At 36.3% G+C, this 501,849-nt stretch overlaps 37 protein-coding genes and 1 pseudogene across 68 annotated transcripts; 21 read left to right on the forward strand and 17 right to left on the reverse strand.

The window, feature by feature from the left end:
* The first annotated feature begins 1,256 nt into the window (after window positions 1-1,256).
* On the forward strand, window positions 1,257-20,735 carry LOC142981001 (carboxylic ester hydrolase). 2 transcript variants are annotated; one of them, XM_076126650.1, is made up of 11 exons: window positions 1,257-1,503; window positions 5,928-6,183; window positions 12,006-12,244; window positions 12,500-12,694; window positions 12,893-13,088; window positions 14,326-14,460; window positions 15,575-15,710; window positions 15,842-16,075; window positions 19,121-19,296; window positions 19,494-19,777; window positions 20,081-20,735. In XM_076126650.1, the coding sequence occupies exons 2-11, from the start codon at window positions 6,055-6,057 to the stop codon at window positions 20,286-20,288; spliced, it is 1,932 nt and encodes a 643-aa protein (XP_075982765.1). In that variant the 5' UTR covers window positions 1,257-1,503; window positions 5,928-6,054; the 3' UTR covers window positions 20,289-20,735. The 2 variants fall into 2 exon arrangements, with proteins under 2 accessions (XP_075982765.1, XP_075982764.1); XM_076126649.1 differs by having other exon boundaries at window positions 1,257-1,483.
* Window positions 20,736-21,798: 1,063 nt separating this feature from the next.
* LOC142981229 (cystathionine beta-synthase-like) lies at window positions 21,799-24,408 on the forward strand. Its single transcript, XM_076126985.1, has 9 exons — window positions 21,799-21,884; window positions 21,978-22,145; window positions 22,229-22,389; window positions 22,551-22,775; window positions 22,897-23,029; window positions 23,116-23,296; window positions 23,375-23,506; window positions 23,593-23,834; window positions 24,017-24,408. The coding sequence occupies exons 2-9, from the start codon at window positions 21,995-21,997 to the stop codon at window positions 24,121-24,123; spliced, it is 1,332 nt and encodes a 443-aa protein (XP_075983100.1). The 5' UTR covers window positions 21,799-21,884; window positions 21,978-21,994; the 3' UTR covers window positions 24,124-24,408.
* An 896-nt stretch (window positions 24,409-25,304) lies between these two features.
* Window positions 25,305-29,353, forward strand: LOC142981247 (cystathionine beta-synthase-like). 3 transcript variants are annotated; one of them, XM_076127011.1, is made up of 10 exons: window positions 25,305-25,460; window positions 25,829-25,932; window positions 26,192-26,359; window positions 26,608-26,768; window positions 27,219-27,443; window positions 27,624-27,762; window positions 27,844-28,024; window positions 28,116-28,247; window positions 28,330-28,568; window positions 28,997-29,353. In XM_076127011.1, exons 1-10 carry the CDS (start codon window positions 25,405-25,407, stop codon window positions 29,080-29,082), a joined length of 1,491 nt encoding a protein of 496 aa, XP_075983126.1. In that variant the 5' UTR covers window positions 25,305-25,404; the 3' UTR covers window positions 29,083-29,353. The 3 variants fall into 3 exon arrangements, with proteins under 3 accessions (XP_075983126.1, XP_075983129.1, XP_075983128.1); XM_076127013.1 differs by having other exon boundaries at window positions 25,327-25,460; window positions 25,832-25,932; XM_076127014.1 differs by lacking the exon at window positions 28,116-28,247.
* Window positions 29,354-31,498: 2,145 nt separating this feature from the next.
* LOC142980955 (cysteine synthase-like) lies at window positions 31,499-35,210 on the forward strand. The gene is made up of 9 exons (XM_076126584.1): window positions 31,499-31,668; window positions 32,033-32,136; window positions 32,213-32,380; window positions 32,782-32,942; window positions 33,134-33,491; window positions 33,581-33,761; window positions 33,879-34,010; window positions 34,247-34,497; window positions 34,866-35,210. Exons 1-9 carry the CDS (start codon window positions 31,592-31,594, stop codon window positions 34,970-34,972), a joined length of 1,539 nt encoding a protein of 512 aa, XP_075982699.1. The 5' UTR covers window positions 31,499-31,591; the 3' UTR covers window positions 34,973-35,210.
* Window positions 35,211-37,192: 1,982 nt separating this feature from the next.
* On the forward strand, window positions 37,193-42,852 carry LOC142981207 (cystathionine beta-synthase-like). The gene is made up of 10 exons (XM_076126937.1): window positions 37,193-37,347; window positions 38,123-38,223; window positions 38,727-38,894; window positions 38,972-39,153; window positions 39,370-39,591; window positions 40,531-40,663; window positions 41,009-41,189; window positions 41,386-41,520; window positions 42,185-42,417; window positions 42,622-42,852. The coding sequence occupies exons 1-10, from the start codon at window positions 37,331-37,333 to the stop codon at window positions 42,693-42,695; spliced, it is 1,446 nt and encodes a 481-aa protein (XP_075983052.1). The 5' UTR covers window positions 37,193-37,330; the 3' UTR covers window positions 42,696-42,852.
* A 1,315-nt stretch (window positions 42,853-44,167) lies between these two features.
* LOC142980896 (cystathionine beta-synthase-like) lies at window positions 44,168-51,265 on the forward strand. The gene is made up of 11 exons (XM_076126488.1): window positions 44,168-44,297; window positions 44,487-44,603; window positions 44,682-44,788; window positions 45,020-45,190; window positions 45,584-45,765; window positions 46,118-46,357; window positions 47,897-48,029; window positions 48,369-48,546; window positions 49,330-49,464; window positions 50,239-50,435; window positions 50,752-51,265. Exons 2-11 carry the CDS (start codon window positions 44,512-44,514, stop codon window positions 50,847-50,849), a joined length of 1,533 nt encoding a protein of 510 aa, XP_075982603.1. The 5' UTR covers window positions 44,168-44,297; window positions 44,487-44,511; the 3' UTR covers window positions 50,850-51,265.
* Window positions 51,266-52,218: 953 nt separating this feature from the next.
* On the reverse strand, window positions 52,219-53,220 carry PQBP1 (poly-glutamine tract binding protein 1). Its single transcript, XM_076126490.1, has one exon. The coding sequence runs from the start codon at window positions 53,088-53,090 to the stop codon at window positions 52,260-52,262; it is 831 nt and encodes a 276-aa protein (XP_075982605.1). The 5' UTR covers window positions 53,091-53,220; the 3' UTR covers window positions 52,219-52,259.
* Window positions 53,221-54,445: 1,225 nt separating this feature from the next.
* On the reverse strand, window positions 54,446-58,491 carry LOC142980842 (uncharacterized). 2 transcript variants are annotated; one of them, XM_076126384.1, is made up of 4 exons: window positions 57,981-58,491; window positions 56,077-57,722; window positions 55,094-56,000; window positions 54,446-54,567 (listed from the first exon to the last, which is right to left on the reverse strand). In XM_076126384.1, exons 1-4 carry the CDS (start codon window positions 58,153-58,155, stop codon window positions 54,521-54,523), a joined length of 2,775 nt encoding a protein of 924 aa, XP_075982499.1. In that variant the 5' UTR covers window positions 58,156-58,491; the 3' UTR covers window positions 54,446-54,520. The 2 variants fall into 2 exon arrangements, with proteins under 2 accessions (XP_075982499.1, XP_075982500.1); XM_076126385.1 differs by having other exon boundaries at window positions 55,070-56,000.
* A 1,386-nt stretch (window positions 58,492-59,877) lies between these two features.
* Window positions 59,878-67,348, reverse strand: LOC142980843 (serine/threonine-protein phosphatase 2A 56 kDa regulatory subunit epsilon isoform-like). 6 transcript variants are annotated; one of them, XM_076126391.1, is made up of 9 exons: window positions 67,330-67,348; window positions 66,299-66,691; window positions 64,827-65,023; window positions 62,732-62,926; window positions 61,134-61,324; window positions 60,843-61,056; window positions 60,637-60,756; window positions 60,174-60,403; window positions 59,878-60,079 (listed from the first exon to the last, which is right to left on the reverse strand). In XM_076126391.1, the coding sequence occupies exons 2-9, from the start codon at window positions 66,435-66,437 to the stop codon at window positions 59,980-59,982; spliced, it is 1,386 nt and encodes a 461-aa protein (XP_075982506.1). In that variant the 5' UTR covers window positions 66,438-66,691; window positions 67,330-67,348; the 3' UTR covers window positions 59,878-59,979. The 6 variants fall into 6 exon arrangements, with proteins under 6 accessions (XP_075982506.1, XP_075982504.1, XP_075982503.1 ...); XM_076126389.1 differs by lacking the exon at window positions 67,330-67,348 and adding an exon at window positions 67,162-67,213; XM_076126388.1 differs by lacking the exon at window positions 67,330-67,348 and adding an exon at window positions 67,009-67,200.
* A 492-nt stretch (window positions 67,349-67,840) lies between these two features.
* PDZ-GEF (PDZ domain-containing guanine nucleotide exchange factor) lies at window positions 67,841-72,583 on the forward strand. Its single transcript, XM_076126382.1, has 2 exons — window positions 67,841-68,111; window positions 68,447-72,583. Exon 2 carries the CDS (start codon window positions 68,483-68,485, stop codon window positions 72,014-72,016), a length of 3,534 nt encoding a protein of 1,177 aa, XP_075982497.1. The 5' UTR covers window positions 67,841-68,111; window positions 68,447-68,482; the 3' UTR covers window positions 72,017-72,583.
* A 25-nt stretch (window positions 72,584-72,608) lies between these two features.
* On the reverse strand, window positions 72,609-79,405 carry Dph5 (diphthine methyl ester synthase). Of its 2 annotated transcripts, none has more exons than XM_076126392.1 (5): window positions 79,113-79,403; window positions 78,446-78,628; window positions 77,848-78,019; window positions 77,252-77,383; window positions 72,609-72,836 (listed from the first exon to the last, which is right to left on the reverse strand). In XM_076126392.1, exons 1-5 carry the CDS (start codon window positions 79,245-79,247, stop codon window positions 72,646-72,648), a joined length of 813 nt encoding a protein of 270 aa, XP_075982507.1. In that variant the 5' UTR covers window positions 79,248-79,403; the 3' UTR covers window positions 72,609-72,645. The 2 variants fall into 2 exon arrangements, with proteins under 2 accessions (XP_075982507.1, XP_075982508.1); XM_076126393.1 differs by lacking the exon at window positions 72,609-72,836 and adding an exon at window positions 75,187-77,072 and having other exon boundaries at window positions 79,113-79,405.
* A 280-nt stretch (window positions 79,406-79,685) lies between these two features.
* sav (scaffold protein salvador) lies at window positions 79,686-83,597 on the forward strand. Its single transcript, XM_076126803.1, has 10 exons — window positions 79,686-79,913; window positions 80,035-80,203; window positions 80,297-80,375; window positions 80,472-80,579; window positions 80,960-81,092; window positions 81,277-81,384; window positions 81,616-81,793; window positions 82,106-82,242; window positions 82,402-82,534; window positions 82,918-83,597. The coding sequence occupies exons 1-10, from the start codon at window positions 79,829-79,831 to the stop codon at window positions 82,988-82,990; spliced, it is 1,203 nt and encodes a 400-aa protein (XP_075982918.1). The 5' UTR covers window positions 79,686-79,828; the 3' UTR covers window positions 82,991-83,597.
* A 2,022-nt stretch (window positions 83,598-85,619) lies between these two features.
* Window positions 85,620-89,419, forward strand: LOC142981279 (uncharacterized). Its single transcript, XM_076127076.1, has 3 exons — window positions 85,620-85,758; window positions 87,347-87,494; window positions 87,574-89,419. Exons 1-3 carry the CDS (start codon window positions 85,718-85,720, stop codon window positions 89,368-89,370), a joined length of 1,986 nt encoding a protein of 661 aa, XP_075983191.1. The 5' UTR covers window positions 85,620-85,717; the 3' UTR covers window positions 89,371-89,419.
* Window positions 89,420-89,691: 272 nt separating this feature from the next.
* Window positions 89,692-91,479, reverse strand: mRpL9 (mitochondrial ribosomal protein L9). The gene is made up of 5 exons (XM_076126885.1): window positions 91,267-91,479; window positions 90,952-91,111; window positions 90,466-90,635; window positions 90,004-90,204; window positions 89,692-89,910 (listed from the first exon to the last, which is right to left on the reverse strand). The coding sequence occupies exons 1-5, from the start codon at window positions 91,336-91,338 to the stop codon at window positions 89,752-89,754; spliced, it is 762 nt and encodes a 253-aa protein (XP_075983000.1). The 5' UTR covers window positions 91,339-91,479; the 3' UTR covers window positions 89,692-89,751.
* Window positions 91,480-91,767: 288 nt separating this feature from the next.
* Prp39 (pre-mRNA processing factor 39) lies at window positions 91,768-100,199 on the forward strand. Of its 3 annotated transcripts, XM_076126427.1 has the most exons (18): window positions 91,768-91,943; window positions 92,196-92,337; window positions 92,551-92,762; window positions 93,872-93,943; window positions 94,074-94,226; window positions 94,606-94,743; window positions 94,839-94,985; window positions 95,126-95,287; window positions 95,501-95,626; window positions 96,370-96,496; window positions 96,575-96,722; window positions 97,430-97,577; window positions 97,712-97,822; window positions 98,140-98,304; window positions 98,435-98,655; window positions 98,740-99,008; window positions 99,240-99,438; window positions 99,506-100,199. In XM_076126427.1, exons 1-18 carry the CDS (start codon window positions 91,914-91,916, stop codon window positions 99,732-99,734), a joined length of 2,799 nt encoding a protein of 932 aa, XP_075982542.1. In that variant the 5' UTR covers window positions 91,768-91,913; the 3' UTR covers window positions 99,735-100,199. The 3 variants fall into 3 exon arrangements, with proteins under 3 accessions (XP_075982542.1, XP_075982540.1, XP_075982541.1); XM_076126425.1 differs by having other exon boundaries at window positions 92,196-92,762; XM_076126426.1 differs by having other exon boundaries at window positions 92,199-92,762.
* Window positions 100,102-118,048, reverse strand: LOC142980860 (uncharacterized). Of its 4 annotated transcripts, none has more exons than XM_076126424.1 (26): window positions 117,895-118,048; window positions 117,260-117,300; window positions 117,060-117,170; window positions 116,707-116,866; window positions 116,098-116,263; window positions 115,667-115,876; window positions 114,994-115,156; window positions 114,571-114,708; window positions 114,317-114,444; window positions 113,862-114,048; window positions 113,412-113,581; window positions 112,972-113,261; window positions 112,596-112,683; window positions 112,124-112,240; window positions 106,205-106,307; window positions 105,714-105,860; window positions 105,358-105,400; window positions 105,172-105,267; window positions 103,069-105,097; window positions 102,797-102,984; window positions 102,515-102,703; window positions 101,958-102,171; window positions 101,622-101,725; window positions 101,382-101,516; window positions 101,062-101,202; window positions 100,102-100,878 (listed from the first exon to the last, which is right to left on the reverse strand). In XM_076126424.1, exons 2-26 carry the CDS (start codon window positions 117,260-117,262, stop codon window positions 100,847-100,849), a joined length of 5,352 nt encoding a protein of 1,783 aa, XP_075982539.1. In that variant the 5' UTR covers window positions 117,263-117,300; window positions 117,895-118,048; the 3' UTR covers window positions 100,102-100,846. The 4 variants fall into 4 exon arrangements, with proteins under 4 accessions (XP_075982539.1, XP_075982538.1, XP_075982537.1 ...); XM_076126423.1 differs by having other exon boundaries at window positions 101,062-101,205; XM_076126422.1 differs by having other exon boundaries at window positions 102,515-102,718.
* Window positions 118,049-118,146: 98 nt separating this feature from the next.
* sip3 (septin interacting protein 3) lies at window positions 118,147-125,466 on the forward strand. Of its 2 annotated transcripts, none has more exons than XM_076126429.1 (11): window positions 118,147-118,514; window positions 118,691-118,783; window positions 118,865-119,017; window positions 119,552-119,746; window positions 120,122-120,306; window positions 120,695-120,837; window positions 121,930-122,196; window positions 122,275-122,399; window positions 122,923-123,038; window positions 124,799-124,990; window positions 125,219-125,466. In XM_076126429.1, the coding sequence occupies exons 1-11, from the start codon at window positions 118,386-118,388 to the stop codon at window positions 125,286-125,288; spliced, it is 1,668 nt and encodes a 555-aa protein (XP_075982544.1). In that variant the 5' UTR covers window positions 118,147-118,385; the 3' UTR covers window positions 125,289-125,466. The 2 variants fall into 2 exon arrangements, with proteins under 2 accessions (XP_075982544.1, XP_075982543.1); XM_076126428.1 differs by having other exon boundaries at window positions 118,153-118,514; window positions 124,796-124,990.
* Window positions 125,467-125,746: 280 nt separating this feature from the next.
* mRpL37 (mitochondrial ribosomal protein L37) lies at window positions 125,747-128,097 on the reverse strand. The gene is made up of 5 exons (XM_076126430.1): window positions 127,837-128,097; window positions 127,380-127,727; window positions 126,873-127,159; window positions 126,375-126,544; window positions 125,747-126,053 (listed from the first exon to the last, which is right to left on the reverse strand). The coding sequence occupies exons 1-5, from the start codon at window positions 128,013-128,015 to the stop codon at window positions 125,805-125,807; spliced, it is 1,233 nt and encodes a 410-aa protein (XP_075982545.1). The 5' UTR covers window positions 128,016-128,097; the 3' UTR covers window positions 125,747-125,804.
* A 1,439-nt stretch (window positions 128,098-129,536) lies between these two features.
* On the reverse strand, window positions 129,537-243,881 carry pnt (ETS transcription factor pointed). Of its 4 annotated transcripts, XM_076127189.1 has the most exons (11): window positions 243,699-243,881; window positions 229,999-230,134; window positions 222,447-222,567; window positions 161,394-161,510; window positions 156,369-156,572; window positions 156,047-156,178; window positions 133,149-133,406; window positions 132,187-132,345; window positions 131,754-131,872; window positions 131,373-131,530; window positions 129,537-131,244 (listed from the first exon to the last, which is right to left on the reverse strand). In XM_076127189.1, the coding sequence occupies exons 2-11, from the start codon at window positions 230,122-230,124 to the stop codon at window positions 131,181-131,183; spliced, it is 1,458 nt and encodes a 485-aa protein (XP_075983304.1). In that variant the 5' UTR covers window positions 230,125-230,134; window positions 243,699-243,881; the 3' UTR covers window positions 129,537-131,180. The 4 variants fall into 4 exon arrangements, with proteins under 4 accessions (XP_075983304.1, XP_075983308.1, XP_075983306.1 ...); XM_076127193.1 differs by lacking the exons at window positions 222,447-222,567; window positions 229,999-230,134; window positions 243,699-243,881 and adding exons at window positions 167,951-168,313; window positions 177,066-177,245; XM_076127191.1 differs by lacking the exons at window positions 222,447-222,567; window positions 229,999-230,134; window positions 243,699-243,881 and adding exons at window positions 167,951-168,313; window positions 176,995-177,245.
* Window positions 232,240-233,226, forward strand: LOC142981209 (ATP synthase subunit d, mitochondrial-like). Its single transcript, XM_076126940.1, has 3 exons — window positions 232,240-232,436; window positions 232,559-232,777; window positions 232,872-233,226. The coding sequence occupies exons 1-3, from the start codon at window positions 232,318-232,320 to the stop codon at window positions 233,050-233,052; spliced, it is 519 nt and encodes a 172-aa protein (XP_075983055.1). The 5' UTR covers window positions 232,240-232,317; the 3' UTR covers window positions 233,053-233,226.
* Window positions 243,882-244,219: 338 nt separating the features above from the next.
* Sec10 (Exocyst complex component Sec10) lies at window positions 244,220-256,555 on the reverse strand. The gene is made up of 14 exons (XM_076126765.1): window positions 256,355-256,555; window positions 256,118-256,249; window positions 255,553-255,660; window positions 254,861-255,058; window positions 254,284-254,532; window positions 253,026-253,243; window positions 251,865-252,092; window positions 251,353-251,512; window positions 250,630-250,773; window positions 249,642-249,730; window positions 248,471-248,660; window positions 247,839-247,995; window positions 245,980-246,152; window positions 244,220-244,885 (listed from the first exon to the last, which is right to left on the reverse strand). Exons 1-14 carry the CDS (start codon window positions 256,385-256,387, stop codon window positions 244,790-244,792), a joined length of 2,175 nt encoding a protein of 724 aa, XP_075982880.1. The 5' UTR covers window positions 256,388-256,555; the 3' UTR covers window positions 244,220-244,789.
* Window positions 256,556-257,631: 1,076 nt separating this feature from the next.
* On the forward strand, window positions 257,632-259,140 carry Tssk (Testis-specific serine/threonine kinase). Its single transcript, XM_076126654.1, has one exon. It carries the CDS (start codon window positions 257,927-257,929, stop codon window positions 258,965-258,967), a length of 1,041 nt encoding a protein of 346 aa, XP_075982769.1. The 5' UTR covers window positions 257,632-257,926; the 3' UTR covers window positions 258,968-259,140.
* Window positions 259,141-259,383: 243 nt separating this feature from the next.
* On the reverse strand, window positions 259,384-260,773 carry LOC142981036 (uncharacterized). Its single transcript, XM_076126690.1, has 3 exons — window positions 260,500-260,773; window positions 260,059-260,138; window positions 259,384-259,638 (listed from the first exon to the last, which is right to left on the reverse strand). The coding sequence occupies exons 1-3, from the start codon at window positions 260,609-260,611 to the stop codon at window positions 259,414-259,416; spliced, it is 417 nt and encodes a 138-aa protein (XP_075982805.1). The 5' UTR covers window positions 260,612-260,773; the 3' UTR covers window positions 259,384-259,413.
* Window positions 260,774-261,731: 958 nt separating this feature from the next.
* LOC142980846 (uncharacterized) lies at window positions 261,732-262,214 on the reverse strand. Its single transcript, XM_076126394.1, has 2 exons — window positions 261,997-262,214; window positions 261,732-261,901 (listed from the first exon to the last, which is right to left on the reverse strand). Exons 1-2 carry the CDS (start codon window positions 262,130-262,132, stop codon window positions 261,732-261,734), a joined length of 306 nt encoding a protein of 101 aa, XP_075982509.1. The 5' UTR covers window positions 262,133-262,214.
* A 1,884-nt stretch (window positions 262,215-264,098) lies between these two features.
* Max (MYC associated factor X) lies at window positions 264,099-269,242 on the forward strand. Of its 4 annotated transcripts, none has more exons than XM_076126700.1 (5): window positions 264,099-264,302; window positions 264,396-264,464; window positions 264,701-264,811; window positions 266,107-266,248; window positions 267,015-269,242. In XM_076126700.1, exons 1-5 carry the CDS (start codon window positions 264,261-264,263, stop codon window positions 267,182-267,184), a joined length of 534 nt encoding a protein of 177 aa, XP_075982815.1. In that variant the 5' UTR covers window positions 264,099-264,260; the 3' UTR covers window positions 267,185-269,242. The 4 variants fall into 4 exon arrangements, with proteins under 4 accessions (XP_075982815.1, XP_075982816.1, XP_075982817.1 ...); XM_076126701.1 differs by having other exon boundaries at window positions 266,125-266,248; XM_076126702.1 differs by lacking the exon at window positions 264,396-264,464.
* Window positions 269,243-271,160: 1,918 nt separating this feature from the next.
* Window positions 271,161-273,701, reverse strand: LOC142981167 (uncharacterized). Of its 2 annotated transcripts, none has more exons than XM_076126874.1 (10): window positions 273,551-273,701; window positions 273,379-273,462; window positions 273,146-273,247; window positions 272,937-273,054; window positions 272,787-272,854; window positions 272,642-272,704; window positions 272,063-272,543; window positions 271,883-271,956; window positions 271,546-271,781; window positions 271,161-271,440 (listed from the first exon to the last, which is right to left on the reverse strand). In XM_076126874.1, the coding sequence occupies exons 1-9, from the start codon at window positions 273,563-273,565 to the stop codon at window positions 271,776-271,778; spliced, it is 1,011 nt and encodes a 336-aa protein (XP_075982989.1). In that variant the 5' UTR covers window positions 273,566-273,701; the 3' UTR covers window positions 271,161-271,440; window positions 271,546-271,775. The 2 variants fall into 2 exon arrangements, with proteins under 2 accessions (XP_075982989.1, XP_075982990.1); XM_076126875.1 differs by having other exon boundaries at window positions 271,542-271,781.
* Window positions 273,702-278,181: 4,480 nt separating this feature from the next.
* On the reverse strand, window positions 278,182-290,139 carry LOC142981280 (uncharacterized). Its single transcript, XM_076127077.1, has 12 exons — window positions 290,083-290,139; window positions 289,311-289,408; window positions 288,562-288,736; window positions 287,158-287,388; window positions 284,012-284,167; window positions 283,464-283,601; window positions 283,027-283,127; window positions 282,239-282,338; window positions 280,834-280,995; window positions 279,064-279,312; window positions 278,323-278,500; window positions 278,182-278,189 (listed from the first exon to the last, which is right to left on the reverse strand). The coding sequence occupies exons 1-12, from the start codon at window positions 290,137-290,139 to the stop codon at window positions 278,182-278,184; spliced, it is 1,653 nt and encodes a 550-aa protein (XP_075983192.1).
* A 71-nt stretch (window positions 290,140-290,210) lies between these two features.
* LOC142981051 (uncharacterized) lies at window positions 290,211-292,836 on the forward strand. Of its 2 annotated transcripts, none has more exons than XM_076126710.1 (3): window positions 290,211-290,267; window positions 291,564-291,799; window positions 292,258-292,836. In XM_076126710.1, the coding sequence occupies exons 1-3, from the start codon at window positions 290,223-290,225 to the stop codon at window positions 292,409-292,411; spliced, it is 435 nt and encodes a 144-aa protein (XP_075982825.1). In that variant the 5' UTR covers window positions 290,211-290,222; the 3' UTR covers window positions 292,412-292,836. The 2 variants fall into 2 exon arrangements, 1 of the variants encoding a protein (XP_075982825.1); XR_012959916.1 differs by lacking the exon at window positions 290,211-290,267 and adding an exon at window positions 290,504-290,737 and having other exon boundaries at window positions 292,258-292,832.
* A 4,349-nt stretch (window positions 292,837-297,185) lies between these two features.
* Window positions 297,186-298,770, forward strand: LOC142981052 (protein NDRG3 pseudogene; annotated as a pseudogene).
* A 5,986-nt stretch (window positions 298,771-304,756) lies between these two features.
* Window positions 304,757-394,127, reverse strand: LOC142981192 (cell adhesion molecule Dscam2-like). 2 transcript variants are annotated; one of them, XM_076126907.1, is made up of 37 exons: window positions 393,916-394,127; window positions 388,460-388,501; window positions 366,696-366,777; window positions 354,959-355,017; window positions 351,656-351,773; window positions 350,927-350,982; window positions 348,173-348,254; window positions 343,387-343,487; window positions 333,985-334,059; window positions 333,773-333,917; window positions 333,384-333,559; window positions 332,349-332,439; window positions 331,608-331,758; window positions 330,685-330,849; window positions 330,357-330,492; window positions 330,155-330,274; window positions 329,910-330,074; window positions 329,688-329,832; window positions 329,459-329,607; window positions 329,172-329,382; window positions 328,689-328,884; window positions 328,446-328,612; window positions 328,293-328,375; window positions 328,078-328,215; window positions 327,759-327,968; window positions 327,546-327,675; window positions 327,285-327,469; window positions 326,836-327,015; window positions 326,363-326,551; window positions 324,879-325,103; window positions 323,693-323,901; window positions 322,367-322,481; window positions 311,979-312,144; window positions 310,151-310,302; window positions 308,534-308,701; window positions 307,565-307,672; window positions 304,757-307,240 (listed from the first exon to the last, which is right to left on the reverse strand). In XM_076126907.1, the coding sequence occupies exons 2-37, from the start codon at window positions 388,488-388,490 to the stop codon at window positions 307,107-307,109; spliced, it is 5,013 nt and encodes a 1,670-aa protein (XP_075983022.1). In that variant the 5' UTR covers window positions 388,491-388,501; window positions 393,916-394,127; the 3' UTR covers window positions 304,757-307,106. The 2 variants fall into 2 exon arrangements, with proteins under 2 accessions (XP_075983022.1, XP_075983023.1); XM_076126908.1 differs by lacking the exon at window positions 304,757-307,240 and having other exon boundaries at window positions 307,567-307,689.
* Window positions 394,128-429,463: 35,336 nt separating this feature from the next.
* LOC142981125 (JNK1/MAPK8-associated membrane protein) lies at window positions 429,464-435,563 on the reverse strand. Its single transcript, XM_076126812.1, has 4 exons — window positions 435,217-435,563; window positions 434,781-434,990; window positions 430,641-430,810; window positions 429,464-429,890 (listed from the first exon to the last, which is right to left on the reverse strand). The coding sequence occupies exons 1-4, from the start codon at window positions 435,444-435,446 to the stop codon at window positions 429,610-429,612; spliced, it is 891 nt and encodes a 296-aa protein (XP_075982927.1). The 5' UTR covers window positions 435,447-435,563; the 3' UTR covers window positions 429,464-429,609.
* A 224-nt stretch (window positions 435,564-435,787) lies between these two features.
* On the reverse strand, window positions 435,788-438,374 carry LOC142980891 (UDP-glucosyltransferase 2-like). Of its 2 annotated transcripts, XM_076126478.1 has the most exons (5): window positions 438,095-438,374; window positions 436,957-437,794; window positions 436,646-436,868; window positions 436,345-436,564; window positions 435,788-436,212 (listed from the first exon to the last, which is right to left on the reverse strand). In XM_076126478.1, the coding sequence occupies exons 2-5, from the start codon at window positions 437,782-437,784 to the stop codon at window positions 435,900-435,902; spliced, it is 1,584 nt and encodes a 527-aa protein (XP_075982593.1). In that variant the 5' UTR covers window positions 437,785-437,794; window positions 438,095-438,374; the 3' UTR covers window positions 435,788-435,899. The 2 variants fall into 2 exon arrangements, with proteins under 2 accessions (XP_075982593.1, XP_075982592.1); XM_076126477.1 differs by lacking the exon at window positions 438,095-438,374 and having other exon boundaries at window positions 436,957-437,865.
* Window positions 438,375-439,209: 835 nt separating this feature from the next.
* LOC142980893 (cyclin-dependent kinase 20) lies at window positions 439,210-441,049 on the forward strand. The gene is made up of 6 exons (XM_076126484.1): window positions 439,210-439,519; window positions 439,699-439,887; window positions 440,136-440,257; window positions 440,354-440,468; window positions 440,605-440,832; window positions 440,923-441,049. Exons 1-6 carry the CDS (start codon window positions 439,322-439,324, stop codon window positions 441,004-441,006), a joined length of 936 nt encoding a protein of 311 aa, XP_075982599.1. The 5' UTR covers window positions 439,210-439,321; the 3' UTR covers window positions 441,007-441,049.
* Window positions 441,050-441,065: 16 nt separating this feature from the next.
* Window positions 441,066-448,433, reverse strand: Ada2b (Transcriptional adapter 2B). Of its 4 annotated transcripts, none has more exons than XM_076126481.1 (10): window positions 448,251-448,433; window positions 448,097-448,156; window positions 447,867-448,008; window positions 447,460-447,677; window positions 446,916-446,988; window positions 446,523-446,676; window positions 446,006-446,264; window positions 444,990-445,063; window positions 444,551-444,689; window positions 441,066-444,182 (listed from the first exon to the last, which is right to left on the reverse strand). In XM_076126481.1, exons 1-10 carry the CDS (start codon window positions 448,359-448,361, stop codon window positions 444,042-444,044), a joined length of 1,371 nt encoding a protein of 456 aa, XP_075982596.1. In that variant the 5' UTR covers window positions 448,362-448,433; the 3' UTR covers window positions 441,066-444,041. The 4 variants fall into 4 exon arrangements, with proteins under 4 accessions (XP_075982596.1, XP_075982594.1, XP_075982598.1 ...); XM_076126479.1 differs by having other exon boundaries at window positions 445,988-446,264; XM_076126483.1 differs by having other exon boundaries at window positions 444,046-444,182; window positions 444,990-445,058.
* A 412-nt stretch (window positions 448,434-448,845) lies between these two features.
* On the forward strand, window positions 448,846-461,729 carry Wdr37 (WD repeat domain 37). The gene is made up of 9 exons (XM_076126668.1): window positions 448,846-449,263; window positions 449,561-449,677; window positions 450,741-450,932; window positions 451,874-452,046; window positions 452,962-453,193; window positions 453,737-453,875; window positions 456,181-456,250; window positions 456,539-456,715; window positions 457,085-461,729. Exons 1-9 carry the CDS (start codon window positions 449,086-449,088, stop codon window positions 457,208-457,210), a joined length of 1,404 nt encoding a protein of 467 aa, XP_075982783.1. The 5' UTR covers window positions 448,846-449,085; the 3' UTR covers window positions 457,211-461,729.
* A 957-nt stretch (window positions 461,730-462,686) lies between these two features.
* Window positions 462,687-480,375, forward strand: spn-E (tudor domain containing 9 protein spindle E). The gene is made up of 27 exons (XM_076126788.1): window positions 462,687-463,075; window positions 463,677-463,871; window positions 464,312-464,533; window positions 464,724-464,799; window positions 465,024-465,316; window positions 465,655-465,872; window positions 466,703-466,881; window positions 467,477-467,640; window positions 468,066-468,233; window positions 468,841-469,003; window positions 469,515-469,642; window positions 469,978-470,184; window positions 470,417-470,527; window positions 470,900-471,018; window positions 471,347-471,407; window positions 471,832-471,923; window positions 472,259-472,382; window positions 472,826-473,041; window positions 473,395-473,610; window positions 473,927-474,052; window positions 474,432-474,592; window positions 474,988-475,107; window positions 475,494-475,616; window positions 476,081-476,228; window positions 476,583-476,704; window positions 477,671-477,895; window positions 478,900-480,375. The coding sequence occupies exons 1-27, from the start codon at window positions 462,863-462,865 to the stop codon at window positions 479,036-479,038; spliced, it is 4,329 nt and encodes a 1,442-aa protein (XP_075982903.1). The 5' UTR covers window positions 462,687-462,862; the 3' UTR covers window positions 479,039-480,375.
* A 212-nt stretch (window positions 480,376-480,587) lies between these two features.
* On the forward strand, window positions 480,588-495,409 carry pug (pug C-1-tetrahydrofolate synthase, cytoplasmic). 3 transcript variants are annotated; one of them, XM_076127091.1, is made up of 15 exons: window positions 480,588-480,673; window positions 485,056-485,254; window positions 486,685-486,821; window positions 487,439-487,673; window positions 487,919-488,030; window positions 488,808-489,033; window positions 489,364-489,537; window positions 490,815-490,980; window positions 491,361-491,664; window positions 492,247-492,464; window positions 492,953-493,163; window positions 493,641-493,789; window positions 494,102-494,205; window positions 494,310-494,595; window positions 495,090-495,409. In XM_076127091.1, the coding sequence occupies exons 1-15, from the start codon at window positions 480,603-480,605 to the stop codon at window positions 495,330-495,332; spliced, it is 2,835 nt and encodes a 944-aa protein (XP_075983206.1). In that variant the 5' UTR covers window positions 480,588-480,602; the 3' UTR covers window positions 495,333-495,409. The 3 variants fall into 3 exon arrangements, with proteins under 3 accessions (XP_075983206.1, XP_075983208.1, XP_075983207.1); XM_076127093.1 differs by lacking the exon at window positions 480,588-480,673 and adding an exon at window positions 481,185-481,325; XM_076127092.1 differs by lacking the exon at window positions 480,588-480,673 and adding an exon at window positions 484,547-484,705.
* Window positions 495,410-496,219: 810 nt separating this feature from the next.
* On the forward strand, window positions 496,220-499,528 carry LOC142981260 (putative G-protein coupled receptor Mth-like 1). The gene is made up of 8 exons (XM_076127053.1): window positions 496,220-496,506; window positions 496,670-496,843; window positions 497,280-497,389; window positions 497,762-497,840; window positions 498,241-498,401; window positions 498,593-498,731; window positions 498,991-499,080; window positions 499,290-499,528. The coding sequence occupies exons 1-8, from the start codon at window positions 496,247-496,249 to the stop codon at window positions 499,501-499,503; spliced, it is 1,227 nt and encodes a 408-aa protein (XP_075983168.1). The 5' UTR covers window positions 496,220-496,246; the 3' UTR covers window positions 499,504-499,528.
* The last annotated feature ends 2,321 nt before the right edge of the window (window positions 499,529-501,849 follow it).

The raw sequence follows: 501,849 nt of genomic DNA on the forward strand, positions 1-501,849 counted from the left end.
CTTAATATATTGCATTTATCTTGCAACTCTACATGCTTTTACTGCATTGCATGCTATTAATTACAAAAAAACAATTAAATATTATATGCTTGATCATAAATTTAGCAGACCCTGTACAGTGGTGCCTAGATAACTGACTCGCTTATTTAAACTTGTACAGTGTACATACATTAATTTACACCCAAACTTAAAACAGAAACCATTGGCATCATTAATGTGGCTACTAGGATATAGCGAAATGTAAACAATATAACAATAAAAAGCGCCGCTATATAGCGAGTGCCTTGAATAATCATCATAGCAATAGTCACAATGCAAACAAACAATAATGTATTAATCTACTACGAGCCTTTTGCTTATCTTCAAAACCCTTTTTTAATTTTTAATTCCTAATTCTAAAGATTCCATCTAGGAATTTATACATATATTCCATACATTATAATGCATACCTACAGGTAAATACAGAACTGGCAAAACTTTAGATTGTAGTTCTTCTCTCATAGAGTAAGTACTTTTCTATTTTTCAGTCCGTTCACGACTTGTAAGTCAGGATCAAAAGTGGGAAGGCGTACGGCCTTCATGGGTCTGATTCTTAATATTTTCACATGGAATAAAATAAGTATTTACCTATGTGTTCAACAAACAGTTGTTTGAAGTCTCGTTGCAGTACCTGCGAGAGTAGGCTATTTTTTAGTTCAGGAATTTTCTTAAAAAAAGTTATAGGTATGAATACGTTACAAGTACGTGAGCCTAATCAAATTAGAACTCGCAACCTCTTGTCGTGAGACATGAATGTTTATAGTGTCCGGCTGCCATTGCTAGTTATAACTTTGAATAACTTGCCCACCAATGAAACAACATGAAAATAGTAGCTATGCTATATTATCTAATACAATTTTACGGCAACGATAAAGAGTTGCGTTTATCAATAAACTTTTTCTTCAGTCCTGTTGAGACTTTAAACTTAAAAGTCGTGCATTTCAGTATAATCAATAACTATATAGATATGAACAATTTTGTGGATAATTCATCACCATCAGATCATTTTCATAAGAAGGCAATCGATATTTAATTGGTATAGTCAATAAAAAACTGATGACTTTTTTGTTCACCTTTCTTATTAGGACAGTGATCCAGTTCAGCTCAAAGCGGAGATTACACTCATCTTAATAAATACTGAAATGTGATTGAATTAGTGTTCCCCATTCAATGCTGGTGGAGGTGGTCGCTGTTGGGTAACAGTTGCCGGGCGGTGTTGCGGCGACGTCGGCACCGCCAGTCAACTCAACGTGACGTTGTGAATCGTGCGCGTACATTCACCAACATCAAGTGTTCCACGATACTCTCAATATAAAGCCAAATATTTCGCCAAAAGAAATTTTTGCAATTTGCGAACTAGTTCGTTCATTTTTACAAACTTATAAAGATTTGTAACTAGTGCAGTGGTTCTGTGCAAGCATTTATCGAACAAGCGCTATCATAAGTAAGCGTTTACATATTTGGGTAATGTTTACTAATCATTTGTCTGTTCCATGTAGTTGTTAAGTGAACCTATACTTACCACATAATTATTTGGAAAATGTGTGTCTGATGAGTACCGATCATTGTTAGATTGATGGATAGACCCGTCGACTAAAGACGGGTTTATCAACGTAGCTATAACGATTTTCAAAAATCGTTTTAAGTGCCACAATTGTTACAGGCCAATGAAAATAGGTGTCTTATAACCACATAACATTTTCATTGTAATCTACAATAACATACAAGAGGTATTTGTACAACGCTGGAATAATTGAAGTGGATAAAATCTTACGATAGCTTCCAATGAATAATATTAAAAATATAAAAAAATATTTACATTTATATAATGCATATTCGATATTAAAAGAGGGTTTGCTTAAACTGAAAGCGAAACATTTATACGAAATTCAAAGTAGGTTAAAGGCTATATTAACTTTGATAGCATGAACAGTTACTAACGTAATAAAAAATAGGCTATTAACGTACTTTTGTCGATTTGTACAATATTTTCCACCTAAATACAATATTTGTCTACAATATCTATGTATGTAAAACATAAAATATAAATTACAATGATTTTTACAAAGTATTGTTCAAACATCTCATGTGTTTTCGGATTTAATGTTTACAGCGATGTCATTCACCTTTCTATAACGTTTGTTGATATACATATTACAATAGGAGACAGTAGTTCCATTCATGAATAATTTAAACCATTACGTCAGTAGAATGTATCTATACAATTACTTGCACTCAAGCCCTGACGTGTACAGTATTGTACACCGCATAGGATCCGGAAAGCGCGGACTGATGCAGGGTGAAATTTAATATCTTCCTAAATCTTAAAAAAGTTAATCCTGCAAAATGTAAAACAAGAGTAAAACAAAACCCTTATCTTGTATCACTTTTTATGTTTTTTACAACTAAAGTAGGCACAGTTGAAAAGTAAAAAACAAATACAAACACGCTATAGATACAGACCCGGTGTACCTATTCAATTGCGACCGCATTGTGACGAGATAACATCTAACCAGTATTACGTGTGTCAGTGATACATCACCCGGCGTCATTGTGAGCGAGACACTCTCACGGAACACTAGTACCAATACAGAGCCTTCTAACTTTATTGTAGCTTCAAAATAAAAAAGGCGTAAGTCTACTACTAGGCTACGTAACATTGGTTATGCCCTTTTGCTCATGACTAAGCTCTTCTCGACAAATTTCCATTTCGAATAATAAAAATGCTGTTACACATGGACAGTAATCTTGGTCTCTATATTAAAGTTAAGCAGATGCATTTCTTTTAGTGGCTATTTCCAACCAATAAAATACTACTATACTATATACTAGTGAATTACTTCCATGCGCTTGATTAAAAAAATGAGCAATCTAACATATCTACAGATATTCTGTATTCCAAACGAAATTTAGAACTTCCTGTTTTAATGATATAATCTGAACTGTATTTAGGGTGAGAACTGAGAATACTTCTAAGACATAGGAAGGAAATCATAAATATTTTACATATTAATGTCGTTCAAAATGTAAGGCGTTTGTTCCAGCTCCGTAATATTATCCACTTCCTATATTTAGGGATGTTATTTTCTTGTTTCGTAATCTCAACCGAAGTGAGAGCCTCGAACCGTTGCGTAACATCTGTTCCGGGCTTTTGAGCTTATTTATAGGTGGGTATTACCCGACACCCGCCGCCTGATACAATTACTGTTTTATTAACTTTAATATAGATATCGGCTACTTTCATTTGCAACTGTGAGCTGACTTAATTATAGCTTCCTACTTTCAAGTAGGACAAGTAGTTTCCATAGAATGTTACAGATTTTTATGTTTCTGGTAAAATTTTGTTTGCAATAAGTTAAATATTTTCAGTAAAGATTATCATTTACTTTAACTTCATCCGATGATCATCACGATAACACAAAACTCGTTGATGTCTTTTCTATGACATACGTAATTATTTGATTAGATATTTCGAGGTTGAGTTTACTCGACGTATAGTCGTGATAGTTCAACAAATACAATTACTTGTAAGGGTTATTATGACTTCGATATATGTTGTAACGTTATATAGGTATATATAGTTAATATTACAATTTTGAATTTGTACTAAATAAAACACTTTTAAACAGGGGTAGACGGGTAGACTTTGTTGGTATGTGGTTTTGCTGACTATATTGCCTATTTTGAAGATGATGCATCCAATAATTGTAGACACAATTAGTCCCGAAAAATATTGGCTAGTCTCGGAAATATTCTGAAAATATAATCCATATCGCTGAAGCTGTAGGCAGCAGATGGTAGGCAATATTTTCATACGTGACAGTCAGACAATGACAGTAAGCTAGGTCGTAAGTCGACGAGATTAAGGACAATGGTTGTGTGGGACGCAATCACCCAGTGGAGTTCGGAGGCGCATTGTGTGATTGTGATTATAAGCAAATATGTACGTGTGACGTCAGGAAGGTCGTGAACAATGTGTGGAGCGGACGCCGCGCCTCTCGCGCTAACGTGCCTCGTTGAATAACATGTCGAAGTATCTGCTTATGTAATATACGTAACTTGAGAGATAATATAACAATGTCTGGGTAGATTGATCACTGATACACTGTTATATAACGCTAAGTACCGCTTTACGTGCTCTCTGTAACACTGATTTAATCCTTAAGGACTTACGTCATAGGAAAGCTAACTGTAATAATTTAAGATATACAATCTGGGTAATATTACAATCTAATTAAGCCTTAATGTCACAAAGCTATAGGACTATAGGATAACTTAGTACAGAGTTAAGTGAAAGTGTAAGTTGAATAATATCGCGAGCGTCGTGTGGCTAAACGTAGCGTCGCGTCGCAAGTAAGTGCGGTGGCGCGTACGTAGCCGGCCATGCAGTGTTGAACGTTCTGGATACCACCTCGCGACTTGTGACGTCAACATTCACTTGTTATGTCATCTAATTCACTCACGCTACGTGGGATATCCCTCTCTTGAAATTGGCTAACTTGTACTAATGTTGTCTCGTAATTTATAGTAATTAATCATAGGTTTTGTGTAATCGCATGACTAATGATTGATTATTTGGTTGGAAGTCCTTTACTCCAAACTAAGAGTAAGAAATTAATATTCCAAATAGATTATGATAAAATGACATTTATTATTATTTTTTCTGACGTTCATCCGTCTTTCACAAATATCAGCTAGGAATAGGAACATTATCAAAATTTTTATTCCCGAAGATAATTATTGATACTGCATGCGACTACATTTCACTTAAACAATATGCGAAATGTCGGCACCGTGATTTAATCGTCGCCTTAATCTAGAAGACGCGTAGTGGCGCCTCCGAAAACACTCAACTAATCAAAATAATATTCGTGTTGCAACCTTAACGAAACATATTTCTGTATATTGAAGTTTGAAGTGTTATTATTTTAAAACTGCTATAAAAATAGACGATGCCTTGTGAAATATAATCAATCATTCACTCAGGTACTTGGTCGTACACATACCCAATAATATTATTTTAACTTCTAATGCGAAATTATTTCCTTCATAAGTTGATGTACTAACAACGAAATCAATTTCTATAATTGTGTTTCAAAACTGTTAGAACAATTCTTATCTCTAACTAAGAAGGTTTTTACAGTTCTGTTTTAATAAGAAGCTTGTTAATGATAACGCATCATTTAGCTGGTTTCAGGGTCGTTTGATCGTTGTCTCCTTTCTTAAAGATTACCGCAACGATCTTAGTGAAGCGTTAAATGATAGCAGTTGCACAATTGTTTTAGCACAATCGAGATTTGTAATATTTAGCCATTTATATCTTGTCTTTAAGGCTTATATTAGCTCTTTAATATCTTATGGCAAGTGAATAATTATGTCGTATCTGTTATGCAAGTTATTATAATATACATATGTGCGCCTAACTTAATTAAGATCCGTGTCCGGATTTTCGATTGAATGGGTAACAAAAGCGTCCCGCTGTGTATTAAAAGTCAACAAATCTTTTCATTCAGAGTGTTCACTCGCATTTAAAATCTTTAAAATTGTGTTTCAACTTTCAAAATACAAAGATTTCATACGTTAAGAGTTTCAATGAGAACCATCCTTTAATGGTGAAGTAGCATCAAGGCAGTTGAAATGATGGGATCATGATTTATAACGTGTCGCGGTACATTCACAATCATCCATATTAGGACTCATCATTATCTGCTTAAAGAGTATCCTCGTATATGAAGCAATGTATTGTTCAATTTGCTTAAAATGTATATAAAAAAAAATCAGAAGCGATTTAGGTTCATAAAACAATGAGACAGAAACCGCTTGCACAAAAATTATTTTTTTTAAAGGAATATTTCTGTATTTATAGTTTTCTATTAATTTGTTATCAGGGAATCCGGTAAATATCGAAACACGAGTTACGACGAACAAACAATGCCTCGATAGGTGAACAGTGCAGCGTGTGAAAAACTAGTAGTAGTGGTGTTTGGTCTTGAAGAAAAAAAGTGCGCGTGAAAAATGCGCGTGCGGTGGTGGCGCGCCGTGGTGTTGTGCGCATGCGCGCTGGTGTTGCGCAGCGATGCCCTGCCGCCGGCGACCCTCGGCGACGTGGTCGCCAACGCCGCCACTAGCCTCAACTCCATGAAGGTAAGACTAATCGATGTTCCACAATATTTGCATATTACATCACTAAAGATAACGATAACATCGCTGACTAATACGATTTGCCAGTTTTTACAAAATTTAAAGTTCAGGTTCGCAAGCCGATTAAGTATTTAGTTACGTTTTAGATTGGTATTTTGTACATACTTTTTGAATATCTGCGAATTTCAATGCTAGGTGATTGTGACATCACTAGACAGTGTGCATATCGCAACAAATGAAAGTATTGCAGAACTTCCTCTAATTTGTTTATCAAAAGAAAAGCGTGCCATCTTTAGAGTGTTATTTTCGAAATCTAACCCGGTAGTGCATATAACCCAGGATTGCACATGCACTTCTAAATATCACATGCAAGTTATTAGATAATTTGGATGTGTTGTATAACATCGTGTTTGTTGCCAATAACATTTGTAAATATTTCGATTGTTGCTACATTTGATTTACCAAATCTATATTGTTAGTTCAATAAGTAACGAAATCAATAGACAACATGCAAATGGAAATGATCACGAAAGAAAATAAATGTTAGTGTTCAAAAACGCTAAAATAAAACAATAACAATGTGCTGATACTATTGGTATCTCCTCTTTTGAGAATGTTCAAATCTTCTGGTATTTCTTCAATAAATAATTATATGGACTGCCTCCGTGGCGCAGTGGTTTAAGGTCGCCACGCCGATACCACTGCAACGGGAGGTCGTGGGTTCGATTCCCACACGGGACAATTATTTGTGCGATCCACAAATTATTGTTTCGGGTCTGGTTGTGCTTTGTGTCCGTTGTTTGTATGTTTGTAAAAGTCCCCGCGACACAAGAGCAATTCTTAGTGCGGCAGTTGTCTTTTTAAAAAAAAAAAAAAAGAAAAAAGAGATTATTTCTAGTTGGCCCGCGCAGCTACGCTCACGAATTTTCTTCGCATTATTTTTGTTTTTTCCCTCCAGAAAAACATTTCTATTTATCGTCAATTTTACAAAAACAATAAGTCGAGTTGGTTTAGTTTTGCGCTTAGAAACACATTTGATTCATTTTTATACATAAGATACTTTTCGTCAATTTATCTAATGAAAACCTATATTTAATCTCAATTCTTTAAGTTTTTAGCAATAGGACATTCCGCCATTTTGTTCTCATGAAATAAAGAGTAAACATTATCTGGTTAAATCGCGCGTGTGGCATAATAACTTGGTTACTCGGTTAATTGATAATGCACAGCAAGCAAAGATTCGTGTCAAATATAATAGACATATTTTGAGAAGTCTTCCTCAACACAATCATAGTTTTCAAATATAAATTCTACTATGTTATTAAGAACATTATTATATTCAGGAGAAAACAAACTTGGGAAAATATCTAAGTATTTGATAAAAGCTTAAGTTTCACGTTCTTATGCAATAAAAAGTGTTTTCGTGCGAGGCAGTAACAACATAGTTGACGAAAACAAAGCGTGCAACCTAGAGTACGTGTATGTGTCGCAATAGTTCGTTTCTTTAATTGCAAATCTCCGCAAAGGGCTACACTACACTTGTATTGCGTGTTCAACCTTGCTCTGTATTAGAAAAATTTGCTTTTTTAAACTGTGCACGTCAAGTTACAAAAGTATCTCATTGCGCTATCATCTAGGGGATGACCTAAACAGCAATATCGGAGGCAAACGTTAGGCAACAAGAACTGAGCCGCATTTATATGATCCACATTATGCACTTCACACATTTGGGCATCATTGACTTTGAAAGAATTACATGATTACGACTATTGCCAACGTTAATGAGGTCAAAAGGAGTTTTATAACTTAAACTCGAAAAAAGAAGCACAGGCAGTAATGACAATCGCAATAACAGTTGAAAAAAAGAAAAAAGTAGACATCGTTTGGTTCATTAAACTAAATGTAATAAGCGAGTAGCTCTTTATTTTTTCGAAGAGGATGCTGTTGCACTTATATTATCACATTTACCTTAAGGATTGTATACTTTGTATCGCTTGTGCCGCTCAATGATTGTGCATGTTATTGTACCTGAAATGTCTATCACACACTCGATATATGTTAAGAAATAATGGAAGGACTATTACACTGCAATCATGCATTAAAATTGAAATTGAAAATACGATTAAGAATCAATCATCATAATCTAAAGCGATTTCAAAATACACATATCGCACCCGGATATCATTAGGTATTATTTCTCTTGTATCTAAACGTTACTAAGAGTTAGTTTCAAAATATAGATTAACCGCAATATTTTTTTTACTATTTACTGTAACAGTATAATGTGTTCAAGTGAGATGATTGCAATGATTTAGGCCAATTGTTAATATCGCACTCGTCCTAGTTGATGTATCATTTCAAATGACTTCCGTCAGTGATCGAATTTAGTTCAGTTACTGTAATACGATTGCTAATCTTTGGTAATATGTGCAGCGACATATATCTTGTTTAAGTAAATGTACGTGTTACAATTTTCTTTAGGCTGCGAAATTCTTTTGGAATTATTCGGTTAGTAATCACCGGTAAAAGTAATGAGCAAAAGTTTAATACCATTATCGGAGTATTCCTTATATCTTCTCATATGAGCTTAAAAGTATTTTTAAGCTCATATGAGAAGAAATATTGAAGATCATAGAATATCCTACGAAAACAAAGCTGCTTTCCTTGAACAAAGTAAAAAATCTAGGCTGTTCTTAACAGTCTTACATATTATCCAGTTCGTTCTGAGTGTGTGTAAATTGATCTACACATAAATCAGTACAAGTTCGGCTTTCTTTGGAATGAGTTGACCGTGTGTGGTTGTCCCAATATATTTATTTATTTCCATACAATGCGTCACAGTAGTTGCATGGTCATGATGCATTTTATGATGTTGCTTAAATTCTGGTGCCCGGCGCCCTGACCGACATATCGACTATTTTAATAGGTTTATTATACAAAAAGTCAGTCTTCTTCGAAACACTCACCCACGAGCGGTGAATTGCAATATTATATAACGATGCGGTCATTGAATTATGTAATTACATGTTTATGTTTATTGACTTTGAGACTATTTAAAATCTAAGGTTATCTACCTTATTTGATCACCCGACGTTTCAATCGAATTACATCGACCGTGGTCAATCGCGTTTAGGACCCGTTGCATTATAATATTACATTTTAGTATAACCTATATTATTAGAGCAAACAGGGAGGTGACATTTTGGAATAAGTAATACCAATAGAAAACACAGCAAAATTGATAAGTCATGGCAGGAATACATCAATCTCGTAGGAACTTTATATCTCTCAACAGAAAACTATATATTCACCTACATTGGTTTTCAAAATTGCTAAATAGCAAATTTCTAGTCCAATATGATTACTGACATTAATTATGAGAACGTAATTATTTTGTTGAGTTACATAATTGGTAACAAGTTAATTTAGGACGTGTATAAACAACTTCACGAATTTTTATTATCTAGAGTATTCTAGGCATAATAAATATTACATAAAAAAAACGCTGTATAATCCACTTAAAATTTTTCAGATCGCAAAAAATCGTAAAAATTATTTATCGAATGGCTGGCAGTGAATCATGAATTAGTAACTAACATTTATTTAGCCAAGTGTAGTTTCCACGGTATTTTCCAGCTTGACAGACGCTTAAATAGTGCTATATAGTAGGTATTGTGTAAGGACTTCATTTAATTACAGGTTTTTCCTATGTTCCTTATTTTCTAAACTACTTACTAACCTCTAACATGTACGTATCAGTGAAGGGCTAATAAAAACGTTTTTAATCATAATTGCTGTATGTAATCGTAGAAGACCACTTTGCATAAAAACTTATGAATAAACAAGCTATATATAGTTGCTATTAAAATGTAAAGCCTTGTATCCTGCTCTTAACTCTACTTCATGACTATATACAGAGAACTGATGAGTAGGACCGACTGAACCTTGTATGAAAAAGTAAGGCTTTACAACGTACATTTATTATATAATAAACATAAGTTAAAAAACTTGTTTTAAGGTTATGTCTTGCAGCAACCAATGAAAAAAATGTACGTTTATTTTTATAACCGTGTAATACACATAAAATATTCTCGGCGAGCATTTTAAGTACACCTTGACTCATGACAATGTTACCTATAATCAATTTTTATCTGTAGAAAAAGTAAGGACACATGCCCATTACTGTTGTGTAACTTTCTAATATTTAACAAAGGTTACATTACTTGTTAAACCAAAACATTGCGCAAAATCATACTCAAAGGTCTTCAATGAAATATCCATTATAAAAACTTATGAATAGATATTTCGCGTATTGGTCAACATCCCAAAGCTTAAAGTCATGCGTTACAAGTTACAACACAGTTTAATCGAACATCTACATAAAGTACAATTGATATAATGAATAGAGGCCTACGCTGATTCTTTATTACATTGCATCACTGTTGTATAGTAATTTATTTTTAAATACGTTCAAATCAGTTAACTAGTATTAACATCTTAGTAGGCAATATGAATTTAATTATGCAAGTTAAACAACTTTACCGGAACATAATTATCATTGACGAAATTCTCGACATATCTTAATTCATGTAGATTCCGTTACCGTATGAAATACATCGTTTTTGAAGTATCTGGAGCGTTACCGCAATCTGGCTGTTAGTTTTGACTAGTTGGCGGTCATTGTGTTGTTCACATAATAACGACGTCGTAAAATTTTTTGAAGCTCTACTCTGTGTTTCCCCTGAAGCACTTTTTATGTAAGACTGTTGTAGAAAAGGAGAGAGAGACATATGCCGACGGGGAAACCTTCCTCGGTCTAATAAAGTATTTAAATGTGTTATAACTGTCACATTACCTATTGTGTGTATCCCATCCTGGGAATTTACGCATTGTTTGAGGTCAAACAATAATTTAATTCTGCACACGCAAATAAACAATTATTCATTATGTTACAAGGAAAAGGACTTGTTATGTATGTTAGATAATAGAATAATACTACCTAAATATATATTATGGGTAATAGAAGCGTCTTTGTAGTCATAGTAATAATATTTTGTCTATCCCTTTGTAAGTAAGAGTACCAGGAAAAACTTAAAAAAATCGTGTGATAAAACAATAGCTGATACGTCAATCAAACTGTACATCAAAATCCATTCAGTATTATTTAAGAGAAAGTGTTACAGAAGTCTATAGAAACATACATACATCCCAACTTATTAAAAATAGCCAGCAAAATTGACCAGACTTAGGTAATTTGTTGTGGCTCTCATTAACAAACTTCTCAATTTTCTCATCCTTGCGCAATTACAAATTACTCCGTACAATGTAGTTGTAATCTAGATGACAACACCGTAATCATCAGAAGTATAGCTTACATGATGCCTGCACGTATCTGTGCACGAAATCTCTTCACCACTTGACGTTGCACATAATTACTGGCTTCTTCGAGCGACGTTGGCTCGCGGTGATCGCGTGTGGTCGCCTGGTCAAGTGTCAATGTTCACAACGATCATACTTAACTCCCCAAGAATTGGTTTAATACTTTAAAAGTTATGTTTATCAACACGCACGATGTCATAATTATAGTTATTTCGTTGCTATTATATGACAATTTCTTACTGGGGCCCATTTACTTTTGCTGTCTTATTAATGTAACTTTCAGTCAGACATGGTTTTAAGCTTTTCGTCTTCTGGTAAAGTAATTATGCTGAAGCAATTTGTCAAGCATGATTATTTCGAGTTCGACAATTTATGTTCTGACTTTCACTTTAATAAGTTACGAACTTTTTTAGTACCTGTTTAAATATTTTTTTCTTTTTTTATAGGTAACAGGGGCATGGCGTCGGTTATCAAGCACAGTAAGCGAGTCAGTGGGCCTGAAGCATGCCCTGCGGCGTCTCCAGGCGGTGCCGGCGCGCGCCGCACGTCTCGTGCATGCGCTGGTCGACCGCATGAGGGTCGGCGGAGGACCCCTCGTCTTCACACAGTTGGGAGCACTGCGTGGAAGAAAACTAGTTACGAGAACTGCTGCTCAGACTCCTTACTACAGCTTCAAGGGCATAAGGTAAGAAGGTACAATGATACCTGCCATAGTGAATTCCCTATGGTGAATTTCCCAATAGTTCTACTAAGAAGGATACATAGTCTAATAGAAAGACTACTGGGAGTTGCCCAGATTGTTACTGAATACGATATTTAAACCATAAATAGCCCTTCTTAAATCTCAAAACGTTTTTTTGAACATTTTGAACATTTCCTTGTCGCAACTTTAAAGTAAGAAGGATAGTAGGTGTATTTACCCGTTTTGTATTTCTCTAAGGTATGCGCAACCGCCTCGGGGCTCGCTTCGGTTTCGTCCCCCAGCGCCACTGGAGTCATGGTCTGGTATCCGTGACGCGCTGGAAGAGGGCGCTGTGTGTCCGCATCGCTTTATGCTCTTCGACACCTATAAGGGAGACGAAGATTGTTTGTTTCTCAATGTCTACACACCAGCGCTACCTGATAAAATGTCTGGGTAAGTGTGTAGCTGCAATATCGTGGCTCTTTTAGTAAAGCAGAACGTCATGCGGTATAAATAATAAATGTATGAGCTCAAAATATATTTTGTAGTTTCATAGCATCAAATCACGAGCAATTTTTTCCTTGACCAAGGAAGGGAACCCAATATTATGTTCATATACTCTGAAACGCATTATTTGTTTACTTTTCTTAGATACAATCCAAAACTAGCAGTGATGGTGTGGATCCACGGAGGAGCATTTGCGATGGGGTCTGGTAACGCGTTCCTATATGGTCCCGACCACTTGGTCGGCGCAGGAGTGGTGCTGGTCACGCTCAACTACCGTCTCGGAGCTCTTGGCTTCTTGAGCCTGGAGAATGACGAGGTGCCTGGAAATATGGGACTAAAGGTACGGGCAAACTGGGCAATCGTAGTGAGAAGTTAATATTTTTTTGTGGCTTTTTCTTCGACTATGCGAAAAGACCCGATCAGCTGTGAGAGAGTTAGACCAATTTTATTAGGAACTAGCTGACCCGCGCAACTTCGCTTGCGTCACCTAAGAGAATGGGTCAAAATTTTCCCAGTATTTGTAACATGACCGTAGCGTGATGTTATATAGCCTTTAGCCTTCCTCAATAAATGGGCTATCTAACAGTGAAAGAATTTTTCAAATCGGACCAGTAGTTCCTGAGATTAGCGCGTTCAAACAAACAAACAAACAAACTCTTCAGCTTTATAATATTAGTATAGATTAGTATAGATTAAAACCGATAGGTTTAAAGGAAAGTCTGGCTAATACTAGATTTTGAAATTATTAGATCTTTTCTTATATTCACTTTTTAATTGTTTAGATTTTTGACCAGAACTTTGTGGTTCATAACACAATATATATTTTTTCACAAGCAACGTGTCTACTATATCACGCCTTTGATGTTGGTTCAGTAATTTTTACGCAAGTACACGATTGGTAGCAGGTATACGTGTAACATTCTATAGATACATATATTTACATGCTCATATTTTGTTTACAGTAGTAACAACAGCCTATCTATGCATGTAATAAAGCTACAGTGAAAAGGTAGGCGTATTTACGCAACTGTCGGTCATGGTTTAGACATTCCGGTCAAGTTCACATATTTGGTGCAAGACTTAATAACGAAAATATAGGATTAAATGGTTACGCAGTATTTTTGTGTTACGGTATATGGACTCTCTAGGTGACGTCGGCCACTGCTTCCAAGTTTCATGATTCTAATTAGTTTTATTAATTTAGGCTGTGTCTGTCACTAAGTCAGTTATATATTTGGACAGACTACAAAGTATAAACAAAAAACATTTCGTAAAGGACGTTCGTTTATATATTTTCTATTAGGAAATAACCGCAAAATTAACTGAGCGTGTAAATAGAGAATTTGTAAAAATGTTCATGCATAAAATTGATCTTATAATACAAACTAAATACAGAAGTGGCTTTCAAAATAATATAATTTGTATGTATACCTGGCCTCCTTAGGCAGACATAAGTGCCTACATAAATGGTTCAAAATCAATCAAATAGCTATAATGATAGTTCGTTAGTAGTTTACGACATAAACTGTTGAGTAACATTATGTATCAAGCGTTGAAGTATGCCTTGTTATGTAAAGGACCAGGTGATGGCGCTGAAGTGGGTGCGAGACAACATCGAGGCGTTCGGCGGCGACCCCGGCAAGGTCACCATCTTCGGAGAGTCGGCCGGCGCTGCCTCTGTCCATTTGCACATGCTATCTCCTGCATCACAGGTACGTCCGTAAGCTCAATATCGACACCATACCATGTCTTTCTACGTGTTGTGTATGAATAAGGAAGGGTTCAAGTATTTCCAGAACTTACGAGTTAGCGGTTTGTACAAAAAGACATAGAAGGGCGACATAAGAATGTTCTACCAGATTTTACAAATAGAAAGCGTTAATATGACAAAATATTAACTTACTGTTAACATCCAAGACATGATACATTTCAAAATGTCAGAGTAGACATGTTTCACAGGTTTTTTATTGCTAAACTACACACACGAAATTGTTTAATGTCGCTTTTAAGTAATCAATAACATTATATAATCATTCGTAATAACTAGACACTAAATCATCAGGTGAATTGGTGCTTCGAACGGAGAGTTACATCCGTGATCTAGAACCTACTTAACTATCGTTTAAAAAGTTTATGTTAATTTATGAATTCTTGTAAAAAAATATTTTGTTTGACCTTTGCAATACGTCGATGGTTGATTTAACGCATCATCGAACACGCAATGATAATGATAGTGGAAATCTTTGTACAAGCGGATTTTGGAAATTACGTACGTCGTATACGCCCACGAATGCGGATACATGTCACATCCCTGACATCGATATACTCTGACGCAAACATTTGACTAATTAAAAATTTTGCTATACCTACCTCATTTTCGTCAGCAAATTTTTCACTTTGCGAGGAAAAATACGTAAACTCTTGCTTTTTCCATATCAAATATGCGAACGATGCATTTTTGCAGGAAACCTCTCTCATAGACGATTTACTTTACAAATAGATCTGTGACTGTTTGACCAATAAATACGTCTATAAACGGATTTTTTGTCCATGTACATTTCGTCTCGATTGAATTGCAAAATATTCCATGGAATTATAAATGCGGAAAAAAATTGCAGAATCTAAATCCTGTGCATTCAAATGCTTTTTCTACAACACGTAAATTGCGAAAAAGCGAATCGTTAAGCTAAATTCGTATAGTTTTGTAGAGGCTCATGGTAGAGATCACAGTCGAGCAGTCCCATCTTATCAATTATTCTATGTCTGTAATTTGTATTTGATGACAGAAGAATAACAAATATTATATTATTTTTATCATATTTCTAGGGTTTGTTCCACGCAGCGATAGCACAGAGTGGAGTTGCGCTGGCTCCGTGGGCGCTGGCGCATGAGCCGCGCGCGCGTGCCTTTGAGCTCGGCAGAGAACTGGGCATTGACACCAACAGCACTGCTGAACTTTTAGGTATATCAATATTTTGTAAATTGCTCCTTAGTCCTCACTTTTCGCGACTTTGCATTCTTAGGCTAACAAAGATAAAAATGCATTATTTGGAATGTAACAATTAAAAAATTCAAAGAGTATTATTATTGCAGGTTACCTTCGAGCCACGCCAAGTGAACTGTTAGTGAAGGCGGGAGCACGGCTGGTGGGTTCTAAGGACAAGCCAGCAGACTTGCAGAGCACCGTGGCGCTGCCGTTCCTCCCAGCATTGGAACCAGATGTGCCAGGCGCCTTCCTCACGCAATCGCCCAAGGACACAGTCCCAGGTGCCGACGTGCCTTTCCTCACTGGATACAATTCGGAAGAAGGCATTATACTATTTAGACGTAAGTGCGGGCGATTCCCATTTTTTTACTACGTAGTCTTAACAGTAATACTTCTTTATAGTACCGCTTTTTCCTAACAAATAGTAGAACTAAAATACGTCATCCTGCACGAAGTGACACGTGACCGGAAACTGACATCATAATTAATGTTTTTAAATTGACTAATTGCTAATTGCACAAAGTGTCAGTATATCAAAATGATTTTTAGATCTATTGTCAGATGAAGCACGTGAACACAATTCGTACAATCCTCGGCCACAACACAGCAATAGAAGAAATCACCCGTAAAGTAACCTACTAACAATGTAACGGATGACCGAGCACGAATCCGTAACTAACGTACATACATAGTCAATCAACAATGTTCCAAGCACAACCGGCTACGAACACTTGCTTACAGGACCTTCCATACGATATGGCAAGTTAAATATTTTGTTCGGTCTGCACTTCAGAATTAAAATTGTTACCTAAGCTGATAAAGGACCTTCCTCAATAGCATACACCGATTGCAAGAAAAACAGTTACCTTTTGTTTGATGACATATTCAAGTTATTTTCTTCTAAATGAATGAGACTGCCTAGAGCTTAGCAACATGTGTTGAAGCTGGCCTTAGGCATTCAAATGTGTTGCCAAATGTTATCGCTATAATCATCTCATAATGACAAACAAGATTTGGTAGCAGTTAAATAATATGTACCTAATCAATTTAGATATCTTTCAGAAGATACATCCATTGTTGACAACAATTTTGAGCTAGAGGTTATTGCCCGATAAGTGAACAAAATAATTAGCTAAATCTTTAATACCTATGTATTAAAGATATAGCTAATTAAGTAATACATAGGTATTAAAGATATAGCATAAATTAATGAAAATACTTCGTATAATATCGTAAACGGCCAAAGTTAGGTAGGTAGATCTTAAACGAGTCCTAGAGGAAATATCTATCGACTTAATAGTGCCCTTTCAAATCGGAACTTGTAGAATTCGTTGCTTAATATTTCTAGATATGTAAGTACCCAAAGTAATCACAGTTTAAGCAATTTTCCACCAATCACATATCTAAGTTGTGAAGGCTAATGCGAAACGAACGCGAAATCCCTCGCTGATATTTTGCAAGTGTACCGAGTGAACGGAACTTGCCCGGACCCTTCACAATGCCACAAGTGTTATTAGCAGATATACATACATATGTACTTATATAGCTTCCGCAGCGAATGCAGTTATGTCGCTTATTGATAAATTGCTATGAAGTGACTCATTCATATAAATAGAAATATTCATCTATTCTTAAAAATATGAAGAAAGTGCTGAACTTTTAATATATATTATTTTATAATAGCCCTTAGGGCCAAATGTTCTCTGTTGCGCGTAACATTATATAACAATTCTTGCATTGTAGCTGAGGTCAAGGACTGTATTCTTAAAGTGATCTCTGGAATCTGGGTAGTTCCCATGCAGTCATGTTAAAACCAGAAATAAATTATCTACTATTTTCTGAATGCCACTCTACCACCTGTGGACCATGTGGTTGTTGAAATCAATACAACCGTAACATACCTACTCATGTAAACTGTTTCTACTCACGTATTATTATGTCATGTACAAACATACAAATCTATGAACGAGTAAAGCCCACATTGCCTCAATTTCACAGATTTCACCATGACTCATACATTTTTAAAACATTTTCGCAACAAACGATTTTGAAAGATGATTTCTCGGAGAAATCACCGATTGAGAAACAAAAGTGCTAAGTTTTCTTTGCAAATCTGTTCAAAAATATAAACCAGGATTTATGTTGACAATGGTATACCTACTAAATAATAGGTCTATAAATATTTTACTGCGTTAACCGCAACAGGTAAATAGTATAATTAATATATATATATATATTAATATATTACAAGTACTTATAGGTTTACGCATTTACACTTTTTTATTTTTGGGTTATTCCGTAGTGATTGTCGCATAACAAATGAGAATGCAATGTATTGTTGAGTTATGATCAACGCGGGGTTACCCACGCTTATGCATTACACTAATTGTTCGTTCAGGGAAGGAAAAAGAGAGATTGCTATGGAATGGCGTGACGTGACGCTCGCAGATGTGATGATCTCAGGAAAAGCACATATCATTGCATAATGTTAAGTATTTTCATGGGCATTTTTATAATGTTCGTGTGAAAATGTTGCGGGATATTTGATTATTCTCAAATGACAGTTCGAAGTAGAACATGGAGACATTAATAAAATGATCGCTGAACATACATAAAAAAAAAATATCGCGACGAATTGAGAACCTCCTCCTTTTTTTGAAGTCGGTTAAAAATAACTATTAACGTGGGTGTAATTAAACAAAAAAGGTATAGTTCGATGATGTAAGTTTGTGCGTGACATAATGGTCTAAATGTGTTTATTGAGACCGACAACAGGCGAGTGCGTGCTGACCGCGGTTCAACTGAGTACTTGTTACTTGTATTTACATAATATAATAAAATAACATGTGCGACCATGTCCACTTTGTGCTACTTTCTCATGCATATCCAACCAAACTCTACCATGTTTGTTGAACATAATAATATGAGTTAAATAGGTAAATTAAACAGTTTTAAAGATAACTGTGCTATCTTCATCTGAATATTTATTTTCATAATGAATTCAAAATCACAAAAGAAATAGAAATTTTCAAGTAGTTAGCCATTTAAAACGTTTTTGTTACACTTTTTATACTGATGACGCAATTGAAAGAAGTATGAAATTCAAAGAAATAGTGATATTACGCACGTCTACCACTAACCACATTGCCGCATAACGGATTACGCTTACGGAAATTTAAATTTCAAAGGGGAAATTCCGTTAAATGAACGAAATGATACGAGAAATAGCAGAGAAATCCTTTTAAAGTTCTTAATTTTTCTAAATTGTGATGAACACAATTAAAAACTGTAATTTCGGTTTACGGTAAATCTCATAAAACTTCAAAAAAGCCAACATGAAATGGAGAGACATTAATAATCACATTTATCACTTACTATTGCTGCAGGGTTACAACGGTACCCGAAGTTGCTGAGCGAGCTGGAGCACGAGTTCAGGCGAGTGGTGCCTCCCGAGCTGCTGAACAACAACGAAACCCTCACCGACAAGATATCTGAGTCGATCAGAGCGTTCTACTTCCAGCAACGAGCCGTCGACAATAGGAACGTTGATAGCCTGATTGACGTAAGAAATAATGACTAATAAAGTAAATGTGGAGGTTTTGTGATTCAAACATTGTGATAAAAATAGAGCTCCAGCTAATCGGTGTCAGCATAGACTTCACATTCTATTTTTAGGACATATAGCCAATACTATAAAATAATATCGAAACGATGACTGACTAAAGTTATGCATTTCTAAAGCAACATGTTTGTTTTCAGCTGTTCACAGACGTGATGTTCCTGCGGCCAGCATTGGAAACAGTACGTCAACAAGTGGAAAGTAATCGAACAAGTCCCACTTATTTGTATCGGTTCGCGTTTGACGGCGCCCTGGGGCTCTTTAAACGAATGCTGGGGATCACACACCCCGGTGCTTGTCACGGCGATGAAATGGGCTACCTGTTCTACTTCTCCAGATTGAACTACAGATTGGATGATGACTCCACTGAGTTGGCAGTTTCACGGCGAATGGTCCAAATGTGGACCAACTTTGCTAAAACAGGGTAAGTAACACAGATATAATTATAACCAATACTCTGCATTACAGAATGTGTCACCATATTACCTTAGAGTGCAATCAAGTTATGACACACTGGTGACAAGGTCGACGTTTAAACACGTCACAGTAACCACGCTGACTGGATAGTAACTTAAATAAAAAATACAAAGTGACGTCAAAAAATTGCACTATGATGTAAGGGGAAAACTAGTAGGATTCAATGTAAAATTCTTGGAATTCATAAGTCTTAAATCAAGTTCAGTGGCACCTTTTTATATCTATTAACTTACACCATTAAAACTTTCAGGAATCCCACACCTCCGGTGGACTACGAGTCTGTGGTGGACTTCAAATGGCCTGCAGTAAACGGCACCGAGCACATCAGCTACCTCGACATCACGGGGAACTTCACCATACGAACTGATCCCGAGGCCAAGAGAATCAAATACTGGGACTTTTTGTACGAAAACTATGCGAACAAACCAGATGTAAATATTACTAAAGTGGACGAATAAAAATAACTTTTTGTGAAGTGATAGTGTTAAATTAATGACTGTCTCTGTCAGTGCGACTAAATGCTTCCCTAACAACAAAGTACCAAAATGTGAGGGACGATGAACAATGATAAGTCAGACAATGCGTGATCTCAAAACACGGTGTTAAGTAGTGTCGAGTTGACAAGAGAGCTTCTCGTAGAAATGCACGAAGTACAAGTGTTTGTGTTACAAAGTACTAATGACGAACTTTCGAAGAGGCTTATTCTAATTCTATGTATGGAAATGGAAAATTAGCCACTTCTCTTACGGACCCTAACTGTGGTGTAAATATTCAAAAAATCTACTAAAACTTAACTCTAGGTACTACGTCTGCTATTGTCTTTAGGTGTAATAATTATTTTTATTGTTTAGTTTAATTGTAAGTTACCTACTACTACTTTAAATAAATGCGTAAGATATAAAAAATGTTTTTATTCCGAATGATAGTTATCCTAAGTATGTCTCTATGTGTATTTATTGGTACAAACATTGAATTAACAAATATGTATTTTCTGGACTGTTGAACTTCGTCTCCATACCGCACAAAATAAAACCAAAGAAAAATATGAATAAACGATGAAAAGTTGTTGCTTGAAATAGGTATCTGTCATATTCATCGGCACTTCTATATTTTTCAAGTGCGCTTACACCCAACAAAAACGTCACCACAGAAAGGTTATTTACATATTATTTAAATACATATCCTGAGGTATAAAAAAAACTTCAAATTGCAACTAATAGGAAATATGACAAACTTGATAGCTTACAAATTATGATGAAAGATGTGTGTAAGACGCCGCGCACTCCTTCTACTTTTCGATTTCTATAAAACTTTTTGGGATTTGCCAGGAGGGGCAACACTGATCTTCCAATAAGTACAAAACATTGCACTTGATTCATCTGTACTAGAGAACAACAATAAACTCTGTCTCCTTTATCTACGTCATAATTACGCCTTAACTGACGTAGACTCTAGGGGAAAATAATTTTTCTATTAGTCAGGGGTAATTCGCCATAATGATGAGTTAAGGGCTAAGCTCTTCTTAGTATATAAAATGCAGGTAAAAAATAAACAAACATCAGTCTTTGAATATCTGCCATATACTCAGTACACACTCTGTGTATTTCTGATCTTGGCTAAATAGATAATCAAAACTTTCTCCAATATGTACAACTTAGTTTGTGTGAGGACGAGTTTACTCGAAGAGAGCAGATGTGCTGACACTCCAAGGTAAGTCATTTATTATTAAGCAGGAATTGGGTTGAGATACTTTTAAAAACAGTACAGATAACTTTTCTTTCAATAAATAAGCTCTTGAAACAATTAATGAATGAAATCTGTAATCATATTGTATTTAATCTAGCTTTTAGCAAAATATACTCTGATACCATACACATGTTTCGTCATCATTCATATGATTATTAACTCAACATGTAATATTCCATTTTTGTTACTTTCCAGTTCTAATGAAAATAAGAACAGGGTGTATAATAACATTCTGGAACTAGTGGGAAACACTCCGCTAGTGAGACTGAACAAAATTCCTAAACAACATGGATTATCTTGCGAAATTTGTAAGTTTGTACATTTAATAAATAAAAATCCTATCATTAGATATTACTTTTAATCAGTTACTGATCATACAATATATATTCTTTTTCTTATAGTCGGAAAATGTGAGTTCATGAATCCAGGAGGCTCTAGTAAGGATAGAATTGCCTTAGCGATGGTCCAAGATGCAAAGAAAGCCGGGATTGTGAACGATAACACGAAATTTGTCGAGGCTACTTCTGGAAACACTGGCATCGGCTTAGCAATGAATGCTGCTATTTTGGGTAAATAAAAAATACTAGAAATTTACAACAGCAATATTTTTAATGTGTTTTAAACGTCCTTAACGATAAACGATACATTTTAGGTAACGAGTGCACTATTCTAACCGGTGAGAAAAACTCGAGTGAGAAAGTGGATACAATGCGTTTGTTGGGTGCTGAAGTGTTTGCCGTCAAAGGTGATGAAATCGACGCCGCTCAAAAAATGAAGCGAGAAAATCCCGACACGGTCGTCGTTTTGAACCAGGTAAGTACTTTTTGGCGCAATTATCTTAAAATTATAAATAAAGAATTTTTTAAGAAATATATGTTTCCTTCAGGAGCTGGGCTAAAGTTCTAAAACCTCATTTTTGCATTCCATTTCATTACGCCTTCATTAATAACTTATGCTCTTTGTCCTAATTCTAGTTTGAGAACCTCATGAACCCGATGTCGCACTTTGAAAATACTGGGGGCGAGATTCTTGACGCTTTAGACCAAGTAGACATGGTCGTCATCGGAGCTGGTACTGGCGGTACATTGAGCGGAGTCGGACTTAGAATCAAGCAGAAGTTCCCCGATTGTATCGTAGTCGCAGCAGAGCCGGACGGGTCCATTATGCTTAACAAACAAGGAAAGGAACATCCGTTCTTGGTAAGGAATCGAATCGGTTTACATCAATAATACTTATACATTAGGCTATTAAATCAATCGTTTTGAGCTTCGATTCTATTCTGATAAGACTTGAGTCTAACGACTTGAATGTCTCTTGCAGGTAGAAGGAGTTGGAGGAACTTGGGTGCCAATGGTCCTGGATACATCTCTCATCGACCACGTTGAAGTGGTTAATGATCAAGAATCGTTCCTAATGGCGAGAGAACTAGTCAGACACGAAGGGCTGTTATGCGGTAAGAATACATAAACTAAGAATATTACGAGAGAAGAACATTAATTGCTTTTGGTTGGAACAGATATCTAATGAGGTTTTTTGCAGGTGGAAGCAGTGGTACCGCAATGTGCGCAGCAATCAAGGCTGCCAAAGCACTGAATATCGGAGAAGGCAAACGTGTAGTTGTGATCTTACCTGATGGAACCCGCAACTACATGACCAAATTCGTCAGCGATCAGTGGATGGAGGCTCATCTCTTTATGGACCCTCCTCAACACACTATGAAGTAATTTAAGTTTTCTTTTTTTACCTTTTTAGAACTTTGGTAACAATGAATAGAGATATAAATAGAATTATATTACAGGTGGTGGAACAAACCCATTACCGATTTGAAGTTGGCTCACAAATATCCATTGCTGAAGAAAAATGTAACATGTGAGGTAGCTCTCAATGCTATGAAACATACGAACATTGCTGTCATCATCGACGACGACGGGTAGGTTTTATTATTTCATTATTTTAGATAGTACTTTAATGTTATTATTTGCTGAGTCATGTTTTAAAAATAATATTACTTTGCAGACACTTCGTGGGAGCTGTTTCTAAAGATAATTTCCGTAACATTGCGACGAATCCATCAATGTTATCAAAGGAAACCAGTGGAGAATTCAACTTCAAAGATTTGGTATCGGAACATCTAGTCAAAGACTGCTATACACTGGCCGAGAATGGTAAGAAAGGAATGCCAACGATTGGTCTACTGTCACGAATGCTGGACATCACACCTTTTGTGGTCATCGGAACAGAAGAACACGATACTAAAGGTTGGTTTACATAACCTTACTACATTATTAATTAATAACTATAACAGAACATTCCAGTTTTGAAGCCTAATTAGTTTAAATGCAGTGCTCACAAGTCTTTGTATCTGCCTGACAATCTGCTAATAATTCTGCTAATTCAATAAACACTTAATAATATAATGAAAAAATATCTTTTGTTACAGATTATTTTGATCCAAAAGGAGTGGTCACAGGTAATGACGTTTTGGACTACATTCGTCATTTGAACGACTCGAAGTCGCCGTGTAACTGCCGAGGCTGGGCGACATAGAGTGTGAAATAGTCCATCATGAGAAAAAATGTGTCTAATTATCTACAGCGCGATTGACACCACCGCTTCACGCATTTAATGTTATTTGCTTAATGACTCTGTAAATCTACCTCTATGAATATGTAATTTATATTTATGAAACGCATAAAATTTAAAGGAGTTTCTAAGACTTCGTATTTTTTATCGCTTTTTTTGTCCTTGAAGCATAGTGCTTAATTATTTTTTATATCATCGATGTACCTTATTCTGCTTTCATTTGTACTTATTTATGGACTGATCTTAAATTAAATCATACTGTAATATTTTTTTTCAATAAATTACATTAAAAATATCGAATTCTTTCATTAACACCTAAACTTTATGAAGAATCTAAGTACTAGTAATAAATATAATTGGGTAGCTACGAACAAATATTTAATATCTACTTCTAAGTGGTTTATCCAAAATACTCAGGCTATGTCATTTTTTTTGTAAATTATGTTGAAATTGTAATTATTACAGACTGAAAAATTCTATTAGATACTTATTTGATACCAACGAAAATATGAAACTTTCGTTTCGTTTTTTTTTTTACAACTCCCGCACTAAGATTTGCTCTTGTGTCGCGGGGACTTTTACAAACATACAAACAACGGACACAAAGCACAACCAGACCCGAAACAATTATTTGTGGATCGCACAAATAATTGTTCCGTGTGGGAATCGAACCCACGACCTCCCGACGCAGTGGTGTTGGCGTGGTGACTTAAACCACTGCGCCACGGAGGCAGTCAGTCAGAAACTGTGACGTCTCTATGTCGTATTTCTATATTAAATGTGTTTTTGACATTTCATAAAGAGTAGCTGATTTGACTGGTAGTCAACCACACTATTGTAAAACTAGATGCAGCACACAAAAAGATTGTGCTAATGTATAGAAAACTACCAGCATGTCATAAAGCTGCCAGGTTATCGCATGCTCCGGCTTCGACGTCCGATTGGGCCAGTAATTTTTTATGACCATTAAATTTAATTCGATTAAAAAAACAGAATGTCCAGAAAGAAAATAATAATTTTATATTATCTTTGATAAGTTATTATACTTATCTAAATTAAATTACTTTTTATGGCGGTAAAATAAAGGCTTTCATTCACACAAATACTTATTAAACGATTTTATTATCGTTAAATGTGGAGGAAAATATATAAAAGAGAGTTCTGTGTTGTCGGCTTCACACTCGTCTGATTCTATAGACAAATCTTTTCTTGAATTGTTTTATAAGAACTTTCTGATCGTGCAATATGGCTAATTTTGTGACCTTAAGAAGAAATTACGGCAGTCAATATGACCTTGTTAGGTAAGTTATGCTTCAGCAGACGTCCTATTACCCTTCTTCACTATTATTGTTCTAACCTCGTTTTTTTTCAAGATATTCCTTTTAAACACATCTGTAGATGTTCGTTTTAAAGTACATTAATATATATCAGTGTTTCTAAACCAGTGATCCGCGGACCCCTTGAGGTTCTTAACGTTATAGTGACAGTAAGCTTGCTCTTTTAGAGGCCCCGGATCTGCGTACAATTCCGACAAATTATTGCAAAGTTCCCTAATATCGCCAAATAAACAGACTCTAGAGGTATATGAGTTGCCACACATTTCCTATTATTTAAAATTAAACTAAATGTCTATTGAAGACAGAATATTAACCTGTTCATCATTCCATAGCAGTGACAGCAGGTTGTACCAAAATATTTTGGAGACAGTGGGTAACACGCCGCTCGTCAAATTAAACAGTATACCGAAACGGCACGGCCTGTCCTGCGATATTTGTACGTAATCATGATTTTTTATTTCTAATTCAAACTTACTCAAAATAATGAAATTATATATAACCACGTCCTCAAAAGACCTGAAGAACTTTAACGTCTTAGACCACAGTTGAGCATTTTGTGCAGCGTCACTTGTCTTTTTAACATCTTGTAAGTAATTTTGAGGAAAAGCTAATGAGGCATTTCGAGCTTTGGGAAAACTATGTGTTAGGTAATTATACGAGCAAACATTATTGCTGAATAACATTTTCCCTTATAGTTGCAAAATGCGAATTCCTGAATCCCGCCGGCTCTGTAAAAGATAGACTGGGTGTAGCGATCGTCGAAGATGCTAAGAAGGTGGGAGCAATTAAACCTAACTCGGAATTTGTGGCACCATCTTCTGGGAACTCGGGAATTGGAATTGCACTAACTGCCGCAATTATGGGTAACTCATTCATATCGTCCAATTCTAATCTTCTAAAACCATGGTACCTAGTACTTATACAGAAGCTACTCTACTCTATTCGTTTAATATGAGTGTGCAGTTTATTTCTTGCTAATTAATATGTAAAAACAATGTGTTCTATTCGTATTCTTCTTTCGGATTAAATACTTAACTTACTTAACGACTTGATAATAATCTATAGAGACATGAGATTAAGTCTTTACGAGTTTGCCTTTTTCAACTTTTAGATAAAAAATGTACAATTGTAATGCATGAAAAAAACTCTAACGAAAAGGTAGACGCATTACGTTTATTGGGAGCTAATGTTCTGAAACTTAAAAGTGGAGTGACTGAAACTGTTCGAAAAATAAAGGAAAACAATCCCGATGAAGTTGTATTGTTGAATCAGGTACACACTTATTACCTATTACCTACTTTACAAAGTTGCTTTGACAATAGCCCCCTTTACACACACACTCTATCGCGCATGAAACAACAATCGCGCGTGTGAGACGAAAGGAAAGACCATGCGCCGCGCTCATTTGTCAAGCCCGCGAAGAAAATCGCGAGAGAAGACCGCGCGTAATCGTGTACGCTCCTAAGAACGTGCGACAGAGTGTGTGTGTGAAGGCGGCCATTATCTTGAGTTTTCTTGAAATAATCTATGCTCCATTATATTTTTTTTTTAATTTAATTTTTACCCGTTGTTATCCCGCTGGGCAATGGATCTCCTCCCGAAACAGGGAGGGCTTAGGCCTTGAGTCTAGGCCCGGGCCAAATACAAATATATAAAATTATAATAATATATTACAGAAGCTTAAAAAAGATTAAGAGATACTAGAAGATGAATATTTTTCAGTTTGTGAATCACGTCAACCCGAGAGTTCATTACGACTCCACAGGGCAGGAGATAATCAATGCTTTGGATAAGGTTGACATGTTCGTGGCAGGAGCAGGCAGCGGGGGGACTATAAGTGGAGCAGGACTTAAATTAAAAGATCATAACCCGGACTGCATAGTCGTTGCGGCAGATCCCGTAGGTTCGATAACGATCAATCCACTAAATAAACGGCAGCCATCTTTGGTGAGTTCATTCATCGCCCTCAGTTGCGTCTATGTGCAAGTTGCAGACTTACAAAGATTATTGTTTAAATATTACGATTAATACTAGTAAACCTTTTTAGCTAATGTAGCTACATAATAGAATGATACAAGCTTTATCACAACAATCTTGTCTTGTCTATTAATGATGTCCATGTTGTAGGTAGAGGGAGTTGGAGCACATGACCAAAGGGAACTCATAGTTATGGATCCATCAGTTGTCGATCATGTTGAAGTCATCAATGATCAAGAATCATTCCTAATGGCCAGAGAGCTAGCGAAAACAGAGGGATTACTATGCGGTTAGTGGTTTTATGTCACAAAATGGTCCTGTTGGTCTAGCAAATATCGTTCAAAAACACTAGATTTTATTTTCTCTACAGGTGGAAGCAGCGGGCTAGCAGTAGCAGCAGCGATTAAAGCTGCTAAAGCTTTGAACATAGGCGCTGGGAAGCGTGTGGTTGTGGTGTTACCCGATGGTATACGCAACTACATGACCAAATTCGTCAGTGATCAGTGGATGGAAGCACACCTGTTTATGGACCCCCCTCAACGTTCTATGTGGTATTCTTCAGATTGTAACAGTTAATTAATTATCATAAATAGTTTAAAATGCCATACATCTCACTCATGTGCATTTGTTTTATGGTATTAGGTGGTGGAAACAGCCAATCTCTTTGATAACTCTACGCCATAAATATCCCAAGATACATACAAAATACACCTGCACACAAGCACTGGCCTTAATGGAGAATGTAAACATCGCAGCTGTCATCAATGAAAAGGGGTATTAAAGAATCAACCTTCTTATCATAAGTGACAGCAAACTAATACAAACTTAATAACAATTAAATATTTTGAAAATACAGGCATTTTATAGGCGCCGTTACTAAGGACAGTCTTCGTAATTTTGCAACGAATCCTACAAAGTTACCGGACACTACGACAGAAGAGTTCGATTTTAATGATCCTGTGACAAAACACTTGGTTCTTGGTACCTACAAATTAGCGCTGAATGGGGAGAAAGGAGTACCGACGATTGGTTTATTATCGCGCGTTCTGGATATCACGCCGTTTGTGGTCATCGGATACAATGGGGAGGAAAATGGTTTGTATAAACACTTTGCCGTACCTTACAGCACTTGGCAATGCACCTCTTACAGTGGGGGCGGAGACATTGCTTCATGGACTCGTTAAATAATTGTCAGGCATATGAGGCATACCAGGGTTATCGTCTTCCTTGGTTGATATAGCAAGTTACCGTTACTTGTGTACCTATGTTGTTCTTTTACGAAGCTACTAAGTAAAGTGTTAGATCTGAACAATTCGGAATTATCTAAGGTTTTAACTACTTTTAACCCTGGGTCACTCGCATGGCAGACAAATGTTATACTAATACCGGCTTGATTAAATCATATAATTTTAAATTGCCTAAATAAATATACTTAACACATTTTGTACGTCAGCACATGAACGTGATATGTTATTTATTATTTCAATAAAATTATGAATTAATGACGTCACAACTTTTTTCAGATTCGTCCTATTTTATATACAAAGATATCATCACTGGAGATGAAGTCCTTGACTACATACATAAACGTAAAAATACTAAATATTGAATACATTATTATGATATATCTATTTAAAGAAAAGCTGCCACATTGTTATTTTAATTCGTAACTTATACTGTTCCATTGTTGGTGAATTTATTTTATTATTAATTTATTTTTTATTTATTTTATTTTTTATTTGTTATTTTACTCGCTTTTATAATATTTGTGGGTGAAAAAATCGCCTCTTGTCCTTTTGCTTTTTTTAGTTAACAAGGACACCATTGTTGGGTACATTTATTAATATCTATTAAATATCATGATATAATGGATTAAACAATTGTTTTATTGTTCAACTTACCTACTCACTATGCACTATACATTTATAGTCCACGCTACATCGTCGGTCTTTCCGTCATTGACACGTTTCACTTAACTGTTCTAGATTGAGAAAGTAACAATCTAGAAATCGTTCATTCATCTTATCATAACGATGATGGATCTCCCATTTCTTTATAAGTACATCTGTCATACGAAAATGTTATGTGCATTATTTACGTCAGATGGGTTAAATCGAGTTAAATTGTGCAACTATTTTAGCGATTTTCGTTTTACTTGCCATGTGGGAAAAGGAAGAAAGTTAAGATCGATAAATTATGTAATTACAATGTACTTAACATTTGAGACATTATCTAAAGTGACGTACACAGTAGCCACGACTTCTACTGCTGATTAGATAAGATCTATATACTTCTAAAATGTACATTGGTCTGCATTGCCATCCACTTTTAATTACGTATTTCCTGTGACTCCGTACATCGGATCGAGAAAAGAGCTTTAAATATCCGATTGTTAACTCCCTTTCCTTACACACGCTTCTCAAGTCAGTCCCAAACGGGATCTAAATTAGTAAATTTTCTGGTAGAAGTAGTGCCCAAAATCTTTTACGATCTGCGATAAATGGTACATGACGATCAAAGTTTTATTGCCCTGAACAATTTTGAATACTTGGCAGCAACAATGTCATGTTCAGTATATAAATTTAACCTACTCACCAATTGCAGTATACCAAAAGGTTTTTATCAAACGTCTATTTTTTGGCAAATCTTCAACTGAGTAGATTTGTTTTCTTCCAACAATTTAGAATTACAATAAATAATTCTGAAAAAGAAGCAATAGTACCTGCTTTTAATTTACTGCAATTTTATTAAAAGGACTAGCGCACTATCCAAGTTCATAAAATGAACTCAAGAAGCAAAAGAAGTGACTTTCCTCCCATGTCCGTGAAACCATTACTTTTCTAATGATGACTCACGGAAAAGCTGTCGTCCTTAACAGTTCCAGGTACTGCGAGCGTCACGCAAAGACATTCGGACTTGTTCAGTGTGACGTCTTTAGGAAATAATGAATAAGACAGATTTCGTGTCCTCTTACTGTGATTTCAAGAAAGTGTGTTTGCAAGAATTTACTCTACTGGCAGATTAAGATGAAATTATTGATATTTTTAAACCCTGTTGTAATAACTTTAAATTATGATATCTAATCTTCAGTAAATTTCATGTTTTGATATCCGTTAGATCAGATCGTGGCCAGCAACGTGTTTTTTTTATATTTACCTTTAGTCTGGGCACTTCTCTGCAAGCAAGAAACATGCGGATACCAAATGCACATTACCTTTAAATCCAAATGAAGCTTCGAGATTAAGCAAGCACCGCACTTTAAAAAAAAGGCTTGCATGCATTTATAAATTTTCTAGTTAAATACAACTAATTGCGAAGAATCGATATACAATATCCATACTAATATTATAAATGCGAAAGTAACTCTGTCTGTCTGTCTGTCTGTCTGCTACTCAATCACGCCTAAACTACTGAACCAATTTGCATGAAATTTGGTATGGAGATAGTTTGATACCCGAGAAAGGACATAGGCTACTTTTTACCCCGGGAAAATGACGCATTTCCCGGGAAAATTCAGGTTTCGCCACCGAAGTCGCGAATAATCAATATTATAATGACATTGAATTAACAAAATTCCGTTGTCATGGCAACAGTTTTAATGGCAGATATGCTTTAGCGCGAGTTATATGAGATATAAATAATTTTGAGAATATTTTTCGTGAAAAAAAGCATATTTTGTTGTTAAGGAATAATTAAGCTTTGTATTAGTAAAAATAAATAATTCACGCGAGCGGAGCCGCACGGGTCAGCTAGTTTAAATATAAATAAGATTTTTTAGTTTTTTATTTGATACCTATTTATAAGTTTTAACTAAAAAATAATGACACAATTTCAATTAATAAGGCGTCACTCTAGCCCAATTAACTTCCGTCTCAAGCTTTGAATTGACGTTGTAAGGCGGAAAATTGGAAACTGAAATTGCTGGTGGGGTAATTTATTATTACATTATATCGTCATCCTGGTGTGGTATTATGAACTAAACACAATGGTCCCATCGAGTATATAAGGCCTGCGGGACACAACAAGGATCAGTTTCTGAACATCTGCCATATAACTCAGGACACACGCTGTGTGTACTTCTGATCTAGGCTCAAAAAAAGTTCATTACTTTCTTCAAAATGTATAACTTGGTGAACGTAAGAATGAGTTTGCTCGAAGAAAGTCAATGTCAACCAGAAAATGGCGAGAAACTAAGGTAAGTTAAAATGCGACGGTAGGCCGTGAATTTTTTTTTTTTTATTACATGATAATGGAAACTCCTTTACACTTTAAACCTCCTGAACTTCGATGCTGTACTTTAAAAGTTAAAATGCTTTTTCATGTCACAGTCATAGATTTTCCTAGAACATTTTAATCCTAGGCACATAGCTTTCATTAGTTGAGGTATTATTCGTAACTTTAAAAAAGTTAGTACAAACACCACCAAGTTTTATTACTTAGATGAAACATATATACAGGGAAGGAAATATATAATTCCAAGACTTTAATCTTTAATAACCTATTTCCTGTTAGGTACGTTTTAAACAATTAAATAATTTGTAATAACGTTTATTTTTCAGCAATAACAATAAAGTGTACAACAGTATTCTCGAACTAGTGGGAAATACACCGCTTGTTAGACTTAACAGAGTACCGAAAGACCATGGATTGAGTTGCGATATCTGTAAGCATAATGAAATTATTTATAATTTATTTAAGTCACAAATTATCATCGACTTAATTAATGTATTTGCTTGTAGACGCAAAATGTGAGTTCCTGAACCCAGCGGGCTCCATCAAAGATAGAGTCGCACTAGCAATGATCCAAGATGCAAAACAAGCGGGACTAGTGAACGAGAACACTGAATTTATTGAACCTACATCTGGAAACACTGGCATTGGCATTGCGTTCAATGCTGCGCTCATGGGTAAAACACTTTCTACTCTAGATAAAGTTACTTCTTGTATTATAATCAAATGGGACGACCACAAACATGTGCGTTTCCACTGCGAAGTATGTACTAACTTAATCTAACACGAATACAATGACATGTTTCAATTACCTGCCGTTAAAACAATAGGCTACTCACATTTGGGTACCTGTATTGTATTTATTCTTAGATCTAGTTCGACAACTGCGATAACAATACTCAAGATAAAGAACAATTCCTGTATGCCTTATCAAGGCCTATTAAACTCTTATTGCGCTATTAACTAAGCTATGTACCTAATTTATTGTATATGATTGATTTTGGCAGGTTTCCCCAAATGATTTAATATAGTAGATAAGAGCGAGAAGTAATCTTAACATACGTACATTTCTTTTCAGATAACAAATGTACTATTGTAATGGATGTGAAAAATTCTGCTGAAAAAGTAGATACAATGCGTCTGTTAGGTGCTGATGTTGTCCAGGTCAAGGGTAAAGATAGAATGATCGCACGTCAACTGAAATACGAAAATCCTGACACTGCTGTGATTTTAAATCAGGTACATTATAATTGAACCTATGCACAATCATACCTATAAAATTTGTTTTCAAAGATATTTATAGTTTTTGCTATAGACTATTTACCTAGTTTCTAATGCTGAATTTGTGATCTTAATCAATGTCTTAGGAACTCATAAATCCTGACAATTAATTAGCAAATACTTAAACGAAATTCTTTCTATGATTCCAGTTCGAAAATGAGATCAACCCAAAAACTCACTATGAAACTACTGGTGTGGAGATTTTGTCCGCCTTAGATAAAGTAGATATGGTGGTGATGGGAGCGGGCACCGGTGGAACCATGACCGGAGTCGGCCGCAGGATCAAAGAGAAACACCCTGATTGTGTTCTTGTAGCTGCAGAGCCCGACGGTTCCATCATGATTAACAAAGAGGGGAAAAATCACCCGTTCTTGGTGGAAGGAGTGGGTGGCGCATGGGTACCACTGGTCCTCGATAAGACTCTAGTCGATCATGTTGAGGAAGTCTCAGATCAAGACGCATTCCTTACAGCGCGAGAACTAGCACGCAAAGAAGGACTGTTGTGTGGTAAATATTTATCCCATAATATCAAAAATAAACATTAACATCAAAGAGTAAAGTGGTCCCCAGAATTCAATTTATCATTTTGACAACAGGTGGAAGCAGTGGAGCAGCTATGATGGCAGCAATTAAAGCTGCCAAAGCACTGAACATGGGCGCCGGTAAACGAGTAGTTGTGATCTTACCCGATGGCATTCGTAACTACATGTCCAAATTTGTTAACGACCAATGGATGGAGGCACATCTCTTCATGGACCCCCCGGAACACAATATGAAGTAATAATTCCAGCATATTTTTCGTTTTACTATTACAATCGAATAGTATAATGATTGATATTCTTTTCAAATCATTCACTTGCACTTTTCTAAATATTTTGTTCTGAATCTTTTCAGATGGTGGAACACTCCCATTTCTGAATTGACGTTAAGTCATAAATATCCGATGCTGAAGAGAACAGCAACTTGTGAACAAGCTCTGTATGCCATGAGAGAAGGGAACGTCGCTGTGATCACCAATGACAGAGGGTAGGTACCCGAATATTTTAATTACACTGGTATCAGTATTGAAAAGAGTGGCCGAAAGTTTCTTACTAGCTCTTCTCATAAGGCTAGGTAACTCCTTTCCGAGCTAGTGGTAACGACTATCATAAAAGTGCCAGCTAGTGTTTGCTAAATGTATTTTTTTTTGTATTTTTATTAAGTATTTTGTTAAACGATGACATCAGTGAACGTGAATTTTAATAACCTCAATATTGTTTTAGACATTTTATGGGTGCTGTTTCAAAGGATGGTCTTCGTAATTATGCGACAAATCCAATTAAATTCCCGAAAAAATCAAGCAGCGAATTTGACTTCAACGATTTAGCGTCGGAATATTTTGTTAAAAAATGTTACACATTGGCGGAGAACGGTAAAAAGGGGATGCCTACGATCGGTCTGCTATCACGCATGCTGGACATCACTCCTTTCGTGATCATTGGACGTGAAGGACACGACGCGGAAACTGATACCGGTTCGTATACAATGATCGATTTATTTTATGGTCATTCATTTGAATATTTATTTGCAAATAACAACTACGATCAAGACAATGTTGTATGACACATTACCTACCTTTTTATAGGTACTTAGGGACGTGGAAATATTACTATGGGCAAAATTATTATTACAAAATTATTGTGTTATTATATATTGGATTATTGTGTTAAGTTGGATGATGGCATTCCTATTTCACATATTATTATTTGCAAGCAATAACTAGGTACTTACTTAAAACTATAAAACAATACGATTGACAATTTGATAGAGACCTACCGGCGCGGCGGCGCTCGGGTTATATTCATTTCATCAAACATATTTTCAAAATATTATTTATTTCAGACTACTTCGAGCCTAGAGGCGTGGTAACAGGGGATGATATTCTTGACTATATCCACGGCAACAAGTACACCAAACAACCACGAAGAGCTTCTCGAACATGGGCTTAGACATCACTGTGGTAGCAGGACGTTCTAACGACGCGCGATTTTCATTATTGTATTTACCTACCTACCTCAATTAAGTAAATGCTTTTATTATACGATATACATATTATGTTAAATAAATTATTTATCCAACCGATACAAACTTTGTAATTTTTATTTTCGTAAGTCAGGGATTTATACTGATGACTGAAACAAACATTCACATTAGAGAAAAAAGAGCTAATATAGATATAAATATAGATTTCTCCGTTTTCATTAAACCGATGTTTATTTATGAATTCTGCTAAAGAACAAACATTAAGAATCTTTTCAAATATGATTCATTTAGTTAATATCTGATATAATCTAATAAATCATCGTCGAACTATAAGTTATAGATATAGTTAATTGGTACATGCATAACTGTATCTATTATAGTTAATCACTGTAATCTTTAAGGTCAACCACAGTAACACGCGTGTACTTAGACCCTATATAATACATACAAGCCGCATCGTAGACGAGACGTGACCTTCGATTCATGTAGGTAGCTATTATATAAGTGCTACCATAAGATTGTCATACTAAGTATTTTAACTAAAAAATAATAAGTAGCTGTTCACTATCATACAAATCACGTTAGATTACTGATTACATAAGGTATTGATAACATTTTCACTATGCCTACTTTCATGTATTATTAGACCTATATTTTTGTACATAAACAAATGTTGGTAATTTAAGTTCATTCTTAGGTGTATCTACAGATCTAAGTATTAATAGATTTTTTACAATCTTAAATGCTTTTTTTTTGCATACCTAATGCATCGGATTTCGGTTTGAAGTCGAGGCCATTTTTGAACCAACTGACATGACATTGTGAAAAAGTGTGTAAAATTCAGAATAAGGATTCATTCTTTAAAATGTTGCTTTTGTATGCAAGATAGACAGTTTTGTCCTGAATTTGTAACAAACGAACTGCCAAAATTAGACTGACAGTGAAGTTGAAATACAAATTGAAGGTATTGGCAATGGATATCGGCTTATTTCTTAGGGTTCCGTGCCTAATGCGGTCAACACACTCCTCATGCTTCGCGGAAGTTTGACAGTCCAAATTTTCCATATTATGTATTTCACAGAAGAAAATAAATAGATAAGAGGGCTCATATATACAACAAACGAGTATTTTTTCCCGTTTTTTACATTGTAATACTTACGTTTGTGTACCATTATTTTAGCGTCACATAGATATCTGGATTTCGTTGTAAAAATAATAAGCTTACGAAATTAAGAAGTCATAAAATCACAATATTCAGTCACATATTGTCCAGTCAGTAAAGATATAGTGCACATGCAGAGTCAGGATAACGAAGCAATTGGATCCTCTCCGACTCGGCAGCACCGACATTCTACGTTGTTTTTGGTAACTTGACCGCCTCTGTAATCCGAGCGGTAGTTTATGCGACTTACAAGCATTACGAAACTGCGATACTATAACAGATTTTTCATATATCCCGAGATGTGCAATGAAAAGTATTAAGTATATATAGAGCTTTATTCGTGAGAACTTTTAGTAGCAATCAGTAATTAGTAATCAATGTCCTGATACGCACTTCCACATACATATATTATGTTTTTCAATGGGTTAGCTGGCTTTCCATAATGTATGGGAATTAACTACTGATCTTGTGAACTTAATGAATTACATACACCTATTTCATACATTTTTAGACATAATATTATAGGGTTTAGCTTTTGAGTTAGTATATTTGTATTAATATTCAGCTTAGAAAACCCACTCTGATGAATGATAAAATAAATTACCTAACTTTTTCGTCGTCAAAAACCACATCATAATTTTCTTTCATTAACTATTTAGTTATTTGATATTATTTAAAAACGTATAGATGCTACGGGGAACAGATAACAAAATGCAATAAAAGTTTTGAATATCTAAATACATCATGTGATAGGATCATGTGACTATAATGGCATTATAAAATAAACGCTAACCGACAAGTATACAAAAATTCATGATGTTGGTAGGTTTTCAATGTTAATGCTTTTTACATCATGCACGATGTACAAATGAAACTTCTTAGTATAATAGCGAAGGAAGCAAACGGAGGTTATAAATCAGAGTTAATAACTGAAATAGCGGCAAAAAATATAAGTTCTGTCTTCGTGATAAGAAATATATTATCGACATTTTGATTTGTGATAACAAGTACATTATCGAACATACATGGATTGCTATAAAATGCAACGTTCCCTATGTTCATGTTTATAAATTGTAACAAATCTGTGCAGTTTGCCAGTCTCAAACAGTTTTATGTTTTGTAAGCACGTTAGTCGCAAAAGTGATTGAAACGGATTTCAGAAATGACCTGTAACGGCCGGTGAGTAAACAGATTTAATTTAAATTATTCCTGAAACAGATTAACATGTTGTCATTTAAATATAATAATGATTTATTTGTTGATATCATACCAAGGTTGTATGTATAGGTAAATCTTTACGACGCCATAAAATAAAACAATTATATGACATGACTATAACAGACGTTATTCTTGGTTAAAGTTATTTGTCATATTATTTTAACCGAGTGGAGGCTAAGGTCCATGAAAGGGTGAATGAAATGATAATGTGATGATGATTTAATATACCTAGTTTATTAATTTGTAAAATTGAGAATTATTAAAAGCTTTGTAATCTAGATCTGCCATTATGGCCACAAAGCTTTTATTACCAGGTTTACCTTTATTTACCTGTCTATGTACACACATTAATTAATTTGGTTAACTTAAATCATGTCACAAATAACAGCAATCGTGAGGTCTGTGTATCCGTGTATTTTATTTATTGTATAGTTTTTTTTTCAACTAAGAAAAATTGTAGAACATGCCAATGACATAGTAGGTTTTTCATTTCAATGGTAGATGAAAGGGACCAAGTATTTACGGGTACCAAAAGTAAAAGTTTATTTTAACTCAAAGCATATAATATGTTGGAAAATTACACAAACAGAAGTTGTACATAAGATCATCTACCTACGTAGTTAGCTAAACATTCTTCTTCCGGTTATTTGTAATCACGCAGTCTAAACCTTCGGGATTTTTATATTTTCTATACTTTTAACATAGATCAGATATAATGTTAGGGTGTATTTTTCAGAGAGACTAAGGTCTTTGACAATATACTACAATGTATTGGCAACACACCAATGGTGAAATTGAACAGGATACCCAAAGATTATGGGCTCGAGTGCGAAATGTGTAAGTAGTCATTCCTATTACTTACTACACAACAAATTATAGCATTAAATAAATTACTAGACTTAACGGTAAAACTTATAGGTACAGGATTAAAAAAGAAAATATTTTTTAATATTTTTAACGTACTTTTACTTAACTTAAACAACTACAAACTTAAACTTAAAGTCTTAAACTATTCGCAACTATTGCAGCTGGTAACTGATAATGATAACATCTAGACGTTACCTAGACAACTAGTAAGAAGTCATGAGAAGTGATCATAAAAATATCTACTGATAACAATATTTATAAACGAATCTTGCATCGTGATGATATCAATCATGTTTGTATGTACTTGTATTATACACTTTATCAGTGTTGTCATTAATTTTGATAATATACAACGTAGTGGATGAATGACATACTGATTAAATCTACGATATATATTTATGTATATACGTCACGATATGAATACAAGGTCTAAGAAAACCGATAACGTAGTTAATTAAAACGATTGTTTACAGACGCGAAATGCGAGTTTTTAAATCCTGGAGGTTCGATAAAAGATCGCATTTCTTATCAAATGGTAGTTGAGGCTGAGAAGTCTGGTCTCATTAAACCTGGGACTCGTTTAATAGAACCTACTTCAGGGAACACCGGCATTGGGGTATCATTAACTTGTGCTGTAAGAGGTAAATATCACTACGACGTATTTCGATATTAATCAAGCGTGTGAAATATAGTAACAGCCATTATTATTTTCAAACAGGCTACGGTTGCACCATCGTGACTCCAGATAAAAATTCCGATGAAAAGATGAGCACAATGAGTCTTCTTGGTTCCGAAATCGTACAGACCCCGGCCATGGCACACTACGAGGACCCCGAGAGTTTTGTATCGGTTACAAAAAAAATACTGGAAGATAATCCTCACGGCATTTCTTTAGATCAAGTAAATATAACAGCTACTTCGACATTTCTTCTCTTGTCCTCTCATAAACCACTTCAATCTACAGTCTCTACAAATCTCTATAATCTTTGAATTATCGAGACTTCCATCACAAAATTTGTTACTTCCTGATTTTTTTTCTATATTTTTTTATATTGCATTTGTTTAAATATAAATCTTGCTGTTTTAAACCAGCTTTAACGAAACCTTGAATTTCAGTACAAGAACGAAGTAAATTCAAACACCCACTATGAATACACAGCCGAAGAGATTATCGATGCTCTCGGTTCCATCGACATGTTTGTGATGGGATCTGGCACCGGAGGTACCGTCACCGGTGTGGCTCGAAGGCTCAAAGAACATAATCCAAACTGCGTAATCGTTACTGTGGACCCAAAAGGCTCTATTATATTTGGTGAAGGAAAGCCTGTACTTTATTTCGTGAGTATAAACCATTTATACATGCTGAAAACAAGCATTTCGTGTTTGAACAAACCATGAAATCTCGACGTACTACTTATATATTGTTTTATACGAAAATGTACCTAGTTACTAGTTAGTCACGTGCGCCCTTGTTTCTAAATACAACTATGGTCGCCTATATAATTATTTTACTTGTTTCCATTGTTAAATATCAGTCCTTTTAATCAGAAATCAATCAATTTTATCAAACTCTTATTGGCTTTATCTTTCCTTAGAAAACATGAGAGCCGAGACTGATTTATTAAATAAGAAATTAAAATCTTTTTTACATTTATTTTATCGGGTTCGATATCGGAACGTGAATTGTAATCATTCGATCATTTAGCAACACGTGTCCCGAAGGAAAATTTTCAGCTTTCAGGTTTAGATGCAATTAAAATATGAAAACAGTATCTAGGTACCCCCGGCGTAAGTTAATACTTTACAGTCTACTGGATAGTATAAGTTATCTTGGCAATAAATTTTAAAATCTTATGGAAAAACTTCAAGTTAAACTTACACTTGGGATGTTAATGTAGATAATTGCACCTACATTTTTCCACGCATACGCTGCTCAGTTTTACACAATCATTTTCCTGATTTATAAATAGTTATCCATCATACAATCTATAGCCTAACAAAGGTGTTATTATTGGATAATATCGTTAAGTGTAGATACATACATACTCTATCTAACGAGTTGATCTACGAGACAAAGGACAACGCAGATGATACCAAGTGTTTATCTTTGTATATCAAAAGTAAATGTAAATAACAATAGAATAGATAATATTTTAAAATTATCTGTTCAATAATTCAAGTTATTTGGAAGAACTGATGATGACTGAAATTCAATGAAATCCTCGTTTCTAAAAATATCATAAAAAATATCTGTTAATCTTGTATTTTACGTTGCAGGTGGAAGGAATTGGAGGTGATTTCGTGCCAGAAGTTCTAGATAAATCAGTGATCGATAAAGTCGTAAAACCTAACGATTATCAATCTTTTAATATGTCAAGGGAGATAATCAGAAAAGAAGGATTACTGTGCGGTGAGGAACCTTTTGGAGACGTTTACGATTAGATAGTGATTTGCTGCAAACACGTTTAGTTAGAAGGATACAGTTGTTTGTATTTAATTATTTGTTTATCTTTTATCGGTTAATACAAGGGTGTGTAAGTATGTACTTTAACTGAGCACATAAATACTTATGATGAATCGTTTGTGTAAATCAAGCGTAGTTTGTTATATTCAATACCTACTAATATCTGTATTAACCGTAAAAAAAAACCTCTCAATTTCGTTCTAATCACGGAGCAGTTGTAAGCCGCAAACAATAGAATTCTTTTCGGAACTCATAAAAATATTAATAAAATCATTTGTATTATTTTGTTAGGTGGTAGCAGTGGTGCTATTACTTATTCAGCGATACAAGCTGCTAAAGAATTGAACTTAGGACGTGGGAAGAAGGTGGTGGTGATCCTGCCTGATGGGATCCGCAACTACATGACCAAGTTCGTGTCCGACCAGTGGATGGAAGCGCATCTATTCAAAGAACCACCTGAACGAGAATTTATGTACGTGTTTGTATTAAATCGAAACGGCAATACAAAGCTTTTAAAACTAAACGAGATACAGTATTTACAGTTACACACCACAAGTAGATATTTTGCGTGATTAGGTACAACAGCACCGGAGGTGTGTAGTGATGTACTCAGAGATCTGGTGATCTAAAAATTCCGTCTTCCTGATTTAATTTCTCACTTATTTCAGGTGGTGGAAGAGGTCAATAACTAATTTAAAAGTAAACCGCACGGTGCCTGCTGTGAAAGAGCACCAGTCTTGCCTTGAGGCCTTGAATGCAATGGGAACTAAAAACAACGTTGCCTTTGTTATCAATGATGACGGGTAAGTAAATCTATGTATGTATGCTGCCTACAAATTATATGACAATACTAGCTGACCCGCGCAACTTCGCTTGCGTCACATAAGAGAGAATGGGTCAGAATTTTCCACGTTTTTGTAACACTTTTTACTGTTACTCTGCTCCTATTGGTCGTAGCGTGATGATATAAAGTATGTTTTTTTTTCACGAAAAATATTCTCAAAATTATTTATATCTCATAATATAACGAAGTCGCATAAGGCATATCCGCCATTAAAACAGTTGCCATGACAACGGAATTTTGTTATTTCAATGTCATTATAATATTGACTATTCGCGACTTAGTTCGCCACTTGAATTTTTCCGGGAAATTCATCATTTTCCCGGAGTAAAAAGTAGCCTATGTCCTTTCTCGGGTATCAAAATATCTCCCTACCAAATTTCATGCAAATTGGTTCAGTAGTTTAGGCGTGATTAAGTAGCAGACAGACAGACAGACAGACAGACAGACAGACAGACAGAGTTACTTTCGCATTTATAATATTAGTATGGATAATCGGGCTGTTTTTATAATGACTATCATTGTCTCACTAAGCCCACGTGACGTGCCAAGGGTAAAACTTGCTGTGCCTAAGCTTATTTATTATTATTTATCATTAGGTATAGGTGCTATTTTTTTTATTCCAGGTTCCTCAAGGGCATTGTCACCAAGGACAGTTTAAGATCTGAAGCCACAAATCCAAAAAAGAAAGGTAGCCTCGACTTTAGCGATGTAGTCATTAATCATGTTATGAAGAAGTATTACAAAATCGCGGAGAACAGCGGCAACGCTACCGTAGGGCTGGCATCAAGAATATTAGATATAGCACCTTTTGTAGTGGTTGTTGAAGACTTATTAAACGGCAACAACAATATCACAGGTAAATATTATAGTCTAAATCTTCAAACATTTTCCAGTCCAGTCCAGTAGACCCCTAGGAAATCAAGCACAATATTAACGACCTCATAAATAATGTCTTTTGCTACTAAAAAAGTCCTCGGTTATCCTTGTATTCTCATTTTTTAGTTAATAGTAGCGAATAGTGGCATGAAAGTGTCACCATATTTAATTATTATTGTTTCAGGTTCCATTCCAAAGGGCATCCTCACCTCAGAAGTAGTTCTGGATTACATTGTCAGTCATCAGAATCAAATTTGAAGGATAAAGCAACTGAGAACTATTAATTTTATTACAGGAGTATTAATTAAGTTTAAGTTTATATTTCCTACATAACATAACGCAAGTCATAATTAATATTTTCATGTACTTCGCTAAGTAAGGAATTAACTGTTAACACTATTTATTATATAATAAATGATTCAATAATTGATGAGTCTTTTTTTACTTTTATTATTTTTGACTTTAAATCACTGTTTTTATATATCAATCATGATTGTAAAGAATATGGGCCAGTTTCAAGACTTACGGATAAATATGGGATATCTTATCTGATAAATAAAGTGACAGCAAATGTCAATACTCCTCGAGCAAAGGTACCCGTCACATGAATACATAGTAGTCCTGAAAGCGACCGTACCTACGCATTGACACACTTTATACATAATACTGCTGTACTGTACTGATGTATATAAATTAAGTATTTTACGAGTAGGCCCTTGTATCGTTGCTAATTTATTATACCAGAATTTTTTTCAACGCCTACGACATTCATGTTTTATCCGTTCTTGGGATGGTTGCGATGCGATACAACAGCCGCACGGATCGATCTCTGAGGTTAAGCTACGCTTGCCGAGGTTGTTCCGTGGATGGGTGACCATCTTATACATATCGAGTTCCTCCGTGTTTCGGAAGGCACGTTAAATTGTGGGTCCCGGCTGTCATTTTCGAAGATCTTTGACAGTCGTTAACAGTAGTCAGAAGCTTGAAAGTCTGACAACCAGTCTTACCGAAGGGTATCGTGTTAATACTCAAGTAATTGGGTTGTGGAGGTCAGATAGGCAGTCGCTCCATGTAAAACACTGGTATCCAGCTGCATCCGGTGAGACTGGAAGCCGACTCCAACATAGTTTGGAACAAAGGCTAAGCGAATATATATTTAGCAATAGCGTAGCGCGTAGGTAAAGAGAAAAATAACTAAAAATATTTCAGGGCCAATTCTAAAACTACCATAAACCATTAATTAGGTACCTAGGTAATAAGCTATGGTTTATTTCGTTCTTAATACCTAATACATATTATGCTTATAGGGTACAAATAACTTTGTGTTCCTGAAATAGTCTAAATAGAAAATCGCTGCACTAAAAGCAAAATAATAATAAGAGATATAGCCAACTACCCATTACTTACGAGAGAAAAGTGGAGACTGGAGAAATTAACAATGTACATAACAACGACTGCGCCGTAACTACAATCAGTCTACATAGTAGGTACCTAAATAGTTCATAATAATTATCAGAGTTTTAGATCATTGCGTTACATGGTTTTAAGGCACAGTAGAAAAGTGATTTACCTATGTAGGTACCTACTTAAGTTTCAGTCATTCGATAAATTATTGCAACGGTCTTTTATTAAAACGTAGTCAAAGTAATAAACAATATTTCAAATACATATTTGCATTCAATATCATATTAAATAAAAAAATCCTGTCAAGTGGCAAGCATTGACATGTACTGTCTTTTAAAGACAAACTTGTTTGACAAGTGACAAGTACAGGCAGCAAGCAAAATAACATTCAGTCAAGTTTCGCACGCGTACAGAACGCGCGACGAACGATACTATCCAAGTTTTCTAAGTGACGTGGTTAGTAACTTCATTATTAATTAAATCCTATCACACCATACAAGTAGTTAAAATTAACCGACCATCGTGTCATTTAAATTCCTTGATAAGATTGTACAGAAGATTGCTGAACTTGAGGCACCACGTTTTTTTTTATTTATTATCTGATTGTGAGTCTCTTTTAACATTTTGTTTGTAATTACTCAATAGGTCTGAATTAAGAAAATCCTGTAAAATGTCGAACCATGTAGAGTCCAACCACACAGTGGAAAGTGCGGTGAAAAAATATTTTAACCTCAAGGAGATGCCGCACATTGTGAGAACTCTGTAAGTATTAAACTTAGCCATTAGTATTTATAGACAGTGTAAATGTATGGAGACTTTATGTTATGTTTTATTTTTTAGAGACAGGAATCAGAAAATACATTCAGATATTTTGAATGTTATTGGCAATACACCATTGGTGAAGCTCTCTAAGATTCCTAAAGATGAAGGACTCAAATGTGAAATGTGTAAGTATCCATGTCACTATAACTCCTTATTTGAAGAATTGACTCAATTAATGAGACTTCAAAGTCCAATCCATAAAAAATATTAATACTTGTAATACAATTTTCAGTGGTAGTTACCATATTAAATTTGTGAAAGAAAATAGATTTCCCTAAAAATATTTTTTTATTAAGTATTTACCTAGTATCTGTTTATTTAATCAAACGGAAATGTAAAAGCAAATTAATTTTCAGATGCAAAATGTGAGTTTCTAAACCCTGGTGGATCTGTAAAGGATCGTATTGCATACCGCATGGTATTAGACGCTGAGCAGAGAGGAGTACTGCAGCCGGGCAAGTCTGTCATTGTGGAGCCAACATCAGGCAATACAGGCATTGGTCTGGCACTTGCTGCTGCTGTAAAAGGTAGTTAAATCATTTGTGTTGATGTTTGAATTGTCCAATGATGTGACATTTTTTGTACATTGTGTGTTATTAAAAGTTACATAAATCAAAAATATATAAGGATGTGTTAACATACCACTGTTGAATAATGGTCTTAACATCCTTAAACATATATTTATTGTGAATATAATTAGAAAACATTTGTTAATAGTCCATAATTCTTTAAATAAAATGTCAAGTCATGTCAATTGGAACTGCTTGATGACTGCAAACTTCATTACTTAAATCCAGATCCAACAATGTACAGATGCAAACTGTAGGTATGCTCTAGGAAGTATTACAACCTGTAAAAATATGTTTCAGAGAATAAATTTATTATGAACTATTAACTAAAAAAATTATGGTTGTCCACAGGTTACAGATGCATAATAGTATTGCCTGAAAAAATGTCAGATGAGAAAGTTAATACACTTGTGGCATTGGGTGCGGAGATTATCCGTACACCAACTGAAGCTGCATGGGATGACCCTGAGAGTAACATCATGGTAGCTCATAGACTTTCTAAGGAGATCCCTGATGCTGTCATTTTGGACCAAGTAAGTTAATAAAGCTGACTGAGGATTCATATTTACGAATATTATTTGACCCTGGTTAACTTTAGATCAATCAACATAAACTACTTTAAAGTTAGTTAACTAAAAGTAGCAAGATTCTTCAAACGATATAATTTTTATACCAACCTTATCATCAAAGTATCTTTTAATTGAAATTCGAGTATTATTTCGTTACGACACGCCCACTGAGAATCGCGTGACCTCGCAAAAAACAACACTTTTATAATACCTAACTGAAGAGGTTATCATTAGTGATAAAATTATTGTTTAACTTTTGTGATAATATTATAATTTTTTTCTATATTATTAGTATATCATAATGTAAACATTACAGTATAACAATGTGTGCAACCCATTGGCTCATTACGATGGGACTGCGGAGGAGATCCTGTGGTCTATGGATGATGATGTGGACATGGTGGTCATGGGTGCAGGCACCAGTGGCACCGTGTCGGGTGTCGCCCACAAGATCAAGGAACGCTGCCCCAAGTGCCAGATTGTTGGTGCAGATCCATATGGCTCTATACTAGCCCAACCAGAGAACTTGAATGAGTCCGATGTTCAAGTGTATGAGGTAATTGTAATATTTGAACAAACCTGCCATGCATAGTGGTGTCATTGGACTATGAAGTTAATAAAACACTTTTGTCGTGTACAGTACAATAGTCACTCAAGTATTTAGTAAGTCTGTGTTATATTTGTTTGTTAGTAAGAACATGCTATAAACCAACAAAAAAGGTCAGTTGAGAATTATTACACTATATTTTAATATCAAAATCAAGACTGTCTTGCGAAAATTGGGATATATGGAGACTCTAAGTCAAACACTGTTAAAGTGACACTGCTCAGTTATTATTATTATAATACGCATTTGCTCGATAAATAATTCAATTAGCAGCACTGCTTAGATTTATTAGATCTCATAAATATGTAGAACCTGATTCTATATTCCGCATCTAAAGTACTTCAGCTCAGTCCTTGCAAACTTTTGTATTCTGTTGCACATACAAATTTATATTATACAAATTTTATTTTCTTCTAAAAGTTCATATTACTACTTAAAAGCCACATTTATACTTTTCAGATGCGAAACTTATTACATTAAATTAATAGGTAGGTACCTAATGTTAAAATATTCGTGTTTTTCAGGGTCATTCCACCAACTGATATTAAGATAAATCATCTGATATTAAAATTTGATTGCTCAGTCACGTCAGTAGGTATCCCCTTGAAACTTTTAATAACAACAATAGGTAGTACGCAGTTCATCACCGTCGTTATACTTCATTTTTATTCATAACCATGACGTTTTCATACATATTTATGATATCTACATTAGTGATCAACCATAACCGAACGTAGCGTTCAAAGTTCAGGTCTAACGCAATACAATTTTGCAAAACAATGTTTAGTTTCACTTGGTGACGTATGTTCTACATAAGTATTGATAAAGTCGGTCTCAAACACGAAAATATTTTTCATTCCACGAGCATGATGTTAGCTTACATCATGTTTACAGTTGAACGGTTGATACAAATTTCAATAATGTAATAAAATGATGCATGTTTAAGTTATCGCGCTTCTTAGCGTGTCTTTAATAATGTTATTAAACGGTTCGAATATAATTTGAATCAAAACAAATAATATGGTCATGTGTAAAACAAATGCAAAGTGCCAAATCATTTTAACTTCATGACGACTTATTTCGATGTCTTTAAATAAACGCTTTTGGGATATCACGAATCTAGTATTGTAGGCAATATTTAGAAATCTCGTAAATTTAAGCGTTTAATTAAATGAATCGCAAAAATAAGCTTGGCCTGTTCTTCATAGTTTAAGTATATATAGTTCTCCTGAACTACAAATAGTAGATAGGTGTCCATGCCGAGGGATACACCACGAGTACCATGACTCTTAAAATGCTATTCAAGTTTAATTTTCTATAAAAAGGGATCCTAACGCATTTGGTCTGTAGAACTTTGATCATTTTAGCCTGCTAACATGCAGACTAATTTGCATTCGAGTGGCATAATTAAGTAGAAGAAAATGACGAGCAGTCCTTAGTATTCTTAAACATAAAGTTATTGATAAAAACATTACATAATTTTAACAGGTGGAAGGTATCGGCTACGACTTTCTGCCAGGCGCGCTTGACCGGACCGTTATCGATAAATGGGTGAAGACTGAAGACAAAACATCACTGGAAATGGCAAGGAGACTTATCAAGGACGAAGGGTTACTTTGCGGTAATTATATTTATACATTTCTACATCCACCTAATTATCTTATTAGGCACCTATTTAATATTTACACAAATATACAACGTACACAAATATACGACAAAAACGATTTTAGAACTTTAAACAATACTTGTCTCAATAATTTTTAAGCCATTTCATTCAGGATATTTTCCAATACAAAATTCTATTCCAATAGCCAATTCCGCAAAAGGTCGATTATTCCAGAAAGAAAAATAATATAATTAATTTTTATCTGTTCCTGTATTCGAACACGAAACCTCTGCGCATCACTTGCTGGAATTCCAGACAGTTGTTTTATAATATTGTGTGTATTGTAAATGGTAGGTGGCAGCAGTGGTTCAGCGATGTGGGCGGCCGTGCAAGCCGCGAGGTCTCTGAAGGAAGGTCAGAAGTGCGTGGTGTTGTTGCCCGACAACATCCGCAACTACATGACCAAGTTCATATCTGACCAGTGGATGGAGGCGCGCCATTTCAAGCCCCTCGTCAAAAAAGACAACCTCTCGTAAGTTTTTCGTACAATTTATTTCAAGCAAACTCTTGCATACAGCCATTAAACTGGGTTTTTAAGCGAATAGCAGTATGTATTAAACATTAATGGAGGAGGAAAAACAACAATAAAATGTTTGTTTTCTCCTTAAGGTGAGTAATACAAATACCAACATTTTGCGCGATGTAATAAATTGTTTATTCATGCTGACAGAGCACACTGTCTTATTTATGCTTTTTGTTGGATCTTTCCCACCAGTCCCTTTGAGTTGTCCCGTGATAGGATAAAAGTAAAACCAGAAACGTAGCAAAAAAAAAACTTTCGCAAATGTTTAAGTTATGTTACGTATTTGTATGTATTATCTTTAAATATATTTTAAATATGTACAATTATCGATCCAATATTGTAATTATTCTGCTAAATGATTGATATTAACCTTCCTGACAGATAAACTCTCGAGCTTGCGAATTGTAATGATACGTCAATAATTGCGCAATTATTAACGTGTCACGGTGTTATCGACTTAACAATAACTATTTAAGCGCATGTTGGCGATAACACTCATTTATGGTTTTAATAACATTCGGAACACTTTTACTAGGTCTTTGTAGCAAAATCTCAGTGCCCCAATAGAAGAATAATTTAACACTATACAATTTTTTTTACATAATATTGAAAGGTGAAATGCTAGCTTGCTTTTCGTTGCCCCTGAAACATTCCTATTCTAGCCAAAATTATTAATCGGTACAAAAATCTCAGAACTGATTATTTTATTAAAGATGGAACATTATTTCACAGCTGGTGGGAGAAGCCAGTATCGGAGGATATTGTGCAGCCTGTCAAGAGCATACCCCATGATACAAGTCTCTCAGACGCACTTGCCACTTTAAAAGAGACACGTGCGCCTGTTCTTACAGTCGTTAATGATAAAGGGTAAGAAAAATAAAAATAACATAAATAAATATTGTTGGACAACTCACACACGGTCATTTGGTTCCAAACTAAGCAGAGCTTGTACTATGGTAACCAAATAACTGATAAACATACTTATATATTTCTAAATACATACTTATATAGATAAATTGACAACCAGGCTCAGAACAAATACTCGTGTTCATCACACAAAGATTTGTCCCGGGTAGGATTCGAACCCACCACACGCGGCACTACGGTTGATGCGGCGAGGTGACCGCTTAAACAACTGCGCCAAAGGTGCAGTTAAAAAAAAAAAAAAAAGAAAAGACGGAACATTTATATTTAGTTAAATTATATGAGAGAGATTTAATTATGAAAGTGGCAAAGCAGATTCACTGTCACTTCACTGGCATACTTATGTGATCAAAGTTACTCAAACAACAAAGATAGCTATGGTTTTTACAGTAAATAAAAAATAAACTACCACCATAAAGTAAAGTAATCTGACACAAAAAATCAAAACATGTCAAAATGAACAGAAATAATATAAATTTTTAAATGAGCGTGACTAATGATTTTCCTTTTATTAATGTTAATACTCTTTGTGTACCTATCAGTAATAGTTGTAAATAGCTTAGGGGACCAAGGCAACGATGGAAAATTTTAGAATTAATTACACGATGTTCTATTCTCTGGTAGTTGTTATTATTTGTAAAACCATCTGATTTAGAAATACATAACAAAGAGTAGGTACATTACTAATATTTTTATGTAAAAAATTTAAACTTACAGATCTGCAGTCGGTTTGTTGACAGCAGACAACGTTCGAAAACGAGTAGTAAACCTTTCGGGTTGTGCTTCTGCTTCTGATGGACTAGATAAATATATCATTAAAAAGTATTACAAAGTGGATCTGGCACATCAACCTACCTTGGGACTGGTTTCGCGGATGCTTGATGTAGCGCCCTACGTCATCGTTGTAAAAACTGGTAATTATTTGATTTTAACCTGTAAACGAGTTCTTGTGGGAATATATTTCTATTTACATTTTATTTTATTTACAAAGTATATGGTTACAAAAGCTAGAAGTGTTTCGTACGAACCGAGCGTACACTTCATACACTTCTTTAATGTAATGCCGAATAGTGAATACGAAGATACTCCGCGACTAATATAATCTTTAAAAACTTGGCAATTATTTCGAAGAAAAGATACATGTATCGAATATAAATTGTAAAACTAAAAATTTCCACGATTGACGTACCTACATTATAAAAGTTATTTATTTTTTGTTTGCTTTTGCAGATGCATCCACCAACAATCAGCGCCCAATAGGACTTCTAACCTCTGAAGATTTATTAGTGTATGTTTCGACTGAGAAAAAACATATGAATGGCAATTAACATCTTTAGGCATAAAATCTTTACATCATATACAATTTTAAAAAGATTTTTTATATCTATAATATTTTACATAACTGCCAATTAATTCTATTATAAGTATATCGATATTATAATGCATTTTCATATAGCTCGTGGCATTTTTAAGTAATATGGTGCTATGAAATTTTAAAATATGTTGTGAAATTGTAAATAGACTGTGAAAGTGAACGTTCTTTGAACCACCATTACATATTAGGCGATAATTTTATTCTATTGGTAACTTATTTAGCCAACTGTTATTACTTTTCCATACTGTCACAACTTGTGGGATCAAGTTAACGATTCTGTATTATTTTATAGTTTCAAGATATAGACCGATAAAACAGACAAGCTGTTTATTAACTTATCTGCAAGGAAATATATACATTTTGACTGGTTCCCTTTTTTCTTTTAACCTTTATTATCTTTCAAGCTATTTTGTTTATTTGCTATCACATTTTATACCCAATGGTGTAGGGATGTATAAAATATACTCAAGAAGAGGTGTAGAGATGTTTAAAATGCTGATCATGTTTGAAGAATGTTTAAAGGGATGCTATATTTATCCTGCTACGAGAGTGTCCATTCAGAAATTCAGCAAGTAGCGTCGGATGTAGTCCATGTTTCATAATATAACAGTACCTACTTAACCTGTTTGTTTAATGATAGCAACTGATAAATTGTCGCGAGTGTCAACAACCCCTCAATAGTCCCAGCCCCTGAGTGAATTAAGGTGAAAGGATATATGAGTACATAAATTGCTGTAGCTATGTAAGCTATCCAACAGGAAAAAAAATGCTTGCCTAATGGTCAATGCTATCACTCCATTCAATCTAAATTACTATGAGCTAGTACTACTAGCTACCAACAGACTATCGTAAATTATTAAGATTATTGATATGAAGATCATACATTATAGATGTGGTCAACATTAGTAAAATCTAATAAAACAAGTATATTTAGTTTTGAATAATGAGCCAATTTCACAATGTGGTAATTGAAAATGAACACCTAACCTATGCCTTGTTTCCTGTAGGTTGCTACCTCACTTATCTGATCAATTTCCAGTCTTCACACCTAGCTAGTGTTTATCATTTTAAGAAAATAGTTAGCTTTAGAAATGAATTTGGCACTGTATTAAATAGGTATATTAGGTATCACTTTTATGCATTTTATACTTAAACATACTAAGGACCAGTTTCGCCACTTCAAAATTTCTATTAGATAAATACCTTATATTACATAAAATTTATACTGTTTTTATATACATTTCACTCAATTTAGCAGTTACCTAGTTTATATGACACATTTTAAATATATTATAGTCTCTATTAGAAATAAAAGACAAATAATAATTATCTCTGACGTTTTTATTTCAAATTGCAAATGTGATTAGGGTGATGGTTCTGATTGCTTAGCATTAGCTGCAAGTATTGCCCCAGGAGCAGGATATGGGCGCATTTGATAGAGAGAACCTGATGCTGTTGTGTCTACTCCAGTTTTAGCATGCGAGTCTAAACCAGATGTCCAGTTACCTCTCGGTATATCAGAGTAGGAAGCAGGATCCATAGGGTCCAAGTCATTGTCTTTAACTCTTGGTCTCTTATTTCTGTGGTGGATAGGATCTTTCTCTTTTTCTTTCCGTTCCTGTTTTTTCTCTTTGTGGTTTTGTTGAGGCACTTCTTGATCAGAGGCCTCACTACTGTCATCACTTTCATCACCCTCTTTAAACAATCGCTCCTCACGTAGATGCGCCGCACTTTCACCAGGCGTCGCGCGAGGGTGCGCGGGAGGTATCCAACTGACCAAATTATTGTGAATGTTCCAAAAGTAGTGTTGTCCATAACCTTCATCATACACTTCTTCCCAACCAGGCGGTAACGGCCATAGTTCCAAAGCTTTCTTCTTATATTCTAAATAAGTCTCATCTGGAACTGCTTTTCCATTTTTCCATCGTTTAACACAAAATTTTGAACATTCGTGGTAAACGTTGCTTTTATTTGGACAGCCCTTATGACCTTTAATGGGATCCACGTTCACGCCCTCTATACCTTCCCAAAATGATTCCTTATTGGTGCGGTCATCAGGTTTACTATCATAATCTTCAGCAATAATTTCTTCGTTAACTTGAACGGGTGTATCGTTATTAACTTCTGCATCTGATTTCGGTTTTAACAGCCCCCTTTTTGCTAAACGAGCAGCTAAGGCAGGTGGCAGTGGCATTTTATGTGTTTTAGCAACTAATAATCTCGTTTATTTAGCACAATTTATTGTTAGGTAGCCAATAAATCAACAAATTAATCTCCCAACACCAAACAAGCAGGGCAATACAACATTTATAATGTGATCTGTCAAGTGTCAGTTTTAATGACAGTTATGACGTTTTGGACACACGTTTGCCAGATTAAAATAATTGCTGACTTTGTTTGCTTTATGTAGAAATACATTCTCATAAATCTTGGAATACAACCTATATGATTGGACTACAAAAAAATCCAAAAATCCAAATCAAAAAATCAATTATGATTCTTATGCATTTCAAAGAACGTTTATCAGTTATATGGTTTCCATAGAACAAACTTAGTTTGAAAATTCTTTGACTGTTAAGCTAACGATATGATAACGACATCAGATAGATGTGGTCATACGATGTCATCGAGTTGGTTTAATGATGAGCCTTAAAGGTGTAATTTAAAGGTTCGATGTACCTACACAAACTGTGCACGTAACCATTTTAACATTAAAAGCAGAGGGATACATTTTATTAGACCCCTGCATTAGTCAACTACTACGCCATCGATACATTAGGTTATTATTTTAAGTATCTACCTCACTTGGTTGATTTTGTCGTTGTTTATCTTCGTTCTCTCTGTTATCTTATGAACCTCATAACCGATTTCACAATGATAAATGTTTACTAAGGTTGTTTTCTTAAGTACATACGCCGTCACTTTATCTACAGGATAGATCACCCGGCACTTATCCTTAAGTCGAGTAACTGAGTATATTTAGACCTGCGCATTTGATAATATTATTGATTGTACCTACATAGTGTATAGCAGTGCTGCCATCTCGCTTACGTCATGATTATCCTTGCTAAACTGTAGAAAGCCTAGCCCGTAAAACCTTGTTTAAGATATACAGGGTGTTAAATAGACAGTTGTCCAAACGTTGTAGGCGATTGATCTGGACCACTGCTGCCTCGTTCGTTCCATTGAACCTAAATTGGTATTTTTGTTTTGCGTATGGCTAGTCATTTCGAAGGGTATAGAGTGAAGAAGTATTTAGGAAAGCCAAAGAACTTTACTGCTATAAAAATAGCACAAAACAGGTCTTCAAGAGTTTTAAGTATCATAATTATATCTGAAGCGGTTAGTCTTAATTTTAGTTGAATGGTACGAAAGTGTTGGCACTAGAGAACCATCTGCCTATCACTCTGTATAACAGAAAATCTGTAAACTAACTCTATATAATTAGAAAACAGCCTTTAGGCATTTACCTTACAGCCTTATAAGTTGGGATCAATAAACGGGGCTGAACATTTCGGTAAAACACCAAAACAAATAATTAAAAATATATCAAATAAATAGTTGTGCTTTATTACTTCCCATATAAATACAGTGATTTTATAACATACATACATTCACGAAAATTTATGAATGATTCCAAAGCAAAAAATACACCAGTACATTCTTGAATTCTGAAAAGGAAATTATAATAATTAAAATTTAATTAAAATGCAATCTAGTTACAATACCATGAAGCCTTAATAGCCTGACTCAGCTCTACGATATACCCAAGTGACCTATTAGGCAAGTCAACATATTATTTACAAGTCCATCGAATTTACTTACATAAAACATAATTCGGACTGACTAAACAATATACAATCACTAAACACAACACCTACAAAACTATAAAAGTTATAAAACTAACTACACAAAAAGAAAAATATATAAAGAATCATATGACATAAAATATGTATATTATAACGGAACCTGTTCAAACTAAACAATTGTATCTACTCATACATCATGTGTTAGTTCGTCATTTTTTATATAGGTACCTGCCGGTAATTTTATATGTCGTATTTACTACTTGTCCGCAGTCTACGTGAGAGATAATAGGTACAAGGCAAGCGGCGACGAATTACCGAATAGCAGTACATGCGATGGCCTTGATATTAGGGAAATAATTATCACCTGATAATAGATGTCTTCACTCACCACTGACGACTGTTGTGTCACTGCGCGACACCCTAGTTGGAAGAACAGCGTCATGAAACTCTCCTGAATGCGTTAACTTCGAACTCGCAGAATCCTCGTTGGAAATGTAAGGCGTTACAACATCCATTTCATCAGAATTCATTTTAATAAAAGATTTTCTTTTTTGTTTTAATTGTGTTTCTGCTTCATCTATTTTTGCATTATAAACATCAGTACTTTGCTCGCTAACTTTAGTTGTTTCTAAACATCCGTTCTCAACAGGCGTGTCCTTACCATTTTCCTTATCTATTTCTTCTTTAGTGATTATAATATTATCGTTTATTAGCTGCTCACCTACAATATCGTGATCGTGATCATTCAGCGATAATTCTTTTACAGAATCGAAATCTTCGCTCAATTTGCCGCTATTATTACTCGGAGGAGAGATTGATTGTATAGCATCTTCCCTTTTCAACTGTTTCCGTCGTTCACTTTTGTCGTAACCTAATGGATGCAAATTGATTGAAGAAGGAGGGCTGCTATCTAAAGATAACTCCATTGAAGTAATTAAACTCTCATCTCTACTTAAATAATTTTCTCCCTCAGGTACAATATGAATGTTTAATATAGTTTTATTCTTATTTTGATCATTGTCCGCTTCTAGTGATGTGATAGATGGCTCATTTGAATTACTAGTAACTAAAGAATTGGTGGAAACAGTTTTATTTGAATTCAATTTATTCCTAACCAAGAATCCTCTCACGTGTGCTTGAATTATAGTAGCAGCACTAGATAGTGTAGAAGAATCATCAGATAACGAGAGTGACTTTTCCTCATTTACTGTTTGCAAAACTGTATCCATTCTAGTGAGACCATGTGCCCTTCTCTCTATACTTAAAGCACTTGCAATAGGAAAGTCACATTCTTCCTGAAAGAAAAATTTTACTAGTTTGTTACATAGTATTTTTAAGAACTATCAAAATATCACTATGAAAATATTTTACCTTGTTTTTATCATCTCCTTCCAAAAAGTTAGTGTCCTCATTATTGCTATCTTCAAAAGTAGAACCTCTGCTTTTAAAAAGAAATGTACGAAATACCTTTTGTATGGTTACAGCAGCTGTTTCTAGATCCATGTTGCTGGCATCAGTATTGTCGTTTTGTGAATTTTCACCCATATTGTCTCCTTTACTAATATTGTCGTTGCTAGATATAGTGTTTTTGGAATGGGCATCACCATCGTGGTCATTTAAATTATTATCAGTTTCTTTATTATGATCAGCACTCCTGTTATCAATTTTCGACACGTCGCCGTCGGAAGAGATTTCCTTTTCTTCCTTAGTTGTATTTTTTACAACGTGATGCACATCACCAATCGAACCGTCCGTCACTAGAGTAGAAATATCACCGTCTACATTGAGCGATGTCAAATCTAAGGGAGATTCGTGTTCAGTGCGCTCTCTATTAGGAGGTTCTTTCAATGTTTCATTATTATCATTCAAACAGCCAGTTTCATTATTTCCTTGATCATTGATATTGTCAATTTCATGTAAAACTGGGTCGCTTTCGATTGTATCAGTATTACCTAACGATTGGACCTCTACACTTTGTGTCTGTGGGCTTTCTTTGTCGAATGACTCAGTAATAACATTATCGTTTTCGCCGGTATTACTTAAGTCTGTCGTATTTTTATGCAAAACGTTTTCAGTTTTGTCTGGCTCTTGGATTTCATTAGTATCTACGGCTCGCTGGGAATCCTCGTTATTACCTGAATAAATTTCATCGTGATTCAGTGAATGCGTGTCTTTGGCATTTTCAGTATTAATCGGATTGTGGTCATTCAACTGGTGGATAACGTCGTTATCAATGGGCTTTTGTGCGGTTTCAACTAGGTGATTTTCATTCGAATTATGCCCTTCAATGTCAACTATCTCTGTCCCCGCTGCTACGCTTCCAGTATCACCTGTGTCCACTGTCAAATTCTGATCCGTTATAACTGTTTCCACTTGTTTTATTTGTGGGTTGGGTTCGGTATTCGCATTTTCTGTATGGCTGCTATCTTCAACAGAGTCATTTGATTGCCTGGGTATTGGCGATTGTGGACTGATTTCTGGCCCATCACTGCACAGTGTGTTTGTATTATCTAAACTGCCAACGTCTTTACACGTAGTTTCAATATCCGATTCCAAATGTACGACACCGTCTTCTTTAACATCATCTTTTTCTTCATTTTCAATTCCCATATTTTCGTCTTTTCTAGCAAGTTCGTCGTTTGGAACTTCGTCGTTTGCTTTATCTTTATCGACCGCAATATTTTGTGATAAATCTACTTGTAAAGTAGAATCATGAGCAATTTCAACTTCGGATGATTTCTCCAACGCTATTTCATGGTGTACAGGCGGTTTAAGACTAATATGCATGAGACTGGATAACAAAGATCCGTCCTTATTGGAATTATCATTCGAAGTTTGTATATCTTGTTCCGTAACTTGCTGTTGATCTGCTATTAACGAACTGTTTGCGTCATTTGTGCTTTGTTGCCATAATTGGAAGTTTTCGTCATATGCTTGGCGACGTTTTTCGGCCCTTTGCCTAACCTTTTCTTGAGCCCTGGCAATTTTTTCCTCTAACGATAGTGAAGTTGTACGCGCTGTAATATTATCAATTGGTTTTTATTTTTTACTACTATTAGCGTCTAAACTACCATGATTAAATACAACAAATTACAACATTTTATTATATAACAACCGTGTTTAACAATTTTGTTAACGTTCAAAAACTAAACGCACGTGTGATGTTCACACCGTCTATAATACCTATTGTGTCTATTAGGTAAGTTCCACTGATTACCTATCTACTAAAATTGGTCAGCTAGCAACGGAAATAATATTAATAAAATATAACTTACAGGGGCCATCTCTTTTTTCCAGTAGCTGTTGTACATGCCCAGCACAAAATCCATAAATATCGGTTGGATTGTGTTTCAGCACTTCTTTTGTTAATCCTTCCATTAACTCTACCAAACCTGGAGGCATCTTGGGTGGTGATGGCCTGTAATAGGCTCGCGAACCAGTGAGTCTCATTGCGCCCTTGTAGGTTTAAACAATTTATATGATTTAAAGTATGTATATCCTTATTAGTGGCAGTTTATGAAACTAAACCCAAATATCAACTTTAATCTTCTCCTCGATTAACCGTTATAGACTGTGTCGCGGAGAGAAATAAAATCAATGCTGCCGGTGCCCAGTCTTATAGGGTTTTGTGTTTGTACTGTGGTAGTCATAGCAATGTGCTAACTTGAACTTGATTTTGTTGCGTGGTCTGATATCGATCCCACAACTGTTACTATGGGTTCAATGGACCGATTCATGTTCAATGACTAGGTTCAACCGAGAATATAACAATCTATGCCAAACCAACTAAAAAACGGTGCTATACCGTGATCTGATGAATCGATATTAGCATTCAGGAGTAACTTAATTAAGATGATTACTTAGAACATGCAAATCACTCTATAAAATCTGATTGGGCCTCGTTCAGAAATGAAAAACGGAGTAATGTGAAAATTTCTTGTGTATTTCCAATGTAGTTTGCGCAACTGAGTAATCACTAGGGGAACGTTAACTCCAGAGGACAGTAGGTGAGGCGACGGACGAGCGAGGCCGGCGCTTACTACAAACCGCCGCGGGGCGCCTACGCGTACATTATGTTTACTTAAAGAATTCAATTCATGTGAGTCAACTTTTTTATTTCCATACTGTGTTCTATAATAGTAATTTATATAAGATCATATATAATTTTTGCAATGTTAATACATTTTACATAACAAACATCTCCATAGTGTACATACATACACACGCAGTAGCGCTAAGTCGCGGCGCGTATCGGTATATACAGAGGCGCGGGCTGCGGCTGGCCGCAACGCCGCGGCGCTCTACAAAGTGATGATAGAAAAAATTAATTGCTACAATAATATCATACAAATTAATGACTATTCCCTTACAAATTATTATATCTACTTTTAGCATTGTTCTACTCCAATATAATCCAAATTAACGTTTTAGTTTTACCGAGCTGTATGCATGATACATGAATAGTCTCCAGTTCGCTCAGACCGATTTTGCCCAATTAAAGTGTTCCACTCCCGCAGCTATGTATAGAAATCACACTGCTATAAATTTATAATAAATAAATGCCTATTTACACTATGTAACTATACAAAATGATAGTACGACGAAATTACATTATTGAATCGAGCATCTAATTTAAATGAAAATTTCATACAACGATCTACGGGCGCGGGCAGGCACGGCGAAGCCGCGAGCACGGGCCGGGACGCGCCAACCCGCGTACACTAAACAAATTACAATTTTAATTTTTCTTATTCATTTTGTACAATCATATTCAGCCAAAGCTGGGTGCCCGATTAATACATTTATCGGTGATCCGAAATGCGTTACAATCAATCATGCATCAATAATACATACAACTTTAACTTATTTAAACAATTTAACAATATTAAAAAATCCTAAAGTAAACTAGAGACCTATGTAAACGTATATAAAATAGTAATAATAATTATCGGGTAGGTAGAATCGGTATGCGGCCATATATAAACATTTAGCACTATTAGTAATTTGTAGTCACACCGAATGCGAGTCGAGCCGCAGGGCGAGGCGAGGCGAGGCGACGCAGCGCGGTGCGGCCCGACGGAGCTCACGAGCGAACCGAATCCACGGAGACACTGCGCAATAGTATAGTATTTTCGGACGACCGACCGTTAGAGGTATTAAAAATTAATAACGTCATTAACAAAAATGTAATCGAATAGAAAATATCAATACATAGCTGAAAACAAATTGAATCGCATTATTCTAGGTCGTGGATGGAGGTTGTCGACTGCGGCATCACTTGGCGAGCGGCGCCGCCTGCTGCCGCTTGTGGCTGATCTCCAGCTCGCCCAGCCGCTTCCACAGCTCGTCGCGCTCCTTCTCGCGCTTCTTCTCTCTGCAACACACGACACGCATCATTCACGTCACACTCACATCACACTCTCGCGTCTCCCGCACCCGCCCACTATATCATTATACTATATACTCACTTCTGCCTTTCCGCCTTATAGCTAGCAGTGAGCTCGTCAAACAGCTTTGAATTCATCTCCATGAACGTCTTCAGCACGTTGTAGACGAGTGCGACTATAGTTTGATTCCAGTGTTCCTTGCTGATCCGGTACAACGCAGGAAACATTATGGGCATTATCACGTGATTGTTTTCTTCCATAAGAGACATTATATATTCGTTGTTCCAAAAATAGAGTGCTCTTTCAGCCACCTGCAATTTTTACAAAATCTGAGTTTACGACTATTCAACATCATGTATAATTGCCCACAAAGATCGATCGCTAACGAAGTAATTACATTCTATAATGCATAAAGCGTACCTCACATGAATAGATCGCTGTTTATTTATGAAATGTGTCAAAGAATAATAAGTAATCAACAGCAAAAGGTTTAATCAATACATCTAAATCAAATTAAATCAGTCAAAAACAAAAACGAACTTACTTGAAAATGTGGACTAGACACACATTTAGCTATTTGCCTGAACAACGGCTCCTGTATTTTGACGAATTGAGCTGGCTCAATCACATCCAATATCTCCTCAATTTCGCCCAAAAACATGACCTTGAAATGAAATATGTAATTTTGTCAGTATACATTATAATAATATAAATTAATGACTTAAGTATACGCAAAGAGACGTGCGTTACCTCTTTTTGTGAGCATGTCTTGGGCCAGAACTTGAGCAGTCCGCGCACGACGTGCTCCGTGAGAGTGGCGTCCTTCTCTAGGAACTGCACGACGCAGTAGGCGAGCTGCGCGTGGTATAGCGACAGACACTTCACCTTGTGCAGCGGCAGTAGCACCTTCACCAGGAATTGTTTGTGCTCACTCTTCAGGGGAAGTGCAAATCCGTTGATTATACTGGAATAATAATTTTAATATTATTACATTTATGACAGGGCAATTAAATATATAATATGAGATTGTTCAATACTGACCTGCCCAATATTTCCAAGAGTTCGCCTACACCATTAAAATGTTCTGTTTCATACACAAATCGTAGGAATATGTTATTAATTTGCTTTCGTATAAAGGCCCGCAATCCCAAGAACTTGCCGTAGATGCGATGAAGCACCGTTTTTAGGAAGTCGCGCTCGCGCGGATCTTCCGAATCGAACAAATCTAAAAGCTTTATGAACAAAGGAATAATAATTAATTTACAACATGTTATCTGTCCAACATTTTTCTCTGCGTGTTACAGTAACAGGCATAGAAAAATTAAGTGGAAATTACTATAGCAAAATACCTGACATTAACAACTTATTACTAAATAGTTAAAATGGAGCTTGCATGGTTTTCAGTCTATTAAAGTGCATTGATAGCGCCGTAGTGACCACTGTCACGAGATCGTCAAATTTAATTATTTTGTACGAGAAAAGCCAAAATATTGTTTAACTAACACAAGTTACCATGTCTATACGTATATCGAGTTATACATATTTTCATTGCTTAAAAGCATGCCTTTTCTCAGTTTTGATTCTATAAACGATTTGTGGAATATCATTAAACTGATTCAACATCAAGGGTAACTTACTTATCAAAAATCTGTATAAATTCACAGTGATGCAACAAGGAAACTAGGTATGTTGATTATTTATAAATTTGATTTGTAATATTAACATCCTCATTGTGTGCAGATTTAGATGTTTTCAGTGTGTGAATTTTGGAGATCTTAATTCTCATACATTTTAGTACGATTTAACACGTTCCCTGCCCGCGACGCGTATGTGCGTTCTACAAAACGCACATACGCGTCAGGGGCAGCGAACGTGTTAAACCAAGTGTTATGCAAATGTAAAAATTAAGGCACTTGTGGTCGTTTCTTAAAAAAATATAAACTCACTGTCACTGTTAAGAGTGGTTCGAGACTCAACATTTTATACGCACAAAAACATACTATATTTTTGAAAGCGTTGTAGACGCATACAGAGGCTCCTATTGCCCCACGAGCAAATCATACGCGAGTTGACATGCTTAAAAGTTGTAATTATATAGCTCATATAATCAATGGTGCTACTAACTCATCACTACCGGTTCCACACAACACGCCGAAGTGCACACAAGTTCGGTTTTATAAGAACGTGTACCGTGCTTGCTGTTACGTATGCCGAAACGATCGTATACGCGCAAAAATAACGCTAGTTTAAAATCACCAAATCGCCCTTAAAGAGCTTCTTTCTAAACAGGAAAGATCATAACTACCATTTCAAAATCGATTCAATGCAATAATAGTTGCGAGAAGCCAGACAATAATATATTATAAGCCTAGACTTATGCTGTAACTTTTATGATTTTGAGAATAGTTCATCCACACTCAAGAAAGACTAATAATAATAAATAACTCGACCAATTTAAAATGAACGAGATAATTTTATAGCTATTTAGTTTATAAAATTACTTACTAAGCTTCATTCGTTTTCTTATATGTATTTTCAAGTAAATATATGCATTTTACAGTACACATGTAACATGTAAAAACATTAACTCTTCATTTAGGTAAATGTAAAAACAAATACAAAATTATCAATTAAATTACCTGCAGTACAAATTTTTGGTCAATGACCTTCTTGCCAATAGTTGGCTGAAAATCAGTTGACTCAAGGAAGCGCAGGAAGAATTCGTAGACTAGTTGAAGATGTGGCCATGAGGCCTCCAAAGTTGGATCATCTTCTTCTGGATCAAAGTCGGGATTTTCACTTGGCGGTAGAGTGCGGAATAAGTTGGCCGATATCTACGACAACAAAAAATACTTTTATTTTACACTGCTAAAGTTCATAGGAATAGAATCTTATTTCTCTCAAGTACAGTATTGAAATGGCGGATATTTGATACCCGTAGTTTACATGATCTCTCTAGGCTCATCTCTTGCTGTAGATACTATAAATAAAAGGCAAGCAATAAATCTAACCTACTCAAGCACATTCAATAGGTTGCACTTGAGGTGTAATTATCAACTCTTAAGCCAAACATTGTAGGTGCACACAATTTTATGTCAATAATGTATGGGATGGGCAAGCAATAGTAGAATGGTGGTCCATGTAAGTTGTTTTGATTGAATGAGCATTCTACTACATATATATTATTACATAACTATTCAATATTCTGATTCTTACTTAAATACATGCATGGAGAACATAATGTATAGGTGTATTGATGACACATACAGGATCCTATTACCTCCATTTAGAACTGCCACATGTCATGTGCACATGTTTCTAGGACTAGGAAAGTGAAAAATAATAAATAAATATTTTTATGGGATTTATCTAAATAAGATTAATATGTAACATTATAGTATTTATGTACTCACTGTTCAATAAAATTAGCTTACAAACATGGTTTTTTATTTCAACCAAAAACTATGTTTCACTTAGTTTACAATAACAAGTAAATTAGGTATCATAATGCTTCATGTAAATCACTATTTTTAACCTTAAAATTCTTAATATTATTAATTTTTAAGACATAGAATGATCTAAATCGTATAACTAGCTATGCTAGACATCATATGAGTAATGAGTATTCATTAGAATCAATGTTTCCCTACATCTAAATAATAAATTTGTCACAGACAAGACATATTCAATTAATAAATAGGGTTATTGTATTTTTGACAGTGTTCTGATATTTTAATTATTGGGAATAGCAATTATTAGAAACCATTAAAAATAAGGTCAAGGACAGGTAATAAAATGTGTCTGGGAAAATTTGAACATTCATACATAGATTATGGGTGACATCGAGATGGACTTTAGAACACTTGTTTTATGCCAGGTGGTGCCTAGAGAAGGTAGATTAGGAACACATTGTACTAGCTACATTTAGAGGTGTTTAATATAACTTCTACATTTATTTTCTACTAGACGCCGGCAATTGCCGTTGCACGATCGCGAACGCGTGCTGTGGTCATCATTAGCCTAAACACCTAGCTCATTCACTATTAGCTGTAGGTTATCTGACTCCTTGTGTTGTAAATAAGAGTATTTATTAACATTATTTTATAGTCTTTAGTTTTATGAGATCGTTTCATATTTTATTTTCTATTCTGACTGACTGGTTTTAAATAAATGGTAAATAAACTTATTACTTACTATAATTGATTGATACTAAAATTGCTATGGTAGAAAATATGAAAAATCTTATATTACATTTTTGCAAATTTGAATGTAATTTACAATAATACAAGCAATACAGAATTACAGATGATAAAATTTGAAATGAAATAATTTTGTACTTATTATTATTTGGCTACAAAAATTATTTTAATACAATTAATTTATGTATCTTATAAAATTTGTATTTTTATATATCTGTTATATTAATTTATGTATCTGATAATATAATAATATTTATGTATCAGTTAATAGCATTTTTTATTGTTTATTGAGGAATACTTTAGAATTTCTATATTGTTACCCTAGAACTAATTTTTATTGTGATGCCTTTAATTATATTGCAGGCAAAACAAGCCATAACTACAATGACATATTCATAAATAATTTCCTCATATTTAGATGGTAGTCATTGAGATGAGGCTAGGAAAATGGTTTCTGTTATTGGTGTATAAGTAAGGTAAGTGCTATATTTAAAAACAAAAAAATAATCATAATGTTATAAATGTTTATGCATACCATTTTAATAATCTCTGGATAAACAGGCTCAGTAAGCACTCCACGGCCTCCAGTGATATACTCAACAAGCTCATTGAGGGTGGCACGCTTTATCTCCTTGCCCTTCAAGTCAGCAACAGGATCCATAAAGTCGAAAGCAACACAGCACTGTCGCAGCTTGCGGATAAAGAGCTCCTCCTGCTCACTGCTCGGAACATCTGAAAACAATTGGTCTTACTTGAAAAGTTTGATCTAATACTCATATGAAATAATAGGAATATACTATATTTACCACCTCAAATTGTACAAGATCACAAGAATCTAATTAGAATATATTTCCTTTAGATATTGCTGTTATATTGATAGATTGATATTGATACAATGTGGCCAAGATAGGCAATTATAATTTTATCAAGATCAAGATTTTTCAAACTACAAGTACACATATCAATATGTGTAGATAACTGTGAATTAACTATGGACTTTATCACTGTGGATATACTACAAAACAATTTTCAATTAAAGTATTACATACTATTAGATGTTTGACATTTCCTTTAATAAATATTTACAATCTTTGTCTTCTCTATTACTACTATGCAATTACTAGAAAACTACCACAATAGTATATGCATATTATGTTGAACAAATCATACCAATAATGTGTTATCTGATACACATTATCTATAAGCAGTCTCTCAAAAGAAAATGTTTAGTCATTTATCCATCAACCCACAAATTGCTAATGGACCAGATTCCACTGCTTTTTATTATCAGCTAACCAATAAGTACCTATTTATATAAATAGGTTCAACACTGGCTGGCAAGACTGTTCATGTGTGAATTACAGAATAATATCATGTATGTGTAAATAATTTGGTGACACATTTATGAGCAACAATTTAATGCTGCAGAACTTCATAACTCATGGCATTTGTCTAATATTAATATGTGTACATTAAGATAAAAGATATGGTTATGTTCTCAATATATTTTGTAGACCCATAAAAGGGAAATATCTTGGTTATGTCAATGTTCATTAAACATCAGTGAATACATCACACCTTGAAGGACATTATTTAATTCCATAAGCTTATTGGTGTTTACCTTGGACCTCAATAACTAAATAAGTATATATGTATATTCACTACAGACTAACAGTGGCCATCATAATTAAAGCTTAATTTCAAGTAAACTAATAGAAATACCCCATCTAGAAACTACCCCACCCCCCCCTAGTCACTTATTTAAAACAATAAAATCAAAATAGTGAGTAATAATTGTATGGATACCATATTTTAAAGATTCATGTAAACAGTTTTTCAATCATAACCTATTTACATTAGTTCATTGAAAATCAAGGCAAAAGTTCAATGAACTAGAAAAATTGTATCAAATACTGATTACCCTCAAAATAAAAATAAAGAGCCACTAAAATTAAAAAGAAATCCAAAAATATATGTTGTAATCTTGTTAGTATTAGATGGACCCACCTTTGAGCAAGGGCAGTGCCTGCAGTTCCACATCTTGCGTATTGCGGTACCGAGAGGAGCCCTGAGACTTCTTAGTCTTTTTCTTCATGGACCTCTTGGCGAAAGGGTCAATTCTGTCCACAAAAGTTCCCGAAGACATTTTGGTAATATAAAAGTGTCCCAAATGACGATAGGTAGACGGCGATCAATGCGAAAACTGTTTTGATTCAAGCAGAGTCATGATCTGGCCCAGTCCACGAGTTGAACGCGCACTTTCCGTAAGATGCACAATATTAGAGCCTAAACAAACATTCCTTCGTCACACATGACGGTAATGGAGTGGTCACACTCAGGCCATTCTTTATACACTTCAAGATTCCACAACAGTTACGTAATTTAAAACCGTCTCTATCACTAAAATGACACAAATACAGAAAAGAATAATTCGATTCACAAATTTAGATTTATTTTCTGAGGCGTGTCACGAATAGCAGAAGGTAGAAGTCGCATATACATACAAGCCTCGTGTAATATCAGCCGGTCAGTCAATGACAATTTATTTTCTTACAATATTCGCGAGAGATTTTTTATGATTTGCGTTTAACAACACGTAAAACACCGAATTAAAACGGTTATCGTCCGTCCTAGACGTAATCGGAAGCTATAGCGGTGATGACACGGAGCAAAATTTAACACCAAAAATCTATCACCGTATTCTCGCCATCGCTCACCATCCGTTTCGACTCTAAAACTGGACGCATTTTAACGCTATACACAAGATTATTTTTGGGTGTTGCACTTTCACAAGACCAATCAAACGTATATGCGACTTTTTTCACTACGTGAAGCGATTAATTTACAAAATTTGTAACTAAAAGATTAACATCACTGATTTGCTGCGAAAACGCTACACTCATACAAAAGTACCTACTTCTGAAAATAGATGGAGATAGAAAATGTTCAGTTGGCCATTCGAAGTACTTTTATATGTTTTATTGATTATTGGCTAAATATAAGTTAACCTTAAATTAAATAATAATAAATAAGCGTACAATTTTGTATATATGATACTATGAATATTCTAAAAGTATGTAAAATTATAATTAGTAGAGAAACGTTTGCACGTATTCCGTTTGTAGAACGCAGCTACAATACAGATAATAAAAATAGGAAAGACTTTAAAAACTTAAGATCGTAGTCTCTATGTGCATTTTGAAAATAAGTAGACCTATAAACTCGATATTTTATCTTTGTTTTATGGTTCTGTTTTGCCAATTTGCTATAACTGCAGTAGCAAATCTAATTACACAGAAGTATAAATAAAACAGAATTAAAATTGCAATAAATTCTAGCATGTTAAAATATTGCGCACAAAAGCTTGGTAGAGATGTAAAATTTCGGTACAGAGATAATTAAACGTTTTTTTAAGGTAGTATACAATTGCATTTTTATGTACATGCAAACACATAATTAGGTAGGTAATTAAATAAATAAATAACCAAATTTAAAGAATAGAAAAAAATGATCTAAAGTATTTCATTCATTTATGGCAACGATCTCTGTCTTCTCTATGGTATTTATATATTATTCAGCTTTGGACGAAAGTATAGCTTTCTAAAGATTTTCCGAAATTACTACATGCCGTAACTACGCGATAATAATTTGGGTTGAATATCGGTTTAAGTTTATAAGACGTTACAAATTTAAGTGCGTTGTGAAGTGTGAAAAACAGTTCAGTTTCTTTATGTTGATGGAGAAGGGTAATTAATTTAGAAAGCAACATGGAAGCGCTGACAGTTCCGCCATGAATGCAAAATAAATAGAAATTGTGAAGGTTTGAAACTTACTATTATTTACCGTTTCTTGCAACTATGCTTGTTAGATTACTGTCCAACTTTACTAACAGACTGTAAGGCCCCTACAATAACATTGGTCGCTACTCTCAATCACATCCTCATTACAAAGATAGACACTAACGAAAGAAAGTCTCCCGCATTTCTTAGTAGTTGTCGAATGTGCATATTACATATGAATCTAAAACTTTCTTTTGCTTCTTATCAAAAAGTGTTCTAAAACTATACAATTTTATTGACAATACACAAACGATGTGTGCAAGTAATCCTCGCAAATATTGATTTTCATGTCGTATATTTTTTAATAATATTTCAGAAGCTGGACGTCGATCGACAGGTTAGAAGCTTCACGATGTTGAGAGGTGGGCGTGGAGGCCGTCACAGTCCAGAGCTGTACCCCCACACGCTGAAGTGCTCTAACGCCAGTGATACCAGTTCTGCATACAGCGGCAGTGACACGATGACGTCGGTGCATAGCTCTTTGGACATGGACATGGAGGTGGATCTTTCTGGCCTCTTGGAGTCCATAGTTGACTCTGATGAGGAAGAAGATTTAGAAGAAAGTATGGATAGCCTCACAGTACGTGATGCTGTTCGTGAATGTCTTGAAAAGGACCCAAGTGAAAGATCAGATGATGATATTGAAACTCTGTTAGAATTTACACAACACCTGAAAGCCTTTACAAACATGACATTGACGGTACGTCGAGCATTGTGTGCTGTAATGGTATTTGCTGTTGTTGAAAAAGCTGGCACAGTTGTTATGAATGATGGTGAAGAACATGATTCTTGGTCTGTTCTTATTAATGGACATGTTAGTATTGAACATCAGAATGGAGAAGTGGAACATCTCAATGTGGGTGATAGCTTTGGGATGGCAGAAGCCACACTGGAAAAATTATATCATAGAGGTGTAATGACAACAAAATGTGATGACTGTCAGTTTGTATGTATCACACAGACTGACTATTACCGAATCTTGCATCAAGGTGAAGAAAATATAAGAAGGCATGAAAATGAGAATGGTATTGTAGAGCTGGTTACAGAATACAGAGGAGCAGCAGGAGAGTCAGGGCGCCAGCAAGGTCATGTTGTCATCAGAGGCACTCCAGAACAGTTAATGTTACAGCTTGTGGAGGACAATTCCCGTGATTCCACATATGTAGAAGATTTTTTGTTAACTCACAGAACATTTATTGAAAGTCCTTTGGTTGTTGCCAAACAGCTACTTGCCTGGTTTTCAGAACCTTCTGTACGTGATAAAGTAACTAGAGTCGTGTTACTCTGGGTGAACAATCATTTTACTGATTTTGAAACTGATCCTAATATGATGGAGTTTCTTGAAAATTTTGAAACAGCTTTAGAGCGTGAAAAAATGGAAAGTCAATTGAGGCTGCTAAATATAGCTTGTTCAGCCAAAGCTAGGACAAGAAGTGTCACATTATCTCGCCCCACCAGGGATGAACATTTGAACTTTACAATATTAGGAGGTTATGAGAGAGGATATGGAATATTTATTTTTAAAGTTGAGAAACATTCTAAGGCAGAAGATGTTGGTTTGAAAAGAGGTGACCAGGTTTTGGAAGTGAATGGTCAATCTTTTCAGCATGTAAGTCATGCAAAAGCAATGGAAATTATTACAGGATCAACACATTTAAGCATTACAGTGAAAAGTAATTTATTAGCTTTTAAACAAATGTTGTTAATGCCAGAGAATTCTCCAAGGCAGAGAGGATGTACCAATCGAGTTCATTGGCAAACTGATCCTAGGGCTAGACTGTCTACTGCTGAACTATTAAGTGATGACCCAATTACGCTAACACCTGTTTTTCAATCTCCCACCAAGAAACCCCAATTAAGCATTAAAAAAGAACCTCAGAAAGGTTTCATGACATTAGGACCTAAAAAGAAACTACAGAAAGCTTTAATGAAAATGAATCTTTTACCCAAGAATACCATTACTGATGGTTTACCTACTGATGATAGTATTCTCTCCAACTCTGACTCTTTAAACAAAGCTAACACTAGCACTTCATTCTATAACTCCCACAGTAATCCTGATTTAATATCAATTTGCTATGATGAGTATCAATCATCTGATTATCCTGAACATGTTCTCAAGGTGTACAAATCTGACCAAACATGCAAATACTTGTTAGTACACAAGGAAACCACGGCAAGAGAAGTAGTAATGCTCACTCTGCAAGAGTTTGGTATTACTGACCCCAGTTCAAACTTTTCCTTGTGTGAAGTGTCTGTTGCACAGGGTGGCATTATCAAGCAACATCGCTTGCCAGATCAGTTGCAAAATTTGGCTGAACGTATTGGTCTCAGCTCAAGGTATTATCTAAAGACAAATGGAATCAGTGAGACTTTAGTGCCTGATGAAATGGCACCTGAACTTCTCAGAGAAAGCGTTGTACATTTCCTACAGTTAAATGCAGTTGAAGTTGCAGTGCAACTGACTTTACAAGACTTTTGTATCTTTCGACAGATAGAAAGTACTGAGTATGTTGATGATTTATTTGAATTGAAAAGCAGATATGGCTTACCAATGTTATCACAATTTGCGGAATTAGTTAACAAGGAAATGTTTTGGGTTGTCACTGAAGTTGTGAATGAGCAAAATCCTGTTAGACGTTTTAAAATTATTAAACAGTTTATCAAAGTGGCACGCCATTGTAAGGAATGCAAAAATTTCAATTCAATGTTTGCAATAATTTCGGGACTGGGACATGGTGCAGTATCGAGATTAAGAATGACCTGGGAAAAATTACCCACAAAATATTTAAAACTTTTTACTGATTTGCAGACACTTATGGATCCTTCAAGAAATATGTCAAAATACAGGCAACTTGTCACTACTGAGCAAGGTAGATCACCTGTAATACCTTTTTATCCAGTGGTTAAAAAAGATCTTACATTTATTCATTTGGGTAATGATACTAAAGTTGAAGGGATGGTAAACTTTGAAAAACTGCGTATGATTGCAAAAGAAGTTAGAACACTCACAAATATGTGTAGTGCTCCCTATGATCTTCTAACTTTACTTGAGTTAGGAAAACAGCCCCCCTCCAACGCTATGGTTGCTTTGAATCAGTTAACTACAGGGGTGCAACAAGGCCAAGTAACTGTTAAAAGAAGGAAAAAGTCATCCAATGTCCCAAATCCTAAAAAAATGTTTGAAGAAGCACAAATGGTTCGTCGGGTTAAAGCATATCTGAATAGAATGCATGTAGAAACAGATGAAGAGCGCCTACACTCTCTATCCCTTGAATGTGAAGGCGCTGGGCCGGCCCCTGCAATACCGCGCCGGCGGCACCCATCACCTTCTTTGTCCACAACAAGCAGTGCTTCATCAGCCAGTGAAAGCAAGAAGAGCTTTGCAGGTAATAAGTTTGGTACTGCTTCCCCCCAAGCAGTTAGAAAGCTGCTAGCTCTTTCTGAACCCGCTAAGACGAGACCACATCAGCCCCGACCGCCACCACCGGGACCTTCACCCTGTTCCCACCGACGAGACGGTCCCGGGGCTGGTATTTGTTGCCCTAGAACTGCACATGAAAGATCGCATTCTGACACTCCAACTCCTCTGCCAGTAGACTTATCAGCAGAGAGTAGTAGTGTTACATCATTAGTCAACTTGCCACTAAGAAAGACTGGCTCAGCTACATCGAGCGACAGCGGGCACGGATCATGTACCGCAGCAAGCTGCGCCCGTCCAGTGCCACCGCCACGCATGCCGCAAGCGCCATTGACGCTTGCTGCGCATATGGCGCGCCTTGAGCGTCTCAGTCGAGCGCATTCTCATGAGGGTGTCACGCGCCCCTATGATTATTACGATGCACCGGATGATGACGATGACGATCAACAAGTATCAGCTGTTTAAAAAATTTAATACTCTTAAATCAATGTCTATTTATATAGTTCCCTGTTTTGTAATCTCACATGATAAATAGAAAGCACGAGATAAGTGAATTTGTCTTAATATATTATTATTATTAAACCATGTATGTACCCCTATAACTAAGTCTAAAGACTGTATAATTATTTTAAGGAAATGTGCTAGTGTTATGTAAAATTCCATAATATAAGCTCCTAACTATTAATTATAATAATGTGACCCACCATTTTCCAGTTTTATCTAGAGATGTTTGATGTATACCAATCATAGGTGACCTGTTTTATAATGTTGGTATCTACATTCCGTTATTTGTATATTATTAAAATAGATTTCATTATTTATAATTGTGAAACTTAGACCAAATAATAATTAATGTACCTTTTAACATTTATAATTGAAGATAATTTTGTTGTAGTATGTATTTTGTGGTAGCTTTGTGGACCAATTATGGGTTTGAATGTGGATTCTCATGGTCGTATCAAATTCTGTTAATATCATGATTTTAATTATTATTACTATAATTGTAAATAATAAAAATATATTAATTAAATACTCAAATTTATTTGATTTGTTATTATATTTACATAACTATGCCATTCTTATATAATTATATATCAATCAACTGGTTCAAATTGTAAGAGATAGTCTAGTTCCAATGGATGTAAATTAGGTGCTGGAATGACGAGGCTGTGCAGTGGCGGCCCCAGATCTAGATTTTGCATTGCGTCCAGCGACATGGCCACTATTCGCTGATCTGCAGCACCAACTCTAGAAAGTCCCACTGCTTTACTTGTTTTGTTTATACCTGTAAAAGTTGATGAAAATATGTCACTTATATAATATATACAGGGTGTCCCAAAACTCAACGATAATCCGAGACAGGATGAAAGGCCAAGTCATACCGGTCCTAGGAAAAATAAGAAAAAAAATCCATATCACTTAGTTCAGCAATAATAGACATATTTCAAAAAAGTTGAAATTCCACACCCTTGGTCGCATTTTCAAGTCCTGTGATCACGAATGTCACAATTTCGCTGTGTTTTTTTTAATTTCGTAATCTTCATTAAATATGCTATGAATCGTAAAACAAATTAATGCACAAAACATTGTTAATTTAATAAAAAAAGCTAAGTTTTAGTGAGTAATGGTTCACAAAAATATCGTTAGTTAACTTTGACGCATCGTATTGAAAAAAAAATGTACTAAACTACCCTTGGCAAGTTATTTCAAAAGTTGGCGCATTTAATCAAGATTTCAAATTGGTGCTACACTTGCCACTTTTCTTGCCATTAAAAATGTTATTTTTATTTGAACGAAGAGTATTCTCGCAGATGGATCGAATGCAGTGGTTCAATTTTGTGGCCTCCTCGTTCCCCCGATCTAAATCCAGTAGATATTTTTTACTGGGAATGCATAAAAGAAAAAGTCTATTCGAAATCAATACAAAATCTAGAATCCGCAACCGTTCTCCTATGACCGGTTCGCCATTGGACTGTTCGTCGACAGGATGATTCATTTATTTCCTTTTCCCCAACAGAGTCTTTCACCTATGGACATTGCGTCGACAGAAACTTTCATCTATGTCAATTTCGACGACAGGTCTTTCCAGCTACAGAATATTCCACCGACACGACGATAAACCTATTACTCTGGTAACTACAGACCTTTTCATCTAAGGAGAATAGGCTGTCAATTTTAACACAAGCGATAAAACAAAAATATACATATCTAACAGCTACAGCTTACTGTATCTTTACTAAGAGAACAGGGTTGGTTACTTGCCTTAGAGAAGTCAAACTTTGCTTACAACATAAAGAACTTAATTCTCAAAATGAGTTAGTCTTACCTATAAAAAAGCATTAACTACTCATTTATGTAGTTTTGATTACTTACATCCTATTCGATTCTATGAAAATAAAACAACAAAATTATGTACGTCAGGCTGGCCCGGCCCCTTGGAATTTAATAATGAGATTGTTATCAATCCAATGTACCCGGGTATACTAATATATGTAACACCTTCATTTTCAATGTAACTCTTTTTAAAAGAAATTACGTGCACTTCTTAGTGGCCGGGCCAGCCTGACGTTTTCAGCCCGGCCACCTTGTTTCCCACTAATCTACAAAAAATACTGGCAATATTGTGCTACAGATGAAATGTACCCTATAATTTATGCATATGTAACACAAAATCGAATCCTAAAATGCAATAGCATACGAAATATTAGCGGTTGCAGGTGGCCGGGCTGTAATTATTTCGTTAATATAAAACAGTAAAACTGCAACACCTACCAAAAACTAATACCAGTACATAATGAGATATAGAGATATAGAATACATGTAACGCTTTCATTTTAAATTATAATACATATTTAGAAAGAATAATCACTTGAAATTATATTTCAGCCCGGCCACCTAAAAGCGGTAATATTCCCTAAAATCTTATGCCAATTTGTACAGTAAAACCTGATACAGCTATGAAATGAAAGTTACATTCGTTTCGTTTTAGTCGTATACCTTTAAGCCTTCTGTTTGACTAGATTATCAAAATCCTATCCAAAACCAAATGTCCTGAAATTAGTTAATAAATGATAGTCACTCTTCGGCAAGTTTCTAAGATTTTGATAATCTAGTCAAACAGAAGGCTTAAAGGTATACGACTAAAACGAAACGAATGTAACTTTCATTTCATAGCTGTATCAGGTTTTACTGTACAAATTGGCATAAGATTTTAGGGAATATTACCGCTTTTAGGTGGCCGGGCTGAAATATAATTTCAAGTGATTATTCTTTCTAAATATGTATTATAATTTAAAATGAAAGCGTTACATGTATTCTATATCTCTATATCTCATTATGTACTGGTATTAGTTTTTGGTAGGTGTTGCAGTTTTACTGTTTTATATTAACGAAATAATTTCAGCCCGGCCACCTGCAACCGCTAATATTTCGTATGCTATTGCATTTTAGGATTCGATTTTGTGTTACATATGCATAAATTATAGGGTACATTTCATCTGTAGCACAATATTGCCAGTATTTTTTGTAGATTAGTGGGAAACAAGGTGGCCGGGCTGAAAACGTCAGGCTGGCCCGGCCACTAAGAAGTGCACGTAATTTCTTTTAAAAAGAGTTACATTGAAAATGAAGGTGTTACATATATTAGTATACCCGGGTACATTGGATTGATAACAATCTCATTATTAAATTCCAAGGGGCCGGGCCAGCCTGACGTACATACAAAATTAAGTAAGTATTGTAGTGATAATTTTATTGCATGTGCATAGATACCACAGTTGCATCCTTTAGGTACTTACTATGTATTGCACCGGAAATGATCTATGTTAATATTGCGTTACAATTCATTTATTTTACATACTACGAACATATTTATAGGTAGCAAATTTTAATTTATTTGTGAGTAGGTGCTTGCACATAACGAATAATTGTAAATAAAAGTGGGTAGTTTCATATTATCAGTAACATTTTTCTTTACTTGTTTCTGGGTGTAGTGCATCTTCGTCTTAACAATTATTTGATGCTTTTATAATGAGTAAGTGTGAAATAGTGGAATCTAAACGTGGTAAAGACATTTTAATCCATGAAGGTAACTCCTATCACTTAAATAATAGGCGTGATATGAAGGTTTACTGGCGATGTACGCGAAATCATTCGGCTCGGTGCAACGTGTTTGTAACGACTCTGCTCACGGCAGCAGAGTCGTGTCTTTACCACGTTTAGGATACAGTAAGCTGTAGCTGTTAGATATGTATATTTTTGTTTTATCGCTTGTGTTAAAATTGACAGCCTATTCTCCTTAGATGAAAAGGTCTGTAGTTACCAGAGTAATAGGTTTATCGTCGTGTCGGTGGAATATTCTGTAGCTGGAAAGACCTGTCGTCGAAATTGACATAGATGAAAGTTTCTGTCGACGCAATGTCCATAGGTGAAAGACTTTGTTGGGGAAAAGGAAATAAATGAATCATCCTGTCAACGAACAGTCCAATGGCGAACCGGTCATAGGAGAACGGTTGCGGATTCCAAAATCTATCAGAACTTCGCTAGAAAATTGACACAGCGTCAAAGGAAATAAATGCAAGGAATTTTGCTTGACTGGTGCAAAGGTCTTTTGTAAGGCGTTGCAGAGCTTGTATTCGTTCCAGAGGAAAACAATTCGGAATTACTTTAGTTTAAGGAGAATAATTAAATGAGAACATGATTCGTTCATTGTTTTTTTTTTATTATTATTACATATTATGTTTATAACATTAAATATTGGTTATGGATTGACTCAATTACCTCTTTACTAAAAATAATTGCTTTCCTCCGGCACGAATACAGGCTCTGCAACGACGTACAAAAGATCTTCTCAACAGTCAAGCAAAATTCCTTGCATTTATTTCCTTTGACGCTGTGTCAATTTTCTGGCGAAGTTCTGATAGATTTTGTATTGATTTCGAATAGACTTTTTCTTTTATGCATTCCCAGTAAAAATATCTATTGGATTTAGATCGGGGGAACGAGGAGGCCACAAGATTGAACCACTGCATTCGATCCATCTGCGAGGATACTCTTCGTTCAAATAAAAATAACATTTTTAATGGCAAGAAAAGTGGCAAGTGTAGCACCAATTTGAAATCTTGATTAAATGCGCCAACTTTTGAAATAACTTGCCAAGGGTAGTTTAGTACATTTTTTTTTCAATACGATGCGTCAAAGTTAACTAACGATATTTTTGTGAACCATTACTCACTAAAACTTAACTTTTTTTATTAAATTAACAATGTTTTGTGCATTAATTTGTTTTACGATTCATAGCATATTTAATGAAGATTACGAAATTAAAAAAAACACAGCGAAATTGTGACATTCGTGATCACAGGACTTGAAAATGCGACCAAGGGTGTGGAATTTCAACTTTTTTGAAATATGTCTATTATTGCTGAACTAAGTGATATGGAATTTTTTTCTTATTTTTCCTAGGACCGGTATGACTTGGCCTTTCATCCTGCCTCGGATTATCGTTGAGTTTTGGGACACCCTGTAGAATAGAATACACAATGAGAATAAGATTCCTATGCAGAAGCATGGGTTCAAATCATTACACTTCAGATGCACAAGACTAAGATTTTGTAAAGTTGAATGGTATTACGCAGACTGATAATAATTATTATCACAAATGTTAACTCTTGACTTTCATAAAGCAATTAGCACACCAACCTGAATCTGGATTTTTTTCTATGATTTGTATCAATTGGATTGCTGCTTCTTTGACAGACATGAATTTGGGATCCATATATTGGCGAACTTTTTTCGTTAATGACTCCTCAGTTGGTTCTTTCACTTTAATATCTGAAATAATTATATTTAATTTTATATTAGTAAGAGAGGCTATTATATAACAATCTACATGTGAGGCCTTTGCTTGGGAGTAGGACATGGCTTATACCAAATATAGGCTAACTACCAAAAAAGAAAGGCTAATAAAAAATATGGCTGTGGCAGGCTCCCACCCAAGTGCTTGACAGTTAAAACCTGAGGCAATGCACAAATGAGTTTCTGAACTTACAAGTGCACAAAGAAAAACGTATAATCACACGTTCAAATGGTGAAGGAAAACACACAAGTTATAAAACCTTGCATCCCTACAACTTATTCAACACATTTCTCGGGTCAAGTCATGCCTAACCTGCATTTTGCCAGTGTGGTGGATACTAACCTCCCTCATTTGCTTAAAACGATACGAGTATCGAAGCAGCTAGTCTCAGATTTATAGTAGTTTTATAATAAGCACTCAATAACAGATCATAACCTACCTAATAAGCACAAAGTGTGCAAATTTCTAGAAAAGTTTCCAACAATTTTTTCAAAGAAGCTGTCTGGTTTCCATGTTTCAGTCCAATAAGGTATGGAAACAGTTTCTCCAAAATTATATAATTGTAGCCCACAACAACTAACAGCGTTCATAATTGACGCATTATGAATGATCTGTAAGTAAAAAATTGGGTAAGTATCCAGATTTTTTATTAAAATGATTTTAAATCAAAGACTTTAATAGAAAGAGAAATCTGAAAGTATATGATCTAAAAATTACTGCTATTTATAAGTCCAACAGAAAGTTTCAAGGTGGAAAAGACAGAAATCTTTAGACCACATCTTTATTTTACAGGCAGGAATAACTGAACTGGTAGGTAACCACATAAGTCTAAGCAAAGCTATAGGATTTATTGATTATGATTACAGAAATAATAGTTTACTGTTCAGATAATAAACAAATCAACAGGATTTTACATAGCTCTAGAGACTGGGTTTATGTATGATGAAAGTCAGGATTACTATAACATACATACATATACAGATTAATATTTGAAATATAGGAATATTATTAAAACCTGTGTTGTTTTGACTACTTACTTGTGTCTGAACACCAAACTGTTTAGCTCTTAACAACATATCAGTATGTGTTGTGGCACCAAGTGGATCACCAACTACCAACAGTGCTATTTCTTTATCCTTAGCCTCCAATAATATATCATCTATTGCACTTTCACATAGTTCACGATCAGCTATAATCAAGGGCCTGCCATAAAATTCTTCCTGAAAATAAATTAAGAATAAGTATCAAATAATTACATATAGTAAAAAAAATACAAATAAAATAATTGTAAGACTCATGTTCTAATCTATGCATGGTACGGTAGGTGAACAGCATACTATGAATGCTGCCAGTGATCCATGAACTAGGAACTGGACAGTATTTGATTTTTTTTTTGTGCTGTTTAGCATGGTTTCATTAATAAAATTATGTACATCAATTGTCAATATTTTTGTAATAATTGATGGATAAAACAAAATTAATGTAAGGTTATTCTACCGTTATTAAATAATGTATATGTATATGCATTTTAATTTTTTAGCGTAGCGTTCCAGATCCCTGAAACTTGCATTGAACTGTGTAGGTACACATGTTAACTTATAAGTCCTATTAGATCAATATTGCAATGGGAAAAATAATTATGCCGACGATAGTGACTAATAGTTAAATAAATTTTATATACCTAATTAAGTGAATATAACTTACCAAAATCTCTTTCCCAACTGTAAGTATAGATGTATAACCTTCCAACAAAACTTTATCACATTTTCGAACCACTTCTAAGCCTTTTACGGTTATATCTTTGGCGTCCCCCAAACCTAACCCTATTAGATAAAACATTACGCCAATTTGATAGTCTTTTATATAAATAGAAGCAACTTGAGGTCACAATCTTCACTCGTTTACTTAAATACTTTTCTATAAATTCAAATAAATGCACGATGCTTTTGACAAGTTTTTGACACAACGCGACAACACTCTTTCGCTGTCAGCTGTGACATTTTACTAAATATTGCTACTACGAAAAAATCTAACTATCAGCCAGGGTAGCCCTAGGTAGAGTGCACAGACTAACTAGCTACCCACAATAATTATATTTTATAATATACCAAACGCTTCCCGTCTACTTCAATAAAATCTATAGGGAGCAATTCGTATCAAAATATAAGTAAGTCTACCTACATATATAATGTTTGGACGGTCAAACCAAGATTCAAAAATCTTGGCGTTGGCATTCAAAAAATATTTTGGTAGCAACACCAGCCAACAGTAATGTCATCAAACTTCAACAAAATATATACCTACGGATTATATTTTTGTACATAGCTATACTTTTTGAACGAAACAATGAAACAATAAGTTTCACGTTTTCACAAACGTTATTATATTATGTTTCGAAATTATAATATATACTTGCCAACATGATATCAAGGAAAGGTCAAAAAGCCATTAATGAAGGAGTGGTTGGTAAATATATAAAGAAAGATACGCCACCTGATTTACCCAGTAAGTTTTCCTGAAGTCCATTATTTATAAGACTTTAAAATATTAGTAGTAATATATGATACCTTGTCACATAATATGTGCAAACCTTCCACCTGATCCTGTAATTGCATCTTTATTGCAGTTATAAATGTGTGGACGACTGGTCACAATAAGAGACCTCGTAGCCAGCCTTTCGGAGCAAATGATGCTGTCTCTCAAAGCCATGAGAATAAATTTGGCAAGGCACAGACTATGAGCGGTCATGCGGGGAAATATACTCCTAGTGAGTCAGTACCAAATTTAGCTCACAGGTACTGGACTGAATTCTGTATTATTGTTGACAAATGAAATGATGCACTGATTATACATTATGATATAGTTACAAACCTACTTAACTCTTGTAGGTTTGCCAGTTTATCAACAAGTGACACAGCAAGCACATCAAACAGCTATAATTCTCAATATCTGCTAGATTCTAATGTGGTAAATAAACATGTTTATTATGTCATATCAAGATATTGAACTTATAGCATTCAAGATAAATTTATCTGTAATGTGATTATTGTTCTGTTCATGCAGGCTTCACATGCAACACTTAATGAAATAGATGAGTCATTTAGTCGACAGACGAGCTACAGATATTACAGGCAGCAACAAGAGGATCCAATATATCAGAACCAACAACAGGTCTGTTAAGTCTCTCACTGGGCGGTTATTAATAACAACTATGACTCACAATATTAGACAGTATCTTTAAATTTTCCTTGTAACAACTGAGTCAGCAATAGGCAACAAATTCTGCCATTACTTAATTAGTGTAACAAAATGCTTCTGAGTCACTGGAACAATAAAGGAAAATTGAATTCACAATAATTTTGTACATGTTTAAATTTGTCAACAGCAATTTAATCATATTATGAACACATATTTGTATAGACATTATGTGATATCAAAAATGGGTATGATTGTCAGTTGTTAAAAAAATCAACAACACAGATCATCAATCGCACAGAAATAGACTGGTGACTCTAAAATCTTTCGAATGTCACAAACATTGTATCTTTCAGGTTCAACAACAGAAACAACAACAGTATGGTTCAAGAGAGTCCAGCATGCCAAGGTTATCTTCCAACATGAGTCTAACACCAAGACTGCACCCGCCATCCCCTCACTCTATTCGCCTGCATAACTGTACTGATTGTAAGTATACTTTTATTAGAATAGTAATCATAAAAAGGTTGAATGAATATTCATAGTCACTATATAACTATAGAGGTTTGACAAAATCATTTCTATTGGTTATACTTGTGTTTATGTAACAATCCAATCATTATATTATTTGTATTACATACAGAAACTGATCTGAAATGTGTTATTGTTCTAGCCTATGCTACAGCAAGCCAATCCTCCCCTATATACTCAAACTATGTGAGTACACCGGGTCTACCTTACAACAAAGCTCATGGCAGTAAAATTATTTCAAGTAGCCAAGGTTAGTCCATACATAAAATGATTTTTATTACTTTGGCTTCTTCTCCTTCAGACAAAATCAGTGTCATGATTTTGTTGTATTTTACATATTATTATCTTGTTTGTGAAACATCAAGCCTGTCAAAACTAAGCTTACAAATCTTTTGCTATATTATGATTTAGTGTAAATCACAGTTATTTGCTATATTAACTCTAAATGGTTAAAGATTGTCAATAATAATCTAACTCTTAGGATCGGATGAATGTGAGCTTCCTTTGCCACCGGGATGGTCTGCAGACAGAACACTTCGAGGGCGACGTTACTACATGGACCACAACACGCAAACAACACACTGGACCCACCCCTTAGAGAGTGTGCCACAGCCATGGCAAAGGGTCTCTACCCCTCACCATGGAGTTTACTATTTTAAGTAAGATCTCAGAACAAGTATTATGATAGTAATCCCAATAAGATAAAGGTATGATTTATAAGCTGATAATGCAACATGCAGGCAGTTAATGCCACTGCATCTACAGCATGTTTTGCAGCACTATTCACGTATATTGGACTGCTTTCTGGCAATGATTTCGGCTGTTATCCATTTTGTACCTGAAGAATCCTGCCTTTATGTAATTGTAATAACCTAATATGTGACCTTGTAAAGTACAATCTTACAGTGACATACCTCTCATGACTGTATACTTCTTACATGTTTCATATTATTTGTTTATTCTTGTTTCAGTGAAATAACTCACCAGACAACATATGCTCATCCTTGCTTGGTTGGTGGCTGCTATTTAGTTAGCCCTTATGTTCCTACTCTTGTGCCACCCTATCTGCTAGAGGAGATACCACATTGGCTTATTGTTTATTCAAAAGGTAATTATTGATTTTACTTAAGTATATCTCAGACAATGTATATAGTTCAACATTTAATGTGGATTTCTAAACAAATCTTAACTCCATTTTTCATGTTTTAAATCTCATATTGTCGTAATCTATGAAGATTTTGTTAATGTGAGATTATTCTGTCAACAGCTGATCAGGAGCTAGACCACAAGCTCCGTTGGAACATGTTCAGACTGAGTGAACTGGACTGCTACTCTGACATGTTAACTCGTCTGTACAAACAAGAACTGCAACTTATTGTCATGAAATATGAACGTTACAGGTAAATGTCACATGTTATTCTTAAAACTGTTAGGTTTGTGCATTGTACAGTGTTTGTTAACATGTTTGATTTACATATAAGTAGCAGAAAATGTTGCTTTTTTTTAATGAATACTTACCCATACAGTTACTTTTATTATTTTTCTCTCCATAAAAACCTTTCCCTTTAAGACAATTTTCAAGCATTCTACAAGGCATTCCAAGCATTCTACAAGGCATTCCAAGCATTCTACAAGGCATTCTTGAGTTTTGCGCTCTTAGCAACACACTTCGCGATTGATTTTTAAACAACAAACCGTAGCAAAACATTGTATTTAAGAAAGTAAAAAAATATAATCTATTAGAAAATAAGACTGTATATTAAACTCTGTTTAAACATTTCAGATCTGCTCTACTACAAGAAATTGAGAGAAGACGGCATGCTGCCATTACATATCATACACACTCAAACTGTTGATATTATTACAAATTGCCTTTTTGTACTGTGATCTTACAAAAACATTAGTTATTTAATTGCTAGCTAGCATAAGAATCAATTTGATATATAGTATTAAGTATTTCATAAAATTTTAAAAATATTTACATTATGTGAAATCAAATAATATTTTTATTATCCAGTTAAATGTATTTGAATAATTATGTTTAATCTATATTTGAAAGCTAGTGGAAGTTAAGGTGATATGAAGGTGGTCTCAAAGGATTCTGATCTCAATGTGAAGACAGCAGTGCTCATAAATAAGAACTTACCAAAGTTTGAGTTTTGAGTAAGTAACAGACAATAATTGTCAGATTCATAGTCAAGAGGAGATAATGTTCATAAACAATTGTATTGTAGAGAAAACACTGAAACTATTCAGATGGAATGCACTAATGGAAGCATAGCTGGGAGTAGTGTATAAAGTAACAAGTTATGTAAGAAGTGTATTGAGCAAATGTTGAAATAAAGTTCTTGTATCTATCTTAGGTATGAAAGTTTTCAGACCACCCTCATATATTAACTGTTTCCTGTCTATCTGTAAGAAGTGCCTTTACTCAAAATAAAACTATCTACATATTTTTCAAAACAGTTTCTATTTATTTACAATCATACTATAACATAATATATATTTTATTGATACTTGTCTTAACTATCATTTTCTATGGTTTCATTATCATTGGGAACTGTATTTGTACCACGGTCTTCTACTTGTCCTTCTACAATATCATATTCATCAACCTTTTGAAAACCAGATATTCTATAAACTTTTGCATTTTTAATACCTAAAGTATTTGCCCAAGCTTGACCTGAAATGGTAAAATAATGTAAATACTATTAAACAAACATTCATGTACATTATATTACATGTAGATAGGATTGGAAACTAGAATTGGCTGATGGACATAAAATAATATCTACTTAAACTATGGCTAACTTCATTACCTGGAGGAGTTTGGAACTCTTCATCAGTTTTAATTCCGTAATAGTGAGCCCAATCGGCCTTTCCTTTGAATGCACTGAATAACATTAAACCAAACGCATTCCAAGCAACAATTCCATATGCTATACTCAGTCTTCGCTTCCAAAGCACGGCCGTCTCTTCCGGAATGGGCCTCGTCCGCTTGCGAACAAACCTGTGCCACCACTTGTAAATCATATTCTTGATAATTTATCTAAAAAAATGTGTTGTATAACATTTTTATAATATGTCGAGGTTATGTTTACAATATTCAATATAATAATTATAAACCATTTTAATATTTCCTGTTAGGTTCAGTAGATATTACTACTTGACTTAAGAAATTACAACATGGTACCTGTTGGTATTATTTTTTAGTTTTTCGACACAGATGATACTATTTTTCAAAATAAAAACATTGTTTAGTAATTTGATGTTGACACTTGACGTTAATGACAGATTGACAGTTATTTTTTTTTGTTATTCCGTTTTACGGCTCTGTCCTAGCACTTTTGAGACAGATTGACAGAATGTTTTATAACTGACTTACTAACTAACTAACATTAATAATTAATTGTCAGAACAAGGAGAACTGGTCGGAGGAGAAAATCCTGGCTGCGAAACATCAGAGATTGGACGAGCATAGGGAGTGCTGCTGAACTCTTTCGTCTGGCAAAGGATTAGACGAAATTTGCAGAGCTTATTGCCAACCTTCACCAGTTGGAGAGGCACATTAGGAAGAAGAAGAACATTAATAACGATTGGATCACATTTATATTATTATACTATCCCAAATAAATTGGGTTCATGGGTACATGAGAACTTAATCTTTTAGGCCAACCGACGGCGAGGACTATTGCGCTGCGATCGAAAGGTTGATAGAACAGTTAACCTAGTACTCTGTGTTGGATTTACATTCAGTTTACTTACATTTTCGTATTATAGTAGGTATGTATGGCTTCAAGAATCACAAATGAGTACACGGTTTATTAGGTTTCTTTCAGTGAGCTCGTGAGGTACCCAAATATCGAGTTTTTTTTTGTAGAGAAAAGATTTTATTACAAGTTCATACATACTATAATGCGAAAAGACGTTTTCCCAGACCTAATAATATGATAATCATATGACCGCCTCCGTGACTCAGTGGTTAAAATCGCCACGCCGCCGCCGCCGCTACTATTACGTCAGGAGGTCGTGGGTTCGGTTTCCTGCCTGAATGAAACATTATTGCCTCATCTAGTTATTTAAAACAGAAATGTGTTTTAAGCGCTCGATGTTACAAGTAGGTAGGTACTTACGATATCTTGGGTTCCATTTCAGGAACGGTAAGCCCTTAATGAATTAATGATAGGTATGAGATATTTTCAAATGCAGGTAGGTAGTTCATCTGAAGTTAAAAAATGGCACCTATGACCCTGGAAGTTAAAATTATGCACATTGTCCCGTGTCGTATAATAAGACCTTAATCTCCAGCATTCCGTATTTCGGGACACCCACACATTCTAGATGTGCTGCGGCTACGGTGATGGTTCTAACACTGACGTAGGTATACGAAATACTAAGTAGAACCTCCTCTGAAAAAAAAGTCTGGTTACTTACTTGAATATGAAGTAAAACGCCAAAAAATTGTGAAAACAAAATCATGACAGCACAGCATTGACGAGAGAATGTCATGCTGATAATAATTAGGTATTTAAAAAATACCTCCACGTTCGTTTTCATTGAATTTACTTAATTTTGCTCAAGAGATGCTTCGTGGTGTCGTAAAACATAAATATGTTTATCGCGTGTAAGTACCTATAGTGATACTGTTTTATGCTGTTAATCAGCAGTCGTTAAACGTGGGTAAACCTCAGTCAGATAAAAAAGTCCTTACCTGCCTACGTAACCTACCTATCTACTTCTTACCACTGGAATATAAGTGTGATGTCGTAGTGCAGGTACCTAGGTAGGTACCTCTGTAGACAAGTTATGTAGATGTTTAGGTACCTATAGGACAGTACCTATAGAAGGTTTGTAAGAGTAGCTACGTACGTAGCTACTCTTACTAACCTGCCTACTAGACTGCACTGTAGTAGGTAGAAGCAATCGAAAATGTTATGAAAACGGGTAAACTAAAATTCATACGGACAAAGTCGAAGGTGGTCGCTAGTCTCATAAAGAGGAATAGGTCAGATAGAATCAATACTTATTGCCTGCCCTTACCTAATGCTATTTAATAATCCTAGAACATAAATCATCAGAATTCTACGCCTGTAAGCAAAACAAGCGTGACGATACTATGATTATAATATTGACATTGTAAGTTATGTATATTTCCTAGATCAGATATTACTATGACAGGTTTCGATATTGCATATTCCGACGGTTGATCGTAAAGCAAGGTCGAAGGTCATTCAGCTGACAGTGTTCGCGTTTCAGGGTGCTATTTCGCTGACGATAACACGTGCTGCTTGGAGACTGGTACGAGTAAGTCGCGTTCATACTTAAGGCACTCTATATTTGATTGAATAACTAGCAGCTTTCAGCATATTCCTGTACATATAATACGAGAGCTGATCCTTTTATTGATACAAACGGACCTTTACCCTCCCCGTTACTTAAATTAGTACAATTAGTTACCTATCTAAACCGGCAGAGATATTGATATGCCCGAACTCGAATTCTAGAAGTTTTCGACATTTTTAACAATCATTAGCCTATTTACACGAAATCAGTAATTACATTAAAGCTTTGCTCAATAAATAAGTCACTCTGTCTAACGGAAAAACTTTCGCATGAAAATCTTCAGGACGCCTTTAATATAATAGGTATATGTTGATAATATAGTAGCCTTTAATATAATAGATGTAATATGGTAGGTATAAGTTATAATAATATATCGACAATTCTAAACTAGCATAACCCAGATTTCTAGCGATTTTAGGACATTGTCGTCTGCTTCCTTGTTGATCCTTGTAATACCGCCGCAGACCCATTGTATTTGCGCTGCGTAAAATTACGAATAGTTATTTGGTACAAAAAAATTATTGAGCTCTGTTTCATAACATATTTTAAGATTGCCAGTAGTTTTAAACGCGTTTGAGACAGCGAATAAACATAAGAATAAGTTATAATCAAAAAAGTAGTCGTCGTACTGTGTACACTACTCATCTATGTTTGGGGCAAGTAACAAAACCTTCTCGAAGGTCGACACGGCATTGCTTTGTTTACATCCATACCATGCGAGTCATTTTGTGGCTGCTGGAGCCGATTCTATACTAAAGTCTTATGGGGAAATCAAATAAAAAGTAATGTTTCAAGTGTTGTTTTGAAACAATAAAAAGAGTCAATTCTTTAATATAATTAGAGACTAATGTAGTTTTTTAATTGTATAGGGTTAAATCGGATCGCATCAACGCGTTGCGGAAACAATATGATGCCTTCCTTGAGGAAGATAAGAAACGGAAGGAACGCAACGAATACATATTGGGAAGGCTCGATAAAATGCGTTACTCCAATGCTCTGGTCCCCGTACGACAAAAGGTAATTGTGTTGCTATTCATTATTGAATTAAGTTACCTCAAAAGTGGTTTAATTTAATTCGTAATTGTAAAATTTACAGCCCTCCCCGTCCCCACTAATGAATCGGTCGCAAGCTATATACCAGCTTGGATATCCATCAGACGCGCCCATTGTTCCTGATTTTCAACCTTCAATCGTCAATAGAAATCATATAATCCCTGACATTCCAGTGGCTAAAATTGACAACACTTATTTAATACAAGAAATCAGTAAGAACTATATACTTATTCCGAAACTACGATCGCAATTCGTCAATGTGCCTCAAAATGCAATGATGCAAAACACTGATATCGGAGATATTCATATAGAGAAAGATTTTAAAACCCGTGACTTAAAACCTAGTCCCAATGAGAATACTGATTGGAAAAGTAAATATGAAATTCTAAATATACTGAAGAAAGAAGAGAGTGAGAAACCAACAGTGAAGTTTTCTGATGCTCGTTCAACCGAAGCTACTTTGAACAAGGAACCCTCCTATGACAACAATTACCAAAACAATGTTGTTAATTGTGATACTAATTTAATTCCAGCGGCACATTCTGATACAGGGTACAAATATTTAGAGGAGTTGCCTGAAAAAGATATGCCTGTTGAAAATGTTAATTATGAAATGAAAATTAATGAGACCAACGATAGTTCATTGTTACAAGCAGGAAGTGATATAAATAGTAAGGCAGTTGACATTTTACCCGCCAGTGTCGATACAGTTGCTGAAATTGATTACAAGTTGCAGAACACAAGCTTAGAACAGGATTACTCTGCAGCGAATGAGTATTCTGAAACCAATCCGACTGTCGAGGTCAACAATTATCCCGTACAAGATGAATACAATTATACAGAATCAATGGATCCAAACATGACCGGCGAGCAGGTCGATTATACGGAACATTTCGATCCTGAATATAATGTTAACGATATTCCTGAAGAAATTCCTACTGAAACGAATGTTGAATCAAATGAAAACATATATCGCGAAAAAGAAAGTGATGAAGCTTTGAACACTGAGGTTTTGGCGCAGCAATTTCATTCAGAAGATCCAGGGATAGCTACGTATGTTGACGAGCAAGACGTTAACCAGGCACAAGCGATAACTTCAAATGATTTTGTGGAAGAAATTAACCAAAATGTGGTTGAAACCACACCTAGCGAATTTGTTGAATATGCAACTGAGGACATAAATGTTCAGGAAATGCAAGCTCACACAGAAGTTCAAATGAAAGCTGCCGATGATTCCACATCTCGTCAAGAAGTGGATATAACAAACGTAGCTGACACAGAAGTGGTACATGAACAAGTACCCCAGATGGAAATTGCTCCTGAAAATCAAGAAGTTGTAGAACAAGAACAACCTGTGGATGCTGCAAGTATTGAAGCCTTTGATGCTGAGCAAAAGGAAATGTTTTATGCAGAGAATGTAGCTGAAGATTATGAATACCAACAAAATGACCCTAATGCTTATACCCAAGATTACCCGGTGGCGTATCACCAAAATCAAGATTATGCTTATTACGGGGAGAATCAACAAGATGCATATCCACTTAATGAGGGTGAAGAGCAAACCATGAGATATGACCCTAGTTACCAGCAACAGTATGTTGACTCATATGAGAAAGCATATGAACAGCAACAACCACAGCTTTATGAAGAATCACAAAATTATGAACAAATGCCACCAGAACAATTAGAGCAGGTATATGACCAGCCCGAGAATACGTCTGGTGAAATTGAAACAGTACTGGATACTGAGGAAGGGTATGTAGAGCAGAAGCCTGAAGCTGAGGTTAAGCAGATGAGTAACACACAAAGTTCTCCTGAACAATCTGAACAAGTAGCATAAAAAAAGAATATCCTTATACTATTAATTACTATTTTATTATTACCCTTTAAATAGCTATCTTATTGAATTTAATATATTTATGGATTTATTTTATTTAGAAATATGTAACAATAAAGAATCTCTGCTTGTTTTGTTCAAATTTGCTTATATAATAGCACTTTATGCTGTTTACTATAATTACAAAATAAAAACATAAATATTGATAGCAATTGTCAAATGTATTAGTATTTAGAGCATTGTCTTTATTGTCACTGTTTTTAAATCTCTGTGATATACAACAAAAAGAAACATACTAAAGCATTTTCATTTAAACTTCAAACATAGTATATTGTAATCAATTTATTTAAAGTATCTACCTCTAATATTATAAATGTTCAATATTTATTGCGGTAAAGGCATACTTTCTAATACAGCTGCTTGTTCTGGGATTAATGCTTCTTTAGGTTGCTTCCAATGAAACTCATCCCAGGGCAGTCTATCCAAACCTGTAGCCCAGTGGTGAATCCTACATCTCACATTTACCTTCTCCTTTTTATTGATCTGTGAACAAATAATAGAGGTTATAATTTTATAAATATAGATTTATTTTAAATGTTATCATACTAATTAAAAAAAAAACATGAAGTTAATTACCGTAACTGTAACATAAAATTCTTTGTCTTGCAGCGATAGATCAGGTCCCTTGATTTCAACAGGAGGCATTTCAATGGCATATTCAGGTACAATAAAACCTGATTTTCTAAATGAAGCACTGACATGCCACGGCTCCAATGTCCATGGTTCAAGTTTGTTCATAGTAATTTGTAAATTGACACGAGACAAGCATCCCATAGTCTGAAAAGCAACATTTTGAAATAAAATAATTTGGTCCAATTAACTATACATAATGTTTTATATAATCAGTGATGTCTTGCAAACAGTTAGGTGCAGTACTTCTAACTGGTGGTTGGGTATAATGGGTATGACAAGATGTATGGATGTGAATGAAAATATAAGTATAAGTGGCTTTCTCTGGTCTCTGCCAACCACCATGGGAAGAGGGCATACTTTTATGAATTTATACTACTTAAAATTAATATTACAAAGAGATGTTACCCTATGAACATATGGAGAACTATATTGGTCCACAACTTTAGTTGTATTTTCTTCCATTTTATACTTTTCCAAGTTTTCAGGGCTGGCATAGACAGCTAATCCAGGTAATAGAAAGTCACTGTAGGCTTCATTTGGGCGCAGGGTTAAAATGTCTCCTTTACTGCCAACACCTGAAAGAGTAATGAACATTAAAGTGTAATATTATGTTGTAAAGCATAATAAAATAATTTCAGCATTCCATATACAAGGAGAGCCAACTTGATTAAATTTTGCTGATCCAAATAAGATGAGCATGTTAGTTTATTATTCTATTCCATAAAAATGACTGGTTCAATTAGGATATAATTTATCAGGGCAATTGGTTGAAAGGAATAAGCTTTAGAGTCTAGTTTAAAGTCCTGATTTGAAATTTGGTAGTGACCTCAATTTGGCAGACATCTGGACTAAAAAGTTTGCATAGATAATCAAAATGAAGGTATAACTCACCATCAACAAATTGATTGAGAATCACTTTGATGTCAGGTTTCTTGCTAACATTTGTGTCTTCAACAAGATCATACACAAAATGTCTACCTCTCATTTTAGAAGGCCTGCCTCCCTTTTTGTGTAACGGAAAAGGGTTTTTTCTTTTTAGAATAAAAGTGTTCTGTGGATAAGAATAGGCAGAGTTAGCTAGTCTTCTTATAGTTTTATAAAGACTTTGTAGAAATCTTTTAACATAAAACTATTACGTGTATGTAATGCTAAAAGTGAATTATTTACTATAAATCCAAAACAATTCATTACAAAAGTAATATTTACCCTTGTCTGCTGATGAACGACATTTGGTCCAGTAGCTACGGAACTACGAAAAAAAGAGCGCAATGCTAACATATTCCCGGCTTTATTATCGCTTACTTCGTAAAGGACAGTATTACGCGAACACCTTTTAAGGGCTTTAATTCATAACATTGAGGTATTTAAAACGCAAAGAAATATAAATATGTTGAGGTTATCTTCTATTTGACTTTGACACTTGACAGTGACAGTGTGAATCGTTTTTTTTTTCTTTGCTTCGTTATGTTAGGGATTTTAAAGGCTACTCAGTGCAGGGCTACATTGCCGCTATGTGCAATTCACGTGGCAATTGCTGCTGCTTAATAACGCCCTTATGGAAGACAAGTAATTTATTGGAATCAAGCGTTTTCTACAAAAGATTATTAGATTTTTTTATCTCTCTTGTTTTCACTCATTATAGCCAATTTAAATATCAAAAGGGATTTTTTTAGCCTGTGGTCAGTTATCGTGTGCCGTGTGTGTGGTATTATTTATCTATGTTCGTCTGCTATTCCGGTTGCGCGTTAGCTGTTACATTGATTCGTTTTTGTAGTTAAGTTGTTATTTTGCTGTTGTTTAGTTATTTCAACGCTATTCGGAACTAGCGTCGTGTGTTGGTTAAGTTTGCCAAAATGGATGATGAAGCAAGCTCAGATTTGCAGGTGAGATCCGTTCTATTTCCGCAACGCGAGGTTATACATACATTGTACTGATGTTGTCGGAGGTATCACCATATCAGAAATTACTTAAATTTTGCTTTTTTTTTAACCCTCCGACCTTTATTTGCATAGGGCAAAGACACGAATACAATACCAACATTACAGTAGTGTAATTTTCATATGTAATAGGTACTTGTAAATAAAAACTACTTATTGTAATGTCACATATCGTTTATTGAATACAATTTGTTGTAGAAGTGTCTATCGGATGGACCTATGGATACAGATGAAGGACCACTTATAAATGAGAATTCGAATGGACTATCGCATTTGCTGACGGAGGGCGAGTTCAACAGCGTTGAGGCTGCGGTGGACGAGTCATCGACATCAAATCAAGGTTTCCTCAATGCGGTGGAGCTGTCCGCGGGTAGCGTTGGCGACTACCTAGAGAACAACACAGGGGGGTTCAACACGGACCCTTTCGATGTGGGCGACAATGCGGTCACCTTCCCCAGCGACTCGCTTAACAACGTGCTCACCGACGGCGACTCGCTGCTAAGTCATGAAGCTGCATATAAGGCCACCTCTGATACTGATGGTGATGTTACAGAGAGTCAGAAGGCGACGGTGGACACTGACTTTGATGTCAGTGAAATGTCTGACGCTGGCAATTCTGTGTCAGCTGAAGATATGATTCAAAAGACAGATGACAACATGGGTGATACATCCAATGCCAAGGACAAGCCCAAAGAGAATGCAAACTTAGAACAAGACAATTCTAGTAATGAAAACTCAGAAGAGATAAGTAATGTTAATGAGGAGGTTAGTAAACATTATTAATATAACTTAACATGTTAACAACAGTGTCATCTAATCCACACAATAACATAATAGTTGTTTTATATCTAAGATACCTCCTAGTAATATATTATATAGATTTTGTGTTTTGTGTAAACAATAGTATCGTAGCAATGTGTGACTTGCAAGCTTCATCATCTGTAGCCTGTGTACATTAGCCTGGCCGGAGAAAGTACAGAAAAAATTGTTATAATTACAGTATTGCTATTGTTTAGAAGACTAAGGTAGTTAATGCACTCAATTTGTGCCCATAGTACCATTAGCATGTCCTAATACTGGCCATGATCTTCTGTGCCTGTTCTAATTTTTCTGCCATGCTCACATGTGCAAACTGTCAAACATGTTATCCATTTCACATTTGAGTTTTAGGTAGTGCAGTATGTTAGCATTATATTTTTAATGTTTTATTCTTATTTAATGTTTGGCTATAAAATTATATAATGCACCTTTCAATTGCTTACTTTTTCTATGAGTAGAATCTAATCCCAAGATGGTAAATGCTAAAATAGTCTTTTTATTGATTGATTTTCTATCTGAGAACAGCATGAGATAATAAAATAAAATATTGTCTTTTCCACACATATAACCCTCCTTAGATGTTGTTTTTTTTTTGCTTGTAAGAAAGAAAAGAAAGCCCCTCCCTATCATCACATAGTGTTGTGATCTTAGTGAACTTGATTTCAGATTAGTTTCAGACACAGATCTTAAACAGATAGTCACATTAGTTTCATATCACTACATTGAGAGAAGTGCTGCTAGTATAAATAATGTTCCTTACCATGTCATACCTATATCAGTTTAACTATAGTTGGTAGCTTCTAGAACATACAGGGTGCACTATCTAAAATTAAGAGACTTGTTAAATAGAGTGATATTGCTAGGCTAATGTTAGGATGTTCATAAACACATATTAATATAGATCTTACTAACCAATCAAAATGCTAACAAACAATATAAATAAGTTAAAATCATAATTGAAGTGTCTTATCTGAATTCAATCCTAATTTGCATGAACTTGTGCATGAGCTTATTTGTGTAATTGTGTAATAGCTTAATATTGTTTAATTTAACAGCCTGAAGTTGTTGAAGATACAGTTACGTCTGAGAATATGGATAAAGAAGATGAACGCACAGCAGATGTTAATGTATGTGTTCTTTTTTTATACTTACAATTGCAGTTTACCTTGTTCCTTTATTGTTTGATTTTTCTATAATATATTATTCATAGATATGTGTTATGTATTCAAAGGGTTAATACATTGTGATTATTTACAGAATGAAGAAGTTGCCAATGAGAATGAACATAATACTGACAATGATAATGAAAATGACAACACTGATGTAGCAGATAACGGGCGAATCAAGAAAAAGTCTCAAAGACGCAGGGATGAAGATAACAAGCAAGGAACTCCAAAAAAAGTCAGCAAGGTTAGTCCCTTTTATACTACTCCTATCATAATTTTGCTGTTTGAAGTTTTATCGTTATGTAGGTACACATCATTTCAAATCTGGTGTGTTTTTGGCTTCAGACTCATTGCAGCCCTGTTTGATATGGATGTCTTCTTCTAGTCAAATATTATAGGGAAATAACATTGCGTATATGTGTCTGACTATAATCATTAAAAATAATAAAAATAATCTAAGAAGTGTATAGAAAAACAATGACATTTTGTAAGAAATTAGGAACATAGCTATCTCCTTTATCTAACCCTTACTCGGATGGTTGCCTGCAATTTCTGCCATCAACTATTTCCACAACAAGCATTCGCCCATCATCTTCTGACTATTTCTGTTGCATCTGTTTTAGGGAGGTGCTGAGGAGACTGAAGTAGTTTCAGAGGATGAGCTGCCTGAGGTGCAGAAACCGAGTGTGAAGGACGCGGAAAATGTGTCCGATGACGAACTCCCTGGCCCCAAGCCAGCTGAGTTGCCAGCAGACACTGAAGTTAGTAAAATTTTGAAAATAAAGTGATCTAGCTAGTGTCAATACTTATCATGAACAATATGAACATTGTATCTAACTTACTTGTGTTCTAAAAGGTGGTGTCTGAAGATGAGTTACCTGCTGCTAAGAAGGAGTCTAAAGAGTCTCGTAAGCGTAAACCTGAAGATGAGCGTGACGGCTACGACCCTGGATCACCAACGTCTGAGAGCGAGTCATCAAACAAAAAACAGGCAGTCGCGAAGGTGCGTTATCAAATTAAGCATCTATGCACTTTAAAAATAGTAGAATTTTCTTGAAAAACACGTCTAATCATCAGTTGACGTTAATTATTTTTGCAATACTTATAATATACTTACTATAGAGTACATAATCTATATTATAGAATGGGGAAAGCAAACCAGTACCAGCTGAGAAAAGAAGTTCCATTGACGAAAAACCAAAGAAGAAAACCCTACCAGAATTAGACAAATATTGGAAAGTTGTCAATGATGACCCCACTGACTTCACCGGCTGGACTTATTTGTTACAATATGTTGATCAAGAGGTATGTTGAGATACATTTTATATTGTACTTACTCATTTTTTATCAAATTTTAATGATGAAGACTATCGCTAATCTTATTGCTTTATGAAGCAATGGGAACCGAATAATAATGTCGAGTGGCAAGGGCCAACTGATTCCAAGATGATATACTTAGTTTTAAAAATACCTATGTTTTAACGTTATATAATAACATATTGCTTTTGCGTGTGACAGAGTGACGTAGAGGCGGCGCGCGAGGCATACGATGCCTTTCTGTCGCACTACCCGTACTGTTACGGCTACTGGAGAAAGTACGCCGACTATGAGAAACGCAAAGGAAGTAAAAAGAAGTGCCTCGAGGTGAGTACTGCCTTCCTGTAGTTTTGTTGTTAATTGTTTATTATATATTTAATCACTTGGTAAGTTGTTAAGGCTTAGAACACCTGATGATTAGTCATAATGAATGTGTCTTGACACTTGGATTTGAAATGTTTTAGTCATAACTGGTATTTTGCAATTATTTTTTTTCCCAACAGTGCAACGAGGTCCACGATGTTCGTAAGCCAAAGTCGACCGTTCGCACCGGAGAGTTCTATTGCCATCACATAGATTTCGTTCTAGTGATTCATTTTTTGTGGTGTATATTTTATATTCTAGTGCATATATTTATTATACTTTGTACACGCATGATGTATTGTAATACTTTTTCATGTATTATTATTTAAGTAAGTACTTAATGAGTGGTGGATATAATTATAATTAAGTTAATTAATCGATCCATGGTAGCATGGAAGTGCAGCTGAGCTTCATATTTAGCCATTGAATGGCGGTAGGAAGGGAAGAGTCGCCGCGCCGTGGTCAGCCGTCGACGCGCCGAGTGCGAACAGGTGTAATATACCCGACACACATTTTATATTTGTGGCCGCGGCGAGCCGTTGCGTGCCGCTCACTCACTCGCGCTCACACGCAGCGGCTCGCTTCGTCTACACTAAATTATATGAGAAATAATATGCTATTCAATATTCCCTTGCTTCACGGTGTGGTCGTGAATACGCCACACTTAAACACTCGTAGAACTTGTTTAATACGATCTTACGTTTCAGGTTTTGGAAAGAGGGCTCAAAGCTATACCACTATCTGTTGATCTGTGGATACACTATCTTAATCATGTTAAAGCGACTAGAACCGAAGACCACACCTTTATTCGTGCTCAATATGAAAGGGCTATAGGTAAGACCCGACATGGTCTCTCATTATAAGTACATCTTAGTTTTGTTGTGTCTAAATATGTTATTGTGTTTATTGCAGAGGCGTGTGGTCTAGAGTTTCGCTCAGATCGGTTATGGGAGTCGTATATCAAGTGGGAGGCAGAGAATGGCTCTGCTCTGAATGTGACCAATATTTATGATCGATTATTGGCAACCCCCACTCTCGGATACACATCTCATTTTGACAAGTTCGTAAAAATGCTTTAATGATATCCGTATTCTATTGTTTATATTTTTTTTTGTTATATTATTAATCTAAACTATTGTTTTAATGTTTTACTGGTTGTTTTACTTATTGACTATTAAAAAATAACTGATTGACGTCATCCATTAATTACCCAGCTTGGATAATAATATACTTACGCTAATAATAGGCACGTCGCTACAATTTTTGCGGTACCTTATTATAATTATAGTTTAAGCGAATTTACTTTTAATACACGTATCGTATCACTTCACTCAAATAAACTGTGACATTCTTAACGCAGCTCATTCGTTATAAGATGAGATAGATCACCATTGTAGTGGTCGACGTTTTAAAGTGTTGTCAGATTGATCTTCGAAAAGCGTTAAATAACATTTTGATGATTTCCTTTTTTTATGGTTTCTCAAACATAAGTTTTACGTTTGCTGTAAGACTTTCTACAGATGACTAATTTAATTTTGTGTCTAATTACCCCCATAAATCGAACTACAACTGAGCCATTACAAACTCCCGAACTGCGTCATAGTCAAAACGAATACACAAGTGTCATAAAGTAATAAATCTTCCATAAGACCTGTAACTGCGAGCGAGAGGAGATAAAAACGTTGCATGGCGTAGTTCACTCGTTTGTAATGGTTCGAGTGTAAAAATGTAATTATTATGTATAAAGTGGTATGTTTTGTTGTTCAGTTTTCAAGAGCATGTGATGTCGGAGCCGGTGACGGGCGTGGTGACGCGCGCGGAGCTGGTGCGCCTGCGCGGCGAGGTGCGGGACGCGGCCGGCCAGCAGCCGCAGCTCGACCTGCCGCCTGGCGAGGACGAGCCGGTCGACCATGTCGTTAGTATCATCTAAACCAATTGTATACGTGCAGACTCTGGCGGGGCTTCAGGTCGTTGATAGACTACGCGCGTCTGTGATGTGCCGTGTAGATATGAAGCTCGTTTTACGTATATTTAAATCTTCTTTTGCAGGCTTCTGAAGAAGAAGCACAAGGAATCAAGGAGCGTATTATTGCGTGTCGACGGAAAGTGCACAAGACCACTGGCGAACAGGTTGCAGCTAGGTGGACGTTCGAGGAAGGCGTAAGTGTGACTTCCTCTCATAAATGGTCCAAAATTGGGGCTTTCAATTGTTTGCATCCCGAGCTGCTTCGCTCCTGTATTTTACTAAGAAATATTTAGTTTAGATTTACGTACTAAAGCTGACTCTCATATTAGAATCAATTCACACCAGCAATCTCTTTCCGTTTGTAAGTTTTTCCACAAAATTGATATCACACTTTCTTGCTAATTTGAAAAATAATTGACTCATGATTACAAACGCCCATTATGAAAGTGCCTCAATCAAACGCATAGATCTATCACTTATTGCAGTAATGTATATAAAATTGTATTTGTAGATCAAGCGTCCATATTTCCACGTGAAGCCGCTAGAACGGTGTCAGCTGAAAAACTGGAAGGCGTACTTGGAGTGGGAGAAGCAACACGGCACACTCAAACGCGCGCTCGTTCTGCATGAACGCTGTCTCATCGCCTGCGCGCTCTATGAAGAGTTCTGGATGAGGGTACGATCATTACACAAATCCTTATGTCAATAAATCTAGGACTCCGGTTTTGTTATCTTTATTGGCATTTAGTCAATAGATACCCAATTTGTTAATGATAATCTATTAATACTAATATTTATATTGACAGCTTATAAAGTTCTTAGAAGAGCGCATAGAAACGAACCCTGAATTGGTAACAGTAGAACGCGAAGTGTTGGAGCGAGCGTGCACGGTACACCATCTGGACAAGCCTGAATTGCACCTGCACTGGGCACATTTTGAAGAAGCGTACGGAAACACCACGAAGGCAGCCGAGATACTTGACAGGATAGAGAAAACTTGCCCTAACCTTGTACAGATACAATACAGGTAAACTATTAAGAGATCGGGTATTAGGAAAAATTACATAATAAATGTGATGTGTATTTTTTGAGCGAATTACTTTTTTTTCAGGCGCGTTAACCTCGAAAGGCGTCGCGGGGATTTCGAGAAGTGTGCGCAGTTATACGAAGGATACATCAATTCTGCAAAGAGTAAGGCCGTGGCGTCCGCTCTGGCCATCAAGTACGCGCGGTTCACGTTCCACGTGCGACAGGACCCGACGGCCGCGAAGAAAGTTCTCGACGACGCGATCACTAAGGACCCGCTCAACCAACGACTGCACCTGCAGAGGCTAGACCTCGCGTTACACACGCCGGATACACCGTACGAAACGCTGGAAGGTCGGTGCATTAAACTATCACTGGGATCTATATGGAATTCGAAAAGTTCAGAGCGGTCTTTCGAAACGGACGTATACCATATGGCCTCAGATCGGTCTATACGACGACCTTCGCCGAGCCGGTTATATCTTTAAATCTTTTATCCATTTACCGGGTCGGTGAGGACCGTCATATAGCGGGGTCCTATAGTAACAATATTTCATAACTAATACCTACGTTCTCTCGTCGCAGAGCTCGTGATGTCGTACGAGAAGCAGGAGGGCGCGGACCCGGAGACGAGCGCGGCGCTGGCGTGGCGGCGGCGCGAGCTGGCGGAGGAGCGCGGCTCGGCGGCCGCCGCCCGCGCCGCGCACGCACACGCGCGCGCGCTCGCCAAGCACCTGCGCAAGCGGGCCCGCAAGGACAAGCACGACCCGCCGCCGCCCCCCGCGTGAGTACCTCCCCGCCCGTGGCGCCCGGCGCTCTCGGCCCGTACTGACCTTTGCGATGTTCCTCAGGGCGGCCGCGGACGGCGTCAAGAAGAAGGAGAACGCGGCGTCGGCGGCCGGCGGCGCGGCGACGCCGACCGGCGGCAACTCGTACTACCAGACGCCCGCGGCGGCGGCGGCGCCCTACGACCAGTCGTACGCGCAGCCCTACCAGCCCGCCTGGGGCTACCAGCAGCCGCCCGGCCCCTACCAGCACCACCCGCACCCCACGTGGCCCCAGTATCCCAACTACTACTAGCGTCCGTCGCCGCCCTTCCCGCTCGTCGGGACGGCTGGCGGCCCTCGCCGGGCCCCGAGGCCTCCCCCCGTTCGCTCCGTGTTGTATGAACGCGAGCGAGCCGGTCCGACGGACCCGAGGCCGCCTCGTCCATATTTCTCGAGTCCACGGACGACGCCGCCGAATAATGTTAGGATTTAGAATGAATAGTCTTCTGACTGGCCGTCCGTACGGCGCCCGTCAGATTCGATACGTACGGCTGCTACCGACGATTGCGGTATTCGTCGACTTATGTACCTTTTAATGTTCAGTCGTGTTTATATACTAGGATGCGGAATTCTGCCGACTCTTTTGATTCGATAAGGGCTTTGTAATGATTCAATTGAGGTAATTTACGATGAAATGTTTATTGAAGTAAACATAATAACACTTATGTGAGACATTCATTACATTATATTTTAAGAAATAAATAATATTATCTTCATATTCCACAATGTTATTATTTCGATCCATCAGTCTTCAATAAAATTTAAACTTTAAACCATCCCTATTTACTAATTATAGTAAATTTCCTATTCCCATGTATTGTTACAATACAATATAACGAAGTATTCCATAGATCGATCTAAACATTTATATCTGTGGGGATCCATGAACATTCTACCGCATCAATACTTATATAATTGTAGTACATATAATTAGTAAAAATGTAGAAATAGATTCATGTCAAGGTAACAAGATAGTTTTATTACTTAGAATAAAAAGCAGATATTATTTTAATAAAACTTAGCTCTAGTAGAAGGATCAAATACAATATAATACAAATCATATAAAAGAATATCAAAATAAATCGATTTTACTCTCTATGTACAGGCATAACACAATGTGATGATACTACATAAATGTAGAAGATGTACCTAAATGCCACTTGGAGTTCATCATAACTTATAATTAACGTCCAAACGTCAAGAGTTCATTTTGTTGTCCATGTATTAAATGATTAAAATCACTAAATAAATCATATAACGCCACAGTCCTGTGCACACGCTACGTTGTACTGGTACGTTGTTTATTCTAAAACGAACAAACTCCGCTTATTGTGGCTGCCATGTCGGACAGCTTTAGGATAATCATCATGAGCACGCTGCCTTTGCAGCTTTCACAGCTGTGGGAGAAATTAATTTAATTAGTAAATATGTAACTATTTTGTTTATGTACAGCAAGAGAATGGTTCGTCGTATAACCCGAGAGCAATAATATTTGATATCTATTCCGTTTAAAATCTTTGAAACAGGTGCACGTTTGCCTGGTAGGTAATACAGGTATAAAGTAATTGAAAAATGCATACCTTCTCTCTCCTTCCGGCGTAGCTTCTTGCGCCGTCGATCGATGGCGGCCAGCTCTGCCTTCACGGAGTGGTACGCTTTGCGTAGGTCCGCTAGCCGAGACGTTAGCACGTTGATGCGCGTCTGACAGTCCCACGTGGGTTCTGCTTGAAGAATCAAGGAGCATTGTTAGGGTCTAGGTTCAAGTATAAATTCAATTGATAGAACTACACTCAGGATTCTATCCATTTTTCTAATATAATAGCTACGTTATTAATTCAGTCAATATTTCATCAAAAATGTGATTGTAGGATCTGAAAGCAATGTATGTAGTGATATGTACCCAGGTCCACGTAGAAATTGTACTTGAGCGGCGGGTGATGGTGCAGGTGAGGAGGCTCGTCCGTGTCGCGGCGCGGCCGGCGCCGAGTGCGGCCCGCGCCTGAACTCTCCGACGCCTTGCGGGACCGACCACCTCCTGACACAATAACATATTAATTTATTATGTACTTTGTTTTATCAAGTTCTCCTACATCAGTTCTCAGGTCTCAGTTACACGGGTTGTGTTTCAGTATTTACTCACCGTGTGGTTTATCGACTTCATGGGAGACAGCATCGTTCGCTCGAGCCTCGTCCTCATCTTCTTTTCTCTCTGAGGGACTGTCCCGTTCTGATATTCGCCGCTCTCTAACAAAGTAGTATTTTATAACATTAGCATAACTAATTTTATAATACATAAGATAATAAGATATTATGACAACAATGTACATTGTTTTTACAGGTAATATTAATATAAGCATTGGAATGAATGTGAACAGTCCTAATATTGAATTTTTATTTTGCTTAAATATTAATATCTGGCATAAGTTCGTATTTTGTACGTTTTGTGAGAATATAGAATTCTAAGTTAATGACATACCTATGCGGTGACATATCGAGACTGCTGTCGGGCGTGGTGGGCGGCGTGTTGTCAATGAGGGGTCGCGTGCGGCCCCAGCCCGCCGCGTCGCGCCCGTCGCGGGGCGCGGGCGCCGCCGCCGCGCTGGGCCCGCCCGCCGCCGCCGCTTCGTTCGCAGTAGCACCGGAACTGGCGCCCGCACCCGACCGTGATCCGCTTTCACCGCGTCGCTCATCTAAACGTTAGAGACCACAGTCGGTTAACAAAATGATCTGCGACTATTCGGTGAATAAAGATCGGGTACTCGATAGGGTCAACAAAAAAAAAATGATTAAACTTGAACTCGTAAAAGGTTCATCTAAAATACTCAGGCTACGTTATTTGATTCATCGATAATGTTGGAATTGTAATTATTACATACTGAGACATTTTATCAGGAACTCATTCGATTCCAACGAAAATACGGTATCGTGACGCCACTACAGTATATTTCTATACTGAAATGTGTTTTTGACATTTCATAAGGAGTAGCCGATTTGGCCGTCGTCGAGTACCCAATTCGGGATCGAGTGTGGTACCTTTGGAGTGCGTGTGATGGTGCGGCGGCGCCGAGGCGAAGGGCATGTGCAGGCGCTGGCGCGGCGGCGCGGGCTCGGCGTCGGGCGCCGGCGAGCCGGGGATGGTCTCCTCGCACAGCAGCAGCGAGATGTTGCTGTCCTCCTCGCACGCCGCCACGCGCCCGCTGCCCGCCACCACCACGCTGGCACCTGCGGGACCGCTCACTTTAGATTGCTCCGACGCACTGTCGCTCGATACACGTGAAATATGTACTCGATCATCGATCGTTTAGCGCCACGTACTGTGTTTCCTTTCGTTCTTGCAGGCGTCTTCCAGCATGAGCAGCGACTCGGCGCCGCTCCACTCGCCCAGCGACTTGCCCGCGTGCAGGGCGCGCGTGGCCGCGCTGGCGCCGACCGCCGCAGCCGGCACCGCCTCCGAACTTCCCCCGGAGCCCCATTCGTCCACCGACAGCTTGTCGATTATTAATCTGCAATAAGTTGGTACACGTTAATAACGATTAAGTTAATAGGTATATAAATGAAATCGGCAAAAATATGGAACGGCAGTTTACCTTCGATCGGAGTCATCCGAATCACTAGACTCGCTCCTATCCTCTGCGGGGAAAGCTTGTAGTGGTAAGCTTGCCGCGGCCGCCGCCGCTGCCGATTGATTGATTTGGCTCGAGAGCTTCTGTATCGTATCGCTGAGCACCTTGTTGTTCTTGCCCGGAACGCCCAGCGGGAGATCCGCTACACTCTTCCGTCTTTCTAGAATGTTCAAAGGACTTTGCAACCGCGGTACCACTGTCTCGTCAGGCTTAGGCTTTTTGATATCGAGTATGTCTCTTTTTAAGTCGATAAAATTCGGGGGCTCGCCGAATATCGAGTCTGTAGTATTTTCCAACGGCTTTTTCACTGATTCGGTCTTGATTAAAGGCTTCATTGGCTCCGGCTTGATGATTGGTTTTGGTTCCGGTGATATCGGTGATAATTTAACTTCAGGTTTGTTCAACTTTAGTGTATCGGATTTAGGCGTGACCGGACGATCTTCAGCAGGTGGAGGAGACATTGATAATCTTTTCGCACTGCTGATAGCTTTTAACAGCTTTTCTGCTATCTTCGGACCTTCCGACTGTAGGAGGAATCCAGGTGGAGGTTCAGGCAGAGCGTCGATTCTAGCCGGACTATCCGGTTCTGACTTGTCCTCTTCTGTATCGATGAGTGGACTCGAAGGAGGTTGTAACTTTAACGTAACTGGCTCTAATATTGGTATTGGGTCCATTTTCTTTTCATTTTTAACTGGATTATCTTTGGGTTCAAGTACAGGTACAGACAGAGAGAGAACTTTCTGCGGCTCCTCTTTTTTGGGCTCTTTCTTATGCTCCTCCTTAGGAGGTTCTAAAAGCTTTATTTTAGGAATCTCATCTTTCTTCTTAATTTCTACTGTTGGAGAAGGAGACTTATTAGGAAGCGGGGTCGGAGTAGGAACACGAGCCGGTGTAGAAATAGTGAGAGGTGAAGTTGTAGTAGACGTTGCTGTGGTAACAGCCGGCGTCAGGGTGGCCGTCGTCGTGGTACTACTAATTGTAATACTTGGAGTAATGATATTTGTTTTAGGAAGTTGAATGTCAGGTTTCTTTTGCGTTGGCGGAGTTTTTGGCGGCTCAGGCGTTTTTTCTTTTTTTTCTTTGGGCGGCTCTTTTTTTTCCACCACTTCTTCTTCAACTGGTAATACTGGTTTGGCTTCCACGGGTTCGACAGTCACGGCAACTTCTGGTGTTTTTGGTTGTTCGACAACTTGCGTCACTGGTGTCGGCTGCCTCACTTCTTTGATTGTTATATCTTCTGGCTCATCATCTGAAGATTGTTCATCATCAGCTGGACTATCTGGCGAATCTGCTATTAATTCTCTTAATTTTGATACTTTGCTCTTTTTAGAGTACGTTTCTTGGTTCTTTGCTGGAGTAAACCCTTCGAAAGTAGGTCCAGAGCTACCGTCGCCTGGGAACGAGTCATCGTCCAGAGAGAAAAGTTCATCTTTGGAGTCATCTTCGGGGCTTTGTCGGCCGACGTCACGCGACGTACCGAAATCCCTGAAAGGCGACAAAGATGGTGATCGTAACGAAGGCCGTGCTCGCATCGGGTCCTCGGATATTTCTTCACTCAAAGATTTAGATAATGTTGACGTATATTTGCTCGGTGAGATGTCATCGAATATGCGATGTGTGCGTTTTTTCTTTTCGTCATGCAGTTCCAGTTCGAAGGGTTCTGGTTCCTTGAACTCGTATACATCTTCTGCTTGTTTTTCCGGTTGAGGAGGTTCAGGCGGTGGAGGATTAGAAGATTGTGCAGGGGGCAGCGTCGCTTCTTTGCCAGGACCCTCCGTTTTGGTTGCTTCATCACTTTCTTGTTTCACAGAGTGTAATCCTTTCAGCTCTGATCTTATTTCATTTAGATCGTAATCTCGTCCTGTGACGTTAGGTCGTGATTTTTTGGCCGGTGAAACAGTGGTGGGGGTTGAAATTGTTCTTACTGGCCTCTTTCGAGGTTTGCTCGAATTGCTGCTGTCACTAGACTTCACATCTTTTGATCGTGAGGGAGCTGCAACAATGAGTATACAGATTAGTTTAAATAAATTAACATGTAAAAAAATAGAATTATAGCTAGGTGCATACTTTTTGAACTTGATTTTTCCTCCGACTTTTTAGGTGGTCTCTTGACATCTTCGTCACTTTCTGAATCACTGTCGGAATCCGATCGTGCCGAAGATTCTGGAAACCCACAATCACGGTAATGGTTATTAACTTAGGTTTAAACTGCGAACTAAAATACTTCAGATTAATTAAAAATATAAAACTTACCTTCAGTTCTCTTGGACCTTACGCGTCTACTGATACTCGTACCCTGGAAGAATATAAATATTATTAATTTAGAAATGTTTTCAAACACTGGTAGTTTTGTGAGATATACCATCCTTTGTGACAAATTAAGGTCACAAACACGAAGTTCTAACAATGGTATCGCTTGTATTTATTGCTTAAGATGGTCGCCACATCACTACCATTGCCTTGGGATATCGTGGGATTACCACACGGGACAATTATTTGTTCGATCCACAAATAGTTGTTTCGGGTTTATTTTTCTAAATATTCGCGCGACACGAAGGCGGAGTTGTCTTATAAAAATACACATTCAGAATTAGTGGGAAGGGCTTTACCTTTTTATTCCGTTGTTCATGTTGTGTGACGTTGAGCGCTATTCTCTGCGGTTTGATCCACTCGTCGTATCGCGTGTTCCACCCCGTGTAGTGCACTCGCAACATGCCCTCCGATGACACCTCTATCACTTTCGCTTCGTAAGTCACCTTTTGAGCAACATTCTAATTAGAAATACTGAGTGTTATGTTCTGTAGAGGCATGAGACTCGTTGGCATACACAAATGTAACATTTTGATATTTAATAATAACAAATTAATATTTGAATACGCAAAAATGGGTTCAAATAATTACTGCTGATGCTTGATCATTTTGCGGAGAAAATATACATTTAAGACATTATTACTTTAATGCTTGATAAAACAATGTCATCTTATTGGTGACATTATCATTATTTTCCGGCATTTTGAAAGACAGGCTTCATAATAGCGAAACTAGTATTTTAAATAACTAATAACTTAAAAGTAACATATAAAAGGAGTAAGTAGCTTACCTTAGATTCAGATTGTGTAGGTCCATAATAAACTTTCAATTTGTCACCAACTTGAGCCTTCACATTGGATACTCCGGATCTCGTGGATTCATTAGTTGAAGGCCTAAAGAAAAGAGAAAATGTTTGCATTTTGATTGATGTTACAAATAAAATAAATAGGAAATATAAAACACTATTGCCCGGGTTCTGACGCATATTTAATGGTAGTTTATCTATTATATAATACTATCGCCCGCGTAATTGTAGTGTTGGAGGAATTGTTCCGAATCATACACTAAATAAACTGCGCTTTTGATAAACAATAGTTTATTGGTAACTTAGCTTTAATTAAGTTCTAAGTAAAAAGCATACAGCACACGCGAGATATCAAGAAGCACAGCACAGAAGGAGAGGAGTAATATGAGCGATGGATTAAGGAGAAGAAAGTTCATCAGCAATAATTAAGATCGCAAAGTATTAGCGCGTGGACCGGTGAGCAACGTTCGGCATGCGTGTCGCATCGAATGGTGTTAACGGTCGACTAGCGGCGGCTCGCGCCCCGAGGTACATCTCGGTGCAAGGCGCCCGCGCAGGTAGCCGCGTGACGTCACAAGGGTCGGCAGGCGGCTGGCGCGTGGACATTCGTTCAAAACAACAATGTCATTAAACATATGCAAAACAAATGAAGATGTCATTGTGTTTGTAAAACATTATTTTTATGAATATTAATGAAAAGTAAAACTAGCGCGAAATATGTTTTGTGGATATTAGTGCCGTGCAGGGAAACTGAATTCGGCTTCGGCCGCTAATTCGGCCTCCGTGAAATTCAGGTTCCGTGCGGACATCTCTAGTGTTATGATTAAAATGTGCTGTACTTATATAGATTATACAATAGTTGTTTATATTAGTTTTAGGTTTCTGTACATAGTCTAGATATAAGTTTAATTTAATGCAATACAATTTAAGTTATAATTTGAGTTAGTTATAAGTTTAAAATGTAAGTAACAAAGTAGCTACGCTACATCACTCCCCCCGTGAGACCGTTCCTACGGGCGATAATAAGCAGGAAATCTCACCCTACGACCCGATCTGGTAGTTCTGACAATATTGTCTTCAACATCAGGACTACACTGGTTTGAATGATGTGTTGGTATGGGAGTATTAGTAGGTGTGTTAGCATGAGTGTAATTTTGAGTGCTAGTGTGATCATTAGTTTGATTGTTAGTGTGAGTGCTTGTGTGAGCGTCGGTGGGTGAATCACAGAGTATGTAGGCAGGTTTCAGTCTGTCTATGGATACTGTGACTGTTTTACCATTCAACACAATAGTAAAGACTTTATCATTCCTAGATAACACCTCGTGAGGGCCAGAGTATGCAGGTTTTAGTGAGCCAGCTACAGTGTCATTGCGGAGAAAGACATGTGAAGATGTAGCCAGATCCTTGAAAACAAATGGAGAACGATGACCACTGTGACGCGATGCCTGTGGTGGCTTTAAAGAATTCACAAAGGACCGAATGCGAGATGTGTAGTATGCCATGTCGTGATATTCGTCCCTTGGGGGAAGAAAGAAATCACCTGGGAGTCTTAACGCCTCGCCGTAAAGCAGTTCTGCTGATGAGGTATTCAGGTCATCCTTCAAAGCCGTACGAATTCCTAACAATACAAGAGGAAGTGACTCAACCCAGCAACTGTCAGCGTGGCAGGTTATGGCAGCTTTCAACTGCCGATGGAACCTCTCCACCATACCGTTAGACGCAGGATGATAAGCTGTGGTACGGCTATGGACAAAACCGGCCATGTCTGACAGCGACTTGAACAAAGCGGACTCAAACTGAGCTCCTCTGTCGGTCACAATTTTGAAAGGACAGCCGAAACGGGATATCCAACCGCTTAACAAAGCTTTCGCCGTAGTTTCGGCGGTTATATCCGAGATCGGGATAGCTTCGGGCCAGCGAGTAAATCGGTCAATGGCTGTCAGACAGTACCGATATCCTAGCGACAGTGGCAAAGGACCAACCAAATCAATGTGTACCACCTGGAAACGACCACTGGGAACACCATATGATCCTAAGGGAGCAGAAACGTGTCGTGTAACCTTACACCGCTGACACGGCAAACAACTGCGAACCCACTCGCGACAGTCTTTGCGAACTCCCGGCCAAACGTAACGATCACTCACCAACTTAATCGTTGCTTTGGCCCCAGGGTGGCTTAGGGAATGCAAATTATCGAAGACTTGACGGCGGTAGGTGTTAACAACGAACGGCCTCGGAACAGGGCCACTTACGTCGCAGAACAATTGCGTATTGGTACCAGGCAACCTAACCTTATCGAGAATCAAAGACGAGTTTCCAGTAAGTAGACTTGACAGTTCTGGGTCGCGGAGTTGAGCGGTTGCTAATCTTTCAGGGTCAATTGGCTGGATAACCTCCTCTACCCTGGACAAGGTGTCAGCAACAACATTGTCGCTGCCCGAGATGTGCCGTATGTCGGTGGAAAACTGCGAGATGAAGTCTAAGTGACGATATTGCCTGGGTGAGCAGTTATCTTTTCTTGACGTGAACGCGAAGGTGAGCGGCTTGTGGTCCGTATAAATGATGAAGTCACGAGCCTCGACCATGTGTCTAAAGTGCTTGATCGCCTCGTAAATGGCTAAGAGCTCCCGGTCGTAGGGAGAGTACTTGGTCTGGGCAGGAGACAGCTTCTTGGAAAAGAATGCTAGTGGCTGCCAAGTACTACCCTTCAGCTGCTGTAAGACCGCACCTAACGCAACGTCGGAAGCATCGGCGACGAGTGCCAACTTCGCACTGCAGTCTGGATGTGCCAACATAGCCGCGCGACACAAACCTTGTTTGCACGCCTCAAAGGCATCCAGTTCCTTCTGACCGAAGGTCACAGGATGAGAACCCTTGACAGGACCAGCCAAAAGCGCATTTAAAGGGGCTTGTTGTTGAGCTGCATCTGGTATGAACCGACGGTAAAAATTGAGCATCCCTAAAAATCGACGCAATTCTTTGACCGTTTTGGGCTGTGAAAAATTTAAAATGGCGTCCACTTTTTCAGGCAAGGGCTTAGTACCTTCCGAAGAAATCCTATAACCTAAGAAAGTAACCTCCGAAGCGGCAAAAACACACTTATTCGAGTTTAGCACCATACCAAAATCCCTAAGTCTGCTGAAAACTTCATGAAGATGGGCTTCATGAATTTTCAGGTCTGCGCTAAAGACCAAAATGTCATCAATATACGGGTAAACGAAATCTAGCCCTCGCAACATTTCATCGATGAAGCGTTGGAAGGTCTGACCCGCATTTCGAAGTCCAAAAGTCATGTACGGGAATTCGTAGAGTCCAAAGGGGGTGGAAATGGCGGTTTTGGGAATATCGGCGGGATGGACGGGAATTTGCTGGTATGCTCTACTCAGGTCCAGGACTGAAAACACCTTACAGTTAGCAAGGTCGTGGGAAAAGTCCTGAATATTGCGGATTGGATATTTATCCGGTATCGTGCGTGCGTTAAGCCTACGGTAGTCACCACAGGGTCGCCAGCCATCCTTCTTCGGAGCCAGGTGTAAGGGTGAAGCCCAAGGAGACTCTGAGGGGCGACATATCCCCATCTGCAACATGACCTCGAACTCCGCTTTGGCGATTTTCAATTTTTCTGGCGACAGCCTGCGTGGAGAACACGACTCTGGTTGCCCTGGTGTAGTGCGAATGTAATGACAGGTGTTGTGTTTCGTGACGTTATTCAAACCAGGAGGACGGGTGATCTCGGGGTACTGTGCTAGTATAGCATGATACACCGAGTCACCAGACTTAACCTTCACTGAAGAAATACTATCAAAATTCGCGAATGAAACCGAGGCGGCGAGCCTAGTGTGTGCGTCAACCAGCTGTTTACTACGCACGTCTACCATTAAATTGTAGTGGGATAAAAAATCCACACCTATTATCGCCTTCGTAACATCGGCTACAATAAATCGCCAAGGAAAGTCGCGACGCAAACCTATATTTAAAATTAAATTTATATAACCATAGGTACTAATTACGGAACCGTTAGCGGCGCAAAGTTCTAAAGGTGCTTTGTCGCGTCGTTCCTTTGCGAATGAGTGGGGGAAAACACACACATCACTACCAGTATCAATTAAAAATTTAATATTATTCCGTTTATCGGTTACAAATAATCGGCCGTTATTGGGGCAGTCGTCGGCCGACATTACACACTGCCCTACACTTTTCCCGTGTAGTCGCACGGTTTGTCACACCTAGCCGCTTTGTCGCCGAAATTGTAGTGGTACCAACAGGTAGGATGATTACGATGGTTAGCACTCGACCGGGATCTTGATCGCGAGCGGTTACGGGAACGGTGGCGGCGCGAAGGAGAATGCTGCTGACCACTGGAACGTGAACTGTAGGACGCGCGGGTGCACTCATCTACCTTCAGTGACAGCTGCTCCACCAACTTCCTCAGCTCAGCGATTTCACTCGCCGCGTCACGTGAGTTGCACGACGTGGCTGCCACGTTGTTCGGTGCGACAGTCTCCTGGATGTTATCCGCAAGGTCGGCGAGCTGCTCCGGCGATAGGGACGTCTGTGATGCCAACACCGTCTGGACAATAGTGGGAAGACGCTGTCGCCACACGGTTTTGATGAAGTCCAGGGGCACAGTAGGTCCAGCGAGGTCCTGGAGATGGCGCAGAAACTGCGACGGCTTCCGGTCGCCGAGCTCCTCGTGGGTCAGGAGCTGCCGGATCTTCTTCTCGTGCGATGCGGAAAGTCGGCGCACCAGCTCGGTCTTGATCCTCTCGTATCTGTTCTCAGCTGGAGGAGAGAGGATGATGTCCTTCACGGCCTTTGCATGCACTACGTCGAGATTGGACGTCACGTGGGCGAACTTAGCCGCGTCATCGTCGATGCCGTAAACTGCGAACTGCCCTTCCAGTAACGCGAACCATATTTCTGGATCCTCGGGGGAAAAGGAAGGCACCTTCAACCTCGTCTTCATCGGGTTGGGCGATGATTCGTCATCTACAAGCAGTGTGCATTTTCGCAACTTCCGTTTCTGGCGCATGGTTACATGATCGCCATCTTGTGACATCGCCGTGGCTGCCGAATCACTTCCGGAACCGCTCATGATGTGCTCCGTCGGGGTCACCAATGTAGTGTTGGAGGAATTGTTCCGAATCATACACTAAATAAACTGCGCTTTTGATAAACAATAGTTTATTGGTAACTTAGCTTTAATTAAGTTCTAAGTAAAAAGCATACAGCACACGCGAGATATCAAGAAGCACAGCACAGAAGGAGAGGAGTAATATGAGCGATGGATTAAGGAGAAGAAAGTTCATCAGCAATAATTAAGATCGCAAAGTATTAGCGCGTGGACCGGTGAGCAACGTTCGGCATGCGTGTCGCATCGAATGGTGTTAACGGTCGACTAGCGGCGGCTCGCGCCCCGAGGTACATCTCGGTGCAAGGCGCCCGCGCAGGTAGCCGCGTGACGTCACAAGGGTCGGCAGGCGGCTGGCGCGTGGACATTCGTTCAAAACAACAATGTCATTAAACATATGCAAAACAAATGAAGATGTCATTGTGTTTGTAAAACATTATTTTTATGAATATTAATGAAAAGTAAAACTAGCGCGAAATATGTTTTGTGGATATTAGTGCCGTGCAGGGAAACTGAATTCGGCTTCGGCCGCTAATTCGGCCTCCGTGAAATTCAGGTTCCGTGCGGACATCTCTAGTGTTATGATTAAAATGTGCTGTACTTATATAGATTATACAATAGTTGTTTATATTAGTTTTAGGTTTCTGTACATAGTCTAGATATAAGTTTAATTTAATGCAATACAATTTAAGTTATAATTTGAGTTAGTTATAAGTTTAAAATGTAAGTAACAAAGTAGCTACGCTACTTTAACTAAGTACTTAGTAACTTACTCGGTGTTCTTTCTCTTGCGCGGTCGTTTGCTGCTGTTAGACGCGATCGTGTTGCCGCTGCTCGCCGAGTTAGCGCTCTGGCTGCGGCGACTTTGCATCTTCTTTATCGGTCCGCATCTGTAATATACAAAATTCGTAAATGATACGTGTTAAGAAGGATTTTACGATCATTGCCCTAGAGATTAAATGATTGACTTCTTTAACAGTGTGCATTTTTACATCGACAGGTAAATTAAAAAATAATTTAAACCATTACTGTCCCACAGCTGGGCAAAGGCCTCATTCGGAATGTAGGAAGTGGAAGCATTATGCCTTGATCCCACCACGATAAACAAGTTAGGAGACTTTGCACACCTTTAAAGTTGTTTAAAAGATCTCACTTTAAACTCAATCTATTATTTCAAGCATAATATTGTTAATAAAATTACGATGGTGTTATAAAATAGTTATTTTGTATCGAGATGGTATATACCTGGACGCTCTGCCTGAGCTATCGCTGTCAGTAGATGCGTGGGGCCGTCGGGATGCCCGCGACGTGCTCGTACTCGCTCCTTCGCTTGCTACAAACAGCATCAAGTTAAACAAACCTTTATTACATGTCTAATAGAAAATGTAATTTTATTTGATATTTGAATAAAAGACACTCAGACATATACTGATTTGTTTAGAATGGAGTTTATTTACCGAGGGAACTAATTAGGACATCAGATCTCGAATTCTTTTAACATAATCTGTGTAATTGAGACATAAAACAAATCAAGATCAAACTCATGTCTATGGGTGATAATAAATCATTTTGGAACGAAATAATCAATCTTTTTCTAGGCATAACTGTAACATACACTTACTTTTAGACGACAATGGTCGTCTCTTAGGCGTTCTCTTGTCGTGTTCGGTCTTGACGGGCGTGACAGTGCGTCCCTTGGACTGCGAGCGCGGCTTCACTACCGCCTTCTCCTCGCTAGTGCTGCTCGACGTAGAGCTCTTCTCCCTCTCCTTCTCTTTTTCCTTCTCCTTCTTATCCTCTTTCTCTTTTTCCTTGTCCTTCTCTTTCTCTTTCTCCTTATCTTTCTCTTTTTCTTTCTCCTTCTCCTTTTCCTTCTCTTTTTCTTTGTCTTTCTCTTTTTCCTTTTCTATTCTGTGGGTGAAAATTAATGTGTTAGTTTTAATTTTTTGAACATTGTTTATATGTAAGTAATATAGATACTCCATGTCAAATTTTATTCACAAACGTTTTAACTAGTTTGTCGTCAAAAACTTTCGTCACATATTCAAGTAGTATACTAACTTGGGCGCTACAGTAGTGACTAGCGGTTGATTGTCAGCGCTGTCCTCTCCGTCACTGACGCGAGGTTTCTCCTTTGGTTTCTCCACCTTCTCTGGTTTCTCTTCTTTCTCGCTCTTTTCGCTTTTGTCTGTCTCGCTCTTATCAGAGGAGTCCTTGTCTTTGCCGCGTTGCTATGGAAATAAGGCAAACATTATTGTAAATATTCATCCCCAACTTTAATATTTTTATGTGGTTCAGAAATAACTAACTATAAAAAATATACTGGCTAGAATTTTTTTGAACCCATTTATATTCCACTGTTGGGCAAGGGTCTCCTCCAGAATGAGGAAGGGGTTAGGCCTAGGCCTTGATTCCACCACGCTAACCAAGTGCGGATTACTACTACTGAGTACTGGCTAGAATACAAACGTTTTATTTGGGTGTAAGGTCCGTAAAGTATCATGGTTTTACCTGCGTAGGGGTGCCGGTGGGCGTGGAGCAAGCGGAAGCGGAGGCGGAGGCGGAGGAGGAGGCGGGCGGGTGGCGGTCGCGGTCGCGGATGAGCGAGCGGCCGGCGGGCGGCGTGCGCGCCCCGCGCGGGTGCGCCACCAACGTCACACCCAGCTTGCGGTAGAAGTCCTCGTAGCTGTGCAGGAACCTGACACACACACATATTATCAAATAAGTTCGTTATTCAAAATAATGACAGTCAGTTGGACACTTGAGATACTCATAGCTAGTTGGGTTAAGCAACCCTAGCGCAGACAATCCATGGATGGGTGGTCGCTTAGTGGTATTACAGCTGAAAGTCTTCTTGCTTTGTTGGACACGTTATAAGACCAAGATTAATGATCAAATTAAAGGCAATGACATAATGTGACTAAGTTTAGGTTGATAAAGTTAGACAATATAACATGAAGACTTACTTTTTGTAAGCTTGTTTGCAGAGATTGGTAATACTCGTGGTAACTGGATGGAAGCCCATTTTGTCAGCAATGGTTTTCCATTGATTTTGGTTTGTCACTCTGTTGTAGCCACCCAACTTTTCTACCACCTGCAGAAAAAATCAATAATTATATTGATACGGATTATAAGGCAAGTACAAATTTAGAATAAAATGTTGTTGGAAAAAGTGTACATTATAAAAGATTATTGTTTCGTATAAAAAGCTAGTGCTTACTTTAAATAGGCGGTATAAATCGATGTCCTTGTTAGCGATCGTGGGGTTCCTGTTGAGCGGCGTGCCTCGCTCGTCCATGAACTTGTACAACTGCGCCACGAAATGATCCTTCTCCTCGCGCGGCTCGTCGTCTGAACTCTGCTATCAGATCATACATTAATATTACGAAATTTAAAGATTTGAATGATAGTTTCGTTTAAAAGATAACTTGGGATAACGCATTATGTATTAATTAACTAAAATTGTTTAAACGATTGTCTTGGTTAACAAATTGATAGAGGAAAATGCTGACAAAGTTTAGGGTAAACATCAGCACTAAATATTTTTTGTTGTTCTTCATTGGCAAATTCACAAACTGTAGGATTACTGTGTAGGGCAGATACTGAAATATCGAAGAGAAAATATATAATAGTATAATCATACATCATCGGAGGTGTTCCTGGGCTCGTTGAAGAGCGCGTCGCGGTCCCAGTGCGGCGGCAGCACGCCGTTGTTGAGGTACTGCAGCGCCGCCTCCACGCCCGCCCACTCCAGCGGCGCGCTGCCCTTGCGGAACTCGCGCGCCTCCTTCTTGGGAACCGTGTAGCTAACGAACACACAAAGATAATATATTTAGACCAGGCCAATATGAAACTGTATATCTTTGTTTCGTTTGCAAACATGTTGTTATAGTTTTCGAACAAATAGTTGAGATAGAAAATAAGTTTTGGTTCGTGAGTTTTTGAACTAAACAATGTTATGAATGCATATTTCAATAAAGGCTTTTACTTGTGCTTCGTAAACAAACGACGTCATATCATATTCCAGTTGTAGTTTCAAATACCAATGTTTTAGTAGAAATATGATACACAAAGTTACTTAAGTTAGTCGTAATAATATGAGCTCTTTCTTGACTTCAACAATTTCACTTGAATAAATTCACATAAAAATTATGCACAGTGTCTTGAGTTCAGTTCATTTAATATCTTTTTGACCCTACTTTGTATTTATTAACTACATTTCTAATTTACACCCTGAAAAGAAGAGAAAAGTGCAAATATCAATTAAAGGTAGCTACAATTCATCGAGTACTAGAATAAACGACTGAAGAACTCACTATCTGCCGTCCTTGAAGGACCTGACGAGGTAGTCCTCCTTGACCTTGATCTGCGCGGTGGGCGCGACGACGAGCGCGGGGAAGGCCGGCTGGTGCGGGCGGCGCCGCTCGGCCCCGCCGCCCGCCTCCACCAGCACCACGCGCCCCACGTGCGGCTCCACGTCGGCCTTCACGCGCCGCCCGCTGCCCGAGCCCTCGCTGCCTTCCGACCTATAAATACAACATCATTCATTTCTTACTCCAACTTTTTACTTAAAAATTGTCCTGGAACTGTATATAATGATGGAACAATTGGCTTGCACTGCTGTAGCAGTGTATAAAGCAGCACAGAATTAGTTAAAATAAAAAGTTGTCAGTACTTTTGTGATTATATAGGTTAGTGTCATAACCAAATTCTGTGTTTATGTGTTATTTCAAAGGATTAAACTTACTGAGCTCTCCCTCTCCTGCCTCTCCGGCCTGCTATGACAGGTGTTGAGAAGTGTTCTGGATGTGTGAGCGGCAACTGATCAAGAGTCTCACTCTCATTGAAGTGTCGACCACTCTTGAGACACAATGCTGAACGTCGCAATGTCGTTATATCGCCATCGTCAAATACTACAAGAATTTTTTATAAATCAATTACAAACAATTTTTTTCCTTATGAGAAATGACATTCATAAGTATAATAGTTGTTTACGCTTAGTATCTGACTAGTTGATCTGTTATTCACAATACAGGGTGAATTTAATTCTTCAATTAAGTAACAGTTCTACCCAAAGGAGTGAGTGAATTAAGATTTTAAGAACTCATTTGACATGCTAAAAGTTGTTTCTTGAATCTGTGCTACCAAGTAATTTCCAGACGTTGATCAATATATTGACTGACTAACTGACTGAGTGATTGACAATGCAAAGCTAAAACTACTGAGCATAGAAAGTTGAAATTTGGTATGAAGATTCCTTAGGAAGTGTAGAGAAGCACTAAGAGAGGGTTTTACACCCCAAAAGGGATGTAATTCCACATGGGGAAAGCAAGTAGTATTTAAAATCAATACATACCAACAGTATACTGGCTACAGTCTTGTATTTTAGTGATGACAGCTTCCATGGCATCCTTCTTAGGGTCTTGCTTGACTTCAACTGTGCTCCCTACTCTGAGGTTGCCTTTGATCACATCATCATTTACTGTTATTGTTCCACCACCTGCCTTTAAAGTAACCTGTAAAGAAATTAAGTTAAGGTTAAATACAATCCAATCTTGAAATAAAATTTTTGATGACACAGATATCTATTTTTTTGAGATGTTGGTATATTTTTAATTCATTATATGATGTTTGTGATGAAGCCTACATGATGAACATGATAAAGCTATTTGTTTAAACAGATGGTATAAAGAGAAAATACTATCTTACTTTGCACTTGATGTTCCTCACAACTTTCTTGATCTTTGCCTCACAAAAAGCTCCTTTATATTTGGCACTGACATCAGTACCAACTGGCAGGAAGGGTGGATCATCTCCTTGCTGATAAAAAAACAAACATTCAATTCACTTTCATGTTAACTCATTATCACTGATGAAAATACATAATATAACAATATTATTCAACTTACCATTTTATAAGACAGCTTGAGGTAATTTAATTCTGCCAATTCTAAAAAAGGAAAAGATGACAATTTAGGTTTACTATAGAAAAGAGGCTATGTCCTTTATCACTGGTAGTATTGATGCATGTTTATTTACTAAATACTTAACATCTATTACACTCATATCTCAAGAGAGCTTTCTCCCATGAAGGCTTAATATTGACGAAAGCTGAATAAGATGTAGCAGTATTGCAGAACTTCGTACACAGCAGCCATTTATTTTACTATACAATTTATTATATGCACTGTATGGTAGCAGATCAATAAAATGCACAATCAATGAGTTTGACAACTGTAATAGAACGAAGACCTACGAGATTTTAACATAATTGATAATGATAATAGGCTGCAGTATGTAGCACAGCTCGACTTGTAGCAAAAAAACTTCTGTTACAAATCAATGCTTCGTCAATTTATACATTTCTCGTAAACAGTTTCAATTCTACCAATACTCGTGTTATATCGACGTAACTTAAGATTGAGTATATTTAATTACAAATAATGCTACTCTGATAATATATACTGACAACAAGCAATAACAACAAGCGTTGTATAAAAAAGAAAGTAGATTGCGCGGCAAATGGAAGGCATAGTAATGGTACCTGAATATAATAGACCGTTACGTGGATGTATATCTTCTAAACGTAAGTATTTTAACACCACATTGACATGTCACATTGGAAAAAATGCTAAGAATTAAAAGAAATACGCTTAAAATCCGACAACCATTTTTCATTCTTCTCCGTGTCTCACTGATAAAGTGACATTCGGAAATAAATTGCCATATCGAAAATAAAAATGTATGACTTCCATTGTTTGTCAGTGGTTGCGTCGCCTTTTCAATAGGGTTGTGTGACCCAATTTCGACTAACTAGGGTTATCTGTTTGCTTTTATTTTATCTGTGGTAACAGGAGTGACACAAATGAACATTGAACACGTCAAACAAAAATAGTTTTTGTGTTTTACGAAGATACGAAATGATGTTTTGAAAATGTATTTACTGACATTTTCGCAATTTTGGTGTGCGTAGAAATTTCTCTAGTAATTTCATATGAAAATTTAAGTGCATCGGCGAACCACAATAATATCAAAATGAAGGCTTTTCTAGCAACTGTGATCAGTCTTGCACTTACGACTGTGGTTATCGGCAATGCCTACTACCAGAAGAAACAGTTCTATCCTTCGATAGTTTACCTAACAAATTCAAATCCTAGCATGGCTGTAAGTACATTCATGAATTATTATCATTCATCTCAATGCAAACGGTGGGCTAATGAACTCCGCCATTATAAATTAATTTAAGTATTATTTTGTTTTTGATGACTACAGCTACAATATGTGTTCAATTTGCTGGTTCATTAGATAATTCCTTGAGTAATTAACAAGTTAATTTTCAGGTGATGTATTTGCAAGCCTTTATACTAGTGTTGCTAGTGGGTAAACTATTGAGGAAGATATTCTTTGGACAACTTAGACCAGCAGAATTCGAGGTAATGTTGAAAGAAACATCTTAAATGGTGTACTTAGACTCATAACTGCAGTGTAATATTCAATTCTTTTTATTTTTTTAGCATTTGATTGAAAGGTCATGGTATGCTATAACTGAAACATGTTTGGCTTTCACTGTGTTCAGAGATGACTTTAATCCAAAATTTATTGCGTTGTTCACTCTCCTGCTGTTCCTGAAAGCATTCCATTGGCTGGCTGAAGATAGAGTAGACTATGTAAGTAAATTCTATTAATAATGTAAGACAAAGAAAGTTTATAATGAAGACTGTCAGATGTAAATAAATTAATTACCTTGACTTGCATTGTATGCCAACTAAAGGGAGTACTGACTGCATATAGTTCATATATTCATATTAAATATAAAGTTATTATATCTAAGTACCTAAATGCCTTGTATTTTGGATTTTTTTCTTAGAGCTTTCTTAAGAGTATTAGAAAAATTATCTAAAAGAATGAGCATTCTACTATTCACTTATGCTCTTCAAAGGTGTATGATCCTTTCAATTATGTTAAACTTCCAGCTATAAATTAAAACAATCCCTTTAATATAATGTACTATGAACATTTTCAAGGTAATCTTTAAATCTATATTACATAATCCAATAAGAAATATTACATGTACAAAATATAAATTTTCTTAGCTGACTATATATACAAAACACTGAGTGAATATATAAATTAAATAAGATTTGATACTCCTAAACAGTAAAATTTGTGTGTTAGTACTTTAATAACCATTTTTTTTTCAGATGGAAAGAAGTCCAGTCATAGGTTTATTATTCCATGTGAGAATCTTAACACTGTTGATGCTGTTGGCTCATGCAGACTTCTATTTCATTCACCATGCATATCAGTTCACTGCATCTAAAGGCCCCTCGGTACAACTAGTGTTTGGCTTTGAGTACAGCATATTGATAATAATGATCGTCAATATTTTAATCAAGGTCAGTACACTTGTGTTTTAAGTTAAGTCATATTGATTTTTACTTATATTTATAGTACACTAATGTGTATAAATTTACCTCAAAATAATGTGGCATTGATGTAACATTTAAGTAATTGGAAGATGGTATAAAGAAAACAAAAATAACATAAGTTTCTAGGTGATTGTGGCTAAGTTTGACATAAACTATGAAACTGGCTAATGTATGATAATATTTAAGCGTCAGATATCCTATCCTATCTGTATAATAAAATGACAGCAAACCTACAAAAACAACGCACATAATTCCCCCTGCTATTCTAACTCACAGGTATTTAGAAATAATGAAACCTAGTATATGAATGTATTAAAGTTAATGTGTATTTTCTGGTTTTAGTATCTTCTCCATGCAATTGACTCACGCTGGGAGGCTCCATGGGAGAGCAAAGCTGCAGTGTTACTGTACACTGAACTGGCTATCAACTTCCTAAAAGTACTGCTATATATTGGTTTTGTAGCTGTCATGGTCAGGATCTACACCCTACCGTTGTTTGCTTTCCGACCCATGTATGAAACTATGAGGTAAGAATTAAATAGTAATAAAAACATACTCTTTTAACAACAATATCTTTAGGTATGTAGAAACAATTACTGTTTGAAAATATAAATAAAAAGAACTGGAGAGAGGACTTACAATGGTTGAATACTTCATTAAAAGGTTCCATTGCGTTACCTATATGTTACTTTTGAATGAAATCAAAATGTATCTTTTATTTAACATAATATAATAATATCATTTGGCTTTTGAATTGATCCAATAGCTGAACTAAAGCCCAAGGCCATTAGAATTTTTCCTTCCCCAATCAGAGTTCTTTTTATTTATATTTTATAGCCGCAATGCTGTATTTGACACTGATTTACATAATTTAATTGCTGTAATGTTCCTAATTACATACTATTTTATCCGTAGGAGCTTCAAGAAAGCGTACAATGATGTGGTGTTGTCTCGCCGCGCCATCCGCAACATGAACACCCTGTATCCTGACGCGACGCCGGCGGAGCTCGCCGCGGCTGACAACGAATGTATCATCTGTCGCGAGGAGATGCATACTGGTCAGTTGATCAACCCTTATATACCTTTACCATATTACCTGGTTTATTGAATCGCTGATCACATCGACACAACCTGTTTTCTATCATATCCATTATGACAGTGCATTCAAAGGATCTTTATGTATGGGTCTCTGTCAATATTGATGATGTCGCTGTGCTACAGATCAGTGTTGATTAGGGATTTTGACATATACTGCTTGATAGATATGAAGATTTGAATGATAACTGAGCAAAATTCCGTATGACTATTTCTGCTCAATTTTTGTGTTTAGTTTTGGTTGAAATTCAATTCAGTTGACTGAAACAGCCGTAAATGCCTAGTTGTGGGTCAGTTTTATACTTATGTTATGTTATTCTTTGTGATTTATGAGACAGCCAAACATATTATTTAAATGACAGGGCAGAGTTACGACAAAATTTGGACTCTATTTGACGCTAGTGTTGGTTATTGCCTATTATAACTGGCTGTGATAGAATTCGTATCTGCTACCACTTTATTAACGATCAAAGTACCTAGTGTGAAAACACGTCGATAAAAACATGAAAGCGTGATTAAACTAACACAAAGTATTGCGTAACAATCTCGTAATATAAACTTTATCTTTTTCGTTGAATAAGTTGATTCATTGTGGTTCAAATTGTTGCAATACGAAAAAAAAACATGATATTGTGACTATGTGTGCCTATGTATTGATAGGAAAGCAATTACTGTTAGAATTCTGAACATTCGTGCTGATAAAGTACAAGGCTAGTGAAACTTCGACACATGTGGTGTTTAACACACGACTTAACGAACTGCTGTATAAATCATACGGCCGAGGTCGACCGACCTGAATACGTTATGACGTGTTAATCTTACAGTGCACAGTCATTCCAATTGATATTAATGAAGTCTTACATTTTAAATTAAAGCAAGCTGAGTGTATCGTTATTAGTATTTCATCATCAGTGATACACTTTAAAATGTAATAATGCAATTAGAGACTAATTAAAGTCGTTACTAATATTCGATAGATTTCTATCGACTAACGTCGGCCGTGTCGTAACTTTAATCGTGTTCGTAATTATCTATTTTTGATTCGATACTATCAGGGGCGAAGAAGTTGCCGTGCAACCACATCTTCCACGCGGCGTGCCTGCGCCTGTGGTTCCAGCGGCAGCAGACGTGTCCGACGTGTCGCCTCAACGTGCTGCGCGCGCCCGCGCCCGAGCCCGCCGGCGCCGCGCCCGCCGCCGCGCCGCACCCTGCGCATGCGCCGCACGCGCCCCTCGCACCACACGCGCCCAATGCTGCGCCCGCGCCTCCGCCCACGGCTGGACCCGTGCCCCCCCCCTTCCCCAATATGCCGCCGCCGCCTCGTGAGTCTCCTTAACTCTTCTCGTTATAAAAACTTAAGATATTAACTATCAGATTTTGATAAACGATTTTCGCTTCAGCGATGATGGCGTGGGGAATGCCACCTCCGCCGCCGCCACGCCCCGCCTCGCTCGCCAACCTGACCGTCGCCGAACTACAACGTATGGAGGGTAACGAGCGCAGGAACATCGAAGCTCGTCTGCAGGTATTTATATCTTACGTTACGCCAATGTTTTTCCTAGGAATTATTATAATGTAACAAATTCACAATAAACCTTTTACGCACATGTTAAAGTGAGCGGTGGACGTGCGATAGTCCTTGCCCAAGATGAAGTGTGGAAAATGAGACCACAGAAGAATTGAGCACGAAGTGGCAACTATTACTAATAATAGACACTCACCAGCAATGAATGAGCTATCTCCGCATTTAAGTGAGTTGGCTATCAACAGAATATAATCTATCGTTATAGAAATTACTTACAGATTTCCTTTGAGGATGCTGCCGGAGTATAGTATATGGTGTAGTTACTGATTGATATTTTATGAATGGTTTTTCAGGATAACAAATAGCTATGTAAAAATTTAAATTAGGCTAGATGAAATAAAACCTATATAAAACATGAAAATTCATTGCAACATCAAACACTCAAATTCCACTTACATCACAAAATTACAAATATTTAGTCACTTGTACAGTGCTTTAGTTGCAAAATAAATTTATTTTTCAGTTGCTGCGTGAGATTCAAGCGATGCTGGACGCGTCAGTGCTTCTAATGCAGCAGTACTCGACGGTGGTGGCCAACTTGCCGCAGAACAGCGCTACTGTCTCCACTCAAACGGAAGCGTGAGTGGACCTTTCACAAAACACTCCTACAACACCTTCACTTTTAAAATGGAGTGTATTTGCCTATTAGTCCGGTCAAATTAGACCAAAAAATCAGTAAACCCACGACAAATTCAGGGGAAGCTGAAAATTCTTAAAATTGTTTAAATTATAATTATAAACATTGTCTTAAAAGTCCCAACCGATCCCATGTAAGGAAAAAATTTTAGCGGGGTAATAAGGTCCAAAAAATGAGTTTTTCGCGATTTTCTTGAAAACGGTAAGTTTTATCGCAAAATTACCCCGGACATAATTTGTAGATCAGGGAATTTCCTATAAAAAAGGTATCAATATTTTTTTCCCTAAAAGCCACCGCTTCTGAGATATAACGATGCAAAAAATTGCGAGCGTCATAATACACTCATACACTACTTCAACTTGCTTTAGCAATTATAATATTAAAAGAAGTTGAAATCGATGACACATGATGTCATCGATTTCAACTTCTTTTGATGCTGATTTAATAATTAATATCGAAAATATAGTAGATAAAATTTTTTCATACGATGATATTGAAAATGATGAAATATCTGGAGCTTTACTTAATAAACTGAATCAAAAACTTAAGGATTATGAGGAACGAGGACCAACAGCGAAACTTTGGATTCAATATTTTTATATGGTTTCAATTCTTAAAGAGTTTTTAAGAGCTGAACGTATGGGGGATTGGAAAGCTCATTTAAACTGCGTCAAAGAAATGATTCCTTACTTTCACGCGTCTGGACATTTTCCGTATGCTAAGTCTGCACACCTATACTTGCAGGATATGCTACAATTAGAGAATGTCATAGATCCTGAAGTCTATAAAAAAAATTCAGAAGGATTCTTCACTGTAAGACGTTCAGACAAATTAAGCTGTGGCACTTCAACGGACATGGTAATTGAGCAGTCTATGATGAAAGCTATGAAGACAGATGGAGGTATTGCTCGAGGAAGAAGCACAAAACAGAGTGTCATAAGTAAATGGGTTTATAGTATGCATGCAATGAATACAGTTTGTGAAAAATTAGAAGATCTGGCTAATGTTAGGATGGATACGACCGAGCAGCATGTTGATGCAAGTGATTCACGAGTAAAAAAAGATGCTAAAGACTTACGAAAACTTTTGGAATGGTTCTCAATACATAATCCTTTTCCAGAGGTTTTGCATCGTTATATCTCAGAAGCGGTGGCTTTTAGGGAAAAAATTATTGATACCTTTTTTATAGGAAATTCCCTGATCTACAAATTATGTCTGGGGTAATTTTGCGATAAAACTTACCGTTTTCAAGAAAATCGCGAAAAACTCATTTTTTGGACCTTATTACCCCGCTAAAATTTTTTCCTTACATGGGATCGGTTGGGACTTTTAAGACAATGTTTATAATTATAATTTAAACAATTTTAAGAATTTTCAGCTTCCCCTGAATTTGTCGTGGGTCAAATGTCTAAATTGACCGGAGTATATATTTGCATCTTAATTGTTGCAAGAGAATATTCATGTGAGCTGCATGGATGCAACATATTACATTTTTCCGTATGTGGGTAGACAAAGGTCAAAGAACGCCACTTACTATGTTGCCTAAAACATTAATATGTTAAAAATATTTTATTTTTAAATATTTACCGAGGTTTAGCAGGGTATTAACTAAATTTTCAACATATAAATTAATATTTTTTTCTTTTATTACCTTGCCTGTAAGTTTTATATCTTGACTTAAAATTAGTTTCGTATGTAGTAGGACGGAAGAGGCGAGCCGGGAGTCATCGGAGAGCCCGCCCGTGGTGAAGTCGGAGCCGGACGTGGTGCCGACCACGTCGAGCTACAAGCAGCCGTCGCCCGTGCCCTCCACCAGCGCCACCATCACACCGCCACTCACTGAAGACTCCCTCATGCCACAACCCGATACTACTACTTCTATAGACTCTAATAGGTAATGAGACATTATTACATTGTAGTAGTAGTTAATTTCACTTATTATTATTAAGACCCTGAATTAGTCTGTTTAAAAAAGTCTATCTATAAATTTTTATTATTAGTTATTGTTAATGTAGTAAGTAATGTGGTCCTAGTATAGAGCTTGGTCCATGATAATACTATTACTTGAGAAATTATTAATTTAATGATGTATAATAGCTAATGTAGTTAACTTTGTTTTCAGAGACAAGACTGACGCCGACGCTGACGAGTTGAGAAGACGTCGGCTCCAAAAATTCGCGATGGACAAATGAGCTTGTTGAATACTTTTTGTTTCGATTTCTTAATGTACTATTATTTAATGTACAAAGTGTTTCGGTATGTGTAAGCATTATCTATTCTTATCTGAAATAAATGTATTTATGTTCTTGTAAATATAATGGGATATACACATGAATACATTACAACCATATTTTTGCTTTTTATGATATACTCCATAGTTTGACTTTGGATGTTGAAATTAAAGAACTGCACATTTGTATTTAAAAGTGAACAGTAGAATTTTACATAACTATATATGGCTACTTCTTGATAAATTACCAATTTACATGGTATTTCAATTTCTGTATAAGGATGGAGTAGTCTGTGTATTTAAAGTGAATAAGACTTTTATAAACTGATAGAATAATATAGTGTTTCAAAGTATAAAGATTTCTTTACCATCGTTTCTCACCACCATTTTTTATCAAGGGAAGCCTAGACAATAAAACTGATACATCTTTTGTTATTCATAATAATATATTAAACTACACTAATAACTTAACTTTTTCTCAACAATTGTATAAAGCATTGATGTATCCATACACTTTGTTGTTATAATTCTCTAATACAGGCATTCCACTGAAATAGCAGCTAGATTCATATAATCTGAGGTCGTTTTTGCTGTACCAAACATTTTTGGTGCCTTCCTTGCCGTCTACATCCAAGGTGTTCAGTTCTAAGACACCGAAGTGAAACTTCTGACCATCTGTTTGAATACAGTTGAGGTAGATTGGCTCTGGCAAGTCTTTTACATCTTCCTGTAAACATAAAAATAGGTATTATTTTTCTTGTACTGTAATTTTTGTCAACATAAACTAGGGCAGTCTTATCATCAGCGTCTAGCTACAGTCATTAGGTATGGTCGACAGTTATAAGACCAAAAAGACGACGGACATTAGAAGTTAATTTGAATAAATAAGAGTAGCTTGCACTATTCACTAGTGGTCCAGATAACTCAATAACTTTTTAAATTAATAAAATAGCTTGGATTGCTAGTCACCTGGTGACAAAATTATTTTTTCTAAGGAAAGATCAATGTCATTATTGATAGAACAAATATAAAAAATATCAAAACTTACTCCATGCAACTGCTTAGCATATGAGCTGGCGACTGTGAAGGCATGTGTCAGTGCTCTACCAAGAATCTGTTCCTTGGTCACTGGGGTCTCATAGATGTTGCTCACTTCGGTGCTGTTGTAGTGCAGCCAGGTTGTGTGCGGGTGTCTCACTGACACTGTAGGACGGATTGCTGGACAAATGCAATATTTACAAGTAAGAACATTACCATAAATTCAACAACATTGATTTTGGCATGTTATTATCATAAATGTGCCCCTGGATACTCCACTTTGATTGCTACCATGGCGCAGTGGTTTAGGTTGCCACGCTACTATCTTTGCGTCGGGTGGTTGTGGGTTAGATTATTTATGGATAGATCCACCAATATTACTTCTGGATCTGATTGTACTTTTGTTTGTATGTTTGTCCCCGCGACACAAGAGCAATTCTTAGTGAGTTCTTTTATAGAAAAAACAAAACAAAACTTCATTATGTACAAAAATAATGTCTATACTTACGGTATTTGCTAGTATCATCGTAAAAATGGTCCTCAACTAATGTAACAGTGTGTTTCACAGGATACAAATCAGGGATATCGGCGAAAGTGACAGTTTTCTCTGTGTCATGTTTCACAGGCTTATTACTAGTCACTAGAATGTTAGACACGTCTTGGAACTGAATGAGGTCGTCCTCCTTGTCAAATACTGTGTGACAGTTAACATCATTGACCACATAACGGGACTGGGTCACCTCTGAGTCACTGCTCTTCTCAACGAGTTGTAGTAGTTTGTTTGTAAGAATTTGGCTGCAAAAGATAGACAAGTGTTTATGACAACTACAGGAAGAGACCATTTTATTTTTGTCAAGATCTTTGTTTGATAGAAAAGACAGAAGAATTTAATGTTCTTACATAATAATGTAGGTTGTTTGTACATGTTTTTGGGTTATTAAACAGACAATGGTTATTTTTATATATATTGGTGAAGATGATGAATATTGTTTTATGTAATACAGAATTAACTTACTTTCGCCTTCTATCAGTGATGCCCAGTATTCTAGGAAAGTTGTAAGCAGGTCTTACTGGGTCTTTGATTTTTGGTAGTTTCTTCTGTTCTGTGTCAAAAACATTAGCAGACAAGATAGCTTTCTTAATGTTCTCATGAATTGCGGTAGGCGCTGGTACTTCTGCAAGCTCTTCTATTCTCGGAGGCAATTTGTCCTCGGCTAGTATTGTCTTAGTAAGTACTTGAGCTTGTGAGATGCCTTCTAGCAATACATTTGTGTTTTTCAGTGTGTAGCAAGGCCTCTCTTTGTAGTCAGGATGATTTTCATCCAGTGGAATCGCTGGTTCATAAGGTCCTACAATAGTGACTCTGAAAACAATATAATGAAGTTAACTTTTATGCCTATTTCTCACTAAAGACTATATAGTAGAAATCTACAGTAGGTTAAGTCATGGGAACTATGTATATGTTAGCTTGCCTCTCATGTCGTTCTGGTTCCTTTTTAACAAATTCGAGTGCATCTTCAACTTGTATTCCCTTAGCTTTTAACTGCTCTTCTACACCAGTATCAATGGGTACACGTTTTCCTTGGACTATCCAATGCTTTTTAAACATAAAACCGATATGCTGTCGGTTTAAAACCTGTGACAGACGCATTTTTTTGTATTTATTTTGTATTAAAGAGGTGTAGGAATAAAGTCAGAATATAACCTCAAATTTAGGTGGGCTTGACGTTTACCTGACGTTTGACTTGACATTGACATATGGACGCACAGTAGTATATCTATTGTCTATGTAATATTTAGTCGATTAACAATTCCGTTTTTGGTTTGTGTGATCTGATGACCACACACATGATAGGAAAACATTGATGATTCGACCTCACTTTTTTTGCATTTGTTTTGAATTCCTGTTCAATATTCACACTCTGTAAATGAAATCAAAACGGCTTCGGTTTTAGGTTACCTATAGGTCACATAATCTAACATCAAGTAGTTATTGACATTAAATCAACTAGCTTTAATATAATTCAATCCATTTTTACATTTTATTAATCAAAGTAGGTTCTAATCATTCCTAGTAATGATAAAAAAAAATGAAACTGAGAGGGCGTATAATGTTTTGTTTATTTTTTAAAGTCAACTCCCGCCCTAAGAATTGCTCTTGTGTCGCGGGGACTTTTACAAACATACAAACAACGGACACAAAGCACAACCAGACCTGAAACAATTATTTGTGGATCGCACAAATAATTGCTCCGTGTGGGAATCGAACCCACGACCTCCCGACGCAATGGTATCGGTGTGGCGACCTAAACCACTGCGCCACGGAGGCAGTATATTTTATTTATACCCAAAAAATATGATGTTGAAATTAAGAACATTTCTTTAAATCTTTGTTTATCAGTAAAAGCTTGGATCAGAGACTTAGATAAAGTGTATTTAAGTTGAAATCCCTGGTTCGATCACCGGGCAGGAAAAAATATTATTACTGGTATTTTTAAATACTACTGGTATATTTAAATAATGTTAATAGAGGTCGGGAGTGTGGTTTTGTGTCCGTCCATGTGTTTTATAAAATATGACGATATCTTGGTCTTATTGACGATTCGGTGTATATTGGTTAACAACATTAGGTTCATCGGTAATCATGCCGCTTAAAACTGTGCGATACTGTATATAAAATAATAATTGTTCACTTATCTCATAAATATTTCCTCTATAATTTTGAATTTAGTTAATACGTTGTCATTAATTTCCAAAGTCGATGCCAAACTCGAAAGTGTTTGTCTCATCTGCAGATTTACTACTGACTCTCGATCTTAATCTGTTAGTTTTGTCATGAAACTGATTTAAACCTGTTGCCCGATTCACTGTATTTGGTACTACCGACTCTGCTAAGTATCGAGACATATACTGAACATGTAAAACGTATTGAAATAATGGTTCTCACGTCGCTCGCTAGAGGCGCTGATCAGATTTTCAATTTTCATAGAATCACTCGGTGGCAAACCGGTTGTCTATATTTGATAGTGGTAGATAATCGCGCTACTATTGAAGTTGTCAGATTTTTGTGTTTGTGAACTTATTCTTAAAAAAGCGATCTCAATTTTAAGTATGGGGTTTAATCAGGTAAATAAATACATTTTATGATGTTTGGAAATAAGAAAAAAAACCATTTGTAATTTCGTAAATATATATATTTAAATTTATATCTTCCATCAATACATACAACGACACTTATACATTCGAAAATTTGGCCGTAACTACAAATAGGTCTCACTTTATAATGGCGTCGCTTAAATGTAAACTTGTAAAGATAATCTATTCATCGACACATAACACAGGAGCGGAATACTTGTTCCGCAGTATAATTTATTATATCTATTGTAAACAGTCAAGGAGTACCTACGTATACGGAGTCAGACCTATTAATTTGATAATACGGGGAAGACATCGTTTTACGTTTCTATTACATTTAAAACTCGAGCGAACAGCACCGTCTAGAGTACCAAGATAAAAAACATTCACAAAATGTATGCTACAAATGAATTGCACGAAACGAAAAAATAAAAAAGTATTATATTGATGGAGGAGAGATATTTTACAAAATAAAACTTATCGACATATCTTCGGTGTACGCTAGGAGCTATAAAAATTGAAAATAATACAACTAATTTAATTTCATAACTAGTAAGACATTACAATCCCTTACCACGAGATCAGCGACAAGTTGACGTCACCCGGCGTTGCGTTCGCATCAAAATTGTATATCAACATTTACTTTAACGCACATTGGAGTTTCTGTATGTCTAGTCGGATGGACGAATTGTAATGCAAAGAAATCCTTTGGACAGCACTGGTCAATAAAACAAGTTACATATTTATGATAGACACCTGGAAACTAGACACATGAGAAGTCCCTTTGGTAATTTTGTCATATCCTTACCAATTGGTGGGAATTTAGATTTATTAATCTTTGGACTAAAATCTCTGAATAAAAAAATCATTTTATGTCCGTCCTCATTCTGACTACTCATTAATTTAATCGCATATTGCAACAATTTGCGAATTAAACATACAACACTTAATAGCTACTATAATATAATACCTAATTATTTTATAAAGTAACAAAATTAACTTATATTTACAGTTATCATTAAAATTATAGTAAAATTTTACTATTTTAGCACTAAGTTTTGATTATCTCGCTGAATCTGTTCATTCGTGTAATAAGAATTTAAATAAAGTAATATTGACTTGAGATGTAAAGTCTATAGACAAAGCTATCACATTGAGTAGAGACAATAGAGGTGTAGTGCTCCGTAATACTGCGCTAATACGTACTATGTAGAAGCACGAATCCAATCAAAACTAATATTTGAGAACCCCAAATGATATTACATGTTTCAATAAGGCACCATTGGTTACATGGGTAATGTAAAATATTGGGTGAAAAATAACATACTTTTCTGTTGTTAGCCTTCGTTAGTTGGTCAGTATATTAAATCCACTGGTGGCTGCATGAGATCAAATCCATTTTAATATTATGAAATTCTAAAAATGAATACAAAATCATAATGTTTGTTACGTAGGATCTTGCCTACCGTGTTAGCTATTAGCTCTTCAAAACACACTTGGTATTTATCAGGGGTGGGAACTAGGAAGATGCCAGATCTTTCCAAGTCACATAGAGAATACGCTACATTGATATAGTTTAAAGTAAAGAGATGTGTAGTTAATATGTCGAAGTCTGTGAGCTGGAGTCTGCGGAGCGGGAACGTGGGGAAGTCCGCGGGGCGCGGGAAGCGCGCGCGCCTGCTCAGTCCTCGTCCTTCTTCTCCATTTTGGGTTCGTACATTGCGTGCAGCTGTTCTGGCGATATTCTGAAAAAGATTTGAATTGTTAGATAAAAAATACAAAAGGACAATTGAATGTGATTAAAGTGTATCAAATAAGTAATATCCCAAAGAAGATGGAGATGTTTATGTGTAAAGTTAGAGTGGAAGTTTACCCTAGAAGGCTCTGCAGATCGCAGACGAAGCGGTAGACGTAGCGCTTGCCGGCGGTCTTGTGAATGATGTTCTTGTCGTAGTAGTAGCGCAGACCACGCGATAGCTTCTCGTAGTTCATCTTGGGCTTGTTCTTGCGAATGCCCCAGCGTCTAGCCACCTAGATGATAACAAACAATGTTAAAAATGAGTTTTTACAATAAGATATTTATCAGTTTGAATATGCAGTGGGCTCGAAAGCATCAACAACTTTGTAAAGACCCTTAAACGAGTAGCACAATATCATGGCTTCCAGAGTATACATAAAAGCTAAAACGAAACATGAACCGGGGTGGATGTTTTTAAATAGTTTTATTTTACACGAAGTCAGAGTCTGAACTTACCTCATCGGGGTCGGTGAGTTTGAACTCCCAGCCGTCGCCGGTCCACGAGATGAAGCCCTGGCAGCTCTTGTCGGTGAGTAGCTCCAGCAGGAACTGCCACAGCTGGATGGGGCCTGAACCTGTCAACGTAGCACACAGTTGCTTTACGATATACGACTCATCTTTATACATACTAGACTGAAGGAACCGATATATTTTTGAACCGTTTGATACTATGCGAAGATTCTTAGGATTTGAATGTCTATGGGTGTGAAAAGCGCAGATGACATGTTTATTAGAAAAATTTAAAAAGTGATCCAATCCAAAGTGTCTTCATCGGATTTTGTCTTGATGTTAATATTCGTATTCTCAGATGATTTTACTTGTACTATACGTGAAGGTGTAGATATTGACAATAAGTGTGCAATAACCAAGTATAAGTAAAGTAACGTACCGGTGAAGCAGGGCCCGGAGGCGGGGTAAGCTAGCTTGTCCTGCGGGATGAGCGCGTGCTGCTCGCCCGGCCACTCGGTCCACTCGGTGCCGCACGCCGCGCCGTACTCCTGCACGTAGCCCTCGCCGTAGCCTTCGCCGCCGTAGCGACCGCCACCGCCTACAACATAACAATACATCATTACAACTGACTGTTAGGTTTAACGGGTATTTTATTGTGTCTATTATTTGAGCCGTAGTTAGTCATTTCAAAACTGGAAAGCCATTCATACTAAATATTTGAAAAGAAAAAGATGTGATTGACAATTCACTATGTTATATTTTCAGTCGTTATGAAGGTTTAGAAGGTTATTGTTATATATTTTATCGACTTTATAGGTAGATACTGATACCTTAGTTTCAGATGGTTATTCTAATTTTAATTAACAATAGGCGTACAGAAGGTAATCTAACATCTCAATGCAACGGACTGATATCAAGTAAATGTAATAAATGTATAATTTTCCTTATTTTATCCGCAGTCAAGAGTTAAAACGTATACTTAGTTTTTAATGATTTAAATCTTTTGATCTTCAATATAAATCTTCAAAACTATAATATTAGATCAACACCAATTAGTGCATGCATATGGCGATGACATGTAAAAATGCTTTGGAAACGTGATCCGTCCTGAATTAATAACCACATGAAAGATTCTATTCTGTTAACGACTTTGTCTGAAACTGTACACCCTGCTTCATTAAAGCGGAGTGGAGTCTCAGAGTTGACTGATACATTGTACGACAGTCGACAAACATCGTGTAATTACGCGATTTAATTGCTACTTTCGGATTGCATGCTTCGATTAGGTACTTTAGCTTTTAGTAGAGAAGCCTTTGTCATTTCTCGATTCAAAAGCTCATTATGACATAGTTTGTATAGGTTTCAGAAGTCTTTTAAGAATGTTATATGATCGTAACTCACCTCTGGGGTAAGGCTTGGTGTAGGCATGTGGCTGGTACTTGGGCTCGTGCGTGAGCAGCGGCTGCGTGTGCGCGTGCGCGTGGTGGTAGTAGTCGTCCAGGTAGGGCTGCGCGGGGGGCGCGGGCGCGGGCGGCGCGGACGGGTACTCCGGCGGGTAGTACTCGTCCAGGGGCGAAGCCGCCGCGGGCGCTGCGCCCCCGCTCGCCTCGCTGTACCCGTAGGCGTTCGTCTCGCGAGGACCGCCTGTCGTGTAGCCACCTATAACAAACATAAGGAGGAGTTAAGTTAAGCATTCATACATGTTATACAATATATGATCCTAGCTATGTGGTGAGATTCATTCTTTTGATTTGAAGGTTTGATTCAGCCAAACCGTTTAAGAAATATTTGATCCTGTATCTATTTAAACAGCTTTACAAGTAAGCGGAACCGTCCCTGATATTAATCTAGCAACTATCATTATTCTCTGGAACTCGGTCTACATCGACATTCTATCTCGGCCAGACAAATTTCCATTAAAAAATCAGTACATGTAGTATGTCGAGGCGTGTTGGCGCGGGTACCGAAGCGCGACGGTCGCGGTTCACGGCGCGCCCTTTGTTCTGCGCGTGCGCCGCCGGACCCACACACCTCGCGCCCCCGCCGCCCCCCGCGCGCCTCACCCCCGCGCACACACCCGCACGTCACCCTCGCACCACGGAGTCACGATACTATATCGATACTGCACTTGCTTTGAGGTTTGATTTAATTTGCAAACGTATCGAATCACGAAATTGAAATCGATGGAACTACCTGTAAGGCTTAGCTTGTGAACGTGATCTAACGTAATCACAAAGGTTTGCAATCGACTGCTTGTTGCATCTCTACGTAGAGACTATATGATAAGCATTTTTATTTGAGGTAGAGATTTTTATAAGAAATCAGAGAAATGAGCCGTTCCGGCGACGTAAAGAGTCACATTTTACAAAAGTAGAGTTCGTGATTCTTAATTGTTTTGTGAAATATGAAGTCACTTAGCCGGCGACCGTGAGGTTATAAGTATAGAGCTATAAGAGACCATCGGAAAATGACCCGCAGCCTTATTAAATTGGAAACTGTTTCATAATGATTTCAACGTTAATTCGTTAGTAATATTACTGACAAAAGTCAACCACATGCGTTCACGCAGTGTGGCGGTGTGATTGAACAATTTAACAATAGAGTATCGTGTATTATGTGTGTGATTGTACTTGTGGGTGTGTGTGTGTGCAGGGGTCAGTAGTCGCGTATTGTCTGATGTTTGACCGCTGAGTGATCAGTCACCATCTCGCCGAGAGTGGAGGCTAAGTGGACTACATATTGATGTGTGAATCTCTCTATGTCATTCACTACTGTTCTACTCAATGCCCATAGACAAATTACTGCTTTATATCTTAATCTTTGTAGACAGATTGGAAAAGTATGACGCTATTAAGACGTATTAAAGTACGATGCTTTGAGTTTATAAATATTTAGAAATATTATTTATTATGTTGTGCTGACTAACGAGATTTCTTTCATCATTGTAATGTAACGCCTAATAATATAAATAGTAAGAAAAAATAAAATAAAATCACTGATCTAAACAGCTTTTCGATAAAAATCTATAAATGTAAAACAAAATAAATAAATATTTCATTCTTCAAAGTTTATATTAAAGTCAGTTAATGTTCAGTCAATGAAATAAGGAAAATAACCGTCCATTGAGTAACAATATTATTGCTAACATTTTAAATAATAATTTAGGTATGAAAATAACTTAAAATTTCTCGATACTTCGCGCACGTCACGTTTTTCCTATACCGCCATTCATAAAGAGCTCTAACTAGAGATTATACTAAAACTTATGCACGTGTTAAAAAGTATTTAATGTGAAAAAAATAAAGAAATTCTCTCTGATTGTTAATTTTTAACTTCTAACATACATATATTTTCTCTTCAGTGATAGAACCTAGCAAAAACGTTTCGAAATTAGTAGCGAATTCAGGATTTTGGTTTTCAAGCTTAAGATATTTAGAAGGATAATTTCAGGTATACATAGAAAGTACATTCTTAGTCGAATTTCAAAGTCTTTGAGGGTTAACTAGTGAGAGTTTTAAGCTCCAATGCTTTTGTCTAGCAATACCGTTGGATAGTTGGATCCGCAAGTGTATTTTATTGTAAAAACGTAACTATCAACATTGCACACTCAGTAAGAGGTAGGAAATAACTTTACCTTATACCAACTGTGTTATCTTGCAGTTTCCAAGTACGTATATAATATTATCGTGATAAAGTTAGTACGCACATGTGGTTTGATGTTTTGGACCAGTTAATGAACACTACAACTGTTAGTTAGGAGGAAATGTATGTACCTATAATATTGTTATTTTTGTACCTAACACCTAATAATGATATGCTTTGTTACTTATGTTTTTATATCAAGATTATTTATGCATGGACGCATAACTCTTTAGTTAAATAATTTTATTTTAGTTTATTTTAACGATTGATAGAGAAGTCTTTAAGTTAAGTGTGATATTGGCATTTTGACTGATTCAAATTTTGATTTGAATTATTTTTTATTCATTTTGAATAAATTTCTCATATATAAATATCATTTATGAGAGCAAGTATTATTGACAGGTTTAAAATTTTAACATATTGTTGTGTTTTGAGATGTACTCGTATTTCAAAACGATTGAGGACGACGTTATCTCCAAATAAGTAAGTGCAGTTATTGAATGCTATACAAATCAATTCTAAATTGACTTACAAATCTTAACTAAACAAAATATCTTACCATTGCTGATTGCATTGTATTTGAACACCACACCTCATTACCCAAAACACATAAAGACGTTAAAATTCCATGCTTTTATTTTGTTTACATTATTCTTAGACGCGGGTGAAATGTCAAACTGCTTTTTTTTAACAAACGATGCGTCAAATGAACAAACGCGTGAACAAATCACTTGTGTGTCGAACAAATACAAATATTTTAATGAAGTCACAGTAATGAGGGACAAATTCCCCCATATTTGGGGAAAACAGATAAATTAGGACCAAAATACGGAGTTTGGGGTAAAAAGCTCTCCCGGGAGCGATTGTGTGACCTTTCCTGTTTGAGTTATTTAAGTGAGAATATTTGAAGGGAGTATTGTTTTACAATCTGTCTTTGTGGTTTGAAAAACGGGGGTTGAAAGTCTATGGTCTTTGTCTTGGGGTTTTTGTAATGTTAGTATATCAGATTTTTTTTTAGTATGTATAATATTAATTTAAGATAGGGGGTGGGTTTATCGTTTGTGACTTGTTTTAAAATTGTTATGATAATTTATATTTGTATTTGCAAAATTTTTCGTATCTCTTTTTAGTGGATGTTACTGGTTACAAAAGATAATTATGATTATGAAATACCTACCGTAGGTATATAGGTATTGTAGGTACATGTATATCACGTAAGTTATCAGCAAAAAATATTAAAATTGAATATTATACATTTATTTTTAAATAAAAAATCCAAGTGATCCTAAACCATTTGTGTGTACCAGGAAGTCCCAATCGTAGCAGATTTTATCAACAAGTTTTAATATAGTTAGTTAATTGACGCGTCCACATTAACGAGCTGTGTTCCGTAATAACTGTGTATTTATTGTCGATATCCGCTCCAACATCCTTTCATTCATTTATTTTTCGTAGCCATAAAAAAATTGTGCCCCTCCCAAATTAAACATAGAAAACAAATCGATGAAAATATTTTCGGATAAAACTGAAATTTTAAAACATCTCGTCAGATGAAAGCTCGGGAAGTAAGTACAAAGTAGTGTGTGTCAAACAATCGATAGAGTTAAACGATTGAACAAAGGCGGTGTAGTGTGTCGCCGTAGTCACAGCATCACATCTTAGAAGATCGTGCGCGGTGGGCGTGCGCGAGGCGGGGTGGGGCGGGGCGGGGCGGGCCGACCAATCGGGCGAAGCCACGCCTCGCGCTCTCGGGTCGAAAGGTCGCACACACACACACACAGCGCACTGAGATCAGTCAGATTTACTTGTGAGACTAGACGCGCACAGATATTGTGCACTTGTGTTCAACTCACTGCTGCACTTACTGTGTGTCTATGTACCTTGCACCTAATATGTAGATATGTAAAATCTTTGTATTTTTCCAAATGCATATTATTTTCGTGATCTAGATATTTACAACTTAAGCATATATGATGTTGGACCTATCTAAGATTATAGTATTACTTAATAACACGAGAAAACTTCGGTACCTAATTGGTTATTTTATTTTTGTCGTCTCTATATTTTATCGACTTGTTATCTATCTATATAATAAGTAATCCGTAATCATATTTAACGTATCTGGTTATTTAACTTACTTATATTTTTTTTGTAGTACCTATGTTCAAAATTTTGTCTTCAAAATTAAATCTTAGTAAGTAGTTTACGAAATTTTGTTTCAATAAATAAAAATAAGAAGTAGGTATTGAGAGTAGTTTGCAGTTATAAGATGATATAACATTTTTTAGCAATCTGACATATTCACGATAAAGTCTCTACATTATAAAAAAGCAATAAAATATACAAATTTTGAAGAGCATAACTAATGCCAGAGAATTTTATAATATTTCAAATAACATTTGATTTGTGCTGGCAGAAGTGGGGTATTTGCATAAAAAGTAGAGTTTGAAATATTATGCTCGTGAAGTAATAGAGCTCACTCTTTCCTTTTTCTATCTTTCTAATTAAGCTCTATCTAGTTAAGCTTATATCACTAATAGTTTATTGAATTAACAATCACTTAAGCAAAGTGACAAGATCATTAAAACACCATGGAGAGCGTAACTAAGTAATACTTTAGTGTAATGTATGCACTTTTAGATTATTTAGTGGGAGCCTGCGACAGTAACGTTAGACCTCACGAAGCAGCTGCGACACGACTTGTCGCACGTTTTTTACTTGTTATCTGCGACGAAACTCTACACCCGCGAAAACTTCGAGCCGTTGTTTTTTTGTCCTCCGAGCACGCGCTTAGCTCGCCATATGGCATCCCGCCGACAGACGACCAATAATGTGGTTTTTGTTACCATTTTTCATAACAGCATTATTCTTATTAGAATAACCGAAATATAATTTCGTCCCGCCGGGCCAGCAGGTTAATAATAGTATCAGTTTAACTTTACCACTTATAATATTCTCACCAAATTGACTTCAGCGACACATGCATCGAAATGAGTCCATTATATAAGTGTGGTGCGAAAATGATCTACATTCGAACGTATATTTTATAATCGCACGGAGAGACGCATATCGCGCCAATTCCCATTTGGGAACGGAAGTCGAAATATGAATTTTTAAAATTAGAAGCATTGGTGTGCGCAGGTGAGCGGCTGCGGGTGACAGCCGAGTAGAGGCGAGTAGAGGCGAGTAGAGGCGACGACACACTCGCCCGCGCCATGTGAACACGTTCATCATTTGGCCTCATTAATTAATTAAAAATGTAAATAGTGACAATTAACTAACTCCATATCTCACGATGATAAAGCTGTTATTTTATTGTATACAAACTTGTCTTTCTGGTCATAAATTATCATGCCCTGCGCTGCAACCGTCATATAAAATATATTTATAGGAAAGGCTAGAGATTCGCTCGGAGCGAAACTTTCCCAGAAAATAAGTCGACGTACAAAAAGCTTTATGGCGACACTGAGCAATTTTATAATCTTCCTGTTACATAAAACTAGATAATTAATTTTATCAAAACAGTTATGTATAAATAATATTAAAATATAAGATTTTCGCGTCGATACCACAAAACAGTAAACTGTCAAGACAGGTGCAGATTTGTAACTGAAAATAATTTGTCTTGTGAGGGACGGCTCGGGAAAATTATGAATACAGAAAATAATAGCGGGAAAAACTACATTATTCTCGGATAAGAGGAAATGGTTGTCAACGAGTGGTGTTTAAATCAAATTCAAAATTGGAACATCTTTCGACAGGAAACGTTAAATATATTAAAGTCTCGATGTGCGAGCAATGGCGACGCACGCGACGAGCATTGTGTTTTATAATTATTCTGTATTAACTACTGAAAGATATTATCTGTCTCTACAAGAAGTTAATACTTTTAGCCGATTAGTGTGTCTAACACATAATTATAATGCCCACTTAATGACTTCATGGAAAATTATCTTTAGTTAAAATCATATAAAAGAAACAAAAATAAAACCTTATAAGCCTCATTTTATGACGTGTTCAGGTAAACTCAAATGCTTACGTGTATCATTAATATGTTTGTAAAATAAAAGGTTATAAAAGACCTTTTACGATGTCGAGGTCTAATTATAAAGATTAATGCATAAAAGTCCGCAAATGTGATTGAATATAACAGTGCCATGACCTCAACTTGCGTTTAAAAATAAAGAGTCCCAATCGGTGTTCCTGCGAGAGACCGACGCGAAATCGACTAACACCAGATCCACCGATATTTATTACCAATAAAATAGCTTATATATAGCACGCCCGATAATAATTACTCACACATTTTACTTCACTATTTATACATCGAATTTAAACAAAAAATATCACAGTTTAGTTTTTAGTAACAAAAATAATTTGAAGCTTACAATAATATCCGGTGGAATATTATGTTAGTATTAATTTATAATAGTGATGTCGCGGCAGATGGTCGTGGTGATTTTAACACAATTATAACAGGTCGCCGAGTGTCGTTATATCAATCAAGGTTCATGTTAAATTCTTTACTCGTGGGTAAAAAAATAACATAATAAATTGATTAGGTAATACGTGCACATGCCGATTGTGCTTAAAGAGTCGTAAACGATTCCTGAGAATCCGATAGCGGTTCAATAAAACCTTCGCAGTGCTCGGCAAATCGTTCAGCTATTACATTGTCTAGACTTAATAAAACGTAGAGCGAGGAACATGTAGAGAAGACATCGAGCAGGTAGAGAACTGTAACAGTGTGACTATGTGGAATGGAATACAAATTTTATGTGAAAGTTGTAATAATTGAATTGAAAGTTTAAGGTCATTACCGCCTATTGTAATAAATTTTTGTTATCAATGTAGTCATACATAGGATAGTCTTAAGTGTAGTGAATCGTGATTGACATCAAATGTACATATGGTTTAGAGACGTGGTCGCTTTAATAAACGCGTGGACATTGCGTCATATAGGTAGTCGGAGTTGATATTAAAAATGGCAAATCGCGTGCACTATGCCGCGTCTACGGCGTTGGTTGTCGGTATGCGCGGCAGGTGCGCCGCCACCTGCGCACGCGCCGACAGTCGTTACAAAAACCGTGCGCGAGCCGCGAGGGGGGGTTGTAAACACTCACCGTCATACTTAGAACATAGCTGACATAAGGGAAGCCATTAAACCTGCATCGATGTATTAATAATACATGTTTAAAAGCCGATTTAGTTAAGCCGACTATTCCAAGGAAATAAATATCGAATTACATTTATGACCAAACTGAATTGCACATTTTTTATTTGCTGTACAAATTGTCGTTGTAAATGTTCATGCAATAAAATTCATATAAAATATCAATAAGGTATTTAATTTAGTTCTTAATTTATTTAAAGCTTCGTGGTATTGACTCTACATCGAGGATCTTTTCGTTGAGATATCTCTTGTGTTCTTTTGAGTTGTATCTTTATAAAAAAAAGCCATAAGCAAATAAATCACATGTGGATATTGTTGTGTGATAGACATAAAACTGCAGGCAGGATGTAGCGGCGCTACAGACGACGGAAGTGGCGGCGCGAGCGCATCAATGGCGGGCTACGTGACCTGCTGCTTGTGACGTCACACACCATTCAACTCTCTTACTTAAATAACGTGTTACATTCTGATGACAAATGTACTGCCATTTCAATATTATTATGTAGTCGAGTTAAATAACAGCACACCGTGGAATCGACTAAAATAAATCGTTGTGTAGCGCGTCACTACAACCAGATGTTACTTTAAAATCAGCGACTGAACAATCGTTAATGGTGGTCGTGGTTACGTGTAAAGCGGCTATAATTCTTGAGATTGAATTGTAATGTGTATCTTAAGCTTGTCTAAATACTCGGCCACTGTATAAAGATGCGGGTAGGAAGCGGATGCGTGTGATGTCATCGTCGGAGTTCCTTGTTTTATTAATGCCTAAACATCTATATCCTTCGATTTGGAATGACTAATACGAGTACAAGTTTACATTTATTTTATATCCTGGCATCATAGTCACGTCAAACGCCAGGACACGTAACTTACTTTTAGATCTTAACGTTTATTTTTCAACAGAACTCTACATGCATTTCACATTTTTGGTTCCCCATTAGGTTTAGTAAAGCAAGTTAACATTTTCTAGTGTCTGCGTCGAATTCAATTCCTTAAAAGTGTCGATTAAGCAGAAAGCGATTATAGAAGTTGGTGTGGATTACGGCGGGCGGCGGCCGGAAGTAGCCATATTAATTTATGAATGAACCGGGGACGTGATCGACGACGAGACAATGACGTGATACAACCTACCTACGGCATGCATTGTGTTCGCGAAATACAGGATTAAACCAGGAAATAATGCAAATATGCACCGAACAAAAGAGTTGACTGTTTGATCGGAATGTATAGATTAATTACGAACCCAATACCTAATTATGGGAGTAATGAGGAAGCTCATTAGTCACATAGTTAGGTATAAAGTTATTGTTATAACACAAGATTGTATTGTTTCTCGGGTTGAAGGCCTCAATTTACAATATTTTCCGCAAAAGAATTTAAATTTAGGGCTACACGTGCAAAACCTGACCAAATTTTCAAGCCAAATTCTATTTTTTGGGGATCAACACACTAGTAATACGCTAGACAATAAATTCACGCCTGTCACAACCCACTAGTAAAATACAAGTCAGATTATTAACGACGGTTATAAATAAACTAAGTTTAAGCTAAAAATATGTCAGAATCGTTCTATATCGCGTGATTGTATTTAAATTATCTGTATTTCAAAATATTCATTCTAACTTAACGAAGTGGATCGACTGGTGGTTTTATGTTTTTCTCGACTAATGAATATGTTGGTATTTGTTGAATCGATGTGTAGACTGTAGATGTAGATGTGTGGCTGTGTGGTGATAAAGTTTGGTATCGTGCACATGTCTCGAGTGTCCAAGTCGTGGGTCACAGCTGCGGGCGTTAGACAGGTGTATCTAACGTGACAACTTGTTTGTCGCCTTCCACTGCACTAGCCGTTTATCATGCTTAACAGTTTCAATAATTATTATTTACACTCAGAAATCTATTTTCATTAATCTCTGACTTTAAGAAGAATTAAAAACTTTAACTTATGTCTCTGTCTGTCTGTCTATTACTTGAGAAACCTAAATGAAAATTCTTAATAATCAATTTCAAAGTCTGCAATACTTAATGTCCTCAAAAACTTCATTAATTAACATTGCGAAATTAAATGCGTGTAGAAATATGAGATTTATGTTCCCGTGCAATTACGAGGTGTGATTCATCGTTAGGAGTTGACAGAAAAACGACTTATCCCATTACCTTTAAAATTAATTAGCACTAAGCTTAGCCACGGCTTACGTACAGATTTATACAGATGGTTCAGATCAGCTATCTATCATTCTACGAATAAGAATTTCTAATTAACTGTTACTTCATTTTAATGTATAATCTTACTACTACGGTCATTACGTAGAATAAGTATATTTGAAGTTTTTTGTAGAGAAGTTTGATTTTTGATTTAGGAATTAGAAATCTATTAAATGACGTTAGGTATTTGCATGGTCAAGCAAAAGAGTTAAAGCATTTCTACATTTCCATTACTGCACAAACATAGACTAGCTCTAAACATTTAGTATGCAGACACAATTCGATAAAATAATGATTTACGATGTTGTCGTCGTGTGCAATGTTAGTTGTTTGTGTACAAGTGTCAAATGTCCGTCGGTAATGTATCGCGATTGCGATCACGTCGAGAGATTCGCGTCGCGCTGTAAAAGGAAGGAAGCGATTACTGAAAGGTGAGCGACCTGCACCGTTACCTCTAGCCTCCGAATGGTCACCATTTATGACCGCACCGTTTGTGCCAACACATCGATTACATCTGAAACTGTTCTATGAATATTCAAACGTGAACGTGTCGTGATTCAGAACAACTCACTAGTAACAATTTAGTTTTTATTCAGTCTCTAACAATTACTCTTCGCGCGATTCTATTTTGTCGACCAAAATCGGATGAGAAACTGGTTATAGCATTAAGTAAAAACTGACACTAAACAAGCAGCTATATGTCACTAATGATCTTAGATAAAATCTAGACGATCAGAGCAAAATTCAAATGGATCATAATTTTATACAGAATTATGTTTAGTTTCGTGTCGATAGAGCAAGTAAACGACGGAGCAATAAATTACGTTTTAATTATTATGTTTTTGATCTTTAATGGACGTGTGATCTCTTGTAAATTAATTTTTATGTTACCAATAGAAATAATTAAAAACTTGATTTTCTTGTAAGCATTGGTAATAAGAACAAGGGCGTCGGTGAGCCATTAACTGATGGTCAAAGAGTAGAGTCGCTCGTATGAGAGGCTTTATGATTAAGTCTGTGAGTATGACGTGTGAGGCATGTTGATAGCGAGGAGCACTTGATGGATGTGTTAACAGTGCTTTCACGTAATCTATGTATGCAAATGTAAGCTATGTGACAATACTGCAAAGCTTTTTATGCGCGTCACGCGGCGGAAGCGCGGTGGGGCGAGGTGCGCGGGCGCAACCCCGCGCGCGCGCCGCCGGATCCAACATGGCGGCGGCGAAAGTGCTTCCGCTCCCTACTTGAGAGTTCTCAATGAAGCGCTGCTTATTTATAACGTAAATGTGTTTATGATTTAAATAAATGTTGAGCTTTTATAAAGATGCGATTTGTCAGCGTTCATTTACCTTGTCCGTTTCCTGTGCTCAATGAATTTAACTGTTTTGTGGAACACGAAAGAAAAAATTGCGTTTAACGTTTCTTTATTATTTTTTATTCATTCATTCTTTACAGTTAATAAAGTAAAAGCTAATTTTGTATTTATATTGCTCAGGAAATGTAATAATGTTAAGGATTAATTTTAAACTGTACTTTTATAATTAGATAACCTTGCAAGAATTGTGCAATTGTAAGTGAAACAAGAAACCGATATACAATATGTGCTAACTTTATAATCGTTCTGTTATAGGAAGGTATGAATACGATGCTCAATAACAGTATAATTAATGTATAGGTACAACTGTTTGATTGTAATTATATTTGTTTTGTTTTTTAAGTTGGTTGTAACCGCAGAATTAATAAGATCTTATTGTGGTTACTTCAATTGTGAGAAACATCGTTAATTAACGCACGCTACATATTGGCAGTTATTTTATGTAGCAAATTTTCAAGTGTCATTTTTGATATAATAAAAACTAAGACAAAATATTGAAGAAAGAATTGATAACTATTTTGTTACATCTCTCTCTCGGACATACAGAAATCACTAGGAACGTTGTTGGTTGTTGGAATAAAGTAAATATATATATTTACTAGTAAAAAATGTAGAGTTGTATGCTGAATTGTTTTACCGACCTGTAGGTAATATGAAGGAAGGATCGCACATGGAGTCCACTGAGGGGTCGTACGCGAGTCTGTTCTGTTCACCATAGTGCAGCTTGGCCGTGTTGGGCACTGATTGTTCGTAGTTTAACCTAGCGACACTCGCGAGCGCCTGCTCATAGTTCAGCCTAGTATTGTCTCTCTGCTCTTGCGCTTCAGGGTAAGGTTTCACTTTAGCACTATAGTCTGTGAAGTTGAGCTTGGTGAGCGTGGACATGGGGATGTCTAAGGGCGCCGCGCACGGGGGCACGGCGGCTTCGCGCGGCGCCTCCACCAGCAGCATGGCGGCCCGAGCACCCGCCCCCGCGCACTCTTGCACCGCTCAACAACACATTACACACACGCACTTGTTATATTTATTACTTATATTTTTCATCTAAGTATTATTTCTGATTTATCAAAAAAATAAATCAACTCCGAGTCGTAATTTTAAAAACACTAAAAACTTTTCGAATATCCGCAAGTCATAAGTGATAAAATAAAAATGTTTAAAAAATAATAAAGTTGAACGAGTATGAACGATGAAGTACGTTCGCGTCACAATGACAACTACGAGCTTTCGATCGCGGAGTGAGAGCCGTAGCACCGTATCGCGTCGCGCCTAATCTCCGACTGAGAGCTTTCGGGCGGATCGAGAGGGCGGCCGTGGAAAATGCGGCCCGAACGGAGCCGACGTCGGCCGAGCGAACACGAGTGAAACTACGAACGAACACGACCTGTCGCGTCACCTGCTACACGACCAACTGTTGCGCGACCGTTGATTTTTTTTGCCAACCCTCCTGATGACTATCACGAAAATTAGCACAGCCACATTACATCGTAGACACTATACGGTCACTAATAACGTAAAATCACTTATTACGTAGAGAGAACATTACATGAACTGGAACAAATATGAATGGATGCCATGTAGGTCATTACACAACTGAAACAATTACAAGACTTACACTAACAATGTAAATAATGATATTACCAATATGCATTTATAATAAATATTTCATTCTTATTGTATCGCAAAATTATTTTCCTGTTGGTTATCATTTAAGGCAAACGTAAACAGGAGTAATTACGCAGGATGAATTTTATATAGTTACGACACTGTACTGTAAATAAGTAAATTTTAAAAATAAATGAGTAATTGGTATATTTTTAGAAGGATCGGTAAATTACGTGTTAGAGGTGACTGCGAGTACTCAGTTTTTATTTTAGTCGGAACAATGGTTCGTAATTTATAACGCTCTTTGCTTGAAAATTACTTTGCAAGTTTCAGTGAGGTGGTAGAGGCATTGTTTGTGGAGGCAATAAAAACGAAACGATTAAATAATACGTACGATACACTGGACACTCAGATACTGAACAGATAATGAATGTAGAGACGTTTGTAATTGTTGTTTTTTTCAGCCTTATGCATATTTATTTGTGTGTTCCTTTGTGTGAATTCAATGAAACATTTCAATTTGTTTGGAGTTATTATTTTATTATTACTGGGTTATTTACTAATTTTATTATTGGCTAGTAAATGAAGAGATTAGCAACATGAGTATGCCAATTTTAAGGAATTTTGTCAGTCCATCAATCCTATCGTTCATTCAATATTTTTTTTTAATACAACAATAAATACATAATTTCAGGAACATCAAATCACCTAGAATCGTTGACAAACTTCGCTGTCTACGATTCTAGTAAAGATCACAATAAACTTGAGAAAAACGCACGGATTGTTTCGCAAAGCGTATAGTTGGTAAGGTAACGTCGTGTATCATAATTACGTTATAATATAATGACCATGACGCGCGGCCTTGACGTTGATTCCCATTGTTTGATACTACACCTACTACACACTTGAATTTTAAATTTAGCTACCCATTCGCGTTATTGTAACTCCAAGTAACAATACCGAGAACGGTTATAATGATTTTATGTAATACATGTTTAATGTTACTGCTATTCCGGCTTTGTAATTAATGTAAGTTAGTCTTGTTAGATGCAGATGATAGTACAACAATTATCTTGCTAAAAACAGATTCGTTTGTATGTGATCTTGGATAGCATTCATGTGTATTGACATTGAAAGTAAGTCGCAAAAAAAAGAAAAGATATCGATATTTGAATAGGTTGCTGTAGCAAATACTTGTTGAGTGTCCAGGATGTTGACAAAAGTAGAACGTTAGACAGATGCGTGGAGCAGTGTTATGTGATAGAACATGATGCGATGGGAGGGCACGAGCGAGTGGGCTGTGCCGAACTGGGTCAAGTTACAGGGGTGGGTACGCTGGCTCCTGGCGCACAAAGGTGCTGAGGGCCGAGGATCGTTCCGGGGCATAATAGCCACCTGAGCACGTGTGCCACCGGATACAACGCGCCATTGTCTACCGGAGGAAGCGATTTCGACGCCGTCGGAAGATCCGACGCCGATTTTTTTGTTAGTATGCTATAACTCAGCCACAAATATAATGGGTCGTGCGTGATAAGGGAGAAAACTAGCCATAAATGACATTAAGAATCGTCGCCTAATTTGTAGTATGCTAGACCACACAGTATTAGCTTATTTAATATTTATTACGTCGAACGTTATGATGATTTATGACGCGGGAGATAAATGCTTTTGTGTTGAATCATGAACTGTTAGCTACGACAATCGTCTAACGACTCAGGCCTTGACAAACGATCAAAAGGCCGTGAATTGAAATTACACTATTGCAACGAATGAGTATATTAAGCTTGTTAGCTTGAACATTAGTCATGTGCCATCATATACTGCAATTGCAAGTTATTATCATATACATAAAATAAATATAATTCGAGATTTTCAGTTGACTTAGTGACGAGTATTGTCTGTATAACATGTAGGTTGAGTTGAAACTAGGAGAATAAGTCGATGGAGCGCACGCGAAATGCAATTAGCGAGACGAGAGCACTTCGCGTCGCGCGCCTTTCCACCGGGAAATGGCGCGGGAAATGAGTTTTCAATATTTGAATAAATGCGCTGAGGAAATAAACATGCCGCGAATATTGTCTCTGATCGACGAACAATCTCCCATCATGTAACAGTAGTGCACGAGGAAATAGAAACGTCGGCTATTATGAACGTGTGATGTGTGCAAAAACTACACGGACCTGCTCCGAGGGTATTGATGTCGACAGGAAAATGTAGCAGCAGTTGCTCTTGTGCGAAATTATTTAGGTATATAGTTCTTAATAATGAGTATTAAGAACTATATATTAATAACGTCAAACGTGTTCATATTCATCGGTGGTGTTTAGAAATAAGACTTCTCTCGGAGACTTGAAGAAGACGGCATTTGAAAAGTACAAATTACGTATGGCATTGGCGTAATATCGATCGCAAAAACCCGAGTATCTATCGAACATGCCGGTGGCGGCGATCGATATTCACAAAGTAAACTCCCCATTCCCAGCGATGTGTTTAAATTTAAAAATACAATTTACTGAGGAATTCCCTGCTTTGAATTACATTAAGTGTAAACAATAAAGCGTTAGCGAGCGTATCGGCCGCGGCAAGCGACGGAAGTCACAGATAAACAATCTTTTTTAGATAAAAACACTGAAAACAGTCCATAAATCTGTACCACGGTTCGGAAGCACTTCATCCAGAACTGTCAAAGTAAGAATGGCGCATGCCGATGAGCTTCACCTCACGGTTGCATATAATTATAGCACTAGGTACGGATCGACGACACAAAAGGTTTTTTTAAGGTAACGTTTCTAACCTTTGCACTAATTATAATTAAAAAGCGCAGCGCATCCTGTCGATTATACGAACTGATTGAATTCTAATTTGAAATTCAATTTATGTTCTCTATTAGTCGGACTGAGGTTTAAAATTTTATATCCGGTGAATTAAGGATACGATATATTATACTGTGACATTCATTAACTATAATTTGTTTTATATTTCGAAGAGCGGCTGTTACATTTAAAAGCAAATTTTATGAGATTTGTTCGGCCGGCTATTATTTGTTAAGCATAGCTGTAGTTTTTGTCAACGATGTACGAAGCGACGTTTAGACGATGCTCTACCCAATGGGCTGTGTTTTAAATTGGAGCGAGCTCGGGACGTCACTTCCGGTACCAATAATTTATTTCTCTCGGCCTCCGTCATGTGTCGCGATGGCGCGTGATACGACATTTATCCACGTTTATATTTGGAACGATTTCTGAGAACATTATGATTGTGACATATTCTTGTTCCAGACTCGACCTCGGAACTACGTCGCTGTCCACATGTATTGATGTGTTCATATTTTACATTCAATAGCAAATCTACTATTTGTCGCTAACTGTACTAACAACGGTAGGAAGGCATGTCTATTTTACAATGTAGCGCATTTGTTATCATTCTATTTATCGTCAAACAGAAAGTATAAATAAATTGACAAGATATGAAACCTAAATAAATATGGCAAAAAACTAAATGTTATCGCGGGTCGAAAAGTCGAACAAAAAGTGTGAAGAGGAGAGAATGAGCGATCCGTGGAACATTGTTGTGACAGCGGTATATCAGGGGCAGTGTAGCGAAGGACAGGCGCCCACGCCGTCCGGGAGCGAGCCCGCGCCGCACCGCCCGCGCGCCTGCCGCCCAGCACATACTGATAACATATCAGGGATACCTAACTTGCTACATGTGCTGATAATACGCACCAACTTGTACATCATTTACTGGCCATCTCCAACCTCCTTGCATAAAAAACATATTTTATATATTGCTCTTTTTATATCAAAAACTTTAATAATCGCTTTAGTGTCAATTTCCCAAGCTCGAGTGTGGAGAAAATGAGTGATTTAAATGTGATTTACTGGTGGTCGGTGCGCAATCAAGGCAAACTAAACGAGCCTCGGGAGACAATTAAAATGCGCATCACCTAATAACGGGTAATGAAGACTCAGCAAGTATTTGTTTTTGCGGGGGATTCCTACGATGAGAGTACGACTGCCGCAAATAAGGCAATTAATTGAATTCGGCACATCAAAGGTGCCGCCGGCGGGCTTTGTCGGCGCCTCGAGACGCGCAAACTGCAGTAGCCCGACACTTGTATTGAACCAGATCGGCTTGTCTACAACGCTATGGGAGCTCGACGTATTCGCGAAACTCCTTCGCTCGATAATGTTCTCACACTGATAGACACCACGGACGCGCAGACAAAGCCTCTGCAAATAACACCTGCCAAATTGATAAATTGCTCATCGTATCATATTACGAGAAAAACGAGACCTCTATTGTCGTAGGTGTCTCGAATTATTCCTTAAATAACAATCTACTTCTGTATGCGTGTGCAATCGTGGATCACATTTAGTGAACCTATTAAAGCTAAACAACTGTGTAATGTCTTATCTAAGCAGATACGACAGTGTGAAAAATTCCATTACTTTATTTATGTACTCCCACACATGAATACATTAATAGGCATTTATGTTATCACACACATAAAACCGTTTACTGGACATAAGATAAATCGAAAAAGCACCTACTTAAACGTACACAATATATCATCAAATCATAAAGAGCGCTTTCTATAGAGCATCTAAAGATTAAAGAAGTCTATAAGTGCTTGGAAAAAAGCGTTTTATTAAAAACTGAAATTTTTATTATGCCATGAATTTTATCAATGCATTTCGTCGGCTAAATTAAAATAGCTGTAAAACGAACGCGATAAGGACAGCTTTTGAATATTAAAATCGTTTGTGACTCGAGTGACCCTTACTCTTTATACGAGGACAATAACATTGACAAGCAAATCAGATTTAGAATACGAATCAAGGCCACGTGGGATAGGTGAAGAAAAAGGGCTGATTGAATAGCCACTCTGTAAGGGCTCTTATTAAGGGCTTATTGGAGGACAAGGGCCCCTCAGGGCCACGGATCGAGTTTGCAAGCACCCTATCAAAGAAGCACCCTTGCTCTTTTCGTGTGCCAACCCTCGAGGGCTGATTTTTTTATTAACTTCTTACCTGCCTGCACGTGAAAGGGTACTAAGGTGCTTAATAGGGATTATTTATATGTATGTTTTTTCATGTTTTATACGCTATGAACACGTTTTACACGCTCCTTTACAGCTAGCTAAGTATTATTTTAAGTAAATATTGCTGATTTGTGGCCGGTAAGTGACTGTTAGTGCCAATAAATAATAGTTTCATTAAAATTTTACTGCCCAGAATTATAGTAATCACATACGAGCTACTGTTGTCAAATTGTACATCATTTAAAGCTGTTAAAAAACGTATGGCTATATTAGCATGTTATGAAAGTCCTTTTCTGTATATTTTTTTTACCCGTAACTTAAATGTCGAACTTTATTATCAGTAAAATAATGGCTAATAGTTTTTTGAAAAATGATTTCCAACTCTGTTTAACTGTCACTTATTTTGTTCTTACCCTTGAATATCCTTTTATACTAATTTTCGTAGTTGGATATATGAAAAGGTTGCGCACGTGCGCAGGAGTGTGTATCGGGTTGCACCGGAAGCTCACTAGTGAAACACAATGGCCACCGGATGTGGCTGCTCGAAACGACACGTATCTCTTTATTGATATCTTAGAAAGCTCAATATTTTTCCTTTCGACACTTCAGAACGATTGACAGTTATGAAGTGTAATGTAAATCATATTGATTTGATCCCTTATTGCTCGATTGTTAAGTTTTTTTAGCTATCCAGGATCCGTTATGACTGTGGTGGGTCATTCGTTTAGATTAGACACGCTGCCGCAATGGGATGGGTCATTAAGGGATGTTTTACACAATACGTCAATTTTAAAGTCATTATGGGCTGATAAAATTAATATTTTTTATTCGATTTGTTCACTAATAAGTCAAGACTATGTGTTATGTCTCAGTATAAACTACAATTTCTTGACACGTATCGTGCGTAAATATTTAACATTCGAATTTAGATATTTATAGTTATAAAGCGTTGCCTTTATTGTAGTCATTTATGTACTAAGCTATTACTATGGAATGTTCGTAGAAGGTTTTATACAAATAACAAGTTATATAATCTATTAAAGACGGGATAGGATCGCCATCGATGTTCCGTTTGTTTGAAAATGGTAATTAACCATCGTAAATACCAGACTTTATATTTTAATGATGTCTAACTGCGCTGATACTACGTTAAACCTCCGTTTAACTAGATATTTAATACTTATTCAATATTTGCTTTATATTACACCAATTAATGATTATTCAATAAAAAAGCTATATGTCTATAAGCGTTGTGTAGGGTAAGGATATCAGGTTGTTTAGGGCGGGGCCTGTCCGGTTGATAAATCAGTGCGGGTCGCAGGACGCCGGGCGTCGCCACGTTTACTGCACCGCATTAACTGCCCATATCACTTTATGGAAATAAATTATTATGATTGGCTGCCACGTAATACACCCGATATATTGCTCTCGCAACTCGTAAATGTACACTAATAACGATGACTGTACCCGCTGCGGTTTATTGCCGATACACGAGTACCACCGCGCCAATCATGCGTATTGCTTCAGGGCGAGCTTTTTCATTTTTGTTTCGCATCGGAAATGCAAACTACTTGAGTTTATTGTCTTAAACAATATGTGAAAGACGAAGTTGAGCTGTCACGCTGCACGGTGACATGACCACCGACGAAGTCGATGGCCATGATTTTTCAGAACATTAGACATATTGTTTAGACTGCAAAGGATTTTGCAATGTTGTTCCGAGGCGTACGTCCGGCGATTAGTCGGCGAGTGCGCAACGCGTGGATGTGCCGCCGGCGGGCGATCGCTGGCCCTTGCGACAGCGCGGATGCCACGAAATTGCACCAACACAACATAACCATATACCCACACGGTTTATTAATACGAGTGCAGTTGCAAAATATTGAATATATACGATGTGTTTTTGTGCGTTAACCTTCAGCTTCGTCGGCCCAGTTGCATTAGTTTGCAACGCTCGAGTTGACGCGAGGACGCGAGAAATTCACCCGAGCCCGTGCACACGCGACCAGCACGCTACTACGATGCACTGTTACACTACACCCCGTGGCCTTGACGCGCCTGCACACGCTGCACACCTCTACCTCTACACCCGCACTTAGCGCTCGCGATACCTACCTACAAGAAAACTTTTATCGCCTATTGAAAATGGAGCGATAGGTTCAACCACTTCAACTTTTCTTCACTATGATAAACTCTGCATTCTAAACTCCTCATTTTTAGTTATTTTAGTATGTTGACGTGTTTTTTATACCATTACATTAACGAATAGTAATGATAGAAATGAATCAAACTGTAGTTCAAATTAGAGTGCCGAAAACTACAACTGCTAAAGATTAGTTAGATATTGCAATATTGAAACTCACACTCACCGCGCCACACCATAACAGGGTCCAACTCAGTGGAGTCCCTCGAACGGGAGCTCGGGTGTAAGAACATAGCTTAACCAGAGTCCAGCGCCGCCATATTGGGTCACACACTCCAGACACACCGCACTTATCCTATCGGGGATAAACCGCTCCTAGCCGATGGGGACAATTCTACAATACCAAAATCAAAATGAAAAACGTATTATTAAAATAAGATTAGTAACTTATAAATGGTATATAATGAAATATGATTTACGATAATCGTAGACAAGGTGAGATCACGACACTGAACTTTGAGACAAGTGATCCTTCGTCGAAGAACAATGCGAGTGATGAGCAACAGCAGCTCGAAGACTGACGGCGAGGCCGCGCGCCCAACGAACGACCGACGAGCACCGTGGTAGGGGCGGAGGATTGAACAATCTACTCTTAAACTATAATAAAACATTCGTTTGACTGTAATTACACACTTCAGCTCTAATGTAAAATGTACTCATCAATATACCCCTACAATGTAGACTTTCAATTAATAGCTAGCATATTCAGCACTACCTCGTATTCTCAAGCTGAAAATTGTACCTATATTTGCAAATCGGTGTACGATGGTAAATTGATGGCAACTTGTACGTTTTTAAATGTGATACAATGTTTACTCATAAGTGGACTAGATTGTCACAATCATCGTCACCGCTATTTTAATGATCAAGTGACTTAGAGACAGGGTGGGCAGTGATTTATGACAACGAATTAACGTAGGATCTCTGTCCTTGGTATTAATCTCTATAAAATGTGTATACTAACAAGCCACGACAGCGACATTGCAAAAAAATAGTTCTGCAATTGATGTTTGCGTCATGCTGGGCGTAGCTACGATCGACGTCGGAAACTCATGAAAACAGTAATGTATGTATGAAGATGTCACGTTTGGAATAATGGCACAAGGTACAAGACGCTGGCAGACCTCGGCGCGGCTGAAAGAGAGCGGAAAAACAGCGTCAAGGTCGCGCAAGTTGCGCCATCACACACGCGCACCCGACTGGAAACACACCAATGTGGCCAGCCACATGTTACTGTACTCACTTTTTATATGAGAACGTTTCAGTTTTCATTATGTACTTTAATTATACAGAACTCGAAACGGTACTTAGTGAGTGTGATCCTAATAGTAAAAGTGATCTTCAAGATTTCCGAACTTTTTTCTATAGCTACAACAAATACTTGTAGCGCAATACAAATTAACTGAAACATTTCAAATTAGGTACTATTAAGATGAACATAACGTTGAAAGCTCTATATCTGTCTTTTCAGATGCATTATTTAACTCAAATTTTCTTTCCCCGTATTCAGAACATTGAACATAATACACATCTGAATATAGTAGATATGTTTACAGGCTTCGCCCATTATCGAGTAATTACAAAAGAATGATTTATGACAGGCATGAGTGCGACGTGTGAATTGGTTGTATAAGTGTTGGCGGTGGTGAGCAGAGACCACCCGTGTTAACGACGGCGAAGAGGACATCTTGTCTCCTTAGTTAATTTATTATTTCAGTAGCTGAGCGCGGCCGCCGCGTGCAGTCAAAACATCCCGCTGCGATGATTTACAACGCAATAAACACACCGTTTTATATCTAATGGAAATGAGCTTTTATCCGTGAGATTACGCAGCAACCCCCCGATTGTAAAATTTGATTAATTATTTACCGACCGATGCGAATACTACACCTATTTCACAGTGCCAGTTACATAATTCAACGTAAAATATGTTACTGCGATCAGATTTATGTGCTGATTAACAAGTCGATGCGAAACGAGGTGGATTCACAATGCAGTAGACGTTTAGTGTCTTCTTGCATCAACACAAAATAAATGATATAACGGACCGAATCATGGCTGCTGTTTGATTACATATAAAACGTGCTACAGATGCAATGAAAGTGCCCTTGGTCCTGTTTTAATAGAGAACAACGGTTTTTAAGTACAGTTTATAACATCGCCAATAAACGTTAGTTGGGGTTCGAAGCCAGTGGCACGTAATTGCTGGGTTATCGTCAATGGTAGTATAATGAGGCTCACTTTACCGCCGCGCTGTTAAGGCCAACCCTTATCTTTACAACGCGATGCTGATAGTGTGTCAGTACTTTTACAATTCGAAAATATTTTATGTTTAAAACTAACAAAAACGATTTTATGATTTTTAAACAATGAATAATAAACATATATTATTGGCTACTCGTTTAAATATAGTATATGACTGAGTGTAAATTACCTATATTTGTTCATATTAACATGTCCAAATATTTGTCATCAATAATCAATATTCGTATTAAATTAATTATTAAAATCATAATAATTTACTGCTGCTACGAAGCGTAGACCCCGTAGAGATTTCGTAGAACTGCTACGGTTAAGAATAGTCTTACACTTACCTTTTGTCACGAACCGAACGTAAGTTAGGGTTATAAAGGGTAAATACAATTAGTCATATTCATCAAGTAATTTACGTCACAGGATTGCGACTGTACTGTCCAAATCTTAGCCGGACGGGGAACCCAACAGTACCTTTACAATAATGTTTCGAAATATCAAGCAGTAAAGTAAAAGTTGATAGGGAAATCCTGTGATTGTACGCAATTTTATGAGTAAACCTTACATTGAGTAACGGTCTACGCGTATTCACTTGAATAATTTTCTAACTATTGAATGATTTAGAGAAACTAGCATGTAATTGGAGTTAATATACTCCTATTTATTTCGTTTCGCTGTAATACGTCGCGATTTTTTGATTAAGTCATTAATGCATTGGTTTATGTCTACAGTCGATGGTGAATAGCACCACTAGAATGTCGGCAATGTAAAGCAAACAATATAGAAATGTACTTACCAGTATTGTTGTTGTTGTTGTAGTGGTGCGCGGGCGGCGGTATGTTGTACTCGGGCAGCTCCGGCAGGCACACGTTGCTCTCGTACATGTTCGGCGGCACGTTGGCCAGCAAGGAGCGCTCCTTCTCCACATCTAGTAACAAACAACATTAACTTAACAAAGCGAAAAATAACGAAATTGAAGGAAAAATCGTAAGCCCTACTTTCACCATATTCAGTATTCAGTCCTTTATCTTTCCATTTTATCTTGGCTCAATTTTAGTGGTATGAACAGCATTGGCAGCATATTGTGCGTTTTATAAGTGTATTCAATATTGGCTTACCTTTCTGTAGTATCTCGAGGTGTTCCCAGAGTATGTCGCCCATGAAGGCGGGGGCCCTGGCGACGAATTCCTCGCGGCCCATGGCGCAGATGTCCTTGCCCTGCGTGCGCGCGAACTGCTGCAGAGCGACTCCCTCCAGCGAGAACTCGCGCGCCGCCCAGCGCAGCCACGCAGCCACAGCTTGTTCGTTCCATTGGCGAGGATCTAACAACAAACATATCATATTAGTATTGCAGACTTTAAACATTATTAAACTAAATTATAACTTCTAACTCTATGTTTTCCAACTGTTTCATACATGTTAATTTAAAGTAGTTGACTACAATGTAGGTCAATCGTCGCTCAGTGAAAACCTATTTCCAAACTTCATAACAATTAGCAATTAAAATCATTACAGATGCATATGTAGATAGAGGAATCGCATCAGAATGAAATCGGCCTACGTTTTTCCTTATCAAACAGTTGTAAAGTGCACAATTGTAGCCGGATGGCTAGGGCTGCAACACCAATTAGCGGGCAGCGAACCGCCCGCGTTGAGCAACAACGGAACTTGCACCACGCGCCGGAAGCGCGCCGACCTTGACGCCCCAATGTATGCGCCCGAAGTAAACGTGCGTCTTTATAACAATGATAAAAGGATTTCTAATGCGATTATTTAGAAATGTACCGCGTCCACCGGCATTGAGCAAAATGAATGCAGACCAATAATTGTCACAATGATAATTTCTCACAGGGATACAAAAACAACGAGTACACATACAGGTTATTGCTCAGTGTAAAGGGAAGATCGATCAATTTAATCCGTGGCGACCATTAAACATTTTCTAACCGCAACTAGGTAGGTTAACTATCAGAAAAAGTCAATCGATACAAACAGAGTTATGTGTTACGATGTTACAAATTGCTCGTACACTCGGAACTTGAGTTTTTCCCTGTCGGAGCGGGAGAGCTGTCTAATAATAAATAATTAGTTTAATTACAGCTTTTAGTCGGTGGCCGCGATGGGGCCACGGCGTTTAGTGTTTACGTCGCGGTGCGGCCCCGAGGAGAGCGTGTGAGTCGCGGCGAGAGAGCGTGAACACGCGAAACATGACACGGCCACTTCAAAGGAAACAACACACTCATTCGTTCGACAGTAAAAATATGATTTAATATACATGTTGTTTCGCGACCACTATGTGCTATAATATACACGTGAAGTGTTACATTATGATCTGTTAAAATACAATATTTTTAGCTATTGCGGTGATAACTTTAGCTTTATTAATTAACTAGCTGACCTGCGCAACTTCGCTTGCGTCACATTAGAGGGAATTGGTGAAATTTTTCCCCCTTTTTGTAACATTTTTTACTGGTACTCTGCTCCTATTGATAGTAACGTGATGTTATATAGCCTATAGCCTTCCTAAAAAAATTGGCTTTCCAACATTGCAATCATTTTTCAAATCGGACCCGTAGTTCCTGAGATTAGCGCGTACAAATAAACAAACACACAAACTCTTCAGCTTTAGAATACTTAGTATAGCTTTAATCTTGATGTCTTCGAGTGGGGAACGTAAATGAAAGTACAGAAAACATCTCAGTTGGAGCAAAATGTCAAATTAACAAGAGTAAGACAATGTCAAATACTAAAATAACCCTTGGTGGTCTTTATCGTAAGGTGTTGGAAAACCATCGACTGTTAATACCACCTATTGAGGTAACGGTAGCACTCGCACCTGCAAACGATCATTGCAACTAATCCGATTACACGCTATTTTGTACAAATGCGTTTCTATTAATTACTGTTATAACTGTATTTATAAGCTTCTGGTTTTAACATATCGGACGAAAGAGATTACAAAATATGAGTAGACTTATAAGGTACGGATCGATTCCCATCATTGATGTTGTTATGCTAATGGTTTCAAAGTAATTATACTAAGCCCGGGCTGAAATTTATAAAGCTTTTTTAATACAATTTCTGTTATTTAATCTATCAGAATGAGTAGTATGAGTACCCAGTTGTCCATAGGCTATTATTATGTGTAGGTAAACGTTTATGCTAAGTTTAACTTGGGCTTTTGCAAATATTATTTTTTCAATGTAGATCAAACGTCGGAAATGAAATGTTCTATCAATCAACCTTTCCAATTTTCACAAGATACTGCGGAAATTACTTTTATCATTGAGGGATATTTATTTTAAAGACAAAATCAGTAAATATAGTCGAGGAGCTAGTGGACATTAATTGAAGCTGGTACAGAACAAAGCCGGGTCCGTATGTTAATGGAGCAATTTCATTAACAACCGATCGATGCCGTGATAACGCCTTCTGTCTCCCTGACTATAGGGTCTCGTCATTCCGACGCACCGGGACTTTCTTTAAGTTAGCTTTTTTATATTTTAATATGTTTAAACTGTTGGAAACTTCTTTTTCGCTTGTTATTTGATATACGACCATTTTTGGTTTGTATAACCCTGTAAGGTTTTCATTTTTTTGTTGAGGAAACGCTGATTCGGCTAAATTAAGTTGCAAATTGTCATAAATTCTAGAACAAATCAAACTTTTGCTGTTACTGAATGAAGACATGTTTCTAAGGCTTACAGAATTTCACTAAGAGTGTAAATGAAGAAATGATTACAAGCGTATTAAATAAGATTGGTCAGTGTAGTAGCAACCCTTGGGCTAACAAGGCAGTCGTTACGATAATATCCATATCACAACACAACACATAGCCACCGCCGCCTGACCACAAACCAATGTTTTTGTTTCTCGTTCCATTGCGTTTTTATTCGCACATCGTTATAAGTATTTCGAACAGAATAATGCAGTGGATTGTTAAAAGAAATCGCAAGCTATTTTTAAACTTTTCTTGTTCAAGCAACCAGAGTTTGCCGCATAGATTTTCTGATTACTTCTTTATGATAATGGTCTCCGATCGTTTTATTTATTAGAGAATTTCAATTGCGTTTGTCGTGTGCGAATGGTATTTCCTTTATTTATTTAAATTGTTAGGTAAATTTATTTTATATAATTCTCTAGAAGATATATGTACACTTAAAATGCGAAATGATTTAAGTGGAAACAGGATTTCATTAAGTTCATGTGAATGCACATAGAGGCACATTTTTTTATCGGTCTTGTTTTTCTTTAATGTGCTCAATTAAAATTGTGGAAAGCGTCATTGCATACAAAACCGGTTTGTTTGCTTGTAACTAATATCAATTTCAGAGTATTACAAGTGATATGCAGCAACAGTTAATACGTAGGCTCATACTTTGTGTGTATCCAGTCTTGTGTCAGTAATGTAAGCAAATATAATGTGTATAATGAGAAAATTACAATCTTACAGCAAGCATTCAAAGGTTTTATCCGTTTGAAACAGTTTTAACTTTATCAAACTGGGTTTTATTACTTAATTTATAACGTTGAACAATTAAAGGAATCAAGTCGATTGACAACACGTGTATGTTTATTGACGATCACAAAACTCAACTCCTCCGATAACGCTCCACTGCTATAACGACGAAGAGTTATAGCCGGCCTTCGGTCATTATCTCGTTTAAAATTCATTTTAATTGAAAAGGTTACTTTTGCAATACATTAAACGTCGGAGCATGAATAATAAATGACAATCAGACGTTTGAACATCGCTATTACTGAATACCGAAGAACGCTGATGGGAACGTTTGTAATAAAATGTTGCGTTCTGTTTGTAGTGCAAGTACTCCATGCGAGAGTTCATTGATAAAATGTAATAATCATAAAAGATTTAGCAAGTGTTATTCACATCCTGCGCGTGATTTCGTGTTAGATGCGCGCGGGCACACCGGAAGCGCGAATAGACGCGGCGCAGACGCACGCACTTCCGCCGCGCTAGGGCATCGAACCCGCCACCTGTCCACGCTATGATCCTAGACAAATACCAACAGATTTCAGTTTCGTTCATTTAAAATGCAAATAAGTTCATAAAATGCCTACTTTAAATATATTTTTCACCATTTCGGTGAAGATACCAAAAAGAAAATTATGAAAAAAAAATTGTTGCGAAAAATTGCACTGAATTTTATTTTAAAGATCATTTAGTCTTCAGTAAGAATAAATAAATATTGTGTAATGCAAAGTTATTGGATGAACGGGCGGTTGCCACCAACAAAGACAGAGGTGTGTGGCGCCCGCGACTCCGCGTCGCGTCCGTCACATTACCATATGTAAATGATACCTTGTATTTATACGCCTTGTGAACTGAACGCTAACAGTTTTTGCTTGTAACCACTATACACTTAAATGCAGAACGAGGGAAAAACAGAACTCCTTTATCATAACATTCTTACGCACTAACGACTTCACTTCGGCGACACAAAGACAAAAACTGTCGCGATTATTTGTCGCCGTTGTATGGCAGACCACACGGGACGCGTAAGTGTTTAAATAATTCCACGATTGTACGTTGCCAAGTGTGACTTGGTAACAGAGATTAATCACAATTTTATTAGCTTACTTAAAGGCAGGTGCAGTTCATATTAAAATTGACTGCTCGTATTAAGAATAACATACGATGATTTTTCTCTGCATCTCTCAGATCTCGAGCGAGTGAAGTCTAAAATTAATATTTATGCGGTTTTATTGCCTTTTCTTCCTGACCATAAAGCGCTATTGCTGAACGATCCCGAACGAACCGATCGTTTACATTACGGTGATATAAACCATCCCTCGCACACATTCTTCATTATTTTATGGATAGTACGGCTAATGTGATTGTGTGAAATTATCAGAACATTTAATGGACTTTAAGCGGTAGGTTTTATAGGTTTTATAACTCTACAAGCCTCGCTTTAATTATTGGCTCATTAACAGAGTTTATTGGTCACATACCTAGATAACCTAATAAGTTTAATCTCAGCTTAATTAAAACTACACCTATTTAATTAACCTTATGGTTATGTGTATGTTACATTACATCAATGTTGTTCAACTTCTGAAATGTTTATTTTTAATTTTGTGAAATATTATATTCGTATAAATGTTCAAAGTGGACTCACCTTTAGGTACGCCGAGGCGCAGTTGCTCCTTCTCCCAAGAGGCGAAGGTAGCCTTCAGCGCCTCGGCCATCTTCTTGTTAGTGCCCGGGGTGAGCGGCGGCACCTGCGACGGGATGTCTGGAACAAAACATACGCGATCTTAGCATACACCTCACGTTCACTTGTACAATTATTACTTCTCTAATGTGCTCTTATTATAATCAAGTTCGTACGTATACGCCCACAAGATATCGTCTATTCGCAATGAGTTATGCATAAGCCTGAGGGGTAGCTTAGCGCAGTTTAATTAGATCCATGCTCGATACACGTTAAATATTATTTATCAGAGGTAATTCTAACAGAAATCTCTGAGGTGGAAGTGCGTCCATGTACTCGTCGACCGAGATCATTATCGGTCGGATTAATTACTTTATCTACGGCATTTAACCGAGCACCGAAGAACAAATTAATAGCCAACTTTTTGAGACTTGATGGTTTCGAATAAAATAAATCAGAGATAAACAAGCAAGATTGAATTTGTTTGTGAGAGTGTGTGTGAGTGTAGGTGAGTGTCTGTGTATAGGTAGTGCACGTTGGTAGGCTTCATTCATAAGTGCGCCTGGTTTGGTGAGCGTGTGTGCGTGGTGTGTGGCGCGCGCGCGTGTGTGCGTGTGCTGCGCTCGCGCACCTGCCGACCAGTTCTGAGATGCGGAGATTTGTGCACCTCTCCCACGGTCGCTGCCCGCTCGGCCTCTGATCTGCTCTAGCTGAACCTCGCTCTGATATCATTTAAATTTTTCTCTGTGTTCGTTGTTTTAGTTTCAATTAGAGCCAAAGAATTTTGTATTCCAATCACAATTAAGTAAAATAAAGCGACGCTTTGAGGTGCTGCTTGGAGATTTCGAGTTGTATAAACAAGGTATCTATTTTAATGGCCTCATACTTTGTGTCAGTAACGATTGAACAGAGAATTTTAGGCAATTCTATTACTGAATTATAATGATTATAATCAGTTTATTTCTTCAGTATACTACAAAAGTATTAAAAGCACGGAATAAAATGAATTCAGCTCTATGTTTGCTAGCGATACGAACACGAAGAAATGGTCGATAGGTGCAAGGTGGTCAAAGTCCCGCCAGTTGCGAATCACGCCGGCATTAATTGCTGCACTCGGGCGCAGTGTGATTTACTCGCACTATATATCTCGCGCAGCTGCACTTGACTCACGATTATTGCGCACACGCATCTTTTTATACAATACACGCTACAATGTGACAGGAATTGCGACCTCTGATTGCACTCGCCCTGATTAGCTCTTCGTTAGAGACAGTAGTTGTACTTAACAAGAATTTACGACGGACATAGTTGCTCCTTAAGTATATTTTTGTAGCAACATTTCGTACAGTCTATACATAGAAAATGTTTCTTGTAAAGCTATCAATATTCATATCAATTTGAAAGAAAAACTCTTAAGCACGTACAATGTAATGTAATTTGTCATATAATTGCTTTGAAAAAAGTTTCAATTTGACTTGATGCATCTTTATTGACTTATCAAACTTAAGTTATATTTTTTAGAAGAATTAAGTGCATTCAATTGCAATTTATGCAACATTAATATACAATGCTTTTTTATGTCCCGGTAGATAGATGAGATGATCGTTTGTAAAATGTATGCAGTCATGTATCGTACACCTGCATGAGTATTGTATCTATAGATAGATATGCTTGCAAAGTCTCAACTGATTGTGAGTTTTCGCTTGGCGAGTTTGCCTCTAGCCGTAACTAATTGTATCAGTGTATACCCCTCTAATTTGCACATAATCATGTTTGCTTTCAGAAAAAATAACAAAATAATATGCACTACATTTTAATAGAGAAAAATAACATAAAGATCAAAACCATTTCGAATTAATTAATGATGTTCACAGATATTTTCACATCAAACAACTTGGTAAATAAAAAGTACATAATATTAAAACTTATGTTCTTTAAAATTATTCTAAAAGTAATAGAAAAGTCGTGTCATCAAAAAGTTTTTAACAGAAATATTTGCACGGACTTCGTGGTCGTTAACATTCGAGTGTTGGTACCAAGGTTGTTTTTTAAAAAAGATGAAACGAACATTAATTCTATTTGACTGTTATAAAGTTTGCGGAGTGTGTGTCGTATACATCAGTAAAACGCGCTGTCCGAGATTCCGACGAAATAATACGATAGCAAGTAATGACTAATTTGATGTTCTGTGGATATATGTGACAAATAAACGGCTAATTTTGATGTGATGTATGATTTTAACTTACACCTATTTTAAAATATGTGTACTGTTATCATTGGAGTAGAAAATGAATGCAATTATTCTGTTTATTTTTATTCGTAATGTATGGAACTAATTGTAATTATCTGTGGGGGATAATGCCAAGAAGATGGTGGCACAAATAACAGTCGAGCTTGACATTAAGTTCTGGAATGGTATTTTTCGGTTGCACAAAAACTACGACGACAAGACTTCCGTTTCCGCGATTAAAGTAATTAATACTGAGTGATTTCGGTATAATTATCCCGTAGTTTCCGATGAGAGCCATCCGTTACGCGATATTGTACTGACATAGCTCGTGAGGAGCGAAATACTGACCACCTGTGCCTGTATCAATTACTATAATTCTGTGACAATTATGTTCGTTCTCGTTATACATCACAGTAATTAGTACTTTGGATAGAGGTTTTTTAAAACCACAATATGTATTTTATAGAAAATGTGTAAAAATATTTGAATTAACCAACAACAATATAATAATGGTGGTACGATGACGCGCGGTCATTACGCCAGCTCAAAGCAACCAAGTAGATAAACCGTTGTGATTTGGAGGTGATTTACCGAGTCATCGAGGTCTTCACCAGAGGTTGAACATGTACAGAATGTTAGAGCTGTGTACTTTTGGCCAGTGGAGAGAATTGTGAATAGCGTAGATAAGTGCACAAAGGACCGGAGATGCGGCGGCTGGGTCCGCCGTGGCCAAACAACGAGGACTCAACCTTCCTACGTTTGGCGATAATTAACCAACTGCGGTTGGTGATTGGCCACTAGTTTTAAGATTAAAAACTCTGTAGGAATAGGCTCAAATGGTTTCAAGTATCTAGTGTACTTCAGGTCAAAAATATTTTTAAGTGTCGATTTAATGTCTGTAATACTCCTGTGTTCAAAACGGTGATAGAGATGTTCTTTATATTTCATCAAAAGCTAGACAGATACGTGATAGAGTCACTAAACACTTCGGATTGTCAAAATTTTAACTAAGTGCCTAATCACGTAGACATTTACAGTTGCAAAACTGATGTTAACATTACTCTCATGTAAATAGCACATGCATATAAAACGAAGAACAATGAGTTGCAGTGGCTTTTGTGTGCTTCGAAAGAATTTCACGATATGTTAATGTTTAGCGATGGTTTCACAACAGGTGGCGGACAAGGGTTGCGAGGGGAGCATTAAACAACCGACACTTGTTGCGCTCAGCTATTTAGAACGAACCTCGATAAACAAATGTAATAGCTTCATTATGTTTGCGTTGCGCTTATCTACGCCTACAACTATAAATGCTAATTATTTCACTCGAACTTATTAATTGCAATAGAAGGGGCCTGTGCGCTGTGTATATGCTTTAAACACATTATTTAGAGTTGTTCTAATATTTATTGTCTCAGCATCACTGATTATTGAATTTTCCTCAATTGGTAAAGGAAAACTATGCACTAAAATACATAATATTGCAGATAGTAAGTGAGACTCAGCGCGGCACAATAGCGACCCAGAACAAAAGCTCGCACCATTTTTACCGAACCCATTGTTCACCATTTGAACTTGGAACGTCGCGTGACGTAAACGGCGCGTGCGCCGGTTCGCATTCAAATCGCCTTCTTTTTGTTTATAATTATACTAAACGTCGCTGTTAAAGATTTTGCAATAAAAGCATGATTGAGGCTTATAATTTGCATCTAATTGTGGCTATCATTAGTGAAGACATTTTTATAGACGATACTAATTTATGTGAAGCATGAATACTATGAATCGTTAAAAACTTTAGGTAGAGTCCATTTTGCAAAGGTGACATGATTCGGTTGACGATAGTAGAACAGGGTTTACTCTTAGTTCTGTAAACGCAATTTATTTTTGGTCTTGCAAGTTGCTGTGTGAAGTTAAGTAATGTATCCATTTTGAAAATTTTCCCATTTGCTTACCGATGTCACCCTTCCACTCGTTGAAGCGTGGAGGAGGGTTATGCCATAATGCGGTAAAATGTTATTGTTCAAACGGTTTCCTGCTCACTCACGCAGAAAATGAACGTTTTGCGTATGGGTTGTACTTTTAATACATTAAAATCGTTATACGCAGCCGCTCCTGCACTTACGTGTGCGCTTGGTCAACAGTCCTGGATAGATTTCTATCAACAGTAGACAGTAAAACTATGAATCCATCATGTTTTTCTACGATTCAAACATTCCGAGTAGCGTATCAGAGGAGCTCATCGTGGTTACCTTCCGAGATGGAGAGTGTAACAATGGTCACTTATCTTTCAGTAATCTGTGGCTGCGTTGATCACGAACGTAGGCGACGGACCTTTGCTCAATGACAGAGGCGGCGCGGCGCGGTGCGGTGCGGAGCGGTGGAGCGGCAGCAGCGCGCGCGCATCATCTCATTGAGCGCGCACCGGATGGGCCAATCAGCGGCGTGAATGGACGCCCCCGCGCATGCGTCGCTGCTGCTCTCCGCGTTATTAGCTCCCGTACTAGATGCCACTGTTTCTTTGTTGTGCCCGTAAATTGTTATGACTTTTTATGGCCCAAAGAATGTGTTGAGTCGTAAATTCGTTGTTTGCCTCATTGATAGCGCCATTGTTCGTCGCCTGAGAAACCTCCGAGTCCTAAGCTGCTGCATTTCGACCGGTTACATAGTTCAGCTTGTTAGCTCCGAGGTGACATGTCCGGTGCTCGGACACCGTCCAACACGGACACACGATGACACAACATGTCCACTATTCGTCATATTTGAGCGGAAGTGGAGAGGTATTATTTCAGTTTATGGTATTCAATTAAATACTTAGATGTATTTTTGGATTCAATTAGCATTTGGTTTGATGGTTGGAGCTTTGTGAAGTTGATATGGTATATTTGCTCGACGTCAATATCGAGGATATCACGCTTTATTTAAATAACTCTTTTTTCTGTATGTTATTTCTCGGCACTGATCAACGAGCCTTTTGCAAAGATTTAATCGATAGTTAAAGTTTCAGTGTATGTTCGCAAGTGCAGCTATTCGGTTGTGGGGTCGATTAACGAGCAGCTAGTTTGTATACAAACATTGTTTCCAGTTCTCAGGTTATGAGCACGCACTCGACAAGGTCTTTACTTTCAAGATCATCAGAGCATGCGCGAGGAGCAAGTCATAATTACGGTAATGGGCGTCGTTGCACAACGGTGCGCAGACGCCCTAACTGCCGCAGCGCCGGCGCACGCCACACCGCCTCACTATGTTACAAAACACATAGATTGATACTGAACCAAATTGTGTATGTTGCAATATCTATGTATTGTACTTTGCACTTAATATCATAAAGCGGTTTCAAGGCCTTTGTTCTTCGGGTCAAGGGCGAACAAATATAATTATCACCAGGTAAAAGAAGATATCATCCGAAAATGTTGTAATGTTTCATATTTATTTGTATGATTACCTCTGTGATATAAACGATTATGCATGCACTCTTCAGTCAAGATCTTTTCATTCTGAATTTTTCAATTTTGATACCAACATGGCGACAGGTTCGCCTCTTTTTCATAAGCCGAAAATATTAATTTGGCTCTATATTTTCTATCAAAGAAAGTTGAATCTTCAAATATTCGATATAGTATTTGACTACAAACATTTAACTTCTACGCATACCTAGGCACCTAGCAATACTGATACGCATTCCTGGCAATCAACAAGTCAATAAGTGGAGGCCGATTATTGTGAAAATAAACTCTGCGAAATATAGATTAATATAAATAAATGTTATATCAAGAAGAAATATTTACGTACAATACTTATTTAGTGCCTATTTCTTACTTCATCGCTTAGTATTTATGAATTTACAATGTTTAGTACAGCCGTTTTATAACAATCATTGCTGCATATAGCGGAGCATGATTTCAACGTATTTCGCCATTACAAACATCAACCAGTCGATATTCTGTAAACTTATGCTATACGTAGCTAATAATTTAGAAAATGAACGTTTTCATATTTTTCTTTCGGTCACGGCGTATTCACATTCGGGACAAGTGCACGCGAAACCGAGAGCGTTGCGGAGTTGCGTCACCGCAGCACCGCTCGACGCGCATCGCACGACCATCATACATCGCCATTTTTATAACGATTTCCACGACTTCAGCACTTATTTGAAATATAAACTTTGCTTTACTTTAGGCCAACTTTCCTTTAAAGCTGTGCCTGAGTTTAGCCCTTGTTACTCAACTATTTGCTAATCTAGTAAGAGGAAGAAAAAAAATATTTGTGTCAGTTTGTTTATGAGTAAACATACCTTTTGGCTTATTGAAAGCTTTCATCATGACTTTGATTCCCATGCCTGCGATGGCCGCCGTCGCCTCGATGTATGTCTGCGGCAGGCTCTTGAAGTTTGGATCGCAACCCGCCAGCAGGCCGATATCGTTTGTTATTGTCCAGCACTTAGTTTATATTTACAGAGTTCTTTTATACACTATTTACTTAAACTTTAAATAAGATCAATAAATATCACACTGTTTCCGTTTATGTAATAGTCTCTCTCTCAGTCTAAACACTCTTCGCTATTTTTCATTTTGACGTTATATTTTTGTCACGTAACGGTGAAAATGTTCATTATTTTATTATCACTTCTCATTGTCTTTTAATAGTATAACAGCACCTATTAAAGAAACATATAGAATTCGTACTCGTTTTTCTGATCCTATCGTATGAGATGAATAGCAAAGCTGTAAATACGTATGTAATAAATAATGGCTATGTTAGTTTTTATCTACGGCAATAGCTATAAATAACGGTTACAGCGTTATAATGAAGAGATAAACTATAGAGTGGTTATGTATGTGATAATTGTCGAAGGCGGCCGTGGCGAGTGCGTTGTTCGCGGTTGTTGTAGCGATACACGAATAGTGGTGCACATTCCCACAGGTGCGCGGAACGATCCGATGCAGGCACTTCCGGCCCGGTACCCCACTTACCCAGAGTGTTCCCACCCTCGCCGCCGCACTCACTACCCGCCCGCGCCCGCTCGGTTCAACCCCGCGGCTCGGGGTTGTTCTCACGCAAACCGCTCGCCCGCGACAGATAATTTCGCTCAACTTTGTGGCTATTTAGTGTCACACTCTATATCACTTGGCATAATTTTCCTTTAATTTATTCGGTCGTATTTTATGTCTATTATAATTTAAACGGCTAATATCATATTATTGATATTTCTGGCAATTTAAGAAAAAAATATATGTTTTGCTTTTTGATGTATAGCTTATATTTTATATATCATATTTTATGAACCTAAATACAAAAACATTCATGTAGGTATAACCTGTTGAACGTGTAGTGAACATTCGGTAGTTATAATGAACCATAATTGGCCATGCTTATTTCGTTGTGCGTGACCACGATATGGGTACAATTACAATAATGTTTACTATGAGTGCTCTAACGGAAAAAATACAATATTATTTTTAACAGCCCTTTTCTGATCAAATATAATTTCAAAATGGTTGTTTGAATATTAATTTATTCATAATTGATAGACAATTTACATGAACCCACATCAGAAGTAATTTAATATCGTTATCGATAAACAAACTACTTAATACTCTTAAATAATTCTAATAGCGATGTATGCCTTTCCTAACGCGTATAAAACATAATAATAAAGCGACACGAATTGATGAGTTTGGTACAACAAACCCCATCACAAAGTCCAAGGGTTAAGTACCACAAACATCTTCATATCGCTTTATTAACAATGTTCTGTGAAAAAGGGGTCGGTATGGTTATTAAAAAACTGTTGAGCTCCAAGTGATTAATGTTAATCTAATAATAAGGCGCTTTTCAATGAAGATCGGTTCACACGCTACAGAACATTTATTTAAGGAATTTTCGTCAGCTTATCTTTGGCACTAATTTATTTTTTATCTGTAGATTATGCAGATAAGACAATGATGATTCACAAATTGTATAAGAGTTTTAAGTATGCAAAAAAGTTTCACACGCATAAATATTCGAGATAAATAGGTACACAGGTGGTATATTCAAATGTTATCGTTTATTTGTATATATTGTTTATGTATACGAGCAGCCATAGTATTAGTCAATCTATGTTACTTAGTCACGATGGGGGCGACGAATTGGCCCTAATCAAAATCACATTTAGAAACATAACTGTCATATTGGTCGTGTATTTTATTGGACAAATAACTCTTGAGTGTTATTGTAGTGGAATAAAATTAGCCTTATTTTATTTTAAAGCGGAGTCGAACTGAATAATAATAGCTATGAGAATATTATTACATACTCGTACGAGTCTAGACCGCCTAGCCTTGTAATTCAATCAATCAAATCATATTATTCGCCTATTAACTGGAATACAGATCATTAATTCCAATAGGCAGTAAAAACGAGAGTCTTATTGATGTTTGAACGTTCCTTTGTATCATAAGTAGTGGCATTCAATGCGACTAGTCGCTCGGCCAATATTGGAGGACAATAGTCGAATAATGCACAGTTGCCTACAAAGGGACGTAAAGCAAAAGTTATGTTTAATAGAGATCATTCTAGTTGAACTTCTCAATGCGTTTACAATCATATTGAATTGTTGACTTTTGTTATATTTTTTTATTATCATGACACATACGTACACGACATAACAAATTTAATGTTTCAGATGATTCCTATTACCAATCGAACCATTTCCAATTTTGTTCTGTAATTTCTCATTTGCCAACAAATTATTTTAAACCAGAATTTATGGATTTGAAAATCAGCATGACATTAATTTATGCAAGCGAATAATATACATAAACTAATTATTCTAAGCGATAACATCTATAAGAACACTTTAAAGTAAAAATTGCACAAGAGAGCGTAGAAGTGATGTGAGGTAAGATAAGGGTATCTATTACAGTGTAGTTAGTGCGTGTGTCTGTGCGGTTAATGATGCGGTGTAGTGTACAGCACAGATTGTTAGTGGCTCGACTCTCGGCTCTCGGGTCAACTAACTCGATTGTCGCGCCCAATTTGTCACCCCACACGCCTCAATGACACCGACCGCATTACATTTGTCTCTTATTTGTTACTAGATTACATTTTGATCACGTTCCACTGTTGGTATTAGGTTTCCTTTTGTTTGTTGTTATGAACTATTAAGCAGAAATCATCACGGTCAATAAAAACATATTTAGAGCTCTTGAAAACTGTATCAATTCATTACAATATTAAAGGTCACAATGTGCGCAAATTTTCTGACATTTAGTTATGAAGTTATGTCTATTAGAAATCATTTAAACGCAAAATAATTCAGCTTAAATGTCATGGATTGGTTTGTAGGTAATATACTGATTTTCAGGTGCTATGTGAAATAAATATTTTATTAGGCTTATTTGAATATGTACCTATCGAAATTGTAGTAAGAAGTAAACTAACCAATAACTCAAATCTGCTAATGTGCAAAGCAATCAGATGTCGCACGAGTCTAATTGATGGTTGGCCAGAGCACAGAGTTCATGCAGCAAATATGTATCACTAAGTGTTAGGTGTCAAGTCTATTGTAGTGCGGAACGAGCCGACCCGTCGGTCAAACGGTCGCATCTTCGACCCCATCTTAATTGAAAGTGGACACCCGCATATTTGGGATAGAGACAGACACTAATTCGGTTGTAGATTTTAATATTTATAAATTAAGTGGATTTACGATGACTGCAGGGGTTCAATCGTATTATGTAACGGCAATATATTGGGTCGGATGGGGCCTTCAAGTCTTTATTATTCCTTCGAAAACCTCTGTTTTGCGCCTCAACAGCTTTTTAGACAGAAATAAGGTATGCATTTATTCGGCAAGTTGCAACATTGTGATGCATTCGATAACTGGTTTGTTCCCGCGGCGTGTATCAATGCATGTTTTGATTTGTGCCAAAGTATTCGCGAGATTTTGCGCGGTTTTGCACGGATCGCGCGCGCATCAACAAACACGGTGACAATGGATGCTTCGGCGAATCGAGTGACGCGGGACGCACGATTCAAATGTGGAACAATGCGAGCTTGTATAACTAACAATTCGGCGGCTTGTTTATGTGAACAATAGCAATAGATTGTGCAGTTTGTTGTACGCAACGTGAGCGAGCTTTTATATCACTCCTTGTTTAATGTTGCTGTTTAGTAGTGTTTAGTACCACTCGAACATTGTAAGCGTGTAAGCCTGAATCAATATTTGTATACGATCAATGAAATACATGTTTGTAACACGCATTGTTCACAATGTGCAAATAGGACAAGTTTCGAGGTACAAACTAATACAGTTTGTTCTGGGTGGAGCGGTGTCGAGGCTGGGTCACGCGGGTCCGCAAGTGATTTGACCTCCGACCGTTCAATTAAAACGTTATTACGGCCCGACGCTCGCAGCTCCGGCTCATATTGTATGACTTTTTGTTGAGATCTATGTTTGTTTTGACTACATAGAGCTAGCAACAAAAACTATAATCTATTCATATTTGTTGTAATCTATGGAAGGAGAAAACATTAACTTTGTTCTTTGTTATAGAGATTTATTTACGTAACGGGACTTTCAGCGCATGTTAATAGCAGTTTATAACACGATATAGTCTTAACAGACAAGTGATACAATCGTATAAGGACGTAAGTGTAAATGAGTGTGAAGAATTTTGTCATATACAGATTTGTACGTTGGGAGTATTCCAAAGATAGAGAATATAATAGTTTGTGCAAATAGTTACATGTCGAGGTTCATTGGTGTCGCACAGAGACTAATAAATAAATGCTGGTTATGTACGTGATTAAAATTGCTTCATACACATTGAAAAACATTGAGCGACTTTTCCTTACATGGTTCGACCGAGAAAAACTTCAATACATAGCTCTCTACATAGATATTTAAAACTTGACGGGATATTTTTTTGCCAATTTAGAAATCTCCATGCTAATTAAGGAAAAACTTATTGCAACGACTCACAGTGAATGTATTCGGAATGTGAAATTATGGGCTCGTAGCTAAAGAAACGTGACAGCTGTCGGACGTTGGACAGTTTTGCTTCAGATTGTAGACAAAAATGTTTTGAATGTTGGCATTTGGCAGCGCAGCCTGAGCTCGGAGCTCGGAGCGCCGAGATTTTCCGGCGCGTTCCTAATTATCAAAAAAATAATTTCTCGGGATACTGACTTAAAATTAGCCATCGTTTGGTCAGCAGCGTGTTGTGTACAAGTGTTGCAGAGCGTGGTATGTGTGGTGTGTGGTGGCGCGGGGGCGTGTGGCGCGAGGCGTGGGGCGGCGCGCAGACGATTGGCGAACACCTCCCAACGCCTCCGCGCGTGCGCGCAACACCTCTCGCGAGAAAAATCTCCGCGAGGAAAACTCAGTTTCATATTCAAATTTTAATGTTTGTTTACAACACGTGGGCGGCATTATAGCCGTTCGATGACTGGACAAAATGGCCACCGCAGTTTTATGAACAGATTATTGCTAAACGTTCAATAAATTTTCATTATGAAAATTTGCGTTATAACAAAAAGATGCAAATTACTGCTTAGTGTCCTGATGCGAAAAAAGCAAAATAAATTTAATCTGAACACATTTAGGTAACATAATTTTATTCTACGATCATTATGTTGCTCACACTCATAAAATGAAAAGTATATCATCGTAAATTGTGCTTAATGCGAGACACAAAAAACCTTCGACACAATTAACTTTTAGGTACGTAATAAAAATTCAAATGAACATCGCGAACTGTTCGTTTAGGAAAATAAATATAAAGGCGTTCATTAGACATTCAAATGAATGCATTTTCAGTACTTTTGTATGTTAATTCATTTGGTATAAGGTTAAGTTCAGTGTCGCAACCGCCATTTTATGTAACACAATGTACTTGCGTGTGTTTGGAGACATATGTATTTACTTTGCACGTTAACATCATATATGATAAACAAAGTAATTTGCATGTTGCTATTGCAAAAAAATGAGAGATCATTTTCATCTACCTGTTACATTAAGTCATTAGCCATAAAGAAAGCATGTGTCAATAAAATATAATTAGAAGCTCTCTTTATCTTTTAAACTGGAACAAAATTATGACATTCGAAACATAAGAAATTAAGAACTGTATTAGTTATTCTATAAGAGATGCACGGGTACTCAACAAAATAATTTGACATATCTATGGCATGCTTTTGTTGTTTTATAACGTTGTTAGATTACTGACATGTGACAACTGTATGCTATTAGCCGACACTGGTAGCTAGTAGTAGTTTTATTAGAGTAACTCTATTCAGTTTTTACTAGCGCTAGAGTTACGAGGGTCGTAAACTAATCTGTCGCTGAAAGCAAAAATACGGAAGAATTAATGTTAATGTTGATACCCTATTTCGTTCAGTTTTCCATTTCATCACTCAGAAAATTGGGTCGGGACGAGACGGCGACTCACGGCATTAGTGGCTATTAACATCGTGTTAACTTTCTGTTAAAAATATCAATCCTCATAAATATACAGATAAATTTTGGACATTATAAAACTTAACTAATTGACTGTCCACATGTGTAAGTTATAAATGGCTTTGTTATTATCCTCTATTAATTAAAACATTCGCTCAAAGGTCTGTCTATGAGACTGTTTGTTTTAATGGAACAACTCTACTTTATATTTTTAATAATAACCTATGATATATCTTATTACATTTACTAAAGTAAATCTTAAAATATCATTAGTGATAATGGAAACTGAAAGAACTAACTAAACTCAGTTAGGCAAGAAAATCTATGAGTAATTATACCTTTCATATCAATAAATTTATGAGTACCTTGTATAGCTAATGTCTTACATTAGAATTCATCACAGGCCTCTATTACTACCAACGAGAAAGTAGGTATTGTTTCATTGTTAAAACTACTCCTAGCTTGAATATCGCTGCGATAAAGTGCATAAGTATTCTAAAAATCATAAAAAGAAAGAATTACACGATTGATGTCAATAGAGGAGTGCGTATTTTGGAATTATTTGCTCATTTTGTTTTTGGTATAGAGGGGACCATTTGAATTTGAATGTAAGCGTTCAGTTTAACGCTCCTTTGTGAGTCACAGGCGGCACGGTTCGCTGGCTGCGAAAATTTGACGCTCGTACGTATACCTCTGTGGACGAACAGACGCGAAACATATTTTTTTTATTTGTTTTTATTTGTAAATTTAATTCCGTCAAGGTCTCGATATAAACACTTTTAATTAATAATGGAAAACTGATAGTAGAGTCAATTTGTTCGTGTTATATGGTATGTAAGGTGAAGAAAATGTTTTAGGTTATTATGTTATTTTCCTATCTTATTATTGCATTCATAATGTATTTCACGAACGAAATGTTTTGTGATTTATGGAAGCTATTATTTAACAAAGTTACCACTAAATAAGTTCTGATTTATAGTTATACCTGAGTTTCCAAGATATACCTACCTACTAAACTACTTATACTTTTCGCGATTCATTTGTGCAATACCTATTAGTAGTTTCATTTGTTTGCGTTGAACTTGAACGTACATATGCATTGAGTTAACAAATTTGAATATAAAATATTTAAAATTGCACATTGCTAAAATAAAACTATCATATGTTTTTGCGCTGATTTCATATGAATAGCCCATCGAAAGGTTTCTTTGGTAAAAAGTTTAAAAAAGTGCAAGTATGGTAGGCCGGCCGGATAAACACCTGTATCCGTTGTCGAGGCAAATGTGTGCTCACCCCATGTTCACCCACTTGGCAATACCATTGTACGGAAACCATACTGTTTTGATTTACTCGCATGTATATACTCTTTTCAAAAGGTAACAATTTAATTATGAATTAGCGAAAAACACAAACCATGTCCAAATACGACATGTGTGCTCAATTCACGGTAACGCCGTGACAATGGAAATTATACAGGGGTTCACGATTTTTGAACTAAAAGAATACATTTACATTAAAAAATCATCTGTAAAATGTAGTGGTTAAGTTATCATGTACATAATAATATGTACATGTAGAAAGTACCTAAATTATGTATAGTATCAGGTAGGTAAGCATGTGTCATGTTGAAAACATCTGGTTAAATTACAAATTTATTAATGAGACAACAAAAACAATTGTTTGGATAACAGTCGACCGCTTTTTAGGCGTAAATTCGCGAAGGCCTTAAATTGTTCGAGTGAATGTTACACTATTGTACAATGTAACCTTTCATTTGTTACTATCAATAGCTACAGCCGACTCGTAACGTTACTACTGCGACGCCATAATCAGTGAACCGTCGGTCTCTGCTCAACCGCTGAATCATGCACAATTTCAATGCGAAGTGAATTTAGTGGCTGAGCACGTAAATGAAAACACGACTAATTACTTAAAGGTACCCCAAATGGGTTCTGACGATGTTGTTATCTGTTCGCTATTGTTTAACACGCTTCTTTCATTCCCACGGTCGCCGAGGCAGGCGGCTGATAACGCGCGGTACCTGCCCCATGGCGGCATCAACGCAGAGAAAACGCCTCGTGGAATTCACACTATGTAACTACGTTAGCGGGAAAAACGCTTGGAAATCGACTAACTCAAATCCCACTAGGATTTATAAGGACCACCATAATAGCCGCCTTAATTGCTAGTCTCCACTCAGAAATTACTGTAGAAAGCCTTCTCGTTACAATCACGGTGATTTATGATCTTGTTTACATTAAACATTTCTTTAAGTACCTAGGTGCTATGTGGCCAGTTAATGAACCAGCATAAGCTGAATAATTATATTGCAAACTACCTATGTTGTAAAAAACAATGAGGAAAATTAACGTTTCGCAGAACTTAAACGTGTAATAAACATATTAAAAATCTTAACGAGTGAAATATTTCATGAACCTTCATCATCCAATTAATAGGTAATTCAGTTAGCTTATAACAAATACACAATTTGCTGCATAAATAAACAGAGCAGAACTCAGTTAAGGATCTACTGATAATACATTGTTTCTTTCATGTGAAACTTGTGTAGGCACAACACAAAAACATGCCATGGAGGCTCGTTATCGCGGTTATTTTGAGCTTGTACTCAATTGATATTGAACAATAAAAACTATATATTCATGCAGCAAATGATGTACTTAAATAATAAATACTATAAATGTACAGCTTTGTATTCATCTCATGAGGACAGAAATCGCATTGTTGAATTTAAATATTTAAATGGAACGGCATCAAACAAAGACGGGCCGGGAGTCAAGTGCAAAATTCACTGCGACCCACGCCCGCCGTAAGGACAGATAATATGTACTAGGTATATGAGCCGAATCCATTATCCAATGACGTACACCAATTACCCATTTAATGCAATTTGGGCCATTGTAAAGTTGTCCAGGCCGAGTTCTCGTACATTCCCAGCGTCACTCACTCAAAAGCACCAATTAGAGAAATCACTAGTGAGCAAACACTATGTGAACACAGGTCGATCGCGAGCGTTCGTGTTCGGAACCGGTCATGTCAAAATTGGAGTTGTATCCAGAGTTTGAGTGGCAAGGTGTGAGGGCGCGCGCGTGCGTCGCTGTGGCCGGCGCGCGACTACTCGCAGCTGAATGGGCGCTCGGCGGAGGGGCGAAGCTCGCTACGTCTCACTCCCAGCGAGCTTACGAAAATCACCAATTGCGACTGTCCCCTCATTAAACGAGCTAATTTCACATTACCACGACACACTTGCAGTTTCGATACGCGACACTCCGGCGCCTCGCGACTCTACATACACTATCCCGCGGGATGTGGATCGACTCCGAGTGACGCGAAAGAGTAAGAGATTTTTTTGTAGAGCTTCCGATCGAAGCTCCGGTACATCGTTAAGCATCCGGTGCCACCTGCTCGCACTCGACAAGAGACTGTGCGTTAGAAGGAGATGAAGTGATCGATCAGAACGCGGACCGGATGGCGGACTCGGTTATGAATGAATCCGCCGTCTCGCTCTCGCCGAAGCGCTTGCGTAATGCAGTCTCTGTCGGACACAGGTTGTCGTCGTAGAGGAAGTGAAAGGGACGGGGGGGCGTAGTAAATATTGCGCTCCGTGTATCCGTCGGGAGTATTTTCTAAAGGGCCTCGGTTTTTGTGACACCATAAAGCATAGTCCACCGTCTTCATTCATAGATTTGCACGGAGTTAATAATAGAGCCGACGCATTCCCGGCGAATACAGTTCTATAAGTGTAGTCAAATTAACTAAAGTGTTGCACATTATTGGCTAACACATTTTGTGTTATGATTACGTTAAAATATCAAGGGTATATATTAAAACATAGCAATGCTCTGACGTAGCCTGCAGGTAGACAGGAAACTGTGCAAATTGTCAGTAACATAGAGTACCTCAATTGATTCTTGACTATGACAAATGAATGAAACTGAGACAGGATGTTATGCAGGAGGCCTGTTACAACGCTTAATGAAGAGCGACGGACACTACTAGGTCTTAAAAAGCCTCTTACGTAGAATTTTGTTTCGGATGCAACAGCCTATATTTATGACACAGTTATATAACATTGTACTGGTTAAACAAGGATTGACATAGGTCACCTTTGTTCCCAGAGTAAGATCAACTTAAGGATTTTATCTACCTATGGACTTTAATTTTCTTAGGGAATAAGTAGCTGTATCTAATAAGCTGAAGAATTAGAAAAAAAGGTGCAGTCTTTTGTTAGAACATTTGTCTTGAGTACGTAGTAATGTGTGTTGAAGTATGTTACGCTGGTTGTACAATAAGTAGATGTATGTAGGTGTGTCGGGCAGGGCCGGGTGTCCCTCATTGTTCGCGGTATTGTTATCTGCTGGGCGCGGCCGTCAATGTTTGGCCATCGCCTCGCCGTGGCCACGTGGACCAGTCCCTTTGCCAACCACAAATATTTTGACATCATCTTAAGTATACAAGTGGTAGAAGTGATCTCAACTTAAATGTATTGCAGGTTGTAGTCTTGCGGCGAATCGAGTACCATGGTGCGATCATTCGTCCTGTTCTTAGACAAATGTTTGGTGTATTATGCTGAAGTCAAATAGCAAGATGGAAGTTTATAGAAGACTTTAAAATTTTTTGGTTAAATTATAATACCAAACTTCAGATTTTCAGTCGGCTGCTCTATTGTGTTCTCGATGTTACCAGATTTTATGACTTTAGCACTCAATTATTAATTACATCGACCGACAATTTTTTTATTTCAATTGACATAAAGTTTCCACAGCAAAAAGTCTAATAGTCACTTAACCATACATCAACGTTCTACCGTCCGTCCACTTAATACAAAAGATAAAGATCTCTCATTTATACCAGTTTTAATTCTGCGCAATTAAGATCCTTTTGATTTTAATAGTTACAATATTTATTTTTTATCGATAGTGTCTGAGCTATGAAATATGAAGTTGTTACATGTCCCAATGCTATTGACATAACGTAGTCAAAATGTTCTTTGTGTATTTTTTTGTTCAATATAATATGGTCTAAAAGCATTGATATTGCGCTCTGAAGAAACAACATCTTCTCGGAAAATCTCAGACGTGTGCAGTTTCCACTTATTAGATAATCCTTACGCTAACATTATTGTTGTTTTCCAATAACGCAACATGCTTTCAAAAGTTTGGTTAAAACAAATAAAGCAACATTCAGCTTTCACTAAAACACACAGAGGATGTGGTTGTATTGTCATCAGCGAGGCTTGAACTGAACGTGTCGCTCGAATCACGACGTTGTTCGACAGCCTCTAAAGTCCACCTCTGCCCTTCGACGAGCGCGCTATTCGTGTACTCGTTACAATATGCAAGTATTTACAATATTTGTGCTCACAAAGATTCTCTTGTTCTCAGAACGACTTAATCACGTTTCAAATACTAAACCTATTGTGAAAATATTTATGAACTATAAAACGTTGCGTTAACATATTTGCATCGGTGATCGTGTGAAATGCAAGCTAAAAAGAACGTTGGAACATAAACAAAGGGTAAATCAGATCAGTACATTAAGTTGAAGTGCATCTCGCCACAAATCAATGGGATCCCGTCGAAGCATGTAACCTCTGAGCGCCAGGTGCTACGCGGGAAGTGGTCCCGCGCCCCCCGCCGCCCCGCGCGCCCCCCGCACGCTCCTCCACACGCCCACACAGATAACAGTAGAGGAAGTGCACGCACACACGCACACACACACCAATGTGGTGACGTAAAGATCAGATGTGGATGTGTGTTTCTGTAATTTATTAATGGCTTGCATTTGCGTATGCGCTGCTCGTTGCGCATGAAAAATGGCGGATATAAATATGAATTGAGTGGACGCTAATTCAAAAGTATAGTCATTTAAAGAGCATGTTGTCTTGACGCCTGAAAAGGGCCGCCTTAACAGCTCTCGACAACTTAACGTTGGTATCGAATTTATGGCTGACAAATGAACAATTATTTTTGCTTTAGGAGTTCATTCAATGTACGATTTATAATTAGGAGGTGGAGTCTTGGCAGTACGAAGGAACAAAACATGACCACTTTCTAGACTTAAGATCCAAAAAAGTGTATGCTAAGGTAAAAGCGAGCTTTTTGCACATAGTAAAGGATAGAAAATATAATCGTACTACTACATATGCAACTACTAAATTCATAAAACAGTTCATATTCATAGTAGTTTGTTTCACAGGAGTTCATTACTTGCACTTCAATATTTCTCATACAATACTATCTGTCGCAAAAGATAAAACATATCGGTGAAGTGTTACTCATCATTGGAATGCTTTTAAAAGCTTCTAACGCTGGCAACAAAGTATTGTGCACGTTCCACACTCACAATGGAAATTATCAACAGGTAGCTAAGGCCTATACAATGTGTCCTTCCGGTATCCGATCTTAACACATCACAGACAAAAATACACCTTACACTCCATACATAAGATTGAAATTCCAATGTTTCGTTCAAGTCAAATAGTTGTACGGTCAAAATATTTAAGTGAGTGTTCGTTTAAAGGACTGTAATACTTAAGTGTGGTTAGTAAGGAGTATAATCCCGTGTTAGTTGTTTCATTAAGGTTTTAAGCTTACTTGAATTGCAGGGTTACGCACCATCCGGTGTAAGGTGATATCGTGGGGAAGTGAGCAGCATTTCGGGAAAAGACTAACCCTCTGATTGTATTGACGTAATTATAGATTCTTTAAAGTTTATTCAATGATACAAATGATTATGAAATGTGTGTGAATTAATTTGATACTTTTGCTAACTGTTATGACGTCTTTTTTATTTATTCTTTAAAAGGAGCGACTGTTGTGATAATGCAGAAACGATGGTTCGCAATAAAAAATTACACTGTTTTAAATTCCACAAATTTTTAAAAAACTACACGATGGAAATGGGAATTTAATATCAAAAATATTTTTTCGTTATTAATTGCAATATGTTTTAAACTTCAGCTATTTTATTATTAATGTTTTAATAATAATAATTTAACATTATGACGTTAACGTTGAAGATAAATAATATCTTAAAAAATGTATACTTAAGAATAAAAACAAAAAAATGCAATTAAGTATCTTAAAGTGAAATAATATTACGATGGAATATTATAGAGTGTGTCGCGTTTATGTCTTTTCAATGACGTTTCCGGCGCGAGGCGTCGATGCCTTTGTAAAGGTTTCGTACTGTTCGTAGTGATGGTACGGCGCATGCGCGTACCGAGACCTTCGACTACACAACTAAACCGTCTTGTTAACGGTATTACACCAATTTTGGATACTTCGACAGTAATTTGTTACACGTGATTTGTATGTAGATTAGTCTATAGCAGGGGTTCCCAACCTTTTCTTAGTCCGGGACCACTTTTATATTATTTTTGTCAGCAGGGACCACTATGTAAGTATATTTAAAAAAGAATGAAAACAACATCCTGAAAATTTTAAATTTTATAATCATTCGCGGACCATATTTTGACTTCCACGGACCACTGGTTGGGAACCACTGGTCTATAGTATTGTGGACAATGCTTCTGAATCAAATCACTGGGCCACATGTATAAGTTTGATGTCGGTTCAAAAAACTGTATGTTCAATAGTTTTTAGATTGCTCGTCGGAATGGGACATGAGAAATAAATAAATTAGAAACTTCTGGCTATAGTTTTAATAAAACAGAAGTGCGATGTTATCTAGTGTATAGTGCCATTAATTCCCAGCTATCAATACAAGTATTCATCGGACGACAATCAACTACTAACTGTTAAGATAACATCTCTTACTATCAAAAAGTTAATTTTATCTTAAAACTCGAATGAGGTAATATGTTTATGTGAGGGAGTATCAGGTTACATTACCTCTATAAGGCTTCCGTTTACAGAAACTACGATTGAGTAATTAATATTGCTCAATAAATTCTCACAGTTATATCTATCGGATATATTTACACTTATATTTAATTTGTAAGGGGCTTAAATTACAAAATAATTACAAACTTTTCGATGTTAATGCGATAAAAAACTGTTGTGCCTCCGCATTTACATAAAGTACTTCTTAAAAAAATAATTTAGAAGATTCCGAAGTACAACCACGAGGAAAGACTATAACCATAACTCAAACGTGAATAATAAAGTACTCGGATATACCTACGTGGTGGTATTATGAGAAAAATTACACGAGACCGTATCTACTACATAAATCGTCCTGTATTAATTAAATATAATGGTTCACCGATACGTTTCTTTTCCCAACAGGCCACTGATCGAGAACTGGTTCTCTCTCCATCCATTAATTTATATTGCCCAAATTAAATTAACATGAAATCTAAACATTATCTACGGAATATTAAACCGATGTGTTTTGTGTTATCTGACATTCGTTTACGTTATCAATAATAACGCTGAGGGAAAACAAACCACCAAACCGACTGCCATTTTATGTCTCCCATGAGAACTTATCTTTAACCTACTTAAATAAATAAATAAAACCTGAATCGGAGCTATCTTCGCTTGTCGATAATACGAAGCTCTCAAAAGGGAGGCTCGCTCTCATTATGTGCGATGCGAGCTCATTGTGCGATTACTCAGCGACGCGGTCTAGACTTGAAATAAAAATAATCACAAACAGTAAATGTCGAACGGAACCATAAAAAGTTGAGTAAAAGGCGTCGAAAGAAGGCAGCGAATTTTGAAGCAAACCAGTTTAATGAGGGTCGAATTTAAATACGAAAATAAAGCGGTTCCCACGGAGTCGCTCGCGGGAACGGAAGCCTAGCGATGTCGCGGCGACACGGCGCGACTGCTCATATCGCGCGAGCATCGCTCGACGCCTCGCGCCCGCCTCGCACCCGCCTCGCGTCTGCATCGCGCCGACGAGCTTTACCGCGACACCAGCCTGCCATTCAGATTCACCTAAACACGGCCGTACACCGAGTCGGAGGTCGAACATAATTGACCATAGATATGCGATCGCACAACTCCCGTGAAATTGATTCGATTAATAATCGTATTCCACTATTTTTTGTCGATATAATTTGTTACGGTAATAGGTAATTTGTGTGGTACGGCGCTCTGCAATCGGTAGCATTTTAGTCTATGTTATTAGTTAATTATTGGGAGAGGTAAATGCAGAGTCAGAATAACTATTAGATAATAATAATCCATCACTATTAAGATGCATAGACCCGCAAAACTAGTCTGTGGCGTTATGTATAACAGTAGGTATAGTCTCCATCGTTTGGCAAGAAGTCGTAATAAGACCTCCGTTCTAATAAAATACATTGATGGATGCGAGATGTGAGAATGATAAAAATCGTCATTTTCTGGTTTAAAAGAATTAAAGCCAGTATTCTTCACATTGTGAAATGTTCATATAATATTTAATTTCATATGTTCATTTGATTGTTACATAATCATTGGTAAATTTAGAGCTCCTGTTAATATTCAGATGAAGAAAGCTAAATATAATAAATAGAATGTGATACGTTATTCTTAGTATTTAGCCATTATTTGATTTATCTGGCCAGCATTGACCTGTTCGTGGAAATCTCGCGAAAGACATTTTTTTTTTCGAAATATACAATGTGTAAACACGGGCCGAGGTCCGATCGTCGTGTTTGAGCTTGCTTTCGATAATGTCAACACGCCTCAGTCAACGGAACTTGCTCCAACGTCTGTGTACCTTTTAAATAATCTATTTTTAAATCGTTCTCAACATAGCACAAAAGAAATATGCCGTCATTCATGTAGAAATACAAATGCCAATATTTGTGTAATTTGCGGCTCGTGCCGGTATCGAGACTGAGGTAAATTGCTGCTATCGATAACAATTAGCCGCGTTCTACACGTTTAATGTAATTATGTGTAATGCCTATGTATTTATTAGGTAGGTACATGTGTAGACCATCTGCGATGTGATGATATAGTGGCACGTCCATCGCGAGTGATGTATGAGTGTTCGAGCAACAATGTCGCAAGCATCTCGGCTCATTGAGCACGGAGCGCTGCGCTCTGTGAATGATACGCTCACTGACTAGAGCTGGGCGAGGTTGTTTGTCTTCAAATCTATGAATGAAGTGACGTCGACCGTTCTACTTTATGTAACACGTATTAGCCTGCCGCTTCCACTTATCGTATAGAAATGAATATTAATTTGTCTTATGGCATAACGGTATAAGTAGTTGGCAAATATTCCGGCGGTTTCGGAAATACTGTGTCGATTAAAATAGCCTTCTCCGAACTATAAAGTAGTTCACCGAGATCTGTCTTTGATACCGACGGATGTTAGATTTAATTATTTACAAATACAAAACGTTCATGTTGATGGAGACAGGTAAACATTCCGTGATTTTGATTTCACGACAAAAGAAATCGAAAAATTGTTCTTGTATCGTCAGACGCGCATTAAAGAAAGAGCACGAGTTAACATTATCCTTGTAGTAATTTACCTTTTCCGTGAGTCATTCACACATGGGATGTAGCACATTTCATAACACGCACTCGGTTGGTATAGGCGCACATACATGTCCATAATGTTTGCTGTGACAACACGTCGGAATCGTTCCAAAGATCCACAAAAAGCTCGTGACTCAGTGTCTACAACACAATAAGTAGAGTCTGTAGAGTCCCCACGTGGGAGGCTTTTGTTGCGATCACTAGAATGTTGTACAATGTTATCTCTCGTGGAATTTTAGTATTTATTGCAATTTATCTGAGATTAAGATATGGAGGCATGAGAAATCGAATGTCAGATATGGATCACGCTATGGATATGGTTTTATTTTATTCACACTGAAAGCAATATGTATCGAGGTTGCAACTACGATACAATTTGACTTTTTTCAGGTAGTTATAAGAACCGACTATTATGTTTATCACAGGTATTATTGAAAATACATTTTTTTAAGATAAACATTTGGTATTGTTGACAACACATACATTGTACCAGATGAAGTAAAGCTGAGGACATAAAAATAAACGTTTTTATGCAGTCGTCCCTGTGGCTATATACGACACAATTATATTCTCATTAATGAACAATGATCGTACGTCATTCGATTGGCATCCATTACTATAGGTTATGGAATAAATTATTTACACATCAGTGTATTGCATTTTTAATTCATATCGTAGCTAGTGAATGTAATGTATAAGAGAGGTCATGGTTGTATGACTAGTGTGGATCAATATATGTTACTAGTTTCATTCCTTCCATTTTTAGTAAATGTCTCTACGAATAAGGCATGTTACGATTTTATTGTTCATGTTATGTTTACATCACGTTCTTAATACAGAAATAATATCACAAGGTGCAGATATTTCGATGTATTTCATAATGTTCCCGTAAGTACTTCCTGTATCAAGGATTTATTTCGAAACAAAATTATGCAACGATGAAATTTCCCCGTATTTCATAACAGATTAGTCAGTTTCATTTGTAACTGTGGAACATTAGGTTGGCCAAATTCCGAGAATTCTGTAAAACGGTCCACCGGCACATTATGTGTATCACCATTCATTGAATTGCAGATACAACCGGCACGAGATTAAACGATAAGATGATCCCAATACAATCAATAAAAGCAGATTATATCTCATAAAGACACGGTTATTTCCCTCACTATTTCAACCCAAATCAATTTCCATGCTTATTAGGCGCCATGACACTTTTATGTCACTTCGGACGACATCTATATCAACATATTGATCTCAACATAAGTTTCGTTGAAATATCGATTTGTTTTACATTTTAATCAGTTATTCACTTCCGTTATAGATCGGTTTATTTCAATAGATTCTCCTCTCGTTTTATAGACTGTGGACATTACGAGTTTTAAGTTAAAGTCATAGAAAACGTACCGTATTTAACGTAACTTATTAATGTCCAGCGGTGTTGTTGGAGATTTTTAATTAAACTGTGCATCTCTCGAGTCGAATTTCTCAATACCTCTTAATTTTGTACGTAATATAGTTGCGCTTGAGTAGTTTTCGAGATGTGGAGATAATGTGTCTGGTGGACGGAGGCATCTGCGATAGGATCTCGAGTCGGAGTCGATACCATCGCCGCTGTCAGCCGCGCTGCACTGCCACGCATAGAATTGATTACCAATTAGTGCAGCATCAGCCTTCACAGGAGCATTTATCGTTGCCACCACTAATAGTTATTAGACAGACCTTTTTATAGAACAAATATTCGGTTAACTAAAGAGCTCTATTTTATATAGCCGGTTCTGGAGAAATAGATGCGTGCTGCTTACTGGGCTTTAACGAGTAAGAATATTGTAGATTCTGTATTTATGTTTCAGAATACGGCTTCAGACACTGGTAAAAGATAGCAGTTCGGCTATTCGAGCAACCAAATATATTATTATGTTAATAAGGTTAATTATAAGCGTTTTTGTTTTACGATGCTATAAATCATTTGTCCATAAAAATCATAAGATCTCGAGCAGAAATCCATATAATAAAATAAATAGGTAATATATTTTGTTAGCGCTAATGTTTGCGTGGGAACCGACCTGTTCACAACTAATTAGTCAAAATTCGAGCACCAATATTTACAAATGATAAACTGTCATATTTTAGAATATTATAAAAATATATGAAAGGTAGAATAAAGCTATACAGACAGTGTACCTGTCTGTATGGCTTTGTATACTAATCACGGGGAACAGGCGGGTTGATGGCCTTACAGAATTATAATTATGTTTTCGAGTAGCAACAGATTTAAATAGGTATAATAATCGGAGCGATGTGATTTCTGATTACTATCAGATGCGTGATCTGTGTGAGTTCTGGGCCGCAGTGATTAACATACTCTTTCCATTAAATTCGATCGTTATTCTTTTCTAATCGCGGCCGGAGTGAGGTCCGAATCGCGGTCGACCGGTCTTGGCTGTTGCAACATTTTATATCTTATCATGTTGAACGTTTTAAGCGCCATCGTGAGAACGTGTACGCTGACCATTTTATTTTGTTCTACGTCCAAATGATCATTCCTCACGTGTGAGCGCACTCGAGCACACAAGTGTGTCCGGTGCGTCGTATGTCATAGTGCGAGCGCTGACCGTCTAGCGTCTGGTCGCACCACTCACACCACTCACCCATCAGGCAACATCAGTAAAAACGCTCATTTGTGATAAACATAAATAGGTGCGGTTGCGGTACGTACTGAATAAATTAGATCGATTAACCGAGTTTTATCTCATATCGCGTGAGAAAAGATAATGAACTAGATTGAAACGAGAAAGTTTAAATAAGAACTTTGTCTTGCGACCGTGTCGTCGCAGTCGCGGCTGTAATGTATGTGGTCAAGCTTCGAATTCAATTACCGACGATTACCGTCGATACGATCTCGTTATCAGGTGTTCGTCAGTTAGCGAGTAAAAAATGGCTTTTACAGATTTTGAAGAGGTAATGCAGAGTAAATTGCGCAATTTGGTAAAAGTTATATGTGCAATTAGCTCCGTGAGCAAAAACCGCAGACGTGAGCACACGTCCCGTTCCGGGCAGGCAGGGCGCGGCGCGGCAGCCATGCCAATAAAATCCCGAGTAATGCCACCGATGCCCATCTATCGGCCGGCACCGCACTCGACACAAATCGACACGCCAATATACTTTTTTCAGAACACTGATGAGCTTATTATTTGTTGTTATGTACAATAAAGCGCGGAGGAATTTTATCAACGACTACCTACCACGAGAGTCGAAATAAGAAATTCTGTCATTTGTATGAGTAGCGCCCAGAAGAAATAGTGGAGATGAGACATAAATCACGTAGATGCACGAACATGTGTGGACGCATCGGACGCATCAACAACGTAAACGACATCAAATAAGTGGAGATAATCTCAAACGTTAAAAATAAATGTGTTCAAAGCTACTTTCTTGGTAGATATGCTCGTATGGACATTTATGATCAAGCGTCGTCTCACTGGGTGTACATATAAAGAAGACTCGATACTGTTAGCCGGACGGCAGGAAACGTCCGGCGAAAAAAACCTGATAGTCAGCATCTCCATAAGACACGGGAATCTTGCCTTCCGCTAATTATTTACGATATATTGCGTAACGGTGAAACGCCGGGAAGGAGACAGGAAAAAAACGTGCTCTACAGGATGCGAGCCACCGTCGCCCTGAGATCACAATAATCTATATTTAACCGTAACACGTTAGGATAAAGTCCATAACGCTGTGACCATTAGAATAGCTTGGTCACTTTTAGAATATCTTTATTCATATTTCGAGCGATCTCGATAAAGCAGAAATGGACTCGATCGATCATCGGCCGTGTGAAAAACTGGACTCTACATATTGCACAATAGGGTCTTATTTCGTGAGACGTGTACCCCGAGCACCGGTCTGTTTATGCTGGCGTCGTAATTAAAGATACCATAGCAGGAACCAGGAAGAGTGTCGTACTATCTCAACAGTTAGCCGGAAATCGCTAGATCTGTGAGTTCATTCATAAATGAGAGGCCCGTCGCGACAATGTTGTATGACAGGTTGGCGCACTCAGCTATACTGACTTTTATTTATACCTTCTATAGACTTACATTCCCCGAGCAGTGGCCCACTAATAATTAAACATGAATGAAACGCACCACTTAATTGAGGAGAAATGTGAACAAATATTATGTCAACTAGCCCACGCTGTTTTACTTTCCATGGGTTTAGTTTGTACATCAAGTATGGTGTTGTGTCTATATTGAAATAAAAGTTCAAGGGAATATTTTTCATCGTCTAAATATGAAAAGACGTATAAGGAAAAGAACACGATACAAGTATGAAATCAAAACTTTTTTAGATCGTTCAAAACGTAGTCACTAATGCTGACCACAAAACCGCAATTTCATTAATTGTTAAATAGAGCAGTGATACGTTACTTATTGTAGACGTGACAATAATATCAAATGTTACTAATGTAGTTGTGTGCGTGTTTGTTGTTCAGAGTACAGACAAAGAGACATGACGTGTAACAATTATCGTGTTCGCTCGAGACGCAGGGGCGTCTCCGGGCCAAAGGGCGAGGCTCTGATTGCTGTAATCGAGTTAAGGCGAGTGGACAACTAAACAAAAAGAGTAGGACAATTAGCAAGCGTGGGCGCGCTTCCGCCACCGCCAGGGATGCCTAATGCACTTACCGAGATCGTTCCACATCAAAAACTTAATTATTAACTTTGATGACGAAGTTGTTCCAACATTTTGTTTTAAGAATTATTTGTTAGCCGTATCTGCTTCAGCTATACCCAGTTTAGTACGTAGATATTTATATTGATTGCGTTACATGTAGCGTGTAACGTAATTCACATTTCAATAAGGAAACTCTCACGCTGACCCCGCAAAGGTAAGTCTTAGAAATCTATGACTTCAACTAACTACATAATTCAACGTCTTTTACTAGAAAGTTAAATATAAAATCCTATTTATATGATAAACAAACATTGATTTAAACGTCGAACAAGAATATTGCACGTGCGTGTTCTTAGAACTAAGACTGAAACACAAACAGTTAGTCACTCGCATTGAAGTAGTGTTCCATTTAATAGCATTAACTGAAGGACATGACAGAAAGACGCCAACAATTACACATTAGTGTGGATGTGGGCGACGGAAGTGAGTCCGGGCCGGAGCGGTGTCCGCGCCCGCCCGCCATCGTGAAACAACGCGATTTTCTGCGAGTTTCCGCGAAACTGATACATCTATTAAAGTTCGACGAGAAAATGGGTACACATTTTGGTACGCGTATTATCTGCTTGAATCTAAAAGACAGAAGTCATATTGATGTCTGATTGTGTTACATAAAAACGGTCGAACCAATTGGTTATTTTTATAACTCTATCGAGAGCGATTAATGTTTGCAGGACACTGGTACAGTGTTATTCCCGCGACAGGAAGTGCTCTGCCGGACGCGCATATCTAGCTACCTTATCTATCCCATTCTCTTTATAGATTTGTCATGCTCCACCATCTCGCTCTCTCGCGCCTAGTTCTGTCCTGTTTCAGCTCATGTAAGTTAGATATGAAGCTCCCGCTTGCTCCAGTACCATTCCACTCGCGTGTTGCGTAATGAGGCGGTCAAATTTTACTTTGTATGTTGACCGTTATATTATTGCGGCGTCATCTCGCCGACGACGCCACCGCGGGCCCGCGCCGTGAGCCGGCCACTCTCCGACCGGCTACTGTTTAATGATACGTCATTACTAAAAATTATCTCTAGAGTGCTGGATGCATATTTTATTTAAAAATTTCGACAGCGTTGTCTAATTTTTATTTATATGTTCCGTTCTAAACGTTCATAAATAATGATACCGTGGTACGGCTCGTGTAACGGCAACGGAGCAGAAGCCGTGGTCGCGCAACAAGAGCGGCTAGAAATCATCTCCACGTCCGGCCATTCCGCCAGTTGCTGCGTTTTAATTATTAATGAAACCGGCCGCCGCGGGAAAGCCGCACTACGCCCGGTCCGCTTCCGCTCGCAACGTTGCGCTTCATTCATAAAACCAAACATCTCCTCCTAAACGCCTTATCTCTCATAAATATTCATTCAAATATAAGCTCTACCACGAAGGAAAAAACGTTTATATTTAAACCCAGGCACGAGCACAAACGACGTTTAAGCATTTTACAGTTTGCGCACAGAAATAGCTATCGTAAAAAGTCGTAACTCAAAGCGAATGCATACGAAAGTGGTTTTTCCATCGATAGCAGAAAGTTGTTTTCCGTCTGAGGAAACGGTACCAATTAGACCTTATAAGGTGTTAACGTTCGCGGTTGATTTACTCGCTTGTCGTGAATGGGATGCGTTCTGTGGTCGCTGAGGTGCGAAGATCTAGTAATCGGTGAATGGAGTCACCGGTGTCCCCTGGCCGAGAGCTCCGAGGCGATATCGACGCGCCCGTCGCTTAGCAACCACCGGAAAAACACCATGCACTCACATTTCTTACCACATTCACTCCACTGTCTAACGATAATGTTCTCTATTAAGGAAACTTGGCGGTAATGGAAACTCTGGAGATTGTGTAGCCGCTCTGACTCAAACTTAGGTATTGCGATAACATAAAGTAAAAAGAGAAATCAGCATCCTGCGTAATCGTTCGACTATAGTTACGTACTCAATGGGACCTGTTGAATAACTTATACTATGCTTGCATGCGACATGCGGCTCTACAACATTGATTTCATTGATAAATTAAACGCCGTAATCTTGACAAATCGCGTTGTTTAGTTAATTGATATGCAGAATAAAAATTGTATGACGACTTCCGATTTCATGCATAGGATATTTTGTAATCGGAGGAAGTCTGCTAGACGCAGGCGGTAAAAATGGTTGATCAATGTTTCGAAACAAGCTCGTTGACTGCATTTGAAAGTTCGCAATATATTATTATAATAATATGTTGATTGTCTAAACTGGTGAAGTTATGTAAGACGTAATATTTATTAGATTATGAGTAGGAATATAGTAAACTGGAAGGTTTAATGTTTGCGTTGGAATGAATGATGCCGGCCAGCCGTCTGCTATGCGTCCATGTACCTGGTACACATAGTTGTAAGCCAGTATATCGTTACTGGTACGTAATAGAAAGTTCCGTTGCAACTATATTTAGCTTTAGCGATAAACTGCGTTTAAACTGAACATGGTAAATAGATTATATTCAATTAATGCTGCTTATATACTTGAAAGTTATATCGATGTAATTTAGGTCTATATTTAGCGGACAAATGTTGACTAAGCATTCGAAATGGTTTAACTTTCTTACTTTTTTAAGAAAAACAATATGAGGTCCACTTTAATCATCAGTTTCCAAACAATCTCGTTATATCGGCAAGATAATAAGTACCAGTAAATAAGTGTAATGAATACACTTGAATACGCGGTGTAATTAATGTGTGCACTCGTATAGTATTACAGACAATTTGTCGGCCGCGGACGGTCAACGCATAATTTTTCTTGGAACTGATCGATGAGTTCCCATTCAAATTTTCGAGTATTTTGCAGGAACAAAAAGGTTTCGGTGCCACACAGTCTGCAGCCACAAAAGAGCGTCCTTTTTTACAAATTTTGGGTACCTTAGAAATGCAACCGGCCATTAGCTTTGTAACTTTGGACTTTATTCTGAAGACATAGAGTAAGTTTCTGTTTGTGTGGATATTTTTGCTATAATGAGCAATGTTTTTGCGTTACCTGGCGTACAATATGGTGGCATAGCTTGCCGGATATAGTAGGACGGTGTATGAATGGCGCGGGAGAAAAAATCGTATTTACGATGATGTGCACGAGCGATTTGTCGCCGTCACCCGATACGATGCGCGGACGCCGACTTGACGGTGATTATAAGATCACGTTACGCGGAAGATGTTGTTAGGAAGCTCTACGTAATTGTACTATTTTGCCCTTCATTAAATATTACAGTCAGTGTTGGGAGCGGAGAGCTCTTCTAGAAAATGTTTAGTTATGCGTGTAAAGATTACAGTTTCATCGTATTTTTTATATTTGTACTTATGTCGTTTGTTGAAATGTGATAATGTATTTAATCTGACTCTGTATTGACCCTGAAAAATGTTTAACTAAAATAATGTTGTAAAAGGTTGAACGAACTTTCTACGTTCAGGACAAGTAAATTTTAGGTGTTACAGTAGACAATTTTAGGTAATTTCATGTATTATCCGTCTCGACTGTTCAGCCAATTAGTGAGGTATTTTAGAAAGGTATTTTCATAATGTGTATTCTTAAACGAAATAAATGATGCACTGACACTTCACAAATACCTGCAAAGCGAGATCTGTTTTTCCAAAATACATTTTAGCCAGTGATTTAAAAAACGGCATGATTGCAGTCAGAATAATTCATCTGTACATGTTAAACAGTCATTAGTGAGTGGAGCACGTTCATTCACTACGTTCATGCACCTGTCAATTACTATTTTAAATTCAAGTTTTGTCACATACTCCGCTTAATAAATGTCATCGTCTTGTGTGAAATAAACATCGATTTATTTTTTTATTGTGACGGCTCAGGCGTCAAAAGTAACAACAAGGTTTTAAGCGTTTTATTGTACACAGAATTTAGGATAAACAAGATTGCTTTATTTTATAAGTATAAAACATGTTGTCTGCAACTATATGAGTGTTTATTTATGTGAATGCTAACTAAATGCCTTGTCATATCATCACAATATCTCATTTGGAGACTTTCAACAAATCAACACATTACGCTTTCAAAATATTATGTGTGTGTTGTCAGCGCGGCGCAGCGTTGGCGACGCTCTACAGTTTCAAGAAATGATCAATCATAAAGCGCGAGGTGATTTTTCACGAGAACGTCCCGACGCGTTTTGTTTTCCCAAAACACAAAATTAAGCCACGACGTCTTAAATATAGATTGAAACTGTCGAAAATAACTGTTGTGTTGAAATAACGCTTCTCTCACCTGTTTGAGAGTTCGCCGATATATCTCCACCGTATACGAAATCATACGACCAATTTATACGACAGGATGTGTTACGAAAATTATTTTGAAACTTACTTATTAAAATTAATTGTTCAGCTTCTAAGAAATTTTACGAGGCCGAGTTGTATATATTTTTATTCTGCACCGTATTTATTTAAACGAACTTGATGTTAATCTTTAAACGATACTAAAATGGTACATTAATTTTCAGTCCTTTGTTAACAATAACTTACTTCTAGACAATATCTTGTGGAAATATTACCAACACTTGGAGCCGTTACTAAAGAAAAACAAAGAAAAATGCGAATAAGAAACTACGCATTTCAAATCGCTAAACCGGAGCCTTACAAATAGAATATCAAACAACGACAAACAATTGATAAGTTGAACAGTGTTCACGCATAAGACTGTTGTTTCTTAGCGCCATCGTACCTACCTCTGGTTGGTTCGTCAATGGAGCGGAAATCTTCACCACTCGGGCTATTACACCGAACAGTGAATGAACCTATGACCGGTTTGGCCGTTCTAATACGATTCCAGTTCATAACTACCGCGTCACTAGATTGGATTATCCAAAACCATTTTGTATGGTTGTAAATCTATGGCTGTTTTATTGTTGTTTGTGTTTAATGAAATATGTTATGTACCTTCGTGTCCTCACATCCGCCGTCTGTTTGAATTATTGGATTTAGATACATACCTGAAACAATAGAGTAATTTATGATGTAGACTCACTTTGCATATCAATATGTGAAGCAGCTTTTTATGTTTTTTTGTTTGATAATCAAAAATATAATGGTAATCTGTTATAATTTGCGATATTCTGAGTGTATTCGCTAATAAATAGAGTAGTCTGGTGCAAATTGAAGTTAAAACAAAGCTTTCTACTTCAAGTTAGAATGTAGAATTTACATTACACGCGTTTGTTTTACGTAATCAATATAAGCGTTAATATAATCTATCGTTAGGTATAAAGAAATATATTCTTTTAATAACACAAGAACAGTAAAATCTTATTTTAATATATCCTTAAGCTTTTGTACATTTCTATGTACCTAAGTAGCAGTTAAAATGTAGCAATGAGCATGACATACATAATACTCATATCGTGGAAATATTACACAAATGTCATTGTGAATCTCACCCCTTCGTTACAGTTACTAGGGGTGCAGATAATAAAGGTAACTGTCTATTTAACGGAGGAAGAGGCGTGGTCACCAGACATGTTCATGTTCATGTTCCAATGGGAGCTACAACGTCAGTTGGCGATATTTGATATCATTTCATTGTAAGCACTTTTTTATCTGCATTATATAAAGTTTGGACAACGTTCCCCATCTTTTATTGTATTTTAAACTTCGCTCTTTTATGTAAACTTGTTTGCAAATGTATGAGCTTTTTTGTCTGGTAACAACGGGAGGAAATCGAGGTGTGCAGATGGATAGGATTTAGCTCAAGAAGGGCTAGGGGGCTGGCCATGTTCCCGTTGGTGAATCAATGTGAACTAAACTATTGCTGGCACTATGTAAAGAGATACAGAGATAAAGGCACAATAATATTAAGACATGAATGGATGTTGAGACATAAAATATATAGTTAGCATCCAACATGTTAAGTAAGGACAGGAAACGGAAGCAGCGGTCATTCTCTAATTAAATGGATAATTAATTTAACTCCTTTTATATTATAAGTTTACAAAAACTGAACACAATATTTTAATAAATGTCGAGCACGAAATTAGCGGCTATTAGTAAATAATAGCGTTTTATATACAGACAATTTGCATAGAAATGAGAATATGTTTGTGGATATTTGGCCGCTACTGGCGTCAGCGGCGGGCGCATATTAAGTTTCCAAACCCAATAGAAACAAGTTATGCGTGTATATTTTATACGCGCTCTTCCGGCTATCAGTTTCAACACCAATATTACCAACCATTTCTCACGCCAATTTGCTATCGGTTGACACGTTGACAACCACTCCAGCACCGTTCACACAACATAAAAATTAAACTATTTCCTAATTAAAACTATTAAAAAGTAGAGTCGACGGCGATAGAGTCGCCCACTTCCGCATTTAGTTATTTGTGGCGGTTAACCCTTCACCGGCTATTAAGGGACTGTCGGGGTTAAATGAGACATTTTTCAAAGCGGCCCCGACCGCTGACGGGCTTAATGAGATGTCGCCACGGGTTATTTTCAGTCGTACACCGGTACAAACTAGAAAAAGGAACACGAATATACTAGAGATAATGAACCTTTCGGATCCGTAATTGAAAACAAAAAGTAGCTTCTAAAACGTGCGGGCATGTGTGCGTGACGAGTATTTGTACATGTGCACGCGCGGTGTCGCTGTGTGCGCGTGTGTTTCTTGAATGATTGGTAAGTGGAGCGTAGATATTAGTCGGATGATCGCTCCACAATTCCACGTGTATAGTTTCGTGTTAGGCTCCATTGATTGCACGATGACGGTGTCTAACAGTCTGTGACGATGCCCAATGCAATACAGGATAATTTATTGCACTACGTTTAAGACATCGACTGATACACTGAATTTATTACGTTTCCAAACTTGTACATTAAAAACAATGATTTTTTGCTTTAAGTACGAAATTATATTCCTTCTATATCCTATTACCTAAATACTAATAGAGTTTTTAGCCTGCTGGGTGTTTTAACCAATATTTTAAATTAAAAGTGATGAAGCAGTTTAATTTTAACGCAAGCTTACCGTGAAAGGTAACTGTAGCGTCTTCTTATTATTTATTTATTCCTTAGTCGCTTAACTTAATAAAAACACGAGGAAACCTGTTGCACAAATAGTTAACGTTATACTACTAAATCTAATGCCTAACTCCGAGAGAAATTCGATCGATGGTCCTTACAGCACGACTGACTTACTATTTTATTTCACAGTGGCTTTCTTCAATACAAAATAGAAAGAGCTTCATAATTTAAACCAATAGAAATATGCTGTATCATAAACACTTAAATATTACACGAACGTTATCTTTCAATTATCACAACATGTGTATGGAGCGCCTTGTTAATATAAAGCATGAAATATTAGTGCAATCAGGTATCCACTACTGTTTGTTGAAGATGTAATCAGCGGTGATGTGTGGCGTTTCTCACGAGCCTACAGCTGATGTACAGCGAGTTAATTAAGTACAATATTAATAAACAATCCATTAGCGATTGGGAAACCATTGCGCAACGCCCCGAACAAATGTTATAATTGTTATTTCAGTATCTGCGCAGCTTCCGATTCATATGTAGAGCTTCATATTTAGATTTGTATATATCTAAAGAAAGACTTTAAATAAATTATTAATTATAAAGTACGACAACAAAAGGTTTTCAGTCAGTTTACGAATCTTTATCGTACAGTGCTGAAACATATTTCTCAAACGGCAGGTCATCGCGAATACGTTACGCTAGGTGCTATACTGAGCTGTGCTAATATTACAACTTCACACCTCAATAACACGAACGTGTACATAACGGGTTATCAGCAATAACTCATCGAGACCTAATGGTACAAGCGATATGATCAATAAACTTTACATGCACTTATAAAGGCGTTCTTTTGGACTATAGAAAACATGCAAAGGAGACAGGAAACTGTCACTGAGGTACTAATTTAGCCGGCCTCGTGGTAAGTTTCAGCTTATCTCCGGCCCAACAGCCGAGAACTTGTTTTGCACGCCGTGGGAAACACACTTACACGCGCAATAATCTACCTTGTTTTATTTATAGGGTTGTGCCACCACTGCCACCGCGCAATGAGGTAACCATCGAGATCGTAATTTACCAATCGGGGCTTTCACATTTTGATTAAGATCATTTATCTCAACTCTCAATGCGGCTAATTCAAACGCTGTCATTATTAACAATATAGTGCGGTACTTACGGTTAAATAGCTCTATCAAATTCAATCTGTTCGTTTTTAAATTACTCGTGATTTTTGGTGTTGATAAAATATTATTGTGAGGTTGTAACCCTATCAGTAATCGCCGGTGGCAGCATCCCATTCATTGCTGGCTGCATGTGTGCGAGCGCGTCGCGTGCATGTGTGTTTGAGTGCGCGTTCATACGCATACGTTCCGAGCTACCGTTACCGTATGGACTACGGATAAGTATCTACACCAAATTGTCTGTCTGTCGACCGGCATGGACAAATGATGACCTCTTTTTTATACTCTCGTTGTAACACGATTGTAATCAAAAAGCTTATTAATAATGTTGCGATCTCAATAAAGAGTGTACAATAATGAATGGCTGGTATTAAAAATGAAAGAAAAGAACAGTAGTTTGTCGTTGGTTTTGTTAATCTATTTTTATTTCGATGAATGGAGCATTAAAATGTATTGTAAAAAGTTTAAAAATGGAGAACGAAGCTCGAGTATGAGAGATGTATGTTTAAGCGAGGACATTTTGTTTTAATGCATCGCCGTGTCATCGAAGTAAAACGCAAATAAATTTTAAAAGCATTACGTCTCCTGCGTGATAAATAACGTCCTCCCGTCCTCCCGGCTCTCCCGAGCTCCCGTCACTTACCCCTTTGAACGTAGCACTTTACAAACTTTAACATGCTCTATCATACTGTGATACGCCATATACACGACATCAGTGACATTTTTTAAATCGATTTATGGAGATCTTACTTTTGATCAATTACATAAACTAATTGCAAGACAGTGAATTTATAACTGAAACAGCACCATATTAAATATGAAATGCAAGTAGTAATTTAATTCTAGTAGCGTTATTAATTTAAAGTGGGCTTGCAAGTAGATAATAGAGCCTTTCCAGGCGGGACTGGACGGTATCAATTTGTTTGCTCCGAATACGATCCGACTTCACGAACGAAAGATATTGTGTATGCGAGCGGTCAACGGCTTACGGCTTACGGCTTACTAATAATATGTAATAAAGCCGAGCAACAAGTTTTAACAAGGGAATTATTGACTTCTTCCTACAATAGAATTTAATAAGAACTTTAGTGTTTGCTCTTCTCAAACATATTCAATTTCTATTAGTTTTTTGCTACTTTTAGATTTGTAGAGATAATTTTAACCACTTGTGAGCAACTATAAGTTTTGTGTCCAAACATATTTTGTTAAGCTATTCAGTGTTATTCAAAACACAATTTATCATACACATCAATAATCGGTTGAGTAGTGAAGTCGACAACTGATCAAGATAATATTTGGACAAAATCACGCAGGACGTTAATTTAAATGTGTTATTGAAAGCTTTATTTCCTTCTGTATAACGTCAAATATTCGTTTTATAAGAGGTTCGTGTGAATTGTATATCTATTACATGGGCACTTATCAATGCATCGACCGACAAAATCTAAATATCACTTGTAGTGACTCACACTCAAACCAGTCTTAGAATTACTAACACTGTGATTTACATACTAATTATTGTAGTTCCTTTTGCAAACTGGCAAAAAATGACAGTTGCTTCTGAGTTTAACATTATTTTATAGTTGTTTTTATGTACATATGTATGTGTATATGGCCAAAGGAAATGAACAGAATACAGCTTTATTGCTTATTTGTGTATCCGTGTTAAAATATTAATTTTTAATTAAACAACTGGTAATAAAATTGAATATATGGATATAAGGATAAAGTGTGGCCCTGACTATGTACCTGTAGGTACATAATTGAAGAAATTTTCTAATAGACGAAATTAAAAATATAAGTTCACTTACTCTGACTAATTGATGTGAAGTAGAGGCGCGCTAAAGCGTTTAGTAACGGCATTTAACAAATCGATTCTCGCGATTTAATTGCTAACCACCGATTAATGGTGATACACATTAAGTTTATCGATGCCAGTAGCCGATGTAATCTCAATACCATTTTGAGAAATGTAAACTTGCCTCTTAATTGACCGTGAAGGTTTTAAGTAATCCTTTTCAAGCTTCGCTGCGATTCTAATCCTTATTAGTTTTGTAAATATGTTTATTACTTCTCAGCGATTGGTCCATTGACTTTGAGAGGATATTATTATGAGAGTCTTATCTAAAACGATTTCCATGTAGTCAATGTGTTAATTGGATATTAAAATTAAAACATATTTTTACGAAAGGAAGAGCAAATCTGTCTTTTAATGGCGTATAAGCTCTATGGGACAAGATATATGTATTCTATAGGTTAAATGAGTCTTATATTATAATGTTTTGTTCAATCAGGCGTAGATATTTTAATCATAAAAAAGAACTTAGGTTTCAGTCACACCAATCAAATTAATTGGAGATGGAAACCTATGACTCTAATCGTACATGAATAATCAAAACAATTTCTTAAATGTTATTAATAGCTCCTATTATCATAGATATGTAGTTCTCCATCTCTTCAACATATTTAACAACGTCAGAACAGAATAAACAGAGCATTGTATATTCACAAGTCAGATAAGCTATCAACTTTTAATTACGAATACAAAAGTTATTCGAACAAGCATCCATAAATTAAACTAGAACTACAATCTGTTTTGATTTCAACACGTTTTCCATTAAATGCTATTCAACCAAGTGAAATCGGGTATTTCAACTAGTGTTTAAATCTCGACTAGATCATTGATCTCTATTGATCGAGAGATCGGGCGCCGGCAGTGGGAGGAGGCCTGGCTCGAAACACCTGCCGCCCAAGTACTGTGGACCAGTGTCCAACACACCAACAGCCGAACATCACAACTACCATAAAAGCACAACTCAATTTAAACTTTATTATAATAAACACAAAGTTTAAATTCACGAAAATATAAATCGGTATAAGGCTGTTTCGTTAGAGCGTTTTGAACCACAGCCAACCTAGTCAGGGCACAAATCTCGTTGAGATAATCTCCAACTACTTTTACTGTAGGCAATGAGTTACTGCCGTCGGGTTTAATAGAACCTTCACAATGCTATGTGATTTTATAACGATTGAAATCCTAGGCAAGGCTGCTCGCCCGCGACATGGAAACTAACTTATCTTGTTATTGTAATGTACCGTTGCTCGCTTGTTATTAATGTTCTGAAGCCAATTTAGTTAAATCATAGCATTCAGTAACCGCATTAAGATATTTTAATTTGTATGAATCATAATAAACGTGTATTTAAAACCTATGAATTATGTAACCTAACACTTTATTTAAAAGTCAACGGAAATATTAAATGGATAAATGTGTGAATATTACGGTCCGTATCCACTTTACATTAAAAGTTGGACTTAGAAATAAGAAAATGAACGTATGTTTTAAAATTTTAATATCTAATAATCTCAATGTGATAAGTATAGGAGGGAGTAAGTGTTATTGCTTGTTACTTCTGAATTTCGATATCCATTTTCCGTCTGAACAATATCCTGAAGCGGATTATATCTATCATTTTGAAATCTCACGGTTGATTCTATGTTAACTTCGTTCAACGAGACTTTATATAACTAATAGGATTTTCCTGTTATTTTGTCATGGCATCTTGTAATCAATTCTTCACCAGGATAGATACATATAGAGATAATAATTTAAATATGTTAGAAATATGAAAGTAATTATGGACCGGAAGACGCTAGATGCAATTGGCATTAAGTAAATAATTATAATATTAACAAGACGGTAGCCTGTTTCTTGTCAGGGTGTTGATTCAACATCACTTTTTATTGCCTAGAAATCAGCAATTGTTCTTATGTTCGTACAAACATACATATATATAATTATGTCTACTTCTTTACTGACGTCGAATGCTATTCTTAACAAACACTTGACAAAGAAATAATCCAATCCGAAAACATATAAACTATGAATAGTTCGTTATTCTCTCTCTATAAATCTATTCCTACAGCAATGCGTAATTTTGTAATAAATTCATAATTTCTGCACAAATGGAAGTAACTAAATCTTGTCAGTATTCAATTAACAACATATCAATAGTATAAGGCTTTCATCTATTTTAAGTGCAATTGGTATGCATAGAGCTCGGAGCTGTGCACTAACATAATGTACTGACATCTTGTATATTGCACCTATCTGTACTGAATCCTTTCCGTATTAGTATAAATGTGATATTTATTCTGTCTTTATGACTGGCTCTCGAGTTTTCACGACTAAAGCATTGACGTAACTGAATGAAATGAAATTTGACAAAACGTTTTCCCGAAAGCTCCATTCTAGGCAAATGTAGCTAAACGCTAGGCAATACTATAAATGTTGGTATTATACATGTTATTATCAATAAATAATATACACGCATAAAAAACTCTTCTGTTAATGAGTAAGTGACTGACTCAGAGGAAACGCACAGTCGAAACTACTGAGGGTAGATAGCTGAAATTTTTGGAGCACTAAGAGAGGAATTTTGTAAATTCTCCCCCAAAGAGGGTGAAATTACACTCGGGCAAACCTGTGGGCGGAAAGCTAGAACTTGATAAAGCTTGACTGGAGTTAACGTTTTCAACTCAAAACTAATTAATTTTACACAGTTAGTTTTGCTACAATCATGAACCAAGTCTCGGGCAGCCTATTACCCACACAGGACCACTGGCAGATATATGAAACAGGCGCTTTATATTTTACAATATCGTGGTCCACGAGAAATATGCACTTCTACGTAAATGAGAGTTAAGTAATATGGAAATAAATGCTTGAAACTAGTCGCAGGATAATTATGAATAAACATAAACAGAGTTATTAACTCATAACAGAATTATAAATGTAGTGTTCATTACTTGAAATGAGGTGTGTTCTTTGCCATCGTGACTCATAGTCAAGGCACCTTAACACAAGCAGATTTCTATCAATTTATGATTGTCTATGTCATTAAGCTGTATCGCTGCATCAAGGTTTTTTATTTACTTTAAGTACTGCATCAAACTCACGTTAAAATGCACTTAAACACTGAGAAACTACACAACAAAACGAGCTTTAAAAGTAGAAAATAGCTAAAAAAATGCGGATAAACATTGCTAATTAATTAAGCTATGCCTAACCGAAAATCTATAGTTTCCTATTAGCCTCAATATAACATAAAAAAGAAAAGCGATCGAGAACAAATGTTTGAAATGAAACAATCCTAATTTGTCGGGCGTCTGTCGGTCGGTGATCGTGTCGATGAGAGTTCAGATAAAACGATAATGACCGATAGAGCCAGCACTCAAAACGCGCCACCGAATGCTACCACGTGCTATTCAATCTTATACTCTACTGTATTTGATTGAACCTGACTACCATTTCATTTCTTTTATGAGCACTTGTTTGTTATCTGTATTCTTAGATTGCTAGTTTATTTAGACAAGCATGTAACAGTACAAGCTAATTTCTTGAATAGTTCAGGTAAATTAAATTGTTTGTATCTTATTAACTGTAGTTTATAATGCTGTAAATATGAAAAGTTATTAACGAAAATAAAGAAGCACAATGTATATTTTTTATAGTAGAGTCGGGTGTTCTTAGTAAGCTTTGGTTAGGTACTTAGCGGTTGCATAGTTGCGCAAATTTGGTCGTTTGTTCGGTCACACGCGAGTTTCCAGGAACATTAGTGGACGTATCGGTGGCTGATTAGTCGAGCTCGAACCCCGGACCTCTCGTTCCTCGAACGTGTCTGTGAGACGCGTGCGCCACGTTTGATGTGAGCCGACAAACGCGGCCGCGCTCTTATCTCGCGAGAGAACGATTTTTGTTCTAACAAAGTGACAATAATGGTCTTTGTGGTTGGAAAATATGGATTTTTGTGTACTTCCTGAAAACGATGCGTCGTGTCGCGACTTGTGACAGAGCCGTGTTATATCTACTTGTAGGTTATTTACCTACTTACTCATAAGAGGGGAACTCGAACAGATCTAAGTCTAGTAAGTATAACGTTATAGTTAAATCCAAAGGACATTTATGAAGTTGATACTTGTTGTGACTATTAAGTGACGTTTTAACTTTCATTTGGAATAACTTAAATATAATAAATTAAGGCCAAATATCTCTAAATATAAAATAAAATCTCAGCTTGTGTGTAGTGATTTGTGTACAGGAACTTTCATTAACACTTTCCGATCTGCGAGCGGAATCAGAGAACTCATTCATGAATGCACAGTCTCGTGATCACGATTCTCTCAAGACAGTCGCTATAAATATTGGGTTATCTAAATAAATCCGCTCGCGATACTACTGCAGTTATGAATTTGACACTAAACTGCACTAAACGATTGACACAAACGTATGAACTCTATACAAATGTTTTCTTTAAAGTTTAAATATTTCATTTGTAGGTGCGTTTCAATGGAAAAAAATACCAGTTTACATTTACTTAGAAGTGGGCTACCGGCCTGTGTTGACAGGGAAGTAGTATTTTGACAGTAGCGACAAGATGGCGGATGGGAGCTTGTTATTTAATTAGAGCCGCATTAATTTTGTAACATCTACTTCCGCTAGGGGCGCGTCTAACTCTACACAAGTGTACTTGTAATTTAAGTCTCTTAGATTTGATTGTACAGTATTTTAATGAAACACCATGTTTTGGGATTGTTTAGTTCATGTAAATATGGTTTATCAATACATTCGTATTGTAGTGGTTGTTATACGTAGGTACAACGTTTTGTTTTTCACCTGTTGGTTAGTCCCTAATTACATAATTACTGATAATCAATCTAAGTTTTCCCATGTTCCTAATTAACAATTGATTTAATTATAATTGCATAACTACGCACAAGTATAAAAAGTTCAAAATTGGAAAAGGATGTGATAATTTAGCGTTTATTGAAATGATGGACGAATATAAAGATGTTTATTCACTAAGCTGAAGTGTGTAATTATATTTTCTATAAATTCTTGCATATTTTATTAAAACATTTATTTTCTTAACGTACGGGTGTGATAAATCGATTATTATCAGCACCATTATGCAGCACCGTTGGAATATAATAATTTTATTTTTTGCTTGATGACATAGACTTTTGAGTTCAGATTCGATAGTTACAAGTAAATGTATACCTTAAATAAACTGGAAACACACACTGAAAAGTTAAAGAAGCATAACTTAATAATTATTCAACCCAATCAGAAGCAATTACTCGACTTATAAATCTGCTATTATTCATAATGGTACGAACAAACATAATTCATTGATTATTCATTATGAAATTACGTATTACGCAAATGCAATCTATCATCCATTAACTTGATTAATACATTAGGTACCTACTAAATACAAGTAATTATTATCACCTTCTTAAAAGCCAGTTCCAAGTAACTGAAATCGATTAAATCAGCGTCATCGTATTTATCTATAAGCCTAAGATATTTTTATGTTTTATTCCATTACTTTATCATCTCCCATTCTGATCTTCGGCAATAACTGGCTTTGATAACAATATCATCAATAATATAACTTATCTACGCACAATATCTCCTAGATACGATGAGAGGTACATAAATGTAAGTAATTAATAAAATTTAAAGTCAATCTATCTGTGCGTAGTTCATTGTGAAACGTGCGCAAAATTTCAGCGTTGAAAACAAGATATTAAGATGTCACTTTGTTGCCTTAATAACTATCGGAGACAGAAATACTTTGAAACCATAGCTTAGAAAAGAGTAGGTAAAGTCTCAATATTCGACGGTATGCTCTATACTGATCTAGGTAATGCAAAGTCCCCAACCCGCACTTAGCCAGCGTGGTGGACTCAAGGCCTTACCTCTCCCAAGTTCGGAAGAAGACCCTAGCCCAGCAGGGTTTAAAAAAAGCACTATAGTGCCAGTGTTTCATCAGCAACAAATTGTAAAGAAATTGTACTTCTCTGATCAACATTCGCATCACATCGATCAAGTCACATCAACGTTTAATGACACAAAATTATTATGCACTAAAACCGTGTTTACGTCTCATTATTTAATAGACGATATAAAACAAGCGACTACCGGTGTTACATTTTAATTACTGGCCATCACCGCTGCGGCCGGTCACACTGCCTTATTAGGTACAAAAAATATAAAACGACCCGAAGGATTGTTGTTATCGCGGCAGGATCTTAGACTTGCGTGACAATGTTTAACTCTGTTGGATAAAGGGTTGATTGAATCGATATAAAGTGTTTACAATTAATGCTACTACTGGCATTTTACAATCGATAAAGTTCTCCTTTAAGACATAACTGTGAGAATGTATTAAAGAGTTTTTTCTTCAATAAGATTAACTATATTACAGAGCTATTACGAACGATCACTGATCAGTTCCGCTTTATAATTTGCGTCGACAATTTTTCATTAGGAATATTGATGAAAGCCCCTAGCTATTTCAAGAACTAATCAATCTATGAATCAAGTAATAGCTAGGATTTCAGATTAAATTACAAACAGTTGAAGTAGTTATAAAATACTGTTTGAACGAAGGCGCAAGAGAATTAATTCGTAATTAAAGTTCGACTACACTTTCATTCATACATTCGACATCCAGATGTTAGTGAGTAGGTTACGATGCCGACAAACTTTTAATCTGAGGCCTTTTCATTCATATTATGTACACACGATACTACACAACGTTACACGTACAATTTATATGGGCACTTTTAATTTCGCGAAATTCGACGACCTTTTGAATTGATCTCTCCAAAGCTGCCTCTCGACTTTGGACATCGATTGTAAAAAAATGTTACTAACAAAATTGGAGAACAATCTAGTATTAGAAAATCTTTGTTGAAGATAGAGAAAAAATACTCTTACGTAATAACCCAATAGATTACTTTTACACACGGCGGTTTAAAAATTAATACTACCACACACACACACTATATATTGGCACAAAAGGTTAAAAAAGCGATTCGAACAAGAGCAATTCAGTGATTCACGAGCAGCGCCGCCGCAAGCAATTTGTGACAGTTCAGCACAAAATAAAAAGTGTTAGGAAGGTCAAACTGAAGGATCCTTATTCCTTTCAACATCCAGATGTTATTAGTAGGTCGGCGCTAGTACACTGCAAGGTCAGGCGGTGAAGCAACTCGTCCCTTTCCGCTCCAAAAACCACGCAACTTATGCAAACCTCCTCATACGGCACGCTCGTATATTTCTATATTTCGCACACAATATGCGTTTGTCTATTATTAGATATCATTTTTATATGTACAAAGACGTTTGGACTCCACTGGTTTTTAAAATCTCGCAATAGTTTGGTTACTGAAGGACTCTCTCTAAAAATAGGTATATTGATATTTTCGCAGCATCAGCAAACCTTATTATAAAATATTGTTTTTATGTTTAAAGAACTGATGCTCAGATTAGAAAAACATCTTTCTCTTAAGTGCTTCATATGTTCTGATATTAAAAATAGCATTATAGATTTTATTTCCATTGCATTCATTCTCAGAAATATTGTTCATGCTCGTATCATTTCAGTAAGATTACACAACTGGGCGACTAAAAATACTATTTCACTAGAGATAATTTGTATTTACTTTAACCATTGATTCTTTTCTTAAAGATTTTTCTTGAAATATAGGCATAATATTATACAATCTTGAAATACAATCTACCTTAAACATTTTCTTAAAGTAACAAACATGAAAACGTTCAGGTAATTTTCGCCGCTGCCTCGCATAATGACTCTATAGTCATAATTGAGTACAGATAAAGTAATTGTTTGTAGTTATTTAGTGGATGGTTACTCTTCATACGTGTAACAAAGGACAATTTGTATTATTGTTGCAATACGTTTATAATTTTGCGCTTCGCTTGTCCTTGCACAGTGCACAGCGTGGCGTAAGAACGACGATAGAAGGGTTGATACATGACTATTACATTTAATGCTTTTGACAGTTTGTAACAAAATATACTTTGTTATTGTAGAGAATATTATTACAATAATAGTGTTTGCAAGACAGCAAAATTCGCGTAATTTTTAGCTGTCGAGAATTAACAAAGAATATCAATTTTTATCGAATATATTTCGTACAGTCTCTGTTTTTGTTCTTGAGGCTGTATTATTCCAGTATTCAATATGTTAGTATCGTACTGACATAGTATCTTGGGTAGCTAAAGGTCTTGAATGACATTAATGCTATTTCTATCACTTTTATTATGGTTTGAAAACAACCGGTGCTACAAACGACTAAAGTACTTTTTATGGATGAAAACACTTTATCTCTTTGGTATAACTCTAAATCCTAGGTCATTGAATATGAACAACAAAGCATACGTTCTCCTCTGATTACTTTTATAACTTTAGCAAATTACTGCGTGTATGTTGCGTTGTAGTTGTATCAGTATCGAAAGTTACAAGCATAAAACTATTAGAACAGTAGCTACGCGCTCGTAAAGATATATGTATGCTTTCGAATTATATTGTAATTATCATGTCATATACAGTTTCAACTATCCAATAATAATTATGAACGCTTAAGTACATGTCAACTTAGTAAATGAAGACAAGATACTTTTACAAAATCCCAGCGCACAGTGCGCCGCCGTGAGATATAATTAGTTTCACCATGTTTCATTATGACAGGCGGATTTAAAAAATCATAAGCCATAAAAAATTACAAGTGAACCGGAAATGCAGATCGTAGACGGAGCGCGCGCGGGCCGGACGTGCGCCCGCGCAACTGGGTCAGTTTATTTCTGTTTTGGCGGGAACCTGGCCGGAAGGGACGCCATTGTGGATGTGCCGGGAAGCCCGGAAAACACAGCCGCCGGATTTCTAGCTAGTGAAATCTTACACGATGCGCGCTGTAAGCGATGTCTAAAGTATTGTCTCAATGTTGACACATCGCGGCTCAGATTCGACATTTTTCTTTGGAAGTAAATGTAGCCGAACGATTTGAAGAGCTAATTTTGTTGTAATTCTTAGATCTGTAGACGAGCATGTAACATTGCGGGCATCTAATGAGTTCCTGCAAGTAAACTTGAAACTGTTGCACCCGTTTGTTGTTTCTTTAATTAAAGCTGCACAAACCAATTAATCGATCCGTGAAGTTTTCGTGTGAATTCATAAGTATGGGGGTCATATTTACCCCACATGACGTCGATGCGGGCGTTCGCAATAACATTCTCGCAAAGACTCGTAAGGACTCTCAATTAAAATTAATTAAAGACAATTTAGCAATCCCTGAAAATAAATGGTCGGTTGACAATAAGCGAGATTTATTAATTGACCAAAGTTGTATGATTCTGGAGATGTCACGCATCGTTTTACTTCGAAAACGTTTCGTTTTGCTTTGAATATTTCTGAGTGATAGCCACGATTAACCATAAGTATGGTAGTTGAATATTATGTACGTTTTATGCTAAAATGATATGATGGTAGTGTCAGTTCGTGGTGACAGGCGAGGCGTGACTGGCAGGTGCGTGCCCATGTTCCCACATTATCGACTCCTTGCGAACAACGATGCCATCACACAGACCATTATGTGCTTTTCATACTTCGTAATTTGATGCTAGACGCCAAGCTTTCCATATTTTTACCATTTATGAAGCAAATGGAGAATATTTACATGAGCGGCAACTTGCGGCTATGTCGTTGGAATACCTTGAATATAGTCTACTGTTTACTGTCTGGCATTTGAAACTCGACCAGGAGATCATTATTATGTACGTACGCAATGCAAAACTCAAATTGTTGTTCAGATACACACAAGAAGTGTAACTAACTAAACATTGAAGTTGACAAAACATCAAAGAATTTTCCTCGAAACAACGAAAAATCTCACTAATCGTTTTCGTAACAGCGGAAAGCATTTGTGAAATGTTTCTTACGCATTATGATGGAATATTTACTAACAATGATCACAATGCGGTATAAACCAAAATATTAGTGGACGGTGGTGGCGAGGACGGAGTTCTACGAAGCGAACTCGAAGGAAACGATGCAACATCGGGTGCGTGCGTCACTCACTGCACACGTCTGCATTACGCGTATGACATTTACTTATTACTTGAATCAAACAATAAAACAAATGTCACTATATGCGAGGGAAATAAAACTTTTCAGGCATGATATTTTGTTAATCAGTAATTCACAAGACAGTCTTCCAACTAGTACCTACTAAGTCGATAAAGAGAATAAGTGTTCAGTAAGAATAAATATTTATAAATTAAATGGACTTTCACGTTTTTGTAAGAGCAGCATTTATATATCTGAAGCTATTAGCTTAATCTGTTTAGAGAAAACGTAATAACAAACAAACATTATCGTTAATTAAGTATACGTACGCGTCGATACACTTAATGTATCACCACATGCAATAGTAATACGTAATTAAGAGCCTAATGAGAGCTTTTAGCGAGCAAAGCATTCAGTTGATAGCCTACACGCGACCATTGTTACTTACGGGAACTTGTGTACATCATTATTTAAACAACTTCACCCGCCGAGAAATATGGAGGATAGACTCATTTGTAAACAAATTACTTTTGGAAATCGTAGTTTTAATTTAGATAAAGTCATAAATCGGTAGGAATTTATTGTCAGGTTAGTTCAATTAAGATTGTTCTTCTATACTAGTTTAGTTGTTGCTTCACTGTTTAAATTGATCTAACCTTTTCATGTCTTGTCATGTCATCTAACCTCTTCATCAATTCATTCATCATACCAATTATTCAATTTCACTGCAGTGTTTTCCCACTGGACGGTATTTACTCAAATGTATTTAGGGAGATTTTGTTGCACATAGGGATTCCCAACTTGATAATATATTCCCTACGTTTAATACATTTGACTAATCAGGAAAACAATTGAAACGTGAGCTAAGACTTATACGGCATTTCGAATCAGTTATCGCCGCCAGCACCTGTTTATATCTTAGACTTCTATAACGTACCTAGTGCATACTAGACACTAAACAGGTAGGCGCACAGCTGCCGATTTACAGTTATACACCGTGTTTTCTACAGAAAATAATAAATCGCACTTCAGAATCTCAATTTACTGAGTCTTAACATTGCTTTATAAATAAATCATTTATATTATAATCGTTCATATAACGGAATACTTCATGTCCAGTAAAAACGATTCAGAGAAAGCTTGTAATTATTGCAACGGACTAGATTTCGGTATTACAAGGGACAATGCTTGAAAACGTGACGAATCCTGAATACGTTATTGTCTTATCTTTTACTTGTTTCTGCAACCCGGTATTTCCTGTCTTTGTTCAATAATTTAACACTGTGTCTTTAGCACTTAATTGTTGCCTTCAGCATTCGTTGCAGAAATGTATTCTCTGACCAAGTATCACAACTTACTTTATCTTTAATAAACGTACTAGACATCGCTACTGTTACTCAAAATGTATTTAATTAAATACTGCTCTCGCTACGGTCACTATTGAAATATCGATATTGATTTTCCGCTACAACAATTACTTTTCCGAACGGAAGCAATCACGTTACAAATCACTAAGATAAACAGACGTTTGATGAATGAATCTGAACCAAAAAGGTTCTAAAACAACAATTAAAGTAACGGTCGGCGTCAGAGAAGCAAGAAATAATTGGTATAGCTTACGATATTTCGTTACTTAACCTTATACCGAGCGTGGTATTTAGCAGTTTGCTCATTAACAATAAATTAATCAAGCTAGGCCTCCGCCCCTAAGACACGCCTCGGGCACTTTGACGCCTCGGATTGCACAGAATCCCTGCTACCATAGAATTATCGGTGATATTATTTATGACTATAAATTGGTATCGTAATGTGATTTTAAAATTTATTATTGCGAGATTGCTTGTGATTCTGCTTGCTGAATTAAATATTGTCTAATTAGGAAAATAACAACTGCTTGTTGGAATTGTGTAGAATAAACTACATAATTAAACACTAAACAGTATTAAGTATAGTTAGATAGCTTCAACTTATTTGATAATAATAGAGATAATAATAATATGTGTTAAGTAAATCTGTGTCTTATTACATTCTTAAATGAACACATGCATATGGCACAATTGAAAAAGAGGATTGGCTTTTGTCGTAATTTTGTTACATAAAAATAACTCAGAAGAGTAAGACAAAAGTAATAAGTACATATGTCAAAAATTGTTTTATTTACCATTTTATAAAAATGTAATACTCTACAATCGGTGGTATCGAAAGTTTGACATTAAATAGATACTGCAAAATGATTCCAAGGCGCTAGTAGTCGATAGTTGATAGTGGTGGAGAATCGTGATACAGGTCTATGGTCTTAGAATAACATAACTAATAATTATTATTTTATAACCAGCTGTGTACGTCCATTCAAATACTTTTATTTTTAATCAAGCTCCACCATGTCGTTTTAATTGTGGTTCCTAGATTTCTGCATTGTTATTAAAATATCGATATAATATTTCTGCAATGCTTCTATAATATCTATTTTAAGACTATTGCAATTAAACCCCAGTAATTATTGTTTGCGTTATTGATTCTTAAGAAATATTAATCCAATCCCAGAATTTATTTTTTTATAAACATTCTTGGTTATTCTCTACAATAATATAATTAACAATTTTGCTGTAAATATCAGTATTACGTATTTAATTTATGAATTGTATACCTGAACTTATAAATTTGTTAAAACTTATCTTTTTATCCATAACAACGAGTGATTGAATGATTACAATTCATATTTATTGTTACAATCAGTATACTTTATGATTTGTGCAAACTGAAATAATCACACATGAAAGAAAAGTTGGCTCATTCGCGAGTGTATATCGAGCATTGCTTTTACACAGTAAACTAGAAGCGGGTGACCTATCGACAAGAAAGAGGTGAACTTTATTAACTGACATCAAAGAGCAAAACCTCCCTCGACTCGTGTCGCCGCAGGAATTTAATTTTTGTTCCACTTTTATTGAATATCGCCGTCGGCTCGGTCACTCGGTAACTCACTTACTCTTAATTACGTAAGGTTTTTAAAACTTGCTCAAACAACGCAGTTTTGAGCGCTCCGAGCTTTTAAAATTAATTGTTCGTTTATTGGCCTTTACGGAAAAATAGGGACCTTTTGTGTCATTCGAGGTAGATCGCTTGTAGGATGCTCTGTCTGGCGTTGTTTTATTACGATATTAAAATAGTAAAATATATTTACAGCCAGTCAATGTTTTCATATAAGACAGTATCTATACTTGTAAGAAAATCATAAAGTGACATCTAATCTTGTATGAATGCTGTAATAAGTTCCTCTTATGAGTTTAATTACTTCTAATGAGATTATTACGGATGATGCACTTGTTTTTAGAAGGAAGGGTCCACACTCCGCAGGCTAATGTTGTTCGTTAATGAGTTTCTATTTCACTATAAAAATAAAAAGATATTTTTTTTGCAAGGCAACGATATTTTAGAAAGGTGTTACATAGAATATGCTTCAGTAGCAACTGTCCAAGCAGGATAATTAGATCGGAATAACTAATATGTAGAATGTTAACGTTTGTAAAACTTGTGTAAGTTATTGTATTGTTCTCAATAAATATTTGATTGTTAAATTTTCTATGTCTATGTTTCTTATTCATATTGGAATATTCGACATTTGATAACGTGTCGAGTAAACCTAATCAAATGATAGCTACTGGTTTGCCCTTTATACCACTCTTAGAAACTCCTTTACATCGTGTAATATATAAAATGGTGTAACGTAAAAATGTATAAAAGATAGCTTCTTATTATATAAGAGTTCGATACCCGTATGGCTGGATGCGTTGGCATAGATTTTTGCTTCCTAAGCTTTGTGTGCAAGTGGCTATTGAATAAAAGTTGAGTGCGAGAAGTCGATTTTCGTTTTTAAGCAAAGAGTTCTGTCTGGATGGATCGACATATTGCTAGCTAAGAGTAATTGTTATTGATGACGTCTGACTTGACTAAACGCTTTGGCCGATTTACATCTTATAAGACCAAAGTTCATATTGATAGACATTTTGCTGAACATTCTTAATATTCTCCAAAAAATTTAAATAGCAGAGTTGAACGCTATGGCTCATGCTTATATTATGATCTCTCTGCTGAAGCCGAATAACAAAAATAAAAGACCTAATTTCTGTCAATGTAGTTCACCTTTTCCTTTCTCTCAGAGATCTGAAACCATTTTTTATCAAAGTATTCGCGCAAATAATCATTTAAATATTATTATGATAATTTTTATGTGATAACGTAGGAAGTAATGATTCTCTTCCTTCCTCCTTATTAAATTGGCAATAAACTTTTTTAAGTACCTCTTTATTTTAACGGGTGCCAGCAATGGCCAGCATGAATGAACGGAACGGAAGCGTATTAAACATCTCGTTTGGCACTTTACGATATGATATTTTTTAATTGATACAAAATCCTAGAGGCTTTTTATTGGAAAAGCGGAACTTTCTCAATAACGGAGTGTACGGCGTGGGGTGCGTATGTGTGTGTATTTTGAGTATTTATAGTAAAACATGTTGAGGTGTGTGACGGTGTGCGTGTTCAGGATCAGTGGCCGGCGCGCGCGCACCTGCCGCGCGGTTCCCACGCCTCGCCGCCCGCGCGCCACCCCCCCGCGCTCCGTGACGTCACATCCACATAAACAACGGTCCGCAACACGAAGCTTGTTTTGTTTTTTGACGATAGCGTTTACGAATATTGAGGAATAAAATTAATTTAAATATCTGATTAATTAATTGATAAAACATTTTAATTCTCTCTAATAAATAGGCAAATGAAATAGATAACCACAATATGAACGGTACGATGAAAGCAATTTAACTTATTTAATTTGAATTAGGAAGATAAAAATGATTGTAAATATCCGGTTGATTGGACGTTTACATCGCGATAATTTACACGACTGTCTATTTCCGCTCTCAGGTTGTACTTAGGTACCGAGTAGGTACCTACCCAGCGTCTAAATAATATTACGACCATGAATTAAATAAAAATATTGGCGGACAACATTCGATATTTATTTTCCGTAGCTAAAGATCTTTAAAAAACGTGTTTCTTATTGCCTGTGTCACTGAACACTCGAAGTCAAAAATTAAATTTATTTTACTGGATGAATGGAAGAATTGAATGATCGAAAGCGATATTGTTATTGATTTTATCGATTGTGAATTAATATAACGAAATAACCTACCCAAAACTGTTTATAGTGACAAATTAGAAATGTTTTTTTATCGAAATCAACGTTAAATGCTTATCATTTAATATAAAATATTTATCATACAACCACGAAATGTCTTAAAATTTCTCTTTTATTCCTTAGTTGTTTAAGTAGGCAGCAGTCAAATCATTCTGTAAAATATTACACAAAATAATAAGAATAGATTCTAATGAAAAGTAAAGTAGCTAACAACGCCCTCTAGCGAAAGATTAACGCATTGATTTTAAATTCTGCGCCCACTGCCATCTAGCGGAATCATTGAGAACTACGTTGGCCGGGCTACGGACGGTGTGAACACATTTCGATCGTGATCGTTGCGATAGATGGCGCTGTGGGTTTTTAAATGAAAACCGGAAAGAAAAGCGTAGGTGGCGGGCTTCTACCTTCAACAAACCATTTTGTGCAATCTTATATGACATAGATACAACACAATTTATTCTCAAATTATAATCTTTAGGTATGGTTATATTTAATAAAAAAAATAGCCCATAAACTTAATAACGTAAGTAGATAGGTGAAGTGCAAACTTTTAAAGTCAATTTCAAGAAGGTATCCTCTTCAAGATGCTATGCCATGGTTTCAATCTATGCTATGATTGCAATCCTAGCCATCCTCCAAAGATAGTAAAATAACTTTGTGAACTGTTTATGGAACTTTTTGTAGATTCTATATTATTGGAGTATTTTACCTAGTTATGTAGTAAAAGAACTGTAAGATAATCAAGGGGCATAAAAAAGCATATAGGCTGTTTGGTGAAGCCCAATTTGTCAAGTATTTTCGTTCAAAATGCAAAGTGAAACTGTAATTTATTAACGTCATATCCTTATAAACACACTCACTTGACCTACGGACTCATCAATGGATGGTACTATAAATACGGGATATTTATAGCATTAAGATCGAATTTCTTTTTGTTTCACTAGATGATTTATTATTACAATGAAATGGTAATACATAACATGCTTTTGTTTTGTATTTCAAGACAACCACGGTTATATACAGCGTGATGTTTTAACTGTAAGTATATAAGCAATCATTTGCGGCAAGTTGGCAACATTTCAAACGTGTTTGGTATATTATAACGAGTCAGCAATGGATTTATTGCTATTATAAATCATACATTAAGGCACAAACTTTGGAATATTGCGGAAATTTATTATACTGAACTGGAAGACGCAAATGTTGAGATTACCATTTAGGTAAATGCAATTCTGTTATAGATTTTGAACGCCTCACTTCTCCCACACAACTTAAAATGCGCAGTTATCTAGATGATATTTTGGACGAGCATTTAAATACTTATGAAGTCGGTAGATATCCATCTAAATTAAATTAACGAACATCATTCGCAAAACAACGGCAGGTCACCAGGAATGTATCGATTTTTCCACCAAATAAATATTATACCTATGTAGAATAGGTTATGAATTGGCACTATCCTTGCTTTTAGATAAATAATGTCTTGATAATGAGCCTCGCCATTATGTATCAGTGCTCGTATTGACACGGAGACGTTATCGAGCACATGTTTCAAAAGAACGATTTAAACTTTAGTCTCGTATAACATTATGCAACAACGAGAAATAATTTATTCACGAACACTCCAAGTGTTGGGTTGACAAACCTTCGATGAAAAGGCTTCGTAATTTTTATTATTTAGTTTTATAAAATATGATTTTATATGTGCGTAGAGGCGTTGAGATGGCAGATTAGTATGCAAAGTGCACGGTAGCCGAGCAGTACGGAGGTGACGAACACCCCATTTAGATGCGTAAGCGCATACGACGACGTGCCGCGCATGTGCCACTACGTTATAAACATAATAAAGTTTACTAAAATTAATAAAAAAGCCTCTTTACCTGATGTTAGCGGTATCCTACGTACGCCTATTCCACATAGCCGAACAAATTAAATATCTACATCGTCCACTGTCTTTGTATTACTCAGTCCGTGATACACAAACTTATGAATGAAGTTATCTATAGCGCTTTTTTTTCAGTGTGGAAATGCAAAGATAAGACTACCTACCAGTCAGCGGAAACAGATTACTTATATAAATTGATATAATCCCATATTATATCTAGCTACACAATCAGTTAGAAGATAAATGATAACAGTGGGAGATCATTGATCAAAAAATGTATGTATTTTATTGTACGGTGATAGTAAACATGTGTTTAAAATTGTACTGACTGATGACTGGATGTTATTTTTCTAGATTTTGCTATCAACTCATTCATATAAAGGCTCAGTTGAGTTCTAATACTTTAGAGTTTGGGCATACTTAATAGGTACCTGATGTTGCTCGACTATTTCCGGCTTAACTGATAGCATTGTCAAGACATGCGGAAAGCAATGAAAACTAAGTGGAAAAGCTATTACCTAATACCTTAACTTATGACGTTTGTTTCTAAATATAAATATGAACTCGACGTTCATACATACACATTTTCATTGACAACAAGGTTTAATAATGGATTCACTATAGGGCTTTTAATACTGTAATCATTTTCCTCTGGCAACTGTAAAAATTGAATGGATAAACGAGTTGTAAGATAGACAAATCGCAGGACAGGCTAATCAACAAGTGGCGGTCAGCGTTGACCGACAAATGGAGCAACATGTCCGTTGACTGCTCCGCTCGCGGTACTAGGCGCACAGAGCACTTGTAGAGCTTTCGCTTAGCTCGCGCTCATTCACCAACCGCTTTTATGAATGAACTTGTATATGTGTGCGTATTCCGATCATGCCGACCTCTCGGCTGTGTGTTTACACGTGTTTATTTCAACCAACGTGGTAGGCATTCATGAGAATTTCCTTGTGTCAACAACGACTGGCTTCGACAGAAATAGTTGCAGCTTTGTGCTTGCAAAGTTGCGAACTAGCTGTTTTGAAAGTTTAAAATAATTCGCTTGAACCTTGTCGAAGTTGGAAACGAAACAAGCTCTATCGGGTAGGAATACTAGTAATAATAATCTAGGTAAATTTAGCTACATTATTCTGCCACAAAATGACTATTCGTCTTAACTTGTACGTCTGAAAAAGTAGGGTGGGTTATACAAAAACTAGGTCGGTCTAGATGGCTACATAAAATAACGTTAGTTGCTTTCGAAATAAATTTTCCCATAACGCATTAAGTGATAAATCAAATTAATATGAACTTGTCACCATTGATTATGGCTCCACCATCTGACACGCAAGTGGTACAGAGCTTCAATCCACATGTGCTGCTCAATGTTGAGCAAAAAATTAAAAAATCCATCTGTAAGCGAAACTAGACGCTCAAAGAGAAAAAATAAAGATGAAAATTACATTTTTAATAAAAACCAGGTGACATTCGAAACTTGGTTTCGACTCGATCGAGCATAAAAAACCGCTTAGCACGCTATAATATTATGTTACATTATAATGACGATTTTTATTACCGTATACATCTACGATAATGTCTATAAATACTTCCAAATATGCAGTTATTATACAAAAGATGCTGCTTGTCTTAAATTGATTTCTTGTTTTTTTTCATTTTTAGTGATTCATACCAAAATTGGAAATGTCGAATTGTAAACTAGTATAATTTGAAATGTTGACATATAGGTTTAAAAACGCTTCTTTGTTCAAATTCTGTGATGATCACATCACCTAGTTTTGGATTCCCAATTTTCATCATAGAAGGACATATGAAGCAGTAAAACTTAGCATGAATGAAAATTGTCAGCTCTACATTGTTGGGCATGACCTAAAACTTAGTCGCATGTTTGTAAACAGACTGTTAAATATTGTTTTCCAAGTAACCGTCTGTAACTTTAGTAGTTATGCGACTAAAGTATACACAGTGCGAGGTGTAGTTTTGGCAACATCCTGTGTAGGGATCAACATACGTGGGAAGTGGACACCGCAACATCCTCCGAGCTGGACATGGCCGCCGACGACTTTTCGCATTTTTAACTGCATTTTTATGGATTTATTTCGAACGTGTTTATGCACTCGCTACATAATAATATTACTTTGCAAGCAAACTTGTTCAAAGCACATTACAAATTAATGTTACTGAAAGTAGAGCGTGGAATCCGATGCAGTTCAGTCAAGGAAGCATATCAAAGTTTTTTAATTCTGTAATAAAACAATATACTTACATACTGGGATAAATCCCCAATATAAAAAATATTAATCGATACCGATCTCAAAATCAGTTTATTCTAACTTTAGCCTTATATCAATCTACACAAGCGTGGGATAAAAAAATATTGATTTTATTATGTATCGGTGTTTTATGCTTACAATGTGAACATCAATAGTATGTAATGTGCGCATTATAATTAAGTACTTAACCAATTAAATATACAATAATATGCAATAAAAATAATTATAATGCAGATAGTATATGAATCATATCGACAGGCAAGTGTTGATAGCGTCGAACAAATTGTTCCCATTGTTCCCTTTAGCTAGAACTCGGAGATAACAGCTACTGACAATTTGTAATTTCATTATTATCATATTCTCGACGTTTTCACAACGACACGCTTTATTTATAGCACTATTTTGCTCCAACTCGAAATAAATGTATAATATTTCCATCATCAGTTAATTTCAGTTTCAGTTTTTAAGATATAATTTAGTTTAGTTGCTCCAAATGTGCCACTAATTGCCTGGTTAACTAGTGTTCGAGATAAAAAATATAAACAACATCGTCGAAGCCAGTGTTCTTTGTACCGATGTTTTATTTGGAACGTTACACAATTCTCAGTAGCAGTCGTTAACTTTTCACTAACAGAAAGAAAATATATTTTAATGATAAGAGTAAGAGACATGTAAAATTGGGAACACAAGTATTTTGTTGGCAATTGATCCGACGGTACCTCTAAGTGTCTGAAGTGTTAGTGCGAATCTCCGAGGGTGGTCCATTCATAGTGAAACCAATACGGAAACATAACGCTTTACAAAACGTGTACAAAGAAGCGTACATCGGCAACATCGAGGGTGGTTCAATACTAATGCAATGGTTAATAAGTTGGAAGCTTTGTAATTACCGCGCGCAGACGCCGCGACCAACTCAATCCGCTCGGAACCGCTCATGTTGCATTCATATCAACCTCCATTCATGCCAGCTTCGACAAGCTTTGTTTGTTACATGACTGAAGGAAAATCCGGTAACTAGTTTATTAATGAAATATTTTAATGAAGCGGATAATTTGCGGTTGTGATTGCAACTTCCGATCAATTGAGCGTTGTATTTGTTGATATCGACGGTTTATACCTATAACTGCGAATAGTAAACAACTGGCATTATACGCTCTATAATACGTTGTTTTTTGTCCTTGCGTTTAGAATATGTATTTGGCTCACGTGTGTAAGATATATGTCGTTCCCACGTAAAATGCAGACGGACAGGGAAAACAATGGGCCCGTATATCGGCCCACCCTGAAGCGACACGGCTGCGATACTCTGTGGTGAGGTCGATGCACTCACGCACGTTAATTACTTGCAAATACTTTGATGGGAGAGAGACATCATGATTGAGCTTTTAATTAGGTCAACGACTTCGGTCCCACGCTTCAAATTTACAAGATATAAGTGAAACTTCTCTTATTTCGTTAAGTTTAATGAGGGTTGTTTCTTTTGCAATAACTATTGTGTCTGTCAGTGGAAAAGTTAGTTTATTTTTTTGTCAATGATTTACGCGAAGCTGGCAACCACAACACAATAAACAGCATCTGTAAATAGACGCTTTATGTAAGCGTACAGTTTTAGAGCTACGTAAGTTTCACTGAAGGCTAATGAGACAATTGGATTCTGCAACGATCGCGATCGAGCGTTATGAAAGCAATCTGAAACTGCACCCGGTGGCTGTAATAAGGATGCGCCGTATTATTCTATTCGGGCTTCACCTATTTACTGATCATATCTAGGTATAGACTATAGACCCACGTCACTCACGTGTACGTAACTTCAATCAAATGGTTTCTACCTTGGGACATATCGCTCACAAACTACTATAGTAAATATTGTTTGACGTCGCTTTTATGTGGCCTTGTTAATGTTACTAGTTTAGTTCAGTACTTCATTATTTAGAATCTGGGACTAAAATCAATTTATGGGCTATAGCTATAGTAAAAAGGTTTCAAAGGGTTTCAAATTTAAAAGAAAAGGCAATAATTGTTACTATTACCTATGATACACGGTCTCCACCAATTTATTTTATTCTGTAGGTTTTCCCATTAGTCAAAACTATTCGATATCGTTATTATGTGGCAGCGGAAGTTTATATCAGTTTAAATTTTTCAGTTCAATTTGGTTCGTTGTAGTAAAGTACACATTTTACGTAAAAAATGTTGACAAATCTTAATGTTATCTATTGTTTGACTAATGATTTGTTTCGTCACGAAACGCATGAAGATAAAGTTACCTACTATGATGTCACCTTGTCACATGTTGCGGATTAATTTGGAAAACATATTTTATGAGAGAAAAAGATAGCCATATGTGTGAAGGAGTAAAGCTTGAAAACAAAGTTTAATTCGATGTCCTGAAGCGCGATTCTAAACAGTCCGCATTTTCGAGTATCGAGACTTTGACACTTAAAATCTATTGCAAAAATAGTTTCTACGAGGCCCGCTAGAGGCGCTGAACGAATTGATATACAACATTTCTCAATAGCTAGCCGATTGTCGATAATCGATAGTAGTAGAGAATCGAGGTAGGTACTAATGTTCTGCCTGCAACTTTCAGTTTGCAAAATTACAATCATTAGTTACTTCGACAATAAGTTACAAGTTTACCGCAATAAATATACGAGATAAAAGGTCACAAAGGTGTTTGTATATTGGAAACTGGTTAAGCTCACATCCGTTAAGTTTACACCTAATGAGAGTTTCCTTCTTATTGCAGGCACTTCTTGGCAGGAAAAGTGAAATTTTAGAAGAATTATTTGAATACATTCTACGTTGGAAGGTTTACTATAAAAGAGCTAATCTAATTTTTTACAGTAAAATAGAAAACGCATGATATGTAAATGAATGGGGTGCTTCGTTCATTAAACATAGCTTAACTATATAAAATATGATGTATCAAAGTAAAACGAGCACTTAGAATGAAACAAGATGTGATTGATGGGTCTGAACTTGATCTACTTAATACTGTCATCTCGATCAATCATGTTACAAAGTGTTAAGAGTAAGAGAGACAAAATTGCAAGTTACCGGACGTTGGCAACAAGGCGCGGACAGGACACACGACCGGACACATCGCAGCGGAGGAGCCGGTTCCGTCCCTCAGTGATTTACTAGCGAGGAGATCACAGATCACACCTAACCTTCCACTGTCAGGATAACGTTGTTACGATAAACGATTTGCACATCACTTCACATCACACGCGCTACTCTGCAGTGCCTTTATATAAGTCACGGATTAACTTTACGTTAAAGATTACTTTGTTTGATACTGCGATTACATTATGAATGAAAGAATAATCTTTATGTACTAGATTAGGCGAGGATGCGGAAAATAACGCATTATGTTTTTGAATAAACAAACAAATCTTTTAAACCGGTTGATGACATGTAGGAACTGTGTGCCAAATTGGCGCCAAGACAGTTTTGCGGAAACATAACAAACTGAAGGCGTTAAAGCTATTATGCGTACTGTTTTTTTGCATAATGCTACACTACTACTATACAAAAAACTGAAATATGTCTTATCTGATGGATTCCTAGCTATATTTTCTATGTTCTAATTGCGTATTGTGTTTGTCAAATGCTCATTGCTACAAACTTGAATTAGTATAACTATGGTAGAATTAAAACACTTACCTAGCGAAGCCTCCGGGTCGGAGAGGTCGGAGAGCGAGGGCACCTTCTGCATGGTGCGCGGCTCCTCCGCTTCAGGCGGCTCCGTCTTGATGCCATCAGCAGCGCCGCCACCCTCATCGCACTGCAAACATACTCTATTTAACCATTCGTCTTTTACTGTAGAAGATGAGTTGCCCTGTTCCACATAGCGACGGTCCATGGGCATCTAGAAGGTGTCTGAGTTGAAAGTAGTCGTCAGAGACATGTCACAGCATTAAGATGTGAGATGCTCTCCAAGGCTCTATGTATTCTCAGCGTACCTTTGGATATGGACAAAAGAAATAGTTGTACCCTTAAGAAAAAGAAAATAGGATTGTAGGTACCTATTAACATTTTCCTTGAATCAATTTGTAATCTTCAATTCAGTTACCTAGTAATTTAGTCATCATTTTAATCTATTAAGGTACTGTTTATTACGATTTGGGAGATATCATGCATTAATGTCATCACGACAATAATTTATAATTATTGATAAACAAATAAAGTAAAATTAAGGCTAATATAAAATACGTTGTCATGTGATGTTTATCGTTCCTATTGTAATCGTAGACGAAACGAACAAAGACTCGACGTTTAAGTGGCGCAGATAAAAACATACCTACTGATATAAGTGATACTTGAAATAGGCTCTAACTTTATAAAAATTCCAGTATGTGTTCAAAAGAGGATATTATTTTATATGGGCAGTGGACAGGCGCGAGTCGGTGATAGCATCGTTCGGTAGACGATACAGTATGCTGGCCACATACAAGCCCCGCTTCCGTTCGCTCTTCGGACATGCGTCGCTTAAAAAAATATTCACAACACAATGGTTCAAAAGATCCTTTGATCTATGTTCATTCTTATTCAAAAGAATAAAGTATACGCGAGAAATAAACCCGACAGGCGTCAAGGTTTCATAGCCAGTATATTTTTATACAAGCGAAAATGAAATACCGATGTGAACACCAGTTAAAAGTAACGCGCTTAACCGCATTCGTGGTTTCTAATTGATTTGTATCAAATGAAAATGAGGTGAATACTAAATAACACACCATCGGGTATGAAAAGTATGCAATTAGACTTAATTTTCTTCACATGTTTCAAGTTAAATACATTGCTAACTAATAGATGTACTTACGCAAATTATATTGGTCATAGAGCTACATAGTAGCTTATTTAATAGTAATTTTAATGATTTACATGTGTTTTAATTAATGTTTTATTGATGCATATAACATATTCATTGTTTAATTTATCAATTATTTTTGTCAATCCTTTAACCTTATTATATGGATCGAAAAAAAATGTAAAAGAAATATTTCTTTAGCATCGTATGTCGATATAATCACACTTATGATTCATGAATACGTAGTTAGCGTCTGAATACGACACATGTTTCGCATGTGCCTCGCTGACCCTTCTCAATTGAATATCTCGTAGCCCATGACACTGCTCCTAATCACAAAGTATATCAATATGGTCCAATAAAAACGTCAAAATCGAATCAGCGTCCCCTCGGGCCAATCATCGCATGTACTACAAACGCTATGACTCTATGAGACCCTACCTACGGGCACATCATTTATAATGCTGTATTCATAAACTACCTTTCATCTTATTTGATAGTTTGGATAACATTTTATTTTCCCTATAGAGCAATAACCAAGCGTGCGACGTTTTTATTTAAGTTTCCCGTTAAGATCTCAAATCGTAAAATTGTAGGCTATTTTAATAATTCACCATCTTTCCTAGCCACTGTTGCATATTATCTGCATAAAAACTACTTACATATTTCGTTTCAGATAATCCGCTTAGAAAAGAAAAGCAATCCATATCCGCTAGAAACAAATGAACCATAACATCTTAATACATCGCTGCATAAATCTTAATGAAGCTGTACGGGTCATAGAGGAACAAATCTGACATGTTAACTGAATGCATATGGCAGAATAATGAATTCCTTATTCAGTGAGCCGTTTGCGTTGATTAACCCGTAAACATTGACGGGGTATTTCTGTTCGGTTCAAAGTGTGGGGTCGGGTCACCCCCAGCTATTTCGTCTTGGCACGTGATTACTAATATCGGGGGGCACGATCCCAATTCACCCGAACACCTCTTATTACCCGAGCTGTCGATTGATGCGCGTCCGACTTGTTTTTTTCTACTTTATTAATTACTTAGGGAAATCCTCTCTTCAAAGGGAAGAGAGGAAGATTTATTGAATTAGAATGCCGTGTTTTTCTTAGATTCGAAGGTGTGTTTAATGGTAGCTACATTCAAAGACATTACAAACTGTTAATACATATTGTTTTGGTTGTAGAACTCACATGGTTGTAAGACCAAGATGAAAGACGTGTTTAATTGCAACTGACAATTTGAAACTAGAAACACGGCCATGAGTGGACGATAAAAGATAGATTTCGAAAGAAAACTATGAAAATTAGCACGTGTAGTTGTCGTTTTGATATTCATTGTCATTAACGAATAACGACATTTACCACAGTGATAAAATAAAACGTATAAATCCGTTACATTAGTAAGACCGTTTACAGGAAAAGGGGACAACTACGAGTTGAATCGCTAGAGCGTTAAGAGGGGAATGTATGACCATAAAGTTTTCTGACGGCGTGATTGTGCTCGTCACATAGTTCGGGGTCATATGCCAAAGACCACACATCAAGCCAAAACCTGCAATATTTATAACATAGCAGATATTAGGCTAGGTCAGTTATTTTTATTAGCACGATCATGTTTCTTCTATCAATGTTTTTATAACCTCTTAGTCAGGATTTGTTATCTGTAATTACTAGTCATTAAATAATATAACTTATGATAAACTTTTTTCTTGTAAATTGTGATTAGCACCTACGCTATTCTTAATTCATTAAATTCATGTGATAAAATCCATCAGTTATCTTTTCAGTATTAATGGCGAACGCACATTTATGAACAATCGATAAAGTTATGAAATTATTAAGTGCCTACTTATTATTCGCAGAAACAATAGACACATAAGTCTATTTTAAAATCTAATCTGAATAATCTGATTGAGATAAACATGTTGTTTCTCAGAACCGGCAACAAGTGGACTAATGTAATCTTATGTTTGTCACTTCTTACATAAATAACATAATCTGTAGCCACAAATATTTTAAACCAAAGGAAAGAAATAAACAGACTATTTGAGTGAGAAAAAAAAGACAGTGTCGAGGTTAAATTGACAATTTGTTGGTCGTTCAGAAACGTTAGTGGGTGATATGTGTGGTGTCGTGATCCTGTCGCCTTGCATCACACGCGTTTCTGAACGTGCACTGATTTATCTACACTTGTTTATCCCCTCGTAATATATCGCCCTTCAAATGGAATTAAAAAAGTAAACTATTGCTAGATTATCTAGTATTAAGAAGAATGATTTGTAACATGTTAAAAAAACGCCGTATAATTTAACTCTACAAAACAACTCACTGTGTTTCTTGTACTTTTTACGCGTGGATAATATGCAATAGGAAAGTGTGAGTGGGTTTGATTGATCGGCTCATTTCTCAGGTTAATGGTCAGCTTATTGTCAGATAATAGCTATTAAAAGCTTAAAGTGACCCAGAATTTTCCTCAAACGATCTTGGTAAACTTTAATTCAGTTTACCACTTTTATTTATAGAACAGTATAAATATTTGCCAACATGACTACATTTTGCTATCAACAATTCTCAAAAGAACAGTATCTTTTATTTACATCGCATGAATTGTAAATGTCTCAACTAGTTTCTTGACTTTTTAAATATTTGGTGAATTTTGTCTAAATATTATGGAATCTGGAATCGGAAGTGTCTTTGTCTCCTTATATTTGAATATTGAAATGAATCACTGAATCTTATCAACGGGTTTTGGATTTAAAACGTCATTTACAGTTAGAAACTACTATCGATTGTTACAAGGTAGAGTTATTTACAAAACATATTGAACATTAACTTTTATCAATGTTATGTGTTGCACTCCGTGTATTCTGCAGAAATATGCATTTTACTATGTCGTAACGTTTTATATGGCTGTTTTACAGAATTCTTTCGATGATTGAGCCGTACGAGCCACAACAATGTTATGAAATGTAAATGTAATTTTATTTCTGTTGTTATTTCTATAGCAGCAATTCTACTTACAAAGCAGTTTTACCTACCTACTTAAAATATGCATTATAAGATTTTCGAATTATATATAAAGCATAGGTGTAATAATGATTAGTCATGAATATTGTAATGTAGGTAAGTTTAAATGGGACTGACATTGTCTCAAACGACCATACAAGGCCCCTCTAAGTAATCAAGATTTCAAAAAAAAGGACGAGAGAAAATGTATCGTTGTTCTTTCTCTTTTCTCTTTCTGAACTACTATCTAAAAATACTACAAGGTAAAAAAATCACAACAAATTCGTCATATCCTGCGAGGCGGACGTAACTAGCTCCCTTTAATTAGTAGCCGGATATCGTAAAGCAGGGCCCTAATGAGACACGCACGGGTGAACCCGATCGTTCCTTGTTATTATATAAATAATAGTTAACTACTGCATCACCTCACCAGGGACATTATTGCGAAGACAATCTCCTGTCAATTTCCGTATATTCTCTATAATAGACATTATATTTATATGAGAATACGGGAATCAACGCGAACACGCATTTTACCTAAGGATGCCTGACGTTTCGACGGAGGTTGAACGCATTCAGCCTGCGACCACGGCCAGTGCCAAGTTTAGAAGTCTGTAGAAGACATTTTTTGATATTCCTTATTCATCCATTTTAACAAGACTAACTACTGGTCTAAAATAAATAGGCTGCCTTTGATATGAGTTAATCAAATCCTAACATCAAGTTTTTTACATGTTGGGGGAATTAAAAAATACTTACGAAAGCCATATAAATTCTTAAATCAAAAAAGTTGGGTGTCGACAAGTGAACGTAAATCACGCCAGCGATTATTGTTTATGGTCGCACCACCGTCGAATGAAGGTGTTAACGTCATAACACTTGACGGCCCCTTCATCTTACCCCTGCCGTTATTAACGAGCTTGCCTTAATATGATTTAATGATAACTCCTCCAACTATAATAAATGTACTCTCTAAATTATAAAGAATCAACACGAGAAAGGAGGCGCATATTTATTTCACCTCGCATGATTTGTATTATATGTAATAAAATGCTTGAGTGAAATATAGCGCTCCCTTATTTAAAACGACTCTAACTAGATACCTAAAAGAAATTAACTGTGAAAAATAGCATCTTCCTCGTAAAATAATTAATTACACCGCTCGTCCAATGTATTACAAACTTAACAGAAACTAAGACTTTTTTGTTTTACGTAGAACCAAAGATAACTTTTTCAGTAGTGACGTTTCGTGCTTTGTGCGTATAATTTCATTTAAGGGGTTACATTTTCAATTCACTCTCAGGGGTAAAATTCAGCGTTAAATCCGTCATCTTATTTACGTTCCGTATAATTATCTCCAACCAATTCGTCACCCGAAGTCCCTAACCCTCTTCAGTAATCATTAAAAAATAATACAATACTGTGTAACCCATTCGTAAAAAGTTCCAAGTCTTTTTCGTCGCAGTCAGCTAATGTCGAAACTCATTAGTGCAGCTTAGCGTCAGTGTCACGGACAAGTTTAAAAATAAAAAAGTTAAAAGAGCGGGATCTTTGAAATAAGAACTCGAGTTTTGTTTTCGATACTTCTTTATTCTAGTTGTTGATTGATTTTCACCGAGCGCGTAAGCTTCTCTATGAAATAAACTACTTTGATTAAAGTAAAACCTGGCATACGAATAAAAACAAACTGCAGGATATTTAAATATTGGTAGCGTACGCAGTTTTATCAAAATTCTTTACCCATAATTATTTTTTGATCACCCTGTTTTTACTGTTTTAAACAGGTTTTCGCTGCACCTACGTTAAAAGATACATGACAACAACAATAGGTGGTATCAAAAAGGACGACACTTAGTGCAAGTTGATCACTGAGTTTACGGTTCGCTGGGCCGTACCGACACATCCGGGGGAGGTTTTGAAGACGACACCATTTCGTCTACATCACAGACTATACTTTATTAACTATTTTTTTTTTATGTAGAAAATGTGGTAAGGCAATACTATTATTATACAATTTGAAGCGAATATGGGGTTGAATATCACGTTTTTATCCAAACCATTTAAATATTAGAACTTACAAATTTATTTTTAGAGCCAGTTTTACCTCTCACTAGAGAGAACAGTTAGTTACAATGTAAACTGTCAAGCTCTGACATCAAAAATACTTGTAAAATACACACACAAGTTTAAATGAGTGACTTAAACACAAATTATTTTGCATTTCTGTGTCTAATGATACAAATTACATTGGCTCCAAGGCCAAGTTACCAGTTTGTACGCCCACATAATTACAAAAACGCTACTGTTTAAAAGAAAAACTCGTTAAACAGCTTACCGTAAGCTCTTATGATTATAGCACGCATCGGAAATGCACACGAGAGCAAATATAATCATAGCCAAAGAGGTTCGTTACAAGTTTACTAGTTACAACCAGTAATAGAGTAAAAACACTCTCTATTTAGTTTCCACGAGTTTCCCATATCTGTTTTTGATAGGTATTTGAATGTAAGAATCCATTTACAACATTCTAAATGCCAATGAACTTGCATGTATAATTTTAGTCGTGATCCTACGAACTTTATAACACTGCTGTACGCCTATCATCACAATGGAGGTGCAATGATTTGTTTACCCATCATATCTATAAAATATAATGTAGATTGGATACAATGTAGTTAGAGTATAAATAAATTTTGCGTAGCACGGTGATAGCCAGATATAGGCCAGCGCCAACACACCTTGGTATAGCTAGTTTTCTAAAGGAAATTATACGCTTTGCATAATGTAACTACTTTTCCACCTCATTGGATATCCTCTTACATTTTATCAGCATTACAAGATTAATGATATGCATTTAACAAGTTCACTGCCGTTTTGAAAACCATTTGTAATATATTTCTTTACAAGGCTTTAGTTTCTACATTGACTCTGTTACTAAGATAATATTGTAACTTGTGTTTTGTACAAACTGCGCATTTCGCTTGTTTTGTTATTCTATTACGACATTTTACGTTTCATATTCGACTTTGGCGGTTGACATTGACGGTCTGTGAACTTTTGACACGAGGTCAACTGAATGGGTATTTAAATTCGATACATATGGGTTTTTTTATGAATGAAACGCATCAATTATCGTGTAGAGGCGCATCGTAATGACTGCCTGATGCAAGACGCTTTAGTTTAAACTTAAGACTCGACGGGAATTCTCAGAAGGCTACCTAAATTATATCAAATGAAATCCGATACGAAATAAGTCCAGTACGACCAGCTAAAGCTTTCAAGTTCTGTTTGTCCTAACGGGTTTTCATAACTCCGCAACCTTGTAGAGTCTAGATCATTAAATCGGTATAAGTGGAAAAAAGTGGTTAATGTGAAGTGCGTGTACTGACCAGATCGAGTCTCAGGCTGAATGAGACGTGTTTGGTGGGCGGCGGCGCGGGCGCGGGGGGGCCCTCGTAGAATGCGGCCTCCTCCAGACCATAGTCCGACTCGCTCTCGGCCCACTCCAGCTTCATAGTGCTGGGGCTGCGAAAACAATATAACATGTTACAAACAAAGCAAAGCCACCTAAGTTAGTAGAAGTTAAAATCTAATATCTACACATCGTAAACAAACTAAAAATATACCATGCCGACAGATCTATGACTGATGAAGAAATAAACTACTCTGGAACAATTCCAAAACAAAAGCTGTATTCAACAAAAAAAGTAATATACCAGTGCAGAATGTGATACAAGTGGTACAACCACTGTGTTTTAACATTAATTTTTATGTTACGAGCAATTGTAACGACTTTACCTCTCGTACAGGTCTTAATAAGGCTTCGGTAACCGCAGGCAGGAGGCTACTCCCGCCAATATTAGACTATCCGATATCACTGTCTCCCTCACACGACATAAACATGAAAGAAATAGTGTAATCATCAAATTGCCGTCGAAGCCTGGCCAAGGGTTCGAACCTGTTCTTCATCTCAAACCTACTCGCCTACTCGTTCTATCCAACTTTTTTGTGTAAAACTCAGCGTAGAAATACTCGTTTTGTTTTAACGCGAGGACGACGTTGGCTCGCTTTGTGATACAAAGCTTTATTGGTTTTAGAATCAATTAACCGTAGGCTGTTTATTCTCCAGTTATCGCACATCTGATATGAAGATTTGTAATTATCATATCAGGGTGGAAATCATTTAAATATCTATCATAAATTATGTTACGCTGACAATATCTTAAATGACATGATTAATGCCTAAATTTAATTGTTTTAAGGCACGCTTCCGGTTAATGACTACGCAACTAACGATTAACGAACGCGCTTGATACAAGGAAATGAAGGGAAACGATAATTTTCTATAAGGAAAAAGTGACATATTGCTAAGAAGTTGAGGTTAATTTTGGAGGTTAGCCATAAAGGGTGCTCCTAATGTTCGTGTTCAGTGAATTCAGCGCTTGATACAGTAAATGTGTCGTCAGATTTCGGCGCGTCTGAAGCCGGGCCGCGGTGTCGTTACGACTAATATCCGCCGGATACGATCCACGATCTGACACCACCCGACGTTATTGTCTTGTAATTGAAACGGCGTGTCGATTTGTTCATTTGAATGTGAGGGTGGTTCGAGGGGCCGAAGCAATCACGGATAACCCTCCGACTTTAAATAAGTCGCCGTAAGTCAATCAAATAGGAAGTAGAGTCACGAGGAAGCAGGGTCACGGGGCGAGTAATCTATAGTAATCGTTTTACAATTACTTTTAAACTTATCCCGACAGATAACTTTTATCCATTTTCACCATGATACAGCATATTTTTTAAAGAAGTTGTTATCAAGTCAGTTTGATATTATGTCACATGATATGCTTATCGGCAATATCTGGATGTCGTTTCCATTCACCAATGAGCCCCGGAAGTATGAATGAATTATTCTCCAAGTCTTAGTCACAACGTCACTGAATAATTCAAACCGTGTAATGTACGAGTATCGCGAAAATGTATGACCGCCCGAAATTACAACATACGCGTTATCTTATCACGTGCCGATAAAACAATCTCTGCGAAGAACACAAATAACGCTTTACATTTATCTACTAATTGTAGTCCTTTCTGAATAATTACGCCGTTGTTTTAGATCATTAGTTAATTTAGATGTATTTATTCAAAGCACTTATTTATTGCAGGCATTCAGGTGTGGTATAATTTGATGGTACGATTACCTACTATAAAAAAGTTGAATGATCTGAAACTTATGAAAATTGATGCTGCAAGTCCAGGAACTTCATAAAGTCGGCACGCAATTTAGCGTGTGGATTTGTCTCCATGTCGCGTGTTCGATAATCGACGGACGAAGTGCATGCAGGAAAGTATTTTAAAATTATTAAAATTAGACTTCTTGGGTTGACAATGACCTTTTCAATACTTTCACCAGGCGATGCAGATTTGCATGATCGGTCTGTGACTTAGTTAATTAGGGTACAACTTTTCATAGTATTGAAGGCAACACACGGAGTTGATTTCTTCGTTGATATCTTTTTGGTGACCGCTACGAACAGTCTATATGTAAAATGGATTTTATGAAAAAGGATAGATTGAATAACAAGATACACTCTTTTTATTTATCTATAGATTTGAATCATTGACAATCAGTGTCAAATCACTACGAAAATTACGATTTCTTTGTGGAAATTTTCTAAATTTTATTTGTATTGCTTGAGTTTGCAGATATGTCCAAGAATATAACTAAAAGTTCGATTGACTGGGTGAAACTTGAGAAGTTGGTGCCGCCTGAACAAAAAGGCAGTTACATGGCATTTAAGGCGAAGAGCGAGAATTATTTGCGCAGGTAAACTTTACAATTTTTATGAGTAAATTCACGAATGTCTGATTAAACAAGAAATATAATTAATAACTTAAGTTTTTGATACAGGACTTAATGTATTTGTAAAAATCTTTGTTTGATTGCAGGGTGTTGGCGAATCCTCCGACTGCCCCGGCCATCAATTGGGAGGAGTACAAGAAAATCGTGCCTGTACCAGGTCTAGTCGACAAACTCATGTCCGAGTATCAGAACTTAAAGATACCCTATCCGGAAGATAAGTATACAGCAGAAGTCGATAAACAATGGGCGTCTTTAGAAACTGAAATCAAGTCTTTTTGTGCTACGATGCAACAAGATATCCAAAAGTATGTATAGCAATAATTCATTGACTGTATCAAAACTCCATTTCTAGTTGAGAATTAACTCACCATTTTTGATATCTTTAAAAATATTTCGTAGGTCTCAAGGCGAATTAAACAGAATAAACTCCCTCCCGAGATTTGATGAAATAACAATGGAGATGTATGCAGAAATGTATCCCAAAGAAGCTATCCACTTTGTGGAGAAACCTTCGTTCTGGCCTCATTCCGCTGACGAGCAGTTGGGATACAAGGACCCAACGGCTAAAGCCGAACACTGAGCAGTGAGCAATTGAGCAGGCATATCTAATGTGATTTGCAATGTAAAGATTTCATTGTAATACAATATATTTCCAGTAATGTGTGACTATTCATTCTTAGTAGCGCGGTAAAGAGTATGCTGGGCCATTATTTCTTATAAACACAGAATTTGTATTCTCTTATCTGCTTCCACACTGGAGTATTCATTCATATTCAATTGCTCGTTCCGAGAAATATTTAACAAATTTACATATTATAGGAATTTATAAAATGTTTCTTTGAATAGCCGTTTGAGAGTTGGTTTCGCAGTAAATTGCACACATGTGAATGCAGGGAGTGAGGAGCAAAACGTTGATCGGTGGTGGCGTCGCGTCGCCTCGGGCCAACACCAAATATCGCGTGAGTTATTGTTGTTACTGTAGGGTTGCTCATCACCTGTATTTTGTGTAATATTTACATTCGAAATTGAGAAAATTGGAAGCTTACCTATATATTTTTTTAAGGATCTGGTTTCGCCAACAGAAAACTTCTGAGGAACGGGTAGACCTTTTAATAAAAAAAGCATAATATGGCTAGGTATATTGCATTTCTCTCTCTGGCAACCCTAGGTCGGTTGCACTAAAGGGCTGCACTCTTTCTAAATATAGTAGCATGTTCAGGGTCGGCGGAGACACCGGCCAACAACTCGCGCGCGGCAAATTATGATTGATGATAGGTTTAGATTTCACCCAGACTTGTTTCACTTTAATTAACATTCGTAGAAATAATTTATCCGTAACACTATGCAAGGCACGACAGTTATTTTAGAATTTATAGTCTTGATCTTTTTTTGAACAGCTTTTGAATAAAGCGTTGCAGTAAATCGCAGTGTTGATATGGCAGAAATGAGAACTTGAGAGGTTAATGATGAAGAATCCGAATAGAAAACTTCGTGTTTGTTTTACATGTTTCATCGAAGAATTTTGTGTAAAATTTGGCATTTATATGAATGAACTTTGTAATTGTGTATTTGTTTGTAGCCGCACAGTGGCTTCCATTTAGCGCGTCAACTGTTACTGTTGGAGCCAGACGCCCGCGCCTCTTCCGAGAAAACTTGCTCTGGACTCGACTTGGACATTTCATTACTGGCTCCAGCTATTATAAATATGGCGTTCAATTATACTCGTTTTGCAATTTGATAGCAATCGACCGGAAAGAGATCAGGATTTCAATAATCGTTATCGATCGGTACTTGACACGAAACCCTTCCATCGAGTTTGTTGAGCGGAGAACAAATTTTATTGATCCATCACATTTTAGTCAAAGTAAATTTTATACATAATGAGATTATTTGTATATCCTTGTAGTGTTTTAAAATCCGTTATATATCTGATCAGTTCATAACATGACCGACCAACTTCTATCCTAAAACAACAAACACTTTAGAGTTCCGTACAATCATCGCATCGTTTAAAAAGTTCGTCGCGCGGAGATATTTTTAAAAACAAAGCTATTGTAACATCCCTTTCCGTTTCCGCGGTATTAAGAGGTAGGAGACACATCACAGATCAATCGGCAGCTTGGACGGATATCCGATCGGCGGCGATGCGGACATTATGGTAAATAAAGGACTGACTAACACGATGGACAACTGTAACAAATTAGGTAAATTTAGAACGAAATCTGTCGTTTAATTCGCCGCAGTCACGAAAGCCTTTCGTTTATAATTTGAGTAAGCAACAGTTTGTTAATGTAAAACAAAAGCTCTTGCAGATAGTATCGCGTGCAGGCATCGTCACGTCTTCATCGCTAAACGTGATGCGCTTGTGAACAACAGAATAATAAAACACACAAGTTGAAACCTAGATGTTGAGATAGATCTAGTATAGTTGATAATAGTGGAATGAAGTTGTATCGAACCGTGAATAAAAGCTTTAGAGACTAGAGTAGTTGGTTAAAGACTTGTTCTAATTCATTTCCAATGGCTACGATACTGCGTGTTGGATGCATTTTCATACTCGTTAGGAAATCGTGAAAGTTTTCACTTTCTTTATCCCGTTAAGTGTACAATAGGCACGTAGCGAGTGTTGGCCATATGCCGTGTGGGTGGAAGTGGAAGGGTGTGGAGCGACCACCTGTTGCTGCCCATCTATATTTAGCAGCAACTCCTCGCGTCACCCCGCACCCCTCGGCCCGCGCCGCTGCTGCGCCTGCGCCTGCGCCGCGCTCCTCCACCCATTCATAACTCTGTGACTAATGTGTGAAACTGAAGTTAAAATGCATTGCTCTCGAGCGGGTGGCACACTGTTTATGAAAGCTTTTAGGATTCCGTCAAAACAGGAACTAAGATTTTCCATCGACTTATCGTGATTGAATGGCACGACGCATTTGGTAGGCTGATATAATTTTACTTAATAGGTTTAACGTTAAACGATTTTTAATTATGGATCCTTATCACAGAGATAAACAATAATTTCAAGATTATTGTAAGCAATTGTCTTTGTTTTATCGTGGTTTGATACCAATCATTTAATTCTGCACATACATCAGTTTCACAACGTGACTAGTTAGTGATTAGTCCATCCAAAGGGCAAAAGCAGATTCTTAACACAGCTCTATAGAATTCGTCTAAGATTTGTGCAATGAAGATGTAGAGCAGCTAAGTACAAATATTTACCCACATTCAATTTCCCAACAACATGGCTACGATGAAGTTACGCAGTATTCAAACAAAATATAAATCTACAATCGACCACGAATACTATGTTCGTTCATCGAATTTGTTGAACATAGATTCAAATCGAGAGCCTTGGCCTACACCGCGATGGCGCGATCCGAGATGTGACACCCACTTGTAATGCAACACAACGACACAAAGGAATGCCGCTGAATAAATATCGTTTGCCCACTTATTTAACTTCAAACAATAACGTACAATAAATCTAAGTGTATTAAAAGAAAATCTCTTTATGTAAACTGAAACGTGCGCCTGCTGAAATGTGAATATTACTTGCATATGCAAAATTACTACTTGCGACAAAGTTGCTATCAAATAGTAATATGCTTTGTTCATAGCACTCTTAGTTCTTAAGAAGAGGGAAGGGGTGTTTTAATTCGCATTGCTGTTCAAAGGTGTAATGTATTCGAATCATGGGTTTTCGGCTCGCCTTTTCTCTTGTGCAGAGAATAAAAGAGGTGTTCTCTTAGAAAGACAAAAAAAATTATATGACTCGCAAATATGCCAATTGACAAAAGTATAATTCCGTACAATAAAATTAAAAGAAAAAGAATAGACTGTGCAAGTTTTAGATAAAAAAAACATAGAAAATACTGAATCTGGAAATAGATTATGCATTCTGAGATAAAAGCAAGTAACATAGTTAAACACAAAGAATGTAGCGCACTGTTGGAGGTAACACACACAGTAACATAGCTTTGTACTCGAAGCTCTTATGAAGTGTTTTAAAAGCCAATAGGTAAGTGCTAGCGTTGAATCTGATTCATACGTCTTTAAACAAACACCGGCGCGCCGTTTGATCTGTGTTTAACTTATTTTAAGTTTTCAGAACTGAAGCTGTACATGGAATCATATTGCGTGGGCGATGAAACCGAACGACGTAATATGAAGGTGTTTAGTCTAAGTGTATTTATATTACCTTAGAAATTAAACTTAATATAGGCATATCACTTTCGATTACCGTTGTTACTTGACCATGTCGATTCTAAGGTACTTGTATATTCAGACTTTTGCCTTGCGATCAACATTTTTGCCGTTTTAGAAATATTTTCGCCAATAAATTAATAGTTACCTACCTACTAGTGTGGATGTGAATTATAGGAAGTTTGTAACGATCGTAGCCAGTGGCGTTCTCTGGTCATTGTCTACCCTTATTGGGAAGAAGACGTGACTTAATGAATGTATGTATTGATGAAAAGATTGTAAAAAGGTTTTTTATAACTACACACGTTTTTATTATTCAAAACTTGTAGTGGAAAATAACAGGTTTCATAGGTACGGTTTACATAATAACGACTATAAAGTAATTTTACGATGTTTTCCGAGTACTGCAGCCTTATCAAAAGCTCCAAGGTTATACAATAGAAATTATCTCAACTACTAATCTTAGTAAAGTAGTGGAAAGTACACTTTCCCTGTTTGTGTAATGTGCTACAGGTGGCTTGTGAGTTAGAATAATAGAGCCGTTTGGGCTATCAGGCATTACAATATCAAAGGCTCCATGCTTCTCAATTTAAGTTTCCTATATTAGAGACGTAGAGTACTCGTAGCCAACGGTCCTGTATGAAAGTGAATGAAGTAAGTGAAGTTTGTAGGGATCGGTACTAGTGGTGTTCTCTGGACTGTCTCCCCATATGGGAATAGGTGTGACTATGACGTATGTACATGTATATTTATACAATATATACTTACGATGTATTTCTACTTACTCAGGAACTTAATTTGAATAGCAGAGATTGTCAGTATTACTTTTGTTGCCCTTATCTCGTAGATTTGGTAGAGCACATTTTTAAATCATATTATATTGTTTGGGACTTGTACAGATGAATGGTATTTACTATTCTGCGTATTCTTCAATATTTACTATATTTGTATACAATAGTTCTTACAGCCAGATGAATATTACAGCAGAAAAACAATGAAGATAATCCTTATTAGGACAATAAATAAATTAATCTTTCTTAAGAACTCCATTTTTACACAGCTCACAGGAGACAATGGTAAAGATGGACTTTGCCACAAGTTACGCTGGTACAGAAACTTTTCAAGCTTGTTAGTAAAAACTTATCGTGAGAAATATTTGTATTGTATGTTCCAATAATATGAGAAGGTGTTTCATGGTTTCAATAAATAAGCTACCAAGCTATCTTTCATACGAGACACATTCTAAAAAGCGCGCTCATAGAAAATCATATTGTTTCAGAACAATATGTTCTGTAAAAACATTAGTTGCACGTTTATACGGTACATATGGGAAGCCAGTAGATATGAAGTTGGGTATCTATAGCGATATATTTAATAATATTTATATCAGGGAGTCGTCGACCCCAACACATGGTTGTGTGCGTGCATATTAATAATTGTAACAACTTATCTGCCAATTATAATAGAACAATCTGTGCATCTACACAAGTGAGAACTTTCTAACTGGAGAACAGTCGCGTGTCACGCTAATATTTGATTAAGCCGTTGAACAGTAAACAGAATGATATTATCATCTTGTTCATCTATGTATGTCGTGTCGACATCAAAATGAGTAATCGGGATTAGGCGCGTTTGTGTTGTTGTTCGTTACTAATTAATTCATAATTAAAAATTCTGGTGCGCTCGCGCAGACGGCCGCGTCAACCAATTACCCGGCCCACGCGCACCACGTGAATGTGGACACTATGCCCACATGCATTGAGTTCATTTATGTCGTGATAAGGGTTGTGAATGAAGGGCAAGAGACAGTTGTTTTATTTTGTGCTATATTTAGTACTGCGACTGAATTGTTACTGTGCCAGCTCTGTACCAAGTGATATGTGGCTATTGGCATACTTGCGCGTACTTTTCATATAAATAGATAGATAGACGTATTAAATACATGTAAAATAGCGCTTTGCATGGTGGAGGTATGTATGTTAATTAATTAGTGTAGTATTACTATACATACAACGGTGTATTTACGATAGTTAGTCATCACAGCTTCTAGGAATGACAAAGATGTGATATTTGTGATCTAATCGAGTTACGTCTTCCACAGCGAGCATATGGGTGAGTGTGTGTGTGTGCAAATAGTAAACTTGTGTTGTGACGCGAACGTTGGGGAACATCTGTTATTATCGGTTTCTCAACCACAAAAAATGTTTCCATGATTTGTTCTTTCGAGTTTAGATTTCTGAGAGATACATATTTGCATCAGAAGTCGTACAGAATTTTTATGTGATATTTTGTTTCTAGTTTACAGACAAGTATTTATACCGGTTTTGTGTTAATACAGTTTTTATTTCTGTTATTCATTAATGTTAATTTGCAGGTAGCGCGTCGGAAGGTGTGCAAAAACGGTGAGTGTTATCGCTAAGTGTTAAACCACAATTTAGTTTCCATTGTCTTCAATGTAATTACATTAGCACAGTGAGCTGGTTACCCACATGGATGTCTACATTAAGCCGATAATAACGTCGCTATAGTATTGGCAAGCAATAGTAGTTTATACTGCCACGACGTAGGTACACACAATTATAATGATACTTATATCCACTGTAGACACTGCAGTTTTACTCATCGATATTTATTTATTTTTAACATACTTGTAAGTAGAGTCGGCTAAGGCAATAATTTACTTAAATACTGTCGTCAGCGACCTACCTACATGACGTGTATTGTAACAGTTTTGCAATATTATTAGTATTGTTAACACATACTACATATTTTGTCTACAGTTACTAGTTTCTTGTAACGCTTCATCATCATGTTCTGTATAAATATGTAAACAATTTCAAAATTTTGCCAATTATGCATTTAGAAGCATTCGAAGCCTGCGTGTTTAAAACCCATATTCGCATCGAGAAAGTGAGATCCGTCCCAAATTATGTCAGCGGGCGAGCGTCGTCTACCTGCTCGGGTGTGGGTCCCGTTGCGTGCAAGGTGTACTGCACCCTACACGCACACACACTTGACTGCACGCAAACATAGGAACAGACGAACAGTGCGCCTGCGCAGATGTCACCCCGCGCCACCCCCGCGCACCCCCGCTGACATCTTCGCCTCCACAGTACACCGAACTTCAGCTGCGACTAGCTCGTCAGATGTTGATCGACAGATTTTTTGTTTATTTTGAGATAAAATGAGCGCCCCGAAGCGGAGAATTAGGTAGGGGTAGATCATTTGCGGATCTTTTAATATTTCTGTTATGATCTTTAAATTTTCTAAACGGTTTGAATAGCTCTACATTTTTTATGGTGAAACTGAGTCGAATCTACTGCATGTCACTGTAGCAGATATTGTGATTATGGTTATAATTTGATTAAAGACAAAAACGTACAAAGTACCTATACTTAAACTATAATATGAATGTTACAAGAATATTAACAGCATGAGTATTATTAAAGGCGCCCGTGCGCAGGACGGCTTTTAACGCCCTATGAGAAATGCCTGTGTTTAGCAGTCGACGATTCAATGAAACGTGATTTATAAACGGACTGCGTTCTCTGGAAGTCACCCATTAAAATAAATACGCAATAGAGTTAGCTTGTGATTCGCAGTCTGCAACTGTGAAAGAACTAAGGTTTTAACAATAGGAATAAAATTTATTTACTATCGGCTTCCTTGATTCCTGAATTTCAGTGCAGTTCTAAGAACTGAACGCATTAGAACGAAACATGATTTCATCGTATTTGGTTTCAGCTCGCTCCACATATACGTAAGATGTTGGGTGACCTCGCGTTTTTTGGGGTTTCAATGAACTATTCTTGTACCGATAACCTCTATTTTGCGAAATGTCGAAGCATTGGAAGATAGAATTACTATTGACAGACGCCGGGAGCGCGCGACCTTCATTCGGCCAGATAACGACGGGTAGGTGTCTGATAAAATGATAATGGCGCAATGCGGTGCCTATGTGATTTTTCCATGATGAAAATAAATAGAAACACATAACATACATACTTATTGATAGCGATTTTGTAATACATTATGTGACCGATTGTAAAACATCGTACAAGCTTAATAAAGATAATTCTAATGTAGAGATCTGTTTCTGTTTAGAGTCAGCGATGGATAGAATCATCGGACCTTGCAATGAGATGTGTTCAATATCGATTGCTGCTATTTTTGCTTTAGCGGAGTATGTGGATGTTATTTCGAGTGTCTACCCTTAAATATGAACTCGGTGCTAGGATTACCAGTATTCGCATTAAAGGGAACACCTACATTTTGGCTCATTTGGGCTCCATCCAAACAGTTTGTGGAGGTAAGTGTCGACATATGGTTTATAAAAAACTAAAACCATTCAGCTAGGTAAATCAAAACATACACTAAATCTTTCTTATTTTGTGGTGTCTAACTGGACCATCTGTACCTACCCGAAGTAATACGAAATTGAATCGAAAAGCAAGAAGCGGCCCTCTGTCAGCAACAAATAAATAATAATATCAGGATTAATAAAACGAATAGTGAACCTGCAACCTTCACGGTTAAGTGAGCCATCACGTGCAAGATATTTTATTTCACCAATAACCATTACGAGATTTATGGCGATGCAACCGTAATCGATAACTGCCGTACACAACATGCAACACTGAAATACAAACAATGTACTCAATTGTACGCGTATGGCCGATACCGATTATGATTCTACTCGTATAATTCTGATCCATCTAGCTATATAACAAATATAGTTATTTCCCAATGATTACAGGATTTGAAGCATGTTAGAAGTCAATAGGAAAAATTTAGTTGAGACGTGGACCAAGTATGTTACCTTGTAGTACCTATATCTATCTATGTAGGTATGTCAATACGATTAGTTCCTTACACAGTGATGTGAGAGAAACGCGCCAGTGTCCTAGTCTTATTTACATAGATTACAGTTACACGCAAATGTTTTAGACACTTGAAGGGTCATGTACTGAGCAGTGGTATCGAAAGCCTTAAACAGGTAGAATGAGATGATGTTCTTGTGAATTGTAACACTGTATTGTATCAAAGGTATTTAAAATTAACAATGGTGAGAATGTTATGATTATTATATTAATTTATATAAATAAAAGTGTCCAGTGAAAGAAATTGATTTATGATTCGCTGGTGGTCTACACGGTGTAGTTGATCTCGGGTTAACTCTGGATCTGTTGTAAGGTGTCAATTGATAACTTGATGATGTTATTGAGTCAATGAAAAAGCTTCATTGTACACGACATCATTGAATTATGTTGTTGTAACGTGTCGTTTGTTATCGGTTTTTTAATAGACAAAAAGCATCACAGATGTTTGATTAAATTGAGTTTTTCAATGACGTTATCAACCATGTTTGGTTATCGCTAGTGTTACATAATACACGTTTATCCTGGCATATCTAAAGCAGTTAAGAACTTCCAGTGCACCGATAGTCAAACATCCTGTGATGTTTAATATAATTAGATTTCTTATCATGGGTAATGCTTTCATCAAACCAATTAATCAGCTTATTTCACACACCGAATAATTTGTAAGAACTTTCCTGTTTCATTAATAGGGGATTTGTGCGAACCAACAAAATAGTAACCGAAATTATCGTATCAGATATGAGGAAAGATAGTGACAGATAGTCAGATAGCAGATATTTTTGCTCAACATGTCGATTTTCCTGATATTCCAATGTGATTTGTTTTGGAACTTCACCACGTGGTATTTAGGTTCAAAAGGCTTTGTCCATCAATATTACTTCAAATGTATTCTCTGAGGAATGTAGGAGCAACATTATTATTTTTTATGTTAGAGCAATTATACTGAGCATCGGAGGTGCTTTGTTGTTCGTTTTAGTGCTGTAACAAATTCTTAGTTCAATGAGTCAAGGTGGAGTATTGAGGTGAGTACTCAAAAGTGCTGCACCAGAAGAAATTATTATGTAATTATTTGTAAGTAGGTAAGAAAACATATTGCGTTGTTTTAAATTCGTTATCTACGTCAGTGTGTTTTTGTTGATTGTTGCTTTTTCTGATTACCTATCTGTATCGTGATTAGGTTCAGCTCAATTGACAAGAACGATTATCATAGGTAAGATACAATGGTGTGAGACAATCTTGAGTAATATGTGGCTTTTATCACAAAGCGGAATTATTGTGACTATGATATTACTATCAAGATTTCCACTAAACGTGAGTTACCACCGCGTGATATAATATAGAGTGACGTCATTATTGTCCCCTTGCTAAAGTTGTCTGCTAGAGTATTCCAAGTAGGCAGGTCATACATAATGAAGTGATTGAGTGGAGTCCCGTCGTCCGCTAGGTAAACACAATCGTAAACATTATGATTTAATGCTCATTATCTTTTCGTCACCTTTCCAGTGAGAGGTATTATCATATCTGTTTTAATAATTGCGAAATTACATGAGATAGTGTGTGGGTGTAAGTCGGAGAATTCTTAAACCGTTCTCTATAAATAGTCATGTGGCTGTTACGACGACTACGGACAAAAAAGCTAGATAGAATCGTTTCTTGTCCAAAGGTGTGGTCTGCGGTATCTGTCGATATGGTGCGCGATGCCATTAGCGGGATCGACTTGCGGCGAGACGAGTCCACTCGACTCGCTCAGGTAGCGCCGGGATAAAAACGCCACTCGAAATGGAGCGGACGCGGCCGGTCTCACCTAGATAACGCTCGCGATCGACCGACAAAAAGAACACCGTGCCGTAGCCAGCGATACACAGCGATACTTAGAAATTCTCAAAAAGACCTCGTTACGACGTAGGCGCCGAGGAGCGCCCTCGTATCGCCGTGAATCAGTCATCTCAGATCTCTCAGCCGGCACAATGAGTCGTCCTAATCACCCATTCATACGACACGCACGTTGATAATAATATAAATAGGCCCAAACGCCCAATGAATGAACTTATAACATGTAAATTCGTCGCTCACAAATCGCGACACAGCACGGCGCGTAGGCGTCAGGGCTTGAATGAAAATAAACATATTCCGTGTAGTCGCTTACCTCTCGATTTTAATGATTTTATCCAGATTAGCGATATCGTCACAGCACTGTGTAATAATCGTTATCAATGCGTGGTTACACTGAACTTGTGGGCATATCACTGTTATGAACGGTGCAGAGCGCGGCGCGGGCGTGCGGGTACGTGCGGGCGGCCGGTTCGCTCGACACTGCGGGCTCGGGCGGCGCTGCGCTGGCGGCGGCACTACTCTACACCAACACTACACGCTGGCGCACGCACACGCGCGCGTTCATTCAATAGCGACACGCGGGTGGGGGAACTTATGAATGGACGTAGTGAAGCTATGTCGTATAGATACCGCTGATAACGCTAGCGACCATTACACCGCGAGATACGAGCTCGCTGATCAGTTTGCTTACTAACTGACACTGCTCCACTAATCGTTGTACATTATGCATGTCAGCGTAACGCTATCCGTTATACACATTTCGTAACAAAGCGTGTACATTTACAAGAAACGTTCGTTTCGCTTATTCTACTGTTTTAATAATAACTACATGTATTGGTGCATCTATAAAAATATTTTATTTCTCTGTTACAACTGAACAAATACCACAATACAAACGTAATTTAACGATACATTAAAACTATTATAATACTTTAAAATGTATTTAAATATGTTTAACTAATTACAAAGCAACAATATATCCTTAAAGATACGGTGTATAAATACTAGAGTATTCTTTTATCTTAACACTAGCTGACCCGCGCAACTTCGCTTGCGTCTCATAAGAAAGAATGAAAAAAAATCCCCGTTTTTGTAACATTTTTCGTTGCTACTCCGCTCCTAATGGCCGTAGCGTGATGTTATATAGCCTAAAGCCTTCCTCAATAAATGGTCTATCTAACACTGAAAGAATTTTTCAAATCGGACCGGTAGTTCCTGAGATTAGCGCGTTCAAACAAACAAACAAACAAACAAACAAACTCTTCAGCTTTATTATATTAGTATAGATATTTTCGATGACCGTTACCGTCGTTGAGACGACCCATCCATTGGCTGACCGCACCGGGAGTTGCTTAAACTTGCAAATGCCAGTCTCAGATAACCGTCTCAGATCATATCCTAAAATTACGAGAGTCCTTTGAGGAAACTGGATAGTTTGTGGCTCTTGTAGTCAGCACGTAGTTGTATGAAGTTGTGTAGTATGGAATGATCCAATTCCGCCTGCGTAACAAAAAATAGCATTTAAATTGATGATGAGCCGCGTTGTTATGTAGTACGTTGATTGCTACTACCGGTCGTGTGTACTTGTTTACACTGACACACAGGTACTTGTCATTATTTTCGTATTAAGATACTGGGAGACATGCATGACCCTGTTAATTTTCGTAGCACGAAATGTACTGTATGCATTTTTGTTGACGACTTTTTTCATGTTCGTCGGCACAAAATATTATAGAGAATTATGTAATAGTCATATAGAGGTATCACAAAGCAAACAGTGACGATTGAGATTTCGCAACTATTTATTTTGTGATGCAACGTAGAGACTTTAGCTGAGCCAAAAATACTATTTAGTTTATTAAACGTACATGACACTTAAGAGTTGCAATATCTATAAGAAATCTACACTAACAACGCGATGTGTTTCGCATCCGAAGAAGAGAGTAAATGTTATATTGGTGGGACTACGATCAACGTATAATATAGTATACGTGTTCGTTCTGCGTCGCCGCAAATCATCTTTACCGATAGTCGTATCGACAGCGTTTTCTACAGTAACAATTGTGTGAGAATTAGGATAAAATAAATAAATATCATTGAACAACTCACACACGGTCAATTGATTCCAAACTAAGCAGAGCCTGTACTAACCAAATAACTGATAAACATACTTGTATACTTCTTAATACATACATACTTATATGGATAATTCACAACCAGGCTCATAACGAATACTTGTGCTCATCACACAAAGATTTGTCCCGGGTGGGATTCAAACCCACCACACGCGGCACTACGGTTATTGCGGTTATTTGGAGTATTATACGGTAGTTGCCTACCAGTCAAATCAGCTACTCTTTATGAAATGTCAAAAACACATTTTAGTATAGAAATACGACGTAGTGACGTCACTATTGCAGATTTTCGTTGATATCAAATGAGTGTCTAATAAAATGTTTCAGTCTGTAATAATAACAATTTCAACATTATTTACGAAAGAAGCTACATAGCCTGAGCATTTTAGATAACCTTTTACGAGTACGATTTTAATAATTTTTCGTTAACCCAGTCAACTACCCATTTATGTTACTCACAAGTGTTTCTCCCTCGCAGACCTGGTGCAGGTTCTCGGGCTTGACAAGCAGCAGGTTGCAGAGTGCGTGCAACGCGTCGAACAGCGCATGCGCGGGGGGCGGCGCCGCGCGCCCGCCGCGCCCGCACGCCGCCGAGCGGTACTCCTTCACGTCGCAGATCGCGATCATTGCACCTGAACAATACCACTTCATAATATACAGAAAAATCTACAGGACGACTCGACCAAGAACAAAACTTTCAGTTTAGATTAAGTCAAAGTAATATATAGACTGCAGGACAGGTGCTCTCTTTGTCGCGATAGAATAGGATTGCTTTAAGGTGTCATGGTACGACCAATGGGCCTTATGAGCATGATCACATTTAGTACCGTCTAGAACAAAATAAATGTTAGGCTTTTAGGAAGATACTTAGCTACAGCGTTAAGTTTGATTGCATGCAGTCTTTTTCCCGAGCGTCGTTTGTAATAGACAAGTTTGTGTGTTAAATACAAAGATACACCTAAAAGCTGTTATTATTTTATTTTTCATCACTTTGATAGCTCGATGAGAAGGTAGACCTACTCACTACAGTTACATTATAGACTGGAGTTATGACACTCAAGTGATAAAGCACTTTGTTTACGCAAAGCATTCCTTATAGGATATCGTAAAAATGTTGCATTGTAGTAGTTACACAGCAAAAAGTTTTCATATGACTGATTTCTTAGATACGCTCCGTATAGTAAAATAAGAGGACAAACGTTATCAATAAGAAAAAGTAAATAAACCATCCTATCACATCTGTTAAGTAATCATCTAAAACATTGTGACGCCATAATGAATGAAAAACCCGTTTTATTCGATGCCGCGAGCTGTCATTTCTTTGCTTCGATGCAATGATAATAATGGTGATAAAATATGATAAATAAAATTGCAAGTAGGTACATAAAATGTTATTCAACTTTTCATATGAGACCGCATTGTCATGCTAAATAGTAAATGCTAGGCCACTGGTCGCACTTTATTAAAAGAAGACGTTAGTCCTTAAACAAGACTAGTCCATTTTAGGTTGACTGAAGTGTAAGTTTATACTAGTTACTAAGTTAATCTATACTAATATTATAAAGCTGAAGAGTTTGTTTGTTTGTTTGTTTGTTTGTTTGAACGCGCTAATCTCAGGAACTACTGGTACGATTTGAAAAATTCTTTCAATGTTAGTTAGTCCATTTATCGAGGAGGGTTATAGGCTATATATCATCACGATATATAGCCTATAACCTTCTAATATACTACCAATAGGAGCAGAGTACCAGTGAAAAATGTTACAAAAACGGGGAAATTTTTTAACGTTTATGTAACGCAAGCGAAGTTGCGCGGGTCAGCTAGTGAGTTATAATACTCATCAAGGTTTGCGCTCCTAGCAGAATTTCGAAGAACTATTTTATTGAAATGTCAAATGCGACTCGACCGTACCGACTGTAGGAATACACACTACTGTTAACTTTTCAATAGCCGATTACCTTATTTCCTAACTGCTTATAGAAATGGTGTACCAATCAATAGTTTCCAAAAGTCGTCTACCTAAAGTACTGTACCCATGATAAAACTCTTAAATATCTAAAACTCTTCCGTTACCGAGTGACTGACGGACTGGCTGACTAACTGTCTGATGGACAACGCACAGCCGAAACTACTGAACGTAAACGTAAAGTTGACATTTGATATGAAGATTCCTTAGGAAGTGCAGAGGGGCACTAATCTAATCTCTCCCCCCTCCGAAGGAGGTGAAATTCCGCGCGTACGAAGCCGCAGGTGGAAATCTAGTTTTACCATAAAACTATAGTGTTTTGTATAACTTCATTATACTATAGAAGACTTACCGGCAGAATTAAACTGGTAGTTATGTAAGTGTTCGTATATGATCCTGTGCAGACGCACGGCGAGTTCTAACGTGACGGCGTGCAGGTTGTCGCCCTCCAGCCCCGTGTGGATCTTCTCCATCATCTGGTTCAGGTACGACACCACCGCCAGACAAGCCTGACAAACACAGTCAGAGATAAAAAAAACAACTCGATGTTATCTTATAGATTTGGATAGAAATATTGTATAGATTTAACTTTTTTTTATGTCAGTACATTAAAGATTAGTCATAAATAGCCAGTAAAGATATGGATGGAAGACACGTAATTACTCTGCTGTGGGATAATATTCAGGCTAATAATAATAATTTTAACTGTAGATATTTGATCATTTCGTTACATCCTTCCCCACTCTTTAATAATACTATCGGAAACTTAAAAAAAATGTCGTTAACTTCGAGACGAATCAGTATAGGTCGCGCTAAACAACATAACCAATTCGCTAGATTGTAGTAAAGGATTTTAAAGTCCTCTAAAAAAAAGTGTAGCTTTAACCGTGTGCTCTTTCACCTGTGTATACGATCTATTTGCTTTTTACTACAGGAATTTGTATTCAATTCGATTGGTGGCTCCTATAGATATGTGAAACTTACATGCGAAGGTATAGTATCAATATCTCCCTCGGGCTTGAAGTCAGTCTTCTTCTGCTCAGTCTGTAGGTGTAGCTTGACCCAGTTGACAATGGCCACGATGGCTCGCTCCAACCCCGCGTCCAACTTGTTCTCCAACTGCTCCATCACTGACGTCTTGCGTTGAACACACTCGTTCTGTTTTGTTGGCGAACTGAGAAATAACACTTAGTCATAGAAATATTTCAGACATTTTTACTATGACTATTTGTATAATTATAGCTGTAAATGACTATTATCAATATAAATAAAACTCTTCCGCTACTGAGTGACTGACTGACCAATAGATGGACAAGGCACAGCCGAAACTACTGAGCGAAGAAAGTTGAAATCTGGTATGAAGATTCCTTATACAGTGGTAGAGGAGCACTATGAGAAGATTTTTGGAAATTCCATTCCCAAGGGGGTGAAACTCAACGCGGGCGGAAAGCTAGTATCCTATAAATATTATATTATTTATCTTGCTTTGCTTGACGTTCCGGCCAATCTTTAGCCGTAGTCACGAGTGACAGTCGGCTTTACGATCAATATCATTGTATCAGTAATTAACTTATATTTAAAACCTATTCTCATAATTATTATTTAATCTATTAAAATATTATAATTCACAGCTTTACTAATACAAACATTTTATCTACCGGATAGGTTATTAGGTACTTATCAACAGATATGTTATCTGCTTACAGGTGGTCTAAGCTTAGTTCGGTAATTACTGGCTAAATATAATAATGATTATGAAAATTCTAGTGAACTAACAAATATAAACAAATATATATCAGCTTAGACTTTTTTCCAAACTATGTTGGAGTCGGCTTCTAGTCTCACCGTATGCAGCATGAATACCGGTTTTTTACATGGAGCGACTGCCTATTTGACCTCCACAACCCAATTACCTGGGATATAGCACGATACGTCAGACTTTCAAGCTTCTAGCTTCTACTGGTAACGACTGTCGAAGATCTTCAAAATTGACAGCCGGGACCCACAATTTAACGTGCCTTCCAAAACACGGAGGAACTCGATATGTATAAGATGGTCACCCATCCACAAAACAACCTTGGCAAGCGTGGCTTAACCTCAGAGAGCGATCCTCGCGGCTGTCGTTAACAAATAAGAGATATTTTCTTATACTCACGTCATACAAGGTATAACTGATTCTTGAAAGTGTTCCTCAAACATTCTTACTATCTTGTTGGCTTGTTTCACAATATCGAAGAAATATATCTGCAAGGAACATGAATCATTCAACATTATTGTATACATTTCTGCTTTACATTAAATAAAATTCATAGATATAACCATAGAAAAATAAATTTTTAAATGGAACTAGACTGCTTTCTTGGCGAGGTCGACAGTGTAACTGACTTTTAAGCATGAGGTCTCGGGTTAGACTCCTGGGTCGGTCGATCAAAGTACTAGTCTGATTTATATAAGAATATTTCTCAATCGTAGCCCGGAGTTTGGTTACGTGCCCGGTATATGGCAGTAGACGGTATGGTATATAACATGGGACGAATAAATATTTTATTGACGAAAAGTGGGTAGGTATATTTCATATAGTTCTGCCAACTGCCATAACGAGCGTGATATTATGTATGTGTCTATTCAAAATCGAAACACTGCATTGCAATAACAAAGAATTCCCTGCAGTTTTTTTAAACTACTCTCGCCCTATTTTCGATTCCTGTGTTTACAAACATAGAAAATTACAAGCGGACTCGCTATTACTCTTTCGCGTAATGAAATTGAACCATAAATTATACCACGACGCTTTGGTATTTGAGGTGACTACTTAGAATAGAATGCACATGCGCAAACACATGCAATTTTGAAAAAAAATGTGTGCCTCTTTGATCCGTGAAGTGATTTTGGCTTCTTTATGTCTAAAAGTAGACTTTCATGAGAGCAAAGTATTAGTAAGTATCTGATTTTACAATTTAATTACATACAATCACGCCTTATTCTTATAAAGGTAGGCAGTGACCAGAAAACGCCACTTGCTACTGACCTTACAAACTTCCCTTGCTTCATTTACTTCCATACATCTTGTCATACAGGACCGTCGGTTACACATAGACATAAAATATAATAAAAGAATCTCTTTTTACTAAATAAATGGATACCTGTGGTGTTGTTTTCGTTTCGGCTATCGGTATAGACTGCAAGCCTAGGTCCAGCGCGTAGTCGACATGTTCTATGAGCAAGTGTTGTATCAACACCTCCAGTAGCGCTACTGTCGTGTTTGATAGCTCGTTTTGAGTGCAAAGCTGTAAAATAACATTGCCTTATAACTTACAGACTAAATGAAGTTTTATATTAGTGTTTTAAGACAACGATTTAATAAAGGCTCATGAAAGGTTCGCAACGTATACGCTGTGTCGACGTATACGCAACATATCTGTACTAATATTATAAAGCTGAAGAGTTTGTTTGTTTGTTTGTTTGTTTGTTTGATTGTTTGTTTGTTTCTTTCAGTGTTAGATAGCCCATTTATCGAGGAAGGCTACAGGCTATATATCATCAGGTTACGACCAAAAGGAGCAGAGTACCAATAAAAAATGTTACAAAAACGGGGAAAATTTCAACCATTGTCTCTTATGTGACGCAACCGAAGTTGCACTGGTCAGCTAGTACCTTATACATGTTGCGTAGACGTCACATAATATTTTAATACAATTATTATTTTTATACTACACTTGTAGTTTTAATAAGCTGTCGTTACTGCATGGAGTTGGCATAGAATATTTAAAACAAATTTTGGAATTTAAAAATAAGCTTGTTCGTATGTTGCTTAAGTAATAAGAAAAGCATATATTTGTTTGACTCATATGTTAATGTTAACTTACAGTCTTACACCGAGTGAATGATGTCTTGGCATCATTGAGCATCTTCTGCACCAACTGTTCACTAAGGAACGTCTCGCCGCCGTAGTTTTCTATCTGCGCGATGTTGATGTTCGCACGAGTACCGATCACGGCCTGGATGTCTCGGCGAAGTTCTTGGAAACTGCGCAATGAACAATAAATTATAAGAATTTTAGAAGTTCTCTTGGAAAGTCTACATTTATAATTGTGTGTTGGTTCCACAGATTGCCCATAGTAATTACAAAGTGAAGACACGCGAACGATCTAATAAGAGCTACTAACTATAAGCCATGTTATGATGAACGTAGACCTTAGGAAATAGTATAGTTAAGTCTGTCTTCATGTTAGACAATTTTATATATGAGCCGTCTTATGAAGTGTGCACGGCTTTACGTAGTTTGTAAAGCAATAGTCTGTCTTAAATCAGTCTTGACTGAGGAGTACAGTCGGGTCTATATCACTTATTTTTTATTCCCAAACCAAAATAAACTCACCCGCCACCCTGTATCTGTTTCTTAACATGTTGTTTGTCAGAATAATATCCGTTCAGTGCGCTAGATAGCACAGCTTTAAGTCGGCGTGTCTCCATATTGGCGTATCCGTCGTTCGCGCCCGCCATCGCGCCGTTGACGAGCGCGTCGCGGCGCAGCTCGCCCGTTGTACTGTTGCCTTCAGCTGATACTAGACCTGCCTGGACCAGTTCTTCGCAAACACGCTGAGTACTACAACAAAATTATTGGATTTATAAATTATTTAAAAAAATATATGCTATTGGACTTTTTTCTTCTTTTAGTTATATGATTGTTATGGAATAATGTGTATAAGGAATGATTATAAACTAGTACTATTTTACGATACTAAGTGTGGCATTCAGTTTTTAGTTCGAAGGTGGATAAAGGTAAGTAAATAAGTATATGGTACTAAAACATACGAGTGTATAAAAGAAATAATGTTTATTAGTGCACACGATCTCACCATTCTTTATTTTTGCAAGATTTCTTCAAAACAACTCTATACCTACGATCACATACTTAAACTTATCAATAGATTGTACTTATGATATGATAAAAAAAATATGCAGAATGAGTCAACGCCATTATCAACTTGAATGAATAAAGAGATATAAAGTCCTCATGGCCAATATCTATACATATCAATAAGAGGCACCTGGCTTGTCTATCTTTGAAACAAGCTAATGGCGTTGGTTAGGCTTCATTTCCTCTTACGCTAACGTCGGGTACATAGAACGGTTGCATATTATTTTCCGTACATGTCAACGTGCTATAAATATAGTGCTCTTTAAAGGATTGTATTTATTCGTGCTCTCGACTTACAGCTTATTAACAAAACAAGCTTTAATGTGGCCAAGTGAATAACATCACACACACATAATCACAACACAGATGGTAGGCCAAAAGCAGCTGCGAGGTTAAGCACACACTACGCGTTTTCTGTAACATCTCGGACAATCTCAGTCTATGACCAAAGCAATAACATTTTCTTGGCAGGAATAAACAAAACAATTATTTGTTTAACTCGGCGGTTACACCAGTAATGACCCTGACCCTGTGTGGTCAGACTTACTATCCGTGGTAACTCTTTTTCTAAAGTTCTATTTAAACATGTAAATATAATTTATAAATCATATACATTACCTAGTATACATCTCATACAAGTTCTTCAAATACTTGTCAACATCATTTTTATCAGCCAACTTAGTTTGTATGTACTTCTGCAGCTTCAGATGAAATATATTGAGAACAAACTTGCTCATCACTTGGTCGGGGTTCGGAAACACATTGCTGATGATTGTATAGTTCTTCTTGCACAGAGGCAGTACTGCTGAGAATATGTCTTTACCTAAAAGAGTGTTCTGGAAAAAAAAGCATTACTGAATTATTTATCAGGCCCACAACAATACTTCAGTAATTCTTTATTTTAGATAAAAAAAAAAACGCTATTGAATAGATAAACTATCGCTAAATGTACTCAGAAACCGGAAGTAATTCTTGCACTAGAGTCCCACCAATGAAATTTAGACAGGTTATCTTATAATGAACAAAGCATTTCTATAGCCTATATGTTATCCTGATACATAAACTACAACACAGCCAAGTTTCATAAAAATCAATTTAGCTATTTTATTGTAATTGTTACAAACATCTAATACAAACATACAAATTGCATTATTATTTTTAGTATATTTTTGCATTAACAATACCTATAATTATGATATCTTGTGTCTTCTCATATCATCTAAAGATAATATAGTTCCATCAATGGTTATGTATGGTACCAAAATTGTTGTGATAGCAACTGGTTCTTTTGCACCATCATGCTAAATTGTACAATGTTAAACCATTCATAAGCTTCATTGATTAAACATTAATAACAGTAGGTATTTAACACTTGAATTCTTTACTCGATTTTTCTAATCATTGTAATATATTTTTCAGCTCTTAGCTTAATCAATATTGTTTCAGTTTCACTATTAAAAGTTTAATAATAAGAATACAATAGGACTTTTTAAAACTTTAATATACAATTTGGCTTCATCTCTGTGCACCAATATTAACCAATATTTACCGCTAAATCTGTTGCTAAGCGCAAATTTAGTAAACTGCTATATCATTTAAACTAACGCCCTGTTTTAACCACCTTTAAATATAATATACCAAACCGCTCATAAAATCATTGACAGTTGTCTTTATACATACAATTTGGCATATACATAGGTAAACTGACACTTATTTTTAAAACTGACCCAACCCCAATGCTTTTTGTCATAAATATCATATTCTCTCTCAAGCACAGGAAAAGCATTTATAAAAAAAAATGTAAACTAACTGCTTATAAAACAACATACAGGTGGGATGCATGGGTCACCTGGTCACAATTAAAATCACATCTTACCATTTGACTTGTTTCAATGAACGCATCAACACACTGAGAATACCCTTTGAAGTTGGTCATGATATTAGCAATTTCCTTCATCTTAGCCATGTTACCCTGGTTCTGTGCCTTCACAAACTCTTCAATCAGGTTCCTTTCTATCTCATCATACTTGGCTTCTATTTTCTTCTTGGCAACTTCGAATTTGTCCGGTGGTAGCTCTTGAGCGATTGTATGTAGTTTTTGAATGACGTCTGCTGCTTCATTTAACTAAAATAAGTAAGTAGAAGATATTAACAAAATGTTACATTCTTTTTGTATTTTACTAAATCTTGATAAAATTAGGCAAATAATTACTTAATTGGGCAAAAGCATCTGATTCACGTTGATCATATTCTTATTTACAGAGTAACTGGTAAAACTTAACTTAAAATATGTGTCTGTGCCCCCCCAAACTTACATATATCCTGAATTAATCAGTAAACAGTTATGCATAATAGAAACACTTTGATTTTTGATACATATTGTAAAATAAAGTAGAGTAAAAATTTGTAATTAAAGAAATTAAGTAATGCTGAAGTGTAGTGCTATTAAGTACCTTATTAGGGTCATTGAACAGGTCAATAAGCACAGGACCAGGGCTCAAGAAGTGTGATAGATGTGACAACAGGTCCCTGGCAGCCGCCGCCCTCGCCCTCGGCGCACGCGCAGCACCGAGCTTCTCACCCACATCCAACGCACGACCCCCGCACCGCGACATGCGCTCATCTAATGCACTGAATACACCCACACAATGCTGTAACAAATGTTTTATCGAATTAGTTCATTTTAAAGAATAAAGTGTGCAATGGAATTGCTGTTGGTATGGATGGTACTGCATTTGACTAGTGACAAAAGATGGGTGTATTTCATTCACTGCCTTGTAACAGGCATCTAATAGATGGGTATGCGATGACTACACAACTTTGTGTCAAATAGAAATAACTATACTCAGGCCATTACAAATGTGCGAACTACATCATAATCAATAGAATCACAGGAATGTGACAATGTGTAAATGAGATCGAGACTGATAAATAACATGACTTAGTTCACTGGTTTGAAATGGCCTAAGTATAGCATAAGTTACTGTATCCAAGTTAAATTGAGATTGCATTCTGCATAGCAAAAAATTTTTTTTATCATGTATATATCTGTATAACATAATATATTAATATATCATAAGAATCTTTTCTTTTAGTTACTATTAAATAGGTTATATGTATAGGAGTCACAGAATTGGCTACATACAGTATGTTGATCCATAATTTCAGCTAACTTTGCACCATAAAGTTTCTCTTCCTCCTGCACAGCTTGTTCCAATCTCGCACATTTTCTTTCCTGTCTCTCTTGAAGCACCTAAACATTACAAAATTTACATATAAATTATTTTGAGGACCTTATAACTAATCTAAGCTTTTTATAAACATAATAACAATACAAGAGCTTTAATGCTATTGTATAACCATAGCACTCCATGTGGAAGGTTCAAATCCCACCCAAGACAAATATTTGTGTGATGAGGATGAGCATTTGCTCTGAGCCCAATAGTAAATTTATCTATTGTATATATTTAGAAGTATATAACTATGTTTATAAATTGTCTGGCTACCATAGTACAAGCTCTGCTATGTTTGGGATCAGATGACTGTGTGTAAGTTATACAAAATATTTATATTTTGTCAAGAAGAGGATAAAACTTAGTTTAACTTAATTAGTTGTTTATTGTTACCACACAATAGAATACTACACAAAGACAATGTAGGAAGGTTATATACACTGCCCAATTGCAGGAGGATGTAGATCATAAACAAACCTTTAAATCCTGTATAGCTTGTGTGAAAATGTCATGTATCATTTCAGGATCAAATTGATCATCCTTCAGCCGAGACTCTTGCATACTTCGCCTCACCATCCTCTCCACAAATTCATCTGGATCGAATGGATCCTGCAAATTGATAAAATAGGTTTCAAAAAACACTTATACATCACAACAATGCTACAGGGAGAACAAATTAATAAAAAATCACAACAAATTACAACGAATCCTTACTTGCTCCAACTCTTTCATGTATTGGTTCATCATCTTGACGGTTTGATTAATTTACTGTAGTTAGGTGCAAAGTGAGAGTCTACAAAAACATGGAAACAAATATTTTATGCATAAAAAACGCCTCCTTTTTGCGAATTTTTGTGAAAATTGTTTTTGAAAATGAATCTGACATTGATATGACAACTATGACAAGTGACATCAACACCGATGACAGAAACCGGATTTGACAACCTTTTATGCGTCTAAAAACTGCAAATCTATTTGTGATTATTGTATTAATCCTACATTAATATTATATAAAATCTAATACTAATTTAAATATTAACAATATATATAGAAAGCAGTGCGTCACAGGTTATCGTCAGGATGGATGGTAATATTTGACCGTTGACATAAAAGCCAGCACTTTGGGGATTTGGTCACAATCTCTGAGTAGCACAAAGTCTAACCCCAAGCAGCCCAAACATATTATTTACCAATGATATTACAATATTGGCGCCGTTGAAAGCTTCCAGCTGCTACCGCACTTTACCGCAGCGACTTCACCAGTAGGTACACACCGTGCCCGCAATAAAGAAAAGCGCAAAGGAACACGTTTGTTACGTCCATTACCAAAGGCATGTTTATACTCCAGCAACAAAATACTGTCCAGCTTCTTACTATTGTCACGTGCCAGCCCGTAGTCGGTACGGTTGAAACACTCGCAGTGGTAAGAGACCGTCGAATAATAACAGCACACGGGATACGCCCGACTTTTACTACAAGAAGAATCATGGTGCACGAGCCCGCAGACAGCTTTCCCGCAGTGACAACTATGCGGAGAAACTAAAACTTAAATATTTTACCCTAAATAAGTCTAAGCCAGAAGTCAGATAATTTAAATACTTGAGGGAACAAAAAAGAGTCCTATTGGACAAGCAGGGACCACTACTGAATTAATAAATACTAACCTGATTATAAACGGAAAATCTGGAAGAAGACGCTTTTAGATAGACGTATACTGACTAGACAGAACCAATCAGTGTTTCTCTTCAAAAAAGGTAAAGTATATTTGACAATATGTTTTAAAGATAATGGAAAAATAAGGTTTACAGAGTTCTCTGCCTTTGCCTCTCTGCGTTGTCTCTGCCTACGCTCCTTGGGGAATGGCGTGATTTTATGAAGTTTTGTATGAATGTATGATTGTAAATATATGCTTATCACCAATAAGAACTTTTTGTTTTCGTTCAGTACAGGCTCTTTTGAAAAAAACATCAATTTAATTTTAGAAACAAAAGAAAAAAGTCATCCATGTAGCAAATACGTCTTTTTGGAAGATTTCGTACTAGTGAAAGCGTTTTTTATATCCAAATTCTTTGTGATGTCGTAATATTTTAACAAAATTTTGTGCGTGCTATTGACGATTTATTAGAATAATATCGATTTACTCTCTTTCATGAGAGTTGTGTGGAAAGCTTATATCAATCGAAAAGCTAACATTTTGACAGGAGGGCCACTGAAACCTTGGGCATACGTGAGTATTGAGATGTCCAATGTATCCTAAACGGGTTAGGATAAAGTCGATAGAGCTCAATGGCTGAGCGCCTCAGCCCTCGAAGCTCCGAGGTGAATGCCTTGGAACAACGAGGCTATCTCATCGGCAAGAAAATCGGACAAGGATCATATGCAACCGTCCACCTAGCTGAGTACTGCGATGCCTCCAGCCCGAAGCGGATGCACCTCGCGTGCAAAATATTCGACAAAGAAAAAGCGCCTCGAGATTTTTTAGAAAAGTTTTTCCCTCGTGAACTTGATATATTAACCAAGATCGAAAATCCTCATATTATTCAAGTGCACAGTATTTTACAACGTGGACCGAGGGTATTCATTTTTATGCGATATGCAGACAATGGGGATTTGTTGGATTTTATAAAACGGAACGGTGTTGTGCCAGAAAATCAGGCAAAGCTTTGGTTTAGACAAATGGCTAGTGGCTTACAATATTTACATAGCAAAAACATAGCTCACCGTGATTTGAAATGTGAAAACATTTTGCTATCAAGACGATTCAACGTGAAGTTGGCAGATTTTGGTTTTGCTAGATTCTGTACGGATGGAGAAAACCGACGTGTACTCAGCCAAACTTACTGTGGATCCGCGGCGTACGCCGCACCAGAGGTGGTGAGCGGCACGCCCTACAATCCTAAACTAGCCGATGTTTGGTCCCTCGGAATCATTCTCTTTATTATGCTGAATGCCTCAATGCCATTCGATGACTCTAACCTACGCAAACTTCTCAAAGACCAAATGTCGCGAAACTGGGTGTTCAGATCCAGGATTCGCGATACAGTATCAGCAGCGGCTAAGTCGATTGTTCGGCACATTTTGGAGCCGGACATAACTCTGCGACTCACATTAGATCGTGTTCTGTCGCATGAATGGACACGGCCGCGTAAGGATAAGAGCGCTAGTCTGATGGGGCGACTTGTACAATCAGCACCCTCGGCTCCGCACTCACCCGGGAAACGCGAGCACGACGAAGCCGGGACGTCTGCGGGCGCGCGCGTCTCGGGTGATCACCGCGAGACGGAGCGAGAGCGGCACGATGACATCAACATGCGCTCACACGACTAATTCATTTACTATGCAATATAAAGATAATGTTACGCAAAAAGTGTTATAATCTCGAAATCTTTTTGACCTTTAAAAACAGGAAATTCACTTTATTATTTTGATTTTTTTTTACAATTGACGACTTAACTATTGTTGGTCGGCAATAGTGAAAATAAAGGTTTTGATATAAAATATTGATTTTGTTTGATTGAAAAAGCTCACAGCAATAGTAATTTGCCGCTTGTTGTCAGGTTATATAGGTACCTATCAGACATTGACAACAAGAGGCAAATTACTTTACTTTTGTTACGTTATTACGTTAGTAGTTTAACTGAGTCCAGAGAATTGAATGATTTTAGAATAAAAAACTGAAATAATGACAGAGTAAATAAATACTAAGGCTATGCTAAATCTATAAGGCATTATTGAAATCTCACTTAAATCTAAAAACAACAGTTTATTGCTTTTTAATTCAACGATACGACATCGATAGGAAAATCTGCAGCGGTTCGGTTATGGTTGCAAAGCTGCTGTGTGGTGATGACGGCATTGCCGAGGTATCGGCCGGTGGGGTCCTGTCTCACGACATGCATGTATTCATCGCCCAGTGTGTACTGCACTTGCGGGGGAGCCGCCCAATCGCACACCATCGTTACAGCGTTGTTTATCGTCGGTGGGTTGATGCAAAACAACTGCAAATTAAAAAGACCGTTAGTTTAATTAGTGTGATAATATGGTGGACTGTGATAAAAATAACTCACAGGCAAGCTATGATAAACATGGTTAAGTTTATCAGTTTTGTACAAAGTTTACCTTAAGTCGATGCGGTACCATTACTACCCACCAATATAATAGTCGATTTTTCCTTTCGAGTTCCACAAAAAAAGTACTGGATACTTGCATTTAGATTTTTTTAACTCTATCAATGGGAATTTCCCTTTTGATACTTTGAAGATGACGAGTAAGATAAATATTATTTAATTACGACATTTTCCTTATTTTGATGGTTTGATGATTGATTACTTGCTGACGTACTAATTCTCACTTTATCTAGGCTTTTAATCTGATGAAGCTTCGATAAGTTGTTTTATAAATCGATAAGAGATACTTACACGCTGATATGCCTCACGTTGGCCAGGTGGAATGTAAACCGTTGGGTAGTCATATTTGAATTTCGCCTGATAGTCGGTACCTAGGAAACAGCAGCAGGTATTAATAGGTATTATGTTTAATGATGAAAATAATCAAAAATAATGAATCAACCATACATATATCATAGCATGTCGTGACCCACAGTTAGAACACGCTATGTTTATATTATGTATTATCACAGGTAATTTAGCTGCCCTACACAATATGAACATATATATTATTACCTACATACCTACATTAGTTACCTACCTACTTACCTACGTAGAAAAGATTAAAAGATATGAAGGTTGTGTGATGTTACAAACATGCTCTGTGTTATGTCATTAAATAGGTACTCCGTTGCAGTTTAACTTGTGAAAAATGCCATATAAAGAAATAAAAATAAATCAGAAAACACTTACTTTTTGTCAAATGAGTGCAATGTGGAGGATTGCTATTTATTTCTGTTAACTTCCCGTGTAAACCCGTTACAACGGAAACAAATAAAATAAACAGCGTTGTTAACGGGGCCATGTTATCACTGCACACGATTAACTGAAGCCAAAGACTGGTTCAAATATTGTTTTGTTACAGCATTTTATAATAACAGAATGATTCACTGACTGGACCGTTAAATTCAGGGTTCAGTGTATGAGATATTCGTAGTTAAGTGGATGCCGCAGTACTAAGTTGTTCTATCGATTACTTATGCAACACCGATAAACTTTGCGACCTTCTTCCGACTAATCGCTGGACGAGTCACCCATTTCACTTACCTACTACTTATTTGATAATAACATCCGATGCTCATGTAATGTATTTCGCCACGCCATTTTCCCATAGGGGTAGAGACACCAAAGAACGCCACTTGGTACTACATAGATCTTTACAAAATTCACTTGCCTCATTCACATCCATACATCTTGAATTAGAGGACCACCTGTCATAACATCCCATGAGAATAATAATAACAGTAGCTACGGCTAAGGTACTATTAACTACAGGCTTGATATTTATTTATCATTTTATCTCGAACAGATGATGCCATTCTATTTGAGTTGCTGCCTGTTATAGTAATCTGTGATGTAATATAATAATCCTACGGAACTGTTAGTCGGCTTCGGGAATATCTATTATTTATCAGAGGACTATGACGTAAGAGTTTGTGTACAAACTAATTATTATTGTAACTTGTGGTCACAACACATGCATGTAACCACGAGTCACATGAACAATTTAATTATATTAATTGGACACAACGTGCAAACACATTCTTGGTTCGTATAACCATGGCACAAAGCTTAAAATACAAAAAAAATAAGCATACAATATTAAATTACAGATGGGTATGAAAATTAACGAAACAAAATATTTTTTTACCTACGTTATGACTATAACAATTATAATTATGATAATCTCTCGATATTATAATCATAGAGGTAAATTAAAATAATAAATATAAATTCCTTCGTACATAAAGTTTAGGTTTTAAATAAGAAACTTTACTGATCCTCGTAAAAATTAAGATCTACTATATTGAATAATTTAAGTAGGTATATGTAAGTCCTATCCTGTCTATGTTAAAATATAATGCTGTAAGTACTATGAGGACAAAAAAGAGGCCATCTATTACATATTGTATTTTTACGTGTTTTTATTTAACATCTGTTGTCTGATCTATTTTTGTATCGTTAGTTTCCTCCTCCCCAGTGCTGCCTTCGTCTTCAGAGTTTTGCTCGGAGACATTTTGTATGCCTAGCAAATCGTACCACAGTTCAGCGTGGTACAAGGCAGCTGTTTCTACTTCAACTTCTGCAGCCGTTACTGCAACAAAAATAATTACTTTACCTACACCTCTTTATAAGTGTTATAAAATACTTACCAAGCTTACTTGTTTGAGGGGAAAAATTAAAACTTACGTCGTAAGTTCATCATAGTTTCAATTGTTTTTTTCATCCGCGCCAGATCAGAATCTATTTCAGTATGAACATTTTCATAAAATTCTGGACTATTCACTTCAATATCAATCGATGTTTTATTTGTCACATCTTCCATTTTTATTTCGCAAGAATTCTGTGTATTGCCAATAAAAATGCAGAACTTGGCAAATATTTTTTTGAACTTCCCGCCCTCGCGCGTGGCGCGCCAACACAATTTAGATTTGTGATTAAAAAAGAACACACAGAAAACGTTCAGAAACTGAATTGATTTGTTGTAGGTACATTAATTTGATTATGTTTGATTATTTATATATATAGACAAGTTTTCGAGTGAACTTGCAATATTTCATGGTCGGTAGAGTTGTTTAGTGCAAATGCAAACACAAAGTAAAATTTATTGGTTTAATATGTAGGTAAAGCTATATTCACGGGCAGTTTACAGTGTGCTATAAATGTTTAGAATGGAGAATGTTACCTAATTTTGATTTTTAGCACTCCATATTCTCGTTTAAAAATAAAAAATACTGGTGAAAGAATTACTTCGATACGTCAATTAGTTTCCGATTTATAAGTAAAACAAGTTGTAACCGCTCGACGCTAGCTCTCGGTGACGGTGTGACGTCACTCTACACTTGCTCAGTGTGGCTCTCACAGTCCGCTTGCGGTCGCGCGCTCGGTGCGTTGAAATTATTCCTAAATACTTTTAAAAATGTCCAATTTAAATGCTAGGAAATCATATGTTGTGCCTAAATGTAATTTAATTTTATGTAGGTAAGTACATAAGTAATAATAAATAACTTCATCTTATAATGAAACAATTTCTAACCGGATTGATCCCGAGTTTACTGATTTTACTGTGGCAGGAAAAATTTAAAATCAATAAGTACGCGATTATTTCGGTTAAAAATTGTTTCATTATAATACGCAGTGATCGTAAATATCTAACATATTACTTATATGTACAATATACTAGAAGCCGCCCGCGACTTCGTTCACATGGAAACCGTTCCCGCGTAAATCCCGATCCTTCGGGAACTCCGGGATAAAAAGAGTAACAAACATCCATACATACTTACATACGTATATACATACATACGTACATACATACATACATACGTACGTACGTACACACATACGTACATACATACATACATACCTACGTACATTCTCACAAACTTTCACATTTATAATATTAAGTAAGATTTCGGAGGCAACAAAACCTCTATTTGTTTCACAAATAATTCGCAACCATTATTCCATTTATTGTAGGTAGATTATTCGATTGCCCTTTTTCAAATCCTTTATCCATTTTATTAATCGAATAGTATTTACTATTCGATTAATATAATACGATTAATATAATATAAGTTATTTTATACATAAGCGAACGAAAACACAACAAAATACTCCGCAAACAATAACGATGCGGGACTTAATACTAAGCGGGACGCGGCCCGCGCGGCGCGGTAAAGTAGTATGACGTCACAGCCGCTCACGCGGCTGTTAGCGGGACTCGATATTTTTCGAAACTTTGAATGCTTATAAAATTAAAACTATTTGGTATTTTTGACTAAAACAAAAACTAGTTTTTATGTATACACACAGGCTATACTGTGTCAAAATTTAAAGCGATTTGGCATACCTAGTAACATTCTCCATTGTATATTATTAGAAATTATATAAATGTTAAAAAGGAGCATAAGATTACTTTAGAACAAATATAATTATTTTTTCATTTATCAGTCAAGAAGATAAAGTTAAAAATATTCTGTAAATTTAGATATTATATAATTATGTTGTGTTGTTGTGTATTGTAGCTTCACGTGAATTTATATAATTTTCTAGCAAATCCATTTTGCTGTAAAGAATATTAAAATAATTTTAACAAAAAGAGGCTGTATAAGGAAATACTTTGTTTCGTAAAAAGACATGGCAACCTAGAAAAACATATGATATTATACCATTGCATTAAAATGTTTGCATAGTGGTGCTACCCATCTCCCTCACTCCTGAGTCTATCATATTAAGCCTTTCTCGTCTCACAGATTCAAAATACGTACATATAATTTTTAGAAGCCATATATCTGATCTGTCAAGCCTGTCACGCGTTACCATTTTCTTCTCTTTGTACCGATTGTAAAGAATAAATATCGCGTGTTTTGTATTATTTTGAGCTGGCGAAATTTACTCATGATTGTTTACTAATACTTGTGGTTGTGCTGTTATAATAGAACTCCTTCAAGATGATGAGTGACGACGATCGTGACATTGATATCGAAAGTGATGTAGGTGTTTTCCCGATTTTGACAGTTCATTGGTTTTGTGCTGCATGTTTATTTTCAACCTCATAATATTTTTGCCCGCTTACATTTTTCCAGGCTGAAAATGACTCGGATTCTCGTTCACACGCTAGAAACAGTGTCGGTGGAAGCGGATACTACTCTCAGGTAAATGGCGGTTTTGCAAGGTGTTCCAAAACATCTTGCAGTAAACCTACTTGTATAGAATAAATGTTCACTAAGTTGTGGCCGAATCAGTTTGTTACTACACAGACAGTAGCATCCGCTACGTTGACATTTAGTAGGGAATTAAGTATTTTGTATAATGTGTATTTCAAGGGACTCTTCTGCAGTGACATATCCAACAAGTGCAATTGCTCTATATTATGAAATGTTGATTACAGGCAGAGAAAAGAGCACATCACAATGCACTAGAAAGAAAAAGAAGAGATCATATAAAAGACAGTTTTACCTCACTACGGGAGTCTGTGCCTGCGCTACAGAATGAGAAAGTGGTATGTGTGCCTTTATCTGTTGAATAACAATTTATTTATATGTGTCATTGAAGTTTTATTTCATTTAACAAAGTCAATTAAACACTACTAGTTGACATTTACTGTTATTCTTTAGTAAGTGACTATTATTGAATTTATTTTGTCTAGTAATTGTAATTCGGCATTCAAGGTTAACTATATTGAGACAAACTTGTGCATATTACAAAGAGAAAGGCTTGTATTTGTGACTGCTAAATGAGAAAGAATTGGTTGTAAGCAGTTAAAAAAAATATAAGGACCTAGGTCCTTGATGAGCACCAGGACACTTTCGGGTTAAAATGTAAATAACTTTATTATAGAGTGTCAGTGATGTAAATATGTAGTGTTGTACCTACCTATAACAAGGCCTCTAATATTAGTGATGACTATATTCCTAGAATTATTGATAAATAATTAAATGGTTGACTGACTTTAATATTGCAAGATAAATGTTAACATTTTACTGTGCTGAAAATTCAATCATTGCTAATGTTTTATTTCATTCTTTTTATTTTTTATTAATCAAATAACCTAAAATAAATTTAAATTATTTTTTGAACACTTGTGTCTGATACATCTGTTAAGACTATTTTTTAAACAGCTTTGATTTAGTCCTTTTTTCTACCTATTCAATTTTTGATGTTTACTTAAGACTATACTGAAGGTTATAGGTATGTAGGTAAATCTAATTAAAAAGGTTGAAAGAGGACACATTTTTTACTACTACTGAAGGAAAAGTATATAAATCATTAATTTTCATAGACAGTATGATGCAGGTTCTTTTTCGTGTGAAACTCAATGCAGAAAGAATCTTTTCAAAAAAGCTACATAAGTTCTTCATTTTCCTAACTTTCTCCAAGCATAGTCTAGTTAATGGTCAAGTACATAGGTACATTACTACTAATAGGCTTCTAATATAAACTCTAGCTGACCCACACAACTTTGCTTGCGAAAGTATAGGTAGTAAGAAAGTATAGGTCATAATTTTTTCCGTTTTTGTAACATTTTTACTGGTACTCTGGTACTCTGCTCCTATTGGTGGTAAAGTGATGTTATATATAGCCTATAGCCTACCTTAATAAGTATCAAGCTATCCAGCAGTAAAAGAAATTTTTCAATTTGCACGATTTCTTCCTGAGCCTAGCGCGTTCAACCAACCAACCAAATAAACTACTATTTTATAAAATTTGTATAAATTCGGATCACCATCATTGCATGAATACTCATTATTTACTTATTAACATCATCTAAAATTATTAAATTGACTCTTTAAACAGAGTTCCACAAAATTGCAGGCAAGCAGGGCGCAAATACTGAAGAAGGCAGCTGAATACATACAGTTTATGAGAAGAAAAAACAATTCACATCAACAAGACATTGAAGATCTAAAGAGACAGAATTTGTTGCTTGAGTCACAGAGTAAGTGTTGTTCAACATCATGTTAGGGTCATTGACCCACGTACACATTAAAAATATTTATTAACATTCATTAAATTGGTAATTGTAAGTCGGCACTATATGAATAAGCAAAAATTGTTTTAGATTTTGAATAAGATTTGAACAAAAATATTTTTAGATTTTTGATGCTGTTCAAAATAATAGCAAATTCTAAACAATTTATTGAATGAATAGTAACATAAGTATTGTCTGTTAATTTTGCGTGAATTCAAGCCAGTTTGGAGGTCAACAGTCTAGTGACCTTAGCTGAGGTCACACATAGACTTACTTTTATTATTCATGGTGTATCTGTTACAAGGCCAATCACAAACTTGGATACAAGGAACTCTATAGTTTAGTATTTTTTTATATTAACTATTTATATTATTGAAGTTCCAGTTAAACATCTTACGAAAATGTTCTAGAACTAACTGTGTAGGTAAAGTCAGCATCAAAAATATGTATTCACTGTAACATTTTCAAAATCTATTCCATCAATAAAAAAAAGGCAAACTGCTCTAATACTAATATATTATCTTTAAAGTTAATTTACTATCACTCTGGTACATTTGTTGACCAATAGTATTATTCAAATTGAAATCTTCATACTAAAAAGCTTGATTGATTATATAATGTGACCGTGTATACATATTCCTGAAGCTGTCTGTACATAAATTATACATAAACATACAGTTCTATATGAGGTTTATAAAGACGTTCTTTAATAATAATTTTATTATTATTTCAGTTCGAGCGTTGGAGAAAGCCAGAACTACGGGCAACTACGTAGACGCACACGAATTAGGTCTTGGTATCAAATCTGAGGGCGATTCACATGACACGGACAGTTCGGACGGAGAAGGCACCACACGTCGCGTTAAGAAACTTAAGATAAATGGAGTTATGTCTAGCAATTAAGTCCCGGTTGTGAGATGAATTTGTCTTGGCTAATGAACACTCGTGTGTGGATATGATTGTCAAGCAAAGAGATCAATTGCAATTGTCAATATGGAACTAAATTTTGTTTGTCCATTTGAAATAGTTATTTTCGTCATTGTTACAGGAGACATAAATTGCTTCAATATTTTGAAATGCTAGATTGCATTTAACAAACAACTTTTTTACTGCCCCAAACCGAGCAATGATGAATTCCGAAAGTAATGTTTGGCTTTCCGTTATTGTCTATTGCAATTGACCGTTTTGAAATAAGTACCTTTTCAAACAAAGCTGATTGTTTCAATGCATATATTTTGGATATAAACGGAATAAGATTAAGTCAACTAATGGCATAGTCGTCAACTTTCTGACATTGTCTAAGACACCATGCAAACAAATATTACTGAGAGTAATTATTCTTTTAAAATGTTTTGTTTTTGTTTCATTGTTTGTACATTTTTTAGAAATTAAGTCACTGGTGTGGCTATTAAGAGAATAATTACTGGCTGGATATTCCAAAGGTTTTATTGTAATTCATTGTTTTAACTGATCTCTGTATTCATAACCGAATAAAATTACAAGGGTTGGTTACACAACTTCTGAATAAGTGGCAGATAGCCTACCTGTTAGGAAAAATTACAGCAATGTACGAAATCAACTGTCAAAGTTTCATTTGATAGGTTATCTGATATTTATCCAGGAGAGGTGAAACCCAGCCAAAATGCAGCTTATAACTAAAGCCAGTCAATTTGTACATTCTTCCAGTTAAATAAAGTTCACAATGATCAATTTGTTTATTTAATTTACAAATAAACAAATTAGATCAATAACATTGCTGAAGATGATTCATCTTTCTAACTTTAATGTAAGTACTTGATAAATACACAGTAAGATAACTTTACATTGAATTTTCTTATTATCTATTACATTAAATACATTTTGTATTCTATGTGGTAGTTGTAACGATCTGGATGGTTAAATGTAAGGCTTGTACCACATATTTGGTTCGGTAATAATCGACCTATCCGGGCGGCAAAACCGAATAAATGTAAAGATAGATATTCGGGAAAAATGCGGCTCGACAACGCCGCGTTCGGTTGTTTACACCGAACTGCGACGATCGAACCGGAAAGAACTACCCTATCGGCACAAGAACTAGTGCAGAAATTGCTTCGAGTCGGTTTTGTTGTTCGATGAATACTGCCGAACCGAATGTGCCGACCTGAATATGTGTGCAAGCCTAAATCTGATGTGATTGTATAAATAGTAAGGTGCATTGCGTTGATTTCCGATGTGCGTTCTGTGGTTCTGATTTTTGAGGAAGTGTTCCACCAGTCGCCTTAAATTAAAACAGACTACTGCATTTCTTAGACGCTATCAATATCATTTCGGTAAAATTAAGTTACCTGATTTAGAAATCAACTTAAAATTGTGTTTATTAAGAGATTTATACTTACTATCATACTGTGAGTACATTTTAGTCTTAATAAAATTGTATCAATAAAATAGAAATTTGTAAATCTACATGTCGTCGTATCCTGTCTGTGTCTATGTACTACTCGCACAAACTCATAGAATCACGTCTAAACGAAGCATTCGTTTCTATGTAAACATTACCATAGCGGTATCCACTTTTAACAATATTCAATGTAATGTTAATACATTTTCTCCTATAAGGTTTTAAGATAAATTCAATATAAAGTGAATAGATTAAGTTTTAGTCTTCTTGAACAATGTATTCGTAAGATTACGACGAAAATAATTATGCACATACAATAAAGAGCATCGTGTTGACCCACGTAATACTAATGTAGGATCTGTGCCCCCTCCTACCTCGCTAGGAACATTCTAATGTGCAATATTTTGTGTGCATAGCGATTTATCTTTTACGATAATTATTTTTATATTTTGTCATCGTGAATAAATGTTAGATATAAATATTTTTAAATAAGTAATTAACGTTAATTGTAGCTACAAAAACGTTTTTGTTCTGGAAGACTAAATAGTTTTAATAAAAAATATACATAAATACTCTGTTAATCTTTGGTTTTATTTACAAAGTTTAACACCTACACTTAAAACATGATGATGGCTTATTACCGTAGGTGTTCTAGGCCACAAGCGACGTTATAGAGCCGATTAGGCAGTGTAATTGTAAAAAGCTCATAATCTTCCTATTGTCTAATAAATACCATGCAGTATGACTACATACATAAAGGGATTATACAGCTATTTCAGTAACTATTGCTTAAAGCATTATTAAAATAGGATATTAAATTGACATAATCTGTGCTATCTACATCTTGTCGCTTGTGTTGTAGATAATTATCTGACTAAATTTTACCTAGTATACCAACAATTAACCCAGGTACCTGCATAATTGCAATAACAATGAACAATAACGCAAATTAAGTAGAAACATAAAATAATATAGTACGTGTACTCGTTAGCGCGGTGTATTTATTGATTGTGTTAACAGATTGGCCGGGGCTCGCTGCAAACGTTGCATTCTTCCTTTTGTCTGTTTTGTGCGCTGTTGTTTGGACACCCGGGCGTTTTCCCTGTTCGATGTTATCTCGATATTTTCCCAGTTTCAACGTTTTATTTGCCAAGTCCGCTGTTTTCGATAGTTGGCTGATTTACTACGTTAATTAAACGTGAATTTATTTACGCTTTTCGGCTTTGCATTGGAGGAATTTAGAAACGTTAGTGACTTAGATTTATTAACGACAACGTATAGCCACATACCTACCTACTTAATGTATTGTAAGCGTAAAAATATTTTAATGGTTCCGTACCCAAATGGTATAAATACGGAACTCTATTACTGACACTTTGCTCTGTGTCTGTCACCAGGCTGTAGGTACCTCATGAACCGTTACAGTGAGGCAGTTAAATTCTTGAACTTCTGGTACCGCTTTAAAAATCAGAATAAAAACAATCTTTAAAAGGGCTCCCGAAGAACAAACGTACGAAACCCTTCGTGCGCGAGTCCAGATAGGACTTAGTCCGCTTTTCTTATTAGGATTATTTAAAATCCACTCAAGTCATCTAGTTAAAAAGATACAGAAAATTAAATGTCAAGTAATTTTGTTGGAATATCAAACCTATGAATGTTAGCGGGTCACACAAACACTTGTTCCATATATGTGTGGGTTTAGAACCCACAACGATCGCATCGTCTACCCACACTTCACAATACACGTGTTCTCCTTAGAAATAATAATGGATACGTACTTACCTAGACAAGTAAAATAAAATAATTACACCCATAGATAAGGGTAGGTACGTAGTGAAGCAAGTAACTGCTAATATAAAAGTTATATAAGCATATTTCCTTATTTTATTTCTGTTTTTATAAACACTAGGTATCTACTTAAATTTATAATCTGCGCTTACCTTAATACACTAGTAAAACGGACTAAACACTTTAAAACCCGTCAAGTTTATAATTTAACTCACAGGCTGCTAAGCCTTTTTTTAACTCTATTGTTTTTTTACGATTATTTCACACACAAGATCGTAACCGGCGCAGATAGCTTATAAAACCTATTCTAATCCTTTTATTGCCCCGCACTGTACTGCAGTAGTGCAGGTATTTCTAATCTTTTTGTTTCCATTTATTTTCCAGCTAGATAATTGTTTTATGGATTATAAGGGATTAAAGCTAATAGTTGGTTAATAACAGTAAGTTGTCGAACCTCCGGTTCCTGAGGTACATTTAGCGGCAGTTTATCTATTCAATAGCGTTTAAACTCATATAAAAAAACGCTATTTAATAGGTAAACTACCGCTAAATGTACTCAGAGACCGGGCAGAATTTCTTTATCCGGGTAGGTTGCTAGTAGGTAAGTACATTTTACCCGCTTTAATTTTTTAAGAACCTATTGTAGGTATTCTTAAAGGTAACTAAGATAAGTATAAGTAGGATTGGAATAAAAATGATATTAAGGTGAAATACATTTATTTTAAGTTAACGGTTTTTGATTCGTTCGTACAAATTTTTGAAAAGTAAGACTAATATTGCATAGTGTTGTATTATATTGCATTATTATAAAATAATATCCCTATTGCACATCAGATAGTTAACATTAATAATTTGCTGTTATTACAAATTAAGTCATGACAACATTGAATTTTAAACAATTATTTGATAAGTCAAAATTAATCACAAAATCTACAAAACTTTTTCTTCTAAGAACTGGTTATCTCGAACTTCTGAATGCCGAAGTTTTTATCTGTAAACGGAAAACAGTAGTGTTAATAAAAAACATATGTAACTAAAAAAAATCTTAAATCATAAAAGAAAAAAAATAGGATTTCGAAAGGTACTGTATACCTACGAGAGCTTATCTGAATTTTTTCAAGAGTGATCGCCCAAGCAGGTGATGGTGTAGGTAAGGGCAGATGAAAAGCATTTTTCTTCATGCTTACACCATCTAGAGTCCGTTTCGAGTTGTTCAGTAGCCAGGAAGCGAAGCCAAAGTTGTCGTTTTGGATTGTCAGATGTTAGAACATTGCCAAAGTGTCTGAGGTCTGTCTTAACACTTTGTTGTCGGTAAAAATTCTTGATTTATATCTGCAACAATGAAATATTTGTTAGGCGAAGTTATAAACAAACAAACGTACGAAATAAGTAAGTACACGTTAATTAAGAAATGATTAATTAAGCGTAATTACCGAGCCATCAACTGCATTGGAGTTCACGAGTTCTTTCTCCAGCCAATCATTTATCAATAACTTCTCGTCTTCACCTGAAACAAAATAAAAATAAATGTTAAAACAAAAACATCATAGACATAAAAAACCATACATAATAGAACCACAACTTAAAAATATGTAATAAAAATTAAAACTCACTCAACAAGTTCAATGTTAATTCCACCTGCGGTTGAAATTCGGGCGTCGATATCGTTTCCACGTTTGAAACATTTGAAGGCCCAGGTTGTACCGGCTGTTCCAGTCGTACGTTCATTTCAGGAGGGCCAATTATCGGTGGCACTACAATCAGCGATTGAGCCAAACTGTCCATGAAGGGCACTGACAGATTGGTGTCCACCCACTCAGGAACTGCTGTGGGACTTTGAGCTGGAGGCACGAACAGTTCGCTGAACAATTCTTCTTGTAGTTCCTCATACGTTTTTTTTGCAACTTGCTCCTGCTCTTCAGCTATTTCGACGTGAATTTCTTGTTGTTGAGGCGCCACGTTATCGTCGGCTCGCAACTCAGGAGAGACGCTCTGGCTGTACGAACCGACCCCCGAGTCAGTCGATGCTCCGGATTTGGTGCGGGCTCGTTTTTCAGCTTGAGAAGACTGCGCCGATGTTTTGCGTTTTCTCGACTGTAAACAAACAAAAAAAAAAAAACAATTAGAATACTGAAAATAGGATTGAAATAAATATTTATTGACGCATTTTATAGTAGTCAAGAAACACTTACCTTCTTTTTGGAAGATCTTTCCACGTGTGTACTCGAACTTGTGGTCGGTTGCTGGGCGGGTTGCTGTAAATAAAGTAAATAGTTAGTTACACCTTTAACCAAAACCCAGCAGCAAAAAAATATCCAATAAGTATAATGCACTTACAAATTGCTCTACATCCAGTTGATCTAAACTTTCATCATCGATTCCCAAACGTTCTTGCAACGAAGCGACTGTAACAAAAAAAGAAATAATTAAAATATATTCAATTAAAAAAGGCTCGATAGCAAGATATCGTATTAGAATAATATTTACTTTGTGATTCCAAATTGGAGTTGATACGCAATATGTCATCAATACTTTCTTCTGCGTTTTTCCTCGTATTGTGTTGTATCATAGTTATTACTTTCGCCAATAGTTCTGCGTTAGTGATCTGAAACAGAAACACGGAATTAGCATCTTAAATAAACATTGTTAGCTAAAGCTAAAAAAGTTATAAATGCAATATTGTGTGATTGTCTTACATCAGAATCGCAACCAACGGCTTCAGCAAGTAGCGCCGAAGCCTCGGCATGTTCTTGACGGCGTTCTCTTTCATACAGAGCATTGCGAGCACGTCTCTCTTCCTAAATAAAACAAATAGAACATAATTAAAAAATTAAATCATTTTACAAATACAAACTGAAGACATTTTACAATATTTAAAGACATTTTACAAATAACAAACACGTTATTATAAATGTTATTGTAAACTTACGTGAGATAGAGGGACTCGATTTTTTCCCGTCGGCCTTCCGCGGCGCCTGTCTGGCGCATCTCCTTGTTTCACCGCACTTTGTTTCTGAAAAGTGAAAAACAAAATTAACTAAAAATCCACATAATTTATTTAACACACTACTAAATAAATGAATACTTATTTAAAAACTTACCTTGGATCTGTCCATATTTATTTAGTTAAAATAATAAAGTTTTAAAAATCACTAGTGCAACCTTTTCAGGATGTACTTGCAATAATTAGAAGATAAGAATGAGTGATAATTTATTTGCATAGAGTTTATATGCTAGGGTGCGTGCGCGCAAGGGTTGTACATAAGGGGTGGGGGTAAGGGATGCGAGCGCTCTGATTGGTCGCTACTATGTATTGTCTTACCTTTGTTATTGTTTAAATTTTCAGGTAGCAGGAATGTAGAGCATCGGTATATGTAAATGATGTACTGTAATGTAAATAATATACATTTTACGAAAAGAATATTATTATTTGTTAAGTAAGTAGACATAGGTTTATTTGTCGATTTTTATTTTATCGGCAATCATAAAGTACTTATTATTCTTTGTAATAGATTTATTTAATGATTTTTACTAGGTATACTTTAGCAGCAATCATATTGTATTCTTATTGTTTTCCTATATTATTGTCCGAAATTATTTAAATTAAAATTTAACAATTGTGTTGATAGGTAGTGGAATAGAATTGTATGCATGCATAGCGATTCCTTCGTATAATATAGCTTTTTTATGTTAACAGGTGTTTTCGGCTGCAGGTTAGTAAAAATAAGTATAATATTAATATTTTGATATGTATTTAAAATCTTCTTGAATCTTAATAAATTTCTGCTTAAACTAAATTGATATCATTCAGTTATCTAGTAAGTAGATACACTTACCAATTTATTAACGTAAATTAGATACAAACCTCTATTTCAGGATTACCACTAACCACTGAGGCCTTCTTCTGCTAACAACACTAACAATAATCTTCTATTACTAAAAGACTACATAACAACTAGTAAAAGTCTCTCTTGTACAAGTTCTAATAAACAATAGGTGCACAAATCTAAGAAACCGGTAACCCATTCTTAGAACCTTAATGACAAACATTAACACCATAGGCGGCTTATCGTTGATCTTCTACAACAATAGACAAGTAATCCGGCAGATAAGGTAAATATAAGCATTATTTATGACCCTTCAGACGTATATTTGCAAATGTTTTGTTTTATATCTCCGTAATTAGAACAATGGGAGTAATCGCTAGTTTTTTTACCTGAACCACGCCGCGCTCTGAAACAACTGGTAAATACTGGTAGGTAATACTTTGAAAGCCTCGAGTTTTGTTTTTTATTTGAACAATGGCTTTGTTCATATTTGAGAAGCCTGTGCCTTTATTTTGTCAGTGCTGTAGGTAATTTACTTATAGTATTTATTGTAATATTAAAGTGTTAATCCCTGTCCCTTAATCCCCTAATTATACCTATTGTTCAAGTAAATCAGGGAGTATTATTATTAGGTTGTAAAGTGGTTGCTTTCCATTAGGCAATAGATAACAAATAAAGGATAGGATTAAAAAGTTATTACTACCTACGGTATAATCTAAAACTGTAATTAGGACTTTGCCGAAATAAATAAGTACTTAGGTAATAATCTTTATTATTTTTAAACTATTATGGTAAGCTTTATCTGATATTTGCCTGAACTATTTCATTTTCTAGTATGCTGTTGTCTTGCGCTGAACAAAACTAATATAAAAGTTGATATTACTGAGCGCTCACTTCGGATATTGATATATTTTCGAAGATAAAGAGTAAACAATGTAGATAATAAAGTTTGTGCAGTATTTACGTAGAGAAGCAAGGAGTATCACAATATCGAGTATCTTGCTGCTGCTGGGGGCCGTAAGGAGCTTTTTCTTCGATCGTATATCGGTTCGTTAACGTAGGACGCGAGCTAGCGCCGCGATACGTATTATGTAAACCGAACAAGACATAAGCGATTAAGAAAAAATACGCAATATTCGTCAAAATCAATCTTATCATAAGCAGGGGAAAGGATAGAAACAGTGTCATTAACGATAAATACCAGAGCGCTATTCTTTATTTATTTATTTATTACCGCCTTACATTAACAGCATATTTATACTTAACATTTAAGTTATAGGTACATTAAATTATAGAACAAAGTTTGACATTCAAAATGATAAATATAAATACGCAGAAGATCTACTGTTAAGTGTTATTTGTGAAGGATATGGATTGCATCTGTTGGTTTTGGTTAGGGTTATGATTTACCGCGACAAATTGTGTTTTTAACTTCTGATGTTAAACAATGTGGCTGTGTAATGTGTAAGAAGTTTTAGGTATACAATCGGGGTTGTGGCCGTTTGGCGCTTAAAGTTACTTGAAAAAATAATTCTTGCAAAAGGGCTACGTTTAAGGGAACGGTCATCAGTTTTTCGCAAACAAAATATGTCGAAAGCAAGTTGGTAGTCGAAAGTATGAGTAGTGAAGTAGAAAATCGTTCAGTAAGTATTACCTGCGTTACAAAATGTTGTGTAACAAGTTCGCTTCATCCTATGTCTTGCAGTGTTGTCAGGTGAGCGAGTATCGCCGTAGGTACGTATTGCTTTGTCGTTACGGCGCTGCAGTTGTCGTATCGCTAACAAGCGTCCCTATGAGAGCTCTTGTTCTCAGTAAATACATTTATGTTGCGCACATATTATATTCTATACGAAAAAAACAGAACATTTAGGTTTTTGTGAATATAATTTATTGTTTAGTAGATTATGACAGAATATAATAAATATTTACTGCAATGACAAAGATGGCTTGCTTCAGGTGATGTTGTGGAATCTTTGACTATAAAACATTATATATTTTCGCAATTCTTGTTTTAATACGTTTTAAAGGAATCGCCTTTTGTGAAGCAACATTCCATTAAATCCCTGTTTAGATCACCTTAGAACTCAGGATCATTATAAATATACAAAACCAGCGTTTAAATCATCCCAGCTTTTAATATTATACAGAAGCGATATCTATTCAATCATGTGTGATATATTATTGAACGATTTGATGTCTTAATTCAATTACGCTGTAATTTGACAATGGACATGTCATATTTAACTCGTATTGGAAATCAATTAGCGTAAATTAAATTAATGAAATTATCATAGTAATTTGACAATATATTAATTGAATATTATCATATCGAATGTATCATATCATATGTAGTATGTTTGCAATAAACCAGACTTAATTTTTTTAAAGTTATTAATTATTTACCATCACAGCTACGTAATGGTAGGGATAGGCCTACGCGGCTACGAGACGCTACGGTGCTACGCTTTAGTGGTGTGGTTTGCTACGCTGTAACAACAACGAATAATAATAAATATTTAATTTCATCAAGATAATTTGATTTACAACTTCTAATATACAGTCTAAACTTTTACTCTGTTGTATATGCGATTAAAACAAGTTTCATATTATCAATCTTGGTAGTTAATTATGCAGCAATTTGAATTAAATACTTGATCACTTCTATAAGAATTTATTCTAGTCACAACATTACTATAATCGTTAAAGGGAACATGTGAAAGTAATGTCCGCTCGCCTTGTCTGATTACTATCCCACCGGGTTATGAGAGTAGCCACTCGGCGATCACAAAATTTTCATAAATGAAACTAGCCTACGCAGTTGAATTTCGGCCAGAATAACATTGCTATTATCCTCATTATAGGAATTCGCTAGTATCAGTTCCAGTTCTAGCTAACCAATACAATAAGTCAATGTATTGTTGGTAGTAAGTCTCGGTACAATGTTGGTCGATGTTTCGCAACGCCTCGAGTAGGGCGCCCGTGAATATTGTATGTGCGTCTGTCTGGCCGGCGTTCTGAAACAATCATGTGCTTTGTTACCAATATGGACCGATGACGCCGATTCATTATTGAATTTCGTATAATTATTTATTTATGGACACACGAAAGGTGATCGACATGTCATACCCAATAAAGTGTCTGCAAGTTTACGTTATAAGGTATTTTAAAAGATTGATCTATATTGATCTAAAAACCTATAGTTTCATTATTAATTATGCTGAATAAGTAATATTTTGTAAAATAATCTGGTAAGGGATCGAGTTGGACATTACAGACATTTCTTTAATATTTATGATGAACATGATAATAAGTAAAGCAATTTGAACGGGATCATGCTGGATTCACATTATACGTTATTGCCGTAAAGGTCAACACACATGTACAATAACTCACAATATAAGTAACAATAGTAGAAACAGTCAATCTCTTCAGCCATCCAAGTTCGCACCTCAGCACAAGCGCTTGCATATCGAGTACCAACTCGTCGAGGGTGCGAGCGTCTCCGGGGGACAACTCTATAGCAGAGGGTTCTCCGACAGAACACGCTCCTAAGGAGTCACACACCTCCACCCAGACGAATGTAGCGCTCTCTGAAATCATATGCAACTTACAGATCCATTATGAGAAGAATCGCTCTTTGGTACACAGGGACTTTAAAAGCAGTGGACTTTTAAAGTGTGCTGTAGTCTTTGGTATAGGTAAAGGAAAGGATTAAAGATTGTCCATTATGAATAATTTATTTTTTCTTCTTTGATGCTATGAAATAAGGAAGTTAAATATGAATGAAGTCGTGCTTTAAAAGTTCTTGCAGATTAATTCAAGTATCATCAAATTTTCGGCGAGCCAAAGGACTAAAATATTTGTTTTGTAAATATAATAAATCCTTATACCACCTGAAATGCATTTCATACTCCTGTAATGAGCAAATTTTTTTAACCAATTTTTTTTTTAATTACCAGTTTAGTTAAACAATGCAGTTGTAATATCTAAAGGGCTTCACTAATCCTTTCGAATTCGTACAAATACTTTTTTACATTTTACCTTACCTACATAAGGCAACAAGGTTTCAATCGCCAAATGTTCTAGATACACTCCTATGACCAAGGAGTCGTTGTTTCCTATATCGCAGTAGAACGTGTACCGTAATGGTCTGTTGGCATCTATTAACGCGAGCGTGCTGATGCGGAATATCGTCTCCATCGCCGTGCCTGTGTCTGGTGTTATCTGGAAAAAATACAAACAAACAGTTTTGTATTATAGTTGAGAGCAAGCTTTAAACAAAAGTAAAAACTTTACCATTTATTTATAACTAGCTGACCCGCGCAACTTCGCATGCGTCACATAAGATAGAATGGGTCAAAATTTTCCACGTTTTTTAACATTTTTTATTGCTACTCTACTCTTATTGGTCGTAGCGTGATGATATATAGCCTATAGCCTTTCTCAATAAATGGACTATCTAAAACTGAAAGATTTTTTCAAATCGGACCAGTAGTTCCTGAGATTAGCGCGTTCAAACAAACAAACAAACAAACTCTTCAGCTTTATTAAAATTTTACATTACAACGCGCCTTTGTTATTATTATACGTTTACACTAATGAAAGTTTAAATATTTGAGTTTAGTATCCATAAACGAATTTGAAGACAAAAGCGTTTCACCAAACAGTTGCGTTATTTCAGTTCAGGCAGCTGACTGGACGTCATTATTAATTAACATATTTGCAAAATAACATAACTTTATCTGTATTCACACCGCTCTCATGTTAAAAACTGAAACTTAACCTACCATAACTTCTCCAGCCGCAGGTTTTTCATTAATCCGTAACTGCACATCGGCATACACCCTCCCATCGTTGGTACAGTTAAGTAACCTGTTACATTCACACTCGGCAAGTATCCTGGCTCGTCCGTCAGAGGCCACCAGCTCAGCATCCACTAGCTTCCAGCTTGTCTCGTTGGAGAAGTCCGTCAGCTCGCTTAGGAAGTTCTCTTCAAGGGAATAGAAGTTTATAGTGTCCGATATAGGTATTCCTTGCTGTGGAGTTTAAAAATATGTGACTTTGGAAAAACGTAATCGTTTTGACTGCAATAAGGTTAAAAGTATCTTTCTCGATGACTTTGGTTATTAGGCAGGTCTATTTTAAAGAAAGCTAGTTGAATAAGTGCCGACCGTACTCTTTTAAAATATTATCATGTAGTTTCGTTACCTTGTTGCCTCTAATTAACATTTGTTATTATAAAGAAAGCTTCTAATACATATTACACAATTGAACAACAAAGTCACCGTAAACAAACTTAACAATTTTTACAAATGTATTTCATGTTCGCACTTACGTCACCAATAAAGCCGTCAGCCTTGCACTGAAATGTATTAAACATGAAAAAGTCGGCCGCCGTGTATTTCTGTCACGCGAACTAACACCTACTTAATGACCCGACCTCTACTCCACTCAATTATTACTCACTTCATAATAACTGTAATATTCCATAGAACCATAACTATGGCTGCATATTTTGTTCATTTTACTCCAATAATATTTTTTTTTATTTATTTTAATTTTTGTTCTTCATTCATATGCGAAGGCCATAAATGAAAGGCAGGGAATAGCGTTTGGTTTCGTTATTTGTAAATAAGTTGATTAACCCCCGGTTTCTCAGTACATTTAGCGGTATTTTTATATTCAATGGCTTTTTTTATGAGTTTAAACGCTATTGAATAGATAAACTACCGCTAAATGTACCTCAGAAACCGAGGGTAAATGTTTTTGTATGACAGAAATATAGCCAAAAATATCGAAAAAAAACGTGTTTAAGAAATAGCAACAACTTGTAGTTCACTGTGTCAGTTTTAAGCATTAGAATTAAAAGCTTTGAATATTAACTGTCAGCTTAAATTAAGCCTAACCATTTCTTTTAAAAAGTATGAAGCATTAAAGAGGCAACCACTAATTAGTTACGTCTCAGGTAGCTACTTAAAAAGTTTTATCTGATTCCACAAGTTTAATGAGCTTGTTCCGTTTAGTTTGATAATCTATAGTTCTTCGAAATAGATTTTCAAGTATTCCACGAAGCAGTAGCTCTTTTTTAACATTGATTATAATTATTTTAAGGTAATGGAACTTTACCTAACTGGTGATAGGTATAATTACGTTCGATGTATATAACTATTAAAATATAACATTTATTTTTAAGTACGGTGTTGTTTTTTTTTGTCGCGTGCAATATTAAAATATATTGTTAGGGGCAGCTGAAAATCAGTGCTGTGCCTAGCACAGCGTACACTGAGCTGTAACCCATATAAATTTAATGTACTGACTAGATACTAAGTTATACTAAGTTTTATTTTGTGTAACAAAAATAAATAGTTTAAATGGTTCAATTATGATGGATTCAGGCAGCTTAGTTATTTTGATTAATCGAAAACAAACACCTTTGTTCTTCATAAATTTCGCCTTCAAAATACCTAAGCTATGCGCATCAAGATGCGAATTTCAGAAAATGTGAATAAAAAAAGAAGTGAAATAGTAAATAATAATATACCTCTATATGTACTTACCTCATTATCCGTACATTTCGTCATGTCAGTATTATTTGTCGGTGAAAGACATTCGTCATAGTTAAAATACCAAGTAATGGAACACCCTGGAACTATACCACTGACATTTGCTTTCAATTGTACGATGCTGTCTTCGTTTACTGATCGAGTGATTGGGTGTACCTGTGTAATTAACACCTCTATTAGATTCTTATTTAAAGGTGTGCCAAACCCTCGCAAGTAATCTGTGGGATGCAAAAGTAGGTATATTTAATAGTTTTACTTAATATTCGTAATTTTTGAGATTTTGGAGTTAAGGTCAGGTACCCAATCATTGTGTTGAGTAAGTGACATATTCACGCATTCTAGTCGTTATTTTGGATATTAAAAGGTGATATGATTTACATTACCCTTTATAATTTTATCTATACTAATATAATAAAGTTGAAGAGTTTGTTTGTTTGATTGTTTGATTGTTTGTTTGTTTGTTTGTTTGTTTGTTTGTTTGAACGCGCTAATCTCAGGAACTACTGGTCCGATTTGAATTCTTTCAGTGTTAGATAGCCCATTTATCGAGGAAGGCTATAGGCTATATAATATCACGCTACGGTCATTAGGAGCGGAGTAGCAACGAAAAATGTTACAAAAACGGGGAAAGTTTTGACCCATTCTCTTAGGTGTCGCAAGCGAAGTTGCGCGGGTCAGCTAGTACGTTATAAATACGTAAATTGTAAAATACAGTCGATACCTCAACGACGACATTAAAAATATTATCAACTAGCTGACCCGCGCAACTTCGCTTGCGTCACATTAGAGAGAATGGGTTTTTTCCCCCGTTTTTGTAACATTTTTTTACTGATACTCTGCTCCTATTGGTCGTAACGTGATGATATATAGCCTATAGCCTTCCTCGATAAATGGGCTATCTAGCGCTGCAGGAATTCAAATCGGACCAGTAGTTCCTGAGATTAGCGCGTTCAAACAAACAAACAAACTCATCAGCTTTATAATATTAGTATCTAGATGATGTCTCCGTGAATAGCGCCGAACATGCAGTACAATGACCTTACGAAACTAAACAAACACCTACAATGTACAAAGATACAAAAAGTTATATAAAAATATAAACAAACGTGCAGCTAAAACGCTTGTAAAATATTTTTACTTTCAACAAGTTCACGTGCAGTCAATGAAAGTTAAAGCATTCGCAACTTTCAAAGGGATTAAAGGATGAAGAAACGCTCTCTCGTAAGCAGGTAATAGAAAAAAGGCTTTATGTTTTAAAACAATGCTTTAAACTAACTTATTGTACGTCTATTAGAACTAAATATTATAAGAATAGAATAATATGTTTTATTGTTTTTATAGCTTTTAAGGCGATACTGTTGGTTATTTCAAAGAAGAATCTAAAAGGAATGGAGCTAACCTCGATCACAGGTAGCTGGGCTTCCACCGTTACGATTCGGGTCGTGGCTTGTGACGTCACAGGCTTGTCTACCACAGTCACCGTGACGGTTACTGAGTACCTGACAATAAAATGGTTTAAACAATAATAATAATGTTGTCTCGTATAATATACTTTTTTTGTAGTTAGTTTTGGAATAGTTAGTATTGGAATAAACCCGTTTTATGATTAACATATTATTTGTAACATGCAAAACTGGTAGTGTCTCTTGTTACCTATGGTACGCTATTAAAACAGAAAACTTTGTTATCACTTTGCAGATCCGGGAATCGAACCCAGTGTCTCGTGATCCACTCACACCACTGGATGCATGGATGCAATTAACTTAAGTATGAAATGGATAATACGTTAATAGGTAGCTATTATACGAGACTAATTCCCCAGTCGTCGTTATAATTGCCCGGTGGGTGTGGCGGCCATGTTTACTGACGTAATTAGTAATGTTGTGGACCGCAAGCACACAAAAATATATGCTATAAGTACATCAACTCTTTCTAGTCTCCTGTAGGGACAATACAATTTTGAATATTTTTCATCGAGAACCTACGATGCGTCAAATGCTTTTGACTGAATTTTAAAATTGAATAGTAGCTTGTGGCTGCTACTAGCGTACAACCTGTCACTCCACCAACCTTTATTCTGTTCTACCATTAAAACGCAAATAAAGACAGATATTATAAAAGTACGTATATAATATAACTGCCATATAAAGTAAATAATAAAATGTCAAGTTTAAACATTCAACTTACTCGCCCAATTGAGGTAAACCTGATGGAAATATGAGTGATCCATCAGCATCGCTCTCAAATTCGGTAAAAGGCTCATCGTTCAATGAGCATTCAAAAGTTACCTAAAATGCACAATATTATTATCTTCTACTACTCCTTGTTTTAAGGCTTAAACATTTGGATCGAACATTTTTTTAAGATATGAAAAATATTAATTCATTTATATATTGCCCGATGCCCTGGACACGTTCCTAAATGGAGGGCTGGACGCAACAATCGTCTAGGGGACTGGAAATTCAAGAGAGGCCTTTGCTTAGCAGTAGGACACAGAAACAGACGAAATTATTAAAAAAAACCTATTTCTGGAATTTCGCGATATCTATATCCGCGATATTTTTTGTTACCATTTAATCAGTAATAAAATATAAAGGTTATATACAAGGACAAACTATACTCACAATTAGTTTGTTTATTAAATAATCGTTGTGTTTGATATCAGTGTGCATTGTAAACGGCGTGCTGACAGATACGACAAGGATATCAACATTGAAATTCACGCTTAGATCGCGATGTTCCACAGTAAATGGGAGCCCGTTCTGAAAATGTAAAGTATTAGTAAAGTCCTTTAGAGAATAAGCCTAATATATTTTGCACTTCTTAAGGTTGCCTAAGTTTTGGAGCTAAAGTAATTAAGAATTAAACTTTATACTTGTTTTTTTTTTTTCAGATGCATAGCTAATATTGTCAGCTAGTATTTTTTCTGTAGTTATAGTATTAAGTAGTTGGATCTTAGTCTTTTTTTTCCCGTTACTGTTAATCAAGAGAAATGAAGGCTAGCAACACAAGATCGTCTAAATTCCTTATGGTCATGCAAGAGCGAAAATTATAAAATATTTTGATTGCGTTACTTTAAGTTATAACTTGTAGTTCACATCATGAAACCTGGTTTAAAGTTACTTTCTATATTTCTACAGTAAATTATATTTTATATCTATTTTTTATTTACCTGTGTAATAAACTCTTTGGTAGAATATTTGTACACTTTGCACAGCACGTTGTAGGACACGCCGGGCGTCAAGCTGTGAGCTTCGAGCTCAAGTCTCGAGCCTTTCACATCCGATACGTCGACGCTGTCCGCCGCGCTTGACACCGACCACACAAACTATGAGAAATTCTATTTTATAACGTTATATTAAAAAGGTTTATCCTGAGAAAATGTTTATGAATCTTTAGGTATATGCGCTAGAACGATAAATAACATGGTGGTGAAATTATTGAGTGCTTTCTTAAAAATATTGTTAACCAGTTTCTCCTTTGTCTCTTTAATTTTCAAAGTTTTTACATTTGTTGTAATTCAAATTATGTATAATTTGTGAAACTTAATTTAGGCAGCTACCGGATAGTAAAAAAAAAATGCCTGACGTGTAGAATTCTATATTATTTAAAATATAGTTTCGATTATTCTGACGTATAATATATGACATCATTTTATTTTAAAATTTATTAGTCTATCAAAGTTATTGTAAACTGAAACTTAAATCGGAAGCATGTCAGCAATTCACTGACAGTGACGAAGCTTAAACAAAATTATCTTCTATTTCTGTTTCCTCTGAAAAGGTTAAACTAACTTAATGATATTAAATTTCTATTTTAAGGGCCATATTTGAAACTCTATCTATTGCGGTTTGTTAATTTGATTCCAACAAGAGTATGTGGTTTAAAACAGACCAAACTGTGAAATTAGAAAAGGCAAGTGTTGAACCTATCTTATCATGTTGAGTGACTGGCTGGGGTCAGAATCTGTTTCTTAGAGAAAAGTAAAAAAAGAATGATAATATCTGGGGGCACGGAAGTGCCCCCGCAAGTCGAGCAAAAAAAAAGCGGCACGGCCGTAACATCCTTTTCTCGAAGCAATTCGGGCTATTTTTGACACCCCTATAATTTCGTTGTGGATAAAACAAGAAGCCTGGATTTTGAGCAACTAATTAGTCATTGTATAAACACGGTATATTTAAAATTTCAGTCAATTTGAACCAGTGGTTTAAGAATGACAACTTGTTAAAATTTTGAATTTTGTCACTCACTGATTCACTGACTCACTGACTCACCGATCATCAAAAGTCTAAGGTACTTCTAGCAGACTTAGAAGCTTAAAATTTTGAATACAAATAGGGTTTAGTGTCTTAATCATGGGAAAAATTTAATATTTTCTAATTTCGGTCCAGTTTTCTAAATACACCAACTGCAACAATAACTTTGTAATCCCATATAAATGTATAAGATTACAAGGTTACATTTGCAGTTAATGAATTATTATTACTGTAGAAAATAAAATAAATAGGTGTAAATAGATACCTACTATATGAGGCATAACGGGAGGGGGTATAGGGTGTGTAAGTGTTTAGCTCATGAAACTGAACAACATTCCCATAGGAAAATATGTTGAATTATGAAAAAAAAGACGTCTTTCCATACAAATTGGACTTATGTTCGCTCTACAAAAAGAAGTGAGATGCCATCAAAAACATTCTGTAAAAACCTCAAGTCTCGCCGTAAAAAGTTGTGAGATCTATATAATACCAAGTCGATTAATCTATTTAGTCTCTACTTAAAGGACCTTCTGTCTTAAGTTATTACGTATGTTATTATCATGCCAATTAAAAAAAATACCTTTAAAACAAATAGATCGACTTGGTCATCGCAAGAAAACACAAATTCGCCATTAACATTTCAGGAGCATTAACTTCTCATCGTGCTGATTAGTGTGATACATACTAATAATTAAATCATGCGATGGCCAGGTCGGTCTATTTGTTTTAAAGGTATTTTTTTTATTGGCATGATAATAACATACGAAATAACTTAAGACAGAAGGTCCTTTAAGTAGAGACTAAATAGATTAATCGACTTGGTATTATATAGATCTCACAACTTTTTACGGCGAGACTTGAGGTTTTTACAGAATGTTTTTGATGGCATTATTTAGTCGCTATTACCTATCACTGTATGTTAGGTTACTTGTATATGCGTGTTTTCCTTTCGTTATCGACTTTTTTGAACCATCAAGGGACGCTTCATAACAATAACCCTAAAGTCTAGAATTCACTATACTAATGTATAAATTAAAATGCAAAAAGCGTTTTTCAACATTTTTGTTATTACAAAGTTTTTCTTTAAGCATATTTTTGTTAACCGTTTCAATTGAATCTTATAACAGCTCAATTTAATTAAATTAAGCGAGATTTCGCAAAGCCCTCTGGACGGTTATATAAATACACCTTCAGAAAATTTAATTTGCGAACAAATTTATGGTTTCATCTTTGATCATAGTTTAAATGTAAGTTATTGCTTACAGAGTATTAATATTTATTTACTTCACTACTCTCATTTTGATTGTTTGGGTTAAATTTTATCAAAATATGAAAGGTGTTCTGAATATAGTTTTATATATTTCCACTTTCACTTTATTCCAGCCATGTAAAAGTTTCACATGTGCGGGATTCGATTTGTGTAACCTATTTCGAGTTAATGCTATTCATATTCATCTAGTTGAGAGCATTTTAAATCATTTTTATTGTACTTAATTTTATTCGATTTGAAAAAATATTTTCAAACTGTATGTTTGGCGCAGTGGTTAACGTGGTCACCTCGCCGCAATAACCGTAGCGCCGCGTGTGGTGGGTTCGAATCCCACCACACGACGAATATTTGTTCTGAGCCTGGTTGTTGATTTATCAATCTAAGTACCTATGTATTTAGAAGTATATGACACACCTATGTATTTACAAGTATATGGTATTTATTAGTTACTAGCTGACCCGCGCAACTTCGCTTGCGTCACATAAGAGAAAATGAATCAAAATTTTCCCCGTTTTTGTAACATTTTTTATTGCTGCTCTGCTCCTATTGGTCGTAGCGTCATGATATATAGCCTATAACCTTCCTCGGTAAATGAGCTATCTAACACTGAAAGAATTTTCCAAATCGGACCAGTAGTTCCTGAGATTAGCGCGTTCAAACAAACAAACAAACAAACAAACAAACAAACAAACTCTTCAGCTTTATAATATTAGTACAGATATGGTTGACATAGTATGACCGTGTGTGAGTTGTTCCACAATATTTATTTATTAATATACCTTTTGTACTTACATAATAATCATGTGTCTTGACACACGTGGTGACGAGTGCTTCCAACATGTACGGTATGTCAGCGTAGGCGAGCTGTCCGCCGACCAACACGATGGAGAACTTGTCGGAGCGTCCTTCTATGAGCAGCTTCTGGTCTCCCTGCATGTTGTCGATGTGGAACGACTTCTCTACACTCTCTGTGTCGTTGGACGTGGCAGTCACGTTGAATATGTAGTTCACGCCACTTAGGAGCTAAAAATAAACCATTGTAAATGTGTTTTCCTTTGAGAGTAAAAGCCAAGACTTCAGTTTTCTCAGTTCGCTAAGTTTTTTTAATGTTAAAATTCAACTCGCACACTAAGTACCTATAGCTCTTGTGTCGCGGGGACTTTTACAAACATACAAATAACGGACATTAAGTACACCCAAATCCGCAACAACTATTTGTGGACCGCACAAATAAAAATTCTTCCGTGTGGGAATAGAACCCACGATCTCCCGTCGCAGTGGTAACGGCGTGTTGACCTTAACCACTGCGCTACGGAATCAATCTTTAAAATATGGTGGAAGATATTAACGTGCAGCGTTTTAATTTCGACATGGATGTCAATTAAATAAACAGTTGTGCATGTTGTGCCACATAAGAATCGAAACCGAGGCTGCGGTGCACGATGGTAACTACTACGACCACTGTAACCACTTGCAGGTCGTCAAAACGTAGCTAATGCATTCCTTTTGTATCAAGCACCCATAACATTATATCATATTATTATGTTCTTTTATGGTTACTACTACAATAAACGTAAGAACAGTGTTCTCTACATTGTCGGTTCTGGTTCCAGTAATTTCCATCGTAATGTAACCGCACATGAAACCACTCTAGCAGAGTGACTGCCTTGCGTTGTACCGTGTACCTAAATCTTACACTTTAACTGCATACGAGGATAACTTAAAGTTACGTCCGAAATACATGCACCAATTTTCGTAGAAGAGATCAGTTTTAAAGTTAAAACCGCTGGTTTGTTCCATTTTATTACATCGTAGGAGTAAATCATTTACTAACAAACATTTGACTTGAATGAATAAATTATTTGATTTTGATTTTGACTACAATAAATTTAAAAGCAGTTGTACTGCTCCATTTCTAGAGAGTTTGTATTATGGTACAGATACAAAATATGTATCAAATGACAAAGTCTAAAGAATCCGGAGAAAAATATGTCAATAGTATAATTATTTTAACTAGTGATTCGCTACTTACTCCATACATTCCGTACAATAAATTTAGTGATATAATTAAACTTAATACTACTTACCTATTTTTCCAAATAGCTTTAGACAGAGATAGATGGAAAGAGGGAAGGGAGGCCTTTGCCCTGCAGTGGGACAATATGGGCTGAAAATAATAATAATAAAACTACTTACTTCATTATTATCTATAACATAGACTCCAGGTTCAGCCTGCATTCCATTGAGTTGTTTCTCTAGTGCTCGTACCGTCCGCCAGAGGGCGACTGTCAAGCGTTGTGAGGGCGCCACTAGCGGGTACCAGCGGACTGTCCACGTGAATGTCACGTCTGCGCCCGCGTCTGTCTGAAGACTATTAAAACATTAAAAATAGTCTTAAAAGGCCTGTTTCACATAACAATGTAACAATCTGAAAATATTCCACTTGAAAAGCTCACTGACACTTATTCAATAGTAAAGAAAACAGTAACTTATTATTGTTCCGTTTTTTGTAGTTGCATTATTAGTTGGCCTAAACCCTCCCTCATTACGGGAGGAGACCCTTGCCCAGCAGTGGGACAATAATGGGTTAAATTTATATATTATTTATTTATTATTAGTTGATTCAGTTCTTCACTTTTTTATTTTGTTTTTTTTTATTTAATTTTATTTAGAGTTATCCTTCAGAATAACTCAATTCATAATCTCAGAGTCTGTTCTAACTAGTGTTTTTGACGTCAAGATTCTTTTGCTACAATAGTGGTGATTTCCACGAAACTTCATTATCTTTCATATCAGCTTATTACATGTTTATTATCTATCATTTTAGTTTATTACTGGCAGGTACGTTTCTAATAACCATTCCTTAATTAAGAAGAAACATCACGCACGACCGATCCAATATTATTTTGGCGCGAAATCTTACACAATAATGAGGTTATACTTACGTGACAACAGTATTGTCCGGTTTGTCTATGACAGCGTCTTTGTCTTTGGGACACACAAAGGGGGGTGCCAGAATACGGAATTGAGGGGCTTCTCCCGCCTGCGAGTAAACAGTAAACAATTATTGTAAACCATTTACTAGTGCTGTGTTAGTGATATGCTTGCTTGAAAGTTAGTTGGTAGTTGGTATTCTAATAGTTAAGAGTTGACTATAAAATAATAGGTTTACTTCATTGCACAGTGAAGCTGAGATATTTTTGAAAATCCTTAGCTTTCGTTCTGGAAGTAATGTAATATTATCTAACGTTATAAAGAAAATTGTGGTCTTATATAAGTAGTATTGTGAACTATGTTATAGTACTCTCCGTCCTCAAATAGGATATGCATCTGTTTCCGGGCTGTCAAACATGTGTAGGACATTGTAGCCGACGGCTACGCTTGTAGCTCAGCTCGTAGCAGGCGCTACGTTTGTAGCCTTTATGAGCAAATATATGGTGTATCAACAGCCTCCATAAATGTTTCGTTCAAGCAATATTGTAACGCAGCAATTGGATTTGCACCGTTATTCAATTTACAATTATTGTGTATCACGTTTGACAACTAAATAGTGCTATCAAACAGCAACTATTTAGTACATTGTTTCTTTCCTAAAATTTGCAAGTAATATGTTATATCGAAGCTGCAATGTACTGATAAATCCATTAAAAAAATATCTGACACTGAATGAATTATTAATTTCTCTCAAGCAATAGCCTAACTTAAATTCAGACTCACAGCTCTTTGTAATAGAAACCCCAAAACACAGCTGACCACGAACTGTTTGAAATGCATGGTTAACTGAATAGAAATTACAATGACATCGACACTACCAGCCTTGGCGCAAACTAGACTGCTATAGTCTGTGGTCAGCAATAATGGCGGGCGGCGGCATTTTCCCGCGCTCGACACACCAATATACGGTAAATAATAGTAGCTCGTGTTTGTGCTTAATTGCCAACAATTATGGGTTATTTCATTGATTTTGCTGCTGATTAAATAGCTAAAAAACTATAAAACACGAATACGGGTTTGGTTTTGTTGGTATAGAGTTGCAAGTGCAACTGTTGATGTAAAAAAAATGGTGAACATAAATATAATGTAATAGCCAAGTTTTTTTTTTCGATATTTTACCAATTACTATTTACTTTAAGTTTTATAAGAGCATTTTTCCATTTCATTATCAAAGCGCATTCGTTCAGTTATGCAATAATAAATTAATGAATATAATTAAACATTATCTGAAGAATATTGTTGTCAAGCGTACAAGCAAGTCATGCTTTTAAAATGTGGCTATTACACATACTATGATACAACAAACGACATTCGCAAATCGTATGATATCACAGAGGACGTGTGTTGTGCTAGTGATTTGTAAATAAATAAAATAAAAGTAAGTAAAACACAATGTTACAAACCAATTATTAGCCGTCCTCAATAACGTCACGAAAATAAATCAAGAAAATAAAATAAAAAAGACCGGATAGATTTAAATAAAGTTGAAGGCCTCTCTTTTAAAATATAATGTGGAAGTTAACTTTTTCGTAGAATTTTTCAATGGAGCGCGAGCGCTGTAGATTCTTTTTAAGTGGCCAGTTTTTTTTTGCGAGTGTGTTGGTATTTTGACGGCTATTCGATCCCGACAGAAGATTGTAATACAATATACAATCACAAAAACAAACATATCTAGTGTTATTACGTAGTAATCTTAATACAATCCAAGTTGTTTCATCCGAATTGTTCACAAGTATTCCTATAATTGTCTCAAGTTCAGAGGGCGACGATAAGAAATATGTGATAGTAGAGATAGTTCCAATGTTTAATGTAAAGTCGAAATAGAGTTTGTTATGCAAATATACATACATAATGGACAATTTATATTGTGAAATTATAGGAATTAGAAGTAGGGTAATGCTACCTACTTTTCGTGTTAATCAAATTTTGTGACAAAGATGATTACGATTAGTGTAGTTATTATTAGTTCCCCGCAAATACATGCCTGCTAATAATGGTAAAGTACTGCCTATTATTGTAAGGTTTTCATAAAGGCATGTAAAATAGATAATAATATAAAAGAAAGAAAAAAATATATAAATGTAACATAGTGCATATCTTAAAGAAAAAACAATTGCCGCTTTTGTACAAGTATAAATCGATATTTTTCTTTTTCTTTTCGAAGTAATTCTTATGTCAAATTCAACGAACTTTTGTTGTTTTAGGGCGTCCTCTTGTCTCTATTGGCCGGATACACTATTATATCTGCCAAACAATGTTGCCACAACAATAAAGTTCTGAACCATCCTAATGCAGACTCCTGCGGGGCTAGTCGCGAGGAACTTGCATACATGTACTGCAAAGACGGACGGTACCTTCTTAAAGATGTCGTTTTAGACGGCGTAAATGTGTACACCAAAGAACACGGTCCTAATTTTGTATTCGTTGATAATCCTAGTCAGTAAGTATTCTATTCATTTATTGTTCTTTGCGAAGGTAAGTGCCAAGTACATTTGAATAAGTTACTTTGTTTTAGAAATAATAGAGGCGGGACTATTGCATATAGCTGATGCATTAACCGATTACACAAACAAACTCGCAGGTGCTACTTATTTTTCTAACTGGAATAAACGAAACATAAAAACGCCATTAACAATTTCTATATAAGCATATATAGCAATTGTTCCCAACCAGTGGTCCGCGGACCACCAGTAGCCCGTGGAAGTCAATATATGGTTTCAGGATGATTATTACACTTTATTTTTAATATACTTACGAAGTGGTCCCTGCTAAGCAAGAATAGTTTAAGTGGTCTCGGACTAAGAAAAGCTTGGGAACCCCTGATTTATAGGTACGCCTTTCAAATATTCTACATAAAATGATGTTTATTCATTTTATAATTATTTGTTTTTGTTTTAGATATTGTCTTGGTGAAATGTATCGTAATAGTAGCGATATATCTCAGGGCAAGATACCAGTTGCAGTTGTATGTAACCATATGATAAAAATGCCGGAAATTGTTACCCAAAATCCTAAATACTTTTGGAGATGGAGAGATGACTACGATTACTGAAGACAAAAAAAAATTAAGTAACTGTAAATATTTCACTGTCAGTTTATCTTTTGCAGTAAATAAAAGTAATAACAATTTTCACAGGTTACCATAACAAAATATGATTTACTTAATGCAATTTTTAATGCTATATCATTATCACCGTGTTCAAATTTCAAATTTATACTATATTTAAAATAAAAAAAGCATTTCCGAAGAATAAAAGTCGATTTTACAGTTTAAAAAATGTTTTGTGTTTATGAAACAATATAACCTGTTCTTTTTTACCTTAATTAATTTAGTTTGATGAGTGTCCACGAAACATCGATCTAATAAAAATAGTATATAGCAGCTGCCCAGGGGAAACCCGATACAACATGGCTGTACTAACCCGTATGTCGTCTATGACGCAATTAAGCCCGTAAATTGCTTTAAAACCTAATAAACTGCGTGTGGACCCAGTCGCTTGTTAGACTGCCGCTGTTATTAGCAATTTTACGGGTCATTCGCCCTCTAACTTATGATTATCACATTTTATGTTATTGCAGACGTAATTAATACTTATATATGGGGTATCTGGTTGCTGTTAGTATTTGGGTATTCATTTACTTAGTTGATGTCATTAATATTAGGTTAATGGCGAGGGGTTTTATGTTATGTAGGGTTATATTTCGCCGGAATATAAATTTTATTTTATTTATCATATTAGAACTAGAATTATCGACTCGCCAACATAAAAAGGTTAAAACGTTAACAAAACATAAATATTTGAATTATGGATAAAATTAAATATTACGTACATGGCAATAAACAAATTATGACTTTAGTTTGCTTGACGCTTCTGCCTTGGTTGCAAGAATATTTTCATATTTCATTGTAATATAATCTTAAACTATTTCTAAGGACGTCTAAATCTATTTGTCCAGGGGAACACTTACAACCGTATTTAATAGGTATAAACTACATAAACAACACCCTAATATTAGTAGTAACGGCATATTACAAACAGCCCTTAACTCCGATACGTGTTTGTGATACCGTTACCTGTGCTATGTGGTTCATTATGTAAATAAATCGCTTTCAAACGACCTCCCTCCACGACCTTCGCCTTGACATTATTCACTTGTTTTTATACTCTTGTTTTATGAAGATTATAATGTAATGGCGGTCATAACATAACTGTAAGTTTGGAATGTCCAATCTAAGTTTGATCAATAAAATTGACATGTGTTTATATCAAACCTGTGCTTGATTTAGGATATGTCACTTTATTATACTAGCGCGATTTTGTCCAGTCGGTACTTTCGAGTATTGAGAGTTTGACATTAAAAATGTACTGCAAAATAGTTTCTGCGATGCCCGCTGTAGGCGCTCTGCGCCGAATGACATACAATTTTTTTGATAGCTGTAAGAAACAGTTTGTGATAGTCTACGTCACTTTTCCGAAGAATATCACTTCAGTTTTATGTCGTTATTCACATAGCTCGGTATTCTACTCCAGGTACCCTCCTCTTGCCACACTATAATACTAAAAAAGCCAAAATTAAACTAAAAGAACTGTTTCAAAACTGCGTAGAGAGACATCTCATATAAAAATATTTGTATCACGTTTCCCACGTCTCGTCCCTCACTTTATTAACATAACATTGATGTTATTAGTTGGTCAAACGCTTTGTTTTCACGAGTCCTATAATAATAATTCTTAATACCTGTGCGAAGGTAAACATTTCCCCTTACAGGTACAAATCGGTCGACTATTGGCAGCTTACGTGAGGCGCCTCAATGGCTACTAATGAATAGATGCCGTGTCTACAACTTCGCTTCGGTTTGCAACGATTTTCTGCGATGTACATTTTAAAAAGTAAGGAATAAAAATGAAAAAAGTACACAAAAACTACCCCATTAAAGTTAAATAAATATCTCATTACAGTGTTAGTAAAATGAAAATTGTTACAATTGGTACAACATGGTAAATACTTAAGAACTTTGTAAATACTTTTTTGACAAACGTTCTAAATCCGTGCAGCCTAAATATTGATAGGTGTGTTCAAAAGGGGATATCTTCCGCGCTCAGATAGATGGTGGCCAAACGTGAATGCTCAATTTATGGCTGCAATAAATCAATACCGTATCGTTTATTTACGCGCACGGCTATATTTCCTAGAAAAACTCTCATACCATTATTTTCTAATACAGAAACAATCTAGAAATATCTATGGTAGTTTTTTATGCAGTATGAAATTCTCAGTGCACATTCAATAGATTGCCGGAAGCATGCACTTTGTGTATTAAATATTTATCCTTGTTTTACTGAATACTTCTTCATATTACAACAAGTATTAAAGAAAATTGTTGTTTGCTAGTTCTTTTTTATTATAACCGTTGTTGCAAATAGCCGTTACCATTATGCGAATCATAAGAGTTGTACTTGGACTTTGTTTATAATTTTAGCCACTTAGAATAGAGTAAAAATTCTCTTATATATTTTGCATAATTTTTGCTTTTAAGATAATCCTAACCATGTTCTGTGTTGCGGTTTTAAATAGCTCAAAAACTTTAGTCGTTTTACGGATACATAGAAGGACACTGATTGACAATAAGAGGTTAGTATGCAAACCAGGCACCTTTATTCGGATGGAAGCTACATTTCGCGTTAGAAAGCACTTGAAAAAATAAATTGAAAAAAAAACTTTCAGCATAAAAACGTCTAAATTTCAACCGCAACCGCACAAAATTTCACGAAGCTTATCAAATAAACAAGTCACATTTACATATGAGGAGTAATAAATAAAAATATAAGTACATATGTATCTGTAGTTGTTTATGTACGTGTGAGATGAGTCTCGTACTTAGTCGTAGTGACCTCGTTATCTTACCGAGTGTTTGTCACGAGTGCCGTCGGCTCTGAGTGCTCAATTTCGTGAGATTCTTTACTTCTTTCATATATGTACGTACTAGTGATATTTTTCAAATGTAAATTGTTGCACAAAATCGTGAATACATTTGTGTCTGTTTTCAGTGTTTGTGTCAATAATCTTTTTTTTAGTTGGTCTTCTGCAATAATAAAGTAGGCCATAATAGTCTGCAATACTTAGCAAGAACAAGTTACATTAAGTACTTATATCTTTAAAAACTGCTTTTATAAACTTTCAGCCATGTTTTTTCCTCTGAGTGTAGGTACTTATGTTTAATTCAATTGGAAAAAGTAAGTTCTAATAAGTACAAACCCTTTAGAAAATCACTCTTGGCAGTAGTAGGACTTAGAGAGTGAATTTCAAGAAGTCATTGTGCGAAATCTCATTGAGCTACTTACACATTTTTTGCAGAATCTTCACAAGAGCTATCGAATCAAATTGAACAAAATTCCTGCTTTGTAAAAAGCAAGTGAATTCCAGATGCAGGTGCGCTCTACTTTATTGCATTCTTAAATGTTCTCGTATACTGACTGGGACTCGTTTAATTGCATATATCGTCCCTTTTGTAGAAACATATTTTTACAAAACAAGAGGAAAGAACGCATATGACAAAGTAATTACTTATACTGTAGACATAACAGTTTCGACTTTGTAGAATATAATGATAAAATGTTAGTTGTTAAAAGAAAATCATTTAACAAAAGTAGTTTCCGTACATAATGATTAACAATGTACAAATTACTTTATTTTCTTATTTCTTCTTTAGTTATATAAGAGCTAGTACTCGTTGATACTCATTCAATATCGAGTAAGTGTTATCGAAGACGATTAAGAGATTAGTGCGAAGACATGGCCGTACTGCGATCGCTAATCCACCCATTGAACCGAGTGATATATTACACGAACCTTCCCTCCGCTATTTTAACTTCATTGGATTTTAGCTACCAAGAATTACCTACTGAAAAATTCAATGAAGAAAATGCTTAAAAAACCGATACGATGGAACAAGAAAGCACCCTATTACTCGACTGCGCAACGAAAAAGAGTGTTATGCAATAGTTTTATTTTGTATTTTGTAAAACTATTATATGGAAATTATAGTTTTAAAAAGTTATTTATAGAGTCCAAAGTGTTGTGTGTGTTAATCACTTGTTTTCACTTGTAACTAAGGTTAAGTTCTCGATTTTATTTCAGTTCGAGGTAAAAATATGTATGTGACATTCTCAAATAGTAGTTGTGAGTTGTGATTTAGTTAGCGTGAGTGATTAACCGACTTATTCATAAACCTACCTAAAAATCCATCCAGAGTTTTTAACACATTGTTATTGTCACATTTAATTACCTAATAAAAAGTAAGATCGTTCATATAAACTCCAAACTTATTCTACAGGAATGTAAGTGTATACGAAGTTTTAAATAAACAAAGAAACGAAACCACTTGAGGTATTTAAACTCATTTGACCTACAACCGGCAAAAACTAAGTTATGCCAAGTGCATCACCCTCGGAATTTTTGTTCTGTATTCTGATCTCGTCTTAATGTTTATACACGGTTATAATAATAAGATCTCTGTGACTGTGGCGACGTAGTAACTTTGACCTCGAAAATTTAGGAATTTCGTTTAATAATTCAGAACCTACATTTCAAGGACACAGTAGATGTCAAACAGTAAACATAACGTGTCCTTTTCTATGAATGTCAATACAATTACATCAGTGATATTATTAAACCACGCAATGACTGTTCTGTAACCTTCAGTAGTATATTAATTAAGTTATGCGAGGCTCTGTTTAAATTATCGATTGTCATAGATAAGACCAAATAAACATAAAATAGGCAAGAAGAAATCGAAGTCTGTGCGACGCATGTGCGGGCGAGCCGTTACTGAATGAACATCGTGCGAGTGCCGGCCAGGTAGAGACGAGCGCCGGCGGAAACGACCGAACAGTACCGAACCAACCTCTCGCTGGAACTCACGCTCGCCCGGTCACCACATTATTGACCATTTCCTGCGATATTTCCACTAAAATAACATAGTCTGTTGATAAAACTGCCCAATAATATAAGTATTTTAACAAAATAAGTGATAATGCAGTGACTCAGTGAATAAGAGACACAGTTTGTTGTTATACAACTTATATAGTGATATTAGTATGGACGTAATAAGCACAGGATCGTTAACAGTGTCTAATGGATGCGTTAATTAACTGAACAGGGGAACACCTGATCGTGTCCGACCGTCGGAGGGTCGATATTTAATACGTAAACAAAGGAAGACGCCGCTTTGATGAAAGTGCCCATCCACTTCAACAGAAAGATGCCTACAACAGTACACGAGAACATTGCCCTCCTCAACATGATGTCGTCGGACAACCTGGAAGACGAGCTCAAAAGCGTGCAGCTACATTATCCATCGAATAGACGATTGCACAACGACGGCGCATGCGTGGAGGAGCGGGTGAGGACTTCCCGCGGGGACCTACTCGTCGCCGTCCGCGGGGACCGCACTAAGCGCGCCATAATTACTTACCACGACCTTGGTCTCAACTATGCCGCCAATTTCCAGGCTTTCTTTAACTTTGTCGACATGCGGGCGATCCTGGAGCAATTTTGTATCTATCACGTAACAGCGCCGGGCCAGGAAGAGGGCGCCCCTACACTGCCGGAAGATTATACTTATCCGAGCATGGATGCGCTCGCTTCCCAAATAGATTTTATTCTTGGACATTTTGGGATCAGGTCCTTCATCGGTTTTGGTGTTGGCGCCGGGGCTAATATATTGGCCCGCTATGCTATTGTTAACCCCCAAAAGGTGGACGCTTTAGTCCTTATTAACTGTACTTCAACTCAAGCCGGCTGGACGGAATGGCTGTACCAGAAAATAAATACTAGACAATTGCGTTCTAGTGGTATGACACAAGGCGCACTCGACTACTTGATGTGGCATCACTTCGGTCGTAGTACCGAAGATCGCAACCATGATCTCGCGCAAGTTTACAAAGAGTCTTTCTCTCACGTGAACCCGGTTAACCTGGCCATGTTCATCGACGCATACTTACGCAGAACGGATCTAAGTATCGCCAGAGATACGCACTCTATTAAAGTGCCCGTGTTGAACGTGACGGGCGCCCTGTCGCCGCACGTCGACGACACGGTGACGTTCAACGGACGACTGGACCCGACTAAGACCTCGTGGTTGAGCATCTCTGACTGCGGCATGGTGTTGGAGGAACAGCCGTGTAAGATCGCGGAGGCGTTCCGGCTGTTCCTGCAGGGCGAGGGTTACTGCAGGTAGTCGGTGTGCCGACACCTCACACAACCGACGCTGCGCTGCTAATGTTAGAATGCACATGATGCTTTCACGCGAGCTTTAAACACTGTTGTAGACACATTGATGATGTAGAACGAAAAAATGTTGTTCCTTGTTTTTAGATATTTATGGAAATAAATTTATTTTATGGCTTATTGTGGCTTTTTTTCACCCACTCAATGTAAATAAAGTAGGTTTATTTGCAATCAGCACAAAGCGCGATAAAGATTTGGATTTTGTGAAAGAAAATGTTAGTGAAACATTTCTGTATTTTTCAATAAAAGTAATGGAATAAAATTAAATATAAATACAACCTTTCATTTAATTACAATGGCCTTTCCGGCTTAATGACATCAATTCTCGGCGACAGAAAAATATTTTAGGTTCAAAGGAGAGCCGCAACGATTTCCATATTCAATTAAATTTAAGACAGCCATAATCTAAATTAAATTAAGAAAGCATAAAATTATGAATCGTTTTCAATTAGTGACAATTTGTGGGTTTATAAAATGCTCTCTCCCTTTAGAGATTGCAATCTTCTATAATATCGTAATAGCCGTGAGCAAGCTTTACCGAGGGGACTCGAAATATTGCTTACCTAACATAATCTAAGCCGATTTATATCTGAAAATCATATAAATTTCTTCTTCATAAGATACCATTTATATGCAGATCAGTGATGATAAACAAAAAAGTAATTTTGTTATAGGTGAGCGATATTTTTCTAAAGAAATTGATACACCACATTTCTTTACCACCACAAAACTAAATTTTAATTACAAGAACATGTTTGCAAAATGTAAATTACCTAAAATAAAGGATTAGAATGCTAGGAATTTCGCAGAAACTGACAGATAGGTGTGAATAACTTGCTTGTAAACAATACAAACAATACACAGCACCTATACACAATATATACATCTAGTAGGAAGGATAGATAAGTTCTTTGTTGCCTTCTACTATAAGCGTGTTAGTGTTACACTGTTGTTGGTGTAAGATTACGTATTCTGAGCTAGATATCTATTGAGTTATAACATGTTATCTAATAAACACATGGCTTTATACAGATCTGTCTAATATTTTATCATATTTACAAGTCTCTAACTTATGTTTGTCTGGTATCAGGAATTGAAAGTTTGAACTTATTTAACACTCGTAACTAAAAATGTTGTATAAACTTGCTTGGCACAAAAGTAAGCGTTATCAAAATATGTGTCATGAATACTTGTAATTGTTATTTATAAACTTCAGAAGGTGATATGCACTGCTAAAAATCATAGAAGTATCTTCTCGTAGTTTTAGGTATAGCAGACCTAAACTTTGATAAGCTTGTTAAAATGTTACTGTAGTTTCATCTTGTAAATAGCACACAGCACACCAATAATAAAACCGTAAAAATACAATAGGTACTGCACAGAAAATTCCGAACAAAATTGGACGTTTGCAATTTTATTTTCCTTTATACGACCTATAAACTTGTTCAAACGAAAAAGTGAAAAAATATAACAATTCCAAACGCAGACAATGTTTTATTTGACGCTTTGTTAGTACTCCAATACCTTGTGTTTACATTTCATAGTCGATTTCACGAACATATGAAACACTCTTTTTGTACGAACATTGTGTTATTGACAAACATTATGTAAGTAACAAACTTGCAATGAACAAGTATATCGCATGTTTTTTTACTCTTTAATCCGAAATATTTTAAATGAGTCTTGATGGATACCAAATCACAATGATTGATTGTTCTGAACCAGAGTATTTTTTCTGAAATCGTATTTGAATTATTTCGTAAGCATTCGGTATGTAGATCAGCATTTGTTACTACAATGACCCAAAATTCAGTAACTTTAACAATAAAAGATAGAGATTCATGAATATACAATTGAATAACAAATGCAGGGCTAATATGAATTCAATTACTATAAAATGAAAGTTTCAAAGAGAGGCAACGAAGTCGTTACTTATGCAAACCTCATAAGAGTTTCACGACTCAGATATGGTCTTTGTCTTCCAGGCTACGTCTCTTGATAATTACTACTTCTTGCAAACTTTAAGAATTGCGAGAAGCGTTTATTTCGCAAAGGGGAAAACAGTTCGTTTTTTATTAGAAATGTCTTCGCAAACACAGCTTTTTCTTCTGTTATTAAGTTTCCGATGTTCTGTAATGATACTAGTTTGAATGTTTTTCTCGAAGGCTGCTTGTACTTGAAGCGGAAAATATTTAAACAAAATTCATTTTCATTCAATCATTAATGAAATTTACAAACATTTTATTCTCAAAAGAAGGTATGTACTTGGTAAGATTACCGTACGTGGCAATAAAATAACATTGTCGCAGAAAATACATTGTAAATCTTGACTGCTGCGCTCGTGGCTTAGTCGTTAATTTATATTGTTAAATACGACCACATAATTACCAAGAAAGACGGTGTTGGAAATTATTGCCAGCTTCCCTTATGCCAGCCATCATTCATAAACACTGACACACAAAATACACAGCGCAAATAAGTGTCGCCACCTGCTAATAGGTGGCGCTACTTGTAGCTGCCGGGAATATAGGGAACAAAGTCCTTACTTTTATTGTTTACATCAAAAATAAGAAGCACCACGAAATTAGACAAACTTTTGATAAATAGTTATGTTAACTTCAGTTATTAAGTAGTCATATTATTGCAGGGCAATTAATTAGGTATATCTGCTTACACTCTGTTCTACACATTTCAAAAGGTAAAGTTCCCTTTAAATCCATTTTAAAGGCTTATGTCGAACGTACGAACTTAACAGTCGGTTTGACATCATGAGATTCGCAGGGTGGTCCAATGACATGTCGGGTTAATGGCTGGCTCCGATGGAAGATTCGCCGTGTTGGCGGGATTACATTGAGTAAGTAGTAGAGATAAGGCAACATTAATGTACCAATAAATTACAAGCGGTACAAATTACCTCGTATCTACTGTATGCAATTTTTGCTGCTAATTAGATTTCAGCAAACAAATGGTTAAAATGCTTATACATTTGATGATTTCCATGTTTCTCTGGTCTGGTATAGTACTAAGTTATACAGAAGTGATAATGATAATAATGATTGTACATAGATGATAATTGTGCAAAAGTTTTTTTTCGAAAATACCAATTTCTTTTATGAATAAATTTGAAATTAAAGCTACGTTTTCAACATACCGAAATAGTTGATCAAAGGCACGGTTAGTTCAATGTGTAGTGATGTCTTTCAAAGGCTTCATATCCGGAGGGCTTTGTATAACGCTACCGATACAAAAAACACTCCAAAGCTGTAATTAATTTTCGATTCGCGCTGAACGCTCCATTCGTGTTTTTGTTTGAGAGCATTTTTCCGTTTTTTTCCTGAACAAACGTGGACGTTCACCACCCGGCACGAAGCGGTGGTGGGGATGGGGGAGGCTGGGGGGGTTCGGCTAGTTAAATGGACTCGTGGCGAGAAAGAGTGAGGCGCCGCCCTCTCTCCCCTTTCACTGACCACTGGATGAACGGATTATGAAATATTTCATCGGAAAATAAAACTGAAAAAATATTACCGCCGGCGTCTGAGAGGGTATTCTTCAGTGGAGCTAGTTATAACTTCAAATTATCTACCCGCCGGATGAGTTGATTAATTCTCGCGCAGCTGATATTAAAATACACCGTATATTTCTACTCGTAGTAGGTACGTTTTAAAGGCTAATTAATATTCGTACGTACGTAGATACTTACTAAGAAAATGTATGAAAGATTTTTTCGATAAACGAGTCAATAGATGATTTTGGGTTAATTAGTGCACCAGAAAGTTATCGTTTGTTAACATTCGTATTCAGTTTACTTGTACACTGTATGATCTCAAACATGTAAATAATATTTGCGCCATTTGATACTAGTTTATTATTTCAAGTAAACTTTTTTGAACGGTATATCGACAGAATAAAACAGCTCAACAAATAATAAAACAAGCCTGCACCAAATGAACGTTCACATGAAAAATATATAAAAAAGTCGTATCAATCATTGAAGCTTCTCTCAATTGGTCTGGCGTGCACTGATAAGCAGCTTATGCACACAATTTGTTCAATTCCTTTGACCTTTTAATAAAATTGTTTTTATCTGTATTGGGTATCATGTGCACATTTTAAACGTAGCTCGTATATTGACAATGAATTGCGGTGAAATCATAAATTGTGGATAGTATATCTTGCTTGCACTTTGTACGGCTACAATCTTTGATGATGATTCAAAATCTCAAATAAACAAACACGATTTTAGTCTCTAACATTTAGTGCTAAGTAACAATATTTTTTCATATGAAAATGTAAGTTACACAAATGTTTCTTTGTAAGTGGGAATCGAACCCCCGTGATAGGCATCAGATGTGACGCGACCAATTACTGTCTAATTGTGCCATAGGTACGTAACATACCTTGTGTGTATATATTTCGCTGATAGTGATGGCTGAACGGTGGCATAAAATAACTAACAGAATAGTTGATAGCAATTTATTGGTTTCATATTCTGACAGTAGGCAGTTGTGCCTACATAGATTGTGAATTGTAACAATTAGTATACTGACTGACCTTTTTAATTGGTCTCCCGTTTCGAAGGCAGTAGCCAGTTTTTCCCTCTAATAATAATATAACAAAAACTACTCATAAAATCTTCTCTCCTAAATAATTCTACCTACTTACTTACGTGATAGGATATCGAATGTGTTACTCCATGAGTTTAAAAACATTATAGTTTATTTAGTTATTTCCTTCTGATATTTATTTGTTGTAGCGGAAATACTTGGGTGTCTTGCACGAGGTTGTGTCATATCAAGACGCGCCGTCGTTTATTGTCTCCTTGTGTTTCCTGTGCTATGATTTATTCCTGTTTATTATGTATTATGATAACGTAAATCCGCTTTTGTAAATAGTTATAAAAATATCAATTATAACCTACTTGTCGTAATCTTTTCACCAGTAAAGTGAGTACCAAGACTAGCTAGCAACATTCGTTTAATATAAAAAAATGTTTTCCCCAGAAAACCTTCACCGTATAATAACGTTAGCAGGAATGTAAAGGATAGCCTAGATATTACAATAATGTCCTTAATAATAATGTTAGTAGCTGTCAAGAGAATGTGCTACAATATTTGGGCAATATCAAGTGCACCCTGTCTCAGAGGTAATATCGAAAGAGCTCGGGACCAGATTCCAGGCCGGGACCGCGTTCCCGGAATGTCTCATATTGGAATCTGTCCCGGACTGCCGATGCTACAATGTTACGTTTTTCCTTGGCGCTCCTTTGTCTAATAATATTAAAGTCTTGCTCAAATAACTCGGTTCAACTCCTTTATGATGAATCTAAGGAATCTCTTGTTATTGGGTGCTCGTTGTAGACCAAAATTACATGATACCTATCTATTACAAAGGTATTAGGTACTATAAGAGATTTCTAAAAATCCTAATGAAATAACTTCTAAGGGTTATTACATGTCTATAAGTATTGCGAAAACGTATTCTGTATTTGTTATATGATATTCAATTTGATTTTCAATTTTGGCAGTAAATTGGATTCTTGTACAAAGGTTTCCAATAACATAGATTGTTGGTCGAAACTATGACCAAATAGATATAAATGACCGTGAACTCACCCTTTATTACATTTGTACGTTAACGTGTGTGGGCGGTGAACGATATGTGCCTACCTTTACTTATCCCTTTTGGGAGAATTCCGGCGTTAATATACGCGTCTAGAATACTATACTTCAATGATGATTAAATTCTTAAAATATTTTCTACAGTATCTACCTACTATTGTCGTCAGACGTAACTTGTTAGGTACTTGTTAGACTGAATGTAGCCTCTTGGGGAGAAGTGGTCACCACCTCGTCACGTACTAACAATGCACTGCGACGAACTTACTTTTCTTGGACTCCACAAAGAATTGTTAAAGCGAACTACTTAATTAGTGTTAATTGATTGCATAGCAGTGTTGGGTCCCAGGTGAGAATATTAATTATGTTTGTAATTTTGACATTATTTGGGAACAAAATTAATGGAAAATGTATGAGCCTGCCAATAAAAAAGTCAAAGTGGAATTGGTTGTCTTAAAGTAAAAGTATAAAATAAAACACGAGTATCGCGATAAATAGATTTATTTTACATTAAACAGATTCTCACATATAGATACTTAATAAGTATTTCGTTATTTACACAATACAATCATATTGTCATAAAAACATTTAATAAAAATTGACTAGAGTTCGTATTAAGGTATCTACAAAATGTATGTACAAATGTAAGCTCAGAATTTAACATAGATATTACACATCAGTCCGACTAGATTACTATGTACATTTGTATCAACTAATGCCATCAAGTCGACTAACTACTAGAACTGTAAAAACAAGTACACCCTCTATAAATGTGCTACTTTTACGATGATTGAACAACAATAACCGCAACCACGATTATAATTAGAGATAGATGAACGAACTTTGAGAACGCCAATGAATATTGCTCTTTTGTGGCGTTTCACCAAAGCCTTTAATAAAAGGTTAGCAATCTAGGTCTTTAATTGACAATTATTTGGCGATTGCTCATTCTCTTTTCTTTTCATTCCCAAGTTATTTCAAGAAACACAAAATCAAGAAGTAGAAGGAATCAAAGAGGTGATTAGAGAATAAAAGTAGCAAATCTATGCGGGGCACAAAGCCATGTATTCATTAGGGGTTACCTTCACGTTACCAATGAGCCAGTTAGCTAATCACGTGGTCGCGACTGATTCCAGTTTCAACACTAAACAGATACGATGTGTTTGCTTTAATTTAACTGTTGTTAGTGGTTATTAGAAACTTGGTGCACTGTTTGCTATATCAAAGTATCAATATCCCACTGTGGGGTATTAGTTTTGATATAGAATCAGAGATGATAAGAACGCACGACCTTGATCAAATTAAGTTTGTTTGATTAGCAGATATAAAAACAAACGACTGAGTTTTGTAAATATTGCATTTATTTTCAGTTATAAATCCATTATTAAACAATGACGAACGGCGAAGAATGGCAGTTAGTATATTTAAACAAACACCATTTCTGGGTTTCAATATCGCGTTCAACGCTTCAAAGCTTTCAAACCATTCAACGTACTTCAGCTTTTACATCGATTGCTTTGCAATCTGAAACAAATTTCATAAAGCGCAGCTGTTCAAAGCGAACGTTCGATCTTCACAGCTTCACCCTGCAGAATACATGACTCTCTTTACAGAACTTTATCGATTGAAAACGACGAAATTTTAACCATTGATATATTATGAACTGTATTATTATTACTATTACGTAAGTTAACAGAGATATTAGTGCTTATATGTAAGTAAAATTATTCCAGTACTGTATAATATAAGGTACGTTAAATGTATAAGTTTGAAATACACTTGCAATGCTTTTCAATAGCAGGCTTAGCACGTGTGAATTTCAGTAGTGATGGCAGTCAACTCTAGTTATTGTGTAAAACAATCACAATATTAATATAATCAATCATCGTATGCCCCACGTCCCAACACGAGGCCGATTGTAATAAAAAACATTGGAAAAGTTCCCGTGGTAAATAAAAAAGTTGTATTCGAAACAGGCCGATTCTGAGATTTATTGCATCAAAACTAGGACTAATAAATCATACAAAAAGGTTTAGTATAAGTAAACATCGTTTTAGTGTAATGAGCAATATCATGTAAAAATCATTCGTTGTAAAATTAGGCTACTTATTGATCATTCTTAATCAGAATAATCAGGCAGTGACTTGTAGTTTGGCACATATTTGGGACATTTCTGCATAATTATAAAGTATACATAACTAACGTTTGCACTAGTTCCGTACTTGTCTTTAGCATTATGTTATTCATACTCATTTGATACAACTTGTCACAATATTTCATTCACTTGTCAAGACACAATACAAAACTTGTACAAACTGAACATTAAAATGCGTAAACAATGCAATTGTGGTGTTCAAGGGCCTAACAATAAACTTCTATTTATTTGCAAACGGTCATAAAGTAACGTTATTCATTAATGTTTCAGTCGCTAACAGTAAAACCAAATCCTAGGAGAGGTCTACTCATCTAAAAATCGTATAGGACTATTATATAGTATACCTATGTATCGCGTGACGTCACAGTTTAGATATGCGTCTTGGTCATCAATAGTTGAATCTAGTGAATTATTAATGAACTACTATTTGTATAGAAATTGTAGGCGTAAGTATTGTTACTGAAACTGTAAATGTAGCCAGTCAAAATGTAACAGTAATTTAGTTATTCAATATTTTGATAGTCCATCCCTTGTCCTACATCAAATAGGATTCTATTAATAAACCACAGGGCTGCTTTCGATAATTACTTGGGAGGTAGTGTAGCGATATCTGTGTGTAGTGACGTCACGCGTGCGATATGGTCGTGTGTGCGTGGGGTGGTGTTGTGTGTGTGTGTGCGCGTGCGTTAGCTGTGCTCGTGGTGCGTGCGCGGCGACAGTGAGCCCGGCCCTGACTCCGCGCTCGAGTCGCCCGCGTACACCTCCGAGAGACCACCGCCGCTGCCACAACCACCCCCACTCCCACCACCACTGGACCCAGCTGTAAAGGCTTCTCGTTGAACAACAGAAATCTGATACTGACTGTAGGTAGGTATCTATACATTATTATGCTCAGAATAACGAGCGTTATTTAAAGTAAGCTAACAAAGGCCCAAGTAATGAGCCCACGACAAAACCGGAGAAATAATATAATTTATTAAATTAGTCGCTAGAGCTAAAACATTCAGCAGTCTGAAATAATTATAATTTGGACAACTTAAGATGTTAAATTATGTTTTGAGACTTCAAACAATACTGAAAATTTAAACGTTAAAGCGTTAGGTATCTTATTGAAGACTTGGAAACCTATAGTTTAGTGACCTACCATGATGTGGTAGCGGCACGCAGTAGGACGTGCCGGCGCAGTGTCGAGGGCGCACCTTCTCGTAGCGGCTCAGTTGCTGCAGCTCGCACTCCGAGTGGTGCTTCTCCACTGTTACACATACCAGACTATTCAACAAACAATCAACATAACACGTCAATCATCCACTACGATACACTACCAATCAGGAGCACGGCCTAAGGGTTCACGAGCTGGAATGATAAATAATTTATCGTTGGGTATCTCTAATTAATTAATCACGGATACATACGCAGCCATATTTAGTACTACATTATAAAATAATCACTATTGAGAGGGAAGGGCTATTGGCAAAAAATTCAGCTGCTATAAGCATTGTTAGATTCTAACAGTTATTTTTAAATACTTTTCTAAATATATCTACAAAATTCGTTACAGATATCTAAAGTATAAGAAGGTATGAAATCTAAATCTATTCTAGACAGGTATTTGTTTTATTCTAAAAGGTCAATACTATAATTGTGGAAGATATTGAATCATCTAAAGGGACAAAGCAAGTAGAGTCAATCTATTCTAACCGCTCACTATTAACATCAAAGCAAACTGCAACTGAATAGCTGAATGTAATATACAGGCAACCACAGTGTGCAATCAATATACTTAATTAGGGACGATATTTCTTTTATTTTTTTTGTTTGAACTTAATGCCAAGGCATTTTCTGACAGTCTACCTTAGGGTGATGCAGAGATTACTGTGAAGGTGTTTAAAACAGGAAGGTGAGTGAGTTGAGAAAGGGTGTACAAATTAATAAATAACAGATAGTTATTATAGGCGATGTGAGTGTAAATAAATAATAAAATTATCATCCAATAGATCATATTGAAGATGGAAAATAAATTAGATTCAGTAGTAGTAGTTACTCGAACAGCTTTGCTTTGATGTTTCGTTTTAGATAGATAGATAGGTTACAAACTGTGTGGTAGTGAACTCACCCTCGGCTCGTTCGCGGTGTCTCTGTGGATGTTTCCTACAAGGTCTGTGCGGCGGCGCGTCGTTGTCCCGGTGACCGAACGTGCGGAACTGGAGCGTGTGGTCCAGCGTGGCCGCCGCCGCCTCGCCGCCCACCGCGAACGTCGCGTACGGACTTATCTCGTACACGTCTTTTACAATACAATCACCTATCAGTATCGAAAGACAGCTAGACATGACAAAACACGGGAGACTAATTTTTCATAGATATGAAATTTATGCTGCACTTATTTTCTACTAAAAAAAACAGCAGAGTGTAATTGTGAAAGGACAACTATGAGTCAATATAAAGACTGACTTTTCAGACTGGTTCTTGTTGTGTGCTAAGGGTTTTCCGAATGAGTTCCTTTACTCCTGTATTATCCTCGTCAACTTATTGAAGCCGAACAAATGCAATTTTATACTTAGTCAATCGTATAATTAGAAGACAACAGACTGGGGATACACTAAGCACACAGAACACAGCTACGCTATAATGAGTATTATATTACACAAACAAACTGGTTCGTTCCATTTGATTTCACTGCACTTCTAAGAATATTACTTGCGCTATACTATTCCTGAAACCACAAATAGTACTAGCTCGAAACCATTGGGGTATTCAGTTAGAATGCAGCCTTAATATTAAATGTTCAGTAGAATAAGGCTTCGTAAAATTCTAGATGTAGTTGTGTTGTAAATATTGCCACGAATTGACTTCTTACTCAGAAGGTTGTTTGATGTTTAAGCTTACACTTTACATTTTGTTTATTCTAAAGATACTTCTTATATCAATACGTATGAAGACCGCTAGTTATAATTCCAGGGTGACCTCTTCGACTCCCCATATAGTTGACGCTGATATCACCATAGCATCAACTCTAAGTCAAGTCAAAGTCAAATATGCTTTATTTCATAAACTTTAACAAGTATTTAAAATCGTCATAGTATTTTGAATCTACCACAGTTTCGGAAAAGCTGTTGCTTGTGATAATCAAAAGCAAAAAACTCACAGCTAGCTAGTTACGTAGTCATATTTAATGACTATATCCGCTGGATGTTTCAGCAATCAACTGCAGTAGTAATATTTATGGATTGGAGGTAAACCTGTCTATAATTTAAAAATCGATGAATAGCCCCTATGCAACGTAAGTGCAAGCTATCAAAGGTTATTCCTGAAATAACCACCGCGTCATAGCCAACACAATTTATTTATGCCGCGACATAATGATTCTACTATAGCACGGGCTATCGAAAGGTTCTTTCACTCGTAGAAACTTGAGCTGTAATTACAGGTTCCACAAGACTGACAGCGATGAAATAAAGCAATTGAATGAATTAAGTGCTTAAGGAAACCGTTTTTCAATGGGATTTTGACAAAAGCTTTGGAGTGATGTATAAACTAAACATATAAAGAAAATTGTGGAAATATCGACATTATTGACCATGGCCAGTCATGACACATCTGACACACATTTTGCAAACCAATTTAACCTAGAAAGCTGTGGAACTTCCATAGTTAATAAAAAAACATCCCGCGTTCACTCCAAGGCGTTCAAAAAAGTTCAATTGAAAAGTATTTCTAATGTTATGTAACTTACCGGAGGCAGGCGACAGTTTGTCGTGTTTGTAGTCATGTTGGCAGTTCCTGATATTCTGTTGTTCAGGACACACAGACTTGTCAGTACTCGCCACCGAGTGGCTGCAGCGACGCGTCTCTTCGTCCGTTTGACCACCACATGGCCAAAGTGTACTAAACCAGAAATAAAAACGTTTAGTTGACGATAATATGAATATTGTTGCACTTTGGTTTTGGTTCTGAATAATTTATTTATGAATTGGTTTAATATTAATGAACTATCACACCTCGCATAGAGAACTCAAACAATGATTTATTAGGAAATAAAGTTGCGAGTGGTGGTCGGTAAGCGGCCACTTTACCAATACACGTATGATTTTAAACCTCTCATGACACCTTTTTCTATCATCAGGTTGAAAATCTTCAGCGATTGAAAATACAGAATAAAGTCTTCAAAGAAAGATTGTATTTATTCAACATTTTACGCTTCGATGTTCCTTAAAGCAAAAAAGTTCGGTTAGCCCTATATCTATCTCTGGGTTTATTTTACTTTGTATTTTTATCATGAACTAAAGAAGCCAGGTATTTATGACCGATTTCACCAACTCTACATTTGTTTCGCTTAGCAATTGTTATTTTGACAGATTTTTTCATACATTTACTATCCGTCATTTTTTCTGTCGAAAAGTCAAACGGTTACTAGTAAAATTGGTACCTAGAAGCCTAAAATAACGAGAAGGTTTATTATACTAGGTAAATAGGCTCGACGATGACGCAATCAAACAATTGAAGTGGAAATATAAGTAGGTCGTGGTGAGTGATTTACGCGGGAATCGTGTTCTCGATACGTCTACATTCATCTTATTTATTATTATGTATTTATACAGCCCACCTCCTCAGAAATTCGATCCCAGGATTTCGCACCAGCCCCTCTTCTAATATTGTAAATAGGTATCGAGTACTTTCAAATATTCCGATGAGATGAGAAACCTAAGATGTTTTGTAGCAATTTACTTTTAGGAGAAAATCTTGGTAATTATATTGGCTTCTCTATTGTAATAAATTTTGTATTCTTGTTACTTAGTGGGGACTATAATAAAAATATACATATGTTCAGTATATGATGATACACCATATCAGCAAATAATGTCATACACATAAATAGTTTGGCAGCAAAATGCTCATATCTTTTTTGATTCAAAGATCGACCCCACGAAGCCTTAAAGTAAGATGGAATAAATCCAGAAACATCAACTGGTAATATAATATTTTATACGCGGTCGTATTTGCGTGGCTGCTTCACACGTCAGGAATTGAGCTCATAAGGTCAAGTGGTCAGGAGCGAGCCTTTCAGTCTGAAAGCTCTATAAATTATATAGCTGTCATGATCGTTACATTTGTGAAGGAAAACTTTTACACGTTTCCATTTCATATAAATATGAAATTGGCTAAGTTATGGGATCGACCTTATAGGCAATCAGTTTAGTGATTGATCTATGAATGTGAAATAGCGTCAAATATAGACGTATGTATCAAATAACTAGCACTATTTCCTTCTGCTAGAACTTGTATAATAACTCTTGATATAAACTGTATTGTGATTACAAGGTTTAGACAGTATCGTGTCGCTATCGTAACAAGAATTTAAAAAACGATTACTTTCAAAATATAATCCAATCCAAATACTGAAAATGTTGGATTGTTGATAGTGCAGATATGACTATTCCGCGTCTTTTTCTCCCCACATTAACCTAGCCACAAGGCGTTGTGACAAAGGAAAGGTTAATCTGTGCTTTTATAAATATGAAAGTATTCAACATATAAAAGTTACATTAGAATGTGTCCCTTACCTTCTCTTAGCGACGAGTACCAGCAAGAGTGCAGTGACGGCGAGTGCTGCAAGGGCTGCAAACGCAAGTGACACTGCGCCCAACACTCGCTCGGTGTCTGCAGTTCCATTGGTCGTCGTTATCTGACTACCTTCCGATTGAAACGCTATTGGACGACGGAGACGCTCTGTGTGGACAGACAACCGTAGATAAAATGTGATACTCTTGAAATGATTGGGTTTAAATGTATCGGAAAATTTGGAGCATTCCATAGCACTGATAAGTCCTTTAGCATCTTAACTGTTAAAACTGCAAGTTGATGAATAAAATGTCTTGTTTTTAACCCTATCAGGCCATAGACATAGACATACATAGACATATATTTATTTTTTTTTTTTTTTTTTTTTTTTTTTTTTTTTTTTTTTTTTTTTGTTAACCCGTACTGTCCCATTGTTGGGCAAAGGTCTCCCCCAAAATATTCCATCGGTCCCTATCAACGGCTATCTCACGCCAATCCTCCAGATAGATGTCCAAGTCATCGCTCCAACGTTTTCGTGGCCTACCTCGACGTCGTCGGCCCTCAGGCGTCCATTCGGTCACGATTCTTGCCCACCTATCTGAATGCATCCTGATGATGTGTCCTGCCCAATCCCATTTTAGCCGCGCAGATTTAGTGCCCACATCAGCGACTCCCGTTTTTGAGCGGATTTCGGTATTTGGAATTCGGTCTGCTAGTTTAATACCTAAGACGCTTCGCTCTATGGCTCTTTGGCAAACCTTCAGCTTGGACTTTTGAGCTTCAGTCAGCGACCACGTTTGAGCACCGTAAGTTAGGACAGGCAAGATACACATATCGATGAGTCTTCGTTTATGTATCATTGCAAGGTTACCCTTGAGCAATGATTTCATTGACCAGTAGCTTTTCCAGGTGTTTTCGATACGGCGATCGATCTCTTTATCCTGCCTATTTTCGAAAGAGACTAGCTGGCCAAGGTAGATATACTCATCGACATATTGTATATCTTGCCCGTCTACCATGACCTTACGCATCGTGCTGTTGGTCATGACCTTAGTTTTGGACCGATTCATCATCAGTCCAACCTCAAGGCTTGCCGCGCTCAGATCTTGGAGCATGTCTTGCAGTTCTGAGGCGGATGATGCAAAGAGGACGATGTCATCCGCAAAGCGTAGGTTTGTGAGTTTTCTGTCCCCAACCTTGATTCCTTTTGACTGCCATGAGTCTGCTAGGGTTTTAAATATCTCCTCGAGAGTGCTTGTGAAAAGTTTGGGAGACAGTGGGTCACCTTGTTTGACACCTTTGTCTATTTTAAATGTTGGTCCGGGGCGGCTGATTTTAATGTTTGCCGTGCTATTAGTATATATATTACTGAGGAGGTCTATGTAACTTTGATCTATTTCTTGTTGTGCTAAGGCGGTAAATATGGACTTATGAGTGATACTATCAAATGCTTTTGTATAATCTATGAAAGCTAAGTAGAGCGGTATATGAAATTCAGAGTGCTTCTCTATTACTTGATTGATGGTGTGTAAGTGGTCAATTGTTGAATATCCTGGGCGAAAACCGGCTTGTTCGGGAGGTTGGTGAGAATCGAGATAACCGTCAATTCGGTTGTAAATTATTTTTATAAAGGCTTTATAGAGGTGTGGTATTAGACTTATAGGTCTGTAATTATTGATGTCAGCTTTGTCGCCTTTTTTATGAAGGAGAATTATGTTGGAATGGCACATTTGACGAGGGATTTTTCCAGTTTTTAGAATAGTATTAAATAAGTTGGTAATATGTGGTAAAATAATAGGAGATGCAAATTTGAGAATTTCCGTTGAAACACCATCTTCACCGGGAGATTTGTTATAAGGCATTTGGTTTATTATCTTTAGTACTTCTGTGCTCGTTATATCATCGATGGTATCTGAGAACTTAAAATCTATTTTTGAGTGTCTTTTATTAGGATCTGAGTAGAGTTTGCTATAAAAATTTGTGCAGGTTTCTACGATTTTATCCCTGTTGTGATGTTTCATACCGCTGTCATCTCTAATATTATTAATCCAGGTTTTGCCTTTGGTGATTCCTTGTTTTGCTGTCCTCAAAGATCTATGTTTTTTCAATGCTATTGTGACTAGATGAGTGTTAATATTTCTGATGTCTCTTCTTATGCTTCTTTTGATCTGTTTATCTAGTTCTCTATATTTTGTTGTACCAATCTCATATTTATTTCGGTCATTTATTAAATCAAGGGTCGATGGACTTAGCTTTTTGTTTTTCTTTTTGTTAGTTTTTAAATTGTTTATGCATTTATGAATACCGGTGACTATTTTGTCATATTGTGCTTCTGCGTCTAAATTTACTAAATTAAGAGGTTCAAAGTAATTAATGAGCTTTTGGTTCAGTTGTTCTTCATTAGCAATTAAGTCTTCTGCTGAGAGTTTTCTAAATCTATGTTTAAATGTTTTCGCTCGGTGGATTTTAAAATTGAACTTAATTTTTGCACGTATTGGTCTGTGGTCTGAACTAAACTTTATTTTATTTTCAAAATCAAAATCAAAATCAAATCATTTATTCATTTAGGTCAAGTGCTGACGCTTATGATAGTCAATGATACAGAGAGTGAATTTACCGCCAGTTCGGAAGGTAGGGCCAATGAGAAGAGCTGGCAAGAAACTCCTGGCCACTCTTTTTAATCGCCAAATGATTTTAACAATATTTATGCTGGTATAAAACATTGATGATGTAAGTAGCTGCTACCTACCAACACTACCGAACACACTTTGGTCATAACATAAATTAAATCAATATATTAAGGTGCTAATAAACAAGATATAAATAGTATTGGAAGCATGATGGGAGCATCTACCCACATAATAATATAAATGAAATCATAAGAGGCATTTCAAGAGCATACTGTGGTAAAGGAAGTACAGTTAGTGAAACGTAGTTGCTTAAAAAAAAATTATGGCAGTCACCACACCCAGGACGACCAGTCACCCCAAGCAGCACCCGTTCACGAGTATGACGCGTGGACCAGCCATCACCCCCTTCGCACATATTAGAGGGAAGGGGGTGACCCGGCACACGACGCCGCCGCAAGCAATGACATTTTAGTGAGCATGACGAACCTTGGCATGGGAGCCCACCATTTCAATTAAAAAAAAAAAAAATGAATACCACTGAGACTCGTGCAATACCTCTCTGTTACAGAGTTGAAATGACTGATTAATGTTTATACAATGCAAAGATGTATATATAAATATATAGATATTTAATCTCGATTTCTGTAGAACGCGTAACTAACTAATCCCATGTTTTCTTATCCATTAAGTAATCGTCAACCTTATAATAACCCCTTTTAATAAGATGATCTTTAACAACTACTTTGAATTTTTGTTGGGGAAGATCCATAACACTGTTAGGGAGTTTGTTATACAACCGAACACCAAGACCTGCAAATGAGTTGTGTACTTTTTGCAATCTATTGCAGGGACCTACTAATTTGTGCTTATTTCTGGTATTAATGTTATGAATGTCACTATTCTTAGCAAACGAATTTATGTTTTGTTTGATGAACATCAAATTCGCAAAAATATACTGTGATGCCACCGTCAGTATGCCTATTTTCCCAAATACATCCCGCAGAGAGTCCCGCGCTCCTAAGCCGTAAATAGCGCGAATTGCTCTTTTTTGAATTACGAAAATTGTGTCTATATCAGCAGCTCTGCCCCAAAGTAGAATACCGTAGGACAAAACGCTGTGAAAATAACCAAAGTACACCAGTCTTGCCGCATCTACACCAGCAAACTGTCTTACTTTTCTTATCGCATAGGCTGCGGAGCTGAGCCTGCCCGCGAGCTTTGTTATTTGGGTGCCCCATTGAAGCTTATTATCTAAATCTATACCTAGGAAGGTTGCGGAATTGACCATTTCTAATACCTCACCATTTAGAACTACGTTCGTACCTAGATTCCTAGCGTTGGGCATGGTAAATCTAATGCATTTGGTTTTCCTTGAATTTAACAACAAATTGTTGGCTGTAAACCAATTGAGAACCTGTGTAAGAGCACCATTTACATCGTCAAAATCAGTTTTCTTACGATCTACTTTAAATATAAGCGACGTATCATCAGCAAATAGTACGATATCACACAGATCCTGTACCTGATGTGGCAAATCATTAATATAAACCAGAAAAAGGAACGGACCAAGGATAGAGCCCTGTGGTACCCCGAGACTAACCGCAGATCCAGTGGATCTTGACCCATTTATGTCTGTATAATGCACTCTCTCAGACAAGTAGGATGCAAGTAAGTCAAGTGCCACATCCCCAATTCCATAGTACTTAAGTTTATATAAAAGAGTATTGTGGTCAACACAATCAAACGCTTTGGAGAGATCGCAAAATACCCCAATAGCATCCTGCGACATCTCCCAAGCATCGAAAATATGCCTAATAAGTGTGACCCCTGCATCGATGGTAGATCGACCCTTTGTAAAGCCAAACTGTTTGCTGTGGAGTAAATGATACAAACTGAAATGGCTTTCTAGTTGCTCTAATATAGCCCTTTCAAATATTTTGCTAATAGCAGGCAAGATGGATATTGGCCTAAAGTTACTGGGCTCAGTTTTACATCCGTTTTTAAACAGGGGAATTATCTTACTGTGCTTCATTAAATTAGGAAACACACCTACATCTACACATCGATTAAAAGTTGCAGCTAAATGAGGTGCTATTTCAGCGATAATACTCTCAAGTAACTTGACAGAAATACCCCACAAGTCCGCAGTATTTTTGGAATTAAGCGACTTGAATACTCTGATTACGTCAGAGGGGTTTATATACTTAAAATAAAATGAGACATTGCACTGACTCACATTGCTCCTAAGTAATGATTCTGCTTTAGCGGTAGAGGAATTTAAGGAACTAGTCGTAATGACTGGTATGTCAGAAAAATAATTGTTAAATGTTTGAGCTACGCCTAGGCTATCTGTAATAATCCGATTGTTAACATTTAACTCGAAGTTGTGATCGGGTGGTGTTGATCGTCCTGTTTCATTATTAATAATATTCCAAGTTGTTTTTATTTTGTTGTTGGAATTTTTAATCTTGTTGCTTAAATACAAAGACTTAGCAGCAGCACAAGATTTTTTAAAAATTTTTGAATAATTCCTAACATATTCAAGAAAACCTGGATTGAAATTGTATTGTTTCATGGCATACAGCTCATACATCCTAGCTCTACTTTTGTAAATTCCTACAGTCGCCCAATCGCAAAATTTCAGTTTTGTATTTTCCTTAGCGATCGTTTTTTCTTTAAAAATCGTATTAAACTGAGATTCAATAACGCTAAACAAAGATTTATAGAGATCGTCTGGGTCATTCTGAGTAATATCAATGTTGGAAATCTTGGCGGCTACCTCATGATTAAACAATGTCAAGCGGTTGTGTGTAATAGGTCTAAAAGTTATCGTGTTAGATTTGTTAACATTCTTCCTAGAGAAGACTGCGTTCAGTCCACAGTGGTCTGACGTTAAATCGTTAACTATGACCCTGTCTAGACATACGCAGTTGCTAAACATATTGTCCAAGCATGTGGCCGAATGTTCGGTAATTCTAGTTGGATTATTAAAAAGATGTTTTAGATTAAATGATTTGAAAAGAGTAATCAGTCTGGTGGTAGTGATGGACTGCTCCAATATGTTAACATTAAAATCACCACAGACAACCACATACTTGTTACTAACACTTAAACGCTTTAATATATCTTCAACTATAGTTTCAAACAAACTGAAGTCACTCATTGGTGGACGGTATATGCATACTATAACATGCTGCTCGAGTTCTACACAAGATACTTCGGCAGTGCGTTCTACTGACAAGCTAACTATATCCTTACGTTCTTTGCATTTTATGTCGTTGCTAACTAAGATCATTGACCCTCCATGTATTGCCTTCTTCCTACTGAATGCACTTGTTATAGAATAATATTGATTATTAAATATCAATTGGTGCGACAGCAACCAATGTTCGGTGACACAAAATACGTGTGTGTCATGTTTTTTCAAAAATAATTCTATCTCTAATTCTTTGCCGGATAAACCTTGTATATTTTGGTGTACTACGTTCAGAAAACCTGCCTGTTTATCCGTTGTCTTGCTTAAGCGTTTAAATTATTGTTGTGCTTTGTTACATTATGCGTAACAGTGTCCTTACAAACTAAATTATCAATAATATTAATCACAGTATTGTTAGTAAAGCGACTAGACAATACTGTTTCGTCCTTAAACCTAGGTTGTGTTATATTGCCTATAACTAAGTTAATATTATATGCTAACAAACTAGCAATTATATGTCGATTTTTACAAGAAAGAAACATTCTTTCTTTAGTTAAATAAAAATTACTAATAAATTTATTAGTATCAAAAAACAATAGTCTATCACTATGATGACTTGTTATCAAATGTAAGATAGCATTCAACTTGTGAATTTGTCGGTTCTCATTCTCAGATAGTGAGTCAGAGTAGGGGAATGCACATATTATTATTTTTCCTGAATTAATTTCTAATAAGCTACTAATACTATGTATAATGTCCGCCTTTCTTAAACCTAAACTATTACCAATCATAAGAATGATTGGAGTGTCTACATCTAAATTCATTGTTTGGATTTTTTCCACTATTCTGCCTAACTTAAGGTTTTGGTAGCAGTGGTTGGTCACTTTATAGTTAATATTGTTATTTAAAAGTGATCCAAAACCAATACCTATCCTATCTGAGAACATTAATGCTCTGCTTGACTTAAAACTATTCTGGTTTGGCCTAAAACTCAACTTATGTTTTAGTGTTGCACCACTAGTCATATGTTGGGACTGCTTAGTACAGGGCTGTGACTCTAAGTCACTAGTAAGTGAAGTAGCCTGAGAACATTGTGAACAGCGAGAACTATTATACAATGACAAGACACGTTCTAAGTTTTCCTTGCCAACCTTTGCAATCTCATCATATTTGAGTATATAGTCTCTAGTCTCCTGTTCATAGTCTAGTGTCATTTGAGATAACCTATCCTGTAAAGTGGTGATTGATGTCTTCAAGTCCTGAGTGTGTTTTTCATACAACACTTTACTTGAAATAAGTTGTTCGCTACAGGTGTCTAACTCTAATAATAAATCCCTACGTTCATTTGTCAATTCATTGTTATTATTGATCAATGATTTGATTTTATTGTTGTACCTACTGAGATTAAATTTAATTTTCTTAATCAACCTACAGACTTTTGAATATTTCTTTAGTTTATTATGGCTCCTAGTCTTTAAAAGAAGATGTTTTGAGCGTTTTACACCTATCAATGACTGATGACCAGTACCTATAAGCTCTGAGTAAAGATTATGAGTGGAACTACTATTGTAAGACTGAATAGTATGCTCTAACGAAACTATCTTAATGTGTGCTTCATTTAGATCCGTTTCGAGTTCAGTGATGCGCCCCAAGGACCACAGATAGGTGTCATTACAGGTGCTAAAGGAGTTGACTTCCTCTTGAAGCCGATTGCGCTGATCCAGTAGATCCATATTGTCTATATGGAGCTCAGCGAGTTCACCCTTAAGATCCAAGACCTTCTGGTTGACCTTCTGTATTGCGTCCTCACAGTCAGCACGTTCCCCCAGCAGTTGGCTATTCTCCTTTTTATATGACTTTAGCTCGAGCAAGGCAAGCTTTAGTTTTCCTTCAGTTTCCTTAAGTGTAGCTTTACGGGTCATCATTGTGGTGGCCATTGTGTAGAAAAATGTGTTTGAAAGCAGCAAGTCCTGAAAAGTTAAGGAAAATATCTAAGAAGATAAGCAAAGGAAGTTAAAGAGTAAGGTTTGGAATTAGATACTAGTATTAAAAAGGGGGGAAAAGAAGCTAAATACTAGTAGTGTAAGTTATCTATTTACAATTAAGTAAGATAAGAGGACTAAGTTACTGATATATTATTGTCAAAAGTGCAGAATATTACAATTGGAGTATTTTTTTTTCTAAAGTGGGTAGATTGACAGGTACCTATCAGAGAGACAATTATCTAGCTATAGTGTAATTAATAAGCTAAATCACCTAATTACTGCCTAACCTAATCAGTATGTTATTTTCCTTCAAAGAGAATTCGAAAACCGACTATCAATTGGAAAATAATTGTAACACTTGTTGTCAATTTGTCAATTTACAGTTTTAACCAGACGTCTGCTGTTAATATACGACGTAGTTAGATATCAAGCAGTATATTATTGATAATCTTATAAGAGAAAATACAAAAGGAACGATACTCCCTTGAGTTTGGTGATCAGCTGTTTGAATTTAGTACGTTGAACTTCGTTGTCACTTCACACTCGATTTGAATATTCTCCGTTTGCCGGTTACAGTTATTATTCGGAGCTAAAACTTTGTACACCACATCTGGTATCACTTATTTACTATACTATGTACTAATTCTTAAAAATAAACACTTATTAATAATTAAATTAAAATTAAAATTGAGGAGCGACTGTTTTACAATGTCATCTCACTAGTGTTGCCCATTTACCACTATTTATTACGCTGACATCTTTTACAATATCTGTGTGGGATGTTAATACAAAATCGATTTCATTTCTTGTGTTATTATTTGGTGATACCCAGGTCCAACGCCGCTGGGGTCTTTTAAAGAAAAAGCTGTTTGAAATGTGCATATTTTGGCCAAATGCGAATTGTATTAAGCGGTTTCCGCGCGCATTACGGTTTCCTAATCCATGAGGCCCCATTATACTTCCAGAGTCTTGTTCCTGTCTACAACCAACTTTTGCATTAAAATCCCCCAGTACAACGTTCCATGTTCCCCGATTCTCATCACAAGCCCTATTAAGGAGGTCATAGAAGTCCTCTACCTCCGCGTCACTGTGAGTTGTTGTGGGCGCGTAAACTTGAATAAAGGTTATTGTTTTATTTGGTGTGAGCTGAAATTTCAAGACTGCTATTCTTTCAGAATATCCCCTGAATTCTAAGATCTGGTCTTTCCATTTTTTATTAACCATGAAACCGACACCATATTGTCCATTTGTTTCTCCAATATGGAAGAAAATAATTTCATCTCTTTCTTCTGTATGTTCTCCCTGTCGTCTTACTTCTGCAAGGCCCACTACGTCCCACCGAATCTCTTTCAGTGCGTTTTCTAGTTCTAGCAAGCGCTCATCTTTCATTAGAGTCCGTACGTTGTATGACAGTATGTTTAGAGTTTCGAATTCCTGTTTTGATTGAGCCAAAGTCGTTTGACGGTTAGCCGATCCCGACCGGAGATTCACCTCGCCCCTGACTCCAGCGTTGCCCCGGTGCCCGTCAACACCAGAACAAGTACTGGAGTCGCCGGCCACTTGGGGACAATTTTTTCTTGTATTATCCATTATTTTGGGGGGTTTGGACCATATCCCACCACGCTGGTCCAATGCGGGTTGGTGGGGGGCCAGAGCCTCGTTTGTTAATCAGCAGGGTGCACCGCGAGCAGGTGAGGTTGGCTTGGGGTCCTATGATGGTGTTGGACCCCCATTATTTATTGCACCATAAAAACTGTTTACATAAGTTGTTACAATATAATAATATATCCCGATAAGGTTTGATATTATTAGCTGTATTTCAGCAACACAATTCTTCAACGCTAGAAGCTTCAGTATTCTCTCAAAAATATAGCCATACATTAAACAATCAAAGTTGAAACACGTATTGTACGCAAACGTACAATATCCCGACATGAATAGAAACAAGTGATATGTAATGTAAATGAAACGCAGCAGTCTGTTGAATTAATTAAGTAACATGAGCATTTCAATCCGCTGCGGTTAATCAAATCAGCCTATTATAGAACATAGGAAACAAGCTTTAAATTAAAAAGATTTTCCTAGAACTTTAGATCAATGATATGACATTTTAATGGTAACATATTTACCGACTTTAAGATACAAGAAACTTGTTATGTACCTATAGCTAACTTAACGTAAAAGAGTTTGAGGTTATACGGTTTTTTGGAATTGATTTGTCGATTTTGACAAAAAGTATTTATAAAAAAGTTTAGGTTTTAATGGCGATATGTTTTTTCCACTATAGGAATAACAATTTAGTTACATGAAAAAAAATCGCTTCCAATCAAATTGCTTTCAATAGCAAACACTGGCTACAAAATGCGTAACATTTAGGAGTAAAAATCGCGTCCATTATTTTGGATACAGTTAAAAATTGCAACCGAACAGGCTGACTGCTGTCACTGACTAATGGATTTTCAAACGTGTACTTGTAATATGGTATTGTTTTTGTTGTGTGAACAAAAGTTGTAATTAAGGCAACGACTATACTGCAGTTATCATTCGATGTAAGTCTCAATAATAATGTCATACTTTACCTCCGGAATGGGTAGTGGTAGCGGCGTAAATAATAGCTTGATGTCGTGCAGATTCCGTGGCCGTCCAAAGGCGAAGTGCATACCATGCTCCTGATGTTAGGCCACCGATTACCACCTGAGTTTCAAATTAACGTATTTTTTCTGTATACAATGTTGTTCTCATTCCTCATTAGCTATTATCATAATAGCTACACAGTACAACCATTAAACAAGCGCGGCTTATTTACATAAACTATAAACACGATGCTACTGATAGCAGCTGAGTAGTTTTATGCGCTGGCTTAACACCTGTGCATCTTTTAGCCGAGCACTTGCAAAGGGGAAACTGCAACTTTAAAAGGCAGAGCTTCATCTAACTTTCACGAGTGGCTACATAAACTGATGTCAGGGCTATTTCACAACTTTTATTAATAGTCAAAACGTGTCTTAAACAAACATAGAATACTTTTTAAAGAAAACAAGGTATTTTATTTTGCAGTTTGTTTTGATCTGATTATCAAATACACAATTTCTAAAGCTATTTCTTCACGAATGCGAGAGAAGAGATCGTAATTCCGCGCCGCTTTCCTCACACCTTAATCAACGTGTCTACCTGCAAAATTTTTCCTCGTACGCACAATAAAGTTGTTGATATTTGCACAAAAAAGGTATTTTATCCGTCCCGCCGGATCATAACCTACAAATTTGTATGGAGCGCGAGTCTCAATTTGCACTTGTTTCAATTGGCTCTTGTTTCTGCGGAAAATAGAACGAGCATAAATTGCGGGATTCCTCGTCTTCGCGAACGATGTTTTCGTGAAATTAGTTTTCAATTTATTATTAATACGGTAACTTTATGATTTGGTTGTTTATTCTATCGCTTGGTACGTTTGGCAGGTGGTAGAGTAGATCATCATGAATCTCGTGATAGCTTTCTAAACTTTTTAGAGCGTTAGGAATATTTGATGAAAAATATAGATGAAAAATATTTAGACATCCATTACGATTAAACATTAGTAGCACGGCAATGAAATTAATAACGGTAACAAGATACATCGAATGTCAAAGTTTTAAACAATCAGAACATTCTGTCCTCGTGCAGAAATCGGCACACAATTAAGACTCCTTTGTTTTCCACAAAAGTTTCGTATTGGCGTCAAAGCTTTTGTGTCGTACAGATTTAAAGTTATCGTTCAGAATAAAATTTTTAATCCTAACATTTCAGACGACAAAATATTTGTATCGCTTCAATATCCCTACTTTAGAAAATATTGCTTGCAGCAGATGAGTGTCAAAATTATTAATGACTGATGTGAAATTGAAACGATTTAAGTGTTATATGTATACCTCTCGATGGTGGTGCAGTGAGGTGAGGTCGGCATCCCTCCAGGCGGGCGCGGCGGCGGCGTCAGCTCGGCGCCACTGCAGGCGCACGAGGCGCGCGCCACAGCGCACGGCGCGCCGCGCGTCCACCGCCAGCGCGCTGCTGTTGCTCCACACCGCTGCTTCTGCACCTTCTTCGGGACGCTCCTCCCCCCCGCCTTCCCATACGAGCACTAGACAAACCAACGACAGTATGACAAACGACCGAATTCACTAACCCCGGTTTCTGAGGTACATTTAGCGGTAGTTTATCTATTCAATAGCGTTCAAACTCATAGAAGAATAGATAAATATACTCAGAACCCAGAGGTAACTCCTTATGTCTCAACATTGAACCATAGTTAAATCTGATATGACGTCAGATAAAAGTTCAGAAAAAATGTTTCGTTGAAGGGCCATTCTATGGATAAACATAGTTTGCTTTAATGTTCTAAGTGCCCTAACAAAGTTAAGCAAGCGTATATAAACGCACCATTGCTTTCGATGCACGGCTCTCTGAACGGAGTACAGGCTTTCAAAGACAACGATGAATGCTCGCAAAACGACTAACGTACTTTAAGTAGGTATCTAACATAATTGAAGCGGAAATTTTACAAATTCTTTTCAAGTGGTATGTGGAAAAATCATATGATAAGTTTTTTTTCACAAACTTAACGTTGAGCGTATCTTTACTTTTACTAAACTTATCGCCAGTAAAATGTTTACCACAAGATTTTCTTAGTCGTTTGGAATCGCTAGAAGCAACTCACGAACTAGGGAAAGAACCATTTGATTTGTAAACTACCAAGAAGATAAGTTTTGCTGAAATCAGCGGTCGTTTCACTCGACTGTCTATCTGTTTACAAATGCTTTAACTTTAACTGTAGTCTAAATGAAAACATTCTGTAGAATGAAATATTGTTATTGCTACAGATATAATGTTTCCAAAATTTAATTAAAATTCAGTAGTTGTCTAAAGATTTGTTATTTCAATTTGCTACAACATCAATCATCTTTTATTCGCTTGCTTCGTGAATATTTTACTGTATAATAAGGTTAGTTACATAAAAAATAGCATAAGTAAATATAAAGACGATCGTACAAAAGCAATAACACGCGTAATGCAAGGAAATGGTGGTTTAAGCAGTTTTACAATAAAATGTTATATTACCTGGTGGTTTCGTCTTGACCAGCAACGGTACAGAGGGTGGCGATGACCCTGCTCTTGAGTGAGCTACGGCCCTCACAGAGTAAGAGGCGCCGCACGACAGAGCCCTGAGTACCACACTGGCTGCTTCCCCACCAGTCTCTATTCTTCGCTCCTCTTCACTACGGCCGGACGGCTCCAACCCATCACCCGTGTCGTCGCGGACCCGTACCCACCAGATTGTAAACCCTTTTGAAATTATTCATGTGTTATTTTACTATAATACTATCTCTCAATATAAATTTCCAGCATTTTCTCCTCATTTTTCATTCCCGATACCATATTCATATGAGATTGGTTGTATCAAAGTACTTAAGTCAAGTTCAATCGTTCGACATTCGTCAATTCCGTCAAAGCGGGACGCAAAGTCAAACAGTTTACACAAATTAAATGTGGATTTATCAAAGGATGTGTTAGCATAATTGACGACTGTTTGCTTCTAAATGAATATGGAACGTAAATAAATTACCTACAATTAAGTATTTACGGCACATCCCAACGCTACGAGTCCTTTTAACTTGAGGTGGCACGACTAAATTGATTTCGATACTACGAAGATTCGAACTTGAATGGGTGTTTCTTGTACGTGCACATTGCTGTACGCAAATTGATTATCTTTTATTTGATTCTATTACATTCGAACGAATTCTGCATTTAGAATTCTCTAAACTCGATCTTTCCTTTTTTCCTCCACTCAATTTGTGATTGTAGTCATTTTACTTTCCAATGTTCAAATTCTCGGACTAAGCCAATATACGTTTACTTTAAAAACACTTTTATACTTTAGCTTCTTCCTTCACCGTATAAATTAATTAAACCACTGGTTTATGCAAATAAAAAGGTTTATACCTTGAACCAATCGGGAGGATCCGATTTAAATACGATCAGTAAAATGTATGGTTTGAGTTCATATGAAGTGGTCACCTGTTTGATTAAGCCGTAGATTGCATTAACTCTGTATTTTAATTACTGTTTGTGGTTTAAAGTTTATTGACACAAATATAACCTATACAGCAACACAAAATTACCCAATATAGAACGTATTTTTACAAGATTCTCTTTTGTCAAAGTAAATATAGTGGTCCAAGTTACGAGAGCAAGCAATGGGACAACACACAATCAATTCTGCCACTTTATTTGCTAACTTTGATAAAAGTATAGAATACATAGTACATGATGTCGGTAAACGATCTGTGGGTTAAGCAACCCTTGGCGCGGTCACTCTATAGATGGGTGACCGCATAGTGGTATTTGAACTGGGCGTATCCGTGCTTCGGAGGGCACGTAAAAAGTCGGTCCCGGCTGTTGTCTACTAAGATAACAGTCGTTAAGCCATGTCAAAGGCCGTCGGGCGGCTTGAACAACTTTGACACTAGGTTGACCATTAATCATATGATAAGAAGAAGACCAACCAATACAATACCATATCAAGTATGTTTTAAACTTACCATGTGGTGGCGCGGCGGGATGGTGCTTAGTCTGCCAAGTGAGGCGCGCGTCAGTATGTGCCGCGTGGTCGAGGCTCAGCGACGGTGGCGCCGGCGGTGAAGCACATTCCACGCGATACGTCACCTCTTCTGAACCGAATGTGTTCCGAGCTGAACACGTGTAGTTCCCACTTGTAGACGCGTCCACTTCTGATTCAATAAAATATAAATAAATGTGGAATAAATTGGGGCAAATCTTTTGAATGGTAGAGTCGAACTAAAATACATACTTTAGTAAAAGCGAAGAGTTATATTGTTTAGACCTTTTACCGGATCTTTAGTATTGCAATTTTGTCACGCAACTTTTGAAAGACGGAGCTGACAAGCACATAAACTTTAATTTTACGTCATTACCTGACGAAACGTGAACTAAGTAGAAGACAGATTGTTAAATGAATGGGTAATCTATACAAACCAAAATCAATAAAACTTACCATGAATAGCAAGATGTCCGAGGTTGGTGAGATGTGCCCTGGGGTCGTGCGTGACGGGTCGGTCGCCACGCAACCAGCGCGTCCGGGGAGCCGGCTCGCCGCGCCACGCACACGCTAGCCGCAGGGAATGGCCACACTGCACGCGCGCCCATACACCGAATGAAAGCAGCCGGGCTCGAGCTAATGCAAGAAATAATGGCTATAAATATTGCGTTTACTTTTAATTCTGCTTATTGATTTGAGGAAATAAATATTTGTAATTTATTTGAGAAGATAAATGTGGCGTGGACACTAAACGAGTTTCCTCTTTTTTTGCAGTTAAAGACACTTCTAACACAAAACTGTCCCAACTTTGAGCGACATAAATTCACCCAGAGTGGAGTTTCATGTCGCGGATTACAAAAAATACCGTTATTCAAAATAGTTATTGTTATCACGTGTCGAATTACCTCTTGAAGTAGTAGTAGCAGGTTGTGGCGCTGAAGGTTCCCCTTCACCGGCAGCAGAATGGGCTGCAACCCAAGCCTCATAGGTTGCACCCTCAGACAAAGACCTTAATTCTGTCGATCCTCCAAGACCAACAAACGGATCTCCATCTTCTACCTGGACGGTTGTCGTCTGAGGTGGCCGGTCCCTACAAGAAACATTATTAATGTACAAAAAACATAACGCTTTCAACAAAACAAGATAAAGAATGTATAGGTATATACCTGCCAAGTTCCCTATAAAACACTGTGTAGTATAGAAGGGGACCATTCGGTCTACTCGGTGGAAGCCAACTAACTGCTAAAGATGTAACTGATGTGGCTACTACTTTGACAGCCGCTGGTGATCCCGGAACTACAAGGAAAACAACATATTTTGTAAATAAAAGATTAACATAGCTTTCTACGATTTCAAATAAAATAACGTAATTAAGTTACCATCTTGTTGTGTGGTACAGTGTATAGGATGAGCGGGCACTCCGTCCCCCGCAGCTGTATACGCTAACGCTTGAACAGTGTAGTTGGTGTGCGGACGTAAAGCCAGCAAAAGCGTTTCCACACCCGCGACCCGCTTGACCTCCGCTCCCGCGCCCGCTCCTAGATTGGACCCGCCGTTGCCCCGAACCTCCCACTCCAACCACTCAGTCGCTGCCGACAAACAACTGCCATCACTCAGCTTGGATTTAAAACAAAATCTAATTATTGGGCGCTAAAAATAAAATGGACGATTCAATCATCACTTTCAATATTTACTCACTATGTTCCGGACGGTAGAGTAGTTTGTAGCCTAGTAAAGCGCCGTGGTGAGCGTGGGCAGGTGGTGGTGACCATTCAACTTTTAAGCTTTGTGGTGAAACAGCACGACATCTTACAGCCCGAGGACCTTCCGATGGTACTGTTGATAAAAAAAACTCTTAAGAATATTAGACTCCTTTATTCATTTTGTACAAATAATAAAGAAACTGCACTTACCACTTTCTTGCGTCAAAGTATTAACTGGAGCAGTCGCCGGGCCGGCTCCAGCACTATTGAACGCTCTCACACTCACCGAGTAACTGTAAGGGCGTTCTGATTAGTACTCAGTGAGCGAAGAATAACTTTGAAGGCACTAGTTAATATTCTCACCGGGTATAATGTTCCAGACCTTCAATAATGTACTTTGTTATTTGTCCCCTGACTGTGGCGAACTCCATGCCAACGTTGGCTCCACCTGCTAATGAACCATCGGCTGAAGGCCACCACCAAACGGTATATCCCAGAAGTTCACCGTTCCATGACGACGACGGCGGGGCCTGTATGATAAAATTAAAGGTAACTTACCTGATTGATTTAATTCAACAATATTATAAATTGTTATTTGCCACGTACCTGCCAAGCAAGTTCAATAGTAGAGGACCTTGGTGCAGAAGCCCGGAGACTAATGGGCGCTCTCGAAGGTGGCTCGTGCAAAGTTAAAGCCAGCAAAGCTCTCGTATGAGCGGATGCAAATTGGGCAGTTACTGTTCGGGCCCGCACTAAATACGCCGTCGCTGGCTCCAAACCTGTTATTGTGGCACTTTCCGTCCTATATTAAAATACGAATAGAATTTAAGAAATGTTCCTCAAATAATGTATTCAATGTATCATAATGTTATTTTGTATAATAGAATACGGGAATTAACGCGAACACGCATTTTACCTTAAAATGCCTAACGTTTCGGCAGACTGCCTGGAACCACGGCGACTGCAACCTGCGCCGAAACGTTAGGCATTTTAAGGTAAAATGCGTGTTCGCGTTAATTCCCGTATTCTATTATACATTAAACATGCAACGCGAGAGTTTAAAAGTTATGATAATGTTATTTTACTTACTCAGAATAAGAGTCCGTACTATGAGCAGATACAGATACATTATGAGTGTCAGCATCTCGCCAAGAGTCTGAACTGGTCGAGTCATGCTTGCGATATTGTACCACGTAGCCTAAAACCGGGGAGTTACCGTCATACGGTCTCCTCCATTGAAGCCGCACTGACCGAGAAGTGGTCTCCAAGACCCTAAAATTCGCTGGCGGTTCCGGTGGTTCTAAAAAGGGAACAATTAAATAAATGTTATGTTTTACAGCATTAGTAAACAAAAAAAGTTTTTGCTGTTGACCCACCTTGAACAGCCAGATGTACAAAATGATCAGATCGTCCATAAAGATTAGAAGCTTGACAACGATATACTCCTGAATCTCTCCTATCTGCCCTTTCTATAACTAATTCGCTTCTTAAGCCATCTGCACTACGAGTTTCTGATATGCTCATTCTGAAAATAACAAATTACGTTTTACTCTATAAAAACTTAACTTTGAAGAAAGTTTTTTTTAATGTGTATTTTCAAGTTACCTATAATCGGAGTTAGGTAAGGCCCGTCCTGAATGACTCCAAGCCGTTGAAAGTGGACTGTCACCTCGTGCAACACATGCCAATCTCACGGTTTCTCCCAGTTTTGCCGTTACATTTGCAGATTGCGTTTCGAATCTTGCCGGTTCTAAAGAAATAATACAGTGTAGTGCTTAGTATATTTTCTTCTATGTTGGGTAAACTTGTGTAAAATAGTGTACTTACCATTAACGTGTATGGTAAGTGTTTTAGACAACGCCGGTGAAACACCGTTCTCAGCTCTACATCGATATTTTCCAGAATGTTCTGCACGCGCAGATTCTAATCTTAAAGATCCATTTGTAAGCACTACTGGGTCTGATACACCTCCTAACGTTGTTTCTGTACTACCTTTAAAACAATTGATAATGTGAGTTATATTTTAAAAAAATATACGCAATGACTAATTTCGTACGTGTATTTATTTTTACCTGCAAATTTGGTCCAATATATCGAGGGTGGTGGATGACCTCTTGCTTCGCAACTTACTGTTAGAGAACCATTCAATAATACTGCTGTATCTGTCGGCTCAATCTGCCAATATGGCGGCACTGTAAGAACAAATAAAAGTCAACACAGCCGTACAACATTATTTCAATTCTATTCTAACTACTTCTAGAACATTATTAATACCTTTAATAGCGAGTTCAGCAGACATATTAGCTTTCCCAGCGGTATTAGTTACAACACAAGTGTAAATACCACTATGGGCTGCTGTCAAACTTTTAAACAGCAACATACTGTAAAATTCTGCCCCTCGCTCGTCTACCTGCAAATGTATAAATGGTCACTCCAATATTCAAGCCCACGGAATGAGACTGAGATTTGTAAATATTGATGAGAATTTACATTTAAAGATTATTAAATTATATTATTAACGTGCTATATTTCTCACTTCTTTAAAGTTTCAAATACAATCATGCGTCAAAAAATATGTTTTAATGGTTGAAAAGTGTCGTACCTGGAGTGCACTAGATATTGGCATTTGATCCTTAAGCCAAGAGAAGTAGACGGGCATATCTCCCGATGTGACTGTACACGTCAACTGCGCGCGGTCCCCAGCCCTCAGTCCCGGCGGGAATACGATTGGAGATAAAACTGGCGGCGACACTACAGTCATTTGAACCTGGCACACAGAAATAACGCTGAATAAAATAGAATTGATAACATACCACCAGTACTTTATAATCTAAAGATAGAAGCTTAAGCTTTGCGTTTTCTGTAAAACTTCATTTTCTAATTGGAATATTTAACTTTGGTATATCTTTACTTCGATGATACAACTACATTATTCATTTATATTTCTGTTTTAACCTTAAATAATTTATCAGAACTGTTATTCGTACCAAAAAAATCAAATAAATAAGTATTCAACTAAAATAAAATAATAAGTAAGTATTCAACTAAAAATAACAAAAACACTGATACAAGAAGATTATAGATATTTTCATAACTCAGCCTTTGTTTTTGATACTGAGTAACTTTGCCATCTTTGATAAAACTAAGTCAAGCGGAAAATGAAGTGTATCTAGTTCACTTCAGCCTTTATGGATAAGAGGGTCGGCTGTTAAATAAAGTAACCGGAAATTATTGAATTACTTAATATTATATCTACAAAGACGCTTCAACTATTACTGATATTTGTATCAAATGACAGACTCTATTTTTTGTTTAATTATCGCGCTTGGCACACGTTACAACCAACCAGCAGACGTACTTCTACTAACTAAATAGATATACCACTTTGTCTTAACACCAAGTTCAGTCAAACTTTTTCAATCATAGCATCTTTAATAACTTATGAGAAATTGGCGGCTCGTCCACGACTTAAAAATGAATAGAATTTAAAGTGCCTCTAAATATTTTCATTATCTGTTGTAGTACCTCTCTCCTGGCGAGCTCTCCTCCCGGTGTGAGGACGGAACAAATCCAACCTCCTTTGTCGCGGTTTCTGTCTACGTTGTTAATGGTCAGTTGACCGTCCATCTGTTGGTATCGAGGATCCGCTCCAGCACCACCCTCCCATTTCACAGAACTGTGCATTTTATTAATAACGTGTGAAATGTTAATAGTTACCGGATAGAATCTATCTACATGAATAATAAATCAATACATAAACTCATAACAAAGGGTTTCATTCCCAGTCAAACTGCTTTGAAAAAATTTTACATTTCGAGAATTTAATAAAATATGAGCGCTTTCTATATGCTGAACAATGCCCCGGAATTTATAACTCAAGAATTTTAAATTGCTATTCAATTTTATTCTCGCATAATTAGCGAACGAAGTGAGACTTCAATATTAAAATTTAATGTGAAATTAATATTAAAAGTTTGTGCAACTGCGGCAGTTCTTTCCTCCAATGGAAAATCAAGCCATTTTCATTCCCCCCCGAGCGCGCAATAAAATCATAGCAGTAAAACAATAATACCGCTGTACCGATATTCTGTTAGTAATCATAATAATAATGTCGCGAGTGGGTGCTTCGCCAATGTTATTTCGTGCTCCGCCTCTCAATGCCGAGTCATACATATTGTACGAAGGTACGAGTATTGCAGAAAGTGAAAACTCACATTCTCGTAATGTAGCGATTGACCAAAGTCGTAAGAAAAGAGGTGTGCTTACTCGATAGGAAAGCCGTAGTAGGGGCACCATACAGTCACTTCAGAGCCTGCGACAGCCTTAACTGCGTTCATGGCTCTGATGTAGGGCGGACCTATGTAAATCGGATAATAATATTAGCACAGCAATCCTTGTACGCGTAATATAAAAATAATACTTATCGTTATTTATTTAGGATGGTAAAACAAAACATGAAATGTACGTATTACATGCGGTAAGCAAGAATTGTTATTTATGGCAGTCCACCAAATGTAATAAGATTTTATTGTTGTGTTGCTGTACAGCCCCTGCATTATCTTAGTACCAACATGGTTTCATACTGGAAAGGATAATGTATCGAATGCTATCTGATTATTCTTATCCATAATAATGTGATCTGAGAAATATATTTCCTTTCATTCTAGATAGATTGAATTGAGATAGATCTATCATCAATTCAAAGAACCCACATTCACTAATCAATTTAGCTTTCCGTAGCAAATCCTAATTCAATACAGACCACCTTCATATACATCATACTGCATAATATAAGAGAGAAAACAAAACAACTCTAATCTAATGAACATTTGTAACACTACACATGTTGTCCGGTCCATTCTATGGTAGGATCTATTAAGGATTAATACTGGGATTCTTTACGTTAACATCTCATGACCATCAATCTTCCTGGAGGGTCCGTGATATACATTGTAATTCGTATCTAAATGGCTGCTATAAATGTTCCTTACGACGCATATACACTAGCTACTTTTTGTGGCAAAAAAACCCTATTATTTTCGTAGTAACCCTTAGTGCCCGTTTTCACGAGAGCTTTTTAGCGCGCGCTTAAAAATGACAAATGGTTTCTGTTACAATAGAACAAGAGCTGTAAAAACCGTCACTTTGAATATATGTACAACTGTTGTCAAAGCGTTTGTTTGATTCTCACACGTTTTTACGGTGAGTGAATAGTATTTTTAAAAACTAAGACTCATTGTCAACCCACTCACTACTCTGTGTGCTCGCTATAAAATGTAGCTGGTGTGTGAAAGTCCTTACCGTATACGTTTAGGCGAGCAGCGTGAGCTACGGAACCGTGGTTGTTAGTCGCTCGGCACTCGTAGCGGCCGCCATGTTCCACCCGCGCACTACTCAATGACAGGGTAGACAGCACGTAGTTACTACTGGACCCGAGCCCAGAGGGACCACTCTCCCGGCCCTCCGTTATTATGGCCCTGCATATACGGACGTAAACTTCTAATCTGTGTGATTTACTTCATAAAAGAGCGCGAATTGCGCAATAGGGAGCTTTATTTGGAAGGCGATAGTAGAGTATAAAATACTTTGATGTTTTTCTTATACGCCTGTTTGTTCCATATAGGCAGTTGAGATAAGATTTGTCAAAATATAATGTTAAAGGTATTTCTATTATACATAGTTAAACTTACCCCAGATGTGATGGTATAGGTTGACCATCTAAAGCCCATCTGAAACGAGGTGGTGGCTCCCCGACTGCTGAACATTTTAAGGCAACTTGTGCCCCCGGCTGAACAGCTTGCTCAATAAAAGTATACACCAGTTCTGGCCGGGAATCTGCATAAATTGTTCAAATAAGAAAAAGTCACGAGCAACAAATATAAAAAGTATAAAACATACTCACCGGGAGAGCGTTTTAACCGTTTTCGTTTGAACGAACGTACAGAGCTCGGGACTGTCACTAACGAGCACCGTATACCTGTAACATATAACTACGTGTGTGTACCATTGCGAATATAAAAAAATAGATCGGCTTACACGCTCCGGGATGCTTTGACGCTGTTGACACTACGTCTGTTTGATTTGAACATTTTACTCTCATTGGGGTCAGATTGCTGTTTCCGTCAACATTCGTGCCGATATTGAACTTAAGAAGCTTTTAGAATAGTGGCCACTTTGTTGCGTTTACTCTAGATTTACCTGAATATTTTTTAATTTAACAGTGTATAGCCAGTTCTTTTTGTCCATGTCGTAATTAGTAAATAGACATTGTAGTTATCATTAATAAACTTGATGAACATTATACGTGGCTTAAGCATTGGTAAACACAAATTCAGAGATATAATGCCAAAATTGGTTGCCATTGAGTCTAGTTGGTGGATCCCCGGGGGATAATTTTGCGTAGCACACGTAAAGCCACAACGTTGCATTATATGAAATTGCATGGATACGTTGGACACGCTTGCAGCGTTTACGTCAAAGTAATTTATTGAAAAATGGCACAATGTGTGGCACTTTAAATACCTGCCTTTAAACTATGTGCTGTTGTGAATTTATTAAAGTAATGTTTTCGTTATTATTATTTGCGTAGGATGTATAAATTTCGTTTCCGACGAAAAAATATAAAATTATTATATCGGCCGGATTTGTGTAGTAAATCTACAATAGATTTAACTAATATCATCATTATTTTCATAATTCTTGAATGTATCTTTCTAACATCAACTTCTGTAAGAGGGGATCGTAGCCTTTGTAAACGACACTGAGCCTCAATAAGCAAAATCAAAATGGAATCACGTATTTTATGAGCGCCGACATAACGGCTAAACTAAAGAGGCACTACATTAGATACAGCTCACTATATGCGAGCCAGACGTGGTAGGTACACAGTATTGAGGGCTCGTTGAAAAATTCACTCAGCTTCTCGTTTTACTATCCGCATTCGTTCAGAATTTATAACGCCGTAAATCGTAAAAGCTAGCAAAAAATTTACAACCGTGTAGAATACTGGATCGCTGAGATAAACCGAGTCTCGATACTGCGCTTATCTCCGCTCATAAACAACGTATGGTGTTAAGATTACATCGGTTTTAAGAGCCGCGATACATAATCAGAAAAAAATACCTTTGCTACGGTCACTGTTCGTGCTTGTCACTACTCGTATACATTTTATATGGCAAACAGCACCAAGTGTAGGTGATAGTACCAGTGCCACAAAGTAGTTAATGAGACAATTGTAAACTTCCCTTTTCGGGAGTTTCGTAAAAATATACTGTTTTGTCGTAGAATAAGAGCAGAATGATCATTATGATAAATGTTACAGCTAAGTATATTGAATAAACTGTTTCAGAGATCTGCAGCCCTATAAAGACTTTACATTTCATTTATCAGTTAAAATGCCCATAATATAGCTTTAAATTTTTTTCAATGGTGATATACGATTAACCTTTTCAATGTTACGAATTTAGTCATGTGTTCAAAACGAGTTCTTTTGGGATGCGGTTGGAGGCTTTGTGCGGTATATATTTCGGCCGTGATTGTCGTTTTATATAACGTGTAGTCATGACGATTTATAGTTGAAGTATTCGATCAAAGCTAAAATACAAATAGGTTATTCACAAAGCGAACGGGTATTGGGGAAAAAAACCAACTACCCTCATAGTTGGCCTCCCGATCTCATACCACCACCGCCCAGTGACACCCACTCCCACAAAGATGGATGCCAACGCGCGAAATATCCGGTGAACTATTCCAATTTGAAAAGTTTCCTTTTGGTAAAGCAACCGCACTCGACTCCCGAAATGAACACGAAAAAATGGGCCTACAGATGGACAAATTTAAATGGTACCGAAATCGAAATGTCAAACAACAAGTCACCAACTATCTAAATAGAAGCACAGTGTATTTATTATTATAATTATCACTAATGTTATGTTACGGAATGTTGATAAGCAGGTATGGTTAGTATGTGTGATAATATTTATTTCTTTGTATATAGTTACTGCACTTTTTATATTGATTAAAGGAGATAATGTGATGGAACCTTACATGCAAGAGAGTTCTTTAAAAAGCCATCACGGAGACGTAAAGTCCTAAACCGGCATTTCGCCCACCGTGAGTCGTGGGACTGCAGGTTAGTATAAAGGGTTATTATAGAAAATGGGAATTAGTTGGTATGTCGGAGTTGTATTTATCAATGTTGCGATTTATTTACATTACTAGAATTTGATGTTATTCTATTCTCTACCAATGCATTTGTTTACCACAGAATATCAACTATCTAATATCACTTGAAACTAAAACAAAAATATACTTGATACGAAGCATAAACATCTCAGAAAAATACAGCGAGCAGAGAAACACTTGAATGCGAGAGTGGAGACATGTTCCCGAGTCGTCAGATATAAATATTCGTTGACGTGGTATACAGATGCATGCGAGCGTAAAATATTTATGACGGCGCAATACGCCTGAATCGATCGAGACCTAACAGCTACAACTTTTACCAAATGTCGTAACTCTACATACTAGCACATTTCTTTTTCTCATTTCAGCACAAAGTATTACTCCAATTTGTAAACCTTTTTAGACGATTTAGATTTATAGCTTGATCTAGAAAACAAGGCTGCCTATATAGACATAGTTTTCAAAAACAAATCTCAAAGCTCAAGGAAAAAGCCAATCACTATAGTAAAATTTACATTATTATTTATGACTTTACTCTCGAATATTTGTGTGTCCGTCAGTTTTTTCATATGAATAAAAGTCCTACAGGAATAATGGCTCTCTGTTAGTAGGTCACCAAACGTGAGAGCGACTGTAGAGCGCACTCGTATACAAATCACACAAATTTCGGCTGCCTCGGATCGCTGTTATTTGTATTTGTATTGATCTACCATATGCCACCGGCATTCCTGCCAGCACCCATGTATATGTGCCGCTTCGCTGGATATGTCCACTGACACATATTGCTACCGATAAATCATAAAGCAGATTTCCGTTTAAATACATTGTTTTACATACAGCCTGTGAATCAATTTATCATTGTCCGATCTAGCTATTTTGTATCTTTGTAATCAATCTACGTTCCGAATGAAACTCTCCAATATATGATATCAGATTTTACAGCGAAAATGTTTTTCAGTTTTATTGAACCAATTACGCGGAACTGTAATAAAAGCTTTTACTTAATTGTTCAGATTTTTTTGTTTGTTAAAAATTAAAATATTTTTTGATGAAGCGCTAGTAACTTCACGAATGTTATGTTTTGAAGTTAGAATTTGTAAAATAAATTCAAACTAAGAATATAATTCACTAATTCATAGAAGTTAAATCAAACCCGAAATAACTATCGACTGAAGCACATAATTATTTTATCCGCAGTGAAATCGACCACGCGACTCCCAAAGCAACGGTATTGGCGACTCATCTATCAATGCGAAATATGTCATCGATTGTCGTCGTCATGTCGTCAGTTTTCTTACATCTTCATCATTAATTCAGTTCATCGAATCCAAATAATCGTTTTCCATTTAACGTTCAACGATAAATATGAAATTAACTTGTAATACCTTAAGCTGAGTCGAGCCGTAAAATTTTTGTGTTAACAGTAATCTAATGGAGCACTCAAGGGCAAAGGTTGTTCGTCTTCTTGACCTGTCAAATATACTTTACTTATAATTCTGCCCTGCCAAACCAAAACACTGTAACTTTCAAAAACCAGTTTTGAGATAATTGCCAAAAAAGTTTCTTTGTTACCTTATTCTGAACCTAATAGTGTATTCTTTTATTTGCTTTATTTTGTTAAATAAGAGTTAAAATGATAAAGAAGTTAATCACAAGTACTGAACTGACTCAAAGGAATTGATTGAACTCTGTTAAGCAAAAACACTATGACGACTTACAGTTTTTTGGATTGGCACGACAGAATTGTTATTTTAACTTATAAAAGATGGCTCTTCAAGATGGGTCATACTTTTCTTGTCTCTAGTCGAGAGTAACATGAGTTTTATTCCCATTCATCAACACATAAATGTGATCTACAAATAATAATTAAGGTCATTATGTCAAGGTGGTTTGTATTTTTGTGAAGTCCCCGCACAAAATTAGTTTTCAGTATTTGATTGTTAAGAAACAAGTTACCGTTTTTCCAGTCCTGGGCTCATTAAATATCCTTGCAAGGAGCTATAACTTCTTTACTACTTTCACACCAGTCGTAAATACCGGGTACAGTTTAACTTCTACGTCCACACATCGGTAATAAAGGAAGCATAACGTAAAAAACAGTTGAATACCTGGCCGCATTTATAACAATAGGTTATTTTTTGAAAAAGTTTATTGAAAAGCTCAAAGAGATAAATATGGGTATTGTGATATCTCGCCGCATCGGTTCATGCAGTTGTTTTGATTCTAGTAAGTTTAATTCTATTTTGTGTCACGGGAGAAAGTTTTTGTAAACATACTTTTTGACCAAACATGACTTGAATTTAGTTACCGTATCCGTGGATCGCGTAATATGGGAATTAATTATACCATACGTGTACAATATTAACCGAGCACCTTTACAATTGCACGTGTTATTACTAATTAATTAGTATGTATAGTTCATTCAATTAGCTTCGATGTACTTTACATAATGATTCATCAATGTCACAAGCCTAAATGTTCGGACGCTAATGTACAAATTATTCGATGTTTCAAAACAAATTGTGATCGAATATCGGCCATTAGATACAATTAACGAGCGCGTTCCGTGATCAAAATATTAGGTTTTGTTGATCATTTGAAATGTTGATTTTATTAAATGTATTTGCAAATTGAATTTGTATTGTATAAACTGAGCAAAGTGTTTTGTTTGATAAAATGTATATGTAAGGGCTGCGACACAATATTGCCAGATGAATCTTTAGTTAATATAAACGTGATTTTTTTTTGTTTGTGGGTCCTCTTTTTTGAACCGATTGAACTAGAGGTTGCCAGGATGTATCTATGTCTTTCAGCCTTCTTTTGGCAAAGTATCGGTTTAATACAAAGTGAGTATAAAAAATGTAAAATAGTATTGTGTATTTTCTAAATGCAATTTGTTGTTATTTTTGTTACAAATACCTAACATGGAATTTTAATTATCTGAACAAGACATGTACCATATTAAATATTAAATGGAATGCGTGTGTATGTACACGCTAGTACGTAAGTATAGTTCCCTAAGGCTCTATCGCGGCATACTATTTGTAGAGCTAGATATCACAGGTTTTAATTAGAAATGCCGTTTCGTTTGAAAAGTTTGTCTGGACTGAAATGGCCGCTTCGCTCTCTCAGGTATTGACTACAAGCCAATTTCATTACTTTTTTTTAACGCCAACTTCAAAGAAGTTCTCAGGTAATAATGTAATTATATTTTTTATTTCTAATCAGCAGCACCTGTAATAATGCCACCTTTACGTATGGCGCCTATTGATTAAGTGTTGATTTTGCGAATATGTACTCAATCGTTTTTAATCATTACAATTTCGCAGAATCACAAAGTTAACGAGAAAATAATAATGTTCACATTCAGTAAGAAGTCAAAATGACCCATCGGCTTACGTAATAAAAATAAACTAATAAGAAATTTTCGCACCAATTTCTTCTGAGCCTCGGTTAGACCTTATTTTTCTCTGTGAGTGACTGCGAAATTTATGAGAGACCCCAACGCAATAAAATACCTTGCGAGAAAATGAAGGAGCAAATCGCAATATATTTGTTTCTTGGTGGCTAGAGGGAGACCGTTTTAGCCATCTGCGGGAAAAATATATTTTATGGGAATGTTCTACGTCTTATGAAGTCCATTCGTTTCATTTTATCAAAAAGATACCCGTTGTTTGAATTATTCACATACATAATATTGCATTTTGTTTTTTAATAAAATAATCCATTGCAACATTTCTGCGAAGCTTCATATCTAGCCACGCAAATAAAGAAACACAAGTTAATATAGAATAGAATAGTACAAAAGCTACTTATTAGACATTGCTATATTAGATTGTAGCGTGAGAGGGTTGTGGTCGGTATATTGCCATTTATCGCTCGTAGCCGGGGGACGTAGGTTGATGAAAAAGCTGTAAAAAGGTTACGTTGAACTTTGAATAGAGTCGATCGATATTCTTTATGATTCAGTACTCTGTTATACCATCTACCAATTTAATATTTATTCAATCCACAAGATTTAAATGATGTAGATCATTATTGTCGAATTTTGGGCGTCTCAAGTAGGGTAGTAACACAACACATTTATTAGATCTTTTACATCTTATGACGCACATTTCTCGGAAATATCACAGAATAGATATCATTGCTCACTAACAAGCGTATAAAAATATTCTTGTTATCCGAACATCGTTAAGTAATGGATTTGATAAAGCCTATTATACATATATTATATTCAAGCAACAAGTCGTAAGTACGTAATTGTGTAGATCAAAATATATAGCGGATCCTTGAGCTTTCCTACAATGAATGTTTTATAACGGTAGGCAGTGCTGTCCTTTCTTTGAAAGATGATAAATTATTTGTCTACCTTGAGACCCACGATTGTATTTTGTTTCTCTGTTTATTGTTTTGCATAATCAACCATTTCTGGATTCATGAATATCTTATCGTTTCTCGCTAAGTGTAGGATTCTATAAATCAAATTATATCCATCATACCAGACACAAAATTTTAGTCGAGTGGTAGTTTCAATTTACTAAATTTGAGTTAGTCCAACTACTGAAATTAAATTGAAACTGACACGGTAGTAATGGATAATATGAATAAATTAACCGTGCTATTCAGAGCTGTAGTGTTTAATATTCTTGGCGCTCGGCTATCACAACAAATTCATACAGGAGTTGTTCACAATATTATAAAACCTCGCGGATTGTAGTCTCTCTTGCGGTGGCATGGAATGATTATAATGTATCTAATGCTCATATTTTGTTCACAATATTATTTATTTATTCTATTGTACACTGAAGAAAACTCCCAGCTAAATATATACAATACATATATATGAATACTTTGAAGTCCTTACTATATGATTTATTACTAAAACTGGATTCAAGTACTAACCTCGTGCCTGACAGGACTGCCTATTATAGATATGGCTTACTCTTGTTGTATAAAGAAAGCTTTTAACTATGTTTTTGTGTATAGAAGTAGCACTAATTATAACATACTTCAACATAAAAATTACGAATATAGGTTATTAAGTTAAAAATAACTATTAATTTACACTATACAATCAAACCGCGTATTACTTTAAAGTAACAAGAACACTAACTCACAAGATTTTCTTGAAATGAGATAAATGTGAGGATACAAAACTAGCCACTTTCACACAGCAGCAATCTTGTAACAAATGCACCAAGTTACCTGTGCCACAGTTATCAACTGCGCGGCCTGAGTCTTCAGTGGCCGTCGCGGCTAACCGCCATATTTATTGCCTGTCTTATTATGAGGCCAGGCTATATTTCCTAGCTGTCGGCTTGCCCCGCTTCATAATAGTTTTTAGTGCCCGTCTAGCTTTTTATTCTCTTTATTTTTCTTATAAACAATGTAATTTGTTTAGAAGAAAAAAACTGATTTGTTTCAGTTTGACTACGTCTATACCGATACGTCACGCTACGGTAATATGGTTTGACTTGTTCGATTTGCAGTCGTGAATATTTGGTGGAAAATTTAAGGCTGTAGAGAAAGACGTTATCCAATTTTGTTAAATATACCAATGGCAAAATACTTTTCAAGTTCGAAGCTCAATAATGCTTTAAGTATCAGTCAGAATATACCGAACTTCTAAACTTAGATTTTATATCCTAGTTTACTCAACGTCCCTTTCGTTAATGCGTCGAGCTTAAATTGAATTTTATTGCATAGGGATTTATGTTGGTTTTATAGCGCCTCATAAAAGTCGGTTCTAACGGTTTTTATTAAAATAATCTTGGTTCGCTTATTGCTTTGATATTGCACGTCAATGTTAGATTAAATTTATAATACTGACAGATGATAATGTTCAGAGTGATAAACGACCGAGTCCATCATAATACGTTCTGTAATTCATAGCATTTTGGTATTTATTATAGTTTTGTTTATATTAGTAAAATGTGGCAGAAAATCATTCATATTACGCGGAGAAAATAACACAAAGTCGACTCAAATAAATACACTCCCACTGTCTGAGCGACTTACTAACGTTATTAAAAAAACCAATCGATTATACTTTATTTCGGTTTTTTATAAGTACATGTATCTCATAATAAATCTTACAAAGCAATGATATAAGTATACAGTCAGGTCGTATTATTCGTATAAATTACACGAGATCGTCCGATACCAAAACGAGAATGATTCAAGAAAAGTGTTCCGCAGAAACATTATAGCAGATCTCATAAAAGTAAATAACTTCTTTTGTGTTGCGATACGTTTACCTCACGCGACCTCGTATTTTGCTTTCTTTGTATGTATGTATATCACCAACGTTTTATGTGATACACATCAAATATGTTTAAGGATTCATCTCTATGGCTGTATCAAGATATAAGTGTTGTGTATTTATTATATCATATCTAAATTGTAAAAAGAAAATCTTTCTGGTGAGTCTGGTGACATAAGCTTTTGGCAAGAAATATCAAAGTATATTTTAGAAAATGAATACAGTCAGCAAACGAATTTGTCTAAACATGGGTGTATACTGTATTGCATATACCTCTGCTTACACCTTCGAGTATAACAGCCATGACATTATGTATGTTTGCATACTCAGTAAAATGTAGAATTATCGTTTTTTTATATGCAAGCGAAATCGCCGCTAAAGTAAGTTCTTGGAGCTTGTTAAATTCAAGATAGGTTCGAAGATGATTTGGCTTGATTTCCTATCATTATCATTCACGTCACTGCTTCATTGTTTAACACGGATTTCCTTTCAGTATTAAGGGGCTGAAACTGCTGTAAGTCAAACTTAGAATCATCAATTCATTCCAAGTTTTTGTTAAGCTAATAGAGTCGTACTAATCATTATCTAGTGTTATCGCTTGTTCTTGACAAACATTATTTGCATTTATTGATTATCAGGATTCAAATGTTTTTAGAACCTTCACACTGGTATTCATAGAGTCACAACAAAATTGTAAGAGCTACAGTCGCATTGTTTATAGTTCATATTAACTAAATGCTACATATAGAAATTATTCCAACTCCAACACACATTAAATCACAAAAGAATGAATAAAACAATTCCAATCTTGGTGTAACATATCTAAAGTTAATTAAAACTAATAAGTGTAGTACATACCGAAGTGTTGACGGACGTCGGGGCGGGCAAAGTTTAGCACATCACATGCCAACTTGGCACCCACAAATTTAGTGCTGTACAACTCGATAGTGTGATTGTGCCTGTAACAAAAGGAAATTTTAGCTTCTTACAAACACTTTTTTTATTTCTTTGAACGAGTACTATTTGTCTAACAAAAGCGTTGTCTCTCACTCAGCTACAAAATATCTACGCAATTATTTTCAAAATATTCGAAAGATGATTCTTGAATTCAAGATATAGAGGTACTAAAATAGAAATACTATGTAACATTATGTAGATATCGAATTATACTTTGATGTAACTAATCGAAATATTCTTGGATTAAATCACTTTTAGAATCAGCATGATTCCTTGTTTCTTACTCACTCACTTACTTCCCATTTGGTATTAGGTAGGTACTTAAAGTAAGTTTATGATAATAGCCTACTGAGATCCATTTATGCAAGGCCTTCTAACATCGTTAATGTTTCACATTTCTTGGCTATACAGGGTGTCCCAAAACTCAACGATAATCCGAGACAGGATGAAAGGCCAAGTCATACCGGCTATAGGAAAAATAAAAAAAAAATTCCATATCACTTAGTTCAGCAATAATAGACACTTTTCAAAAAAGTTGAAAATCCACACCCTTGGTCGCATTTTCAAGTCCTCTGATCACCAATGTCACAAATTCGCAGTGTTTTTTTGAATTTCGTGATCTTAATTAAATATGCTATTAATCGTATAACAAATTAATGCACAAAACACTGTTAATTTAATAAAAAAAGTTAAGTTTTAGTGAGTCATCTTTTTCAAAAATATCGTTAGTCAACTTTGACGCTTCATACTGAAAAAAAAATGTATTACACTACCTTTGGCAAGTTATTTAAAAAGTTGGCGCATTTAATCAAGATTTCAAAATAGTATAACACTTGCCACTTTTCTTGCCAATAAAAATGTTATTTTTATTTGAACGAAGAGTATCCTCGCAAATGGATCGGACGCAGTGGTACAATTTTATGGCTTCCTTGTTCTCCCGATCTAAATCCAGTAGATATTTTTTACTGGGAATGCATAAAAGAAAAAGTTTATTCGAAATCAATACAAAATCTATCATAACTTAGCCATAAAATAGACACAGCGTCAGAGGAAATAAATGCAAGGAATTTTGATTGACCGGTGCAAAGGTCTTTTGTAAGGCGTTGCAGAGCCTGAATTCATGCTAGAGGAAAACAATTCGGAATTACTTTAGTTTCAGGAGAATAATTAAATGAGATCGATGGTTCGTTCATTGTTTTTTTTTTTAATTATTATAACCTATTATGTTTATTACATTAAATATTTGTTATGGACTGACTCAACTACATCTTTACTAAAAATAATTGCTTTCCTCTGGCACGAATACAGGCTCTGCAACGACGTACAAAAGATTTTTTCACCAGTCAAGCAAAATTCCTTGCATTTATTTCTTCTGACGCTGTGTCAATTTTCTGGCGAAGTTCTGATAGATTTTGTATTGATTTTGAATAGACTTTTTCTTTTATGCATTCCCAGTAAAAAATATCTACTAGATTTAGATCGGGGGAACGAGGATGCCATAAAATTGTACCACTGCGTCCGATCCGTTTGCGAGGATACTCTTCGTTCAAATAAAAATAACATTTTTATTGGCAAGAAAAGTGGCAAGTATTATACTATTTTGAAATCTTGATTAAATGCGCCAACTTTTGAAACAACTTGCCAAGGGTAGTGTAATACATTTTTTTTTCAGTATGAAGCGTCAAAGTTGACTAATGATATTTTTGAAAAAGATGACTCACTAAAACTTAACTTTTTTTATTAAATTAACAATGTTTTGTGCATTAATTTGTTATACGATTAATAGCATATTTAATTAAGATCACGAAATTCAAAAAAACACTGCGAAATTGTGACATTGGTGATCACAGGACTTGAAAATGCGACCAAGGGTGTGGATTTTCAACTTTTTTGAAAAGTGTCTATTATTGCTGAACTAAGTGATATGGATTTTTTTTTTATTTTTCCTATAGCCGGTATGACTTGGCCTTTCATCCTGTCTCGGATTATCGTTGAGTTTTGGGACACCCTGTATAATGGTTTGGCTAAGTAAAAACATTTGTTTCTCTGGTCCATGCAACCGTTAGTGAGATATAAAAGGTCGTGATTAAACCAAGCAAAAATGAGGAACGAGACAAAGGTAATATGTATGAGTGTAACGTCGCGTAGCTGTAAGTGAGCGGTTCAAATACAATGCCAAACACACATCGCCGACAATATAAATTGTATCTGTCGACTGGCGACGTCCCGGCGGCTTCAGGACAAAGAAAGCCATTCAATTTATTAATTGTCGAAAATTAAAAGGCCGTAATTTGGGCCGTTTTGTTTGATGTACAACCACATCGCAGCCGTGCCGGGGAGGGACACAAGAGCCTACCAATTACACCCCACAGGGGACTGAATAACGAACTGAAATTATTTTCCTCGAGCTCGCCTTTTACTCGAAACCTCTACTAATTGCTTACCTACATACGTATGTGAAAAACGTAGAGAAAAATGTACGTACACTCTTAATTAATTTCTGTGGGCTACATATCTATGATGTTCCTTATTCAAAGGAATTGCTTGTTTTTCTTTCTCTGACCCTGCCAAGGGAGCTGCTATACGGCACTTGGTGGAAGAGGTCATTGATAACGTGTTGTTTGTGCTCCAGATTGCAAAGAAAATACTTTTTTGTAGGAGTAACTCTTCATTATAACTCACACCTTCCTATGAGCTTAGTTCTCTACTTAAGGATGCGTCTTACAATTTCAGAGATTCAGTAGAAGTGACGTATTTTTCCAGAATTTGGAATGAAAATGACTGAGGATTTGAATAGTATTTACATGGTGTCCATAATATATAACTATAGATATATGAACACCGAAAATCATTATGTTAAACTTACTTGGTACAAAATCATACCATAAGTAAAAAGTAATTTCGATGCATTCCGCCATTTTTAGAGCGACGAGGCAATCTGTATGATAGCCGAGCTGTAATCGATTTCGGACCACGCCACGGCGCAATTTAAAAATTCTGCTTTTAATAAAGTATTTATCAGAAGCGGCAGTACTTGATGTTATTGGCATTTACCGTGAATTTTTATCGTACATAAATACTCATCCGAACCATATTCGCCAATACACGGTAAATATCAGAATTTCGAACAGCTCAATTTTACATCCGGCATTTTTATACAGTGGATTATTACAAACGGTATTATACGAGTACCAATTTATACTCCAAAATGATGAAAGCACTCTCTTGATGTTTTTTTTATTAATTATTTATTATGTTTAGGTTCTTGGATATAGAAAGTCAGTGTTTGTTCGGTCGTTCACAATTAAATTCTAAACTGTACATATTAGGGATACTCAATTTTCTAAAGTGAATGGAATACAACAAACAAAATCGTGCTTAAGATTAAATAACAATGACTTACAATTTTGCAACAACAGAAATTGTGATTCAAAAGTTTTAACGTGTATTTTCATTGGGAAAAGGCAGACTTTATTTACTTTTAATAGGCTGTTGTAAGTGGGAATATGTAAATAGAGGAAGTTTCCGTCGCCGAACATTCGGATATGACAAAGTTTGAAGGCGACGAACGTCTCCGTCGAGGAACTTATCTACAAACTTTTATTGTGATTTTATTCGGACGAATGAGAAGCTATAGGAAATCTCTGTTTAACACCAAATAAGTAGCTAAGTACAACTTACTTGTTTATTTCTCTTTAACTTTATTGTGCTTGAGTTTTTCTGTAGATTGTGTCTTTTTAATAAAGAAACTCATTTGAGTAATTTCTTTGAGAGGATTTCAAAGCTACGAATGAATTTAAATGAAACACAGCAATGTGCTCTTACAGATAATTTCATACCTTTGCTATGAAAAATACTATCAAAATGGCATGACTGCCGCATCCTGATTCTTGAGCTTAATATACAAATTAACTCTAAATATTTACTGTCTACGTAATAGTTAAAATACAAAACGTGCTTACCTTATGGAAAAAAAATACATAGAACCTGACACAGAATATTCTTTTATTCGAGCCTGCCAGAAAAGCTCCCGAATCATAGGTAATGGAAAGAAAACATTGGATATCACTTTAAGCAGAGACCCGTGTCGGAAAAACATTTGCGAAAGGTGGACGCGGTCATTAAATGTGTGAATATGCGTCAGTAAATTATAAATTTACCGAACCAAACATGTAAAAGCATGTAAAGTCGTAAGTATCTAAATAATACTAACATAATAATGCATGAATGTATAAACCTGACCGCTTACGGAATAATAACAAATCCGCTCCGTTCCGTTAGCGGTGGTCCCCAGTAGTTATTACAAGTTATAGAGGTATAGATAAAGTTGTCTACGGGGTTGAGACGCGAAAATTAGAGTAAGAAGTGGGTCAAAGTCGAGCCGGGGTCGTCGTCCCGCGGCGGCGTCGAGCGTCTAATAATTACGTAACGAGGATGTCGCGACGACACCGAGCTACACAATATTCTGTGGTCTACATCAAACAGAATTAGGTTCAAACTTTCTCGCCACGTGCCACCCGACGTTTTGATAAATTTCGCATTATTACTGTTTACGAGTTTCCCGCACAAAATGTAAAGTCCCGACTGAGTTCATCTTCTCACAAAACAAATGTCAAGTGTTTGCTGTTTTGTGTACAACCAAAATAATGTTTTTAGACATTTATTATTATCTGCAAGGTTTACTTACAATGTGCTAGATTTTATAAATCTGCACTGCATTGCAGTTTCGCACTCGAATCCATTCTTCTCCTCATGCATTGCCACGATACCTGTGAAAAATAATAAGTCATAAAATTGTCTGTGATCGAATTAATTACAAAAACTGGGTTAAAACGGCGAATTCAATCACATTTAAATCATCAAACAGCGTTGAGTTGACACAGCAGCGTGGATATTTCATCAAGTTAATTCATTTTGGGGTAGGGTGCATTACACCCTCGGTATTACTTGACTCCGGGATGCATGGGATAGCGGTGCACATCGTCTGAATAATTGATGTGCCGATGTAGGTATGTGTTCGCGCTGTACCTATTCATGGCTATTAAATCAATGGCCACTTCCGTACGGCACCAGATTCCATTTATATTTTCGGGCGTGCGCAATAAAATCAATACTGTGAACTTTCCAAGAGTACAGTGACCTAGTCATGCGCTCCATCTGAATAAGGCCACACAATGCATAAAGTACTAGTGACGTAAAATAATACACAACGATGACATGTACAACATCGCCCAATTAGTGCCATTAAAGGTTTGTACGTCGCCGTGAACGCTCAAGCGTGTCTCATTTGAATATCGCAGGTACACAGGTAAATAAGTCCCTCGTCACGAATGTAATTATTCTGAACAAGTCCCTGTCTTACAAGGTTTTGTTTAAAGTACTTTACACATCTACATAAATTGTAAAAGGGAAGTGAGAAGTCCTAAGCTAACATCTAAGGGATTAGAGGTATGGGGGTTCGAGGCTTGACCAGCCCAGTTTGGTGCAAAGTTGCCTTTATTATATTGTATGTTTACATGTTCTGCCTTGCCAACTCAGCTAATTAACATTGGAGTTTCGCTATTATCGAGGTCATCCAGTTTGATTCGAATAAATCACTTGTATTGCATACACCATTGCGAACATTTATAAATAAATAATCTATTCATTAAGTATATTCAGTTTTGTGGACAAGAATTTCACGCAATGAAACATTGTATAGGTCGTTAAAGTATTCTGAACAGACTACACAGCTAAAGCCTACCACTTGAAAAGCGATAAAAATCCATTTTGAATGCGCATATTTTCCTGCAAGCCGGCGTCCCGCGCGGGCCCGAGACAAAGGCCTGTGAAATTACAGTCTTGCTTTTAAATGCGAGAATGAATCGCAATGTCTCATCCCCTCAAAGCTTTACGAGCTCGTTGTGGAAAACTGCGCGGTGTCTCTCCCATTCTTGAATATACAGAAGCTTTGCAACAGTATCTATTTGAAAAGAGCCTGTTAATGACACTAAATTATTACCAATCTGGCTAGTACAGTTAGCTTTCTTTGTTGCGTTAGTATTAAGTATTCTATGTACTAATTACTCTATAATATGATAGTATTCAAGAAGAAAATAAAAAAAAATGCTAAATTGCCAGAAATGCAATAAGCACATAGCATTTTAAAACACGTCGCTCCACAGTAAAGTTTAACAATAAATCTCGTAAGAGAATCTCACAACGCGACGCAGTCGCGCACAGCATAACTCTAGTGTCCCGGGAGCGAAATTAAAACTAATCGTAACTGAATGTACGCGCTGCGCAACACTGTGTAAGTAGCGTGGCGTGATCGGAATACTTGGCGTGCATTAAGGCTCCAAATGTAAATGCAACTACGAGTAAAAGAAACGAAACACGTTTAAAAAGTCCATTAGTTGGCGAACCCGCACGAGGTTTTGCACCGAACGGACCGACCACTGTGAGAATTTAAAAATGTAGCAGCTTCTCTTTGAATGTCGGCATCTTTTCATTTGTAGGATGTGTTGCCGCAAGACAAAACCTCCGGGAATTACACTCTTGTTCCTCAAATACGAGGCACGGCGCGCAATATCTTTCCCTTTGAAAACTAGGGAAACTCATAAACATACGGCTTGAATGTTATGTTTACGTTTCTTTTTTAGAGAGCATCGCGAGAAAATTTTTGCAACCTTTTAATTATTACGAATCCATAAATGGAAACACAAAGCTCGTTTAATTAAAATCTAATCGAAACATTCGTGTAATATGTTTTTGCCTGGAAGAGCAGCCAATAATGTGTACGTACGAGTAATTTAATCAACTCCTTCCTCGTATTTCCCAATAATTTGTTCGTTATTAGCTTGTTGTATCGTACGTACCGAGGTAACTAATGATACCGACGACCGCTCTACTTGAAAAGAAACTTGGCTATGCCGTTTTCATCTCCCATTTGTCCCGTGACCGTGGCGCGCGGAGACAGCAAGCAATGGAGACAAAGTAGAGCAAAATTGCGGGGACGACGCTAATGCCACGGGCGGGTCGGGGTTGCCCCTCTATTGTACTTTATGTCGCACAAACAAGATGTTTGATGAACCCACATTACGGCCAGCGGATCGAATTAGGCCGGTAATTTATCGTATTGTGGTAGCGGTCGCATTGAAAAAGCTGCCGACGCAGACGGAGCTTATTACTTCGCCGGTCGGCAGTAATTGAAATTTATCTTACATAAAAACTAAATCACCCTCTATAAATACGTTTACGCTCAATGTTTTGCAATTCCCGTTTCAAATGAATGCGCAGACCGAGCAGATAACAGCTTAATCTGAAAATTCACTTTACAAAAACTTTGCTGGTTCAAAATAAAGTTAAGAGTGTTTTCGATGTTAAACCTCTTACGAAATGCGGTCGTTCGATGATGACGGAGCGATATACAAGTAAACTTTGTATCAAAATATTAACTTACCCACATTTTGAGTCACAGTTGATAAGATGTTGGTGACGTTAATGGCCGAAGTTGATCTGTGAATAGAAAACTTTGTCTTTATAAGAAAAAAAGGCTGTAAAATATCGACGTCGATAAATGTTTAATGATAAGCTATGTCCCTCACATTCATAGACTATAATAATTATTATCTATATTAGAAAACTTTTTCAAATACCTACCTAATTGTATTTTCAAAACTTAAGGATTAATCTGTACTATATTTTGTATCGCACCTTACTGACCAAAACAAAAAAAAAATGACACGGAATTTGTTGTTATATACTTTTATTTAAATATTAGGGTTTCCTTTTTTCTTTTTAAATAAAAGACTGTAGACTGTAAGATTTGAGCTATTTATAATTCAGACAGTCAACATTATTTATTTTCAGCTTGGTTTGGTGCTCGCCCACATTAATGCTAACAAAGAACATTATTTCAACATGAAAGTATCAATCATTTTTAGGTCTTCGTACGAAGATTACTCTTATTGATATCGAAAAGGTTTTCATGTATTACGTATATTAGATAATAGAGATTGAATCTGCGATACTTATTCATAGAGAATATATTAATATTTTCAACATAATTCTCTAATGTGGAACTCGATTTTATCACACGACATCATATACTCCAGGAATAAAAATGTATACAAATCGTAAAATTTTGCAAATAAATAAACAAAGTATATTAAGTGAGAAGTAGTGTCACCTGTATTGTTCTCCCCTCTCGCTCGTTATTCGTGTTGTGTCGCGCTCTGAACACTCCGCGCGAAGTTTTTCCTCACCACGATACACCCACATGATGAAACCCCCTTTGTTTCCGAAACCTGTTCAAAATAAATATGTTAGCACTGATCCACTTATTTCTGTTATTTGTTGTTTCAAAACTAAGTTGAGAATTATTCAGTAGTTTATCGGTCTATCGAGTCAATTGTGTAACGAGCCGAGGTATTTTTCGTACAAAGTTTGACAGTGAATAACCGAAAGTGTCTTATAGCATTTGAAAAATTACTAAAGGAGCACTTAGATTAGCATAACGACTGAACTGCCAGGTTAGCGGCTGTTGTTCAACTACCGCAAAATGTGAAAGTCGGAAAACTTGAAAGAGCTATTGTGTGGTGTAACGCAAACTATTTGGAGGAAACCTCTATGCAAAATAACAGTCTAATATAGAATAGTTTTTGAAAAATATAGAGAGATAAAACCCACAGCCCCGTATTTTTTGCACTTGGCGCGTGTTTGTGCATACGTTACGTTCCGAGTGTACTTGAGACAATTTATACCTTGACCTATCTACGCGATCAAATTGAACTCACGAAAGACGAAGTCAAGTAAATTTTATCAGGCAAGGAGGCGTTACTAGAGGTATTGTGCAAAAACGTAAAAATCGGTATTTTTATCGCGTCCGTTAGTATCTGTAATTGGTAGTTATTTACATTATTAACAGAATCTCACTTTGTGAACCTATAATTTATTTCATCTCAATATGGTTTTAGGTTGTCCAAACGATAGAGACTGGTCTGGACTGTTGCCGACACGTTGGTACAATTAAACTTGAATAAGGACTTACCATTTCGGAGATACAGTCATGTATGATAAATTCAATTCTTAAAACTGAGATTTTCTGTATATCGTTAGTACAACCGTCTACCTGTCTTACACCATTTACAATATCATACCTTTAAAGCAGCGATAATTTCGTTATATAAGTATCGTAATCTACAAATTCAGATAGTAGGCTGACGCAAAACAAACGTAATCTCTACCACAATTTGTATAGCACGATGCAAAAAAAGTAAGTAACCAAACTCCTATACATATCGGATAGCTGTTTTTAAACCGGCCTCCTACGCCATTTTCCAACTCCAATTATAGAAAATACAACTCGCATTCGTATATCGAATCGAATAAATCGACACGCTGCAATAGCGAAGTTACAATTTGCGACTATATTCGTATTTAAGCGGTCGAAATAAAAATGGCTACTGGCTGCCCAGAAAAAAAAATAGTGTGGTATTGGACTTTGGAGTTCTATTCAGTTCGTTGACAGACGCGGAGCAGTCAGATAAGGGCTTTTTCTTCACTGGGCATTATGTCGCTCAGTCTGACGTTGCGTCGCTCAATTTTGACCCATTTATATCCAATCGAATAATACTCTGTCTCAATACATATATTCTGCGGTACCCTCATCATCTGTGACGCCTGTCACTATGCTTTACTGTTTTTTTAACATTCATATCAAACGAAATATCGACGTGATTGACGCGTCATAGATATGCAATGAAGGTTAGAAATCGAAAAAACACGATCTAAAAGCTATTTTCGTTTAGCGTAAGAGCTTTAAAGAAAGACATATTAAATTATAAAGTTCAGTTTACATATTAAACACATAAATATTAAATGAAATCCACATTTACCAGAATTCATTTGTCATAAAAGTTAAAAATAAAGAACTTTGTCTTAGCGAAACTGTCAGTGGCGTAAATTATAAAGTAGTACTACATAACGTACGTACATTATGTAGGAGGTAGTAAAACTTGGTATTATTAATATTTATGTTCAGTGCACTGTTACTATTAATCTTCACTTTCCACAAAGAATGGTCCGTGTGTGTTGCAAACTTTCAGTTCTTAACGTACAAAGTTCACATGTTTCTTGTAAAATGTGACTAAGTACGTAGATATTTTGTCGAATACCGAACAAACACCTTAGTTACTTTTTAGTTTAAATTATCTATTTACACTAATTTAAGCAAAAAGCTTAGAAAACATATTATGTTGTGATGGCGGGAAAAATCGTCTATGAAGCCCAGATATTTTTTTTATTATTTGTATCATGCGGTAAAAACAATTTACACACAAAAGTTGTTTATAAGTTCTAAGAATAATTTTATTACATAAATTGGGTGATATACTATAATTTAAAATTATTCTAATGTCGTACCGTCAGATGTCGTTTAGATAAAACATTTAGGCACCAACGTAAAGTTTTAGTATAATGACTTGCTAAATGTTAGACGTTAATGGCGATATATTTGTATCATTGCCACCCGTTCAAACCATTGCCCAAATATTACTTAGATAATTATAAAATAAAATAATCTAAAACATTTTCGGCTACTTTAAGCTATAAACACACTTGTTAAAATTAATTACCTAACCTTTTTCATCGTTGTACGTAAAGGATAATCTCCACAAGCGGCTTTCGTTTCACTCAACCATTTCAATTGCAATTAAATTTGGGGCAAATTGAATCGAAGCGGATCGGGAGCGGCAACCAAGTGTTCGACAAATAGTCTGTTCCAATTTATTTCCATCGCACATAATGAGATACGTTTCCCAACGAATACGGTTCGAATAAAACGCTCTTTAATTTTCATGTTGTTACGTAATACAGCGATCGCTGAGGACACTTCACTATAACGCTTCCTCTACAGAAACGAATTCACAATTTCCACGAGAAAATTACTTTTTACGCGATATTTCCCGCCATTTTCTCGGTTTCACGTGAACTGTCAATTTCGAATCATATTTTTTTAAAGAACACTATTGGACATTTTGGTTGTTTCGTTTTAAAAAGGCATTATATTTTGAATTCATATATTTTTTTTACAATACTGAGAATACGTTGGTCCCATTAATTTGTACGTGGTTTTTCTGTTGATTATGATATAATTAACTTTTTATATTAATTTCTGTAAAGATGAATTACTTTTTGAAAATAAATTCTGGCCGTTATTGCGTAAAAAATATTTAAAATGACATATTCGGTATTAAAAAGAAATAAAAAAGAAAAAACTCTAATGGCATTTTTGTAGTTTTTTGACGTCATGTGGCCAGTTGTATCTCTTGCACTTTATCCAAATAGGTTTTATGGGACTCAAACTTATTTTTTTCTTTTTTTCTCAATAATCATTATTTATCTATTTTATTATCATTTATATGAACAGATTTGTTACGAACATTACCTTTATATTATTTTATAAATTAATAATAATATTCATAATACTTACGTAATTTGTCCACCTCCAGTGTATTCGCTGTTACTGAGTTGGGTGGTACTCGTCGACATCTGCGGAAATAATAACTATGAATCCACAATCTTACTCAGAACAAGGTTTATTTGAATAAGGAATAAATAGTTGAAGTTTCAACTATCCGCCGAGGAATCTGAATTTAATTTCAAGAGGTTTGGTTACTTAACGGGCTGCGCTTCCTTTAATTAGAACTAGTGCATACTTGTTGAAGTTTGTTATTTTGTCATGTTTAGTCACATTTTTTAAATTGTTTATGTGATGGAATAAATCCATTTTTATTCTTTGAAAATTATCGAAAATGATTATTAAGAGATAGTTATCATTCAAAAGGATGCTTCTTTTTTCAAATCAATATTCGATTAAATTCTTGTACACAATATCATGACTCAAGTAAATAAATAAAAAATAAAGGTTCTGAATTTGAAATTTTAATTACATAGTCCACATAGTTCATCGATGGAGTGGTTAAGTTACAGCACAGTCCACTCAATTTATCGATAGTACACTTTTTCATTGTATTCTAAGAAACTTCACAGAAAAACCCAAACATTTTTGTTTTTTAAACTTGTTTATTAATATGTAAACAATATATGCGACTGTTCTACGTAGTATGCCTTTATTCATTCTACATTATATCTAATAAGCAACTACACATTACTAAACCACTAAAGTCAAGCTGACATGCTTTTACCTGCTCTTAACGACTATCAGGTTACTACTCAACACTATTACTACATACAGGTATTAAGAAATTCCCGGGAAGAGTCCTTTTCGAACACAATACGTTGGCACCTCGTCAGACAATGAAGCCACTTTGACACCTCTTAGAGAACACTCGTGTTCCCCACACGGTAACTTACTATGTCACATAAAAAGACATTGTTATCCTGAGCACTTTCGAAATTGTGGGTACCCTTTTAGTTCGGTGCATTTTGAACGGTGGAAACTGACCCTAACTCTTGTCGTAAGAGCACCGGATTTTATCTCGTCAACCTTGAAAATGTGATGCACTGACGGGAATTTCAAAATTTATTTTAGAACAATGTTTGTTTATTGTTTTATTTCAACCAGACAGTAGCTGTAATGCCCAGAGTCTGAAAAAAAAAGCCACCAGCGCCTCTCGCAAATTTTAGAGGAAACAAATTTTACGCGAAACACCATTTAATACTTTTACACAACACACACGTTTTAAAAAGTAAATTATTGACAACAACTCTACATCTGCAAACTGTCACGAATATAGTTCAAACTGTATAAAATACAAGCCTATTCTTAATTAAAGAAGGTTGTATATACGGACAATGAGTATAAAAAAGAACTATAATCCTTAGTTCCTTTTGTAAGAGATGTTTGCGTTTTCTCTAGAAGTGGCACTTGTAATGTAATGAACAAGTAAACGTTTACAACTAATTAGCGGCACTTAGCTCCACTTTAACATTACTTGTTTATTCAAAATGAACTTAACACCAGGGCCGACTCTCACACAGGTACGGTTACGAGTATGAACACGTATCCTCACCACCTTTTGTATTATAATGTTGTGATTATGAATGAAATAGTTTACAAAAGAAGTTACAAATATAAAATAAAATAAATTTAACCCATTACTGTCCCACTGCTGGGCAAGGGTCTCCTCCCGTAATGAGGGAGGGGTTAGGCCTTGAGTCCACCACGCTGGCCAAGTGCGGGTTGGGGACTTTGCATTCCCTCAATAAATGTATTAAACAAATTTTAGGCGTGCAAGGTTTCCTCACGATGTTTTCCTTCACCGTTGGAGCATGTGATAATTATTTCTAATACACACATAACTTCGAAAAGTCATTGGTGTGCTGCCTCGGGTTCGAACCTGCGACCACTTGAGTAGGAGGTGTCAACTTATACCACTCGGCTATCACAGTTACAAATAAAATAAATTTATTCAATTAATGTCCCACTAATCATTTCTAAGACACAGATACTTCGAAAAGTCATTGGTCAGTAATAATGACATTAAGTGATCGATTCACATACTCCTAAGTGAAATATTCTAAGACTTTTATTGAAGAAAAATAGTATGAAAATGTTTGGTGATGATTAAAAGAATGATTAAAACGGTAGAATGATTCACAACAATGAAGATTATTTTCGATATAATAATTAAACTAACAATACCAGCTAGAATAACAACATATTGTTTAGCACTCATAGTATACCATTACTCTTACAGGAAACCGAAATGTTGTATAACAAACACCACTAACGCGAAATCAAGCCGTTCCCCGAATATGAAAAACATTGAGCAAGGTTAACCGCCAAACACAGTATTGTTATAAGGCTTGCGTCAAACATATCGACAGTCGTGATTGATGATCCACACCGTGTACTGCGCTATGGGACGCCAGAATATCTAATGGCGTCGACAAAGCAATTTATCACACACTGATTATTCGCGATTTCAATTCAACGATCAGCCTTACTCTCGACGCTCGAATTCGTATTCAATCGTATCGGATTCGAGCTAATGTCAAAGTTGTACTTGAAAATTGAGACTAGCGCATGATTAAACGCTGATCAAACGTTTTGCATGGTGCAACGAAGTTTGTGTGATTTATTTCTTTCAAATTTATTTTAGTTGGCAGGGATGTAGTCAATATAAAGAGCGGAAAAAATAATGGGAGGGAAACTACCTTAAATATTGAAGATATATTAATTCTTTAAAAGGAGACAACTATTATTTTTGATTATATGGGTATAAATAAACGCATTCAAAGATTTTTGATAACTTTGCACACGTTTAACGGAAATCAAACTCACTAAAATTTTAAAGTATTAGTCGTTGTTTTATGTTACTTATCAATTTGATTAATGATAAAGATAAAAACGAATATTATATTTAAGAATTTAGGAGTGATATTTGACATAAGCCGAAATCTGCCATGATTGAATTTGAATTCAAGTGTCGAAAGCGAGCCGAAACCCTTCGCTTGTATTACAGCATCATTGACGTACAATTGTTTGTCATCAAAATTATAGGCACGCCACGTTAGTCCGACATAATAGTGTATTATTATACTATGTTTGTGTACAAGCTTGAATTAACATTCTGTTTTGTGTTATTAGCCGAGTGCGCCGGTATTATTTACATACGGTTTAGCGATTTGGCGATATCATATTATTTTGGTAAAGTTCTACTGAAGTAAAGTTCAATTTTCACTGCGTTATTTTTTAATCATGACTATAGAAAAGGGATTATTTAAGTCTTAGGGATATTAAAGTCACGAATTATAGGCCCAATTATTTTATTTTAAAATGTTGCAAACATACGATTAACAAGCTAAATGTTCAACCGAATAAGAAACAAAGAACCAAACAAGTACCAACTGATTTATGGTTTTTTTAATATTTTAAAATGTTATTTATTAGTTATAAAAAATAAACAAACGATCAATTTGCAGAAATTCAAAACAGCACCAAAAACAAAGAATCAAATCCAGAACTCGGCTCAATGTTCCACGCGTGTTCAATCTCATGATAAAATCTTGCTTGCCTGTCAGTATGATTAGGTAAACTTTGTACCCCTCCACTAATTGACGTCAACAAGAAATCTTCATTTCCTATGGGGTTTATAAGAACGAGATGAATTGAGTTACAATGAGTTGAGTGCAAAGTTGCCGCTGAATGAAGGGGAACAACTTGGTATCATACAAACTTGGTTGAACAACGTATAGACGCAAATAGACATTCGTTAAAGCATTCTAAAGTGGACACAATTGTGATTTTTCATGCTGCTCGTATTTTTTTAACATGAATATTTTGCCGAGTATAGTTATTTACTCTTTATAACGGTTTTTCTTTTCCGGGAAGGCTTACTGCATTTCGTTTTAATTTCGTGACCAACTATTGTTTGTGACTTTACTTACTATTTGATTATTTATCTTTACTATACTGTCACGGGAATAAGCCGAAGTGATATAATATTTAATTATTAGACTCGTTTTTTGTCTCTCACTCCTCTATAGAGGGAACAACGTACGGTATCGGTAATATTATGTATCTTAATAGTGCATTTTAGGATAATACTGTCTGTCAAAGTTATTTAAACAAAACTGTCGGCGAACCTTTTCCTTTTACTTTTCGCGCCGTCCCAGTTCCGGCCAATCTTATGGAAGGAATCCAAAACGTCCCACTATCTCTTCAGCAGTCTCCCATAACACTATCTCTCAAATCAGTGCTCCAGAGGACGGAAATTTTACCCAAAAAGTTTTTAGTTACGTTTATTGCGCAATTTTGCGTAGCCCTACAAAATGGTTACAGAATCCTTTTATTTTTCATGATTTATTCCTCACGCTTGAAGGCTAGAATTTTAATTGATTTTCGTGATTTATAGTAGGACCACGTAAAAACGTGTATGTTATACTATGCCTGCCTTTTGTGTAGGCAAAGACAGCTATGATAGATGGACGCTGGAGAATAATGGCTAACTTATTCCAATTTATCATAGACCGTCGACGCACATACATATTTATGTAACCTGCAAACGTTGTCGGAACATGTGTAAATACACCGACGAGCTATTGTTATATTTATACAAAAAGTTTTCTGCTATAAGAACAAAGTTTTATTTGTTTGAAAACAATACTCCCTATAGAATTTGTTTAGATTTCGCTCTTCCTACGATTGCTTGCATTTTAAAGAAGGTAATCCAGAAAGATTTGATGTATGGGTGTCTATTTATTTGATGTTGGTTGCGGGTAAAAAATACTTGGATTCATTCAGACAACGCAGATTTTTTTACGAAATCATCAATTCTCAAACATTAGCTGAACCTATTCCGTCGGATAAGACGAGTTTGTAGAATTTTTATTTCAATCGCGGGCCACTCGTTTACACGCCATGAACAATAAACATCACACACTATATTTATATCAGCGCTGGCATTTTATATCTCTACCATAAAATAAATCGCAGATAAGTAGTGGTGGATTGCTGGCCCATCGGCCGCGAGCACCCTTCCTCGGCTACCTCCCATCCATTTCCCGCACTTAACTCATAGAACCCGTACAGAATCACAAGCAGTTTCGTATATTTTTTTCTCCCCACCTCCCCCCACGGGGATATCAAGAATAGAAAATAATTGGTGCAGCTACCTCGTGTTCGTTTTCTCGCAAAATATGCAGCGTTGTGTGGAAGTTACCATTTTCTTTTAGCAAATAAAACCATGTGGATGTTTTTGACGTTTTTAACTGGCTCCGCTTTTGTTAAATTAAAGTTCGATACCAGGATTTGTTCAGTTGAAGTTTTCGATAGCATGGAATTTTATAGTAACCAGTATTCTACGAATTGAATACTCAACCTCTTGAACTATTTTGAACTGACTTACATTATAAAAAATACCACTTCAATTATTACTTTATTTTTAATTCAATTAAAAAATGCATTTAAAAGTATTGAGTATTACCATTTATTTATAAACAAGTAATATTGCAGCTAAGCGGGAATGTTGTCGTGCATAGTTTGGCCTCGATGGTATTATTTGCGATGTCAGTGTAAACAGCGGTCACATATCTAAGCTTCAGTGACCAACTCGCATAAACCACAAGGCTATGTTTACAACGATGTAACAAACAAGCTAACACTGTCTTACCAACCAGTACATTCTAACACAAGATTCGAAGCGACAGATTGAATTATTCTTCGTTCTGATTTTCATCAAACAACCTTATCTATAATACACTCTAGTTATTATATCAAACCACAAATAAGCTTACTTTCTACGTACGACTATAGATAATCCGTAAAGAGACACAAAGCCATTCAATTTATTTAGTTTCGCAAAACAACTATCTAATCGGATTAAGGAAAAAGAAAAATCCCACACGCAAAGCCGACCCCCTTTGTTCTTTAAAAGTAATCAGATTACCTCCTAAAACGACATCAAGGGTTATGCCATTAATTTTTCAAAGCAGGTGGATTGTATCGCTAGCGTGGCCGTATTACGTGCATCGAGGTACTGTTTACATACTCTGATGAACCGCAACGACCACTAACTAATAACTAGTCGTAACCGGTCGTAACCGGCTATGTAATAACTAAACCGTTGCTTGGTGGATGCTCCTGAATAATGGATTATAAAACTCAAAAGCGGTTCGTAGCCAAGAGCTACGGCGTAGACTTATTGTTTTATGGTAAAGCTACACCGCTTGCAGCTCGTTTTGTGATGACTGGTAATTACATTAGCTGAAAATGAGTGCTTTCTTTCAGTCATTAAAATACACTAGAATAATTAATGGGATGTTAAAGTTTGTAGTGTTAAGTTCTTATTATGACAAGTCAATTTCCATCTAGAAGCTTAAACTATCAAAAACATATGTTTCGAAGATGTAAAGTTCTTAAAGCGCCTGAAGCTGATTCAGTATAGGCACATGATAATAATATTATTTATAGGTTATTCTGTAAAATAGTTCTTTTAAGTACTTCAAATATGGATTGGGTTGACTTTAAATCTCATATAAAGAAACGAGCCTATTAACATTCATACTGGACACAAAACTTCAAGTTGCTACTAATTTATTTTGAGAAAAATTACTCTCTTCTTTATAATATACAGACGTCGCACACATTACCGCTAAAGGCATTTATCAACTCGAAGCATAAGCCAGGGTTGTAAGTGTAAAACAAGTCTCAAGTATCGCAACAATAAAATGAGATTATACCAAACAGCTGGTACGTAAAAAGTTTGTTTTGTTTTCCCGTGTGAAACTGCTAATAAATGAATTAAAACAATTAATGAACAAAAGTTGTACAACCTACCTGTTGTTACGGTTTTAATGGGCTGTACACACGAACAAAAATACCCTGTGAGATCGAAAAAATATTCAGAATGGTTTCTCCATTATTTTTATCGTTGAATTGGTTGTGAGGGAATGTTCATTTCCTTTAACTTTGTATACGTACAAACAATTTGTTTTACCTCTCAATTGCATACATAAATTAATTTATACATATTAAGTGAACTGAATATTTGAAACACAATGATAATTCCATCAAAAATCGGATTGGATACACTTAGTGCATGATTTCAGGGGAGTCCAATGTCTAAATGCTTAACTCGTTTATCTACCACATAAGAAATCAGGTCATGGGTGTTTTAAGATTTAAAGTTGAAATTATTATTTTTCGTAAAGTAAATATTTTTCTCTTTTAATTCTTATTCTCGAAGTCTCTCGCCCATTGGGACTGTAACGGGGTACTGAGACTCTAATTTAAGTTAATAAATGTCGTGTTTTATCAGACGTTGTCAGTGAAAAAGTACCTAAACTACAAACAACTGTCTTTCACTTACCTGTCTCAATGTAAGTAGTAAACTTGTAGCGCGCTACTTTGTTCCTAAGTGCATCTAAGTTCAAGTGAACGTAAGCAAAGTTCAACTCGATTACAGCCGTTAATACGAAGCGTGACTTATCTGTGAGTGCACTAAGTATGTTTTATAGATTTTAGCGTCAGTGTCAGTCGTGCTTCGAAAACAAGTACGATGAAATTCCATTAAATCGAAATATAGTTTAAAGTTTTAGTGGATCGTAAACATTTATTGCAAAGTTAAGCCAGAAGACTTTAGTAATCATGACTATAAATGTGTATTGCCCGTAGCTATTATTATCCGCTGGAAAACACAAGAAAAAAGTTTAAATAATAATCAGTATAGCGCATAAGAATCGAATTCCAACCGCATAATCCAAAAACAATTCGGAACACAGCTTCAACTAATTGAAATAATTATATTTTATCATTCCGTTCATTATAATCGGAAATTAATTGATTCAAGTATGCGTTTGTGATTAGCAATTAAGTTAATTTAATTAATAAATAATTCTGCGGTGACAAATCGGGCGGATCGAATGGCTGTTCAAAATGTCGTCATGATATAAACGGTCTACATTCCAATAATTTTGATTAGTTTAGCAAATACTAGTGACATATACTCTATGCAGTAAGTCCATGGAGCAAAACACAGCTTTTGATCTGATTATAATCTATCAATCAATTAAAACGGACCACAATCGCTCGCATCAATACGGGGCTTTTCGATGTTTGCAGCTGATATTCATTGCAGAGACAGTGGGGTTCCGGGCAAGGATTGACACAGTGTAGAAGACAAGGGAGTAATTGTTTCACTGGGGAATGTATACTACTGTCAGTTTGGTTGAAGATACTCATACTGATACTACAAAAATAAAACGTATATGCACATTTTTTTCTTTAGTGCAAAATAGTTTATTGCATATAATTCTCTAACTATAGATATCAGTGAATATAATTAAAAGAGAGTCTGTAAGGAACTCGTGCGGGAGGAGATCCTTGCTTAGCAGTGGGACAGTAACGGGTTATTTTACTAATGCCAATACTGTAAGACAAAAACAAAAATAAAACTATTTTTGCCGATAAATGTAGGTTGCTCGATTTTCAAATTTCATTTTAATTTTGTTTTTTAATAGGATTAATATTCATTTGTTTAATTTTTAAATTTCAATTTAACAATTCAATTCCAATGAGTAGTCAACCTATAACTAACACAGCACCTCGGTAAGGAGTGACAACTGGCATGTTATTCTTAGCATAAAGCCACTCTACGCCACAACATGTCTATTTTCGGTCGAATGCTAGCAAAAGCTAAATCCAGGGATGCGCTACCATTCACCCACATTCGCCCGTGACGAAATTAGGTTACATTGGAACCTAATCCGAGGCGAGCTTATCGAATGCAATTCGATTAGCGTTATAATAGGGATGTTTTGTTTGTGTAAGAGCATAATAGCCACTAATAAATTAAATTATATTATATGCGGCGCTGCTATATCTATTTCAGCAGATAGTGCATGTGGTGAATGGCTGTTTCCCGCTAAAGTACCTGAGTATCTATATTAATAAATGAATGTGCGTTCAGACCTAATTTTATCAAATTGCTTTGTGAAATTTAAGGAATATTATTCATGGGGGTGCTCTAGATTTATGCAAAGCTGTTTTAGTGAATTAATGTTCTATTAATCGAGAGTAAAATAAAATGTATGTTTGATCGTACTTTTATCAGAATTATATAATTTTCTACATGAACACCTAGCTACCAGTATATTTACAACAGCATCTTTACACTAGATCCCAGTATTTGCGATGTTTGTCCGTGTAACAGTTTTACGTAGAGTACCCGCGCTGGTGGCCGCTTCAAAAGCCACGTCCTGTTCAAACACAGTCGTATTTGTAGTTGCTAATGGCTCCGCAATTGAAATACAATTTCCACTTTAATTTTAATCACACGGTATCCACTGTCGGTTATATTTACAAACGAGTGAAGTAACAGTTTACTGTTTAATTATACCAGGCACTGGGTTCGTGTTGAGTGTTGAATTCCCTCCAATAATTGGATTAAGTTTGTTTGATTACTTTCTTCAATTATTTTGACGTTTCTCAAGTTTTCTGCCTTAATTTTTCTTTTTCAGTTTGTAACAGTAAATAATGTACAACAAGCTGAAATATTACAAACATTCGAATAACAAGCAATACTTGAAAATATTTGTCTATTTTTTATTCTTTAACTTTTAGGGACCTTTATAGTGAGTTACACTATTTAGTTCAATGTTTGTCTTATTTGTGAATCAAACTCGCGATCTGCAATACAATAGTTTAGACTAACCACCACTGCAAAGATTTTTAAAATATTTGCGTACCTTTGTCTAAAGGCCTGTTAATATAATAAGTACTAAGAATATTGTATAGTTATTGCAAGCGTTTGAAGTAGGTAAAGCTTGAGCAGTAGGGCCGATGTTCTGTAGCGGACGTGAACTTAGTGCTAATGAACTAATTATAGTTCATAGAGGTGGCGGCGACAGAACATCCTGTTTCTTTGAACGACCGTCTACTATATTATAAAATGAATTTATTTAACACACATAGATTGCTATAGTTAATGATATTATTATCTATGTAAGTACACCTATTAAAGATATTATTCCTAAAGAAATGCCCCTTGTAGCATTTGCTATTAAATACCACCTTTGATTTAGGTAATTGCATACTGGAAATTTTGTTACTAATGTTGAATTAAAGTTGTTAATTTATACTAGTTAAAATTGTGTGCCTTAAATATTTGAGTCACGCAATTCCACGTTTAGGTATAAGAAAGAATATTCCAATTTGTTAAGTAGTATGTTTAATTTGAAGTCGTTGAAGTAAACTAGGCGCGATTTTACCATCAAATTAAGCGAGCAAAAAATAATTACTGCTAATTTGAACCTTTTTATTAAATGTTATTCGGAATCAAAATGAAGATTTTATTATCGCGTTCCTTATTAAGCAGAAAGAAAAAAATCTCAACATTTGTATTTGACTTGGTAGTTTATGTATAAAAGTCTCCGCCCCGCACGGTCCCGTCACTAAAAGATTAGCAGAAAAATCCGCAGCAGCATCGCCGTATATTTTTTCCAGCTTACTGTCAGCGGCAAATACACTTTCGAAATGGACTGTGACGGCAAGAAATAAAGAACTAGAGAAATAGCCAACGTTTGAAAAGCTTTTACCATCGATAAATTGTGTGGTGTATTTACATAACGTATCCATCTTCACGTGTGTTATCTCGATGCTGTCACGGTAAAATGGAGCTCATATAGGCATCATATGATCGAGCATCGCCGTATCTGCGGAAATGAGATAAGCCGGTGTAACGCGCAATGTGTTGCGGACATCGGCGAACAGCAGCGGACAGCGGCGGACAGTCCGGACACGTACGTCCAGCCAGCGCGGAATGGACACGCTTTTGTAAATCGCTGTATTAGCAGCTTTAAGCGAGCAAATATGTACGTGAGTAACGGGGAAAACTGAGTGCGATATTTTTACCTATTCATGCAGGTTTTAAAAGAGTCTGTTTGCTTTTAAATTTTCCTCACTGCACTTCTTTTGCATACTGACCATGCATGTTATTTAATTTTCAAGAGAAAATGTGAGTACGATATTATTTTTATTTAACAGTATTGTCGAATGTACCCCAAGCGTCAGTTGTGAAACTTCTTTGGTTTCTAGTGTTGTTAAAGAACGTGTCCAGTGGTGCAAATTTCACCAAAGGTTTTCGTTTTCCCCAATAAATATCCACGACAAACGATTCTTCCCCTCAAGTACCGGGGGCTGGAGTCACCGGCGGTAGGAATGTAATAGCTATTACACCGTCAAACAGTAGAGGAACAGCTGATGTCGGCTTCGTTTGTGTATTCAAAGCCAGTCGGGCCCGGCCGAGCTCAGCTTGTGGGAAAATCAAACATTTGTCGTGGTGTTCGGTTCAACGGACAGATGCCGCATAAATCTTATATGATAACTATGGTTAACCACTCCGTTCACGTTGGGAACTTGACTTTGTTGCACGTTATAAATGTGAGTATATAATTCGTGTGCATTTTGTATAATTGTTAATTAAATTAGGTCTATCTACAACTAAGTTGATGAAAGAATTAAATTACAAAATACAGTTACAATAAACAAATCAAAACAGTGTTAATATAAAGAACATGCAAATGAAGCGTATGTTTCTTACAACATAATAACTCAGCATGAAGATTCCCCTCATGGCATAACCATTAAATAGTGACAAAAACAGAACATCGCCCCGCAAGCATTTATCTTCTACGGAGAGTTATAAAGGGCATAAATAAAGCAAAACCTATAAGGCTTTAAAGCAACAATGAAAAATACGAACCGTTTTGCGTTGGGCGGCTGTGGGAGGGTGGGCCGCAGCGAGGAGGGCGCGCACGAACAATGCGGCCCTGGCGAGAGCACCGCTGCACAAATAAAAAAAAACACATGAACAACCGCTCCAATTATTGACGTGGGCATGAGATGAGAATCCCCAGCATACGGCCGTGTAGTTCTAACTTTTACGTACGTTACGCGCATTGTTCAGCTACCCTACGAGCCACCGGCCGGAATTTGTGCTGTGCGCAGCCTACCCTACATCATTGCAAACTTTACTAATGCAACAATCGACCAGTTTTATATAAGCTGTATTGACATGATATAAGTACTCCAGGGACGTACGCTGAGGTTTCGCATCCAGTCACAATCTCCGCGGCCATAGTCGGATACCGCTTGCTTCACTAGGAGTATGATCTAAAGTGTACTTCCAAATTTACTCGCATCCTGTTTTACATAGTAACTTTGCGCTAAATGCGAGTAGAATTCACAACACTTGCATTTGTATTTAGCTTGAAAACGTTCTAGTTAGTTTGGGTCGCATTAACCGCGGCATAATTCCGTCAAATAAATTTTAATATAAATGATTGCGTTTGGCCAACATTAGCCTAGTGTCTGGCTGCTAATAGTGCCAAATAGGTACAATCTCAAAACACTGGGGCCATTAGCTGTGGGAGCCTCGCCAATTGTTATACAAGTGATAACGATGCTTACATCTTTTTGCAAAAAATACGCAAAATTTAACAATTACAAAAAACAAGCTTCCACCCGCGACTTGGCTCGCAGGTTTAAAAAAGGTTTTTCTTTTTGGATCAGAATAGATTTTTCTATAAAACAAACAAACCTGTACAAGTGATTGCTACTTTTAGCATTATATTAAGGGCAAAAGTTAATCCTTGCCTAAAATAATTATTATTCCGTCTGTTACTTTTTTCTGCTCTACCACACTATAATACGTCAAACACGTAGCTCTAGCGGAATAATGTAAAATAATTTACAACAATATTGACATCTATCCAAAACTCCATTAAAAATATAAATCAAGGTATCACGTACACAATTCACATGGAATAGTCGATGCACATATATTTCGTTGAGAGCGAGCAGTGATTATGCGATGCCACCTGCAGGTAAAAGCATCCAGCTTTTCGCACAATTCACATAACTGAAACGTCAATCATCTCGACACGACGACAGATACTTGATTAAAAATATTTTCAATACAGGTATTTTTAAACTAGATATAGCACAAAGTATTCAGGAAGTTTTATAGTGCCAACACTAACATTAATAATGTAGAGACCGATTTAAATTGATATTCCAAAACGGCAACATGCCAGTCAAATTTTAATTAACAATAAAACATCAAAATAATAACTTTAATTTAGAAACTTTATTTGCCTATTTTTATAATTAATATCTATTTTTTATTAATGTCTCATTAAAAATGTTAGGGAAAATTTAATGTGTCGTCGTAAAAATACAAGTCACAACAGATTTATTATAACAACGACAGCAAATAAAAGATGCTGATAAAATTCCACAATATCGATAGTCCCAGTGAAAGTATTCATTACCAAATCGGTTATTGAACAACAACAAGAAACACTACACAAGCCAATTTGCTGCATTATAATAAGGTTAGCAAAGTCATCTTCGAACGAGAGGCAGTATTGAATATTTTCCAATAGACAGAATTACGTTAGAAGCTTGTTCAGTAAATCTTCCCTAGCAGATAATAATACGCGGAAGAAAATCTCACGAATCGATTTCCGTCGGAAATGCAAAGACTCGACAGCGATATTACTTGAGAGATATTTCCTTAAAATATTACCTGCACTTTGTGATCTAAGTTCTTACAACGCCGTATTTATTATTTATATCGGTACTGTCTTAGAAAAATATTTCCGGATTAACGTAAACAAGAATAAAATATTAAGACTTTGAGTTCGAGGTTTTTATTCCGAAATGGCACCTTAAGCGTGTTTTGTTGGGAACCGTTAGAGCTCGTCTTACAAAGTGCCTCATTAGTAAGAGATTTAAACCGCGAATGGAGCGAGAAGCAGAACCCTCAGCAGTACGATTTCAAACTTTATTTTAATCCCTCACTACGAGATTATAATCTTGAACTAAGTGTGCTGTCATTAAAAATTTAGATCCTTATCAACTTAAAATAAATCAATATTTATCTATCCATTCTATCCAATATTAAAGATATAATTATAATATTGTTTCGTTTACCATGTGTAAGTAACTCGTGCGACCTGAAACTCTCGAAGCGTGATATTCTAGTAAAATCGGTTTGCTTACTTTGCGCCTACGAGTTTCATATTCTCAATACATATACTTGTGATCCCCCAGGATAAGCAGATTTTCTTTTAGATGATTTTTACGATATACGCAAGATGACAGGCATCTCACATTTTGTATATTCACGGTTGTAAGGATGGATAACTGTTAGTAGTATTTGATCATAACGTATTCATGCTTGGGAGGATACGGAGAATTCTTTGTTATCGTCAGGCAACTGTTACCGAGTGAAACAAAGCCTTTGAGAGCCTTGTTAACCGCGATATATACGAGACTAATGCTTAACAACATTATTTTCGTTTACGCAAAGTAACCCATAATAACAGAATAACTCGAGTCTCGAATAATTTATATTAACTAACGTAGAACAGCAATCGAACGAATTACGTTAACAAATATGTAACGTTTGCTCAAGTAATTATTTACCAATTTCGAAGCTCAATGATCTGTAAACGTATTTATAAAACAAATTGTGTAACAAGTACGTACATAATATGTTCCGCGTGAGTGAGGACAAGAGGCAAAAAACGAATGAGAAATCCATTGGAAATCACGAGGGCGTGGGTGGGAGGTGAGAGGGGGGCGTGAAATACAGTCTGCCCGGGATATGGCAACCACTAAACACATTTCATAGTATCAAGACGTAGATGCTCCCTGAATGTTATTACAATCATATGCCGTGCTCGGTCTATGATATTGCAATAAAGATATTATCAACGGTCATTTGTATCGTTTCATGAGAGGTGCTCAATAAAAAGTTGATAATTGTGTTCTTTATATTTAAAATTCAATCTGCATTGGTTCATCGAAGAAAACATAAGAAAATAACATCTATGTTCTATGAAAATGTCTACGAAAACAAAAATGAAATAAAGTTTAGCCGAGGTTTCATTTATGTGCACCGAAACCTCAATAACTTACATACACAACAACGGGGCGGAGAATGAACAACAACCTTAGGCTACCCTCCTTCAGATTCATCGAATAAGCTACGTAGACCTACACTTTTTATTCTACAAAAATACCTTTACGCTTTCCATTATTTATCGCCTCTGTTGCGTAAATATCAGAACGAAGCAAACAATTCTGACTGATACTCGTAAATCTTCGATTTAGCCGAACGAACCAATCGAGGCTCGCCCCTAACTCAGTTACGTTTTTCCATTGTTCACAATTTTGCGCTTGCCACAGCCTCGTGACATCCAAATCTGATAATATCCGCTATGATTTGAGTTCCGTGCCAAAAAGTTACAATCACAATATTTTGGCTTAATATACGAGTTTATCCGCTTCCCTATTCCTCTGATCTGCCCTTCGTTTTTCACTGATGGAGTGAAAGAAATAGTAACCCCAAAGCTCACTTGTATAGATTTCTCTTGGGCTTAAAATAACAGTAGATACTACTTAGATCTTATTAGGATTTAAAACCTTTTTAGACACACTCGTAACTTGGTGCTATTCTATTAACCCAAAAAGTAAAAAATCTGTGCCAATCTCTGACGATATTACCTAATCAACTTTAATCAAAATGATATCAAGCCCGAGGTACACAATTTCAGCGTTCTTATAGTTTGAGTCTTGCCGGGTTATAAGAATAAAATATTTTAAAGTCTTACAATGTAGGTCGCCTTCTCTTCGTGTTAGGTATTCTTCTTAAGTAATATTAAAAAAGGAACACTGGTTTTTTAATATAGCGAGACGTCTCTTTATTACCTTTTTGCTTCTTTTAAACCTATTAACTTTTCTTTTGAATCTGTTGCAATTGCACGGTTGGCCTATTTCGATCTGTCTTTAACTTTTATAATACTGTTCGACGTTTGAATGGCAGCATTATAGCAAATACTCATTGAACTTTGTCGACACCATTAGGGAGGAAAAAAGGGTACTTGTGAGCATTCCGCAGTAGGTGAATTCTGAAACAATGGGTCGCTCGGCTCGGCTGCCTCCTCGCTCCACGTATTCTCAAGTGGCGCATTTTTGTCGCTCAAATGTCAAGCTGTGCTGCACATTTGCACACTTATGGAATATTGAAATTGTTTCTGTTAGCTTGCAATAACCCCCGGCAACATGTTACGCAAGCAAAGTGGTGATGGGCGAAATTTGGTAACGTGATTTTCAGGAATAAAAATGTTTACGTTGGAAACAAGGAAGCGAATATAATTGTATTTATCCTCGAATTGACGTCTCATTTAACGAACAAATTGATTTAATTTTGGGTCAAGTTTGTGAATTGTGAACCGCTGATGTATGTAAAAAAAATATATTATTACAGACAAGAAAGCTATTTGTTACAAAGTTGTAATAAAATACTGGCAGCGCGCAGCGTTTTAAAAATGTTATAATCTTTATTGTGTTTATTCTTTTATTATTTTTTATCAATGCTATTTGAAAACCTTTTTTAAAAACATTTCCTTGTTTATCTCCGAGTGCGAAGGAAATATTTTATATGAAAACACTTACATATTTGACAAGAAATTAAGGCTGCCCTCATTTTTTGTTCACAAGAGCGGCGAGGAAAATAGTATTTTTATATATTGACAGTACCCTTGTCAAACTCACACTTGTCCAGTATTTTGATAACTCACTGTATATTGAAAAAGGCGACCCTGATTATCGGTCTATTGAAAGGTAGACCCGACTCTTTCAAGTTTTTATATACCATTTCGAGAATAAAATGGTCCGACTGAAGTAGGTAGCCACTTGAGAAATTCTCAAATAAAAAAAAAAGAATGCGTAAGAATGCTTACTGGTATGGTTAACCACTACTATATAATATATATTCTTGTCAAAATCTTGACTAAGAAAAGAACCAGTATATTCGGAAAGAAAGTCGATAAATCAACTATTTTTCTAAAAGGTTTAACTTTAGAATTGCCATGACTCACATAAATGCGAAGATTCAATGTTCAGCGAAAATATTTCCCTAACTTAATACCCATGCGGTCGGACTCGCTCACATATGAAAAATATCATTCACGGTCAAATGGTCACTCAGGATTGAACGTGGCATAAAGTTATATATGAGCAGGCCCCGACATAGATCACGACAAAGGCGAAGCAAGCTCACTCGTGTATAAAGCGATTACGTTATATTCCCAATTTTATATTCAGCCGCAGAAATAGCAGTGGACGTCGTCTGACGACCGACGGAACAGACTCAAATCGTACTTTTATGAAAGTCCCTAATGACACGTGAAATCCGAAATTGGTAAGATGAAATGGAGTTACCAAACAAACCCTAATCCCGCACACATCCTATGTATAAGTAAGGATGAAATAACCTCAATTTCACCAACAAGATCCTCGGTAATGTGTTGCGAATGGTACGGGTTGATAAGGAAAAACGGGTAAATAAGGAATCGTGAGAGGCTACCAGGACCGGAAAGGGTCAGGCGGGGGGAGACGCTCATCCGGCGGATACACCGCAGCCGGCCGCCGGACAGCCAATGTATTTCATAGCCCGAGGGTAGGTCGTCGCGCACTTTTATAAAACATTGAGTCGCCCGCCACTGCCACCGATAGTTTCTGGAACCGACACGTTCACATTATTTACATTACGAGCCAAACATCGGGAAAATTAAACAAAGTTATTCGAAAAATGGCAACAGTTCGGTCACTTGTAGCAATATTGCGAGTTATAAACTTAACTTATAGCAAACTTTTTATAAAGAAATATTTTTAATGAATACCTTTAGAAATATTCCTCTTTATTGTACCTACTTTTATCTGTCTGTTTTCCTTGCATATTCTAAAACATGACGATACAAAAATGAAATGTAATAAAATAAGTCAAAGCACTTAATCCTGTCAGTCAAAGAGATTCGTATTTTAAGATTGGTATAATAACGAAATTTCCTTTTGATCCACCGACGCATAAATAATGAAATTTTGATATCAATTCGCAACCGACGAAATCCCGCGAGATAGTGCTTTCAAAACAACTTTGATTTCCTCCCGGCATAGTCAAAGAAGCTTACCGAGAAAAAGCGACGAAAGAAAGAAAGAAATAAAAAATGCACAGAAACACGGAGGTCGGAGTTTTTCCTGTCACCGGGCACAAACAATGCCTCCATTGTAGGGCTGCGGGCCGCGCTCCCCGCGCGCCGCGGCCCCCGCCCCGCCGCGGTACAGCCGAGGAAACGAGCATCTTTTGTTTCCATCCCCGCACCCCGCACGGAAACGAGAGCTTTGAACCCGCGGTCATCTGTTTACATCACGCCAACTAGAAAAAAAGACATCCGATTTATTTGTTCTCCAGACAACAGTGTAACTGCCTACAACTGCACACGCCGCGTACAGTCCTACATATACCTACCACCTACATATAGAACGTACAGAACTGCATTGAAGCCGTGAAACGTCTACTGTTATAAAAATACGACCGACAGTGACAGTGCGAAAAGCGTCGGATTTTCTCTCGTGAAATGTTATTTAATGTGTAAAATGATTTCACTAAAGTGTATGTACAAGTACAATGTGATAAATACCGCAAATAAAAGATTCTGTAAGACAATTTTATACCGGTTCACATAAAAATCATACTGATGGTTAATATTATACTAGTACGATACTAATGTAGCATATGTGCAATAATGGAAAGCCCGAGTAATAATAACATTATCTACCTTTTAGCGGCCCATGAGGTAAAAAAGGTGACACGATTTTAAGTTCATTCAATTCAATTAATAAATAAAATTGGTACAGGCGTACAGGTTCGCTTCGCAACAATTTCAAACGAATAAAGGCTGGTTTCCGGCAGGTAATGTACTTACAACTCGCTGTGGGACGACGAATAATAAATTATATTTTTTCCTCGGTCCGCTCATTTAGATATGAAAAAATAACGCGTCGAAACCTGACGACCGTTTCACAGAGCCTTATTTATTCAGAGCTCTGTTCCGCTGACTCCGAGATCCGAGATCAATGTAGTCCTAGCTTTCAGCATGATAATGAGAAAAATCCACTTTATTTCTGTATAAAGTTCAAGGATGTTTAAACATCGCATGTTTCGCAATTTTCATCGCATTTCCATTAATGTTTTAATGGCATTAGGTACGTTGATTTAGTAGGTAGAAGCTTATATATACACTGTATGCTATATAGCTATTTGTATATGTAAATCATAAAGATTATAATAATGCCAAAGTAACTGCCATTTCATACGAATCTGATGTCGTTCATTTCCAGCACTTGCACCGTTAAATGAATCTATCAAGGGCTGTTCTCATCTGACGTGATTTAATTGAAACTGCAACATCAATGGCGCTTAAAATTTGTCGCAGAGGTTACGTAAGGCACGTCAGTATGATACAGTATGATAGTGTAGTACGTAGATCAAATAGTGTCTGCAGGAAATGATGTGGTGTGGTGGCGGCTAGAATAAACGACACGAATTTCCCCGTGAGCTCGTTCTTTTATTGCACACCTAAATTGGATTTTCGCTGCGCCATACATATTCCGGCGTCCAAGTGAATTTCATATTTCACTCAATTCTGTTAAGCGGAATGTATCAACGTAATTTTTAACGCATAAATTTCTCATTGTTATAAGGTTTGGTGTTAATTTTATTCAATTATATAGCGGTGGTTGAAATTGTATAATGAGATTGAAACTCGAGCTTGTAGAACCTCATAATTGGAACGTTTTACTAAATTGCAAATGTTATTTTTATTATATATACCTCTATTTTTAATATACTTAATATAAAAAACATGCTATACCTATCATTTCCAAAATATAATTTATGAAATATTTAGATTTAGACCCACTGTTACATATTTATAACCTGAAAGACTCAAAGGACCGTTTACGAGCTTACTTATTTTCTAGTAATGTATCCGATCTAATTACTCAACTAATTTAATGTTTTAAAAGTCATCGAAAAATGTCATTTTCAAGTATGTGAATAATATTCAAAGTAAAATTAATAATAATTAACAATACTAATTATGTCTGTCTTTAATATTTAAATTAAATACAATTAAACATAAATTACGGAACTAACACGTCAATCATATCAACGTTTAAATTAAAAATTCATAGGACATTAAACAGGTGAGCTTGCGAGTATAAGCTTGAGGTTAGAGGCATATAAGTCGGCAAGCGGCAGGAAGTCTCATTGATAACTTGACACGAATACTGAGAGTTACACCCGCGTGCCCTACAGCCCCATAGCGAGGGGTTAAAGGGAAAGATTGGTAGTCGCTCATGTGTAATATACATATTATATTATCATCATTGCGAGAAGATTATATTTGTAACTAGCTGACCCGCGCAGCTCAGCTCACGCTTTCTTGGTTCTTTATAATACCGCGCATTTTCAAATTTATTCACCTTTTACACCTTCTCTGGACTTCAACAAATAATTCAAGACGAAAATTAGCCAAATCGGTCCAGTCGTTCACGAGTTTTAGCGAGACTAACGAACAGCAACTCATTTTTATATAATATAAATTAATATAAAATTATTCGGTTTCTGAGGTACATTATGATTTATTTAGTAGTTTAACTATTATATCATTTTTTTTTTTTTTTAATAACCCATATGTGTCCCACTGCAGGGCAAGGGTCTCCTCCCAAACGAGGGGGAGGGGTTAGGCCTTGAGTCCACCACGCTGGCCAAGTGCGGGTTGGGGACTTTGCATGCCCTCAATAAATGTATTAAACAAATTTTAGGTATGCAAGGTTTCCTCACGATGTTTTCCTTCACCGTTGGAGCACGTGATAATTATTTCTAATACACACATAACTTCGAAAAGTCATTGGTGTGTTGCCTCGGATTCGAACCTGCGACCACTTGCGTGGGAGGTGCCAACTTAAACCACTCGGCTATCACTGCTCTCATATCTCTCTATTCTATCATTTAAACTCATATAAAAAAGGAAGGAGCTAACGCTATTGAATAGAATAACTACCGCTTTATGTACTCAGAAACTGGGCTTAAGTATTACAAATTACTTTTTATTATTTTGTTAAAAATTATTAATATTAAAATAATAAATAAATTTAACACATTAATGTCTTACTGCTGAGCAATGGTCTCCTGCTATAATGAGGGAGGGGTTGGAGACCGTGTTTATCTTCAAGAACTGTTCTAAAGAACTATCAAGCATGCAAAGTTGCATCACGATGTTTTCCTTCACTGTTGGCACAAGCGATAACTATAGCTAATAACTTATTAGGTATAGCACCTAAATCATTGGTTAAAATTATGTTTTTTAAATATGTAAATGAAAGGTGTTTTAAAAATCGTTCCGTGGTTTTAAGGAAATCCGTACAAGCAAATTCCTATATATTTCCTTATTGGCTTTATAATGTAAAATCTTCACTATGCTTCGATGGAGAGTCAAGATTTCTCTAACGAAAACATTAATTTTCTTACATATCTAAATGTTTTGTTCATTAATCAGCTAAATTAACCTTCAAATTATAGACAGTTAACTAGCAATGTTTCAGATAATTATAATACATAATGTATTATTCTGTGCTATATTATTAATTAATGAGCTGTAACAATTGAACTTGTACTAGTTAAATTGCTAATGTAAGACTTAAGTACTACTCACCCTCTTTCGTATTCGTAAACAAATCACTTAGTTAAACGGATAAAAATATTTTAAAATATTACCACGATTTTGCCCAGCAGAATGGGCACGGAACAAAGGTTAGTAAAAAGTGATAATACTTGACACTTGTAATCTCTACGTACTTTACAAATATATTAAATAAACAGATACTCCTTTCAAAATTCTAGTAGCAAAATCACGTTACAAGTCATCGATGTAACCTCCCAAGTCCACAATATTTATTCCTTTTATTTCACCCACGTTTGCCGAGCAATCTCCTTTTACAATTTATACAACAAAAAAGCCCAAAACAAAAAGCAAACCAATGTTCTCCCAAAAACAAAAGCTAGATATATCGTTAGAGAAATATCACGTCGTCGTAGTGGGCCGGTATTAAATGAACAAAATACAAGGGCTGTCACTAAACAGTTATTATCTTTCCATTAGAGCCGGCCGCCTCGAAGCCTCCCATCAACTTAAATGGGATGGATGAGTGCACGAAGACCCACACCGACGTTACTCTCGCTAGAAGTGATACTATTGTATTTCAATTTACACCGTTACTATTAAATTCGGATTTTATTTTTATTTTTCGCGCACAAATTTGTTAAATGCATTACATTTCGAGTTAATGTTTTCGCTTCTATTTTGAGTATATAAGTTTATAGTCCGGTCAAATTAGACCAAAAAATCAGTAAACCCACGACAAATTCAGGGGAAGCTGAAAATTCTTAAAATTGTTTAAATTATAATTATAAACATTGTCTTAAAAGTCCCAACCGATCCCATGTAAGGAAAAAATTTTAGCGGGGTAATAAGGTCCAAAAAATGAGTTTTTCGCGATTTTCTTGAAAACGGTAAGTTTTATCGCAAAATTACCCCAGACATAATTTGTAGATCAGGGAATTTCCTATAAAAAAGGTATCAATAATTTTTTCCCTAAAAGCCACCGCTTCTGAGATATAACGATGCAAAAAATTGCGAGCGTCATAATACACTCATACACTACTTCAACTTGCTTTAGCAATTATAATATTAAAAGACGTTGAAATCGATGACATCATGGATGCTGATTTAATAATTAATATCGAAAATATAGTAGATAAAATTTTTTCATACAATGATATTGAAAATGATGAAATATCTGGAGCTTTACTTAATAAACTGAATCAAAAACTTAAGGATTATGAGGAACGAGGACCAACAGCGAAACTTTGGATTCAATATTTTTATATGGTTTCAATTCTTAAAGAGTTTTTAAGAGCTGAACGTATGGGGGATTGGAAAGCTCATTTAAACTGCGTCAAAGAAATGCTTCCTTACTTTCACGCGTCTGGACATTTTCCGTATGCTAAGTCTGCACACCTATACTTGCAGGATATGCTACAATTAGAGAATTTCATAGATCCTGAAGTCTATAAAAAAATTTCAGAAGGATTCTTCACTGTGAGACGTTCAGACAAATTAAGCTGTGGCACTTCAACGGACATGGTAATTGAGCAGTCTATGATGAAAGCTATGAAGACAGATGGAGGTATTGCTCGAGGAAGAAGCACAAAACAGAGTGTCATAAGTAAATGGGTTTATAGTATGCATGCAATGAATACAGTTTGTGAAAAATTAGAAGATCTGGCTAATGTTAGGATGGATACGACCGAGCAGCATGTTGATGCAAGTGATTCACGAGTAAAAAAAGATGCTAAAGACTTACGAAAACTTTTGGAATGGTTCTCAATACATAATCCTTTTCCAGAGGTTTTGCATCGTTATATCTCAGAAGCGGTGGCTTTTAGGGAAAAAATTATTGATACCTTTTTTATAGGAAATTCCCTGATCTACAAATTATGTCTGGGGTAATTTTGCGATAAAACTTACCGTTTTCAAGAAAATCGCGAAAAACTCATTTTTTGGACCTTATTACCCCGCTAAAATTTTTTCCTTACATGGGATCGGTTGGGACTTTTAAGACAATGTTTATAATTATAATTTAAACAATTTTAAGAATTTTCAGCTTCCCCTGAATTTGTCGTGGGTCAAATGTCTAAATTGACCAGAGTATTACTATTATTCCAAGTATAGGAAACCTAAGTGAGTTACTATTTCATTTAATTCAATAAAACTAAATCTTTGAAGACCAACTCCATCGGTTCCTGCATAGATTATTGTTGCCTACCACTACACCAGATCTATACGCTTTATAAAATGTGCTACGGTATTTCGTACCTTCGTAGACAATGCTACGTAATGTCGTAGAGTTCGTAGCTAGATCGTAGTTCAGTCAATTTAGGAAGTTAATCAATGATTGATTGCAGCTATCTCCTGGCTGATGGATCGTTTTCAAACATACGTAGAACCAATCAAGTAACACAGTTCGATAAAGAGAAGATTTGAACCTCAACTTCGACCGCGGCGCGGTTTAAAGTGCATACTCGGTGCATGCTCTGTTTGACTTACACTGTATTAGCATTGTAAAATAGTTATGTATGTTTCATTACAATGGAAATATTCTTGAAATAAGGTGTAATTATTATCTTTAAAAGATTATTACTCTTTTAAAATGTTGACTTCTACAGTTTTCGCAAAATTGCAGAGTAGTTAAAGATGCCACAAAGTGATTTGAAGCCTGTTCGACGACAGCCCACGCGATAAAGGAGGCGAGATAAAAAACATAATTCCCGCCGCTTTTAATGTTATCGCCCGTTTAATGACCCCATGACCCTCTCCGGATTCAACGTTCAACACTTCCTCGTTTTAGGCTTTTTCATAGTCAATTACGTCAGCTATAATAACAGATTTTTTTCTTTCATTCTGAACAGACAAAGCTAACTTTCTATTACGATAACTAGGGACTCAATAAACGAGTATCTGCGGTATAGAACACAGCGCCTCTAGCGTACTTTTAACGAACTAATATCCAATAATATACGAAATCAGGATGGCGCTACTGTGCGTAATAACCTACAGAAAAAATGGTATTTATAAATGTATTTTACTAGAAAATTATATACATATTTACTAAGCTTTAGAATTAAAATAACTTATCCATTGTTGGTAAATCCGACTCTCGCTCAATTAATAAGGTAAAATAAGCCAAAAGTCAATTTATACTGGTCATAGAAGTTTTATGTGAACAAACTGTCCTGGGATTTGGAAGAGAACAGTAAATTGTAATCTCTTTTGATTACTTTTGCTCTTGGAATGGAAACAAAACAAGGGATATCTGCCCCTCAATTATTTGAGTTGAGGGAACACGTCGAGAATTATTTACTTTTGACCTTTTCATACTTTGTACTTGTATCTATATGAGGAAGGAATTATGACGACTTCTATTAGTATTTACTTACTGCTACAGACCAAAATTTGATGGCAGAAATATATGTTTTTGAAAATGAAAGTAGTAATTTTATAGCCCAGTATGTTGCAAAGTTACCGTTTCGAATACTCCTATTTTATTAAGCAACGCTGTATTAGTATTCAATGGTAACATGCTTTTAAATAATTTTAAACTATGTTAATAACAATCATCGTTATCATAAGTACGTTAACATTTGAAGCATCAAATATATTTATTTTTCATTTAAGCCTACACCAACACTCAGTAACTAAAATAGTACATAAACTGAAATAAAGCAGATTTTATATAAATATGGTAAACGAGCGAGCCTGTTTGAACTTTAAATAACCACATAATGTATGAATAATGGAGCTCCAAACGTTTAAGGTATACAAATCAGTAATCCGCCGCCTAAATCCCAAATTGTACAAAGCTTTTCTTTACAACATTTGAACGATATAACAAAATAAATACGTACAAACAGAATGCCGACCGAACGCGCTCTCCCACGGTACTTACAAGCACCTATCATATTTGTAGGTATAATACATTACACAGTGCTTAAAAGTACGTCTTTAAAGGCTTACATGCGTATTACCTAAGTAATGAACAGCTTTTTATTTCGTTGTAACTTATTCTGAAGAAGCGAAGGCCCTGTATATTTTTCTTTTAACTAAACCAAAGAGTTTTATGTTACTCTTTTGGCGAAATTGTTTCATTTCCTTTTAAGGGTTAGGAGTTTTTCTAACAAGGTATTTCAAGTGTTAGGAAAAAGGGTAATAACTAAATCGTTAGTATTTTCGTTAAAAAACTGCGAGGTACAAACAGTGCCAACGTTTCACATAGATGGCCTGTCAGTCAACGTCATTGAAACGAAATTCGGTTAACTCCAGTGTTTTTTGCTTGTATTTTTTTCACTCTGGTCGATCAGTTCTTTATCAGTTTTATAATTACTTGCATGGTTTGTGCACAAAGTAAATACGCTTATATGACTTAAAAAAACTATTTTCTCTGAACTAAAAACAAGTTAATTTTAGGTGCGTGTTCCATTGTAAAGTAATCGGCTTTTACAATCTAACTTTGCAACAATACTAACATCTAAGTCTAACGAATATTGAAAGTATACTATTAAGTACTTGAAGTACTTTCTAATAATACTAAGCTATCAAGACCAAACTCAGTTTACACCGTTCACCGTCCCACACGCTCAATCGTGTTCATCGCCTAAGAAAGTCAATTAGAAATAATTAAGTCGCGGAGGTTCATCCGAAAGGTGCCAACATCTTAACAAATTGAAGCGTGTAACATAATCTTGGCTGTTAGGACTGTACTTGGAAACTCGTTACGTTGAAGACCGCTACTAGGGGTCGCTTATGAAAAATGCCTAACGACTGTAGTATGTTACAAAATTGTTATTTAAGTTATGACCACTTTTATGCACATGCGGCGTTTTAATATACCTTTTATTAGCGGAGGATCTATTTTTTTAATATTATATATTTTTATAAGTATTTTTATAAATTTAGAAGATAAAAATATGGTCTATAAATTTCTGGGAATTTTGAAAGAAAAAAGAAGAGACCTTTGCTCGGATGTGGTACATAAGAGTGCTGAAAAAAAATCCTGCTAGCAGTCGATGAAACGTACATTATTAAAACTTAAAAAGGTCATTTTCGACTAAGAGTTTAATTGGATACCAAAATAAATATTTGAGAGAGGGTAACTCAATTTGATCAAATAATTATTATTTTAGAACAAGGTAATAGTAGTAGTAAACATATTTAATTATTTACATAATATTGACGCTTGGAATCGCCAAAAGCCTCTCCCTGAACGTTACTACTGTAGTTATGTCATCAAAATCGAAGGTAAGCGTACTTACACAGACGGGGCCACCCGCCGGGAACAACAAATGAACAAATAATGCTGTCGCATTTTTGTCGTGACGTCACACCGGCTAATTTGTCACCGGCCGAGTAGTTGGTAACTCGTGAGCTATTACTGCTATTACCGTGGTAATGTGACGAATGTATACAAAACTTTGTGTTTATTATACGTCTAATGGATGGTTTATGATCGTTATAGAATTGTTTCTATTTATAATAATATGTTTGGTATAGAGATTGTGTTCATAACTTTTTATGTTTTTGTGTATTGATATTTAATTATATCTTCATACTTGCATACCTACCCTTTTTTTAAATCCAATACTGTACCACTGCTGGGCAGTCTCCTTTCAAACGACGGGGAGGAGTTAGGCCTTGAGTCCACCACGCTGGCCAAGTGTGAGTTAGGTACTTGGCATGCCCTCAATAAATGCCTTGCATGCCTAAAATTTGTTTAATACAAAATTTTAGGCATGCATGTAACATGCATACTTACATATAAACAAACATATATGTATACATACATACACAATGTCACGCCTTTTTCCATATGGGCAGGCAGAGACCAAAGACGTTTTATATTCGATCATAATTTCTTTTATTTTTCGATTAAAGAGTTTCACTCGTTATTAAAACGTACACTTTAATTTTATAATGACATCATTAATTGTACGTTTCATATAAAAGACTTCTATGGGTGTGTATTCTATCACAGGAAGTCGAGGTCGGTAGATCAAGGGGAACGTTTCCATGCGGAAAAGTCGCGAGCTGGAAAATCATAACATTATTAACCGTTCTTTCATAAAGTGAAGCGTATTTTAAGGTTTCTTATACATTTCATATCGTTTGAAAAGACGTAAACATTACTCTCAACGTAATAAGCGATCTAAATTTGTCGATGTATGTTTATATTTGCTATTTTGCTAATATTTAGCCCATACTCGATTATAACGATATTTCGGGATCCAATTTTAGACATTCCCCAACCAGTATTTGGCTAGCGGTGGACGCAAGACCTTATACCTCTGTCATCCCGGGAAGTGATCTTCGTCCAGCAGTGGGACACTAATTGATTTTTTTTTTGTCTCATTATTAAGAACTAGCAATTAATTCTCATCAAATTGTTTGCTCATTCATAGTTAGTGCTTACTTTTAAAACACGTTCTTTAAAAATGTTAACCTACCATAAAACTTTAACAATACAATGAAAGTTAAAACTACTCTACTGAAAATTTAAAGGTATGAGCTACGAAGTCATATATTCTGTAGCAAAGGAACGCTTATGACCTGTGTAATACGTTTCCCAGTAAATACAGAAAGTTCACATCCGCAAGTAATAAAAACTTTTGATGTAGATGGATTGTGAATACGTTCCGGCGAGCTGTATTTTTAAAAACTTCCTTTACACAGTTCCTAGTGCATTTCTTAGGGAATATATTACACTTTGTAAGTCGACGTGGTCTAAAATACTAGACCACTGCCATTTTATTTCCCTGAAGAGTTAAAGCCATTGATAATACAAAATGAAAAAGGATATTGTCTCCTTTACGCTAGACCACTTGTGTAGATAATACTTTTATAGTTGTTGAAACTTATTATCGTTAGAATTTAATAACTGCTTTTATTTTAACAATCCCTTTGTTGTTTTGGTTTTCACTTTACATCACGATGCTTTATTAAATGATGAAACCATGATGAATAAACAATTGAGGAAGAGATTATATAACAGTTATTTCTCAATCTTTGCTGCCAATAAGATACCCAATTATTTTGTTTGTTACATAAAAAATACCGAATTATTTGAGAAACAATTAATTACTCTCGTTAAATCCGATGTTTTCAAAACAAACGCCAAAAGTACGGGGAAATAAAGTGAAATTGCTTAATTCCCGAGACTAAAAAAACAAGCCGTTCTCTTAAAGTAGTTATGGAAGGGTTAAAACACGCCTATACCGATATCCTTCGGGAGTGTAATAAGTGCGGTCCCCTAAAAACAACAATAATGGTTCCTTACAACTCCTTTCTCCGTTCACTATTGAGAAAATATCATGGACTCTTAGAAAGTTCCGCATTGAATAAGTTTTACGAAGAATAAATTCATAAACACTTAGAAGTTTTAGACGCAAAAACAATTTTAATGGTTTATTCGAATGCTCATTAAAATAGTTTTTATTGTTGTTCTTGTATTTATTTCTGATTGTATTAAGGTGTTTTACGTTCTGAGTATTATACATATAACGGATATAAATTGGTGCTTGGATTATAGAGAAGCAAATTAAATAATAAAAAAAAATATTAGTAATATCACGAAGAGATCTTTATCAGTTATCGAACCCGGAAATTCTTGAGTTCTAATCGCTGTTCCGTCATCAATTTTATTTGCAATAAAAACCAAAGCTGTTAGCTATTAATCGTCTCATAGTTGTCAAGTTTCATTAATATTCCGTTCATCGTGAGGCGGCAAATAAAAAAATAAAAAATCGACATGAAACGTTCTCGTTGCTAAATTGTTTCCTTGTTCAGAAATATGAAACAGCGCGTAGTAGAGAGGCAATTTGTCGTCAGTGATCGCGCCTGGCCCACTCGAGCCGCGTGGAGGGCCCTGTGTTTCCATTAATCGTTTAATTGCATTATAACGGGACAAAACCTCCTATTTACGGTGATGTACGAATGAATGACGCGCGCTGCATTCCAACATATTGTTTAACCGCTGACAGTGGTCGGACCGAAACAAGTTATTGTCGTTATTTGTGGCTTACATGTGCTTGCACACAAATGTCAACGTTATAGTATACAATTACACGAGGTAGAACAATAACTTTGATGGCTTTACAGTGCCGTTCAAAATGATAATTTATGGGTAGGCTTTGAGCGTACCTTCAATAACGGATACGTAACAGACGACAGAGACATTCTCCAGATCTGTAATTTGTCATTTGAATTGGCAAGTAAATCAAAAGCGATTTCGTAACGACTTCTCGTGTTTAGATTGAGAAACTTTTTTATGGGAATTTCTAGATAATACATACATAATCTGTTTTAAAAGAAAGATAAAAGGGAACTTCGATTTGAAAATTACAGTCATCTGATGAGAGGCAACAGATTGTGAAACAAAATTATATTTTTATTGTCATAGCGGATAGTGAGTCTACCATATGGTATGTAGGTTTCGGCAGTGCTCGTTTTATTACAAACAAGCTCGGACACAGTTGTAAAATTATACTAAAACAGCAGAAAATTAATTCGGCCCTCTTTAAATGTAACACGAGCGTTTTCTAATTAAAATTTCGTCACTCGGACGCGATTCCCACCTGGAAGCGAGAGCAGATTTTTACTTATTCCGTTTGCACGTCGGCCGGCACTCACGTTCAACAGATGTAAAAAGTCTGTTTGGTTCCGCGAAGCTTTGATTGAATCGTACAAAGCAACCGACCCCCGCTGTTGTGTTTGTTCAGAGCCTCGTTAAACTAACTAAAGAACCACTACGACTTCGGATTACTTTACGTCCTGGAAGCGATATAAACTTCTTTTATAGTACGCAGGTATGTTAACTATTTGATATTCCCGTCCGTTGTATAACTAATCTTGGACGTGCTCGCGCATCGCTACACGAAAATGTAAGACATGTACCTACATTATATCACATATGCGTTATGAGCCCTCAATATAGCGATACTCCATTTACAATTTTACTGTTTTTAAGTATTCTTCTAGGCTCCTTAAATAAGTTCTTACTATTTAATAAAACTTTTCAGAAAAGTTTACTACCTATTTAAAAAGGCGATATCAGGCGTCGCCTACACTTATAATAAGAACGTTTTTCTCGGAATATTGAAGACTAAATCAACTAATCAATACAATCGAAGCGCTCCGTCGATCTATAACAAAACAAATAAGTATTTATTAAAACGTTTTATCCAAACAGTATGATCATCATATCCAGCACGTACGGCTACAGATAGGGGACAACAGCAAACAATGAAGGTATCATAGTGACCGAGGTGACTCAATCAACACCGCGGCACGACGGAACCCACTCCACCCCACTGCCATTGAATTCCAACTTTTATATCAGTATCTAATACAAATAATATGTGACCTTTTTGTGTCATCTCAGAGTTCGTAAGATATATAAGATTGTCTTTGAACAGGTTTTTTTCCGCCCGCGGCTTTGCTCGCGTGGAACTTCACTCCTTCGGGGTTCCTTGAAATCTCCTAAAACCCTCTCTTAGCGCCCCTTTATACTTCCTAAGAAACCTTCATACCAATTTTAGAAGCGTAATTTCGGCTGTGCCTTGTCCATCAGTCAAAATTTTTAAAAATATATAAAAAGAATATGGTCAACCGTGAGTTTTACCTAAGAATGACATACAAATATACCAACCAAATTACAATTCAACCGGTAAGAAAGATTTAATAGCAGAAATATATTATGTTTTCGTCCGATAGCCAAAGGTAAGTTAATACCTACAAACTATAGTCGGATAGGGTTTCGTCAAACAACCCTAAAAACGTATACAACACAGAAATCTAATTTCCGATTTAACAACAAGCTTTTACGGCAAAGTATTATAAACCGACTGCATACAAATAGGTTGTTATAAAATATTCTAGTTATTAAGTTATAATACCATTTCAGTTATAACTTCATACTTTAGCTATATAAATAAAAATGAGCTACTGAAACGCGCATAACTTTTCTTTTTTAATATGTCCGTAAGTTAGGACAAGGTTTGTATAGGATCGACGGCATCAAAATTCCCACGGGAATGGGAATAACGGGACAAAATACTATCCCCTGACGAAGTCGATGATGGCTAGTGTAATAATAAAGCTGACAACCGGGACCCACAATTTAACGTATCTTCCGAAACCCAAAGAAACTTAGTATGTATAAAATGGTCACCCATCCACTGACCAATCTCGGCAAGCGTAGCTTAACCTGGACGCGAACGATTCGCGCGACTTTTGTTACTTAGCCACGAGCTCCTATAGTTACGTATGTAATAATAATATCCTCCTAGCCGATACGGCTACGGCGGTCAGTTTCATTGAAACTGGCCATCTACAATGCAGGACTTAGTTTATAGTATCCAAGTGTGTGCACAATACACAGGTACACTCTCTATTCCATCACTCTCATAGTCTAGTGGGACGGATAACCGACACAACCAGTGAGAGATCAGGCGCAGGACCGACGGCTTTACGTGCTCTCCGAGGCACGGAGGTCTTCGACCTCAACTTCCCAACTCCGGGCAATATCTAAGGAATTCTTAACAGAAAATCTCAGAAAAGACTTTTTGGCCCGACCCAGGATTCGAACCCGAGACCTCTCGCACGGCAGCCGCATATACTACCGACCGCGCCACAGAGGCAGTTATGTATTTATGTTATAATTGAACCTTTAAGGTCGCAGGTTCGACGCGTGCCGTAAATGATACGCATATATTCTCAACTCTAAGTAAATATAATGTTAGTGCGAGTTATTACTTTGTGCCTAAATACGTCGTTGTTATTACAACACAGTTGAACAGTCTCGCCCTCACAGCGGGTTTGTTATTGTATCTATTTTGTTGTGCCTACAATGTTTCAGGTCACCAGCTGTTTATTAACAGATATAAAACAATTGTTCATTAATAAAACGAAATTAATTCTTTGTAAAATAATTTAGAGATATATTTTCACTACTTATATAATTTATACATGTCTAAATTAATACTGTCAGTTGGTTAAGAATTCTCAGAGACTATTAGACACATTCTCAGATTATTTATAGAAGAAAGTCTATCATGTTATCCTTGATTAAAAAAGGTTACGTTTAAGAAAGAAATTGTTCGTTTAAGACCTTACTCTACACTATTCGTACACGCACCCTGGCAGTCATCATATTATGGACAATGGATATATAGAATATTTTAGTACCGTAGTTGGAACGTAATTTCTGAACTAATAAAATAATGGTGACAACGTTCCAACATCGATTTTTCTCAAAATTAGAGCAAATATCCTCTGATTAGTTTTCAATAAACTATACCCAAGTTCCCACAACATAAAATATTGCTGTAAAACTATAATACACTTGTATATGTACATAGAATATCGAGTGTTAGTCATTAAGGTGAAAAATGGCCACTCTATGGAGCCGTGCCACGGAAGTTTATGTTCCTACGTGACGCCAACCGATACCTATGGCTTTATTTATCTCGCTTACAGATTATAAACAAGATACCGAACAAATATATCACTTTTATTGCAAATATAATTTGAAAATTGGCTTTATTATTCTAACTAAATGTACAAAACTCTCACTTATAAACGTTGTGTAACTATAAACCTGTGTCGAAAATATGAAAAGTTGGGGAATTATGATTTATTCAATTTAGATTTGAAGGGTCGATGTCAAAATTTTAAGTATTTTCTAAACTCATTTAGCCACTATTACAGCTTTAATTTGGGAGTAAACTTCTGCACTACACACACAAGATCGTTAGTCACTTATATTTCCCATTTAATTTAAAAAATGTAAGAAACACCAGTATTCTTAAGTGCGTGTTACCAATTATATATCCGTAAAATTCTCACAAAGTATGAGCTACACGTGGTTCTTACGTTTCGTAATAATATATTCTCAATCGTACGTACATAAAGGAAGTTAATAACAAAATATCATACTTACCAAATATCACTAATAGCAATACGGGAATCATTTTCCTCGGATCTGAAACGAAAGATATTAAATTATTTTTTATTATAACAGATTGGATTATATTCATAGCATAATGAAATACGTTTGGCTTCGTTCCTGGGCATTCGAACTAAATTTATCGAGAGCATACTCCACATTTCCTTATTTTCTTTAATGATAAATTGGATAAAGTCGCGACCATGCAATTTTTTTATTGTTATACTGTTTTATACTCTCTCTTATTGGAGAAGGAGATTCGTGCCCAGCGCTGGGACAGTATGGGTTTCGTTCAATAAATCTTCAATTAGTTTATACTCTATAAGCTGATGTGTTTTTTTGATTGTGATTAGAAACCGGGGGTAAGTCCTTCTATCCTAACTATAAAAGTCTCGGTGTAGGTCTAGAATGAATCCCCTTTTATCGCCTTTCTAGGACTTTTTCCATTGTTCATTCGCGGTATGTAAGAACTATTTTTACTAAAATGAGACCAAGTTTTATGATATTCATTAATTCCAATTTAATTCATGTGAGTCTACGTAGTTTTATCGATGGAGAATAAAAGTAGGAGTTAACAGAAAACATGGTGTATCAGGTACCTAAATGTAAGTTAGTTTGACCATAATTTTGTACTACATTTACGTAATAAACACGGAAAACATTAATTACAAATACAAGTAATATTGTTACCGACGGGAAAAGTCTTGGCCGTATAAGATCTGAAAATAGCAGCATTATTCTTGGGTCTTTGGGTACCTACATGGAATACACGCGTAGTCTGTGAGCCTCAGATAAATCTTTTGTTAACTCAAGCTATTCATACGAGTTTTAGTAAACGATTTTAGACGTGTTTCTTTTTTACAATGTTCCAATGTTATCTACGAACATATATGCGTTTATATAAGTTGGAATTCAAGGTAATACCTATTATGAATGAAAATGTTTGTTTGCCTGTTTCTTAAACTACTTACTTACTAAACTGACTTAGATGCAATTTAGCATGGAGATAGTTTAAGAGATTTCACATAGGCTTCTTTTAACAAAGATTAATCCTTAAGCGCGAGAAACAGGGGCTGAAACTTACAATGGCAGGCAAAAAACACGTATAACGAGAGCATTTTTAAAATGAATGTAATGTTATGTAAACCAATGTTATAAAGTTAGCTATTAAAACAATCATCTTCAATTTTACGTAAGATTTCCAAACGCGTATCTCAAATTCCGTTTTGTAAGAAAACAAACCGTAGCATTTTTCCTTATTTTAATTGAAATCAGTACCGCGTAACAAAGAAATCGTACTAGGAAATTTATTTTGTAATTGATTGAGTTTAATCCGACAGGTAGCACGTAGGGACACTGTTCAATCAATTCTCTTATTACATATGTCAAATCCTATTAGATAATCTTATTCGGTAACTAGTTTGTTTGTTAATAAATAACTTTTGATAAATTAATGTAATTTTATTTACAATTTATAATATTATATATATATTCGCTTAGCCTTTGTTCCAAACTATGTTGGAGTCGGCTTCCAGTCTCACCGGATGCAGCTGAATACCAGTGTTTTACATGGAGCGACTGCCTATCTGACCTCCACAACCCAGTTACTTAGGTATTAACACGATACCCTTCGGTAAGACTGGTTGTCAGACTTTCAAGCTTCTGACTACTGTTAACGACTGTCAAAGATCTTCGAAAATGACAGCCGGGACCCACAATTTAACGTGCCTTCCGAAACACGGAGAAACTCGATATGTTTAGGATGGTCACCCATCCACGGAACAACCTCGGCAAGCGTAGCTTAACCTCAGAGATCGATCCGTGCGGCTGTTGTAAACTAAGCCACGAGCTCCTCTACTTTCCCCACTAAATGATTTGCCTACGTTATCAATAACAAAAACTACGTCAAGTAATATCGATGCGTCAAATCTCTCCAAATTTTTAAACTGGCGACGGAACTCCCGTAGTTAGGGTAAATCAAAAACTCAATTTTACGTACATACTTCATATTTTCCTTTACATTATACCCCTCTTTTAACCTAATTGAAACCCCAAGTCAAAAGCCACGAGTCACAAAGTAAAAGGTGTTAATCCACCTTGAAATTTTAACGTCCCGAAATTGTCTCATTATTTTCACAATTTATAAAAACGTGTTCCGTTTATTTTCACATAACACAATTTTCGGATCAGTAATTTTCTTTTTCAAATAACATTTTGTGCTCAAATAATTTTAGTTAGCTTTCTATCAGAGTGTGGACCAAAAATGTGGGTCAATTAAACATGGTATATAATCCCTGTAGCCCGCAGAATTCGTTATTAATTCACGTCTAAGCCGGTTTATGAAAAGGCAAACTACTCTGAATATTGTTTGACATCTTTTTTATTAATTATATCACACCTTCGGGAGTAGACGGAACTGTACAACTTTACTTACGAACTTTCGGACATATTTGATTATATTTCATTCAATCTATCAAGTTGCGAAAAGATGATTATGATTTTTCTTAACAATGTTGCATTTCCTTCTAAAGAATACGTACTACTACATACGTGTATTTTAATTTCATTTTGTGTTTTAAAAACACAAACGGGATAAATACAATGTGACTGTATCTTATACTTATTTGATTTAAGTTAGTAGAAAGGAACTTTGTATCGCTAGCTTTCATGTTTTATTTAATTGTATCATAATGAAAAATATTCACATCATCTGAATATTTTCAAAGAACAGTCACGATAATAATGTAAAGTAATGTAAGTTGATATTTACAATTCAATCCGATTTATTCCACTTATTCGGGACAATTTAATCTACAATGTTGAATATTTTGTCGAAACTCATTGCGAGGAATATTGATTATTGTGGAATCTTTTTGGAACGTCGAGTCGTCAAGCCATCAGCCATCAGTACTTCGAATTGAATGTTTGACAAAATGAAGAAGACATTACAATATTATAATAGACAAGTGGCCGCTCGCTACTTTGTCCATGTTGACTTTAGTTTTACACTTTTAACAATTTTTTTATTGCTGCTCCTCTTTTTAGTCATAGCGTGTTATTATGTGTATAAGCCTTCCATAATAAATGGACTATCCAACACGAAAATCTTTTTACAGTTAGAATTTGTAGTTCCTGATTTTAGCGCGTTCAAACAAACTCATAGCAGATAAAACCAATTTTACATGCTTCTACTTAAAGTTTCCGCTTGAATCACTTCTGCGTTCAACTGAAACTACTTTTAATAAAGGACTTAATTTTCATAAATACACGCAATTTCCTAAGAACTATCTTCCTACATTACTTCCAGAAAGAGGCAACTAAACGGACGTTGTCGTTTTTCTTTGAGAGTCGAGCCAAAAATCCCGGGGAATCCCTCGAAGATTTAATATAATTACCGCGAGTTAATTGCCCTATTGCCCCAAGAGGTCGTAACTGTAACTTCTGTAGTGCACTATTGCAATGCTTAAGCTCTACAAGTTAGTACTCTGCCTTAAGTATTACATAAGTGGCTTACATTTAAAATACTTTAGTAGAAATAAAAATAACTTTTTATTTGCCCAAAATGCTATAAGGGTAGCAAAAGAGTTAAAGATTAACTAATATTAAACGATATTGCGATTTTTTCGAACGAAAATAAATAATTTGAAATACCTAGTTAAGCAGTTTTTTTTGCCACGCGATACGCAATCTGACTGCATTCAGAAAGTTACCGATAAAAACGCACTGTTGCGATCTACCAATTATTAAAATTAAAACATTATCAGTGGTCTATTTATTTATTTGCGTTTATCCTTATTAATAGTCCCTTATTAATTTTCGCCTTCAGCAATAATATCAAGCTTATAGTTAAATAATTATTGCATACATTGCCTCGTATAGTCGGTATTTAACGAGTGAGAGTATAATATTTCGAGTTATTCTTAATGCCATAAACTTATAAATGCCAATAAAATTTGTTCATAAGCGTATTACTTTGTAAACTACACTCGTGAACTTGCGACAAGTTTTATGCCGCTCTACTTATCATTTCTCCCTTTTTAAGTAGCGAATAATTTTGCAATTTAATATTTTCTGGTTAATATAATATCAGAGAAAACTAGTGTATAATAAATATATCGTGTATGTATAACAGATTGATCGCACTAATTGCCTAGATAAAGACTAATTTTTACCGTGACATTCTTGCAGATTTTTCCAATTTTCCCACACGGAAAATTCCGCAGAGTTCAATAACTAAGTCCGCTATAAAATTAATTAGGAACTTAAAAGCTAATTAGCCCTCAAATACCTATACAGGGTTCAAAGAATTTATCGCCTTGATTTCGCTTCAATTATGAATAAGGCATTTTTGTAAAGCCCTCAAACGTGTTGTGGAATGTTCTACATATTTTATTGTTAGCTAAGAATGTTGATCGGGGCATTAACTTTGGCGGTTTAGTCTGAAATAAATGTCTGACATCGAAAATTTATGCGTTTGTGTGTACGAAGATTAAGCTCCTAGCGTACACTCCGACGGAATATTACACGACGCAATCTCACAAAGTTGTTATATCTTAATTTAAAAATTTTTGATAGTATCTCGGAATTTTTCCAACTTGGTCCGCTGCTGATATTAAAAATACAAACCGGCATTTTTTAGGAACATTCTTGAAGTTTTAAAGCGACCTAACTCTGTTCATTATAAAGTTAATTCAAATTTAATCGGTGAATTAATTCGCTTAGTCAGTTTAAAGGGGGTATAAGTTTAATAACTGTGGGTTAAAACATTGGCTGGAGTGAAGCGTTACATTCATTTGTGGGAGGACTAATTTAACTGTCACTTGTTTGCAGTAGGAGGAAACAAATGGTCGCAACGCTTGCCACGGTTTAATATTTGTAACGGCTGAGTGCGCCGGTAAAACGCCACCACAACTTGAAATACATTTTCATTTGATGACAATAAACTTTGTAGACGTTTATCTTCTTTAACTTTTCCAAGTGACTTATGTCTGTAATTGTTTCAACTTGTTTAAGTTATTTAGTATTGTTTTAAATTTCCTTAATCGCGGTGTTCTTTTGGAATTAATCTGATTTACTTACTGTATAAAATCTACGGATTACGCTAACATTAAGGGATAATTTATTTTATGTTTTTTACTTTATCACACTTTATACAATTTTTATTTGAATAATTTTCTCAATACAATAGTTGTTACAAAATTAAAAAGTTTTAAAAAATTATATTTAGGAAAAATTATACATCGTTATTATTTTTACGTCAAAATCATTGTTGTCTTTTGAAAAAGCTTAACATTTATTTTCTCAACAGTTCAACAAAGTAAGCAAAAGTTGTATAAATCTTACAAATCTCCAGGTGCACTAACATAAATTACAAACTTGCAAGAAGGCGCAAGTATCTTATTATTCATATTTTATCCCCGAAACTTGTCGCAACTTTTGTAAACACTTACCAAGTTGGGCAAACTTCCGCCAGCCGTCCACGTGAAGTATAAAAACTTAAGTCATAACACAAAAACACTGTGTTCCAACAAATGACTCATAAAAATACTTGAAACATAATTAAAAGCTTGTTTTGCATTGTTTATGAAGTAAATGTAAGTCGCGCCAAAACGCGCGTGTCGCGTGGAGGCGAGCTCTGCGGAGATGAGAGTGGTCCGGCGCGTTCGGCGGCTGCGAGCCTCGCGCGCGACTGAGCCGAGCGCCGCCGCCCGCCACCGCTCTTCCATCTATTTTATATAAACGCCTTTATATACCGATTTATATATTTACCCGCACTCATACATATTTAACTTTTTTCCCATTTCACGTCGTTTATTCCCCGTATGTAAGGCTCGCGGGCAGTGTAGGTGCGATGCGCGTGTGTGCGCCCCGTAACCGAACGAAACGAACGCCTCGCGTTTCTATTTACGTGTTTTTAGAAAGGGTAAAGCTTTTATACATTTCCTTTCTACTATTTCGCTCTGTAGTTGAGCGCAATGCTCTGAATGCCGACCCACGAAATATTTCGCTTCGATTTATGAGTTTCATTTTTGTGAGCTTTATATTTTTTGGCTGAAATGTTTTATCTATATTCTGCAATTTCGTACGTTGGCTTACAGACTTTTACAATTTCGATCAATTTATGGATAGCTTAACAAAACAATCGGCGTATACCAAATTCTCTTATTAATTTATGTGAGCGTGGTGTCGGAGCGCTTCCGTTCCAATTGCGTCACAATGCGAACAGCTGATATAGAGGCATCAGATAAAGAAATTTATGTTTAGCGTCCGCGGTCCAATACTGTCGGCATCGGCGTCATTTCAAATTTACGACAGTTGAGGGTAGTGTGTGCGGTGTGAGCACACAGCGGCGAGCGAGGCCGCGCGGCGGTGCGAGTGCAGGCGCGCCGGACAACGCATCCATCACTCTTTATTACTCGATCCAGTGTCCTCCACAACATACTGGCCGTAATCGATTGCACCGTCGTTTTTTATTAATTTTTATTCCCTATATATTACAACAACTTCGGTCGTTTCGTTACGCTCTAAAGGCCTCCAATAATGTTTCATTACATTATCCTGGACGATGGTCATATAATAATCTCTTTGTTTGTGTGAAGGTCCATACAGGAAAATACTAGCGAACTCTTAAGTACAAGAACGTGTTATTATAAGCAGGGTCTAGAGAGGAAATCAAGGTACCACAACATTCACGCGAGCGCTTGTAGAGACAGGTGCAGAATATTATATTTCATACAATAAAGAATAGAATCATAAAAAGTCCACAAAATTCATGTGGTCTGGTCGGTATTGTATGCGACTGGCGTCACTGCCTTCCACGAGCGTTTTACTACCGGGCCTGGCTCATTGCAAATAGATTTTTCTATTTTTTGTTGAAGTATTCTTAATCATGGCCTGGAGCTTCGAGATGTACTTCGCGGATTATGGCCATAGACGCGACTTTCAAGAAGCGGGTGACTGGGTAGATCTCCCACGACTCTACCCACACCTACGAGTATAACAGCGTAATGTTAGTTGTATAAATAGATATATTAATATTAATATCCCACTGCTGGGCAAGGGTCTCCTCCCATAATCTATCTATGTATGGTTAGTGGTCAAACCTAGTATCAAAGTTGTTCAAGCCGACTGTTATCTTAATTGACAACGGGGCCGAGTTTTTACGTGCCCTCCAAAGCGCGGAAACGCTCAGTTCAAATACTACTATGCGATCACCCATCTATAGAATGACCGCGACAACGGTTGCTTAACCCACAGATCGTTTAACGACCGATGAGCACAACTCGCTATGAGTGCCTCGAGTAATGAGGAAGGGGTTGTCGTAATGAGGGGGCGTTAATCGTATATTAAAATTTTATCTAATTTTCTAAATAAGTACTATTAATTTAAACTAATACGTACTACAGTTAGTGACATCGCGCGTAAATATTTACCGACTCTATATGAGTGGGATATTACACACGAAACCAATATTAATATCGGCTTATTATGAAATATACGAAATCGCTACTGATATTAAATTTTATTACAATTTCATTTAAATACTCATTATTTACATTTGTACACAGTACATGCTATATTTTAGGAAGGTTAATAAACTTTGTATTTGGTTTTAAACGTAGAATATAAATACATTAGCTCTCTTTAAATAGGCAATCTTTATAAATAGTAGCCTATGCTTACGCATCGAACTTCCAAAAGAGAGGTCGTCAGTTCATATCCCATCTATTACACCACCGAGATAATTCCTATCTTAACAAACAGCTTTCGAGTTTAACTGAGGGAGTTAATAGCATTGCAATTACATAATCCAAAAATGAAAAAAATATGCAACTTTGTCATAGAAATCATATAGTCATTGAAAATATAATATCACACAATATACATACATATACACATACATACATAATATCACGCCATTTCGCATAGGGGTAGGCCGAGACCAAAGAACACCACTTAGAGCGGTCCTTACAAATTCCCTTGGATCATTCCCTACATCTTGTCAAATTATTATAATACAAAATCCAATATTAAAGATGACACAATACCTATTTTGAAGTGAAGTTAAAGTTAATGATGGGACTACAATGAATTATTAATCTTTGTTTCCTTATAAATACGCGTGATCTATCATCAATGAACTTTTCCGATTTAATGTTTAATCCACACAGAGTCCTATGTCACAGACCTGTCAGACGCTGAAGGCTTTATTTACATAGATTTGTACTGAACACAAACGGCTAAAATATATCTCTTTATATTATCTAGTGATTGTTAGTTTTCTTGCATTTTCGCTAACTGTTTAGACCATTTAACTCTACACTATAAATGACTGTCACTCAATCACGTCAAACTATTAGTTAATCTAGGTTATAATCTATACCTGTACCAAATTACATTAAAATCTGTTGTACTACACAACAGATTTTAATGTACTACACAACACTAAAAATAATATAACAGATAATCTGGTACAGGGTATAGATTATAGCCTAGATTAACTAATAGAAATATTTTTAACCGAGGTAATCTCTTCGTGCGGTTAGTCTCGTCATTCTTACTCATCAGTTGTAAGTCTGTGTTTATATCCTGTGACAAACTTTTAAGTTAATCTGTTTCTTTTAAGTTTTGCATAACTATATAATAATATATACGTACAATCATACGATAACCATTTTGACTCGAAAAAGAATATAAACCAAACGCAAATAAGTTGGCAACATGTTAACTCCAAATATCCGATTTTCTCACAACAGTTACCCGACCCAACAATAACAAAACTCGCGTTTCTCATCAAAAAATAAGTAGAAACAAATTCCAATATTGCTGAATAAAATAAATCAGCTAAATGTTCAACGTTCGTTAGTCGTAAGTACTTACATTACAAAGCAATGTCGTAAGATGTTTAATCCCGCGGAGACGGCGCGGCGCGGCGGCGCGCGGCGGTGCGGCTGCGGGGCGGGCGCGTGCTCTGTGTCGCGGTTTTGGCAACCACCGCGCAAAGAAACACGCAAGAAAACCTACTTATTGCGGCCTTTAAGAGCCTTTCTCTTTACTCTATGTTATTTATTACCCAGCTTTACTCAGAAATATGTTTTCCAACGAATTTAATAGTTATAAATGGTTTATTGTTTCAAACGTAATTGTTCCCACTATTGCTGTAATTGTTTGTTGTTTATCATCGAATAGCCGTACCTAAATGCAGTAGGAATTTTTGTAATGATGCAGATGCAGGGGAACGACTAGACCATACTACTTCTCTTTTTACTATTGAGATGTCAGCTAGTTTAGTTATTAAATATATACATATTTTCACATCAACAATAGCTATATTCATAACATAAGTAAAGTAAACATATGTAAAGTGTGGTCAAGCGTGTGCCGCCCACACGGCACGTTTCGTTAGTTGTTTTAACTCCGTATTCCCCTGACGCCTACAATTATTCACTTCCGCACAGTATCTGGAACAATATCCTTCATTTCACCTGGCAATTCTCATGAAACATTTATAGCACATTTTCTTTAATGAAAATGTATTGTAAATTTATTATAATAAAATATATGATTTTTAAATCACAAGTGTCTCTTTCTGTCGATCGAATTCCTACAAATGATCCCAACCAACTCCTTCTCCACAGCTGCAGTAAACCACAATTTCGACTCTATCTTTATCCAAGACTCTGCATCACCACCATTGCCTGAAGAAAAAGATGTTTTCTTAGTCCCCTTTTGCCCAGCATGGTGGACTCAAAGTGAAATCCCTTTATCATACTTGGAGAAGATCCTTGCCTGGAAGGGTATTTTTTTTTAAATAAAGTTTTTGCTCGTAAAAGTAAATTCTGAAACTACTAAATTTATGCTAGAAATCGCTTCTATAATAGAAAACTATTATTGAACAATAAAATCCGATTTAATAGTCCCGGGAGAAGATCACAGGAAATCTAGCCCGATTGAAATCTTGAGCAGAAATGGAAATAAATGATATCGTAATATACATATACCTAACTTTAGTATATAGTAATATATACCTGTCTTTTGTATTTTCTAGAAGAAAATTAAAGTATCGCAGTTTTCATTTTTTATTAAAACCACGTAAATCGTCACACAAACAAAAACACGCTCACAACAGAAGAGCGAGCAAAAAAATAGTATACGAAAAACATTTGCTTGTCTAAGAAAAATCAGGCTTTTATTTATTTAAGTCACAAAATATCATTACTGAAGGATGGCCTCTTCCCGTCGGCTGATTTTATTCGGGGAGCACTTTAGGTCAAATTGAAACCATTAGATGGAAACGTGTTAGTTGAAAAGGATAAGTAAAGCCTGATCGACTGATGGCCTTCAACTTACCTACGGGAGGACAAATTTACTTTTAAGGTTCGTGTGCTAACAGATTTTGAAATCAGTGAGTGAAATAATTTTCTTCTTTTCGTAGATTTTTAAAGTAAAATCTTGTGCTGTTGTGATTTTTTTTGTGTTTTGAGCAAATTTACTTAATAAAGAACGTACAATTTATTTTATTTTATAAAGACAACTATAAGTTAACTACTACTTGTAGTAAGTAATTACACAATATAATAATGCACGCAAAGTTTAAATAACTGTGCTGGGCTTTTCCAAGTGACCGTCACAATTTACGCTGTCAGTATCAATTTGAATAAAAATATCATTCGTTCGATGTCAATCTTTTAACAAAGTTGAAAAGTAAAAATCTTTTCTACAAAGGTTGAACATTTCCTGGTAGTTCGAGAGAAAACAACTTACGAAGTCTCGTGTACTCGAACTGATATTGAATAAGAATATTTTATACAATTTTACAACTCACACTAGTGTATGAACACAGACACAGTAGCGAGTTCACTCATCCGTAGCGTGTAGCTTCGTAGCCATTGTAGCGTTGTAGCCGCGTAGCAACGTAGAGGCAAACTGCACACGCTACGGAAAACACAATGCAATCGTAAGTCATGAGTAAAACACGATCATGTAACGTTATGCCTTTTAATTCCCGCTCAATGAAACAATCAATTATTCTGTTCCAAAGAAAAACACTTGTTTGTACGAAAAAGGCACAAGTTTATACAATTAACATAATAAAATCGTGGAAAATAAAATTTCACGCAGACTACAAACAAGTTTCCTGCATGTTTGAACTCTCAAATCAGAGGAAAGTTCGTCTCTTTACCATATTTTTAACATATTTTAGTCTAACAAATACCCTTGAATAAGTTCGTTTATCTGGGGAAAACGGAAGTACTAAGAATCTGTTTTGTGTTTTTGATGTTTAATCAAAGTTGAAATTAATAAATTCAAAATTTCAATGAATAAAAGAAGTATTACAAATAACTTATCCAATAATATCGAACAAACAATGGGAAATCTAAGTCCTTTCTTGTTAATAAAATTACAAACATTTAAAAACTCCGAACACAGCATAAACACAATTAATTTCGCAGTGTATTACGAAGCTCATAAAACCTTTATTAGGTAAAGTAGCTTATCATAGATTTTCATATGTTTGAAATAGAAATAAAATAAGATTTACCGTCCGCCCCGTGCGGTTTTGCGGGTTGATATTTATTAGTCAGGCAAACAAGGCCGGGAACTAAAGTTTATCACGGTAGTAAAAACTGGAGGGAAAGGAGCTTGTTTTATGACCTCGAAGAGTGGCCACACACGTTACGAGAAGCCTAGGAATTATATATCAACGTTGAGATTTACTAGGAATGCGTAACTAACATGAATATGTATGATGCCGGAATATAAGAAAAATACCACGCCGACCATTGTTGAAGAAGCCATTTATTTTTGTTTGTGCCATCGTTTTGTTTGACACGATAAGTCATGACTATCGATGAAATTATTAGGCTTTTTACTGTTGTAGTTGTTTTATGAACATAAAATGTTCCGACATTTATTAGCTTTATGAAAACTTCACTCGATTTTTCCGAATGGAGAAGCCCAGAACACTACACATTTTTCTAGGAATTTTAGAAAGTAGCTGTTTGTGAAATTTTCTATTCCTTTGTTGTTTATAAAAACTAAACGATTGCTACGTTAACAAAACTTTACCCGAGCCGAGGATTGAGATTTTTTTGAACCATTTATTTTTTTAAAGCTCTTTCCTAAACCTTTCTCCTATAAAGTGTGATTTTCTAATACATGATAATATACTGGTGTAGAAAATATCATCATCTCGCGAACAGAGACTGACCGCTACTCATCGCTCACGATACGTACGTTCCATCCTCTTATTGAGACGAAACACTTGCCAGTTGCATTAAGCACTTGAGATGTTTATTTTTGAAGAAAACTGAAGTTTATGTACCGAATATTTTTTTAAATTTAAAGTATATATTTGTCAAATTTGTTATTTGAAATAAGTGGTTTGAAAGGACTAATCATTTTCCTTATTATTCGTAAACAAGGAAAATAAAAAATATTCATTTCTATATCAGATCTTAACAATTTCTTATCTAATTTTTGAGCCTTGTCTCATCCATGCAGAAATGTTTATAAACCAAAAGAGACTACTGAAACACGGTGAAACAAAGCTTGCATTAAAAGCATGAAAAAAATCTGACCTCTTCGGATATCTGTAAAACTGTTCAGATACAACATTGTTACAAAATAAAGCAATTAAGTATTATCGAAGCTCAAAACAACACGGTCACAAGCAAACTTTAACACAACTGCCGAAAAATCAATCACGGCGTTAATTTAGTCCCAACATGTCCACGGGCTACAAAACGTGAACGTAATTAAAAACGTAATGACGGCTTTAATACATACACATTATATGTACGTATACATATGTACGGGGAGGTGACGTCCAACATCCAACCTTTAAAGGGTCAGGATTAAACAGTAATGAAGTGAATAATCCAAACGTAGCGACGCGGAAAATTATACGAAATTTCATTTGTAACAAAAATGTCGGAATGGAACGATCCAATGATCGCCTTTGTAATTAATCTTTGCGTTTCGTTAAATCTTTTGCTCTGTGGACTCTGCACCATTGAGGGTACCGTCACAATCGCACATTCATTTCGACTTTTCTATTTTTATACACCTCTCTAAATCCGAGTGCGGAGAGTACAATATCACGAGAATTATATCTTAGTAAAACCATTTATTTATTCCCTGATTGATTGCATTCCCTTGTGTTCTATATTTACTGGTCAAGATACACGATATATATAACTTGTACCTACTAAATTTTACTCACACAAACAAACAGGTACCTTTATATTTTACTTCTTTAATTAAAGTTGTACACACAACATTATGTTGGTCAATTCTTAAGCTGCCGCGCCGTCCATACGTCACCCTGTTGAGTCCTCGTAACATTTCTTTCCACTGCGTCGTCGTAACCTTTGAGGAAGAATATAAACCATCCAATCACCCTGGTTTAGACGTTAAATATATTGCAGAAATGGAAAGTAATATAGTACCAAGTCGCTTTTGATATAGCTGTGACCGCGATTAAAACCAGAAATGTAGCATCGTAATTGCATTTCTGTCGTAAATGTTAGTATTTTACTACCTGCAGACTCAAGACTAAGTTATGGCTTATTTATAATATGATTAACGGCGTCGTTAAAACTTTTCTATAACAAAACATAAGAGTTTATAACACTCACTCAATGCAATCAAAATTTTATCGCGTTATTCGATATAACAGTATATTTGCCGGTACATTAACTGAGTCAGGCTGAAACAGAAGTCTACTCGCAAACTTGCACTAACACATCCAATCTGCGGACTCTTGCTCTCTTCTTTAATGTTGCCAACTTTTGCTGTTCTTAAGAGCTTCTTGATTTTCTTTTCTAAGATTTATATGAAACCACAAAAAGTTTTAACAAAGAAATATGGAACTAAATCTCGCGTTTAGGATGTCGCAGAGTAACAAAAACTTAAAACTAGTGTATGAAGGTCGAGTAAATATTTCAGCGCGTGGTGACGGAGCGTGCAGGAACGTACAGCGGCGCGCAGGAGGGAGAGCACAAACATGTCCATTAGTTGCAAGTTGAGCGCATTTTTCGCAATTTCCTGCGGTGCAGAGACTTGAGACTAAATTTTTCAATGCGCCCGCACTAATCTCGTACAGCTCTGTTTACAGTGTCCCCGCCTCCTCGGCACGAGGCGATCTCTTCCATTTCACTTATTGAGTTTGCGTCCGGACACAAAATTACGTGTATTACGGCACAGAATCCTTTACGAAATACTCTTTTCAATTGCGGCCCCTCATAATACGACGATATTAACATGTGAACTCGCTCGCAAATGAAAAAGTTAATAACGTAATGGGATTCTGCGACGGATGTTTGACATGACTAATAAAAAAATGTGAGTACTACTTCAGTGTTTATCGCATTAGCTTATGATAAATGCGAGACTGGCACAGAAAATATGTAATTCATTTTGTCTGGAGAACAAGGATATCTACTTAAAAAGCTGGGTGTTAGTAAACGAAGTGAAGCATTCGTTGTAAGAGCTAGACAAATTAAGTAAAGGTGATAAGTTGCCGACGTGTAGCAAGAAACAGTGGAGCAATAAAAACGTTACCCGCTCTCTTCCACTGGCTATAAAAGTAATAAGTGCCGCTCCACCATAGTGGTAATGGCAGAAACTATTAAGCACATACAGTTTCTAAATAAATGTGGTATAAAGTTAAGCGAAAGCTTGCTCGAGTTGTTCGTAGCTCGATATCTGGAATACGTTTCGGTAAATTGTTTCTGACGGCACATTAGTCGTACAATTTAATGGTGAAACGATACGTCACAAATAAATTGGATTTATATAGTTTAACTTATAGACCTTTTATTTAACGTTACGATTGTGGCTCAATATGGTTGTACTTAAAACAGATTTATCATTAGCAATTACGATGCCTTGAAAGCGTCATAAAACTTCACTATCAAATAACTCGAAACTAAATTACCTACCAATAAAGTGTAAAAGCACTGTATATCACGACTTACGTATTATTATATCGCAAGTAATATTACTAGACATAGTCAGACTTCAACGTTGGAATACAAAGCAGCTGGAATCAGGCGGTCCTCGGTAAATAAACAGACTCGCTCCCGATGTTGAGAATACGCCACGAAATTCTTCCACCGACCTAATATTACTAGGAGCAGTACTTTACTTTCCTGTGGAGACTTCAGTGCTACACTATACTGACTATACGTTGGATAGAAAGACATTTGTACCTGCAAATCGATTTCCGCACGAGCCAAATGGGAATAAGTCCATTCTCACATAGAATATCCGAAGCCATTCGGAATTTTTAAACTACTATGCACATGTCTGTCGTTGTTATATTGCCATTGACAGCTCATCGACTTTTGTGTTAAGGAAGAACAAGGTAATAAAGAAAAGAAATATTTTCGTTCGAAGAAGTTAAAGGATATATCAAATACACTGACCACCTCTATCAAGCAAAAGCAATTTATCATAATGTAAAATAAACATGCCACTATAAAATGTTTCTAATTAGCTAAACATTGTTACCATAACTCAAATATAATTGACTGTTATCTATACTAATATTATAAAGCTGAAGAGTTTGTTTGTTTGAACGCGCTAATCTTAGGAACTACTGGTCCGATTTGAAAAATTCTTTCAGTGTTAGATAGTCCATTTATCGAGGAAGGCTATAGGCTATATATCATCACGCTACGACCAACAGGAGCAGAGTAGCAATAAAAAAATGTTACAATAACGGGGAAAAATTTGACCCTTTCTCTCTTCTATGAGACGCAAGCGAAGTTGCGCGGGTCAGCTAGTCTGCCATAATCTTCGATTATTATACAATGAATTCTACTCCTACTCAGAACTGAGTAAGCTAGCCGTAGTTTGGAGGTACCGTTGAGTTTCCTTAGTAGATTACGTTGCATGTATGCCGAATGCGAATATAAACACATCTTGATTCGCGGAACATGCCACAAATGAATTCATTACTCTAATATCACATAGTAAATTCTAGTAAAATGCTGTTCAATGTATTTAATTAGTTATATCCTATGCGTTGCACGACGCATACGATTAGAAAGAGAAAGGTAGGAAATAGACGACTAACAGTCTCTCGTTTTGAATAACTTTATATACTTATAGGCACTATACCCAATATAACAGATGCTCGTGAAAGAAATACACGTTAATAAAAAATAAGTAATATACCACAACAGTGGCTTTCCATACGGAGATTCCATTCAGAAGCACATAATAGCGTAAGTACTTATATTACAGTATTTACACTAAGCCAAAGCATTTTTATCTCGTATTGTGGGCTAGAAAAATTCTAAACATAGCGTAGGAGGCGAGCAAGTCATTAACCTAACTACCTCTCGGCTGTAAACGAGCCAGGCATTACAATCTGCCTGGAATGTTAGCTGAATTGTTAGCGCTACTGTTTAAATCGAACAATAAACACGTTGTTTCTTAGTTTTGTACTACCACTTCGTATTTAATTATAACTATATAAGTTAACGTTTCCTTGTTTACGTGAAATACTTGACTGTTTGTAGAAAACGTTTTTGTCGAGTTGCAAAAACTATCAAGACTGCGTGCGGCTTTCACATTGAAACTAATTAAATGCCTCTGTGTACTGCAACTTAAACTATGTTATACAATATCAACGTTCCGCTTTATCTCATTTGTTTAGACGCTTCATTTATTATCATTCTTACAAGCATTTTTAATTTGAAATGCTGTAGTAAAAAAATATGAATAAATATGTTTTAATGAGATCTTTTTATCGCATAGTTCTGTTTAGAATTTCGTAATATTTAGTTGTATGAGTTATTTGTGATAATTAATATTAAATTGCGTTGATACTTTATTAATCTTCGTGATTGCCTCAAAATGCATAATTTCTATGTACTTCTAAGCCAAACTTACTCTCATTCATTGCGATGTTAGTTATACCGTATTGGTTATCATTATCACAATGGAAAATAGATATCCATTGAGCACAATAGTATCAGATGATCTGTTGGCAGGCGCGCCGGCACAGGTATCAATTGTAATCACTTACTCCGCAGAAAACACGGCTGAAACAACAGAACAGTCGGTGCAGCGATGAAACGCGATATCTATTTTAGGCCAGACAGATACTGTACTCCTTTATAGGAAAGCTTTTATATCGTGTCTCATCTATTCATTAAGAGTATGTAGGGTCGCTCTTTTTGTGGAATAATGCTTTCAGAAAATTTGGTTTGGCAACAATTTTAAGTGTCACAAATATTGAAAAGTTGTTATCGAGCAATACCTTTTTTCTGTCGTTTTTATAGGCTGGATTATTCCTGCTGCTAAGTAGATATATTTTCTTAAATATAAGTAGGCTATTAGTACCTACAACTAGAAACTTTCATGTGTATAACGAGTAAATGCGGGCGTTAAAAAGTTTTTCATTTAAAAATAAATTCAAGCTGCTTTCCGGTTTTTACTACATGTACTGGCATAGGAAAATTGTAGAGTGCACAGTGCACAAGTGCCCTGGGCCATTTGGTCCATAATTTCAAGCGACGGCTACAGCGCACCTTTTGTTCCGCGCTTCAAATCCAGTTTTTGTTCGAAGAACAATGATGTTGTTCAAAACATAGTTGAGGTTTTATACACGAATAAAGCACAAAGTCTTTAATTACAAAATATAATACCTATCGTAAAGTTTTACCTTTTGTGCCGAAGTTGAGAATAGATTGCATCAGCTCCTTATTTATACTACACAGAACTTTGAACAAAAGTAGACAAGGTTCGCAAACACTAACCTAACGTAATCAAGTAAGAAAGTGGTACATTTTCACGGCTACAGGTTCGATCAGCGCAATCAGATGAATCTTAAATTGGATCAGTCGTTTAGACAAAGTTTTGTCAAAGATTATGTCCTATTGCAATTTAATAGTTCCATAATTCCACCATCCAATACCTAAGTGCATACAAATGGATGAAAGGATTCGTGACTGAATCATCGAATTCGTAATTATATGAATACATTATTTGCGGGTGTTATTTAAGCAATCTATTTCTAAACAAAATTGATGAATAAAACCCAAACAAAGACAGATTTTCAAACAATGGAAAACTCAGTACGTATTTTGAAAAATAAAGCACGTCGACAATATGGAGGTACGGTCGAAACACAGCTATTTATAACTGTACCTCCCACGATCAGCTTCCGCACTATTGAGACAGGAAACTACCCGGATACATAAATAACCAGCACAAACTAAAACTGACTTCAAAAATTGCACACCAAAGTGTTCTGAACGATCCGTTATAAGAGAATAGTTAGTCGACTAAACGTTAAAACTATTCAAATTTATTCCAGCGAAGATTGAAAACTGCACTTAGACGGATATGCACTTTTGAATACAAACAACTAACACGTTTGGTAATATCAACGTATGTTGTAAGGGACATAATGTGTTTGTATAATATTTTTGTATTCATCTTATTCTGGAGAAATATTTAATTTTAGCCTAGAAGAAAGATAGCAATCGGTAGTTTTCGTCGCCAAAACTCGTCTCCAAAAATTTCTATATCTATTTTAGAAACTTTAAGATTACACACACATTAAAGCCGTAGAACATGAAACTTTAAAATACATTTCTTTCGATATTTGGAAAGTAGGTTAGTTAGCTATATTAAATACATATAGGAATGTCAAAAGATATTCGAAAAATGGGCCGACGTACCAGTAAACGTAGGTTCCACATACTACAGCCATTCCTCGTCCACCCTTCACTGCTTCTTACTACACCCGCGGGAACCTATCGAGTGATATATGAGCCAAGACCTCACGGACTAAATGAAGCAACAACCTTAACAATATTTATTTCGGTACGAAGAATTAAGTAGTAATGTACCCAAAAGTCCGTCACTCAGTGGTCTTAATTTACAGACCCTAATTAGGCGGTTTCGCGATAAAATTCAAGACTCGAGTTAGGGTAAGCCGAGCTAAAGAAATAAATTACAATTTGTAAGGGCACTGAAAGCGTCTGCGATCAAATGCATGCACGACAAATTATAGCACGACGACTTTTAATTAGTCGCAAATGATAAAACAGTGTCTTAATAAAAGTCTTATCTTTACATGGCCAAACAAAATCGTATTATACCACATTCTGCATGTCTACTCTCAAATAACAAGGTAAACGTATTGACCTTTCTGGGCACAGTTCCAATCTTCGGATTGTTATAGAATGTTCCAGTAAACTCCATCGTTTAAGCTCACAAGATATTAATTGCAATTACGTCGATAAGAAATTAAAATTTAAGTAAAAAGTTCATTAAATTAAGAATTTTTGGAAATATTTAGACCTACAACTTAAAATTCTGTGTGAGTGTGGACATGAAAGATGTTAGAACTACATGAATAATGGCGCCTTAATACGCATCCGTCGTATACTTGTACCTATCAACAACTTATTCCCACGTTGTTCGCCACTCGCGTTCATAAATATTATATGGCTGCGACTTTTCCAGACTCAATCACGACTGCAACAAAAAGCATCACGTATGCACAGACTTAGTCCACCAGTCGCCTTTAAAGAAATATCAGGAAACTCCCTCCTTTTCCCGCCTGCGTGTTTTATAATACTGCACTCCCGGTTTTAATTAAACTCCACCTAGTTCAAGTGTATTTTTTTTCTGAATCAAGGGTCTATGCAATAACTTTAAAACTTTTTCTCAACAGTTCCTTCAACTTACAAAAGGCCTCACTATTTTTATATTCGAATAGGATTATGGTTTGTGCATTACATTCAATATCGTACATGCGTTAAATTAATTTCATATTACAATGAATGTATTGAAACCACATTGCTAAATGAAACAATCATATTGAGGTCGTTGGCAACAGCAAAAAGCCATGATTCTCTGTGCCGTGTAATGGAAATTGTCCATTAGTTTCACAACACGATGCGTCCGGCTGCTGCACAGTACACGACAATAGTGGAACACGATGCATATCTTTACTTCATAAACATACGTCTGTTGTCAAACTATTAACTAAAGGACATCTATCATAATATTTTCCTAGTTCTACAACAGCGTAATGTTTCTCTAAGGTCATAGTTATATTTTGTGTCAAAACAAGTAGAAAATTGTTCTCTTCCGTCCATTTGTCGGATATTGCAAACACTTATCTCCACACTCCCCATCAGGCGAAAATTGAGGAGAAGAGAAAACACACAACCATATTTCTCTTTCAAAGTTACATTTGCATTTAGCGTACACACGGAAATTAGATACACAGTACTGAATAGAAAAATGAGACTTCGTAGATGACAAATATTCACATCCACGAAATGGAGTAACACCCGACATAATTCCGTATTTATTTCCTTTTTTCTGCTAGACGTTAGCACGTCTAGTAAACATGGTTTATTTCCGTAGCGAGCTAACAAAAGCTGAGAACAGTCTCATCCAGGTTTCACTTTGTGGATTACAATCATCGCGATGAATGCAATAACGTCCCGCACGCGAGTGTACAAGACAATCGCACGGGACGTGCACACGCTTGCTGATAAACGCAACACGCTCAATGTGCCATTGTCACCAGTCGCACAGTCGCACAGTCGCACGACACACGCCGCTCCACGGCCGCTCACTATGAACACTCTAGTTTCGTGGTTCATTAACGGGCTAATTAGGCAACTAAAATCTTCTGCGCAACTGTTTCAGAGTTAATTTAATCCGAAATGTATATTTTGTTTTCATAGTAATATACTAACCTATTCAAAGCTGTTCATAATTAGTTTTTATCTGTATTCCATTGTGGAAGCTTATTATTGCTAGGAATTTATACCTGTCATGCTACTATGTAGCGAATAACAAATAATAATAATTGTTGTTTATTCGTTCAGAAATTAGACTTCCACTGCTTTTGACAATCGATGTCAGTGAACTTTTTAACAAAACCGCGAAAATTTTTTTTTATTTGCACAAAAGTTTTGCTTTGTTTTGTTGCAGCGGACGGTTGATTAAACAGGCTTACACTGATCCTATTGAGCTGGAAATTTAGATGCATGTATTTTGAACTTTATTACCGCAGGATAAGGATTATGATAGCCGGGTGTAAAATGTTCGATCTACGCTGGTAAACGCTTTGAAAGCTGCATGACTCCCACTTACTGACAGCTCGATAATCCCAGTTCGACGAGGGACATAATGATGGTTTGTGATGTACCATATATTCTGTGTATCGCACAATTTAAACTATGTGCTCTCAGCGAATATCGTATAATTTTCGATGCGGTACTGCCACATATTACGGGAATATATTGGAGCGATTTTCAGCTGTAAATAACATGATGTAAGGTAACAAGGGTTAGCTATACCAGACCATTACAGTAAAGTTACAGGATTGTATAATTGCATAGTTTTTAAATATTATCATGTAAATGCATATTTGTGACATACTATGCAAATCATTTCATCAAAGTTGTAGATGTCCATTATTGGTTATCTTTATGCAAAATTAAAGAAAGTGTTAAGACAGTATGACAAATGAGAATCAGATTGTAGACACGCGAAGAAGTGATCATACTGCCGAGCCATAGCTTCTGTATCTTTCAAAACAAGAACGTCAGTCTTCGATAGAAAGCTTCCGATAATTTTGAAAGTAATTTCCCCGAAAACCTTAGTCTAGTAAAATGGTGTTAGAACACAGATGCAGTCGTCCAATTACAAGACGCGAGCAGGTCGGCAATGTCGGCAGTCGGAAGGCGCGCTCATGGCGGAAATTGCTCAGCCACCAGACTCGCTTCATTTCGCACCGATGTCTGTCTATCGGCACCAAGCAATTTGTAACTGCACTAATTACTCTATTAAACTTTGTTTTCGGTTTACTTTCTGACACTTCTAAATTTGAGGCCTGAAAGTTATACTCAGCTTCAATAATTGTTACGTTACTGTATAATATGTATATATATAGATAGATAGGTGCAAAACGCAACTAAAGCTGCCCTACTAAGAAATTTATTCTTACGTTACTTAGTTCCATAGTATTAAAATGGCTTGTTGTTAAGGCATTAATATGTGCTTCCACATTAGATGTACACGTTAATGACCTCTTTATATACTCGTTATAACAACTGTATCTAAATTTTAATTTACATTTAGTTTAGCTAAACAAATAACAATTTAACATTTTGTTTCGCCGAAGTAGCAACAACAATAAATATCATTTATCTTAGAGCAGGGAGCAACATACATAATTCTCTAGTAAGAGCTTGTAATACGTGAAATAGGTACAAAGTTACACTACAAAACAAAGTAGGTAAGTTCTTACTTCTTATATGTCGATTTACGAGCCACGTTTTTATCGCAAACAGCCAACTTGCACTATTTTATTTTGCTTGAAAACTAACTGAGTTTGTGAGAAGTTCTAAGTTTATATCATGAATGTAGGGCTTGTAGGGTTATTTTAGATGTAATGATGCCACAAAACTTAAACGATAATTTAGGCTATCGACAATTGAAATTATTACTGGTTATTTTTTTTTTTTAGTAATGGATTCCATCTCCACTTCGAGTGTTCCACTATCTAATTATTTATTGTTTATTGCCAGTTTCAGAGGTACCCAGAGTTTTAAATGGTGACAAAAGGTCGTTTAAGCTCATCCCGTCTTCATAGAATCAAAAAGTAGATGGTGTGCTGTTTTGTTGATTGAATATTATGGTAATGTAATTTCATGAATATAACGGTCGATCGACACAAAAATACAAACCCAATTTTATGAAACAATTTGCTAGTTTACAATATAGGACGCAGCTGTCAAAATAGAACACTTATGGAATCAATTCGGCGTCTGTCGGTCTGTCTATCAAAAGCAATTCTCTCTGACTGTATTTGACGTGGAAAGTTTGAATTTGGCACGCAAAAAATAGTAATCAAAATAGTGATTCGAAAATGTCGAATTTCAATAAAAGCTCTGATCAGAACAAGTAATGTTTATATTTTTGATGAAGCCAATAAATACAGCAAAAATATTATAGTTAATCAAAACAAGTAACATTTTATAGATTGAGCTAAATTGATTGCTCGTTTATTAAGCAATTAACTAGAACTTTTTATTTAGAAAAATAATACCTAATTTTACTGAAAGCAATTTAATTTGGCTTGGTCTAGTTTAATATGATTTTTTTTCTAGCTTTCGACAAATATTTCTTTTATTTAATCAATTAAATTGAGAATAATGTCAAACATTCAACACGGAATAAAAAGTAATCTTACTACTGTAATCGCAACTCTCTGACGTTAATTGACTGAAAGTTGTGAATCACTGATCGCAAATCACTCAATCACAACTTTGTTTAGAAAACAACAAACGTACTCCATCATTTACCGCACACATAGAATACTTCTTCGGGGTCGGGATAAACGTTAGGCACGTTGTTTTTGATGTTTGTTACCGGGCACTATAAAATGCTACTTTGTATACCTAGTCACAATGTTTTCTCCTTGTTTACAGCCAGTGCTAAAAATACGTTACCCACAGACATTTTACAGCGAAACGAACAAATAGCAAAGCCGAAAGTCACAGCAAAAAATACATAAATCACTTCAGCATAAAAGCGAATTCTTCCCACCTTATTCGTTGAATAAAAAATCTAGCCGCTCCTGCATCTGGTCGTATGCTTCCAAAATCGATATTCACATCTAATTTTAATGCAGCCAAAGAGAAAATACAACGAGAGAAAGTCTACTTGGTTCGTTATTTATGTTTTCTCCTCAGTGTCCCTCGCTACGATGGACTGTAGGATCGACAGCTTATAACGTTACTTACGTGACTTCGAGAAATGAGTTTTTAAATGGATTCCGGGCGCGTGCGACGCCGACGCAGGCCAGTTACCTTGCAACGTCGCCGACGACGCCATTATGATGTAAGTGCTTGTATTTCCAACATTATTATTTCTGACAGTGATTGAACACGACGATACGGTTTATTTGAGACGTTATTGTTTCAGTATTACAAACAATCGTTGTATATTTATTAGACCTATTTCGTTTGCCATTAAAGTAGATTGTACCGTATTTCAAACATGGAAATAAATCATATAAACATAACTGCGGTCAAAGGCTAGCTTTAATTAAATACTTAAATGACAAGCAATTAACCTAATTTTCTAATTAGCGAAAACTTCATAGCGTAAGTGTATGAAAGAACGAATTTCAAATATTATCTTTGAGGGACATATAAACTCAACCCTTTTACGCCGTCGTCAAAAAGATAAAACTGTCGAATATCCTCGTCGCGTTAATCCCCGTCAAACGCCACAAGATCATAAAGAAAATTTGCATAAAATTTAGTCCATTTGAAGAGAATTCGCGGCCGGCGGATTTTTTATGCGCGCACATTAGGGGACATTACGCGATACCGACCTCCCTCGCCCACGTTTACTGAAATAATATTTTTCAAGCTGTTGAGTTGCTTTTTATTTCGGGGTTCGCCGGCAAATGAGTTTCTAAGCGTAAATAAATCTTTCACTGCCCTCGGTCGGTAAGCGGAAACTTCCATTATTATCATTTTATATAAGGCCGTGCTCGGTGGCCGGTGGCGCACCACGATGCCGCGAGCCCGCCTTGCTGTTGTCACAAACCGAATAGCGCTAGTTAAAGTGCAGCTAACCGCAGTTAAATATGGAATAGTTTGTTTGAGCGCCGGTAAACGTTTAAATTTATCCAGTTGCGGCAGCGGGCGGCAACACCGCTCATTGGTTCAAAGCGAATTAGTTAGTGCAAATCAAACCAGGAACATCATGTTGCTTTTTGGAATTTAGTCGAAATCGAAACTGAAAATAATCAGTTTATTTAACACTAGAGGCCGCCCGCGACTTCGTCCGCGTGGAAACCCTTCCCGTGTAAATCCCGATCCCCCGGGAACTCCGGGATAAAAGTAGCCTATGTGTTATTCTGGGTTTTCAGCTACCTATATACCAAATTTCATCCGCGTATAGTATTTGCGTGAAAGAGTAACAAGCATCCATACATACATACATTCTCACAAACTTTAGCATTTATAATATTAGTAGGATTTGTTGAAATAGAACCTGTAACGCCATATTGAAAGCACTATGCTTTTGGCTCGACGCAGCAGTGGCACCACAGCTTGTGCTACGGACGAGCACTGTTATTTGTATCTGTGGATTTCTCGGTAACAGCCGGGAGTTATGAGTAAAATTGCTGCCGTTTATTACACGATACCAGGTAATCGGCAAAAGTAAATAAACATTCGAAGTCAAAGTCCGAAATAGTATCTATTTAAACACATACTTATACCTGGAACGTAACGGAATAGTTACTGTTATAAAATAAATTTATTTATTTATAATTCAATTATTATTTACATAAGAATATTTACAAACTACTATTATTATATACAAAATCTAAAAAGGTTAACTTAAGGTAACTGTTATAACGATTACATTTTAATGTCGTCTCATGTTATGTGTCAATCCAAGAATACTTTAAAATGCTGACGCTAAGCTCGTATTCTTTGCATCGAAACTTTTAAATTATTTAATCGCAGAAAGGTTAGCGTGTTCTTTCAACACTACATTGTAGTTTCTGTCTCTTTTCTGCATTATTTATTTCTTTATTGATTTAGTATGTTCTCACGTTAAGTTAATTTCGTTTTGACATAGAAAATAAGAAATAGCATGTCTTTAAGCTGTAGAATTTTACGCAAATCAATGTTTTAGTCTGTACAAATCGTGATAAACGTGTAAACAAGCGCTTTTGCACTTAACAATACACAGTATCCTATGTCGAATTTTGCTGTTTACAAATACGAACATCTATGTAACATTTTAAGATAAATGGATAAGTTTCAGTGAATGTAACACTCACTCGCAAACTACCACACCATTAATCTATTGACAAATCGTTTGCCCTCAAACATCTGATTACGACACATCTTGCATTGCACCCACTCTTACAGCAATAAAGATAAGAAAGAGAGAGACAAAAACTAATTGAGATACAAAGTTCATGAAACGTAAAACGTCAAACAAATTTGGAAGTAATTCGTAAAGCGATGTTCATATCAAGCGGATTATGTTTGATGCTCACTTGTTTTCAGTATTTATTCATTATTGTTTTGAGTATTTTCACGGCGTAGAGGAATGAATTCAGTAGAAAATAAATTTATTCAGTGTCTTAGTAGGTTTGATTTCCATCTGAATTATATAACGAGTAGATTGTGTAATGTACTCTATGTGCCTTATGGCTAGGTTTACTAAGCCCGCGAATCAATATTCAATTTCGATTCTGGGTGCCCAAAATCTATGCTTTTTTATTTACTTTTTTATTATTTATACACACATTTTAGTTTAAAACCGATCATTATAATATTTATAGGTATTCATTTAGAAAACTTTATGCATTAACTGCATGATACCGTTTAAACTGTAATGAAAGCATTTCGGTAGTATAACGTTAAAATGCAAAAATCGTTTTTCATTACTGCGCCTTGCATACACGTTGAATATGCGAATCGGCTCATAAGCCTGTTCATATTTACTCTGTCGAGATGCGATCATTTTCACAAAAAAAATGGTCCTGAAAATTCGTTCCATCGGATCGCCATGCCATTTTAAAGAGACTAAATAAATATGTAACGAACTCTTCAAAGAACTGTTGAATAAAAGGATAGCTTTTAAAAATAGACAATGAATAGAAACAGGAGACAGTATACTTTTTTGTCCTTCCAAGAAGCAACATAGCAAAGTTTCCGCGAAAATCATGAGAGTTCATTTCATCACAGCGAGTTCCAAATTTCCGGTAACAAAAACGTAAATAACATTGCGGGCCTCTTTATTATTTTCCGTAGAAATACACGAGCCAAATACGTAAACCTTACGCTAAAAGCAGATCTTATAAGTATGGAAGCTTTCGTTGGGGCGTCAAATCCACAAGTTATTCCCAATATCCCAATATCCGGTGGCGGTGGCGTCTACCTCAGGGCGAGGATACACGCTGCACTCATAAAATATACTCACACTCGGAGTTACGAAACTGCTGATATTTCGCTTATTGGCTAAAGTTTGGAACAAGAGTTTTTCCTGTGCATGGAGCACCTGACTTACACAGGTAACAAGTTTCGCGCAGCTAAATAAAGCTTTAATTTTAAGATGTATGTAATATTTTTATTAGACCATTAAATATTGTAACAAAACTAAAACAAATATTAGATTTGTTTTAGTTTTGTGCCTAATTATGAACCAAAATATGGATTGCTAACAAAATATTACTTTCTTAATACTTAATAATATTGTAATCTGCAATCCATTATTACTATCTGTCATGTACCGTCTCTACTTATGTACCTACTCTGCTAAGAATCAAATATCTGTCGCGCCACATATATCTTCAAAACATGATAGGCATCCATACATTTGACTAAATCGTTGGAGCAAATTACTTTTCAATTCCTTTGCACATCACCTGAAATAGGAGTAGACGGGGATTCGTCCTAACCGTTTGTTGAAGGTTGTGAGATTTTTAAAAGTCATTTACCTACGAAAACCTATTTCCATTTATTTGTACTTACCTATTTCATTATTTACCTCTTTTCAGATAAATATTGCAATACAAAAATAAAATATTTTCATTGCGTTTTTTTATTTGAATGGTATGAAGACGCCATAATAAATACAAAAAAGAAAATCTAATCAGTATATAATTTCAATCTACGCTCGTAAGTGCCTACTTACGTATGGGTAAAAATATGAAGCACCCAACTCGTGTGAATTTTACGCAGGTATCTAACGTGAAATCGAGTTAGACCCGCCGTCGCTCGGTATCAAGATCCTTCATTTCGTAAATCTTGGCGACAACATATGTACGAGAATCTGAAGCTTCGACGCTACCTTCGCACTTACACACGCTTACAAATCTTATTTGTGCTCGTTCCCAACGAAATTCGTCTCGTGTCACCATCGCCACTTTTATTGCCTAGATATCTGCAACCGTATACGAGTATAGGTGCTACACAATACACCACGCAGACGAAATACACAACTTCATGTATTATGCTTCATATGAGAATTCGAAATGTAATAATACGAACTTAGATTTTATCAAATATGTATACGTTTCTACTTTATGATACATAGCACTGAAGTAAATTGATTTCTGTGGAACAGGAATATATTTTACATATTATTATGCTCTATTTGTGAATATTTTTCTTCTTGAATTCTGGATCACTGTAGTATATCTCGCGAACGTAGAAACTGAAGAGACACAAGCAGTCTTAAAACTTGGAAGAAACATTAAATTCGATGATACACCGCGTAGATTTTTACAAAATCACGCTGGATCGCTGGTAGGGTGGAAGGTTGTCTGCAGAATACAAATCCAAGGTGATACCTGACCAGTTCACCTAGACCTCTCGTGTCTTTTCAAAGTGCCCCTTGCCTTCGACATAAAACTAAGTTGAAGGGACGAGGAAGATCTACCGAGGCTGGCTGCAGCACCAGGCGGGCAAGCCGACCACCTGAGATTTCAATTTTGCGACGCTGAATAAATTTATTCGTATTTCACCGCCTTCTTTGTTGAACTTATCAACATAAAGTAATACCGGAATGGGAAAGTAATGTGATTCTATTAAAATTGATATTGTGGTGGGCAATAAAGTGTTTAATGCACTCCACTTAGATTTTTATCTAGTTTCTCAAACATAATTTTGGTAAGGTTTTTCTATTTGTTAAATATCTGAGTATTTATTTCTATCCCTTGTACGTATACGCTTGAATTAACAAATACGAAAGTAAATATTTATTTATTAGTGTAGATAATCTTTAGAAATACAACCTAATTCATTATGTAAAATTAATCTAGCATTTAAAAAAACGAATGCTTGATGTATCTAATATCTGCAGGAAGAGTCAATGTTGATAATATAGAGATTATCTTATTACGATTAGTGCTCCACAGCTCTTAGTTTTCAATTTATATGCAGCGTTCAGTATTTATCGAATTTTCAATCAATGGAATAATTAAACGGATAAATGCAAATACAAATGGACGCAGTAAAAACCTGTCACTTTTTATAAATATACGCCATGCAGTTTGGAGTAATGCCAAGTGGCTCTATCTGTTGGCCATCCCGCACATCCACCGCAAACCGTATATCACAAATATTTTAACAGCGAAAAACCAAAAAAATCTGGGCTTTATTACATTTTTCGGAAAAACTTCGAGACATTTCCATTACATTACTCCGTACTCCTTTCTTATCTGAATAATTCAACATTCCCGACGTGGGTGACAGAGAAGGAATGATAAGGCAAAAACCATTAACGTGATTGCAACAAAATATTCTGTTTTCAGTTCAAACAAACCATCCTCCAGGAAATTCCTTCCCAGAGATATGGTTCGTTGAGACAATTATTATGTTCTTACAAAATATTTTTAGAATAATACTTAGATTTTTTATATTCATTACGTTAATTATTCATTTCTTGTCCAAAGAATACTTTATTCAGTTTTCAGGAAATTCTAAATCTTTTGTGCAGAAGAATGTTTTGTATTCCGTCAGTCGTTGAAACAGTGTTTTGTATTTTTAATATAACATGTTGAAAAGAAAAAAGTGAAATATAAGTCTACAAACTGGCGGTAAAGAAACGGAGATAATCCGGAGTGGTGTTCCCGGCGCGCCGCCACGCTCGCTCTACGCAACTGAAATGACTTATTGAGATAAACTGTTAGCTCGACGTTTCACACCAAATTCTTCCAACAATCAAACGAATCACGCTTCAATTTTATATAAATCAACATTTTTGCATAACACTCAAACTTTTATTTTCTGCACTTGCCAACCGAGTGCTGTAAATCAAATAAATTGCCACTTTCGGCCGAAGCTGGTCATTTGCGGGACATCTGTGATTTGAACGTACTTCAAATAAAAAAAAGAAATTTTCTGGTTCATTTTGTTACAATTTTATTATGTTTTAATATGATAAATTATGATTTAGTAACTAGGTAAATATGAATGTTTTAATTACAAGATAATATTCAGATATGTTTAGCTCAACTTTTAATAACGCTTCAACTATTTGCAACAAACAAATAAACTACTTAATTATTCTCAGTCTGACATATTCATTAGAACAGCGCTGTGCAAACTGTTTTATTTGTATATATTTGTTTGTATTTGCACACCCACTGTGCGCCTTATATCATCTTGAATTCTTTGTGTGTACATCATAAGACGTTAGGAGCATAATAACGCATCCCTACTCTGTGTATAGGTTATCATTGAGGGAGGATTTCATTAAACTAAACTAGCGCAATGAGATACTCAAAGTGAAATAAGTGATTGGAAGAGTCATGATTGTGTCTCAGAGTAAACACCTTAAGCCATCCGTGATTACGGGCGGGGTGGTGTACCGGCGCGGTGGCGGAGTGGGGCCTGGAGCGAGGCACGTTACGCCAGAATGCAGAAAATGTGTTCTGTTTTATTAGAGAGGCCAATAAATTCAGTACGTGAGCCGACGCGATGGATCACTACAGGGATCACGTGAAAAAAATATTCTCTTTGTAACCTTGCGCCCGAGCTGTGTCAGCGAATATCTGCTTTATCTACTCGACACCACGGTTATGGAATACTTTATTGGTTTCCTAAATGTTTTATGAAATTTATTTAAATACAAACCCTTTCGTGATTATTGAATTTGTCTCAACATTGTATCACTATTTTGCGTCTCAGATATACGAGTACAGTAAAGAGAAATACATTTATTTTGGTGTTTCCACCAAAAAAGAACGGGGATGACAAATGAACAATGTTATTTTATCAGAACCTGCATAAATAGGAGTGAAGCGAGTCTGAGGCAGACACGTTCACTCCATCCCGGGGACATATTTTGCAATTTCATTTCCCCTGAGAGGGCACAGACACGGTTCACGCGACACCTTATTCTTTACCAACTTTCATATTTTTGCGCCGTAATCTTCGGACCTGTCCGACTGACGCACAATAAATGATGACGCTTTAGAATACATTGTAAGAGCTTTAACAACGAGGTCCCAAGTTGTCAGGGATGTTCTTATATTTTAGTCCTGTACTCACCAGTTGCACTTGCTGGACATAAAACTATACGAGATTGTTTTCAAAGTTAGTACTGTGGTACTCCATTAAGACTACAACTGTTTAACAATATCAATAAACTTTCAACAACTTTGATACTATACATCAGTTTTTCTTAAAGAATTTTTGATGACCGCATATTTTATAACCTATCTATCTTCTAATATTCTTTCTCGACTCTACATAAAGAAGACTTTTTTCGCTTGTCGTTATAAAAGCGTATACAATCTTCCAATGATAAAAGAGATTTTGACAAAAGAGGTTCAATTATTCTCAAACATACACATCATTATATTGAAGGGGGTGACTTGTCGAGTATCTGTCAATATGAACACAAATAATTGAATGGAAATACCCCTCATTAAATACATATATAGCTAATAATAGCCGTATATTCATTGCTAAGAATAAAGGCCTTATATTTACAGCTAAAAACACTACACAAATAAAATACGAAACGACGTATAAACCTATTAAAAAGTGGTTCTAACACATTTAATTTGCTAAGCCCCGTTCCCAACGTTAATAGTTCGAAAAAACAAGTGCCAATTTAAAGTAAACTATCAAAATATTTAGCTATGTAAATTAAATCTTGTAAATTTTTTTTTCGTTTATAGATAACATCGGTGAAAGGAAATTCTACGTAATATAACAATAATATTATATCACGTGTATCGTGTGTATCTTTATCGATTCGAAGTTACTATTATTGTATGGACTAAAAGAGAGAGAAGCAGCTGACCAACTTTATAATTACAGCACAGTAACATTCAGATGTGTTCAGGCGAAGATAGTAAACAGATTGTTTACGTAAGTTCTTGTTAATGATTTATGTAGGTAGGCTTTATGAGGTCTCCTACATGCATAGGAGACCTAAAGTACCTCTGTGATACACCGAGTTACTACCCGACAACTGCTACCTTAGTTACAGTGACTTAAAAATATATTCTTACCCGTCCATCGTAAACAAACCAAGTTTCAAGATAATTCCTTCCAAGAAAAACATCAATGTTTCTTGTTATAAGCACACTTATTATTCTTTACGTTGCCCAAAATGTGACTTGATTTTTCTACAAAGTGAGTCTATCTAGTCAACAAATCAGGATAACGTTCACGGTCGGCCAAATAACAAAAGTAAGATACCAACGAAACTCTTTTTCATGACCTTAAATCTTGAATTTAATATCGGCAGCCAACTCTGTAGAAACTTGTGATACTTTCACTTCTGAATACACAGAACGTTAGCAGTTATATAACCTATGTGTGTACAGTTCTGGCTTTAAATTTCCGCAAACTGAAAACCTCATGTGACCGGACTATTCAATTTACGGCTCGCATAATTCTTTGTGCCGTTTGAAAGCAAAGAATATTCGAGAAATAAAAACACAGCCCGCATTTAAATTTCTCTAAAGCAATTTACATCTATATGTACAGCGCATTAATTCTATCTATAAAGGATTAAGTCAGTTGCAGCGGGTCCTCTAGCCGGCCGACCGCTACGATTTTTACAAGAGCACCCATTACATTTAATTAAATCCTCACTGTTTTAATTTGACTTGGTAACGCAGCGAAATTACTACCGCGTATTTCAAACCGTCCCGCAAAAATGAGTAAAGAGATGAATTAATGGCTTACAAATTGTTTTAAAAGTGTTTTGTGTTTTATATCTCCATTGCTGTGAAAGTTTGAATAGCGGGGGAATTGTAATTACATGAACATGCCCGTACAAAAGGAAAAATGATACGGACCAGCTTTGTCCTAAGGGATGCGGATGGATGCAAATCATAGCATACGTGTTTCGACTCTACTGTTTGGATGACCCACTTTGTATTTTAAGCCATTTGCAGGTTTGAAATAGAACGTAGTTTTTTCGTGTTGATAAAAAAGCTAGCTTAGTTCCATCAATCCGGTTGAATACAAGTCTAACAATTAAGAGATTAAAAGCTTTTCTGATAATAATATCAATCGAATTTAAAACTCCGCGTACATGCGTAGTGTTGAACGGCCACGACCTAAATATCAATCAACTCAGGCTTTCAGTGTTCGCAAAATATGTCAGGTCGTACTTACACGGTGTGTTAACCTTTACATTTGCTGCATGTATGTGACAAGCCGAGCCAACGCGCTCAAACGAACCTGTTTTTTAGCAAAAAAATGCTGAAACAAACTGACGGTACTGTTTTAGAGCAAAATAAAACGGTACATCCGATGCTGGCACAAAAACAATTTCGTTAATTCATCGCTGACGTATGTAAACGTCGAGTCCAAAAAACTTACTCACCAGAGTTCACCCGTATGTTCAATGTTACGTACAAAAAAATCAACTTTTCATTTTTCGGAGTAGGTACTCGAGAAATTTTAAATTAGGCATACCACCAGAGTATTCCAGTTTTATTCCGAATACCAATTATTTTATTTGAAAACTCATTTGCAGTACGAGAGCTATCAAAAGGTACATCTGACCATTGAGAGCCATGAAAACGTTCTAAATTCAGAAATGCAATGGAAAATGGAGCTACAAACTTTTCGCCGGCGTTCAAGTTTTTATCTGGACATGAAAACGCAGTGTGTGTGTGGTGCACGCTACACGGCGTGCTATCTATCCACTACTCCAGTTCAGAAGAATAATTTTTAGGGAGTGTATTTTTTGCTGTGGCCAGTGGCCGGTCGGCGCTCGCGTTTTATTGCACACTATTCCGGCGAATAAACGCGCCGGGGGGTTTAATGGACCGGTCGGCGAGGGAGGGGGGAGGTGGCCCACTCCACGCACCCGACACCCTCGGCTGTCCAGTGTATTGGCTTCGAATATTGAATATTTTTGCCGAGCACGAAGCTAGGCTATGCGCGGGTGGCCACTAATCAGTGGCCTGTGATGTACGACTGTTGATTACCGCAAACTTTACATAGTTGGCGTGTGTTTATAAAGCGCTGCCCACTGATTTCAAAATGTGTATCTAATAACGGTACGTAATATTGAGAGAAATACGAGGAAGATATTTTGTTTTTATAGTTACTAGGTCACGGGGAGGAAATGCACATTTTTCGAGACTACGTATAGTCTTATTTTTATGCCGTACTCACAAAAGCCGTTTCAAAGATTTGCACATAATAGTGCATGGAATATTTGGTATGATAATGGTAACGGAGAAGTAGTAGGCAGTGACTTGACACTTGCACTTGAAACATGGATGCGTATTGCCAATTGAACAGAAAGCTAGATCCATGAACAACAGACATTATGTCTTTAAACTTAATACATAAAAAAATATTTTTATGTTCCATCACATCTTTCAGTGCTATAACAATACATTTACAACATATTTACTCGTCCACGTGAAGCAAGTAAGTAAACACTTGTACGTTTTCAATACGTGTGTATGACAGGGTTTTAGCGATCTTTTCTCGTGCCATAACAGCCCTTCAAGGGTGAGGCAGGCTTAGGGTTAAGTAAACAGCGCTAGTATAGAGCATTTCACCCAAATGTAACCATTACAGAATCTTTTAGTCTCGCCACGTTACACATGGAAGAGGCTGCTGCTTTTAAACTAAGGAGTATTGACCAATGTTTTGTTAACAATACGTAGTTATATAATACGGAATGTACTTTAGCCAGATTCACTACAGGCGATACCACCGAGTATCGAGAGTTTGACAATTATAATGTCCTGCAAAAATGGTTCTACGAAGCCCGCTAGAGACGCTGATCTAGCGCAATTCTCTACAGTCGGTACTGTCGAGTATCGAGAGTTTGACATTTAAGTATAATGTACTGCCGAAATAGTTCCTACGAAGCCCGCTAGAAGCGTTGATCAGATTTTCATACAATTTTTTTCAATAGCTAGCCGGTTGACGATATTCAGTAGCAGTAGAGAATCGCGCTACTTATAATTATTTTATGTAGTTATTATTGTTCATGCTGTACGTGCTTTTTTTCAAAAGAAACTATATTCTACTTTCGAATATGTTATTGGGAATTTATTTTATAAAACTCTTTATAATATTTGTTACGTAATATTGCTGCCAGCAAGATGTAGTTGTATTTATTGATATATGTACCTCTTTATTTCCGTAATGGATAGAGGTAGTTGTAAAGTCATGGTACTTGGGTGCACTAGCTTCCAAACCAAAAGTAATCGTATAAATCATAAAACGCATTAAATTTTTGACGCTTATTGTACTGCGGCAATTGGCAAGTTCCCATTCAATAAATTATCAGATTATTTTCTATCTGAACCCGCTGATTTAAATTATTGTCATAAAGTAGGACACGCAATAATAATATAATTATTTCTCTGTCTCATTTACATGAAGCGCTTAATTATGCGACGTTTTTGTTCATTTTCGGGGTGGCCAGTTTATCTGAGTTTCACTTTTGGTGTCACACAACAAAGAAAAACAACTCAACTAAACATTTTAACTGATATTAACGCCTTTGCGTTTATTCATGTACGTCAGAATATGATTCATTTTCTATCTGATGACGATGACGACTATAGATAGCTAGGTGAATTGCATAATTCGGCCATTTCGCTAAACAAACATGACTTTACGTGGTTTCTGTCAGTATTTAATATTATAAGTACATAGTGCATATCTTTGATTCCCCAATCATTTATTCCAATAAAACCATCCGAGGAAAAAAACATAAGCACTTCCAAGAAACAAACATGAAAATATCGTTCATTCGTAATTAATACGCACATTAGTAGGCAACGGAGCGTTAAATACGTGAATAAAATATGTACGTATTCCGTATTAACCCGTATCACGCTCGTATAGCCACATTAGCAGGCATTTAGTAGCAGTAGCCTGGAACCCTCGCATGCCTACACCAGGCAATCACTTCGGCAGTACGCCTCTATTTGCCGAAAGCTCGGTTACTTAGCAGACTTAATTTACCGCGCACCAATGTTACCGTTATAATTGAATGTTGCCCTTAATTAATTTATTCGAAAACCTAATTGCCCATCGCAATCAATTTGGCGTAACAGGACGTCCAATTAAACCGTAACGAGGTAATATCAATCATTCGAACAATGATATTAATATCGCGGGCTTGTGAACGTACGTTTTCCAAAAGGCATATGTAATCACAACCAATAACACTATAATAGTGTTTTGAGCCTGTACCAGTTACCCAACGTATCGGAAAATTTGTACCCAAGGTAGGTACTTGCAACGAAATAGTCAATTTAAATAATACCTATACTTGAATCAACATAACATGTTTATACTTATTGTTATTGCTGTATTGAAAACTTATTAAAAAAACATTAAACAAACTACTTTGTACTCGGAAATATACGGCCAATATCTTTTGTGTTCCTTTTTTGTTACACAGAAAAGGTCTACAGTTTTACATCGGCCCTTCAGCAAATGAAGACTAAAGATAAAACAACGCCTTTGTCCTTGACACCATAATGACTGCCTGCTAGGACACAGACAATGCCAAAACAAACCCCAAACGAGTTACATAAGTTTACATTTACAGTTTTTTAACAACAAAACAGTTATGTATTTTATAATTTAAATCACAAATGCTTCTCTACTCAAACATACAGAAACGCGCAATAGTTTTAAAGTGGGTTAAAAATCAGGCAAGCTTGCAGCATAAGCAGTTTGGAATACTCATGTAGACGCATATCTATCGCATAAAGTATTCTGTTGGGAAACTTAGTGCAGCTAACGACGCGGCGGCAGTCGGCACTAGTCGGAGTAGTCGGCAGTAAGGCGCACGTTCTACATGCGACTTGTCGTGCGCCCAACCGATTGTAAGTACATTTGCTTACTCACCAAGTGACGGAAAAGTTTTGCAATCTTTTGGGAATTCAATGTAAAGCGAACACCGTTTCACACTTACTCGAAATACTTTCTCAAGCGTAATATGTTTTGAAAGAGTAAGTTTCATGCAAACATGCAAATTGCAAAGGTAGCAAACAACAATATTATAATATTTTCATAAATGAAATCAAAATATGAATTTGTTGAATGAATTAAACATGGAATGAGTATAAAGAAATATTTTACTTTCCACACAATCTCGTACTTCACAAAGCAACAAAGTTTTATTGTTGTAATACGGAGGATCGTTTTATTAGCGGAGTTGTAAATATTAGATTGCATTTTGTTGCCAGCCGTATCTATACTTTCGCTTTAATGATATTTGTAGATAATGAAATTGAATTTTCAAACTATAATATAAAAATACTTGGACTACGTTTACATCGGATAGAGATTTGATACTTTGTTTAAGCTGCTACTTAGTTCTGAGGATTTTTCGTAAATGAATTATTTTCTGCAGGTAGTAATTAAGTCCAATTTTTCCTGAATGCATTTGTAACGAAAACCCTGCAGTCTTCGCTGACTTCTTGCACACAAAACTCTGCAAGTTGCAGGACTTGCACTTTATACCTACCTAGTTTCAAAGTTGTGCGCTATTTCAAAAGGCAGTCTTCAGCACACGTCTTCTGCACAGATATTTTATAAAAAAGGGCAAGTAACGCAGGTACATAATAGTTACCTAATATTGTGAGCACTTATATCGATGCGGGAGTAGCTTCTGGTTCACCGACAACTGGGCCCCACTCTCGTTATTTCCCGTATTCAATGTTCCAGAATGTTCACAGGTTTCCAGTTCACGATTTTGCTTTCAATGCACAGCATCGTCTCATTTTATGCAACGTTTTCAGCGCAGAACACGCTGCGAAACATTTTTATGATAGAAATATTTCGATACACCTGTTACAGCGCTATCCTGAATTTTCGAAACAGTTTTATGCGTACGTGGACAGTATTTCCATGTACCTACCATTACGTAGGCTAGTCTGAATTCTATTTGCGGTAATTGTAATATGCAATGTTCGTTGTGGCTGCTTTTTCCGAAATACTTATACATCAAGTCTGTATAAAATAATATGTCTACCAACAAATAAAATGTTGTAAGTATATATCAAGTAGTGTAACTTTCTAGCTACTTTAACAGTAACATAAACAAAGTTATCTCTACGTATTACGTTACTACTAGGAATAAGTTAAGCTCAAAATTAATGCAATGATAAACCATACAGGATATTATAAAGTAGGTAATTACGTCAGAGATTATACTAAGAAACTGCACATATTTCACTGAAAGTGCTAATGTAAAACATATGTAAACAAGGAGAATATTTCACACAGCGGGTGCACGCTTCACAGCAGTTTTAATAACAGGTGTGAGTACAAAGGCCGGATGCATTCATTGTCTGTGCCTCATTCAAACGAACGAAACACTCATTTTCTGCCGCCCGCGCCCGCTGCAAAACCTCCAAATATTCACCACAAGTTTGTTGACGAATGTAACTAGACGCGGACTGTTTACTACAAACTGTAGATATAGTCTTATGTAGTAAATTGATTGTTATTTTTGGTCACTTTTGGTCACTGTGCCTAATTGTAGTTTATATTTTTTTTTTAGTTTGAAGTGACTGCTTGTGGCGCATCGATATACTGGTAATGAGTGTGAAACAGGTTTAAAACCTGAATCAAACCAGAAGTTCTTATTAAAAGTTGTATTTCTATCAAGAACTTTGTGCATCAGAAACAATGTAAAGTCCTCGAAACCGTTTTTCCTTCTATTAGGTACAAAATAGAATCGACGGACCACGCTGAATGATATTACCTTTCGGGTGGAAACCCGCCCGTTGATTTGTAATTCACACGCGGCACAACATGACAAGTAGGAAACCTGCATGATACATTATTTATCGTTTGGATCTTGCGAACAGTGTAGGATCTTCTAACTGCTGTTTGTTAGTTAACCATTTTTGCAAAGAGTTTTAAGCGATTAAATGACTATGAAACTGACTGAAGTAAACAAGGATTTTTTATATTTATTTTCTACTACCTTTTCGTCACCTTCTTTCTACCTTCATCCGCCACCCTAATTTTCCCATTATGCGTCATTTTCCCAGGGTAAAAAGTAGCCTATGTCCTTTCTCGGGTATCTAAATATCTCCATACCAAATTTCATGCAAATTGGTTCAGTAGTTTAGGCGTGATTGAGACAGACAGACAGAGTTACTTTCGTATTTATAATAGGTATTAGTATGAAAGTATGAAAGTATGGATTGTATTTCAGTACTACTTGTACTGAAATACAATCCATACTTTCAGCAGTATTTATTAATTAGGTACCTACGTATCTATTTTATTTATAGTAGATATCGGGACCAATGAATGAGAAGCCAAAGTAATGTTAATGAAAAGAGACCGAAAACGAAAGCTCTTTGTCAATGAGCTTTGTCTGGCTTCATTATCTTACTGTTTTTTTATATTTATTCATTGTAAATTATTGAATTGTAGTCATTACTTACTTTGTGGTTAATTTTGAAGCTGATGTTTATCCGATAATTACGTCCTTTATAGCATCGCGGTAAATCTGCTCAACTCAGGAATCGAAAGTACGGATTTTGTTCGTAACGTAGAGCATTCCCTGAGATGTGATAAGGTAATAATTAATTAGAGTAATTTAATAATTGTATCTGTATTTATTTAATTGTAATAGTCTGATCATTTCCAACAGTTGAATCGTATCTATACTTACTCGTTACATATGTAAATATTACCCCCTACAAACCATTCTCAAAATTATCATCATTTTACGAACACAATTGACACATTTGTACAAGAACACAACACATAAAATAAACGTTCAATACCCCAACAATTGTTCTAATCCCGTCACAAATCCCTTTATAAAGAGAACGGTGATGAGATCTAATAACAAAATACATGTAAAGATAAGCAAACAAATAAGCGCGTAATGCGGTCGGAACGTTCTCGGTTTTTTCGCGAGCAAGGGGAAGAAAGCGTTTAATAATGAGACCGCCTATAAACGAGCCCGTTTCTTTTTATTTTGCTCCTCGGCCTTTGTCTCGGGTTTTGCATTTAACATGACCTCTGCCTACGTAGATACCTACGATTGTTCTACGCGAACTTGTTTTGAAACATTTTGTGATGCTCTTTATTCTTCTGCTCAACTTGGCATTACTTTTGCAGGTCAGGTGCCAAGTACTGTTCGGTAATAGTTTTGGCTGTATTCAATATTTTTATTTGTTCTTACCTGCGATTTAGCTCTCAAGGTTATGCCTGCCTTATATTAGACTTTAAAACTCAGTTGTGCATTTGCCAACCTTAACTTTAAAACTTTTGCGTTGCATTTTAATATGCATTCGATACAGGACAACACGTTCACGCATTTTACCTTGGATTGCCTAAAGTTTCGGCGCAGGTTACACAGGCCGTGGTTGCAGGCTGACTGAGGCTGTTTAACAGTTGTGAGCAAAGTAAAAGTAAATAAATATGTGACGCGATTACATTAAAAGAGTGGCCAGGAGTTTCTTGCCAGCTCTTCTCATTGGCCCTACCTTCTGAACTGGCGGTAAATTCACTCTCTGTATCATTGACTATCATAAGTGTCAGCACTTGACCTAAATGAATAAATGATTTGATTTTGATTTTTGATTTTGAAACTAAGTTCATAATGCGTATCGTATCGTACCTACAAAATAAAATACATAACTTAAATCCATGGCACATACCGGAATCGAATCCCTATAATCAACTATAATGACACATCGGTCGGACACAGTAGAATTGATTTACAACTTCGAGCACTTAACTATTTCTAATGTTATTTGGTGGTGTGGCATACCTAATCTGAGTGCAGAAGCAACTTTTCATCAAATCACACATCGCTGCGCCAAGCAAATGTGGAACATACGTAACGAATACTGTAGTGTTTCTTGCTACATTGTTAATTGAGAAAGCCCGATAGCAACAATAGTCCTTTACAGCAGCTTATGATATTATAGGTAAATTACTGACGGGAGTGGGTAATATAAAAAAACTCATATCACAACGTAAAATAATTTATTAACCATATCTATAATACAAACTTAATATCTACGTTCAACCGGAGCATATAATTACGGAGACCGAATCATTATCACTGTCACAAAGTCAATTGAAGCGATATGTATAACTCCGCTCGACTGCCTGTCAGTCGCTGTGGATCTTCATGGGGTCAGTGAACTGTGCGGTCAGAATGTAGAATAGTGCTGGAGCTGGTACTAGGGATAAGTACCAAAGTTCCTTGAACCCAGTGAGTGATATAATGCCATAAGCATGCACTAGCCAGTGTCCCAATAATATGATCAAGTTCCTCGGGTTTGTGAGTGACGACATTAGTAACGCTGGGGCCGATTGCTCGCCTTTTATTGAGAAGTGTGATGCTGATGTCATCATTGATATTATTATTATTATGTAGGGGAAGGAACAATCTGTAAAGAAAAGTAAAATTAAAATTGGAATTATTTTTCTATTCAATATTGTATTTTGTCACAACTCACGTGATTGTAAATGACGATGAAGACTTGATAATTAAGTTAATTGCAGACACTTGAAAAAGTAGTAACCTAGTTACTAAAAGAGGCAGTAACCCAATGGTTTGCAACATGCATAATATTCGGCGAAACGATCGTGTTCGCAATACCACCTTGAGCTCTATTACTCAAGGGACGGCTGTAGGACGAAAAACCGCTAAATTGAAGTGGGAGTAAGCTGGCCATGTTTCGCGCATGCATCCGGGGTTATGGGCGAGGCTAGTGACAGACTGAACACCACTCGATGAACATCGTTGTCGAGGCCGACTACGACGTAGGTGGCATGATGAGCTAACGGCATTTGCGGGTCCATCGTGGCGGAGGCACAGAACAGACGGGTTTGAAGGGATTGGCAAAAAGATGAAAAAGGGCAATGGTTTAGGTCGCCACGCCGATACCACTGCGTCGGGAGGTCGTGGGTTTGATTCCCACTTGAAACAATTATTTGTGTGATCCACAAATAATTATTTCGAGTCTGGTTGTACTCTGTGGCCGTTGTTTGTGTTTTTGTAAAAGTCCCCACGACACAAGAGCAATACTTAGTGCGGGAGTGGTCTTTGAAAAAAGAAAGGAAAGAGGGGAGGTCTTTGCCCTGCAGTGGGACACATAAAGGGCTAAAAAATAAAAATGTTAGTTGTATATACTTACAAATGAGTCCGGCAGCCACGGTGTGTATGAGTACAAGTATAGGGTAGAAGTACAAGGCACAGTAGATAGCTTTCTTGCCAGGGTTGGAGGAGTCCCAGGTGAGCAGCCACGGCCGCACACTGATTGTCATCAGCAGACTGAACGCATATATCAGGAGAACTACAGTGTATCTGAAAATGAAGGTTTAAATTATTAGAAAATATTTTACATTTATTGATAGACTCACTAGTATATATATCTGTCCACCCCCAAAAATATGCTAGATATGTTAAATACTATCATATTAGGTCTAAATTACTTGTAATAAAATCTCTTTGGCTTCAAGATTCACAAATTTTATTTTTTATTTTTATTTTATTTTATTGTGGTGAACGAAGCAAACAGTATTATAACATTATGTAATAAAAACATTAAATTTTTAACACTGTCACCAATGAAGCTTCAAACAATGAATTGCACTCAGCGACAAAAAGTTAACAAAACGAATGTTAAACTAAGTTAAACAAAAAAAATGCGAGAGTAAGTTGCAAACATAACAAACATCATCTCACAGTTATTCTAGATACATGATTGTGTCAATACTTGTAGAAGTTATTCCGCACTGGTACGTAAAAGAGATTTGAATTTAGAAAAAGTTTCATGAAATATGTCAATATTATTAAACTTATTATTATAGCAGCTGCATGCTCTTATAAAAAATCTATTTTTACCATATGAGGTTCTTGCAAAAGGAACGTCTAAAACTGAAGTACAGCGTGAAGTTGGTCGCCTACAACGTAAACCTATGTTAAATAAAAGATAAGAGGATTCAGTTAAGTTGTTTAAAACTTTGTATAGGAGAGTTATGTCATTGTGTAGACGGCGACGTTGTAGTGAAATTAAATTATTGGAATGAAAGTTAAAATTAGGATCATTGCAGTTTCTATATTCCAGATGTTTAACAAATTTATTCTGTATACACTCAATTCCATCGATATGAACATTGAAATGTGGATTCCAGACGGTAGATGCATATTCAAGGTGTGATCTTACATAACTATTGTATAGTATCATGTATGTATGTTTCTTTTTAAACTCTTTACCTTGTCTAAGAATAAATCCTAACATTTTGTAAGATTTAGTAATAATATGATTATAATGAGATCTAAAAGTTAGTTCACTATCGAGGATCACACCAAGATCTCTTACCTCATTGATTCGTTTAAGATTAGTGTCAAAAAGTTTATAGTTAAAAATTATGGGGTTCTTTTTTCTTGTAAAACTGATTATATAACATTTATTAGTATTCATAACTAGACCATTTAATTTGCAATAATTACCGAGACTATACAAATCGTCTTGGAGAACTAGAGAGTCAGAGATGTCAGTTATTTTCCTGAAAATTTTAGTGTCATCGGCATAGAGTAGGCAACCAGAACTTTTAATGACATGAATAACATCATTAATAAAAATATTGAATAAAAGTGGCCCAAGATGTGAGCCCTGAGGCACACCGGAAGTGACGGGAGCAAAAGTGGACGTATAACCTTTAACAGTGACTGCCTGTGTTCTATTTCTAAGGTAAGATTGAAGCCACCTCAGAAGGTCTCCATGAATACCAATATTAGCTAACTTGGTTATGAGAATAGAATGGGAAATTTTATCGAACGCTTTGGAATAATCCGTATATACGACGTCAACCTGATAACCTTCATCCATTGTTTTAGTAACGAGATCGACTAATTCACATAAATTAGTCTCAGTAGACCTATTAGAAACAAAACCATGTTGATTTGGGATAATAAATTGTCTAACTTTAGGATGAACTGAATCATAAACAATCTTTTCTAAAAGTTTAGGAATGAGAGACAGCTTAGATATACCACGGTAGTTTGTGACGTCACACCTATCACCTCCTTTAAGTATAGGTACTACGTGACTCTTTTTCCAACGGATAGGCATTACTCCTTGTGTTAAAGATTGGTTAAAGATAATTGATAACGGAAGAGCTAACACTTTATGACAACTTCGTAGAAAGATGGGCGGTATACCGTCAGGCCCAGGTCCTTTCGAGCAGTCAAGTTTTTTTAAATATGTCTCAGTAAGTTGAACTGTAATATTAACTGAAGCTATGTCGACTAATTGATAACTATTACTAGAGGAAAAGTTAATGGCCATATCATTCGAAGGTTCAAAGACAGAGGTAAAATAGGTATTAAAAAGTTCTGCAATACCAGCACCATCAGTGGCGTTGACATCAGAGAGATATACAGAACTCGGGAATTCACTTGATTTCATTTTAGATTTAATGTAAGACCAGAAGTATTTTGAGTGAGTACTTATTCTATGTTCTGAGCTCTCAATAAATTGGTTATAGCACGTAGTTTGAACGTCTTTTTGTAGAGCACGAAGTTCGGAAAAATGGTAATAGTCAGCCTGGCGGCCATAAATTTTCCATTTCTTATGGGCTTTTAGTTTTTGCTTGATAATTTGAATAAGTCCTTTAGAATACCAAGAAGGAAAACGTTTAGTGGAGGAAATGAGCTTTGAAGGAACATACTGTTCTATTACTGAATTAATAATGCTGTAAAATGTGTCAACTGATTTTGTAATGTCTGGCAAGTCTAATTCGTTGTGCCAATCAACATTTGATAAAACAGTATTTATAGAGTCATAATCAGCACTATGAAATCTACGAATAAAGCGAGGTGCAGGGGGCAGGCACAGGGTCTCGCCATTCACCGTACAATTAATATTCAAAGCGGGATGATGTTGTATATCTTCACCTGTCAACGGGTTCGAACAACGTTGAACATTACACGAGAAACTGGAAATAATTAGGTCTAAAAGTCTGTTATTATTATTGAGAATACCGTTAAACTGTTGTAAACCAGTAAAACATAAAAATGAATTTAAATTATACTCAAGATTACTAAAATTAGGATTTATAAGCGTTAAGCTATTGGAACCATCATGACTGTCTGACCAATGTCCATTACTAATATTAAAATCACCCAGCAACATACAATAGTCAGTTGTTTTATTTAAAACTATATTAGATATGTGCTCAAATAACGCCAATTGGCTATTTTGTTGTTCAACACTATGTGGAAAATAAGCACAGAATACCCTGAGATATTTTAACGTCGGCATTTTGGTCAGGACGATGCTAACGTGCACGCATTCAGCACCGGGCAGCGCGGGCGGCGCCGCGGCCGCGTCTCGCTCATCCACACACAGCGCGCGGCGCACCGCCACTAGCACGCCGCCGCCGCGGCCGCCGCCCGCGCGGTCAGCGCGGTACACCTCATATCTCGAGTCAAACAACTCACTATTAAAGAAACCCGGCAGTAACCATGTTTCAGTTAAACAAATAATGTCATAGTCATTTAACTGCACATTATTGAGAAAATCGTGTGTTTTTGTTCGTAATCCACGAACGTTTTGGTAGTAGATTTTAATATCCATAAGTAATGTAAAAAATAAGTGAATAAATCTTATTATATTTTCTAGCAAGCATAAAAGGATATGTAAGCTTACCAGATTTACAGTTAGGAACTAAAATTAACAAATAATAATTGATCATTTTAAACAACTTAACGTAAAGTAAAATTGTTATCTCAAACGCTGTACTTTGATGTGTAATTTTATAATTTAAGCGAAACCAACTGCTACAATAAGCAAAATTGTAATAAGCAAATATAGTCAAATGATTTGTTAACAAATTACAGTACGGAATAACTACTCTCGACATCGACAAAATAAAGAAAATATGTAATGTAATGCTGTTATAAAACTTGTAACATTTTATAAATTTTATACAGAATAAAATAAAAATAGAAACGTAACAGAAAATCTCTCGCTCCGAGAATATTATAAAAAATAGTAAGTAAAAGTTAATAGTATCAAACGGACGAGACGAATAAGTACAAACCCCTATTTGACAAATGATTACACGGTTCATTAGGTTTCTTTCAGTGAGCTTATGAGGTACCCAAATAGCTTTTTTGTGTAAAGAAAAGATTTTATTACAAGTTCATACATACTATAATGCAAAAAGACTTTTTCCCTGACCTCATATTTAAAAACATAATACAGAGCAAACTTACATACACAATAATTTCAATCAAATCCTATACAACTATAATCCTGTTTACTTACAATGGATAGACAGCCTCTTGCGTACAATGCAGTGTCTCCTTATAATCTGGCTGGGGGTTGTGCAGCAACGTGTACCAGTCAGACAAGGCCTTCGGAGAGCACACATGTAGTGCTATACTGCCAGTAGGTGGCAGCACTAGCAGTGCAGCCAGCGTGCCTGAAGCCACCTCCACAAATGCACATAGGTGTTGGATGAGGATGTTCTTGGTACTGAAATTGTATGTCAATATTATATTTAGAAGAGAGAAAATTATATTCAGCAAATTTAAAGTTTTGGAACTAAATATTGTTAACTGTGGAAATTGAAATATATATTTAACATTTTTATGGTTTAGTCCAACAGTATTTTATTGTTTAATTAAGAACAAATTGTTTCAGCAAGTTTTATGTGAAAAACTATGAAGCCAAAGAGAAAAGAGTGTAACAGTATACTAACCCTTTGCCAACCGCTACCATATCGATAAAGGTCCAATGTAGGACCATGGGTAGTAGCACCATGAACCCAAGGTACAGTCCATCATACAGTGTCGGCTCATCCTCGCACTCCACACAGTAGCTAGAGGCATTCGTACGGAACCCCCTAGGACAGGCACCGCAATCACTCCAAACACCGTCTATATTTGTACGACCACAGTACAAACCCGGACATGTTCTCACAGCAGTCATCTTGACGCTATCTTTTTGAAATTAGTTTTACATTATACACTTAACAACAAACTACTTGTTTATTTCCAAAATAAACATAAAAATGCAAAGTATCTGACGTTTATGATTAACAAGACAGTGACAGGTTTGACAACCCGACAGCTGTTGTTGTAGATTAAAAATGTTCGTTCGGAAAACGGCAATGGCACTACAGAAATTAAATAATAAATTGTGATTTTCGAGAATTTATTATTTTGTGTACTGATCATATAGTCAGGCAAACTAAGCGTAAAATAATTTCTTAGGAGTATATTAGCATCGTAGGTCGGATTTATGTTAAATCTAAGAAATAAAAATAACAATCAGGTTAAGAAAATATATTTTAAAGTGAAGCAACGGTATTATTAATTATTAAATAGTGCTTGTTTATTAAGTAGCACTTACAGATATTTAACACAAAAAATAAACTATAATTTATAGCGCTTTGAACTTAGTATTAGCTTCGGCAATCACAACACGCCTAGTAAAGAACCGCTGGCGTATACGCCTTACAATAAAACGAATGGTAACAAAAATAAGATACAAAGTTAGAACAATTCCTGCAAACAGATAACACAGGACATCCAACATGTAGTACTTGAAAATACTGAGGCTGACTGTGGGCGTACGAAGGTGACGAGCGCTGCCGTGACGTAGAAGGTACTCAGTCCACCATACGGCATCATCAGGACCCGATATAAGAGAATCGAAAATCTTATGTTTCAGTTTAGTCATCGCAAATTTGTACCTGTGGAAAGAATAATGCAATTTATAAAAAGATATTATAATGGCGCAATCTTTAAACAAATAAGGTAGTACCGACTATTCCTCATCGAGTCATTAAAACTCAGATTTTAGCTTTATTCAGCTAGGTACTTACTTTTCATTTGTAGTTACAGCAGATATAATAGTTTTTAAATTTTCTTTGTCCAAATTGTAGGGGTCCAGGACTTCTCCGGCACCGTACTTCGTAATCTGTTTAATAAATACTTTTCGTGATTTCACGTTAGGGAAACCAATAATCGGTACTTCATAAAAGACGGCCTCTTCTAACGAACGTGGTCCACCGTGGGTGATAAACGCTTTCACGTTTGGATGAGCTGAAATAAAATAACAATTATTAAGCTATAGGTATAAACAAAAGCCTTTCATCTCCTTCTACTTAGAACCTTTGACCTTACCTAAGACTTGTTGTTGAGGGAACCAAGTATGGGCAATCACATTTTCAGGTTTGTTGATCATAGTCGTATTACCAATCTTCCAGAGAACTGTAAAAGGCAACTCCCGGAAAGCCTCAGCAAGGGTATGCAAGATTGATGTTGAGAGCTGCTCTGATTCTTGGATTGCACCTAAACTAAAATACACTACTCCATTTTCAGCCGAATCCAGGAGCAATCGCAAGTCCTGTAACAAAACATGCACCATTATAAAATTAAATATGAAAATCGACATAAGTCTAAATACTTAAGACCACTTCAAAATGTTTACGAACCTGTGGTAAACCGAGTCCCGGCCTAATGTGCATACGATCGACGAATATAACAGCTGGTGAAGTCGGCCTGTTGCCAATCAAGACAGGATTGTTTGCAATAAACAACAAGTCTATATCATATTCCACTTCTAGAAGTGGTCTCTTCAGTCCCAGTAGCTTTCTAGCGGTCAACTCGCAAAGTGGTAGATAATTATTATAATATTCACTCTTTGTTTGAACATATCGATAGAACTCAACGATTTTTTCCCAGTGGCTCATATTTCCATGGTTTAGAGCATTGACATCGGGATATAGAATAGGATGGATGGGATTCCCTTTGGCTTCGTGTTGATGCACTTTTCCGCTGGAAGCCGTGATGGAAATATGTGGAGCTTGATACTTTTCCGCGATCGCATAAAGTATTGGAACATCTGCTTCAGTGATAACCAGATCAAATTTAATATTTGGATTGATGAGGAGAGCCACCATCTGCTTTGACTTTAGCTGTGCTATAGCTAGTCTCACCGAGAACTCGTTCATGGCTTTCAATCTTGGATAGTAATCATCGGTATTTGTCATCAGTTTTTTGTACTCATCCCAGAAAGGCGCTGATACTTGACCAACGTCTAGTTCTACAATTTGCTCCACTTCGGGATACGGAAAGTTCCCAGGGTACGGCGTCATTACTATCAGAGAGTGTCCTCTCTGCGCAAGTAACGATAAATATCCTCGATACACCACATGATCCGTGTATGACAACGAAGAGAAGAGGGCCAGGATAGTTGCACCTTCTACTGCATAGCAAAAGTATGCCAGTATGAACACCGCACAATTTATTTTCAGTCCCATTGTCGCGGACCTGAATTACAGAGACACGCACATTAAAATATGACCGTTCACTGATATAGTAGTGATATAAAAGAAATAACTTTCAAGAATCCAACTAACATAATAAAATGAATCAGCAACTGAACAAACAATCATACTGATATACTGAACTAGTATGTAGGCGCAAGCGACATTGTGACAACGACCTAACTATAAATTGATTGCAATAAAGACTGTTTCACTTTAAATGCACTGTTTATTTTGAACTCTTGAATATTTTTCAATGAAACTATAGAAATAGTTGATATCATATTTATAAAGAAAATATTACCTTTCTCTGAAACCGCTGAATGTCTAAACGCTGGACCAACTTAATGTTTTTATGACTGAGTTTTGCTGATGAGCCGCACAAGTTCCAGATCTCAATTGAATGAAATGGGCCTAACTATGCTCTAACGCGATGGATGATGCATCTACCTAGGTACTTATTGCTACTTTCTATGAACACAATTATTGTGAACTTTAGACTGAACACGAACGCGTGCTTTGTTCAAATATATTTTTCGTACTGTTTAAAAGGAAAAGCTGATTAATATTTTGTAAATAAACACTTATTCGAAACTTGTTTTTGATCGACAGAGAGACGGTCTCGCAAGTGAAGGTCGCTGACCGACGACTGAAACTCAACTAAGTACAACAAAGTCATTATCAAAGGGCGATAAACCTACGGAAAGTAAATAGGCAGGTATAACTAAGTACATAACTAAGTATCCTTTAGTAGGCTTAGCTAGCCACCTATGTAATTGTTTCTTGATAGGTAGGTACGACTGTAGCAAGGTAAAACTATCCGTCTATTTTAGAAGGTTTTTATGATAAATATAAGTGTAAGAAAAGGGGTTTTTAGGAGGCAGAAGTAATACTCAGAAAAGTAGGTAAACAGGTAGGTATTTAAGTAAGTACATATTTGATTATTCTAAAGACGGTCCTCCTCATTTTGTATTTAAACGCGTCCTAACGAAGTCACTGAAGCGTATCCAGGGTATAAATACTACTGACCAAGTAAAGATAAGGACGCATCACTCATCCGCTGCCGATAAATGTCCGAAGTAAATTAGTAGACAAACATTCTTGCAATTTAATTGCAACAGTTAGAAAATAGACCGGTTATCATTTTATTATAGCTGATATCAACTTGTGCATAGTCATCTAAATTCATTCACCCACATTCGTATGCGCTTTTCTCCGTCAACTGTCTTAAAAATAAAGGTAAAGGTACAAGGTACCTATTCTCATTTATAAAAGGTATCATTTAGAACAGGTAGGTATTTAACTACCTACGTAATAACGATAGATTTTTGAAAACACGTCCGTTGTTTACTTATAGGTTGCATGCCGATAGAACCATGTTTAAGTGGATTGCAATAAAGCTAGCCACATGAAGAAAAATAATGTCAAACCGTCACCATAGCAACCGAAAACAACAAACGCCACTATTTGTCAGGCAGTGCAATTTGGCAGGTTTGCATTGTAAACATTCAAGGAAATGTTTAGTTAAAAAATGGATAACGATGTAGCGAATTATTCAGTGGTTGGTCGTATTGGGGAGGGGGCCCATGGTTTGGTTTTCAAAGCGAAGCATATTCCGACGGGCCGTGAAGTGGCCTTGAAGAAAATTCTCATCAAGAACCTTGAAGATGGAATACCAGTCAATGTCATGAGGGAGATCAAAGCGCTGCAGCTGCTGCGGTGTAAATATGTGAGATTGACTTAATATCTTTTATCAATTTATTCATATCAAAATGATTTACTTAATATAATAATGTACTTACTTACATAGAACCTTTACAATGTTTTCGAAAAACTAACAATAGCTAAAGTTTTTCCTCGTCAGACATTGACTTCTTGACATTTTGCCACTTATTTTTTTATCCACAGATAATAAAACTGCACGACATGTTCCCCCGCGGCATGAGCCTGGTCCTAGTGCTCGAGTACATGAGCTCCGGCCTCTGGGACATGCTGCATCACAACCAGCAAGAGCTGACATTGCCGATAGTTAAGAGCTATGCTGAGATGCTGCTCAAAGGCACGCGGTATATGCACGCACATTATGTTATGCATAGGGTAAGTACCCACATTTTACATAGGTACCTAGCTTTATGTCCATCTTTACAATTGGCTAGTACGCCGACTCAATGTCTAAAATAGGAATTAAAAAACGGCCTTCTGACTTGAGCACTAATGATCAAGCTGTGTCTCAGTTTTGAATCAATAGAGCAATCGTTTGAGACGCCACAGACTTGAAAATGGAAGTCTAAATGTCGTATCTGAATGCTTTTAAATCGTATTAAAAAGTTTATCTATTCTTCTAGGATCTTAAACCAGCCAATCTATTGATCAATCACGAAGGTATATTGAAGATAGCAGACTTAGGTCTTGCTAGACTTTATTGGCCTGACGGCGGCAGACCGTATTCACACCAAGTTGCCACACGGTAAAAAATCAAATAATAAGTGAGACTAGTGTAATACCGTGTTTATACTACGATAAGTAATATATATGTTATCAATTTATCCTTCGTTCCTTATAGATGGTATCGGGCACCTGAACTGCTGTACGGCGCAAGATACTATTCAGAAAAGGTGGACTTATGGGCAGTTGGCTGTATCATAGCAGAACTTATCACGAAACAACCTCTGTTTGCTGTTAGTATCACATTCACCTAGCATTTTTTTCATTTAAGCTAGTAAATTCGAAGTTTATTTTGTCTCGTATAGACTACTTGTTATCATTTGCCCAAATTTCAATAATGATAAAGGTTTCTATCGGTTTTCGTTCCAGGGTGAGTCCGACATCGAGCAGCTCGCAATAGTGCTTCAACACTTAGGTACTCCTTCTGAAGAGAGCTGGCCGGGACACACAGACTTGCCCGACTTCCACAAGATAACATTCCCGGAGTCCACGCCAACACCGTGGCCCGAATTATTGCCAGGAGTTGAACCAGATGCCGTACATCTAGTCAAGTCATTCATATTGTATGACTCTAAAAAGAGAATATCAGCTAAGGAGGTATGTCGTAGTTTTTCTAGTACTTAATTGGTTTGTTCATAATTCATAGACACTGATAGTTTATACAAATTATTCTACGATTGTTCCCAGGCATTGACACATCCATGGTTTAGAAACAGACCACTCCCAGCATCTTTGGAAGAAATGCCAAAGCCCGTCAATAAATTAAAATGAGTTTAAGTTACGGGGGATGAATAAATTATACAAACATTGTAAAATGTATTTTTCATTTAATTAAATTATAAATCAGTAATAATTACAATATCAAGTTGTACTTTATATCTTATGTACATTTGAGCCAAAACAGTGAATGCACAGAAATACCCTAAAAATAACTACTAAATAATATCCTAAAGAAATCGACAAGTAGATAAAACGGTCACCAAAACCTTTATCCCTTGCAGACACAATAAAACGACCCATAAATTATGACAAACATGGTAAAATCGATCGCATTCACATTGCTTGGAAAATTTTATTGCAAGAATTCAAGTCTTTAGTCACTACACAGAAAACCACAAATTCCTTTATCCAATGCTTACTTAACCATAAATATACTTTCAAACGTAAGTAAGCCCTTTCAAACACCCAAGAATCGGAAACTTTAACTTTTAAACTAACCATACTTTTTGGAATCATTCGGAGAAACCTAGTTCCGTTAATAAATAGACTCTATTTTAAATAATAATAAAATGCAGATAAACAATTACATTAAGAGAGATCAAATTATATACCGTTCCATCCACACTATAATAAAACATCGGAAGTTTCATAATACCTTTTGTCTTTATAACCATAATTAATAAGGGAAAAATATAATCCTTACTCCACTGTAAATAAGACTATTCAAGAATATGTGAATAAAATGTTAATAACTAGCACAGCCATTGTTACAACTAATTGAAAGTTAAGTAACATTGGACTTCGATGTACACTTTTGTAAACCTATTAACACTTCTAGTAGGTGTAACTCGTTTACACGCCACGAACACCCACGTCATCGATTTATTATATTTGCTACTCTTTTGTGCTAACATTGCTAGCTTATAATTGTGAGCTAGATTTGTCATTGTCATTTATATACAAGAGATTCTGTTGTTTAATTGCAATACATCGACATTCGTGACGCGCAGTTTTACAAAGAGTCAAAACATACTAATCTAGAGCAATGATGCAATAACTTGTAATATAGTATTACTATTGTAAGTCTTCAATTGGGGCTAATATTACTCACTAATGTAATCTACAAGTATGCTTTGGCCCTAATAGAAGTGTTGCAAAAATTAACTAAAACTTAACACTACTTTGGTTCAGTGCCGTGAGGAATCTTTAGGTACCTTCCCTACGTAGTTTACAAATGGAATACTAATTCGTATTGTGCAGTAACCTTTGATAATTTAAGCTACTATAACTAGGAATTAGCTAACATTGTACGGAGCCTTCGGTTCCATACGGACATTTTAGTTGCGGTCGCAACATAAATAAACGACGTATACACGCTGAGACAGACAGTGCCATCTGCTTTAAGACACGAACAATTAACTTTACGTACATCTAAGTTTCAGTTGACACTACTAGTAAAAGTGGAATACAGCTGAAACCTTTCCTTTCACCTATTCCATGATAATCTTTTCCACTGATGCATCTAATAGAAAATGCATTAGAGCGTAAGTTTTGAAACAAATATTGATTCTTAGTAATGTGCCATCCTCTTCTAACTATATAAGAACGAGAGAAATAGCTATACACCTTGTACAGCTACAATGCAGAACTACTAATGTTGACGCGCCGGCATTCAACATCGACATTGAAATGAGATTGCCTTATGTTCGTTTATCATAAGCTTTGTACGTTACTCTCTTGCCTACGCCTAGTTTTTGCTATGAAAATAAGTAGATGCTTATCACAAAGAGAAAAGGCATCATTAACTTAAAAAAAATCTATAATAATACCCAAATATGAAACTTAGAAGAAAACTGACAATATCAAAATCTTGATGATACATGATAATATATCAGGTAGAGATAAATAACAGTCGGAGCAGTGGATCATCGATCTCTCGAATGCCTATTATCAGTTGTTAGAAAAGTTCACATATTCGGGTATTGAAATAAACCGCGTTATTTACAATTGCTGTTCTCATATTTACAAACGCACTTAACAAATAGTCTTAATGATGAGGTTAACTTGTGGCAAAATCATATATTCATATATATTTTGTCAATTAATTTATCTAAGGAAGGAACACTGTCCAAAGGAAACAGAGTAAGCACCTAAAACCTGCATTACTTGGAATATATTCAATACTTTTAACCTCTAAAATATCATTATGAATTTTAAAGTAAACCCTTCTATACTCAGTGATTAATTAAATATCTATCCTATTTCCGTCATAATGGCAATCAGAAGAAGAACAAATGGCAGAACGTCGCTGCATTTAAACCATCATGAGAGTAATGAGCAATAACAGATTTAAGTCCTGTATGTATATAACAATATCTAATCAACTAATAATATTTATCTTTATTACTGTTGACAGTGATGTGTGAATACGGGCTGTTATCCCATAATAGACCATATGGCGAAATTCCTAGTCAACTAAAAGTCTATTCAAGGTTTTTAATGTGATATTATTTTAACTGACAGTAAAACCAAACAGTATAACCGTAGCGCTAACCAGCTGTTCAAATAATTTTCTATTCAGAGTTGATATCATAAAGGTTAAAAACATAATTTCTACGAAACAATTAACAAGTACTAGTAGTATAAGTTTGAAACAATGATTGCTAGCACACGTGTCGTTGTACGGACCACGGTAGATGTTCACTTCGCGTTGCCAAATACATACAATTGTGATGTTTAATAAGATTATTACTGTAGTTTTTACAAGTTCCATAAGAAAATATATTTGGCAGCGCGTCTTTACAGCTCAAAACAAAACCATGATGTGACCCCTTCGTGGTTTTGAGTTAAGCTGCTTTACTCCCAAAAACCGAATATGAATTCAATTGAATCGAAATTCTAAATTACAAACTAGCTCATGATTCAAATGCTGATTTCAAAATTGAAAGGAATCAGATTGGTTCATTTAAATTTAATCATGAACCAGTATGGAGTTTGTTTGCTATTATCTCGAATTTGATGGTCGAGAGTGAGCGCAGGTGTACAATGTACCGTGGTAGATGCGTATGGTAGATGCAGAGGCAGTCCTAGTTCCGTATCCAGCCGGCGGAGTGCAGGTAGTGGCTGACGGCCACGTCCACGTCGCAGTCGGGCGCGGGCGCGCGGCGCAGCAGCACGCCCTTCAGCGTCACGTACTGCGCCGCCGGCAGCGACAGCGCGCAGCACAGCTGCTCACACACACAATACACTCAGTCAACAAATTAGTGCGCCTATTGTCTATACTATTAATAAATCATATTATGTCCACGTTTTATTGTTAACCAAGCTGTTTAAATACGAGCGTTGTTTGCTGAGAGATGTTACATAAAAGTTGTCCGCCATGTAATACAGAGCTTGTATTACGTGAACATTAGATTTACTTTCAAAAACTGGGTTAAAACCAAATTAAATGGAACATTACGCCCCACAAGGACACAACTAGTAATCTGCACATTAAATCAAAAGTATATTATTTAACATAATTATCAAAGAATTTTTCTGAAAAAAGTTTATAGTTTTTTTAATTCGTATACTAGATGATTATAATATGTTGTACCTGTATTTCATTATTGGTCAGCAGATGCCTCGAGCAGGCGCCGCTGTTGTTGCATGAGCTCTTTTTGGAGCATCCACATGCGATATTTCCGTCCCGTGTGCACCTTGGGCTGGTGGAACTTGAGCCGCTTTCGCCTTCTCTGTAATATACACAAACGAACATAAATAAAATATTTACGATAAAAATAGTCAAATTAAAATTATTGTATGTATCACTTTTCTCAGAACGTTTTTCATAATAGTAGTATTTAGTTTTTTTTTTTCGACATATATTTTGAAATACTCGTAATATAACTCGATGTGCAACAACTAAATGTCAGAGAGCATGTCATATATTGCTTTTCTGGATTAGAGAATCGATCTCCGGATTTCGTAACAGTCGTATACGAGTACACAAGCATCAAAATAAGCAATACAAATAGATCTTAAAATTAACTTACCTTTTTCTTAGCTGCTGCGTGTTGGTCAGCGTTTGATCTTTTATCTGATTGGCTTCCAGGCACCCACTGCTGCCCTGGCGAATACAATCGTTATACGGGATCAAACCCAAAACCACACGACACAGTCATTACGCGCTAGTTAGTACTCACACCAATATTACCACATACACACCAACAAGAACAACTACTTATTGAACTAAGTTGACCTTTGAAGTCAATCAAATCAAATAACCCATCACATTGCATCACTCTCGTTAAATGTTATGCACTTTTAATATTAAAAAGACAAACTTTCTGAAGTCTTTTGCCAAATAGCAGTTATCCATTGAGACAAATGTGAATAGATTTGCTTTTTCAATACAAATTAAACATTTAAAGGTTGGCTCAAACATCCAAATAATGGTAGTTACGACTGACAAAACCACTCCATTTTTAGAATTTTGTATTCTTTTACTATGAGAGTGTATGAAAGAAGAGACTACACTGGTTATAGGAATGCCGTTGTACCATACAGACATGCAAACCAGAGGTCTACACACTACCCAATTCACACGCTAAGCATAAGCACGAATTCATGAAGCATGAATTTTCAATGCCATGCAACATCATGAAAATGGGACAAGTATTTTTCATGAAAACAGAAAGACATACAAAAACAGAACATCGTATTTTGACGTAGGTTAATTATGTATAGAACTGACGATTGGTGTGGTTATTAAGATATTTTTAAATTTAAAATTGTAGTAATGTAATGCCAATGAATGTTCCACGTAACGCCAGAATTACTCTCGTTTCAGGAAAATAATTATCGTGTACTTTCTTCTGCTATAGCATTTGAGATTTTGTTCAGTTTAAAAGAGTTACTTTTCTGTCGGAAAATTATAGTTGCATCATATACTTAGATTGAGTTAAAAGATAAGACTGATGGCGTTAATAAGGATTATAAATTGAGAGTAATAATGGCGCTAGACGGGTGCAGTGTGGCGGGCAGGCAGTACCAGGAGGCGGGTTCTCACGTCGAGCGCGGGCAGGTGGTGGTGGTGGTGCAGCGGCGCGGCGGGCGCGGGCGCCAGCAGGCCGGGCGGGCGGCGCAGCGCGGCGTGCTGGTCGTGGTGCGCGCACTCCTCCAGGCGCGTGACGCCGGCCAGGCGGTAGCGGTGCAGCTCGGCCAGGCGCACGCGCAGCTCGCGCTCGCGCCACAGCCCCGCCACCACGCCCGCCTGCTCGCTGCGCCCGTAGAACTGCGCCGTCCAGCGCACGCGCTCCGTGAACTCCCTGCGACACATCACCGACTTACTTACAGACACCGTCAGATGTAGGTACATGTACTACTAATCTTATAACGCAGATACTTGTAAACATAATGTTAGTCGATTATAAAGAATTTGCTATATTAGTAATTCTTAATTTGACACAAATAACTTATTGATGACGACATATTTTTGGACGTCTCGCATTATTCTTATTACTAATATCAATATCAAGAAAATACAACGATGCGGTTTTATAATTAACTTAATGAATAATGCATACTTCTTTTCTTTGGCAAGTTTTCCTAAAGTCTTCTGTTTGTTCCTCTGGTTGTTGAAGAACATAGCCACGAGCTGATAATCTCTCACTAATCTCTTTCTTCTCGTTCTCTCGCGCAAACGCCGCGTGTATATGTCTATTTGTGATAGTTTGAGAGCTGAAATATGAGGAAAATACACAATTAATGTCATAAAATTTATTTTATTTCAACACAATAGTCTTTGTGACAATAACAAGAAGTTAACCACAAGCCACATCACCTTAAAATAGATTTTTCTAAGCACATTATGAAATAATTTTTGCATTACAAGTGGTGAGAAGACTTTATCTTAATTTCATTGCAATTTTTGTAAAATTAAGGATCATATTAGATCATACAAGACAATGGATACTCACCAACATCCAATTCATCATCATCTGGATTGAGAGATAATGTAGAAATTAGATGTTCTGCCTCATGATCATGTTCCTGGAAATAAAATAACAAATGTTTGAAAATAAATATTATACATATTTTTTATCACTATATTTCAACCCTCAGGTATTTGCTTGCTTACAAAAGCTGTAATGTTCAAGAAACAACATCAAAGTAAAGAATTGTATCCCAAGTCTACATAAATACATAATATCCCACCTGTACCCACCATACCTGAGGCTGTAGGTGTATGAAACCCACATTTCATTACAATGTTAGTCCATATAATAAGAGGCAAGCGTACTGTCATACCAGGCACATAATCAAACTCCCAGGGAATTGAGAAATATTCTTTTATAAATTAAAAAATACATTATAGGTACGTTGCTTCACCCAGGAATCAAATCTGAGACCTTAAATCAACGATCAGATACACTGAATAGACCACAGAGGCAATTAGTCCACCAAGTCTCTAGTATTCGTTTTCCATTATAAGTAATGATGGTAATTAAAATTATCACCTACCCTTTCAAAATCATCTCTATTTGGCATGTATCCAAGTTGTAATGCTTCGTCTGTTGAGACAGCTACATGAGGTAGACGGGAAACTGCACTTGGCCCAAGGGGACCCTCATCTCTGTCTGCGCAGTGTAGCGATGGACGGCTTGTACTCTCCACATTGCCCCATGTTGCTCTGCCAATACTGCCCTCTAAATATCGGTTGATGTACTCATCTTTGGCCTCTGAACAGAAAGAAAGGCAAGTTGATAAAATTTGCGAGTGACTATCCCCTAAACACATTTTTGTATACTGAAAATTTTAATTGTGAGTCAATAATACATATCTAGATCTAGTCTTATTTATTCTCACGCTGATAGTACCAAACAATAGTAAATAAATACATACACAAAAAAGAAATTAGCATTACTTACCATCAGATGTCCGTGTTTCTATGTGTTTAGATATGTCTTCCCAGTTACCAAAACCAAATTGTTCTATGGCATCTAGCAATCTGACTTCTTCATTAGCAGACCAACTACTACGGCCTAAAAATATTCCAAATGCTCCGGAGTCCTGGAATGTTTTGTTTATTTTGATTTTGATAGATAATAAATTTCATTATCAGGTAACACACAGAAAGTAGTATGTCATATTTACTAACCATAATCTGATAGGAGTGGTCATTTCTATGTGATCCAATTTCAGCTCCACTTGAAAAACACTGAAAAATCCAAAAGTTACGAACACTTTATTCCTTGACAATTTAAAATTTTGCGCCAAAACTATAAACAAAAATGGCACCGAAGCTACTTTACCTGCAAACAAATATCAAAGTCTATACATTCCGCGCATTTTACGCGAACACCAGTTATTTCTTCTTGACAGTAAGTACAATTATATTTCGCATATAAATCTGAAAACGACATGATGATAAATACTATAAAACAAACAACTAAAACCGAACGTTGGCAGGGCTAGCTTGTCTACTCACCAGCCATTTTTTTGTGCCATAAAGCATCCTGTAAAATTGCCATTCGTAAAATATTCTGTCTATGAAATATTTAAGTTTATTTTAAAGGGCAGAATATAAATAATATTATAACAAATGTTATCTTCCGTGAAAGTTTTAAATGTTCTTTTAAGTTTATTGTAACTATTCTAAACATTTGATCGCTGTTATTTCTATAACTAACTCCGAAAATAATCTAAACGTTCGCAATAGTCATGTGTTGTCATTTATGAGCGGTAAAACTTGTATGGGATTTTAAATAATGAGCACTGTAAAACTTGAAAAATATATTTGTCCTCTTTATTGCACTTCAAAAAAGTCAATTCTTGCAGTCATCTTTGGACATTAAAAATTGAGCTTGCAACTTCGGGTTTTAAAAAAAAGGGATAGGTAAGTAAGCCTAGCAACATTTTTCTGAAATGTCAGATTTGCGATTATTATTTCTCGTCGTTCATTATTTTGATTGTATTTCTTTTTAATTTCACGGTTCTGATAATAATTCTACAATATTAGTCTTGCTAAACACCTGATTTCACTATAAACAGTGTTGAATGTGCAATATTTTGAGTTAACAGAACTCATGTGCTGTGTTATGTGATGTGAACTGTGAACATCACTAGGTTTGCAGTTTGCTTCCGATCATGAAATCCAGCAAGCGAAGGCTCCAAGCCCTCACGGAAGGCTCCGATGGATTGCCTAACTACCTTAAAATGGAAGACTCGGAAACATCAATACCACCAGTATTTAGATCTCGATTACACGAGCTATTTTCCCAAATAGAAAAAGAGTTTGACCTTCTGTATACTGAAAATTTAAATCGTGAGTCAATATTATGTGTTTATTTTAGATATAAGCAGTATTTTATGTCTTATAATCGTTGTTTATTGGGTGCAAAGTGGGTATCTGCTCAGTATTTGGAAACAATAGCTATTAAGTCAATGATATACAGTTTTCTCCATACTAAGCAATATCCTTTTGTGTCTTGTAACATAATATTTGCCTGCGTGTGTAATTACTGAGTTGGTAAACAATAATTTATTTATATTTGTTAAGCTGTATATCCTTATTGCTGCATAATTTTAACTAGTCCATAATGATTATCATATTCCATTATAGTTCAAGAGAAGATCGACATCTTGAGTGAGAAGTTGGAACGTGAAAGTTACGTTGGAGATAAGCAAAATTTGGACTACATTGAATTTGATGTCACCGGCAAGAATTCTAAAGTAAAATGTGAGTATTAGTCATACATCAAACAAACAAAGTTTTATCTGAAATAAATAAATATAATCTTATCTTTTTTAACATTCAGTGTAAATCCTATTGATTTGATCTGATATTGCACTGAAAGAATAAACATTTGTGAGTGAGTTGGCAAGGTTAATAGAGTACTGAAATATTGAATTGCATTTTAAATAACTATTTACAAGTATTCAGCTAAATTTGAAAGTTTTAATACAGTAATGTGCAATAAATGTAGTTATGTAACTTGTAACAATGTAATCATGTAAAACCTTATCAGTTTCTGAATTTGGATTAGGTCTGAGTTTTTTATGAAACAAATTTCGAACATCTGAAACAAATAGTCTGGCCTAAAATGCCCAAATTTTGTACTCCATGTAACTATGTATTCAATATTTTGTTTGAAGCTGATAAGAAATTTATCATGCAGAGTGAGTATTGATATTATACTTTGATGTGTAAATACAATTTTTTGTTCACTCTTATGTCAGATGATTGTACTGACAACACTAACATCTATTATTATTACGACAAAACAGTTGATCATGTAATACTACACAATACACTACCATATTTATAAACATCATGTAATATTGATTTGTTTATTGTAAACAAAGAAACTATCAAGGCTACAGTTAACTCAAAGATTAATTATTGGGGAGGTTTAAGTAATAATTTGTGATCCTATCTATGACAGTATCTTTGATCAAGTAGCATAGATTTTTGTGTATAATTGTAATTGTCCAAAAACTTATCAAGTGCGTGTTGGACATCCCACACGGAGTTCAAATATTATGTTTAATATATGGGAGCCCACTTAAATATTACATATTATTATATACTGTTTTTTTGTATTTCTTACTATAGTAGCAAAAATAATACATAGCCTATAAAAATCTCAGACAGAAAAGTCCCAGTAATAAGGTCCTTAACGGAAACCTAACTAGCAGATAAATATAGCCAACAGCTGAACCGCAGTTTGTCAATGAGGCTACAATAATAAACGCAGGATGCCCAATATATTCATAATTGATTGCCTGTAAACTTTTCGCAGTAACTCAAAGCAACTCGCAAAAGGTGAAAGCAAGTCACAAGCTTCGAGTTCAAACAAGCAAGATAGTGTCAAGCTTCAAGGCTCCCACATACAATTGCCAGCTTGTCAGAGAGTTCACCGGACACAAGGATGGAATCTGGGATGTGTCCTCAGCTCGTCCTGGACAAGCACTCATCGGAACTGCTTCTGCTGGTAATGATTATTGACACTATATTATATATACTTTACTACAATTGTTATTATCATTGAATGCTTAAATCACAAAATGTTTTGTAATTAGTGATGTAATTGTATTTAAAAGAGCTCATTAATATACAGTCATCTATGACATCATATTATGTATACAAACAATGGAACTATCTGGAGATAGTTCTATTGTTTGTATACAAATTTAATTTACTTGTATAAAAATTGTACAATTTTTATCAATATAGAGTGAAAGATTTTACCTTCATCGATAAAGGATTAGAATTTTTACACTTTTAGGTTTCTACAGGGAAGAGTGATAAACTCAGGTTTGGGGTCATCAACGCCTCACCTTTTGCTTCCCCGGCCATGATCTTATAGCATTTACGAAGTCTTTAAGTATTGCAAACAGTAAAGAATGTGAAAGCATTCTTTCACTGAACCAGTTTTAACATTGCCATTGACCAAAAATCACAAGAATGTGTTCTAGATTTTTTATAACCATTTGTTTAACCTTTAAAGCACAGTAGCTGTTTTAATTGCCACTGAAAATGTGAATAGTGGGCCAATGTCGTGACTGCTTGACATTTCGTTACATATTCGCCTGGCATTGCGAGAGTGCTATGACAAACATGCATGGCGGGCTTAATAATAACGTTATAATGGTTATAAAAATATTTATTTGCAGTAAATTAAATGCATAGATGAAAGATGTATGTATTACGCCCAGAGTCGTCAGTGCTTCCAGAATATCATTCATTTATAGCATTTGACAATAATGTTAACTCTATGTCTCAAACACATAAATAACATCACGCCTTTTTACGTTAGGGGTAGGCAGAGGCCAGAGAACTCCACTAGATACAATCCTTACAAACTTCTTTTGCTTCATTTGCGTCCATACATTATGTGACAAAAAAATTCTAAAATAAATATTATCTCTCTAGATCACACAGCCTGTGTGTGGAGTGTAGAATGGGGCAAGTGCCTCCTGCAGTACACTGGACACACAGGGTCGGTGAACTCCATCCGGTTCCACCCTAGCAGGGACATTGCACTCACAAGCAGTGGAGACAACACTGCTCATGTCTGGCAGGCTGCCGTCAACTGGGATTTGCCGGTATGTGTCAGGCGAGCTGCCTTAAGGACTGCATGACAGTAATATATGCTACAAGTTCGATTTCCGGGATCGACGGCTTCAGAAACCAAACCAAGTCAAGAAAAAATAGTCGACATAAACTCGAAATTAATAAGCATATAGCTAATTAAGTTGGAATTCTGTTTAAATGTCTTGTTTATTCTTGTATGACCTTTGGTAGTAAAAAAGTATGGTGTCAAAGCCAGTTTGTACAGAAATGTTAGGTTTTTCGTTATGCGTGTTTGGTTTTTCTAAATTACTAAGATAATTACCATTTTTACGGTTCGAAATGTTTACATCCGTAATTATTATACTATGTTTCAAAACATTACCCATAGTGTATTAAAATGTTTTCGTCACGTGAAGGTCGAACATTTTTTACTGTGATATCATACATAATAACAGAAACTAGTCATAAAAGTATTATGTTAAAAATATAACTATTCGTTTTTATAATAACCAGTTAGTTATGTAATAAAGATAGATTATAAACAAGGATAGATTATGTTAATTGTAACGGAACATTGTGAGATTCATTTTGGTTCTGCCTAAAGCTGATAACCAACATCCGTGTTATATAAACTTTATTTCCTTTATCCCTATTTAACATTGGGAGGATTTCTATACTCTAGAATACTATAAATATTTAAATATTAGTTTATAACATGAATAGCGGACACGCGCGGTGTCCCTCGGGACAGAGTGCGTACCCTATTTCAACACATCTATAGTTGATTTTTGGAAATATTTAAGTATCTATATGTTTAATTTCGTCACAATCGCTCTAACGATTTTGCCGTGCAAGGGTGACCAGAAGACTTTCGCTGTGTAAAGACACTGTTACAGGCCCGTTGTTCGTCCTTGACCTTACTAAATATTAAATATCCTGTTATGTAGCGCGGCCAATCTTCTGAAGAAGAACTCGAAGGTGGTGGTGAAGAAAGCCTGGGAGAAGGCGGTGACAGGCCCGAGGTACTCCGCACTCCCCTCACAGAGCTCGTAGGCCACCAGGGCGTGGTGGTGGCCGCTGACTGGCTCACTGGTGGTGACCACGTGATCACAGCCTCGTGGGATAGGACTGCTAACTTGTATGATGTGGAGACTGGAGACTGCTTGCAAGTGCTGACAGGTAATATTATATAGATGTATTAAGATTATTGTGTAATATAAGCGGGGGATTATTATGAATTGAGTATTTAAACCAGGGGTTCCCAACCTTTTCTTAGTCAGGGACCACTTTTATATTATTCTTGTTAGCAGGGACCACTATGTAACTATTTTAAAAATAAAGTGTAGTAATCGTCCTGAAAATTTTACATTCTAAAATCATTCGCGGACCATATTTTGACTTCCGCGGACCACTGGTTGGGAACCACTGATTTAAACCTACTACATTATTAGTGTGATATACATAAGACTAGTGATTAGAGTGGGAGTTGTCTTTCTTTGCATAAATTATACTTGCTTTTGCCAATTTACTCTGGCTGCCCTAGACAAATTTTTAATGTCATCGAAAACAAGGTAAATAACCACTGCGCCACAGAGGCCGTTATAATAATCATAATTATCGATTGTGTTTATTTCCGTGTAATATTATTTAATAATTATGTTATCCTGTAAATGAAAAAGTATGCGTAAAGTTTGTATCATAATATTATATTTGTTTATGAAGGTCACGACCATGAGCTGACCCACGCGTCTGCCCACCACGCGTCCCGGCTGGTGGTGACCGCCTCACGTGACACCACGTTCCGCCTGTGGGACTTCCGTGAGCCGATACACTCTGTCTCCGTGTTCCAAGGACACACCGAGTTAGTACTTATATTACATCTATTTGACAAATATATAGCAAGTACCTTTTACAGTATGTATGTTGTAGTATGACTTACGAAACGCGCGTATGATTATCTTTAGCATAATTCAAGACTATTCTAAATACTTATTGTGGTAACTATAATTATTTATATAATGTTAAACAGTTTGTTTCGAATCATATGATCACTTGTAAGATGTCCAAAAATGGGTATATTCCCGGTGTCCACCCCCTGCTTGTCCACCCCGGGTGGACACAGACACAAATCTTTTAAAAAGTTCTCGGTGTCCACCCCTGGGGGACAGTGAGAATTAATTTTAAATTATTCCCGCTGGCCACCCCGGGTGGACAAAGACACGAGTTTCATATTACTACTCTCGATGTTCACCGCCGGTGGACAAAGCCACTGCTTAAATAAACATTCTCAATGTCCACGCTTGCTGGAATTGGGTGTAAATAATTATAACAAAATTAATTAAGTAGGTATATAGTTTAATCATATTATCAACATCTTTTACTTTTGCAATCTACACAAATAATTATCACAATAGCTATTAATCAAAGTCACAGAAAAATCTTTACATCCTCATCCTTTCTAGAAATAAATCAATATTGAAGTCCCCATTGACAAGTCCCATTCGCATGTCGTGAATAAAATGATCACTTAAAATATATTTTTTTACGTTTATTGTTATAACTTATACCTTGGTTTAATAAGTGCTGCAACTTAGGGTCAATCAACATTAAATAGGAAAACACACAATAGATAGTGTACCTACTTCTATTTACCCTAGAGATGTTGATAATATGATTAAACTATGTACCTACTTAATTAATTTTGTTATAATTATTTACACCCAATTCCAGCAAGCGTGGACATTGAGAACGTTTATTTAAGCAGTGGCTTCGTCCACCGGCGGTGAACATCGAGAGTAGTAATATGAAACTCGTGTCTTTGTCCACCCGGGGTGGCCAGCGGGAATAATTTAAAATTAATTCTCACTGTCCCCCAGGGGTGGACACCGAGAACTTTTTAAAAGATTTGTGTCTGTGTCCACCCGGGGTGGACAAGCAGGGGGTGGACACCGGGAATATACCCAAAAATGTTGTGTTTGAAACCATGGGGTTTGTAAATGTCACTTAAAGGAGAATGCTCAAAAAAAACCCAGGCTGTACACAAAAGTTATGTAACTCAAAAAATTAGTTATACTGTGTAATTGAATTCCCAATGTTTACCTCTATCAAATTCGATGGCTGAACATACTATTTTGCTATAACTTTTCAGTAGGGGTTTTCAATATATTTTTATATTTTCTAATATAGGTATGTAACTGAGTAGTACAAAACTACTACTACTACTACTAAATAAGTTACCTATATAAATGTTTAATCTTTTTTGAGTCACACATTTTTAATATAGGTATGTAACTGAGTTACAAATTAAAAATATTAAAAAATATATTTTTGAAAAATGAGTCATCATCACCAGGTCATATATGTCCCCACCGAGGGGCACGAGCCTCCCCTCTTAACAAAGAGGGGGATCAGGCCTTAGTCCACCACACTGGTCTAATGCGGGTTGGCAGACAATAATTGGAGGGCTATTATAAGGTAGAAAAGTGTTGTCATGGTGGTAGATTGCTAGCCTATAGCCTATGAAGCACCAAACCCTTCCATCCCTCTACTGACTTTTGCAGGATGCACGGAAAGAAATGCAGCTGGCACCTTCTATGTTTTTTTTTCGCTCTCAATCCAGCATGGGAGCAATGGGAGAAATGAGTGATACTGTGTAATTAATTCCAGATATTTACCTCTATCAAATTCAATGGCTAAACATATTATATTGCTATTACTTTTCAGTAGGGGTTTTTAATGTATTTTCAATATTTTTTATCATGAATATAAAAAAGACATACCCGCCCACACTACTAGCTGGCGCCCGTAGTGCGGTTTCGATACAATTATATTATTCAAAAAATAATCATTGTGATGAATGTTTGAAAAATATTAATTTTTTAAATTCACCTTTTAAATAGCAAAAAATAGTATTTAGCCATCGAATTTGATAGAGGCGAATATCTGGAATTGAATCACTCAGTATCACTAAAATTCTGAGTTACACACCGTTTGTGTACGGCCTGGGTTTTTTTCCCATACATTTTGAGCATTCTCCTTTGTGTTTTTGGGAAGTCCAAAGCGGATTTTGGTATAATTATCTTGTTTGTAATTGAAATACAACGAACGATTAGGAGATTAAAATTGTTTTAATGAGTATCTATGATTCATGTGTAATTATATTTCAGGAGTGTCACTTCAGCGGTCTTCACACGTGAAGACAAAGTTGTGTCAGGATCTGACGACCGCTCCGTAAAGGTACGTGATACGTTTATTCCGAATTAACATTAAAAACGTAACTACCGTACTAAGAATTCTCCTCGCGGCGATTTTCACAAAAGTACAAGCAACAGACTCAAAGTACAGGAAGACTCGAAACAGCAATTGTGGGCTGTTAACTTAACTCACTACATCCGAGTTCTCGAAGTAGTGACAGTAACATGGCCAACTTTGACACTTCACCACTGAGGCTATCTAACATTATATATTACTGAATTTGTACAAACGTTACATTTTACCTACTTGATGATATTATTTATTTCATAGGTATGGGATGTCCGCAACATGCGTTCAGCGCTGGCCACCATACGGTCTGACTCGTCAGTGAACCGCGTAGGAATTAGCGGTAACGGCTTGATCGCGATCCCTCACGACAACCGACAAGTGCGCATATTCGACCTGCAGGGACAGAGGCTCGCGCGTCTACCGAGGTCAAGCCGACAGGTAAAAAACATAATTAAAATAAGTATGTTTATTATCGGACAACTTAAAAGAGCAGCTTAATAACATATTTATAGGACGATTTGGAAGGAAAGGAGGAAAAAAAACCTGCTTTTAGAAACAAACAAACAACGCACACAAAGTACAACCAGACCCGAAATAACTATTTATGGATCGCACAAATATTTGTTCCGTGTGGGAATCGAACTCAGGATCTCTCGACGCACTACCAGTGTGTCGAGAGGCGTTGCGACCACCTTAACACGGATGCTTAACACTTTAACAAATTACTCGATGCTACTAGTCGCAAGTTCTTTGGATCAATAATTACTGATCTTGTCGCATGTTTAAAATAATTATATTTTGTTGCAGGGTCACCGACGCATGGTGACGTCAGTCGCATGGGCTGATGACATATCGTCCAATATCAACTTCTTCAGCTGCGGCTTCGACCGCCGCATCCTGGGCTGGTCCATCCAGCCCTCCAAGGAGAACTAAACAAGACTTACAGGTACATGTCCGTTCATTCACTAATAATACGATCTTATCCATAGAATATTGAATTGTTGTTTGTATAACACGCAAATATGATCTCTAGTAAATAACACACAAAGATCATAGTTGCTTGTCAATATATCGTGTTAGTAAGGTTGATAATTACTGTCGTGAAGATTATTTATTCATAATTATTGTAAGACTTAACTATTATTTCAATGTATAAATTAATTAATGTGGTGATATTTGAAATTGTTGACATACAGAGTAGACAGAATTACGAATAGATGAGAATAGTATATAGCTTGCACATTCCTTACTGTCATGTAGTCCTAATCTATTATCATGTGTGTACAAAAATATCAAAATGTATAAAAATAATAAGTATTCGGTGGTTTATTGTAAATCTTTTTCATAACTCTAAATACCAGATAAAGTAATCAAGAAATATTTATCATAAATCTACCAAATTGTGTGTAATTTTTAGGCTATTTTCAGAACATATTTTACATTGGTGTATTATAAATTATTTCCTGCCATACAATAATTATGTTGCAATTCATGTGTCCCACATTAATTTTAAATGATGTTTATACTGAACACTGCTTTATATTTTAATTATTCGTAGCACAAATGTTAAGGGATCTATAGCCTCTACTCACTGGTATATTCAAACAACTGTAATATTTGTGGCATAAAAATGTATCATGCCAATTATTGGACACATTCTCGGTGGCCGAGTTTGTTAGACGTCGTACACCGAAGGAACGCTTCTAAGACCCTCCTACATTAAATTCTACTCTACATGTAACAATATACCTATTTATTATCTTAGTTGAGTCTCTGATTGCCGTGAGACAGTTACATCTCTGGTGAAAAAAAAAAGATTAAGAAGGTTTCATATAATATTGTCATCTATGTGCGAACAGAAAGCGCAGCTAGACGTAACTTTAAAGAAGTATATGTTGGGTTGTTTGATTAATATACGAACGTTTTTGCCGGTGGGTCTTAGCTCCATAAATGAATATAAAATGTTTTTATATCCAGTGTGTAGAGGCATTTAACTGTTGTTATATCTTGTAATTAGTATTAGTTTATGTTCGTCCAGTGATGGTGTAGTAACAATGGTTGTCGGTAATGTAACCGTACTCTAGCTTATTTAAGTGAAGGGCCAAGGATTTAGTTTGTTTATCAGTTGTATTAGTTTTATTTAAATGGCTTTAACATTGGTTATCTAATAGGTGACATGTTTTTAGAATTTATTTGTATTTTTTTTCGATTTGTCTGAAATGCTATGCTATCGCACTAATGGTTAACCGCGATAGCATTTACCCATGCGGTTACAGTTTAATATGCAGCCGCCTGTGAACCGCTACTTAACACCATCCATACTTAATATAATAAATGCGAAAGTAACATTGTCTGTCTGTTACTCAATCACGCTTAAACTACTGAACCAATTTGCATGAAATTTGGTATGGAGATATTTTAATACCCGAGAAAGAACATAGACTACTTTTTACCCCGGGAAAATGACGCATTCCCATGGGAAAATTCAAGTGGCGGACTTTTAAACTCTCGCGGTGCTTGTTTAATGTATTCTATTATACATAAAACCATTCATTTATTATTGTCAGGCGTTTGAATACTAAACTGTTATCATGCGGTCAACGTCTCCCTCGGTTAACCGCTAGTGTGTAAGAAGGCTTAGACATTGATCAAAGTTCGAACAGAACTGTAAAGTAATAAATGTGATAAAAATCATTTATTTTTCATTGGTATTGTTTCTTAATGTAAGATTTAGTAGTTGTCACAAAACATTTTCGTTCTAAATTTCTTTTTGTTGCCAATAATACCTATTTTGTGATTTGATTTAATGTTTGTTTTGCAATATTGTGTAATAAAGTTTATTGTCTATAATCGCACAAATATTTAATTATTTTACTTGCTGTAACTATATTCATCAAACATTGCTATTTCTTCATGAGAGATGGTATACTTGACTAAAAGCGAGTGTGTGTGCTTTTGAAAATTACTATATTCAAATATTTCTATGTGTTACGTGACTTTTGGAAGAATGCTCACTATTTATTCAAAGACTTACGGCGTTGGTACATATTGAAAACGAGCTAGTGCATACAGTATGTCGTTTGCAATCATCGTAATAACTAAATGAATCAATTACTCGAATAGAAGTAAAGCAATCTACGCGGGTCATAGACTGATCTGAGATCAATTCATGTACACATGTACCTCAGTGTTAGCCGGGCGCAAAACTTTCATTGTTATGCGCTTGGCTAAACACTGAGATGCATTAGTAAAGCAATACTAACGCTGCTTTGAAACTGCATTTAAAAAGACTACGCGGTAGGTGAGCGTTCTTCCTAAAGGTTCTATCAAGTGGATGTATTCGAATAAATATTAACTTTAATATAAATTGAATGTGAGGCTTGCCACAAACATATTCGGTTCGGCAATATTTATCGAACAACAAAACCGACTCGACTCAAATGTTCGGTTTTGTCGCTCAGCCAGGCCGATTAATGTCAAACCGTCAACCGTCAAAACACACTATAAACCTATTTTAGTTAAAAAACTTCTATAATATGTTTCCTCTTCTTTATTTCGCTAAGGAGTGAAAGAAACAAAACAGCCTTAAGCCTTTCATAACTTCATATATTTATATGAATAAGAGGGTGTGTAGCAAGCCTGAGCCATATAAGTTCATGTATCTATGTGTTACTCTCACTCGCTGCCTATTAACTGTATTCGATGTACTAAATGTTAATATAAAATAATATCACACTACCTGTAACATATCTTTAGGTATACCTACCACTATAGTAACGTCTGAAATAACAGCGATGCGCTAGTCATGTTAATAGTGAACCAAAGAGAAACTTTCGAAAGTTTGTTTGTAAATTATTTTTGGTATTTTTTTAACGATTGCCACATGTTTTATCAAACTATTTTTGACACTAATGGCTTATTTAATTCTAAATTCCTGCGACTTGCGTCTTGGAATATAAGCTTCTTTTACGCCCACGCTGATAACGATCAAACAAAAAACATAATTACACCATAGTTTGATACTGTGGCAATCGATAAAAAAATACCAAAAATATCATCACTTTACCAGTAAAGAATTAAAGAAAGATAAGCGGGATTTTGCAATGTATTGGTGTTTAAAGTAAGTAATGTTTCATTTCTTGATTGTTAAATGCCTTCCAGTCTTCAGTAATATTCGCAATACAACAATAATTAGCAAACAATAATAATAATATGTATGTCTGTTATTATATGTATGTACTTAAATAACATATCAATGATCAAAATTTATAAATGTTTCTTAGTAAACGATCAGAAATGTGTCTTCAAAACCATGTATACTTTATTGTAAAAGAAATGTATATTTTTGATTGCTTGCAATAGGTAAATTTAGTTTCAACAGCATGTATATTTCCGAACGGAAATAAATTAAAAATTTTATATACAAAAATCTATGGTAAATTGTTTTAACTTTTATAAGTTGAAGTGTCCACTTCTATAGTGTTTTAAATGATTTTTCATCTTACCCATTTTTTTTCGTCAATCGCCTTGTTCGAAAGAATTCCTGTTGGATTATTTCTTTGATCTACCATAGTGACTCGAATCTATAGTTATTCCATAAATATAATCACTAGTATTTACCGATTGATAGATTTTTAGTAAAAAAGTAGCGGTCCTAGTGTCATGCTTATATGTAGCCCAAAATGGAACATGACAATACCATGTAAATAAATAAAAAAAGTATATATGCGAAAGATCATACCTATTAAGGGTCTCATTCATAACATCTCATTCTTTGAATAGATAGCGTGAAAGTGGCCCACAATGTAAATATTATATATGGTAATATTTAAATTATTTTTCCATGTTTTAGTGACAAATAACAGATCTTTGTTTATATATTTCTAATATATTATATTGTATCTTAAATTGTGGTTGTGCCAAAGTCCTCTGCCAGATGATTGAGGGTTAAACCATTGGAGTAAAATATACACAAAACTGCTGATTGAGCTCGAATACATACAGTTTGGCTAAATGTGCCGCGAATCTTCTAAGCTTTATAATAGTGACGACCAAATTCTCTTACGCGAACAATCAATGAATACACAACGCCTTGTTCGTACGAACGAGAGCTATTTAGAACAAAGTCGTACATTTTACTCCAGTGGTAAGGCTATGTGTAAGGAAGCCGGTTAATTGTTATTTATATTACATTATGTCGAATATTCATTTCATAGCTTATTTCTAGTCGATTAGAGCACCTTATTTACTTTCTTTATGTATTCAATTACTGGAAATTTTCGTGTTAACTATTGTATTGTGATGTGTGTACTCAACATTAAATCAAGGAGCATAATATGAGTATTACTAATAATTGTATAATTAAAGTTATCAGTTGTTAAATATCTACTATAAATGATCTGAATATTTTTGTTATGCCAAATATGGTATGAAATACATAATACATAATTAACCATGTAGTTTTTTTTACCTACTTTATCTAACTGTACCATGCAGGATCTATCTACCTTTAAAACACTCAATTGATAGAGGATCGACACGAATTCGCCTCTTCTGGACAAGGTCATACGGTGTGGAATAGCACTGTATTGATGAATCTTTATTGACCTATCAGAGTCTAAGTAAAATAAATGCAGAAGTTAAATAATAATGAATGTATCAGCTTTTGCCCCTTAGCAGACATCTTTTTGGAAACCAGCTTCTGCTGCCAAGCCAAATGCGCGCACCTTCGTTAAGGGTGATGTAGACGGTGACAGTGACGCAACAGACACGGTGACAAAAATCACTAGTGCGCGCTATCCCTAAGTGATAGTAGGTACTAGGTACCATAATTTCAGTACATGCTGTCCGGATATTTGGGCTACTGCCACAACCCATCGTCAAAGTACATAACTTTAAAGACATCTTAGCATTCAATTGATTTCGAGTAGAGACCTTTAGCAATAGTTTTCAGAGTCTACGTAAGCAAATAATTTAAAATACTTTTGCCAGTATCTAAGCTGGAAACACACCGCAAAAAAATGCGGGGAATTACCTATTCCCAAAACATATTATTACATTTATGAGTAGGATAAAAAGGGCAGCGTTACACCTTTAACATTATTATAATGTCTACTTTTAACCGCAGATCTGGTTAAAGTATTTGTAAATGCATTACTTTCTAAACGTATTATAGTGGCCAAGTCCTTTTTTTAACCAAATTGATATCGGTCCACAGAAAAGGTAACATAACATTTATTTCTCTATTTGTGTTACACCCGCAATATTCGGGAAAAAATACGAAGTAAACTAGTTTCTTATACCTCTATTAACCTTAACCTATCTACCCAAGTGGTTGTTACTTGTTGTCTGCTCTTCTTGACTTCTGCGCCCTTCGGTTTATGCACGAAATAAAAACTGTCAAATCTGTCAAAGGCGCTGAAAATCTGCGCTTGTTTGAAATTTTTGCAAATACCACTGACTACAATATCTTTGTTGTATGTTTTTGACTTGATCAGCAATATTAAAGTCGTTTCTATATTTGGTAATCGAGTGGAAGTAAACTTTGAAACATTTTGCTTGTGAAAGAACTTAGGTCCTGTAAATATGGACGAACTACGTTCATTTTTCAACAACCCTCTACCTTCAAAAGCCCAAGTTATCAAACTTCGGGGTCCTCTTACTGGCGGAGTTCATATATCCAAAGAGGACACTATAAATGAGCTAAATCGAAAAGAGGAGCACCGCCGCTCGCAGATGCCAAGTGGAACTGAATATGCAGTGTCAGTCAAGGAGAAGGAAACTAACATGTATTTGCGGGTAAGAATAGTTTTATTCATAAAAATTATAAATTTGACTTCACGTTTGTTTTGCGGGTGTGTGTATTTTGAGGTAGTCCCAATTCATTGAACTCTAACTCCATTGTCAGAATCCTGACTGGAAACATATTTTAACTTTTTAAGTGTTTGTTTTGATTAACACATCTATAATTCTTTTGATAAAATCACTGCAATATTTGAAATATATTTTAAAACTAGTTGTTCCTAACTAAATTGTTAGCATATGGCCATCAGATTCATCCACATCCGAGGTTGAATTCTGAGTAAAGTAGACATTGTCTCAACATTCTCAGCTTTAATTTGTATCTAATAGCTTTAGTGGTTTTGCTGTTAAAGCATACCTGGCAGACTTTTGTATTACAGATATTTGTATAGTATGGAAATAATTCATAACTTAGTTGCGAGCCTTGGCCTGTCCAAAAATACAAACAAGCTATAGCAAACAAGCAATCTTCATCTGCATAAATCTGTGGTAGACTGACAATCTAATTTCAAAATTTAGAATTTGTATAACTCTTGGTTTGAAAAAGGTTTTTATTAAGTTTTTGGACTTAGCAAAATGGAATCAATTGTTTCTACAGAATGAATTGGAGCGAGAACATTTTGAAAGTATGTCAGGGGGCTTGGAGTCACTGGAACAGCTGTCAACATGGGGAGCGTCAACACAGAACATTGGAGAACTGACTGAGGAGGCTATGACTGAAGTGTACAACAAATACTCATTTCAGATGAAAGAAGATACTAATAACTTGGCCATCAATGAATATAAACAACAAGTAAGTTTATTGCACAATAATGCTTCTAGTATTTTTTGTCTGTTAGTTTTGTTGTTCCTGAGATATGGAAGAAAAACAGTCCTTAAAATGAAAAGCATTTATAAAGTGGTGGTGTTTTTTATTTAAGTTTAAATGCTATCTGCTCAAACTGTTAGGCTGAGGTTAACATGTGGTTAATGGTTAATCTGATAATGGTCAATGATGAATATGTTAAAACCTTCATCTAAATTAATGTAAACTTTGAAAAAGATACTTATCTTTTGTTTTATTAGTGTGAGGTGCACACATCATTTGAAAAGCACACATCTTTTCAAAATAGTGTGTTTGATTAAGTGGAAATATTCTATTGAATTGACACCGTTTTGACTTGAATTTGCTTTAAATTTTTACCAATGCCTATAACTGGTGGATAGAACTACAGTACTTTGCAATATTTCCAGATTCTAGATCGCATTCAAGGCTTTCCTGTTGTAATTGTGGAAGGTCCCACTGGCTGTGGTAAGACGACCCAGGTGCCACAGTGGATCTTAGATGATAGCTATCAGTCGAGGAGGCCATGCAAGATCATTGTGACTCAGCCAAGGAGGATCGCAGCTATATCTATTGCTAAAAGAGTTGCTCAGGAAAGAGGCTGGGAGGTTGGAGGTCTTGTTGGTTATCAGGTAAAATGTTCTATAGACTGATCTGTAATTAGTTCAGGAAGTAATCATAGACAAATCTGCTTTTAATTGTGAGTTGAATAAGTGATAAAGAGAATTGGATGTCTTTTATTCAATATATCAGTAGATTGTGTTAATGTTAAACTTGTTTTCCTCTCAGATATAGGATAAAATAGTTTTTATTTCTGCACAGGTTGGATTGGATGCAAAAGCTACATCTGATACAAGGATTCATTATGTTACAACAGGCATACTATTGCAAAAGTTAGGTGAGTGTTATAACTAATATGTTACAGGCAAGTCCCTGCTGAGTTTTCTTTTATAATAATTTAGACATTATCATTTTCAATTACAACATTCCATAATCTCAAACAAAATTTAAAGATATTGAGTCTTTGATGTGCTATTTTCTACACTTAAATCAATGTAGTATTTTTATTTTCATTTGTCACTTCATTTTTTTTTCTTACCAATTTATCTGTTTCTTACACAGTTTCCGCAAAAACAATGAATGAATACACACACGTAATTCTGGACGAGGTCCACGAGAGGGGCCAGGAGATGGACTTCTTACTTCTAGTAGTGAAGAGACTACTATACACAGTATCACCAGCTGTCAAAGTAGTACTCATGTCAGCCACATTCAACAGAAAGGCTTTTGCGGACTATTTCTTGATACCAACGCCCAGAGGACTGCAAATGTCGTCGTGTATTAATATTGAGAAGAAGGAACAGACATTCACTGTGAAGACGTTTTACTTGAATCATCTGACTAAGTTTGGTTCGGTAAGTTTTGAGATCAAATATAAAACAGATCTTTTGTTAGATTTATTGCTTGACCTCAAGTTACTTGGGTCTTGCACCAGTATTTTTTGTTACATGGATTTTCAAAAGCACATAAGGAACATGCTTACATGCTAGTTTCTTACGTATTAATTAAACTGTCCTTCACTTACAAAAGTTCATTGCTAGGTTTTCGTTAAACTAAGAACAGACATTTCCACAGTAAGACAACTTTATTTATGAAATCATTTGACGAATCATTCAAAACGTCAAGGTTATTCTACAAAATAGGTTCTCTAATAGCAGATTCTTTTTTCTTATATAAATGGTTTTTATTCAAGATTCTACAACAATCTACTCCAAAAGGCAACGAACCAGTGATACTTCCTGAGATGCACCACCTAGTTATCAAGCTACTGAACGCGTTTGAGCACATTGATAAGAACGAAGACAACTACGCGAACCGCGACGAGGCTGATCTACCTTCTGTACTTATATTCTTGCCTGGTATATTCGAGATTGAAGATCTGTATGCTTGCCTCACTGATCAAGTTTTGCGGTAATAATCTTCATACTATTTTATGTAATCTATACTAATATAATAAAGCTGAAGAGTTTGTTTGTTTGTTTAAACACGCTTATCTCAGGAACCGCTTGTGCGAATTGGAAAGATCTTTAGGGTTGGATAGCCTATTTATTGAGGAAGGCTATAGTCTATATAACATCACGCTACGATCAACAGGAGCAGAGTTACAGTAAAAAATGTTACAAAAACGGGGAAAATTATGACCTATTCTCTCTTTTACTTGACGCAAGCGAGGTTGCGGGGTTCGGCTAGTTATATATAATTGTCACTAATGACTATTAAATTAACTGCCAGTTATGACCAATTACTTTAAAGATGTTGATAGGCATACTGCAAGTGCATATTTACTGGGTAATGTCGAAACTGAGAAAATATCATCTATTCATCTGCCAGTTGAAGACAGCTTCAGGAACATAAGTCGAAGAAGATGAACATGGATGAATAATTATTAAATCAATTTAACCTTTTTGTTTACTAGTTAATTTAAGAATAACAGACGAATCTTTTAACTTTATTTAGTTTTCCATAACTTTGAATATTTCTCATGTTAACTTACAAATAACTGACAAACATTTTAACTTTGTATTATTTTTTCTCTCTCTCTCTTCCATACTATGAATCCCATATGGTAGTGGGGTCAGCCTTCCTAGTCTTTTTCCTCCAATTAGCTCTGGCCTGGACATCGTCTTCGAAAACCTCACACTCACTCATATCTTTTTGCACTACAGTGTCCCATCTAGTTTTGGGCCGCGTCCTCTGGATCTACGACTTTTCTATATATTATTATTATATTTGTATGGCAGTGCGAAGATAGCGGACGCGGAATGCGCCAGGTACAAGTGGTGGGTGCTGCCGCTGCACTCGACCATCACGTCGGACGAGCAAGCGCGCGTGTTCCAGCGCGCGCCGCCCGGACACAGGAAGATTATACTCGCTACCAACATCGCCGAGAGCAGTATTACTGTACCTGATATTAAATATGGTAAGAATTCATTAATTACATCCATAAAATTATTTTCGTGCTATTTTTATACATATTAATAAATGTGAGACAGTGCAAAGTCTGTTTCCAAGTAACACTGAGCAATAATATATTTTAACAAATGAAGTCTACTTTCGGAAAATTAATTTAAATTTCTGTGGTGTGTTTCGAGAACCCTTCATTTAAGAATCTGCTACATATCGTGGTAGATTCTTGAATGAAAGGTTCTCGCTTTTGGTTATATTATCGTGCTGGACGTAGTTGATTAAATGTCTCTACAAACTAACAATTTGTATGCTACAATTACCTTCGGTTATGGCTTAACTTTGTCCCTATTGTTTGTAAAGTCTATAACACTCTTCTGGAGGTAGAGGCGGGATATTTTGCCTAGTGTTTGAGAGTACCATTGTGATGGAAGGATTAGTCAGCCTAGATTCTGCGTTACCGAACCTAACTGCTTTCAGGGTGCGCCGCGGGGAGGCTTCTATCATGCACCCCAATAACACTAAGCAGTTTAGATACTGCTAGCTACAAAAGTGACACTAAAAGTCTTATTTAAATAATTCTTTAATGATATAGCATTTTTATTGTTTAGTCGTGGACTACTGCCTCATGAAGATATTGGTGGCGGACCCTGAAACAAACTTCACATCGCTGCGTCTGTCGTGGGCGTCTAAGACGAACTGCGAGCAGCGCGCGGGCCGAGCCGGCCGAGTGCGGGACGGTAGAGTGTACCGACTTGTTACTGACAAGTTTTATGTAAGCATTGTGTACTGTGTTTAGATTTATACTTCCTTTAAAATAGTCAGTTGTTTTTTGTTATTTTTGTCGGGATTTGAAGTAAAAACTGTTTAAAGTAATAAATAGTATATAAATATGTTTATTATCACACGGCTCTCAGTTTTTCATATTATTGTGGGTAAGATTTGAATTCAAAGTATTACAAACTAAAATACAAGAATTCTACTGAGACTTCGTCGAAAATATCTTCCGACGTTTTCAATAATCATCATTTCTTTTGGGTCGTACCTAAACGGTCAATAACAGTGCACAATCAAATTATGTAACTTCACTTTGTATATAAGTAAACTATCAAAATATATTCCACATATTGAGTTATACGCTATATAGTGCAATATTATTGCGTCTTTACACAAAACCTAACTGAATTCTTGTTGTTCTAGGATTCTTTTACTGAGGAATGTAACCCGGAGATAACTAGATGTCCCTTGGAGCGGCTGGTGCTGTTGGCCAAGATGTTGGACATGGGCCCGCCCAGCGACATACTGGCGCTCGCCATGGACCCGCCCGACCTTACCAACATACATCGCACTATACTTGTACTCAAGGAGGTAACAATATCTAAAATATTGTATTTATTAGCCTTTGTTGGTTAATGATAACTGTGATGGAATCTTACCTATAGTGTTCATAAAATTGGATTGTAGAAATTTAAATACTCGAAAAAATTGTATTCTGCAATATTTTGCGAATGAAATGTAATTTTATTTTCCGATAAACATACTAAGGAATTTCCTAAATAAATCAAGCCGCGCAAAGATCATTTTATTCTCTATCAACTCACCCAAGGATGTTTAACTCAAAGCTAGAAAAAATGTACCAGAACAAACAAAATGATATTAATTTCTTGCTTCATTCAAATTTTGCATTACAGTAAATTCAAAATGACCAATCTATACTAATATTATAAAGTTGAAGAGTTTGTTTGTTCGAACGCGCTAATCTAAGGATCAGAGACTGGTCCGATTTGAAAAATTCTTTCAGTGTTAGATAGCCCATGTATCGAGGAAGGCTATAGGCTATATAACATCACGCTACGGCCATTAAGAGCGGAGTAGCAAACAAAAATGTTACAAAAACGGGGAAAATTATGACCCATTTTCTCTTATGTGATGCAAGCGAAGTTGTGCGGGTCAGCTAGTAAGTAATAATTGTCAGGTGGGAGCTCTGAAGAAGACGATAGATGACGACTTTGCGTCGATGGACGGCGACCTCACGTACTTGGGTCGCGTGTGCGCTAAACTGCCGCTCGACGTCAGAATGTCCAAGCTCATCGTGTTGGGACACATCTACGGCTGTCTCGAGGAAGCTGTCAAGATGGGTGAGCTCTCTGTTTTCTTTGTTTCATCTTGATTTTTGCGTCCAGGCAACATTAAATGTTCCACTACTGGGCAAGAGTCTCCTCCCGCAATAAGGGACGGGTCAGGCCTTGAGTCCACCACGCTGGCCAATTGCGACTTTGCATACCTTCAAGAACTGTTCTAAAGAACTCTCAGGCATATAATGTTGCATCACAATGTCACAGCTGGAAAAAGTGATAATTATTTCTAATACGCACATAACTTGAAAAGTCATTGGTTAAGCAACATTGAAAGTACAATTTTATATAGGTTCGCATGTAAAAATGTCGGCTATATATCTGACTATTTGCGATTTTTACTGCTGATGTCACTTACCGACAAACATTATCGCCAGCGGCGACTTATTAAATGATGCTTTGTACGAACGACCTTATTTGTACGTTGTAGTTTAAAATATTATAAACATAGTTTAGCTTATTGCTAAAATTTAGACAGGGAATTCATTTAATTTGTTTTTTTGTTTGTTTGTAGCGGCTGCAATGTCCGTAAAGAACGTATTCAGCAGTCCATTCCGTGAGAGGCTGAACGCATACAACTCTAAGCTAACATGGGCTGACGGTTCCACTAGCGACTGCATTGCGTTCCTCAACGTTTATAATGTAAGTAGATATTAGTATAGTGTGTTCATAGATAAGATCCTGGTAAGCATTCATAAGCCAAGTATAGGTGATGCTAACGCGCACGGTCCAAGCATTGCAGTGCGTTGTGAATGCCCTTAAATTGAATAGGCTTCCGGAGAAATTTGAGTATTTTTTGGTCATGTGCGAAGCGCAGGCGCCAACGCGCGACGCTTATGCACCGCGCTCGCGTAAATTGGGGGAGGTCTGACACGCCCAAGCTGTCTTTCGTATGAAGTATTTTCTTCATGTTATTTTGAACTACCGGTCGGCCCCTGGTGGTACCGCAAGGACCTTACGACCCGTGTGTGGTGCAGGTGTGGTGCCACCTGCGGCAGCAGCAGCACTTCAGCGCGCGGCAGCAGTCGGAGGCGGAGTGGGCGCGGCGCTTCTACGTGCAGGCGCGCGCGCTGCGCGAGCTGGACGAGCTCGTGCGCGAGCTGCGCCGCCGCCTGGCCGACCTGCGCCTCGACACGCCCGCGCGCCACGTCTGGGGCAAGAGCGAGCTGCCGCTCATATACAAGGTACGTGACGCTACACATTCACCCCTGACGGTCTAATGATCATTTCTCTGCAGAAGAACGAAAACTGTAACGGGGGATCCTGACCAGCATCCCCGATAAGATTTGAAAAGTGAGGCTTTCGCTCAGCAGCAGAGCAGTGAGACATCTAAACAGACTAAAAAATATATTTATTCATGATAACATTGTATAAATTATGGTTTTTTCCACATTTACGTGTAGTTTTCTCTTTCAGATAATAGTGGCAGGCGCGTTCTACCCGCAGTACTTCGTGCAGGTGTCCGAGGACGAGTCGCGGGAGAGAGATGCCGTGCGTACACTCGGCGGACTTGACCCCAGGAACACGGTACTACTAACATATAAAAACCTTAACAAAAGTACCTTAATTAAGAAAAAAGTTATTTTGAGTGGGACAGGTGAAAAAATTCGGATGCCTTTGTAATCAGGTATCATTGAACGTATTTTTTTTTTTTAATAACCCATATCTGTCCCACTGCAGGGCAAGGGTCTCCTCCCAAACGAGGCGGAGGGGAACGTATACGTATACATAATATCCGTACGCCTGTAATACAGAAAACGAGAAAATACGCCTGAAGATGTCATTTTGTATTTTTTTCTCTTTGTCAAATTACAAAAATATTATCTAAAATACAGAAAAAAATATTTAAATACTTGTAATATGGCCTATACAATCGTTAAGTGTGTATCTATCCCATAGGTGTACTTGAGGAACTTCCCGGATGGCCACCCGGGTGAAATATACACGGAAGCAATCAAGAGAGTTATCTACAAACATATATCCGAAGAGCCGAGAGTCACCTTTGATAAAAACTCACGGTGAGTATAACATTTTCATATGATATCCAATATTGTAATATTTTATTCTTATATATTTTATAAAAAACATGTATTATTAAATTAAAATAACCAATGCGTTGTGGCAAAAGAAAGAACTAACTCACCACCACACTGCACAGAACTAACATTTGAGTACATACGTAATAATATGTACATGGGATAGGCGGAGTCCAAAGAACGCCATTTGCTACGATTCCAAACTTCTCTTGCTTCATTGACATCCATACATCTTGGCAGTAGACGTTTAAAGGAGAAAAACTAAATAGAAAAACATAATAATTAATATTTGTACAATTATTTCTTGCAGTAAAATCTTCTTGACATTCAAAGATGGTATGGAAACTACCGCTGGCGGACAAAATAAAGGCGTAAGTACGAAATTAATTGTTCAAAAAACTCGATTCATGGTTAATTCAATTTTATAAGCACGGTTTGCACTTACTTGATCAAAAAAACTATATAATTTTTTTATTGGTATAATATGTCACTTTTTGTTACTAGCCACTCGCTAAATAGTTGTGTAACTGTTTGTAGTAAGATTTTGTAAAAAAGACCCATCTTAGTTGAATCCTTTTCTGCACGTGCTAAGTTTTATGCACCAATTGGGAGATACAAACGGTGGAAAAATACCCTTTAAATCTAAACAAGCATTTTCACTAATCAACAAAAATATGAGATAGTCCGATATAGTTTAGTTAAAATTGACATATTCCCACTTGTCAACCCGGGGGACAGTGTTATGGGGGCAACTGGGAGTATATCGTTAAAATTGCATTGCGTTATAATTGTCAGGACCCCACGATTCCCGGTCAAGTAATATTGCCGGTGTACAAGGCAGTAAAAGCTCGACAATTACGCATCGACATCAACATACCTATACTACCGTAAGTATCTTATACAATACAATTTTATTGCAAACCTCCATTCACTTTTCTATATTTTAAACATAATAGTGAAACTTGTCTTCCAATTATATATTTTTTTCAACCTATATTAAATGCGTAGTCTGTGTGTCTGTCTATCTGTGACGCTGAACGTTTGAACCACTGGACCGATTAAGATGAAAATTTATATAAATATAATTGAAGACACTGGATCATACACAGGCTATTAACTTTTCATAGAATAAGTTCTTAGACAGCTGAAAGAAGGCCCAAAACTTCAAGAGCGTTTAACAGCTAGTAGCAGCTATTTTTAAGTATTAATTCCACTGCTCTAGTTTGGACAAAGCCGAGATGATAGCAGCGGAATTGGAAATGGAGAAATTGACGTTAGACCTGGACAAGATGGTGCCGCGGCTGCCAGAGATCGACGACACGCACTTCCCACTCACTATATCACAGGTAACTTGATCTTTACTTTACAATACTATCGTAAGCATATCCATTAGGGTAATTTCAAGAAGTTTCATGTTATCTTTACGAGTAAATAATTTTACAGGTGTAATTTAGTATCTCTTGGTTGACACTGCTTTGTGTGACTAGATTTGTGACCACATAGTGATATTTGAACTGGCGTCTCCGTGCTTGGGAGGGCAAGTAAAAGTCGGTCCCGGTTGTTGTCTATTAAGATAACAGTTATGCCATATCAAAGCCTTCGGGTGGCTTGAACAACTTTATCAATAGGTTGACTACTAACCATATGACAAGAAGAAGAAGACTGACAGATGCTTAGTAGACGGTTTTTCGGTTACGTGGATCTGTGCAACACTCCGTCCGTTTTCGCTAGTCACTCTTTTATTTACACATATTTTGATTTTATTCACAGTTCATTATGTTGTTCGCAGTTCGAGAACCTAAGCAAGTTCTGGGTGCAATACGCGGACGAGAGTACGGCTCAAGAGTTGAACTCGATACAGTCGGCGCTGAACAACAAACCACTACTGGCGTACACAGGGCCCGTCAGTAAGGGCATGTTGCTGGCCGCGCCCTACACTGAAGCTAGCGGCACTACCATTTGTCGCGTGCGAGTGCTCAATAAACTGCCTAAGGATATGCTCGAAGTAAGCAGCCTGCACTTTTACTTACATTTACAATACCTTAACTAAACTTAACCACTCTCAAAACGAAAAACATGCCCAAAAAACATTCGCCTAATTTGTTTTGAAGTCAACAGCTGGTTACCATGATAGCTAAGCATATATGTACATTGTCAACTTATCCCACGTTACCTAGGGTTGGTAGTTTGCTGATGTTTTGCAACCGGCCGCCTGGCTTATAAAACTACGTTAAGCTTTAAGCAGAATTTGCATGCGTATTATTTATCTCATGCCTTTTTATGGAAACGCAGCATTATATTTAGTCATACAGGAGACTGTTATTTTAAAGAACGAGTAATGAATATTTTTTATCGCAGTTGACGTACATCGACTACGGTAGCTGCGGGCGCGTGAACGTGACCAACCTGCGCTCGCTGCCGGGCGGCGCGTGCGTGACGTCACCGCCGCTGGCCATGCGCTGCCGCCTGGCGGGGCTGGCGCCGTCGCCGCTGCTGGACCCGCACTCCAAGTGGACCCCGCAGGCCACGCACTACTTCCAATCTATCGTGACCAAGGGACGCCTGCTCGCTAAGGTATCGACATCACTTTTATCACCTCGATGGTCTATCAATGTAGATAGAATGTGTGTAAAGTAAGCGTTTACACTGGCCTTAAGTAAATATAGCCAAGTTATTAAAGACGCGTTAATGCGGTATTTTTATTGTCCATACAATAGAGGATTCTGCGAAACAGTATTGCACTTACCTTAGTATTGATTCTTTTGCGTGAGTAGAGACTTTCTTGCTAGAGAAGCTCCCTTTCCGAAAACCGTAGCTGAAAGCGTTTAGTTAAAAATAATAAGACATTCTCAATAAATAGCACATCATAACCAACTTTTGCATTGCCCAGGTGTACTCAGTAGTACAAGGAGTGGTGTCCATCGAGCTGTTAGCTCAGAACGGACAGCTGAGCATCAACCATGAGCTGATAAAGCGAGGATACGCAGTGCCCAGCGAGGAAAGCTATGAATCCAAGGTATGGATATAACATATCCTTTCTATTTATAGTAATTGAATCGCAGTCACGTTATTTTATGATCAAAAAAAATTTACAAAACGTATAATCCAACGAACATTCACATGCACGTGTGCGCGAATACGCTCATATCGTATACGTTAGTCGTTAAGCAATCTAAAACTACTGGTAAACTTTACTTGAATTGTGTTAAGGTGACGTAAAATGGATAACCTTTGGCTAACAGGAATCAGTGGTCTTGTATGGCAAGATGTATGGGCAAGGAAAGTTTGTAAGGATCGTACCAAGTACCAAGTACGATCCTTACAGACTTTGGTCTTTTGATACCTCTACGAGAAAAAGGCGTGGTAAATAAATGATAATATTGTTTTATGTACAGATGAACCACGACGTGCGCGAAATGGCAACAGAGCTGAACATGGCTCAGAAGCGCGCTCACAACAAAGATCAGATAGAGCAGGCCTTCTCTCAGCTGAGAGAGATCGAGCCGCCCAACGCCAAGGAGTGTCCCTACGATGCACAACTCAAGGGACCATTCAGGTGAGTGATTCATTTAACAATAGGACAAAGTAAAGTATGATTAGGCATTAAAAGGCAAAAGGCTTATTTTGTTAATACACTTGAAATTTTATTCGTACCTCTAGGATTTCTTTATTTTGCTGTAAAATATCGATACAATTTTGTATTTATACTAGTTACTTATATTTACCTGATTCGTATGTTCATTATAAGGGACGATTGTAATTATAATGTGTAACATATCGCAGAGGACTGCTGAGGTAGTTGGATAACACAAACGGCGAAAAAACATGCTTAGTGATTTTTTTTAAGTATGTAATCGGGTGTAAGTTAGCTAAGGGGTGTCCAGCGCAATCACATGAAAACATGATAACATGTCAGAAACGTACTAACTGAAAAGTATTTTATTGTTGCAGTCCTTTGGAAACCAACGTGCACAACCTAATGTACGCGAGCCGTCAGATGGGGGTACAAATTGAATGGAACTCCGTCAACTCCGTGCTGCTCGACACGCAGCCGCAGGACAAGTATGCGAGGCAAGTATAAAGTATATCCCTACTATTATAAAAACTAAAGTAATTAACAGAAGCACAATAAACTTTTCGGTTTTCTAGCTAAAGAATAAAAGTTGGGAGTCAAGAAAATTCATCGTACGTTTTAACAATCCATATATATAAAACTCTTCCATTACTGAGTGAATAATACAACGTACAGCTGAAACTACTGAGCGTAGAAAGTTGAAAGTTGGTACGTTCGTTCCTTAGGATTGGGATGCGGGCAAAGCCTTGGTCGGAAAGCTATCATCAGGAAAATGGTGATTAGACAAAACGTACAATTCGTGATTATTACATTCCAGATATCAGGAATGTAGGAATTTTATATTTTTGACCATTACAATAATATGTTGTATTTATTTGTCCAGGTTGCTAGTGGCCGCGTATGTAGGTTCCAGCGAGACTCGCAGTCAACTGACGCTGCGTCACACCACGATGATGCCCAACATCCCCGGCCTGCCTGCCATCATCGCGCTACTCTTTTGTCCCGCGTGAGTATTAACTCCATATAACATTAAACTGTATTTTCATTATATGTTAGAATATGGCTTGGAAAGATTTTTTATACATTCTATTACGTTTTTTGAAACTTATGTCGTGATCTCAAGAAAATCACTAAAATAATTTAGAACGCAATTGGGTCCGCTTTGCTATTTAACTAATTTATTCAATTGGTGTTCATTATAGCGATCAGTACAGTGCCAATAACAGGAAATGGTGAATGTTCATCGGTTTTTGTGTTGTATAAAACGTTACAATATGTAACATTTTTGATTTAATGGGAGCTATCAAAGGCTTTACAATTGTCAAAATGTTTTGCACATCAAACAAAAAAACGGTCAAACAACCAAAGTGATTTGTATAAAACTTAATAGAGCTATACATTAATAATCCAAAAAGAGAAACAGGCATAAATACCATAAGTTAGTATAGTAATAAGTGATTGTTGTTGTAGCGCGGAGCTGCGTCGCAACAGCACGGGGTCGCGGTACGTGAGCGCGCTGTGCGGGCTGGGCAGCACGGACACGGGCGTGCCGCACTTCCCCGAGCACGACCTGCTCGTCGACATCGACGCAGACCTGTCCGTCGACGACATCGGACTTGTGAGTCACTTATCTCACTATGTTCCTCAACAACATATTCAGTGGAACTCTCTACTACTATCTACTATCGGCTATGAACCACTTATGTATTATCTAAAGTAAAAAGTATGTATCAAAAACTGATCATCGCTGCTAGCATGTTAAGCAAGTATTTTTTTAGCGAAAAAGTAAAAAAAAATACTATTTACTGCAAACTTTAAACCGTATTTGGCTGGCGTAGTATTGAGAGACCAAAGATCTACTTAAATCTAGGAGGGAACCTGAAAAGATGTGATCAGTTTTCATTTAATTTTAAAACCGTTTATGCACACGAAGCATCTCATGTGAAAACATATTTATATTGTTATTATTCAGATCAACCACATCCGTCACCTGATGGACTACATGATGTACTGCGGCGACGGACAGGACGCGCCCACCTTCGAGGACGAGTTCCGGCCGCAAGTGCCCAAACTCATCCGCAAGGATCTCATGGAGTAAGAATATACACATTTATCTTTAAAACACCATGTAGAAGAACACTTTTAGTAAGTATCGAGGAGGCGCCCATAGCCAGTTGCGCTCACCGGTAGGTAATCGATCTGTGAGTTAAGCAACTATTGGCGCCGTCATTCCATAGATGGGTGACCGCATAGTGGTATTTGAACTGGGCGTCTCCGTGCTTCGGAGGGCTCGTTAAAAGTCGGTCTCGGTTGTTGTCTACTAAGATAACAGTCGTTAAGCCACGTCAAAGGCCTTCCGGGTGGCTTGAACAACTTTGACACTAGGTTGACAACTAACCATACGACAAACAAACAAACAGTAAGTATCAGATATTTTAACTAATCACATGGAATTTTGACAGTGGTTTTTATACTGCCACTTTATCTAGCAGATAGTTTACCCGACACTTGTTTATAGGCTGTTGAACGCTATTAGACTAATGTCTTATCTATATCAACATAATTTATTATTGTAATTGTTCATTAATTGTTGTTTTTTTTAACAATAAATAATAAACTAATTGGTGTCGCTAATTGACAGTGACACATCCTGTTAATTATATTGTAGAAGATAATGTAATTAAACATAAAAAATGGGTGGAATAAGGTAGTTGACTGGGTTAACGAAAAATTATTTAACTTGTACTCGTAAAAGGTTAATCTAAAATGCTCAGGCTATGTATTTTTTTCGTAAATAAATAAATGTTGATATTGTAATTATTACAGACTGGAATTTTTCATTAGGCCCTCATTTAATACCAAAGAAAATACGACACCGTCACTACACCGTACTTCTAAAATGTGTTTCACATTTCACAAAAAGTAGCTGACTTGACTGTCAAGTACCCGTTTGTTATCTACTCACACCCAAAAATCATTAAAATGTGTTATAAGTAGACCTAAAACAGGATTCACAGGTACTATTATTGCTAGATATAAATAACATTTGTATTCCTACAGTTTGTTGACCAAGCGTCGCAAGCACCGCGAGACAGAGAGCGTGCCGCGCGCGTGGGAGTGGTGCTCGGTGGCGGAGCACGAGCTGCTGGAGATCTCCGTGCCCGACATGGTGGCGCGGGCCGTCGTGTACCCGCTGCACGTGCCGCAGGAGCTGCACCCGCTGTCGCGAGAGCACCTGCTGCAGCTCAAACGAGAAAATGATCAGCTTAAGTTGCTCGTTAGCAGGTAACAAAAATTAATTGTTAGATAGGTATAAAATTACGTCTTAGCTCTTGTTGTAGGTGTACTTGTAGGAATTCTTCTTAAGTTGACTACAGATATAGGTAAGGGAATCTTGGTGATCCTTTATATATTACGTTAGTCGGAACCAGTTGAAAATAATAGGCGTTGTGTAAAGAATATTGTATTTTTGTCTAAGAAGGCAGTGATATATTATAAAAGGTGTGCAGTAAGTAATAGACTGTCCATTGTTAAAATACTTAAGTAAACAATACGTGCCAATATGAAAACCCTAAATCATAATACTATATTACCATGAACTCACATTAATGTATGTAATGATTATTATGAGGTCTATACTACGCCAAAATATAAAGGTCCTTGTAAATATTTTGCTTTATCACAATACCGCCAATCCGTATCTGTATTTATCTTAAACAATATTCAGATCACTCATCCGCGTCCCTAACTAAATTTTGTTACAACACCGTTTTCAAATTCACTAACATATCATTATAAAATTATTTAAATTGTATATGTCATTTAGATAATAACTAGTAATTACGTGATGACATCATATAGAAATTACATCAATTTTGTCGTACAAGGCAATACACGCAACGATGATATGCCACTTGAAATTGCCTATTTACTGACCTTCATATTGGAGTAGACATATTAGAGACATGCAAACAATATTGTACTATAATTGAAACACATGTAGATATAGTTTATAATTCTACGTATGTATTGAATAAAGCAGTTGTAGCAAACAGGCAAAAGCATAAGTCACCTGAGCGCATACGGGCATTAAATGATTGAAACATACTTAAAGTATCTGATTTTATGCTATTTGGTGTACTTAATGATAGAATAGTTTGTTTATATTTTTTCGGGGCCATGATCTTCAAACTTTAGTTCATAAATTTTCTCTACAGGGTTAAATATTCACTAGGGCACTTATCACATTGTTTAGACTTGAAAATTTTTACATACAACTTTTGTCACAGGACGCCGATTTCATCAAGCTCAGAGCTGGCCTGCAAGCTTTGCAACACAAAGCCCATGGCGTTGCCTGCCATGCGCATACATCTGTACTCCAACGCGCATCGGGAGAAAGAAGAGGACTTCCGTGCTTTCCACTCTTAAATATTGCCAAATAGTATTTTAAAGTAAGATAAGTCTATATTTTGTGTACTACTATCGGTGATATATCAAAAAATACTTTAGATTAGTCTCTTTTATGAGAAATATGGGTATACTTATTCATATAACAACTGTCTTCTTTTTACAAACGTGGTATTAGCTCTGATTATACTTATATAGTTATACTTATACAATATAATAACCCTCTTATTCATAAACACACTATAAACCTATTTTATTTTAAGAAACTACTATATTATGTTTTTTCTTTTTCATTTCGCTAAGGAGTGAAAGAAACAAAACATTTTATAAATCTTTCATAACTTCATATATTTCTATGAATAAGAGGTAATATATACAGTTACTGTATATGAGTCAAATCAGTAGTCTATAAAGTTTATTCTAGATATACGGTTACATACTTTAAGTATTTTTTGCGCGCAAATACACGTTTCCTTGTATTAAATTTTCTCATAAGGCTGTTCCTACAGTTGTAATAGTGTTGCGAAATAAAGTCACTGCATCGAAAATGTGAAAAATATATAAAAGAATACGGAATATAATCTCTAAACGGTCAATTTATTGTGCAATTATTAATTGTTTAGGGGCGGCCTTCCACACATGTCTTATAATTAATGTGCCAAATTAGCGAGCATAATATAAGCTCGATTGAGTCCTGATTTAATTTTAGTGACCTGCTGCGTGCGTATTCGTACGTATACGTTTATACGTACTGTAAGTGCATAACTTCTAAAACTTTTCTAATTTTAATATATAGTTTCCTCTCTTCGACATGATTATAAATCTGACTTTTGTTATTTAGTAAAGGTTTTTCTTTTAGGTTCTTTAGTAACTATGTCTTTTTTTTTGTTTTAACGTAAGTTTTTTTTATACTAAATGTATATGCTGTTGATTTAGTTGAGATAATTAATAAAGTAAGAAGTTATCTATTTGTTTATACAACGTGTAAATTAGTATAATTATTTTTGTTAACAAATATTGTAATTAAAATCTTCCATATAAAAGGTTCTTTAATGCCTATTTTAATCTCAAGGTACTAAACCAAATAGATTATAATATAGATAATTAGTTAGGGTGACAAAGACGATTATATTTTAATAGGTAGGTATAAATCTTCGTAAACTTTGATTGTTTACATATTGACATATTAAGAATATTGCAAAACAATCACTACTTTTCGTAAGAAGTATTAAGTAAAAAACATATTCTATTTTATTCCAACCATAGTATATTCTCTGCATTAGGCAGGACACATGATTACTGGATAACCGATTACCAATGTCTGAATGTTCAAGAAATAAAACGACAATTAAAATATATTTCTCGCTTTTTATTACACGTATCCTCTGACCAATTTCATTTATAACTTATGTTGTACAAATTGCATTAATTAAAATTAATCTATCGTTAATATTGCAATAATATAGTTTTCCAAAGTTAATAAAGTAACGTCTTTAGGTCGGTATTTGTAAAATATCTCATTCTCTATATTTTTAACACCTACCCTCAATCAATCCTGAACTACAAGAGTTTTTAAATTATAATTATGTCAGTGTTACAAAAAAATAATGGTGAAATTACGGATTGTGCAGCGTCTTTCACATCTAATTTAGTCCAGTTAAGTATCAGATTTTTTTTTACCTTTTTTATTATTATATTCATCTCTGAGATACTTCGAAGCGTGTCGTATGTCTGTCAGTTAATAAACCTTTAAGATGCCTGACTATTTACTTTAAAAAAGTTGTTAAGTTTTTAATAAAACGTGTTGATTTTTTGCATCACATCAAGAATACTGGCAAACATTAAACCGCAATATTTTTTTCTATACTCCAAAAAAAAACTATATTAAAGAGTTTCGTAAAATCTTGTTTACATATAAAGGAATTATGACGTGAACGAACATAATAGAACTCAAGGCCGTAGAACAAAAATGAATTCACTTGAATTAAATTAAATAGACTAGTATTTACGTATTTATATTGCGATCACGTTTACTTTTATAAAAATGAAATAAAGAGTGTATTACGTTAATGAATTTCCGAAAAAGTAAAAATAGTATGGTCATGGAACGTGTTGGACAGGTTAGTGACTACAGGTAGTACGAGGTATCATTAGTATTCAGTATGAATATGTGAAGTATTGTACCGGTGCGCCCGCGCCGGTGTGTCGCGCTGTTCGTGTATTAATTCAGATTCCTGTGTTTATTTTGTGTTAAAATAAAAGTTTACAAAATGTGGGAGTCTCAAGGAAATCTTGATGCTGTAATGGAGTAAGTGAAATATTATACTTTTATAGCTATTAGTATATTAATGTGTATTTAATTACGGTACTTAATTTGTAAATCAGCTGTTCGTACTGTGTTCTATAATTATATTTTAAATACCTACCTATACTTTTATATGTATAGATGCTCAGCTGTTTATTAAGGTAATAAGATAATTTCATATAAAATTATATAAACAGTTTTGTTTTTAACGTTACTTGATAAGACAAAACAGTTTGCTTATCAGTCTGTTAGTGTCAAAATTAGCACATAATATATTTTCCTTTTATTTTATGGTCGTCCTAGCATCTAAAGAAGGAATCTAAACTTCACAAATTGTTTGTCACTAATATTTACAGTGTATTTATAATACACTAGCTGACCCGCGCAACTTCGCTTGCGTCACATAAGAGAGAATGGGTCATAATTTTTTACTTGTACTCTGCTCCTATTGGTCGTAGCGTGATGATATATAGCCTATAGCCTTCCTCGATAAATGGGCTATCTAACACTGAAATAATTTTTCAAATCGAACCAGTAGTTCCTGAGATTAGCGCGTTCAAACAAACAAACTGTTCAGCTTTATAATATTAGTATAGATTTATAATATTAGTATAGATTATGGCCATAAATGAACTGTTAGATCTTATCCTTGATCGACTTAGTTAACGATGTCTATTAACTTGAACTCTTATCATGTAGATAGGTTTAATTAAAACTGACGTTGATTTGCATGATCATTTTCACCTACTCCTAGATGTAAGTATGGGGCCTACTCCTCAAGAGACTTAAGTATCCTAAAATATGGAGAGTTATGTTAATAAATAATTTGTTTTTTACGCATTTTTGAAATATTCTGCTCGATTTTTTCGAGCCTCTATGAAGTAAATACCCTAAAAAACATTTGCACAACCGTGTACGCAGTTGCATTGAAATTTTAATCTATACTAATATTATAAAGCTGAAGAGTTTGTTTGTTTGTTTGAACGCCCTAATCACAGGAACTACTGGTCCGATTTGAAAAAATATTTCAGTGTTAGATAGTCCATTTATCGAGGAAGGCTTAAGGCTACATATCATCACGCTACGAGCAATAGGAGCAGTGAAAAATGTTACAAAAACGGGGAAAATTTAAACCCATTCTCTCTTATGTGACGCAGGCGAAGTTGCGCGGGTCAGCTGGTAAATATATATTTTTGTATGACATTATTTGTAGATAGGGAGTTCATAATAGGGAAATAAATAACTATAGGCTTCATAGATGAGCGACATATAAAATACCTACTTATAAAATATCAGAATATACCTACACAGTAATTCTCCATGTAACATCAATGTAAATCCCCGGAATCTGCGACCTCTCACCTCGCTATACATTTTGTGTCTAACGAATAAGTGCGATATGAAAATGATCTGACGCAAATTATATTATTGACATGGGTGATGTTAATTAAGGTGTACCAGTAAAAACTAGAAACAGTTAAAAGTAGAATATCTTTTTGACTTTGACCTTAGAATATAAATTGCGTTCAGACAAAAAAAATACTTAGTAGAAGTTCTGGTAAAAGATCGTTATTAGGCCGTCCCAAAAAAACATCTAATACTTCTTCTTTTACAAACTTTTTAGGCGTTAGCTTGCGTTATTTATCCCTTGTCCCCCGGTCCCAACCCCTTTTTCTAACAAGGCGGTCGGAGAAAAGGGTGGTGACACTATAATCCACATTAAAAAATTACGTCCTCTAAAACGCAACTCTCCATTCAATTTTTCAATGGGCTATGTGTTTGTATTGTAGTGATAATCATTTAAGCGCCTGACAAATGTCTCATAGTACATATTCAGCCTATGCAAATCAGTTCGCAAATGGAGCAGCTTGAAGACTTGGGCACTACCCTTCACTTCAAAAATTTACCTCGTTACATGCTTATCTCACTGACAGTTTACTAATTAGCGTATACTTTTTAAGAACCACACTATTCTGATGAAGTGCGATCTAGTGCCAAGGTCATGACTACATTGCAAGTTGAATTATTATTTATTTTTTATTTTATTTATTTATTATTGTACTTTTACAATTTACTTTAAACTATTAATAGTTTTATTCATTTTTATTTTATTTTTAACATGGTGTGTAACATGGGGGTCCACTGAGCTTATTCTTTAGATAGTTAATGTATAATTCCAAATTTCTTAAAATCATCAAGCAGGGTATTCATGCATTATTTTACGACCGCTGCTCTTAATAGTTCTATTCCTAAGTTTAGGACAAGGGGTGAATAATCATACGATTTTTTTAATCACAGAAAAACTATCAAGTCATTTTTAGTATACCTATCGGCATATTTTAAGATGTCGTGCTCTGTTACAAAATACAGTCGCGTAATATTCCTTATCTTTAAATACGTAACAGGCGAGCGTCGTTGTGACCCCTCTTACATCAAAACAAAAACAATATTGTTTGTTCATACTCTAGAACCACACAAAAATATGTATTGTTCTATCATTAGAGACTGTTTTTCTATTTACTCGTGCTATTGTATTTTAATTAATTGATTATTTCTTCATTAATTCTATGTTATTCTTAAAATATAATCATGAATTTCATTAGAAGTTTTTCTCTGAGACACACAAGGCAATTTTATCAAGAATGCCTAAGGTTAGTAAGACTTATGAAGTTATCTAGGAATGCTTTAATGCAACTAGAGCTTACTCATGCATGTTTATTGTAAGTGTTGCATGTTATCACAAAACCTTGCAACAAGCATGAATGTCTACTTAATTAATTAATTGAAATACTTACTCAACTAATTGCAGTATTGTCATTTGACTTTCTATTGAGTTATTCGATTGAGATAAGAATGATCATGTGATGTTTACTTGTGAAAAGTGTAAATCTAAACATATTATTATAATGATTGTGACGTTATTATAATTTCCGGGGTCAGTTACAATATTGTCACACCGTACTCATTGAATTATTGCCCAACGGCTTTACCTAAATACAGGGTTAGAATATAAACCTAGCATTAGGGGCGAAATTCTGTTCCTATAATTAGTGGATATCTAAGAGGTTACGAGATTTCATTTTTGTATAGTTCAATGGTTTATCATTTTTTGGGTCATCATAAACAGCAGAGTGGTCAATAGCTCCAGATATAGCTATAGGCTTGTCCGAACCGCATGAAACTGCAAAGTAATGAAACCAGTGAAATTATAGTTATTTTGATAGTAGGTACAGCGCTCTAGCCTGAGGTTATCTGTTAGGGTCAGGTGCGTTTCGAGATGTTTGTCTCATCTCAAAAGATGTCAGTCGGTTTGGAACCGACTACGACAGCAGTCTCACGCTCAAGATGGTCGCACAACCAATTTCGGGAACCGAAGTAGCCGGGTAATCGTCTGATTTAGATTTAAACTGCATGATTTAGTGCCAAATAAAGAAATACAGTTCATTGAACAAAATAATGGATCATGTACTTAATATATTTTTTAGTTGATTCAGAAAACACATTAAAAAACATTCATAAATCAGTTCCCATCATCAGTCATTGTGATTTAGTCTCTATCCTAATATCATAGAATATAGGTACTCGTACTTCTCTCTCTGAACTTAAATCCATATATATACATTGATAACACAATAAAGTAACAGTTAAACTACAACCAGAATTTAATTTAAATTAAGTAATTAAATGGGTAATTTATTGGTAATACTAATTTTAATGTAATATGCGTCCTCAGATCAATCGAGAATGAGCTTCGGCAGCAGGTGTCGGAGGCTCGTACCCGGGTGTCTGGCTTCAACCCGAAGCTGGCCATCGTGCAGGTGGGCGGCCGCGAGGACTCCAACGTGTACATCAGGATGAAGCTGCGGGCTGCGGAGAAGATCGGCATGAGCGCCGAGCATATACAGCTGCCTAGGGACATCACTGAGACTGAGGTAATGAGCATTACCTAAACCACAGATAAGTTAAACTTAGCGGGCTAAATCACACGGCTGCTAAAATCAAGTACAAGATTATTTTCCAATCCAAGTAGTCTTAAAAATATTGACTTATGTTTTACATAATTGTTATCGGAAATGAAGCATTGCCATACTTGTCCTGGATATTATAACTATGGGTTTTCTAACAGACTGGTCTGAAGGCAAATTATGCGTTATGCATATTCATTTGCATTATGAGTAGGAGCTGACAGGCTAACATACCTAATTCCTTTTATGCAAGCTGATGGGTGCTTAGTAATTTGTTTGAAATTGTCTACCTATTTTTTCAGTGCCTAGTACCTAGCTCAAATATTTGCATAGTAGGTATTTGCGTCGTGATATTTTCGTCTTATTTTCGAGGATGTCAAAAGTTTCCGTAGGTATGTATAGGTACTTATTACCAAAAACACTATACTCACGATCACCAATTTCTACAAGTCCTACAAAATTTAATTATACTTATCCATGGTGTCGCTGTGTTGCCAATTACTATTCCTATGAAGATAAGATATCTTCCCTGATGTAATTTACCTCATAAAGGACTCAATGTACTTACTAAATTTAGCCATAAAAATCTACAACGTCTAGAAACTGAGAGCGATATTTATTTGCCATCAGTGCACTTGAACCCTGACATTGTGATAAGATATCTTTTGTTGAGTTTACTTGTTTTCATCATGTCTGATGTAATCTTAATGTTAATATTTATCATCTTTTTATTATCTTCGTACGCATTCAAAATATAATAGATGTGTATTGTAATATTATGCATGTCGTAACTACGTCTATCTGTTACACTTATATGCTTATTTCGTAAAAAGAGAAGAATGAACCTAATACTGAGATTTTTTTAATAATTTATCAATTGAACATTGTTTCAATCAATTGAACATTGTTATAAAACTCAGTGTTCGGAAGATGACCAATAATATTTTTAGTTGGAATGACTATGGGCTCAAACTAAAGAATAAAATAGTTTTATAAAGGAAATATTAACTGACGTTTTCAATACACTTATATAAATTCGCTTTCGCAGTTCCCAGAGATCTTATATTTCTTGTGGTTTTATAACTAGATTGCATCTCGGTGGTAGGTTCCCTTGAAACTTGCCTTGTGTATTAGGGCTTTATTTACATGCCGTGAAATATACTTACTAACTGATTTATTCTTGGTACCTACAGATTGTACTGAGTACAAATTGAACTTCTGCCACATAGTAATAGACAGTCTTCTGCGTAGTTTAGGCGTTACTGTATCTGACAACCGATCACATGGTTATGATTATTTTGAGCCCCGTTTCCAGCCAAGAATAAATATATTTTTTAAATTACCGTTGGAAAATATATGTCGGTAGCCTTTAGCTAAATTAATATTTGTATTTCCAGTTACTGGCGAAGATCACGAGCTTGAATGAGAGTCCCTCAGTACACGGTATCATCGTTCAGATGCCGTTAGATGCCGCACACCCCATCGACTCGCATCTCATAACCGATGCCGTTAGCCCCGACAAGGATGTGGATGGGTAAACTTTTTCTTATCATGATCGACATAAAAAGCTACTTAGCTATATTAGCTAAGTACGTAATACATACTCAGACAGAAGTTCAATCCGACAAATAGCTCAATTGCAATTACAATTTAATCAATTGTTTCAGTTATATTGATAACCCCGATACAGGCTGCGCCTAGTAGGGTTGCCATAGCTTTAAGTAAGATATTGTAATACTAGACTGGTAATAAATGTTTTTTTTAATAGTTACTACTATTAGACCTGCTATAAGGTGTACAGCCCCTTGCTATAAAGGGCGAACCCATAACAAAAATATTAGCGAACTCAAGTCAAAAAATAAAAATCTCACTCGGGTCAACCAGAGGACTAATAAAATAGCAATCATTTGCGATCAGATTTTTTTTGACAGGAATTTTTATTATTACAGTCAACAAACGAATACGAACAATACGCAGTGATTATACAATTATTTTAAGTACAAATAGGCACTGTACTAATTTTATGATTTTCATTTATAAAAATACCTTTGAAAATGTGACAGTGTATGCATATTTTTGACGTCGACCTTATTTCCGAGTCCCGCGTAGCCCTCAATTTATAATTTAAACATAATAAAATTTATTTACTAGATTGAACACAGTCAACGAGGGTCGCGTAGCAGTTGGTGACTTCTCCGGGTTCATTCCTTGCACGCCGGCGGGCTGCGTGGAGCTGATCAAGCGCACGGGCGTGTCCATCGCGGGCAAGAACGTCGTGGTGCTGGGCCGCAGCCGCATCGTCGGCACACCCGTCTCCGAGCTCCTCAAGTGGGAACACGCCACCGTCACCGTGTGCCACTCCAAGACTAAGAACTTGAGCGAAATTGTAAGTTTAACCTTACTAATGAAAAAATAAAAACAAATACATGATTAACAAAACGAGTTAACAAAAATTCAATATTGACCGCTAGAGTAGATTTAGACTAATGCTCACGCATCTATGTATATACTAATAAGAAGTTTACCTGGAGTCCAAATCGCTTCTGCGATTGTATCTTGTTTTCAAAATAAATGTGAAAACACTGGCAATACGAATATGCAATACAATTAATTAAAATTTGGTTGACCCAGACAAAAACAGCAGACATCCTGGTGGTGGCTATCGGCAGGGCTGAGATGGTGCGTGGATCTTGGATCAAGCCCGGAGCAGTTGTCATCGACTGCGGCATCAACTCTATTGATGGTATGTACTTACTACTTAACAATAATAATTTTGATTTCAGTATTTAATATTTAAAAAGAACTTGCTCTTAAGTGAATTACTATATCTTTGATATTTTACGAAGGCATTTTATAGTCCGAACTTCTGTCCACCGGTATTGCCGTTGAAGATCTAGTGTAAAGCATTTTTCAATTATTTTTGGCCTTGTTTTTTTAAATACGTTCCCAAGTTCCTCCAAATCGCCGCCCCTCTTACACACAAACTTACATTTATTTTCCCTAGCGACCGTTAATCAATAATATTAAGTGCAATCATTATTGCAAGAACATAAGCAGTGAAGCAGAAGAAATTAAATTAAAAAATTACACGAACAATGGTCTTCTTGTATCAAAACAACACGGTATTGCAAAACGATGTAAAATATTGATGTTTGTCACGAAAGTAGCGTTTGGATCACAATTGACGGAAGGCGAAGGAAACAATACGATTCGTACTTATCCGGCTATACCGCGCCGCAGTAATCTCGCGACCGTCATTGAAAGTGCTGAAAATTGTGTAAACAATTGATTTTCATGGAAATTGATTTTAGTAAAATGACGACAATTCATTTAATTTTAGTATCAAAATTTGTATATTTTGCCCTCCCTCTGTAATTCAAATGTGAGTATTGAACTGATTTATTAATTTTACTCAATACGATGACGTACTTTCGATATAGTAATCTTAATGACTTCTCAAAGAGAATTAGTCGTTAGAAGCAATAACAGAGAACGATAAGAAGTAATGATATTTGCGTAGATCCGAGTAAGAAGAGCGGCAAGCGGCTGGTGGGCGACGTGGCGTATGGTGAGGCGGTGCTGGTGGCGGCGCACGTGACGCCGGTGCCGGGCGGCGTGGGGCCCATGACCGTGGCCATGCTCATGCGCAACACCGTGCTGGCCGCGCGCCGACAGCTCGACCGCCTGCTAGCGCCCGCCTGGCCGCTCAAACCGCTCAGGATCGCACCTGCCTCTCCACCACCCAGGTCAGTGACATGCTCCATTTTCCAAATATCAATCATCTTATTAATACCTGATGCATGATTGCTAAATTCAGCTGATTACTGTCCCAAAGTTTTATTACGTTTTCATCACAGACGTGTGATAACCGAAAGCAAAAAAAAAAAAAAAATTCAAGAATAAACAAGTCTCGCTCACCGCAGTTAATCTTAGGATGAATCCTTTTCAATTTCGCTGGTCTAAACTGGTTTGGAAATGTAAGAGTATCGCATAGATCAAAATTAAATTAAGTATATTCGGCTGTTTTTTCTAGATTTATTCCTCCGGTATGTGCTTAATATTTGTAAATCTTGCAGCGATATTGTGATCGCTCGGTCGCAGAAACCGAAGGTCATCAGCGAGCTGGCGCATGAGATCGGCCTGTTCCCCAACGAGGTGTCGCAGTACGGACGCACCAAGGCAAAGATCTCACTGTCTGTCATCGACCGCCTGAAGAACACTCGCGGTGGAAAGTACATCGTAGTGGCTGGGTTAGTGCATTTTGTATATTTAGCTGTATATAAGATATTCCATAACTTTGTATTGTCACTTTATCGAGTGTTAAGCTGAGAGTGTGCTAAATAGCGTGTGTTAAGTTCACTCGTTCTACGTTCATTGCTCTCAACTCAACAGTTGTTTGAACAATCTTCGATTCTTATGACAAAGTGAGATAATATCACCCATCATGTAAATAGGTGTTTATTGTCACGGGTATTGTCATTGCTGGCATTGCTGGACCGGTAAAACAATAAAGGAAAGGCAACGGCCACACTTTAGTTGCAATTCTTTAGACAAATAGACAGTGAATCATGACTCGACATGTTCTCAAAAAATATCGTCGACAATAATCGCTAAATAAGTTATCAAGTATTTCTTCACTTAAACACGGGACAGCCGCCACCATGATAGATGTTAATAGAATTTACTTTTGACTCAGCACTGTTGCCTGCCCGGTGCGATAATAACTATATTACTTACTTAACATAAAACATAATCAAAGTTGGCTCAACAGTTAACAATTACTTACAATTTCAACGGATAGACTGATGAATAGAAATTGTCGCATTTCGAGATAGTAAGCACAATAAGTACTCGTGCAACATAAACAACCTCATTAGAATCGACTGTTGAATGTTTCATTATGAGAATTAGGTGGTATTAATTAAAACGACTCGATTGCTTTTACATATTTAAATCTATTGTCTGTTCTCTATGTTTACACGAGGCGAAATAATGTTGTATCCTTATTAGTCGTTAGTAAATAAATACTTAGGTAACGTCGTTAATTACTGTTAATGATACCTACCTACATTTTTTGCGCGAGATTTATCTTTTAAAACTTGAACTACTTAGTACTGTAACAAGTTTAACATTTAATAATTTATACTTTTCCGTTTAACAGATAGTTATAAAAATATTAGTTGGCTGTTACACTAGTTAGCTGTGTTTTCAACCTTCAAAACTTAAATCGCTGATATTTTTAAAGAGTCTTAAGTAAACATAACTGCAATATTTTAAATCGTTTTAAAGACAGGGAGATCTTAAAATTGCCACCGTGGCGCAGTGGTTTAGGTCAGCGCCGCTACCGTTGCGTCGGGGAATCGTTGGTTCGATTCACACACGGGACAATTATTTGTGTGATCTACAAATAATTGTTTCGGGTCTGGTTGTACTTTGTGTCCGACACAAGAGCAATTCAAAGGGCAATTCTTAAAAAAAAAAAATATGTAAAACATTTCAATTAAACAATTATTTGATGTTATTGCAGTATTACACCCACCCCTCTCGGTGAGGGTAAGAGTACTACCTTACTGGGCCTAGTTCAGGCGCTGTCAGCGCACCGCGGGCGCAACTCGTTCGCGTGCATGCGTCAACCCAGCCAGGGACCTACCTTCGGAGTCAAGGGCGGCGCCGCGGGAGGAGGCTACTCACAGGTAACTAATGTATTTTTTTACCAATAAAATTGCCGAAATGGGGTTAAGATGGATTTTTATTTTTACAGTCAGTTTTGGCTTTTTTTTCAAATGATTGGATATCGAAATTGCAATAGTCATTGAATAATTTATGTAACAAGTTTTTTTTTGTTTTTCATTATAATGTAATACTCTAACCCATGATTCGACGCAATGGATGCATACTATTACATCAAAAGAGTCTTATGTGAACGTAACCTAAGTTTGTTTTGAACAGAGACTGAACGAACTGAGATTTTTTGTTTTTTTTTTCCAACTTATTACTGATCCTCAGTTAGACTGCAGCTTGGATCTTTTCAATGCAACTATTTTATTTATTAAACATACTTTGGTAATTTTAGGTTATACCCATGGAAGATTTCAACCTGCACTTGACAGGCGACATCCACGCGGTGACAGCGGCCAACAACTTGCTGGCTGCTCAGATGGACGCCCGTATCTTCCACGAGCTGACGCAGAAGGACGGACCTCTGTACGACAGACTAGTGCCTAAGATCAAGGGCGTGAGGAAGTTCTCCCCCATTCAGCTGAGGAGACTGAAACGTCTGGGGATCAATAAAACCGACCCTGACTCCTTGACAGAGGAGGAGAAAGTCAAGTTTGCAAGACTCAACATTGACACCGCCAAGATTATGTGGAATAGAGGTACCTAAACAGTACTTACTACTTAGTGTATAACAATGTAAAATATCTCTGATGTTTAAAAAATGTATTAATCAATACTCTGAATCCTGACTATCTGTCATAAGTAAAAATGAATTACCGAAATGTATTTACGCGCGTAACTTTTGGACAACTAAACTAAATTGGTTAATTATTTTTGTACTTTATTTGTAACTGTCGAGACAAGGTTTGTATGGGATCGATGGGATTCATGGAAAAAAAAATACGGAATAATTTGGGCCAGTACGCTTATAGTTAACTAATACGTTAGTAAAAACAACTTTACTTGATTACTAACTTTTTGTTCAGCTATAAATACAGGGGTAAACCTATATCACTTTTGAGCAAGAACACATGAATTTAAAAAAAAAAAATTTGGACAACTCACACACGGTTATCTGATTCCAAACTAAGCAGAGCTTGTACTATGGTAACCAGACAACTGATAAACATACTTATATACTTCTAAATACATAGTTATATAGATAAATTTTCAAAATAAATACTCGTGCTCATCACATAGGTAATTTTTTTTTTCATATAATTTTAATAATTTATTTTTAGTGGTGGACCTGAACGACAGATACTTACGTAAGATCACGGTGGGTCAGTCGCCGACAGAGAAGGGTTTCACTCGTGAGACGGCGTTCGATATCTCGGTGGCGTCCGAGATCATGGCCATCCTGGCGCTCGGCAACGATACCGAGGACATCAAGGACCGCCTCGCCTCCATGGTCGTCGCGCTAGACAAGAGCGGCAACCCGGTCACTGCTGACGATTTAGTAAGTATAAACATCAGTAGCTCGATTCTCTACTGGTATCGACTACCGACAACCGACCAGTCATCGAAAAATGTTGTATGAAAAGCTGATCAGCGCCTCTGACGAGTGTCGTAGGAAATATTTTGTACACTCTAAATGCCAAAATTTCGATACTCGACAGTACCCACTGTACAGAATCACGGTACAGTAGTCAGAAGCTTGATACCGAAGGATATCGTGTTATAACCTAGGGTTGAGGAGATCCGATAGGCAGTCGCTCCATGTAAAACACTGGTATTCAGCTGCATCCGGTGAAACTAGAATCCGACCTCAACATAGTTGGAAGAAAGGCTATGCTAGACTGATGCAGTGATTAGTATTATGAAGGACCAAGAAGTACGTCAACAATAATTGTTCCCCGTTTATTCACAATCATTCAACTTTTATAAAAATGTACAAAGGCATCGTAGCTGAGCTTATCTAGAGCTAATTTTTCTGGTATTCTCCAGGGTATGACGGGCGCTCTGCTAGTGCTCCTGAGGGACGCGTTCGAACCCACACTGATGCAGTCCCTGGAGGGCACCCCAGTGCTGGTGCACACCGGCCCCTTCGCCAACATCGCTCACGGCTGCTCCTCCATCCTCGCTGACAAGATCGCCATGAAACTCGCCGGAGAGAACGGATATGTAGCCACTGAGGCTGGCTTCGGATCTGATATTGGTAAGATTTGTTAAAATATGGTCCTTTATTACCTGTTATAATATTGGTGTCGAAATTAAGCTTCCTTTATTTTCAATTTCATACATATAATTTGCTCTTTCAATATGCTTTTTTCTTATGCTAACAATGTGTTCGCTTCGATAATAATTCGTTTTCTTTATCCCTCGATTGTAGATCCTATACTTAAGATATTATTGCAAGATTGTGGTCAGTGGCGTAGTTATACCGTTCGAGGCCCGTGGGAAATTTATCGGATGGGCCCCCTCCTCCCAATATAAAAAGCTGAAATGTATGATAAATAATAAATATTGGTAGTTCGGATTCTCCTCTGATCGGCGGCTCCTGCCGGCTGGGGGCCCGTGATATTTTGCCGACTTGCAACCCTGTAGTTAACCACTGATTGTGGTTTATATTTAAAATAAAATAAGTACCTATATCGTTATTGGTTATAATGAATGCTAAATATACATTGTGCAGGTATGGAGAAGTTCTTCGACATAAAGTGTCGCGCGAGCGGCGACGTGCCGCACTGCGCCGTGATCGTGTCGACGGTGCGCGCCCTCAAGATGCACGGCGGCGGCCCGCCCGTCGCGCCCGGCCTGCCGCTACACGACGTCTACGTGCAAGTACGTATACGTAACATTACTTAGCTTACTCACATTATTGTACAACATTGATGGCCGTTTCACAACTTAAATATTTAATAAGGATAAGTGTGAGATAAAAGATAAACTACATATATGATAAATAAAAAAATACGGCCAATGTATGAAAAAGTGATAAATCCAGCCATTAGAGAGTTTAGATGGCTTTTTAATTAGGTATTTATTAGATCACCTGCACTTAATGTCAATTTTATTTAGTATTCATCAATAGTTCATTCTTAATAAACTGTACCTAATTATTTACTAAACTAATAAAGTGTTACTTGTACTCAGGAAAATCTAGAACTACTGAGCAAGGGACTGTGCAATTTGGGTAAACACATCAGCAACGGAAACAAGTTTGGTGTTCCCGTCGTAGTCGCTATCAATAAACATGGGTAAGTCATAATCCATAACTTAAAGTTTTAGAATATTGAGGTGCAACTGAAAAATCTGTTTTGTATATAAGAAAGTCTTAACCAAAACCGTATCTTGTTTGCAGAAACGACACGTTAGCAGAACTTAATATGGTAAAGGACTTTGCACTCAAGAACGGCGCGTTTAGAGCAGTGCTTTGCGACCATTGGGCCAAGGGCGGGCTCGGAGCCCTAGACCTAGCAGACGCCGTCATTGAAGCCTGCGACTCCAAGTCACAGTTCAACTACTTGTACCCACTGGGCCTATCTATCCCGGACAAGATTGAGAAGATTGCCAAAGAAATGTACGGAGCCGGCAAGATTGAGTACACAGATGAAGTGCTAGAAAAGATCAAGCAATTCACAGAAATGGTTAGTTTGTTTTCGCAGTTAGGCTTGCTTCAGACATATTCGATTCGGCATTAATCGGCCTAACCAGGCACAACCGAATATGTGTAGATAATTGTTCGGGAAATGTTGCTCGACATCGCAGCGATTGAATTTTTAAATCGAATGGTGACGATTGGTCCTGAAGGAACTACTCGGTCAACACAAGCTGATCAAGTGCGGTAATTGGTTTGAGTCGGTTTTGTTCGATAAATATTGCCGAACCGAACATGCCGATCCGAATATGTGTGTATCAAGTTATATTTGTAATTAGTTAACTGTTCAATGCGACAATAGTAAACCTTATAATAAAAATAGTCATTCGAACTGTCCTTCACAGTCTGACAATCTTCTCATAACTAGAGGACCGTAGAAGACAATGTACCAACACATTTACACTACTTATGTACACTACACGAGTAAAGATTCTTAACTAAATATGGGATATAGAGAACTTAATTCCTTTTTTATAATTTCAGGGTTACGACAAGTTCCCGATCTGCATGGCGAAGACTTCAAACTCTTTGACCGGCGACCCGGCTATTAAAGGAGCTCCCACTGGCTTCACGATGCGTGTCAACGGGATCTTCGTATCCGTAGGCGCTGGCTTCGTCGTCCCAATGGTCGGCGAGATCTCCCGCATGCCCGGCCTCCCCACCAGACCTAGCATATACGACATAGACCTCAACACCAAGACTGGAGAAATAGAGGGACTGTTTTAAACGTTTGAACGATTTACGGTGATGGTGGACCAATGTTATTATTAATATATTCAATGTTAATAAAAATATATTATTAATTGCTGTATTTTTTTGCAATGACTATCACAGATTTTTTAATAAGTGAAAAACTCCTCAACTCGCATAAAAAATACCCTTTGTGGAAATGTATCATGCAGCGTGTCCGGGATAATATAATATAGATGAGCAGTTTATTTTTATTTTGGGTGCGATGATTAATATAATTATCGACGTAAGTACCGTTTTTTACGACAAAATACATGTGTAATTAATGCGCGTATCATTGGTAATATAATAGGGGGCGTCAACAATTTTGTAGGTGCGAATCTGTTCATGAAAATTCCATAAAATCACATAGAAAACCATGAAACGTGTTGGAATTAATATTAAAACAACAATTAAATTTAACTCGATTTCCAACTTGTTCCTTACATGCTTATACCTTTATTAAGCGTATAGATAAATTTCACGATTACCTTTCTATTAGTGTTATTTGTGTTATAAAATTTTACGGATTTGACGTATAGCACTCATTATCTTTGTGACAATAAAACTGTTTTTGTACCTCTTGTATACAATTAACTAGCTTAAACACAATAATAGATTAAATTATTATGATTGTGTGTAAGTGCACATTTTTTCCTATTTACTAAAAAGGGAAAAATAGATTGTCCCAAAAGTCCCGACATGAATAGAGGACACCCCCATAGTAAACATTGGTATTTTATCGGACACACTGTCGATTTGTCATCTATCACCAGCCTCATAGATCGTATATTATATTTCTGTTTTTGTGTTATAATAAAAACTCCCTGTGAATCGTTTTTCGACAGTCAAAAGTGCTGTATAATAATAACAAAAGTGGTTGACTCAATCAGACAAAAGAGGAGTGCAAAATGAAGATAATACTATATATTTTTATATTGACATCGATAAATCAGACTTGTGCATTATCAGACGCTAACAGATGCTGTTCTTCGAAACAAATGCTAATTAGAACAAGAAACACGTGTTGGGACCCAACCACAAATGTTACCAGTCCATTAGCGTTCAAGTGTAACCACACATTTATGTACTCAGCAAATTCTTTCATAATTAACAGCGAGGACGAGATATCATTAGTATTTGGAGATGATATACTTGTAAAAATCCATACGTAAGTACACAATTAACCCAAATTCATACTAAAGTAAGCGCCTAAGGAACAAGAAAACTTTAACCAATGAAGATAGACAAAAGCACTGATTTTAATTGAATTGTTTTCGAAATATACTAGTATTTATACACAGGGTCTAATTCTCACGCACCAACTTTTTTAGATTCTGTTTAGGAAATAAGATCAGGCCGGATAATAGAACAGCACCAGTGGCGATAGTATGCGAAGATGGAGAAAAAGAAGTTTATTACACATACGATTTGACAAAGTTAATGATACCCTCGGTGATATTCCTATTTCTGACTGCGTTAACGTACTCGGCGGTACCAGAATTAAGGTGAGCTACATGACAATTTAGCTCGTATATTTCATTACTTTAATTTCAGCAATTTTGTTAATTTTACAATTCAAGCTTAAAACAATCCCGCACTAGTAATTGTCTAACGGATAACGATACAATTAATTTTGTTGTTGGTGCAATAAATGTATGCGCGGTTTTAACGGGTATCGAACCCTGCCCACCATCTGCACTGTGTTTACCTACTAATTACCACAACGCCACGAACGTTGACAAACAAAAAAAGTGGACACTAAAACAACTTGATGAATGGACACCTCCCCACGCCTATAATACTAAAATAAAAAAAAAGATTAAGAGCATCAGAATCTGAGCACATTTAATTATTGAATAAGGTACCTGCGGGTATTAAGGCCTGTCGGGTAATAAGGCCTAAATAACAAAAAACGTACGAAATACAGTATATTTTTTTCAGAGATGTTCAAGGAAAGTGTATAATAAACTTCTGCGCAAGTTTAGCTACTGCTAAATTAATAATAATATTGACGCCTTTGGTGGCTGACTTGAAATCCTGTGGCGCAGTAGGTAAGTAGAATGTAGACCCTGAGTATTATAGTAGTGGTAGATAATTAGTTCTATTTGTCAGCTAGACTGACAATAAACAGAATATAAGTCAGTGTTATTTAATACAAGATTTTAAAGTTAACACTTACAGATACTTTTCCTTCGCGTTACAAAGCACTTCGCTTTCAGATATCTGCAAAAGCAGGAAACTCAGCCTTTCGCACTCGTGCAATATGTTTAAAAATAAAATTGGAATGTAACATTCTTGGAAATACTTATATACAAATAGCAGGTTCCATCTATCTGTTAGCACTTGGGTTGTAAAAACACTAAATAACACTGTTAAATAATCGTAGATTCTGAAATGTTGTTTACTTATTGTTTCTGTTTCAGCTATTCTGGCTCATTACTTTTTCATGGCGGCCATGTTTTGGGCCAACGCTACATCGGTACATGTTCTGCTAAGCTTGAGGTGAGATGGACTTTTTAAACTACTATTGCAAGCGTTTGAAGGCAGTTTAATGAACTAACGCGGGTTTTAATTCTTATCTTTCTTATCTTTAAATGGTACCGGTAGAACGGGGCTACTTCTGAATACAGGGGTAACTTTCAGATGGAAAGAAATGGGATGTTTAAGGTCCGAGTACACTATTTGAAATGCTACAATTTTATTCATAGCGATATTTGGTACCAAGAACCGGAAAACTGAACTCGTCTCTCTAGCTTTTTATGCGAGCCATTTACTTATTTCTGTAATCAAATTAACCAAAAATTTTCCGAAGGTTACTCTTTTTACGGTACCTTCTTAATTTTCATAATAAATTGACTTGGGATTCTTATAGTTTTCTCAAAAATTATTAAACTTATTTCAGGCGCCCAACATCTCCAGACTACAGTTGGCATGCATTTAAGTGGTATTTTTCATACGCTTGGGGTAGTGCCACCTTGCTTACCACTTGCGTGTGCATAGTCAACTATCTTCCAGGTAAACACAAGAAACCTGGGTTTGGAATTCAAAGCTGTTGGTTCGCAAGTAAGTATAAAGTGTTATTTTAACAATTACTATCTACTAATAGCTTCGAAGACTAACCCTCTTATTCATAAACACACTATAAACCTATTTTAGTTAAAAAGCTACTATAATATGTTTTCTCTTTTTCATTTCGCTAAGGAGTGAAAGAAACAAAACCTTTATAAGCTTTAAGTTATTATTCTAAATTTCAGACATAACTCAGCAGTGGTACTACATGTACAGCATCATGTCTATACTGCTGGCTGCCAACTGCTGTATCTTTATTTACATATGGTTAGTTTTATTTCGCCAGCCTTCCTCTTCGGGTCTCTCCAAAGCTTTAAAATACAAGTAAGCACATTATTTCTACATGCAGTATAATCTTACCTTTGAATCTTGTATGACATTACATACACATAATGCTTGCGATGAAAAATTTTGGTGGGCCTGAGTTTTTTAACTGAAATGCGACGACCGGACCCAAAAGTACCCACATCGCACCTTTCTTGCGTCTTATTGTTCAAAAGGACTCCAATCAAGCAGTGACAATTTTTGATTAATATATTACTGAACTGATTACATATGGGTAATTGGATTTTATTTGCTGCAGGTTCGTTATGACCGTACGACTAATTTTTTTAATGGGACTTCCATGGATATTCGAAATCTTGAGCGCTAATTTCAGACCGCATATAATTTGGTTTGTATCTTTACCTAAATTATTCAAGTTATACCCTAGTATACTCCTGGATAAGTTACTTTAACCCTTCGACCGCGACTCGGCAAATGTTGACAAAAATATAGCGTCATGAGCACGTTCTGATTTGTCGAGTATAGCTGACCGTGGCGGTCGAAGGGTTAATTATATTATTGTTTGTCATTAATGGATGATTATTCTTTTTAATACAGGTTTATCACGGATCTATCGACCAGCCTTCAGGGAGTATTTATATTTTTATTATTGGTTGTATTCCGTCGACGTGCGATCAAATATATGTACTATCGTGGCTGGCTCAAATGTGTATCTGGCTGGGTAGAAAACATCCTTGCTGTAGGCGATGATGAAGAACAGGTCGTCCAGCCCGAAGATGAACCAATAACACTTGGCGATAAAGCTATTTAGAAATAAAATGTTTAATTTTAACTTAAGTAGGTACTATCAAAAATATAATTGAATAAAACAGATGCAATTATCATTTTATTGATCCTATGAATTTGATTCAATTGACAACATTTCATTTTTTTAAGTAACATATATTATCATTTTATTCTAAACTAGATGTGAAATAAAGGGACCCATATTTTTTATTTTTGTGATATTTAGTTATTTTCATTCATGATTTTCACTTTGAAAATTGTTTCACTCTAAACAGACGTAAGTGCCAAATGACGTCACATATACGGCGGAATAGCATAATGCCTTTGCCTCACAAGTCACATAATTTTGAAAACAAAAATTATAAATGTCAATGTCTTGTCAACCTGGCGCGTCTAAAGGTAACATTCGGTTCTTAGCGACCGCGACGCGCGACCGCGACCCGCGACCGCGACCGGGTCGCGCGACCCACTGCTTAGTATGGATTTATATGGAGTACTAAACAAATCTAGCGACCGCGACGCGCGACCGGTGGGCGCGGCTAGAGAGCAGAGTGGGTCGCGCGACCCGGTCGCGGTCGCGGGTCGCGGTCGCGCGTCGCGGTCGCTAAGAACCGAATGCTACCTTATCGTATTATTGTTTGCTTACAAATACATTAATTGTTTTATAAGTTATTATTTCCCGTTCTTCGTTATTTATAAGTCATGAAGGTATCTGAAGGATTCCAAGTTGCTGATAGTGGGAACCTGCCCATAGTAAATTACTTAATGCTTTTGGAAAATATGCACGAAAACATACTTACTTATGCATTACTTTGTACATATTTTCTGAAGAATGTGAGAAGCGTAAAAGAGACTCAGGACTAATCCTGAATTATTGTGGTAAACATCAGCCTACTTTAAATGACTACAGCATATTTAATTAATTGCTCCAGTATATACACCAGCAGCAAGACCATAGCTATAGGGATTTTAATCAGTTCTGTCAAGATGCTCACAGTGAAAAGGTGATTGACAGTGTGGCTGAAGCAACAAAAGATCAAGCAGATTCAAAGTTGTGGCATTCCATGTGTAAGGGAAGAGTTACTGTTCTAGGATCTATGAAGCAGTACATTGTCAAACAGAAAATGGTGTTTTGGTGCAAAGTATCTTAGGTGGCTATAAGGTGCCTGAATTTAAAGCCATAAGACGAAGTAAAACATTATAAAAACAATTAATTAAAATATTAGAAAATGATTTTGGAGTTATTCTCATATAAGTTCAGGCCTAATTCTAATTTCCCCTGTTATTGGTGTTCCACCAGATGGGATTTCTGCGAAATTTGTTCTGGAGATAAAATGCCCAATAAGTGGAAAAACAATCAAGAATTATGTTAAAAATGGCAAACTCCAAGGATAATGTAAGGCCCAAATAATGGTTCAGATGCATGCTGAAAGATCTGTTTTGTATTGCTGATCCAACTTTTGAACAGACAAAATTAATACACAAATTGAGTATGATGCAAATTACACTACAAAGATTTTAGAAGACGCTACCATTCTGGAAGCAGTTTATTGTTAAGACTATTTTAGAAAGTGTTAAATAAAACAAATTGAAATTAGTTTACGTCTTTTTATTCATGTTATATTATAGGACTATGGAGATTTATTGACCCACATGCTACTGTGACTTTTTCATCTGAATGTTGAATTAGTTTATTATATATAACAGTGTGGCTTGAGTATCTTAAACACGGATACACAACACCCACAGCATTACACTATTCTTGCTTGTTTGAGTTAGGCGCAGCAAAAAAATGTTTTCGATCGTCTCCAGAACTGTTTTCGTAAGATGGCACAAAACAATATTTGAGATCCTTCATTACCCTATATTGTTAACTAGGACTCATTTCGAGAAATCTATAATGTTTAAAGTTCATAAATGATGCTAAATACTTCAGTAACCTATTTATTGTGGTATTTTCGTGTTTGTTTACTTTAAAACATTATTGACATTTCAAATGTCAATCTACATAATTTTTATTCAAATTGCAAAGGCAAAGGTAAGACGTTATTCTTCCGTATATGTGACGTCACAGCGTATTTTTTGGTTTTTATTTTATTGCTCCCGAAATATTGAGCCAAAAAATATAAAAAAATATGTTTTGTATTCAGGATGAGAAAATAAAGAAATGGTATTTTTATTTTGGGTACTTTAAAATTTTGAAATGTTGTCAATTGCTTGCGGCAACCCAACGTGACGATGCGTAGACATTAGAGGACCGATAGAGACCTTAACGCTCATAAACTGGGCTTCCTTTAGGTTTCAACATTTTAGTTGTGGTTTGGGTTCCACATTTTAGGAGCAACTGGTAGTTAGGAGTTTGTTTTATTGT

Source organism: Anticarsia gemmatalis, chromosome 19 (assembly GCF_050436995.1).
Source record: "Anticarsia gemmatalis isolate Benzon Research Colony breed Stoneville strain chromosome 19, ilAntGemm2 primary, whole genome shotgun sequence".
Lineage (NCBI taxonomy): Eukaryota > Metazoa > Arthropoda > Insecta > Lepidoptera > Erebidae > Anticarsia > Anticarsia gemmatalis.

Bases quoted from the DNA above. Each gene is read 5' to 3' on its own strand.
- sip3 (XM_076126428.1), top strand. From the start codon at position 118,386: ATGAAGGCTTTTCTAGCAACTGTGATCAGTCTTGCACTTACGACTGTG. The intron at 119,018-119,551 runs GTAAGTAAATTC...TTTTTTTTTCAG, and splicing joins CTGAAGATAGAGTAGACTAT to ATGGAAAGAAGTCCAGTCAT. The intron at 123,039-124,795 runs GTGAGTGGACCT...TTTCGTATGTAG, and splicing joins GTCTCCACTCAAACGGAAGC to TAGGACGGAAGAGGCGAGCC.
- LOC142981279 (XM_076127076.1), top strand. From the start codon at position 85,718: ATGCTTCGTGGTGTCGTAAAACATAAATATGTTTATCGCGT. The intron at 85,759-87,346 runs GTAAGTACCTAT...TTAATTGTATAG, and splicing joins CATAAATATGTTTATCGCGT to GGTTAAATCGGATCGCATCA. The intron at 87,495-87,573 runs GTAATTGTGTTG...TAAAATTTACAG, and splicing joins TGGTCCCCGTACGACAAAAG to CCCTCCCCGTCCCCACTAAT.
- LOC142980843 (XM_076126391.1), bottom strand. From the start codon at position 66,437: ATGTCTTCGGGAACTTTTGTGGACAGAATTGACCCTTTCGCCAAGAGG. The intron at 65,024-66,298 runs GTGGGTCCATCT...AATTGTTTTCAG, and splicing joins GGCACTGCCCTTGCTCAAAG to ATGTTCCGAGCAGTGAGCAG. The intron at 60,757-60,842 runs GTAACGCACGTC...TTTCATTTCAAG, and splicing joins AGACATGCTCACAAAAAGAG to GTCATGTTTTTGGGCGAAAT.
- spn-E (XM_076126788.1), top strand. From the start codon at position 462,863: ATGGACGAACTACGTTCATTTTTCAACAACCCTCTACCTTCAAAAGCC. The intron at 469,643-469,977 runs GTAAGTAGATAT...TGTGTGGTGCAG, and splicing joins CGTTCCTCAACGTTTATAAT to GTGTGGTGCCACCTGCGGCA. The intron at 473,611-473,926 runs GTATCGACATCA...TGCATTGCCCAG, and splicing joins AGGGACGCCTGCTCGCTAAG to GTGTACTCAGTAGTACAAGG.
- LOC142981209 (XM_076126940.1), top strand. From the start codon at position 232,318: ATGTCCAAGAATATAACTAAAAGTTCGATTGACTGGGTGAAACTTGAG. The intron at 232,437-232,558 runs GTAAACTTTACA...GTTTGATTGCAG, and splicing joins AGCGAGAATTATTTGCGCAG to GGTGTTGGCGAATCCTCCGA. The intron at 232,778-232,871 runs GTATGTATAGCA...AATATTTCGTAG, and splicing joins ATGCAACAAGATATCCAAAA to GTCTCAAGGCGAATTAAACA.
- LOC142980860 (XM_076126421.1), bottom strand. The intron at 112,241-112,595 runs GTATATACCATC...TGTATATTACAG, and splicing joins AGCTCAGGCAGAGCGTCCAG to ATGCGGACCGATAAAGAAGA. The intron at 105,098-105,171 runs GTATGCACCTAG...TCATTGTTGCAG, and splicing joins GGAAAAATCAAGTTCAAAAA to CTCCCTCACGATCAAAAGAT.
- mRpL9 (XM_076126885.1), bottom strand. From the start codon at position 91,338: ATGTTAGCATTGCGCTCTTTTTTTCGTAGTTCCGTAGCTACTGGACCA. The intron at 91,112-91,266 runs GTAAATATTACT...TCTTATCCACAG, and splicing joins TCGTTCATCAGCAGACAAGG to AACACTTTTATTCTAAAAAG. The intron at 90,636-90,951 runs GTGAGTTATACC...TTACTCTTTCAG, and splicing joins TCTCAATCAATTTGTTGATG to GTGTTGGCAGTAAAGGAGAC.
- LOC142981260 (XM_076127053.1), top strand. From the start codon at position 496,247: ATGAAGATAATACTATATATTTTTATATTGACATCGATAAATCAGACT. The intron at 497,390-497,761 runs GTAAGTAGAATG...TTTCTGTTTCAG, and splicing joins GAAATCCTGTGGCGCAGTAG to CTATTCTGGCTCATTACTTT. The intron at 498,732-498,990 runs GTAAGCACATTA...TATTTGCTGCAG, and splicing joins TCCAAAGCTTTAAAATACAA to GTTCGTTATGACCGTACGAC.
- LOC142980955 (XM_076126584.1), top strand. From the start codon at position 31,592: ATGTATAACTTGGTGAACGTAAGAATGAGTTTGCTCGAAGAAAGTCAA. The intron at 31,669-32,032 runs GTAAGTTAAAAT...TTTATTTTTCAG, and splicing joins GAAAATGGCGAGAAACTAAG to CAATAACAATAAAGTGTACA. The intron at 34,011-34,246 runs GTAGGTACCCGA...ATATTGTTTTAG, and splicing joins GTGATCACCAATGACAGAGG to ACATTTTATGGGTGCTGTTT.
- Wdr37 (XM_076126668.1), top strand. From the start codon at position 449,086: ATGAAATCCAGCAAGCGAAGGCTCCAAGCCCTCACGGAAGGCTCCGAT. The intron at 449,678-450,740 runs GTGAGTATTAGT...AACTTTTCGCAG, and splicing joins CAAGAATTCTAAAGTAAAAT to TAACTCAAAGCAACTCGCAA. The intron at 456,251-456,538 runs GTACGTGATACG...TTTATTTCATAG, and splicing joins CTGACGACCGCTCCGTAAAG to GTATGGGATGTCCGCAACAT.
- Dph5 (XM_076126392.1), bottom strand. From the start codon at position 79,247: ATGTTTTATCTAATAGGGTTAGGTTTGGGGGACGCCAAAGATATAACC. The intron at 78,020-78,445 runs GTAAGTAGTCAA...TTTTACTTACAG, and splicing joins AGTTTGGTGTTCAGACACAA to ATCATTCATAATGCGTCAAT. The intron at 77,384-77,847 runs GTAGGTTATGAT...TAATTATTTCAG, and splicing joins GCACACTTTGTGCTTATTAG to ATATTAAAGTGAAAGAACCA.
- LOC142981051 (XM_076126710.1), top strand. From the start codon at position 290,223: ATGGCGGGCGGCGGCATTTTCCCGCGCTCGACACACCAATATACG. The intron at 290,268-291,563 runs GTAAATAATAGT...TTGTTGTTTTAG, and splicing joins GCTCGACACACCAATATACG to GGCGTCCTCTTGTCTCTATT. The intron at 291,800-292,257 runs GTAAGTATTCTA...TTTTTGTTTTAG, and splicing joins TTCGTTGATAATCCTAGTCA to ATATTGTCTTGGTGAAATGT.
- LOC142981192 (XM_076126907.1), bottom strand. From the start codon at position 388,490: ATGATTCCCGTATTGCTATTAGTGATATTTG. The intron at 330,850-331,607 runs GTACTACAACAG...TCTGTGTGCCAG, and splicing joins GAGAGCTCGCCAGGAGAGAG to GTTCAAATGACTGTAGTGTC. The intron at 330,275-330,356 runs GTATTAATAATG...TTGTTCTTACAG, and splicing joins TGCTGAACTCGCTATTAAAG to TGCCGCCATATTGGCAGATT.
- Tssk (XM_076126654.1), top strand. From the start codon at position 257,927: ATGGCTGAGCGCCTCAGCCCTCGAAGCTCCGAGGTGAATGCCTTGGAA.
- Ada2b (XM_076126479.1), bottom strand. From the start codon at position 448,361: ATGTCGTTTTCAGATTTATATGCGAAATATAATTGTACTTACTGTCAA. The intron at 446,989-447,459 runs GTAGGTGATAAT...TTTTATTTCCAG, and splicing joins ATAGAGATGATTTTGAAAGG to GAACATGATCATGAGGCAGA. The intron at 444,183-444,550 runs GTACAACATATT...GTGTGTGAGCAG, and splicing joins TGACCAATAATGAAATACAG to CTGTGCTGCGCGCTGTCGCT.
- PQBP1 (XM_076126490.1), bottom strand. From the start codon at position 53,090: ATGCCACTGCCACCTGCCTTAGCTGCTCGTTTAGCAAAAAGGGGGCTG.
- LOC142980842 (XM_076126384.1), bottom strand. From the start codon at position 58,155: ATGAGACTCACTGGTTCGCGAGCCTATTACAGGCCATCACCACCCAAG. The intron at 57,723-57,980 runs GTAAGTTATATT...ATAATATTACAG, and splicing joins GGAAAAAAGAGATGGCCCCT to CGCGTACAACTTCACTATCG. The intron at 56,001-56,076 runs GTAAAATATTTT...TTTTTCTTTCAG, and splicing joins AAGGAGATGATAAAAACAAG to GAAGAATGTGACTTTCCTAT.
- LOC142980893 (XM_076126484.1), top strand. From the start codon at position 439,322: ATGGATAACGATGTAGCGAATTATTCAGTGGTTGGTCGTATTGGGGAG. The intron at 439,520-439,698 runs GTGAGATTGACT...TTTTATCCACAG, and splicing joins AGCTGCTGCGGTGTAAATAT to ATAATAAAACTGCACGACAT. The intron at 440,258-440,353 runs GTAAAAAATCAA...CGTTCCTTATAG, and splicing joins TCACACCAAGTTGCCACACG to ATGGTATCGGGCACCTGAAC.
- LOC142980846 (XM_076126394.1), bottom strand. From the start codon at position 262,132: ATGGAAGATGTGACAAATAAAACATCGATTGATATTGAAGTGAATAGT. The intron at 261,902-261,996 runs GTAAGTTTTAAT...TTTTTGTTGCAG, and splicing joins AACTATGATGAACTTACGAC to TAACGGCTGCAGAAGTTGAA.
- LOC142981036 (XM_076126690.1), bottom strand. From the start codon at position 260,611: ATGGCCCCGTTAACAACGCTGTTTATTTTATTTGTTTCCGTTGTAACG. The intron at 260,139-260,499 runs GTAAGTGTTTTC...GCTGTTTCCTAG, and splicing joins TTGCACTCATTTGACAAAAA to GTACCGACTATCAGGCGAAA. The intron at 259,639-260,058 runs GTAAGTATCTCT...TTTAATTTGCAG, and splicing joins AACGTGAGGCATATCAGCGT to TTGTTTTGCATCAACCCACC.
- Prp39 (XM_076126425.1), top strand. From the start codon at position 91,914: ATGGATGATGAAGCAAGCTCAGATTTGCAG. The intron at 95,627-96,369 runs GTGAGTACTGCC...CTTACGTTTCAG, and splicing joins GTAAAAAGAAGTGCCTCGAG to GTTTTGGAAAGAGGGCTCAA. The intron at 96,497-96,574 runs GTAAGACCCGAC...TGTTTATTGCAG, and splicing joins TCAATATGAAAGGGCTATAG to AGGCGTGTGGTCTAGAGTTT.
- LOC142981229 (XM_076126985.1), top strand. From the start codon at position 21,995: ATGAATCCAGGAGGCTCTAGTAAGGATAGAATTGCCTTAGCGATGGTC. The intron at 22,146-22,228 runs GTAAATAAAAAA...GATACATTTTAG, and splicing joins AATGAATGCTGCTATTTTGG to GTAACGAGTGCACTATTCTA. The intron at 23,030-23,115 runs GTAAGAATACAT...GGTTTTTTGCAG, and splicing joins ACACGAAGGGCTGTTATGCG to GTGGAAGCAGTGGTACCGCA.
- LOC142980891 (XM_076126478.1), bottom strand. From the start codon at position 437,784: ATGGGACTGAAAATAAATTGTGCGGTGTTCATACTGGCATACTTTTGC. The intron at 436,869-436,956 runs GTTCGTAAACAT...GTTTTGTTACAG, and splicing joins CGGGACTCGGTTTACCACAG to GACTTGCGATTGCTCCTGGA. The intron at 436,565-436,645 runs GTAAGGTCAAAG...ATTTTATTTCAG, and splicing joins CCCTCAACAACAAGTCTTAG to CTCATCCAAACGTGAAAGCG.
- Max (XM_076126700.1), top strand. From the start codon at position 264,261: ATGATGAGTGACGACGATCGTGACATTGATATCGAAAGTGAT. The intron at 264,465-264,700 runs GTAAATGGCGGT...TGTTGATTACAG, and splicing joins GAAGCGGATACTACTCTCAG to GCAGAGAAAAGAGCACATCA. The intron at 264,812-266,106 runs GTATGTGTGCCT...CTCTTTAAACAG, and splicing joins CGCTACAGAATGAGAAAGTG to AGTTCCACAAAATTGCAGGC.
- LOC142981167 (XM_076126874.1), bottom strand. The intron at 273,055-273,145 runs GTAAGACAATCA...TTTCTGTTTCAG, and splicing joins CCGTTGGTTGCGATTCTGAT to ATCACTAACGCAGAACTATT. The intron at 272,855-272,936 runs GTAAATATTATT...TTTTTGTTACAG, and splicing joins CTCCAATTTGGAATCACAAA to TCGCTTCGTTGCAAGAACGT.
- LOC142981280 (XM_076127077.1), bottom strand. From the start codon at position 290,139: ATGCATTTCAAACAGTTCGTGGTCAGCTGTGTTTTGGGGTTTCTATTA. The intron at 289,409-290,082 runs GTGAGTCTGAAT...GTTTACTCGCAG, and splicing joins GGTTTCTATTACAAAGAGCT to GCGGGAGAAGCCCCTCAATT. The intron at 288,737-289,310 runs GTAAGTATAACC...ATGTTTTAATAG, and splicing joins CCGGACAATACTGTTGTCAC to TCTTCAGACAGACGCGGGCG.
- LOC142981207 (XM_076126937.1), top strand. The intron at 38,895-38,971 runs GTAAATATCACT...ATTTTCAAACAG, and splicing joins ATTAACTTGTGCTGTAAGAG to GCTACGGTTGCACCATCGTG. The intron at 39,592-40,530 runs GTGAGTATAAAC...TTTACGTTGCAG, and splicing joins GAAAGCCTGTACTTTATTTC to GTGGAAGGAATTGGAGGTGA.
- pnt (XM_076127189.1), bottom strand. From the start codon at position 230,124: ATGAAGCTGGAGTGGGCCGAGAGCGAGTCGGACTATGGTCTGGAGGAG. The intron at 131,531-131,753 runs GTAAGTTCAGAC...GTTATCATCTAG, and splicing joins AACTCACCGACCCCGATGAG to GTGGCTAGACGCTGGGGCAT. The intron at 131,245-131,372 runs GTAAACTTCCAC...AATCTTTTTCAG, and splicing joins GATCTGCAGAGCCTTCTAGG to AATATCGCCAGAACAGCTGC.
- mRpL37 (XM_076126430.1), bottom strand. From the start codon at position 128,015: ATGCGTCTGTCACAGGTTTTAAACCGACAGCATATCGGTTTTATGTTT. The intron at 127,728-127,836 runs GCAAGCTAACAT...TATTGTTTTCAG, and splicing joins GAACCAGAACGACATGAGAG to AGTCACTATTGTAGGACCTT. The intron at 126,545-126,872 runs GTAAGTATAGAC...GCATTTGTCCAG, and splicing joins CGATGATACTAGCAAATACC to CAATCCGTCCTACAGTGTCA.
- PDZ-GEF (XM_076126382.1), top strand. From the start codon at position 68,483: ATGTTGAGAGGTGGGCGTGGAGGCCGTCACAGTCCAGAGCTGTACCCC.
- pug (XM_076127091.1), top strand. From the start codon at position 480,603: ATGTCAGTGTTACAAAAAAATAATGGTGAAATTACGGATTGTGCAGCG. The intron at 486,822-487,438 runs GTAAACTTTTTC...TTTATTTACTAG, and splicing joins CCCGACAAGGATGTGGATGG to ATTGAACACAGTCAACGAGG. The intron at 494,206-494,309 runs GTAAGTCATAAT...TCTTGTTTGCAG, and splicing joins GTCGCTATCAATAAACATGG to AAACGACACGTTAGCAGAAC.
- LOC142980896 (XM_076126488.1), top strand. From the start codon at position 44,512: ATGTCGAACCATGTAGAGTCCAACCACACAGTGGAAAGTGCGGTGAAA. The intron at 48,547-49,329 runs GTAAGTTTTTCG...ATTATTTCACAG, and splicing joins GTCAAAAAAGACAACCTCTC to CTGGTGGGAGAAGCCAGTAT. The intron at 49,465-50,238 runs GTAAGAAAAATA...TTAAACTTACAG, and splicing joins ACAGTCGTTAATGATAAAGG to ATCTGCAGTCGGTTTGTTGA.
- Sec10 (XM_076126765.1), bottom strand. From the start codon at position 256,387: ATGATGAACCAATACATGAAAGAGTTGGAGCAA. The intron at 255,059-255,552 runs GTATGTAGCCAA...CATTTGTTACAG, and splicing joins AAATTATGGATCAACATACT to CATTGTGTGGGTGTATTCAG. The intron at 244,886-245,979 runs GTGAGTAACATA...TTTGTTACGCAG, and splicing joins TCTGCGAGGGAGAAACACTT to GCGGAATTGGATCATTCCAT.
- LOC142981247 (XM_076127011.1), top strand. From the start codon at position 25,405: ATGGCTAATTTTGTGACCTTAAGAAGAAATTACGGCAGTCAATATGAC. The intron at 25,933-26,191 runs GTACGTAATCAT...TTTCCCTTATAG, and splicing joins CGGCCTGTCCTGCGATATTT to TTGCAAAATGCGAATTCCTG. The intron at 26,360-26,607 runs GTAACTCATTCA...TTCAACTTTTAG, and splicing joins ACTAACTGCCGCAATTATGG to ATAAAAAATGTACAATTGTA.
- LOC142981001 (XM_076126650.1), top strand. From the start codon at position 6,055: ATGCGCGTGCGGTGGTGGCGCGCCGTGGTGTTGTGCGCATGCGCGCTG. The intron at 12,245-12,499 runs GTAAGAAGGTAC...TATTTCTCTAAG, and splicing joins TACAGCTTCAAGGGCATAAG to GTATGCGCAACCGCCTCGGG. The intron at 19,778-20,080 runs GTAAGTAACACA...TAAAACTTTCAG, and splicing joins ACCAACTTTGCTAAAACAGG to GAATCCCACACCTCCGGTGG.
- LOC142981125 (XM_076126812.1), bottom strand. From the start codon at position 435,446: ATGACTGCTGTGAGAACATGTCCGGGTTTGTACTGTGGTCGTACAAAT. The intron at 434,991-435,216 runs GTTAGTATACTG...ATACAATTTCAG, and splicing joins ATGGTAGCGGTTGGCAAAGG to TACCAAGAACATCCTCATCC. The intron at 430,811-434,780 runs GTAAGTAAACAG...CTTCATTTTCAG, and splicing joins CAAGAGGCTGTCTATCCATT to ATACACTGTAGTTCTCCTGA.
- sav (XM_076126803.1), top strand. From the start codon at position 79,829: ATGATATCAAGGAAAGGTCAAAAAGCCATTAATGAAGGAGTGGTTGGT. The intron at 81,093-81,276 runs GTAAGTATACTT...TTATTGTTCTAG, and splicing joins CCTGCATAACTGTACTGATT to CCTATGCTACAGCAAGCCAA. The intron at 81,794-82,105 runs GTAAGATCTCAG...TTCTTGTTTCAG, and splicing joins CATGGAGTTTACTATTTTAA to TGAAATAACTCACCAGACAA.